The sequence below is a fragment of the Pseudophryne corroboree genome, chromosome 9 (assembly GCF_028390025.1).
Source record: "Pseudophryne corroboree isolate aPseCor3 chromosome 9, aPseCor3.hap2, whole genome shotgun sequence".
NCBI classification, from domain to species: domain Eukaryota; kingdom Metazoa; phylum Chordata; class Amphibia; order Anura; family Myobatrachidae; genus Pseudophryne; species Pseudophryne corroboree.
In genome coordinates this window covers 97,016,836-97,560,802 of record NC_086452.1, presented here as the reverse complement: position 1 = coordinate 97,560,802, position 543,967 = coordinate 97,016,836, and the positions used below count along the sequence as shown (strand labels likewise).

Genomic DNA, 543,967 nt, shown 5'->3' with positions numbered 1-543,967 from the left:
ATTGCAACCTTCACTTTTCCATACCCTCACTTCAAAATTTCCACTTCGACCACTGACTGCACATAAGTAAATATGTGTGTGTGTGTATATATATATATATATATATTATATATGCATGAGTGTGCTCCCTATCTGAAAGATTCTTTCAAATTTACCACCAAATTGTAATTTTCTTTGTAGTAATTGAAGACGTTATGATTTTAATTTTAGATTTTAGGGCCCCACTGTCTTAAGTACCCCGGGCCCCCCGAAGCCTTAATCCAGCTCTGGGCTGCATGTCTCCGGTTATGACATTCAGTTGTCATTTTCTTAATCAGTTGTGAAGTATTATTTGCATACAACTCGGAATGAAGACTTGGGGGTGCTGATCCCTAAGTAAGTGACCTGGTGGATCATTTGAACAGACCTCTGGTATTCTGACCCTTCCTCGTCATTGGTGAAAGTGCCAACACTTTGCCTACTAGTGTTTACTGTAAAGCTGATTAACTTGTGTTTAAACAGGATCAAGACACATGGTCGACAGTGACTGTCTCCATTCATAATGCTGACATCACAGTGTTGACAGTATAATGTCAACATGGTTCAAACATGTTGACAGGTACCATGTCAACGTTCTCAGAATGAGAACAAGCACACAATGTCGCCAAGTGAAATGCCAACATTCTCAGAATGCCAGTGGTCAGAGTTAGGCTGCGGGGGTGGGATAGGGGTAGGCTTCAGGGGAGGGGGGTTAGGGCACAGGTATATTCTTAGAGTACTCACCTGAACCATCACTCCATCAGAGTTCTGCAATGGAAGTGATGGTCACATGTGGTGGTTTGGGGAAGTATTGTAACCCTATTCCTAACGCCAGTCCCACCCCTTAACACTTCCCCTAGTGCCTCTCCCTAACCCCCCCACCTTCCCCAGTAGCATAACCCTAAGTCTCCTATGACACCTAAACTTAACAGTCGTCATTCGGAGAAAGTCAACATTTCACATGGCGACATTTCAGATGCTGACAATGTGGACATGTCGGCATTTTGAGGATGTTGACATGGTGCATGTCAACATTCCAGTGTCTACATTATGAATATGGAAATGGTAACTGTTGATAAGGTGCACAGATACCATGGACATTGGAACTCTTGAGGTGACATATAAATATAAATCACTTGGACATTACTTAACGGCCCTGTGCTACAGTTATTATTTGCACTAGAAAACTACTCAGCTACAAGTTTGCCTAACACGGACTAACACAACCCATCGGACAATGACAGTGTAAATAAGCACAGCTAGCTTGGTTATTCAGTAACAGAGGTTAGGTGGTAAACACACAGCATACAAAACTAAACTCTGCTCCGGGGGCTGTCATGAGAAGCTGCCGTGTCCTCCTGGTGCGGTATCAGTGGTGAAGTGAGGGGCCTGGGGAGAGTCTACAGAGGTGTACTGCCATCAGCATATAGCGATGGTCCACCAAGATCCCTTTTGATTTAAAAGAAGAAAAAAAAAAATAACATATCTTGAAAACACAAAATGACAGCAAACACCATACAATGTAGGTAATGGGACACTACTTTATATAGTTTGTTTTTGGTGTCATTTGGTTTAACAATCTGACCTTAGCCTCTAGCCCGTTACACGCAGAGGTGTAGCATGTACCCCTGGAGACCAGAGCAAGCACATGCTATGACGCTCTCACCATAGTAATGTCTTTGCAGATGATCCTAAACTGTGTAATGCAGGCATGTCCAAACTGCAGCCCTCCAGCTGTTGTGAAACTACTCATCCCAGCATGCCCTGACACAGCTTTAGCATTCTCTGACAGCAAAACTGTGTCAGGGCATGCTGGAATATGTAGTTTCACAACAGCTGGAGGGCCGCAGTTTGGACATGCCTGGTGTAAGGTAATTAATTCAGAATTGGATGTGGAGTCCTTGCAGAATGATCTATCTAAACCTGAACTCTGGGCGTCTAAATGGAAAATGAGGTTCAATACAGACAAATGCAAGGTCATGCATTTTGGGACTAAAAATAAACTTGTATCCTATATATTAAATGGGGAACGCCTAGGGGAAACAGAGTTGGAAAAAGATTTGGGGGTATTCATATTCATTGATAATAGGCTTAATAACCGTAGACAATGTCAAAACGGAGTAAAGAAGGCAAGTAAGGTGCTAGCGTGCATAAAAAGGGGAATTGAGACAAGGGACTCGGATGTAATCATGCCGCTGTATAAGGCATTGGTACGTCCGCACCTGGAATATTGAGTTCAGTTTTGGACACCACTGTATAAAAAAAAGACATCAGTGAACTCGAAAGTGTTCAAAGGCGAGTTACTAAATTGATTAAAGGCCTAGAAGGACTGGACTATAAGGAATGACTTACTAGGCTGAATATGTATACACTAGAAAAGAGGCGCCTAAGAGGATATATTATTAATATCTTCAAATATGTAAAGGGACATCACAAAGAGTTATCAGAGGATTATTTATTAAAAGAACACAGTTTAGGACACGTGGGCACTCGCTGAGACTGGAGGAGAGAAAGTTCCGAACGCAACGGAGGAAAGGGTTCTTCACTGTTAGGGCAATCATGATGTGGAATTCCCTGCCAGGGAAGCTGGTAATGGCGGACTCTGTAATTGGATTTAAAAAAGGAATGGATACATTTCTGAATGAAAAAGCTATCCAAGGTTATAATACTTAAAATATCAACGTGGTTAATACGGGGGTAACATGAGTTATAGTAGCTAACTAGTCATAAAACATTATTCAGCAAGTATGTAGAATCATCACAACTTAAAACAGGTTGAACATGATGGGCACTTTGCCTCTATTCAACCTCAAATACTATGTTACTATATATAATCCTAATATAAATATAAATATATATTATATATTTATAAAATATCTAAAATTCTGAACAATGGGATGTTTTCAGCAAGGCAGAGTTAATCACACCTTTGCTTTGTGTTGGTTCAGTTTACACAAACTTTAATTCACAAAATTAAAAATATTGTACAAAATGACCTTCAGGCTGTGTGTAGCTGTATATAAGGTGTATATGAAACAAATGCATTGTGTTTAGACTTGGGTTCCATCCCCAAGATACAGTATCTTATTACAGTATGCAAATATTCCAAAATACAAAAAAATCCAATATCTAAAATACTTCTGGTCCCAAACATTTTGGATATTGAAGACTCAAAAATATTCAGGGGTTATAGGTGATAATAATCCTTTAAAGTGAGGAAAAGTCCAGATGTAAAATAAATAAATAAATAAATAGTATTTACCTGCCATCATTAGGTGCTGTCGTATACAGCACTGACCATAATGGCTGCATTCATCCACGCTACTTCTGATCGGCAGTCACCAGCGAGTGCAGAGCCAAAACTGCAATGTGTGTTATATGTATGAGGATTGGTGGTTAGAGGAACACATGGGGAGTATTGCTCAAAGGAACACATTGAGAGGTGCTGCCAGAGGAACACATGGGGAGGGTGTTCAGGTGTACTTTTGGTGAGAAATGGGGGTAGAGCCACACTTGTAGAGGCAGAGGCACACTTGGTGGGGGATGGGGCAGGGGCACACTTGGGAAGGCATGGGAGCAGAGGCACACTCGGTAGGCGATGGGGCAGAGGCACACTTGGGGAGGCAGTGGTACACTTGGGAATGCATGGGAGAAGAGTCACACTTGGGAAGGCATGGGAGCAGAGGCACACTCATGGGGGATGGGGCAAAGGCACACTTGAGAAGGCATAGGCACACTCAGTGGGGGATGGGGCAACGGCACACTTGGGGAGGCAACGGTACACTTGGGAAGGCATGGGAGCAGAGGCACACTTGGGAAGGCATGGGAGCAGAAGCACACTCAGTGGGGGATCGGGCAACGGTACACTTGGTGGGGGATGGGGGCACACTTGGGTAGGCAGTGCCAGAACTAATAAGTGATGAGCCCAGATGCAAAAATGTGTCTTGCAACCCTCCATACACAGAAAGAAAAACAAGGGTGGAGGGGGTGAGAAGAGGAAAGAGGGAACAAGTGAGAAGTATAATGTGGGGGTTAAATCTACAGAATGCAGAAGGGCAGTAGAGGAAAGATGAGGGTCCGAGGCTTATTTTACTATGATTGGCATGCATCCCCCATTTTCATAACTTATTAATTGTCCCAATGTAATAATGTCCACACATTTCTCTTACAGCAGAGCCTTATGGTGTCTGAAAAGTTGAAAAGCAGTGAGCTGCAGGACGCAAGTAGCAACACACTTCTTGCTCAACTGTGTGGGATTGCAGGGGCAGGGTGGCTGCTCTCCATTGCGTAAGACTCTCTCATACCCCTACATATAACATATCCCACTCAGCAGCTTTAGGGACATCAGTGCCCCTCCAGTGCAGAGCCCAGCATGTCACTGGCTTGCAGAAGGCTCACTTAAGGTCAGAAGCAGATTGGCATGGAAAACAAGCACAGGAAATTTATGGAAGTGTGAAACTCTGAAATGGGCCTCCTGTGATTTGAATGTATGAGGATAGATGTATATAGACACTATCACTCCTTATTTGAGTCAACCCAAGCGGGAACCCTAAATGAACGCTTTTGAATCATTCCCGTTGGATGATGTCAGCGTCCGCCCTAATCTGGAGGACACAGAGACCCTGGGGATCCAAGCCGCAGCCCCTCAGAGTGGGAGAGCTGGGAGACAGTTGATTGGAAGCTGCTAGGCGGGAAGCGGAGTTGCCACCATGTGTGGCTGAGGAGAGCGCGCGGGTGTGTGAGGAGAGCTGCTGTGGAGAGCCCGCTGTGAAGTGACCGGAGACAGAGACCGGGCACCGCCGCCAGCGCATACCTAGCCGACAGGAGCGTGACTGAGGAGAAGCCGCCAGGACGGAGAGGATAGGAGCTGAGAGCCGTGAGCCGTAGCCATAGCCATGACTAGCCGGAATCTGACCGCCGCATCAGGAATGTGGCAAATCTCGGATAAGTGTAAGATGCCAGGAGTACAGTGCCTAAATTCCTTGCCGCTTCTGAACTGCTCAATTATATCTACACCTGCATGCCACCACCCTGTATTTCCTTGCTAACCTATGCTATTTGATCCCTGCTTGAAACTGCATGATGGGGGTAATTCCAAGTTGATCGCAGCAGGATTTTTGATAGCAATTGGGCAAAACCATGTGCACTGCAGGGGAGGGAGATATAACATTTGCAGAGAGAGTTAGGTTTGGGTGGGTTATTTTATTTCTGTGCAGGGTAAATACTGGCTGCTTTATTTGTACACTGCAAATTAGATTGCAGATTGAACACACCCCACCCAAATATAACTCTCTCTGCACATGTTATATCTGCCTCCCCTGCAGTGCACATGGTTTTGCCCAATTGCTATCAAAAATCCTGCTGCTATCAACTTGGAATTACCCCCGATATTTCTACACTGGAATAGCCCGAGCTGTTCAATTACCACCGTCTGACAACAGACTACACTCCTATATTCGCCTATGCATGCTTCTCTTTATGGAACTGTACTAGATGCTGCTTTCAACTGTGCTTAATCCTGCTAAGGAACTGTGCTATATTTATATATCTGTAACTTGCTATTGACTTTCAGTTACCAGCTTAACAGTGACCTTTGAGACTACAAGTAGTAAAGTGCGTACACCTTACAGAGACTAAATGGACTCTTTCGCTACTTAGAGAAGCTGTGAACTGAGTACTTGCCTTTAGTTTAAAGTAGATTAAGAGAGAGCAGAGGGTGATACCGCCCCGTCTGCCTAAGTTAGGGTATTACATGTGACCAGTTAAGTTATAGAGTATAAGGAGGTATTATACCAATACACTGTGATTTTACATATATGTTTTTGCCATTTTATTATACATTTTTGTTTACTCTGTCTTTTGCAAGTGTGGAATTGTATTTGCCTTTAACTCATTAATTCCATAGGCAGTGACCCGCTGTTCCCGAATAATAAACCTTTATGTCACCGCCCTAACGTGTGGTTAATACTGTATTGTCCTCTGGAGTTGGGGTTCCCCGTCCCTCTGCCTAGGGTTCTAGCAGTGAGATCCAGTTGAAGATGTGATCCCGGGTCGAAGAATCCAGGTAAGTCAACTGACTCCGGCACCTGCATAGACATACCACTTTTGCTTACCTGTTACAGAAGCAGCCCTCTGTACAGGGCTGGATTGTATGCAATTGCAGCCTTCCTTGTGTCTCTTGCTGCAGTTATGTCTGTACCCAGGGGCAGATTGGGAACTAAAAGTGGTCCTGTAAAAATGTGTAGAAGCACAAGAGGTACAGCATACCGTGTAGCCATGGCAGCATCACTGGATGGCAGAGTTGCTGTACTGCAGAGATGGAATGGGAACAATGCGAGTGCGGTGGCTCCACAGACAAATCAACCTACCAGGAATCTTCCTGGTGCTCCCGATGGCCAAGCCGCCTTTGCTTCAGGTACAGTGCCTTGCAAAAGTATTCAGCCCCCTTGCCTTTTTACCCATTTTGTTACATTACAACCTATAGTTTTTATTTATTTATTATTTCTATCTGAATTTTATGTGATGGATCTGCACAAAATAGTCTAAGTTGGTGAAGTGAAATGAGAAAAATGTATATAATTTTTTTTTTAATAAATAAAAAATAGAAAATTGCCATGTGCATATGTATTCACCCCCATTTGCTATGAAGCCCCTCAAAAATTCTGATGCAACCACTTACCTTCAGAAGTCACATAATTAGTGAAATGAAGTCCACCTGTGTACAACTTAAGTGTCACATAATCTGTCAGTATAAACACACCTTTTCAGAAAAGCCCCAGGGGCTGCAACACCACTAAGCAAGAGGCATCACATCATGAAGACCAAGGAGCTCTCCAAACAAGTCAGGGACAAAGTTGTTGAGAAGTTCAAGTCAGGGTTGGGTTATAAAAAAAAATATCCAAATCTTTGATGATCCCCCGGAGCACCATCAAATCCTTCATGTTCAAATGGAAAGAACATGGTACCACAACAAACTTGCCAAGAGAGGGCCGGCCACCAGAACTCACAGACTGGGTAAGGAGGGCATTAATCAGATAGGCAGCACAGAGACCAAAGGTAACCCTTAAGGAGCTGCAGAGTTCCACAGCAGAGACTGGTGTATCTGCGCATGTGACCACAATAAACCATACACTCCATAGAGCTGGACTTTATGGAAGAGTGGCTAGAAAAAATCCATTACTTTGTGTTAAAAATCAGAAGGCACGTTTTGAGTTTGCCAAAAGGCATGTGGATGACTCCCCAAATGTATAGAGGAAGGTGCTCTGGTCAGATGAGACTAATATTTAACTTTTCGGCCACCAAGGAAAACGCTATGTCTGGCGCTAACCCAACACATCCCATCACCCCAAGAACACCATCCCCACAGTGAAACATGGTGGTGGCAGCATCATGCTGTGGGGATGTTTTTCAGCAACAGGGACTTGTAAACTGTTTCGAGTCGAGAGAAGATAGATGGTACTAAATACAAGGATATTCTTGAGCAAAACCTGTTTCAGTCTGCCTGTGATTTGAGACTGGGACGGAGGGTCACCTTCCAGCAGGACAATGACCCGAAGCATACTGCCAAAGCAACACTCGAGTGGTTTAAGGGGAAACATTTAAATGTGTTGGAATGGCCTAGTCAAAGCCCAGATCTCAATCCAACTGATAATCTGTGGTCAGACTTGAAGATTGCTGTTCACAAGCGGAAACCACCCAACATGAAGGAGCTGGAGCAGTTTTGCCTTAAGGAATGGGCAAAAATCCCAGTGGCAAGATGTGGCAAGCTCATAAAGACTTTTTCAAAGCGACTTGCAGCTGTAATTGCCGCAAAAGGTGGCTCTACAAAGTACTGACTTTAGGGAGCTGAATAGTTATGCACGCTGAAGTTTTCTGTTATTTTGTCCTATTTGTTTTTTGCTTCACAATAAAAATAAAAAAAATCATCTTCAAAGTTGTAGGCATGTTCCCTGAATGAAATGATGAAAACCTTCAAAACAATCCATTTTAATTCCCATTTGTGAGGCAACAAAACATGAAAAATGCAAAGGGGGTGAATACTTTAGCAAGGCGCTGTACGGCCTAGTACTGCACACTCTCCGGCAAATAAACTGGCTATGCCCACTCCCATTGGCTGTCACTTCAAGGAAGTGTAGAGCGATCAGTCAGGTCAGTATTCCATTCCAGGGCAGCCTGGAGAAGAAGAAATCTGGATGGACCAGGGGGAGGTAGAACAAAGCAGGAGGAGGCGAGACAAAGCAAGGAGTTAGGAAAGAGCATAGACTGAGGGGTGAGACTGCCAGACGTTGTAAAACACTAAGTCACTCAGACTCATTATTAGTGCTGACTAATGTCACAAGTGTGAGCTGGCAGAGGGCCCTTTCATCTCTGTGGGCCACTGTGCAATAGACCTTGGGCAAGGGCACACACTCAGTGAAAGTAGCAAAGGCACAGTTGGGAAACTTCTGCCACTGTGTACCTCTATTACTGCGCGATATAGCAGGCAGAATGGAAGCAGGAGGAGGAGAATAAAGGAAGAGGAGAGTTGGGAGTGGGGAATAGGAGGAGCCCATGGTTAGACTAAATTAGGGATGGCCATCAGCCAACTAGGATTTAAAATCTTCGGTCTATGCCAGACGTTGAATACTTTTACTATCGATAGGGGAAAACCAGATGGTTTCCCACTATTGATGGTGCAGAACCACCAATGTTTTTTTTTCTACAAGGTAACGGCACACCCACAAAGCCAATCACATCTGCCTGTGATGGGTCTATTTACTAAGCCTTGAATGGAGGTAAAGTGGACAAAGTACCATCCAATCAGCTCCTAACTAATTTTTCAAACCCAGACTGTGACATGGCAGTTAGGGTCTGATTGGCTGGTACTTTATCTCCATCCAAGGATTAATAGACCCCTAAAGCGGAATACACACTACGTGATTTGCCATTCAATTATGGTGCCTGTGACCACCCTGCACAACCATCATGCAGTCTGTACATCGGATCTTCCCATCGTCCACTGCGCTCTCCCATCACTTTAGACGAGAGATCGGGGGCCATAACATTTGAATTTCCCCCATTGTGTCATCGTACGGTAGATCACTGTGAGTACGCTAACAAGATGTTCAGAAGATTGTCTGATCTTTGAAGTGTATACCCAGCTTAAAAAGCAGTTTGCAGGCAGGATCTCCGCGCTGTGGCCCCCCCTCCGAACTCAGGCCCAGTACATGAGTACTAGCTGTTCCTCTCTGATGGCGGCCCTACTCTTATATACTACAGATGTGGTGATGTCTAATACAAATACCTGCACTCATCTATGCAGCAGATGTGTAGTGACACTTGGTGGGCAACAAATATAGACCAAAAAGAACAACTGGAGCTACTATACCCCTAGTAACAAATATCCAACCTGAAATATCAGCACAGAACAAAGACCCAATATGATCGGTGCATCTCCCAACTCAGGGCCAAATTCATCTTTGTATGGAATTGCACAGCCGCAAGGAAGCTGCTGTACAATTCCGTGTAATTATAACTGGAATGCAGCAGGAGGCACCTGCAGGAGATAGACGCATCCTGCATGCATTTGTGGGTTCCAGGTGCTGCGTCTATGTATAAATCTGAATTAGGCCCTCATTCATGTGAGTATATAAGCAAAGGGGAAAGGAATAATATACTTAACCCCCAACATCCCTCTTTTTCCCCAGAGGATCAGTTCTGGATTTATTATAAAGTGAAGGACTTGTATCAAGATTTTTTAGCTTTTTTTATATTTACTCTATATACACCCTAGCAGACAGTGGCAGAACAGGGCTCTGAAGTGCCCTAAGCGCATAGCATCATAATGTCACATAAAGGAGCCAGGGGCAACGGGAAGTGTGGCACTGGCCGAAGCAGCCATAGGACACACCCAGAGCGGCTGTATAGCTAGCATGGAGTGCCTGGAGCATCAGCACACAGCGATAGTGGCTGCAGGGGGCCGTTTCCACTCAGTCACATCAGGATTTATTAATATCAGAAGCGCCACTGATCATTACTAGAAATTAATTTTCATCATGTGTAGACTGGCACCCATATACAGGCTATATACAGACTGCATCTGTGTGGCAACGCACTAAAGGCAATGCAAAGATGGCATAACACCACCAGTCTTGTGGTGCAGCGGCCTATGCAGCCTTTGTTAGTATTGGGCTTCTGCACTCAGTGAACTCCAGTGCCTAACAAGGGTCAGCACTCTTACCTCCCTCCTACAGAAGTCACTTACCTTAGTAGATAGAGTGTCATTAGGGAGGCTCAGCAGCACACCAAATGGACTTGATGGCGGCACCTGACCAAACTTGCCATAAGGTGACTTGTCATAGTGGCTGCAGTATCTACCCCCGTCACTACAGAACCCAGGAATCCCATAACCAGCATGTCCCCACTCACCAACTTTGAGGCAAGTAAGAGGACTTGCTTAGTCCATTTTCTATTCTGACTGAAATCAGGTGACTAAGTACAAGCAATAATGGTCCAATACATAATTGTATTACAGCAACAACAATAATCCATCAATCATTAATATACTCACAGTCAAGTTGAAAGGGGCACACCAAACAAAGGGTTAACAATCAGTCTATAACATCCATTAATATAGGACTGCTGCCCTCCTGTGGCTATTTAAGAAATGACAGCTAGCCCAAGTTGAACAGTTTACCTGCTGTCCTCTATAAGCTATTAACAGATCATTGGCCTGCAATGAATAACTGACCCATAGTCTCCTTGCTTATGTTTTCAAGATATCTTATGGGAGTTCTTAATTCTCCTAACACTTGACCTCTTCACTACATTGCCAGTTCCATATATTACTACACTGGAATGGGAAGTCTCATGCAGTAAGCAGAGGCCACAGCCGGGACATGCAATAGCTATTAATAGGATCTACAGAACTCTGGTCCTGCTGCCACACCAGGTAAATGGCTGCCAGTCAAGTGGGAGCAACTCAAAGCAAAAAAAGCACCAGCAGACATGGTCAAGAGATTTTACTGTTTGCTCAGACAAACTGGGGACAGTATGATCATAGCGATTTGGGGGTAAATATACTAAACCTTGGAAGGTGATAAAGTGGAGATACAAACTACCAATCAGCTCCTGGCTGCCATTCTTTAAACACAGCCTGTAACATGACAGTTAGGAGCTTATTGGCTGGTACTTAATCTTACACCAAGGCTTAGTCCAGTTCTCCCTTGGACAGTGGAATGACTGTTGGTGCCAGGTGGATAGTTTGAGTATCTCAGCAACAGCTGACCTAGGATTTTCACACACCAGACTCTAGAGCAGGGCTGGCCAAACCGGTCCTCAAGATCTACCAACGGTTCATGTTTTCTAGGCCTCCTGGAGATCTGTAGAATTGTCAGTTAGGAGTGAATGCAGCACATCTTAATTAGTAATGACTACACATGTGCACCAGCTAGGTAGTCTGGAAAATGTGAACTGTTGGTAGATCTCGAGGACTGGTTTGGCCAGCTCTGCTCTAGAGTTTACAGAAAACGGTGTCCAAAACAATAAAATCCTGTGAGCGGCGTTGTTTTGGGCAAAAATTCCTGGATAATTAGAGATCAGAGGAGAGTGGACAGACAGGTTCAAGCTGACAGGTGCTGAAATAACCATGCGTAGCAACAGTGGAATATATAGTACTGTAGCTTTAGTACCTGTGGCAATAGGAGCAGTGTGCTACAGAGGAACCAGGAGAGGAAGGGGTGGGGGGTGGGTGTTAGCTGTTAAGCCCAGGGAAGTCATGCATTTGGAGGGCAGAAATTGCATCTTACCTGTTTGATTGCCTTCAGTGCATTTCTCCCCTGCAGCCTGGTGCAACTGAAAGCATGTGGCTGATCAAACAGAGCAGCTATGAGGAGCTCCCTTTAGAAGGCAAGGTGGGAGTCTTGTTTTCCTGTCAGTCTGGGAGGGAAACAAGACGCTTCCTGTGGCACTTATCTGGATGACCAACACTGGAAAAGCTTGCCGCTGGTTAGAGAGGAGGTCTCTGCTAGACAGTGATAGGGCCCATTTGTGAAGTGTGTGTGAAGCCGACCACCTTTGTCAATGGCTCGTATGAATATGAACTGTATGATGGTTACTGGTCAGCAGTCATCCTAACAAAATAAGCCCTAGTGCACAAGTAGTCAGTATGTGCTTCCACTACACACAGATCTCAAGCCAAAAGAGCACTTTGGGCTAAGGTGGAATGGTAGATTGTCACCCTGAATGCAGATGACAAGAAGAGAGTATTGACTGCATAGGAGAGAAAAGAGTTAAACATCTGGGGAGGGGTGGACCTAGCTGTTAGGAAAGTACAGCCTTTAAGGGGAGGGCTTGATATATATAGGGAAGGCGAGGCCATTTTAAGTCTCTTGGTGATTTGGTTTTATGCAAGACAGTGCTGCGTCTCCCTAGGAAAAGGGGGACAAAGCCTGATAATGCAGAGGAGACAAAGATCCCCTTTTGAAGGGATCTGCATCACTGGGAGAGGCACAGGCGATCCTCTGCAAATCATCTGGCTGTGAGTACTGGTTGTATTAAGGGCCAGTTAGCACAGCTTCCTGCATATGACAGGTTTTAGAAACCATTTATTGTGGTCAGTTTCCCCCTCCCCTCTGTATCGCAGCGGACACACCGCTGTGAGGCGGCCGGGATCCCTCCCGCAAAGTTTCCCCTAACAGGGAGGCGCCCTGCGGGACCTGATCGAGCGGTCCCAGCGCGCCCAGCCAGCGGGAGATCCCAATGCCGTGCGGCGGTGCACATGCCCTCAGCCGCCGGAGGCGGGGAGCAGGGGAGAGACGCGGCAGTGAGCACGCAGCTGAGGAGATTTACTCAGCTGCGGGCAGGCACTGAATGGGTGCTAATCACCAGCGGCCAGGGGGAGAGCCGCGTCCGGGACATTACCAGCGTGCGGGGAGACACTGTATGGCGCCGCTACGGGACTTGGTGTGAAACGGTCTCGTAGCGCATGCGCACACCAGAGACGCCGCAGTGTTTCCGGGCGGCTGTAGGAGAAGTTCTCCTCAGCTTTGTGTGGGGGAGAGGCCGCTCAGTACAATAGCGCGCCTCCCCATATGGTTAGAATTATTAAAAAGGTCTTAATAGTCAGCTATCTTAAATATCCCAAACGAGCGCCATTTACGGGGAAGGGATAGCCCCCCCCCCCCCCTGTATAGATCAGAGGGATGTTTTATGTGTGCCAATAGCTCCCTCTAATGGCGAAAAAGTATATGCAGAAATGTGAGGATCTACTTTACAAAATAATCCTTTGGACTATTGTATGTCCAAAGGACTTCTATTATAAAGATCCTGAAAGGAATACAACGAAGCAAGCGGATACCAACTCTACCGCGTAGCTGAGTTACAGTTAAGGGTGTATATCGGCATGTCGGCTGGTGGTTTAAACGTTTTTCCCCCATTTATTTATATATATACATTTCTCATGTTCTGGATTCTATGTAAAGAAGAGAACAGTAATTCCAGCCGGATCCGATAGCCTTGCTCCGTCATCACTCACAGCCTTTCTCTTCCTAGTTAAAAGGGTGGCAGTGCTGTGAAATACCCTGGTACGGGGTTTTAACCAACATGTCTAAAGCAAGGACCCTACACCTGGAAACAGTGCTCCGCATAGGTCATGGCAAAGGACTTGGCAGATGGAATCTCCAGGTGAATCGCAAAATCACGCATGCAGCACTAGAAAAAGGCTGCGAGATTTATATATATATTCATTTATAAGCTAGGATCAGACCGGTAACGGCAGGGGAGCACGGTCGCTGCGTATTCCACGCGGGGTGCCCGGCGTGCGCCGCAGGTGGGGGCCGGCCCCCCCCCCCCTTTTTTGTTTTATCTTCCACAGAGGACCGAGGTGACAGGGATTTGGCAGACTTCGTGATTGACGATGATTGGAAGGATGACGACGAAGAATCCGGGTCGGAGAGGTCGACGGCATCCGGTGAGTTGGGACAGTCTTTATCAAATTCCGCCGCGAGCTCGAGTTCGCGTAACTCTTCATCCCCCTCCTCATCCTCCTCTTGGGCATCGCAGACGTCCGACGCTGATAGTACTGCTAGGACACGGAAGGAGACTGAGAAACTTGCCAAAAGGGCGGCAAAGCAGCAGAAGAGGCGTAAGCGGCAGGCGAATGTGGGAAGAGGAGCGTAGGGCGAAGAAGAGGCGAGATCTTCCGGGGGTAGTGCACTGCGGGTATACGGCAGTGACGCGGGGCCTGCGAGATAGCTGCCGCAAACAGATACGTAGGGGTGACTTTGTAGACTATTTGGTTTGACTAAGGCCATGAAGAAGGATTACAAAGCGGCGGCCGCTACAAAGGGCATGGGGGCGGAAGCTTCCAGGTCTTTTGATAAATGGCTGGCCGGATTGGGGTGTTTGCGGCTTGCTATTTGGAGGACAGGCCGGAAGAGCACGTGAATATCACCCGGTACCTTCATCTAGTGCACGACATGCAGCGCACATCCTGGGGTTCGGAATGGCGGCGATATGACCAAGAGTTTCGGGAGAAGCAGGACAGGTTACGGGTCATGGACTTCGCGTTCAAAGACCTGGAGGTCTGTCTCAAAGTGACCCGGGCATCCCAGCGGGAGGACGAGACCCAGGAACAGGGTACGGGGGGGCGCCGCGGGGGGTCGTCAGCGCAGGGAGCGGGCGCGGACGGGGCATTTGCCAAAACAGGCGGATTGGCCGTTCGCATGGGCGGGCGGTCTGCCCCTCGGGGGAAATGCTTCGCTTTTAACAGCGGAGCATGTTCATTGACAAACAGTGCCGTTTTCGCCACTCTTGCCAGCAGGGCGGTGGAACCCAACCAGCCTCCTTTCGTTCCAAAGGGGGACGACAGGGCAATCGGGGGAAACAACCCTACCCTAAGCAGGCCGCGAGCGGGACCGCTCAGCAGGGCACCAGCGCCAGTTAAGTTGGAAACTATGGGTAAATGGTTGGGTCTTTATCCTAATAAACGGGATGCAAATTTTTGGTTAGATGTTTTTAAGTTCGGGTTCCGCTTGCCTGTTGCAAGCGAGATGTCCGTGCGTGCGCACAGAACCTTCAATCCGCCCGAGCTTCGCCGATGGTGTTGCGGGAAAAGTGGATAGGGAGCTCAGGTTGAGCAGGATGGAGGGGCCGTTTAAGTCAATCCCGGTGGATGACTTGGTCATCTCCCCGGTTCGGGTGGTGCCAAAGAAGACTCCGGGCGCCTTTCGGCTGATTCAGCATTTTTCTTACCCGCCACGAGCGTCGGTCAGCGACGCCATACCACCGGCTCATTGCTCGGTGGTGTATCAGTCGTTCGACGAGACGCTAGGTATGGTCCGCAGCTACGGGAGCGGGGCCCTCATGGCTAGGATCGATGTTGAGTCAGCTTTTAGATTACTGCGGCATCCTGTCTATCAATTTTGGGGGAATGAAATTGACACCGTGGCGGGAGAGTGTAGCCCGCCCCAGGACGAAGTGTCAAAGCTCCGCGAAACTATTCGCCGTTTCAACGGCTCGCGTAAAGTCACGCTGCGGCAGGCTCAGTCCGTGCGGGGCATGCTGAACTTTGCTTGTCGGGTGATACCGATGGGCAGGGTTTTCTGCAGGAAGCTCGACAGAACTGCAGCGGGGTGTGCCAGGCCGCATCATTTCGTTCGTTTGTCCTCTGAGTTAAAAAGGGATTTGGCCGTTTGGGCTTCATTCCTGGAGGAATTCAACGGGGTGAGCATATGGCAAGCGCCAGCCATTGACAGCGAGAGTTTGCAGTTTTTTACCAATGCTGCGGGTTCCTCTGGATTCGGCTGTCTTCTGTAGGGATCGTGGTGTGCGGCATCTTGGCCGGCGAAGTGGCATAGCGAAGGTCTTAAAAAGGATCTGGTGCTGCTGGAGCTTTTTTCCCATTATGGTGGCGCTGGAAGTTTGGGGCGATCGGTTGGCTAACCGCAGCATAGTGTTCAGGGAGTTAATCTGGCCGTGGTACATGCGATTAATAACCAAAGGGCGAAATCGCTGGTGGTACTACGGGTTCTTGTACAACTGCTTTTCACTTGCTTGCGTAAGAACCTATAGTTCCGGACGCAGCACGTGCTCGGGTTGGAAAACGAAATCGCAGACGCGTTGTCGCGTGGACAGTGGGAGAGATTTCGGGGGTTTGGCTCCCAAGGCCGAAGAGCAAGGTTTTCACTGTCCCGTTTATGTTTGGCAGGTGACCGTACCGGACTGAAGGGTTTAGCGTTGCGGTCAATCGCGCCGGACACGCGCAAGGTGTACGGACAGGCTTGGAGTGAGTGGGAGGAGTTTGTCCGGGGGCGGCAACATCAAGGTAAGAGCAGGCATCGGCTGTTGCTTTCTGTTAGGTGGCAGCGCTACGTCTCCGACAGGTCACGAGCAGTGGTTTCTCGGTACTTGGCAGGCATTTCTTTTTCTGCAAGCTGCGAGGCGTCCCTGACGTAACGAAAAGCGAAGTTCTGCGGAAGGCAGTGAAAGGGTGGGCGCGAGTTGCGCCGTCGCCACCAGATAGGAGGCGGCCATCGATGCGGCTTTGTTGCCGGCCGTAATAATGGCCGGAGGGCGAGTTGAGTCGTCCAGGTTTGAGACGCTTTTGTTTAGTTTGGCGTTCTCGATGGCTTTCCACGGAGCCTTTCGATTTTCTGAGTTGTTAGCGCCTTCCAAGAGAGCAGATTCGCGTTTGCTGGTCGAGGACTTGGTAGTGGGTGAGAGGTCCTGGCTGTGCAGGTTACGACGCTCCAAGACGGATCAGGTGGGGAGAGGGCGCTGGGTTACACTGGTATCAGCGCTGGAAGAGAGCGTTGCCCGGTGAGGCTGGCACTGCAATACGTGGGGGTGCGACCCGTTAAGGAGGGGTCTGGGCTGTTGCATTATGATGGGCTGCCAGTCACGAAATACCAGTTTCAATGGATGCTGAGTCGCTGTTTGGCGGGCCTGGGCCTCCCACCCACTGCTTTTGGTACCCACTCCTTTCGCATAGGCGCAGTGACGTCGGCTGCTGCGGCGGGCTACTCCAGAACGGATATACAGGCGGTGGGGCGATGGAAAGCAGCGAGTTATAGACGATATATTCGCCCCGTCGCATGAGAGGTCGGTTTGCGCTTGGTGCTTTGCGTAAAGTCGCAATGTATTATGCTGTTACAGTTCTGTGAATTTGTGGTGTTGTGCGTCTGTTGGTGTTACCCCTTTTTGTTTTGTTTTTGTTTGTTATCCTACTCAGGGATTAGCTACTCGCCGTTGCTGGCATGAGTCGGCAGCGGGGGTCTGGAGTTATTTGCGATTTTTTGCCTGACTTGACGGACTGAATTCTAATCCATAATTCGGCTAATTTGGTCTAATCAGAGTCCCTCAGCAGGTCTTTACGTTTCACCTCCAGCTGAGTTATTACATGTGTTTCCCATTTTATACCCCCCCCCCCCCCTGTTTTTATTTCGTTTAATTTTATTTGATTTTCCCCCTTTGTGTCTTTAATTGCACTTCTAAATTGGCAACGAAAAGTGGTGCAGTCGGCTAGGCCGTGACTGCTGCAACAGCGAGTCATAAAGTTTTCTTTTTTGGCAGATCCTTCAGTATAAACAATGAATAAGCCTCTTAGTAGTCAATCCTACCCCTCTTTTTCCCTTCAGGATGGTTTTAAGTCAATTTGACCATTTGGGTGGTTGGCCACTCTTACATTTACGGGGCGGCCAGGTTTGTGGCCTCAGAAGGGTCTCAGGCATTGTTTGGAATACAGGGTGTCAGATGGCTTGGCTGGCGCGGAATGATGTGGGGTGAGCTGAGTAGTAGGTTAGTGAGTCAGGCCAGCAAGCATGGAGTCCCTAAGGTTTTCGTTGTCCATCTAGGGGGCAGCGACTTGGGGAAGAGGACATCCTTGGAGCTGCGGTGGGCCATGATACAGGATCTGGCAAGTGTGACCGCGCAATGGACCAATTTGTGTGTTGGTTTTTTCCATGATGGTGCCGAGATTTGTGTTGGAGGGGTGTGGCGGATGGTCGCCGGATTGATGAGGCCCGGAAAATGGTGTAAGGAGCTGTGGCACAGTGGGTGCTGTCCCACGGCGGGTAGGGTGGTCCGCCACCCGAGGATACGGTGCAGAGACAGCCACCTTTTCCGGTGCGATGGAGTACATCTATCCGAGGAGGAGATGATGTTTTTTCTGGAGGATCTAGGTTTCGCTTTGCAGGAGTTAGGGTAGGTTTCTGGTGGCGGTGCGAAAGACTTTGGGGATGAGTCTTTCGCTGTTGGCGGAAAAGAACGGCAGTTTCGTATGGTAGAGAAAACTGTAGTGTTTTACAGTTTGTTGTGGTTTAGGTGCACTCACCTCCATCGACTTATGGCCGCTTGACCACCCATCCGGGAAGGCAGCGGCAGGGCACCCAGGAGCGGTGGGTAGCCACTGTGGGGGTTGAGTTGTCACCTATTACCGGTTTATGGTAAGCTTTTAGTAAATTTATAGGATTGAGTTATTTAAGTTAATTTAGATTAAGGAGCCGTTCTTTTGGGCCGCCACCATATGCCAGATGGAGCGGCATATTAAATTAATCTCTTTTTATTACAGGTTTCCTAATGGTTAGGGACAAATAAATAGCTAGCAATTTTCTGCCAAATTCAAGTCTCAGTGTCGTTATTTCTGGTTATGATTATGAACGCTTTACTTTCAAAGAAAGGGGTCCACCAAATATCACTAAGATGTTTAGAAGAGAGTATTGACTGCATAGGAGAGAAAAGAGTTAAACATCTGGGGAGGGGTGGACCTAGCTGTTAGGAAAGTACAGCCTTTAAGGGGAGGGCTTGATATATATATAGGGAAGGCGAGGCCATTTTAAGTCTCTTGGTGATTTGGTTTCCCTCCCTCCCGCCCTGGTAGTTGGAGATTGTGGCACGTGGTGCTTTGGCTCTAAGTTGTTGGCTGTTTTCGTTGGCTATTTATTGGCGGAAAAGAACGGCAGTTTCGTATGGTAGAGAAAACTGTAGTGTTAGTTTGTTGTGGTTTAGGTGCACTCACCTCCATCGACTTATGGCCGCTTGACCACCCATCCGGGAAGGCAGCGGCAGGGCACCCAGGAGCGGTGGGTAGCCACTGTGGGGGTTGAGTTGTCACCTATTACCGGTTTATGGTAAGCTTTTAGTAAATTTATAGGATTGAGTTATTTAAGTTAATTTAGATTAAGGAGCCGTTCTTTTGGGCCGCCACCATATGCCAGATGGAGCGGCATATTAAATTAATCTCTTTTTATTACAGGTTTCCTAATGGTTAGGGACAAATAAATAGCTAGCAATTTTCTGCCAAATTCAAGTCTCAGTGTCGTTATTTCTGGTTATGATTATGAACGCTTTACTTTCAAAGAAAGGGGTCCACCAAATATCACTAAGATGTTTAACCTGTCCTGCATCAACTCTATGATGCGGTCATGTCACCACAGACCAGAATCCTGAATGTTTCCCAGCATTGTACCAAATCCACACCACAGAATTTCAGGCTGTTCTTTTAAGCCTAGAGTATTCCATTAAAAAGCTACCCTATTGGTGCATTGTCCTTTTTTTTCCCAGTTAAGGAATTATTCTATTTACGATCTAAAAGGTTTCCAAGAAATCACACCTAGGAAGACGCTTACCTGGAAATGCAGCTGGGAATGGGCTCAGGATTCATGTTGTAAAAGCATCCCAGCATTTAACACAGCTTCCCAGTCAATCAGCATAGAACGCAATGTCAGTAAGCACATGCCAATATGCAGAGTATACAAGAGACAGACCGAATCTGCAATTCTGTTTACCAACCTGAGTATCCCATATCCAAGTATTCAGAAATAGTGAATTTGAGTGAGATAGTGAAACCTTTGTTTTCTGATGACTCAATGTACACAAACTTTGTTTAGTACAGAAAGTTATTAAAAATATTGTATTAAATGACCTTTAGCCTGTGTGTATAAGGTGTATATGAAACATAATGAATTGTGCACACACTTTGTTTAATGCACAAAGTTATTAAAATATTGGCTAAAATGACCGTCAGGCTGTGTGTATAAGGTGTGTATGTAACATAAATGCATTCTGTGCTTAGACTTGGGTCCCATTGCCATGATCTCTCATTATGATATGCATTTATTCCAAAATACCTGTGGTCCCAAGCATTTTGGATAAGGGATACTCAACCTGTAGTACAGTAGTAACAAGCACCATCAGGGAGCCAGTTCTGCATTGCTAACACTCATGAAGGACTCTTTAGAAGTTACAGGTAAGCCACTAAGGTTTTTCTATTTAATTAAATTGGTTTTATTGTAGTTCATTGTGAGGCACTGGGAATACATTAGATTATACCTATGCTGGAGGAGTGTGTGCATTGTAAATCTAAAAACTTTTGTCTGTAGCTCCTACCCCATACCACGAGTCTTCAATCTGCGGCCCTCCAGCTGCCGTGGAACTACACATCCCAGCATGTCCTGCCAGTTTTGCTATTAAGGCATGCCTAAAGAGAGGCAGGGCATGCTGGGATGTGTAGTTCCACAGCAGCTGGAGTGCCACAGGTTGAAGAGCCATGCCTTACACCCTAAGCCTTACCAGGAACAGTTCGTTTAAGGACCATGCTCAGCAGCCATTACATTTAACTGGCATAAAAGTGACATAGCCAGTGGTGTTGGCCAGACCCACACTACATAAACTGCAGCCTCCAGCAGACTAGGCTACTGCCAGGCAAGACAGGGAGCAGACCTCTGCGCAGTAACTGCTGCACCTCGGAATGGATGGGTGACTGCTAAACAGCAATTTTATACATGCTGAGAAGTCTTGTTTTATCCGAGTGGCTCCAGAGTCGGCCAGATGGCATTATAGTATCTGAATATCCCACTAGGAATTAAGGTGGCAGAGTAAGACATTTGGTGACTGGATCATGAGGATTTGCCACCCTCCACATCTACTCTTTAGTGGCTGGAGGATCAGGTGCAGCGGGCACCGCATTTGAGATGGTGGAACGGGATCGGTATGAAATACCTCCAATCAAAATCCCAACGGTCAAAATCCCGACATGGATAAAATACAGACAATTAAAATACAGACAAGGTCAAAATACAGACTTGTAAAATGCCGACAGGTCAAAATACCGACATACGGTTTCATTTTTTTTTTATATGTATGTCGACATGAACACCATTCTTAGTGTACCACTGCGCTCGCCATGCTTCAAGCACGGTGCCTCGCTGCGCTCGGCACACTATTATATTACCCCTCCAGGTCCACTGGGATGGTAAAGTATGAACAAGTCAGTTTCAATGAAAAAAAATCGTATGAAAAACCCATGTCGGCATTTCGACCTGTCGGAATTTTACATGTCGGTATTTTGTCCATGTCGGGATTTTGACCGTCGGTCAATTGCTGTCGGGATTTCGACCATCGGGATTTTGATTGGAGGTAAATTGACTGCATCCCGGTGGAACCAGCCACATGGGCAATGTACACAGCGCCAGAGCGTATTTGATGCAAATTGGTGCAAATACCAACTCTCTAGGAAAATATGAAGAAACCTTAAAGGGTTTAAGTTTGGATATAGTTTTTAAAAGTATAGAGTATGTCTCTCTAAAGAATATAGTCTACACAGAGCAGAAAGTACTGTAGCTATCACATTTAAATAAGAAATCTAAAAGTAAATGATGTGTCAGGTAGAGCTTCCTGGTTGGACTCTACTGCCCCAATATTAGTTGCTCAAGAAAGTTCGAGTTCTGCGACAGCAGATCAGGAGATTGCAGCTTGTATTAGGATTTTTAACGAGGACACAGATTGGCGAGTGGACGGCATCCCGCAGTCCATTATTGTTTTTGGCCGAGTCCTCCTTTAGGCCTGTTATGGCTTCCTCATGGGTGATTAAGGTGGTAGACCAATGGCACTCCGAGAATTTAGTTTAATAGACCAAGTGCAACTTAACAACATCTAATCATTTGGTCAATGAACAGGTCCCTCCATCTCTCTTCCTCACACATTTTTTTCTCCCTCCCCGTCCTTCTCTCTTCCCATCTCCATTTTCCCTTTATAGGTTTTAATAAAGAATACACTTTTAGAGTTAACTGAATGCATATAGGTGTAGCAGCCTTAACCCTTTAGTTTCCAGACAAGAATATACTTAAGGTTTGAGACTTGGGATTAGCTTTTGTTTCTATTGTGAGAGGTAGTGGTGGACTCTAGGATTCACCAGCCTAAGAAAATACATGCCTCTATAGATCATTTATTGTACTGTCATTCATAATAAAGCAGTTAATTAATTTATATATTTTTTGAGAATATATTTTATTATGTACACTATCTGGTCCTAAATCATATTCTATTGATTAATCCACCTTTAGATATATTTCCATCTTTATATCCTTATATAAGTAATGTGTCTATTGTTCTCTGGAAACAGACCAATGACCCAAAACTACTAATTAATTATATCTTCTTATCTTTATCATCTTTGCTCTGCTTATGTTCTATTGGTACTTACCATTTATTATAGAGCCTTAATATTGGTAGTGATTGAAGGGTTTCTTGACTCAGTTCTAACGTATTTGGAATATTATTAGGTTTAATTGATTGCCTGTGGTAATGTCTGGCTATGAGACACTGATTTTTAACCTTACAATTAGCCCAATGTTTTTTAAAAGGCAGCTGTCTTCATATATATATATATATATATATATATATTTTTTTATAAATTGGTATTAACTTTGTGTAATAATTAAAATAATTTTCTAGATTGTTATTTATAGATAACAAAATGCTTTTTATCTGAAACATTAATGTATTACTAATTGAGGGCTATGATCAAATAAGCAGACATAGCTCTGATCCTTTTGCTCGTTTGTTGGTTAATTGACAGCTGCAATAGAAATCAGGGAATAAAGGTGTATAAAAGAGCCCAAAGGTATTGGAGGCAGTACTTCTGATGAAACAGCCTCGGTATTGAGGCTGAGAAACGCGTCAAGCACCCCACCTGGCAATTTGCCCGTCATCCTGCTGACCACTTTCATTAACACGGGTTACATCCAGCAGTACGTCTCAGACGGTTTTCAACGATCAATTCACCGCCCGGCACACTGCTGACCGCTACGGAGACACAGGATACAAGCCGTCTCCGACAACCTCCTAACAATTACGGAGAGGAAGCGGTCGGGTCTCACCCACACCACGGAGAAAAGTCTTCTCAGTCACCCACAGCTCCGGCCAGATCGTTCTTGGCTTCAGTGCTATCAAATGGGTAGCCGGCGCCCACAGTTACTACACGATCAATTGCACTGTCTGAGGCTGGGGTAAGCATAATTAACAGACTGCCAAATAGCGTTCTTATAATTCAATAATTTTTTATTGGTTTTTCATTTTGTAGTTAACCAATACAACAAAACTACCAAACAAACAGACAGTATTCCAGATAAGGGAATACGCAGATTCCCATCCAAAAATTTCAATCACAGCATGTGTAACTTGCATGCTCCTCTCTTGCATATACATTTATAAATCAGGAGAAGTGCCATATATGGAGACAAATTATTCAGATATATTAAGCATGCACATCTCAGAAACTACCCAACCATCTATACTGTACAGCATATAACCTCAAACACGGGCAAATGGGTGGCTGGCCGCGGTCCCATGGGCGATACACGAGAGGGAAAAACAACGCCATCAGTACAGACCCACCTACATAATTCAACACATTCCCCATGGTACATGGCCCATCCCTCCATCCCATCATCATATTGGTCACACTATAGCAAGTAATCAGTCACTATGGTTCGTTGAACTAGGAGAGCTGAGCCATCTGCCCCATAGGTCGTGATACTTTTTCCTTGCTTTTCTGGCCATGTATACATATTTTTCGTGAGCCGCCGTTTCATTGACAAGCGAAACCCATGACTGTACTGTGGGAACATCCTTGGCCAACCATAGTCTAGCGACACACACCTTGGCTAAAGCACACAAATTAATCAGATATCGTCTGCTAGGAGCATCCAGGGCCTCTTCCTCCAAAGCCGACAACACACATACCACCGGAGTACACAGATCCAATGGAATACCAGTCGACACCAGAATGTTAATAATACCAGACCAAAACACTGCCATCCTGGGGCAAAGCCAAATAATATGCCAAAAATCAGCATCCAGACTGCCACATTTAGGACATCTGGTAGTATGAGTACCGCCCATGCGGGCCAATCTCACTGGTGTCATGTACACTCTGTGTATTATGAACAACTGGATTTGCTGATATCTAGTGGTAGTGGTAGATAACCGTGGGGAGCAAAGAGCACTCTCCCATACCTCATCAGAAATTGTTCCCAGGTCTGATTCCCATTTATTTCTAAGAGAGGATAATGGGTCAGAGTAGTGAGACCGGAGCATACTTGTATAAATACTGGATACCAAATGCCCGTTACCCAGATTCTGTAAAAGTGACTTGACTGGGGAGGCCAGAATCTTCGGAGGGGTATTAGAAAACTGTACATTAATCGCATGTCTCAGTTGCAAATAACGGTAAAAATAAGAGGAGGGTAAATTATAGTCCTGTTGGAGCTGCTGGAAAGATTTCAATATATCGCCATTATACAATTGCCCCAGGGATGTTACCCCCCACCTACCCCACACCGCCCTGGTATGGAGCGAGGCTAATTCTGGGAGACCAAGGACATTATGTAATGGAGTGTCTGGGTCTATACCCTGGCCCAGCAGTATAGTATGTACCCGCTTCCACACAAGAGTGGCCTGCCTTATTATAGGGACCCTAGACAATTTAGTATTCCCACAGAGTAACAACTGCAACGGCGTGCCATCAGGATACTCCTGCAGAAACATTTGTGAGTGTAAGGTGAGATTGTCGGAGTCAGACATCCACTCCCAGATATGTGCCAACTGCGCTGCATAATAGTAAAATTTAAAAACAGGGAGGGCCAGTCCTCCCGTCAGTCTTGGTCTAGACAGGGTGTCAATCTTCAACCGTGCTCTCCTGCTAGCCCAAATCAAGGAAGACAGTAGGCTGTCAATTTGCCTGAATACTTTTAAGCCGATATATATAGGTGACTGCTGAAGGACATAAAGGAGCTTAGGGAGGTACACCATTTTCACTAAGTTGACCCTACCAGTAATAGTCAGAGGCAAAGCCCCCCAAACCTTAATTTTTGAGCGGAGATAAACAATCTGCGGCATAATATTAAGAGAAACATAAGTACAAGGGTCATTTGATACCCAAATACCCAGATACTTAAAGGAGTCTACCCACTTAAGCGGGATATGGATCAATGGGGCTACCGGGATTGGACCCTTAAGTGGAGTGATGTTGGATTTGTCCCAATTAATTTTGAGGCCGGAGAATTGTCCATGGGTATTGATCATATCCAGAATTATTGGCATAGAGGAGACATAATCCTGAACAAATAGCAAGAGATCATCAGCATATAATGCTATTCTATCTTCTCTTGTGCCCACCTTAATACCCATAATATCGGGACTAGCTCTAATCAAACATGCCAGTGGCTCAATAGCGACGGCGAACAATGTGGGGGAGAGCGGGCAACCCTGTCTCGTTCCCCTGGACAAAGGGAAGGAATGTGATACGTATCCATTCACTGAGACCCTGGCCATGGGCAGAGAATAGAGCAATCTAACATATTTAATAAAATTGGGACCCATGCCAAATCTACTCATGGTTTCCCATAAGAAGGCCCACTCCACCGAATCAAAGGCCTTTGCGGCATCTAACGAGGCTACAACAGAAGAGCAGGCCTCCCCACGAGAAACCTGAAAATGAGTGAACAAGCGCCTTAAATTAACGGCAGTGGATTTACCAGGCATAAAGCCTGTTTGGTCCGGGTGAATGATTTGGGTTATAACCCGATTGAGTCTGGAAGCCAGGACCTTAGCCAGGATTTTAATATCCGTGGGTAGCAGAGAGATAGGACGATATGACTCAACCCTCTTGGGGTCTTTATCTGGCTTGGGAATCACTATAATCAATGCCTCCGCCATAGAAGGGGGAAGCATATTTTGCTCAAATATAGTATTGAATAGTGTAAGCAACTGAGGGGCGAAAAATCGAGCGTGTTTCTTATACAACTCCGATGGGATACCATCAAGGCCGGAGGCCTTACCATCTGGAGATGCGGTGATCGCTGCCTCTACCTCCTCCAACGACAGAGGAGCATCAAGAAGAGCTCTAGACTCACTGGAGATACAGGGCAACTGGATTTGATCCAAGTAATTACACAAATCTAGCGGGGAACATGTTAGTGTGGAGCTATATAACGCTTGATAATATGATACAAATTCCGTGACAATTTGGGGGGTGCGGTCTAACACTGTCCCGGCCGAGTTCACAACCTCTAGCACCGTATGAGAGGAACGGTCCCCCCTTGTAAGATTAGCCAAATAAGAGCCCGGTCTATCCCCTGTAGCGTAGTGAACATGCGAGGAGAATAGAAGCCTGTGCTGGGTTTTCCCCCATAGATACTCCTTCCATTCTTTCTGAGCATGGAGCCAGTCTAATTTAGAGTTGTCCAAGCCATCCCGTATGTATACCATCTCAGAAGCAGTAACCCGAGCCTCAAGCTCAGTCTCGTGTTTCTTAAAAGAGGATTTAAGACTACCCACTCTTTTGATCAAAGTTCCTCTCATGAAAGCTTTAAAGGTATCCCACAATAAGGAGATGTCGGTAGTGTCCGTATGTGAATTAAAAAATTCTAGCCAGCTAGCTTCCAATTCGGATCCCTCACCCATATGCGTGAGCCAGAAGGGGTTAAATTTCCATACTGCTTGGCCCCTCTGACAGCTTAAGTCAATATGTACCGATACAGGGGAGTGATCCGAAATACCCCTAGTCTCATATTTAACACCATGTATCATAGGCAGGAGCTCCCGAGTGAGGAGAGCCAAGTCTATCCTAGAGAAGGAAGTGTGGGAGTGGGAGAAACACGAATATTGCCTTAGGTCAGGATATTTCAATCTCCAGGGATCGACCAAGCCCAGCTCAGAGACAACATCTGCAAATGGAGACCGCTTCGGCTGGGGGTTGGAGGATGCCATGGAGAACCTATCCAGTTCATGGTTTAAGACATTGTTAAAGTCACCCATACATATTGCAGCCACACCCGGGGACGCGGCCATGAAGGTAGATACTTTTTTAAGAACGTCAGGCGAGTAAGGAGGGGGCACATATACAGCTAGCAACAGTAAAGGGACGGAGTTGATTTTACATTTTAGAAACACATATCTCCCCCATTGATCTGTTTGTACACTATCAAGCAAGAAAGGAACAGACTTTCTAATCAGAATCGACACTCCCCGGGACGCCGCGGTATGCGTGGAATGGAAAGCCCACCCCACCCACGGCTTTTTAAGGGACATAAGTCTAGTGCCTACCAAGTGGGTCTCCATCAAACAGATTACATCCGATGCATATTGTTTGATCTGTCTAAGTACCAGGGAACGCTTGATTTTGTCATTGATCCCCCTCACATTCCAGGACAGTAACCTAACCAGAGCCATACCATAGCACTTTCAATGATAAAACAGATGACCCGCGACCAGCCACCTCCAGCACACATCCACCCACCCATACCCGTGAGCAGCTGCAACAGAATCACATCTGAAACAAGCACATTGCACGTCAGAGGATACAAACAAAACAATACTGTCTTAACATAACCCCCACCCCGTATACCACTGAAAACTTGCAGCATACCTGATTCCCTAACAAACAACTCTCCCAAAGAGCGAACACTAGCGACTAAGGCAAGAAATACCTTTACACATTTTGCAAAATCAAGAAACAAAGAAAAAACAAAACCAAAAGGGGGCCAAGAATTCAATGACCTTGCGGCAGGAGTAACCTCCAGCTAAATTCAAGTCCCCCCTAGGGCCGTCAGAACAGCCCCATCTAAAGAACTATTTTGGACCATACATCGGGACAGAGATATACCCAGGCGGACCTGAGAGTAACATATAGATCTGAACAGGATGCTAGTCCAGGGCAACAGGAGGCAGATATAAGGACATAAGTGAGCACCGTAGCATATTAGTGAAAGCAGAATAACAATTCTAAAGATATCCCCGCATTTACCCCGCCAGCAATGATCACACATCCCTCAGAAACCCAATGCTTGAGTTCAGTCAGCGGCCAACGCCCGCCGTGCCGGAAAGTGTCTGTCCAACCACACCGAAGCCTCACGGGGAGTCAAGAAGAATTTAGTGTCTCCATCTGAAACCACACGCAGTTTAGATGGAAAGAGCATGGCATAGGGGATGTTCAGTTCACGCAGCCTGCGTTTCACAGGGACAAACTGAGCTCTATCCTTTTGCACATCAATAGCGAAATCCGGAAAGACTGAGATCGGAGAACCGTTCCACTTGAGGGGGCCCCTAGTGCGGGCCAATTTCAGAATCACATCCCTATCCCGGTAATGAAGCAGCTTGGCAATGAAAGTACGGGGAGGTGCCCCTGGAGGTAAAGGACGCATCGGAACTCTGTGAGCGCGTTCCACCGCAAAATGTGAGGTGAACTCTTCCGCTCCAAACGCATCCAACAGCCACTTCTCAAGAAATTTTTCAGGGGAGGCACCCTCCTCTTTCTCAGGGAGGCCGACGAAGCGAACGTTGTTCCGCCTCAATCTCCCCTCCATATCGGTCATCTTTTTATTTACCTCCAACATCTGCGACTCCAGGGCAGAAGTACGTCTGCCAATTGGCGTAACCGTGTCCTCCAACGTGGATACCCGCGTCTCAACTTCACCGACTCTCTCTCGCACCCGCTGAAGGTCCTGATGAATAATAGATAAGTCCGCCTGGACCTGACCGATCCTGTCGGCCAAGCGGGCTTCGCTGGCCGTGACCGCATCCAGCACCTTTTGCAATGCCGCATCCGTAGCCTCCGCAGAAGAGGAGCCAGCCGACGGAGAAGGCGGCGATGAGGTCGACTGTACCTCCCCCCCCTGTTGGGACCGTGTCGGAGGGTTTCTAGCATATTTCTCTAACTTCGTCGCAGCCGCGGTAGATTGATGTGGCTTGACCATTGCAGCCAAGTCGGTGACAGAGAGCAAGGAATTGTAGTATATCAGAACTGTCCAGGTGCTACGTGTGTAACTGTGAAGTATATCAAAACTGCCCAGCTGCCGCCTATGGATATATAGTATATCAAAACTGTCCAGTGGGTGTTTATGGAGAGGGCAGTACAACAAATCCGTCCAGGAACAGCCTGTCTAGATGCTGCCCGGAAGTATCTGCTGGGGGCCAACAGGATAATGTACTGAATGCCTCACACAGTGTCCCAGTATATGTGATGTAGCAGGCAACAGGGCAGCCCAGCAAAGGAGCCACTAGTAGCTTATATAGAATGTAGGGAGATCTTAATATAAGGATGCTCACACACGTCTGCCCCAGGGCAAGCTCCGTCCCCCCAGCAATGTGAGTGCTTCTCCAAGAGGCAGACAGGGGAGTTATGTAGGAGCCGCAGCGGTAGGCAGGAGATCGGCGGCGAGACCCGCGGCAGCGCTATAGCAGGGGTCAGGCAGAGTGCTCACCAGTGCCTATGCGGCTCAGCACAGCAGCAGCAGCAGCAGGAGCGGAGACGGGCAGCATAGGAGGCGGCCGCCAGGCACAGTCTCCAGCGCGGAGAAAGGAGAGCGGCGGCTCACGTGGTGTAACAGGTCCCGGCGCCCCGCTCACACATCAGTCCGGCTGCAGCGGGGATCAAACGCACAGCTCCCACTCCAACACGGCTGCCCCACCGAGGGTTTACACAGGTATTGGGGCTATTTTCGGGCCCACGGGGGGACACAGGATCTGTTTGTCGGATATTGAAGCTGGAGAGCCACAGAGCCTGTGTGCTACTCCATGTCCGCCTTGGCCACGCCCCCCGCCAAATAGCGTTCTTGCTTAAAACTGTTATTGTGCCTCATACAACAAATATACAAAATAAATTACCCCCTGCCAAGCCTCTCAAGTTCTGTTTAAATATTACCGGAGCATTGGAGGAGTGGAATTCTTAACCGTGAACTTTGCTAATTTCCTCATTATTGATGGACTTTTATATATACTTTTAGAAGTATCTAATGGATACATTGATATTAGGAGCATTTTGCTAGTGAATTTTAGTAAATTGTTACAGTGTTTTGTGCATGCTACTAAGAAGGTTTACATGTTTTTAGTCACAGGATGTTTATTAATACATTTTTGAATTTTTAAAATAAATAATATCGATTATGATAGCGCTTCATTGTGTTTGTTATTCAGTTTCTGTTTTTTTTGAGGCTCAGCACCTCAATTTGTGAAGCAGCAGTCATTTCCGATTAGTTGTCTCATAGCCAGCTTACTAGCGCCCCCTTGTTTTTGTGTTTTTGGATTCTTTATTTCATTTTGCTGAAGAGTGGGCAGCTCAGTAATTACCATGTCAAGTCTCAAATGCATTACTGAATGTCTAGAGAGACGTAGTAAATATATTGTCAACTCTGGTGATAATTTTGATAGAACTGTCTCTGAGGACGATAGTGAAATGTATAAATTATTCAATAAGATGGAGTCATTATGTTTGGCAGAAACCCGTCATTGGTGGGATCAGGTCACTCTCCAAAAATATCTGGATAAGGACCTGATCCCAAGGGGTTTGAGAATATTTAAACACTCCTCATTTAAAGAAGATGAACTGTTTATGGAGATGTGGAATAATGCTCTAGATGATTGCTCTAAAAATCTTATGAAATTATTAATTAAATACAGAGGAGAAAGAGTTCTAGAAATTCAGAAAGAAATTGAACAAGTCTATGGGGACATAAAAAAATTCTCACAACACCCAAGCTTTGAAATGAGAGACAATAGGATCAATTGCAGAGTAGAATATTTTGAAAAGGAGCTGATCAATAGAAAAGATGAGAAACTACATAGAGATAAGGAAGATTATAATAAGGACCAGATCCGTACATATAATAGAAAAATCAAAGAACCCAAATATACGGCACCCTCTAGAGATTTTTTCTGGAAATAGAAACAGTAGGAGAGGTTATTATTCCCCAAATAGTAATCATTGGAAACAAAATTCCAGTGAATTTAAACCACAACAATATAGGCAGAGGGACTTCTCACAAAGAGGTCAGAGACAATATAATGTTAAAAGAAGAGATTATAGACCCAGGGAGGTTTCCACACATAACAGATTTGAGCCACTTAATGATCTGGAGGCTCAGGCATCTGGATTCTCCCCCTCCTACAGAGGGGAAAATAGAAAGCCGTCACCAAGTCGGCAACAATCACGTTTTTTAGGGAAGGGCAATTACACCAATCATCAAAGGTCCCCACAATTTCGAGGAAGAGAGCATCACGAAATAAAATGGAGTGGAAAAAGGGGAAGGGAGGAAGTAGAAGAAGAGAGAGAGGATGTAGAGGAGGGAGGAAGCTCAACAAAAATTCCAAACAAAAGTGTCAGGAGGAGGTAGGCCCCACTGGGGTATTTAATCTCTCAGATAAACCTATATCTAATGATGAAATGACATTACTTAAAAAGGGTCTCAAATTTGCCCCTTTAGCGAAACCTGATCTGTTTGGATTATTTGTTGACCTTAGTAGGTATGTCAGGACTTTAAGTCGTAAGAGGTATTTTGCCATTAAGGAACTGAATAGAAAGGGACTTATAGGGGACCCCATTGTACTGGATTCCAATGACCAGATTCCTCTTGAAATATTGGAGTCCCTTCTCTCTGAAAATGTAGTTGATCAAGAAATTTCCACACCAACAATAAAATTATATGATATTACGAGTAAAGAATCATCTATTAAGAAACCATCTGACTTTCATCCTCTACAATACCAAGGACCTTTCATAGAAAGTTTTTATTCCACCACTATGGAGGATTTTAGGAAACTTTGTCAAAAAGTGGAATCCAATAGAAATAAGAATAGGTTCAGTAAAGACAATCTTACTAAAAAAGAGAGAATGGCCCTTAAGAAACTTATGGCTGACACTGACCTTACATTTAGACAGGCCGATAAAGGTGGTGGTCTCGTAATACAAAATAGAAGGGACTATATTCTTGAAGCAGAAAGACAACTGAATAATGTTTCTTTCTATACGAAATTAAAAACCGACCCCACTGTTGCATATCAGATTGAATTAAAAACCCTTTTGGATACAGCTCTTGCGAATGGCACTATATCTAAGGACACATGGCACTTTTTGTTTTCTTTGCACCCTGTCACCCCTATATATTATCATTTACCAAAAATTTACAAACACATCACTACTCCACCCGGTCGGCCCATAATTTCTGGTGTTGGTTCACTAACCACTAATTTATCTTCATTTGTTGATGCACATCTTCAAGGTTACGTAACGTCACTGCAGTCTTATTTAAGAGACACATCAGGCTTTTTGAATAAAATAAATCAAATTGTCTGGAAAGATACTTAAGATTATAACATGTGATGTTCAAGCACTGTATACGAACATCCCACATAACAAAGGGATATTGGCTGTACAATATTATCTACAGAATGATCCCACTATTTCTGAGTCGTTACGCAGCTTTTTATTATCATCCATTCAATTTATATTATCACATAATTATTTTTTGTTTGAATCACAATTTTTTTTGCAGTCACTGGGTACAGCCATGGGGACCAAGTTCGCTCCGAGATTTGCCAACCTCTATATGGGGCGCTTCGAGGAGCGCCACATTTGGGGTGGCGGACACGGGGCGACCTTGGTCTTCTTTGGGCGTTATATAGATGATTTATTTATAATTTGGGATGGGGATTACACCAGTCACAGATTTAATTCAGTTTTAATAATAATGAATTTAATTTGAAATTCACACATAATGTAAGTGATACTTCTCTTATCTTTTTGGACATTACAGTAAAAGTAATAGATAAACAACTTCACACTGTCACGTTCACCAAGGATGTAGATTGCAATAAGTATCATTTCGATAGTTGCCATCACAAGAGCTGGAAAACTAACATTCCAAAAGGCCAATTTTTGCGAATCCGTAGGAAATGATACGGATTATACTACACAAACAGAAGCCTTATTTGCATCCTTCCTAAAACAAGGGTACCCTAAAAACTTAATAGAAAAAACACGTATAGAGGTGAATTCAATGGATAGAGGACTCCTTGTGCCTAAGAAAAATAGGATTAAACATCTAGAAACCAACTCTAAACATTCATTGACTTTTGTAACTAAAATATAATACATCAGACACCGAGATTAAACGTATTATCAATAAAAATTATAGTCTATTGAAGCTTGATAAGTTTTTATTAAATGACATTCGAGACTCACAGAATATAAAATGTGTTTTAACACATATAAATATTATAATCCACACAAAGACCAGGTACAATGAATACTACAATTCACAAATGACTTTAATTAAAAAGGCCTATGGGAATATAGGGTACAAGCAAGTTTCAAACTGTTAGCATATAATAAAACCACCAGGATTCCATAAATGTGGGAAAGAAAGCTGTCTATCATGTAATAAATATCTACCAAGAAAAAGCTTGACATACATGTCGACTAATACGGGGGAGACATTTCAAATCAAAGATTTTCTTAACTGTGCATCAACATATATCATATACGTTATCACATGTAAATGCGGGGCCCAATACATAGGGAGAACTACACGCACTATGCATATTAGATACATGGAATATAGAAGAAATATCTTAAAAGGAGCGAAACACCCATTAGCTAATCATGTTATATGCTGTCAGAATTCCAACTTTAGTAACTGTACCATGGTAGCAATAGAACAAATTAAAAATACCGCAAGGGGTGGTGATCGATTTAATAAACTATGTAAAAGAGAAGCATATCGGATATATAAAATGAATACACTCACGCCTATTGGCCTAAATGACACTGTGGAACTTAATGCAATCTAAGATCACTAGTGACATAGTAGCGAGGGTGTGTTGTAATTTTATGTTGTCACCTAAATCATCTGTCTGTATAGCCTGTCTCTTTATATATATATTTTTGGGTTATGAAGGGTACCAGGGGAGGGTGGATGGGGGGGGGGGGGGGGGGGGAAGAGGGATAATGTGTATATAAATATAAAAATAAAAGAATGAGGTTTGAGCTAGGAAAAAGAAAAAGAAATCAAATTATAGCTCTTTTTTGAGGGGTTTGTTTTGGATATATAGGGATCTAATGATTAAGTCATGTATATAATTATTACTGCCAGGTAATGATCACGAAACCAATAATATGCTAATTTGGCAGTTATATTCGTATTATCAAAACATTTTGAATTGTAACTACTCTAGAAATCCTCTAAGAAAATGGATAAAATATATATATATATATATATATATATATATAACAACAAAACTAATTTTCACACGGCAGGGCTAAGATCTCAGCATACCGTGAGTGATACAGTTCTCTCCTTTCTTCCTTAATTCTCTGTTTGTGATAAACAGGTCAGTTGTGCCATATATAGATTTGCCCACTAGAGGGCCTAATTCGGCAAAGGAGATACAATTTGCCTATGTAAATAAATAATGTATATAAGGCTGAAACTATTGTTTGTAAAGTAACTATGAATCTAAAGGTGCATACACTGTCTAACAAAAAGCTCTGATTGAAGAAACAAGCAATGTGTTGGTTAAAACAATAAGTCCCGAAAACGAGGCCTGGAACGCGAGCGTACTGCGCATGCGCGAACCGGCAAGCTGGTATATAAGGCTCGATCAATGGAGGAGTTTCATTTTACACACTGAGGAAGCCGCTGAAGCCGGAGGGTAGGCGGAGAAACGCGTTTGTTTACTCATTGGCCGTTGGAATACTACATTCTGCTACATACAGCCTTCGGCTGCTGCTGCTACACCGGAGAGAGGCTTTTTCCTAAAAGGGAACACTGTGCAGGTCCTCTATTGCCCACCAGTCTCCATTCATCAGGCTGCAATGCCCTACATCAACTAAGGAGAGGTATCAATCTTAGGTACATAGCATATGTACCTTAGGTGGACTTTGGACTGCAGTGTTTAAATTACTGCCTTTCTTATATATATGCTTCTACATCTGCAATTTATCAGCTATATTAACAACGTTATAAGCATTAATATGGATGGATTCTAATCAGTGACATCTGCTTGACTAACACATATATATGCTTTTATACTAGCAAATCTATCAGCTATATTAACAACGTTATAAGCACTAATATGGATGGACTTTAATCAGTGACAATTGCTTGATTAACATCGTGATACATCTACGTGTGGACTGACTTACTAATTACATGCTGGCTGCTGCATTAACTTCTTGCACTGCACTTTTTGGGTTCATTAGGCAACCAGGATCAGCTGGTTTAAGCTTATTATATGCTAACAGTTTGAAACTTGCTTGTACCCTATATTCCCATAGGCCTTTTTAATTAAAGTCATTTGGGAATCGTAGTATTCATTGTACCTGGTCTTTGTGTGGATTATAATATTTATGTGTGTTAAAACACATTTTTTATCTTGTATGTTTTAGTATTTCAGCACTGGCCGGTGCTTAACTGTGATAATTATATATATATGAAGTAAAAAATATTTTTGTACAAAGTGAGAAGCGCTGTCTTATTGTTTGATTAGTCCTTTATCATTTTGGGGAAATTAGGGATCAAGTCCCCCAAGATTAGCTGCCCTCACTCTGTAGGTAACAGCGCCAGGTGTACATCTTTGCACTATTGTTTTCTTTCTTTGGTCCCGTACACAGGCTGCTGTTACCTAGATATTAATTATTTATTTGTGTTTTATTCTTGTTTTGGTAAATATGGCACAACTGACCTGTATTACAAATAGATTGGAAAGACGTGATCATTACCTAAAGAGTAAGAAAATTATCACTGTAGATGAATATCAAGAGGATGTCACGGATATGCATAGACTATTTAACAAACTAGAACAACTATGTATAATGGAAACTAAACAATGGTGGGACCAAACCTCCTTGCAGAAATACATTGATAGAAACCTTATACCTAGAGGCCTGAGGATTCTTAAAGAATCCCCTTTTAAAGAAGATAAATCATTTACAGAGGATTGGGATAATTGTTTGGACAATTGCTCAAAAAATTTGATTAAATTATTGATCAAATATAGAGAACAGAGAGTTATGGAATTACAGCAGGAAATAGAAAAGACACAAACCCTATTGAAAATATTTGACAAATCAGAGGAATATAAGGAGAGAGACTTAAAAGTGAATAAAAAATTAGAGGAGTTTGAACAATCCCTAATTACAAAAAAAAGAGAACAAAATGGAGAGAGATGTGGTGGATTATCAGAGTGGTAATATGCGCACATATAATAAAAATAAATATAAATGACCGTACTCCCTATAATAATCATTATAAAATACAGGATTATAGAAAGAGACCATATATACATGAAAATACCCAGAGATATTCTAGACAGGAATGGAGGGAAAGAGAAATTGGCTATGAGAGAAGGAGACCTAGGGCTCAAGGGTTATATACTAAGCGTTATAACCCAAGGGAAGTCTCGACCATTGCCCCTAGGGTTGGATACCTAAATAAGACCCAACCATCAGAAACAGAAGATGATTATGACACCACCCCTGGTAAAAATGTTTTTTTTTTTAGAGACAGCAGATATCAGGATCAGGCCAGCTGGCAATTAGTGAAAGATCAAAGGAAAAGATACAGAAACAAAGACATCGAGGATGTAGAGGAGGTAGAGGAAAACAGGAAAAAAAAACCATGCAGAAGATAATTAGGACAAATAAAAAAGGGAAAGGTATTTATAATCTATCGAAAAAAGTTCTGACAGAACAAGAGATTGACCTATTAGAAAAGGGCATGAATTATGCACCTGTGTCTAAACCTAACTTATTTAGATTATTCGTGGATCTCAACAGATATGTGCGGACTCTTAGCCGCAAGCGTTACTTTGCATTAAAAGCGCTTAAGGCCCAAAAAAGTGATGACAAACCGATCCTGTTGGATCAGGACGATGATATAGCTGTTGAGATCCTGGAATCATTACAAGAAGAAATGGGACAAAATGCACATATAAATTATGAATCAGAGATTCAAATTTATAATGTAAATAACCCCTTTAGAAAAAAATCAGAATTTTACCCATTAAATTATAAAGGACCTTATGTTGGAAGCTTTTATAAATCCACCCTTGCGAGTTTTAGGAAGATTTGTGAGGATTCTGAGAAAAATACATACGGAGACAACTTGACCCCTGGGGAACGTAAAGCTATGAAAGATCTCTTGAAAAATAAAGAGATCGTAATAAAACCGGCGGATAAAGGCGGTGGGATTGTTGTGCTCAATATGGAAGATTATTCTAATGAATGTCTTAGACAGTTAAATGATGGTGTATTTTATACAAAATTGTGAGGCAATCCTACCGCCAAATTCCAGGATGAATATGTAGCATTATTGGATGAAGCCTTGGCTGGTGGAGCTAAATCAAGAGAAATATTTAAATTTTTACTTTGTCCTCACCCCATCACTGCCACTTTTTATTGTTTGCCCAAAATACACAAAACACTCACGAATCCACCTGGGCGTCCTATTATTTCGGGAGTGGGTTCTTTAACAAATAACTTATCTTTTTTTGTTGATCACTATTTGCAGGGACACGTGGAGGGTTTGAGATCCCATATTAAAGATACACAGCACTTTCTAAATATTATCAATAAAATTACTTGGAAACAAAATTATTATTTACTGACTTGTGATGTTGAATCACTTTATTCCAATATTCCTCACACTGGTGGTATTAAAGCAGTTGAACATTATTTATCACAGGATGGGATCTCTGTGTCTCTAAGTGTCTTTGTACTTAATTCCATCCACTTTATATTAACACAATTATTTTTTATTTGATTCACAATATTATTTACAGACACGGGGTGTGGCCATGGGAGCCAGATTCGCGCCGAGTCTGGCTAACCTATACATGGGGGTCTTCGAGGACCAACATGTTTGGGGCGGCGGACTCGGTGAGAGTCTGGTGTACTATGGCCGCTTCATAGATGATTTATTTATAATTTGGGGGGGCACATTAGAGCACCTTTTAAGTTTTACTGAAAGTTTAAATAATAACTATGGACTTAAATTTACTTATACATACAGTCAAACTGCACTCAGTTTTCTTGATGTAGCACTAACAGTTGAGGATGATAAACTCACCACTAAAACTTATATAAAACAGGTTGACCAGAATAACTATCTTCATTATAACAGCTCTCATAAAAGAGAGTGGAAAGAAAACATCCCCAGGGGCCAATTTGTCCGTATACGTAGAAATTGTTCATCTATAGCATCATATAAGGCACAGGCAACTGAGCTTATGACCTCATTTATGGAACAGGGCTACCCGTCCACATTACTTGAAGGAGCTTTATTGGAAGTAGAAAAACTAGATAGGGCCACACTCTTAAAACCCAAAGAAAAGAAACAAAATTATGTGATTGGGGGAAAAGAGGAAAAAAGAAACATGAGGTTTCTCACACAATATAATAGCTGTGCCCATAAGATCCAACAAACTATAAAAAGAAATATGTCCCTACTAATGTTACATGAGGTACTAAAACCACAATTAGATCAGAGAGGGGGAATGATCTTTCGAAAGAGCGAGAATTTACGATCTATTTTGGTGCCCAGTCACTTTGAAAGAACTAAAAAGAAACCAAATAGTGATGACACATGGATACCTATAAAACCACCAGGATTCCATAAATGTGGGAAAGAAAGCTGTCTATCATGTAAATATCTACCAAGAAAAAGCTTGACATACATGTCGACTAATACGGGGGAGACATTTCAAATCAAAGATTTTCTTAACTGTGCATCAACATATATCATATACGTTATCACATGTAAATGCGGGGCCCAATACATAGGGAGAACTACACGCACTATGCATATTAGATACATGGAACATAGAAGAAATATCTTAAAAGGAGCGAAACACCCATTAGCTAATCATGTTATATGCTGTCAGAATTCCAACTTTAGTAACTGTACCATGGTAGCAATAGAACAAATTAAAAATACCGCAAGGGGTGGTGATCGATTTAATAAACTATGTAAAAGAGAAGCATATTGGATATATAAAATGAATACACTCACGCCTATTGGCCTAAATGACACTGTGGAACTTAATGCAATCTAAGATCACTAGTGACATAGTAGCGAGGGTGTGTTGTAATTTTATGTTGTCACCTAAATCATCTGTCTGTATAGCCTGTCTCTTTATATATATATATTTTTTTGGGTTATGAAGGGTACCAGGGGTGGGTGGATGGGGGGGGGGGGGGGGGGAGGGAGGGATAATGTGTATATAAATATAAATATAAAAATAAAAGAATGAGGTTTGAGCTAGGAAAAATAAAAATAAATCAAATTATAGCTCTTTTTTGAGGGGTTTGTTTTGGATATATAGGGATCTAATGATTTAGTCATGTATATAATTATTACTGCCAGGTAATGATCACGAAACCAATAATATGCTAATTTGGCAGTTATATTCGTATTATCAAAACATTTTGAATTGTAACTACTCTAGAAATCCTCTAAGAAAATGGATAAAATAAATATATATATATATATATATATATAACAACAAAACTAATTTTCACACGGCAGGGCTAAGATCTCAGCATACCGTGAGTGATACAGTTCTCTCCTTTCTTCCTTAATTCTCTGTTTGTGATAAACAGGTCAGTTGTGTCATATATAGATTTGCCCACTAGAGGGCCTAATTCGGCAAAGGAGATACAATTTGCCTATGTAAATAAATAATGTATATAAGGCTGAAACTATTGTTTGTAAAGTAACTATGAATCTAAAAGGTGCATACACTGTCTAACAAAAAGCTCTGATTGAAGAAACAAGCAATGTGTTGGTTAAAACAATAAGTCCCGAAAACGAGGTCTGGAACGCGAGAGTACTGCGCATGCGCGAACCGGCAAGCTGGTATATAAGGCTCTATCAATGGAGGAGTTTCATTTTACACACTGAGGAAGCCGCTGAAGCCGGAGGGTAGGCGGAGAAACGCGTTTGTTTACTCATTGGCCGTTGGAATACTACATTCTACTACATACAGCCTTCGGCTGCTGCTGCTACACCGGAGAGAGGCTTTTTCCTAAAAGGGAACACTGTGCAGGTCCTCTATTGCCCACCAGTCTCCATTCATCAGGCTGCAATGCCCTACATCAACTAAGGAGAGGTATCAATCTTAGGTACATAGCATATGTACCTTAGGTGGACTTTGGACTGCAGTGTTTAAATTACTGCCTTTCTTATATATATGCTTCTACATCTGCAATTTATCAGCTATATTAACAACGTTATAAGCATTAATATGGATGGATTCTAATCAGTGACATCGCTTGACTAACACATATATATGCTTTTATACTAGCAAATCTATCAGCTATATTAACAACGTTATAAGCACTAATATGGATGGACTTTAATCAGTGACAATTGCTTGATTAACATCGTGATACATCTACGTGTGGACTGACTTACTAATTACATGCTGGCTGCTGCATTAACTTCTTGCACTGCACTTTTTGGGTTCATTAGGCAACCAGGATCAGCTGGTTTAAGCTTATTATATGCTAACAGTTTGAAACTTGCTTGTACCCTATATTCCCATAAGCCTTTTTAATTAAAGTCATTTGGGAATTGTAGTATTCATTGTACCTGGTCTTTGTGTGGATTATAATATTTATATGTGTTAAAACACATTTTTTATCTTGTATGTTTTAGTATTTCAGCACTGGCCGGTGCTTAACTGTGATAATTATATATATATGAAGTAAAAAATATTTTTGTACAAAGTGAGAAGCGCTGTCTTATTGTTTGATTAGTCCTTTATCATTTTGGGGAAATTAGGGATCAAGTCCCCCAAGATTAGCTGCCCTCACTCTGTAGGTAACAGCGCCAGGTGTACATCTTTGCACTATTGAGACTCACAGAAAGTTGTCTTTAGAAAGGCCGATAGTCTAAAATCTAAACTAGCACCCAGTATGCTTAGACCTGGTTCTATTAAGACAACTAATACGAAGAATTGGCTGGATTTAAATCCAAATCCAAAAGGCTTTTTTAAGTGTGGTAAGTCTAGATGTCACACATGTGATCATGCAGCACAACGCTGTAGTACCATTACATCATTCAGCAATAAAGAAATATTTGAACTAGGATCCTTTCTTAACTGTCAGTCCTGTTATGTCATATATGTGGTTACTTGTGGGTGCAGCATCCAATATGTGGGCCGCACCACGAGAACATTGAATGTTCGGTTTCTAGAACATTGGAGATTCCTTATCAAAGGTAATAGAACACAGTCTACCTCATCATTTTGAATCATGTCACAAGGGGATCCTCAAAGACGTGAAAGTTCAAGCCATTGAACAGATCCCCCCATCAATTAGAGGGGGAGATAGGTTCAAGAAGCTCTGTCGCAAGGAGGCATTTTGGATCTATAAACTTGGAACTATGGTCCCTGCAGGCCTTAATGATACTATTGAACTTAACAACATCTAATCATTTGGTCAATGAACAGGTCCCTCCATCTCTCTTCCTCACACATTTTTTTCTCCCTCCCCGTCCTTCTCTCTTCCCATCTCCATTTTCCCTTTATAGGTTTTCATAAATAATACACTTTTAGAGTTAACTGAATGCATATAGGTGTAGCAGCCTTAACCCTTTAGTTTCCAGACAAGAATATACTTAAGGTTTGAGACTTGGGATTAGCTTTTGTTTCTATTGTGAGAGGTAGTGGTGGACTCTAGGATTCACCAGCCAAAGAAAATACATGCCTCTATAGATCATTTATTGTACTGTCATTCATAATAAAGCAGTTAATTAATTTATATATTTTTTGAGAATATATTTTATTATGTACACTATCTGGTCCTAAATCATATTCTATCGATTAATCCACCTTTAGATATATTTCCATCTTTATATCCTTATATAAGTAATGTGTCTATTGTTCTCTGGAAACAGACCAATGACCCAAAACTACTAATTATTAATTATATCTTCTTATCTTTATCATTTTTGCTCTGCTTATGTTCTATTGGTACTTACCATTTATTATAGAGCCTTAATATTGGTAGTGATTGAAGGGTTTCTTGACTCAGTTCTAACGTATTTGGAATATTATTAGGTTTAATTGATTGCCTGTGGTAACGTCTGGCTATGAGACACTGATTTTTAACCTTACAATTAGCCCAATGTTTTTTAAAAGGCAGCTGTCTTCATATATATATATATATATATATTTTTTTTTTTATAAATCGGTATTAACTTTGTGTAATTAAAATAATTTTCTAGATTGTTATTTATAGATAACAAAATGCTTTATCTGAAACATTAATGCATTACTAATTGAGGGCTATGATCAAATAAGCAGACATAGCTCTGATCCTTTTGCTCGTTTGTTGGTTAATTGACAGCTGCAATAGAAATCAGGGAATAAAGGTGTATAAAAGAGACCAAAGGTAATGGAGGCGGTACTGAGAAACGCGTCAAACACCCCGCCTGGCAATTTGCCCGTCCTCCTGCTGACCACTTTCATTAACACGGCTCACATCCAGCAGTACGTCCCGGACGGTTTTCAACGATCAATTCACCGTCCAGGCACTCTGCACAGCACACTGCTGACCGCTACGGAGACACAGGATACAAGCCGTCTGACAACCTCCTATTACGGAGAGGGAGCGGTCGGGTCTCACCCACACCACGGAGAAAAGTCTTCTCAGTCACCCACAGCTCCGGCCAGATCGTTCTTGGCTTCAGTGCTATCAAGTGGGTAGCCGGCGCCCACAGTTACTACACGATCAATTGCACTGTCTGAGGCTGGGGTAAGCATAATTAACAGACTGCCAAATAGCGTTCTTGCTTAAAACTGTTATTGTGCCTCATACAACAAATATACAAAATAAATTACCCCCTGCCAAGCCTCTCAAGTTCTGTTTAAATATTACCGGAGCATTGGAGGAGTGGAATTCTTAACCGTGAACTTTGCTAATTTCCTCATTATTGATGGACTTTTATATATACTTTCTTTTTCATCCACTAGGGGTCACTGGAGTACTCTTGGGATATGGACAGGGCATAGCCGGGAATGGCACATATTTAAATTAGTAACTGGCCATCCCCTCCATACTCCCAGAAACCCTTCAGTATTTTTCTGTGCCTACAGTTGGGAAGGTACTAGTGGACGAGAGTTCCACAGAAAACTTCAATGTTTTTTTTTTTTATTGTTTTTTTCCCCCACACTCCCTTCCCAGTTTATCAAGAAACTTGGGTCCGGGTTTGTTGGTGCTGCAGAAGGCAGCAGATGGTCTGCCGGTGCCCAGGAAAAGGGCCCCGCCATTGATCAAAATCAGCCGAGCTGATGGCAGCCTCCGGCTGCACAAGGAAGCAGGACAGCGCTTAGCAGAGAAGCCCAGTCATGGCCTCCACGGTGGTGCAGGTACTGAGCGGTTAGGCAGCTCTCACTGCCGCCGCTCACTCATTTACTTTCTATGCCGGACGGTCAGCTCACGCTGCCGCCCATTATGTGAAACATGTATTTGTTTATTTATTTCTTAACAATATGTGTTTATACTCATTTATGCTGCCTGCCACATCCCCAGGGGGTGAGAACGCCCGCTCCCTAAGCCGCTCATTGCCGCCGGCCACGGTAACTCAGCGCCGCTGGGCGCTTGCAGGTGGAGCCAGCGAGCAGTCCCCGGCACTGCAGCAGGGACGCTTGCCTCTCCCCGCCTCTCAGAACAGCTTCTGTAAAGGAGAGAGCGGGTGAGCTGACCGCGGACAGCTCTCCCTGCTGCCGCGGCCAGCTCTTTCGTCCGCTCCCCAGTCTCCGATGATGGCGCCGCTCCCCGGCTCCCAGCACTCCCCGGCTCCCAGCACAGGGTGAGGGGGTAGAAGCCGCACACGCTGCTTTTGAGCGCCAAGCACAGGCGCGCACACGCCGCTCCCAGTATACATTTCCGCTGCTCCCTGACTCCTGTCCGTTGAAACAAAGGGGGGAGCAGTGGGGGAAGTCGGCGCTTCAATGACAGATGACCGCGGACAGCTCTAATGGCTGGCGCGGTCCGACGCTGCAGGTGAGAGAGGAAGGAGGATTACCCGCAGGGAGGCCCCTTAACTAAGCTGTGTTTAAGGCAGCAAACAAAGCAGGCTTTAAGCCTGGAAGGGGGTAAAAGTTATTATTAGTGCTGCTGGGCGCTACAAGAGCCTCTGTTACCTGTAGAGGGGTGTATATATATAATAAGATTTTACTTACCGATAAATCTATTTCTCGGAGTCCGTAGTGGATGCTGGGGTTCCTGAAAGGACCATGGGGAATAGCGGCTCCGCAGGAGACAGGGCACAAAAAGTAAAGCTTTTCCAGATCAGGTGGTGTGCACTGGCTCCTCCCCCTATGACCCTCCTCCAGACTCCAGTTAGGTACTGTGCCCGGACGAGCGTACACAATAAGGGAGGATTTTGAATCCCGGGTAAGACTCATACCAGCCACACCAATCACACCGTACAACTTGTGATCTAAACCCAGTTAACAGTATGATAACAGCGGAGCCTCTGAAAGATGGCTTCCTTCAACAATAACCCGAATTAGTTAACAATAACTATGTACAATTATTGCAGATAATCCGCACTTGGGATGGGCGCCCAGCATCCACTACGGACTCCGAGAAATAGATTTATCGGTAAGTAAAATCTTATTTTCTCTATCGTCCTAGTGGATGCTGGGGTTCCTGAAAGGACCATGGGGATTATACCAAAGCTCCCAAACGGGCGGGAGAGTGCGGATGACTCTGCAGCACCGAATGAGAGAACTCCAGGTCCTCCTTAGCCAGAGTATCAAATTTGTAAAATTGTACAAACGTGTTCTCCCCTGACCACGTAGCTGCTCGGCAAAGTTGTAATGCCGAGACCCCTCGGGCAGCCGCCCAAGATGAGCCCACCTTCCTTGTGGAGTGGGCCTTTACAGATTTAGGCTGTGGCAGGCCTGCCACAGAATGTGCAAGTTGGATTGTGCCACAGATCCAACGAGCAATCGTCTGCTTAGACGCAGGAGCACCCATCTTGTTGGGTGCATACAATATAAACAACGAGTCAGATTTTCTGACTCCAGCTGTCCTTGCAATATATATTTTTAATGCTCTGACAGCGTCCAGTAACTTGGAGTCCTCCAAGTCACTTGTAGCCGCAGGCACTACAATAGGCTGGTTCAGATGAAATGCTGACACCACCTTAGGGAGAAAATGCGGACGAGTCCGCAGTTCTGCCCTGTCCGAATGGAAAATCAGATATGGGCTTTTGTAAGATAAAGCTGCCAGTTCTGACACTCTCCTGGCCGAAGCCAGGGCTAGAAGCATGGTCACTTTCCATGTGAGATATTTCAAATCCACCTTCTTTAGTGGTTCAAACCAATGAGATTTTAGAAAGTCCAAAACCACATTGAGATCCCACGGTGCCACTGGAGGCACCACAGGAGGCTGTATATGTAGCACTCCCTTAACAAAGGTCTGGACTTCAGGGACTGAAGCCAATTCTTTTTGAAAGAAAATCGACAGGGCCGAAATTTGAACCTTAATAGATCCCAATTTGAGACCCATAGACAATCCTGATTGCAGGAAATGTAGGAATCGACCCAGTTGAAATTCCTCCGTCGGAGCACTCCGATCTTCGCACCACGCAACATATTTTCGCCAAATTCGGTGATAATGTTGCACGGTTACTTCCTTCCTTGCTTTAATCAAAGTAGGAATGACTTCTTCCGGCATGCCTTTTTCCTTTAGGATCCGGCGTTCAACCGCCATGCCGTCAAACGCAGCCGCGGTAAGTCTTGAAACAGACAGGGACCCTGCTGAAGCAAGTCCCTCCTTAGAGGTAGAGGCCACGGATCTTCCGTGATCATCTCTTGAAGTTCCGGGTACCAAGTCCTTCTTGGCCAATCCGGAACCACTAGTATCGTCCTTACGCCTCTTTGCCGTATAATTCTCAATACTTTTGGTATGAGAGGCAGAGGAGGAAACACATACACCGACTGGTACACCCAAGGCGTTACCAGCGCGTCCACAGCTATTGCCTGCGGATCTCTTGACCTGGCGCAATACCTGTCCAGTTTTTTGTTGAGGCGAGACGCCATCATGTCCACCATTGGTCTTTCTCAACGGGTTACCAGCAAGTGGAAGACTTCTGGATGAAGTCCCCACTCTCCCGGGTGAAGATCGTGTCTGCTGAGGAAGTCTGCTTCCCAGTTGTCCACTCCCGGGATGAACACTGCTGACAGTGCTATCACATGATTCTCTGCCCAGCGAAGAATCCTTGCAGCTTCTGCCATTGCACTCCTGCTTCTTGTGCCGCCCTGTCTGTTCACATGGGCGACTGCCGTGATGTTGTCCGACTGGATCAACACCGGTTTTCCCTGAAGCAGAGGTTCTGCCTGGCTTAGAGCATTGTATATTGCTCTTAGTTCCAGAATGTTTATGTGAAGAGACGTTTCCAGGCTCGTCCATACTCCCTGGAAGTTTCTTCCTTGTGTGACTGCTCCCCAGCCTCTCAGGCTGGCGTCCGTGGTCACCAGGATCCAATCCTGTATGCCGAATCTGCGGCCCTCCAATAGATGAGCACTCTGCAACCACCACAGAAGAGACACCCTTGTCCTTGGAGACAGGGTTATCCGCAGGTGCATCTGAAGATGCGACCCTGACCATTTGTCCAACAGATCCCTTTGGAAAATTCTTGCGTGGAATCTGCCGAATGGAATTGCTTCGTAAGAAGCCACCATTTTTCCCAGGACTCTTGTGCATTGATGTACAGACACCTTTCCTGGTTTTAGGAGGTTCCTGACAAGCTCGGATAACTCCTTGGCTTTTTCCTCCGGGAGAAAAACCTTTTTCTGAACCGTGTCCAGAATCATCCCTAGGAACAGCAGACGAGTTGTCGGCATTAACTGGGATTTTGGAATATTCAGAATCCACCCGTGCTGTTTTAGCACTTCTTGCGACAGTGCTAATCCCATCTCTAGCTGTTCTCTGGACCTTGCCCTTATTAGGAGATCGTCCAAGTATGGGATAATTAATATGCCTTTTCTTCGAAGAAGAATCATCATCTCGGCCATTACCTTTGTAAAGACCCGAGGTGCCGTGGACAATCCGAACGGCAGCGTCTGAAACTGATAGTGACAGTTTTGTACAACGAACCTGAGGTACCCCTGGTGTGAGGGGTAAATTGGAACGTGGAGATACACATCCTTGATGTCCAAGGATACCATAAAGTCCCCCTCTTCCAGGTTCGCTATCACTGCTCTGAGTGACTCCATCTTGAACTTGAACTTCTTTATGTACAGGTTCAAGGACTTCAGATTTAGAATAGGCCTTACCGAGCCATCCGGCTTCGGTACCACAAAAAGAGTGGAATAATACCCCTTCCCTTGTTGTAGAAGAGGTACCTTGACTATCACCTGCTGAGAGTACAGCTTGTGAATGGCTTCCAAAACCGTCTCCCTTTCGGAGGGGGACGTTGGTAAAGCAGACTTCAGGAAACGGCGAGGTGGATCTGTCTCTAATTCCAACCTGTACCCCTGAGATATTATCTGCAGGATCCAGGGATCTACCTGCGAGTGAGCCCACTGCGCGCTGTAATTTTTGAGACGACCACCCACCGTCCCCGAGTCCGCTTGAGAAGCCCCAGCGTCATGCTGAGGCTTTTGTAGAAGCCGGGGAAGGCTTCTGTTCCTGGGAAGGAGCTGCCTGTTGCTGTCTCTTCCCTCGACCTCTGCCTCGTGGCAGATATGAATAGCCCTTTGCTCTCTTATTTTTAAAGGAACGAAAGGGCTGCGGTTGAAAAGTCGGTGCCTTTTTCTGTTGGGGAGTGACTTGAGGTAGAAAGGTGGATTTCCCGGCTGTAGCCGTGGCCACCAAATCTGATAGACCGACTCCAAATAACTCCTCCCCTTTATACGGCAAAACTTCCATATGTCGTTTTGAATCCGCATCGCCTGTCCACTGTCGCGTCCATAAAGCTCTTCTGGCCGAAATGGACATAGCACTTACCCGTGATGCCAGTGTGCAGATATCCCTCTGTGCATCACGCATATAAAGAAATGCATCCTTTATTTGTTCTAACGACAGTAAAATATTGTCCCTGTCCAGGGTATCAATATTTTCAATCAGGGACTCTGACCAAACTACCCCAGCACTGCACATCCAGGCAGTCGCTATAGCTGGTCGTAGTATAACACCTGCATGTGTGTATATACTTTTTTGGATATTTTCCATCCTCCTATCTGATGGATCTTTAAGTGCGGCCGTCTCAGGAGAGGGTAACGCCACTTGTTTAGATAAGCGTGTTAGCGCCTTGTCCACCCTAGGAGGTGTTTCCCAGCGCTCCCTAACCTCTGGCGGGAAAGGGTATAATGCCAATAATTTCTTTGAAATTATCAGCTTTTTATCAGGGGCAACCCACGCTTCATTACACACGTCATTTAATTCTTCTGATTCAGGAAAAACTATAGGTAGTTTTTTCACACCCCACATAATACCCTGTTTAGTGGTACCTGTAGTATCAGCTAAATGTAACGCCTCCTTCATTGCCAAAATCATATAACGTGTGGCCCTACTGGAAAATACGGTTGATTCGTCACCGTCACCACTGGAGTCAGTGCCTGTGTCTGGGTCTGTGTCGACCGACTGAGGCAAAGGGCGTTTCACAGCCCCTGACGGTGTTTGAGTCGCCTGGACAGGCACTAATTGATTGTCCGGCCGTCTCATGTCGTCAAACGACTGCTTTAGCGTGTTGACACTATCCCGTAGTTCCATAAATAAAGGCATCCATTCTGGTGTCTACTCCCTAGGGGGTGACATCCTCATATTTGGCAATTGCTCCGCCTCCACACCAATATCGTCCTCATACATGTCGACACACACGTACCGACACACAGCAGACACACCGGGAATGCTCCTAACGAAGACAGGACCCACTAGCCCTTTGGGGAGACAGAGGGAGAGTTTGCCAGCACACACCAAAAGCGCTATATATAACAGGGATAGCCTTATAATAAGTGCTCCCTTATAGCTGCTTTATATATATCAAAATATCGCCATAAATTTGCCCCCCCTCTCTGTTTTACCCTGTTTCTGTAGTGCAGTGCAGGGGAGAGACCTGGGAGCCGTCCTGACCAGCGGAGCTGTGAGAGGAAATGGCGCCGTGTGCTGAGGAGATAGGCCCCGCCCCTTTTCCGGCGGGCTCGTCTCCCGCTATTTAGTGAATCCAGGCAGGGGTTAAATATCTCCATATAGCCTCTGGGGGCTATATGTGAGGTATTTTTAGCCTTTATATAGGTTACATTTGCCTCCCAGGGCGCCCCCCCCAGCGCCCTGCACCCTCAGTGACTGCGTGTGAAGTGTGCTGAGAGGAAAATGGCGCACAGCTGCAGTGCTGTGCGCTACCTTTAGAAGACTGCAGGAGTCTTCAGCCGCCGATTCTGGACCTCTTCTGACTTCAGCATCTGCAAGGGGGCCGGCGGCGCGGCTCCGGTGACCATCCAGGCTGTACCTGTGATCGTCCCTCTGGAGCTGATGTCCAGTAGCCAAGAAGCCAATCCATCCTGCACGCAGGTGAGTTCACTTCTTCTCCCCTCAGTCCCTCGTTGCAGTGATCCTGTTGCCAGCAGGACTCACTGTAAAATAAAAAACCTAAGCTAAACTTTTTCTAAGCAGCTCTTTAGGAGAGCCACCTAGATTGCACCCTTCTCGGCCGGGCACAAAAATCTAACTGGAGTCTGGAGGAGGGTCATAGGGGGAGGAGCCAGTGCACACCACCTGATCTGGAAAAGCTTTACTTTTTGTGCCCTGTCTCCTGCGGAGCCGCTATTCCCCATGGTCCTTTCAGGAACCCCAGCATCCACTAGGACGATAGAGAAATATATATATATATATATATATATATATATATATAGTGTGTGTACATGCATATGTATATGTTTACAGAGGTGTGCTTGGGTGCATATATATGTATATGGCTTGGGTAAGAGATAACATTGAAAATCTATTCTTGCAATAGCAAGCACATGGCCGGACACCATTTTTAACATTACTTCCTGGTTCTTCCAAGGTAGTGGCTGCCCTACAACACTCAGCCTCTGGAGGAGCCGGGGTGGTGTTGGGAATTTTATTTTCTTTGTTTTTGTAGTGCAGGTTTCACTATTGCAGTTAAACACGTGCACTGTAAATGCATACTAAGTCACGGTACTGGTCTGTCATTCTAGACTGGCTTGTCAGTGTACATAATCAGTAAGTCTAAAAGGCAAGCAGCTTCACTGCACAGTCGGTCGGACAGATGTCGAATAAATACGACTGCACCCTTGCCGATCCTCTTTGGGGGGGAAGACTGGCGCATGTACTGCCTGAGGAAAATTTGTATTATTTGTCTTATAATTTGAGTGTTTCAGCTACGTCGCTTGCTGCTGAATCGACGCCAGCCCTCATATCACATAGCAGGCAACAGGGCAGTACGTCAGGTTCTCCACGAACACTTAACCACATTCTTCCAGTGAGAGACAATTGTTATTATTGGTGTTATATCTTGCCAGTGTCAGGCTACGACATTTAAATACCCGTCAGAGCGTACCCTACAGTGTACAGCAGTATGGGTGTTGCTTCGCCCTGCTTTGGTGGGGGTTTCAGGTTACCAAGGCTGTAGTGGCATGGCCATACCGGTCACGTTTGCCCTACAATAGGAACACCTTAGACTTCTCGCTGATCACGTTGTCATTCTGCTCATCTCGCCTTTCAGCTTCACTAGTTAACGACGTGCATTTTCGCTACCTTCTTAACAGGCGGAGTCAGTTTATAAACGAGAATAGAAGCTTTACTTTACATGGTCCTGTCTTGGACACAGGCTTTTCGCAGACCACAAGGGAGGAAAATTCAGATTTCTTACCTTTTGTCTTTACAAATTCCTGACTAGAAATGCTCGGGATATAGGCTTTACACTTCAGTCCTTTCAAGGCCGTGCTACAGCAGCAGCCATACCCAGACCATGTGGTAGAATACGGGTTAGGTACTGCCATATACTTCGAGACACACAGCGTACAAAATATAGTTTGACGGGTTTCCACCATTGCCATTTGCAAGACCGGTCTACCTACGTCATACAACAAGACGGCGGTTTTGCCGACCGTGACATAGACTCTATTAGGCTCAGCAGTTGATGCCGTAGTTAACACCCGAGTCACGGTTATTCCAGTTTTGGATAGTTCCAAAACTGGATGAGTCAGTCCTCTACTGACCCTACAGACAGTACGTCACTTACTACAGATTCAACATGGAATATTTGCAGTCGGCATGTTGGAATCCACAGTAATTCTGGATTACGATGGATCTCGTACTTAGACGAATCAGGCCTACTTCTGGTTTGCTGCAGAAACAATGCTTACTTTCAAGCGCTACCATTTGGAGTCTAATCGGCGCCTCGGGTAGTCACAAGAGTCAGGATAGCTCATCTCAGATCCCTGTGAGTGATAACAGTTCCCTGCTTTGCAGATCTGCTCATCAAAGCTCCGTCTAAATGCTTATTACTGGAACGTGACTTACTAATGTACAATGCCGTCGTTCAGCACGATTGGATTGTCAACCTCAAGAAAACAAGCCTCATTCCGTCACAAAGGATTCATGCATGGGAATGGTTCCGTGGATACACGGATTTACCTGCCTCATCACAACACACAAAGTGTTTGTCATTACGTCCAGTTAGTACGCAAGCCACGGATAGTCTCGGTACGTTTTGACATTCGACTATTAGGAAGGAGGGTGGTGTCTTTCGACGCACTCCAATTCGCAAGAGTTTACTCACGTCATTTCACCTGGATGTTTTGCATGCATCTACGACTTCATCAGGAAGTGCGTTTGTCTCCAAGGACCAGGGTATCACTCCTCTGGTGGCTCCACGTATACAATCTCACCGCAGGGAGAATGTTCGGCTTCTGTAACTGGATAATTCTAAAGAGGGACGCGAGTCTCAGAGGTTGGGGAGCTGTAGTCCAAAATTGGCTACTTCACAGATCACGGAAGATTGCTGTCAATTAAATGTCCTGGAACTCAGGGCAATTTACAACGCGCTGCGGCAAGCGGTGCACAGGCTCCGGGCTCAGACTGTTCACGTGCAGTCAGACAATTCGACGGCGATCGCATACATCACCAAACAAGGAGGAATTCGAAGTCGCATGGCAATGTGACAAGTGCTCGACTCCTCAATTGGACCGAGCGTCACCAGGTGATATTGTTGGCAGTGTTCATTCTGGGAGTGGACAACTGGGAGGCAGATTATCCCAGCGGTCAGGATTTTCATCCAGGAAACTGGACATTATATTCAGGAGCGGTCCTGATGTTGGTCCAGCGGTGGAGTTACCCACAGGGGGATCTATGGCATTTTGAAAAAAATCATCAAACATCTCAGAATGTGTCCAGAACAAGAGCTCCAAAGGCAGGGGCAGTGGATGCTCTCAGGATCGCGTGGCCGTACAGCTTTGTGCATCTGTTTCCACCGTTTACGCTGCTTTCTCGGTTGCTAAAACAGACCAAACGGGAGTCCACGACGGTCGTACTAGAGGCGCCTCATTAGACTCGGAGAGCATGGTTCTCGGATCTCCGCAACCTACTCGCAGCCGATTCTTAACCGCTCCTGCCATGTCCGGATCTGTTACAACAGGCTCCGTGTCTTTACCCCGATTTCGCGAGGCAGCGCTTGACGGGGAGGCTGTTGAAACCGCCCTCTTAAGAAGGGAGGGCATTCCACAATCTGTTCTCCCAACCATGTTAAGTGCTAGGAAGCCAGTTACGCCAGCTCATTATCACAGAATTTGGCGTGCCTATTTAGGTTGGTGTGAAGCTCGGAAGTTCCGACATTATCTTTATCAGTATCCCGTCTTTTAATATTTTTACAGACTGAGTTAGGTGAAGGACTACGTTTCTGCACTCACGGTGCAGGTCTTGGCCGTGTCAATTTACCTGCAAAGGCGTTTGGCTCTTTTGCTGACTATACTTACTTTCCAGCAAGGTGTCCTCAGAGTACAGCCTCCATTTATACTACCTACAGCGCCATGGGACTTGAATCTGGATGTTGATTTTTTACAGTCTTCATATTTTGAACCCTTACAACAAGTGGAGGTTATGTTTCTCACTTAAAAAACATTTGTTTCTTAGCCTCAGCAAGGCGTGTTTTTACATTGGGTGCCTTGTCATGCAAGCCACCTTATCTTGTGTTTTATTATCATAGAGCGGAACTTCGCACGAATTCCGTTTTCCTACCAAAGATGGTGTAATGTTACACATCAATTACTAAATCGTAGTTCCTGTGTTATCAGTAGGTTCAGGAACTTCAGCTACTTTAGATGTGGTACGCGCACTACGCGTTTATGTAGCCAAACATCAATTGTACGTTAAACAGTTACATTGTTTGTTCTCTATAATATGGTTAAGATAGCTTAGCCAGCTTCCAAGCAGACCTTATACCATATGTCAGGCTTAGCTTCATACTAGGCAGTGTCAAGCCATTCCACAGGTTCTTCGGAATGTCATAGGCAGGCTACAACCGCCTTCATCAGTGTCAGACCATTCCACAAGTTCTTTGGGAACGTCATGGCCAGCAGGTTCTGAAGTTTCTACGAAACAACTTAGGCGAGCTGCTACAAGGTCATGAGTGTATGGTCATCAGTGCACATGTTTGTGCACTGCTGCAAGTTTAATACGTTTACGGCATCAGCATCTTGCTTTGGCCGTCTAGTGTTACAGGTGCCAAACAGCTCTCCCGCCCAAGGGGGAACTTTGGTACGTCCCAAGAGTACTCCAGTGACCCCTAGTGGATGAAAAAGAAAATAGGATTTTGGTACTTACCAGGTAAATCCTTTTCTTTGAATCCATAGGGGGCACTGGACGCCCACCCAGAGCAGTTTTACCTGTCTTGTGGTAAGCTCAGTGGATCTTATGGGAACACATTATCACCAATGGATACGATGTTACGGTGATATCTATTATGGTGTCAACTGCTTAGTTGTCAGTTACGTTATGTGTCAACTTTAGTGTTGACCGTTATAATTTACGCTATGTGTCAACTTTAGTGTTGACCGTTTATCTGTAATTCTCTATTGTTCATCCTCTCTATCGCTCCTGTTCGGCTCAGTAAAAATACTGAAGGGTTTCTGGGAGTATGGAGGGGATGGCCAGTTACTAATTGAAATATTTAAATATGTGCCATTCCCGGCTACGCCCTGTCCATATCCCAAGAGTACTCCAGTGCCCCCTATGTATTCAAAGAAAAGGATTTACCTGGTAAGTATCAAAATCCTATTTTTAGAAGTATCCCATGGACCCTTCTGTCCAGTGAATACATGTGTGGAGTTTCATACAAAATAATTTGGTCTATTGCAGTGTCACATTATGTAATTCTAAACATTAATGGATACATTGATATTAGGAGCATTTTGCTAGTGAGTTTTAGTAAATTGTTACAGTGTTTTGTGCATGCTACTAAGAAGGTTTACATGTTTTTAGTCACAGGATGTTTATTAATACATTTTTGAATTTTTAAAAATAAAAATATCGATTATAATAGCGCTTCATTGTGTTTGTTATTCAAGTGCAGAGATGCTCAGCTTGGTGAAGCATACTTGGGACACCTTAAGAGTACTTGGGTGATGCAGCATTGAATGTCAGTCATGTGGGGGTGAGAATATGGTCATCTGCAGTTTCTGCAGGGCAATCCCTGTGGGAAGCAGATGTTGGGTCTATGCAACTTTAGAAACACTTTATTTCTTATGTGGAGTTTTATTCAGACCAGGGATGTATAGATTCACCGAGCAGTACACAAGAGTTCCTTTTTGCTGGTTAGCGCCCTGCAAGATCCTTTTTGGCTGGGTTTGGTGACGTCCTTCCTGGCACTCAGAGCTCTGCTCATTTTTGCTTGAGGCTTTTGGGAACGATGGTAACCTTTTAAGACCCGGGGACCCCAAGGAACACCAACAGTGCAGATTTTAGGGATATCGAGGCTTCAGCACAAATGGTTAAATCAAAATAAGCGAGTCACTGATTAAGTCACCTGTGCTTAAGCATGGATATCCCTAAAACCTGGACTGTGCCTTAAGAACAGAGGTTGGGAATACCAGTTCTAAGCAGCCCATAATGCACAATTTAAATTGAGGAAGTTTCAGGGCAAATTCATTATGATGTACAATTCTTCCCATCATCTGTCCAGCTTGTCATCAGTCTTTCTCCACAAGAACTTCAAGCTCATTGAAACCTTAAACCAATTTATTTTTATTTTTATCAATGACCTGGCAGAAAGGCAGTAAAAAGCTAATGCCACAATGTCACAACACCGGCATACTTTAGTCATCAAAGGGGATCCAGGAGTCCTCTAGCCGGGAGTAAGACCTGTTAGATATTGCTATGTTTGGAACTATGTCATTATGGTGTTCATTGTAAGTAGCTTAGAAACAGATATTCTCAGCTAGAAGGCTCTTCATCTTGGGAGCATCCCTAAATCCAAAAACACTTCTGGTCAACGCGAGGAAAATAGTAAAGTAAATACATGCCACAGTAGAATCATAGACAGACACTGGGCGTGATTATTTTTCTATATCTACTCAGCTAAGGTGTTAATACATACTTTATAGCTGCCACAGAGCTGAGAATTGAAAAGGTTCCTATACAAGTGCTGAAAATAAAACACATGACAGTAGCTATAGTTGGCGATTGTTTCCAGGCTATTGCCTTTTGCAACAGTTTCATTTGTACAAGTATAACAAAACAACCTTAGATATATTTTTAAATAGCAAAGTATATGGATTGGTATTGGGAGATCGGAAGCCGGTATCCAGTTGTGGGCTATAGGCATAGGCTCTATTCCCACTCTATGGGTGTCGTGGAATAGTCCTTGTTAGTCGCCATGCCGAATGTCGGGCTGTCCCCCCATTCCGGCGTCGGTCTCCCAACTGCCGGTCACATAACCACTTCCCAATATGTAATAATATGTACTCCGTTAACCTATGAGACTTCCCAGCTTGGGGCACATATACCGGCAGTTGAATGCCGGCAGTCACGGTTAGAATACCCCCGCAGCATAGCCCTAACCGTCCCCCCGCAGCCAAAACCTAGAACCACCCCAAAGCAGCTTACCTCTCTGGTGGCCCGGCAGTCATTCATTCAGGATCCCGGCATCCGCACTTTGACTGCCAGGATTCAGACCATCGGAATCCTGCCCGGAACCCCCCTTTACAGGTTATTTTGGTGCCGTGAACAGGGTGCCTTGCTATAAGACTACTAGGCAGTGGTACTATGTAAACTCACACGATTAGAAAAATGCCACATTTAACATAAGTCATAGTTGTATTTTTCTTATTTTAGCATACTGCATAAAACAATGCCTTTTCAGTTTGTGTGTATTTCTTTGATTTGTTCACATACATATATTGTTGCTTGGTTGGAGGATCAACCTTGTGACCAATGTGGGTACATGTATGGAAAATCAGTTTGCATAGATATGACCGCTCAGCAGTCATGGTAATGTCCATGCACTGTGATCACTCCATAACAAACTCTTTGAACACAGGCTTCTTTCTAATCTTTGCAAGACATTGGTAACTGTTGCCACATCACAAAGTAGAAAAAAAGAAAAAGACCAATGTTATTTTTATATGTTTTATTAAACCTCTGCAGGGCACAGTCACAGAACAATCAATAAGATTGGTGAATATCACAAGCTCTTTTTCAAGCAAAAATGCATCAAAAAGTTAAAAAGTTAAAAAAATAAACAAAAAAAAACAAAAAAACAAAAACAAATTTTAACTCCACCCAAAAAGGTGATTAATAGCTGCAGAATGTCTCTGAGAGACTGGTATGAGCCAAAAGAACAAAGAAATTATTAATAATAATAATAATCATAAACTGAATCCAGCCTGAAAGAATAGAATGCAGATTAATTAATAGGTACAGAGTGCAACCTGTGAAATGTGGAGTGCTACTGGCTTTCAAGGATGCGTCACATCGAACAGATAACTTATGGAAAGCAGACAAACCCAGCCAGTTCATTCACTGTATAAAGTCCTACTGGCACAGAATGAACAGGTCAAAATTAAAGAGCTTGGGCAGAGGACATCAAAAAGCCCCTACAGTACCCAGTAGTTGTGCGTCAATTCACAGAACTGGAGATTTTGCGTTCTAGGTTTTTAATAAATCATACAGGCAACCTGTAATATCATCAATACCTGGAGTATGCGGTTTAACAGGCTGGAAAAGCTTTATTCTGTTAATACAGGTAAAACAATTATGTCACTACAGACTTGTTAAGCCGCTTTATTTTGGAACGTCCCTAAAATCGCCGCTCTACTCAAGTTTTAACTCTGTACCAAAGGGAACAAAAGTCGTGTCTGCATGTGCACCTATAGACACAATACTTCCTTCTTCCGACAGCCCCAAGCACTCCACATTTCACAGGCACAAGATGGGTTTTGTACAACACTTGCTGGTAAGACCAAAGATAGAAGTCAGTATTGTGATGGTTAAATAAACTTTGTTACAAAGTATCATACTGGTTTCCGCATACACTTAGCAGAATACAATTTAGCATAATGAGTGGCGTATAAGCGAACAGGGAGGGGGCGACACCTCAACGCTCGAGCGATCGCTACACTATCGTAAACACTTAAAAAGGCTTAAACTGTATTCAGCTGCAGAGTGTAAAGCAGACTGGGGGCTTTAAATATTCATTCTACCAACCAAGTGATGCCTCAGTCACACAGCACCTCTCGTGAGGTCTCCACTCGCACTATGCATATGCCTCCCCTGTGTGTAGGCAACAGGCCCAATTTAAAATAAGTCTTGGTGAAAGGTGTACAATACATTTTCTGCTAAGAACATACCCGATGTTGAAACACATCATAGCACAGTTATCTCACTGTAGTGAAACATTATAACTGTGGTCGTATGCCTGCTCTGAAATAAACCCTGCTTTGAGTGTACTGCAGGATATTTTCATTTAAAATCCTTTAAACCTTACAAGACGGATGTAACTCAGCTGCTAGCAACAGCGTACAGTATTTTCAACATATAACAAAAACAGAAAAGGGGTGCTTTTTTTACTTTAACATTACAGTGCTGTGACTTCACTGGTTTGTAAAGCTCTCTCAAGTGAAAATGCTTTAAGTTTTATTATGCTAAGTGACTATGAAGATCCATTGTCTATACAGCAACTTTTTTTTTTTAATAAATGCTGCACCGGATTAACTACCTCATGGTAATTCTGTACACCCGATGGCAACTAGAACGTGGTCACTTTTTATAAATACACAATAGTTCGGGAGTGTCCACTGGAAACCAGTGCATGTGGTAAGTGAAGAACAGTATATCCTCATTAGAAGGTGGAGTTCCCTTTTAAATAAATGCATTGCATCTCGCTGCAACCCATGACAAAACAGCACCGCACAATAATCAGCCCCAATAATATGGGGGGGGGGGGGGAATTCTCCGTAGCATAACATTGTCTGAATATAGCAAGCTAGGAAACCAGACACTTTCACTGTATACAGCAACGCTGGAATAATTGCTAAAGGTGACACGATGAAGCATGTCTAGTAGAGAGACCTTTAGAACACTGCCTCATTAACCCCTTCTGGCAGTAGTTTTGCTTTGAGGGGCCATCGCATTGGTCTACAGATCTCTCCAGCAGTGAGAGACAGCAAGTAAAAGGCTGATCACAAGACTCAAGACTTCTTCAGGTCTTAACACAGCAGTGTGCTAATCTTTATTACACAGAGATCCCAGCTACTGTGCACCATGTCTACCAGTTGAAAGCTTCCCCACGTTTCTACATTATTGAGTTATAACACCATTAGAAAACAGCAACTTCACAGAAGTTATTTGCTAAACAAATTCGTCTGAATGCTTTTTTCATTATCTCTTTTTTTTTCCCCTTCTCTTAGTAGTTTTGATGAGGCAGCTTGTAGGAGTAGAGAGTCTGAACATGCTGGGGAAGGAAATAAGAACGTAAAAACGGGGGGGGGGGGATATTGGTAAGGAGTGTAAGACTCAAACCAGATGGTTTATTATTATGTGGAGGTAACTGCAGCAGCGCAACCACTGACCGCAGCCGTAACTGCCAGAGGGACAGTTGCGGACAGTTGCAGTGAGTATGCAGACGATTGGTTGGTAAGACATTGGTGAGGTCCAAAGACCCCAATCAAAGGTCGCAAAGTAAAATTTAAATGAAATTGTGGCACAGAACATTAAATGGATTTTAAGTTATGCCAAGTCAAGACAGAACTTTAATGCTCTACAAGCAGAGCGTAAAACTAACAGTAAAAGATATAGATGTAACAGGAGAACTAGGAAACGTAGCCCAGTTTAAACATCTGAAAGATGGCAATAAATGTATTTTTATTGCTCAGTCACTGAAGAACATTTTATACCCTTACAGGGCAATTTGTGCCAGTCATTGGTAGGGATTCTCCAAGCAACGCTAGGGAAGATGTACCCCAAGCTGTTGTAATATTATATTAAGCTAATTCCCTACAGCAAAGGAACAGGAGGAGCTGCTCTATATATATTCCTTTGTAAATTAATACCTTAAAACCTATTGTAAGCACATTTAAATTATTTCAATATCCACAGTTACAAAGAGGTGATTACAGCTACCTTAAAGATAAATAGGACATAGCACGAAGTCAATCGTTACAAATTCAAATTGAACCTAGGTTTGTTTCGCTTAAAATCGATGAATCTGAATTTCCAATCTCATCTTCTACAACTGCGCAAAGACACGTTCTTAGCTGTAAAGTGCGCAGATCTCCAAGCACCTAGAAGTTGCACTCATCCAAAAAGAAAAAATAAATCCTTAAAACATATTATATGTGTTCGCATATAATTGCAGACATACACAAACACACATAACGCTATGGTATTTTATTTAAATTAATAAAAAAAAAAAAGTTAGCTTGAACTCCAAGCCAGTATATGTAAATATCAAATGTGTGACCAGCAGGTCCCAAATGTTCAATTTAATTCAATGTGAAACAGTATATTAAACGCGGTTGCCTCCTCCCGGCAATACGGAAAATCAAACAGGCGCTCTTTTTCCAAGCACCTTCAGTATGGAAACGTCAACTGGTAGGCATGCAAGGAACCCGAAAACCCATCCGTCATTTGGATCATAAAAGTACATATATTGTACAAATTCCTTTTACACTTCTTTCTAAATAGGATTCACGGAACGTAACGCTGAGGCGGACACTGACCCAGCAGGAGTTAAAGATTTAGGAGAAACTGGAGAGAGGAAGGGGGGAAAAAATAGGGGGAAAAACACTAAGAAAATACAAAGAACATAAAGTAATTAATTCTCGCTTTTACCCCACCAGAACGATGCGGGAAGTTATTACATAGCCGGATGTCTGCCCATTGGGAAGAGAATGGAAGAAACCCACTTCGCTGTTCAGAAGAAGGAATAACATATGTTCTACCATCTCTCCCTTGCCCACCACAAGAGATAAAATATGTATCCTGGCTACTTACTAAAGGCTACTAGTTGCATGAAGGAGCTATATGGATCCTTATATGAAACCATTTTAAAAGATGGCTTCTAAATGCAGATGTCAATGATTTGTCTTGAAACTTTAACAAATCCCTTCTTGAAACGCTGATGCAATACAGTGACTTATATTTTTGTGGCATTCTGTGTATTTCACCAAACACATAGAAGTATTTTTTTGTGACCATCGTATACAACACAGTATAAGCTCTACTGTAGGTACAATGGTACCAACAGGGAGCAGAGATGTGTTCTAGCTATGGGGCGGGGGGAGACATGAAATCCACGGCAGCTTTGCTTAGATGGTACAAAAAGCTTTGGTATAAAGCACAGAAGGGAGTATAAATAGCAGGCAGGGTAGACCTGTCTAAGGAAGAGTGGTTTCCTGCAAATGCAACAGTAACAAATAGATAACATTTCCAGGGGTAGTGTTAAACGGGCACTTTTCCAGCTTCATACCCAGTCTCTGTAGCATTTACTTATTATAGCTGGGAAAAAGCAGCGTGTTCAAATCTCACATTGTGCCACAGGGTCTGCTGAATAGTGGCGGACTCCAATTGTAAAGCGTTTTTACCGAGTACTTTGCACACTAGCCTAAGTCATTGCTGTCAACGTGTTTAAAAAATGGCTCCAACAATTAAAATATCATATGACATTTTCTCCACATTATGCACACAATAAATATATGGGCCGATTCCCCGTTCTATCAATGACGATCTGATGACAATCTGCGGACTTTGATAGTCAATTTGTCGGAGGATCTGCAAAATCCAGCATGTAAAAAAAATCCCTAACTCGCTGATTATGATCATTTTTGGGTCAGAAATGGCGAATCGAGGTATTCCAACACTGGATTTTGCGATGACCTCACCCAGTCAGCGGCACAAGGGGGAACTGATGTAATCAATCACAGATGTGTAGGCTCCATTACTCATACAAAACTAGTAGGTCCTACTTGGGACAATTACATGCTACACGTTAACTGTAATGTTTAACGTGGCTGTGTGACACCACCTTTATATGAATGCTTCAGGGAGACAAACAATGTTTGCATTGAAAACATTTTCAACATAGATCTTTCACATTTGCCAAGAGCCATGATCTTAAAGAAGCGGTTTTGAAAACCACATATATCCGTGGGCAGGTCACACAAAAGACGAGTACAAAAAAGAGCCAGTAGGAAAGCAGCCATGGAAATAACGAATCTCCCTGTCGTGGAGGCATGATAAACCCTGGGCTAAGAGGACCCACAGATGTCCTGGCTATGTAATACCATCCAAATAAAACAAGAAAAAATAAATGTAAATCTACAGCAATAAGATCGTACAATTAATCAAACAGAGTATATATATATATAATATTTTCCTTTTTTTGTCTTTAAAGCCTTGCATCCAAGGCATCCAAAGGTATTAAAATTAAGTTCATTCACAGAACAAAAACAACTAATCTTGAATTGCTTGCAGATACTGCTAATTTTCATCTGTGTCTTTTTTTTTTTTTCCAATATATATTTTGTATTCTGTATATTTTTTTTATTAAAAAATGTGTTAATGTGAAAATATGTGCAGTGGTCGTTCTTACTAGTGGTGTTTTCAATGCACATTTTACATGTAGTCTCATGCTTTGGGAGAGCAGGGTAACCGGTTTTTCCCATCTCTGACCCCCAAAAACGGGGCTATGTAAGCAACTCTTTAATATTAACTTTTTTTTCTGATAACCAACACCCAAATGCTCTGAACTCCCCCTCTAAGTAAAAATAAAATAAAAAGAACAAACAAAAAAACAAAAACAAAAAAGCAACAAACAAATAACCCTTGAAAATATGCAGTTTCTATTTTCTCTCTCTCCCCACACACACTTCTCACTAGGCTAAAATGCCTTCAGATAAAATTAAAGGATTTAGTGTGTGGGGTATAGACTGCCTTTGCTTGTTACGGAGCAGTAGTGGAGTTGACCCCAGATCTCATGGGCTCATTTTTATCCCCACCGGCCTGGGGATCCTCTGAAAGGGTTAATGAAGCAGCCTTGCCAGATAGCATGGTGATGTCCTGGGCCAAGCTAGATCCATTTGGCACCTCATTGCTGTAGGGAACAAAAAAAAAACAACCCTATGTAAATATAAAAAACAATTTTAATAAAAATTGGAAAAAATAAAATGTGTGTGTGAATGTGCAGTAGCACAATAAGGAGCAAGCATTCAGCTATTTTTGCACTAGAGTGCCAGTCACAAACACCACTGTACAGGTGAAATGAATGTTACCGTACCTGAATGTCAGTGGGAGGTCGTGTGATAGAACCTTGGTCTGCGGCTCCAGTTGCCCATTCTCCACTTTCATAACATCTGGTTTGCTCTTCACGCCCATGGAATGACCCTCCTATGGGAAGGGGGGATGGAGGCAAATGTTATTTGATCCTAATATGCACTATGGCTAGCTGTTGTGTAAGGATCAATATTAAGTACGGCTCTTAGGGGCAGATTTAGAGATGCACGCTATTTTGATCATCTCACTTTTCTCAGATGGTTTGGTATCAAGAGCCGCACTGTGCATGTGCAGATCTGGTCCTGCGTCATTGAACGTTGTGCAGCTGCAGACCTCGGGTGACTGACAGTTTACTGCCATTTAGAGGCATGGTGGGGGGGCATTTCATAAAATATGAGACATGCCAAAGCCAGTGGATGTGTCTCACTAGTTACGGCAGCGTAGTTTTTCCGGAAGTCCTGAGTAATCCGAGGGTTATTTAGATGTCTAATGGGCTGGCTGATGTTCGTGCAGCGGATCCGCATTCAGCAGATTTGAGAAGCCGGCAGTGGACGTCTTTTACAATGCGGCATTAGCATATGCACCAATACACACTGCATCCACCTCTGAATCAGCCCCTTAGAGTAACAGATGTCTGACTTAGCAATTCTTGACCTTTAAATCTAGAAGCAGGGAGAACTACAAACTAAATATCAAAAATGAAGTTTAGCTGTTTAAATACTTGCTCTGGGGTACTCACCATACTAAGTTCTCGTGTTCTCTTCCCAATCTCACGCTCCACTTGATGCAGCTCAAGGCTGAGTTGTTCATTGGACAACATGCTGGACCACTTAGCTGGTGGTGGAGGAGGTGGCTGCTGTTGACTTGCTAGAGATGACGACTCTCTCTGCACCAACATGCGGTTACTTGCAACCTATAAGATATTCCATTTTGTGTGTATTTCACTATATTAAAATAATATTGGATAAACTGCATCATGTTGTAGTAATTCACAGCAAATAGTTATTAGCACTTGCCCGTCAATGTTAAGCTAGACAAAATTTAGGCTTCAGTCTTGGTTGCATAAAATGAAACTGGTCACAGAAACAGACTTTGACGACAGATAAGAACCATTTGGCCCATCTAGTATGCCACTTTGGTCATACACTAGACCAGTTTCCCAACCTCAGTCCTCAAGGCACGCCAACAGTCCAGGTTTTAGTTAGGTCTATGCTTGAGCATAGATGGCTAAATCAAAATAACTGAGGTACTAATTAAGCCACCTGTGTTCAGGTATGACTACCATTAAAACCTGGACTGTTATGTGTGCGTGAACACCGTGGTGGGGAATAGACCAACTTTTATCCAAACGTAAAACTGGTCTGTCCAACTAAATCAGTGCTCCATACACCTAAATAACTCAGACCAGCCAACATTACAGTACATTTATGATATCTGTAAGCCTTTAAATATATACCCACAAAACGCTCACTGACAAACTGTTCTCTTCCATAACATGCTTAAATATGTTGCGATTAAAGTGCATTTAAGTTTTGTAATAACTTCAAACCACCTAACTCAAGTAAAATTGGATACTTTAGAAATTATTCACGTGCAGTATAGATAACATTTATAAAACATTCTGTAGATGCTAGAAAATGTCCTGTGGCTGTGATTTTCAGTAACCATGTTACCACTCCCAAGGGAATGCAGTGCCACAAATAAAATGTTCATAGGAAACTAACCAATTTAAACATGCCCCAACAGCATAATTCTGGCAGGGCATGCTGGGATGTGTAGTTCCACAGAAACTGTAGTGTCACACTTTGCTTACCCCTTTGTCTAGAGCAGAGGTTCCCAAACGCAGTCCTCAAGGCACCCCAAAGGTCCTGGTTTTAAATGTATCCATGCATGGCCACAGGTGACTTAATTAGCACCTTAGTCAATTTGATTTAACCATCTGTGCTGAGCCATGGATATACCTAAAACCTGGACTGTTGGGGTGCCTTGAGGACCACGTTTGGGAACCTCTGGTCTAGAGTGTAGAGACCATTTAACGGAAAAGCTATCAATTGTAATGCCAACTGCATAAACACAAGTCAGGAATCTTCCCTATTGACTATAAAAATGACTAGTTAAATCTATGACTACTGTCATACCTCCATGCCTCGCATCTGAGTCTGTTGGCTGATTTGTTGGTTCAGCTGCTGAAGTTCCATCCTGAGCTGTTCTCTCTCGGATGTGGGTAAAGGTTTGGATATTCGCTCTCTGCAGGAGATTAATTTATTGGCAAGATGTAATAAAAAGGAAACAAATGCCTTTCTTCTACCAAAGCACAATTCTCCTATGTGACTTGAAATGTCCATTATCATAAGTCACTAGGATAATAGGTTTCATTTCTCACTTAACATATTAGTTCTTCACTAAACAAGATTCTCAACGCCTTTTTTGGAATCAGCATCAGCTGTCCATTGTCGAAGCCATAGTGCCCTGCGAGCTGTTACTGCCATAGCCGTGGAGCGGCCATTAACGAGGCCTGTCTCCTTGATTGCCTCACTCATGGAGTTAGCAGCATCTTGGATATGTTGCAACAGAGTTAGGACCTCATCCTAAGGCATAGTGTCAAACCCTTCAAATATATTACGAGACCATTTGACCATGGCCCTTGTGTTCCAACCACAAGCAATGGTGGGTCTCTGTGCTACTCCCACCTCAATGTAAATGGATTTGAGCGTAGTTTCAATTGTACAATCAGAAGGGTCTTTCAGGGAGATAGCACCAGGTACAGGCAGTACAATTGGGGGACTTTCCCACACTTTTCTATCCTCAGGAGGAGAGAAGTTAGCCAGCACTTAGGGGTTCGAAACTTTTTGTCAGGATTAACCCACATCTTCTTAAAAAGAGTGTTTAATTCCTTTGAGACACCGCACCATCGTCTTCAGCTGTTAGGGGTTGCGGCATGCTGTTGGAGTGCACACACACCCTGGGGGTAATGAGAAACACCACCTCAGGAGCTTTGTCCTGTCAGCGGGCATACGGACCATTAACCCTGTAAGAGCTTGGTTCGGTTTCCCCCCAAAGTCCCCGGATGCAGGCAGACTGGTGCCAGCCAGTGCTGCCCGAAAATAAACTAAAATAAAAGTTTTGAAGAAAACTCTCTGGAGCTCCAGAGAATGCACCCGGCTCCTTGGGCACATTTTTCTAAACTGAGTCTGTAAAAGGGGCATAGAGGGGAGGAACTAGCACACACACTGAAGATTTTTAAAGTGCCAAGGCTTCAATGGACCAAAACTATACCCCATGGTAACACCATACCAGTATCCCCTAGTAAGTTAGAGAAAAGTTGAATTCATACTGTGCTTTACGAGCAGTGCATGCGGTACACATGGACAGCAGTACTACTGGTTTGTCTGGCCCAGGCCTGGCCAACCTGTGGCTCTCCAGCTGTTGTGAAAGTGCCAATCCCAGCATGCCCTGCCACAGTTTTGCTATTAGGGAATGCGCAAACTCTGGCAGGGCATGCTGGGATGTATAGTTTCACAACAGCTGTAGAGCCATAGGTTGGCCAGATCTGGTCAAGCCCATAGTAACCTAAGGATAAATATGTTCCACTAGTCACAGTCCCTTCCTATTGGCACTGCAACACACTGGAGAGTAACAAGTGTCTCCAGCACAGTGAACAGTGTACCTCTCACCAAGCACTTTACAAGCTTGTCATCCGATTCCTAGAAACCTACTCCTATAGAGATATTTAAAAACCAAGAATTTGCATGAACTGGTAAACAATTTCTGCAATGCTCTACAGAACAGAATTGGGCTGTCCCTTCCATAGCCACACCATAAGTCAGAAATTCACTAACTCTGACATTACACTCCAGGTTTTAAGATTATCTATGCTTGAGTCCAGATGTTTACATTACACTGAATGAGGTACTAATTAATCACCAGTGCTCAAGCATGGATATCCTTTAAACCTGGGAGTGTAATGGTAGAGTTTAGGAAACTCTGCCGTAACAGTTAAATTTTTATCTTTAGCAATACATTACAACTGGAGAAGAGGAGAATTGTATACAAAAATCAGACAGTGTACAAAAATCAGAACGTGCTCTACATACCTCTCACTCATAGGTCCCTGAGGAAGGTTTTGATGTGGAGAGTATGAAGGACCTCCAAGGTTGTTGTGACTGCTGTATAGACTGTAATCTGAAACAAAAACAAAACAAAAAAATGAAATTTTTATACCCCTGAGGAAGTCAAAAAGACGACACCTGAGGATGAAACGTGCGTAGGTACTGGATGTTCGACAGATATGTCCCATGTGTAAACTGGACTGATGTATGTTTTCAGATAAGCTGTTTCTAAACCATTATATTGTACGTGTGATACCCAACTTTGGGTGAAAATTTCTTTAGTGTATTACAATACTATACTATGATTGACAATTTTTTTTACTTCAAGCTACTTTATCGATTGAGAGGAGTCCTTATGTTTCAGATAAGCACATACTATATTAAAATGCAAGTCACAACTACTGTTTGTGCACAAAATTGCAACAAGATGATTAAGTAATCATACCTTGTATTTAGTACTTCCTTCTAATAGCAACACATAGCAACCTTGCTTATGGTAAGGTTCAAAGTTATATATTGCGAAAAATTTGCCTACTTGAGGCCTGATTGTTAGCCAAAGTACAACAATCAAGTTTGATATAGGTTATATTAAGTTGAGCCATGTTAGGGACAACATTTACTGCATGTGTACACATCTTAAACACTAACATAATATAAACAAACCAATAGTCAGTGTAATTTTTCTCCCATACACATCTATTAAATACTGAAAGTTCTAACCGAATTGTCAGAAATAATATAACAATAGAGAAAATCCCACAGGTGGCAAATACTTTTTTTAAAGGATCTATGTGTGTCGTCTTTCTGTCCTTCCTTTTATAAAAGAACCCCAAAAACGCACCAGTAATGCTGGATTTGGTAGCCGCACCTTGGGCTGCCAGAGCCTGCAACATAGGGCCTGGTTGCTGGTACAACGCCTTGGAGGTGCGGGAGATGGCACCAAAACGGGATACTGTGGGTCGGTCACCAAACGGAATGAGATCATCCTCCCCTGCATCAGTAGCTCTCCGCTGGATCTCAAGGCGCTGATCCCTTAGGGATTTGCTGTCAACATTCTGTTGAGACAAAGAATGGATGACATATTGAGGCAGATACAATAGACTTCTCATGCAAAACTGGAAACAAAGCACTGAATTTAAATAAACTGTTACACAAAATAAGGAGTGTTATGGTAGACTTACCATGGTTAACACTCTTTCTGCGAGGTACATTGGGTTCCACAGGGAAACATTGGGGTGTAAAGTGGATCTTGATCCTGAGGCACCAACAGGCTAAAGCTTCAGGCTGTCCCAGGATGCACTGGGGCCTCCTCTATAACCCTGCCTCCAGGCACTGAGATCTCAGTTTCGTTAACCAGTCCAATGCAGGAGCAAGCAAGAGAGAAGGCAGATGTTAGTCACATAGAACTACATTCTCACAACAGGAGAAGGTACCAGCGGCTAATGTCATACAAACCCAAAGAAGCTAGGTGTGTCAGGGTGGGTGCCCTGTGGAACCCAATGTACCTCGCAGAAAAAGAGTGTTAAACATGGTAAGTCTACCATAACACTCCTTTTCAGCAGCAGGGTACATTGGTTTCCACAGGGGAACATCGGGGATGTCCTACAGCAGCTCCTCAAGGAGGACGCGCCTTAGCGGATGAGAATCCACAGTCCAAAGCGTCCATAAAACCTAAGAAATGTGTTCACTGAAGACCATGTAGCCGCCTTGCACAATTGTTCTGGGGACGCGCCACGGCGGGATGCCCAAGAAGGTCCAACAGAGTAGAATGGGCTGTAATAGCAGCAGGGGCCGGGAGTCCAGCCTGTGCATAAGCTTGTGCAATCACCATTCTAATCCACCTGGACAAGGTTTGCTTATTCGCAGGCCAGCCCCGTTTGTGGAAACCAAACAGGACAAAAAGGGTATCTGACCTCCTGAAGGGGGCAGTCCTCTCCACATAGATACTGAGAGCCCTAACCACATCCAAAGTTCTTTGGGAGACAAGTCCGAAGAGATAAAGGCCGGAACCACAATCTCTTAGTTAAGGTGAAAAGATGACACCACCTTAGGTAAATAACCCGGTCGAGCTCATAGAACTGCCCGGTCACTGTGAAATATCAGAAAGGGTGGACGACAGGACAAAGCGCCTAAGTCTGACACCCGTCTTGCAGAGGTAATAGCCAGCAAGAACAGGACCTTGGCTGTGAGCCATTTAAGGTCCACCGACTCAAGAGGTTCAAATGTAAACTCTTACAGGGCATTTAGCACACCAGCTAGATCCCATGGAGCCACAGGAGGGACATAGGGAGGCTGAATGCGAAGGACACCCTGAGTGAAAGTATGAACGTCAGGTATAGACGCAATTTTCCTCTGAAACCATACCGACAAAGCAGATATGTGAACTTTGAGGGAGGCCAAACGAAGACCTAAGTCAAGGCTTCATTGCAGAAAAGCCAGAATTCTGGAAGTTCTGAACCTAGAGACATCAATTGTTATCAGCACACCAGGTGAAGTAAGAATGCCAGTTTGCGGGCTTTCAACATAGTCTGGATAACCACCTCAGAAAAACCTTTGGCCCTCAGGAGTGATGCTGCAAGAGCCACGCCGTCAAAGCCAGTCTGGGTAGACACAAGGGCCCTGTACGAGGAGTTCTGGCCACTGAGGAAGTAGGAGACTCCCCGTCAACAGACCCTGCAGGTCTCAGCACCAATTCCGTCTGGGCCACGCTGGGGCGATTAGATGAAGTAGTGATCCTCCTTCCGTAGGACCCTGGGCAGAAGTGACACTATAGAAGGAACACGTAGGGCAGCCGAAAGTTCCATGGAATTGCCAGTGCGTCCACGAACGCTGCTTGAGGATCCCTGGTCCAATATCCGAAGACCGGAACCTTGTGATGGTGTCGAGACGCAATCAGGTCTGCATCTGGTAGGCCCCACCTGTCCACTAGGAGTTGAAAGACTTCTGGATGAAGACTCCACTCACTAGCATGCACGTCCTGGCAACTGAAGAAGTACGCTACCCAGTTTAGGACGCCCGTAATGAACACTGCCAATATTGCTGGCAGATGGCGTTCCACACAACGAAGGATTTTTGACACTTCCATCATTGCCATGTGGCTTCGAGTGCCACCTTGATTGTTTATGTATGCCACCGTGGTTGCGTTGTCTGAAAGTACTTGGACAGGCCTGTTCTGTACCATGCCTGTTCTGAACCAGGCCTGTTCTGTAGCGCATTGAACACCACCCTCAGCTCCAGAATGTTTATTGGGAGGAGTGATTCCTTCTTGGTCCAGCGACCCTGAAAAGAGTGTTGCTACAACACTGCACCCTATCCCCTCAGACTGGCGTCCATTGTCAGCAGGACCCAGTCAGGGATCCAGAAGGGACAGCCCCTACTTAATTGCTGGTTCTGTAGCCACCAGGTCAGCGACAGACGAACCTCCGGAATCAAAGTGATGTTGTGAGATCTGATCCGCTGAGGTAGGTAGTCCCACTTGGAAAGGATTAACCTCTGTAGAGGGCGAGAATGAAATTGAGCGTACTCTACTATGTCAGCCAAGTACTTGCATCGCCGAGTATATTGACACTTGGGGCGACAAAGGAAGCATCTTATCCTGTCCTGAAGCTTCAGGACTTTGAATGGAAGAAAAGGAATTACAGAAGACTCTTGTGTGGGTGCACTCTTGTTTAGATTGTTAATATGAAAATATTAAAACATAACTTTTATTATCTCATAATTGTTAGAAAAAAATCCACACTTTTATAATCCACTAGAATTGATTAGACAAACTACCTATCCCAGCATCCCAGCATGAATCACTTCAACTTTAACCAAAGACTGAAGTAGTGGAATTTTGCATCTTGTTATTTAGTGACTGACCCAGGGACCTGGGCAGGGACCGGTACACTTTTCTATATATAATATATTTTTTGTTTTTTCTGGGATTGACTTTTTCCCACACACCCAGGCAGCAATCCGACATGCCCCACCTTGTCATCAGGGCAGCCCAGGGATTTGGGCAGTGATTGTTACGATACATTTTCCTCACCATTTCCCCCTCCCCCCCCCCCCCTTTTTTGTTTTTCTTTTTCTCTTAAACTGTATTGCTACGTGTTTCAGCAATATTATCCCAACTATTTATTACCACTATATTATTTCAGTAACCTTGCCTAGATAGCAATAAGTACAGAATTAATAATGACATTCTTCTAAGCACCTTATAAGTCAGCATCCTAGGGGCCTGTTTACCCCCACTCTCGATTATACTGTCAACAGGGATATTCCCTATACACAACCGAGAGTGTGGATCTTTTGTAACACCTGTATACTTTTGCTTGATGGTTCAGTCCTGTAGCTCCATATAAGACATTAATCAGACCCAATCAGGGTTATCTAGGAATCTAGGTAGGAATATCACACCGTCACTATATTGTTTCATCTATGTGATATGGTATACATAGTATTCACGTGTTTGCCCTCTATAGTATAGGTGTGAATAAGTATGATGACTAGTACCCCTTAGGGGCTGTGTATCAATTTCTGTTTTCCATTACTCGTAATCTCCATTTTCCGTCAACAGAGTGATTACCTAATATAACCTGATATTTTCAGCTATCTGGTTTTCTTTGTATCTTTACTCATCACTGCCAATCTTTGACAGTATTTTGTCTTGACATCAAGTTTTCTCTCTTCTCTATACCTTTATACCTTTATTCCTCTCCATATATCTGCGGACTCTCATCCATGATCCACAGGTTACCCTGTGCCTAACATGGACAGCAGATCCGCCCTTATCCTCTCTCTCTTTCCCGAATCTTCCTTAGGTGCACTCTCATTGGTGAGTCGGCTATAGAAGGCCCAGTGAATTACTACCATACCCCACCGACAGAGCCCGATCTCGTCCGATCTTGGAAGCAAAACGGTGGTGGGCTGGGTTAGTATCTGTGAGGGTGACCCCCAGAGAATACCCGGTGTTGTAACTCGTGACCCTCTCGACTTGAAACCAACAGCAGGATCACCACATTTTCTTCAATCATCTCTTTCTGCTCACCTTCTTGACCTGTGTCACTCAAACTTTGACTCTCTCCAAGTACCGTTTTCCTTGATATGTCACAGATCTGACATTTGCCAATGCGAATAAAGATCTATATTCCTGATAATACTTCAGATCAATGACCCTTGGAGGTCTTATTAATACAAGCTGAGCTTGTGCTGGTGGGATAGGATCAGGGTGTAGAGCCTGAGTGTCTACATCCCTCCTGAGTCTAATAACATAGACTAACCAGAACATTTCCAATTTTTTGTGAGATAAAAATTCCCAATAGATCCATCAAATAGAGGTAACACCGCGCATAGATGGTGATGGTCTACACGGGTAACAATATAGTTTGTCTAATCAATTCTAGTGGATTATAAAAGTGTGGATTTTTTTCTAACAATTATGAGATAATAAAAGTTATGTTTTAATATTTTCATATTAACAATCTAAACAAGAGTGCACCCACACAAGAGTCTTCTGTAATTCCTTTTCTTCCTAGCTCGCTTCTGACTCTGGGTGCACCACCAGACTCATTCATCAAATAACGAATTATATGTACACATTATACGTCATTCTGGTACTCTACTATTGCTATTATTTTTCGTGAAAACTCAGAACCAGTGCGGAATCATATCTATGTTGTGGGACTTTGAATGGAGACAGAAACAGCCGCTGACTAAATGTCCCCAGGAGTGCCCCCAGGTGCACCATGCTCTGAGCTGGGACCAGTGAGGACTTCTTCCAATTGATAAGCCATCCGTGGGCTTGCAGGAAGGTTACCGTAAGTTGCAGATGACTGAGGAGGATATGGTGGGAATTTGCCAGAGTCAGCAGGCCGTCCAGATACGGCAGGATTCTGACACCCTGATGACGGAGATGGGCCATCATCACGGCCATGACCTGGGTGAAGATCCGAGGAGCCGTAGCCAGTTCAAATGGCAGAACCTGGAATGGATAGTGGAGGTTGCCAACAGCAAACCGCAGAAACTGCTGATGCGAGATGGCAATAGGTATATGCAGGTATGCATCCTGTATATCCAGTGATACCATACAGTCTCCGGGTTCCATAGCCAGTACTATTGAGCGCAGTGTTTCCATACAAAACCTGGACACACCCACAAACTTGTTCAGAGATTTGAGGTCGAGTGTAGGCTGGAATGACCCATTGGGTTTCGGGACTAGAAACGGTCGAGTAATAACCTCTGCCTCTCTGGGACTGAGGTACAGGCACAACCACTCCTTTACTGGAGAGAACCGTGGTGCAAAACTGTCGAGGGGGACGTCTCTTGAAAGATAAAGCATACCAGTGAGAGACAACTTCCAGCACCCATGCGTCTGACGTTGTCTTTACCATACCTGGGCGAACTGTAGAAGTCGGCCTCCCACCCTGGGGTCCCCCAGGGAGAGGCCCGCCCCCATCATGCAGCAGGCTTGTCTTGTTTAGAAGCAGGCTGACTGGTTGCCCAGGATTGTTTCGCCTTGGGCTTGGTGGTTTTGGCAGCACAAGATTGTCTTGGGTATGCCTGACCTTTTGCTTTCCCTTGAGACCGAAAGTAACAAAAGGTGGTACCTTTTGCCTTCTGTGTAGAAGGATTAGTATTTGAGAGAAAGGCAGTCTTAGCAGCTGCTAATTCAGACACAATTGTGTTCAGGTCTTCTCCAAACAAAATGTCCCCAGTGAAGGGGAGTACCTCCAAGGTCTTTTTGGAGTCTAGGTCCACCTTCCATGACCTCAACCACAGAATACGGCGAGCCAGGACAGACGTAGTTGACGCCTTGGCTACCAACACACCCACCTCAGGGGATGCCTCCTGAATGTAATAGGCGGCGGTGGTAATACGAGACAGGTATGGTCTGGCATTGTCGGAGATATCCTCGGGCAGCTCTTCCTCTAATGCCTGAACCCACGCGTTAATACCATTTACAGCCCAAGAGGCGGTAATCGTGGGCCTATGCACAGCTCCTGTAAGGGAGTAAATAGATTTTAGGCATCCCTCCAAACGCTTATCTGTCGGTTCCTTCAGTGAAGTGACAGTGGTGACAGGCAGAGTGGACGACACCACGAGGCAAGTGAAATGAGAATCCACCGGCGGTGAATTTTCCAACTTGTTACATAACTCTGCAGGGAGAGGATAGCGAGCCAAGACCCGTTTGGGCAGAGGGAATTTCTTCCCTGGAGTAGACCAGGGTTCCCGCCTGATGTCCACTAAATGGTCAGAATGGTGTAACAGAGTTTTAACCACCTTCTGCCGTTTAAACTTGCCAGTTTTCTTTGCCACAGTCGTGGAATCCTCATCAGAAATTTGTAGGATTTGCTTAATAGTAACCACTAAGGCAGGGACATCAATCTGCAAGGGAGAACCCTTATCAGTCACACCTGGTTCAGTGTCTGACAGGACCGTATGCTACCCCTCCACTTCAGATGAAACATCAGAGAGGTATGTGGATTGTGAGGCGGAAGCAGCCCGCATAGATGACCCAGAGACACGGGAGTGACCTGGGGTGGATTTTTGTCTAACCAAGGACTGATTTAATTGCTGCAACTGGTTAGATAAATTTTCCGCCCAAGGAGGATTAACCATAGGGACAAATTGTGGTAGTAGTGGCACAGATGGCCCCATAGGGGGCATAAGGCGTTCTACCAGAGTAACCCAGTAAGTTGGTGAACGCAGCCCAGGGTGGCTCCTGAGTAGGTACAGGAGCTGCGGACTGGCTGGGAGGTGTATGGCACGTAGTACACAGACCATCATACAAAACTTCCCCCTCTGATAACTCCTTGGAGAATACTCTGCATGCTGAAGGAGCGTCCACAGATTTACTGCCCTTTCTGTTAGGCTTGGCATACACTATACAATTATCTGCCAGATCTGCTGGTAGGAAAGAAATTGTGAAATGGATAAGAACAAATGACAAATCGAACACTTGCTCCCAAGCACTGGCAAATGTACAAAACCTGTCGTTCAGACAAATTGGTTAACTCACAGATTTAACCAAATTTGTATGAACGAGTTGTTGTTTATTTTCCAGTGTTTGGAATCAAATGATCAATTGTCGTTTGCTCTAATCAATTACCAGAGTTTCTTTCCAACCAACCAGATCTGGCAGATTATCTGACAGATAATTGTATAGTTATGCCCAGCATTAGACATTATGATATGAATGCAACAACAGAGCAACTTAGTACGATAAAGCCAGACAAAATAGAACACCGGCGAATAAGTCCGGTATTACGTGACTAACACAGTAGAATATATTTATGCAATAAATACTGTGTATTACTATATTAGCGGACCCAGACGCACCTAGCCCTTAGGATACAGAGTATAGTGACAGTGCGGTCAGTGACCGGAGGTTATATCAGAACACTCAAACAATATATACTGGAAACAGTACACACTTTGTCAACTAACGCTGTCTGTAGAAAGACATGTTGGATATTTAAGTGTTAGTAAAGTCTCAGCGCTGTATACAGGCGGCTTTACAAGGGAGACCCTGCCCTGCAGTCCCGGAGACTAGCTGCAACTATGCTCAAAAGATGGCGCTCAGCTTCTCAGTCATGAAGTGAGCAAGCTCCAGGGCACGAAATCTGCGAGGAGACGGCGCCCTGGACTAGGGGAGGGGCTACAGGTCAAGCGCCAACTCCCCTATGCAGGACTTCCACCTTGGGTACTGCGAGCCTTATTAAATGGGGTGTTAGTACATCCGACCTGTACTCAGACACCCTGGTGGTCTAGTGGGGTCCCTACCCAGTTACCGTGTCCACACCAGCACCGCGACCCGTCTCCCGAAGTCGCAGATGGAACTTGATTTAATGGCGGGTCTCACCAGGGGGACCCTCTTACCTCCTCCCCGTAGCAGCCACGCGAACCAGGAGAGCAGTCTGCGACTCTGTGCCTAAGCAGAGACGTCTCCGCCGCAAGTACCCAGGAACTGAGCCGCGGGAGTATGCAAGGCCGCTTGGGAGGTGATGGAGCTGCAGCACTGAAGTGTCACACCGACATACAGCGCTGACCGCCCAGCCAGAAATAGGAAATTCTTCTAGAAGCTTTTTTTCAGGGCTGCCCAGTGCAGCCCCCCTGTTAAGTTACCTGCTGCTGCAGGCTCCAACTCAAAACAGAGATCTCAGTGCCTGGAGGCGGGGTTATAGAGGAGGCCCCAATGCATCCTGGGACAGCCTAAAGCTTTAGCCTGGTTGTGCCTCTGGATCAAGATCCACTCTACACCCCAGTGTTTCCCTGTGGAAACCTATGTACCCTGCTGCAGAAAACGAGATTTATGGTAAGAACTTACCTTTGTTAAATCTCTTTCTGCGAGGTACACTGGGCTCCACAAGGATAGACATTGGGGTGTATAGTAGGATCTTGATCTGAGGCACCAACAGGCTCAAAGCTTTGACTGTTCCCAGAATGCACAGCACCGCCTCCTCTGTATAGTAGGATCTTGATCTGAGGCACCAACAGGCTCAAAGCTTTGACTGTTCCCAGAATGCACAGCACCGCCTCCTCTATAACCCCGCCTCCCTGCACAGGAGCTCAGTTTTTAGTTAACCAGCCCAATGCAGTAGCAGGAAAAGAGACGACAACGGTTAGTAGCCACATACACCACACTCTCACGACAGGAGAAGTGTCAGCGGCTAATGCCATACCAACCCAAAGAAGCTAAGTGCGTCAGGGTGGGCGCCTTGTGGAGCCCAGTGTACCTCGCAGAAAGAGATTTAACAAAGGTAAGTTCTTACCATAAATCTTGTTTTCTGCTGCGGGGTACACTGGGCTCCACAAGGATAGACATTGGGGATGTCCTAAAGCAGTTCCTTATGGGAGGGGACGCACTGTAGCGGGCACAAGAACCCGGCGTCCAAAGGAAGCATCCTGGGAAGCGGCAGTATCGAAGGCATAGAACCTTATGGACGTGTTCACTGAAGACCACGTAGCCGCCTTGCACAATTGTTCAAGGGTCGCACCACGGCGGGCCGCCCAAGAAGGTCCAACAGACCGAGTAGAATGGGCCGTAATGTGAGCAGGAGCCGACAGACCAGCCCTCGCATAAGCATGTGCAATCACCATTCTAATCCATCTGGCCAAAGTCTGCTTGTGAGCAGGCTAGCCACGTTTGTGAAATCCAAACAGTACAAAGAGAGAATCAGATTTCCTAATGGAAGCAGTTCTCTGCACATAGATACAGAGAGCCCGTACCACATCCAAAGACTTCTCTTTGGGAGACAGATCAGGAGAAACAAGTGCCGGAACCACAATCTCCTGGTTAAGGTGGAACGAGGAAACCACCTTAGGTAAATATCCGGGACGAGTCCTAAGAACCGCCCGGTCACAGTGAAATATCAGATATGGGGAACTACAGGACAAGGCACCCAAATCCGACACTCTTCTAGCTGAAGCAATAGCCAGCAGAAACACCACCTTAAGGGAAAGCCACTTAAGATCAGCTGAACCAAGAGGTTCAAACGGAGACTCTTGTAACGCCTCCAAAACCACCGACAAGTCCCAAGGAGCCACAGGCGGGACATAGGGAGGTTGGTTACGCAACACACCCTGAGTAAAGGTATGCACATCGGTTAAGGTCGCAATTTTTCTCTGAAACCACACCGACAAGGCAGAAATATGAACCTTGAGGGAGGCCAAACGTAGGCCTAAGTCCAGGCCCTGCTGAAGAAAAGCCAACAACTTGGCTATACTAAACTTGGAAGTGTCATAATCATTAGATGCGCACCAAACAAAGTAAGAATGCGAGACTCTATAGTAAATCCGATGCGAAGCCGGTTTCCGGGCCCGCAACATAGTTTGAATGACCGCCTCAGAAAACCCTTTAGCCCTTAAGACAGAAGCTTCAAGAGCCACGCCGTCAAAGACAGCCGGGCTGGGTCCTGGTAGACAAAGGGGCCTTGAACGAGGAGGTCTGAGCGTTGTGGAAGTAGAATTGGACGCTCTGACGACAGGCCCTGCAGGTCTGAGAACCAGTGCCGTATGGGCCATGCTGGAGCTATGAGAAGCAGAATTCCTTTTTCTTGCTTGAGGATCCCTTGTCCTTGCTCCGAATTACCCTGGGCAGGAGTGACACCGGAGGGAACACGTACGGCAGCCGAAACCTCCACGGCACCGCCAGCGCATCCATGAATGCTGCTTGAGGATCCCTTGTCCTTGCTCCGAAGACCGGAACCTTGTGATTGTGTCGAGACGCCATCAGATCTACGTCTGGAAGACTTTTCCACTAGGAGTTGAAACACTTCTGGATGGAGGCCCCACTCGCCGGCATGTACGTCCTGACGACTGAGAAAGTCCGCTTCCCAATTCAGGACTCCCGGAATGAAGATTGCCGATATGGCCGGTAGATGGCGTTCCGCCCAATGTAGAATCCGTGAGACTTCCTTCATTGCCAGATGGCTTCGAGTGCCGCCTTGATGATTTATGTAAGCCACTGTGGTGGCGTTGTCCGACTGCACTTGAACAGGACGGTTGTGAATTAAATGCTGGGCTAGGTTCAATGCATTGAAGACCGCCCGCAATTCCAGAATGTTGATTGAGAGGAGGGACTCCTCCTTGGTCCACATACCCTGAAGGGAGTGTTGCTCCAGCACCGCGCCCCAACCTCTTAGATTGGCATCTGTCATCAACAGGACCCAGTTGGATATCCAGAAGGGACGGCCCCTGCACAATTGTTGGTCCTGGAGCCACCAGAGCAGCGACAGACGGACCTCTGGAGTCAATGAGATCATTTGAGACCTGATCCGGTGAGGCAGGCCGTCCCACATGGCTAGAATCAGCCTCTGGAGGGGGCGAGAATGGAATTGAGCATACTCCACCATGTCGAATGCTGATAACATGAGGCCCAGCACCTGCATCGCCGAATGTATCGACACTTGCGGACGAGAAAGGAAGCAACGAATCCTGTCCTGAAGCTTCAGGACTTTCTCCTGACACAAGAACAACCTCTGGTTGTGAGTGTCCAATAGCGCTCCCAGATGCACCATGCTCTGAGCAGAGATCATGGAGGATTTCTTCCAGTTGATGAGCCACCCGTGGGCTTGTAGAAACCGGACCGTCATATCTAGATGACGTAGGAGAAGTTCTGGGGAATTTGCCAGGATTAACAAGTCGTCCAGATACGGCAGTATCCTGACCCCTTGACGGCGGAGTACCACCGTCATCACCGCCATAACTTTGGTGAAGACTCGCGGAGCCGTTGTTAAACCAAAAGGTAACGCCCGAAACTGGTAATGGAGGTTGCCAATAGCAAACCTCAGGTATTGCTGATGTGACGCTGCTATAGGAATATGCAGGTAAGCATCCTGTATGTCCAGGGAGACCATGTAGTCCCCAGGTTCCAAAGCCAGAACTATAGAGCGAAGGGTTACCATACGGAACTTGGAAACCTTCACAAACCTGTTCAATGCCTTGAGGTTGAGAATGGGCCGGGAGGACCCATTCGGCTTCGGGACTAGAAACAGCGGAGAATAGTACCCCCGGGCCCCTCTGCGCAAGAGGCACCTGTACTACGACTCCTGTATCCAGGAGGGTCTGTACCACCAAATGCAGAGTGTTTGTCTGGAAAAATCGATGAGGGGGTCAGTTTTGAAGGCTATGGCGTAACCTCGAGTGACGACTTCCCGTACCCAGGCATCTGAAGTGGTCTTCAACCATTCCTGGGTATACCCTAGAAGCCGGCCCCCCACCCTGGGATCCCCCAGGGGGAGGCCCGCCCCGTCACGCGGCAGGCTTATCGGCCTTGGAAACTGGCTGACGGGCTACCCAGGCTCTTTTTGGCTTTGGCTTACCAGTTTTGTAAGTGCGGGCCTGCTTGTTGTACGCCTGACCTTTTGCTTTACCTGAAGGACGAAAGGGGCGAAAGGAAGTACCTTTAGCCTTCGACACAGAAGGAGCGGTACTTGGCAGGCAGGCAGTTTTGGCAGTAGTCAAGTCAGCCACTATCTTATTTAAGTCCTCCCCAAACAGAATATCTCCCTTGAAAGGGAGTACCTCCAGGGTTTTTCTAGAGTCCAGATACACAGACCAGGACCTCAGCCACAATATCCGGCGAGCCAGGACTGACGTAGTAGAGGCCTTGGCTGCTAGGATACCGGCATCAGAAGCCGCCTCTTTAATATAGCGAGAAGCTGTGACAATATATGACAAGCATTGTCTAGCATGGTCAGAAGAGATTTCAGCTTCTAACTCCAAGGCCCATGCTTCAATAACCTCTGCAGCCCATGTTGCTGCAATAGTGGGCCTTTGTGCAGTACCCGTGAGGGTGTAAATCGCTTTAAGACAACCCTCCACATGTTTATCCGTAGGCTCTTTTAGAGACGTGACGGTAGTGACAGGTAGAGCTGAGGAAACCACCATCCTAGCCACATGTGAGTCTACTGGAGGAGGCGTTTCCCAATTCTTAGACAGCTCTGGCGCGAGGGGATAGCGAGCCAGCAACTTCTTTTGAGGCACAAACTTCGTACCCGGGTTTTCCCAGGGTTCCTGACGTATATCCACTAGGTGATCAGAGTGAGGTAAAACTTGTTTAACCACCTTCTGACGCTTGAACCTATCTGGTTTCTTAGGAGGGACAGATGGCTCGGGATCATCCGTAATCTGTAGAATTAACTTAATAGCCTCCAAAAGATCAGGAACATCCACATGTGAACTACCCTCCCCATCAGCAGTATCCGAGTCAGAACCTGTGGGGTCAGTGTAAGTGCCGTCTTCATCAGACGAGGTGTCAGTGACAGCAGTGGATTGAGAGGAGACCAGCGCTCGCTTAGAGGACTCCTTGGACTTAGGCGAGCGATGGTCAGACTTTTTAGTAGTCAGGGACTGGTTCAACTTCTTCAATTGAGCAGATAAATCGTCTGCCCACGGTGGGTTAGCTGCAGGGACCAAATACGGATGTACCGGTATTGGGGGTCCCATAGGGGGTGTTAGTTTATTAACTAGCGTATGTAGAAGCGTGGAAAAAGCGGCCCACGGTGGGTCATTATGTACCTCCGTTGCCACAGTCCCATTGGGGGGAGCCCTCAGAACCAGAGCCCACAGCTGCTATATTCTCCTCATGGGAATCTGTGGCTTCAGCAACACCAGCAGTGTGTTCAGCCCCAGAACCGTTACCCTCAGAAGTAGACATGATATAACTTGCAGTATCAGGTAACACAGTACAATTGGCAGCAGCACAATACCTCTTACCCAAACCCCTGCGCAGTGTAGTCAGCACTAGCAGAGATAAAGGAGAGATATGGTGACTAAATCACAGAGAAAATAAGAATTTACTCACCGGTAATTCTATTTCTCGTAGTCCGTAGTGGATGCTGGGAACTCCGTAAGGACCATGGGGAATAGCGGGCTCCGAAGGAGGCTGGGCACTCTAGAAAGATTTATGACTGCCTGGTGTGCACTGGCTCCTCCCACTATGACCCTCCTCCAAGCCTCAGTTAGGACAATGTGCCCGGACGAGCTGACATAATAAGGAAGGATTTAGAATCCCGGGTAAGACTCTTACCAGCCACACCAATCACACCGTACAACTCGTGATACTATATCCAGTTTGACAGTATGAAAACAACTGAGCCTCTCAACAGATGGCTCAACAATAACCCTTAGTTAACAATAACTATTTACAAGTATTGCAGACAATCCGCACTTGGGATGGGCGCCCAGCATCCACTACGGACTACGAGAAATAGAATTACCGGTGAGTAAATTCTTATTTTCTCTGACGTCCTAGTGGATGCTGGGAACTCCGTAAGGACCATGGGGATTATACCAAAGCTCCCAAACGGGCGGGAGAGTGCGGATGACTCTGCAGCACCGAATGAGAGAACTCCAGGTCCTCCTCAGCCAGGGTATCAAATTTGTAGAATTTTGCAAACGTGTTTGCCCCTGACCAAGTAGCTGCTCGGCAAAGTTGTAAAGCCGAGACCCCTCGGGCAGCCGCCCAAGATGAGCCCACCTTCCTTGTGGAATGGGCATTCACAGATTTTGGCTGTGGCAGGCCTGCCACAGAATGTGCAAGCTGAATTGTACTACAAATCCAGCGAGCAATAGACTGCTTAGAAGCAGGCGCACCCAGCTTGTTGGGTGCATACAGGATAAACAACGAGTCAGATTTTCTGACTCCAGCCGTCCTGGAAACATATATTTTCAGGGCCCTGACAACGTCTAGCAACTTGGAGTCCTCCAAATCCTTAGTAGCCGCAGGCACCACAATAGCCTGGTAAAGGTGAAACGCTGACACCACCTTAGGGAGAAACTGGGGACGAGTCCTCAATTCTGCCCTATCCATATGGAAAATCAGATAAGGGCTTTTACATGATAAAGCCGCCAATTCTGACACTCGCCTGGCTGAAGCCAAGGCCAATAACATGACCACTTTCCACGTGAGATATTTCAGATCCACGGTTTTTAGTGGCTCAAACCAATGTGATTTTAAGAAACTCAACATCATGTTGAGATCCCAAGGTGCCACAGGAGGCACAAATGGGGGCTGAATATGCAGCACTCCTTTCACAAATGTCTGAACTTCAGGTACTGAAGCTAGTTCTTTTTGAAAGAAAATCGACAGAGCCGAGATCTGTACTTTAATGGAGCCTAGTTTTAGGCCCATATTCACTCCTGCTTGCAGGAAATGCAGAAATCGACCTAGTTGAAATTCCTCTGTTGGGGCCTTTTTGGCCTCGCACCATGCAACATATTTCCGCCATATGCGGTGATAATGCTTTGCCGTGACATCTTTCCTGGCCTTAATAAGCGTAGGAATGACTTCTTCCGGAATACCCTTTTCCTTTAGGATCCGGTGTTCAACCGCCATGCCGTCAAACGCAGCCGCGGTAAGTCTTGGAACAGACAGGGCCCCTGTTGTAGCAGGTCCTGTCTGAGCGGTAGAGGCCACGGGTCCTCTGAGAGCATCTCTTGAAGTTCCGGGTACCACGCTAGTCTTGGCCAATCCGGAACCACGAGAATGGTGTTTACTCCTCGCTTTCTTATTATTCTCAAAACCTTTGGTATGAGAGGCAGAGGAGGGAACACATAAACCGACTGGTACACCCACGGTGTCACTAGAGCGTCCACAGCTATCGCCTGAGGGTCCCTTGACCTGGCGCAATATCTTTTAAACTTTTTGTTGAGGCGGGACGCCATCATGTCCACCTGTGGTTTTTCCCAACGGTTTACCAGCATCTGGAAGACTTCTGGATGAAGTCCCCACTCTCCCGGGTGGAGGTCGTATCTGCTGAGGAAGTCTGCTTCCCAGTTGTCCACTCCCGGAATGAACACTGCTGACAGTGCTAGTACATGATTCTCCGCCCATCGGAGAATTCTTGTGGCTTCCGCCATCGCCATCCTGCTTCTTGTGCCGCCCTGTCGATTTACATGGGCGACTGCCGTGATGTTGTCTGACTGGATCAGCACCGGCTGGTGTAGGAGCAGGGATCTTGCTTGACTTAGGGCATTGTAGATGGCCCTTAGTTCCAGAATATTTATGTGAAGGGAAGTCTCCTGACTCGACCATAGTCCTTGGAAGTTTCTTCCCTGTGTGACTGCCCCCCAGCCTCGAAGGCTGGCATCCGTGGTCACCAGGACCCAGTCCTGTATGCCGAACCTGCGGCCCTCTAGAAGATGGGCACTCTGCAGCCACCACAGTAGCGACACCCTGGTTCTTGGAGATAGGGTTATCAAGCGATGCATCTGAAGATGCGATCCGGACCACTGGTCCAACAGGTCCCACTGAAAGATTCTGGCATGGAACCTGCCGAAGGGAATTGCTTCGTAAGAAGCCACCATCTTTCCCAGGACCCGCGTGCAGCGATGCACTGATACCTGTTTTGGTTTCAGGAGGTCTCTGACTAGAGATGACAACTCCCTGGCTTTCTCCTCCGGGAGAAACACTTTTTTCTGGACTGTATCCAGAATCATCCCCAGGAACAGTAGTCGTGTCGTCGGAACCAGCTGTGACTTTGGGATATTCAGAATCCAGCCGTGCTGGTGCAGCACCTCCTGAGATAGTGCTACTCCCACCAACAACTGTTCCTTGGACCTCGCTTTTATCAGGAGATCTTCCAAGTACGGGATAATTAAAACTCCCTTTTTTCGAAGGAGTATCATCATTTCCACCATCACCTTGGTAAATACCCTCGGTGCCGTGGACAGTCCAAACGGCAGCGTCTGGAATTGGTAATGGCAATCCTGTACCACAAATCTGAGGTACTCCTGGCGAGGATGGTAAATGGGGACATGCAAGTAAGCATCCTTGATGTCCAGGGATACCATGTAATCCCCCTCTTCCAGGCTCGCAATAACCGCCCTGAGCGATTCCATCTTGAACTTGAATTTTTTTTTATGTATGTGTTGAAGGATTTCAAATTTAAAATGGGTCTCACCGAACCGTCCGGTTTCGGTACCACAAATAGTGTGGAATAGTAACCCCGGCCTTGTTGAAGTAGGGGTACCTTGATTATCACCTGCTGGGAATACAGCTTGTGAATTGCCGCTAGCACCGCCTCCCTGTCTGAGGGAGCAATCGGCAAGGCAGATTTTTGGAACCGGTGGGGTGGAGACGCCTCGAATTCCAGTTTGTACCCCTGAGATACTATTTGAAGGATCCAGGGATCCACCTGTGAGCGAGCCCACTGATCGCTGAAATTCTTGAGGCGGCCCCCCACCGTACCAGGCTCCGCCTGTGGAGCCCCACCGTCATGCGGCGGACTTGGCAGAAGAAGCGGGGGAGGACTTTTGCTCCTGGGAACCTGCTGTTTGTTGCAGCCTTTTTCCCCTACCTCTGCCTCTGGACAGAAAAGATCCGCCTTTTCCACGCCTGTTTTTCTGGGTCCGAAAGGACTGAACCTGATAAAACGGCGCCTTCTTAGGCTGTGAGGGGACATGGGGTAAAAATGCTGACTTCCCAGACGTTGCTGTGGAAACTAGGTCCGAGAGACCATCCCCAAATAATTCCTCACCTTTATATGGCAACACTTCCATGTGCCTTTTTGAATCTGCATCTCCTGTCCACTGGCGAGTCCATAAGCCTCTCCTAGCAGAAATGGACAATGCACTAACTTTAGATGCCAGTCGGCAGATTTCCCTCTGTGCATCTCTCATATATAAGACTGAGTCTTTTATATGGTCTATGGTTAACAGGATCGTGTCTCTGTCTAATGTGTCAATATTTTCTGACAGTTTATCTGACCACGCAGCGGCAGCACTGCACATCCAAGCCGACGCAATAGCTGGCCTAAGTATAATGCCTGAGTGTGTATATACAGACTTCAGGATCGCCTCCTGCTTTCTATCAGCAGGTTCCTTGAGGGCGGCCGTATCCGGAGACGGTAGTGCCACCTTTTTTGATAAACGTGTGAGTGCTTTATCCACCCTAGGAGGTGTTTCCCAACGTGACCTATCCTCTGGCGGGAAAGGGAACGCCATTAGTACCTTCTTAGGAATTACCAATTTTTTATCAGGGAAAGCCCACGCTTCTTCACACACTTCATTTAATTCATCTGATGGGGGAAAAACTATGGGTAGTTTTTTCTCCCCAAACATAATACCCTTTTTAGTGGTACCTGTATTTATATCAGAAATGTGTAACACCTCTTTCATTGCCTCAATCATGCAGTGAATGGCCTTAGTGGGCATCAGATTAGACTCATCGTCGTCGACACTGGTGTCAGTATCAGTGTCGACATCTGGGTCTGCGGTCTGAGGTAGCGGGCGTTTTAGAGCCCCTGATGACCTGCGCGACGCCTGGACAGGCACGAGCTGAGAAGTCGGCTGTCCCACATTAGGCATGTCGTCAAATTTCTTATGTAAGGAGTCTATACGTGCACTCATTTCTTTCCATAAGTTCAACCACTCAGGTGTCTGCCCCGCAAGGGGTGACATCCCTTCTAAAGGCATCTGCTCCGTCTCCACATCATTATCCTCATCAAACATGTCGACACAGCCGTACCGACACACCGCACACACACAAGGAATGCTCTAACAGAGGACAGGACCCACAAAAGCCCTTTGGGGGGACAGAGTGAGAGTATGCCAGCACACACCAGAGCGCTATATAATGCAGGGACTAACTGAGTTATGTCCCCTATAGCTGCTTTTTCTATATAATTTATACAGCGCCTAAATTTAGTGCCCCCCCTCTCTTTTTTTACCCTTTTCTGTAGTGTAGACTGCAGGGGAGAGCCAGGGAGCTTCCTTCCAGTGGATCTGTGAAGGAGAAATGGCGCCAGTGTGCTGCAGGAGATAGCTCCGCCCCTTTTCCGCGGCCTATTCTCCTGCTTTTTTTCTGGATTCTGGCAGGGGTATTTTCCACATATATAGCCTCTAGGGCTATATATTGTGGTATTTTTGCCAGCCAAGGTGTTATAATTGCTTCTCAGGGCGCCCCCCCCCCAGCGCCCTGCACCCCCTCAGTGACCGGAGTGTGAAGTGTGTGTGAGGAGCAATGGCGCACAGCTGCAGTGCTGTGCGCTACCTTGGAGAAGACTGATGTCTTCTGCCGCCGATTTTCCGGACCTCTTCTTGCTTCTGGCTCTGTAAGGGGGACGGCGGCGCGGCTCCGGGACCGAACACCAAGGACTGGGCCTGCGGTCGATCCCTCTGGAGCTAATGGTGTCCAGTAGCCTAAGAAGCCCAATCCGGCTGCAAGCAGGCGAGTTCGCTTCTTCTCCCCTTAGTCCCTCGCTGCAGTGAGCCTGTTGCCAGCAGGTCTCACTGAAAATAAAAAACCTAAATCTATACTTTCTTTCTAAGGGCTCAGGAGAGCCCCTAGTGTGCATCCAACCTCGGCCGGGCACAAAATCTAACTGAGGCTTGGAGGAGGGTCATAGTGGGAGGAGCCAGTGCACACCAGGCAGTCATAAATCTTTCTAGAGTGCCCAGCCTCCTTCGGAGCCCGCTATTCCCCATGGTCCTTACGGAGTTCCCAGCATCCACTAGGACGTCAGAGAAAAATACGTATTAAAGTATATCTTTGTGAAAATCCTATATCAATATAAAACCTGACGCACCAAGCCCCCTCAGGTTATAGAACATAGGGATAGCAAGTTGAGTGAAAGACACGAAATGGACAACACTCAGCTATCAAATGCACACACAGATAGTCACAGTTTGTACAGTGCAGAGGTTATTACAGACAATAATACTGCACTGGACTAGCTTATATATATAGCTATATAGTCAATAGATATAACACTGCACAGTAAGAACTGGATGTATATCACAGGGTAATTGTACTAGAAAACCCTGACTAAACGCACTCTTTCTTAACTAGCACGGTCTAAAAAGGCAGGTAGAATACTTAAGTGTCATGTAAAGTCACAGCACTGACAACCAGGCGGATTTACACAGGAGGATTTGCCCAAGCAGTCCCAGGAACAGTGAAGCTGAGAGATAATGGCGCCCAGACACTGACAGGGAGTGAGGGAGAGACAGATATGCAGCTCCAGGGCGGGAACATTTGCTGGAAATGGCGCCCTGGGGCTGGGGGAGGGGCTTCAGGTCTAAGCCTTATCCCCCTGCTGGCAAAACCACCGGGTACTGTGGGCTACTGAAAATGGTTTAGAGAGAAAACCTGACCTGCACCCATGCCTTGGTGATCTAGTGGGATCGCCTGTACTGCCACAGTGTCTACCGCCAGTGCGCGCGGCCCGCCTCCCACTGACCGCGCCGCGATAAAGACCGGGTCCCGCAAGTGGGACCCACTCACCACCTCCCGAAGCGCGGCCACACGATCCCGGAGAGCCCCAGTCGTGTGTGCCTGATGTGAAGAAAACCGGAGCCTCCTGCTGTAGTTACCCAGCAACCAGGGCTCGGGAGTTTACAGCGCCGCTGGGGAGAGCAGGAGCAGTGAATGTCTTCTGACATTTACCACCGCTGCTGCCCTTGAAGTCTTGACTTTTTTCTTCAAAAAAAGCTCTTCTTAGGGCTGCCTGGAGCAGACCCTCTGTTATGTGACTGCGATCTGCGGCACCAACTACAAAACTGAGCTCCTGTGCAGGGAGGCGGGGTTATAGAGGAGGCGGCGCTATGCATTCTGGGAACAGTCAAAGCTTTGAGCCTGTTGGTGCCTCGGATCAAGATCCTACTCTACACCCCAATGTCTATCCTTGTGGAGCCCAGTGTACCCCGCCGCAGAAATTATCATTTAATCTGCAGGTAAGTATTAAAACCACCATATCATTGCAGATTCTAATCAATGTTAACTAAACAAAAACATCCAGCTGATTAAATATATTGGACATGCACAATCTGCTTTTAACCGAGGTAAGTGGTAGTTGCTGTAATCAGTTAAACCAACCGTGTCCCACTGACTGCATATGACATGGATCAGCAATGGAAAACAAATGTGCTGCTGCTATAGTACTGTATTACAGAATTTACACACACTGGAGGCTCCATTTATACCTTTGTTGTATCAGGAAAGAACACATTTCAATTAAAAAACCACGGTTGCTTTACACTGTGGTCTACACGCCCTACAGGTGCTACTGGATGGTGACTGCACTGCCAATCTCCCTCTATAGTGGTGTAGGTGGTCAAAAAAATTTGAGGCAGGTATGTGTCTTAAGTGGTGGAGAGGTTTAAAAATACCCCTCCCCTCGAGTGCTCTTCCTCACTTTGAGCTTGCCTCACTTAAGGGCACCCTCTCTGCATTGGATATGAGGTCTGCTCCCTAAGTAATGTGTATCAGGGAGGATGTGTTAAAATCTTGAGCAAATTAGCGATGAGTTTGACATTCTGCGTTGTGTTCTTTCGCTACCTCCAGTTAGAGCATGCTTTTTATGTCCAGATTTGCCTCTCGGGTCCCTGTAATTTCTAGTCACCCTCGGATCTCTCTTTGGCTGTACTTAGAGGGAAATGGGAAGCAGACTTGGGTCCGTTTACAGATGAGGACTGGCTGGGATCTAATGCTCAGCAGCCCTGTAACAGCCACCTCCTCTCCTCAATACCTGCATTTTTATCATCTTTTATAAGGGTCATCGCTCCACTTAACGGAGTAGTAGGTTTGGGACGGATGCTTAAATGCTCTGACCCCTTCGCCTCATATTGGCACCTTCTTTGACTCTGCCTGCAAATTACTTCTGGGCAAAGAATCCTGTTATTTTCCCCTGCCATGTGCCTATTCTGATTTGTACTCAGGAACAGTGTCAAAATTACAGCCCATTAGATGCTCAATGCTTTGGACAGGGTGCGTATAGCTCCCCTTTCCCCTTCCCAGAGAGCCTCTATTCTTTACAACTAGCTTAGGTTGAGGCATGAGGTGGTCAGCCATGAGAGGCTTCTATTTACTAAACATGACAGCTTATTGAAATAATTGTGTGATTTTGTTTCCATCTGCTCCTGATATTTCATTTACCCATGGAGATTATACCCCAATGATTCACCAGCTGAGGCAACTGTTAAATAATGGCCAAAAAGTCCTGAAGATACGAGATCGTGATTGCAGGGTATGATACAGATCGAAAATAGTAGGCACACACTGGCATTATGGAGCAGGGTGATGGATACTTAAACTAATGCTTCTTGTGTCCCTCTATATCTTGTTTGAGGAAAGTGGTTTTTGTTTTAAGAGGATACCTATGGCCCACCAATGAAAGGAGGGAGTAAATGATATAATTAAGGGTTTTGTTTTTATTTTCCCTTTAACCAGGTTCAGTTATAGTACCGGTTGTGTTGCATTCTAAGCCGTATCAATCACACAATATATGTATTCATGGCCATTAAGAGTATTTAAAGTATAACACCACAAATGTGTGATGGTCCAGGATAAAAGGAGTGTCAATATTTATGTAGTGCATAAATAAAGAGTATAAATGAGTTTTCCATTGTATATGACAATTGACACGATATGTAAGCCCAATGATACTAACACACAGAAACAGAAGCCTTGGTCTGGGTGCACTGGGAACCTCACGATAATAAATAAAAATATAACTTTTATTTAATCAATAATGTTAAAATTTCTTGGCTCAGCCAAACTGAAATATTAAAAGTATATAGAAAGTGTGAAAAGTAAGAAAATAGTGTACTAAAATCTAACTAAATCTATAAGACAGAGACTGCTAGGTACTCATTCGGACGTTATAGTCCACGCTGAAATGTCTACCTATTCCTATGACAATATATATTTCCTTTATATCCGTTTACTTACTGCAGGAATTATATACCCTTAGCATTAGTTCTAATCTGTATAATGAATCCTCATTTTCTTATTTTCATGCTGAAATAATCATAATATGGAATGTATCTATTCTAATAAATTGCATCAGTCACTATTCTGTGTCTCTTGTTATTCCTTTCCTGCAAGTTAGGTGTCCATTCCTATCTAAATAGTTCTTTTGTAATTACTGTTCTTTTCTCCTAGTCCTTTATTGTGTGAGTATAAAGATTCAATGGTCCTGAGATTATAATAGGATATAATAAGAATTTACTTACCGATAATTCTATTTCTCGTAGTCCGTAGTGGATGCTGGGACTCCGTCAGGACCATGGGGAATAGCGGCTCCGCAGGAGACAGGGCACAAAAGTAAAAAGCTTTAGGATCAGGTGGTGTGCACTGGCTCCTCCCCCTATGACCCTCCTCCAAGCCTCAGTTAGGATACTGTGCCCGGACGAGCGTACACAATAAGGAAGGATTTTGAATCCCGGGTAAGACTCATACCAGCCACACCAATCACACTGTACAACCTGTGATCTGAACCCAGTTAACAGCATGATAACAGCGGAGCCTCTGAAAAGATGGCTCACAACAATAATAACCCGATTTTTGTAACAATAACTATGTACAAGTATTGCAGACAATCCGCACTTGGGATGGGCGCCCAGCATCCACTACGGACTACGAGAAATAGAATTATCGGTAAGTAAATTCTTATTTTCTCTGACGTCCTAGTGGATGCTGGGACTCCGTCAGGACCATGGGGATTATACCAAAGCTCCCAAACGGGCGGGAGAGTGCGGATGACTCTGCAGCACCGAATGAGAGAACTCCAGGTCCTCCTCAGCCAGGGTATCAAATTTGTAGAATTTTGCAAACGTGTTTGCTCCTGACCAAGTAGCAGCTCGGCAAAGTTGTAAAGCAGAGACCCCTCGGGCAGCCGCCCAAGATGAGCCCACCTTCCTTGTGAAATGGGCATTTACATATTTTGGCTGTGGCAGGCCTGCCACAGAATGTGCAAGCTGAATTGTACTACACATCCAACTAGCAATCGTCTGCTTAGAAGCAAGAGCACCCAGTATGTTGGGTGCATACAGGATAACAGCAAGTCAGTTTTCCTGACTCCAGCCGTCCTGGAAACCTATATTTTCAGGGCCCTGACAACATCTAGCAACTTGGAGTCCTCCAAGTCCCTAATAGCCGCAGGTACCACAATAAACTGGTTCAGGTGAAACGCTGACACCACCTTAGGGAGAAACTGGGGACGAGTCCGCAGCTCTGCCCTGTCCGAATGGACAATCAGATATGGGCTTTTGTGAGACAAAGCCACCAATTCTGAACTCGCCTGGCCGAGGCCAGGGCCAACCGCATGGTCACTTTTCATGTGAGATATTTCAAATCCACAGATTTGAGCGGTTTAAAATGTGATTTGAGGAATCCCAGAACTACGTTGAGATCCCACAGTGCCACTGGAGGCACAAAAGGGGGTTGTATATGCAGTACTCCCTTGACAAACTTCTGGACTTCAGGAAGTGAAGCCAATTCTTTCTGGAAGAAAATTGACAGGGCCGAAATTTGAACCTTAATGGACCCCAATTTGAGGCCCATAGACACTCCTGTTTGCAGGAAATGCAGGAATCGACCGAGTTGAAATTTCTCCGTGGGGCCTTCCTGGCCTCACACCACGCAACATATTTTCGCCACATGTGGTGATAATGTTGTGCGGTCACCTCCTTCCTGGCTTTGACCAGGGTAGGAATGACCTCTTCCGGAATGCCTTTTTCCTTTAGGATCCGGCGTTCCACCGCCATGCCGTCAAACGCAGCCGCGGTAAGTCTTGGAACAGACATGGTACTTGCTGAAGCAAGTCCCTTCTTAGCGGCAGAGGCCATGAGTCCTCTGTGAGCATTTCTTGAAGTTCCGGGTACCAAGTCCTTCTTGGGCAATCCGGAGCCACGAGTATAGTTCTTACTCCTCTACGTCTTATAATTCTCAGTACCTTGGGTATGAGAAGCAGAGGAGGGAACACATACACCGACTGGTACACCCACTGTGTTACCAGAACGTCCACAGCTATTGCCTGAGGGTCTCTTGACCTGGCGCAATACCTGTCCAGTTTTTTGTTCAGGCGGGACGCCATCATGTCCACCTTTGGTCTTTCCCAACGGTTCACAATCATGTGGAAGACTTCCCGATGAAGTCCCCACTCTCCCGGGTGGAGGTCGTGCCTGCTGAGGAAGTCTGCTTCCCAGTTGTCCACTCCCGGAATGAACACTGCTGACAGTGTTATCCCATGATTTTCCGCCCAGCGAAGAATCTTTGCAGTTTCTGCCATTTCCCTCCTGCTTCTTGTGCCGCCCTGTCTGTTTACGTGGGCGACTGCCGTGATGTTGTCCCACTGGATCAATACCGGCTGACCTTGAAGCAGAGGTCTTGCTAAGCTTAGAGCATTGTTTTATGTGGAGAGAAGTCTCCAGACTTGATCACACTCCCTGGAATTTTTTTTTTATTTTTTTTCCCTGTGTGACTGCTCCCCAGCCTCTCCGGCTGGCATCCGTGGTCACCAGGACCCAGTCCTGAATGCCGAATCTGCGGCCCTTTAGTAGATGAGCACTCTGCAGCCACCGCAGAAGAAACACCCTTGTCCTTGGAGACAGGGTTATCCGCTGATGCATCTGAAGATGCGATCCGGACCATTTTTCCAGCAGATCCCACTGAAAAGTTCTTGCGTGAAATCTGCCGAATGGAATCGCTTCGTAAGAAGCCACCATTTTTCCCAGGACCCTTGTGCAATGATGCACTGACACTTTTCCTGGTTTTAGGAGGTTCCTGACTAGCTCGGATAACTCCCTTGCTTTCTTCTCCGGGAGAAACACCTTTTTCTGGACTGTGTCCAGAATCATCCCTAGGAACAGCAAATTGTCGTCGGAAACAGCTGCGGTTTTGGAATATTTAGAATCCACCCATGCTGTCGTAGAACTACTTGAGATAGTGCTACTCCGACCTCCAACTGTTCTCTGGACCTTGCCCTTATCAGGATATCGTCCATTTTCTTTGAAGAAGAATCATCATTTCGGCCATTACCTTGGTAAAGACCCGGGGTGCCGTGGACAATCCAACCGGCATCGTCTGAAACTGATAGTGACAGTTCTGTACCACGAACCTGAGGTACCCTTGGTGAGAAGGGCAAATTGGGACATGGAGGAAGCATCCCTGATGTCCCGGGACACCATATAGTCCCCTTCTTCCTGGTTCGCTATCACTGCTCTGAGTGACTCCATCTTGATTTGAACCTTTGTATGTAAGTGTTCAAATATTTCAGATTTAGAATAGGTCTCACCGAGCCGTCTGGCTTCAGTACCACAATATAGTGTGGAATAATACCCCTTTCCTTGTTGTAGGAGGAGTACTTTGATTATCACCTGCTGGGAATACAGCTTGTGAATTGTTTCCAATACTGCCTCCCTGTCGGAGGGAGACGTTGGTAAAGCAGACTTCAGGAACCTGCGAGGGGGAGACGTCTCGAATTTCCAATCAGTACCCTTGGGATACTACTTGTAGGATCCAGGGGTCCTGTACGGCCCCAGCGTCGTGCTGAGGACTTGGCAGAAGCGGTGGAGGGCTTCTGTTCTTGGGAATGGGCTGCCTGCTGCAGTCTTCTTCCCTTTCCTCTATCCCTGGGCAGATATGACTGGCCTTTTGCCCGCTTGCCCTTATGGGGACGAAAGGACTGAGGCTGAAAAGACGGTGTCTTTTTCTGCTTAGATGTGACTTAGGGTAAAAAAGGTGGATTTTCCAGCTGTTGCCGTGGCCACCAGGTCCGATGGACCGACCCCAAATAACTCCTCCCCTTTATACGGCAATACTTCCATGTGCCGTTTGGAATCTGCATCACCTGACCACTGTCGTGTCCATAAACATCTTCTGGCAGATATGGACATCGCACTTACTCTTGATGCCAGAGTGCAAATATGTGCTCTATAGTCAATAAAATACTGTCCCTGTCAAGGGTATCAATATTTTCAGTCAGGGAATCCGACCAAGCCACCCCAGCGCTGCACATCCAGGCTGAGGCGATAGCTGGTCGCAGTATAACACCAGTATGTGTGTATATACTTTTTAGGATATTTTCCAGCCTCCTATCAGCTGGCTCCTTGAGGGCGGCCGTATCTGGAGACGGTAACGCCACTTGTTTTGATAAGCGTGTGAGCGCCTTATCCACCCTAAGGGGTGTTTCCCAACGCGCCCTAACTTCTGGCGGGAAAGGGTATACCGCCAATAATTTTCTATCGGGGGAAACCCACGCATCATCACACACTTCATTTAATTTATCTGATTCAGGAAAAACTACATGTAGTTTTTTCACACCCACATAATACCCTTTTTTGTGGTACTTGTAGTATCAGAAATATGTAACACCTCCTTCATTGCCCTTAACATGTAACGTGTGGCCCTAAAGGAAAATACGTTTGTTTCTTCACCGTCGACACTGGAGTCAGTGTCCGTGTCTATGTCGACCGACTGAGGTAAATGGGCGTTTTAAAGCCCCTGACGGTGTTTGAGACGCCTGGACAGGTACTAATTTGTTTGCCGGCCGTCTCATGTCGTCAACCGACCTTGAAGCGTGTTGACATTATCACGTAATTCCTTAAATAAGCCATCCATTCCGGTGTCGACTCCCTAGAGAGTGACATCACCATTACAGGCAATTGCTCCGCCTCCTCACCAACATCGTCCTCATACATGTCGACACACACGTACCGACACACAGCACACACACAGGGAATGCTCTGATAGAGGACAGGACCCCACTAGCCCTTTGGGGAGACAGAGGGAGAGTTTGCCAGCACACACCAAAACGCTATAATTATACAGGGACAACCTTTATATAAGTGTTTTCCCTTATAGCATCTTAATATATAATCATATCGCCAAATAAGTGCCCCCCCCTCTCTGTTTTAACCCTGTTTCTGTAGTGCAGTGCAGGGGAGAGCCTGGGAGCCTTCCCACCAGCAGTTCTGTGAGGGAAAATGGCGCTGTGTGCTGAGGAGATAGGCCCCGCCCCCTATTCCGGCGGGCTCTTCTCCCGGTTTTTCTGAGACCTGGCAGGGGTGAAATACATCCATATAGCCTCAGGGACTATATGTGATGTATTCTTTTTAGCCAGAAAAGGTATTAACATTGCTGCCCAGGGCGCCCCCCCCCAGCGCCCTGCACCCTCAGTGACCGTTGGTGTGAAGTGTGCTGAGAGCAATGGCGCACAGCTGCAGTGCTGTGCGCTACCTCATGAACACTGAAAAGCCTTCAGCCGCCGGTTTCTGGACCTCTTCTTACGTCGGCATCTGCAAGGGGGTCGGCGGCGCGGCTCCGGTGACCCATCCAGGCTGTACCTGTGATCGTCCCTCTGGAGCTAGTGTCCAGTAGCCTAAGAAGCAAATCCATCCTGCACGCAGGCGAGTTCACTTCTTCTCCCCTAAGTCCCTCGTTGCAGTGAGCCTGTTGCCAGCAGGACTCACTGAAAATAAGAAAACTATCAAAACTTTTACTCTAAGCAGCTCTTTATGAGAGCCACCTAGATTGCACCCTTCTCGGTCGGGCACAAAAACCTAACTGAGGCTTGGAGGAGGGTCATAGGGGGAGGAGCCAGTGCACACCACCTGATCCTAAAGCTTTTTACTTTTGTGCCCTGTCTCCTGCGGAGCCGCTATTCCCCATGGTCCTGACGGAGTCCCAGCATCCACTAGGACGTCAGAGAAAAGAGGATTTTGGTACTTACCGATAAATCCATTTCTCTGAATCCTCTAGGGGACACTGGAGTTCCTTATACATTAGGGGTGTGAAGCTTGCAACCGGAGGTGTGGCACAATCTAAAATTAGCATTGTCTGCACAGCCGGCTCCTCCCCCTTCACATCCCTCCTCCCTCAGTTTTGAAAATTTGAATAGGACATGATACTATAGCACATGGCGAGGAACCGAACCGTACAACATATCAAACAGCATCCAAGAAACTCTTAACAGAAAAACTAGCTGTTTGCACAAACTGTTTGAACAAGAACTTTGAACACAGCAGGTTGACAGCACCGAGGTGGGCGTCCAGTGTCCCCTAGAGGATTCAGAGAAATGGATTTAATCGGTAAGTACCAAAATTCTCTTTTCTCTTTCATCCACCAGGGGACACTGGAGTTCCTTATACATTAGGGGACGTCCCAAAGTTATCCCCTAGGGAGGGAGTGCTGTCTGTTGCCTGCAAAACCAAACGTCCGAACTTAGAATCCTCGGACGCAAAGGTATCAAATTTGTAAAATATCGCGCACGTGTGGGCTGAGGCCCACGTCGCCGCTCTGCAAAGTTAAGTCGTGGGAACACCTCTGGCAGCCTCCCAGGAGGCACCCACCGACCGGGTAGTATGAGCACCAGCCTGTACCGGAACCTGTTTACCACAGGAAACATAAGCTTGCCGAATGGCAAATCTAATCCATCTAGACAGAGACTGCTTAGAAGCCGGCCAACCCTTCTTTGGCCCATCATACAGGACAAATAAATGGTCCGACTTCCTAAAGGACGACGTAATGTGTACCCCGCAACGCTCTGACAACATCCAAGGATACATCCCCATCTGCCAGACACTGGAAAGATAGGACCATAATCGGCTGGTTTACATGAAACCCCGAAACAACTTTAGGAAGGAAATCCGCTCTTGCACGGAGTTCCGCCCGATCTTCATGAAAATAAAAAAAAAAGATTTTTACACGATAAGGCTCCTAACCCAGAAACCCGCCTAGCCGAAGCCAAGGCCAGCAACAACGTTACCTTCCAAGAGAGATATTTCAGTTCTGTTCTCGGTAACGGTTCAAAGAGTGGCGATTAAAAAAAAATAAAAAAAAATTCTAACACCAAATGTAAATTCCATGGAGCAGTGGGAGGACTAAAAGGGGGCTGTATCCTCAGAACCCCCTGCAAAAAGGCTTGAACCTCTGGCAAGGATGCCAACCGCTGTTGAAAAAGGATGGAAGAGCCGACACTTGAACCTTCAGAGATCCCAGCCGCAGACCTAACTCTAGGCCGGCCTGAAGGAAAAGTAAAAGTCTGGATAAGTGGAAGGTCATCGAATTCCATCCACGTTCCTGACACCAGTCTATGTACGAATTCCAAATTCTGTAATAGTGCGTGGCTGTGACCGGCTTTCTAGCTGCAATCATCGTAGGAATGGCCGTTCTAAGTATCCCTCTGTTCTTTAAGATCCGGGTTTCAATAGCCACGCCGTTAAACGCAGCCTGTTCAGGTCCGCGCTAACAACCCTTGTAGATCCGAGTACCAACTCCTGCGTGTCCATGCGATTAGAATCGCTCACACTCATTCTCGTTTAAACCTCTTCAGAACCCTCAGTATGAGCGGAAAAGGTGGAAAGATGTAAACCTTTTTGTAACATCAAGAAAGTGTTAATGCGTCCACTCCTCCTGCTGCTGGATCCCTTGTGCTGGGCACATATCTGGGCAGCTGATGGCTCTGTCGCGACGCCATTAGGTCGACCTGAGGTAGACCCCATCTCCTGACCACCATGTTGAAAATCCGTGGATGCAGGCACCACTCTCCCGGATGCATGTCCTGGCGACTGAGATAATCTGCTTCCCAGTTCTCCACTCCTGGAATGAACACTGCCGATAGGATGACGTTTCGCCTTTCCGCCCACAAGATCCTTGTGGCTTCTTTTAACGCCATCCTGCTCTTTGTTCCCCCTTGACGGTTTATGTAAGCAGTCGTTGTGACAGTGTCCGACAGTATCCGTACGTAATGACCCATGACTAGGTCCTCGGCCAAGAGAAGCGCATTGTAAACTGCTCTTAGTTCGAGAATGTTTATGATTAATCTGCTCTCCTGTAACGTCCACCTTCCCTGAAACGGACAGTCTTCTAGGACAACACCCCAACCTCTGAAACTGGAGTCCGTTGTCAGGATCCTCCAATCGTAAATGCCGAATCTCCTCCCTGCTGCGAGATTCTTGTGCAACGATCACCATATCAAGAAGACTCGTACGTTCGGTTGAAGTCGGATTCTCCGATGACGAAGCCAGTGCGAACCTGCTCTCTGGGCAATGAGGTTCATCTGGAATGGTCGGGAGTGAAGTGTGCTGTACTGGAGAGCTTCGAACATACCTGAGCTACTAACTTCTGTATGTCCTGGATCTTGGACTCTGGCAAGAAAATCTTTAATCTCACCGTGTCCAAGATGAGACCTAGGAACTGAATCCGTTAAGTTGATATGAGGTTGGATTTCTGGAAGTTCACTATCCACCCATGTTGAATGAGAAATCGGTGAGATGTCTGAGCATCCTTTATCAGCTTCTCTTGAGAGGAGGCCTTGATCAGAAAATCGTCTAGATAAGGTATTATCGTGACCCCTAATAGCCTCAATCCTGCAACCATGACCGCCCTGATCTTCGTTAAGATTTTCGGGGCTGATGATGGGCCGAATGGTGGAACTCTGAAATGGTAATGATCCCTCACCAGTGCAACCTTAGGTAAGCTTGATGGGGAGATTTGCACCATGTGTCCTTGACAAAAACACCCATCGCGGTGTTGAAACGTTGGACTTGTCATGTAGTTTGCTTCATAAATTTTTTTTCACTACTAAATCCGTGGAGTGCCGCCTGCTTCTGTGGTGAGGGGGTCTATGGTCCGTGGCCTCAGTCACCACGAACATTCACACCATGTGTATGTATGTGTATATATATATATATATATATATATATATATATATATATATATATATATATATATATATATATATATATATATATATATATATATATAATATTTCACCAGCAGAGGGCGCTGTTGGTACCAGTAGAATTTCCTGACTCACTATAATTCTACAATAGGTTCACTCCATGTGATTTGGCGCCTGCATGAATTTTAACATGGCCGCCACTGTAAAATTCTGGACATATCAGCTAGGAGGGGGATCTTGCACCAGTGATCCCCACTGCCTACACTATCGTATTTATATTGTTTGTTTTATGCGGCTGCTTTCTGAAGGGAGCCTCTCCTGTGGTGGCCGCCAATGTATGCGCTATGTTTTTTAACCCATCCCGCGGCTGAGGCAATCTCAGCCGCGTGTTCACTGCAGCGTCTCCCGCTCCCCGCCTCCGGCGGCTGAGGGTATTTGCTCAGCCGCGCAGTACTGTGATCTCCCGCTGGCCGGCGCGCGCTGGGGCCGCTCTAATCAGGTCCCGTAGCGGCGCCTCTCTCATGCTGACAGGGGAGCCTTGTGCTGCGCTTGCTGAAGGAATCCCGGCCGCCTCACACTATTGTGCTGTCCAGCGCGCCGCTGCGGGGTCTGAGCTAATTAATTTCTGTAAGGGAGTTGTATGAATAAAGCCCTTTGTTTGCTAACTGGCCCTTATAACAACCAGTACTCACAGACCTGATGAACCGATGTGAAGAGGATCTCCTGTGAGAGATGCAGATCCCTTCAAAAGGGATCTTTGTCTCTCAGTATTTTCAGGCTTTCTCCCTTTTCCTAGGGAGACGCAGCACCATTATTATCTGTATTCTCTGTCGAGAGATGCAGGTCCCTTCAATAGGGATCTTTGTCTCTCACAAATCTGTGGCTCTTGTCTCCCTTTTCATTAGGGTGACGCAGCACAAATCAAGAAAAAACAAAAAACAAAAGAAAATTTAGTCAGGAGCTCAGTGCTCCACGTGCTGTCCCTCCAGCACAATTTTCAAAACTGAGGGAGGAGGGATGTGAAGGGGGAGGAGCCGGCTGTGCAGACAATGCTAATTTTAGATTGTGCCACACCTCCGGTTGCAAGCTTCACACCCCTAATGTATAAGGAACTCCAGTGTCCCCTAGTGGATGAAAGAGAAATGGGGTTTTCAAAAAGATGTTATACCATATTAGTGTCCAGCGGGTCCACCGTTTGACACTATATCCTATTGGTGGTATGACACGTCAATTAGTTCTATGTTCCTCCCATTAATATTCCCGCACAGTGATCCTCTGTTGTAGGCTATTATAATATAGCTGTGCAATATGTTCTGTGCATCCAATCACAAGCGGCTATGGTTAGCCTTGTATAACTATCTTACAGCTATTGATAGGCTGACTGTTTATCTGTCAGAAGATTAATGAACGCCTTTTTTCATGCACCCTTCTTATAGGTTCATAAGTTTTTCATGTGCTCATTGGAGGGTACAATTCATCACTATATAACTGTGAAAAAGTGTCTTAACAGTTCATGCTGCTCAATATACTGACAGTTGTGATTAAACCATTAAGAGAAACCATACAATATTAAATGTGGGTAAATAGCCACACTATTGTGAAAATATAAGTATCACAGTTACCCTAATGGTAACGATTCCTGTCTTAGTATGTCTATGATTTTTATAAACTTTCCCAATACATTGGTGCCGGTATTCTTCTAGTAAGTGCCCATCGCAAATGCTGCAACGGCTAATCTTACACTGCACTTCCGCACATATACTTATGATAGGCTGCTGTATGAGGCCCTCGATATATATTTTTCAGGCTTCTGAATATACTGTTGCAGTAATTCGGATTAGGATTCCTTCTTATCTCAGCCTGCATATACAGTTTTCATATGCCTAAATTACATAGCTCTTAGTATATTTGCAGTCAGCATTCTCTGCACGGCTTTTCATAGCCCGCTGACTCCCGTGTAACCGGGTCAGACCACGTGTGATCCTGCCGTAGCAGTACGCCAAGATGCGGCTCCCTCTCCTACCGGTGCTCTCACTACCGCTGCCCACATAGGCATGCTAATATTATGCTGCATACATCAGACTTTCAGTCCTACTTGAATAAAATAGACTATAAACCTTTGTTCAGTTATTACTGTTTTCATATAATTAAACTGGATAGCTCTTTATATAATTGCAGTCAGCGTTCCCTGTGCGGCTTTTCACTGATCGCTGACTCCCGAATAAACGGGTCAGGCCACGTGTGATCCCGCCGTAGCAGTATGCTACAATACTGCTTCCTCTCTATGATACTGTCTATACCCCCAACTGTGCTGCTTAGAAAAATGCCCCATAATACCAGAGAAGCTGTACAGCACTAATCTGAGAAGGCAAAGTAGAGAAACAAGAAAACCACCAGCAATTCACATACTAAGGTGGCTGATCTCTTGCATGATGGAAAGCATGCAGAGCAGACGTCAATGCCCAATTGTAACATTAATCTGACAATAGCATACGATTATATGGCTAGTATCTCATGACCATCTGGAACAAAATGACCACCATTTAAATTAAGAAACAGACATAAGTCGCCAAGGGTGGGTTAAAGTAAGGAGATGGTACTTACAGATACTTCACCACTGCCTCCAGCAGAAACGTCTTTGGGTTTGGCGTCTTTGGTTCCGATGTAGGAACCAATCGTGTCACAGGACCAGGGAGAGTACTGGCTGTAGTCGTTGCCTTTGTACTTCCCAGAAACCTTCAGTTCCTCATCAAGATACTGAAAACAGGAAATAAGGAAACATTTGTTGCAGGCATATACAAAAGCAATATAATAACATTAAATTCTTAAGTCTACCAAAGCTGAAGTCAAAGGTTTGCATTCCAGACAGCCAAGTAAGTGGGTTCTCACCTCATCTGGGTGGAAAGGGTGATTGAGTGTGGGCGATGGAGCAAATGGCGGTGGGGAGATCACTTTCCTTTCCTCCAGTTGAGCCATGATCTCCTTGCGACGTCGGTGAAGGTCATCAAGGCTGGGGTGGGGCTGTGATTGATGTTGGGGAGGCAAGCGGCTGTAGGCTTCCTGAAATAGATTGTGAACAAAGAAATGCTCATAGGTAAAAGCTTAAAATCTCATACCCTGGGGGAAAACAAAGTAAACACACCAAGAACAATTATCCTATACTGGAATACAGAGGAAACTAGTGTTGTATTGCTCTATTAACTGTACATAGCATATGACAACCAAAAACTCACATTTATGCTTGCAAATGTAAAGACGACTTTACCCTTTGCCTGGATGCAACCACGTGCCAGTCTTTCCTTGATGCATCTAATGCGACTATCAGAAAAGCCTTGTGGCGTTTCCGATAGGTGATCTCACCAGCAGCAGTGGAGGTCAATGGAAATGCCGCCCCCTCTGCTCCAGCCGAAAACGCCACACTTCCCTCCTCTCTCCCTGGGCATAGCGAAGGGCGATCCTACAGCAGCTGCAGGAATCTTCCTGCAGCCCGACTTCACCGGCACAGATATCCAGCCAGAATATGGTCTGTGATTACCGCTGGAAGCTCACCGCAGCTGCACCTCCCCCACTCACATCCCCTCTCCCAGGCAGAGAGCAGCACCCTTTGCCTTCAAAACAGCATCAATTCTTCTAGGTACACTTGCACACAGTTTTTGAAGGCACTCAGCAGGGAGGTGGTTCCAAACATCTTGGTGAACTAACCACAGATCTTGCGTGGATGTAGGCTTACTCAGTCCTTCTGTCTCTTCATGCTAAGAATTCTTACTTTGCAGCATTTTTTTCCCCACACCTGTCTAAAACTTTTGAACAGTACTGTCTATGTAATTTTTATTTTCACAGTAAAAATTGTTTCTTTTTTCACTGTACAAAACATTTCTCCCGAATATGTACCCAAAACAGTTGATCTTTTTAAATGATCAAATTATGTAAATAACTTCATAGCTTTGATTTCATTTATTACCAAATCTGCATACTTGTTAAAAGCAATTATACTGAATCAGGTTTAAACAGCTGTTTACATAATTTGATAAATAATGGCAATTTTGAGGGTATTTAAAATTTAATTTACCAGTTAAGCAGTTAAAAAATAACCCAAAACCTAAAAAATCTCAAATTCCCTTTTAAATGGGCTCTTTCAGCATCCACTGGTGCTGATATTTGTATCCAGCCTTATTAAACACTTACCTTTTACTAAAGTATAACTGCTGGGGTTTTATTTTAACATTTCTGTTAAATAAACAATATATAAAATAAGGTAGGCATACCCTATTATAGGGTGGTCTTATGTGTCCCGGGTGTGGAGTCACAGGATAATAGCCTTCTACTTGCTGGTACCGCTCTCTGGCTTCGGGTACATAAGGAGAACCACTGTTGGGTGGCATGTCCAGTGGCACAGGACTGGCACGGACCATTTCTTCTCTTGGGTAGGATTGCTGAGCAGAAGGGTATACACGGCGGCCGTCGTAGTGTGTTGTGTACATAGGCTGGCTCATGGGAGAGTACTGTTGAGCGGGGTTCCCATACTGTGTGCTAACAACCCTGTCGTGTAAGTAGGGTGCATAGTGGTCGAGGTAGGGAGGGGTGGATTCAGGGGCGGATGGCTGAGGTCTCACAAAGCGTGACACAGTCTGAGGTGGGTAATAAACATCTGAGAAAGGTGGAAGAAAAAAAAAAAAGATAAAGGATAAATAAGTCTACAATTAAATCTTCGTTATATGCAGGATTGAGAAGCTTTCAATTACGTTTCATACAAGAACTGTACAAATCAAATATAATATGGGTTTATAAAGAACCCTGAAGAGTAGAAGTGACTTACTTGGTGGGTAGGTTACAGGTTCAAAAGGTGGACCTCCTCCCCTAGGGTCTGCATAAAACATATCAGTCTGGGGAGGAGCATAAATTTGGGAACCCCGTGCTACCATATGAATCTGCTTAGATACAGGCAATGGGGGCAGATCACCAGAAACACGCTGAGAAGATTGGTGAGAGCTGACGGGTAAGGCAGGAATGGACGTCTTGGGGACGGAGTCCAGCCTAAAATGACAAAAGAAACAACAAACAACTATCATAATGATAAACTTAAAAATGAGGAAAACCTTGAACTTTCTCCCAAGGCATAGAATGAAATTATTCATAAACATAGGTGCAGGCGACAACACATTATTGTTAGCATTAGTTACCAAATGAAACTCAGCTTCTGCAAGGGAAATAAATGGCATACGTACAATTCTGGGGGCGAGCCTGGGCTGCTGTTGCTTATATGATCCATTTTAAGAGGCTTCAGGCCAGAATCGTAACCAGAGTCTGTACCCCGGGAGAGCAGTTGTGTCACAGAGCTCCCTGACACGATGCCATTGGGAAGGCCACCTTGTTTCCGGCTAGGTAAATCCATAGGTCCATCATCTGAATGTATTCCCCCAGTGGGCAACCCAACTTCATTCAACTGACCAAGGGATGCGCTCAGTGGCCGGCGAGGAACCAAGCGCTTGTTCATTTTTCTAAATCTGGTAAAGAAAAGTCCGTTTGCTTTCATATGAGCTTGGTAATGGTTAGTCACAAAGGGGGCGATTCAATAATTTTGTGCACCCCCTGGTGGGTGTCCATATGAATAGGTGCCAGACTTAGCAACTCAATCGATTCTCCGTTTGGGCAGCCATTAGAATGATGCAGCTAAACCAGTCTAAAGAAGTGGTTAGGGCGTCCAAACAACGGACTGTGCACACATTTCTTCTCACACCTCAGGAAGCTGTGAGAAGATATGTCTCCTCCGCAGCTGAGAGGCATCTAAACAGAGCAACAACCGTTGCTCCATTTTGTGCCACCTAGTGGTAGCCATGGGGGAAAACAACTGAATCACCCCCCAAGAGAGTAGTATCTAGTGCAAGACTAAACAAATGTGTTCCATACAGAAGAGGTGTGCAGAACTAAACAGTATTACTGGAGCCTTAAACCGATGACTAGTCCAGTGGTTCCTGTTTCAAGACTACCCAACAACAAAGGCTTTGCTTGCTGTGAGCTAATTATGAACTTAGTATGTGAACTAGGAACTAGAAGAAGTAATATTAACCAAAATAATGTAGGGACCCTATTTGGCAACGGATCATTTGCAACCAGAATAACAGAAGATAAAAAACAGACAGACTTCTTGGTACATTTCAGATCCTGATAGAAAAATCTGAATGAATCTCCAAGAAACCCTTACGCTTCACATTTAAAACTCAGGCTACCAACTACAGCTATCGATACATCAATGTGGTCAAAATGCAATCAAAACACTTCAAGCTCTTGGATAGCAAGCACTTACTTCTCCAGCTCTTCTTGCGAGTGGGCAAAGGTACAGCTAGCCCCACGGGGGCAGCCTCCCCTCTGTTTCATGTCCCTGCACATGTAGGTCTTGTATTTGCTGTGCTGCGGAGGCTGTAGCAAGAGATATGGAGAACCTTATTAGAACACGCGACAAAAAGGTACCCTGTAATTTCCCATCAACACAATAAGCACTGGAATCTGTGAGATTAGCTAGGAATCAATGCCCGGGAATCGGTCACAAAAATCACTGCACACAGAAATGTCTGAAAGATGTGGCAACCTTTTGGACATAAAATAAAGTAGATAATTATTTGCACACACGTTCTTTCATTCATACCATGGTTAAATTGCATGTTCCACTAAATCTAGAAATCAATCTAAATTAACATCAGCTGCATGGTACACATGGCATTTCCGGAAATACAGTATTACTTTATATTTATTTAAATTATAACAGAGAAATGTAAATGTTGCTTATGTAAAGTTTTGGGCACCTTTACAGTTCATTCATCAACTAGTTACCAGACCGTCAAAATGACGGAACATAACAGTAATGTCAGCACTAGCAACTGTGCACGCCTGAATGGAGCAACACTTGAATTGCTCTGTCGGGCTCGATGTGAAAGGATTAACCTGGGTCGGTCTTTGAAACACCCAGGTTAGAGGGCAGTGTGAAAGGGTAACCCGGGTCCCGTTCACAGCAGAAATCCAGACCTTGAAGATCTTCACATGCCGGCAGAGGGAAGTCCTGGCACTCTCCCAGGTCCAGCCGCTATGACATGGCTTGAAACCAGAGTTCAGTGACCTGGGACTTTGGTCTTACAGGGGTATTAGCTGGTGGCCAAAAACAGTCGTTACTACGTACTTATTGACTGTCAATGTGCCCCGAAGAAATGTTTATGATTAAAATATGTATTTTCCAGCGCTTGCACTTATTATCTATCACTCCGATATTCAGTGAAACATGCAAATCTATAAACCGGAGCATCTACTCTTTGGAATCCCAATATTTGGGGAGCAGCGATGATTCTCTTCTTAGATTTCAGATAGCAAGATACACACAGATCCATATACTCGTACATACAAATACACAGACACATATACAGTATACACATAGAACTGTAATGCTTTGATAAGCCAGTTACTGCATATGCTGAGGCATCATGTCTGGATTAAACCCAGTCTTTAAAAGTCTATGAAAAGTATTTCAAATAAGCCAAACACAAGACAAAACAAAAAATAGCAAACAAAGGCACAAAAGGTCAAGTATGTCAACATACCACAATTCTATAAACTTTATATGTTTTGTTTGTTTTTTTGCACTCTGAGATACAGAGGAGGCAGGAGTCGCCCAAATCCAGAACTTCCTGCTCAAATATTCAAGCGATTTCAGACTCTTTTGTAATAAATACTGTGCGTGATATTCAATTAATTTACATACACAAGGTCAGAACTGGAGACGTTTAACCACTTGCCTGGCATGGTCGCATCAGATGCGACCATGCCTGCAAGTGCTCTATCTGACCTGGTCGCACAGGATGCGACCAGTCAGATAGAGAGTGTTAGCAGTGGCGGGGAAGGGAAAATTCCCTCCGCTGCTGCTGTCGGAAGGTCCCTCTGCCTCCCTGCACTCTCCCCTACTGATTGCCGTGCTGCTGATCGGTCAGCACGGCAGGAACCCCCCCTCTAGAGGCTGCAGACAATGGCAGCCACTGGGGAGTGTAAATTAACCCTCCCAAGCCACCCCCAGGGGGTTTACGCCCTACTCAGAAGTTTAGCCACTATATGGGTTTAGTCTAAATCCACGTGAGAAGCGCGCTAATTAACGGGCGACCGGAACAACTAAATTGCTCCGTGAGGCACCCATTAGTTAGTGCTGTGTAGAAAACAATTGAATTGCCCCCTAGTATCAATTTAACACCAATAAACAAATTTCTAATCTGTTGGCGTTACTTCGCATTTATTATGTGCCGACAAAAATCTACTCATTGCCACTTCATAACACTACACTAATAACTTGTGGATTCTTAAATAAAATGTAAAACAGGCTGCAATTTTGATCCTGCAGCATAGGACACGTTCACTAGTCTTTCCAAGTAATCAACTTCTTTGAGAGAAATTTTTTAGCTCTTGCTGTGGTACCTGGATTATGTGGTAGCTCCGTGCCTCGCTCACCTGCTGCTGATCAGTCCCCTTCTTGCTGTGGTTCTGGATGTAGTCAACCAGCCCATGCACAACAGTCTTAACAGCCACTAGACCGTTCTCTAGTTGCTCCCATGTTGGAGGTGGAGCATCTGCAAAAAGGAAAAAAAATAAAAATAACACTTTACAGGTGGAAGAATGATCACTTACCTGACGGAACATTAAACCCGACTCTTTAATATTAGTTAACCAATATGCAACACATGACAACAGGCAACATGAAGTATGGTCCCTAAATAACAGAGGAAGGGTAAGAAACACTACTAAAAAAAAAAGGAACGCCACTTAATTCAGTGCTATCCGACCAAAAAACGGACTTTCAAAATTCGACTTTTTGAAATTCGAATTTTTGCAAATTCGACTTTTCTGCAATGATATAAGTGCTGCAATTCGACCAAAGCATATTCAATTCAAATTTGGAAATTCGACAGCAGTGCTTTTAGACAGCAAATTCGTCATTTTCAATCCGCCACACTTTGGAGGGTGAAAACAAATAAAAAAATTTTAAACATGTTTTTTTTTGTGTTTTTTTTTGGGGAATAGCAGATCTATTTATATTAGAAGGGATTAGGTACTTTTTTTTTTTTTTTTTGGAGGCACAAATATTATTTATATATTTTTTAAAATATTATTTTTTTAATTTTTTTTTTTTATTGCTGGAACGGTTGAAGGGGTCCCCACTCCCCCAGGGTACCCCGGCCAGGGGTGACTAGTTGGATATTTAATGCCACGGCCGCAGGGCACGGCATAAAAGTGACCCCCGGCTGTGGCATTATCTGTCCAGCTAGTGGAGCCCGATGCTGGTGTTAAAAATACGGGGGACCCCTACTTTTTTTGTCCCCCGTATTTTTGGCACCAGCACCAGGCGCAGAGCCCGGTGCTGGTTTTAAAAATACGGGGGATCCCTGCCCAATTTTTCCCCTGCATTTTTAGAACCAGGACCAGCTCGAAGAGCCCGAGGCTGGTTATGCTTTGGAGGGGGGACCCCACGCCATTTTTTTTTCCGGGTTTTTCACGTTTTTCCCCGTTTTTTAAAATCGCGGCAAAATCCGCCGATTTTCGCCCGCGATTCTGGCGAATCCGTTTTTCATTGAATATGGTGAATTCCGGAAGCCACCTTCCGGAATTCACCTGTCGAATTAAGTCGAATTAAAAAAACGGCGAAAAATTGCCGCGATTCGCCGTGAATTGCATATACCCCATGGAGTTATAATCGGGAATTTGTAGTACTACTTCTGACTAAAATAACCTGCTGAAATCCCAGAAACACATTACTTCTATTTGATCGAAAAGTTATTAAAAACCATGGCCACAATTTGGTCCCATGGCTGCAGAGGTTGCTATGGCAGCAAATGCTGGCTGTCATAGGACAGGAACAGCAAGTTTCTCAGTATGCAGAAGGCAATTATTGGTAGAAGTCTTATTTCAATTACAGGAGCATAAAAAAAAAAAAAGGGAAACGCGCCCAAGAATTATTTTAATTTGGCATTTTTTTGGAAAGAGGTTTCCTTTTTAACAAACACAAAAAAAAAAATCAAGTATATACAAGGTTGCAGTGAATCCATAGCTATGAAAACTACAGTAGAACTGGATACGGTAGAAGTGGATACATTTCCTAGTTTCCACAGCAACCAAGATTTGTCCTGCTTTGCTGAACTTACCAGGGCTTGGGTCTATATTGGCCAGCAGCTCCAAATGAGGTCGTAATCTGTTGAGATTGGCAGGGTCTCCAGTCCTTTGCAGAGCAATGGTCAGTTCCTGGACACTCTGAGCAAACGAGGCTGGGGTCTGCAACTTAACAAAACCTTCCTTGTAATAAATTAACTACGACATAGCTTTTTCTGTTAAATTAGAAGAAAACCAAAAAAATCATAGATTTTGTCAATGAACCCCATATTCAGAGCCAAAGATGAGGAATGCAGAATATGGGTGTTAAAAATAACAACATTAAAAAGGTGCGAAAATGAAGTAAGCAAAAAAGGCAAGAGCAGGAATGAGGCGGTTACCTTGTCAATTATGGACTGCATATGGGACTTGTGAGACTGATCCCCATAAAGGAGTGAGGACCACTGATCTGGGGCAATGCGCAGGCCGGCTTCCATTGCGATCTGCACAATTTGAGAATCATGCTCTCTGCGCAAAGCTTCATAAGTGCGAAACTCCTCCTTTAACTGCATCAGAGAGGAGTCCTCATCACGCTTTGTCACCTGAAATGGTCATACATGTTACAAGGGGAATATTTTATGTACACATAGACCCACACGTTCCTTAGAAAAACTGTAGGCATTTAGGTTTACCCTCAAAAATTATTACAATGGAAATCATGTGTCATTTAGAATGGAGTTGATATTTATTTGCGACCCTTACTTCCCATTACTTTACTGGTTTGAACCCCTTACCCTGCACACAACCCTTGTATGATTTCATACAGAGTGAGTTAAATCCTCCATCAGATTCACAGGCCTCATCAATACTCAGTACAATTGGAGAATAATGCATCTAGTCTAAACCGACTGGTTTCCCACAACCCTCTCCCCATGTCACACATGTCCTTGTGGAACTCCGGATAAGAATATTCTGGGAAGGAGGACCACAAACGGAATAATGTTGAAATCAAACTGTATATACTCCTTACCTTAAAGCAAGAGGCTCTGTACAACAGTTGGACAACATGCCCAATGCTAGTTTTCGAGGCTTGTGGAAAGCGCGGTTCCAGTCTTTGCACCACAAACAAAACCAGGACTTTCCGCGAGAGTGCAGATCCATCTTCCAGAGCCAGGAGGACAAGCTTTAAGGCTTCTTCCTGCATGGCTAAAATGCAGATGGTTTCACTTTTAGTTCAGGTACTTCATAAGCAATTTTCACTCACACAATGCAGTGATCTAGCTTTAGGTCTAGACATTAATGTACATATTTCCAGGTGAACATATTCTATAAGATTTATGTTGGGGTACCTGGTCCCAGGAACTGGCAACCGCGGGCACGAACGGCCGCCCACAAGTTAGAGGAGAGTTGTTGGGGGTTCTGGTGTTGAAGTATAAGCTCAGTAACTGTTCTCTCTCCTAGGGAACGGGCCGCTCTCATCGCTCGAATACGTCCTTCCTCTTCCACCAGCTGGCAATGAACAAGAGTCACCAGTTTCCTCTGCATGGGGCGGCTCAGCACACTCTGTGTGGTGCTGTTTAGACCAACACCTGGCAGAACATAATGGAACATTATGAAATTATAATAAAACTATTTCCAGTTATGTGGATTTTTTTAAATTTATTAGTACAATTCTTATTAGAATTGTGGAAAGGTGTTACAGATGTCAAAAGTAACATTTAATGGAGAGCAAATAAAGTAAAGGTGCAAAACATACACCTATAACATAATTCCCTAAACTATCCCATCTCAGTCATGTGACGTAGGAGCTACAGCACGTGCCCCCCGACAGCTTACACCACAGCTATGGGACAGTGACAAGCCAGAGAGGACGAGGACCACTGCACCCAGAACTTGTAGTAGTATAGCTGGGCAGGCTGAGGAGATCCAGCATATTTACTAGTGATTATAGAATGCACAAGAGAAGCCACTATTTGAAGGAATACCCATAAAAAAAATAATAGTTACAATGCACACCATACTGTACTGTTAATTGTGGATATTCACAGTTAGCCAAGATCCATGACCTGCACAAAAGCATTAAGCCTGGTGTTTATATGATCATGAAGCTCAACTGCGTATTTTTAACTAGAAGTTATTTAATGTAGGAGAATACATTATCCCATACACAAATAAAGGCTCCGAGATTGATATATAGCCAGATACATAGATATATTTATACATACAGTGCATCTGGAAAGAATTCTCAGCTCTTCACTTTTTCCACATTTTGTTATGTTACAGCCTTATTCCAAAATGGAATACATTTTTCCCCCCTCAAAATTCTACACACAATACCCCATAATGACAACGTGAAAAAAGTTTGTGAGATTTTTGCAGATTAAAAATAAAAAACTAAGCAATCACAAGTACATAAGTATTCGCAGCCTTTGCCATGAAGCTTAAAATTGAGCTCAGGCGCATCCTGTTTTCACTGATCATTCTTTGAGATGTTCATACAGCTTACTTGGAGTCCACCTGTGGTAAATTCAGTTGACTGGACATGATTTGGAAAGGCACACACCTGTCCATATAAGGTCCCACACTTGATAGTGCATATCTGAGCACAAACCAAGCATGAAATCAAAGGAATTGCCTGTAGACCTCAGAGACCAGATTATTTCGAGGCACAAATCTGGGGAAGGGTAAAGAAAAATATCTGCTGCTTTGAAGGTCTTAATGAGCACAGTGGCCTCCATCACCAGTAAACGGAAGAAGTTCAGAACCACCAGGACTCTTCCTAGAGCTGGCTGGCCGTCTAAATTGAGCGATCGGGGAAGAAGGGCCCTAGTCAGGGAGGTGTCCAAGAACCCGATGGTCACTCTGTCAGAGCTACAACATTCCTCTGTGGAGAGAGGAGAACCTTCCAGAAGGGCAACCATCTCTGCAGCAACCCACCAATCACGCCTGTATGGTAGAGTGGCTAGACGGAAGCCACTCCTTAGTAAAAAGCACATGGCAGCCAACCTGGAGTTTGCCAGAATGCACCTGAAGGACTATCAGACCATGAGAAACAAAATTCTCTGGTCTGAGAGAAAGATTGAACTCTTTGACGTGAATGCCAAGCATCATGTTTGGAGGAAACCATGCACCACTCTTCACCAGGCCAATACCATTCCTACAGTGAAGCATGGTGGTGGCAGCATCATGCTGTGGGGATGTTTTTCAGCACCAGGAACTGGGAGACTAGTCAGGATAGAGGAAAAGATGAATCCAGCAAGGTACAGAGACATCCTGGATGAATACCTGCTCCAGAGCGCTCGACCTCAGACTGGGGCGACGGTTCATCTTTCAGCAGGACAAAAACCCTAAGCACACAGCCAAGATATCAAAGAAGTGGCTTCAGGACAACTCTGTGAATGTCCTTGAGTGGCCCAGCCAGAGCCCAGAATTGAATCCGATTGAACATCTCTGGAGAGATCTGAAAATGGCTGTGCACCAATGCTTCCCATCCAACCTGATGGAGCTTGAGGGGTGCTGGAAAGAGGAATGGGCAAAACTGCCCAAAGACAGGTGTGCCAAGCTTGTGGCATCATATTCAAAAAGACTTGAGGCTGTAATTGCTGCCAAAGGTGCATCAACAACGTACTGAAAAAAGGCTGTGAATACTTACGTACATGTGATTTTAATTTTTTTTTTTTTTTAATAAATTTAGCAAAAATCTCAAAAAACTTTCACGTTGTCATTATGGGGTATTGTGTGGAATTTTGAGGGAAAATGAATTTATTCCATTTTGGAATAAGGCTGTAACATAAAATGTGGAAAAAGGGAAGCGTTGTGAATACTTTCCAGATGCACTGTACATACATACACACACTATGTAGACAAAAGTGATTGTACACAGGAAGCAAATAGATCAACGAGATATTATTGACATCAGTACTTTATAGGTACACCACGTGCCGTGACTACTGCAGACACCCTTCTTGGCAAACTGGCAGTATGTTTTGCAATTCTGCCTTAAGTACAGTGACCAACTGCGACACGGGAGAATGTCGAGTTGGTCTAGAACGCACCCGACGCTCCAAATTGTCTCAGAGGGTCTCAGTAGGGTTAATATCTGGACTGAGCTGGCCAGTCTATCCGGAGTACCGAATTTTCTGTATACCAGTCCAGCGTCGCCCTAGAAACATGACATTGTAGGCTGCGCAATGATCTCTTCTTAAACTTGGTTAGCTCCTCCTGGCAAGCCATTTCGAAAGTAAACGATCTAATCAATGCCTCTCTACCTGTTTTATACCTTCACAAACAAGTGTCTACTGCAGGAGCACACCATTTCGCTTGTGTCGCTTTTGTCTACATAGTGTTTTTACTTACCGGTAAATCTATTTCTCGTAGTCCATGGTGGATGCTGGGGACTCCGTAAGGACCATGGGGAATAGACGGGCTCCGCAGGAGACAGGGCACTTTAAGAAAGAATTTGGATACTGGTGTGCTCTGGCTCCTCCCTCTATGTCCCTCCTCCAGACATCAGTTAGAGAAACTGTACCCGGAAGAGCTGACAGTACAAGGAAAGGATTTTGGAATCCAGGGCAAGACTCATACCAGTCACACCGTATAACTTGTGATAAACTTACCCAGTTAACAGTATAAACTACAACAACGGAGCATCAGATCAACCCTGATGCAACCAAACATAACCCTTATTTAAGCAATAACTATATACAAGTATTGCAGAAGAAGTCCGCACTTGGGACGGGCGCCCAGCATCCACTACGGTCTACGAGAAATAGATTTACCGGTAAGTAAAATCTTATTTTCTCTAACGTCCTAGTGGATGCTGGGGACTCCGTAAGGACCATGGGGATTATACCAAAGCTCCCAAACGGGTGGGAGAGTGCGGATGACTCTGCAGCACCGAATGAGCAAACACAAGGTCCTCCTCAGCCAGGGTATCAAACTTGTAGAACTTTGCAAAGGTGTTTGAACCTGACCAAGTAGCTGCTCGGCAAAGCTGTAATGCCGAGACCCCTCGGGCAGCCGCCAAAGAAGAGCCCACCTTCCTTGTGGAGTGGGCTTTTACTGATTTTGGAAGCGGCAATCCAGTTGCAGAATGAGCCTGCTGAATCGTGTTACAGATCCAGCGAGCAATAGTTTGCTTTGAAGCAGGAGCACCCAGCTTGTTGGATGCATACAGGATAAACAGCGACTCAGTTTTCCTGACTCTAGCCGTTCTGGCTACATAAACCTTCAAAGCCCTGACCACATCTAGTAACTCGGAATCCTCCAAGTCACGAGTAGCCACAGGCACCACAATAGGTTGGTTCATATGAAAGGATGACACCACTTTTGGCAGAAATTGAGGACGGGTCCGCAATTCTGCCCTGTCCATATGGAAAACCAGATAGGGGCTTTTATGTGACAAAGCCGCTAATTCTGACACACAACTAGCTGAAGCCAAGGCTAATAGCACTCCCTTTACAAACGTCTGGACTTCAGGAAGAGAAGCCAGTTCTTTTTGAAAGAAAATGGATAGGGCCGAAATCTGGACCTTAATGGAACCCAATTTCAGACCCAAAGTCACTCCCGACTGTAGGAAGAGAAGGAAACGGCCCAGCTGGAATTCCTCCGTAGGGGCATTCCTGGCCTTACACCAAGCAACATATTTTCGCCATATACGGTGATAATGTTTAGCCGTCACGTCCTTCCTAACCTTTATCAGCGTAGGAATAACCTCATCCGGAATGCCTTTTTCTGCTAGGATCCGGCGTTCAACCGCCATGCCGTCAAACGCAGCCGCGGTAAGTCTTGGAACAGACAGGGTCCCTGTTACAACAGATCCTGTCTTAGAGGCAGAGGCCATGGGTCCTCTGTGAGCATTTCTTGCAGATCTGGATACCAAGTCCTTCTTGGCCAATCCGGAACAATGAGTATTGTTCTCACTCCTCTTTTTCTTATGATTCTCAGCACCTTTGGTATGAGAGGAAGAGGAGGAAATACATAAAGCGACTGGATCACCCACGGTGTCACTAGTGCGTCTACAGCTATCGCCTGAGGGTCTTTTGACCTGGCGCAATATCTCTGTAGCTTTTTGTTGAGGCGGGATGCCATCATGTCCACCTGTGGCAGTTCCCACCGCCTTGCAATCTGCGTGAAGACTTCTTGATGAAGTCCCCACTCTCCCGGGTGGAGGTCGTGCCTGCTGAGGAAGTCTGCTTCCCAGTTGTCCACTCCCGGAATGAACACTGCTGACAGTGCTCTTACGTGATTCTCCGCCCAGCGAAGAATTCTGGTGGCTTCCGCCATCGCCACCCTGCTCCTTGTGCCGCCTTGGCGGTTTACATGAGCCACTGCGGTGATGTTGTCTGACTGAATCAGCACCGATTGGTCGCGAAGCAGGGTCTCCGCTTGACTTAGGGCATTGTATATGGCCCTTAGTTCCAGGATATTGATGTGAAGGCAAGTCTCCTGACTTGACCACAGACCTTGGAAATTTCTTCCCTGTGTGACTGCCCCCCACCCTCGGAGGCTTGCATCCGTGGTCACCAGGACCCAGTCCTGAATGCCGAATCTGCGGCCCTCTAGAAGGTGAGCACTCTGCAGCCACCACATGAGACACCCTGGCCCTGGGGGATAGGGTGATCAGCCGATGCATCTGTAGATGTGATCCGGACCACTTGTCCAACAGATCCCGTTGAAAAGTCCTCGCATGGAACCTGCCGAAGGGAATGGCCTCATATGATGCCACCATCTTTACCAGGACTCGCGTGCAGTGATGCACCGACACCTGTTTTGGTTTTAATAGGTCTCTGACCAGTGTCATGAGCTCCTGAGCCTTCTCCATCGGGAGAGAGACCCTCTTCTAGTGTGTGTCCAGAATCATGCCCAGGAAGGGCAGACGAGTCGTAGGAATCAACTGCGACTTTGGAATATTTAGAATCCAGCCGTGCTGTTGTAACACTTCCCGAGAGCGTGCTACGCTGATCAGCAACTGCTCTCTGGACCTCGCCTTTATGAGGAGATCGTCCAAGTATGGGACAATTGTGACACCTTGCTTTCACAGGAGCACCATCATTTCCGCCATTACCTTGGTAAATATTCCCGGTGCCGTGGAGAGACCAAACGGCAACGTCTGGAATTGGTAATGACAATCCTGTACCACAAATCTGAGGTACGCCTGATGAGGTGGATAAATGGGGACATGAAGGTATGCATCCTTTATGTCCAGAGATACCATAAAATCCCCCCCTTCCAGGCTTGCGATGACCGCTCTGAGCGATTCCATCTTGAACTTGAACCTTTTCAGGTATATGTTCAGGGATTTTAAATTCAATATGGGTCTGACCGAACCGTCCGGTTTCGGTACCACAAACATGGTCGAATAATAACCCTTTCCTTGTTGAAGGAGGGGAACCTTGACCACCACCTGCTGAAGATACAATTTGTGAATTGCAGCTAACACTGTTTCCCTCTCTAAGGGGGAAGCTGGCAGGGCCGATTTAAGGTATCGGTGAGGGGGCATCTCTTCGAATTCCAGCTTGTATCCCTGAGACACAATCTCTATCGCCCAGGGATCCACCTGGGAGTGAACCCACTTGTCGCTGAAATTTCGGAGACGCGCCCCACCGGGCCTAGCTCCGCCTGTGGAGCCACAGCGTCATGCGGTGGATTTAGTGGAAGCCGGGGAGGACTTCTGTTCCTAGGAACTAGCTGTGTTGTGCAGCTTCTTTCCTCTGCCCCTGCCTCTGGCAAGAAAGGACGCACCTCGGACTTTCTTGCCTTTTTGTGATCGAAAGGACTGCATTTGGTAATACGGTGCTTTCTTAGGTTGTGAGGAAACATTTGGCAAAAAAATTTGACTTTCCAGCAGTAGCTGTGGAGACCAGGTCCGAGAGACCTTCCCCAAACAACTCCTCACCCTTGTAAGGTAAAACCTCCATGTGCCTTTTTGAGTCGGCATCGCCTGTCCATTGCAGAGTCCACAGGACCCTTCTGGCAGAAATCGACATTGCATTTATTCTAGAGCCCAGAAGGCCAATGTCTCTTTGAGCATCTCATATATATAGGACAGCGTCTTTTATATGCCCCAGGGTCATTAATATAGTATCCTTGTCCAAGGTATCAATTTCCTCAGATAAGGTATCCGTCCATGCTGCTACAGCACTACACACCCAGGCCGACGCAATTGCCGGCCTTAGTAAGGTACCTGAATGTATATAAATGGACTTCAGGGTACCCTCTTGCTTTCTATCCGCAGCATCTTTTAGGGTGGCCGTATCCTGTGACGGCAGGGCTAACCTTTTGGATAAGCGTGTGAGAGCTTTGTCCACCCTAGGGGAGGATTCCCAGCGTAACCTGTCCGTTGGCGGGAAAGGATACGCCATAAGCATCCGTTTGGAAATCTGCAGTTTTTTATCTGGAGATTCCCAAGCCTTTTCACATAACTCATTTAGCTCATGTGAAGGGGGAAAGGTCACCACCTGCCTTTTTTCCCCATACATATGAACCCTCTTGTCGGGGACTGGGGTTTCCTCTGTGATGTGCAACACATCCTTTATTGCTATAATCATATAACGGATGGCTTTAGCCAATTTGGGCTGTAACTTTGCATCATCGCCATCGACACTGGAGTCAGAATCCGTGTCGATATCTGTGTCAACAATTTGGGATAGTGGGCGCTTTTGAGACCCTGACGGCCTCTGCGACATAGGATCAGGCATGGGCTGAGACCCCGACTGTCCTAAGGTTTCAGCTTTATCCAACCTTTTATGCAAGGAATTAACATCATTTAAAACCTTCCACATATCCAATCAGTTGTCGGCGCCGTCGGCGGCGACCCCACATTCATTTGCTCCCGCTCTGCTTCCACATAGCCTTCCTCGTCAAACATGTCGACACAAGCGTACCGACACACCACACACACAGGGGATGCTCTTTTTGAAGACAGTTCCCCCACAAGGCCTTTTGGAGAGACAGAGAGAGTATGCCAGCACACACCCCAGCGCTATATGTCCCAGGAATCACACAGTAACAGTGTTAACCCAGTAGCTGCTGTATATAATGTTTTTGCGCCTAATTTATGTGCCCACCCTCTCTTTTTACCCTCTTCTACCGTGTTTCTGCAGGAGAGAGCCTGGGGAGCTTCCTATCAGCTGAGCTGTGGAGAGAAAATGGCGCTGGTGAGTGCTGAGGAAGAAGCCCCGCCCCCTCAGCGGCGGGCTTCTGTCCCGCGTTTCTGTGTAAAATGATGGCGGGGGCTCATGCATATATACAGTGCCCAACTGTATATATACCCAACTTTTGCCAAGAGGTCTCTAATTGCTGCCCAGGGCGCCCCCCCCCCTGCGCCCTACAGTGACCGGAGTATGTGGGTTTAATGTGGGAGCAATGGCGCACAGCTGCAGTGCTGTGCGCTACCTCAGTGAAGACTGGAGTCTTCTGCCGCCGATTTCGAAGTCTTCTTGCTTCTGTCACCGGCTTCTGTCTTCCGGCTCTGCGAGGGGGACGGCGGCGCGGCTCCGGGATCGGACGACAGAGGGTGAGATACGGTGTACGATCCCTCTGGAGCTAATGGTGTCCAGTAGCCTAAGAAGCAGGACCTATCTTCAGTGAGTAGGGCTGCTTCTCTCCCCTCAGTCCCACGTTGCAGAGAGTCTGTTGCCAGCAGATCTCTCTGAAAATAAAAAAACCTAACAAAATACTTTCTTATAGCAAGCTCAGGAGAGCTCACTAAGTAGCACCCAGCTCGTCCGGGCACAGATTCAAACTGAGGTCTGGAGGAGGGACAGAGGGAAGAGCCAGAGCACACCAGTATCCAAATTCTTTCTTAAAGTGCCCTGTCTCCTGCGGAGCACGTCTATTCCCCATGGTCCTTATGGAGTCCCCAGCATCCACTAGGACGTTAGAGAAAAATAAATACTGGAGAGAGAAAAAATAAGATTTTACTCACCGGTAAATCTATTTCTCGTAGTCCGTAGTGGATGCTGGGGACTCCGTAAGGACCATGGGGAATAGACGGGCTCCGCAGGAGACTGGGCACTCTAAGAAAGAATTAGTACTACTGGTGTGCACTGGCTCCTCCCTCTATGCCCCTCCTCCAGACCTCAGTTAAGGAAACTGTGCCCGGAAGAGCTGACATTACAAGGAAAGGATTTTGGAATCCAGGGTAAGACTCATACCAGCCACACCAATCACACCGTATAAATCGTGATAACATACCCAGTTAACAGTATGAACAACAACAGAGCATCAAACAACAGATGCCAACATAACATAACCCTTTTATTAAGCAATAACTATATACACGTATTGCAGAAAGTCCGCACTTGGGACGGGCGCCCAGCATCCACTACGGACTACGAGAAATAGATTTACCGGTGAGTAAAATCTTATTTTCTCTAACGTCCTAGTGGATGCTGGGGACTCCGTAAGGACCATGGGGATTATACCAAAGCTCCCAAACGGGCGGGAGAGTGCGGATGACTCTGCAGCACCGAATGGGCAAACACAAGGTCCTCCTCAGCCAGGGTATCAAACTTATAGAACTTTGCAAAGGTGTTTGAACCCGACCAAGTAGCTGCTCTGCAAAGTTGCAATGCCGAGACCCCTCGGGCAGCCGCCCAAGAAGAGCCCACTTTTCCTTGTGGAATGGGCTTTCACTGATTTTGGATGCGGCAAACCAGCCGCAGAATGAGCCTGCTGAATCGTGTTACAGATCCAGCGAGCAATAGTCTGCTTTGAAGCAGGAGCACCCAGCTTGTTGGATGCATACAGGATAAACAGCGAGTCAGTTTTCCTGACTCCAGCCGTCCTGGCTACATAATTCTTCAAAGCCCTGACTACATCAAGCAACTTGGAGTCCTCCAAGTCACGAGTAGCCGCAGGCACCACAATAGGTTGGTTCAAATGAAAAGATGACACCACCTTCGGCAGAAATTGCGGATGAGTCCGTAATTCTGCCCTGTCCATATGGAAAACCAGATAGGGGCTTTTACATGACAAAGCCGCCAATTCTGACACACGCCTAGCCAAAGCTAAGGCCAATAGCATGACCACTTTCCACGTGAGATACTTTAGCTCCACGGTCTTAAGTGGCTCAAACCAGTGAGATTTCAGGAAACTCAACACCACGTTAAGATCCCAAGGTGCCACTGGTGGCACAAAAGGGGGCTGAATATGCAGCACTCCCTTTACAAACGTCTGAACTTCAGGAAGCGAAGCCAGTTCCTTTTGAAAGAAAATGGATAAGGCCGAAATCTGGACCTTTATGGACCCTAATTTTAAGCCCATAGTCACTCCTGACTGTAGGAAGTGCAGGAACCGGCCCAGCTGGAATTCCTCTGTAGGGGCCTTCCTGGCCTCACACCAAGCAACATATTTTCGCCATATACGGTGATAATGTTTTGCTGTCACTTCCTTCCTAGCCTTTATCAGCGTAGGAATAACTTCATCCGGAATGCCTTTCTCCGCTAGGATCCGGCGTTCAACCGCCATGCCGTCAAACGCAGCCGCGGGAAGTCTTGGAACAGACAGGGCCCCTGTTGCAACAGATCCTGTCTGAGAGGCAGAGGCCATGGGTCCTCTGTGAGCATTTCTTGCAGTTCCGGGTAACAAGTCCTTCTTGGCCAATCCGGAACAATGAGTATTGTTCGCACTCCTCTTTTTCTTACGATTCTCAGCACCTTGGGTATGAGAGGAAAAGGAGGAAACACATAGACCGACTGGAACACCCACGGTGTTACTAGTGCGTCCACAGCTATCGCCTGACGGTCTCTTGACCTGGCGCAATACCTTTGTAGCTTTTTGTTGAGGCGGGATGCCATCATATCCACCTGTGGCAGTTCCCATCGATTTGTAATCTGAGTGAAGACTTCTTGATGAAGTCCCCACTCTCCCGGGTGGAGGTCGTGCCTGCTGAGGAATTCTGCTTCCCAGTTGTCCACTCCCGGAATGAACACTGCTGACAGTGCTTGCACGCGATTCTCCGCCCAACGAAGAATCCTGGTGGCTTCCGCCATCGCTACCCTGCTTCTTATGCCGCCCTGGCGGTTTACATGAGCCACTGCGGTGATGTTGTCTGACTGAATCAGCACTGGTTGGTTGCGAAGCAGAGGCTCCGCTTGATTCAGGGCGTTGTATATGGCCCTTAGTTCCAGGATATTGATGTGCAGACAAGCCTCCTGACTTGACCACAGCCCTTGGAAGTTTCTTCCCTGAGTGACTGCTCCCCATCCTCGGAGGCTTGCATCCGTGGTCACCAGGACCCAGTCCTGTATGCCGAACCTGCGACCCTCGAGGAGGTGAGCACTCTGCAGCCACCACAGAAGAGACACCCTGGCCCTGGGGGATAGGGTGATCAGCCGATGCATCTGAAGATGCGATCCGGACCACTTGTCCAACAGATCCCACTGAAAGGTCCTCGCATGGAACCTGCCGAAGGGAATGGCTTCGTATGACGCCACCATCTTTCCCAGGACTCGCGTGCAGTGATGCACCGACACCTGTTTTGGTTTTAAGAGTTCTCTGACCAGAGTCACGAGCTCCTGAGCCTTCTCCGCCGGGAGAAACACCTTTTTCTGGTCCGTGTCAAGAATCATGCCCAGGAAGGGCCGACAAGTCGTAGGGATCAGCTGCGACTTTGGAATATTCAAAATCCAGCCGTGCTGTTGCAACACTTCCTGAGAGTGCGCTACGCTTATCAGCAACTGCTCTCTGGACCTCGCCTTTATGAGGAGATCGTCCAAGTATGGGATAACTGTGACACCCTGCTTTCGAAGGAGCACCATCATTTCCGCCATTACCTTGGTAAATATTCTCGGTGCCGTGGAGAGACCAAACGGCAACGTCTGGAATTGGTAATGACAGTCCTGTACCACAAATCTGAGGTACTCCTGATGAGGTGGATAAATGGGGACATGCAGGTAAGCATCCTTGATGTCCAGAGACACCATAAAATCCCCCTCTTCCAGGCTTGCAATGACCGCTCTGAGCGATTCCATCTTGAACTTGAACCTTTTCAGGTAAATGTTCAGTGATTTTAAATTCAATATGGGTCTGACCGAACCGTCCGGTTTCGGTACCACAAACATTGTGGAATAGTAACCCCTTCCCTGTTGAGGGAGGGGAACCTGTACCACCACCTGCTGGAGATATAATTTGTGAATTGCCGCTAACACTACTTCCCTTTCTATGGGGGAAGCAGGCAGGGCTGATTTTAGGTAACGGTGAGGGGGCATCACTTCGAATTCCAGCTTGTATCCCTGAGACACAATCTGTATAGCCCAGGGATCCACCTGTGAGCGAACCCACTGGTGGTTGAATTTTCGGAGACGTGCCCCCACCGCTCCCGGCTCCACCTGTGGAGCCCCAGCGCCATGCGGTGGATTTAGTGGAAGCCGGAGAGGACTTCTGTTCCTGGGAACTAGCTGTATGGTGCAGCTTCTTTCCTCTACCCCTGCCCCTGGCAAGAAAGGACGCACCTCTGACTTTCTTGCCTTTTTGTGATCGAAAGGACTGCATTTGGTAATGCAGTGCTTTCTTAGGCTGTGAGGGAATATATGGCAAAAAATTTGACTTCCCAGCTGTAGTTGTGGAAACTAGGTCCGAGAGACCGTCCCCAAACAATTCCTCACCCTTGTAGGGTAAAACCTCCATGTGCTTTTTAGAGTCGGCATCGCCTGTCCATTGCCGAGTCCACAGGACCCTTCTGGCAGAAATCGACATTGCATTTATTCTAGAGCCCACTAGGCAAATGTCCCTCTGGGCATCCCTCATATATAGGACAGCGTCTTTTATATGCCCCAGGGTCAGTAAAATAGTATCCTTGTCCAAGGTATCCAGTTCCTCAGACAGTGCATCTGTCAATGCTGCTACAGCACTACACATCCAGGCCGACGCAATTGCCGGCCGCAGTATGGTACCTGAATGTGTATAAACAGACTTCAGGATACCTTCCTGCTTCCTACCCGCAGGATCCTTTAGGGAGGCCATATCCTGTGACGGCAGGGCCACCTTCTTAGATAAGCGTGTCAGAGTTTTGTCTACCCTAGGGGAGGATTCCCAGCGCATCCTGTCCGTTGGCGGGAAGGGGTACACCATAAGTAACCTTTTGGAAATCAGCACTTTCCTATCAGGAGAATCCCAAGCTTTTTCACATAACTCATTTAACTCATGTGAAGGGGGAAAAGTCACCTCTTGCTTTTTCTCCCCAAACATATAAACCCTCTTGTCAGGGACAGGGTTTACCTCTGATATGTGCAATACATCCTTCATAGCTACAATCATGTAGCGGATGGCTTTAGCCATTTTAGGCTGCAATTTTGCATCATCGCCATCGACACTGGAGTCAGAATCCGTGTCGATATCTGCGTCAACAATATGGGATAGTGGGCGCTTCTGTGACCCTGACGGCCTCTGCGCTGTAGGATCAGGCATGGGCTGAGACCCCGATTGTCCCAAGGCTTCAGCTTTATCCAACCTTTTATGCAAGGAGTTTACATTATCATTTAACACCTTCCACATATCCATCCAATCAGGTGTCAGCGCCGTCGGCGGGGACACCTCATTCATCTGCACCTGCTCTGCCTCCACATAGCCTTCCTCGTCAAACATGTCGACACAAGCATACCGACACCACACACACAGGGAATGCTCTATATGAGGACAGGACCCCCACAAGGCCTTTTGGAGAGACAGAGAGTATGCCAGCACACACCCCAGCGCTATATGACCCAGGAATCACACAGTAACTTAGTGTTTACCCAGTAGCTGCTGTATATATGATGATTGCGCTAAATTTATGTGCCCCCCCTCTCTTTTTACCCTCTTTCTACCGTGAGTCTGCAGGGTAGAGCCTGGGGAGCTTCCTCTCAGCGGAGATGTGGAGTGAAAATGGCGCTGGTGAGTACTGAGGAAGAAGCCCCGCCCCCTCAGCGGCGGGCTTCTGTCCCGCGATTTGGTGAAAAAAATGGCGGGGGTTCATGCATATATACAGTGCCCAGCTGTATATATGCTGCTTTTGCCAGGAGGTACTCAATTGCTGCCCAGGGCGCCCCCCCCTGCGCCCTGCACCCTACAGTGACCGGAGTGTGTGGGTTAGTGTGGGCGCAATGGCGCACAGCTGCAGTGCTGTGCGCTACCTCATGTAAAGACAGGAGTCTTCTGCCGCCGATTTTGACGTCTTCTTGCTTCATCCGTCGGCTTCTGTCTTCTGGCTCTGCGAGGGGGACGGCGGCGCGGCTCCGGGAACGGACGACCAAGGTTAAGTTCCTGTGTTCAAACCCTCTGGAGCTAATGGTGTCCAGTAGCCTAAGAAGCGCAACCTAGCCGCAGTTAGTAGGTTTGCTTCTCTCCCCTCAGTCCCACGTAGCAGAGAGTCTGTTGCCAGCAGAAGCTCTCTGAAAATAACAAAACCTAACTAAAATACTTTAATAGCAAGCTCAGGAGAGCTCACTAAAATGCACCCAGCTCCTTCCGGGCACAGATTCTAACCGAGGTCTGGAGGAGGGGCATAGAGTGAGGAGCCAGTGCACACCAGTAGTACTAATTCTTTCTTAAAGTGCCCAGTCTCCTGCGGACCCCGTCTATTCCCCATGGTCCTTACGGAGTCCGCAGCATCTACTAGGACGTTAGAGAAAAAAAAGTGCAAGATTGGGTAACATTTAATATTGTGGCAAATTTGGTCGTTTATGCGCATAATGGGGACATAGCTAGAAGACTCAACTTCAGCATACTTCTAATACGCATTACCGTTAAGTGGCACTCAAGTCACTAGGGGTCTGCAAACTTTATGAAACTGTAAAATATTCTACGTTATTATGAAACCACAAAACTTGAGGAAGAACACCCTTTCGTAAGGGTATGCGTTCTAAAGTTTAAAAATGTGCACGTTTTGTAAAATAAGAATTTACTTACTGATAATTCTATTTCTCGTAGTCCGTAGTGGATGCTGGGAACTCCGTAAGGACCATGGGGAATAGCGGCTCCGCAGGAGACTGGGCACAAAAGTAAAGCTTTAGGACTACCTGGTGTGCACTGGCTCCTCCCCCTATGACCCTCCTCCAAGCCTCAGTTAGGATACTGTGCCCGGACGAGCGTACACAATAAGGAAGGATTTTGAATCCCGGGTAAGACTCATACCAGCCACACCAATCACACCGTACAACCTGTGATCTGAACCCAGTTAACAGCATGATAACAGAGGAGCCTCTGAAAAGATGGCTCACAACAATAATAACCCAATTTTTGTAACAATAACTATGTACAAGTATTGCAGACAATCCGCACTTGGGATGGGCATCCACTACGGACTACGAGAAATAGAATTATCGGTAAGTAAATTCTTATTTTCTCTGACGTCCTAGTGGATGCTGGGAACTCCGTAAGGACCATGGGGATTATACCAAAGCTCCCAAACGGGCGGGAGAGTGCGGATGACTCTGCAGCACCGAATGAGAGAACTCCAGGTCCTCCTCAGCCAGGGTATCAAATTTGTAGAATTTAGCAAACGTGTTTGCCCCTGACCAAGTAGCTGCTCGGCAAAGTTGTAAAGCCGAGACCCCTCGGGCAGCCGCCCAAGATGAGCCCACCTTCCTTGTGGAATGGGCTTTTACAGATTTTGGCTGTGGCAGGCCTGCCACAGAATGTGCAAGCTGAATTGTACTACAAATCCAACGAGCAATAGTCTGCTTAGAAGCAGGAGCACCCAGCTTGTTGGGTGCATACAGGATAAACAGTGACTCAGATTTTCTGACTCCAGCCGTCCTGGAAACATATTTTCAGGGCCCTGACTACGTCCAGCAACTTGGAGTCCTCCAAGTCCCTAGTAGCCGCAGGTACCACAATAGGCTGGTTCAAGAGAAACGCTGAAACCACCTTAGGGAGAAATTGAGGACGAGTCCTCAATTCTGCCCTGTCCGTATGAAAAATTAGGTAAGGGCTTTTATAGGATAAAGCCGCCAATTCAGAGACACGCCTGGCTGAAGCCAGGGCCAACAGCATTACCACTTTCCATGTGAGATATTTTAAGTCCACAGTGGTGAGTGGTTCAAACCAATGTGATTTTAGGAACCCCAAAACTACATTGAGATCCCAAGGTGCCACTGGAGGCACAAAAGGAGGCTGTATATGCAGTACCCCCTTGACAAACGTCTGAACTTAAGGAACTGAAGCCAGTTCTTTCTGGAAGAAAATCGACAGGGCCGAAATTTGAACCTTAATGGACCCTAATTTTAGGCCCATAGACCGTCCTGTTTGCAGGAAATGCAGGAAACGACCCAGTTGAAATTCCTCTGTAGGGGCCTTCCTGGCCTCGCACCACGCAACATATTTACGCCAAATACGGTGATAATGCTGTACGGTTACATCCTTCCTGGCTTTGATCAGGGTAGGGATGACTTCATCCGGAATGCCTTTTTCCTTCAGGATCCGGCGTTCAACCGCCATGCCGTCAAACGCAGCCGCGGTAAGTCTTGGAACAGACAGGGTCCCTGCTGGAGCAGGTCCCTTCTTAGAGGTAGAGGCCACGGGTCCTCTGTGAGCATCTCTTGAAGTTCCGGGTACCAAGTCCTTCTTGGCCAATCCGGAGCCACGAGTATAGTCCTTACTCCTCTCCTTCTTATGATTCTCAGTACCTTGGGCATGAGAGGCAGAGGAGGGAACACATACACTGACTTATACACCCACGGTGTTACCAGAGCGTCCACAGCTATTGCCTGAGGGTCCCTTGACCTGGCGCAATACCGGTCTAGTTTTTTGTTGAGGCGGGACGCCATCATGTCCACCTTTGGTTTTTCCCAACGGTTCACAATCATGTGGAAGACTTCTGGGTGAAGTCCCCACTCTCCCGGGTGGAGGTCGTGTCTGCTGAGGAAGTCTGCTTCCCAGTTGTCCACTCCCGGAATGAACACTGCTGACAGTGCTATCACATGATTTTCCGCCCAGCGAAGAATCCTTGCAACTTCTGCCATTGCTCTCCTGCTTCTTGTGCCGCCCTGTCTGTTTACGTGGGCGACTGCCGTGATGTTGTCTGACTGGATCAGCACCGGCTGACCTTGAAGCAGAGGTCTTGCTAGGCATAGAGCATTGTAGATGGCCCTTAGCTCCAGGATATTTATGTGAAGTGATGTCTCCAGGCTTGACCACAAGCCCTGGAAATTTCTTCCCTGTGTGACTGCTCCCCAGCCTCTCAGGCTGGCATCCGTGGTCACCAGGACCCAGTCCTGAATGCCGAATCTGCGGCCCTCTAGAAGATGAGCACTCTGCAACCACCACAGGAGAGACACCCTTGTCCTTGGTGACAAGATTATCCGCTGATGCATCTGAAGATGCGACCCGGACCATTTGTCTAGCAGATCCCACTGGAAGGTTCTTGCGTGGAATCTGCCGAATGGGATTGCTTCGTAAGAAGCCACCATCTTTCCCAGGACCCTTGTGCATTGATGCACTGAGACTTGGCCTGGTTTTAGGAGATTTCTGACTAGTTCGGATAACTCCCTGGCTTTCTCCTCCGGGAGAAACACCTTTTTCTGGACTGTGTCCAGGATCATCCCTAGGAATAGAAGTCGTGTCGTCGGGATCAGCTGCGATTTTGGAATATTGAGAATCCAACCGTGCTGGCGCAGCACTATCTGAGATAGTGCTACCCCGACTTCCAACTGTTCCCTGGATCTTGCCCTTATCAGGAGATCGTCCAAGTAAGGGATAACTAAAACTCCCTTCCTTCGAAGGAGTATCATCATTTCGGCCATTACCTTGGTAAAGACCCGGGGTGCCGTGGACAATCCAAACGGCAGCGTCTGAAACTGATAGTGACAGTTCTGTACCACAAACCTGAGGTACCCTTGGTGAGAAGGGTAAATTGGGACATGTAGGTAAGCATCTTTGATGTCCAGAGACACCATATAGTCCCCTTCTTCAAGGTTTGCAATCACTGCTCTGAGTGACTCCATCTTGAATTTGAACCTTTGTATGTAAGTGTTCAAGGATTTTAGGTTTAAAATTGGTCTCACCGAGCCGTCCGGCTTCGGTACCACAAATAGTGTGGAATAGTACCCCTTTCCCTGTTGTAGGAGGGGTACCTTGATTATCACCTGCTGGGAATATAGCTTGTGAATGGCTACCAATACTGCCTCCCTGTCTGAGGGAGACGTCGGTAAAGCAGACTTTAGGAAACGGCGAGGGGGAGACGTCTCATTCCAATTTGTACCCCTGAGATACCACCTGAAGGATCCAGGGGTCCACTTGCGAGTGGGCCCACTGCGCACTGAACTTCTTGAGACGGGCCCCCACCGTGCCTGAGTCCGCTTGTAAAGCCCCAGCGTCATGCTGAGGACTTTGCGGAGGCGGGAGAGGGCTTTTGTTCCTGGGAACTGGCTGTTTGTTGCAGCCTTTTTCATCTCCCTCTGCCACGGGGCAGAAATGAGGCGCCTTTTGCCCGCTTGCCCTTATGGGGCCGAAAGGACTGCGCCTGATAATACGGCGTCTTCTTAGGTTGAGAAGCTACCTGGGGTAAAAATGTGGATTTTCCAGCAGTTGCCGTGGCTACCAGGTCTGATAGACCTACCCCAAATAACTCCTCCCCCTTATAAGGCAATACTTCCATGTGCCTTTTAGAATCCGCATCCCCTGACCACTGCCGCGTCCATAAACCTCTTCTGGCAGAAATGGACAGCGCGCTAACTCTTGATGCCAGTCGGCAAATATCCCTCTGTGCATCACGCATATATAGAAATGCATCCTTCAAATGCTCTATAGTCAGTAATATACTGTCCCTATCTAGGGTATCAATATTTTCAGTCAGGGAATCCGACCACGCCAGGCCCGCACTGCACATCCAGGCTGAGGCGATTGCTGGTCGCAGTATAACACCCGTGTGAGTGTATATACATTTTAGGATATTCTCCAGCTTTCTATCGGCAGGTTCCTTTAGGGCGGCCGTATCAGGAGAGGGTAGTGCTACCTGTTTAGACAAGCGTGTGAGCGCTTTATCCACCCTAGGGGGTGTTTCCCAACGTGCCCTATCCTCTGGCGGGAAAGGGTACGATGCCAATAACCTTTTAGGAATTATCAGTTTTTTATCGGGGGAAACCCACGCCTCATCACACACTTCATTTAATTCCTCGGATACAGGAAAAACTACAGGCAGTTTTTTCTCACCAAACATAATACCCTTTTTAGTGGTACTTGTATTATCAGAGATATGCAATACATTTTTCATTGCTTCAATCATGTAACGTGTGGCCCTAGTGGAAGTCACGTTTGTCTCCTCATCATCGACACTGGAGTCAGTATCCGTGTCTGTCATTTGAGGTAACGGGCGTTTTAAAGCCCCTGATGGCGTTTGAGACCCCTGGACAGGCACAAGCTGAGTAGCCGGCTGTCTCATGTCGTCAACTGTCTGTCGTAAAGAGCTGACACTGTCACGCAATTCCTTCCATAAGCTCATCCACTCAGGTGTCGACTCCCTAGGGGGTGACAACTCTATAATAGGCAATTGCTCCGCCTCCATCTCATTTTCCTCCTCAAAAATGTCGACACAATCGTACCGACACACCGCACACACACAGGGAATGCTCTGATAGAGGACAGGACCCCACTAGCCCTTTGGGGAGACAGAGGGAGAGTATGCCAGCACACACCAGAGCGCTATATATAGACAGGAATACCACTATAAAATGTGCTTTTCCCTTTATAGCTGCTGTTAGTATTAAAACTGCGCCAAATTAGTGCCCCCCTCTCTTTTTTTACCCTTTTCTGTAGTGCAGGACTGCAGGGGAGAGTCAGGGAGACGTCCTTCCAGCGGAGCTGTGATGGAAAATGGCGCCCGTGTGCTGAGGAGATAGGCTCCGCCTCCTTCTCGGCGGCCTTTTCTCCCGCTTTTTGGTGAGTTCTGGCAGGGGTTAAAATACATCCATATAGCCCTGGGGGTTATATGTGGTGTATTTATGCCAGCCAAGGTGTTTACATTGCTGCTCAGGGCGCCCCCCCCTAGCGCCCTGCACCCTCAGTGACCGAAGTGTGAAGTGTGCCTGAGTAACAATGGCGCACAGCTGCAGTGCTGTGCGCTACCTTGTTGAAGACCGATGTCTTCTGCCGCCGATTTTTCCGGACCTCTTCTTGCTTCTGGCTTTGTAAGGGGGCCGGCGGCGCAGCTCTGGGACCGAGCTCCGAGGCTGGGCCTGTGTTCGGTCCCTCTGGAGCTAATGGTGTCCAGTAGCCTAAGAAGCCCAAGCTGGCTGCAAGCAGGCAGGTTCGCTTCTTCTCCCCTTAGTCCCTCGATGCAGTGAGCCTGTTGCCAGCAGGTCTCACTGAAAATAAAAAACCTAAAACTAAACTTTCACTAAGAAGCTCAGGAGAGCCCCTAGTGTGCACCCTTCTCGGCCGGGCACAAAAATCTAACTGAGGCTTGGAGGAGGGTCATAGGGGGAGGAGCCAGTGCACACCAGGTAGTCCTAAAGCTTTACTTTTGTGCCCAGTCTCCTGCGGAGCCGCTATTCCCCATGGTCCTTACGGAGTTCCCAGCATCCACTAGGACGTCAGAGAAAGTATATTGAATATAATGTATTTCTACTGCAGTTCACAAATATTCTTATTATCTAACAGTACAAGATAATTTTATTTTACACAATACAACTGCATATTTAAAAAGCATTATATAAGACCTGGGGATATTTGTTTTATTATAAAATGTTTATAATTAATGTTATAAAGCTTTTGATCCAAAAGTAGGTAGTGACAGGTGGTGAAGTGGTAGCATTTTCTGTTCCTTTAAGTACATGAAGGTATATTTATACAAATTTCTCATACAGAGGATAGATAGGATAGATAGGATAGATAGGATAGATAGGATAGATAGGATAGATAGGATAGATAGGATAGATAGGATAGATAGGATAGATAGGATAGATAGGATAGATAGGATAGATAGATAAAATAGCACAATTCTATGTTTTAAATGGTCTTAAAACGAATAATGATAAAAAAAAAAAATAGCAGGACAAATCTTAATAAGAGAAAGGGCTGCAATGTTTAAACTGGATGACAAGTATCCACAGGGAGGATATGATGCAACGTTTTTAGGTCAGATGTATTTTATTTTGTGGAAAACTTTGAAGCGCCTTGATTTTTCAGATATGCTCCTTCACAGGAAGGGCATTAAATAAGTAAAAATAAGAATTTACTTACCGATAATTCTATTTCTCGTAGTCCGTAGTGGATGCTGGGACTCCGTAAGGACCATGGGGAATAGCGGCTCCGCAGGAGACAGGGCACAAAAGTAAAGCTTTAGGATCAGGTGGTGTGCACTGGCTCCTCCCCCTATGACCCTTCTCCAAGCCTCAGTTAGGATACTGTGCCCGGACGAGCGTACATAATAAGGAAGGATTTTGAATCCCGGGTAAGACTCATACCAGCCACACCAATCACACCATACAACTTGTGATCTGAACCCAGTTAACAGTATGATAAAAACGTAGGAGCCTCTGAAAGATGGCTCACAACAATAAACAACCCAATGTTATTGTAACAATAACTATATACAAGTATTGCAGACAATCCGCACTTGGGATGGGCGCCCAGCATCCACTACGGACTACGAGAAATAGAATTATCGGTAAGTAAATTCTTATTTTCTCTGACGTCCTAAGTGGATGCTGGGACTCCGTAAGGACCATGGGGATTATACCAAAGCTCCCAAACGGGCGGGAGAGTGCGGATGACTCTGCAGCACCGAATGAGAGAACTCCAGGTCCTCCTCAGCCAGGGTATCACATTTGTAGAATTTAGCAAACGTGTTTGAACCTGACAAAGTAGCTGCTCGGCAAAGTTGTAAAGCCGAGACCCCTCGGGCAGCCGCCCAAGATGAGCCCACTTTCCTTGTGGAATGGGCTTTAACAGATTTTGGCTGTGGCAGGCCTGCCACAGAGTGTGCAAGCTGAATTGTACTACAAATCCAACGAGCAATCGTCTGCTTACAAGCAGGAGCACCCAGCTTGTTGGGTGCATACAGGATGAACAGCGAGTCAGATTTTCTGACTCCAGCCGTCCTGGAAACATATATTTTCCGGCCTTGACAACGTCTAGCAACTTGGAGTCCTCCAAGTCCCTAGTAGCCGCAGGCACCACAATAGGTTGGTTCAGGTGGACGCTGAAACCACCTTAGGGAGAAACTGAGGACGAGTCCTCAATTCCGCCCTGTCCGAATGGAAAAATCAGATAAGGGCTTTTACAGGATAAAGCCGCCAATTCTGACACGCGCCTGGCCCAGGCCAGAGCCAACAGCATGACCACTTTTCCTGTGAGATATTTTAACTCCATAGATTTAAGTGGGTCAAACCAATGTGACTTTTGGGACCCAAAAACTACATTGAGATCCCAAGGTGCCACTGAAGGCACCAAAGGAGACTGTATATGCAGTACCCCTTTTACAAACGTCTGAACTTCAGGGACTGAAGCTAGTTCTTTTTGGAAGAAAATTGACAGAGCCGAAATTTGAACCTTAATGGACCCCAATTTCAGGCCCATAGACACTCCTGTTTGCAGGAAATGTAGGAATCGTCGAATTTCCTCCGTCGGGCCTTACTGGCCTCGCACCACGCAACATATTTTCGCCAAATGCGGTGATAATGTTTTGCGGTTACATCCTTCCTGGCTTTGATCAGGATAGGGATGACTTCATCCGGAATGCCTTTTTCCTTCAGGATCCGGCGTTCAACCGCCATGCCGTCAAACGCAGCCGCGGTAAGTCTTGGAACAGACAGGGTCCTTGCTGGAGCAGGTCCCTTCTTAGAGGTAGAGGCTACGGATCCTCCGTGAGCATCTCTTGAAGTTCCAGTTACCAAGTCCTTATTGGCCAATCCGGAGCCACGAATATAGTGCTTACTCCTCTCCATCTTACCAATCTCAGTACCTTGGGTATGAGAGGCAGAGGAGGGAACCCATACACTGATTGGTACACCCACGGTGTTACCAGAGCCTTTACAGCTATTGCCTGAGGGTCCCTTGACCTGGCGCAATACCTGTTGAGTTTTCCCCAACGGTTTATAATCATGTGGAGGACTTCTGGGTGAAGTTCCCACTCTCCCGGGTGGAGGTCGTGCTGAGGAAATCTGCTTCCCAGTTGTCCACTCCCGGAATGAATACTGCTGACAGTGCTATCACATGGTTTTCCGCCCAGCGAAGAATCCTTGCAGCTTCTGCCATTGCCCTCCTGCTTCTTGTGGCACCCTGTCTGTTTACGTGGGTGACTGCCGTAATGTTGTCCGACTGGATCAACACCGGCTGACCTTGAAGCAGAGGTCTTGCTAAGCTTAGAGCATTGTAAAAGGCCCTTAGCTTCAGATATTTATGTGAAGTGATGTCTCCAGGCTTGACCATAAGCCCTGGATATTCCTTCCCTGTGTGACTGCTCCCCAGCCTCGCAGGCTGGCATCCGTGGTCACCAGGACCCAGTCCTGAATGCCGAATCTGCGGCCCTCTAGAAGATGAGCACTCTGCAACCACCACAGGAGGGATACCCCTGTCCTTGGTGACAGGGTTATCCGCTGATGCATCTGAAGATGCGACCCGGACCATTTTTCCAGTAGGTCCCACTGGAAAGTCCTTGCGTGGAATCTGCCAAATGGGATTGCTTCGTAGGAAGCCACCATTTTTACACAGAACCCTTGTGCATTGATGCACTGAGACTTGGCTCGGTTTTAGGAGGTTCCTGACTAGCTCGGATAACTCCCTGGCTTTCTCCTCCGGGAGAAACACCTTCTTTCTGGACTGTGTCCAGGATCATCCCTAGGAACAGAAGACAAGTCGTCGGAACCAGCTGCGATTTTGGAATATTGAGAATCCAATCGTGCTGCCGCAACACTACCTGAGATAGTGCTACACTGACCTCCAACTGTTCCCTGGATCTTACCCTTGTCAGGGAATCGTCCAAGTAAAGAATAACTAAAATTCCCTTCCTTCGAAGGAATATCATCATTTCGGTCCTTACTTTAGTAAAGACCCGGGGTGCCGTGGACCATCCCTACGGCAGCGTCTGAACTGATAGTGACAGTTCTGTACCATAACCTGAGGTACCCTTGGTGAGAAGGGTAAATTTTTTGACATGAAGGTAAGCATCCTTGATGTCCCGAGACATCATGTAGTCCCCTTCTTCCAGGTTCGCAATCACTGCTCTGAGTGACTCAATCTTGAATTTGAACCTCTGTATTCAAAGATTTTAGATTTAGAATCGGTCTCACCGAGCCGTCTGGCTTCGGTACCACAATAGTGTGGAATAATACCCCGTTTCCTTTTGCAGGAGGGGTACCTTGATTATCACCTGCTGGGAATACAGCTTGTGAATGGCTTCCAAAACTGCCTCCCTGTCAGAGGGAGACGTCGGTAAAACCGACTTTTGGAAACGGCGAGGGGGAGACGTCTCGAATTCCAATTTGTACCCCTGAAATATTACTTGAAGGATCCAGGGTCTACTTGCGAGTGAGCCCACTGCGCACTGAAATTCATTGAGAACGGGCCCCCACCGTGCCTGAGCTTGTAAAGCCCTAGCATCATACTGAGGGCTTGGCAGAGGCGGGAAAGGGTTTCTGTTCCTGGGAACTGGCTCATCTCTGTAGCCTTTTTCCTCTCCCTCTGTCACGAGCAGAAAAGAGGAACCTTTTGTCCGCTTGCCAACAAAGGACTGCGCCTGATAATACTGCGTCTTATTTTGAGAGGCGACCTGGGGTACAAACGTGGATATCCCAGCTGTTGCCGTGGCCACCAGGTCTGAAAAACCGACCCCAAATGCCTTTTTTAAGGCAATACTTCCAAATGCCGTTTGGAATCCGCCTCACCTGACCACTTTACTGGTAGAATTGGACAACGCACTTATACTTGATGCCAGTCGGCAATATTCCGCTGTGCATCTCGCATATATTTTAAATGCTCTATAGGCAATAATATACTGTCCTTATCTAGGATATCAATATTTCCAGTCAGGGAATCCGACCACGCCAACCCAGCACTGCACATCCAGGCTGAGGCGATTGCTGGTCGCAGTATAACACCAGTATGTGTGTAAATACATTTTAGGATACCCTCCTGCTTTCTATCAGCAGGATCCTTAAGGGCGGCCATCTCAGGAGAGGGTAGAGCCCTTGTTCTTACAAGCGTGTGAGCGCCTTATCCCCCCTAGGGGGTGTTTCCCAACGCACCCTAACCTCTGGCGGGAAAAGGTATACTGCCAATAACTTTTTAGAAATTATCAATTGTTATCGGGGGGAAACCCACGCATCATCACACACCTCATTTTATTTCTCAGATTCAGGAAAACTACTAGTTTTTCCTCACCAAACATAATACCCCTTTTTGGTGGTACTCATATCAGAAATGTGTAAACATTTTCCCTTGCCTCAATCATGTAACGTGTGGCCCTATTGGAAATCACGGTTGTCTCTTCACCGTCGACACAGGAGTCAGTATCCGTGTCGGCGTCTGTATCTGCCATCTGAGGTAACGGGCGCTTTAGAGCCCCTGACGGCCTATGAGACGTTTGGACAGGCACAAGCTGAGTAGCCGGCTGTCTCATGTCAACCACTGTCTTTATACAGAGCTGACACTGTCACGTAATTTTCAACAGTACATCCACTCAGGTGTCGACCCCCTAGGGGGTGACAACACTATTACAGACAATCTGCTCCGTCTCCACATCATTTTTCTCCTCATACATGTCGACACAAACGTACCGACACACAGCACACACACAGGGAATGCTCTGATAGAGGACAGGACCCCACTAGCCCTTTGGGGAGACAGAGGGAGAGTTTGCCAGCACACACCAAAGCGCTATAAACTGTATAGGGACAACCTTATAATAAGTGTCTATCCCTTATAGCTGCTTATATATATTTTTAGCCAAATAAGTGCCCCCCCTCTCTGTTGTACCCTGTTTCTGTAGTGCAGTGCAGGGGAGAGTCTGGGAGCCTTCCTACCAGCGGAGCTGTGTGGGAAAATGGCGCCGTGTGCTGAGGAGATAGGCCCCGCCTCCTTCTCGGCGGGCTCTTCTCCCGCTTTTATCTGGAAAACTGGCAGGGGTTAAATACATCCATATAGCCCAGGGGCTATATGTGATGTATTTTTTGCCATAGGAGGTATTTACATTGCTGCCCAGGGTGCCCCCCCCCCCCCCCAGCGCCCTGCACCCTCAGTGACCGCCGTGTGAAGTGTGCTGGGAGCAATGGCGCACAGCTGCAGTGCTGTGCGCTACCTTAATGAAGACAGGAACGTCTTCTGCCGCCGATTTCTGGACCTCTTCACTCTTCAGCATCTGTAAGGGGGCCGGCGGCGCGGCTCCGGGACCCATCCAGGCTGTACCTGTGATCGTCCCTCTGGAGCTAATGTCCAGTAGCCAAGAAGCCCAATCCACTCTGCACGCAGGTGAGTTCGCTTCTTCTCCCCTTAGTCCCTCGATGCAGTGAGCCTGTTGCCAGCAGGTCTCACTGAAAATAAAAAACCTATTTAAACTTTACTTCTAAGCAGCTCAGGAGAGCCACCTAGCCTGCACCCTTCTCGTTCGGGCACAAAAATCTAACTGAGGCTTGGAGGAGGGTCATAGGGGGAGGAGCCAGTGCACACCACCTGATCCTAAAGCTTTACTTTTGTGCCCTGTCTCCTGCGGAGCCGCTATTCCCCATGGTCCTTACGGAGTCCCAGCATCCACTTAGGACGTCAGAGAAAAGAGAAAATATACAATGAATGAGAGCAGTTTTGCTCTTTGTGTACCAGGTACAAACAGCACAGTGAGGAATAAAACTTGTCTGTACATCACTCAAAGCTCACTATCATTGTTCCTGCACATAATCCTCATCGTAACTGAAAGCAGATCATGGTAAAGAAAATGTGGAAGAGCAGTCAGGAAAAAAAAAACACAGTAGGGAAAAAAGAATACAAAATAAAAAGTGGACATGTCTACAACGCAACATTGGAATTAAAGATGGTGAGACATTCTTTTGCAAGTCATATTCTTTAAATGGAAACTACATTTCGTAAAGCAACGTTTATTTGAACTTTGCAGATGTTGAGATTACAATGGTATACTATATGTGATCAAGATGAGTCTCTGGAAAACCTTATTTATTCTTAAATTACACAATTGACAATTACACACTGGGTAAATCCTGAAACCATGGCCAGCTGGCAGCACTCAAACAGACGGCAGAGAGACCACTTATACTTTCATTGTGTATACTGTGCCAGAAACAGGACAGTAATAATCGGATTGTCATATATGTCCCCTTATCTTAAACAGTTGAAATGTCCTCCATGTATATGAAGCAGGTGAGTAGGCAACACTTTATTTTATTAACCCTCACCATCCATATACAAAGACCTGAGACTGAAGTTTTCCCAAGCAGTAGAACCGGCAAAGAAAACTAGGGGCGGTATTCAATTGTTTGAAAAGTCAGTTGGGTGCCTGTTTATCCTATCTACTAGACAGGAAAAAACAGACACCCAACCGACTATTCAGACAATTAAATATTTCCCACGAGGTAAAGTACAATGATTGATAGTTCAAGTGTCCAATGATGCACTTGTCTTACCTCTGGCTGTACTGAGGGGCTTTAGGTATAATGCCAACTCTTCCACACACTTTCTGGCCTCCTCATAGTGCTTGGTATCCTCCACGCCGCTGCACAGGGTAATCGGCTGCTGTTCAGGTACCTGACAGACACACATAAGTATGAGAAGACAGTCTACCTGAAAGTACTAAACACACACTAGCCCACAAGTTGTCATTTGTATACAGCATAGTGTTCATAACGCAAATTGTGCAGTCTCAGATTTCCATGCACTAGCCCCCAAACTATTCAATATAACATAAGCCAATGCAACTATTGCAACTCAAGGATTTGGAGGCTCAGTCAATGACAGGGTGAGCAAGATATATATTTTTTCTGCAGTGCTTTTACGAGTGGTAGTGGGAGAAAAGTAGACCACAGCTTCTATACTACAATGTTACAAAGCAAAAAGAAAGCGTATACTCAGCGAATATACATATTCTGTATCAGAACATGGGCGTACACATGTTTCTATAGAACTAAAGTGAAAGTAACTTTTCAGAATAAACCATCTGCTGCATGATCACAATCTAAACATGTACTAATAAATGTGCATAGCAGGCAGGGGGCTGGGAGTGACTGGTGGAAACCAGTGGTTCTCAACCTTTTTATGTGCTAGGACCCCTTCAAGCTTTCAGCATTTCTCTCTCATAACCCTTGTCAATTATCATACAGGATCATTTTGTAGCAGAAAATGGAATCAGTAGGTCATCCATAGGGCATAAGCCTCAAGGGAATGGATGCAATTTATTATTATTATTTTTTTTTAACTGATCACTTCAATTGTTGCTATTAAGCTCCCATTACTTTTTAAATATACAGGGTTTAGCCCATCTAAAGTAACGCTCAGGTGCCCAAACCACAAGCTTTTCGCACATTTCTTCTTGCTGGTTGCAAGAAGAAATGGGTCTCCCGTTGCTAATTGGTGCCTGAATAGAATAACAATTGAATTGCTCAGTTGTGTGCCCCCTAGTGACAGCTGCTGGGGAAAACAACTGAATTGTCCCCATGAAAGGTTACACCTAACATACTAAATCCATTATTAGAAAATTGAAAAAGGATCCATCCCAACCTCAATGAACAATTTCTAAAAACATTAACAATCTACCTAAGGGTCATCCCATGAAAATGAGTAAAAATGACCCACACGTGACACTGTAAAAATGATCTGTAACTGTATCTTGAATTTTTTTTCAACATAACTAGACAAGTTAAATTATAGCTCTCACTCATATGTTTTCATTAAAAAAATTAATAAAAAAACAAAACAATAACACATGCTCTTAATTTGGAGCTGAGGGGAATTATCAAGCAAAAGTTTCCTTTATCAAAACAGCGGTGGACTGGATTGTCCCCTAGTGGTTGAGGAGAAATAAGCATTTTGACGCATTCCTCTTTTTTTTTTTTTTAAATGGACGAATCGGAGGTAGGCGCCTTGTACTGTCAATGTTTAATAATGTGTATTAACATGTTATATGTAGTGTTTTATGCACTGTTGTAGGATTACATGTTTACATGTATTTATATTTAAGATATGTTTGAATTTATTTTAAAGGGGAAAAATGCACTTACTCTGTATATAACTGGATAAGGAATCACTATCTTTTGTGACTGTACAAAATTGGTATGCCAATTGTCATTTCTTAGCATGAGGACTGGTAAATGACAAAGCTTTTGATATTGGCCAGTGTGTGGATGGTGTAATGGTTAGCATTACTGCCACACAGCACTGAGGTCATGGGTTTGATTTCCACTACGGCCTTAACTGTGTGGAGTTTGTTTATTCTCCCCGTTCTTGCGTGGGTTTCCTCCGGGTACTCCGGTTTCCTTCCCAAATCCAAAAATATACTGGTGGGTTAATTGGATCCCAACAAAATTAACCCTAGCATGAATGTGTCTGCGTGTACATGTGGTAGGGTATATAGAGTGTAAGCTCCACTGGCGCAGGGACTGATGTGAATGGGCAAATATTCTCTGTAAAGCGCTGCGGAATGTGTGCGCGCTATATAAATAATTGGTAATAAGATTTTACTTACCGGTAAATCTATTTCTCGTAGTCCGTAGAGGATGCTGGGACTCCGTAAGGACAATGGGGAATAGACGGGCTCCGCAGGAGATAGGGCACTTTAAGAAAGCTTTGGACTCTGGGTGTGCACTGGATCCTCCCTCTATGCCCCTCCTCCAGACCTCAGTTAGGGAAACTGTGCCCAGAGGAGATGGACAGTACGAGGAAGGATTTTTGTAAATCTAAGGGCAAGATCCATACCAGCCCACACCAATCACACCGTATAACTTGTGATACACTACCCAGTCAACAGTATGAACAACAACATAGCCTCGGTTAAACCGATAAACTATAACATAACCCTTATGTAAGCAACAGCTATATGCAGAAGAAGTCCGCACTTGGGACGGGCGCCCAGCATCCTCTACGGACTACGAGAAATAGATTTACCGGTAAGTAAAATCTTATTTTCTCTAACGTCCTTGAGGATGCTGGGACTCCGTAAGGACCATGGGGATTACACCAAAGCTCCCAAACGGGCGGGAGAGTGCAGATGACACTGCAGCACCGATTGAGCAAACATGAGGTCCTCCTCAGCCAGGGTATCAAACTTGTAGAACTTTGCAAAGGTGTTTGAACCCGACCAAGTAGCAGCTCGGCACAATTGCAATGCCGAGACCCCTCGGGCAGCCGCCCAAGAAGAGCCCACTTTCCTAGTGGAATGGGCCTTAACCGATTTAGGCAATGGCAAACCTGCCGTAGAATGTGCCTGCTGAATAGTATTACAGATCCAGCGAGCAATAGTCTGCTTTGAAGCAGGAGCGCCAACCTTGTTGGCCGCATACAGAACAAACAGAGCTTCAGTCTTCCTGATTCTAGCCGTTATGGTCACATAAATCTTCAAAGCCCTGACCACATCCAGGGACTCTGAATCCTCCAAGTCCCGTGTAGCCACAGGCACGACAATAGGTTGGTTCACATGAAAAGATGAGACCACTTTTGGCAGAAAGTGAGGACGAGTCCTCAACTCTGCCCTATCCACGTGAAAAAACAAGTATGGGCTTTTATGTGATAAAGCCGCAAATTCTGGAACACGTCTTGCCGAAGCCAATGCCAACACATTACCACTTTCCACGTGAGGTATTTCAACTCCACAGTTTTGAGTGGTTCAAACCAAGGTGACTTGAAGAAACGTAACACCACGTTAAGATCCCAAGGCGCCACCGGAGGCACAAAGGGAGGCTGAATATGCAGCACACCCTTCACAAAAGTCTGTACTTCAGGAAGAGAGGCTAATTCTCTTTGAAAGAAAATGGATAAGGCCGAAATTTGGACCTTTGGGCCTAAAATTATGGTCCATAAAGTCACTCCTGTTTGAAGGAAGTGAAGTAGACGGCCCAAATGGAACCTCCGTAGGAGCAGCTCTGGCCTCACACCAAGAAACATATTTTCGCCATATACGGTGATAATGTTTTAACGTCACGTCCTTCCTAGCCTTGATCAGGGTAGGAATGACCTCCTCCGGAATCCCTTTTTCCGCTAGGATCCGGCGTTCAACCGCCATGCCGTCAAACGCAGCCGCGGTAAGTCTTGGAACAGACAGGGCCCCTGCCGCAGCAAGTCCTGCCTTAGAGGAAGAGGCCACGGATCTTCTGTGAGCAACTCTTGCATCTCCGGATACCAAGTCCTCCGTGGCTAATTTGGAACAATGAGGATTGTTCTGACCCTGCTTATTCTTATTATTCTCAACACCTTGGGTATGAGAGGAAGAGGAGGAAACACATAGACCGATCTGAACACCCAAGGTGTCACCAGAGCGTCTACCGCTACCGCCTGAGGGTCCCTTGACCTGGCGCAATACCACTTTAGCGTTTTGTTGAGACGGGATGCCATCATGACTATTTGAGGAAGTCCCCACCGACCCGTGATCTGTGCGAAGACTTCTTGATAAAGTCTCCACTCTCCCTGATGCAGGTCGTGCCTGCTGAGGAAGTCCGCCTCCCAGTTGTCCACCCCCGGGATAAACACTGCTGATAGCGCGCTTACATGGCATTCCGCCCAGCGTAGAATCCTGGTCGCTTCTGCCATGGCCACTCTGCTCCTCGTTCCGCCTTGGCGGTTTATATGAGCCACTGCCGTGACATTGTCTTACTGAATCAGAACAGTTTTTTCCCGAAGCAATTCCTCCGCTTGACGCAGGGCGTTGTATATGGCCCTCAACTCCAGGACGTTGATGTGGAGACAAGTCTCTAGATTTGACCAGAGACCTTGGAAATTTCTTCCCAGTGTGACTGCTACCCAGCCTCGGAGGCTTGCGTCCGTGGTCACCAGGACCCAGTCCTGAATGCCGAACCTGCGACCCTCTAGTATAGCGGTGGGCAAAATATGGCCCGCAAACCGATTCTGCCCGGCCCACTGCCTCCCACCAGCGAGCAATGACAAGCGGCCCGACCGGCTGAGCTGCTTGTCATTGCTCTGCACTGCAGTACCTCCAAGCTGCCAGCGGCGCCTCTCTCCCCTGCTGCTGCACGGCGCCTGCGTTGTAGCAGCCTCCTCCTCCCGCCTCCAGAGTCCCCAGTGACACGGCTGTGTTCAGCCGAAAAGGGGGCGGAGCTACGTGCCAATGAGGGGGTGGGGTTACACGGAACCTCAGGGGGCGGAGCTACACGAGACAAGAGCCAAACTGCTACAGATCCATCCTTCCTGCCACTGCCAGCCAGATCAGTAAGTTAATGGGAAAAGTGAGTGAGAGAAAGAAAGGGTGTGTGTGTGTGATCGTGTGCGCATATTTGTGTGTGCGGGCAGTGGCGTCAGACTGTTTTTAGGTTTGGGGGAGAGATCTTTAGCTCTCGCTGTACCAACCCCTCCCGTGTTCTGTCACCATGTCACCCCCGAGTTCTGTCACGTGTCACCCCCCCCCCCCCCCCAGTGTTCTGTCACTGTGTCACCCCCCCCCCCCCGTGTTCTCTCACTGTGTCACCCCCCCCGTGTACTGTCACTATGTCACACCCCACCGTGTTCTGTCACTGTGTCACACCCCCCGTGTTCTGTAACTATGTCACCCCCCCCGTGTTCTGTCACCGTGTCACCCCCACCGTGTTCTGTCACCGTGTCACCCCCACCGTGTTCTGTCACAGTGTCACACCCCCCGTGATCTGTCACTGTGTCACACCCCCGTGATCTGTCACTGTGTCACACCCCCGTGATCTGTCACTGTGTCACACCCCCGTGCTCTGTCACTGTGTCACACACCCCGTGTTCTGTCACTGTCACCACCCCTCCCAGTGTTCTGTCACTGTGTCGTCCCCTCCCCCCCGTGTTCTGTCACTGTGTCACACACCCCATGTTCTGTCACTGTCACCACCCCTCCCAGTGTTCTGTCACTGTGTCACCCCCCCGTGTTCTGTCACTTTGTCACCCCCCCGTGTTTTGTCACTGTGTAACACACCTCGTGTTCTGTCACTGTCACCCCCCCCCCCCCCTCCCCGTGTTCTGTCACTGCGTCACACCCCCCGTGTTCTGTCACCGTGTCACACCTTTCCCCAGGGGCCATAAGACACTGGATAATTTGCTTGCTGCACAATAATAATCCGAAATAAAATGTTAGTGTGTAAAAGGGGGCTCTACCTGCCGTAATGTGTGTAAAAGGGGCTCTGCCTGGTGTAATGTGTGTAGGTGGCGCTGTGTGGCGCAATTTGAATAATGGAGACTATTGTGCAGCATAATATGAATCTGTATTATTTTTTGGCCCACACCCCTTCCACATGAAGCCATGTCCCTATATTTTTGGCAAGTGGGGGGAGCTGCTATTTTGTATGTGGCCCTCGGATACTGACAGGAAATGTCAAGTGGCCCCTCAGCTGAAATAATTGCCCACCACCCCTGCTCTAGTAGGTGAGCACTGTGCAGATACCACAGGAGAGATACCCTGGTCCTGGGAGACAGGGTGATCCTTCGATGCATTTGTAAATGGGACCCGGACCACTTGTCCAAGAGGTCCCATTGAAAAGTCCTCGCATGGAACCTGCCGAAAGGGATGGCCTCGTATGAAGCCACCATCTTCCCTAGGACCCGCGTGCAATGATGCACTGAAACCTGTTTTGGTTTTAATAGGTTCCTGACCAGGGCTATGAGCTCCTGAACCTTTTCGACCGGAAGAAAAACCTTTTTCTGGTCTGTGTCTAGAATCAGGCCCAAAAAAGTTAGACGCGTTGTAGGGACTAGCTGGGACTCCGGTATATTGAGAATCCATCCGTGTAACTACAACGTCTTCATGGACAGAGACACGCTGTCCAGCAACTTCTCCCGAGATCTCTTTATGAGGAGATCGTCCAAGTATGGGATAATTGTGACCCCCTGCCTGCGCAGGAGCACCATCATTTCCACCATTACCTTGGTGAAAATTCTCGGGGCCGTGGAAAGCCCAAACGGCAACGTCTGAAATTGGTAGTGACAGTCCTGCACTGCAAATCTCAGGAACGCCTGATGAGGGAGGAATACCGGAACATGAAGGTAAGCATCCTTTATGTCCAGGGACACCATCCAATCCCCCCCCCCCCCCCTCTCCAGGCTGGCGATGACCGCCCTGAGTGATTCCATTTTGAACTTGAACCTCTTCAAGTACAGGTTCAGGGATTTTAGGTTTAAAATGGGTCTGACCGAACCGTCCGGTTTCGGGACCACAAACAGGGTTGAGTAATATCCCTCTCCTTGCTGGAGATGAGGAACTGTGACAATCACCTGTTGAATATACAATTTTTGGATTGCTGCCAACACTAGCTCCCTCTCTGACGGGGAATCCGGCAGAGCCGATTTGAAAAACCGGCGAGGAGGCAAGTCTTCGAATTCCAGCCTGTATCCTTGAGAAACAATCTCTAATGCCCAGGGATCCACCTGCGAGTGAACCCAGACGTGGCTGAAAAACCGAAGACGAGCCCCCACTAGATCTGCCCCCCCCCCCCGGGAAGCCCCAGCGTCATGCGGTGGACTTTGCAGACGCAGGGGAGGACTTCTGCTCTTGGGAACTAGCTGTGTGCAGCTCCTTTCCCCTGCCTTTCCCTCTGGCAACAAAGGACGATCCCCGTACCTTTTTGTTTTTATTGGAACGAAAGGACTGCATTTGATAATGAGGTGCCTTTTTTGTATGCTGCGGGGGGACATAAGGTAAGAAATTCGACTTACCAGCCGTAGCAGTAGAGACAAGGTCCGAGAGGCCGTCTCCAAACAACTGCTCCCCTTTGTAAGGCAAGGACTCCATATGCCACTTTGAATCCACGTCTCCCGTCCACTGTCGGGTCCACAAGAGCCGCCTAGCAGAAATAGACATAGCATTTATTCTGGAGCTTAATAAACAAATGTCTCTCTGAGCATCTCTCATATACAAGGCAGCATCTCTGATATGCTCTATGGTCATTTGAATGGCATCCCTATCTAAGGTGTCAATCTCCGTAGATAAGGAATCTGCCCATGCCACAACCGCACTACAAACCCAGGCCGACGCCATAGCCGGTCTAACAATAGTACCTGAATGAGTGTAAAATGTGCTTCATGGTAATTTCCTGCCTGCGATCAGCAGGATCCTTGAGGGAAGCCGTATCCTGAGAAGGTAGTGCCACCTTTTTGGACAAGCGTGTCAGCGCCTTGTCTACTTTAGGTGAAGATTCCCATCGTATCCTATCCGTTTGTGGAAAAGGATACGCCATAAGAATCCTTTTGGGAACTTGTGGTCTCCTATCCGGAGATTCCCAAGCCTTTTCGCACAATTCACTCAGTTCAAATGAGGACGGAAAAGTGACTTCAGGCATTTCCCCTTTATACATGTGTACCCTTGTGTCAGGGACAGGGGGTTCCTCAGTAATATGCAAAACCTCTTTAATGGCAATAATCATGTACCGAATACCTTTTGCCACCCTCGGCTGTAATTTTGCATCTTCATAGTCGACACTAGAGTCAGTATCCGTGTCGGTATCTGTGTCATCGATCTGGGATATGGTGCGCTTCTGAGACCCCGAAGGGCCTGACGCCACAGGGACAGGCATGGACTGGCTACCTGACTGATCCCTAGCTTCAGCCTTGTCTAACCTTTTATGCAATAGATTGACATTTGCATTCAAGACATTCAGCATATCCACCCATTCCGGTGTTGGTGTTGCCGACGGCGACATGACATTCAAGCACTCCCCCTCCACATTAAGCGAGCCTTCCTCGTCAAACATGTCGACACACGCGTACCGACACTTCACACACACAGGGAACCTCTTTTCTGTAGACAGTATCCCCTTCAAGGCCCTTTGGAGAGACAGAGAGAGTATGCCAGCACACACCCCAGCGCAATGACCCTGGAGACCAACACAAAATGTTTTCCCCCCAGCCGAGCTGTATAATATGTTATCCGCCAATTATGTGCCCCCCCCCCTCTCTTTTAAACACCCCTTCACCGTGTGTAAGCAGGGGAGAGTCCGGGGAGCTTCCTCCCAGCGGTGCTGTGGAGAGAAAATGGCGCTGGTGAGTGCTGAGGGAGAAGCCCCGGGCTTCTGTCCCGCTCAAACTTACTAAAATATGGCGAGGGCTCTTTTATATACATGTACAGTGCCCACCTGTACATGTATATTGTCTTTTGCCATAATAGAGGTGTTATATTGCTGCCCAGGGCGCCCCCCCTGCGCCCTTACAGTGACCGGAGTGTGTGAGGTGTATGGGAGCAATGACGCACAGCTGCAGTGCTGTGCGTTACCTCAGTGAAGCTGAAGGCTTCTGCCGCCTGACGTCTTCTGACTTCGGTTCTTCTGGCTCTGTGAGGAGAACGGCGGCGCGGCTCCGGGGGTGGACGCCCAGTAAGAACCTGTGTTCACCCTCTCTGGAGCTAATGGTGTCCAGTAGCCGAGGAAGAAGAGCCTATCTTAGACAAGAAGGTCTGCCCCTCTCTCCTCAGTCCCTCGATGCAGGGAGCCTGTTGCCAGCAGTGCTCCCTGTAAAAAAGTTAAAAAAAATCCAAACAAAAATGCTTCTAGGCATTGAACTCAGGAGAGCTCCCTGCAGTGCACCCATCTTGCTCTGGGCACAGTGTAAAACTGAGGTCTGGAGGAGGGGCATAGAGGGAGGACCCAGTGCACACCCAGAGTCCAAAGCTTTCTTAAAGTGCCCTATCTCCTGCGGAGCCCGTCTATTCCCCATGGTCCTTACGGAGTCCCAGCATCCTCAAGGACGTAAGAGAAATAAATAGTGTACTCACCCCAGGCAATGTGCCTGGAGTATGCAGCTTCCTGAGGGAAAGTGTTAATGAAGGTAATGAAGTGTGTATATATGTAAAGTGTGTCAAAAGAGTTTGTTTTCATGAATTTCCTGTACATTCGTTACAAATACATGAACAGTGATTGCAAAAACGCGCTATAGCGCGTATTTTACCCAGGAATTGATGTTGGGGACACAAAAATAAAAATCCACCGGGTCCCTCAGGACGCGCTGTGAGCCGCAGCGCTGTCCTGTCCTGTGCTGTCAATCAGTCCGGTGGGAGGGATGGAACGGAGGGAAGAACTTGGAAGAGGCGGAGACCATGAAGAGTGTGATCTCCCGCCCTCCCCTCCTCCTCTGCTCCGCATGCTCTCCCCCCTCCTGATTAACGTCCGAGTCCGCTGCTGTACCTGAGGTGGGGGCAGTTCGGTCCCCTGTTCTCCCGGCTGGATGCCGCCGCCGCTCTCCCCGCTGATTCACCTCTTCTCCCTCCTCACCCATGCGGCCGCCCCCTCCGCGTTTTCCGCTCACCCTGGCCGCATGCTCTGACTCCAGGCTGGCGGCGGTGTGGCCTCATGCAGATTCACGGACTATACCCCCCGGCCTGACTCCGCTGCTGCTGGCAGTGTCCATGGTAAGCAGTGGGGGCCTGGTCCCTGGAGGGTGTTGTTATGGTGGTGGGGTTTCTGTCCCCACCCCCTGGTGACCTCCCTCTGTCCCCACCCCCTGGTGACCTCTCTCTGTCCCCACCCCCTGGTGACCTCCCTCTGTCCCCACCCCCTGGTGACCTCTCTCTGTCCCTATTCCCTGGTGCCTCTCTCTGTCCCTACTCCCAGCTACCTCTGTCGCTACTCCCTAGTACCGTATAAAACGTGTTTCTCTAACGTCCTAGAGGATGTTGGGGACTCCGTAAGGACCATGGGGATAGACTGGCTCCGCAGGAGACATAGGCACTTTGAGAAAGACTTTAGGTCTGGGTGTGCACTGGCTCCTCCCTCTATGCCCCTCCTCTAGACCTCAGTTTGATACTGTGCCCAGAGGAGATGGGTGCACTACAGGGAGCTCTCCTGAGCTTCCTGTCAGAAAGTATATTTGTTAGGTTTTTTATTTTCAGGGAGCCTGCTGGCAACAGACTCCCTGCATCAAGGGACTGAGGGGAGAGAAGCAGACCTACTTTTGTGAGTTTCAAGGCTCTGTTTCTTAGGCTACTGGACACCATTAGCTCCAGAGGGATTGGTACGCAGGTCTCACCCTCGCCGTCCGTCCCAGAGCCGCGCCGCCGTCCTCCTCGCAGAGCCGGAAGATAGAAGCCAGGTGAGTATGAGAAGAAAAGAAGACTTCATTATCTTCACGGAGGTAACGCACAGCAGTAAAGCTGTGCGCCATTGCTCCCATACACCTCACACACCGCAGTCACTGTAAGGGGGGGGCGCCCTGGGTAGCAATAAAACCTCTCCATTGGCAAAATAAGTATATACATGTACAGATGGGCACTGTACATGTATATAACAGAGCCCCCGCCAGTTTTCAGGAATTTTGAGCGGGACAGAAGCCCGCCGCCGAGGGGGCGGTGCTTCTCCCTCAGCACTCACGAGCACCATTTTTCTCCACAGCACAGCGCTGAGAGGAAGCTCCCCGGACTCTGCCCTGCTAATACACGGTGATAGAGGGGTTTTAAGAGGGGGGGGGGGGGGGCACAAATTTGGCAGATATAAAGTATAAACAGCGCTACTGGTTAAACATTTAGTGTTTTTTTCCAGGGTCATATGGCACTGGGGTGTGTGCTGGCATACTCTCTCTCTGTCTCTCCAAAGGGCCTGGTGGGGAAACTATCTTCAGATAAGAGGTTCCCTGTGTGTGTGGTGTGTCGGTACGCGCGTGTCGACATGTCTGAGGTGGAAGGCTCACCTAGGGAGGAGGGGGAGCGTATGAATGTGAGTTCTCCGTCGGCGGTGCCGACACCTGACTGGATGGATATGTTGAATGTTTTAAGTGCTAGTCTGAACTTATTGCACAAAAGATTAGACAAAGCTGAAGCTAAAGAAACAGTCAGGGAGTGAACCCATGTCTGTCCCTATGTTGCCGGGACCTTCAGGGTCTCAGAAGCGCCCACTATCCCAGATAGGAGACACAGATACCGACACAGATTCGGACTCCAGTGTCGACTACGATGATGCAAAGTTACAGCCAAAAGTGGCTAAATGTATTCGATATATGATTATTGCAATAAAAGAAGTGTTACATATCACAGAGGAACCCCTCTGTCCCTGACACGAGGGTACACATGTATAAGGGAAAGAAGCCTGAGGTAACTTTTCCCTTCTCACATGAGTTGAACGAATTATGTGAAAAAGCGTGGGAATCTCCAGACAAAAAACTGCAGATTCCCAAAAGGATTCTTATGGCGTATCCTTTCCCGCCTACGGACAGGAAACGGTGGGAAACCCCCCCTAAGGTGGACAAAGCGTTGACACGCTTGTCAAAAAAGATAGCGCTGCCATCCCAAGATACGGCTACCCTCAAGGATCCTGCTGACCGCAAGCAGGAGGTTACCTTGAAATCCATTTACACACATTCTGGTACAATACTCAGACCGGCAATTGCGTCGGCCTGGGTTTGTAGCGCTGTAGCAGCATGGACTGATTCCTTATCAGCGGAAATTGAGACCCTAGATAAGGATACCATTTTATTGACCCTAGGGCACATAAAAAATGCTGTCTTATATATGAGGGATGCGCAAAGAGACATTAGTCTACTGGGTTCCAGAATAAACGCTATGTCAATTTCTGCTAGACGAGTCCTCTGGACCCGGCAGTGGACAGGTGATGCAGACTCAAAAAGACATATGGAGGTCTTGCCTTACAAGGGTGAGGAATTGTTTGGGGAAGGGCTCTCGGACCTGGTCTCCACAGCTACGGCAGGTAAATCGAATTTTTTGCCTTATGTTCCCTCACAACCTAAGAAAGCGCCACATTATCAAATGCAGTCCTTTCGTTCAAATAAAAGCAAAAGAGTACGTGGATCGTCCTTTCTTGCCAGAGGTAAGGGCAGAGGTAAAAAGCTGCACAGCACAGCTAGTTCCCAGGAACAGAAGTACTCCCCGGCCTCTGCAAAATCCACCGCATGACGCTGGGGCTCCGCTGAGGGAGTCCGCCCCAGTGGAGGCACGTCTTCGACTTTTCAGCCACATCTGGGTTCACTCACAGGTGGATCCCTGGGCAATAGAAATTGTTTCTCAGGGATACAAGCTGGAATTCGAAGAGGTGCCTCCACGACGGTTTTTCAAATCGGCTCTACCGACTTCTCCCCTAGAAAGGGAGATAGTGTTAAATGCTATTCACAAATTGTGTCTTCAACAAGTGGTGGTCGAAGTTCCCCTGCTTCAGAGAGGGAAGGAATACTACTCAACCCTGTTTGTAGTTCCGAAACCGGACGGTTCGGTCAGACCCATATTGAATTTAAAATCCCTGAACCTATACTTAAAACGGTTCAAGTTCAAGATGGAATCGTTCAGAGCGGTCATCGCCAGCCTGGAAGGGGGGGATTTTATGGTATCTCTGGGATGTCCCCATTTATCCACCTCACCAGGCGTACCTGAGATTTCCGGTACAGGATTGTCATTACCAATTTCAGACGTTGCCGTTTGGGCTTTCCACGGCCCGAGGATTTTCACCAAGGTAATGGCGGAAATGATGGTGCTCCTGCGCAAGCAGGGTGTCACAATTATCCCATACTTGGACGATCTCCTCATAAAAGCGAGATCACGAGAGAAGTTACTGAACAGCGTGTCACTTTCATTGAAGGTGTTACAGCAACACGGCTGGATTCTCAATATCCCGAAGTCACAGCTGGTTCCTACGACTCGTCCGGCCTTCTTGGGCATGATTCTGGACACAGACCAGAAAAGGGTTTTTCTTCCGATAGAAAAAGCTCAGGAACTCATGACTCTAGTCAAGAACCTGTTGAAGCCAAAACAAGTGTCTGTGCATCATTGCACTCAAGTCCTGGGAAAGATGGTGGCAATATACGAAGCCATTCCCTTCGGCAGGTTCCATGCAAGGATTTTCCAATGGGACCTATTGGACAAGTGGTCCGGGTCACATTTACAAATTCATCAGCTGATCACCCTGTCCCCCAGGGCCAGGGTATCTCTCCTGTGGTGGCTGCAGAGTGCTCACCTTTTGGAAGGCCGCAGTTTCGGCATTCAGGATTGGATCCTGGTGACCACGGACGCGAGCCTCAGAGGGTGGGGAGCAGTCACACAGGGAAGAAACTTCCAAGGTCTTTGGACAAGTCAAGAGACTTGTCTTCACATCAACGTCCTGGAACTGAGGGCCATATACAACGCCCTACATCAAGCGGAGAATTTACTTTGCGACCAACCAGTCCTGATCCAGTCAGACAACATCCCCGCAGTGGCTCATGTAAACCGCCAAGGCGGCACAAGGAGCAGAGTGGCAATGACGGAAGCCACCAGGATTCTTCGCTGGGTGGAAAATAAGAATTTACTTACCGATAATTCTATTTCTCGGAGTCCGTAGTGGATGCTGGGGTTCCTGAAAGGACCATGGGGATAGCGGCTCCGCAGGAGACAGGGCACAAAAAGTAAAGCTTTAGGATCAGGTGGTGTGCACTGGCTCCTCCCCCTATGACCCTCCTCCAAGCCAGTTAGGTACTGTGCCCGGACGAGCGTACACAATAAGGGAGGAATTTTGAATCCCGGGTAAGACTCATACCAGCCACACCAATCACACCGTACAACTTGTGATCTAAACCCAGTTAACAGTATGATAACAGCGGAGCCTCTGAAAAGATGGCTCACAACAATAATAACCCGATTTTTGTAACTATGTACAAGTATTGCAGATAATCCGCACTTGGGATGGGCGCCCAGCATCCACTACGGACTCCGAGAAATAGAATTATCGGTAAGTAAATTCTTATTTTCTCTATCGTCCTAGTGGATGCTGGGGTTCCTGAAAGGACCATGGGGATTATACCAAAGCTCCCAAACGGGCGGGAGAGTGCGGATGACTCTGCAGCACCGAATGAGAGAACTCCAGGTCCTCTTTTGCCAGGATATCAAATTTGTAGAATTTTACAAACGTGTTCTCCCCTGACCACGTAGCTGCTCGGCAGAGTTGTAATGCCGAGACCTCTCGGGCAGCCGCCCAAGATGAGCCCACCTTCCTTGTGGAATGGGCCTTAACCGATTTAGACTGTGGCAGGCCTGCCTCAGAATGTGCAAGTTGAATTGTGTTACAAATCCAACGAGCAATCGACTGCTTAGAAGCAGGCGCACCCAACTTGTTGGGTGCATACAGTATAAACAGCGAGTCAGATTTTCTGACTCCAGCTGTCCTGGAATATATTTTCAGGGCCCTGACAACTTCTAGCAACTTGGAGTCCTCCAAGTCCCTAGTAGGTGCAAGGCACCACAATAAGCTGGTTCAGGTGAAACACTGACACCACCTTAGGGAGAGAACTGGGGACGAGTCCGCAGCTCTGCCCTGTCCGAATGGACAAACAGATATGGGCTTTTTTGAGAAAAAACCACCAATTTGACACTCGCCTGGTCCAGGCCAGGGCCAAGAGCATGGTCACTTTTTATGTGAGATGCTGCAAATCCACATATTTGACTGGTTTTAAACCAATGTGATTTGAGAAATCCCAGAACTACGTTGAGATCCCACAGTGCCACTGGAGGCACAAAAAAGGGGTTTGTATATGCAATACTCCCTTGACAAACTTCTGGACTTCAGGAACTGAAGCCAATTCTTTCTGGAAGAAAATTTACAGGGCCGAATTTGAACCTTAATGGACCCCAATTTGAGGCCCATAGACACTCCTGTTTGCAGGAAATGCAGGAAACGACCGAGTTGAAATTTCTTTGTGGGGCCTTCCTGGCCTCACACCACGCAACATATTTTCGCCACACGTGGTGATAATGTTGTGCGGTCACCTCCTTTCTGGCTTTGACCAGGGTAGGAATGACCTCTTCCGGAATGCCTTTTTTTTCCCTTAGGATCCGGCTTTCCATCGCCATGCCGACAAACACAGCTGCGGCAAGTCTTGGAACAGACATGGTACTTGCTGAAGCAAGTCCCTTCTTAGCGGCAGAGGCCATAAGACCTCTGTAAGCATCTCTTGAAGTTCCGGGTACCAAGTCCTTCTTGGCCAATCCGGAGCCATGAGTATAGTTCTTACTCCTCTACGTCTTATAATTCTCAGCACCTTAGGTATGAGAAGCAGAGGAGGGAACACATACACCGACTGGTACACCCACGGTGTTACCAGAACGTCCACATCTATTGCCTGAGGGTCCCTTGACCTGGCGCAATACCTGTCCCGTTTTTTGTTCAGACGGGACGCCATCATGTCCACCTTTGGTATTTCCCAACGGTTTACAATCATGTGGAAAAAACTTCTCAATGAAGTTTCCACTCTCCCGGGTGGAGGTCGTGCTGAGGAAGTCTGCTTCCCAGTTTCCATTCCCGGGATGAAAAACTGCTGACAGTGTTATCACATGATTTTCCGCCCAGCGAAAAGTCCTTGCAGTTTCTGCCATTGCCCTCCTGCTTCTTGTGTCGCCCTGTCTGTTTACGTGGGCGACTGCCGTGATGTTTTTCCCACTGGATCAATACCGGCTGACCTTGAAGCAGAGGTCTTGCTAAGCTTAGAGCATTAGAAATTTACCCTTAGCTCCAGTATATTTATGTGGAGAAAAGTCTCCATACTTGATCACATTCCCTGGAAATTTTTCCCTTGTGTGACTGTTCCCCAGCCTCTCAGGCTGGGCTCCGTGGCTACCAGCATCCAATCCTGAATGCCGAATCTGCGGCCCTCTAGAAGATGAGCACTCTATAACCACCACAGGAGAGACACCCTTGTCCTTGGATATTGGGTTATCCGCTGATGCATCTGAAGATGCGATCCGGACCATTTGTCCAGCAGATCCCACTGAAAAGTTCTTACGTGAAATCTGCCGAATGGAATTGCTTCGTAGGAAGCCACCATTTTTACCAGGACCCTTGTGCAATGATGCACTGTTTTTAGGAGGTTCCTGACTTGCTCGGATAACTCCCTGGCTTTCTCTTCCGGGAGAAACACCTTTTTCTGGACTGTGTCCAGAATCATCCCTAGGCACAGCAGACGTGTCGTCGGGATCAGCTGCGATTTTGGAATATTTAGAATCCACCCGTGCTGATTGTAGCAGTATCCGAGATAGTGCTACTCCGACCTCCAACTGTTCCCTGGACTATGCCCCTATCAGGAGATCGTCCAAGTAAGGGATAATTAAGACGCCTTTTCTTCGAAGAAGAATCATCAATTCGGCCATTACCTTGGTAAAGACCCCGGGGTGCCGTGGACAATCCAAACGGCAGCGTCTGAAACTGATAGTGACAGTTCTGCACCACGAACCTAAGGTACCCTTAGTGAGAAGGGCAAATTTGGGACATAGAGGTAAGCATCCCTGATGTCCCGGGACACTATATAGTCCCCTTCTTCCTGGTTCGTTATCACTGCTCTGAGTGACTTCATCTTAATTTGAACCTTTGTAAGTGTTCAAAAAAAAATTTTTTAGAATAAGTCTCACCTAGCCTTCTGGCTTCAGTACCACAATATAGTGTGGAATAATACCCCTTTTCTGTAGTAGGAGGGGTAATTTAATTGTCACCTGCTGGGAACACAGCTTGTGAATTTTTTCCCATACTACCTCCTTGTCGGAGGGAGACTTGGTAAAGCAGACTTCAGGAGCCTGCGAAGGGGAAACGTCTCGACATTCCCATCTGTACCCCCGGGATACTACTTGTAGGATCCAGGGGTCCTGTACGGTCTCAGCGCCATGCTGAGAACTTGTCAGACGCGGTGGAACGCTTCTGTTCCTGGGAATAGGCTGCCTGTTGCAGTCTTCTTCCCTTTCCTCTATCCCTGGGCAGATATGATCTTATAGGGACGAGAGGACTGAGGCTGAAAAGACGGTGTCTTTTTCTGCAGAGATGTGACTTAGGGTAAAAAACGGTGGATTTTCCAGCAGTTGCCGTGACCACCAGGTCCGATGGACCGACCCCAAACAAGTCCTCTTCCTTTATACGGCCATACTGTGCCGTTTGGAATCTGCATCACCTGACCACTGTCGTGTCCATAACATCTTCTGGCAGTTATGGACATCGCGTTTATTCATGATGCCAGAGTGCAAATATCCCTCTGTGCATCTCGCATATATAGAAATGCTCTATAGTCAATAAAATACTGTCCCTGTCAAGGGTATCAATATTTTTAGTCAGGGGATCCGACCAAGCCACCCTAGCTCTGCACATCCAGGCTGAGGCGATCGCTGGCCGCAGTATAACACCAGTATGTGTGTATATACTTTTTATTATATTTTCCAGCCTTGTCAGCTGGTCCTTGAGGACGGCCCTATCTATAGACGGTACCGCCACTTGTTTTGATAAGCGTGTGAGCGCCTTATCCACCTTAAGGGGTGTTTCCCAACGCGCCCTAACTTCTGGCGGGAAAGGGTATACCGCCCATAATTTTCTATCGGGGGGAACCCACGCATCATCACACACTTTATTTAATTTATCTGATTCAGGAAAAACTATGGTAGTTTTTTCACATCCCACATAATACCCTCTTTTGTGGTACTTGTAGTATCAGAAATACGTAACACCTCCTTCATTGCCTTTAACGTGTGGCCCTAATAAGGAATACGTTTGTTTATTCACCGTCGACACTGGATTCAGTGTCCCTGTCTGTGTCTGTGTCGACCGACTAAAGTAAACGGGCGTTTTAAAACCCTTGACGGTGTTTTTGAGACGTCTGGACCGTACTAATTGTTTGTCGGCCGTCTCATGTCGTCAACCGACCTTGCAGCGTGTTGACATTATCACGTAATTTCCTAAATAAGCCATCCATTCCGGTGTCGACTCCCTAGAGAGTGACATCACCATTACAGGCAATTGCTCCGCCTCCTCACCAACATCGTCCTCCTACCTGTCGACACACACGTACCGACACACAGCACACACACAGGGAATGCTCTGATAGAGGACAGGACCCACTAGCCCTTTGGAGAGACAGAGGGAGAGTTTGCCAGCACACACCAAAAACGCTATAATTATATAGGGACAACCTTATATAAGTGTTTTCCCTTATAGCATCTTAATATATATATAAGCATATCGCCAAATTAGTGCCCCCCCTCTCTGTTTTAACCCTGTTTCTGTAGTGCAGTGCAGGGGAGAGCCTGGGAGCCTTCCCTCCAGCCTTTCTGTGAGGGAAAATGGCGCTGTGTGCTGAGGAGATAGGCCCCGCCCCTTTTTCGGCGGCCTCGTCTCCCGCTCTTAACGGATTCTGGCAGGGGTTAAATATCTCCATATAGCCTCCGGAGGCTATATGTGAGGTATTTTTAGCCAAAATAGGTATTCATTTGCCTCCCAGGGCGCCCCCCTCCCAGCGCCCTGCACCCTCAGTGACTGCCGTGTGAAGTGTGCTGAGAGGAAAATGGCGCACAGCTGCAGTGCTGTGCGCTACCTTTTAGAAGACTGAGGAGTCTTCTGCCGCCGATTCTGGACCTCTTCTTACTTCAGCATCTGCAAGGGGGCCGGCGGCAAGGCTCCGGTGACCATCCAGGCTGTACCTGTGATCGTCCCTCTGGAGCTGATGTCCAGTAGCCAAGAAGCCAATCCATCCTGCACGCAGGTGAGTTCACTTCTTCTCCCCTAAGTCCCTCGTTGCAGTGATCCTGTTGCCAGCAGGACTCACTGTAAAATAAAAAACCTAAGCTAAACTTTCCTAAGCAGCTCTTTAGGAGAGCCACCTAGATTGCACCCTTCTCGGCCGGGCACAAAATCTAACTGGCTTGGAGGAGGGTCATAGGGGGAGGAGCCAGTGCACACCACCTGATCCTAAAGCTTTACTTTTTGTGCCCTGTCTCCTGCGGAGCCGCTATCCCCATGGTCCTTTCAGGAACCCCAGCATCCACTAGGACGATAGAGAAAATCATGTAAGCGCTCTGTCAGCAGTGTTCATTCCGGGAGTGGACAACTGGGAAGCAGACTTCCTCAGCAGACACGACCTGCATCCAGGGAAGTGGGGACTTCATCGGGAAGTCTTCGCACAGATTGCAAGTCAATGGGGACTGCCCCAGAGAGACATGATGGCGTCCCGCCTCAACAAAACGCTACAGAGGTATTGCGCCAAATCAAAAGACCCTCAGGCGGCAGCAGTAGACGCCCTAGTGACACCGTGGGTGTTCCAGTCGGTCTATGTGTTTCCTCTTCTTCCTCTCATAACCAAGGTGTTGAGAATAATAAGAAAAAGAGGAGTGAGAACAATTCTCATTGTTCCAGATTAGCCACGAAGGGCCTGGTATCCGGATCTGCTGGAAATGCTCACAGAAGATCCGTGGCCTCTTCCGTTACAACAGGGGCCATGTCTGTTCCAAGACTTACCGCGGCTGCGTTTAACGGCATGGCGGTTGAACGCCGGATCCTAGCGGAAAAGGGCATTCCGGATTAGGTCATTCCTACTCTGATAAAGGCTAGGAAAGACGTGACAGCAAAACATTATCACCGGATATGGTGAAAATATGTTTCTTGGTGTGAGGCCAGGAATGCTCCTACGGAAGAATTCCATCTGGGCCGTTTCCTTCACTTCCTACAGACTGGAGTGAATTTGGGCCTAAAATTAGGCTCCATTAAGGTTCAGATTTCGTCCTTATCCATTTTCTTTCAGAAGGAATTAGCTTCTCTCCCAGAAGTACAGACTTTTGTGAAGGGAGTGCTGCATATTCAGCCTCCTTTTATACCTCCAGTGGTGCCTTGGGACCTTAACGTGGTGTTGAGTTTCCTTAAGTCGCACTGGTTTGAACCACTTCAAACGGTGGAGTTAAAATATCTCACTTGGAAGGTGGTCATGTTATTAGCCTTGGCTTCGGCTAGGTGAGTGTCCGAATTGGCGGCTTTGCCTCATAAAAGCCCCTATCTGGTTTTCCATATGAATAGGGCGGAATTGCGGACCCGTCCTCAATTCTTGCCTAAGGTGGTGTCACCTTTTCATATGAACCAACCTATTGTGGTGCCTGTGGCTACACGAGATTTGGAGGATTCCGAGTCCCTTGATGTAGTCAGGGCTTTGAAAATTTATGTGGCCAGAACGGTTAGAGTCAGGAAAACAGAAGCACTGTTTGTCCTATATGCAGCCAACAAGGTTGGCGCCCCTGCTTCGAAGCAGACTATGCTCGCTGGATCTGTAACACGATTCAGCAGGCGCATTCTACGGCTGGATTGCCGTTACCAAAATCGGTCAAGGCCCATTCCACTAGGAAGATGGGCTCGTCTTGGGCGGCTGCCCGAGGGGTCTCGGCACTACAACTGTGCCGAGCTGCTACTTGGTCGGGTTCAAACACCTTTGCAAAGTTCTATAAGTTTGATACCCTGGCTGAGGAGGACCTAAGGTTTGCTCATTCGGTGCTGCAGAGTCATCCGCACTCTACCGCCCGTTTGGGAGCTTTGGTATAATCCCCATGGTCCTTACGGAGTCCCCAGCATCCTCTACGACGTTAGAGAAAATAAGATTTTAAACCTACCGGTAAATCTTTTTCTCGTAGTCCGTAGAGGATGCTGGGCGCCCGTCCCAAGTGCGGACTACTTCTGCGAGACTTGTATATAGTTTTGTTACATAAGGGTTATGTTATAGTTTCATCAGGTTGGACTGATGCTGCGTTTTTTTTCATACTGTTAACCGTTTAATAGATACACAAGTTATACGGTGTGATTGGTGTGGCTGGTATGAATCTTGCCCTTGGATTAACAAAAATCCTTTCCTCGTTCTGTCCGTCTCCTCTGGGCACAGTTTCTCTAACTGAGGTCTAGAGGAGGGGCATAGAAAGAGGAGCCAGTGCACACCCAGACCTAAAGTCTTTCTTAAAGTGCCCATGTCTCCTGCGAAGCCCATCTATCCCCATGGTCCTTACGGAGTCCCCAGCATCCTCTACGGACTACGAGAAAAAGATTTACCGGTAGGTTTAAAATCTTATTTTCTCTAACGTCCTAGTGGATGCTGGGAACTCCGTAAGGACCATGGGGAATAGCGGGCTCCGAAGGAGGCTGGGCACTCTAGAAAGATCTTAGACTACCTGGTGTGCACTGGCTCCTCCCACTATGGCCCTCCTCCAAGCCTCAGTTAGATTTCGTGCCCGGCCGAGGTTGGATGCACACTAGGGGCTCTCCTGAGCTCTTAGAAAGTTATAGTCTTAGAATTTGTTATTTTCAGTGAGACCTGCTGGCAACAGGCTCACTGCAGCGAGGGACTAAGGGGAGAAGAAGCGAACCTGCCTGCTTGCAGCCGGATTGGGCTTCTTAGGCTACTGGACACCATTAGCTCCAGAGGGATCGACCGCAGGCCCAGCCTTGATGTTCGGTCCCGGAGCCGCGCCGCCGTCCCCCTTACAGAGCCAGAAGCAAGAAGATGGTCCGGAAAATCGGCGGCATGAAGACTCTGTCTTCACCAAGGTAGCGCACAGCACTGCAGCTGTGCGCCATTGCTCCTCTCACACACTTCACACTCCGGTCACTGAGGGTGCAGGGCGCTGGGGGGGGGCGCCCTGAGGCAGCAATAAAAACACCTTGGCTGGCTAAAATACCTCAATATATGGCCCCAGGGGCTATATATGAGGTAAATACCCCTGCCAGAATTCCATAAAAAACGGGAGAATAGGCCGCGAAAAAGGGGCGGAGCCTATCTCCTCAGCACACTGGCGCCATTTTTCCCTCACAGCTCGGCTGGAGGGAAGCTCCCTGGCTCTTCCCTGCAATTCTACAGTACAGTAAGAGGGAAAAGAGAGGGGGGGCATTAAAATTGGCACTGTATACAGTATATTATATAAAAGCTATTAGGGACATAACTCAGTTAGTCCCTGTATATATATAGCGCTCTGGTGTGTGCTGGCATACTCTTACTCTGTCCCCCCAAAGGGCTTTTGTGGGTCCTGTCCTCGTTTAGAGCATTCCCTGTGTGTCTGCGGTGTGTCGGTACGGCTGTGTCGACATGTTGAATGAGGAGGCTTATATGGTGACAGAACAGAGGCCGATATATGTGATGTCGCCCCCTGTGGGGCCGACACCAGAGTGGATGGATAGGTGAAAGGTATTAACCGACAGTGTCAACTCCTTACATAAAAGGGTGGATGACGTAACAGCTGTGGGACAGCCGGCTTCGCAGCCCGCGCCTGCTCAGGCGTCTCAAAGGCCATCAGGGGCTCAAAAACGCCCGCTCTCTCAGATGGCAGACACAGATGTCGACACGGAGTCTGACTCCAGTGTCGACAAGGTGGAGACATATACACAATCCACTAGGAACATCCGTGACGTGATCCCGGCAATAAAAAATGTGTTATACATTTCTGACTTTAACCCAAGCACCTCTAAAAATGGGTTTTAGGTTTGGGGAGAAAAAAACAGGCAGTGTTTTGTTCCCCCATCAGATGAATAAATGAAGTGTGTGAAAGCGTGGGTTCCCCCGTTAAGAAACTGGTAATTTATAAAAAGTTACTGATGGCGTACCCTTTCCCGCCAGGTGGATAAGTTACGCTGGGAGATATCCCCTAGGGTGGATAAGGCGCTCACACGTTTGTCAAAAAAGGTGACACTGCCGTCTTAGGATACGGCCACTTTAATAGGTACCTGTTGATAAAAAACAGGAGGCTATCCTGAAGTCTGTATTTACACACTCAGGTACTAGACTGAGACCTGCAGATAGTGCTGCTGCAGCGTGGTCGGTGACCCTGTCAAACAGGGATACTAGTTGGCAAACATAAAAACATATTAAAGACGTCGTCTTATATATGGGGGATGCACAGAGGGATATTTTGCCGGCTGGCATCCAAAATAAATGTAATGTCCATTCTGTCAGGAGGGTATTAGAGACCTGTCACTGGACAGGTGATGCTGACTTAAAAAGCGCATAGAGAGCCTTATAAGGGTGAGGAATTATTTGGGATGGTCTCTGGGACCTCGTATCCACAGCAACTGCTGGGAAGAAATAATTTTACCTCAGGTTTCCTCACAGACAAAGGTACAGTCCTTTCGGCTTCAGAAAAGCAAGCGGGTCAAATGGCGCTTCCTTTCTGTACAGAGACAAGGGTAGAGGGAAAAAAGCTGCACCAGTCAGCCTGTTCCCAGAATCAAGATTCTTCCCCCGCCTCCTGTGAGGCCACACCATGACGCGGGTGCTCCACAGGTGTAGCCAGGTACGGTGGGGGGCCGTCTAAAAAATTTCAGCAATTAGTGGGCTCGCTCACAGGTGGATCCCTGTTTCTTTCAAGTAGTATTTCAGGGGTACAAGCTGGAATTCGAGATGTCTCCCCCCAGCCGTTTCCTAAAATATGCCTTGCTGACAACTCCCTCAGGCAGGGAGGCTGTGCTAGAGGCAATTAATAAGCGGTATTCCCAGCAGGTAATACTCAAGGTGCCCCTACTTCAACAAGGACGGGGTTACTATTCCACACGGGTTGGGGTACCGAAACCGCATGGTTCGGTGTGACCCATTTTATATTTAAAATCCTTGAACACAAAAATTCAAGTTCAAGATGGAATCGCTCAGGGCGGTTATTCCAAGCCTGGACGAGGGGGATTACATGGTATCCTGGGACATCAGGGATGCTTACCTGCATGTCCCCATTTACCATCCTCGCCAGGAGTACCTCAGATTTGTGGTACAGGATTACCATTACCAAGTCCAGACACTGCCGTTTGGACTGTACATGGCACCGAGGGTGTTTTATCAAGGTAATGGCCGAAATGTTGATACTCCTTCAAAAAAAGGGAGTTGTAATTATCCCGTACTTGGACAATCTCGTTATAAGGGCGAGGTCCAAGGAGCAGTTGGTAGTCGGGGTAGCACTATTTTGGAAAGTGCTACAACAGCATGGTTGGATTCTATACAGTCCAAAGTCACAGCTGGTTCCTATGACACGTCTACTGTTCCTGGGGGTGGTTCTGGACATAAACCAGAAATAGTGTTTCTCCCGGAGGAGAAAGCCAAGGAGTTGTCATCTCTAGTCAGAGACCTCCTGAAGCCAAAATAGGTAGCGGTGCATCATTGCACGCGAGTCCTGGGAAAAATGGTAGCTTCCTACGAAGCAATCCCATTAGGCAGGTTCCATACAAGAACTTTTCAGAGGGACCTGTTGGACAAGTGGTCCGGATCGCATCTTCCGATGCATAGGCTGATAACCCTGTCTCCAAGGACCAGGGTATCTCTACTGTGGTGGCTGCAGAGTGCCCATCTTCAAGAGGGCCGCAGGTTCGGCATACAGGACTAGGTCCTAGTGACCATGGATTCCAGCCTTTGAGGCTGGGAGGCAGTCACACAGGGAAGAAATTTCCAGGGACTTTGGTCAAGTCAGGTTATTTCCCTACACATAAATATTCTGGACCTGAGGGCCATTTACAATGCCCTGAGGCCGGCAAGGCCTCTGCTTCAAAACCAGCCGGTACTGATCCAATCAGACAACATCACGGCAGTCGCCCATGTAAACCAACAGGGCGGCACAAGAAGCAGGATGGCGATGGCAGAAGCCACAAGGAGTCTCCGATAGGCGGAAAATCATGTGTTAGCACTGTCAGCAGTGTTCATTCCCGGAGTGGACAACTGGGAAGCAGATCTTCTCAACAGACACGACCTCCACCCGGGAGAATGGGGACTTCCTCCAGAAGTCTTCCAATAGGATTGTACACCATTGGGAAAGGCCACAGGTGGACATGATGGCGTCCCGCCTCAACAAAAAGCTATAAAAGATATTGCACCGGGTCAAGGGACCCTCAGGCGATAGCTATGGACGCTCTGGTAACACCGTGGGTGTACCAGTCGGTTTATGTGTTCTCCCCTCTGCCTCTCATACCAAAGGTACTGAGAATAATAAGAAGGCGAGGAGTAAGAACGATACTCGTGGATGGCCAAGAAGAGCTTGGTACCCAGAACTTCAAGAATTTATATCAGAGGACCCATGGCCTCTGCCACTCAGACAGGACCTGCGGCAGCAGGGGCCCTGTCTGTTCCAAGACTTACCGCGGCTGCGTTTGTCGGCATGGCGGTTGAACGCCGGATCCTGAAGGAAAAGGGCATTCCGGAGGAAGTCATTCCTACGCTTACTAAAGCCAGGAAAGAGGTTACAGCAACTCATTATCACCGCATATGGCGAAAATATGTTGCATGGTGTGAGGCCGAAAGGGCCCCAACAGAGGAATTTCAACTAGGTCGATTTCTGCATTTCCTGCAAGCAGGAGTGACTATGGGCCTTAAATTGGGTTCCATTAAGGTACAGATCTCGGCTCTGTCGATTTTCTTTCAAAAAGAACTAGCTTCAGTACCTGAAGTTCAGACATTTATAAAAGGAGTGCTGCAGAGTCAGCCCCCGTTTGTGCCTCCTGTGGCACCTTGGGATCTCAACGTGGTGTTGAGTTTCTTAAAATCACATTGGTTTGAACCACTAAAAACCGTGGATCTGAAATATCTCACGTGGAAGGTGGTTATGTTATTGGCCTTGGCTTCTGCCAGGCGAGTATCAAAGTTGGCGGCTTTGTCTTGTAAAAGCCCTTATTTGATTTTCCATATGGATAGGGCAGAATTGAGGACTCGTCCCCAGTTTCTCCCAAAGGTGGTGTCAGCGTTTCACCTGAACCAGCCTATTGTGGTGCCTAGGCTACTAGGGACTTGGAGGACTCCAAGTTGCTAGACGTTGTCAGGGCACTGAAAATATATGTTTCTAGAACGGCTAGAGTCAGAAAATCTGACTCGCTGTTTATCCTATATGCACCTAACAAGCTGGGTGCTCCTGCTTCTAAGCAGACTATTGCTCGTTGGATTTGTAGTACAATTCAGCTTGCACATACTGTGGCAGGCCTGCCACAGCCAAAATCTGTCAATGCCCATTCCACAAGGAAGGTGGGCTCATCTTGGGCGGCTGCCCGAGAGGTCTCGGCTTTACAACTTTGCCGAGCAGCTACTTGGTCAGGGGCAAACACGTTTGCAAAATTCTACAAATTTGATACCCTGGCTGAGGAGGACCTGGAGTTCTCTCATTCAGTGCTGCAGAGTCATCCGCACTCTCCCGCCCGTTTGGGAGCTTTGGTATAATCCCCATGGTCCTTACGGAGTTCCCAGCATCCACTAGGACGTTAGAGAAAATAAGAATTTACTCACCGGTAATTCTATTTCTCGTAGTCCGTAGTGGATGCTGGGCGCCCATCCCAAGTGCGGTTTATCTGCAATACTTGTACATAGTTATTGTTAACTAAATCGGGTTATTGTTGAGCCATCTGTTGAGAGGCTCTATTGTTTCATACTGTTAACTGTGTTTCATATCACGAGTTGTACGGTGTGATTGGTGTGGCTGGTATGAGTCTTACCCGGGATTCAAAATCCTTCCTTATTGTGTACGCTCGTCCGGGCACAGTACCTAACTGAGGCTTGGAGGAGGGCCATAGTGGGAGGAGCCAGTGCACACCAGGTAGTCTAAGATCTTTCTAGAGTGCCCAGCCTCCTTCGGAGCCCGCTATTCCCCATGGTCCTTACGGAGTTCCCAGCATCCACTACGGACTACGAGAAATAGAATTACCGGTGAGTAAATTCTTATTATAACATGCTCTACCTGGCGCAATGTGTATAGAACACTAACGGGCACAATGTGTGTAATGTTCTCTACCTGGCGCAATCTGTATAACGTGTTCTACCTGGCGCAATCTGTGTAACGTGCTGTACCTGGCGCAGTGTGTGTAACGTGATCTACCTGGCGCAGTGTGTGTAACGTGATCTACCTGGCGCAGTGTGTGTAACGTGATCTACCTGGCGCAGTGTGTGTAACGTCCTCTACCAGGTGCAGTGTGTGTAACGTGCTCTACCTGGTGCAGTGTGTGTAACGTGCTCTACCTGGTGCAGTGTGTGTAACGTGCTCTACCTGGCGCAATCTGTATAACGTGCTGTACCTGGCGCTATCTATATAACGTGCTGTACCTGGCACAGTGTGTATAACGTGTTCTACCTGGCTCTGTCTGTATAACGTGTTCTACCTGGCAGTGTCTGTATAACGTGTTCTACCTGGCGCAATATGTATAGCGTGCTCTACATGATGCAGTGTGTATAACGTGTTCTACCTGGCTCTGTCTGTATAACGTGTTCTACCTGGCTCTGTCTGTATAACGTGTTCTACCTGGCTCGGTCTGTATAACGTGTTCTACCTGGCTCTGTCTGTATAACGTGTTCTACCTGGCTCTGTCTGTATAACGTGTTCTACCTACCGCAATATGTATAGCGTGCTCTACGTGATGCAGTGTGTATAACGTGTTCTACCTGGCACAATCTGTATAACGTGCTCTACCTGGCGCAGTGTGTATAACATGCTCTACCTGGCGCAGTGTGTATAACGTGCTCTACCTGGCGCAATGTGTATAACGTGCTCTACCTGGCGCAATGTGTATAACATGCTCTACCTGGCGCAATGTGTATAACGTGCTCTACCTGGCGCAACGTGCTCTACCTGGTGCAATGTGTATAACGTGCTCTACCTGGCGCAACGTGCTCTACCTAGTGCAATGTGTATAACGTGCTCTACCTGGTGCAATGTGTATAACGTGCTCTACCTGGTGCAATGTGTATAACGTGCTCTACCTGGTGCAATGTGTATAACGTGCTCTACCTGGTGCAATGTGTATAACGTGCTCTACCTGGTGCAATGTGTATAACGTGCTCTACCTGGTGCAATGTGTATAACGTGCTCTACCTGGTGCAATGTGTATAACGTGCTCTACCTGGTGCAATGTGTATAACGTGCTCTACCTGGTGCAACGTGCTCTACCTGGTGCAATGTGTGTAACGTGCTCTACCTGGTGCAATGTGTGTAACGTGCTCTACCTGGTGCAATGTGTGTAACGTGCTCTACCTGGTGCAATGTGTGTAACGTGCTCTACCTGGTGCAATGTGTGTAACGTGCTCTACCTGGTGCAATGTGTGTAACGTGCTCAACCTGGTGCAATGTGTGTAACGTGCTCTACCTGGTGCAATGTGTGTAACGTGCTCTACCTGGTGCAATGTGTGTAACGTGCTCTACCTGGTGCAATGTGTGTAACGTGCTCTACCTGGTGCAATGTGTGTAACGTGCTCTACCTGGTGCAATGTGTGTAACGTGCTCTACCTGGTGCAATGTGTGTAACGTGCTCTACCTGGTGCAATGTGTGTAACGTGCTCTACCTGGTGCAATGTGTATAGGGTGTTCTAACTGGCGCAATCTGTATAACGTCCTCTACCTGGTGCAATGTGTATATAACGTGCTCTACCTGTGTGGTGTAATGTGAATTGGTACTGTTACGTGGCCATGCTCTTTCCCCATGAAGCCACACCCCTACATTTTTGGTGCGCGCCTTTGGCGCGCACTGTCCTTGGTTCACAGTATGGCAGGGGGAGCACCAATTTACTTTCTGCCAAAGGGCACTGAAATGTCTAGTTACTGCTCTGGTGCAGTGTCCTGTATGCTACACAGCCCAGCAGCGTTGTCACCCCCTCCTCCCCCTCGCAATACTTTTGTAGTGTCAAAATCAAGTCTGTTTTTATATTTGAATAATAAAATAAGAATTTACTTACCGATAATTCTATTTCTCGTAGTCCGTAGTGGATGCTGGGAACTCCGTAAGGACCATGGGGAATAGCGGCTCCGCAGGAGACTGGGCACAAAAGTAAAGCTTTAGGACTACCTGGTGTGCACTGGCTCCTCCCCCTATGACCCTCCTCCAAGCCTCAGTTAGGATACTGTGCCCGGACGAGCGTACACAATAAGGAAGGATTTTGAATCCCGGGTAAGACTCATACCAGCCACACCAATCACACCGTACAACTTGTGATCTGAACCCAGTTAACAGCATGATAACAGAGGAGCCTCTGGATAGATGGCTCACAACAATAACCCGATTTAGTTAACAATAACTATGTACAAGTATTGCAGACAATCCGCACTTGGGATGGGCGCCCAGCATCCACTACGGACTACGAGAAATAGAATTATCGGTAAGTAAATTCTTATTTTCTCTGACGTCCTAGTGGATGCTGGGAACTCCGTAAGGACCATGGGGATTATACCAAAGCTCCCAAACGGACGGGAGAGTGCGGATGACTCTGCAGCACCGAATGAGAGAACTCCAGGTCCTCCTCAGCCAGGGTATGAAATTTGTAGAATTTAGCAAACGTGTTTTCCCCTGACCAAGTAGCTGCTCGGCAAAGTTGTAAAGCCGAGACCCCTCGGGCAGCCGCCCAAGATGAGCCCACCTTCCTTGTGGAATGGGCTCTTACAGATTTAGGCTGTGGCAGGCCTGCCACAGAATGTGCAAGCTGAATTGTATTACAAATCCAACGAGCAATAGTCTGCTTAGAAGCAGGAGCACCCAGCTTGTTGGGTGCATACAGGATAAACAGCGAGTCAGATTTTCTGACTCCAGCCGTCCTGGAAACATATATTTTCAAGGCCCTGACTACGTCCAACAACTTGGGAGTCCTCCAAGTCACTAGTAGCCGCAGGTACCACAATAGGTTGGTTCAGATGAAACACTGAAACCACCTTAGGGAGAAAATGAGGACGAGTCCTCAATTCCGCCCTGTCTGAATGGAAGATCAGATAAGGGCTTTTACAGGATAAAGCCCGCCAATTCTGCCGAGGCCAGGGCCAACAACATGACCACTTTCCATGCGAGATATTTTAACTCCACAGATTCAAGTGGTTCAAACCAATGTGACTTTAGGAACCCCAAAACTACATTGAGATCCCAAGGTGCCACTGGAGGCACAAAAGGAGGCTGTATATGCAGTACCCCTTTTACAAACGTCTGAACTTCAGGAACTGAAGCTAGTTCTTTCTGGAAGAAAATTGACAGGGCCGAAATTTGAACCTTAATGGACCCCAATTTTAGGCCCATAGACACTCCTGTTTACAGGAAATGCAGGAATCGACCTAGTTGAAATTCCTCCATCGGGGTCTTACTGGCCTCGCACCACGCAACATATTTTCGCCAAATGCGGTGATAATGCTTTGCGGTTACATCCTTCCTGGCTTGATCAGGGTAGGGATGACTTCATCCGGAATGCCTTTTTCCTTCAGGATCCGGCGTTCAACCGCCCTGCCGTCAAACGCAGCCGCGGTAAGTCTTGGAATAGACCGGGTCCTTGCTGGAGCAGGTCCCTTCTTAGAGGTAGAGGCCACGGGTCCTCCGTGAGCATCTCTTGAAGTTCCGGGTACCAAGTCCTTCTTGGCCAATCCGGAGCCACGAGTATAGTTCTTACTCCCCTCCGTCTTATAATTCTCAGTACTTTTGGTATGAGAGGAAGGGGAGGGAACACATACACTGACTGGTACACCCACGGTGTTACCAGAGCGTCCACAGCTATTGCCTGAGGGTCCCTTGACCTGGCGCAATACCTGTCCAATTTTTTGTTTAGGCGGGACGCCATCATGTCCACCTTTGGTTTTTCCCAACGGTTTACAATCATGTGGAAGACTTCTGGGTGAAGTCCCCACTCTCCCGGGTGGAGGTCGTGCCTGCTGAGGAAGTCTGCTTCCCAGTTGTCCACTCCCGGAATGAACACTGCTGACAATGCTATCACATGATTTTCCGCCCAGCGAAAAATCCTTGCAGCTTCTGCCATTGCCCTCCTGCTTCTTGTGCCGCCCTGTCTGTTTACGTGGGCGACTGCCGTGATGTTGTCCGACTGGATCAGCACCGGCTGACCTTGAAGCAGAGGTCTTGCTTGGCTTAGGGCATTGTAAATGGCCCTTAGCTCCAAAATATTTATGTGAAGTGATGTCTCCAGGCTTGACCACAAGTCCTGGAAATTTCTTCCCTGTGTGACTGCTCCCCAGCCTCTCAGGCTGGCATCCGTGGTCACCAGGACCCAGTCCTGAATGCCGAATCTGCGGCCCTCTAGAAGATGAGCACTCTGCAACCACCACAGGAGAGACACCCTTGTCTTTGGTGACAGGGTTATCCGCTGATGCATCTGAAGATGCGATCCGGACCATTTGTCCAGCAGGTCCCACTGGAAAGTTCTTGCGTGGAATCTGCCGAATGGAATTGCTTCGTAGGAAGCCACCATTTTTCCCAGGACCCTTGTGCACTGATGCACTGACACTTGGCCTGGTTTTAGGAGGTTTCTGACTAGTTCGGATAACTCCCTGGCTTTCTCCTCCGGGAGAAACACCTTTTTCTGGACTGTGTCCAGGATCATCCCTAGGAATAGAAGACGTGTCGTCGGGATCAGCTGCGATTTTGGAATATTGAGAATCCAACCGTGCTGCCGCAACACTACTTGAGATAGTGCTACCCCGACTACCAACTGTTCCCTGGATCTTGCCCTTATCAGGAGATCGTCCAAGTAAGGGATAACTAAAACTCCCTTCCTTCGAAGGAGTATCATCATTTCGGCCATTACTTTGGTAAAGACCCGGGGTGCCGTGGACAAACCAAACGGCAGCGTCTGAAACTGATAGTGACAGTTCTGTACCACAAACCTGAGGTACCCTTGGTGAGAAGGGTAAATTGGGACATGGAGATAAGCATCCTTGATGTCCAGAGACACCATATAATCCCCTTCTTCCAGGTTCGCAATCACCGCTCTGAGTGACTCCATCTTGAATTTGAACCTTTGTATGTAAGTGTTCAAGGATTTCAGATTTAAAATAAGTCTCACCGAGCCGTCCGGCTTCGGTACCACAAACAGCGTGGAATAATACCCCTTTCCCTGTTGTAGGAGGGGTACCTTGATTATCACCTGCTGGGAATACAGCTTGTGAATGGCTTCTGCTGCAGCCTTTTTCCTCTCCCTCTGCCACGGGGCAGAAATGAGGAGTCTTTTGCCCGCTTGCCCTTATGGGACCTAAAGGACTGCGCCTGATAATACGGCGTCTTCTTATGTTGAGAGGCTACCTGGGGTAAAAATGTGGATTTCCCAGCCGTTGCAGTGGCCACCAGGTCTGTTAGACCTACCCCAAATAACTCCTCCCTTTTATAAGGCGATACTTCCATATGCCTTTTGGAATCAGCATCACCTGACCACTGTCTTGTCCATAACCCTCTTCTGGCAGAAATGGACAGCGCGCTAACTCTTGATGCCAGTCGGCAAATATCCCTCTGTGCATCACGCATATATAGAAATGCATCCTTCAAATGCTCTATAGTCAGTAATATACTGTCCCTATCTAGGGTATCAATATTTTCAGTCAGGGAATCCGACCACGCCAGGCCCGCACTGCACATCCAGGCTGAGGCGATTGCTGGTCGCAGTATAACACCCGTGTGAGTGTATATACATTTTAGGATATTCTCCAGCTTTCTATCGGCAGGTTCCTTTAGGGCGGCCGTATCAGGAGAGGGTAGTGCTACCTGTTTAGACAAGCGTGTGAGCGCTTTATCCACCCTAGGGGGTGTTTCCCAACGTGCCCTATCCTCTGGTGGGAAAGGGTACGATGCCAATAACCTTTTAGGAATTACCAGTTTTTTTATCGGGGAAACCCACGCCTCATCACACACTTCATTTAATTCCTCGGATATAGGAAAAACTACAGGCAGTTTTTTCTCACCAAACATAATACCCTTTTTAGTGGTACTGGTATTATCAGAAATATGTAAAACATTTTCCATAGCCTCAATCATGTAACGTGTGGCCCTACTGGAAGTCACATTCGTCTCTTAATCGTCGACACTGGAGTCAGTATCCGTGTCGGCGTCTGTATCTGCCATCTGAGGTGACGGGCGTTTTAGAGCCCCTGATGGCTTTTGAGACACCTGGACAGGCACAGGCTGAGTAGCCGGCTGTCTCATGTCATCAATCTTTTGTAAAGAGCTGACACTGTCACGTAATTCCTTCCATAAGCTCAGCCACTCAGGTGTCGACTCCCTAGGGGGTGACATCTCCATTACAGGCAATTGCTCCGCCTCCACACCATTTTCCTCCTCATACATGTCGACACAATCGTACCGACACACAGCACACACACAGGGAATGCTCTGATAGAGGACAGGACCCCACTAGCCCTTTGGGGAGACAGAGGGAGAGTATGCCAGCACACACCAGAGCGCTATATATATATATATATATATATATATATATATATATATATACAGGGATAACCTTATAGAAGTGTTTTTCCCCTTATAGCTGCTGTTTTATTAATACTGCGCCTAATTAGTGCCCCCCTCTCTTTTTTAACCCCTTTCTGTAGTGTAGTAACTGCAGGGGAGAGCCAGGGAGCTTCCCTCCAACGGAGCTGTGAGAGAAAATGGCGCCAGTGTGCTGAGGAGATAGGCTCCGCCCCTTTTTCGCCCGCATTTTTATGGATTCTGGCAGGGGTTAAAATACATCCATATAGCCCTGGGGGTTATATGTGATGTATGTTTGCCAGCCAAGGTGTTTTTATTGCTGCTCAGGGCGCCCCCCCCCCAGCGCCCTGCACCCTCAGTGACTGCAGTGTGAGGTGTGTATGAGGAGCAATGGCGCACAGCTGCAGTGCTGTGCGCTACCTTGGTGAAGACTGATGTCTTCTGCCGCCGATTTTCCGGACCTCTACTTGCTTCTGGCTCTGTAAGGGGGCCGGCGGCGCGGCTCTGGGACCGGACTCCGAGGCTGGGCCTGTGTTCGGTCCCTCTGGAGCTAATGGTGTCCAGTAGCCAAGAAGCCCAAGCTGGCTGCAAGCAGGCAGGTTCGCTTCTTCTCCCCTTAGTCCCTCGATGCAGTGAGCCTGTTGCCAGCAGGTCTCACTGAAAATAAAAAACCTTTCACTAAGAAGCTCAGGAGAGCCCCTAGTGTGCACCCTTCTCGGCCAGGCACAAAAATCTAACTGAGGCTTGGAGGAGGGTCATAGGGGGAGGAGCCAGTGCACACCAGGTAGTCCTAAAGCTTTACTTTTGTGCCCAGTCTCCTGCGGAGCCGCTATTCCCCATGGTCCTTACGGAGTTCCCAGCATCCACTAGGACGTCAGAGAAATAAGATTAATATGAACCTTCATTCCGATGGGACCCAGAAAAGGACAGATAGGACCCCAATTTTTAAAAGTGAGGGGTCCGTGGGACCCACTTTTTTTGGTGCTCAGCGCGATCACTGATTAATGACAGGAGAAAAAACAATTTGTTCATTTTCAAATTGATATCCTGTACCATTTGTTCGTTTAGGACGTCAAATGCAAACATTATTGCTGTATAAACTATATAGATACTTTGAATCTGTGTGATAAATATATCAAGAGGAATATAAATAACCAGTTCCCGTGTAATGTGAGCTGTATTTTATCTACTGACAATATATAAGGGGCTGTGAGTCCTCAATGGGGAAAGGGACATCTCTTCTGGCGGAGAAGATAGTATGCTGCTGTACAAATCTTTTATGCTGTACCCTCTGAGCAATGTTTGTAAAGAGGAAGGGTCTTCTTTAAGACTTTTTGAGCAATAAACATCTTGCCTTCAAGACAAATGCCTTTCATTTTGTGACCAACAGGAGTGTGACACTCGCAGTCTCATTTTTCGCCTGTTCTTGGTAGAGCCCAGCATCTCCAAGCTACGCCTTCTGCAAGCTACTGTGCAGAACCCGGTCCAGGTCAGTGACCAGTGGGGGTCAACCGACACCAGTCAGGAGGTGCGTCAACAGCGTGTCGACACATACACAGCAGTTACAGGGCCGGTGGTAGGACCTGGTGGTGGCAACACACCGGCCCACTGTAGGTGGTCAGTAATAGGCAGTTACTGATGGTAAGAGGGAATACCCTATTGGCCCGGTACCGTAATCAATCTGTGATTGGCACGGGTAGTGAGAGCGCATCCGGTCAAGCTACCTAAAACCTAAGCCTTGTAAGGCACTTTGATATTATATACATTTCTTTTTTAAATAAATAAACTTCCTCGTGTTAAGTTTTAAAAAAATAGATATGTTAAAAATTGTACAAATGTCCAGTACCAGACAGTGAAATGACCCATATGCCAAAAGGTTATAATAATCCATCCCATACTTGACATCTTCTGAAAACTAATTTTCAAAGAGATTACAGTGGGGCAAAGACTATAGAGAGGGTGTGTCATGCTCGGCCCAAGGGACGTGACTTTCCAGTCATTAGGAGTATCCGTTTATCCTTTTACACAAAAGAGTCATTAGAAATTCAGTATTTGACACCACACAATGCATTCAGGGTTTTTTGGTGGCTGGCTCATCTATAACAGTTAGCCAGATATTAAGTGTTCTTCAGTTGCTGTCAGCGGAGTTGAGGCCTTCGGAAATGACCTTTTACATTAGATCAACTCCTGAAGCACTTGGGATATTTGGGTGACAGTGACCAGTAAAAAGTCGATAGGGTAATGTCAACAGTATAGAAATGTTATTAAAAGCATTTTTATCCTGTCTGCATTAGAACTGTAAACGTGATGGTAAAGCATCATGTTTACAGCTATACTGCAGATACTGTTAAAATGCTTGAAACAACATTACTACCTTGTCAGCATTCTTCCATCGACTTAACACTGTCAACTATTTAACTGTCCCCTTTTTCGAACTGTTAACACAAACATCTAACAACCTGCAAAGGGATTGTGGTTAGCAATTAGCTCCGTTTTTTTGCCTAGGTGAAAAAACTGTGCTTTTTTTGCTATTTTTAGGGCGAATGGAGATTCGCCCTATGCAATATTTTCGCCTAGGCGAAAAATGTGACGGGCGGAAAACACGTTGATCAGCGAATCCATTTGTTTTTCGTTGAAAAATGTGGGCCATTTTCGACGATTTTGAGGCATTTTTCGCCAATTCCTTTTCACTTAATAAAAGGCATTGGCGAAAATGCTTTCAAAACTGCTGAAAACGGCCCTAAATGAATACGAGTGGGGCCAATTCATTAGCTCTGAATTGTAATCGGAACTAATTGCATATGCCCCTAATTCTTTTAGCAGGTGCATGAGGCATTCTTACAACCACCTTAAAAAGCCCCAGAGTTTTCAGAAATTACTATTTGCTTGGTTTGTGGCCTCACCCAATCCAGCCATTAAAAACTGGACAGTGCACCTGATGCTGTTCACTTTCTCCAAGTAGCAGAATCAGCAGTCAAACCATCTTACAAAAAGCTCTGTGTTATGTCATTAACTAGTTTGGTGAATAATGTGGACTTAAAGGATTTCCTATTTTATTGCCTCCACCCTGAATATCATCAGTAACTGGTCACCCGTTTCATGACCCTTTCTAATGACTACATCCCGCTAGCTCACACATGCACTAGCAATTCTGCATAGACTACACTATCTTCACCCTGTCCTGGCACATAACCTGCCGCATTTAAACCATACCCTCCCTCCGGAGAAATTAAGCAGCGTGCCAGGGTACGGACACAAAGGACAAATTTTACTTTCATCAGGCAGTTTCAAGGATGATTAAGCCAGAAACAACTTTAAAAAGTGTCTGCCCTCATTCAGATCACTGCGCTGAAAAACTGTGTAAGCTCTTTCAAGGGAGCCACTTCTTTAGGTGGACAAATTTAGAAACGGGCATAAAAGACAAAAAGAAGAAGAAAAAAAAAAAACACAGCAGAGGACAGGAAACTCAATAGTCTGAGACGCATTGCTTTTCTGTATTTTTTTTTTCTTTATGTAATGCTGGGTACACACTGGCAGATATATTGGCCAATCAGTTGGTTGTCCAATATATCTTTTGCTGATCTGCAGGTGTGTACAAGCAATATGTCTGTGAAAGACATCTTTTACAGATATATTGCATCTGCTGTGCGACACAGCAGATGACCAATATATCTGCAGATATATTAGTGCATCTTTAGGTGGGTACACACTAACAGATATATCTGCAGAACAATTGATCTGCAGATATATCTATGGACGGATTGAGCAGTGTGTTCAGCATACACACTGCTCGATCCCTCGGGGACTGACGTCATGAACTGGGCGGGCGTGTACACACGCCCGCCCAGTTCACCTGTCAAATCACCGCCGGCCGCCGCAGCATGTGTACGGGCGGTCGGCCGACCGCCCCGTACACACACAGCGACGCGCCAATATATCGGTAGATATATTAGCAGTCGGCTGTGCTGCGCGGCCGACTCGATACGTCTGTGAACGACGGAGTTCACAGACGTATCGGCCGTACACACTGGCCGACGGTCCCGCGATATATCGGCCGTTCAGGAGAACGGGCGATATATCGACCAGTGTGTACGGGCCTTTTCAGTGTGTATGAACAATCTCCATCTGCATATAAAGCTGCAGATCGATTGAACAGCAGATATATCTTTAAGATATATTGGTGCATCTTTCTGTGTGTATGAACCACCATCTGCAGATATATCTGCAGATCGATTGAACAGCAGATATATCTGCCAGTGTGTACCCAGCTTAAGAAGCAGCACAAAAATCCAATGTTATCACCATAATGTAACAAAATGACAGAAGGCTGTCCGCTGCAGTTGGCCTTCTCACATTCATCGAATAATAGGGTGGTCTCACTTAAGACCGCCTCACTTCTATCGCAAGTGTCAGCATCTTTGCAGTGTTTCAGAGCAGAACCTCGCAACAAGGAATGCAGCTATTACCCAATAACTCGGACAGGCCAAGTAAAGGGACACCGTGACACTCCATAAGGAATGTATATCCATAACCAGCAGAAATTCTGTATCCCATGTGGGCAATAAAAAGATTACTGGGTAAGCATAGCTGTATTGTTAGAGAAGACAACAAGGGAACAAGGCAAACTAACACTCACCTGAGCTCCCACCAGCTGTAACAAGGCAGAGTTGACAGGCAGCAACTCAATGTCGGTGTTTATGGTGGTCTGGTCGAACGGGCAAGCCTTGCGGTGAAGCTTGTTCAGGCACATCTTGCAAACGGTGTGCCCACAGCCCAGGCTGATGGGCTTCCGGATGGTTTCGTCGAAGGTCTGCGTGCAAATGGGGCAGGACAAGAAGTCGGTCCATTGTGGAGCTTGTACAGGCATGTTGTCCCGCTTGAAAATAGGATCTTGCAAAGCAAAGGGTAGGGCGCTTAAGCACAGATTCCACTGGAATCAAAAAACCTTTCCAAAATAAAGTTTGTCTTTCTTATATATCTTCTGTAAATACAGACAGTCTGCACATAGTGGAAAATGCGACCTAAACAAAGAGGAGACATGAGAGAAAAAAAAGAAGTCAGTCACCAGTAATGGACAGCAGATATTAAATGTAGTTTATAAATATGCTTTTATGTTATATATACATATGGGATCATCATCAATTATGCTAGAAAACAATAATAAGAATTTACTTACCGATAATTCTATTTCTCGGAGTCCGTAGTGGATGCTGGGGTTCCTGAAAGGACCATGGGGAATAGCGGCTCCGCAGGAGACAGGGCACAAAAGTAAAGCTTTCCGATCAGGTGGTGTGCACTGGCTCCTCCCCCTATGACCCTCCTCCAAGCCAGTTAGGTACTGTGCCCGGACGAGCGTACACAATAAGGGAGGAATTTTGAATCCCGGGTAAGACTCATACCAGCCACACCAATCACACCGTACAACTTGTGATCTAAACCCAGTTAACAGTATGATAACAGCGGAGCCTCTGAAAAGATGGCTCACAACAATAATAACCCGATTTTTGTAACTATGTACAAGTATTGCAGATAATCCGCACTTGGGATGGGCGCCCAGCATCCACTACGGACTCCGAGAAATAGAATTATCGGTAAGTAAATTCTTATTTTCTCTATCGTCCTAGTGGATGCTGGGGTTCCTGAAAGGACCATGGGGATTATACCAAAGCTCCCAAACGGGCGGGAGAGTGCGGATGACTCTGCAGCACCGAATGAGAGAACTCCAGGTCCTACTCAGCCAGGGTATCAAATTTGTAGGATTTTACAAACGTGTTTGCCCCTGACTAAATAACCGCTCGGCAAAGTTGTAAAGCCGAGACCCCTCGGGTAGCCGCCCAAGATGAGCCCACCTTCCTTGTGGAATGGGCATTTACATATTTTGGCTGTGGCAGGCCTGCCACAGAATGTGCAAGCTGAATTGTATTACACATCCAACTAGCAATAGTCTGCTTAAAAGCAAGAGCACCCAGTTTGTTGGGTGCATACAGGATAACAGCAAGTCAGTTTTCCTGACTCCAGCCGTCCTGGAACCTATATTTTCAGGGCCCTGACAACATCTAGCAACTTGGAGTCCTCCAAGTCCCTAGTAGGTGCAAGGCACCACAATAAGCTGGTTCAGGTGAAACACTGACACCACCTTAGGGAGAGAACTGGGGACGAGTCCGCAGCTCTGCCCTGTCCGAATGGACAAACAAATATGGGCTTTTTTGAGAAAAAAACCACCAATTTGACACTCGCCTGGTCCAGGCCAGGGCCAAGAACATGGTCACTTTTCATGTGAGATGCTTCAAATCCACAGATTTGACTGGTTTTAAACCAATGTGATTTGAAGAATCCCAGAACTACGTTGAGATCCCACAGTGCCACTGGAGGCACAAAAGAGGGTTGTATATGCAATACTCCCTTGACAAAGTTCTGGACTTCAGGAACTGAAGCCAATTCTTTCTGGAAGAAAATTGACAGGGCCGAAATTTGAACCTTAATGGACCCCAATTTGAGGCCCATAGACACTCCTGTTTGCAGGAAATGCAGGAATCGACCGAGTTGAAATTTCTTTGTGGGGCCTTCCTGGCCTCACACCACGCAACATATTTTCGCCACATGTGGTGATAATGTTGTGCGGTCACCTCCTTTCTTGCTTTGACCAGGGTAGGAATGACCTCTTCCGGAATGCCTTTTTCCCTTAGGATCCGGCGTTCCACCGCCATGCCAACAAACGCAGCTGCGGTAAGTCTTGGAACAGACATGGTACTTGCTGAAGCAAGTCCCTTCTTAGCGGCAGAGGCCATAAGACCTCTGTAAACATCTCTTGAAGTTCCGGGTACCAAGTCCTTCTTGGCCAATCCGGAGCCATGAGTATAGTTCTTACTCCTCTACGTCTTATAATTCTCAGCACCTTAGGTATGAGAAGCAGAGGAGGGAACACATACACCGACTGGTACACCCACGGTGTTACCAGAACGTCCACAGCTATTGCCTGAGGGTCTCTTGACCTGGCGCAATACCTGTCCCGTTTTTTGTTCAGACGGGACGCCATCATGTCCACCTTTGGTATTTCCCAACGGTTTACAATCATGTGGAAAAAACTTCCCGATGAAGTTTCCACTCTCCCGGGTGGAGGTCGTGCCTGCTGAGGAAGTCTGCTTCCCAGTTTCCATTCCCGGGATGAAACACTGCTGACAGTGCTATCACATGATTTTCCGCCCAGCGAAAAGTCCTTGCAGTTTTTGCCATTGCCCTCCTGCTTCTTGTGTCGCCCTGTCTGTTTACGTGGGCGACTGCCGTGATGTTTTTCCCACTGGATCAATACCGGCTGACCTTGAAGCAGAGGTCTTGCTAAGCTTAGAGCATTATAAATTTACCCTTAGCTCCAGTATATTTATGTGGAGAAAAGTCTCCAGACTTGATCACACTCCCTGGAAATTTTTTCCTTGTGTGACTGCTCCCCAGCCTCTCGGGCTGGGCTCCGTGGTCACCAGCATCCAATCCTGAATGCCGAATCTGCGGCCCTCTAGAAGATGAGCACTCTATAACCACCACAGGAGAGACACCCTTGTCCTTGGATAATAAGAATTTACTTACCGATAATTCTATTTCTCGTAGTCCGTAGTGGATGCTGGGGACTCCGTCAGGACCATGGGGGATAGCGGGCTCCGCAGGAGACAGGGCACATCTAAAAAGCTTTTTAGGTCACATGGTGTGTACTGGCTCCTCCCCCTATGACCCTCCTCCAAGCCTCAGTTAGGTACTGTGCCCGGACGAGCGTACACAATAAGGAAGGATCTTGAATCCCGGGTAAGACTCATACCAGCCACACCAATCACACCGTACAACTTGTGATCTGAACCCAGTTAACAGTATGATAACAAAACGAAGTAGCCTCTGAAAAAATGGCTCACAACAATAGTAATAACCCGATTTTTGTAACAATAACTATGTACAAGCATTGCAGACAATCCGCACTTGGGATGGGCGCCCAGCATCCACTACGGACTACGAGAAATAGAATTATCGGTAAGTAAATTCTTATTTTCTCTAACGTCCTAGTGGATGCTGGGGACTCCGTCAGGACCATGGGGATTATACCAAAGCTCCCAAACGGGCGGGAGAGTGCGGATGACTCTGCAGCACCGAATGAGAGAACTCCAGGTCCTCTTTAGCCAGAGTATCAAATTTGTAAAATTTTACAAACGTGTTCTCCCCTGACCACGTAGCTGCTCGGCAAAGTTATAATGCCGAGACTCCTCGGGCAGCCGCCCAGGATGAGGCCACCTTCCTTGTGGAATGGGCATCTACATATTTCGGCTGTGGCAGGCCTGCCACAGAATGTGCAAGCTGAATTGTACTACAAATCTAGCGTGCAATAGACTGCTTAGAAGCAGGAGCACCCAGCTTGTTGGGTGCATACAATATAAACAGCAAGTCAGACTTTCTGACTCCAGCCGTCCTAACTATATATATATATATATATATATATATATATATATATATATATATATATATATATATATATATATATATATATATTATATTTTTAGGGCCCTGACAACGTCTAGTAACTTGGAGTCCTCCAAGTCCCCAGTAGCCGCAGGCACCACAATAGGTTGTTTCAGGTGACAACGCTGACACCCCTTTAGGAAGAAACTGGAGACGAGTCCCAGTTCTGCCCTGTTCAAATGGAAAATTCTAATATGGGCTTTTGTAAAACAAAACCGCCCATTCTTTTTGACAATCGCCTGGCCGAGGCCAGGACTAACAACATGGTCACTTTCCATGTGAGATATTGGTCAACAGCATGGTCACTTTCCATGTGAGATATTTCAAATCCACAGATTTGAGCGGTTCAAACCAATATGATTTTAAGGAATCCCAACACTATGTTGAGATCTCACGGTGCCCCTAGAGGCACAAAAGAACTGTATATGGAATACACCCTTTACAATCTGGACTTCAGGAACTGAAGTCAATTCTTTCTGGAAGAAAATCTACAGGGCCGAAATTTAAATCTTAATGAACCCCAATTTGAGACTCAAAACACTCCTGTTTTCAGGAAGTGCAGAATCGACCTAGTTGAATTTCCTTCGTGGAGCCTTCCTGGCCTTACCCACGCAACATATTTTCACCACATGTGGTGATGACGTTGTGCGGTCACCTCCTTCCTGGCTTTGACCAAGGTAGGTATGACCTCTTATGGAATGCCTTTTTCCCTTCAGAATCCGGTATTCAACCGCCATGCCGTCAAACGCAGCCGCGGTAATTCTTGGAAAAGACATGGTACTTGCTGAAGCAAGTCCCTTCTTAGCTCCCCAGGCCCTTAGTCCTCTTAATATATCATTATATCGCCAATTTATGCCCCCCTTCTCTTTTAACCCTGTTTCTGTAGTGCAGTGCAGGGGAGAGTGGGAGCCTTCCTCACCAGCGGAGCTGATCAGGAAAATGGCGCTGAGTGCTGAGGAGAATAAGCTCCGCCCCCTTTTCGGCGGGCTTTTCCTCCCGGTTTTTTAATAACTGGCCTGGGTTAAAATACATACATATAGCCTTAATGGCTATATGTGATGTATTTATTTGCCAAATAGGTATTTATATTGCTGCCCAGGGCGCCCCCAGCAGCGCCCTGCACCCTCCGTGACCGTGTCAGTGAGCCGTGTGACAACAATGGCGCACAGCTGCAGTGCTGTGCGCTACCTCTCTGAAGACTGTGAAGTCTTCTGCCGCCTGTTTCCGGACCTCCGTTCCGCCGTCTTTCTTCAGCGTCTGTAAGGGGGATCGGCGGCGCGGCTCCGGGACGAACCCCAGGCTGACCTGTGTTCCGACTCCCTCTGGAGCTCAGTGTCCAGTAGCCTAAGACTTCAATCCTCCTGCACGCAGGTGAGTTGCCAGTCTCTCCCCTAAGTCCCTCGTTGCAGTGATCCTGTCGCCAGCAGGAATCACTGATTAGAAACCTAAAAAAAAAAAAAATTAACTAAATAGCTCCTTAAGAGAGCCATCCAGTTTGCACCCTTCTCGGACGGGCACAAAAACCTAACTGAGGCTTGGAGGAGGGTCATAGGGGGAGGAGCCAGTACACACCATGTGACCTAAAAAGCTTTTTAGATGTGCCCTGTCTCCTGCGGAGCCCGCTATCCCCCATGGTCCTGACGGAGTCCCCAGCATCCACTAGGACGTTAGAGAAATAGGGTTATCCGCTGATGCATCTGAAGATGCGATCCGGACCATTTGTCCAGCAGATCCCACTGAAAAGTTCTTGCGTGAAAACTGCCGAATGGAATTGCTTCGTAGGAAGCCACCATTTTCTACCAGGACCCTTGTGCAATGATGCACTGTTTTTAGGAGGTTCCTGACTAGCTCGGATAACTCCCTGGCTTTCTCTTTCGGGAGAAACACCTTTTTCTGGACTGTGTCCAGAATCATCCCTAGGCACAGCAGACGTGTCGTCGGGATCAGCTGCGATTTTGGAATATTTAGAATCCACCCGTGCTGTTGTAGCAGTATCCGAGATAGTGCTACTCCTACCTCCAACTGTTCCCTGGACTATGCCCTTATCAGGAGATCGTCCAAGTAAGGGATAATTAAGACGCCTTTTCTTCGAAGAAGAATCATCATTTCGGCCATTACCTTAGTAAAGACCCGGGGTGCCGTGGACAATCCAAACGGCAGCGTCTGAAACTGATAGTGACAGTTCTGCACCACGAACCTGAGGTACCCTTAGTGAGAAGGGCAAATTTGGGACATAGAGGTAAGCATCCCTGATGTCCCGGGACACTATATAGTCCCCTTCTTCCTGTTCGTTATCACTGCTCTGAGTGACTCCATCTTGATTTGAACCTTTGTAAGTGTTCAAAAATTTTTTTTTTTTTTAGATTTAGAATAAGTCTCACCTAGCCTTCTGGCTTCAGTACCACAATATAGTGTGGAATAATACCCCTTTTCTTGTAGTAGGAGGGGTAATTTAATTATCACCTGCTGGGAATATAGCTTGTGAATTTTTTCCCATACTGCCTCCTTGTCGGAGGGAGACCTTGGTAAAGCAGACTTCAGGAGCCTGCGAAGGGGAAACGTCTCGACATTCCAATCTGTACCCCTGGGATACTACTTGTAGGATCCAGGGGTCCTGTACGGTCTCAGCGCCATGCTGAGAACTTGTCAGAAGCGGTGGAACGCTTCTGTTCCTGGGAATGGGCTGCCTGCTGCAGTCTTCTTCCCTTTCCTCTATCCCTGGGCAGATATGATCTTATAGGGACGAAAGGACTGAGGCTGAAAAGACGGTGTCTTTTTCTGCAGAGATGTGACTTAGGGTAAAAACGGTGGATTTTCCAGCAGTTGCCGTGGCCACCAGGTCCGATGGACCGACCCCAAATAACTCCTCTTCCTTTATACGGCAATACACCTTTGTGCCGTTTGGAATCTGCATCACCTGACCCCTGTCGTGTCCATAACATCTTCTGGCAGTTATGGACATCGCATTTACTCTTGATGCCAGAGTGCAAATATCCCTCTGTGCATCTCGCATATATAGAAATGCATCCTTTAAATGCTCTATAGTCAATAAAATACTGTCCCTGTCAAGGGTATCAATATTTTTAGTCAGGGAATCCGACCAAGCCACCCCAGCTCTGCACATCCAGGCTGAGGCGATCGCTGGTCGCAGTATAACACCAGTATGTGTGTATATACTTTTTATGATATTTTCCAGCCTCCTGTCAGCTGGTCCTTGAGGACGGCCCTATCTATAGACGGTACCGCCACTTGTTTTGATAAGCGTGAGCGCCTTATCCACCCTAAGGGGTGTTTCCCAACGCGCCCTAACTTCTGGCGGGAAAGGGTATACCGCCCATAATTTTCTATCGGGGGGAACCCACGCATCATCACACACTTTATTTAATTTATCTGATTCAGGAAAAACTATGGTAGTTTTTTCACATCCCACATAATACCCTCTTTTGTGGTACTTGTAGTATCAGAAATATGTAACATCTCCTTCATTGCCTTTAACGTGTGGCCCTAATAAGGAATACGTTTGTTTATTCACCGTCGACACTGGATTCAGTGTCCCTGTCTGTGTCTGTGTCGACCGACTAAAGTAAACGGGCGTTTTAAAACCCCTGACGGTGTTTTTGAGACGTCTGGACCGGTACTAATTGTTTGTCGGCCGTCTCATGTCGTCAACCGACCTTGCAGCGTGTTGACATTATCACGTAATTCCCTAAATAAGCCATCCATTCCGGTGTCGACTCCCTAGAGAGTGACATCACCATTACAGGCAATTGCTCCGCCTCCTCACCAACATCGTCCTCCTACATGTCGACACACTGTACCGACACACAGCACACACACAGGGAATGCTCTGATAGAGGACAGGACCCACTAGCCCTTTGGAGAGACAGAGGGAGAGTTTGCCAGCACACACCAAAAACGCTATAATTATATAGGGACAACCTTATATAAGTGTTTTCCCTTATAGCATCTTTTTTATATATTTCTAACGCCAAATTAGTGCCCCCCCTCTCTGTTTTAACCCTGTTTCTGTAGTGCAGTGCAGGGGAGAGCCTGGGAGCCTTCCCTCCAGCCTTTCTGTGAGGGAAAATGGCGCGGTGTGCTGAGGAGATAGGCCCCGCCCCTTTTTCGGCGGCCTCGTCTCCCGCTCTTAACGGATTCTGGCAGGGGTTAAATATCTCCATATAGCCTCCGGAGGCTATATGTGAGGTATTTTTAGCCAAAAATAAGAATTTACTTACCGATAATTCTATTTCTCGGAGTCCGTAGTGGATGCTGGGGTTCCTGAAAGGACCATGGGGGGAATAGCGGCTCCGCAGGAGACAGGGCACAAAAAAGTAAAGCTTTTACCAGATCAGGTGGTGTGCACTGGCTCCTCCCCCTATGACCCTCCCCCAGACTCCAGTTAGGTACTGTGCCCGGACGAGCGTACACAATAAGGGAGGCAATTTGAATCCCGGGTAAGACTCATACCAGCCACACCAATCACACCGTACAACTTGTGATCTAAACCCAGTTAACAGTATGATAACAGAAAGAGCCTCTTAAAGATGGCTCCTTAACAATATAACCCGAATTTGTTAACAATAACTATGTACAGTATTGCAGATAATCCGCACTTGGGATGGGCGCCCAGCATCCACTACGGACTCCGAGAAATAGAATTATCGGTAAGTAAATTCTTATTTTCTCTATCGTCCTAAGTGGATGCTGGGGTTCCTGAAAGGACCATGGGGATTATACCAAAGCTCCCAAACGGGCGGGAGAGTGCGGATGACTCTGCAGCACCGAATGAGAGAATTCCAAGTCCTCTTTTGCCAGGGTATCAAATTTGTAGAATTTTACAAACGTGTTTTCCCCCGACCACGTAGCTGCTCGGCAGAATTGTAATGCCGAGACCCCTCGGGCAGCCGCCCAAGATGAGCCCACCTTCCTTGTGGAATGGGCCTTAACAGATTTAGGCTGTGGCAGGCCTGCCACAGAATGAGCAAGTTGAATTGTGTTACAAATCCAACGAGCAATCGTCTGCTTAGAAGCAGGGGCACCCAACTTGTTGTGTGCATATAGTATCAACAGCGAGTCAGATTTTCTGACTTCAGCCGTCCTTGAAATGTATATTTTTAAGGCTCTGACAACGTCCAACAACTTGGAGTCCTCCAAGTCGCCAGTGGCCGCAGGCACCACAATAGGTTGGTTCAGGTGAAACGCTGATACCACCTTAGGGAGAAAATGCGGACGAGTCCTCAGTTCTGCCCTATCCGAATGGAAGATTAGATAAGGGCTTTTATAAGATAAAGCCGCCAATTCAGATACTTTCCTGGCGGAAGCCAGGGCCAGTAACATAGTCACTTTCCATGTGAGATATTTAAAATCCACCTTTTTCAATGGTTCAAACCAATGGGATTTGAGGAAATCTAAAACTACATTTAGATCCCACGGTGCCACCGGAGGCACCACAGGAGGCTGTATATGCAGTACTCCTTTAACAAAAGTCTGTACCTCAGGAACTGAGGCCAATTCTTTTTGGAAGAATATTGACAGGGCCGAAATTTGAACCTTAATAGATCTCAATTTGAGACCCATAGACAATCCTGATTGTAGGAAATGTAGGAAACGACCCAGTTGAAATTCCTCCGTCGGAACACTCCGATCCTCGCACCACGCGACATATTTTCGCCAAATGCGGTGATAATGTTTCGCGGTGACTTCCTTCCTTGCCTTAATCAAGGTAGGAATGACTTCTTCTGGAATGCCTTTCCCTTTTAGGATCTGGCGTTCAACCGCCATGCCGTCAAACGCAGCCGCGGTAAGTCTTGAAAGAGACAGGGACCCTGTTGTAGCAGGTCCCTTCTCAGAAGTAGAGGGCACGGGTCGTCCGTGACCAACTCTTGAAGTTCCGGGTACCAAGTCCTTCTTGGCCAATCCGGAGCCACTAGTATTGTTCTTACTCCTCTTCACCGTATAATCTTCAATACCTTTGGTATGAGAGGCAGAGGAGGAAACACATATACTGATTTGTACACCCAAGGTGTTACCAGTGCGTCCACAGCTATTGCCTGTGGATCTCTTGACCTGGCGCAATACTTGTCCAGTTTCTTGTTGAGGCGAGACGCCATCATGTCTACCATTGGTCTTTCCCAACAGTTTATTAGCATGTGGAAGACTTCTGGATGAAGACCCCCCTCTCCCGGGTGAATATCGTGTCTGCTGAGGAAGTCTGCTTCCCAGTTTCCACGCCCGGGAAGAACACTGCTGACAGTGCTATTACGTGATTCTCCGCCCAGCGAAGAATCTTGGCAGCTTCTGCCATTGCACTCCTGCTTCTTGTGCCGCCCTGTCTGTTTACATGGGCGACCGCCGTGATGTTGTCCGACTGAATCAACACCGGTTTTCCTTGCAGGAGTGGTTCCGCCTGGCTTAGAGCATTTTAGATTGCTCTTAGTACCAGAATGTTTATGTGAAGAGACTTTTCCAGGTTCGTCCATACCCCCTGGAAGTTTCTTCCTTGTGTGACTGCTCCCCAACCTCTCAGGCTGGCGTCCGTGGTCACCAGGATCAAATCCTGTATGCCGAATCTGCGGCCCTCCAATAGATGAGCCTTTTGCAACCACCACAGAAGATATACCCTTGTCCTTGGCGACAGGGTTATTCGCAGGTGCATCTGAGGATGCGACCCTGACCATTTGTCCAACAGATCCCTTTGGAAAATTGTTGCATGGAATCTGCCGAATGGAATTGCTTCGTAAAAAGCCACCATTTTTCCCAGGACTCTTGTGCATTGATGTACAGACACCTTTCCTGGTTTTAGGAGGTTCCTGACAGGTCGGATAACTCCTTGGCTTTTTTCTCGGGAAGAAAAACCTTTTTCTGAACCGTGTCCAGAATCATCCCTAGGAACAGCAGACGTATCGTCGGAAAACAGCTGCGATTCTTGGAATATTTAGAATCCAGTCGTGCCGTCGAAGAACTACTTTAGATAGTGCTCTTCCGACCTCCAACTGTTCTCTGGAACTTGCCCTTTTTAGGTCGTGCAAGTAAGGGATAATTTAGATGCCTTTTTTCTTTGAAGAAACATCTTTTCGGCCATTACCTTGGTAAAAAGGCCCGGGGTGCCGTGGATAATTCAAACGGCATCGTCTGAAACTGATATTGACAGTTCTGTACCACGAACCAGAGGTACCCTTGATGAGAAGGACAAAATTTGGACATGGAGGTAATCCTTGATGTCCAGGGACACCATATAGTCCCCTTTTTTCCGGTTCGCTATCACTGCTCTGAGTGACTTTATCTCGATTTGAACCTTTTATGTAAGTGTTCAAAACATATTAGATTTAGACTATGTGTCACCAAGCCGTCTGGCTTCAGTACCACAATATAGTGTGGAAAAATAATACCCTTTTCCTTGTCGTAGGAGGGGTACTTTGATTATCACCTGCTGGATATACAGCTTGTGAATTGTTTCCAATGCTGCCTCCCTGTCGGAGGGAGCCGTTGGTAAAGCAGACTTCAGGAACCTGCGAGGAGAAGATGTCTCGACTCTCCAATCTTTACCCCTGGGATAATACTCGTACGATCTAGGGGTCAACTTGCGAGTGATCCCACTGCGCCCTGAGACTCTTGAGACTACCCCCCCACCTTGAGTCCGCTTGCACGGCCCCAGCGTCATGCTGAGGACTTGGCAGACGCGGTGGAGGGCTTCTTTTCCTGGGAAAGGGCTGCCTGCTGCAGTCTACTTCCCTTACCTCTATGTCTGGGCAGATATGACTGGCCTTTTGCCTGCATGCCCTCATGGGAAAGGAAAGATTGAGGCTGAAAAGACGGTGTCTTTTTTAGCTGAGATGTAACTTGGGGTAAAAAAGGTTGGATTTCCCAGCTGTTGCTGTGGTCCCCAGGTCCGATGGACCGACCCCCAAATAACTCCTTCCCTTTATACAGCAATACTTCCATCTGCCGTATGGGATCTGTATCACCTGACCACTGTCGTGTCCCTGACATCTTCTGGGAGATATGGACAACGCACTTATCTTGATGCCAGAGAGCAAATATCCCTCTGTGCATCTCACATACATATATATAGAATGCATCCTATTAAATGCTCTACATGAATAAAATATTTTCAGTCAGGGAAACCGACCAAGCCAACCCAGCACTGCATCTCCAGGCTGATGGCGATCGCTGGTCGCAGTATAACCACCGTATGTGTGTATATACTTTTTAGGATATTTTTCCAGCTTCCTATCAGCTGGCTCCTTGAGGGCGGCCGTATCTGGAGACGGTAACGCCACTTGATAAGCGTGTGAGCGCCTTATCACCCTAAGGGGTGTTTCCCAATGTACCCTAATTTCTGGCGGGAAAGGGTATAACGCCAATATTTGCTATCGGGGTAACCCTACGCATCATCACACACTTCATTTTATTTTATCTGATTCAGGAAAAACTACAGGTAGTTTTTTCACTCCCACATAATACCCTTTCTTGTGGTACTTGTAGTATCAGAAACACGTAACACCTCCTTCATTGCCCTTAACGTGTGGCCCTAATGAGAAATACGTTTGTTTATTCACCGTCGACACTGTATTCAGTGTCCGTGTCTGTGTCTGTGTCGACCGACTGAGGTAAATGGGCGTTTTTAAAACCCCTGACGGTGTTTCTGAGACGCCTGGACCGGTCCTAATAGATTGTCGGCCGTCTCATGTCGTCAACCGACCTTGCAGCGTGTTGACATTCTCACGTAATTCTCTAAATAAGCCATCCATTCCGGTGTCGACTCCCTAGAGAGTGACATCACCATTACAGGCAATTTCTCCGCCTCCTCACCAACATCGTCCTCATACATGTCGACACACACGTACCGACACACAGCACACACACCGGGAATGCTCTGACAGAGGACAGGACCCACTAGCCCTTTGGGGAGACAGAGGGAGAGTCTGCCAGCACACACCAAAAACGCTATAATTATATAGGGACAACCTTATATAAGTGTTTCTCCCTTATAGCATCTTTTATATATATACAATATCGCCAAAATCAGTGCCCCCCCTCTCTGTTTTAACCCTGTATCTGTAGTGCAGTGCAGGGGAGAGCCTGGGAGCCTTCTCTCCATCTTTTCTGTGAGAGAAAATGGCGCTGTGTGCTGAGGAGATAGGCCCCGCCCCTTTTACGGCGGGCTCGTCTCCCGCTATTTTTGAAGTTAGGCAGGGGTTAAATATCTCCATATAGCCTCTGTGGGCTATATGTGAGGTATTTTTTGCCTCTAATAAGGTTTTTATTTGCCTCTCAGAGCGCCCCCCCCAGCGCTCTGCACCCTCAGTGACTGTTGTGTGAAGTGTGCTGAGAGGAAAATGGCGCACAGCTGCAGTGCTGTGCGCTACCTTTATGAAGACTCAGGAGTCTTCAGCCGCCGATTTTGGACCTCTTCTCTCTTCAGCGTCTGCAAGGGGGCCGGCGGCGCGGCTCCGGTGACCATCCAGGCTGTACCTGTGATCGTCCCTCTGGAGCTAGTGTCCAGTAGCCAAGCAGCAAATCCACTCTGCACGCAGGTGAGTTCACTACTTCTCCCCTAAGTCCCTCGTTGCAGTGATCCTGTTGCCAGCAGGACTCACTGTAAAGTAAAAAACCTAAGCTAAACTTTCTCTAAGCAGCTCTTTAGGAGAGCCACCTAGATTGCACCCTTCTCGTTCGGGCACAAAATCTAACTGGAGTCTGGGGGAGGGTCATAGGGGGAGGAGCCAGTGCACACCACCTGATCTGGTAAAAGCTTTACTTTTTTGTGCCCTGTCTCCTGCGGAGCCGCTATTCCCCCCATGGTCCTTTCAGGAACCCCAGCATCCACTTAGGACGATAGAGAAATAGGTTTTCATTTGCCTCCCAGGGCGCCCCCCTCCCAGCGCCCTGCACCCTCAGTGACTGCCGTGTGAAGTGTGCTGAGAGGAAAATGGCGCACAGCTGCAGTGCTGTGCGCTACCTTTAGAAGACTGAGGAGTCTTCTGCCGCCGATTCTGGACCTCTTCTTATTTCAGCATCTGCAAGGGGGCCGGCGGCAAGGCTCCGGTGACCATCCAGGCTGTACCTGTGATCGTCCCTCTGGAGCTGATGTCCAGTAGCCAAGAAGCCAATCCATCCTGCACGCAGGTGAGTTCACTTCTTCTCCCCTAAGTCCCTCGTTGCAGTGATCCTGTTGCCAGCAGGACTCACTGTAAAATAAAAAACCTAAGCTAAACTTTTCTAAGCAGCTCTTTAGGAGAGCCACCTAGATTGCACCCTTCTCGGCCGGGCACAAAAATCCAACTGGCTTGGAGGAGGGTCATAGGGGGAGGAGCCAGTGCACACCACCTGATCGGAAAGCTTTACTTTTGTGCCCTGTCTCCTGCGGAGCCGCTATTCCCCATGGTCCTTTCAGGAACCCCAGCATCCACTAGGACGATAGAGAAAATAAAATTATTGACTTTCAACTTTTTCCCCACCAGGTAACTAGTTTTGGTGAGCCATATATTTTGTGTGTCAGATACACATCTTTAAATTCACTAAACCATAGGCTCTCAAACTCGATCCTCAGGACCCCACACAGCTCACGTTTTCCAGGTCACTCAGCAGGTGCACAGGTGCACTCACTACTCATTAACACATTTCGAAAGATCCACAGGTGGCGCTAATTATTTTAGTTGCGATTCTGCGAGGAGACCAGGAAAACACGGACTGTTTGGGGTCCCAAGGACACGCGTTTCGAGATCCTGTGCACTGAACGATGAGGAATTTAGTATGCAAACCATCCCCCCCATGCAGTAAATCAGCCATTTAGTCGTCCATAAATCTAAAAAGCACCCAAACATGAAATAGCTTTATGTAAGAATGTAATTACACGTAACAAGGGCAATTTAATACTGTACTAACGATATGCCTCAAATGCACCCACTTTGCTAGTCTTGCCTCACAACCTGAAGAGAAGCGCAGGAAAACTTCCAATGTCGGGGGTAACTGGCTGATGTGTGAGGTTTCATCGCCAGCAAATTAATCGCCCCCAATTATCATTTCTCTGCAAGTGTGTGGCATCTAAAAAAATCTAGCCTGAAAGACCAGAATTATCCTAAAGTTTCCACATGAACCTTTGAGCCATCTAGTATTAATAGTGACCTTTTTGAACAGCTACTTTTCTACATTCCAATAATAACCCTTTACCATTTGCAACACAAAGGTCTCAAGCCAATCAGGTGCGAGTGGATTCTGCGAGCTTTTCTCACTGCAAACATATCCAATTCAATTACAGGCTCTCATTGATTTACCTATTTTTTTTATTTATTTTTTAGGGGGGGGGGGGGGGGTGTTAATGCTGTTTCCCTAAAGTTTACACCAGGGGTATACAGCTCCTGGTAGGATCTGTCATCCAGTTGGAGCTTACATCTGTGACAGGGTAAGTGCTGGCTGTCTACTTTCTGACTATAATGTCCATAACAGAGTTTAAAGTATTTTTTAAGCACGGAGCGGAGATCTATCTGTATTTTAATCAATATGTTTGCAATGGACTATACCATAGGGGGAATTTAATTGAATGCCATGTGCTTTCAAGCATCAGTGCAATCCTCGGCTGCACACATACTGACCATATATAGGGTAGCGCAAACTTTGCTAGTTTTCCAGGGGTGCAAGGGAAAACGTGGAATGCTAGCAGGCACAATGTGCTTATCCAGAATGGCATATCGTAACCATTGCACAGAATTCAATTCCCCTATATGATAGAGACTGGGCATTATTCTCTTGGGTGACTTGCTGTTGATGGGTATTCCAGTAAAATGAGAAAATAGGAGGAATCCTCATCCCAAGTCACAGGCATTTTGAAGGCATACTAGAAGTTGGTATTCAAGTACGAATATTAGAGGATTCTACAAAATTGAAGACACTGATGACATTACACAGCACCTCAAGGATATGGTCAGCGCACTCTAGTAGGGAGGGTGTGTTAGAAAGGATGAGAGACCAAGGAGGAAGGGAAGTGGGGGGGAGAAAGTGTGGTGGTAGATGTTAGCAACTACTGTTGAATCACTGATGTATCAATAATTAACGTGAATAGTAGTATGTCCTCTTTTATTAAAATGAAATATATGGTAAAGGTGAACCCCTAAAAGGTACACCCGACATTCACCCCAGCAGGGGACCTTCTGAACACGGGTATACCATCCAGGAGGGTATACTAGTAAAGGGTGGTCTGCAAGATACACCTGAAAGTGATACAACAGATGCATTTAATTTTAATAAAAGAGGACATACTTCAACACTCACTATTCACGTTAATTATTGATGCATCAGTGATTCAACAGTAGTTGCTAACATCTACCACCACACTTTCTCCACCCCCCCCCCCCCCCCCCCCCTCCTTGATCTCTCATCCTTTCTAACACACCCTCCCTACTAGAGTGCGCTGACCATATCCTTGGAGTAATGTAACGTAGGAGGCAGGACACCTCCAGCCCTAGCAGCACCACATCCCCATTTTTTCTACCTTCAGTGAGCGCAGTCCTCCCCCACCATTCTATGAATAATTACACAGGACCTACCTGCAGTGTTTTGATAGATACTATCTAAAGATTTATATAAAGACACGCACCTTCACTGGCTGAAGTATGTGACACTAAGAGGCTGCAGTAGGACAGTATAATCCAGGCACACAAGTAATTCTAAATAAAAAGGAGATTCTGAGGATATTTGCTAACTATAAGAGTATGTCCATTCACACCAATTCTACAGACATAGATAGTCTGGCTACTATTTAGATAATGAACTGCCAAGTGATGAATCATTGCTATATAAATAGTGTACAAGTCAATTGCACTGGTTTCTCTGTTACCTAGTGAGGAGACACTCCTCTCCCTACCTCATTAACCTCATCTTTCGGGACATGTAATTCACACCGCTTTATACACAGAGTGCAGTGACTCAGCAATGTAGGAATATACAGCAGGGAGAAGAAAGAAAATAAAACATCACGTTTTCTCTGACACATACGAGGAAGTGCCACCAGTAAACGGATCTGCGGGCACAAATCTTACTCCTACCCAACTATCTTGTGACCCCGTGGGCAGTAAAGGTCTCCTCACAAACTGTTAAGAATAGCGTGGCTGGTGACACCGCGTAACACGTGGGGGCTCCAAATATAGAAAGCACCAGCCAAGCAGCATGTCTTAAGCTTGGAACAGGCCTTCTTACTCTGTCCACAGCAGAAAGTTTTCTGCTCCTTACTTGCAGATACTTGCTTACCAATAATGGACAGATAAGCAGCATTGTGACAAAGCAATTTTCTACACTGAATTGGCAAAGGTAGTATTTATACAAAAAAAGACACTTCCTATTACTGTGCAAAGGAAAGTTGCTCAGATGTGCGTACAGGGGAATACCTGAGAAGACTAATGAGCCTTCACAGAGTTTTCCACAATGCCGGAGGCACCAGACATAGGGGGGGTCATGCCGACCCATCTGCACGCAACGGTACTTCGCTGCGGTGCGACCGGGTCGGATTTGCGCATGCGCGGCAGCCGCAATACGCACGCGCGTCGTTACCCAGCGACAGCTGTTGCCGAGAAATGACCAGAAGAGAGAAGAAAGCGCGATCGCAAGAAGATTGACAGCAATGAGACGATCAGGGGCGGATACTCACCGTTTTACGGGCGTGGAGATCCGAACGCAGGCGTGTCAAGGCGTTTGGAGGGCGGATGTCGGACGTCAATCCCGGGACCTTCGTCGCTGGATCTGTCACACAGGGTAAGTGAGTCTGACCCTGGTCTTGTTTTGCAGGAAACTTTTAGCATAGCAGGGCTGCACAAGCGATCGCAGCCCTGCTATGCTAAAATACACTCCCCCATAGGCGGCGTCAAGTTGATCGCACGAGCAGCAAAAAGTTGCTACGTGCGATCAACTCGGAATGAGGGCCATAGTGACCACAAATACGGTCACCATTCCTTTATTTTAAACAAAGTTGTCTCAGATCTGGTCTTTCAGTGGGAAACACAGGGGGGGAATTCAAATCTTATCGCACCCCCAATCTCCCATCTAAAGTGATAGAAGAGCGATATTCAAATGCGCCCCCCCCCCCCCCCCCCCCGTTATGAGCGCATCATCCATTACAGTCGGGTTTAGGCGCACAAAGCACCTAAACCAGACTAAAGTAATAGGCGCGAGCGTGAAAAGACCTGTTTGGCTGCCCAAACGCGTCTCTCTACGCGCATTTCAGCTTGCTATCCTCGGGGGTAGCGAGCTGAAATGAACTTGGCGCGCCCGTAGGTAGCAACATTAGACAACTGCCGACGGACGGGAGGGGAGGACATTTCAATCCGACACCAAGCAGCAGCCAGAAGACCACACAAAGGGGGTAATTCAGATCAGATCGGTGCTATGCGTTTTCGCACAGAGGGCGATCAGATCCAAACTACGCATGTACCGCAATGCGCAGGCGCGACGGACGGCTGCAAAGCGGTTTGCCGGTCACGACTGGTTTGTGCAAAGGATTCATTCACATGGGCGTTCGCAAGGAGATGTTCTCAGAGAGGGTTTGGAAAAACACAGGCGTGTCCAAGCGTTTGAAGGGAGGGTGTCTGAAATCAAATCTGGTCCCGAACAGGCTAACGTGATCGCAGCGGCTGAGTAAGTCCTGGGCTGCTCACAGACTGCACAAAATCAGTTTGTGTAGCTCTGCTACACATGTGTTCGCACACTTGAACAGCGAAAATACATTCCCCCTGTAGGCGGCGACTATCTGATCGCAGGGCAGCAAAAATCGCTGCCAAGTGATCAGATCTGAATTACCCCCAAAGTTCTCTGTAAACGACCAGGCAGTTCACCTGGCCCGATATATAATGCACCCAGTTACATTAGACATGGCAGAAGTTTAGGATTCACATACAAGCACTGTGTGTGAACGTTGCCTGCAGCTGTTAAATAGATCAACAAAGTATTTAGCTATTTCCTTTGCGACAAAAACACTAAGCCTAAGTACTCATTACTCTATTAACAAAAAAAAAAAAAAAAACTTCAGGACAAAGTACACAGGCATGGGAATCGATAACTGTGGCAAAGCGGCCAAGTCATGCCAGGCACCTCACACCTTATTGATGGAAAAAATAAGATTTTACTCACCGGTAAATCTATTTCTCGTAATCCGTAGTGGATGCTGGGACTCTGTAAGGACCATGGGGAATAGCGGCTCCGCAGGAGACTGGGCACAACTAAAGAAAGCTTTAGGACTACCTGGTGTGCACTGGCTCCTCCCCCTATGACCCTCCTCCAGACCTCAGTTAGGATACTGTGCCCGGAAGAGCTGACACAATAAGGAAGGATTTTGAATCCCGGGTAAGACTCATACCAGCCACACCGTATAACTTGTGATACTATACCCAGTTAACAGTATGAATAATAACTGAGCCTCTCAACAGATGGCTCAACAATAACCCTTTAGTTAAACAATAACTATATACAAGTATTGCAGACAATCCGCACTTGGGATGGGCGCCCAGCATCCACTACGGACTACGAGAAATAGATTTACCGGTGAGTAAAATCTTATTTTCTCTGACGTCCTAAGTGGATGCTGGGACTCCGTAAGGACCATGGGGATTATACCAAAGCTCCCAAACGGGCGGGAGAGTGCGGATGACTCTGCTGCACCGAATGGGCAAACTCTAGGTCCTCCTCAGCCAGGGTGTCAAACTTGTAGAATTTAGCAAATGTGTTTGACCCCGACCAAGTAGCTGCTCGGCAAAGTTGTAGAGCCGAGACCCCTCGGGCAGCCACCCAAGAAGAGCCCACCTTCCTCGTGGAATGGGCTTTCACTGATTTAAGATGCGACAGTCCAGCCGCAGAATGTGCAAGCGGAATCGTACTACAGATCCAGCGAGCAATAGTCTGCTGTGAAGCAGGAGCACCCAACTTGTTGGGTGCATACAGGATAAACAACGAGTCAGTTTTCCTGACACTAGCTGTCCTGGAAACATAAATTCTCAGGGCCCTGAATACGTCCAACAACTTGGAAGCCTCCAAGTCTTTAGTAGCCGCAGGCACCACGATAGGTTGGTTTAAATGAAAAGCTGATACCACCTTAGGGAGAAACTGGGGACGAGTCCTCAATTCTGCCCTATCCATATGGAGAATCAGATAAGGGCTTTTACATGACAAAGCCGCCAATTCTGACACACGCCTGGCCGAAGCCAAGGCCAACAGCATGACCACTTTCCACGCGAGATATTTTAATTCCACGGTTTAAAGTGGCTCAAATCAATGTGACTTTAGGAAATCCAACACCACGTTGAGATCCCAAGGTGCCACTGGAGGCACAAAAGGAGGCTGAATATGCAGCACTCCCTTAACAAAAGTCTGAACTTCAGGTAGTGAAGCCAGTTCTCTCTGGAAGAAAATCGATAGAGCCGAAATCTGGACCTTAATGGAACCCAATTTTAGGCCCATAGTCACCCCTGACTGTAGGAAGTGCAGAAAACGGCCCAGCTGAAATTCCTCCGTTGGGGCCTTCCTGGCCTCACACCACGCAACATATTTTCGCCAAATGCGGTGATAATGGTTTGCGGCCCCTTCTTTCCTAGCTTTAATCAGTGTAGGTATGATTTCCTCCGGAATGCCCTTTTCCTTCAGGATCCGGTGTTCAACCGCCATGCCGTCAACGCAGCCGCGATAAGTCTTGGAACAGACAGGGCCCCTGCTGCAGCAGGTCCTGTCTGAGCGGCAGAGGCCATGGGTCCTCTGAGATCATTTCTTGAAGTTCCGGGTACCAAGCTCTTCTTGGCCAATCCGGAACAATGAGTATAGTTCTTACTCCTCTTTTTCTTATTATCCTCCGTACCTTGGGTATGAGAGGAAGAGGAGGGAACACATAAACCGACTGGTACACCCACGGTGTCATCAGAGCGTCCACAGCTATCGCCTGAGGGTCCCTTGACCTGGCGCAATATCTTTTTAGCTTTTTGTTGAGGCGGGACGCCATCATGTCCACCTGTGGCCTTTCCCAATGGTGTACAATCATTTGGAAGACTTCTGGATGAAATCCCCACTCTCCCGGGTGGAAGTCGTGCCAGCTGAGAAAGTCTGCTTCCCAGTTGTCCACTCCCGGAAATGAACACTGCTCCGCCCATCGGAAAAACCTTGTGGCTTCTGCCATCGCCATCCTGCTTCTTGTGCCGCCCTGTTGGTATACATGGGCGACCGCCGTGATGTTGTCTGACTGGATCAGCACCGGCTGGCGTTGAAGCAGGGGTCTAGCCTAACCTAGGGCATTGTAAATGGCCCTTAGTTCCAGAATATTTATGTGTAGGGAAGTCTCCTGACTCGACCATAGTCCTTGGAAGTTTCTTCCCTGTGTGACTGCCCCCCAGCCTCGAAGGCTGGCATCCGTGGTCACCAGGACCCAGTCCTGTATGCCGAATCTGCGGCCCTCTAGAAGATGAGCACTCTGCAGCCACCACAACAGCGACACCCTGGTCCTTGGAGACAGGGTGATCAGCCGATGCATCTGAAAATGCGACCCGGACCACTTGTCCAACAGATCCCACTGGAAGATCCTTGCATGGAACCTGCCGAATGGAATTTCTTCGTAAGAAGCTACCATCTTACCCAGGACTCGCGTGCATTGATGCACCGACACCTGTATTTGTTTTAGGAGGTCTCTGACTAGAGATGACAACTCCTTGGCCTTCTCCTCCGGGAGAAACACTTTTTCCTGTTCTGTGTCCAGAACCATACCCAGGAACAGTAGACGCGTCGTAGGAACCAGCTGCGACTTTGGAATATTTAGAATCCAGCCGTGCTGTTGTAGCACTTCCCGAGATAGTGCTACTCCGATCAAGAACTGCTCCCTGGACCTCGCCTTTATAAGGAGATCGTCCAAGTAGGGATAATTATAACTCCCTTTTTTTTTTTTTTTTTTTTTTTTTTTTGAAGGAGTATCATCATTTCGGCCATTACCTTGGTAAATACCCTCGGTGCCGGGGACAGACCAACGGCAACGTCTGGAATTGGTAATGACAGTCCTGTACCACAATCCTGAGGTACTCCTGGTGAGGAGGGTAAATGGGGACATGCAGGTAAGCATCCTTGATGTCCAGTGATACCATGTAATCCCCTTCTTCCAGGCTTGCAATAACCGCCCTGAGCGATTCCATTTTGAACTTGAACCTTCGTATATAAGTGTTCAAGGATTTCAATTTTAGAATGGGTCTCACCGAACCGACTGGTTTCGGTACCACAAACATTGTGGAATAGTAACCCCGGCCTTGTTGAAGGAGGGGTACCTTGATTATCCCCAGCTGGAAGTACAGCTTGTGAATTGCCGCCAGTACTACCTCCCCTTTCTCCGAGGGCAGCAGGCAAGGCTGATTTGAGGTAACGGCGAGGGGGAGTCGCCTCGAACTCCAGCTTGGATCCCTGTGATACTACTTGCAGAACCCAGGGATCCACCTGTGAGCGAGCCCACTGGTCGCTGAAGTTCCCGAAACGCGCCCCCACCGCACCTGGCTCCACCTGTGGAGCCCCAACATCATGCGGCGGACTCAGAGGAAGCGGGGGAAGATTTTTGATCCTGGGAACTGGCTGTCTGGTGCAGCTTTTTTCCCTCTTCCCTTGACTCTGTGCAGAAAGGAAGCGCCTTTGACCCGCTTACTTTTCTGAAGCCGAAAGGGCTGTACCTGATAATACAGTGCTTTCTTAGGCTGTGAGGAAACCGAAGGTAAAAAAAATTTTTCTTCCCAGCTGTTGCTGTGGATACGAGGTCCCAGAGACCATCCCCAACAATTCCTCACCCTTATAAGGCAGATGTGCCTTTTAAAGTCAGCATCACCTGTCCACTGCCGGGTCCCTAATACCCTCCTGGCAGAATGGACATTGCATTAATTCTGGATGCCAGCCGGCAAATATCCCTCTGTGCATCCCTCATATATAAGACTACGTCTTTAATATGCTCTATGGTTAGTCAAATAGTATCCCTGTCCTGACAGGGTAACAGACCCCGCTGCAGCAGCACTATCCATGCTGAGGCAATTGCAGGTCTCAGTATAGTACCTGAGTGTGTATATACAGACTTCAGGATAGCCTCCTGTTTTTTTATCAGCAGGCTCCTTCAAAGTGGCCGTATCCTAAGACGGCAGTGCCACCTTTTTTGACAAACGTGTGAGCGCCTTATCCACCCTAGGGGATATCTCCCAACGTGACCTATCCACTGGCGGGAAAGGGCACGCCATCAGTAACTTTTAGAAATTACCAGTTTCTTATCGGGGGAACCCACGCCTCTTCACACACTTCATTCACTCATCTGATGGGGGAACAAAACACTGGTTGCTTTTTCTCCCCAAACATAAAACCCCTGTTTTGTGGTACTCGGGTTAATGTCAGAAATGTGTAATACATTTTTCATTGCAGAGATCATGCAACGGATGTTCCTAGTGGATTGTGTATATGTCTCAACCTCGTCGACACTGGAGTCAGACTCCGTGTCGACATCTGTGTCTGCCATCTGAGGTAGCGGGCGTTTTTTGAGCCCCTGATGGCCTTTGAGACGCCTGGGCAGGCGCGGGCTGAGAAGCCGGCTGTCCCACAGCTGTTACGTCATCCAGCCTTTTATGTAAGGAGTTGACACTGTCGGTTAATACCTTCCACCTATCCATCCACTCTGGTGTCGGCCCCACAGGGGGCGACATCACATTTATCGGCATCTGCTCCGCCTTCCACGTAACCTTCATCATCAAACATGTCGACACAGCTGTACCGACACACCGCACACACACAGGGAATGCTCTGACTGAGGACAGGACCCCACAAAGTCCTTTGGGGAGACAGAGAGAGAGTATGCCAGCACACACCAGAGCGCTATATAATGCAGGGATTCACACTTCCCACAGTGATTTTTCCCTTATAGCTGCTATAATACACAATTTTGCGCCTAAATTTAGTGCCCCCCCTCTCTTTTTAACCCTTTGAGCCTGAAAACTACAGGGGAGAGCCTGGGGAGCAGTCTTCCAACTGCACTCTGAAGAGAAAATGGCGCCAGTGTGCTGAGGGAGATAGCCCCGCCCCTTTTTCGGCGGACTTTCTCCCGCTTTTTATGGATTCTGGCAGGGGTATTTTTCACATATATAGCCTCTAGGACTATATATTGTGATTAATTTGCCAGCCAAGGTGTTAATATTGCAATATTGCTGCTCAGGGCGCCCCCCCCCCCCCCCCCAGCGCCCTGCACCCATCAGTGACCGGAGTGTGAGGTGTGCATGAGGAGCAATGGCGCACAGCTGCAGTGCTGTGCGCTACCTTGTTGAAGACCGAAGTCTTCTGCCGCCGATTTTCAGGACCATCTTCATGCTTCTGGCTCTGTAAGGGGGACGGCGGCGCGGCTCCGGGACCGAACGATCGAGGTCGGGTCCTGTGTTCGATCCCTCTGGAGCTAATGGTATCCAGTAGCCTAAGAAGCCCAAACTAGCTCCAATCAGGTAGGTTCGCTTCTTCTCCCCTTAGTCCCTCGTAGCAGTGAGTCTGTTGCCAGCAGATCTCACTGAAAATAAAAAACCTAAAATATACTTTCTTTTCTAGGAGCTCAGGAGAGCCCCTAGTTTGCATCCAGCTCAGCCGGGCACAAGATTCTAACTGAGGTCTGGAGGAGGGTCATAGGGGGAGGAGCCAGTGCACACCAGGTAGTCCTAAAGCTTTCTTTAGTTGTGCCCAGTCTCCTGCGGAGCCGCTATTCCCCATGGTCCTTACGGAGTCCCAGCATCCACTTAGGACGTCAGAGAAAATACAAATCTGTACAAGAGTATCAGTTTCCTTTAAGAGGGTAAAAACAAACAAAAGGAAAACAAAGCAAAAAACAACAACACACACTTACAACATACATGTTGGTCGGTCAACCATTTTGCATAAAGCTCAAGGGAAGGATTGCAATAGAACATTCAGGTGAAAGGGCCAGCATGACCAGGCCAGCGGCTAAATGTAATAGCCTGCAAGTTGCTGGAGGTGCAGGACTTTGGAGTTTTAAAAATATGGGCAGACTTCCACAATCATACAAGGCAAAACCAGGTTGGCTTTGCCATGTAAATGATTGCAGTTTTAAAAAAATATGGGCAGACTCGCACAAAGTCCAACAGCTCGCAGGCTAATACATTTAGCCCAGGTGTGAAGTACAGCTACTGACAACTGCAATGGTACACCTGTGTGGCTACTGGTCCCACGAGTACAATGCCCCCTTTTCCGTATAAATGTGTAAAGATCCAGTCTATTACACAACAGTTGATAAACTGTGTAACACTTAGGCTCTGCATCAGGAACTTACAACAGTACTGCCATACTAGAGAGCAACGTTGTTATTAAAAACCTGAAAATCATTCAGAGATAGGAGACGCACTCCTTGGAACAGAGACACACACCTATTAGCCTGTATGCTCCCCAAAGGCTGGGTACACAGCGAAGCGACGGGTCAGCAGACTCTCCGTCGCACAGTCAGAGCAGCCGGTACCGGTAAATACGCACACTTACCGAGCAGCCACTTGATGTGTCGGTTCCTGTCATCCAGCTGGGCAGGCATTTGAATTTGCCCACCCAGTTGTGATAAAAACCCATGCAGCAAATGTACAGGCGGTTGGAGGACTGCTGTACACACTGCCACATGTACAGATATATCTTTAGATACATTAGCCACCGACTGCGCTGTTCACACCCACCAACCAGCTAGCGATATATATCAGCCATTTCCTCGAGTGGCAGATATATCGCTCAGTGTGTACTCGGCTAAAGTCACCGGCAGGGTACAAATCGTTACTTTCCTAAGGGCATATTTAACTGCGGTAATCACTCATGCTAGGTAGTGCGTCAAAAGAGCGCCACTGTACGGCAGCTCAGACTCGCAAACGTTTGTCTGCAGCCTGTAGGGCAGAGTACAAAATTGTGAAAATATAGGGGGAACGGACGAGGGGTGTAAGATGCAGTGCAGCTACCGGCGTTTCAACACAGCTGCAATAGCAACTCGCATCCTTCGCTCGCAATAGGATTTCTCCTATTCAGTGAAAGTTTTCCTTCCAGTGCTCTCCAATATGTGTTTAAAAAAGTGTGACGTCAAGCTGGTCATGTTTCATGGTGCTTAATCACAGGAGGGATGAAGCCACTGTGTATTATCTCCTGGTGCTGCTTAAACTGAAAGGAAAGATAAAGGGGTCAAATTTATTCAGCGACAGTTGAATAGCGCCTGGAGTTAGCTCCCGGCGCTATTCAATTCAGCTCATGTTAAGTCGGCGAATGCCGAATAGAATTGACCCCAAAGAGTACACCGCTCCCTCAGCTCTCAAATTAATCTGACATACATACAGCTTCCACCGCATGATGTTAATGAGCGAGGATGACCACTTAGATCATGCCAAATAAAAATTAGCCTGAGGTGGGCAAGAAATTGGATGTCACATGCACCCAGCATGACACAAACTTATTAGTAACGTGTGGAATTTTCAGTCTGTGCTCGTGAACTGCTCCCATTTTAAAACATTACAATCTTAATAATGCCCTACAGAACATATAATAAGATTTTACTTACCGATAAATCTATTTCTCATAGTCCGTAGTGGATGCTGGGCGGAGTCAGGACCATGGGGAATAGCGGCTCCGCAGGAGACAGGGCACAAAAGCAAGCTTTTAGGATCACATGGTGTGTACTGGCTCCTCCCCCTATGACCCTCCTCCAAGCCTCAGTTAGGTACTGTGCCCGGACGAGCGTACACAATAAGGAAGGATCTTGAATCCCGGGTAAGACTCATACCAGCCACACCAATCACACCGTACAACTTGTGATTTGAACCCAGTTAACAGTATGATAACAATGAAGTAGCCTCTAAAAAAGATGGCTCACAACAATAATAACCCGATTTTTTTGTAACAATAACTATGTACAAGTAATGCAGACAATCCGCACTTGGGATGGGCGCCCAGCATCCACTACGGACTATGAGAAATAGATTTATCGGTAAGTAAAATCTTATTTTCTCTAACGTCCTAGTGGATGCTGGGGACTCCGTCAGGACCATGGGGATTATACCAAAGCTCCCAAACGGGCGGGAGAGTGCGGATGACTCTGCAGCACCGAATGAGAGAACTCCAGGTCCTCCTCAGCCAGGGTATCAAATTTGTAGAATTTTGCAAACGTGTTTGCCCCTGACCAAGTAGCTGCTCGGCAAAGTTGTAAAGCCGAGACCCCTCGGGCAGCCGCCCAAGATGAGCCCACCTTCCTTGTGGAATGGGCATTTACAGATTTTGGCTGTGGCAGGCCTGCCACAGAATGTGCAAGCTGAATTGTACTACAAATCCAACGAGCAATAGTCTGCTTAGAAGCAGGAGCACCCAGCTTTTTGGGTGCCTACAATATAAACAGCAAGTCAGACTTTCTGACTCCAGCCGTCCTGGAATTATATATATATATATATATATATATATATATATATATATATATATATATATATATATATATATATATATATATATATATATATATATTTTTTTTTATTTTTTTTTTCAGGGCCCTGACAACGTCTAGCAACTTGGAGTCCTCCAAGTCCCTAGTAGTCGCAGGCACCACAATAGGTTGTTTCAGGTGAAACGCTGACACCACCTTAGGAAGAAACTGGGGACGAGTCCGCAGTTCTGCCCTGTCCGAATGGAAAATCAAATATGGGCTTTTGTAAGACAAAGCCGCCAATTTTGACAATCGCCTGGCCGAGGCCAGGGCCAACAGCATGGTCACTTTCCATGTGAGATATTTCAAATCCACAGATTTGAGTGGTTCAAACCAATATGATTTGAGGAATCCCAACACTACGTTGAGATCCCACGGTGCCACTGGAGGCACACAAGGGCTGTATATGCAATACTCCCTTGACAAACGTCTGGACTTCAGGAACTGAAGCCAATTCTTTCTGGAAGAAAATCTATAGGGCCGAAACTTGAACCTTAATGGACCCCAATTTGAGGCTCATAGACACTCCTGTTTGCAGGAAGTGCAGAAATCGACCTAGTTGAAATTTTTTCGTGGGGCCTTCCTGGCCTCACCCACGCAACATATTTTTACCACATGTGGTGATAACGTTGTGCGGTCACCTCCTTCCTGGCTTTGACCAGGGTAGGTATGACCTCTTCCGGAATGCCTTTTCCCTTAGGATCCGGCGTTCAAACCGCCATGCCGTCAAACGCAGTCGCGGTAAGTCTTGGAACAGACAAGGTCCCTGCTGGAGCAGGTCCTTTCTTAAAGGCCGATGCCACGGTTCCTCTTGGAACAGACATGGTACTTGCTGAAAGCAAATCCCTTCTTAGCTCCCGAGGCCATTAGTCCTCTGTGAGCATCTCTTGAAGTTCCGGTTACCAAGTCCCTCTTGGCCAATCCGGAGCCACGAGTATAGTTCTTACTCCTCTATGTCTTATAATTCTCAATACCTTGGTTATGAGAAGCAGAGGAGGGAACACATACACCGACTGTTACACCCACGGTGTTACCAGGACGTCCACAGCTATCGCCTGAAGGTCTCGTGACCTGGCGCAATACCTGTCCCATTTTTTGTTCGGGCGGGACGCCATCATGTCCACCTTTGGTCTTTCCCAACGGTTCACAATCATGCGGAAAACTTCCCGATGAAGTTCCCACTCTCCCGGGTGGAGGTCGTGCCTGCTGAGGAAGTCTGCTTCCCAGTCGTCTACTCCCGGAATGAACACTGCTGACAGTGCTATCACATGATTTTCCGCCTAGCGAAAAATCCTTGCAGTTTTGCCACTGCCCTCCTGCTTCTTGTGCCGCCCTTTCTGTTTACGTGGGCGACTGCCGTGATGTTATCCCACTGGATCAATACCGGCTGACCTTGAAGCAGAGGTCTTGCTAAGCTTAGAGCATTATAAATTTGCTCTTAGCTCCAGTATATTTATGTGGAGAGAATTCTCCAGACTTGATCACACTCCTTGTGTGACTGCTCCCCAGCCTCTCAGGCTGGCCTCCGTGGTCACCAGCATCCAATCCTGAATGCCGAATCTGCGGCCCTCTAGAAGATGAGCACTCTGTAATCACCACAGGAGAGACACCCTTGTCCTTGGATATAGGGTTATCCGCTGATGCATCTGAAGATGCGATCCGGACCATTTGTCCAGCAGATCCCACTGAAGAGTTCTTGCGTGAAATCTGCCGAATGGAAGCGCTTCGTAATAAGCCACCATTTTTACCAGGACTCTTGTGCAATGATGCACTGACACTTTTCCTGGTTTTAGGAGGATCCCGATTAGCTCGGATAACTCCCTGGCTTTCTCCTCTGGGAGAAACACCTTTTCCTGGACTGTGTCCAGAATCATCCCTAGGACCAGCAGACGTGTCGTCGGAACAACTGCGGTTTTGGAATATTTAGAATCCACCCGTGCTGTCGTAGAACTACTTGAGATAGTGCTACTCCGACCTCCAACTGTTCTCTGGACCTTGTTCTTATCAGGAGGTCGTCCATTTTCTTTGAAGACGAATCCTCCTTTCGGTCATTACCTTGGTAAGGACCCGGGGTGCCTTGGACAATCCAACGGCATCGTCTTGAAACGGATAGTGACAGTTCTGTACCACGAACCTGAGGTACCCTTGGTGAGAAAAGGCAAATTTTGGTACATGGAGGTAAGCATCCCTGATGTCCCGGGACACCATATAGTCCCCTTGTTCTTTGCTATCACTGCTCTGAGTGACTCCATCTGGATTTGAACCCTTGCAAGTGTTCAAATTTTTCAGATTTAGAATAGGTCTCACCTAGCCTTCAGTACCACCATATAGTGTGGAGTAATACCCCTTTCCTTGTTGTCGGAGGGGTAATTTTATTATCACCTGCTGGGAATACAGCTTGTGAATTGTTTTCAATACTGCCTCCCTGTCGGAGGGAGACATTGGTACAGCAGACTACAGGAACCTGCGAGGGGGGAAACCTCTCGACATTCCAATCTGTACCCCTTGGATACTACTTGTAGGATCCAGGGGTCCTGTACGGTCCCAGCGTCATGCTGAGAACTTGGTAGAAGCGGTGGAGGGCTTCTGTTCCTGGGAATGGGCTGCCTGCTGCAGTCTTCTTCCCTTTCCTCTATCCCTGGGCAGATATGACTCTTATAGGGACGAAAGGACTGAGGCTGAAAAGACGGTGTCTTTTTCTGCAGAGATGTGACTTAGGGTAAAAAAGGTGGATTTTCCAGCAGTTGCCCTGGCCACCAGGTCCCATGGACCGACCCCAAATAACTCCTCCCCTTTATACGGCAATACCTCTTTGTGCCGTTTGGAATCTGCATCACCTGACCACTGTCGTGTCCATAAACATCTTCTTGCAGATATGGACATCGCATTACCTCTTGATGCCAGAGTGCAAATATCCCTCTGCGCATCTCGCATATATAGAAATGCATCCTTTAAATGCTCTATAGTCAATAAAATACTGTCCCTGTCAAAGGTATCAATATTTTTAGTCAGGGAATCCGACCAAGCCACCTCAGCTCTGCACATCCAGGCTGAGGCGATCGCTGGTCGCAGTATAACACCAGCATGTGTGTGTATACTTTTTAGGATATTTTTCAGCCTCCTATCAGCTGGCTCCTTAAGTACGGCCCTATCCGTAGATGGTACCGCCACTTGTTCTGATAAGCGTGTGAGCGCCTTATCCACCCTGAGGGGTGTTTCCCACCGCGCCTTAACTTCTGGCGGGAAAGGGTATACCGCCAATAATTTTCTATCGGGGGAAACCCACGCATCATCACACACTTCATTTAATTTATCTGATTCAGGAAAAACTACAGGTAGTTTTTTCACCTCACACATAATACCCTTTTTTGTGGTACTTGGAGTATCAGAAATATGTAACACCTCCTTCATTGCCCTTAACGTGTGGCCCTAAAAGAAAATACGTTTGTTTCTTCACCGTCGACACTGAAATCAGTGTCCGTGTCTGGGTCTGTGTCGACCGACTGAGGTAAATGGGCATTTTACAGCCCCTGACGGTGTTTGAGACGCCTGGACAGATACTAATTTGTTCGCCGGCCCTCTCATGTCGTCAACCGGCTTGCAGCGTGTTGACATTGTCACGTAATTTCCATAAATAAGCCATCCATTCCGGTGTCGACTCCCTAGAGAGTGACATCACCATTACAGGCAATTTGCTCCGCCTCCTCACCAATATTTTCCTCATACATGTCGACACACACGTACCGACATACAGCACACACATAGGGAATGCTCTGATACAGGACAGGACCCACTAGCCCTTTGGGGAGACAGAGGGAGAGTTTGCCAGCACACACCAAAACGCTATAATTATCCAGGGACAACCTTTATATAAGTGTTCCTTTTATAGCATTTTAATATATATACATATCGCCAAATCAGTGCCCCCCCTCTCTGTTTTAACCCTGTTTCTGTAGTGCAGTGCAGGGGAGATCATGGGAGCCTTCCCACCAGCCTTTCTGTGAGGGAAAATGGCGCTGTGTGCTGAGGAGAATAGGCCCCGCCCCCTTTTCGGCTGGCTTCTTCTCCGGAGTTTTAGATATCTGGCAGGGGTTAAATACATCCATATAGCCTCAAGGGCTATATGTGATGTATTTTTCGCCATACAGGTATTATACATTGCTGCCCAGGGCGCCCCCCCCCAGCGCCCTGCACCCTCCGTGACCGCTGTGTGAAGTGTGCTGACAACAATGGCGCACAGCTGCAGTGCTGTGCGCTACCTGATGAAGACTGAGAGTCTTCTGCCGCCTGGTTCCGGACCTCTTCATCTTCAGCATCTGCAAGGGGGGTCGGCGGCGCGGCTCCGGGACGAACCCCAGGGCGAGCCCTGTGTTCCGACTCCCTCTGGAGCTATGTCCAGTAGCCTAAGAATCCAATCCATCCTGCACGCAGGTGAGTTGAAAATCTCTCCCCTAAGTCCCTCGATGCAGTGAGCCTGTTGCCAGCAGGACTCACTGAAAATAAAGAACCTAAAAACTTTTTCTAAGCAACTCTTTAAGAGAGCCACCTAGATTGCACCCTTCTCGGCCGGGCACAAAAACCTAACTGAGGCTTGGAGGAGGGTCATAGGGGGAGGAGCCAGTACACACCATGTGATCCTAAAAGCTTGCTTTTGTGCCCTGTCTCCTGCGGAGCCGCTATTCCCCATGGTCCTGACGGAGTCCCCAGCATCCACTAGGACGTTAGAGAAAATACACTAGGTGATTCATCGCGCCCTACTGGCGCTCTTCACACCGTCGTAAGGGGCTATGCCCCCTTAACCCTTGCATGCCCTTGTGGCGTGCAATATTTGTATTATATGGAGTATTACCTCCAATCATAATTGTGCGAGTGGTTAAATATTGCAAGTACAAAGGGCGTGCGATGGTTAAGGGGTCGTATCACTTGCTACAGCCTGAACAGTGCACGCAGGGCCTGATGAATTACCTAGCAGGCGCGGATGGGGGAGGGGCTCCAGAGGTTCCGCAAGTGGGGGAGGGGAGGTTGTGGGGGGGGGGTGCTACGGGTGGGGCTGGTGAGGTGGTGTCGTGCGTGAGGGAGGGGCGGGTGCGCGGGTGGTGTAGGTGGGGTCCAGAGCCACCGCGGGTGGGGGAGGAGTGGTTACGTGGGTGCCGCGGGTGGGGGAGGGGTGGTTACAGAGGTGGGTGGGGGAGGGTCGGGTGCGGAGGTGTTGCAGGTGGGAGAGGGGGTGGGGGAGGGGCGGGTTCGATGGTGCCGCGGGTGGGGGAGGGAGTGTATGTGCTGTGGCTTTGGGGTTGAGGAATGTCGGAGGGTACTGGAGGGTTGTGTATGGGGGAATGGTGTGTGCAAGGGCTAGGGGGATGGTAGAGGGTGGTGAAAGGTGGAGGCTATTGGGGGGGTGAGGGGGGGGGGGGGGGGGAGTGGAGTATGCGGATGGGGAAGGGTGTGTTGAGGCGCAGGGGGTGGTGGAGGGGTTGTGTATATGTTGAAGGAGGGTGCAAGGTATGGGGCTAGCTTGGAAGGCTTGTGAGGATGTAACGGGTGTAGCACTGGTGGGTGTGTTGTTGTTGGGGGGTGTAAAAATAAAATTGTGTGTGTTTTGGATTTGAAAGGGGGTGGGTGCAGTGAGGTGTGTCTGTATGCCGCTGTCTTTTTGTAATGTAGGTAGTGCCTGCTAGCGGGTACGGATAGTGTAGAACGTGGTTAATGTGGTGGATGGGTGGTTGCAAAAGGGGGCTGTAGATGGGGGTGTGGTTTCTGAGTTGCTGTTGCAAATGGGGTATGTACATGCTGTGAGTGGTGGATGGCTGGCTGTGGGGGGGGGGGGATGGAAATGGTGGAGGGGGTAGGGATGTGCTCTGTGTGATGAAGGAACGGGTGGTGGAGAGGTGGGTTCTGAGAGGGTAAAGCGTATGTCAGAGGGGGTTCCAAGGTGGCAGTGGCAAGTCAGGTGGTGTAGGTTTAGGGGTGGTGGTTGTATGTGATAGGTTGTGGGGGGGTTAGTGTAGGAATGTGGAGGCTGGTGAAGGTATTGTGCTAAGTGGAGAGGTAGTTGTGAGGGGTAAGTGTTTTGGGGTGTATGATCAGGCGTGGGCAAGATTGTGGTTGGGGGGGCGGTGACTGTATATGGTGCAGCCTAGGGGTGATGGATAGGGGAGGGGACTGGAGGTGTTGTGCTTGGGGGAGTTGTGGGTGTGGTGGGCCGGGGGATGGTGGCGGGTGATGGAAAGTGCCATGGGTGATGGAGGGCCACATGAAGTGGCTGTGGGGAGGGTATTGGGGGATGTGGCATGTACAGGGGAGGCTGGGGGAGTGGGGTAGGTGGATTGGGAAGGTTGTGTTCAGGTGTAGAGGGTGGTGGAGGGGTGGGGTATTTGTGTAAGGTGGGTGGCAGGCATGGGGCTAGTTTATTTGGGGAATGTCCTTGGGAGTAGCGGTGTGTGTTGCATAGGTGGGTGCATTGTGGGTGGGGGTTAGCAAATTGACCTGTGTGTGGTTTGGATTAGAAAGGGAGAGGATGGAGTGAGGTGCAGTTTCAGAGGGGATGCAGGGGATGCTAAAGGGGGTTCTGGGGTGGAGTGGCAGTTTGTTTACGGTCGGATGCGGAGGTTTGTATGTGATTGGTTATGGGGGGTTTAGTGCTGGATTGTGGTGGGTGGTGAAAGTACTGTGGTTGTTGGAGTAGAGTTTGCGAGGGGTACGTAGATTAGGGTGGGGTCCCCGAGATGCTGTGGCTGCTGGATGACGGGACTTGGCAAAGAGGTGTGGGTGCCAGGGGGATGAGGAAGGTTGCGTGAGGGTGGCATGGGTGGGGGAGGTCCACATGTGCTGGGTGGGTGGATGTGGGAGGGCATTGGGGGGTGTAGTGTGTACTGGGAAGGGGGGGTAGGCAGATGGGGAAGGGTGTGTTAAGGTGCAGGAGGGGTTGTGTATTTATGGAAGGTGGGTGTTAGATATGCTTGGGGGATGTCCTTGTGGGGTGCGGTGGGTGGTGTACAGGCAAAGTTGTGGTGAGTGGGCTTTGATGTTTGCTTGGAGTTGTGGTTGTGCGAGGGTGGTGTTTGTTGCTGTGGTGTGTGGGTTAGGTGTGCATGAGGTGTAGTGGTTGTGTGGGGGTATTTTACGGATGGAGAAAGGGTTTTCAGTTTGCTGGGGGTGGTGGAGGGTGCCTGCATGTTGTAGTTGGCAGGGGTATTCTTGTGTGTGAAGGAGAAGAGGTTACTATGGTGGGGAGAGTGGTGGTGGCTCAGGTGTGATGGTGTTCCTCACGTGGAAGGTGCACTGTACACCTTTGCCGCTGTACACCTTTGCCGCTGTACCTTATGTAGCTATGGGTGTGCACTCCCTGACTGCTGCCGTGAGACAATGATTCGGCTGCAGAGGGAGGGAGCGCCGGGTACTACAGGAATGCTTCGGGTGTATTGGTCCGTCCTGTGGCAGGTCTGCAGCACTTGGTCTGTCCCTTGTGAGCGGCGGCATGCCTCCACACTGTGTTCCTGGGGCCAGGGGGATGTGATGGGGCTGCTACGTGCGTGTGTCCCCAGGGCAGCGGACTGGCGGTGAGCCGCACGGAATATGCGGCTACGGGTGTGCGCTCCCTGACTGCTGCAGAGGGAGGGAGCGCCGGGTGTATTGTTCCGTCCCATCTGCAGCGCTTGGTCTGTCCTCCACACTGTGTTCCTGGGGCGGTGGGCTGGCGATGAGGCGCAGGGAATATGCGGCTACGGGTGTGCACTCCCTGACTGCTGCAGAGGGAGGGAGGGCCGGGTGTATTGTTCCATCCCATCTGCAGCGCTTGGTCTGTCCTCCACACTGTGTTCCTGGGGCGGGAGGCTGGCGGTGAGCCGCAGGCAATGGGCATTAGTCAGTGTGTGATCCGTGTGGTGGGCCGCTGAACATAATCCCCGCTGCCTCCCTGGCACCTTTCCCCCCCAGTGGCTGTATGCGGCAAACAGTAGCATGGGGGAGGATAAGGGAGGTGGTCCGGCGTGGGGTGTAAGGGGGTACGCATGGTGTGTACCCGGCAGAGGTGTGGGTTCCATCCACCTGCTGCTTCCATGCATCCTTAGTATACCCTGTCTGTATACCTGTCTCTGCTGTTGCCATAGCCCATGGAGGTGCATTAGCCTCCGCCCAGCTCTGTGACTCCGCCCAGCGTTACGGTCAGGCACAGAGTCACAGATCTGGGCTATTATATAGGAGATAAGAATACCCTATGACAGAGTTTCCCAAAATCAGAACTCAAAGCACCCTCACAATCCAGGTTTTAAAGGTATCCATGCTTGAGCACAGGTGACTTAATTAGCATCTCCGTTATTTTTATTTAATCATCTGTACTTAAGAATGGATAATCTTAAGACATGGGCTGTTAGGGTGAATTGAGGACTTAGTTTGGGTAAATAAAAAACAAAAAAAACTGTCTTATGGGACAAATAAAAAAAGGCTATTCAATTGTTTTGGGCACCTAACTAACAGGCTGCACTTATCGCTGACTTCTGCTCACACCATCCTAACTTATAAAAGTGGGGGTTTTGGGGATGGGTTAGAGTGCTGGGAGCGCCTCACGCCCGGCACTTAGCACACGAGAAGCCGCTTTACGAGGATAAATCAGTGCATTTCTTGGGCGAGAATGCAGCCGTCGCGACCAGCGCTGGACTGGTCAAGCAAACAATTGCAGAGCTCCAGTCACTTTAGACGGGAGCAACAGGCATCCAAAATAACTGAATCACCCCCATGATGTATAGGAATACCCTACATAACATATTGGTAAATAAGACATCACCCTGAGTAGTCACAGCTGTGCTTTATTTAATGTAAAAAAAACTAAGCACCAATCAGTTGAATCAAAGACAAAATATTATTATTGAAAATGGTAAGACACACAAGTTAATTTTTTACTCTAGTAAAATAAAATGAGAAAAAAAAAAATGTATGAAGTTAATGGCCATCAGTCACCGGGATCAGGCCCTATTAACATCTTTCAGATGATGTCACCATTAACCACTTAGGAGAATAGAGCACAGACATCACACGTTTCATTCTGACCATTTAACACTGACATGAGGTCATACTTCCTAATGTAATGAGAATATATCTAACAATGGGAGAGATGGGGGTGTGGGGGGATGGGGGGCCTGCATCAAAAGCGCAACTTTAATTCTTAGCGCATCTGAACATTGCAGACACTAACGTCCGGGAATTGCAGTGGCATATTATATGTGCTGCAGTACAGGGCACAATCTTCCGTCAAATGTAAAATTGCTTAAAACGTAACCTTACTATGGTACAGCAATATGGGCATTGGTTTCCGTGCTTGGTGTTATACAAGTTGAGGGACGAGGTCAAACATACCTACAAGATAGGTATAATGGGTCGCTCAATTTGCAGGTGCAAGTGTGCCTCATATTACAGGATCCAATAAGACTTTAATTTATAGTGAACTAACCAGTAAAAATATAATTTTCAAAAAATTAAAAAAAAAGTAAAAGAAAACCCAACTCAAACACATGTAAGCAATGTCTAATATCTTTTTATGAACATATGGGAGTATTAGAGGAGAAAAAAAACAACAACTTGCTCTACACATGTTCTGTGCAGAAGTAGGATAAAGGACAGTACGGTCCCTATGGGTTTTCTGCAACTAAGAAATCGTCTCATGGGGTGTCACAACGCGGTGAATTGAATAGCACTGGGAGCTAATTCCCAGCACTATTCAATCCGTGCTGAACTAAACTGATCCCAATAAACACCCACCCAAAGCGTCAGACAGAGCTCGCCGACATTCTATATCAGCACACTGTCACACAGTGCTTTCAGTGATCACTACAAGCTGTACGTGTAGTACGGTAGCTTTTGAAGCTTGAAAAGATTTTGGGTGCCATGTGCCACTACCTTATATTATCTTTTATTTATATGGTGCCACAAGCGTTCTACAGCGCCTTACAAAAGAAAAACAGAATGAACAAAATAAAATAAAAAAGTGACTTACAGTACAGGACATTGCAGGACAAGCATATGATTTATAAACATTGCTGCATCAGCGGTCATAATACCCAAATAAGCAGCAGGGCAGCAGAAACCAAGTGTAAGGTGCTGTTGTAGGGAGAGTATGATGGTATAAGTAAGGGAAGGAAAAGCACGAGGGAAGAGGGTCCTGCTCTTAAGAGCTTATATTTTAAATATACTTATACACTGCTAAGTGGATAACGTTACAATACATGATTTGTGGCATACATCTCAAAACAATACTGTACCTGTGTTTCCTATTACCAACAAGCTACCAGTACCTGCCATATAAAATAGCACTACATGGTTACCCAGCACTTAAGGCCCACATATACTAGATGATAATTTCCATAAGATATGAGCGATAACGATGGTTAAGAACGATCAAATCGTTCATATAGTTCTAGGGCATGGGTCTGCAACCTGCGGCTCTCCAGCTGCTGTGGAACTACACATCCCAGCATACCCTGCTCAGTTTTAGCATGCCTTAAAAGCAAAACTGACATGCTGGGATATGTAGTTCCACAACAGCTGGAGAGCCGCAGGTTGCAGACGCAGGTTCTAGTGTGTACACAAACGATGAAAGATGCGCACAGCCATGGTTGTTGAAGCAGGTTGTCAGTCATGCATGCATGCAGCTCAATCCCAGCAGAGCAGATCGTTCATCGTTAAGATCATTTGTAAAAAAGCTCAGTGTGTACATCATTCTTGTTTGTCAGGGAGTTCAAGGGAAGTTGCTCGCCTTACACATTGTTCATTGCTCAAGTCTTCTAGTGTGTATGTGCTGTTACAGTGCAACAAGCACCAGCACTGTGACTATAAGAACTTACACAAGCACACAACACATGAACTGCAATGTAGCAATTCCCAATAAAATCTGTGGGATCAGAAAGATATCATATGGCACCTATACAACCCAGAGGCTGTAATGTGGGTCACTGCTAAACATTCCAGATGTAATGCTATGTACACATTATGCGATCCCATACCATATGATATCGTATGATATTGTATACGATATCATATTGGATCGAATCGTGTGTACACACTACAAACGATATCTACAAACAAAGTCATCAGTGGAGTACAAAAGCACTCAATATCACCTCATCAAGACTGCATGCAGTCCAATGTACGGTGTCGCCGTTGGTCCGCGGGAGCGCGCATTGTACGTCGGATCATGAATACACATTATGCAATATCATTTAGGACTGAACAATATCGTTCAGATTGTGAACGATATTGCATAGTGTGTATGGGCCATAATACACAAGACAACCTGCTACTGAGATCCTCTATGCAGCCCAAGCAGGCACACAGACGTATAACCGTGACATAAGCAATGGCATCACTCTCCAAGAAAAACACTAAGTACAACCCCTTACAGCAGCACAGAGTACCCAACGGGAAATACAATGCGAACTGCATCAGAGGGAGACAAAAAAGGACAAACCCCAGCTCTTCCCGTCAGAGGTTACACAATATCCCACACGCAGCAATGCAGCAGGGACAGCCAGCAGCCCATATGAATGTGCACAAATACTCCTGAAACACAGTTCAAGTAACCAAGCAGAAGCCACTTACCAAACTTATGACCCTCCATCAAGTTGAGGGGGGGGGGGGGGGGGGGGGGGGAGTTCCCCTCGCCTGGCCAGAAGACAGCCTTGTGTGTGATGAACTTATCCCTTTTCTCAGCCCAGCTTCCTCATTCTTGTTGCTTACCTCTCCAAAAAGACACTCACAACGCCCTCTTTAAAGGAACAGCTCACAAGAGAAGAGGAAGTGAGCGGCAAAAATCACATTCAAAGCCTGAGGAATGACAAACGATTGTTTACAAGGGGGATGGGAAATTCTTCTCCAAGGTACCCAACCGTGATTACATATGGTAACAAGTCTGGTAGAACACGAGCTCCTATTAGGACAAATGGGCTGGATTTGTTTCAAGTAGTTTATATGGACAGAAATCCATTCTATACACCACCCCATCTTGCTTTTTGCCTCATCAAGAATCACTTTCATATTTATTAATAGTCAGTGACCAGGTCTAAACTGATGAAATGTTGACATGGATACAAAGCAGACAGTCCAGTTTTCAGGTATGCCTCACATTGACATGTTCAGACTGTCGTCATTGGACATTCAACATTTTAACTACAAAATATCAACATTCCGGTGTCCACCTTATGAATGCATAACATTGACACAGGCCTTTTCATTGTGAAAATCACAGCGCTAGGTACATGGCAGGGGCAGGCACTCTGTTGCACTACACATCCCAGCATGCCCTAGCATAGGCCTTTTCGTATCATTGTGAGTATCACAGCCTTGAGTATATGGCAGGGGCAGACAACCTGCAGCACTCCAGCAGCTGTGGAACTTCACATCCCTGCATGTCTTGCCAAAGTTTTAGTATGCGCTAGCTGCAAACCTGTTAGGGCATGGTGGGATGAGTAGTTCCACAAGTTGCCTACCCCTAGTTTATGGGACTCTCCTCTCACACTACAGCTGTTTACAAGCGTATATTATGTACGGGATCCGGTCGTTAGGTCGACAGTAAGTAGGTCGACATGGTTTGTAGGTCGACAGGGACTCTAGGTCGACAGGGACTCTAGGTCGACACGACAAAACGTCGACATGAGTTTTACACGTTTTTTCCCATTTCTCAGAACTTTTTCCATACTTTACGATCCACGTGAACCACAATTGGGAACGGTAACCTGCCCAAAGCATGGCGAGCGAAGGGAGCCATGCGAGGGGTCACGGTACACTAATTGGGGTTCCCGGTTACTGTATGGAGAAAAAGGCACCAAAAAAAAATAAGATTTTACTCACCGGTAAATCTATTTCTCGTAGTCCGTAGTGGATGCTGGTGACTCCGTAAGGACCATGGGGAATAGACGGCTCCGCAGGAGACTGGGCACATCTAAAGAAAGATTTAGGTCTATCTGGTGTGCACTGGCTCCTCCCCCTATGACCCTCCTCCAAGCCTCAGTTAGGAACTGTGCCCGGAAAAGCTGACACAATAAGGAAAGATTTTTGAATCCCGGGTAAGACTCATACCAGCCACACCATATAACACGTCATAGGAACCCCGGTTAACAGTATGATAACAATTGGAGCCTCTGAAGAGATGGCTCACAACAAAACCCAATTTTTGTAACAATAACTATGTACAAGTATTGCAGACAATCCGCACTTGGGATGGGCGCCCAGCATCCACTACGGACTACGAGAAATAGATTTACCGGTGAGTAAAATCTTATTTTCTCTGACGTCCTAGTGGATGCTGGGGACTCCGTAAGGACCATGGGGATTATACCAAAGCTCCCAAACGGGCGGGAGAGTGCGGATGACTCTGCAGCACCGAATGAGAGAACTCCAGGTCCTCCTCAGCCAGGGAATCAAATTTGTAGAATTTAGCAAACGTGTTTGCCCCTGACCAAGTAGCTGCTCGGCAAAGTTGTAAAGCCGAGACCCCTCGGGCAGCCGCCCAAGATGAGCCCACCTTCCTTGTGGAATGGGCTTTTACTGATTTAGGCTGCGGTAATTCCACTGCAGAATGTGCCAGCTGAATAGTGCTACAAATCCAGCGCGCAATAGACTGCTTAGAAGCAGGAGCACCCAGCTTGTTGGGTGCATACAGGATAAACAGCGAGTCAGTTTTTTTGACTCCAGCCGTCCTGGAACATAAATTTTCAGGGCCCTGACTACGTCCAGCAACTTGGAATCCTCCAAGTCCCTAGTAGCCGCAGGCACCACAATAGGTTGGTTCAAGTGAAAAGCTGAGACCACCTTCGGGAGAAACTGAGGACGAGTCCTCAATTCTGCCCTATCCATCTGGAAAATCAGATAAGGGCTTTTTCAAGACAAAGCCGCCAATTCTGAAACCCGCCTGGCCGAAGCCAGGGCCAACAGTACGACCACTTTCCACGTGAGATATTTCAATTCCACAGTCTTAAATGGTTCGAACCAATGTGATTTCAGGAATGCCAAAACCACAGTGAGATCCCAAGGTGCCACTGGGGGCACAAAAGGAGGCTGAATATGCAGAACTCCTTTGACAAAAGTCTGAACTTCAGGCAGTGAAGCCAGTTATTTCTGGAAGAAAATCGACAGAGCCGAAATCTGGACCTTGATGGACCCCAATTTGAGGTCCAACGTCACCCCTGCTTGCAGGAAGTGTAGAAATCGACCCAGTTGAAATTCCTCCTTCGGGGCCTTCATGGCCTCACACCAAGCAACATATTCCCGCCAAATGCGGTAATAAAGTCTTGCGGTGACATCCTTCCTGGCTTTGATCAGGGTAGGGATGACTTCCTCCGGAATACCCTTTTCCTTTAGGATCCGGTGTTCAACCGCCATGCCGTCAAACGCAGCCGCGGTAAGTCTTGGAACAGACAGGGTCCCTGCTGCAGCAGGTCTTGTCTGAGCGGCAGAAGCCAAGGGTCCTCTGCCAGCATCTCTTGAAGTTCCGGGTACCAAGCTCTTCTTGGCCAATCCGGAACCACGAGTATGGTTTTCACTCCTCGCATTCTTATTATTCTCAGTACCTTGGGTATGAGAGGTAGAGGAGGAAACACATAAACCGACTGTTACACCCACGGTGTCACTAGAGCGTCCACAGCGATCGCCTGAGGGTCCCTTGACCTGGCGCAATATCTTTTCAACTTTTTGTTGAGGCGGGACGCCATCATGTCCACCCGTGGTCATTCCCAACGGTTTACCCGCATTTGGAAAACTTCTGGAAGAAGTCCCCATTCTCCCGGGTGTAGGTCGCCCATCGGAGAATCCTTGTGGCTTCTGCCATCGCCATCCTGCTTCTTGTGCCGCCCTGTCTGTTTACATGGGCGACCGCCGTGATATTGTCTGATTGGATCAGTACCGGCTGGTTCTGAAGCAGGGGCCTTGCTTGGCATAGGGCATTGTAAATGGCCCTTAGCTCCAGAATATTTATGTGAAGCGAAATCTCCTTGGACATTTCTTCCCTGTGTGACTGCACCCCAGCCCCGAAGGCTGGCCTCCGTGGTCACCAGGACCCAGTCCTGTATTCCGAATCTGCGGCCCTCTAGTAGATGAGCCCTCTGCAGCCACCACAGCAGCGACAACCTGTTTCTTGCCGACAGGGTTATCCGCTGTTGTATCTGTAGATGGGACCCGGACCATTTGTCCCACAGGTCCCACTGGAACGTCCTTACGTGGAACCTTCCGAATGGAATTATGCTTCGTACGAAGCTACCATTTTTTCCAGGACTCGTGTGCTTCCACTGGAAGAAACACTCTTTTCTGGTCTGTGTCCAGAATAATTCCCAGGAACAGAAGACGTGTCGTCGGGACCAGCTGTGACTTTGGAATATTGATAATCCAGTCGTGCTGTTGGTAGCACTTCCCGAGAGAGTGCTACCCCCACTACCAACTGTTCTTTGGACCTCGCCTTTATCAGGAGATCGTCCAAGTACGGGATAATAAAAACTTCCTTCTTGCGAAGGAGTATCATCATTTCGGCCATTACCTTGGTAAAGACCTTCGGTGCCGTGGACAACTCCAACGGCAACGTCTGGAACTGATAGTGACAGTCCTGTACCACACATCTGAGGTACTCCTGGTGAGGAGGGTAAATGGGGACATGCAGGTACGCATCCTTGATGTCCAGGCAGACCCTGTAATCCCCCTCGTCCAGGCTCGTAATAACCGCCCTGAGCGATTCCATCTTGAACTTGAATCTTCTGATATAAAAGTTCAAGTATTTTAATTTTAAGATGGGTCTCACCGAACCGTTCTGTTTCGGTACCACAACCATTGTGGAATAGTAACCCCTTCCTTGCTGAAGGAGGGGCACCTTGACAATCACTTGTTGTGATTATAGTGTTGAATAGCCACCAACACCGCCTCCCTGGCAGAGGGAGGTGCCGGTAAGGCAGATTTTAGGAAACGGCGGGGGGAAGAACGTCTCGAACTCCAGCCTGTACCCCTGAGATACTACTTGAAGGACCCAGGGATCCATGTGAGAGAGCACACTGGGCGCTGAAATTTCTGAGACGGGCCCCCACCGTACCCGGGTCCGCCTGAGCAGCCCCAGCGTCATGCTGTGGACTTACCGGACGCAGGGAGGACTTCTGCTCTTGGGAACTAGCTGTGTGCTGCAGCTTTTTCCTCTACCTTTGCCTCTCGGCAGAAAGGATGAGCCTCTAGCCCTCTTGCTTTTCTGGGGCCGAAAGGACTGTACTTGATGATACGGTGCTTTCTTTTGTTGTGGGGTAGCCTGTGGCAAAAAAGTCGATTTCCCAGCAGTAGCTGTGGAAACGAGGTCTGAAAGACCATCCCCAAACAGTTTTACCCCCTTATAGGGCAAAACTTCCATGTGCCGATTCGAGTCGGCATCGCCTGTCCATTGCCGAGTCCATAACCCCCGTCTGGCGGCAATGGACCTAGCGATTAATTTTGATGCCAGCCGGCAAATATCCCATCACGCATGTATAAGACCACGTCTTTTATATGCTCTATTGTCAGCAAAATATTGTCCCTATCCATAGTAAGTTTCCGACAGGGAATCTGACCACGCAGCGGGAGCACTGCACATCCATGCCGAAGCAATGGCTGGTCGCAATATAATGCCCGAGTGTGTGACTATATCTTTTAGGGTAACCCCCTGCTTTTTATTAGCAGGTTCCTTCAGGGCGGCCGTATCCGGAGACGGTAGTGCCACCTTTTCTGATAAGCGTGTAAGCGCTGTATCTACCCTATGGGGTGTTTCCCAACGTGACCTATCCTCTGGCGGGAAAGGGTACGCTGCCAATTACCGTTTAGAAATTATCAATTTCTTACCGGGTGAAGACCACGCTTCTTCACACACCTCATTTTATTTTCTCAGATGCAGGAAAAAACTACTAGTAGTTTTCTCTCACCAAACATAATACCCTTTTATGTGGTACCTGGGGTATTATCATAAATGTGTAATACATTTTTCATTGCCTCAATCATGTAACGGGTGGACCTATTTGGAGGGTACACCAGTCTCATCGTCGCCGACACTGGAGTCGGTATCCGTGTCGACATCTGTTTCTGCCATCTGAGGTAGCGGGCGTTTTTAGAGCCCCCCATGACATTTGAGACGCTGGAACAGGCACAAGCTGAGTAGCCGGCTGTTCTGTCGTCGTCGACCTTTTGTGTAAGGAGTTGACACTTTTACGTAATCCTTCCATAAGTCCAACCACACCGGTGTCGATCCCGCAGGGGGTGACATCACATTTACAGGCATTCGCTCCGCCTCCACATCATTATCCTCCTCATACATGTCGACACAGCCGTACCGACACACAGCACACACACAGGGAATGCTCTGACAGAGGACAGGACCCCACAAAGCCCTTTGGGGAGACAGAGGGAGAGTATGCCAGCACACACCAGGGCGCTATATAACACAGGGATATCACATATAAGAGTGTTTTCCCTTATAGCTGCCTATATATATTGTATACTGCGCCTAAATTGTGCCCCCCCTCTCTTTTTAACCCTTTCTGTAGTATTGACTGCAGAGGAGAGCCAGGGAGCTTCCCTCCAACGGAGCTGTGAGGGAAAAATGGCGCCAGTGTGCTGAAGGAGATAGCTCCGCCCCTTTTTCACGGACTTTCTCCCGCATTTTTATGGATTCTGGCAGGGGTTAAAAAGCACCTATATAGCCTCTGGGGCTATATATGGTGCCAGTTTGCCAGCCAAGGTGTCAGTATTGCTGCTCAGGGCGCGGCCCCCCAGCGCCCTGCACCCATCAGTGACCGAAGTGTGTGGTGTGCATGAGGAGCAATGGCGCACAGCTGCAGTGCTGTGCGCTACCTTGGAGAAGACAGAAGTCTTCAGCCGCCGATTTTCCGGTCCACCTTCTTGCTTCTGGCTCTGTAAGGGGGACGGCGGCGCGGCTCCGGGAACGGACGACGAGGTCGGGTCCTGTGTTCGATCCCTCTGGAGCTAATGGTGTCCAGTAGCCTAAGAAGCCCAAACTACCACCACTTAGGTAGGTTCGCTTCTTCTCCCCTTAGTCCCTCGATGCAGTGAGCCTGTTGCCAGCAGGTCTCACTGAAAATAAAAAACCTAACAAACACTTTCTTCCTAGGAGCTCAGGAGAGCCCCTAGTGTGCATCCAGCTCAGCCGGGCACAGAAATCTAACTGGGGCTTGGAGTAGGGTCATAGGGGGAGGAGCCAGTGCACACCAGATAGACTAAATCTTTCTTTAGATGTGCCCAGTCTCCTGCAGAGCCGTCTATTCCCCATGGTCCTTACGGAGTCCCCAGCATCCACTAGGACGTCAGAGAAAAAGCTATAAAAACTCATGTCGACCTAGAGTCCCTGTCGACCTAGAAACCATGTCGACCTACTTACCGACTACCAATAGTGGGCGACCTAGACACTCTCGACCTAAGTCTAATCTACCTAACACACCACACTCATTATGTACTGTGCATTTGTAAGCTACACAGAACTCTTACAAATCACATTTAAAAAAAGTATCCAGAACACACATTTTAAGAAGTGCTAGAAATAGTGCAGACATGAGAACTACAATGGTGGGATAGGTTCTCTCTATATCTTTATAGTGTGCACGGGCAATATAGCTACTCTCACAACAAGCACAGCAGTCTCTGCTATAGACTGTAATTGGAATATTAATATGGAACATTATGGAATACATGCAGGAAGTAATTACTACAGAACAGGCATTCAGGGATCTACTAAACATCCTTTATTAAGGTTAGTGATGTTTTGAGTAGGAGGTCTCCGTATCCAGCAAGTGAGCAAGCAATTGTTTCAGGGGGCTGGGTATGGGTTACCGGCGGCATGATCCCGGCTGGGGGGGGGGGGGGCAAACGTAACGAGTCCCATTTGCGGGCTTGCTGCGCTTACCACGCTGCAGGCTTGGTAGCGAGCTGAGCTTGCCACAGGTTCTGTTCCCACTCTATGGGTGTCCACGAGTGGGAATAGTCCCTGCTAGTCGGCATGCCCACTGTCGTGATTGGGAGGTGGTGGGATGTAGGCGCCGGTAATGTGACCGGCGGTCACATAACTACATCCCGTTTCGGGGGCTCTAAGATCAAACTCACCTAGGGCTGGACAACTTAAGTGGCACCAACCGCAAGCATGCTCTGCCAGCCTTAGAAACCCATGCACATACATGTAATTCCCAACATACGCTTCTAGCACAGGAATCAGATGAAGTTTAGCAGAACTACATGCCCAACCGTGCCACGCCAGACTGTGGAAATACATATACCAGTAAGTGATATTTACCTTTACCCGATTATTTTATACACTAACTATCCTAGATGTATTTTTGAATAAACTACTACTATATACTGGAAGTGCTTCAGTAAATTAGAATGGAATATAGGGCCTAAATCATATGTATACAAGACCAATGGTTTACGTATAAATGCGATGATGGGGGGTCCGCGCAGGCAAGCCCCATTCTCCGCACGTACAGAACAGGTCTTACGGTATTGCTCGTGGCCCCCTCAGGCGCAGCATGACTGACAAGCTGCAGCATTTGGGGGGTTTTCTTCACCCCCGTTTTGAAGGTATGACAGGTTTATGGTCTGTGTCATCGGACGCAGACTTCCTGGTCCGGGGTGTCCGAATCAGATGGCCAGCCTGAGCAAGCTTTACCTTACAGATGCCTGAAACGATGTTGCGTCCTTAGACACAGCATCAGATCTTGCTAATGCAAGCTCCAAAATGTCACCACCGATCAACCGCACAGCACCTAGGCACAGAGAACTTTCCACATTTACTCAACCATTATAATTATGTCCCTCTCAGTTATCAGGTTCAACTTTTTACATACACTTCTCTCATTTTAAAGTGAATGGATACAGTGAGGTCTACTCATGAAGTAGTGAAAACAGTGGAGAAGGCAGCCAACCAATCAGTTGCTCTGTTCAATTTTACAAATGTTACCTCAACACGGATTGGTTTCCATGGGCAACTTCTCCACTCTCTTCACTGCTTCGTGAATAGACCCCAGTATCACTAAAGACTACAAATTACAGACTGCACTGACATATGGAAATAGCTACAAGCATTCAGCATTTCTATCCACCCCTAGAAAGCCTTGTTTTATCTCTTCAAAGAAAGGTGAAACAAAGCAGATTACATAACAGTAATTATAATATACATACACAGTTCACATGTAAAAACATTTACAGAATGATTCAATTATTTATCCCCTGTAAATGAGGCATGTAGATTGGGATGGGTTGATTTTTGTTCACAGCCCCATCGGAAGAAAAATCAGCTAGAACGGGGTAAGGTAGAGGTTTTTATGACTTTTACGCAATAACTAGCCCACACTGTGGCTAATTGAATCTACCCATTGCCTATTATTTTGTGCACACTACCTACACTTGTACAAATAACCAGATGTAACTATAGTATGTTAAGTGCAGAACTGGTACATGTTTTACTTCAGTTGATATTTGCCCTTTAAAAATGGATTTTAGTGTAGTCCTACAAAACCTCTCCATGCACTTTAGAAATGTGATGCTTACAGGAGATTACATACAATGTGCCGTTACAGAAATTATATAAAATCTGCTGCTTACAGGAAATAAGGTTATATTAAGCTTCCTCAACTTAAGTTGGCACAAAAAGCCACAAATGGACTACTATAGACATGAGGGGAAAAAAACAACATATATATATATATATATATATATATATATATATATATATATATATATATAAAAATAGGATTTTAATACCCACCGGTAAATCCTTTTTTCCTAGTCCGTAGAGGATGCTGGGGTCCACTTCAGTACCATGGGGTATAGACGGTTCTGCAGGAGCCATGGGCACTTTAAGTTTTTTCAAGGGCGTGAACTCACTCCTCCCTCTATGCCCCTCCTCCAGACCTCAGTATAGGAACTGTGCCCAGGGAGATGGACATTTCGAGGAAAAGATTTACTTTTAAACTAATGGTGAGATTCATACCAGCTCACACCTCAAACATGCCGCACAACATGGCATTCAACTTAACACATACCAACGGGTATGAACAATTGCAGCAACATGCTGAAAAAAATCGTAACACACACTCATGTAATCTACAAAACTAACTGCTGCAGGTAAAGTACGCACTGGGTTGGGTGCCCAGCATCCTCTACGGACTAGGAGAAAAGGATTTACCGGTAGGTATTAAAATCCTATTTTCTCATACGTCCTGGAGGATGCTGGGGTCCACTTCAGTACCATGGGGTTATACCAAAGCTCCAGTACGGGCGGGAGAGCGCGGATGACCCTGCAGCACCGATTGACCAAACTTGAGGTCCTCATCAGTCAAGGTGTCAAACTTGTAATACTTTGCAAACGTGTTTGCCCCTGACCAAGTAGCTGCTCGGCAAAGTTGTAGCACCGAGACCCCCCGGGCAGTCGCCCAGGATGAGCCCACCTTCCTAGTAGAATGGGCATTTACCGACTTCGGTATCGGCAATCCTGCCGTGGAATAAGCGTGCTGAATCGTCCCTCTGATCCAGCCCGCAATGGTCTGCTTAGAAGCAGGACACCCAATCTTGTTGGGAGCATACAGGATAAACAGAGCCTCTGTTTTCCGAATCCTAGCTGTTCTTTTGACATAAATTTTTAAAGCCCTAACCACATCAAGAGACTTTGATGCAGCGAAGGTGTCAGTAGCCACTGGCACCACAATAGGCTGGTTTATATGGAAAGATAAAACCACCTTCGGAAGAAATTGTTGGCGAGTTCTCAACTCTGCCCTATCTTCACGGAAGATTAGGTAAGGGCTCTTGTGAGACAAGGCCCCCAACTCAGATACCCTCCTTGCGGAAGCCAAGGCCAATAACATGACCACTTTCCAAGTGAGAAACTTCTATTCAATCTCTTGTAGAGGTTCAAAACAATCCGATTGAAGGAATTGCAACACCACATTAAGGTCCCATGGTGCCACCGGAGGCACAAATGGAGGTTGGATGTGCAGCACCCCTTTCACGAACGTCTGAACTTCTGGAAGAGAGGCCCATTGTTTTTGAAAGAAAAAAGATAAGGCCTTGATTGAACCCAATCTCAGGCCCGCATCCACACCTGCCTGCAGAAAATGGAGAAAACGTCCCAAGTGAAACTCTTCCGTAGGAGCCTTCTTGGATTCACACCAAGACACACATTTTCTCCAAATACGGTGATAATGTCTAGATGTTACTCCTTTCCTGGCCTGAATAAGAGTGGGGATGACTTCTTTGGGAATACCCTTACGGGCTAGGATCCGGCGCTCAACAGCCATGCCGTCAAACGTAGTCGCGGTAAGTCTTGATACACACACGGCTCCTGCAGCAGCAGGTCCTCGCGTAGAGGAAGAGGCCGAGGATCTTCTACGAGCAACTCCTGAAGATCTGGATACCACGCCCTCCTTGGCCAGTCTGGGACAATGAGGATCGCTCAAACCCTTGTTCTTCTTATGAGTTTGAGAACTTTCGGTATCAGTGGAAGTGGAGGGAAGACATACACCGACCGAAACACCCACTGTGACACCAGTGCATCCACTGCTATTGCTTGAGGGTCTCTCGACCTGGAACAATATCTCTGAAGCTTCTTGTTGAGACCAGATGCCATCATGTCTATTTGAGGAACTCCCCAAAAATGTGTCACCTCTGCGAAGACTTCTTGGTGGAGGCCCCACTCTCCTGTATGGAGATTGTGTCTGCTGAGGAAGTCTGCTTCCCAGTTGTCCACTCCCAGAATGAAAATTGCCGACAGAGATCCTGCATGCCTTTCTACCCAGAGGAGGATCTTTGTCACCTCTGCCATTGCCGCTCTGCTTTTCGTTTCGCCCTGTCGGTTTATGTACGCGACTGCTGTTACATTGTCCGACTGGATCTGCACGGGTTGATCTTGAAGATGCACCGCTTGTAGAAGGCCGTTGTAAATGGCTCTCAATTCCAGAACGTTTATGTGAAGACAGGCTTCCTGACTTGACCATTTTCCTTGTAAGCTTTTTCTCCGTGTGACTGCTCCCCAGCCTCTGAGACTTGCATCCGTGGTTACTAGGACCCAGTCCTGAATCCCGAACCTGCGTCCCTCTAATAGACTAGAACTGTGTAGCCACCACAGGAGCGTAATCCTGGCTTTGGAGGACAGGATTATCTTCTGGTGCATGTATAGGTGGGATCCGGACCACTTTTCCAACAGGTCCCACTGGAATACTCTGGCATGGAATCGGCCAAATTGTATGGCCTCGTAGGCCGCTACCATCTTTCCCAACAACCGAATGCATTGATGGATCGACACTCTTGTTGGTTTCAAAATTTGCTTGACCATTCTCTGGATTTCCAGAGCCTTTTCTACAGGAAGAAATACCCTCTGTGCTTCGGTGTCCAGTATCATCCCCAGAAAAGACAATCTTGTCGTCGGTTCCAATATATATATAATATATATATATATATATATATATATATATATATATATATATATATATATATATATATATATAATTTATTGTGTACAAAAAGTGCAGACAGCGCTACAACCTGAATATTCTATAACCAGATATCCCCGAGATGGGAGATCATAAGTTACACATGAAATAGTGCAAAGCAAATTATTAAATTATTTAGAGAACACTCCCAGATTAAATGGTGTCGCAACCAGATTTCAAAATGTCCAATTCCCAAGGGAACTTAGTTTTCAAATTTGTTCTAGTGATAAATCAGTTGCGCCTTCAGTGTTTGTGAATAAAACGTTGCAAATCCTTAAGTGATAGTTAAAAAATGCGTACCAGACATATGCAGAACATTCGCCTTGTTTATGGTGTCTTTGCATCTGGATGTTCCTTACTCGTACTAACTCTCCGTTCCCATCCGTCCAGGCATTGGTGTGGAGTTTGTACGTATATGCAAGACAATGTGTCAATATACTGCTCTTAGAAAAGTGACTTGGTGCTATTTTTGTGCAAAGTTAGCAGTAAAGTGAATATGTGCAGAGAAAGTGCTGTAAGTGCTTATTAAAAATATATGAATAAAAATGAATATATTACTGGCAGTGTGCTAGTTCCCTTTTTTTCTTAGGTAATGTGCTTAAATACCATTTCTTAAGGGTGCAAAACCATATAGCTCAGTATTCAGAGGAGATCTATAGAGGAGGTATATTTATATGAGACACTTACATCTAGAGTTGCAATGAATTAAAAAGATGCTGCCGTCATTCCGTCATCAGACTTATATACCTTTAAAAAAGTCCCATATGGGAAGGAAAAGCCTCTGATAGTGTAGTATTATTTAAAAAAGACATTTAATAATACATAAAACGACAAAAAACATATAGATGGACTCGTACAATTTAAAAGTGCATATAAGCTTATCTGTTATTTCCTCAGATAGGAGCGGAGTGCCGGTAGGTGACCAACGCGTTTCGTCCCTTAGTTCATCTCTGGGACTTCCTCAGGGGTCAATAGTCTATTTTCCCAACGGTTCACAATCATGTGGAAGACTTCTGGGTGAAGTCCCCACTCCCCCGGGTGAAGATCGTGTCTGCTGAGGAAGTCTGCTTCCCAGTTGTCCACTCCCGGAATGAACACTGCTGACCGTGCTATCACATGATTCTCCGCCCAGCGAAGAATCCTTGCCACTTCCATCATTGCCCTCCTGCTTCTTGTGCCGCCCTGTCTGTTTACGTGGGCGACTGCCGTGATGTTGTCCGACTGGATCAACACCGGCTGACCCTGAAGCAGAGGTCTTGCCTGACTTAGGGCATTGTAAATGGCCCTTAGTTCCAGGATATTTATGTGAAGTGACGTTTCCATGCTTGACCACAAGCCCTGGAAATTTCTTCCCTGTGTGACTGCTCCCCAGCCTCTCAGGCTGGCATCCGTGGTCACCAGGACCCAATCCTGAATGCCGAATCTGCGGCCCTCTAGGAGATGAGCACTCTGTAACCACCACAGGAGAGACACCCTTGTCCTTGGAGACAGGGTTATCCGCTGATGCATTTGAAGATGCGATCCGGACCATTTGTCCAGCAGATCCCACTGAAAAGTTCTTGCGTGGAATCTGCCGAATGGAATCGCTTCGTAAGAAGCCACCATCTTTCCCAGGACCCTTGTGCATTGATGTACTGACACTTGACCTGGTCTTAGGAGGTTCCTGACTAGGTCGGATAACTCCTTGGCTTTCTCCTCCGGGAGAAACACCTTTTTCTGTACTGTGTCCAGAATCATCCCTAGGAACAGCAGACGTGTCGTCGGAATCAGCTGCGATTTTGGAATATTTAGAATCCATCCGTGCTGTCGTAGTACTACTTGAGATGGTGCTACTCCGACCTCTAACTTTCTCTGGACCTTGCCCTTATCAGGAGATCGTCCAAGTAAGGGATAATTAAGACGCCTTTTCTTCGAAGAAGAATCATCATTTCGGCCATTACCTTGGTAAAGACCCGGGGTGCCGTGGACAATCCAAACGGCAGCGTCTGAAACTGATAGTGACAGTTCTGTACCACAAACCTGAGGTACCCTTGGTGAGAAGGGCAAATTGGGACATGGAGGTAAGCATCCTTGATGTCCAGAGACACCATAAAGTCCCCTTCTTCCAGGTTCGCTATCACTGCTCTGAGTGACTCCATCTTGAACTTGAACCTTTTTATGTAAGTGTTCAAGGATTTCAGATTTAAAATGGGTCTTACCGAGCCGTCCGGCTTCGGTACCACAAACAGCGTGGAATAATACCCCTTTCCCTGTTGTAGGAGGGGTACCTTGATTATCACCTGCTGGGAATACAGCTTGTGAATGGCTTCCAATACCGCCTCCCTGTCGGGGGGAGACGTTGGTAAAGCAGACTTCAGGAACCGGCGAGGGGGAGACGTCTCGAATTCCAATTTGTACCCCTGAGATACTACCTGCAGGATCCAGGGGTCCACTTGCGAGTGAGCCCACTGCGCGTTGAAATTTTTGAGACGGGCCCCCACCGTGCCTGAGTCCGCTTGTAAAGCCCCAGCGTCATGCTGAAGACTTGGCAGAAGCGGGGGAGGGCTTCTGCTCCTGGGAAGAGGCTGCCTGGTGCAGTCTTTTTCCCCTTCCTCTGCCCCGGGGCAGAAATGAGTGGCCTTTTGCCCGCTTGCCCTTATGGGGACGAAAGGACTGAGTTTGAAAAGACGGTGTCTTTTTTTGCTGAGAGGTGACCTGGGGTAAAAAGGTGGATTTTCCAGCTGTTGCCGTGGCCACCAGGTCCGATAGACCGACCCCAAATAACTCCTCCCCTTTATACGGCAATACTTCCATATGTCGTTTGGAATCCGCATCACCTGACCACTGTCGCGTCCATAACCCTCTTCTGGCAGAAATGGACATCGCACTTACTCTTGATGCCAGGGTGCAAATATCCCTCTGTGCATCTCGCATATATAGTAATGCATCCTTTAAATGCTCTATAGTCAATAATATACTGTCCCTATCCAGGGTATCAATATTTTCAGTCAGGGAATCCGACCAAGCCACTCCAGCGCTGCACATCCAGGCTGAGGCGATTGCTGGTCGCAGTATAACACCAGTATGTGTGTATATACCTTTTAGGATATTTTCCAGCCTTCTATCAGCTGGTTCCTTGAGGGCGGCCGTATCAGGGGACGGTAACGCCACTTGTTTTGATAAGCGTGTGAGCGCCTTATCTACCCTAGGGGGTGTTACCCAACGCGCCCTAACCTCTGGCGGGAAAGGGTATAGTGCCAATAATTTATTAGAAATCCGCAGTTTTTTATCGGGGGAAACCCACGCTTTATCACACACCTCATTCAATTCATCTGATTCAGGAAAAACTACGGGTAGTTTTTTCACACCCCACAGAATACCCTTTTTTGTGGTACTTGTAGTGTCAGAAATGTTCAACGCCTCCTTCATTGCCGTGATCATGTAACGTGTGGCCCTACTGGACATTACGTTTGTCTCCTCACCGTCGACACTGGAGTCAGTATCCGTGTCTGGGTCTGTGTCGACCATCTGAGGTAACGGGCGCTTTAGAGCCCCTGACGGTGTTTGAGACGCCTGGACAGGCACTAACTGATTTGCCGGCTGTCTCATGTCGTCAACAGTTTTTTTCAAAGTGCTGACATTGTCACGTAATTCCTTAAATACGACCATCCAGTCAGGTGTCGACTCCCTAGGGGGTGACATCACTAAAACAGGCAATTGCTCCGCTTCCACATCATTTTCCTCCTAATACATGTCGACACAATCGTACCGACACCCAGCACACACACAGGGAATGCTCTGATAGAGGACAGGACCCCACGAGCCCTTTGGGGAGACAGAGGGAGAGTTTGCCAGCACACACCAGAGCGCTATATCTGTATAGGGATAACCTTATATAAGTGTTTCTCCCTTTTATAGCTGCTGTATGTATATTAACTGCCAAATAGTGCCCCCCCTCTCTTGTTTTACCCTGTTTCTGTAGCAGGACTGCAGGGGAGAGTCAGGGAACCGTCCTTTCAGCGGAGCTGTGAGGGAAAATGGCGCTTGTGTGCTGAGGAGATAGGCTCCGCCCCCTTCACGGCGGCCTTTTCTCACGCTTTTTTTTTTTTAGGAAAACTGGCAGGGGTTAAATGCATCCATATAGCCCAGGAGCTATATGTGATGTATTTCTTTAGCCATATAAGGTTTAAAACGTGTTTTATTGCGTCTCAGGGCGCTCCCCCCCAGCGCCCTGCACCCTCAGTGACCGGAGTGTGAAGTGTGCTGAGAGCAATGGCGCACAGCTGCAGTGCTGTGTGCTACCTTATTTGAAGACAGGAACGTCTTCTGCCGCCGATTTTTCCGGACCTCTTCGCTCTTCTGGCTCTGTAAGGGGGCCGGCGGCGCGGCTCCGGGACCCATCCAGGCTGAACCTGTGATCGTCCCTCTGGAGCTAATGTCCAGTAGCCTAAGAAGCCCAATCCACTCTGCACGCAGGTGAGTTCGCTTCTTCTCCCCTTAGTCCCTCGATGCAGTGAGCCTGTTGCCAGCAGGTCTCACTGAAAATAAAAAAAAAACCTATTTAAACTTTTACTCTAAGCAGCTCAGGAGAGCCACCTAGATTGCACCCTTCTCGTTCGGGCACAAAATCTTAACTGGGGCTTGGAGGAGGGTCATAGGGGGAGGAGCCAGTGCACACCAGCTAGTCCTAAAGCTTTTACTTTGTGCCCAGTCTCCTGCGGAGCCGCTAATCCCCATGGTCCTTTCGGAGTCCCCAGCATCCACTAGGACGTTAGAGAAAATAGGATTTTAATTACCTACCGGTAAATCCTTTTCTCGTAGTCTGTAAAGGATACTGGGGTCCATTTAGTACCATGGGGGTATAGACGGGTCCACTAGGAGCCATGGGCACTTTAAGAATTTGATAGTGTGGGCTGGCACTTCCCTCTATGCCCCTTCTACCAGACTTAGTCTAGGAACTTGTGCCCGAGGAGACGGACACATACTTCGAGAGAAGGATAGATAAGAATAGTGGTGAGATTCCGAACTAGCACGCACACGCGTGCACACACACACACACACACACGAGGAAAACCAAGCAAACCAAACTTGAAAACAGGAACAGCAACGGCTGAACCAACATTACTTAACCAAGTAACATTGCAGGTAGAACAAAGCACTAGGCGGGTGCCCAGTATCCTCTATGGACTACGAGAAAAGGATTTACCGGTAGGTAATGAAAATCCTATTTTCTCTTATGTCCTTGAGGATACTGGGCTCCATTTAATACCATGGGGATGTACCAAAGCTCCCAGTACGGGTGGGAGAGTGCTGAGATTCCTGCAGAACTGATTGACCAAACTGAAGGTTCTCAGAGGCCAAAGTATCGAACCTGTAGAACTTCGTAAACGTGTTCGAACCTGCCCAAGTAACTGCTCGGCAGAGCTATAAAGCCGAGACACCCTGGGCAGTCGCCCAGGGAGAACCCACTGACCTAGTAGAGTGGGCCTGTACGGATCTTGGACATGACAAACCTGCCGTGGAATAAGCATGCTGGATAGTAAGCCTGATCCAGCGTGCAATAGACTGCTTTGAAGCAGGATACCCAATCTAATTGTGATCATAAGGAACAAAACAGCAAGTCCGATTTTCTGTGACGAGCTGTTCTCTTCACATACACCTTCAAAGCCCTCTAAACATCCAAAGACTTTAAAAGTAGCAGAAGTGTCGGCGACAGCCGGAACCACAATAGGTTGGTTGATGTGAAACGCAGACACCACTTTAGGAAGAAATTGATGACGAGTTCAGAATTCAGCTCTGTCCTTATGGAAAATTAAAGGAGGGACTTTTATGAGACAAAGTCCCCTATTCCGACACACTTCTTGCTGAAGCCAAGACCAATAGTGTGACGGTCTTCCACGTAAGATATGTTACGTCCACCTCCTGTAACGGTTCAAAACTAGTCCGATTGGAGGAACTGCAACATCAAGTTGAAATCCCAAGGTGCCGTGGGAGGCACAAAGGGAGGGTGGATGTGCAGAACACCCTCAAGAACGTCTGGACCTCTGGGAGAGAAGCCAATTGTTTCTGAAAGAAAATGGACAAGGCCGAATCTGGACTTTTAAAAAGGAGCACAGACGCAGGCCCACATCCACACCTGCCTGCAGAAAAAGCAGGAAACGTACCAGATGAAATTCCACCGCAGAATAAATCCTGCTCTCAAACCAAGAGATGTATTTCTTCCAAAGACGATGGTAATGCTTAGGCGTTGCCCCCTTCCCGGCTCGGATCATAGTCGGGATTGATCTTCCTGTTGAACCGAGAGGCCATCATGTCTACTCCCGCCACAGTGTTTCTTTCTGCCCAGAGGAAAATTCTTGACACCACTGACCTTGCTGCTTTGCACTTTAGTCCGCCCCGTCGGTTTATGTACGTCACTGCAGTTACATTGTCCGACTGGACCTGAATGGCCCGATCTTGAAGAAGATACGAGGCCTGCAGAAGGGCGTTGTATATGGCCCCGAGTTCCAGAATTTTGATTGGAAGGAATCCTGACTTTACCATCTTCCTTGAAACTGCACCCCCTGAGTGACTGCTCCCCAACCTCTGATGTTTGAGTCTGTGGTTAACAGAATCCAGTTCTGAATTCCGAACCTCCGATGAGATGAGAAGACTGTAGCCACCACAGAAAGGAGATCCTGGCTTTTGGTGACAGACGGAAACTCTGGTGCATGTGAAGATGCGATCCGGACCATTTGTCCAACAGATCTATCTGGAAGGGTCTTGCGTGAAACCTTCCTTATTGAAGAGCCTTGTAAGAGGCCATCATGTTTCAGATGCACAGACACCGGGGTGGCTTCAGGACGTCCCTAACCATCGACTGGATCACCAATGCCTTTTCCAATGAAAGGAACAATTTCCGTTACTCCGTGTCCAGTGTCATTCCCAGGAATGGGAGCCTCCTTGTTGGCTCTAGGTGAGATTTCAGAAAGTTAGAATCCACCCATGATCCTGGAAAAGTTTGGTTGAGAGACCAATCCTGTCCAGCAACCTTTTCCTGGATGGTGCTTTTGTCAGGAGATCGTCCAGGTACGGAATTATGTTCACTCCCTGTCTGCGGAGTAGAAACATTATCTTTGCCATCACCTTGGAAAACACCCTCGGCACCGTGGAGGGACCAAAGGGAAGGGTCTGGAACTGGTAGTAACAGTCCTGCAGTGCAAACTGTAGATAGGCCTGATGAGGTAGCCAGATCGGAATGTGAAGGTACGCATCCCTGATATCCTGAGACCTGAAACACTAGGAATTCCCCCTCCACCAGATCCGAGATTCCCGCTCTCAGAGACTCCAACTTGTTGAGCTGATGAGGTGGAACTGCAACAATAACCAAAGTCTGTACCAGTTTTTGGATGGCACAGTGTAAAGTTATACTTGCCTTTTGTGAAACTGGCAAGACTGATTTGGAGACTCTGTGAGGTGGGAGCTTTTGGAACTCTAGTCTGTAGCCATGGGAAATAAGAACTATGACCCAGGGATCCTGTCATGAACTTGACCAGATCTGACTGAAGAATTGTAGTCAGGCTACCACCTGACAGCCTTCCAGGCATTGCGGTCCACCATCATGCTGAAGCCTTTGAGGAATCAGAGCCTGGGCTCTGTTCCTGAGCACCTGCAGTTGCTGGCTTGCGTGGTTTACCTCTTGCGTCGCTGGAGGACGTAGAAGCACCTCTGGATTTGCCCTTGAACTTGGCTGTCCGAAAGGACTAACTTAGAAGCTGAATAATTCTTCTTGGTTGGGGGACCTGCAAAAGGAAGATACATAGACTTACCTGCAATAGCTGTGGAGATCCATTTGTCTAGTTCATCTCCAAACAAGGCCTCTCCTGTGAATGGTAGGCCATCCATGCCTTTCCTGGAGTCCGCATCAGCAGTCAACTGGCGTAGCCACAAGCTCCTGTGTGCCAACACAGACATAGCAGTGGTGCGTATGTTGTTAAGCACGCCTATTTCCTTTATGGCTTCCACCATAAAGTTCACAGAGTCCTGTATATGCTGCAGGAGTAAGACAACATCACCCCTAGATAAGGAATCTAACCCCTCAATTAGGTCACCGACCATTTAGCAATGGCTTTTGTGATCCACGCACATGCAATAGTGGGTCTTTGGGCCACCCCAGCAGCTGTGTACAATGATTTGAGTGTAGTCTCAATTTTACGATCAGCCGTGTCTTTTAGGGAGGCTGCACCAGGGACAGGCAATCCACTTTTACGTGACAGCCTAGAGACTGATGGGTCCACTATCATGGGTTTTCCCATATTTTCCTATCCTCCAGAGGAAAAGATGAGAGCAACCTTTTAGGGATCTGAAACTTTTTATCAGGATTTACCCATGATTCTTCAAACAGGGTATTCAATTCCTTTGACGCAGGAAAAGTAACTGAAGACTTCTTTTTTACAATAAAATAAGATTCCTCACACTCCTCTGACACCTTATCAGGAATATGCAGAACATCTCCGATAGAGGCTCTTATAGAGGCTATTCCCTGTGACAGAGCTGTATCCCCCCCCCCCCCTCTACTCTGAGTCCACTTCCCCCTCCTCCATGTCTGACTTGTCAGAGTCAGACTGCAGGATATGGGCCAGAGATCGCTTTTGTGGACAAATCGGAGGGGTCTGAGACGCTGTTTTGGGGACTGAGTCACTGTTCATAAACTCATCCACTGTTTGTTTTAAGTATTGCGTCTCTTTCTCATTGCGGGACAATTTTGTAGAAAGAGTTTAGATCATTACCTTAAGAGGATTTACCCATTCTGATGTAGCCCCGCTAGCTTGTGAACCCCAAGTACCCAGTAGTGAGCCTCCTGGTGAAGAGGAACACTCCGTTGTACAAGAAACACTCTTTACCTGACATAATGTAATGTGAACAGCACACACACACACACACACAAACAAGAAAAGGTTAAGCACAATTAACCCACAAAGAGCCCTTCAGGGAGAGACAGTTGTTTGGAGCCAGCCACCACCGCGCACTTATCGCTAATGCCAAGCTTAGCCGGGTCACAGATTAAGTACCCTGATAGGGGACCTAGTACACTAATAGTCGCTCCCCCCCTGCTATGACCCCCTGGTACCTCAGAGGTAAACTGGAGGAGCTGCGCGTCCCTGTCCTGTCAGCGTCTGTGTCCACTGCAGAGGGAAAATGGTGCTGGTGAGCTGCTGGATCCCCTCAGTGAAGCCCCGCCCCTTCAATGGCATGCGGTCTTCCCGCTTTTTTTTTTTTTTTTAAACTGGCTGAGGAATCTGGTGCTTAAAATAAGATTTTAAACCTACCGGTAAATATTTTTCTCGTAGTCCGTTGAGGATGCTGGGGACTCCGTAAGGACCATGGGGATAGACTGGCTCCGCAGGAGACATGGGCACTTTAAGAAAGAACTTTAGGTATGGGTGTGCACTAGCTCCTCCCCCTATGCCCCTCCTCCAGACCTCAGTTAGAGAAACTGGGCCCAGAGGAGACTGACAGTACGAGGAAAGGATTTTTGTTAATCCAAGGGCAAGATTCATACCAGCCCACACCATTCACACCGTAAAACTTGTGATATACTAACCAGTTAACAGTATGAAAACAACACAGCATCAGTCTGATACCGATGAAAACTAGAACATAACCCTTATGTAAGCAAAACTATATACAAGTCTTGCAGAAGTAGTCCGCACTTGGGACGGGCGCCCAGCATCCTCTACGGACTACGAGAAAAAGATTTACCGGTAGGTTTAAAATCTTATTTTCTCTTACGTCCTAGAGGATGCTGGGAACTCCGTAAGGACCATGGGGATTATACCAAATCTCCCAAACGGGCGGGAGAGTGCGGATGACTCTGCAGCACCGATTGAGCAAACAGGAGGTCCTCCCCAGCCAGGGTATCAAACTTATAGAACTTTGCAAAGGTGTTAGACCCCGACCAAGTAGCTGCTCGGCACAACTGTAATGCCGAGACCCCTCGGGCAGCCGCCCAAGAAGAGCCCAGTTTCCTAGTAGAATGGGCCTTAACCGATTTTTGTAACGGCAATCCAGCCGTAGAATAAGCCTGCTGAATCGTGTTACAGATCCAGCGAGCAATAGTCTGTTTTGAAGCAGGAGTACCAACCTTGTTGGCTGCATACAGGACAAACAGTGCTTCTGTTTTTCTGACCCTAGCCGTTCTGGCCACGTAAATTTTCAAAGCCCTGGCCACATCAAGGGACTCGGAATCCTCCAAGTCTTGCGTAGCCACAGGCACCACAATAGGTTGGTTCATATGAAAAGATGACATCACCTTAGGCAAAATTTGAGGACGGGTCCGCAATTCCGCTCTATACATATGGAAAACCAGATAGGGGCTTTTATGAGACAAAGCCGCCAATTCCGACACTCGCCTAGCCGAAGCCAAGGCTAACAACATGACCACCTTCCAAGTGAGATATTTTAACTCCACTGTTTTAAGTGGTTCAAACCAGTGCGACTTAAGGAAACTCAACACCACGTTAATAGTGTTCACTCTAGGAATTTTTTAGGGCAGGGTGCTGATCACGGGTAGGGCACATTTTTCATTCGGGAGGGCACATTTTTCGTTCGGGAGGGCACATTTTTCAATTAGAAGGGCAAAATTAGGTACATACTATAATGCTTGGTCCTCCCATTCCCACATGATAAAGAATGGGCAGTGCGCGCCAAAGGCGAAAATTTAGGGGCGTTGTTTTTCGTGGGGTTAGGGGCATGGCCACATAATAGTGGCAATTCACATTACACCACACAATAGTGCAGCTAATACACACTGCACCAGGTAGAACCTCCTATACACACTGCGACAGGTAGAGCACGTTATACATATTGCGCCAGGCAGAGCACATTCTACACTTTGCGCCAGGCAGAGCACGTTATACACATTGCGCCAGGTAGAGAGCACTGAGACACACTGCACCAGGTAGAGAGCACTGAGACACACTGCACCAGGTAGAGAGCACTGAGACACACTGCACCAGGTAGAGAGCACTGAGACACACTGCACCAGGTAGAGAGCACTGAGACACACTGCACCAGGTAGAGAGCACTGAGACACACTGCACCAGGTAGAGAGCACCGAGAAACATTGCACCAGGTAGAGAGCACCGAGAAACATTGCACCAGGTAGAGAGCACCGAGAAACATTGCACCAGGTAGAGAGCACCGAGAAACATTGCACCAGGTAGAGAGCACCGAGAAACATTGCACCAGGTAGAGAGCACTGAGAAACATTGCACCAGGTAGAGAGCACCGAGAAACATTGCACCAGGTAGAGAGCACCGAGAAACATTGCACCAGGTAGAGAGCACCGAGAAACATTGCACCAGGTAGAGAGCACCGAGAAACATTGCACCAGGTAGAGAGCACCGAGAAACATTGCACCAGGTAGAGAGCACCGAGAAACATTGCACCAGGTAGAGAGCACCGAGAAACATTGCACCAGGTAGAGAGCACCGAGAAACATTGCACCAGGTAGAGAGCACCGAGAAACATTGCACCAGGTAGAGAGCACCGAGAAACATTGCACCAGGTAGAGAGCACCGAGAAACATTGCACCAGGTAGAAAGCACTGAGACACATTGGAGGAGGAGGGGGGGGGGGGGGGGGGGTAGATGGTTCCGCACACACATAAGACAATGGGTAGTGGGGCCACACACAGGGGGTTGGGGGGGGCAGGAGGGCACAAGGTGTCACACACACGGGGGGGGGGGGGGGGGCGCACAAACCAGGGTGAGGGGGGTAAAGTGTGCCACACACAAAGGCTGGGGGTAAATGGGGTCACATGCAGGGGGTGGGGGCAGGATATGGCAATGCATTAAAATACATGTTCATTACTTTGTGTGTATCTACTTACTCACACTCTGGCAGCTGAGGGTCACACTCCGGTAGATGGGTACGCTGGCCAGTGGCACTGGCTGGTGGGAGATGGGGGCTGCCCGCGGGTGTCTGGCCATGCACACAGAGAGGAGGGAGGGCTGGGTTTGCCTCGGCGGGAGAGGCAAACCCAGCCCTCCTGTCTCTCGCAGAGGAGGGGAGATGCGGCGGCTGACAACTAAGGACGGACGAGGTGGGCGGGCGGGACGGACGAGGTGGGCGGGACAGATGCGGCGGTACAGACGGGGCGGGCCGCGGAGGTCTCTGTCTCTCATGCAGGGAGACAGTGTGACTGTGATTAAGCACACTGGATTACTGCAGTAATGTGTCCGGTGGCTTGGCGGGGTCCGGCGGGCAGCAAAGTGCGGGGCGGGAGGGCGCACACAAATGGGCAGGGCGGCATTCAGGTGTCTAAAAAAGGGGCAGGGCGCAGCGCCCTGTGAAAGACACCTAGAGTGAACACTACGTTAAGGTCCCAAGGCGCCACCGGAGGTACAAAAGGAGACTGAATATGCAGCACTCCCTTCACAAAAGTCTGTACTTCTGGGAGAGAAGCTAATTCCTTCTGAAAGAAAATGGTTAAGGCCGAAATCTGAACCTTAATGGAGTCTAATTTTAGGCCCAAATTCACTCCAGTTTGTAGGAAGTGAAGGAAACAGCCCAGATGGAATTCTTCCGTAGGAGCATTCCTGGCCTCACACCAAGAAACATACTTCCGCCATATACGGTGATAATGTTTTGCTGTCACGTCCTTCCTAGCCTTTATCAGAGTAGGAATGACCTCCTCCGGAATGCCCTTTTCCGCTAGAATCCGGCGTTCAACCGCCATGCCGTCAAACGCAGCCTCGTAAGTCTTGGAACAGACAGGGTCCCTGTTGCAAAAGGTCCTGTCTTAGAGGAAGAGGCCACAGATCTTCTGTGAGCATCTCCTGCAGATCCGGATACCAGGCCCTTCACGGCCAATCCGGAACAATGAGAATTGTCTGCACTCCTCTTTTTCTTATTATTCTCAACACCTTTGGGATGAGAGGAAGAGGAGGAAACACATAGACCAACTGGAAAACCCACGGTGTCACTAGGGCGTCCACATCCACTGCCTGAGGGTCTCTTGACCTGGCGCAATACCTCTGTAGCTTTTTGTTGAGGCGGGACGCCATCATGTCTATCTGGGGCAGTCCCCACTGACTTGCAATCTGTGCGAAGACTTCCTGATGAAGTCCCCACTCTCCTGGATGCAGGTCGTGTCTGCTGAGGAAGTCTGCTTCCCAGTTGTCCACTCCCGGAATGAACACTGCCGACAGTGCGCTTACATGATTTTCCGCCCAGCGAAGAATCTTGGTGGCTTCCGCCATTGCCACTCTGCTCCTTGTGCCGCCTTGGCGGTTTACATGAGCCACTGTGGTGATGTTGTCTGACTGGATCAGAACCGGTAGGTCGCGAAGCAAGGTCTCCGCTTGATGAAGGGCATTGTATATGGCCCTCAGCCCCAGGACGTTGATGTGAAGACAAGTCTCTTGACTTGACCAAAGACCTTGGAAGTTTCTTCCCTGTGTGACTGCTCCCCAACCTCGGAGGCTCACGTCCGTGGTTACCAGAATCCAGTCCTGAATGCCGAACCTGCGACCCTCTAGAAGGTGAGCACTCTGTAGCCACTACAGGAGAGATACCCTGGCCCTGGGGGACAGGCTGATCAACTGATGAATCTGTAGATGTGACCCGGACCACTTGTCCAGTATGTCCCACTGGAAAGTCCTCACATGGAACCTGCCGAAGGAAATGGCCTAGTAAGATGCCACCATCTTCCCCAGGACCAGAGTGCAGTGATGCACTGACACTTGTTTTGGCTTCAATAGGTTCCTGACCAGAAGCATGAGTTCCTGGGCCTTTTCTATCGGAAGATAAACCCTTTTCTGGTCCGTATCCAGAATCATGCCCAAGAAGGTCAGACGAGTCGTAGGAACCAACTGCGACTTCGGGATATTGAGAATCCAGCCGTGTTGCTGTAACACCTTCAGTGAAAGTGACATGCTGTTCAGCAACTGCTCTCGTGATCTCGCTTTTATGAGGAGATCGTCCAAGTACGGGATAATTGTTACACCCTGCTTGCGCAGGAGCACCATCATTTCCGCCATTACCTTGGTGAAAACCCTCGGGGCCGTGGAAAGCCCAAACGGCAACGTCTGAAATTGGTAGAGACAGTCCTGTACCGCAAATCTCAGGTACGCCTGATGAGGTGGATATATGGGAACATGAAGGTATGCATCCTTTATGTCCAGGGATACCATAAAATCCCCCCCTTCCAGGCTGGCGATGACCGCTCTGAGCGATTCCATCTTGAACTTGAACCTTTTCAAGTATAGTTTCAGGGATTTTAAATTTAAAATGGGTCTGACCGAACCGTCCGGTTTCGGGACTACAAACAGGGTTGAGTAATATCCCCTCCCTTGTTGAAGTAGGGGAACTTTTACCACCACCTGTTGAAGATACAATTTGTGAATTGCTTTTAACACTATCTCCCTTTCTGGGGGAGAAGCCGGTAAGGCAGATTTGAAAAACCGGCAAGGAGGCACCTCTTCGAATTCCAGCTTGTAACCCTGAGAAACAATTTCTACTGCCCAGGGATCCACCTGTGAGTGAACCCAGATGAGGCTGAAAAGTCGAAGACGTGCCCCCACTGGGGCGGACTCCCTTAGCGGAGCCCCATCGTCATGCGGTGGATTTAGTAGAGGCCGGGGAGGACTTCTGTTCCTGGGAACTAGCTGTGTTTTGCAGCTTTTTTCCTCTGCCCTTACCTCTGGCAAGAAAGGACGCACCTCGTACTCGTTTCTCTGTGACCGAAAGGACTGCATTTGATAATGTGGCGCTTTCTTAGGCTGTGAGGGAATATAAGGCAAAAAATTTGATTTACCTGCCGTAGCTGTGGAGACCAGGTCCGAGAGACCGTCCCCAAACAGTTCCTCACACATGTAAGGTAAAACCTCCATATGCCTCTTTGAGTCAGCATCACCTGTCCAATGCCGGGTCCATAGGACTCATCTAGCAGAAATCGACATAGCGTTGACTCTAGAACCCAGTAGACCAATGTCTCTTTGAGCATCTCTCATGTATAAGACAGCATCTTTAATATGTCCTAGGGTCAATAAAATGGTATCCTTATCCAGGGTTTCAATTTCCGTCAATAAGGTATCTGTCCACGCTGCTACAGCGCTACAAACCCAAGCCGACACTATCGCCGGTCTGAGTAAGGTACCAGAATGTGTGTAAATGGACTTCAAGGTACCCTCCTGCTTGCGATCAGCAGGATCCCTAAGGGTAGCCGTATCTTGGGATGGCAGCGCTACCTTTTTGGATAAGCGTGTCAACGCTTTATCCACCCTAGGGGAGGATTCCCACCGTATCCTGTCCTTTCCCGGGAAAGGATACGCCATAAGAATCCTTTTGGGAATCTGCAGTTTCTTGTCTGGAGATTCCCACGCTTTTTCACACAACTCGTTCAGCTCATGAGAGGGGGGAAAGGTTACCTCAGCTTTCGTTCCCTTAAACATGTGTACCCTTGTGTCAGGGACAGAGGGGTCATCAGTGATATGCAGTACATCATTTATTGCAATAATCATATATCGAATACTTTTAGCCAATTTTGGCTGTAATTTTGCATCATCGTAGTCGACACTGGAGTCAGAATCCGTGTCGGTATCAGTGTCTACTATTTGGGATAGTGGGCGCTTTTGAGACCCCGAAGGTCCCTGCGACATAGGGACTGTTCCCTAACTTCAGACTTGTCCAATCTTTTGTGCAATAAATTCACATTAGCACTTAAGACATTCCACATATCCATCCAGTCAGGTGTCGGCGTTGTCGACGGAGACACCACACTCATTTGCTCCACCTCCTCCCTAGGATAGCCTTCTACCTCAGACATGCCGACACACGCGTACCGACACCACACACACAGGGAATCCTCTTATCTGAAGACAGTTCCCCCACAAGGCCCTTTGGAGAGACAGAGAGAGAGTATGCCAGCACACACCCAGCGCCAATGCCCCAGGAAAAACACAATAGGTTTACCAAGAAAGCGCTGTAATCTGTATTTTGCGCCAAATTATGTGCCCCCCCCCCCCCCCCCTTTTTAAAGCCCTCTTTCACCATGGATAAGCAGGGGAGAGTCCGGGGAGCTTCCTCTCAGCGCTGTGCTGTGGAGAAAATGGCACTGGCGAGTGCTGAGGAACAAGCTCCGCCCCCTCAGCGGCGGGCTTCGGTCCCGCTCAAATATTGAAAATACTGGCAGGGGCTCTTTTATATACAGTACCTAGCTGTATATATGTACTTTTGCCAGAAAATGGAGGTTTATATTGCTGCCCAGGGCGCCCCCCCTGTGCCCTGCACCCTTACAGTGACTGCCGTGTGTGAGCTGTGTGGGAGTACTCTATGAAGATCTGAAGCAGTGATCGCGCTGAGCCCAAAAAAAAGTGGGTCCCAGGGACCCCTCACTTTTAAAAATTGGGGTCTTACCGGTTCTGTTCTGGGTCCCATCGGAATTAAGGTTTTTATTAATATTAATCACTACAGAAGTGTTGCAAGGTGGGGGAATGGGGTGACAGTGCTGCTGGGCTGTGTAACAAGCAGTACACTCTGCCCCAGAGCTTTAACTAGATTTTTTGGTGCCCTTTGGCAGAAAGTGAATTGGATCTCCACCTGCCAGAATCGAAACTACAGGCGGTGCGCGCCGCAGGCGCGCGCAAAAATTTACGGGCATGGCTTCATGGGGAAGGGGCGTGACCACATAATAGTGCCAATTCACATTACACCACACTGTAGCGCCGCTTATACACACTGCGCCAGGTAGAGCACGTTACACACACTGCGCCAGGTAGAGCACGTTACACACACTGCGCCAGGTAGAGCACGTTACACACACTGCGCCAGGTAGAGCACGTTACACACACTGCGCCAGGTAGAGCACGTTACACACACTGCGCCAGGTAGAGCACGTTACACACACTGCGCCAGGTAGAGCACGTTACACACACTGCGCCAGGTAGAGCACGTTACACACACTGCGCCAGGTAGAGCACGTTACACACACTGCGCCAGGTAGAGCACGTTACACACACTGCGCCAGGTAGAGCACGTTACACACACTGCGCCAGGTAGAGCACGTTACACACACTGCGCCAGGTAGAGCACGTTACACACACTGCGCCAGGTAGAGCACGTTACACACACTGCGCCAGGTAGAGCACGTTACACACACTGCGCCAGGTAGAGCACGTTACACACACTGCGCCAGGTAGAGCACGTTACGCACACACTGCGCCAGGTAGAGCACGTTACGCACACACTGCGCCAGGTAGAGCACGTTACGCACACACTGCGCCAGGTAGAGCACGTTACGCACACACTGCGCCAGGTAGAGCACGTTACACACACTGCGCCAGGTAGAGCACGTTACGCACACACTGCGCCAGGTAGAGCACGTTACGCACACACTGCGCCAGGTAGAGCACGTTACACACACTGCGCCAGGTAGAGCACGTTACACACACTGCGCCAGGTAGAGCACGTTACACACACTGCGCCAGGTAGAGCACGTTACACACACTGCGCCAGGTAGAGCACGTTACACACACTGCGCCAGGTAGAGCACGTTACACACACTGCGCCAGGTAGAGCACGTTACACACACTGCGCCAGGTAGAGCACGTTACACACACTGCGCCAGGTAGAGCACGTTATACACACACTGCGCCAGGTAGAGCACGTTACACACACACTGCGCCAGGTAGAGCACGTTATACACACACTGCGCCAGGTAGAGCACGTTACACACACACTGCGCCAGGTAGAGCACGTTACACACACTGCGCCAGGTAGAGCACGTTACACACACTGCGCCAGGTAGAGCACGTTACACACACTGCGCCAGGTAGAGCACGTTACACACACTGCGCCAGGTAGAGCACGTTACACACACTGCGCCAGGTAGAGCACGTTACACACACTGCGCCAGGTAGAGCACGTTACACACACACTGCGCCAGGTAGAGCACGTTACACACACACTGCGCCAGGTAGAGCACGTTACACACACACTGCGCCAGGTAGAGCACGTTACACACACACTGCGCCAGGTAGAGCACGTTACACACACACTGCGCCAGGTAGAGCACGTTACACACACACTGCGCCAGGTAGAGCACGTTACACACACACTGCGCCAGGTAGAGCACGTTACACACACACTGCGCCAGGTAGAGCACGTTACACACACACTGCGCCAGGTAGAGCACGTTACACACACTGCGCCAGGTAGAGCACGTTACACACACTGCGCCAGGTAGAGCACGTTACACACACTGCGCCAGGTAGAGCACGTTACACACACTGCGCCAGGTAGAGCACGTTACACACACTGCGCCAGGTAGAGCACGTTACACACACTGCGCCAGGTAGAGCACGTTACACACACTGCGCCAGGTAGAGCACGTTACACACACTGCGCCAGGTAGAGCACGTTACACACACTGCGCCAGGTAGAGCACGTTACACACACTGCGCCAGGTAGAGCACGTTATACACACTGCGCCAGGTAGAGCACGTTATACACACTGCGCCAGGTAGAGCATGCAGTTATACACACTGCACCAGGTAGAGCACGCCGTTATACACACTGCGCCAGGTAGAGCACGCCGTTATACACACTGCGCCAGGTAGAGCACGCCGTTATACACATTGCGCCAGGTAGAGCATGCCGTTATACACATTGCGCCAGGTAGAGCATGCCGTTATACACATTGCGTCAGGTAGAGCATGCCGTTATACACACATTGCGCCAGGTAGAGCACGTACCTTCCGCACCACCAGGGCCCTGTGCTGTCACCGCTGTTTCAGTCAGGTAAAAGAAGTGAGAAGAAGTTTGAGGGAGGGGGGGGGGCACCTCGGGAACAGGCTCCCCTGTCACAGGCCCGCTAGCTGGGCGTCCGTAGGGATGCTGGGGACACCTGATGGTAATAGTGCAGCCCGCTCTTCTCACGGCAGCAGTATGGTGGCAGAGCACGGCAGGGGCTGGAGGTGAGGTTCCTGGCCGGTCACCGCTGCTCTCCTTCACACAGATCGCGGGAGAGCACACTGGAGGCAGCCGAGAGGGAGGCAGATATCGGGTTGGGAGGGAGCTGCAGTTCACGGTCTTGGCGAGTCACCGCCCGTCCGCAGCACAGCGTACAGCAGCCGCAGAGCCGTCTTCTCTCTGTGTCCGGCCCCCGTGTAAAGCCACTGCACGTGACCAGGAGGGGGCACCGCCATACTGCCAGTGGTAAGGCTCCACCTCCGCTCTGTACGGGCAAGAAGCGCCGTCGCCGTCAATTTACAAGGAGTTGGCTGCAGCGGAGCGCGTCCCCGGGGACCCTCACATTTTTGAAAAGTGAGTCCCCGCCTTCAGATCCGGGTAAAATACGCGCTATAGCGCGTATTTGCGAACACTGTGAAGTCTTCTGCCGCCTCTGAAGTCTTCTTTCTTCTCATACTCACCCGGCTTCTATCTTCCGGCTCTGCGAGGACGACGGCGGCGCGGCTCTGGGACGGACGGCGAGGGTGAGACCTGCGTACCGATCCCTCTGGAGCTAATGGTGTCCAGTAGCCTAGGAAACAGAGCCTAACATTAAAGTAGGTCTGTTTCTCTCTCCTCAGTCCCTCGATGCAGGGAGTCTGTTGCCAGCAGGCTCCCTGAAAATAAAAAACCTAACAAATATACTTTCTTTTCAGGAAACTCAGGAGACCTCCCTGAAATCCACCCAGTCTCCTCTGGGCACAGTAATAAAACTGAGGTCTGGAGGAGGGGCATAGAGGGAGGAGCCAGTGCACACCCATACCTAAAGTTCTTTCTTAAAGTGCCCATGTCTCCTGCGGAGCCCGTCTATCCCCATGGTCCTTACGGAGTCCCCAGCATCCTCTAGGACGTAAGAGAAAATGGAGAGAACCGTTTTAAGACTGTTGTGCCAGTATGGGTACTGTGTACGGGGGACGCAGTTGTGTTTTGTGTTCCGAGACGCATTCCGCCCCGTTTAGAAGCCGTGCGTCTCCGTACCCTCATGCTGCCATAATGGCTGCTGCCCCGCTAGCCGGGACACCGGCTCCGTACTCACCACTCTTCATTCTTCTGGCTCTGTTAGGGGTGGCGGCGTGCTGCGGGACTGTACGCTCGCCGTTGGTGGGGCTTGCGAATAGTTCCCTCAGGAGCACAGTCTCCTGTCACCGGGAAACGGGACCATTAACCCTTCAAGAGGTTGCCCCCCCCCCCCAATCCCTAAGTCCCACAAAGCAGGTAGGTTGGTGCCAACCAGCCCTGACTGAAAATAACAGAGAAAATAAATGCAGAAAACTCTTCAGGAGCTTCCTTCAGCGTGACTGGCTCCTCCGGGCACATTCTCTAAACTGAGTCTGGTAGGAGGGGCATAGAGGGAGGAGCCAGCCCACACTATCAAATTCTTAAAGTGCCCATGGCTCCTAGTTGACCCGTCTATACCCCTATGGTACTAAATTGACCCCAGGATCCTCTAGGACGCAAGAGAAACAAAACACACAGAAATAACTATGTTCCTATTGCTAGTTACAATCAACCTGTGTGTAGCTTATAGCTGGGTACACAAAGGGGGTCATTCAGAGTTGATCGCTAGCTACCGTTGTTCGCAGCGCAGCGATCAGGCTAAAAATCAGCATTTCTGAGCATGCGTAGGCACCGCAATGCGCAGGTGCGTCATACGGGTACAATGAGCATCGTGAGTTTGCACAGAGTGAAACGAACATTCCAGTCGCACGGGCGAATGCAGGAAGATTGACATGAAGTGGGCGTTTGAGTGTCAACTGACAGTTTTCAGGGAGTGCTTAGAAAAACGCCGGCGTGGTAGAAAAAATGCGGGTGTGTGACGTCAAAAAACGTCCCTCCGTCGTTAGAATCAACGCACACGAAGAGTAACTACAGGTCTGGTCTTGTTTTGCACAAAACGATTTTGCAGGCGCTCTGCTGCACAAGCGTCCACACTTCTGCAAAGTGAATATGCACTACCCAGCGGCGACAATGCGTTTGCACAGCTGCTAAAAACTGCTAGCGAGCAACTTTGAATGACCCCCAAAAGACGATAAATCGGACGATTTGACGTTTTGAGCCGATTCAGAACAAATCGCCCAGTGTGTAAGCACTATTGCTCACTCGTGTGTTATTCATTGCATCTTCAGATCTGAAGATATTGTTAACGATTTTGTGCAAATAGTCTAATGTTTATGCCCTACCGTACATACATACTGTATACATACACAGTTAACGACTATACAACGCAAGATAAATCAGTCGTTTCAAGGATTGCACAGTGTGTTTGTCCTGGAGTTCAAGAGAAATCAGGGCGACATAGTTTGCACCTCATCCAGTGTGAACCCAGCTTTTGATTGCAGAGAACCCAGCAAACAAAAAAGCTAAACCGAATAAGGAAACTTAGCGAGGAAAGCATTGGTTTTTTTTTGCCTAGTATAGAGTACATGACAATTCCTTCACTCAGATTGAGCTTGTTGCCATTTCCCAGTGAAGTATAAATTATAGCAGCCTGTAAGACAGAAAAACTCCTAGGTTACCACAAACAGGAAATCTAGCACCTGACTAACACCTCACAGAGGCGGAGGTTTCAGCCAAGCCTGACACACAACGCTGAATGCAGATAAGGACACTCCGCTATGTGCCATTATCAAATTATTATAACCTCATCGCTTTTAACAGTGCCTTTATAACTGTAATTGTGCCATTATATGTACAAGGCTTTACGTCAGACATGTATTTCCAGTAATGTATAGTAAAATGATTGATTGCAAGACAAGCAATGCAAAAATAAAGGTTGCTTTATATACAAGACTGGGCTAATTCACACATATCAGTACAAAGGTATTAAGGCCATCAGTGATGGGGATTGTTCTCCAATCACTTTTCCTTGTTTTCCCTATACATAAGCTGATCAGACCAGCACATTAAACACACTTTTCTAATCATTAGTGTCTATTAATGAAGATGTCCAAAGACTGCGCACAATGGGGAATTTCATAACCAGATATCCTGCCTATCGGCCGTCCGATATCTGCTTGTGGGCGCACAACCAGCCGCAGTTTGGTGTAAGCGGTGTCGACACACTGCATTATTGCAGCTATAATTAAGTGACGTAATGGGAGTGATTGAATTAATTCATGGGAACCGAACTTCTTGGGTTAAGTACCTGGGAGATATTCAATTACCACTGTAAACTAATCCAGAGGTTACACTTAGCACAGATGCCTTATCACGGAAACACAGTAAAAAAAAAAAAAAAAAAAATATATATATATATATATATATATATATATATATATATATATATATATATATATATATATATATATATATATATATATATATAATAATAATAATAATAATAATTATATATATATATAATTATAATAAGAATTTACTTACCGATAATTATATTTCTCATAGTCCGTAGTGGATGCTGGGACTCCGTCAGGACCATGGGGAATAGCGGGCTCCGCAGGAGACAGGGCACATCTAAATAAAGCTTTTAGGATCACATGGTGCGTACTGGCTCCTCCCCCTATGACCCTCCTCCAAGCCTCAGTTAGGTACTGTGCCCGGACGAGCATACACAATAAGGAAAGATCTTGAATCCCGGGTAAGACTCATACCAGCCACACCAATCACACCGTACAACTTGTGATCTGAACCCAGTTAACAGTATGATAACAACAAATGAAGTAGCCTCTGAAAAGATGGCTCACAACAATAGTAATAACCCGATTTTTGTAACAATAACTATGTACAAACATTGCAGACAATCCGCACTTGGGATGGGCGCCCAGCATCCACTACGGACTATGAGAAATAGAATTATCGGTAAGTAAATTCTTATTTTCTCTAACGTCCTAGTGGATGCTGGGACTCAGTCAGGACCATGGGGATTATACCAAAGCTCCCAAACGGGCGGGAGAGTGCGGATGACTCTGCAGCACCGAATGAGAGAACTCCAGGTCCTCCTTAGCCAGAGTATCAAATTTGTAAAATTTTACAAACGTGTTCTCCCCTGACCACGTAGCTGCTCGGCAAAGTTGTAATGCCGAGACCCCTCGGGCAGCCGCCCAAGATGAGCCCACTTTCCTTGTGGAGTGGGCCTTTACAGATTTAGGCTGTGGCAGGCCTGCCACAGAATGTGCAAATTGGATTGTGCTACAGATCCAACGTGCAATCGTCTGTTTAGACGCAGGAGCACCCATCTTGTTGGGTGCATACAATATAAACAACGAGTCAGATTTTCTGACTTCAGCTGTCCTTGAAATATATATTTTTAATGCTCTGACAACGTCCAGTAACTTGGAGTCCTCCAAGTCGCTAGTAGCCGCAGGCACCACAATAGGTTGGTTCAAGTGAAAAGCCGAAACCACCTTAGGGAGAAAATGAGGACGTGTCCGCAGTTCTGCCCTGTCCGAATGGAAAATCAGATATGGGCTTTTGTACGATAAAGCCGCCAACTCTGAAACTCTCCTGGCTGAAGCCAGGGCCAATAACATGGTTACCTTCCATGTAAGGTATTTTAAATCTACCGATTTTAGAGGCTCAAACCAATGAGATTTGAGTAAATTCAAAACTACGTTCAAATCCCACGGTGCCACTGGAGGCACCCTTGGGGGTTGTATATGTAGTACACCTTTGACAAAAGTTTGTACTTCAGGAACGGACGCCAATTCCTTCTGGAAGAAGATTGATAAGGCCGAAATTTGAACTTTAATGGACCCTAATTTTAGGCCCATAGACCATCCTGCTTGCAGGAAATGTAAGAATCGACCCAATTGAAATTCTTCCGTTGGGGCCTTTTTGGCCTCACACCACGCAACATATTTTCGCCAAATGCGGTGATAATGTTGTACAGTCACTTCCTTCCTAGCCTTCATCAAGGTAGGAATAACTTCCTCTGGAATGCCCTTTTCTTTTAGAATCCGGCGTTCAACCGCCATGCCGTCAAACGCAGACGCGGTAAGTCTTGGAACATACAAGGTCCCTGCTGAAGCAGATCCCTTCTTAGAGGTAGAGGCCACGGATCCTCCGTGAGCATCTCTTGAAGTTCCGGATACCAAGTTCTTCTTGGCCAGTCCGGAGCCACTAGTATTGTTCTTACTCCCCTTTTCCGTATAATTCTCAGTACCTTTGGTATGAGAGGCAGAGGAGGGAACACATACACTGACTGGTACACCCACGGTGTTACCAGAGCGTCCACAGCTATTGCCTGAGGGTCTCTTGACCTGGCGCAATATCTGTCCAATTTTTTGTTGAGGCGAGACGCCATCATGTCCACCTTTGGTTTTTCCCAACGGTTTACAATCATGTGGAAGACTTCTGGATGGAGTCCCCACTCTCCCGGGTGAAGGTCGTGTCTGCTGAGGAAATCTGCTTCCCAGTTGTCCACTCCCGGGATGAACACTGCTGACAGTGCTATGACATGATTTTCCGCCCAGCGCAGAATCCTTGCCGCTTCTGTCATTGCTCTTCTGCTTCTCGTGCCGCCTTGTCGGTTTACGTGGGCGACTGCCGTGATGTTGTCCGACTGGATCAACACCGGCTGACCCTGAAGCAGCGGTTTTGCCAGGCTTAGAGCATTGTAGATCGCTCTTAGCTCCAGTATATTTATGTGAAGGGACGTCTCCAGGTTTGACCACACGCCCTGGAAGTTCCTTCCCTGTGTGACTGCTCCCCAGCCTCGTAGGCTGGCATCCGTAGTCACCAGGACCCAGTCCTGTATGCCGAATCTGCGGCCCTCTAACAGATGGGCACTCTGCAACCACCACAGGAGAGACAACCTTGTTCTTGGTGACAGTGTTATCCGCTGATGCATGTGCAGATGCGATCCGGACCATTTGTCCAGCAGATCCCACTGAAATGTTCGTGCATGGAATCTGCCAAATGGAATTGCTTCGTAAGAAGCCACCATCTTTCCCAGGACTCTTGTGCATTGATGTACTGACACAGTTCCTGGTTTTAGGAGGTTCCTGACAAGTTCGGATAACTCCCTTGCTTTCTCCTCCGGGAGAAACACCTTTTTCTGAACAGTGTCCAGAATCATTCCCAGGAACAGCAGACGTGTTGTCGGGGTCAATTGAGATTTTGGAAGATTCAGAATCCACCCGTGTTGCTGAAGCACTACCTGGGTTAGTGCTACACCGACTTCCAGCTGTTCTCTGGACTTTGCCCTTATCAGGAGATCGTCCAAGTAAGGGATAATTAATACGCCTTTTCTTCGTAGAAGAACCATCATTTCGGTCATTACCTTGGTAAAGACCCGAGGACAAACCAAACGGCAGCGTTTGAAACTGATAATGACAGTCTTGTATCACGAACCTGAGATACCCTTGGTGTGAGGGGTAAATTGGGACATGCAGATAAGCATCTTTTATGTCCAGGGACACCATGAAGTCCCCTTCCTCCAGATTCGCTATCACTGCTCTGAGTGACTCCATCTTGAACTTGAATTTTTGTATGTACAGGTTCAAGGATTTCAGGTTTAGAATAGGTCTTACCGAACCGTCTGGCTTCGGTACCACAAATAGTGTGGAATAATACCCCTTTCCCTGTTGTAGGAGGGGTACCTTGACTATCACCTGCTGAGAATACAGCTTGTGAATGGCTTCCAATACCGACGTCCTTTCTGAGGGAGACGTTGGTAAAGCAGACTTTAGGAACCGGCGAGGGGGAGACCTTTCGAACTCCAACAAGTAACCCTGAGATATTATCTGCAGGATCCACGGGTCCACTTGTGAGCGAGCCCACTGATTGCTGAAAATCTTGAGTCGACCCCCCACCGCTCCTGAGTCCGCTTGTAAAGCCCCAGCGTCATGCTGATGGCTTTGTAGAACCCGGGGCGGGCTTCTGGTCCTGGGCAGGGGCTGCTTGCTGCCCTCTCTTACCCTTTCCTCTGCTTCGCGGCAGATAAGACTGTCCTTTTGGTCGCTTGTTTTTATAGGAGCGAAAGGACTGCGGCTGAAAAGACGGTGTCTTTTTCTGTTGGGAGGGGGTCTGAGGTAAAAAAGTGGATTTGCCGGCAGTTGCCGTGGCCACCAGGTCCGAAAGACCGACCCCAAATAATTCCTCTCCTTTATATGGCAATACTTCCATATGCCTTTTGGAATCCGCATCACCTGACCACTGTCGCGTCCATAAACTTCTTCTGGCAGATATGGACATCGCGCTTACCCTTGATGCTAGAGTACAAATATCCCTCTGAGCATCTCGCATATAAAGAAACGCATCCTTTAATTGCTCTAGAGTCAATAAAATACTGTCCCTATCCAGGGTATCAATATTTTCAGTCAGGGAATCCAACCACACTACCCCAGCACTGCACATCCAGGCTGAGGCTATTGCCGGTCGCAGTATAACACCAGTATGTGTGTATATACTCTTCAGTGTAGTTTCCAGCCTCCTATCTGCTGGATCCTTGAGGGCGGCCGTATCAGGAGACGGCAACGCCACTTGCTTTGATAAACGTGTGAGCGCCTTATCCACCCTAGGGGGTGTTTCCCAGCGCGCCCTAACCTCTGGTGGGAAAGGGTATAATGCCAATAACTTCTTGGAAATTAGCAGTTTTCTATCTGGGTTAACCCACGCTTCATCACACACGTCATTCAATTCCTCTGATTCTGGAAAAGCTACAGGTAGTTTTTTCACCCCCCACATAATACCCCTTTTTGAGGTACCAGCAGTATCAGAGATCTGCAAAGCCTCCTTCATTGCCGTGATCATATAACGTGTGGCCCTATTGGAAAATACGTTTGTTTCTTCACCGTCGACACTAGATTCATCTGTGTCGGTACCCGTGTCGACTGACTGAGGTAAGGGACGTTTTACAGCCCCTGACGGTGTCTGAGACGCCTGAGCCGGTACTAACTGGTTTTCCGGCCGTCTCATTTCGTCAACTGACTTTTGTAATGTGCTAACATTATCACGTAATTCCATAACTAAAGCCATCCATTCCGGTGTCGACTCCCTAGGGGGTGACATCACCATTACCGGCAATTGCTCTGCCTCCACACCAACATCGTCCTCATACATGTCGACACACACGTACCGACACACAGCAGCCACACAGGGAATGCTCTAATCGAAGACAGGACCCTCTTAGCCCTTTGGGGAGACAGAGGGAGAGTTTGCCAGCACACACCAAAAGCGCTATAAATGTATATAAACAACCCTAGAAGGTGTTGTTTTTGATATAGGCGCTTTTAATATATCAATATCGCCAAATTATGCCCCCCTTCTCTTTGTTACCCTGTTTCTGTAGTGCAGTGCAGGGGAGAATCCTGGGAGCCTTCCTCACCAGCGGAGCTGAGCAGGAAAATGGCGCTGAGTGCTGAGGAGAATAAGCTCCGCCCCTTTTTCGGCGGGCTTTTCTCCCGGGTTTTAAGAAAACTGGCCTGGGTTAAATACATACATATAGCCTTAATGGCTATATGTGATGTATTTTTCGCCACTAAAGGTATTTAATATTGCTGCCCAGGGCGCCCCCAGCAGCGCCCTGCACCCTCCGTGACTGAATCAGTGAGACGTGTAGCAACAATGGCGCACAGCTGCAGTGCTGTGCGCTACCTTCATGAAGACTGAGGAGTCTTCTGCCGCCTGCTTTCCGGACCTCCGATCTTCAGCGTCTGTAAGGGGGGTCGGCGGCGCGGCTCCGGGACGAACCCCAGGATGACCTGTGTTCCGACTCCCTCTGGAGCTAAGTGTCCAGTAGCCTAAGACTCCAATCCATCCTGCACGCAGGTGAGTTGGAAATCTCTCCCCTAAGTCCCTCGATGCAGTGATCCTGTTGCCAGCAGGATTCACTGAGATTTAAACCTAAAAAAACTTTGTCTAAGCAGCTCTTTAGGAGAGCCACCTAGATTGCACCCTTCTCGGACGGGCACAAAAACCTAACTGAGGCTTGGAGGAGGGTCATAGGGGGAGGAGCCAGTACGCACCATGTGATCCTAAAAGCTTTATTTAGATGTGCCCTGTCTCCTGCGGAGCCCGCTATTCCCCATGGTCCTGACGGAGTCCCAGCATCCACTAGGACGTTAGAGAAATATATATATATATATATATATATATATATATAATAATAATAAAAAAATAAAAAACACTTTAAATTATTTTTTTTCATTAATGTTTTAAATGAAAACTGCTCAGAGGGTGCGAGCAGAAATCCAACAAAAGTGCTGGCACGCGGCCGGCATGATGCTGGTTCTGTCGGGAATCAGCATCGCGCCGGGCAGTTAAGTCGGGGAATGCCCGTTCTCCCGACAAATCAACCTGTTAAGTCCGGGAGAACGGGCATTCGCTGACTTAACATTGAGCAGAATTGAATAGCTACGGGAGCTAATTCCCAACGCTATTCAACTGTCGGCAAATTGAATTGACCCCAATGACAGGTGAAGTATACAACATTGATTATCTCATTACAATGGCATCTGTCAAGGGGTGGGATAAATTAGACAGCAAATGAACACTGAGCTCTTGAATTATACATGTTGTAAGGAGGAAAAATTGGGCAAGTGTAAGGATCCGAGTGACTTTAACAAGGGCCAAATTGTGATGGTTAGATGACTGGGTCAGAGGATCTCCATTAGACCAGGTCTTTTGTGGTGTGCCCTTTATACATCGGTTAGTACCTACCAAAGGTGGTCCAAAGAAGCACAACCGGTGAACTGGTGACAGAGTCATGGACGGCCAAGGCTCATTGGTGCATCTGGGAAGAGAAGCCTAGCCTGTCTGGTCCAACCCCATATAAGAGCTACTGCAGCAAAAACTGCTGATAAAGTAAATGCTAGCTAGGATAGAAAGGTGTCAGGACACACAGTCCAACCACAGATCGGGCAGAGTGCCCATGTTGACCCGTTGACTGCCGAAATCGCATACAATAGGCACGTAAGCGTCAGAACTGGACTAAGGATCAATGGAAAAAGGTGGTCTCGTCTGTTAAAAACACGGTTTCTTTTACATCATATGGAGGACCCGGTGAGTCTGCATTGTTTACTTGGAGTTGAGATAGCACTAGGATGCACTATGGGAAGAAGGCAAGCCAGTGTAGGCACGGTGATGATCTCAGGCAATGTTCTGCTGTGAAACCTTGGGTCCTACCATTAATGCGGATGTTATTTTGACAAGTATCATCTACCTAAACATTGTTGCCGATCAAAGACACGCCTTCATAGCAAAAGTATTCCCTGATGACAGAGGCCTCATTCAGCAGGCTAAGGCACTCTGCCACACTGCAAAAATTGCTCAGGAATGGTGTGAGGAACATGACAAAGAGTTCAAGGTGTTGTCTTAGCCACCAAATTCCCCAGTTCTCAATCCTTATCAAGCATCTGTGGATGTGTTGGAAAGGGTCGTCTTCAGTATGCCGAATGTCGGGATCCCGACACCCGGCATACAGACAGCTATTCTCCCTCGTGTGGGTCCACGACCCCCCTGGAGGGAGAATAAAATAGTGTGGCGCGCGCAGCGAGCCCGCAAGGGGCTCCTTAGCGCTCGCCACAATGTCGGTATGCTGGTCGCCGGGAGCCTGAGCGCCGGCATACCGGACTACACCCGTTGGAAAAACAAATCCGAGCCATGGGAGGCCCCACATCTCAACTTCCTCCAGATGCGACTGTATTGGTGCCAATTACCACGGGCCCCCCTTTCAGAGGTCTTTGGAGTCCATGCTGGACAGGTAAGCGCTGTTTTTGTGGAACAAGGGAGACCTACACAATATGAGGGAGGTGGTTTTAATGGTACGGCTGATGGATGTACACACACTTGCCAAGTTGCCCTATAAAATGAAAACAATCGTAAGTGCACGCGACATAGCATACCCTAGTTCATAGCAGACTGTGAACACTACCATGCTCTTAATGGCATGTGTAACCTGCAGCGCAGTTGCCTAATCCAGTTGGCAAATGAGTACAGTAGTCAGGCGATGTGATCATTCCTGTGACACACCCCTTCGCTAACTACGGCCCGACAGTACAATAAAATCACAACCTTGCATGACGCACATTTGTCTATGTGACTATAAGAAGATTAGTGCATATTCACCTATTTTAAAAGGGGAATTACACCTGCCAAATTACCTATTAATGCACTTTATGTGCACTATTTCACATAAATGTTCTGCTTAACAACATTGCCAGATGATTGACACCCCTAGTAACTATAGATGACCCATGCATCATTCATTCACCAATTCACAGGTCATTCCTGGATGAAAACACAGAACTAAATAAAAATGAGTGATGCTTTATTATGCAAGTTTGTTTTATTGTATCCATTGGACATCATTTTACTTAGAACATCCACCAGCAGAAACTGCTAAGAACTGCCACCAATTTAGGAGATGATCGGGAACTGTGGGCGATTTAATTCAGCAAGATATGCCACCGGGCACAGCGCATATTGGCCGATTATGGTATCGGGGGTGTGAGAGAAAACTTGCGACGCCAATAGGACGCAATTTGCCGTTCAGACGTCAGGAATTTAAGTACCGCGTGTGATTCTACAGCATTAGTCACATGGTTCCATTCTAGCCTCACACAGTGATTCTGCACTGCTTACTGAATTCAGTGTAAAAATGCAGAAAGCATTTGCTTACAATAAAATAAGAAATGTTTTGTATCAGTACATCCAGCCATAAGAATTCTACTGTTTTCGGGAGTGCCAATGCAAAGCGTAAGTGAATCCCTGCGCGCTTATACATGCTATGAAACTTATAACAAATCTGGCCTACAGATTATACAGCTGATATTTAAGTCACGTTTGATCATTCTTACCACTAAGCTCTTTATTGCGACCATCATTTTACTACATATAACTGCCACTATTTTGAACATGGGGGGTAATTCAGAGTTAATCGCAGCAGTAAATTTGTTAGCAGTTGGGCAAAACCATGTGCACTGCAGGGGGGGACGGATATAACTTGCGCAGAGTGAGTTAGATGTAGGTGGGTTATTTTCTTTTTCTGTGCAGTGTAAATACTGGCTGCTGTATTTTTACACTGCAATTTAGATTTCAGTTTGAACACACCCCACCCAAATCTAACTCTCTGTGCACATGTTATATCTGACCCCCTGCAGTGCACATGGTTTTGCCCAACTGCTAACAAATTTGTTGCTGTGATCAACTCTGAATTAGGCCCATAGTCCTGACATTGGGGTCAATTCTATTCAGCGACAGTTAAATAGCGCCGGGAATTAGCTCCCGACGCTATTCAATTCAGCTCCAGTTAAGTCGGCGATGGCCCATTCTCGCCGACTAAACAGGTTGAATTGTCGGGAGAACGGGCATTCTCCGACTTAACTCCCCGGCGCGAGGCTGATTACCGACAAAATCAGCCTTGCGCCGGCCGCGCGGCAGCACTTTTGTTGGGTTTCTTCTCTCATCCCCCGGGGATGCGAGAAGAATTCCCGACAATTGAGGGTCACTCGTCGCTGTATTGAATAGCGCCGGGAGCAAACTCCTGGCGCTATTCAACTGTCAGTGAATTGAATCGACCCCAATGAGGTACACTTACACAAATAGGAACAAAGAATATTATACATCAGAACGAGAAAAAAAAAAAATAGGATCTGGAAAACTAGTGGCAAAAGCAGCAACCAAGTGAGATTATTAATCGCTGGACCATGCTATATTTCTATACGAGTGGGGTTACCGGTAAAGCGCGCTAAATGATGCAGCTCGCTGGGTGACACCCCAAGCACATATGAAATAAATGAGTGCTGCATTTTGCTCCGTTCAATATAAGTAAAAGCAGACAGGCACTGCATGGTGATCACCCATGTGTAGATACAAAGAGACCCTTCTAATTGGAGGTGGGTGGGAGGTTGGGGGGTCAGCCGCCTGGCTTATAAAGCAGAAATAGTAATATTATCCACGGAATAGTGGCAATGAGTTACTGAAAAGATTGTAAAATACAGCATGTAAATGTAAGCACTTTATTTACACACAAAATACTATTATGAAATAAAATCTCAAAGAGAAAAACGAAGGTCAAAAATACTGAGCAGGGAATTCAACTGTATGCAATGTACAGTATGTGCCATTCCTGAACGCACATTGCACCCACCAGCATCGTCTTACCTTGCACCATATAGAGCAGGGATTCCCAACCTCGGCCCTCAAGGCACACTAACAGGGCAGGTCTTTGTGATATCCAGGCTACCACACACATGGTTACATTAAAGTCACCTCTGCTCAAGCATGGATATCACTATAACATTGACTGTTAGGGTACCTTGAGGACCGAGGTTGAGAAAGCATGCCTGCTTTACAGTAATTGCATCATCCTCCAGATTAATACACACGCAAAGTTTTCAGACTTTGGGTTCAACATTACAGCCCAGTAATCTCCAGATTTCATTCAGCAACCCCATCATCAATCCTCCTATGTGTACGCTGTAAGGAAGGTGTATCTTTCTTTGTAAGCTTCATTTCCTGTTTCCATAGAGATCATGTACTAGAAGGCCCCAATGTGGTCTCAGTCATACACAGGACTGACTGAGGATGTTGCATGCAATCCATGGAAGTGTGCAATAGTACATACACGTTAGGCGATATGCACGTTTTGTCATGCAGATATCGGCCTACTGTGTACACACCCGTAAGCTCAGAGATTCCGTTCCATAGTGAAGGAGAAGCACCTGCTATAAACGCTCTCTATTTTAGGCTACAATACATGGAGACGATAATTTTGTCCCGGACATTTAATGCATTCTGTGTGGAACCCACTAAACTTAAGGGTAGATTTGCTGGCAACACCACCACTTATCTGTTTTAGACGCTTTAGTAAAAATACTCCATCGGAGTTAAATTTATACCTCCTTACATTTCAAAGCAGGGACTTCTTGGGAGTGTTGCAGTAACGCACCCTCATGGGGAAATTATATGACCCTGCAGCACACCCCTATATTCATCACCTCGGGGCACGTCTAGCACTCCCTGAGATGCTGGGCTACCCCCAGATTCTTCTCCCCTGCACTGCATAGATTCACGAAGCACTGACAGTGATCTCTGCCAACTCACCCCCACCTCGGTAAACTGCGACCACAGGTAGGACTGTCCCAAAATGCAGTTGGGTAGTATGTAAATTTATTAAGCAGCAGGTTTGATGGAGCTTAAAATAAGATTTTACTCACCGGTAAATCTATTTCTCGTAGTCCGTAGTGGATTCTGGGGACTCCGTAAGGACCATGGGGAATAGACGGCTCCGCAGGAGACTGGGCACATCTAAAGAAAACTTTAGGACTATCTGGTGTGCACTGGCTCCTCCCCCTATGACCCTCCTCCAAGCCTCAGTTAGGACACTGTGCCCGGAAGAGCTGACACAATAAGGAAGGATTTTGAATCCCGGGTAAGACTCATACCAGCCACACCAATCACACCATATAACTCGTGATAGGAACCCCGGTTAACAGTATGATAACAATGGAGCCTCTGAATAGATGGCTCGCACAACAACCCGATTTTTGTAACAATAACTATTTACAAGTATTGCAGACAATCCGCACTTGGGATGGGCGCCCAGCATCCACTACGGACTACGAGAAATAGAATTACCGGTGAGTAAGTTCTTATTTTCTCTGACGTCCTAGTGGATGCTGGGAACTCCGTAAGGACCATAGGGATTATACCAAAGCTCCCAAACGGGCGGGAAAGTGTGGATGACTCTGCAGCACCGAATGAGAGAACTCCAGGTCCTCCTCAGTCAGGGTATCAAATTTCTAAAATTTAGCAAACGTGTTTGCCCCTGACCAAGTAGCTGCTCGGCAAAGTTGTAAAGCCGAGACCCCTCGGGCAGCCGCCCAAGATGAGCCCACCTTCCTTGTGGAATGGGCTTTTATAGATTTTGGCTGTGGCAGGCCTGCCACAGAATGTGCAAGCTGAATTGTACTACAAATCCAACGAGCAATAGTCTGCTTAGAAGCAGGAGCACCCAGCTTGTTGGGTGCATACAGGATAAACAGCGAGTCAGATTTTCTGACTCCAGCCGTCCTGGAAACATATTTTCAGGGCCCTGACTACGTCCAGCAACTTGGAGTCCTCCAAGTCCCTAGTAGCCGCAGGTACCACAATAGGCTGGTTTAAGTGAAACGCTGAAACCACCTTAGGGAGAAATTGAGGACGAGTCCTCAATTCTGCCCTGTCCGTATGAAAAATTAGGTAAGGGCTTTTATAGGATAAAGCCGCCAATTCTGAGACACGCCTGGCTGAAGCCAGGGCTAACAACATTACCACTTTCCATGTGAGATATTTTAAGTCCACAGTGGTGAGTGGTTCAAACCAATGTGATTTTAGGAACCCCAAAACTACATTGAGATCCCAAGGCGCCACTGGAGGCACAAAAGGAGGCTGTATATGCAGTACCCCCTTGACAAACGTCTGAACTTCAGGAACTGAAGCTAGTTCTTTCTGGAAGAAAATCGACAGGGCCGAAATTTGAACCTTAATGGACCCTAATTTTAGGCCCATAGACAGTCCTGTTTGCAGGAAATGCAGGAAACGACCCAGTTGAAATTCCTCTGTAGGGGCCTTCCTGGCCTCACACCACGCAACATATTTACGCCAAATACGGTGATAATGTTGCACAGTTACATCCTTCCTGGCTTTGATCAGGGTAGGGATGACTTCATCCGGAATGCCTTTTTCCTTCAGGATCCGGCGTTCAACCGCCATGCCGTCAAACGCAGCCGCGGTAAGTCTTGGAACAGATAGGGTCCTTTCTTAGAGGTAGAGGCCACGGGTCCTCCGTGAGCATCTCTTGAAGTTCCGAGTACCAAGTCCTTCTTGGCCAATCCGGAGCCACGAGTATAGTCCTTACTCCTCTCCTTCTTATGATTCTCAGTACTTTGGGTATGAGAGGCAGAGGAGGGAACACATACACTGACTGGTACACCCACGGTGTTACCAGAGCGTCCACAGCTATTGCCTGAGGGTCCCTTGACCTGGCGCAATATCTGTCTAGTTTTTTGTTGAGGCGGGACGCCATCATGTCCACCTTTGGTTTTTCCCAACGGTTCACAATCATGTGGAAGACTTCTGGGTGAAGTCCCCACTCCCCCGGGTGGAGGTCGTGTCTGCTGAGGAAGTCTGCTTCCCAGTTGTCCACTCCCGGAATGAACACTGCTGACAGTGCTATCACATGATTTTCCGCCCAGCGAAGAATCCTTGCAACTTCTGCCATTGCCCTCCTGCTTCTTGTGCCGCCCTGTCTGTTTACGTGGGCGACTGCCGTGATGTTGTCCGACTGGATCAACACCGGCTGACCCTGAAGCAGAGGCCTTGCTTGACTTAGGGCATTGTAAATGGCCCTTAGTTCCAGGATATTTATGTGAAATGACGTTTCCATGCTTGACCACAAGCCCTGGAAATTTCTTCCCTGTGTGACTGCTCCCCAGCCTCTCAGGCTGGCATCCGTGGTCACCAGGACCCAGTCCTGAATGCCGAATCTGCGGCCCTCTAGAAGGTGAGCACTCTGCAACCACCACAGGAGAGACACCCTTGTCCTTGGAGACAGGGTTATCCGCTGATGCATCTGAAGATGCGATCCGGACCATTTGTCCAGCAGATCCCACTGAAAAGTTCTTGCGTGGAATCTGCCGAATGGAATCGCTTCGTAAGAAGCCACCATTTTTCCCAGGACCCTTGTGCATTGATGTACTGACACTTGGCCTGGTTTTAGGAGGTTCCTGACTAGCTCGGATAACTCCCTGGCTTTCTCCTCCGGAATAAACATCTTTTTCTGGACTGTGTCCAGAATCATCCCTAGGAACAGCAGACGTGTCGTCGGAATCAGCTGCGATTTTGGAATATTTAGAATCCACCCGTGCTGTCGTAGTACTACTTGAGATAGTGCTACTCCGACCTCTAACTGTTCCCTGGACCTTGCCCTTATCAGGAGATCGTCCAAGTAAGGGATAATTAAGACGCCTTTTCTTCGAAGAAGAATCATCATTTCGGCCATTACCTTGGTAAAGACCCAGGGTGCCGTGGACAATCCAAACGGCAGCGTCTGAAACTGATAGTGACAGTTCTGTACCACAAACCTGAGGTACCCTTGGTGAGAAGGGCAAATTGGGACATGGAGGTAAGCATCCTTGATGTCCAGAGACACCATATAGTCCCCTTCTTCCAGGTTCGCTATCACTGCTCTGATTGACTCCATCTTGAATTTGAACCTTTGTATGTAAGTGTTCAAGGATTTCAGATTTAAAATAGGTCTCACCGAGCCGTCCGGCTTCGGTACCACAAACAGCGTGGAATAATACCCCTTTCCCTGTTGTAGGAGGGGTACCTTGATTATCACCTGCTGGGAATACAGCTTGTGAATGGCTTCCAATACCGCCTCCCTGTCGGAGGGAGACGTTGGTAAAGCAGACTTCAGGAACCGGCGAGGGGGAGACGTCTCGAATTCCAATTTGTACCCTTGAGATACTACCTGCAGGATCCAGGGGTCCACTTGCGAGTGAGCCCACTGCGCGCTGAAATTCTTGAGACGACCCCCCACCGTACCTGAGTCCGCTTGTAAGGCCCCAGCGTCATGCTGAGGACTTGGCAGAAGCGGGGGAGGGCTTCTGTTCCTGGGAAGAGGCTGCCTGCTGCAGTCTTTTTCCCCTTCCTCTGCCCCGGGGCAGATATGAGTGGCCTTTTGCCCGCTTGCCCTTATGGGGACGAAAGGACTGAGCCTGAAAAGACGGTGTCTTTTTCTGCTGAGAGGTGACCTGGGGTAAAAAGGTGGATTTCCCAGCCGTTGCCGTGGCCACCAGGTCCGATAGACCGACCCCAAATAACTCCTCCCCTTTATACGGCAATACTTCCATATGCCGTTTGGAATCCGCATCACCTGACCACTGTCGCGTCCATAACCCTCTTCTGGCAGAAATGGACAGCGCACTTACTCTTGATGCCAGAGTGCAAATATCCCTCTGTGCATCTCGCATATATAGAAATGCATCCTTTAAATGCTCTATAGTCAATAATATACTGTCCCTGTCCAGGGTATCAATATTTTCAGTCAGGGAATCCGACCAAGCCAGCCCCGCACTGCACATCCAGGCTGAGGCGATTGCTGGTCGCAGTATAACACCAGTATGTGTGTATATACTTTTTAGGATATTTTCCAGCTTCCTATCAGCTGGCTCTTTGAGGGCGGCCGTATCAGGAGACGGTAACGCCACTTGTTTTGATAAGCGTGTGAGCGCCTTATCTACCCTAGGGGGTGTTTCCCAACGCGCCCTAACCTCTGGCGGGAAAGGGTATAATGCCAATAATTTTTTAGAAATTAGCAGTTTTTTATCGGGGGAAACCCACGCTTCATCACACACCTCATTTAATTCATCTGATTCAGGAAAAACTACGGGTAGTTTTTTCACACCCCACATAATACCCTTTTTTGTGGTACTTGTAGTATCAGAAATGTTCAAAACCTCCTTCATTGCCGTGATCATGTAACGTGTGGCCCTACTGGAAAATAAGTTTGTTTCCTCACCGTCGACACTGGAGTCAGTGTCCGTGTCTGGGTCTGTGTCGACCATCTGAGGTAACGGGCGCTTTAGAGCCCCTGACGGTGTTTGAGACGCCTGGACAGGTATTAACTGTTTTTCCGGCTGTCTCATGTCGTCAACAGTCTTTTGTAAAGTGCTGACGCTATCACGTAATTCCTTCCATAAGACCATCCAGTCAGGTGTCGACTCCCTAGGGGGTGACATCACTATTACAGGCATACCATTTTCCTCCTCATACATGTCGACACAACGTACCGACACACAGCACACACAGGGAATGCTCTGATAGAGGACAGGACCCCACTAGCCCTTTGGGGAGACAGAGGGAGAGTTTGCCAGCACACACCAGAGCGCTATATATATACAGGGATAACCTTATATAAGTGTTTTTCCCTTATATAGCTGCTGTATTTATTAATCTGCCAAATTAGTGCCCCCCCTCTCTTGTTTTACCCTGTTTCTGTAGTGCAGGACTGCAGGGGAGAGCCAGGGAGCTTCCCTCCAACGGAGCTGTGAGGGAAAATGGCGCTTGTGTGCTGAGGAGATAGGCTCCGCCCCCTTCTCGGCGGCCTTTCTCCCGCTTTTTTAAGGAAAAACTGGCAGGGGTTAAATGCATCCATATAGCCCAGGAGCTATATGTGATGTATTTTTAGCCATCTAAGGTGTTTTTATTGCGTCTCAGGGCGCCCCCCCCCCCAGCGCCCTGCACCCTCAGTGACCGGAGTGTGAAGTGTGCTGAGAGCAATGGCGCACAGCTGCGGTGCTGTGCGCTACCTTATTGAAGACAGGACGTCTTCTGCCGCCGATTTCCCGGACCTCTTCTGTCTTCTGGTTCTGTAAGGGGGCCGGCGGCGCAGCTCTGGGACCCATCCATGGCTGGGCCTGTGATCGTCCCTCTGGAGCTAATGTCCAGTAGCCTAAGAAGCCCAATCCACTCTGCACGCAGGTGAGTTCGCTTCTTCTCCCCTTAGTCCCTCGGTGCAGTGAGCCTGTTGCCAGCAGGACTCACTGAAAATAAAAAACCTAATTTAAACTTTTACTCTAAGCAGCTCAGGAGAGCCACCTAGTATGCACCCTTCTCGTTCGGGCACAAAAATCTAACTGAGGCTTGGAGGAGGGTCATAGGGGGAGGAGCCAGTGCACACCAGGTAGTCCTAAAGCTTTTACTTTTGTGCCCAGTCTCCTGCGGAGCCGCTATTCCCCATGGTCCTTTCGGAGTTCCCAGCATCCACTAGGACGTCAGAGAAATATGGTGTCAGTTCGCCAGCCAAGGTGTTAATATTGCTGCTCAGGGCGCCCCCCCCCCCCAGCGCCCTGCACCCATCAGCGACCGCAGTGTGTGGTGTGCATGAGGAGCAATGGCGCACAGCTGCAGTGCTGTGCGCTACCTTGGAGAAGACAGAAGTCTTCAGCCGCCGATTTTCCGGACCACCTTCTTGCTTCTGGCTCTGTAAGGGGGACGGCGGCGCGGCTCCGGGAACGGACGACGAGGTCGGGTCCTGTGTTCGATCCCTCTGGAGCTAATGGTGTCCAGTAGCCTAAGAAGCCCAAGCTACCACCACTTAGGTAGGTTCGCTTCTTCTCCCCTTAGTCCCTCAGTGCAGTGAGCCTGTTGCCAGCAGGTCTCACTGAAAATAAAAAACCTAACATATACTTTCTTCCTAGGAGCTCAGGAGAGCCCCTAGTGTGCATCCAGCTCAGCCGGGCACAGAAATCTAACTGAGGCTTGGAGGAGGGTCATAGGGGGAGGAGCCAGTGCACACCAGATAGTCCTAAAGCTTTCTTTAGATGTGCCCAGTCTCCTGCGGAGCCGTCTATTCCCCATGGTCCTTACGGAGTCCCCAGCATCCACTAGAACATCAGAGAAAAAATGATGAGACTAAGCACAGATCAGCTGCTGGTTCTTGATCATATTCATTGGGGTCGATTCAGCGACAGTTGAATAGCGCCGGGAGTTATCTCCCGGCGCTATTCAATACAGCGACAAGTGATACCAATTGTCGGGAATTCTTCTCACCCCCAGGGGATGAGAGAGGAAATCCGACAAAAGTGCTGACGCGCGGCCGGCGCGAGGTTGATTCTGTCAGGAATCAGCATCGCGGCGGCGAGTTAAGTCGGAGAATGCCCGTTCTCCCGACAATTCAAACTGTTAAGTCAGCGAGAACGGGCCTTCGCCGACTTAACTTGAGCTGAATTGAATAGCGACGGGAGCTAACTCCCGACGCTATTCAACTGTCGCTGAATTGGATCGACCCCACTGAATTTACTATAGGTCGTTTTGACCTGTCGAACTTTGGCGGTTTGTAAACTCCAACGTGGTTTATATCATGTAGAAAAGATTTTATTTTATTTTTTTAAAGGAAATGTTAAAAAAAAAAAAATACTACTTGAGTAAAAAAGTGAAGAAAAAAAAAACCTCATGTCGACCTAGACTCCCTGTCGACCAATAGTTGGCAACCTAGACACTGCCGACCTAAATCTGGTCGACCCTACATACCACACCCATCCCTAAATCACCCCTAAGGCATCTTTACGTGACTCCGCAATCAATGACCTCTCAGCCTTTTACAAAAATATAAATTCCCCCCATACAGGTACATACATAAATTCCCCCCATACAGCTGTCAGAAACGTGACTGTAAAACCTGGCGCAAATACCAGATTTTTCCACAAGCAACCACAACAGAATTACTGTAAATTTAAATACACAAAAAAAAAACCAACACACCAGTTTTGGTGTTTTACTAAACTTCCTACTCTTCTTTCTCTTCTTTCTCTTTCTTAAGTCACAGCAGATGTAGCTGGTTTCCAACCACTATGTGGGTGTACTGCAGTCATCTGGGTATTCTTTAAAAGAGGATCTGTGTATTCTTTAAAACAGAATTATACATATACCCTCTCCGACAGTATTGCACATGTAATAATTTAACCTTGAATACCTACGTAATCTGTAATTTACATTATACCCTGGCAGTGATCGCAAAAACGCACTATGGCGCGTTTTTTACCCGTTTTTTAAGACATGGGACTCCAGTTTACAAAGTGGGAGGGTCCCTGGGTACGCGCTCCTCATTAGCCTATCCCTAAGAGGGATTTGTTTAATTGACACCCTGGCCCCGGGCTGAATGATATAAAGAGGTGGAGCCAGTTTCCCCTCCTCTTTGGCGCCTGGCTGCTTGCGGAGGGTGACTCGGTGTCGGTGAGTGAAGGGTAATGCGGGTGGGTGGGGGGGGGGGGTTGCTGGTTGCCACAGCGACTCTGGGGGGTGCTGGCAATGTGCAGGGATCTGCGTCCTCCGTGATCTAGTGGGTAAAGCGGGCTTAATGACTGGGGCTTCCCGCGGTGCCGTCTCAGGCAGTGGCCGCGCTGCTGCTCTTGCTTTGAGAGTACACCTCAAAGCAAGAGCGGCAGCGCGATCACTGCCTCAGACGGCACCGCGGGAAGCCCCAGTCACTAAGCCCAGCTTTACCCACTAGATCACGGAGGACGCCGATCCCTGCACGTGTTAGTGACTGCCTGGGCTTGCTGAGGGGGCCGGGGTTCCCGCGGCGACGGTGCAGCTGTATGGTGCCTGGAGTAAGAAGTGGTTGGTGACTATTACTTTTTTTGTTGTAAGGGTTCCCTGGCTGGCGTCTTCGTAAGGAGGGGGGCTGGAGCTGTGGTCGGCTGTGTTTTTTCCCGTCACCGCGGGTGATGGATTGGCTGATAGTTCCGGGGGGAGGGGGGACGACGACACGTGCTGCTCTTACCAGGCGCATTGTGTATAACGTGCTGCTCTTACCGGGCGCATTGTGTATAACGTGCTGCTCTTACCAGGCGCATTGTGTATAACGTGCTGCTCTTACCGGGCGCATTGTGTATAACGTGCTGCTCTTACCAGGCGCATTGTGTATAACGTGCTGCTCTTACCGGGCGCATTGTGTATAACGTGCTGCTCTTACCGGGCGCATTGTGTATAACGTGCTGCTCTTACCGGGCGCATTGTGTATAACGTGCTGCTCTTACCGGGCACATTGTGTATAACGTGCTGCTCTTACCGGGCGCATTGTGTATAACGTGCTGCTCTTACCGGGCGCATTGTGTATAACGTGCTGCTCTTACCGGGCGCATTGTGTATAACGTGCTGCTCTTACCGGGCGCATTGTGTATAACGTGCTGCTCTTACCGGGCGCAATGTGTATAACACGCTCTAACTGGCGCAATGTGTATAACGTGTTCTACCTGGCGCAATTTGTATAACGTGCTGTACTTGGTGCAAAGTGTATAACGTGCTGTACCTGGTGCAAAGTGTATAACGTGCTGTACCTGGCACAGTGTGCATAGGAAGTTCTAGCTAGTGCAATGCGTATAAGCAGCACTACTGTGTGGTGTAATGTGAATTGGCACTATTATGTAGCCACGCCTCTTCCCCATGAAGCCACACCCCTAACATTTTGTGGCACGCCTTGCCTATACTTTGCGGTCTGGGAGGTGGGACACCAATTCACTTTCTGCCTAAGGGCACCAAAATGTCTAGTTACAGCTCTGGTGCAGGGTGTCCTGCACGCTACACAGCTCAGCAGCATAGTCACCCCATCCCCCCCACCTTGCAACACTTTTGTAGTGTACAAACAAGATTAAGTTTAAAAAGAACCTTCATTCCGATGGGACCCAGAAAAAGACGGGTAAAGACCCCAATTTTTAAAAGTGAGGGGTCCCTGGGACCCACTTTTTTTTTGGCTCAGCGCGATCACTGACCCTCCCATTTTATATCAAGTCTAAAAACAGGCTACCCTGTGTTTGCTTTACAAAAAAAAAAACAACTTTAGACATGGCTTTATGCAAAGTTTTTAACTGCGCTAAATCCAATTAAAGTACTGGGCACCCATCTCAGCACGCTGTGAGATGAACTATGTCTCCCGCAACTAATGGGCACTTACATGCAACAACTGAATTGCTATGTTGGGCACCCATTAGTCAGTGCCACCAGGGGAAAACTGAATCCCCCCCCACCCCCAAAAAAAAAAGCTGAAACACAGGAGATAACCAATGTAAAATGGGTATGACCTGCTGTTAATTAACACCTTTACTTGCATCTAGGCTGCTTTTCAGGTGAGTCCACCGACTTCAATTGGAGGAATTCAATTATTTAATAGCGCCCGTTCTTCCATCTAAAGTGACAGGAGATTGCAAAGCGATACTCATTTACCCCTTATCTGTCGTGTTTAGCCGCGTAAAAGCGACAAATCCCGACTAAACGGATGGGCACGATGCAAAAAGTACATTTTCGCACATTTTAGCAAGCTGAATGCACACGTATCGGTAGAAACAATTTTATAGCTACCGGCGGGCGTGGAAACAATTGAATTTGGCCCAATGAGCCTAAAGCTGGGTACACACTGGTCAAATGAAAGGTCACACGTCATGCTGTGTGTACAGTTGGTCTGCAGACTGCCTATACCCTTGCTGCAATGGCAGCCAGTGACGGACATTACAACTGAGCCGGAACATGTAAATGCTCCGCCCAGTTGTGACATCAGCAAGTAAATATGCAAGCAGCGATTCTGCGCTTTGTAACACTGCCACTCCTTTTCAAATGTGGTACACCAGCTACAGATGTGCTCTCATACACCTAGTGTTTTTATGCCATACTAGGCACAAGACGCCTGGCGTGACTGAGGAGCACCAACATAATGTACTTTGTCACTACATATCGTGTCGTAGTCATAATGTACTTACATACAACACCGCTCGCATTGTACCAGATGTGCTCAGTAGCAAAGGAATTCGTATAACCTACATAGAAATTCGCAGGTTCAGCATAATGAACGTGGTGAGAGGAATTGCTGCGGCCAATCGTAACAGGACCTTTTGTTACACAGTTAGTTGCTCACAGTAGTCAGTGTATATTAGCAATGAATTGCACTCTCTAGGTGCAGGGTGATGTAACGCTACAGCTACAGTAGGCATAGCAATACGTCACATCTAAAATGTTGTCCTGCTCACTGATCTGCACCCTGCACCTAGAGCGAACACTAATACCCCTTTCACACCGCCAATGCCGGATCCCACCCAGGATTTGGAAACGGGTCCTTCCCGGGTGCGATCCGGCATTGGACCTAACTGCTGGCTTCCCGACCCGGCAAGGCAATATGCCGGGCCGGTTGCCATAGCGGCGGGGGGGCGATGGGAGATGAGCTCATCTCCGCGCCGCCTCTTCCCTATGTAGTGAACGGGTCCCGTGTCACATCAACCCGGGAGCCCGTTCACACTGCCACTGACCCGGTATTCAATCCATGAATAACACTGCTTCATTCCCAGGTTGAATTACTGGGTCAAGTGACCCGGGAATTCGACCATAGCCCTTTCACACCACACACCGACACGTCAATATGCCGGGTCGATACAGGGTTATTTGTGCAGTGTGAAAATAAGAATTTACTTACCGATAATTCTATTTCTCGTAGTCCGTAGTGGATGCTGGGGACTCCGTCAGGACCATGGGGTTTAGCGGCTCCGCAGGAGACAGGGCACAATAATAAAAGCTTTAGGATCAGGTGGTGTGCACTGGCTCCTCCCCCTATGACCCTCCTCCAAGCCTCAGTTAGGATACTGTGCCCGGACGAGCGTGCATAATAAGGAAGGATATTGAATCCCGGGTAAGACTCATACCAGCCACACCAATCACACCGTACAACCTGTGATCTGAACCCAGTTAACAGTATGATAACAACGAAGGAGCCTCTGAAAAGATGGCTCACAACAAGAATAACCCGATTTTTGTAACAATAACTATGTACAAGTATTGCAGACAATCCGCACTTGGGATGGGCGCCCAGCATCCACTACGGACTACGAGAAATAGAATTATCGGTAAGTAAATTCTTATTTTCTCTAACGTCCTAAGTGGATGCTGGGGACTCCGTCAGGACCATGGGGATTATACCAAAGCTCCCAAACGGGCGGGAGAGTGCGGATGACTCTGCAGCACCGAATGAGAGAACTCCAGGTCCTCCTCAGTCAGGGTGTGCCCCTGACCAAGTAGCAGCTCGGCAAAGTTGTAAAGCCGAGACCCCTCGGGCAGCCGCCCAAGATGAGCCCACTTCCTTGTGGAATGGGCTTTTACTGATTTTGGCTGTGGCAAGGCTGCCACAGAATGTGCAAGCTGAATTGTACTACAAATCCAGCGAGCAATCGTCTGCTTAGAAGCAGGAACACCCATCTTGTTGGGTGCATACAGGCTAAACAGCGAGTCAGATTTTCTGACTCCAGTCGTCCTGGAAACATATATTTTCAGGGCCCTGACAACGTTAAGTAACTTGGAGTCCTCCAAGTCCCTAGTAGCCGCAGGTACCACAATAGGTTGGTTCATGTGAAAAACAGAAAACACCTTAAGGAGAAATTGAGGACGAGTCCTCAATTCTGCCCTGTCAGAATAAAAAATTAAGTAAGGGCTTTTATATGATAAAGCCGCCCATTCTGACACACGCCTGGCTGAAGCCAGGGCTAATAGAATCTTCACCTTCCATGTGAAATATTTTAATTCCACAGTGGTGAGTGGATCAAACCAATGTGACTTTAGGAAACTCAAAACAACATTGAGATCCCAAGGTGCCACTGGGGGCACAAAAGGAGGCTGTATATGCAGTACCCCTTTTACAAACGTCTGAACTTCAGGCACTGAAGCCAGTTCTTTCTGGAAGAAATTCGACAGGGTCGAAATTTGAACCTTAATGGACCCTAATTTTAGGCCCATAGACAGTCCTGTTTTCAGGAAATGTAGGAAACGACCCAGTTGGAATTCCTCTGTAGGGACCTTCTTGGCCTCACACCACGCAACATATTTTCGCCCAATGCGGTGAAAATGTTTTGCGATTACATCCTTCCTGGCTTCGACCAGGGTAGGGATGACTTCATCTGGAATGCCCTTTCAGGATCCGGCGTTCAACTGCCATGCCGTCAAACGCAGCCGCGGTAAGTCTTGGAACAGACAAGGCCCTTGCTGGAGCAGGTCCTCTCTTAAAGGTAGAGGCCACGGTTCTTCCGTGAGCATCTCTTGAAGTTCCGGGTACCAAGTCCTTCTTGACCCATCCGGAACCACGAGTATCGTTCTTACTCATCTCCTTCTTATGATTCTCAGTACTTTTGGTATGAGATGCATAGGAGGGAACACATACCCTGACTGGTACACCCACAGTGTTACCAGAGCGTCCACCGCTATTGCCTGAGGGTCCCTTGACCTGGCGCAATATCTGTCTAGTTTTTTGTTCAGGCGGGACGCCATCATGTCCACCTTTGGTTTTTCCCAACGGTTTACAATCATGTGGAAGACTTCCCGCTGAAGTCCCCACTCTCCCGGGTGGAGGTTATGCCTGCTGAGGAAGTCTGCTTCCCAGTTTTCCACTCCCGGAATTAACACTGCTGAGAGTGTTATCACATGATTTTTCGCCCAGCGAAGAATCCTTGCAGTTTCTGCCATTTCCCTCCTGCTTCATGTGCCGCCCTGTCTGTTTACGTGGGCGACTGCCGTGATGTTGTCCCACTGGATCAATACCGGCTGACCTTGAAGCAGAGGTCTTGCTAAGCTTAGAGCCTTGTAAATTGCCCTTAGCTCCAGTATATTTATGTGGAGAGAAGTCTCCAGACTTGATCACACTCCCTGGAAATTTTTTCCTTGTGTGACTGCTCCCCAGCCACTCAGGCTGGCATCCGTGGTCACCAGGACCCAGTCCTGAATGTCGAATCTGCGGCCCTTTCATAGATGAGCACTCTGCAGCCACCGCAGAAGAAAACACCCTTGTCCTTGGAGACAGGGTTATCCGCTGATGCATCTGAAGATGCGATCCGGACCATTTTCCCAGCAGATTCCACTGCGTGAAATCTACCGAATGGGATCGCTTTGTAAGAAACCACCATTTTTCACAGGACCCTTGTGCAATGATGCACTGATACTTTTCCTGGTTTTAGGAGGTTCCTGACTAGCTCGGATAACTCCCTGGTCTTCTTCTCCGGGAGAAAACATCCTTTTCTGGACTGTGTCCAGAATCATTCCTAGGAACATTAGACGTGTCGTCGGAAAAAGCTGCGATTTTGGAATATTTAGAATCCACTCGTGCTGTCGTAGAACTACTTGAGATAGTGCTACTCCGACCGCCAACTGTTCTCTGGACCTTGCCCTTATCAGGAAAGCGTCCATATTTCTTTTAGGAAGAATCATCATTTCGGCCATTACCATGGTAAAGACCCGGGGTGCCGTGGACAATCCAAACGGCAGCGTCTGAACTGATAGTGACAGTTCTGTACCACGAACCTGAGATACCCTTGGTGAGAAGGGCAAAATTTGGACATGTAGGTAAGCGTCCCTGATATCCAGTGACACCATATCGTCCTGGTTCGCTATCACTGCTCTGAGTGACTCCATCTTGATTTGAACCCTTGTATGTAATTGTTCAAATCTTTTAGATCTCACCGAGCCGTTTGGCTTCAGTACCACAATATAGTGTGGAATAATACCCCTTCCCTTGTTGTAGGAGGGGTACTTTGATTATCACCTGCTGGGAATACAGCCTGTGGATTTTTTCCCAATACTGCCTCCCTGTCGGAGGGAGACGTTGGTAAAGCAGACTTCAGGAACTTGTGAGGGGAAGACGTCTCGAATTTCCAATGTACACCTGGGATACTACGTGTAGGATCCAGGAGTCCACTTGCGAGTGAGCCCACTGCGTGCTGAAACTCTTGAGATGACCCCCCACCGCACCTGAGTCCGCTTGTATGGCCCCAGCGTCATGCTGCGGACTTGGCAGAAGCTGTGGAGGACTTCTGTTCCTGGGAATGGGCTGCCTGCTGCAGTCTTCTTCCCTTTCCTCTAACCCTGGGCAGATATGACTGGCCTTTTGCCCGCCTGCCTTTATGGGTACGAAAGGACTGAGACTGAAAAGACTGTCCTTTTCTGCTGAGATGTGACTTGGGGTAACAAAAGTGGATTTTCCAGCTGTTGCCATGGCCACCAGGTCCGATGGACCGCCCCTTTATACGGCAATACTTCCATGTGCCGTCTGGAATCTGCATCACCTGACCACTGTCGTGTCTATAAACATCGTCTGGCAGATATGGACATCACATCTACTCTTGATGCCAGAATGCAAATATCCCTCTGCGCATCTCGCATATATAGAAATGCATCCTTAAAATGCTCTATAGTCAATAAAATATTGTTCCTGTCAAGGGTATCAATATTTTCAGTCAGGAAATCCGACCAAGCCCCCCCCAGCGCTACACATCCAGGCTGAGGCGATTGCTGGTCGTAGTATAACACCAGTATGTGTGTATATACTTTTTAGGATATTTTTCAGCTTCCTATCAGCTGGCTCCTTGAGGGCGGCCGTATCTGGAGACGGTAACGCCACTTGTTTTTATAAGCGTGTGAGCGCCTTATCCACCCTAAGGTGTGTTTCCCAACTCGCCCTCACTTCTGGCGGGAAAGGGTATACCTCCAATAATTTTCTATCGGAGGAAACCCACGTATCATCACACACTTTAATTTATCTGATTCAGGAAAAACTACAAGTAGATTATTCCCACCCTACATAATACCCTTATTTGTGGTACTTGTAGTATCAGAAATATGTAACACCTCCTTCATTGCCCTTAACATGTAACGTGTGGCCCTAAAGGAAAATACGTTTGTTTCTTCACCGTCGACACTGAAGTCAGTGTCCGTGTCTGTGTCGACCAACTGAGGTAAATGGGCGTTTTTACAAGCCCCTGACGGTGTCTGAGACGCCTGGACAGGTACTAATTTGTTTGCCGGCCGTCTCATGTCGTCAACCGACCTTGCATCGTGTTGACATTATCACGTAATTCCTAAATAAGCCATCCATTCCGGTGTCGACTCCCTAGAGAGTGACATCACCAATACAGGCAATTTGCTCCGCCTCCTCACCAACATCGTCCTCCTACATGTCGACACACACGTACCGACACAGCACACACACAGGGAATGCTCTGATAGAGGACAGGACCCCACTAGCCCTTTGGGGAGACAGAGGGAGAGTTTGCCAGCACACACCAAAAACGCTATAATTATACAGGGACAACCCCTTATACAAGTGTTTTCCCTTATAGCATTTTCACATATGTAATCATATCGCCAAATAAGTGCCCCCCCTCTCTGTTTTAACCCTGTTTCTGTAGTGCAGTGCAGGGGAGAGCCTGGGAGCCTTCCTCACAGCAGAGCTGAGCAGGAAAATGGCGCCGTGTGCTGAGGAGAATAGGCCCCGCCCCCTAAAACGGCGGGCTCTTCTCCCGGAGTTTGTGAGATCTGGCAGGGGTTAAATACATCCATATAGCCTCAAGGGCTATATGTGATGTATTTTAGCCATAAAAAAGGTATAATACATTGCTGCCCAGGGCGCCCCCCCCAGCGCCCTGCACCCTCAGTGACCGCCGGTATGAAGTGTGCTGACAACAATGGCACACAGCTGCAGTGCTGTGCGCTACCTTATGAAGACTGAAAGTCTTCTGCCGCCTGTTTCTGGACCTCTGGACCTCTTCAACTTCGGCATCTGCAAGGGGGGTCGGCGGCACGGCTCCGGGACGAACCCCAGGGTGAGACCTGTGTTCCGACTCCCTCTGGAGCTAATGGTGTCCAGTAGCCTAAGAAGCAAATCCATCCTGCACGCAGGTGAGTTTACTTCTCTCCCCTAAGTCCCTCGTAGCAGTGAGCCTGTTGCCAGCAGGACTCGCTGAAAATAAAAAACCTAACTTAAACTTTTATTCTAAGCAGCTCAGGAGAGCCACCTAGATTGCACCCTTCTCGGCCGGGCACAAGAATCTAACTGAGGCTTGGAGGAGGGTCATAGGGGGAGGAGCCAGTGCACACCACCTGATCCTAAAGCTTTTATTATTGTGCCCTGTCTCCTGCGGAGCCGCTAAACCCCATGGTCCTGACGGAGTCCCCAGCATCCACTTAGGACGTTAGAGAAAGGGGTATTAATGAAGTTTTTTCACTTGCAGTTTTTAGTGGTGTGAATAATGCTAGCCATACATCAGTCCAACTTTTCTCCAACCCTCCAAACTTCCAACCGTCCAACTTATCAGGCCAACTAAAATAGTGCCCCACACATCTAACTAACTTTTCATCAGAACAGCCAACCTGCAAACTTTTTTTTTTTAATAGATCAGCTAATGTCTGTCCAACTTCTGGACCATGCAGCTGGAGCGGGATGACGACGGGGGACTGGACCTGGATGACGAAAGTGAGGTGACCCCTGTACCCTGCGGCTGGCGGGGATGGCGGCGGAGAGGTGGCCCCTGGACCATGCTGCTGGAGCGGAATCGTGGCTGGACCCTCCCGGTAGGACCTGCACTGCAGCGGTGATACCGGGGGACAATCGCAGGTGCCAACGGGGGAAGGGGGCAGCACGGTTAACGGGTGCAGCACTATCTCTGCAGGTCCTCCACTCGCTCTGCTGCCGCAGATACCGAGTTGACAGGGGCAGCCGTGATAGACTGCTGCAGCTGCCTCTGAACTTTATAAAATAGGAAGCTTGCCGCGGGTAAATCGCAATGACCCTGGTGTGCCAAGAGGGGCTAAAGATGTACGAGTAGCCATGACTGTCTGCCAAATCCTACTGAGCAAAAGAAAGCCCATGACAGGTAAAGGTAACAAAAAACAACCTCACTTACATTATGTGCATGGATATAAATGCAGATATGCATCTGTATGTCACCGCGCTGTTCCTTCACATACGCTTGTTCGTGATTAGTGCACACTGGCACCAGACCTATACTTGGTGCAAGAGAAATCAGAGATCTCTGCATATACTACACAAACCCCAGGCGGTGGAGCAGGGAGCATTCAATCAGATCACATCAGAATGAGGCAACTGTGATGGAGTAGCCAACCACGCATAAAATATTACACAGTGCCAAGGTCTGATTAGAAACCAAAAGTAACAGTTCATCCGTCGTGTTTGTAAAAATAGTAACAATCTATAAAATAACATATATGAACAACATCTTACAGAACGTATAAAAGTATACTGAAACACTCCACCATATCATAAGACAGTGCAGCATATATTTCTATCCAGATGAAAATCCAATTTCTATTTTTCTTTATGGAATCGTGTTCCTCCAACTCCTGTATAGAAGGAAACCGATTTATATCACAAAAGCCACTGATCCAGAAGTTGTAATCTCTCTCAGTGCAAAAAGCCTGCGCTTCCTTCCATTAATCTACGGGGGTGGTACAAGTTACCACAGATTCCCTCACTTAAATCTGTCTGAGCTATTCAATTGTTGCTCCGATAGACGCCTTTTAGCTGTGACAGTCACATTTTTTTCTCATACCCACCAGTGGTGCGAGACAAAAGTGTGTTAAAATGTCCGTACTTTTGGGTCCCAAACCCGGACTTTGAAGGCCCATTCAGGCTCTTTAAACAGGTTTAGCTGTATCTGTATGGCTAAACCCAGAGCCGACAGGCACCTTAAACTAGCAATGGGCGTCAAATCGGAGTAACAATTGAATAGCTCCTAAAAGGTGCCCATTACTAAGAGACCCCCAGGAGGTGCGAGAAACAACTGAATTCCCCCATTTATCTTGATTCACTATTTGAATAAACATTTTGCTGTCCCAGCATAAGGGTCGATTCAATTGATTGGGAAGTAAATAGCACTGGGAAGGAGGTCCCGGTGCTATTCAATTCTGTATGCTGCTTTGTCCCGAGAATGCCGTATTTGCGCCTTAAAACATGGTGTTTACTGATCAATTCTACTTTTCTTTATAAGTTTTTGTACATGACTTGCTTTACTATGTTAAGTTCTGAGCATTTTCAACAATGCTTCAATAAAAATATTTTGGGGGGGGGGGAAACAAAAAAAAACAAAGAGCCTGCACTTGCATACAGTGCACGTGCAGGGATAAAATACGCAAGATCTGTCCGCAAATGTGGACTTCAACGCAATAATCAGCGATAGCGGATGTGTCAGGGGAAAAATGCACCAGTGTCAACTGCATCAATTTGGGTGCAATTTAAAACGATTCAGGGGAATCTCACAATGGGTTACTCTATCGTGCTCAGCAGCCAGGTACCTCTACATTAGGCATTCCCAACCACAGTCCTCAAGGCACACCAACAGTGCAGGTTTTAGTGATATCCAGGCTGCAGCACAGATGGTTAAATCAAAATAACTGAGCTACTAATTAAGTCACCTGTGCTGAAGCCTGGATATCACTAAAACCAGCACTGTTAGTGTGCCTTGAGGACCATGGTTGGGAATGCCTGCTCTACATCATCTAGTTACAAGATTTGAAGAGCAAATGTTAGACAAGCACCGCAGATTGCTAAACTGGTCTCCTTGTATAAACAAATTTACAGAGTTGGATTACAATAAACCCTGGGTCGCACTTCTTCAACAGCTAATTAAAATACTATATTCAATTAGTTCAGCCATTCCAAATCCAGAAAGTCACGTACACATAAATAGGAGCTCCGTGCGGGAAAGTTGCTCTTAGTTATACCTTTGGATTATTTTAACAAATACTATGGAGGTGATGCAAATGTCTTTTTTGGGAAGCCAAAGGAATGGGTGCCCAACAAAACAATTCAATTGTTTCTCTGATCAGGCGCGCATTGCTTTTAGCAGCGTAAAACACACTGCATCCAATACTTACACAGTACGTGAGTGGATAGGAATTCTGGGACAATGCCAATAAAAATAACCAATTACAACAAAAGAAACACATGTAGATCATATTACGATATAGGAAAGCTTGCCAGTGATGAACCATTTGATTACAGGAAAATGGTGGGAGAACAATAAAGTCTTCATGTGTTATTTACCTGGCAAAGAAACTTCCCTGACAACCGGTCTGATTGCTAGTAGTAAACACCGGTTGTAAGGAGGCCGTCACCATCAGTGAGAATTGTACATTGTAATGACATCTTTATATTTCAATTGTTGATAATATCTTGGCAATCCTGTTCTATTCATTATACAGAAATGGATAATATATGCTACGTCTAAATAAATATTTCCAAATAAACAGAATGAATACTGAGATGTTTACAATCGGATCCAACCTGCAATATTTATTACCTTCTGCACAGAGAGGGAGGAACAAGCTGTCCAGTACAGACATTCCCCTGTACTGGGGGGTTACAGTCATTAGGTCGACCACAATTGGTCGACATGCATAAGGTCAGCGTGGAAAAAGATCGGCACGAGTTTGTCACTTTTTTTTCTACATTTTTTTTTAACTTATTTATACTTTTATCGATCCACGTGGACTACAATTGGGAACGGTAACCTGTGCTGAGCACAGCAGTAATGGAGTGAGACACCGTGCAGAAATTGGGGACCTCCCGTCACTTAACGAAGAAAACGACAACAAAAACAGTTTAAAAAAAAAAACTCATGTCGACCCACTGACCATGTCGACCAATAGACGTCCACCTAATGACCCATACGCGTATTGGCCACGACCATGCAAATAAATGGTATTGTATGTTTTTAATGCACCGTTATATTTGTGGCCCATTCTGCACCTTTCGATAACCCAGTAAAGTCACATATGCCACTGCCATGTTCTCAGTGTATCGTGTTCGGAGAGTATGATTGCTGCATATACTGTCCAGTAGTTGGCATCCTGGTTCTGTTATGGTTTTTGTTTTCTTTTTTTAAAGAGAAACTAATCCACATGCACATTATTTTTAGGAAATGGACTATGAATACAGATGAAACATAGAACTTGCTTTCTCCAGTCCAAAATCATAAACATAAAAAATCCTGTGCACATGAAAACCACCCATGTGAAATTCTGTCTCCTGTACCCAAATTAATTGAACAGGAGTTGCCTAGTGCCCACTATAGTACAGACTCACTGTAGATGGGGCGATATGCCATTTTTTGGGTGCCCATTATTTTATCGCACTCAAACGTGCCGGGTTTAGCTACACACAATGGTTAAACCAGACTAAAGTGCTGCCCATGACACAGAAATGACCCAAACGGGGCACTTATCTCACATTTCTGCGCACAGCCTGGGAGACTGTGAGCAGAAGTGTTGGCGCCGGCAGCATTTCTGCTCAGATGGCAGCACAACTGAATTTTTGTGGGCGCTCATTAAATAACTTAATCGCCCCGAAAATGCCTAGATTTGAAAGTAGATTATGGAATGTGGAAAAAGTAGGGTAGGTACTTGACAAACCTTCAGTGGATTTGGGTCATTCCTTAAAATGCTTGTTTGCAAACCAATTACAGAGGTTGTCACTAAGGAAATTGTATCCTTTCTTAGATGGGTGTGGTATGCAAGGTCGACCACATTTAGGTCAACAGTGTCTAGGTCAACCACTATTATTCGACAGTAAGTAGGTCGACATGGTTTCTAGGTCGACATGAGTTTTTGCACGTTTTCTCCGTACAGTGACCGGGATCCCCAATTAGTGCACCATGTACGCTCGCCATGCTTTCGGCAAGGTGCCTCGATGCGCTCGTCACAGGTTACCGTTCCCAATTGTAGTCCACGTGGATTGTAAAGTATGAAAAAGTCCAAAAAAATAAGATTTTACTTACCGGTAAATCTATTTCTCGTAGTCCGTAGTGGATGCTGGGGACTCCGTAAGGACCATGGGAATAGACGGGCTCCGCAGGAGACAGGGCACTTTAAGAAAGAATTTGGATACTGGTGTGCTCTGGCTCCTCCCTCTATGGCCCTCCTCCATACCTCAGAGAAACTGTGCCCGGAAGAGCTGACAGTACAAGGAAAGGATTTTGGAATCCAGGGCAAGACTCATACCAGTCATAGTATGAACAACAACGGAGCATCAGATCAACCCTGATGCAACCATAACATAACCCTTATTTAAGCAATAACTATATACAAGTATTGCAGAAGAAGTCCGCACTAGGGACGGGCGCCCAGCATCCACTACGGACTACGAGAAAATAAGAATTTACTTACCGATAATTCTATTTCTCGGAGTCCGTAGTGGATGCTGGGGTTCCTGAAAGGACCATGGGGAATAGCGGCTCCGCAGGACTCCGAGAAATAGAATTATCGGTAAGTAAATTCTTATTTTCTCTATCGTCCTAGTGGATGCTGGGGTTCCTGAAAGGACCATGGGGATTATACCAAAGCTCCCAAACGGGCGGGAGAGTGCGGATGACTCTGCAGCACCGCATGAGAGAACTCCAGGTCCTCCTTAGCCAGGGTATCAAATTTGTAGGATTTTACAAACGTGTTTGCCCCTGACTAAATAGCCGCTCGGCAAAGTTGTAAAGCCGAGACCCCTCGGGCAGCCGCCCAAGATGAGCCCACCTTCCTTGTGGAATGGGCATTTACATATTTTGGCTGTGGCAGGCCTGCCACAGAATGTGCAAGCTGAATTGTATTACACATCCAACTAGCAAAAGTCTGCTTAAAAGCAAGAGCACCCAGTTTGTTGGGTGCATACAGGATAACAGCAAGTCAGTTTTCCTGACTCCAGCCGTCCTGGAACCTATATTTTTAGGGCCCTGACCACATCTAGCAACTTGGAGTCCTCCAAGTCCCTAGTAGGCGCAAGACACCACAATAATAAGAATTTACTTACCGATAATTCTATTTCTCGTAGTCCGTAGTGGATGCTGGGGACTCCGTCAGGACCATGGGGATTAGCGGGCTCCGCAGGAGACAGGGCACATCTAAAAAGCTTTTTAGGTCACATGGTGTGTACTGGCTCCTCCCCCTATGACCCTCCTCCAAGCCTCAGTTAGGTACTGTGCCCGGACGAGCGTACACAATAAGGAAGGATCTTGAATCCCGGGTAAGACTCATACCAGCCACACCAATCACACCGTACAACTTGTGATCTGAACCCAGTTAACAGTATGATAACAAAACGAAGTAGCCTCTGAAAAAATGGCTCACAACAATAGTAATAACCCGATTTTTGTAACAATAACTATGTACAAGCATTGCAGACAATCCGCACTTGGGATGGGCGCCCAGCATCCACTACGGACTACGAGAAATAGAATTATCGGTAAGTAAATTCTTATTTTCTCTAACGTCCTAGTGGATGCTGGGGACTCCGTCAGGACCATGGGGATTATACCAAAGCTCCCAAACGGGCGGGAGAGTGCGGATGACTCTGCAGCACCGAATGAGAGAACTCCAGGTCCTCTTTAGCCAGAGTATCAAATTTGTCAAATTTTACAAACGTGTTCTCCCCTGACCACGTAGCTGCTCGGCAAAGTTATAATGCCGAGACTCCTCGGGCAGCCGCCCAGGATGAGGCCACCTTCCTTGTGGAATGGGCATCTACATATTTCGGCTGTGGCAGGCCTGCCACAGAATGTGCAAGCTGAATTGTACTACAAATCTAGCGTGCAATAGACTGCTTAGAAGCAGGAGCACCCAGCTTGTTGGGTGCATACAATATAAACAGCAAGTCAGACTTTCTGACTCCAGCCGTCCTAACTATATATATATATATATATATATATATATATATATATATATATATATATATATATATTTTTAGGGCCCTGACAACGTCTAGTAACTTGGAGTCCTCCAAGTCCCCAGTAGCCGCAGGCACCACAATAGGTTGTTTCAGGTGACAACGCTGACACCCCTTTAGGAAGAAACTGGAGACGAGTCCCAGTTCTGCCCTGTTCAAATGGAAAATTCTAATAAGGGCTTTTGTAAAACAAAACCGCCCATTCTTTTTGACAATCGCCTGGCCGAGGCCAGGACTAACAACATGGTCACTTTCCATGTGAGATATTGGTCAACAGCATGGTCACTTTCCATGTGAGATATTTCAAATCCACAGATTTGAGCGGTTCAAACCAATATGATTTTAAGGAATCCCAACACTATGTTGAGATCTCACGGTGCCCCTAGAGGCACAAAAGAACTGTATATGGAATACACCCTTTACAATCTGGACTTCAGGAACTGAAGTCAATTTTTTCTGGAAGAAAATCTACAGGGCCGAAATTTAAATCTTAATGAACCCCAATTTGAGGCTCAAAACACTCCTGTTTTCAGGAAGTGCAGAATCGACCTAGTTAAATTTCCTTCGTGGAGCCTTCCTGGCCTTACCCACGCAACATATTTTCACCACATGTGGTGATGACGTTGTGCGGTCACCTCCTTCCTGGCTTTGACCAAGGTAGGTATGACCTCTTATGGAATGCCTTTTTCCCTTCAGAATCCGGTATTCAACCGCCATGCCGTCAAACGCAGCCGCGGTAATTCTTGGAAAAGACATGGTACTTGCTGTAGCAAGTCCCTTCTTAGCTCCCCAGGCCCTTAGTCCTCTGTGAGCATCTCTTGAAGCTCCGGGTACCAAGTCCCTCTTGGCCCATCCGGAGCCACTAGTATAGTTCATACTCCTCTATGTCTTATAATTCTCAATACCTTGGTTATGAGAAACAGAGGAGGGAACCCATACACTGACTGGTACACCCACGGTGTTACCAGAACATCCACAGCTATCGCCTGAAGGTCTCATGACCTGGCGGAATACCTGTCCCGTTTTTCGGGCGGGACGCTATCATGTCCACCTTTGGTCTTTGCCAACGGTCCACAATCATGCTGAAAAACTTCCCTATGAAGTTTCCACTCTCCCGGGTGGAGGTCATGCCTGCTGAGGAAGTCTGCTTCCCAGTCGTCCACTCCCGGAAAGAACACTGCTGACAGTGCTATCACATGATTTTCCGCCTAGCGAAAAATCCTTGCAGTTTTGTCACTGCCCTCCTGCTTCTTGTGCCGCCCTTTCTGTTTACGTGGGCGACTGCCGTGATGTTATCCCACTGGATCAATACCGGCTGACCTTGAAGCAGAGGTCTTGCTAAGTTTAGAGCCTTATAAATTTGCTCTAAGCTTATTTATGCAGAGAGAATTCTCCAGACTTAATCACACTTCCCTGGAAATTTTTTCCCTGTGTGACTGTTCTCCAGCCTCTCAGGCTGGCCTCCGTGGTCACCGGCATCCAATCCTGAATGCCAAATCTGCGGCCCTCTAGAAGATGAGCACTCTGTAATCACCACAGGAGAGACACCCTTGTCCTTGGATATAGGGTTATCCGCTGATGCATCTGAGGATGCGATCCGGACCATTTGTCCAGCAGATCCCACCGAAGAGTTCTTGCGGGAAATCTGCCGAATGGAATTGCTTCGTAATAAGCCACCATTTTTACCAGGACTCTTGTGCAATGATGCACTGACACTTTTCCTGGTTTTAGGAGGATCCCGATTAGCTCGGATAACTCCCTGGCTTTCTCCACTGGGAGAAACACGTTTTTCTGGACTGTGTCCAGAATCATCCCTATGAACAGTAGACGTGTCATCGGAAAAAGCTGCGATTTTGGAATATTTAGAATCCACTCGTGCTGACGTAGAACTACTTAAGATAGTGCTACTCCGACCTCCAACTGTTCTCTGGACCTTGCCCTTATCAGGAAAGCGTCCATGTTTCCTTTTAAGAAAAATCATCATTCCGGCCATTACCTTGGTAAAGACCCGGGGCGCCGTGGACAACCCAAACGGCAGCGTCTGAACTGATAGTGACAGTTCTGTACCAGGAACCTGAAGTACCCTTGGTGAGAAGGGCAAATTTGGACCTGTAGGTAAGCGTCCCTGATATCCAGTGACACCATATCGTCCCCTTCTTCCTGGTTCGCTATCACTGCTCTGAGTGACTCCATCTTGATTTGAACGCTTGTATGTAAGTGTTCAAATATTTCAGATCTCACCGAGCCGGTTGGCTTCAGTACCACAATATAGTGTGGAATACTACCCCCTTCCATGTTGTAAGAGGGGTACTTTGATTATCACCTGCTGGGAATACAGCCTGTGAATTGTGTGAGGGGGAGATGTCTCGAATTTCCAATGTACACCTGGGATACTACATGTAGGATCCCGGAGTTCCCTTGCGAGTGAGCCCCCTGCGTACTGAAACTCTTGAGATGACCCCCTACCGCACCTGAGTCCGCTTGTACGGCCCCAGCGTTATGCTGCGGACTTGGCAGAAGCTGTGAGGGGCTTCTGTTCCTGGGAATGGGCTGCTTGCTGCAGTCTTCTTCCCTTTCCTCTACCCCTGGGCAGATATGACTGGCCTTTGCCCGCCTGCCCCTATGGGGACGAAAGGACTGAGACTGAAAAGACTGTGTCCTTTTTTGCCGATATGTGATTCGGGGTAACAAAAGTGGATTTTTCAGCTGTTGCCATGGCCACCAGGTCCGATGGACCGCCCCTTTATACGGCAATACTTCCACATGCCGTCTGGAATCTGCCTCACCTGACCACTGTCGTGTCTTCGTCTGGCAGATATGTAAATCACATTTACTCTTGATGCCAGAATGCAAATATCCCTCTGCGCATCACGCATATATAGAAATGCATCCTTAAAATGCTCTATAGTCAATAAAATCTTGTCCCTGTCAAGGGTATCAAAATTTTCAGTCAGGAAATCCGACCAAGCCCCCTCAGCGCTGCACATCCAGGCTGAGGCGATTGCTGGTCGTAGTATAACACCAGTATGTGTGTATATACTGTCATGATATTTTTCAGCTTCCTATCAGCTGGCTTCTTGAGGGCGGCCGTATCTAGAGACGGTAACGCCATGTTTTTATAAGCGTGTGAGCGCCTTATCCACCCTAAGGTGTGTTTCCCAACTCGCCCTTACTTCTGGCGGGAAAGGGTATACCGCCCATAACTTTCTATCGGAGGAACCCCACGTATCATCACACACTTCATTTAATTTATCTGATTCAGGCAAAACTACAAGTAGTTTATTCACACCCTACAAAATACCCTTATTTGTGGTACTTGTAGTATCAGAAATATGTAACAGCTCCTTCATTGCCCTTAACATGTAACTCGTGGCCCTAAAGGAAAATTACGTATGTTTCTTCACCGTCGACACTGGGGTCAGTGTCCATGTCTGTGTCTGTCGACCGACTGAGGTAAATGGGCGTTTTTACAAGCCCCTGACGGTGTCTGAGACGCCTGGACCGGTACTAATTTGTCCGCCGGCCATCTCATGTCGTCAACCGTCTTGCAGCGTGTTGACATTATCACGTAATTCCATAAGTAGACCATCCATTCCGGTGTCGACTCCCTAGAGAGTGACATCAACATTACAGGCAATTTGCTCCGCCTCCTCACCAACATTTTCCTCATACATGTCGACACACACGTACCGACATACAGCACACACACAGGGAATGCTCTGATAGAGGACAGGACCCACTAGCCCTTTGGGGAGACAGAGGGAGAGTTTGCCAGCACACACCAAAAGCGCTATAATGTATATAAAAACCCTAGAAGGTGTTGTTTCTATATATGCGCTCTTAATATATCATTATATCGCCAATTTATGCCCCCCTTCTCTTTTAACCCTGTTTCTGTAGTGCAGTGCAGGGGAGAGTGGGAGCCTTCCTCACCAGCGGAGCTGATCAGGAAAATGGCGCTGAGTGCTGAGGAGAATAAGCTCCGCCCCCTTTTCGGCGGGCTTTTCCTCCCGGTTTTTTTAATAACTGGCCTGGGTTAAAATACATACATATAGCCTTAATGGCTATATGTGATGTATTTATTTGCCAAATAGGTATTTATATTGCTGCCCAGGGCGCCCCCAGCAGCGCCCTGCACCCTCCGTGACCGTGTCAGTGAGCCGTGTGACAACAATGGCGCACAGCTGCAGTGCTGTGCGCTACCTCTCTGAAGACTGTGAAGTCTTCTGCCGCCTGTTTCCGGACCTCCGTTCCGCCGTCTTTCTTCAGCGTCTGTAAGGGGGATCGGCGGCGCGGCTCCGGGACGAACCCCAGGCTGACCTGTGTTCCGACTCCCTCTGGAGCTCAGTGTCCAGTAGCCTAAGACTTCAATCCTCCTGCACGCAGGTGAGTTGCCAGTCTCTCCCCTAAGTCCCTCGTTGCAGTGATCCTGTCGCCAGCAGGAATCACTGATTAGAAACCTAAAAAAAAACTTTACTAAATAGCTCCTTAAGAGAGCCATCCAGTTTGCACCCTTCTCGGACGGGCACAAAAACCTAACTGAGGCTTGGAGGAGGGTCATAGGGGGAGGAGCCAGTGCACACCATGTGACCTAAAAAGCTTTTTAGATGTGCCCTGTCTCCTGCGGAGCCCGCTAATCCCCATGGTCCTGACGGAGTCCCCATCATCCACTAGGACGTTAGAGAAAAGCTGGTTCAGGTGAAACACTGACACCACCTTAGGGAGAGAACTGGGGACGAGTCCGCAGCTCTGCCCTGTCCGAATGGACAAACAGATATAGGCTTTTTTGAGAAAAAAAACACCAATTTGACACTCGCCTGGTCCAGGCCAGGTCCAAGAGCATGTTCACTTTTCATGTGAGATGCTTCAAATCCACAGATTTGACTGGTTTTAAACCAATGTGTTTTGAGGAATCCCAGAACTACGTTGAGATCCCACAGTGCCACTGGAGGCACAAAAGGGGGTTGTATATGCAATACTCCCTTGACAAACTTCTGGACTTCAGGAACTGAAGCCAATTCTTTCTGGAAGAAAAATCGACAGGGCCGAAATTTGAACCTTAATGGACCCCAATTTGAGGCCCATAGACACTCCTGTTTGCAGGAAATGCAGGAATCGACCGAGTTGAAATTTCTTCGTGGGGCCTTCCTGGCCTCACACCACGCAACATATTTTCGCCACATGTGGTGATAATGTTGTGCGGTCACCTCCTTTCTGGCTTTGACCAGGGTAGGAATGACCTCTTCCTGAATGCCTTTTCCCTTAGGATCCGGCGTTCCACCGCCATGCCGTCAAACGCAGCTGCGGTAAGTCTTGGAACAGACATGGTACTTGCTGAAACAAGTCCCTTCTTAGCGGCAGAGGCCATAAGTCCTCTGTGAGCATCTCTTGAAGTTCCGGGTACCAAGTCCTTCTTGGCCAATCCGGAGCCATGAGTATAGTTCTTACTCCTCTACGTCTTATAATTCTCAGTACCTTAGGTATGAAAAGCAGAGGATGGAACACATACACCGACTGGTACACCCACGGTGTTACCAGAACGTCCACAGCTATTGCCTGAGGGTCTCTTAACCTGGCGCAATACCTGTCCCGTTTTTTGTTCAGACGGGACGCCATCATGTCCACCTTTGGTAATTCCCAACGGTTTACAATTATGTGGAAAACTTCCCCATGAAGTTCCCACTCTGCCGGGTGGAGGTCGTGCCTACTGAGGAAGTCTGCTTCCCAGTTTCCATTCCCGGAATGAAACACTGCTGACAGTGCTATCACATGATTTTCCGCCCAGCGAAAAGTCCTTGCAGTTTTTGCCACTGCCCTCCTGCTTCTTGTGCCGCCCTGTCTATTTACGTGGGCGACTGCCGTGATGTTTTATCCCACTGGATCAATACCGGCTGACCTTGAAGCAGAGGTCTTGCTAAGCTTAGAGCATTATAAATTTACCCTTAGCTATATTTATGTGGAGAAAAGTCTCCAGACTTGATCACACTCCCTGGAAATTTTTTCCTTGTGTGACTGCTCCCCAGCCTCTCGGGCTGGCCTCCGTGGTCACCAACATCCAAAACTGAATGCCGAATCTGCGGCCCTCTAGAAGATGAGCACTCTGTAACCACCACAGGAGAGACACCCTTGTCCTTGGATATAGGGTTATCCGCTGATGCATCTGAAGATGCGATCCGGACCATTTGTCCAGCAGATCCCACTGAAAAGTTCTTGCATGAAATCTGCCGACTGGAATTGCTTCGAAGGAAGTCACCATTTTTTTACCATGGCCCTTGTGCAATGATGCACTGATTTTAGGAGGTTCCTGACTAGCTCGGATAACTCCCTGGCTTTCTCTTCCGGGAGAAACACCTTTTTCTGGACTGTGTCCAGAATCATCCCTAAGCACAGGAGACTTGTTGTCGGGATCAGCTGCGATTTTGGAATATTTAGAATCCACCCCTGCTGTTGTAACAGTATCCGAGATAGTGCTACTCCGACCTCCAACTGTTCCCTGGACTTTGCCCTTATCAGGAGATCGTCCAAGTAAGGGATAATTAAGACGCCTTTTCTTCGAAGAAGAACCATCATTTCGGCCATTACCTTGGTAAAGACCCGGGGTGCCGTGGACAATCCAAACGGCAGCGTCTGAAACTGATAGTGACAGTTCTGTACCACGAACCTGAGGTACCCTTAGTGATAAGGGCAAATTTGGGACATGGAGGTAAGCATCCCTGATGTCTCGGGACACCAGATAGTCCCCTTCTTCCCGGTTCGTTATCACTGCTCTGAGTGACTCCATCTTGATTTGAACCTTTGTAAGTGTTCAAATTTTTTTAGATTAGGTCTCACCTAGCCTTCTGGCTTCAGTACCACAATATAGTGTGGAATAATACCCCTTTTCTTGTTGTAGGAGGGGTAATTTAATTATCACCTGCTGGGAATACAGCTCGTGAATTGTTTCCCATACTGCCTCCTTGTCGGAGGGAGACCTTGGTAAAGCAGACTACAGGAGCCTGCGCAGGGGAAACGTCTCGACATTCCAATCTGTACCCCTGGGATACTACTTGTAGGATCCAGGGGTCCTGTACGGTCTCAGCGTCATGCTGAGAGCTTGTCAGAAGCGGTGGAACGCTTCTGTTCCTGGGAATGGGCTGCCTGCTGCAGTCTTCTTCCCTTTCCTCTATCCCTGGGCAGATATGACTCTTATAGGGACGAAAGGACTGAAGCTGAAAAGACGGTGTCTTTTTCTGCAGAGATGTGACTTAGGGTAAAAACTGTGGATTTTCCAGCAGTTGCCGTGGCCACCAGGTCCGATGGACCGACCCCAAATAACTCCTCTTCCTTTATACGGCAATACACCTTTGTGCCGTTTGGAATCTGCATCACCTGACCACTGTCGTGTCCATAAACATCTTCTGGCAGATATGGACATCGCACTTACTCTTGATGCCAGAGTGCAAATATCCCTCTGTGCATCTCGCATATATAGAAATGCATCCTTTAAATGCTCTATAGTCAATAAAATACTGTCCCTGTCAAGGGTATCAATATTTTTAGTCAGGGAATCCGACCAAGCCACCCCAGCTCTGCACATCCAGGCTGAGGCGATCGCTGGTCGCAGTATAACACCAGTATGTGTGTATATACTTTTTATGATATTTTCCAGCCTCCTGTCAGCTGGCTCCTTGAGGACGGCCCTATCTATAGACGGTACCGCCACTTGTTCTGATAAGCGTGTGAGCGCCTTATCCACCCTAAGGGGTGTTTCCCAACGCGCCCTAACTTCTGGCGGGAAAGGGTATACCGCCCATATTTTCTATCGGGGGGAACCCACGCATCATCACACACTTCATTTAATTTATCTGATTCAGGAAAAACTACGGTAGTTTTTTCACATCCCACATAATACCCTCTTTTGTGGTACTTGTAGTATCAGAAATATGTAACACCTCCTTCATTGCCCTTAACGTGTGGCCCTAATAAGGAATACGTTTGTTTATTCACCGTCGACACTGGATTCAGTGTCCCTGTCTGTGTCGACCGACTAAAGTAAACGGGCGTTTTAAAACCCCTGACGGTGTTTTTGAGACGTCTGGACCGGTACTAATTTCACGTAATTCCCTAAATAAGCCATCCATTCCGGTGTCGACTCCCTAGAGAGTGACATCACCATTACAGGCAATTGCTCCGCCTCCTCACCAACATCGTCCTCCTACATGTCGACACACACGTACCGACACACAGCACACACACAGGGAATGCTCTGATAGAGGACAGGACCTACTAGCCCTTTGGAGAGACAGAGGGAGAGTTTGCCAGCACACACCAAAAACGCTATAATTATATAGGGACAACCTTATATAAGTGTTTTCCCTTATAGCATCTTTTTTATATATTTCTAACGCCAAATTAGTGCCCCCCCTCTCTGTTTTAACCCTGTTTCTGTAGTGCAGTGCAGGGGAGAGCCTGGGAGCCTTCCCTCCAGCCTTTCTGTGAGGGAAAATGGCGCTGTGTGCTGAGGAGATAGGCCCCGCCCCTTTTTCGGCGGCCTCGTCTCCCGCTCTTAACGGATTCTGGCAGGGGTTAAATATCTCCATATAGCCCCCGGAGGCTATATGTGAGGTATTTTTAGCCAAAAATAGGTTTTCATTGCCTCCCAGGGCGCCCCCCTCCCAGCGCCCTGCACCCTCAGTGACTGCCGTGTGAAGTGTGCTGAGAGGAAATGGCGCACAGCTGCAGTGCTGTGCGCTACCTTAAGAAGACTGAGGAGTCTTCATGCCGCCGATTCTGGACCTTCTTCTTGTTTCAGCATCTGCAAGGGGGCCGGCGGCGAGGCTCCGGTGACCATCCAGGCTGTACCTGTGATCGTCCCTCTGGAGCTAATGTCCAGTAGCCAAAGAAGCCAATCCATCCTGCACGCAGGTGAGTTCACTTCTTCTCCCCTAAGTCCCTCGTTGCAGTGATCCTGTTGCCAGCAGGACTCACTGTAAAATAAAAAACCTAAGCTAAACTTTTCTAAGCAGCTCTTTAGGAGAGCCACCTAGATTGCACCCTTCTCGGCCGGGCACAAAAATCTAACTGAGGCTTGGAGGAGGGTCATAGGGGGAGGAGCCAGTGCACACCACCTGATCCTAAAGCTTTACTTTTTGTGCCCCGTCTCCTGCGGAGCCGCTATTCCCCATGGCCCTTTCAGGAACCCCAGCATCCACTAGGACGATAGAGAAATAGATTTACCGGTAAGTAAAATCTTATTTTCTCTAACGTCCTAGTGGATGCTGGGGACTCCGTAAGGACCATGGGGATTATACCAAAGCTCCCAAACGGGCGGGAGAGTGCGGATGACTCTGCAGCACCGAATGAGCAAACACAAGGTCCTCCTCAGCCAGGGTATCAAACTTGTAGAACTTTGAAAAAGTGTTTGAACCCGACCAAGTAGCCGCTCGGCAAATCTGTAATGCCGAGACCCATCGGGCAGCCGCCCAAGAAGAGCCCACCTTCCTAGTGGAATGGGCCTTAACTGATTTTGGATGCGGCAATCCAGCCGCAGAATGAGCCTGCTGAATCGTGTTACAGATCCAGCGAGCAATAGTTTGCTTTGAAGCAGGAGCACCAAGCTTGTTGGAAGCATACAGGATAAACAAAGATTCTGTTTTCCTGACCCTAGCCGTTCTGGCTACATAAACTTTCAAAGCCCTGACCACATCAAGTAACTCAGAATCCTCCAAGTCACGAGTAGCCACAGGCACCACAATAGGTTGGTTCATATGAAAAGATGACACCACCTTTGGCAGAAATTGCGGACGGGTCCGCAATTCTGCCCTGTCCATATGGAAAACCAGATAGGGGCTTTTATGTGACAAAGCCGCTAATTCTGACACACGCCTAGCTGAAGCCAAGGCTAATAGCATGACCACCTTCCACGTGAGAAATTCTAACTCCACGGTCTTAAGTGGCTCAAACCAGTGTGATTTTAGGAAACTCAACACCACGTTAAGATCCCAAGGTGCCACTGGAGGCACAAAAGGGGGCTAAATATGCAGCACTCCCTTTACAAACGTCTGAACTTCAGGTAGAGAAGCCAGTTCTTTTTGAAAGAAAATAGATAGGGCCGAAATCTGGACCTTAATGGAACCCAATTTTAGGCCCAAAGACACTCCAGACTGTAGGAAGTGAAGGAAACGGCCCAGCTGGAATTCCTCCGTAGGGGCATTCCTGGCCTCACACCAAGCAACATATTTTCGCCATATACGGTGATAATGTTTAGCCGTCACGTCCTTCCTAGCCTTTATCAGCGTAGGAATAACCTCATCCGAAATGCCTTTTCCTGCTAGGATCCGGCGTTCAACCGCCATGCCGTCAAACGCAACCGCGGTAAGTCTTGGAACAGACAGGGCCCCTGTTGCAACAAGTCCGGTCTTAGATGCAGAGGCCAAGGGTCCTCTGTGAGCATTTCTTGCAGCTCTGGATACCAAGTCCTTCTTGGCCAATCCGGAACAATGAGTATTGTTCTCACTCCTCTTCTTCTTCTTATGATTCTAAGCACCTTGGGTATGAGAGGAAGAGGAGGAAATACATAGAGCGACTTGAATACCCACGGTGTCACTAGTGCGTCTACAGCTATCGCCTGAGGGTCTCTTGACCTGGCGCAATACCTCTGTAGCTTTTTGTTGAGGCGGGATGCCATCATGTCTACTTGTGGCAGTTCCCACCGACCAGCAATCTGCGCGAAGACTTCTTGATGAAGTCCCCACTCTCCCGGGTGGAGGTCGTGCCTGCTGAGGAAGTCTGCTTCCCAGTTGTCCACTCCCGGAATGAACACTGCTGACAGTGCTCTTACGTGATTCTCCGCCCAGCGAAGAATTCTGGTGGCTTCCGCCATCGCCACCCTGGCGGTTTACATGAGCCACTGCGGTGATGTTGTCTGACTGAATCAGCACCGATTGGTCGCGAAGCAGGGTCTCCGCTTGACGTAGGGCGTTTTATATGGCCCTTAGTTCCAGGATATTGATGTGAAGGCAAGTCTCCTGACTTGACCACAGCCCTTGGAAATTTCTTCCCTGTGTGACTGCTCCCCACCCTCGGAGGCTTGCGTCCGTGGTCACCAGGACACAGTCCTGAATGCCGAATCTGCGGCCCTCGAGAAGGTGAGCACCCTGCAGCCACCACAGGAGAGATACCCTGGCCCTGGGGGATAGGGTGATCAGCCGATGCATTTTTAGATGTGATCCGGACCACTCGTCAAACAGATCCCATTGAAAGGTCCTCGCATGGTACCTGCCGAAAGGAATGGCCTCGTATGATGCCACCATCTTTCCCAGGACTCGCGTGCATTGATGCACCGACACCTGTTTTGGTTTTAATAGGTCTCTGACCAGTGTCATGAGCTCCTGAGCCTTCTCCATCGGGAAATAAACCCTCTTCTGGCATGTGTCCAGAATCATGCCCAGGAAGGGCAGACGAGTCGTAGGAATCAACTGCGACTTTGGAATATTTAGAATCCAGCCGTGCTGTTGTAACACTTCCCGAGAGCGTGCTACGCTGATCAGCAACTGCTCTCTGGACCTCGCCTTTATGAGGAGATCGTCCAAGTACGGGATAATTGTGACTCCTTGCCGTCGCAGGAGCACCATCATTTCCGCCATTACCTTGGTAAATATTCTCGGTAACGTAGAGAGACCAAACGGCAACGTCTGGAATTGGTAATGACAATCCTGTACCACAAATCTGAGGTACTCCTGATGGGGTGGATAAATGGGAACATGAAGGTAAGCATCCTTTATGTCCAGAGACACCATAAAATCCCCCCCTTCCAGGCTTGCGATGACCGCTCTGAGCGATTCCATCTTGAACTTGACCCTTTTCAGGTATATGTTCAGGGATTTTAAATTCAATATGGGTCTGACCGAACCGTCCGGTTTCGGTACCACAAACATGGTCGAATAGTAACCCTTTCCTTGTTGAAGGAGGGGAACCTTGACCACCACCTGCTGAAGATACAATTTGTGAATTGCGGCTAACACTATTTCCCTCTCTAAGGGAGAAGCTGGCAGGGCCAATTTGAGGTAACGGTGGAGGGGCATCTCTTCGAATTCCAGCTTGTATCCCTACGACACAATCTCTATAGCCCAGGGATCCACCTGGGAGTGAACCCACTCGTGGCTGAAATTTCGGAGACGCGCCCCCACCGGGCCTAGCTCCGCCTGTGGAGCCCCAGCGTCATGCGGTGGATTTAGTGGAAGCCGGGGAGGACTTCTGTTCCTGGGAACTAGCTGTATTGTGCAGCTTCTTTCCTCTACCCCTGCCTCTGGCAAGAAAGGACGCACCTCGGACTTTCTTGCCTTTTTGTTATCGAAAGGACTGCATTTGGTAATACGGTGCTTTCTTAGGTTGTGAGGGAACATATGGCAAAAAATTTTACTTTCCAGCCGTAGCTGTGGAGACCAGGTCCGAGAGACCCTCCCCAAACAACTCCTCACCCTTGTAAGGTAAAACCTCCATGTGCCTTTTTGAGTCGGCATCTCCTGTCCATTGCCGAGTCCACAGGACCCTTCTGGCAGAAAATAAGAATTTACTTACCGATAATTCTATTTCTCATAGTCCGTAGTGGATGCTGGGGACTCCGTCAGGACCATGGGGAATAGCGGCTCCGCAGGAGACAGGGCACATCTAAAGAAAGCTTTTAGGATCACATGGTGTGTACTGGCTCCTCCCCCTATGACCCTCCTCCAAGCCTCAGTTAGGTACTGTGCCCGGACGAGCGTACACAATAAGGAAGGATCTTGAATCCCGGGTAAGACTCATACCAGCCACAACAATCACACCGTACAACTTGTGATCTGAACCCAGTTAACAGTATGATAACAAACGAAGTAGCCTCTGAAAAGATGGCTCACAACAATAATAACCCGATTTTTGTAACAATAACTATGTACAAGTATTGCAGACAATCCGCACTTGGGATGGGCGCCCAGCATCCACTACGGACTATGAGAAATAGAATTATCGGTAAGTAAATTCTTATTTTCTCTAACATCCTAGTGGATGCTGGGGACTCCGTCAGGACCATGGGGATTATACCAAAGCTCCCAAACGGGCGGGAGAGTGCGGATGACTCTGCAGCACCGAATGAGAGAACTCCAGGTCCTCCTTAGCCAGAGTATCAAATTTGTAAAATTTTACAAACGTGTTCTCCCCTGACCACGTAGCTGCTCGGCAAAGTTGTAATGCCGAGACCCCTCGGGCAGCCGCCCAAGATGAGCCCACCTTCCTTGTGGAGTGGGCCTTTACAGATTTAGGCTGTGGCAGGCCTGCCACAGAATGTGCAAGTTGGATTGTGCTACAGATCCAATGCGCAATCGTCTGCTTAGACGCAGGAGCACCCATCTTGTTGGGTGCATACAATATAAACAACGAGTCAGATTTTCTGACTCCAGCTGTCCTTGAAATATATATTTTTAATGCTCTGACAACGTCCAGTAACTTGGAGTCCTCCAAGTCGCTAGTAGCCGCAGGCACCACAATGGGCTGGTTCAAGTGAAAAGCCGAAACCACCTTAGGGAGAAAATGAGGACGTGTCCGCAGTTCTGCCCTGTCCGAATGGAAAATCAGATATGGGCTTTTGTACGATAAAGCCGCCAATTCTGAAACTCTCCTGGCTGAAGCCAGGGCCAGTAGCATGGTTACTTTCCATGTAAGATACTTCAAATCTACAGATTTGAGAGGCTCAAACCAATGAGATTTGAGAAAATCCAAAACTACGTTTAGATCCCACGGTGCCACTGGGGGCACAATCGGGGGCTGTATATGTAGTACACCCTTGACAAAAGTTTGTACTTCAGGCACTGAAACCAATTCCTTCTGGAAGAAGATTGATAAGGCCGAAATTTGAACTTTAATAGACCCCAATTTGAGGCCCATAGACAATCCTGCCTGCAGGAAATGTAAGAATCGACCCAATTGAAATTCTTCCGTTGGGGCCTTCTTGGCTTCACACCACGCAACATATTTTCTCCAAATGCGGTGATAATGTTGTGCGGTCACTTCCTTCCTAGCCTTAATCAAGGTAGGAATAACTTCCTCTGGAATGCCCTTTTCTTTTAGAATCCGGCGTTCAACCGCCATGCCGTCAAACGCAGTCGCGGTAAGTCTTGGAACATACAAGGTCCCTGCTGAAGCAGATCCCTTCTTAGAGGTAGAGGCCACGGATCCTCCGTGAGCAGCTCTTGAAGTTCCGGATACCAAGTTCTTCTTGGCCAATCCGGAGCCACTAGTATTGTTCTTACTCCCCTTTTCCGAATAATTCTCAGTACCTTTGGTATGAGAGGCAGAGGAGGAAACACATACACTGACTGGTACACCCATGGTGTTACCAGAGCGTCCACAGCTATTGCCTGAGGGTCTCTTGACCTGGCGCAATATCTGTCCAGTTTTTTGTTGAGGCGAGACGCCATCATATCCACCTTTGGTTTTTCCCAACGGTTCACAATCATGTGGAAAACTTCCGGATGAAGTCCCCACTCTCCCGGGTGAAGGTCGTGTCTGCTGAGGAAGTCTGCTTCCCAGTTGTCCACTCCCGGGATGAACACTGCTGACAGTGCTATGACATGATTTTCCGCCCAGCGAAGAATCCTTGCAGCTTCTGTCATTGCTCTTCTGCTTCTCGTGCCGCCTTGTCTGTTTACGTGGGCGACTGCCGTGATGTTGTCCGACTGGATCAACACCGGCTGACCCTGAAGCAGCGGTTTTGCCAAGCTTAGAGCATTGTATATCGCTCTTAGCTCCAGTATATTTATGTGAAGAGACGTCTCCAGGTCTGACCATACACCCTGGAAGTTTCTTCCCTGTGTGACTGCTCCCCAGCCCCGTAGGCTGGCATCCGTAGTCACCAGGATCCAGTCCTGTATGCCGAACCTGCGGCCCTCTAACAGATGGGCACTCTGCAACCACCACAGGAGAGACAACCTTGTTCTTGGTGACAGTGTTATCCGCTGATGCATGTGCAGATGCGATCCGGACCATTTGTCCAGCAGATCCCACTGAAATGTTCGTGCATGGAATCTGCCGAATGGAATTGCTTCGTAAGAAGCCACCATCTTTCCCAGGACTCTTGTGCATTGATGTACTGACACAGTTCCTGGTTTTAGGAGGTTCCTGACCAGTTCGGATAACTCCCTTGCTTTCTCCTCCGGGAGAAACACCTTTTTCTGAACCGTGTCCAGAATCATTCCCAGGAACAGCAGACGTGTTGTCGGGGTCAATTGAGATTTTGGAAGATTCAGAATCCACCCGTGTTGCTGAAGCACTACTTGGGTTAGTGCTACACCGACTTCCAGCTGTTCTCTGGACTTTGCCCTTATCAGGAGATCGTCCAAGTAAGGGATAATTAATACGCCTTTTCTTCGTAGAAGAACCATCATTTCGGTCATTACCTTGGTAAAGACCCGAGGGGCCGTGGACAAACCAAACGGCAGCGTTTGAAACTGATAATGACAGTCTTGTATCACGAACCTGAGATACCCTTGGTGTGAGGGGTAAATTGGGACATGCAGATAAGCATCTTTTATGTCCAGGGACACCATGAAGTCCCCTTCTTCCAGATTCGCTATCACTGCTCTGAGTGACTCCATCTTGAACTTGAATTTCTGTATGTACAGGTTCAAGGATTTCAGATTTAGAATAGGTCTTACCGAACCGTCCGGCTTCGGTACCACAAATAGTGTGGAATAATACCCCTTTCCCTGTTGTAGGAGGGGTACCTTGACTATCACCTGCTGAGAATACAGCTTGTGAATGGCTTCCAATACCGTCGTCCTTTCTGAGGGAGACGTTGGTAAAGCAGACTTTAGGAACCGGCGAGGGGGAGACCTTTCGAACTCCAACATGTAACCCTGAGATACTATCTGCAGGATCCACGGATCCACCTGTGAGCGAGCCCACTGATTGCTGAAAATCTTTAGTCGACCCCCCACCGCTCCTGAGTCCGCTTGTAAAGCCCCAGCGTCATGCTGATGGCTTTGTAGAACCCGGGGCGGGCTTCTGGTCCTGGGCAGGGGCTGCTTGCTGCCCTCTCTTACCCTTTCCTCTGCCTCGCGGCAGATAAGACTGTCCTTTTGCTCGCTTGTTTTTATAGGAGCGAAAGGACTGCGGCTGAAAAGACTGTCTTTTTCTGTTGGGAGGGGGTCTGAGGTAAAAAAGTGGATTTGCCGGCAGTTGCCGTGGCCACCAGATCCGATAGACCGACCCCAAATAATTCCTCTCCTTTATATGGCAATACTTCCATATGCCTTTTGGAATCCGCATCACCTGACCACTGTCGCGTCCATAAACTTCTTCTGGCAGATATGGACATCGCACTTACTCTTGATGCTAGAGTACAAATATCCCTCTGAGCATCTCGCATATAAAGAAACGCATCCTTTAATTGCTCTAGAGTCAATAAAATACTGTCCCTATCCAGGGTATCAATATTTTCAGTCAGGGAATCCAACCACACTACCCCAGCACTGCACATCCAGGCTGAGGCTATTGCCGGTCGCAGTATAACACCAGTATGAGTGTATATACTTTTCAGGGTAGTTTCCAGCCTCCTATCCGCTGGATCCTTGAGGGCGGCCGTATCAGGAGACGGCAACGCCACTTGCTTTGATAAACGTGTGAGCGCCTTATCCACCCTAGGGGGTGTTTCCCAGCGCGTCCTAACCTCTGGTGGGAAAGGGTATAATGCCAATAACTTCTTAGAAATTAGCAGTTTTCTATCTGGGTTAACCCACGCTTCATCACACACGTCATTCAATTCCTCTGATTCTGGAAAAGCTACAGGTAGTTTTTTCACCCCCCACATAATACCCCTTCTTGAGGTACCAGCAGTATCAGAGATCTGCAAAGCCTCCTTCATTGCCGTGATCATATAACGTGTGGCCCTGTTGGAAAATACGTTTGTTTCTTCACCGTCGACACTAGATTCATCTGTGTCGGTACCCGTGTCGACTGACTGAGGTAAGGGACGTTTTACAGCCCCTGACGGTGTCTGAGACGCCTGAGCCGGTACTGACTGGTTTTCCGGCCGTCTCATTTCGTCTACTGACTTTTGTAATGTACTAACATTATCACGTAATTCCATAACTAAAGCCATCCATTCCGGTGTCGACTCTCTAGGGGGTGACATCACCATTACCGGCAATTGCTCTGCCTCCACACCAACATCGTCCTCATACATGTCGACACACACGTACCGACACACAGCAGCCACACAGGGAATGCTCTAATCGAAGACAGGACCCCCTTAGCCCTTTGGGGAGACAGAGGGAGAGTTTGCCAGCACACACCAAAAGCGCTATAAATGTATATAAACAACCCTAAAAGGTGTTGTTTTTGTTATAAGCGCTTTTAATATATAAATATCGCCAATTTATGCCCCCCTTCTCTTTGTTACCCTGTTTCTGTAGTGCAGTGCAGGGGAGAGTCCTGGGAGCCTTCCTCACAGCGGAGCTGAGCAGGAAAATGGCGCTGAGTGCTGAGGAGAATAAGCTCCGCCCCCTTTTCGGCGGGCTTTTCTCCCGGGTTTTGAGAAATCTGGCCTGGGTTAAATACATACATATAGCCTTAATGGCTATATGTGATGTATTCTTTGCCACTAAAAGGTATTTAATATTGCTGCCCAGGGCGCCCCCAGCAGCGCCCTGCACCCTCCGTGACTGGTCAGTGAGAAGTGTGTAGCAACAATGGCGCACAGTTGCCGTGCTGTGCGCTACCTTCATGAAGACTGAGGAGTCTTCTGCCGCCTGTTTCCGGACCTCCGATCTTCAGCATCTGTAAGGGGGGTCGGCGGCGCGGCTCCGGGACGAACCCCAGGATGACCTGTGTTCCGACTCCCTCTGAAGCTATGTCCAGTAGCCTAAGACTCCAATCCATCCTGCACGCAGGTGAGTTGAAAATCTCTCCCCTAAGTCCCTCGATGCAGTGAGCCTGTTGCCAGCAGAACTCACTGAGATTTAAAACCTAAAAAAACTTTTTCTAAGCAGCTCTTTAGGAGAGCCACCTAGATTGCACCCTGCTCGGACGGGCACAAAAACCTAACTGAGGCTTGGAGGAGGGTCATAGGGGGAGGAGCCAGTACACACCATGATATCCTAAAAGCTTTCTTTAGATGTGCCCTGTCTCCTGCGGAGCCGCTATTCCCCATGGTCCTGACGGAGTCCCCAGCATCCACTAGGACGTTAGAGAAATCGACATTGCATTTATTCTAGAGCCCAGTAGGCTAATGTCTCTTTGAGCATCTCTCATATATAGGACAGCGTCTTTTATATGCCCCAGGGTCAGTAATATAGTATCCTTGTCCAAGGTATCAAGTTCCTCAGATAAGGTATCCGTCCATGCTGCTACAGCACTACACATCCAGGCCGACGCAATCGCCGGCCTTAGTAGTGTACCTGAATGTGTATAAATGGACTTCAGGGTACCCTCCTGCTTTCTATCCGCAGCATCTTTTAGGGTGGCCGTATCCTGTGACGGCAGGGCTACCCTCTTGGATAAGTGTGTTAAAGCTTTGTCTACCCTCGGGGAGGATTCCCAGCGTAACCTGTCCGTTGGCGGGAAAGGATACGCCATAAGCATCCGTTTGGAAATCTGCAGTTTTCTATCTGGAGATTCCAAAGCCTTTTCACATAACTCATTTAACTCATGTGAAGGGGGAAAGGTCACCTCTTGCCTTTTTTCCCCATACATATAAACCTTCTTGTCAGGGACTGGGGTTTCCTCTGATGTGCAACACATCCTTCATTGCTATAATCATGTAACGGATGGCTTTAGCCATTTTAGGCTGTAACTTTGCATCATCGCCATCGACACTGGAGTCAGAATCCGTGTCGATATCTGTGTCAACAATTTGGGATAGTGAGCGCTTCCGAGACCCTGACGGCCTCTGCGACATAGAATCAGGCATGGGCTGAGACCCCGGCTGTCCTAAGGCTTCAGCTTTATCCAACCTTTTATGCAAGGAAGTAACATTATCATTTAAAACCTTCCACATATCCATCCAATCGGGTGTCGGCGGCGACCCCACATTCATTTGTTCCCGCTCTGCTTCCACATAGCCTTCCTCGTCAAACATGCCGACACAAGCGTACCGACACAACACACACACAGGGGATGCTCTTTTTGAAGACAGTTCCCCCACAAGGCCTTTTGGAGAGACAGAGAGAGAGTATGCCAGCACACACCCCAGCGCTATATGACCCAGGAATCACACAGTAACTTAGTGTTAACCCAATAGCTGCTGTATAATAAGATTTTACTCACCGGTAAATCTATTTCTCGTAGTCCGTAGTGGATGCTGGGGACTCCGTAAGGACCATGGGGAATAGACGGGCTCCGCAGGAGACAGGGCACTCTAAGAAAGAATTAGGACTACTGGTGTGCACTGGCTCCTCCCTCTATGTCCCTCCTCCAGACCTCAGTTAAGGAAACTGTGCCCGGAAGAGCTGACAATACAAGGAAAGGATTTTGGAATCCAGGGTAAGACTCATACCAGCCACACCAATCACACCGTATAACTCGTGATAAACTTACCCAGTTAACAGTATGAACGACAACAGAGCATCAGACCACCTGATGCAAACATAACATAACCCTTATTTAAGCAATAACTATATACAAGTATTGCAGAAGAAGTCCGCACTTGGGACGGGCGCCCAGCATCCTCTACGGCAGAGCTGGCCAAACCAGTCCTCGAGATCTACCAACAGTTCACATTTTCCAGACTACCTAGCTGGTGCACAGGTGTAGTCAATACTAATTAAGATGTGCTGCATTCATTCCTAACTGACAATTCTACAGATCTCCAGGAGGCCTAGAAAACATGAACCGTTGGTAGATCTCGAGGACCGGTTTGGCCAGCCCTGCTCTATGGACTACGAGAAATAGATTTACCGGTGAGTAAAATCTTATTTTCTCTAACGTCCTAGTGTATGCTGGGGACTCCGTAAGGACCATGGGGATTATACCAAAGCTCCCAAACGGGCGGGAGTGCGCGGATGACTCTGCAGAACCGAATGAGCAAACACAAGGTCCTCCTCAGCCAGGGTATCAAACTTGTAGAATTTTGCAAAAGTGTTTGAACCCGACCAAGTAGCTGCTCGGCAAAGCTGTAATGCAGAGACCCCTCGGGCAGCCGCCCAAGAAGAGCCCACCTTCCTTGTGGAATGGGCTTTTACTGATTTTGGATGCGGCAATCCAGCCGCAGAATGAGCCTGCTGAATAGTGTTACAGATCCAGCGAGCAATAGTTTGCTTTGAAGCAGGAGCACCCAGCTTGTTGGATGCATATAGGATAAACAGAGAGTCAGTTTTCCCGACTCCAGCCGTTCTGGCTACACAAATCTTCAAAGCCCTGACTACATCTAGTAACTTAGAATCCTGCAAGTCACGAGTAGCCGCAGGCACCACAATAGGTTGGTTCAAATGAAAAGATGACACCACCTTCGGCAGAAATTGCGGACGAGTCCGCAATTCTGCCCTGTCCATATGGAAAACCAGATAGGGGCTTTTACATGACAAAGCCGCCAATTCTAACACACGCCTAGCAGAAGCTAAGGCCAATAGCATGACCATTTTCCACGTGAGATATTTTAACTCCACGGTCTTAAGTGGCTCAAACCAGTGAGATTCAGGAAACTCAACACCACGTTAAGATCCCAAGGTGCCACAAAAGGGGGCTGAATATGCAGCACTCCCTTTACAAATGTCTGAACCTCAGGAAGAGAAGCCAGTTCCTTTTGAAAGAAAATGGATAGGGCCGAAATCTGGACCTTGATGGACCCTAATTTTAAGCCCATAGTCACTTCTGACTGTAGGAAGTGAAGGAAACGGCCCAGCTGGAATTCCTCTGTAGGGGCCTTCCTGGCCTCACACCAAGCAACATATTTTCGCCATATACGGTGATAATGTTTTGCTGTCACGTCCTTCCTAGCCTTTATCAGCATAGGAATAACTCCATCCGGAATGCCTTTCTCCGCTAGGATCCGGCGTTCAACCGCCATGCCGTCAAACGCAGCCGCGGTAAGTCTTGGCACAGACAGGGCCCCTGTTGCAACAGATCGTGTCTGAGAGGCAGAGGCCATGGGTCCTCTGTGAGCATTTCTTGCAGTTCCGGATACCAAGTCCTTCTTGGCCAATCCGGAACAATGAGTATTGTTCTCACTCCTCTTTTTCTTACGATTCTCAGCACCTTGGGTATGAGAGGAAGAGGAGAAAACACATAAACCCACTAGTGCGTCCACAGCTATCGCCTGAGGGTCTCTTGACCTGGCACAATACCTTTGTAGCTTTTTGTTGAGGCGGGATGCCATCATGTCCTCCTGTGGCAGTTCCCATCGATTTGTAATCTGCGTGAAGACTTCTTGATGAAGTCCCCACTCTCCCGGGTGGAGGTCGTGCCTGCTGAGGAAGTCTGCTTCCCAGTTGTCCACTCCCGGAATGAACACTGCTGACAGTGCTTGCACGTGATTCTCCGCCCAGCGAAGAATTCTGGTGGCTTCTGCCATCGCCACCCTGCTTCTTGTGCCGCCCTGGCGGTTTACATGAGCCACTGCGGTGATGTTGTCTGACTGAATCAGCACCGGTTGGTTGCGAAGCAGAGGCTCCGCTTGACTCAGGGCGTTGTATATGGCCCTCAGTTCCAGGATATTGATGTGCAGACAAGTCTCCTGACTTGACCACAGCCCCTGGAAGTTTCTTCCCTGAGTGACTGCCCCCCACCCTCGGAGGCTTGCATCAGTGGTCACCAGGACCCAGTCCTGTATGCCGAACCTGCGGCCCTCGAGAAGGTGAGCACTCTGCAGCCACCACAGAAGAGACACCCTGGCCCTGGGGGATAGGGTGATCAGCCGATGCATCTGAAGATGCGATCCGGACCACTTGTCAAACAGATCCCACTGAAAAGTCCTCGTATGGAACCTGCCGAAGGGAATGGCTTCGTGTGACGCCACCGTCTTTCCCAGGACTCGCGTGCATTGATACACCGACACCTGTTTTGGTCTTAAGAGGTTTCTGACCAGAGTCACGAGCTCCTGGGCCTTCTCCTCCGGGAGAAACACCTTCTTCTGGTCTGTGTCCAGAATCATGCCCAGGAAGGGCAGTCTCGTCGTAGGAATCAGCTGCGACTTTGGAATATTCAGAATCCAGCCGTGCTGTTGTAACACCTCCCGAGAGTGTGCTACGCTGATCAGCAACTGCTCTCTGGACCTCGCCTTTATGAGGAGATCGTCCAAGTATGGGATAATTGTAACTCCTTGCTTTCGCAGAAGCACCATCATTTCTGCCATTACCTTGGTAAATATTCTCGGTGCCGTGGACAGACCAAACGGCAACGTCTGGAATTGGTAATGACAGTCCTGTACCACAAATCTGAGGTACTCCTGATGAGGTGGATAAATGGGGACATGCAGGTAAGCATCCTTTATGTCCAGAGACACCATAAAATCCCCCTCTTACAGGCTCGCAATGACCGCCCTGAGCGATTCCATCTTGAACTTCAACCTTTTCAGGTAAATGTTCAGGGATTTTAAATTCAATATGGGTCTGACCGAACCGTCCGGTTTCGGAACCACAAACATTGTGGAATAGTAACCCCCTCCCTGTTGAGGGAGGGGAACCTGTACCACCACCTGCTGGAGATATAATTTGTGAATTGCCGCTAACACTACTTCCCTTTCTATGGGGGAAGCTGGCAGGGCCGATTTGAGGTAACGGTGAGGGGGGATCACTTCGAATTCCAGCTTGTATCCCTGAGACACAATCTGTATAGCCCAGGGATCCACCTGTGAGCGAACCCACTGGTGGCTGAAATTTTGGAGACGCGCCCCCACCGCTCCTGGCTCCACTTGTGGAGCCCCAGCGTCATGCGGTGGATTTAGTGGAAGCCGGGGAGGACTTCTGTTCCTGGGAACTAGCTGTATTGTGCAGCTTCTTTCCTCTACCCCTGCCTCTGGCAAGAAAAGACGCACCTCGGACTTTCTTGCCTCTTTGCGATCGAAAGGACTGCATTTGGTAATACGGTGCTTTCTTAGGTTGTGAGGGAATATATGGCAAAAAATTTGACTTCCCAGCCGTAGCTGTTGAAACTAGGTCCGAGAGACCGTCCCCAAACAATTCCTCACCCTTATAAGGTAAAACCTCCATGTGCTTTTTTGAGTCGGCATCACCTGTCCATTGCCGAGTCCACAGGACCCTTCTGGTAGAAATTGACATTGCATTCATTCTAGAGCCCAGTAGGCAAATGTCTCTCTGGGCATCCCTCATATATAGGACAGCGTCTTTTATATGCCCCAGGGTCAGTAATATAGTATCCTTGTCCAAGGTATCAAGTTCCTCAGACAGAGTATCTGTCCATGCTGCTACAGCACTACACATCCAGGCCGACGCAATTGCCGGCCTCAGTAGTGTACCTGAATGTGTATAAACGAATTTCAGGATACCTTCCTGCTTCCTATCCGCAGGATCTTTTAGGGTGGCCGTATCCTGTGACGGCAGGGCCACCTTCTTAGATAAGCGTGTCAAAGCTTTGTCTACACTAGGGGAGGATTCCCAGCGTAACCTGTCCGTTGGCGGGAAAGGATACGCCATAAGTAACCGTTTGGAAATCTGCACTTTCCTATCAGGAGAATCCCAAGCTTTTTCACATAACTCATTTAACTCATGTGAAGGGGGAAAAGTCACTTCTTGCCTTTTTTTCCCCAAACATATAAACCCTCTTGTCAGGGACAGGGTATTCCTCTGAAATGTGCAATACATCCTTCATTGCTATAATCATGTAGCGGATGGCTTTAGCCATTTTAGGCTGTAACTTTGCATCATCGCCATCGACACTGGAGTCAGAATCCGTGTCGATATCTGTGTCAACAATCTGGGATAGTGGGCGCTTCTGAGACCCTGACGGCCTCTGCGCTGTAGGATCAGGCATGGGTTGAGACCCTGACTGTCCCAAGGCTTCAGCTTTATCCAACCTTTTATGCAAGGAGTTTACATTATCATTTAACACCTTCCACATATCCATCCAATCAGGTGTCGGCGGAGACACCACATTCATCTGCACCTGCTCTGCTTCCACATAGCCTTCCTCGTCAAACATGTCGACACAAGCGTACCGACACACCACACACACAGGGGATGCTCTGAGGACAGAACCCCCACAAGGCCTTTTGGAGAGACAGAGAGAGAGTATGCCAGCACACACCCCAGCGCTATATAACCCAGGAATTACACAGTAACTTAAGTGTTTACCCAGTAGCTGCTGTATTAGTGATTTTGCGCTAAATTTATGTGCCCCCCCTCTCTTTTTACCCTCTTTCTACAGTGATTCTGCAGGGGAGAGCCTGGGGAGATTCCTCTCAGCGGAGCTGTGGAGAGAAAATGGCGCTGGTGAGTGCTGAGGAAGAAGCCCCGCCCCCTCAGCGGCGGGCTTCTGTCCCGCGATTTTGTGTAAAATAATGGCGGGGGCTCATGCATATATACAGTGCCCAACTGTATATATGCTCTTTAATGCCAAGAGGTGCTCAATTGCTGCCCAGGGCGCCCCCCCCTGCGCCCTACAGTGACCGGAGTGTGCGGGTTTAATGTGGGAGCAATGGCGCACAGCTGCAGTGCTGTGCGCTACCTCATATGAAGACAGGAGTCTTCTGCCGCCGATTTTGAAGTCTTCTTGCTTCTCTCGATGTTTCTGTCTTCTGGCTCTGCGAGGGGGACGGCGGCGCGGCTCCGGGATCGGACGAGAGATCGTTCCTGTGTTTGATCCCTCTGGAGCCAATGGTGTCCAGTATCCTAAGAAGCATGACCTATCCGCAGTTAGTAGGTCTGCTTCTCTCCCCTCAGTCCCACGTAGCAGAGAGTCTGTTGCCAGTAGATCTCTCTGAAAATAAAAAATCCTAACAAAATACTTTCTTTTTAGCAAGCTCAGGAGAGCTCACTAAGTAGAACCCAGCTCGCCCGGGCACAGATTCAAACTGAGGTCTGGAGGAGGGACATAGAGGGAGGAGCCAGAGCACACCAGTATCCAAATTCTTTCTTAAAGTGCCCTATCTCCTGCGGAGCCCGTCTATTCCCATGGTCCTTACGGAGTCCCCAGCATCCACTAGGACGTAAGAGAAATGAAAGAAAAATTTGAAAAACTCCTGTCGACCTAGAAACTGGATACCTCTTAGATTATAAGGATGTAGACCACCAAGAACGAACCAGAAAAATCCAAATCGGGATACCCACTATAAGCAGTTGTTGTGGGTCATCCCCCAAATGCACTAGAAGTACCCATCATCTACAGTGAGTGGCAACAATGTACATAAGTATTTCGCCTGGTGCATTATTTTGTAATAAATAATGGCTATCATGATAATAAATTGATTAAATAGACACAATTCCATGTCTCTTTTTGCTGTCCACTTGCAAATTTGGCTGGACAATTTGGGGGCAATTCAAATGTTTCCCCTGCAGCTGGCACTAGGGGCGACCATTAGCCGCGGGAGAACATTTCGGCGAGAAGAAACATGTGAAAAGTCCTTGGTTCGCGTGCCTAAACGGGAGTTTGAGCGTATGGATTTTACAAATATACGCCGCTAAATTCTGTCTATTTGGGTGCGTGGAAAGGAGATGGTCACCTGATTGGAGCAACAATTGAATCACTCCGTTGAGTTTGTTTTTTCAAGGAGACATTTTATGGTGTTCAGACATAATGGCAACATAGCATTGATGTTACTCATAGCTGTCCAGCCAATATCACCATACTGTGAGATGTACCGTTACCTTTCACATTTCTCTTGGAAATTACAGGGGGAGGGGGTTGGATTCAGTTGTTTTTAGCGCGTTTGATAGCAATGAGTGCCCAACACCAGCTAAAATTGGCTCTTCGGCATGCTTAGCAAGATTTTGCACAGGAAACGCGATGCATTTGGGTGCCTAAAGAGCTAACATACACACACATTAATTGTATACTAACACATACATATACATATATATATATATATATATATATATATATATATATATATATATATATAAGTCTAAAAATATCATGCTACACGCTGCCATATATTCACCCCATGCGCTTGCCCGCTGCACATTCTCTCCCGTGCGTGCACATATTCGCAACTGCGTAATGAAGCTTCTACGGCCGTGCGCATTGGCGCGTGATATGTGCATTTACGGTAGGGTTTGTGTGCGTCTAGCAGGCGACTCAAATGTTGCATAGTAAATCCAAATAGTATGTTTTATAGGTAATGTTCCCCTTAATAATAACTGTAAGTTTGTTTATTGTAACTGGTCGCTAGACAGGGGAATTCCTCTTTGCATGATACGAAGGGTCAGACAGGGTTTGAGCAGTGGTGTTTGGTACCTAACTAAAGAACATTTTATTAGAAACAATCCGGTGCTGGTTAGGTAAAGATTAATCGCTCCTGCGTATAGTTATGTCTATTAGTAGTTTCTGGACATTTACTATATTTGCGGTTCATTATCCATGCGGCGGGAATCCTGAGATTTCCTCCCACCTGAGCAGTTCGATATAGTCACAACTCACCTGTTCAAACTAACCTATGACCTTTTGTTATAATGCGGGGAGACATTCCTGTGTCCAATGAACAATGAGATTATAGGTCCCTTTGTAGTGTACTGTACGCAGTGTATATAAGAACAGCCAGCCTGGCCAGCTCAGTCTTCTCTCCACAACGGTTTTCATCATTGACTAACTAGGGAGCTGGTACCAGGACTGCGCAGCGATCGTTCCCAGTGTGTAAGTTATTCTCTGTAACCAACTTATTCTCTGTTTGTATTTGCCATACTATCTCCCTCTCTGTTATTGTTAAACTGTTGTATATTGTATATGTGTAGTTATTATGTTTAGATATTGATGTTAGCCTGTAGTGTATGAACTGTTAACTGTTTTCCCCTTTTTTACATAGCTAGATATTGTTAGTAAAGGTTTTGGAACCTTAGCAAGGTATTGTGTGCTTATTACATTGCTGAGAGTATTCAGAGCGTCTCAATCGCTCAAGAGGCTTTCATACAATAGAGGTTAATTAGCATTGCATTGTGCTCACATTACAAAACCAAGGTTTACAGTATAGGCTCAGCCTTTCATTGTGTTGCATACAAGGTTTACTGAGTGTCATCCCGTGAGCGTCTGCGCCGCTCGTGTTCCCCTCGTGGTCACGAGCGTCCGCTACGCTGGTAGCGTGGCATTACGGTAGTCGGCCGCCTATAGCGTGCTCGACACCAAGCGTTAAGCTGTGAGCGAGCGTGCCGCATGTGCGTCTCAACCACGGCTAAGCGTCTGCTACACTAAGTGCGTACCCTTACGGTACCCCATACGCCAATTGCGTACCGAGTCTCTTACCCACATATAGTGAATGTTATAAGATAAATATTTAGATAAATATATATATATATATATATATATATATATATATATATATATATATATATTATAAATCAAGAGTTGTTTGCACTCTCCGTATCAAATACACTTGCCGGGGAGTCACTCAAAGTTCATTGGTGTCGATTCTATTCAGCAACTTAAGAATAGCGCCGGGAATTAGCTCCCGACGCTATTCAATTCAGCTCCAGTTAAGTCGGCGATGTCCCGCTCTCGCCGACTTAACAGGTAGTTTTGCCGGGAGAACGGGCATTCTCAGACTTAACTACCCGCGGCGATGCTGATTCCCGACAGAATCAGCCTCGCGCCGGCCGCGAGGCAGCACTTTTGTCGGGTTTCTTCTCTCATCCCGGGGATGAGAGAAGAATTCCCGACAATTGCGGGTCACTAGCAGCTGAATTGAATAGCGTCGGGAGCTAATTCCCGGCGCTATTCTTAAGTTGCCGAATAGAATCGACCCCATTGAGTCAAGGGCAAAAGTCTTTCCTCCATGAATGTATAAAAATCTTGAAAAGAGTGCACTCACCAGTTGAATCATATGATCAATCAGGGTTTAATGTGGCATAGACATAATCATCACACCGACGTTTCGGTCCTTACTGAACCTTGACAAATATATATATATACACACACACACATACACACACACACACACTAGCTGAATACCAGTACTTTGCTACAGAATTTAAAGAATAATGTAAATCTTTGTCAGGCTGTACCTCTGGCCTTCCCTGGATTGATGCTGTCAGAAGGTTGGTGCTGAGGAGAATAATCCGCCTCCTTCTCTGCCCGGTCCCCCCTCTGATGCTGCCCTGCTCAGCACTGGGATGACAGGCCAAGCTCTGCCTGCTGTATGTTAAATATGTTAGGTTTGCAGGCTGACTCTAAAGTATGCCTCTGCCCCCACCGGAGAGTGCCTCTGTGTAAATTGCTCCAGGCATTCCAGAGTTATGCCGAACACTATGGATTTTTACATGTCACCCCCTTCCCACCCACACCCCTAGGGCTGGTAGGGGTGTCTTACCCCCACAGCATTCCTTCCCAGACTAAGTCATGTGTGTACCAAGTGTGGTGTAAATTGCTCCAGGCATTCCAGAGTTGCATAAAAACCACACACAATAATAAATAAATATATATATATATATATATATATATATATATATATATATATATATATATATATATATATTTTTTTTTTTTTTTTCTCGGAGTCCGTAGAGGATGCTGGGACTCCGTAAGGACCATGGAGAATAGACGGGCTCAGCAGGAGATAGGGCACTTTAAGAAAGCTTTGGATTCTGGGTGTGCACTGGCTCCTCCCTCTATGCCCCTCCTCCATACCTCAGTTAGGGAAACTGTGCCCAGAGGAGATGGACAGTACGAGGAAGGATTTTTGTAAATCTAAGGGCGAGATTCATACCAGCCACACCGTATAACTTAAGATAAACTTACCCAGTTGAACAACACCACAGCCACGGTATCACCGAAAACTATAACATAACCCTTATTTAAGCAATAACTATATACAAGTCATGCAGAAGTAGTCTGCACTTGGGACGGGCGCCCAGCATCCTCTACGGACTACGAGAAATAGATTTACCGGTAAGTAAAATCTTATTTTCTCTAACGTCCTTGAGGATGCTGGGACTCCGCAAGGACCATGGGGATTATACCAAAGCTCCCAAACGGGCGGGAGAGTGCGGATGACTCTGCAGCACCGATTGAGCAAACAGGAGGTCCTCCTCAGCCAGGGTATCAAACTTATAGAACTTTTCAAAGGTGTTTGTCCCCGACCAAGTAGCTGCTCGGCACAACTGTAATGCCGAGACCCCTCGGGCAGCCGCCCAAGAAGAGCCCACTTTCCTAGTGGAGTGGACCTTAACAGATTTCGGTAACGGCAATCCTGCCGTAGAATGCGCCTGCTGAATCGTGTTACAGATCCAGCGAGCAATAGTCTGCTTTGAAGCAGGGGCGCCAACCTTGTTGGCCGCATACAGAACAAACAAAGCTTCAGTCTTCCTGATCCGAGCCGTTCTGGTCACATAAATCTTCAAAGCCCTGACTACATCCAGGGACTCGGAATCCTCCAAGTCCCTCGTAGCCACAGGCACGACAATAGGTTGGTTCACATGAAAAGATGAGACCACTTTTGTCAGAAAGTGAGGACGTGCCCTATAAAGTGCCCTATCTCCTGCGGAGCCTGTCTATTCTCCATGGTCCTTACGGAATCCCAGTATATATATATATATATATATATATATATATATATATATACATATACACACACACACACATACATACACACACACACACACACACACACACACACACACACTCATTATGTAATATAATTACATATCAAAAGTAATAATAGGGACAACTGAATTAAGCACAATGGCAGCATTACTGTCTAACACAGAGGTTCTCAGGGCACCCTGACGGTCCAGGCTTTAAGTTTATCCATGCTTGGCCACAGGCGACTTAATTAGCACCTCAGTCAATTTGATTTAACCATCTGTGCTGAGCCAAGGATAAACCTAGAACCTGGACTGTTGGGGTGCCTTGAAGACCTCTGGGGTGCATTTGATAACCTCCGATCTAAACAGCACTGTGAGGCAGTAACGCTACCTGACAAAAAAATAACCCTTGTATGTGTAGCGTTCATTCTAGCACCCTGCACCTAATCAGTGAGGAAGGCATATTTTAAATTAGAAGGGGGGAAAAACACAGATATAATGAGGCTGACTCAGTTATGTTGTACACCCCTTGCTGGGCGTCTACCGGAGCAATTTAACTGTTGCTTCGATCAGACGCCCATTAGCCTTGACAGTCACATTTCTTCTCGCAACCTCTAAAAGGTGCGAGTAAAAAAAAAAATGTTAGTCCATAGTTTGGACCCATTTCTATAGATGCCCAGCAAGGAACGCAAGAAACAACTGAATTGGCCCCAATGGAACACTACAGCTACTGTAGCGATACATCACGTGTAAAATTTTGCTCTTAAAAATTACAACATACCATCCTCATTGACTGGGTGTAGGTTGTTAGGCTGAACATATGGGGGATATTCAATTAATTGCTGGCTAAAATCACCGCTGCACAGGGATAGGCAATTCAATTAAAATAAGATTTTACTTACCGATAAATCTATTTCTCATAGTCCATAGTGGATGCTGGGGACTCCGTCAGGACCATGGGGAATAGCGGCTCCGCAGGAGACAGGGCACAAAAGCAAGCTTTTAGGATCACATGGTGTGTACTGGCTCCTCCCCCTATGACCCTCCTCCAAGCCTCAGTTAGGTACTGTGCCCGGACAAGCGTACACAATAAGGAAGGATCTTGAATCCCGGGTAAGACTCATACCAGCCACACCAATCACACCGTACAACTTGTGATTTGAACCCAGTTAACAGTATGATAACAATGAAGTAGCCTCTAAAAAAAAAATGGCTCACAACAATAATAACCCGATTTTTTTGTAACAATAACTATGTACAAGTAATGCAGACAATCCGCACTTGGGATGGGCGCCCAGCATCCACTACGGACTATGAGAAATAGATTTATCGGTAAGTAAAATCTTATTTTCTCTAACGTCCTAGTGGATGCTGGGGACTCCGTCAGGACCATGGGGATTATACCAAAGCTCCCAAACAGGCGGGAGAGTGCGGATGACTCTGCAGCACCGAATGAGAGAACTCCAGGTCCTCCTCAGCCAGGGTATCAAATTTGTAGAATTTTGCAAACGTGTTTGCCCCTGACCAAGTAGCAGCTCGGCAAAGTTGTAAAGCCGAGACCCCTCGGGCAGCCGCCCAAGATGAGCCCACCTTCCTTGTGGAATGGGCATTTACAGATTTTGGCTGTGGCAGGCCTGCCACAGAATGTGCAAGCTGAATTGTACTACAAATCCAACGACAGCTTTTTGGGTGCCTACAATATAAACAGCAAGTCAGACTTTCTGACTCCAGCCGTCCTGGAATTATATATTATATATATATATATATATATATATATATATATATATATATATATATATATATATATATATATATATATATATATATATATATATATATTTTCAGGGCCCTGACAACGTCTAGCAACCTGGAGTCCTCCAAGTCCCTAGTAGCCGCAGGCACCACAATAGGTTGTTTCAGGTGAAACGCTGACACCACCTTAGGAAGAAACTGGGGACGAGTCCGCAGTTCTGCCCTGTCCGAATGGAAAATCAAATATGGGCTTTTGTAAGACAAAGCCGCCAATTTTGACAATCGCCTGGCCGAGGCCAGGGCCAACAGCATGGTCACTTTCCATGTGAGATATTTCAAATCCACAGATTTGAGTGGTTCAAACCAATATGATTTGAGGAATCCCAACACTACGTTGAGATCCCACGGTGCCACTGGAGGCACACAAGGGCTGTATATGCAATACTCCCTTGACAAACGTCTGGACTTCAGGAACTGAAGCCAATTCTTTCTGGAAGAAAATCTATAGGGCCGAAACTTGAACCTTAATGGACCCCAATTTGAGGCTCATAGACACTCCTGTTTGCAGGAAGTGCAGAAATCGACCTAGTTGAAATTTTTTCGTGGGGCCTTCCTGGCCTCACCCACGCAACATATTTTTACCACATGTGGTGATAACGTTGTGCGGTCACCTCCTTCCTGGCTTTGACCAGGGTAGGTATGACCTCTTCCGGAATGCCTTTTCCCTTAGGATCCGGCGTTCAAACCGCCATGCCGTCAAACGCAGTCGCGGTAAGTCTTGGAACAGACAAGGTCCCTGCTGGAGCAGGTCCTTTCTTAAAGGCCGATGCCACGGTTCCTCTTGGAACAGACATGGTACTTGCTGAAAGCAAATCCCTTCTTAGCTCCCGAGGCCATTAGTCCTCTGTGAGCATCTCTTGAAGTTCCGGTTACCAAGTCCCTCTTGGCCAATCCGGAGCCACGAGTATAGTTCTTACTCCTCTATGTCTTATAATTCTCAATACCTTGGTTATGAGAAGCAGAGGAGGGAACACATACACCGACTGTTACACCCACGGTGTTACCAGGACGTCCACAGCTATCGCCTGAAGGTCTCGTGACCTGGCACAATACCTGTCCCATTTTTTGTTCGGGCGGGACGCCATCATGTCCACCTTTGGTCTTTCCCAACGGTTCACAATCATGCGGAAAACTTCCCGATGAAGTTCCCACTCTCCCGGGTGGAGGTCGTGCCTGCTGAGGAAGTCTGCTTCCCAGTCGTCCACTCCCGGAATGAACACTGCTGACAGTGCTATCACATGATTTTCCGCCTAGCGAAAAATCCTTGCAGTTTTGCCACTGCCCTCCTGCTTCTTGTGCCGCCCTTTCTGTTTACGTGGGCGACTGCCGTGATGTTATCCCACTGGATCAATACCGGCTGACCTTGAAGCAGAGGTCTTGCTAAGCTTAGAGCATTATAAATTTGCTCTTAGCTCCAGTATATTTATGTGGAGAGAATTCTCCAGACTTGATCACACTCCTTGTGCGACTGCTCCCCAGCCTCTCAGGCTGGCCTCCGTGGTCACGAGCATCCAATCCTGAATGCCGAATCTGCGGCCCTCTAGAAGATGAGCACTCTGTAATCACCACAGGAGAGACACCCTTGTCCTTGGATATAGGGTTATCCGCTGATGCATCTGAAGATGCGATCCGGACCATTTGTCCAGCAGATCCCACTGAAGAGTTCTTGCGTGAAATCTGCCGAATGGAAGCGCTTCGTAATAAGCCACCATTTTTACCAGGACTCTTGTGCAATGATGCACTGACACTTTTCCTGGTTTTAGGAGGATCCCGATTAGCTCGGATAACTCCCTGGCTTTCTCCTCTGGGAGAAACACCTTTTCCTGGACTGTGTCCAGAATCATCCCTAGGACCAGCAGACGTGTCGTCGGAACAACTGCGGTTTTGGAATATTTAGAATCCACCCGTGCTGTCGTAGAACTACTTGAGATAGTGCTACTCCGACCTCCAACTGTTCTCTGGACCTTGTTCTTATCAGGAGGTCGTCCATTTTCTTTGAAGACGAATCCTCCTTTCGGTCATTACCTTGGTAAGGACCCGGGGTGCCTTGGACAATCCAACGGCATCGTCTTGAAACTGATAGTGACAGTTCTGTACCACGAACCTGAGGTACCCTTGGTGAGAAAAGGCAAATTTTGGGACATGGAGGTAAGCATCCCTGATGTCCCGGGACACCATATAGTCCCCTTGTTCTTTGCTATCACTGCTCTGAGTGACTCCATCTGGATTTGAACCCTTGCAAGTGTTCAAATTTTTCAGATTTAGAATAGGTCTCACCTAGCCTTCAGTACCACCATATAGTGTGGAGTAATACCCCTTTCCTTGTTGTCGGAGGGGTAATTTTATTATCACCTGCTGGGAATACAGCTTGTGAATTGTTTTCAATACTGCCTCCCTGTCGGAGGGAGACATTGGTACAGCAGACTACAGGAACCTGCGAGGGGGGAAACCTCTCGACATTCCAATCTGTACCCCTTGGATACTACTTGTAGGATCCAGGGGTCCTGTACGGTCCCAGCGTCATGCTGAGAACTTGGTAGAAGCGGTGGAGGGCTTCTGTTCCTGGGAATGGGCTGCCTGCTGCAGTCTTCTTCCCTTTCCTCTATCCCTGGGCAGATATGACTCTTATAGGGACGAAAGGACGGAGGCTGAAAAGACGGTGTCTTTTTCTGCAGAGATGTGACTTAGGGTAAAAAACGGTGGATTTTCCAGCAGTTGCCCTGGCCACCAGGTCCCATGGACCGACCCCAAATAACTCCTCCCCTTTATACGGCAATACATCTTTGTGCCGTTTGGAATCTGCATCACCTGACCACTGTCGTGTCCATAAACATCTTCTTGCAGATATGGACATCGCATTTACTCTTGATGCCAGAGTGCAAATATCCCTCTGCGCATCTCACATATATAGAAATGCATCCTTTAAATGCTCTATAGTCAATAAAATACTGTCCCTGTCAAGGGTATCAATATTTTTAGTCAGGGAATCCGACCAAGCCACCTCAGCTCTGCACATCCAGGCTGAGGCGATCGCTGGTCGCAGTATAACACCAGCATGTGTGTGTATACTTTTTAGGATATTTTTCAGCCTCCTATCAGCTGGCTCCTTAAGTACGGCCCTATCCGTAGATGGTACCGCCACTTGTTCTGATAAGCGTGTGAGCGCCTTATCCACCCTGAGGGGTGTTTCCCACCGCGCCTTAACTTCTGGCGGGAAAAGGTATACCGCTAATAATTTTCTATCGGGGGAAACCCACGCATCATCACACACTTCATTTAATTTATCTGATTCAGGAAAAACTACAGGTAGTTTTTTCACCTCACATATAATACCCTTTTTTGTGGTACTTGGAGTATCAGAAATATGTAACACCTCCTTCATTGCCCTTAACGTGTGGCCCTAAAAGAAAATACGTTTGTTTCTTCACCGTCGACACTGAAATCAGTGTCCGTGTCTGTGTCGACCGACTGAGGTAAATGGGCATTTTACAGCCCCTGACGGTGTTTGAGACGCCTGGACAGATACTAATTTGTTCGCCGGCCCTCTCATGTCGTCAACCGGCTTGCAGCGTGTTGACATTGTCACGTAATTTCCATAAATAAGCCATCCATTCCGGTGTCGACTCCCTAGAGAGTGACATCACCATTACAGGCAATTTGCTCCGCCTCCTCACCAATATTTTCCTCATACATGTCGACACACACGTACCGACATACAGCACACACATAGGGAATGCTCTGATAGAGGACAGGACCCACTAGCCCTTTGGGGAGACAGAGGGAGAGTTTGCCAGCACACACCAAAACGCTATAATTATCCAGGGACAACCTTTATATAAGTGTTCCTCCCTTATAGCATTTTAATATATATACATATCGCCAAATCAGTGCCCCCCCTCTCTGTTTTAACCCTGTTTCTGTAGTGCAGTGCAGGGGAGAGCATGGGAGCCTTCCCACCAGCCTTTCTGTGAGGGAAAATGGCGCTGTGTGCTGAGGAGAATAGGCCCCGCCCCCTTTTCGGCGGGCTTCTTCTCCGGAGTTTTAGATATCTGGCAGGGGTTAAATACATCCATATAGCCTCAAGGGCTATACGTGATGTATTTTTCGCCATACAGGTATTATACATTGCTGCCCAGGGCGCCCCCCCCCCAGCGCCCTGCACCCTCCGTGACCGCTGTGTGAAGTGTGCTGACAACAATGGCGCACAGCTGCAGTGCTGTGCGCTACCTGATGAAGACTGAGAGTCTTCTGCCGCCTGGTTCCGGACCTCTTCATCTTCAGCGTCTGCAAGGGGGGTCGGCGGCGCGGCTCCGGGACGAACCCCAGGGCGAGACCTGTGTTCCGACTCCCTCTGGAGCTATGCCCAGTAGCCTAAGAATCCAATCCATCCTGCACGCAGGTGAGTTGAAAATCTCTCCCCTAAGTCCCTCGATGCAGTGAGCCTGTTGCCAGCAGGACTCACTGAAAATAAAGAACCTAAAAACTTTTTCTAAGTAACTCTTTAAGAGAGCCACCTAGATTGCACCCTTCTCGGCCGGGCACAAAAACCTAACTGAGGCTTGGAGGAGGGTCATAGGGGGAGGAGCCAGTACACACCATGTGATCCTAAAAGCTTGCTTTTGTGCCCTGTCTCCTGCGGAGCCGCTATTCCCCATGGTCCTGACGGAGTCCCCAGCATCCACTAGGACGTTAGAGAAATAGCCTTTTTCCAGCACCTAAAAATCAGGGTTCACATGCGAAAACCCACTGATACTGCGTAATCAATGGGTTTTCACCATGTGCAAAACCCCGATTTTGCTTTTTTCTCACAAATTTTACCCAACAGCTCCATGCCCAACATCAGGCATTCACGCACGGTAATACTTGCTACTTGTATTGCTCCGGTGCGGCTAATTGAATATCCCCCTATACGTGTGTAAGTGTGGTAGGGAATATAGAGGCAGATGTATTAACCAGGAGAAGGCATAAGGAAGAGATAAACCAGTGATATGTGCAAGGTGATAAAGGCACCAGCCAATCAGATCCTAACTGTTAATTTACATATTGGAGCTGATTGGCTGGTGCCTTTATCACCTTGCACATATCACTGGTTTATCACTTCCTTATGCCTTCTCTAGGTTAATACATCTGCCCCATAGATTTTAAGCTCCACAGGGAGAAGGCCTTATGTGACCGGCCAAACATTCTCTGTAAAGCACTGTGAAATGTGTGCACTATATAAATAACTGGTAATAAATAATGGACTCATTGGGGGCGATTCAATTCATACTTTACATGGCCATTTAAATCCCTGTCTAAGTGTCCGGGAGCTTATTCATTCCTGCGACAGAGACTTTCGCACAAGAATGCACTGAATTAGCTGCGTTAATCATCTTATCTCCTGCTAAGTGCATGCCGCGACGCAGTTATGAAACTCGCGACCAGTCCCGAAGCCCTACTTAACACAGATTTCGGTTTGCACTTCAGGAGGGTGAGAGCAAAAATCTGCGATAAGTACAGCCTCGGGGCTAGTCACGGCACTTTGCCCAGGAGCTGAATTCCCACAAAGGAAATGAATTGCCCTCATAAGTCCAGCTTACATTGCTACTTTTTCCTTGCACCACATACAGGTGTGACTGTGAGAGTAACATATATGGCACTAAGGCAGATATATGCACATCAGAACATTACGGTGATGTTCAGTGAAAACCACTGAAAATAATATGCCGAATAATGCTGCTATGAATTTGATAGCTTTGTAGTAGAGTGCTGGTCATTGTTTATCTATACAGATTTTGTATGTTCTCCTTATGTTGGCGTCTGTTTCCTCCCACACCCCGAAAACATACTGGTAGGTTAATTGGATTCTAACAAATCAACCCTAATTTGTATGTGTGTACATGGCATTCTATGAGCTCAATTCGAATATCGACGTGCCCCCCCCACCCCCCCGCCCCACACACGAGGGCTGAAATGCGCGTAGAGACCAAAATGGGTCTTTTCATGCTCGCACCCATTACTTTAGTCGGGTTTCAGTGCTTTATGCACCTAAACCCGATTGTAATGGGCACAATCAGCGCAATTGAATATCACTTTAGACGGGAGATCAGAGGTGCGATAACAATTGAATCCTCCCCTATATTTGATCATTTAGACTAAGATCCAATGGGACAGGGAGTGATATGAATGGCGTACTTTATATACAGCGCTGTGTAAGATGATGATGATGATGATGATGATGATGATGATGATAACCAATGAGTACTTTGCGTGCACCTGCACATCCCACCTTCCTTTACCAAATTAACACTAATAAATTGTATATTTTGTCAATTTTTTATAATTGATAAAACTAGTGATAGATAGTACACAAACAAAAATGTGTTTTATGCCACAAAAAATTAAGACAAACCATCTTTTTAAAAACAACCAATATAATCTCTAGGTCACAGCTCCTCATTCTCAGGACGTTGAGATCATTAAAATTCAAGACAACATAATCACAGTAACACCTGCACCTCCAAATGATTAATAGAAGTCTTAATGACAGTTCATGCAACACTTGCCACTATCCCAATAACTATTTGGTTGGTGTCATCGATACCAACAACATTACTCATCCATCATTCAAAAAATAAAACAAAAAGCCAAGTTAGTCAATACGGTTATGGTTCAAAGGGACAGCAGTGAGACTGTTGACATGGAAATAGTCGACACATGGAAAAATCAAAATTATTTATGGATGTTATTTTGGTATCAGTTTGCCTTTAGCACATGTACCCCCAAATAGTGCACCAGGTCCCCTCATAGTTTGCCATGCTCCGGGTAAGGTGCCTTGCTCCGTTGGTAAAGTATGAAAAAGTCCTAAGAAAAAAAAAAATCCAAAAAAACTCATGTGGACCACTTGAACTTGTCGACCTTTTGACTATGTCGACAATATGCACGACAGCCATTCAGTGCGGACCTATTGCTTGTCAACCTTTGACCTGACGACCTATCATCCGGATACCAGTAAATACACATAACATGCTATGCTCGCATTTATTGCAAAACAAATCCAAAAGGTAAATTAAAGCAAGAATGATCAGCCTACTTTTATAATAATTATATTATTTTTAGTATCACAAATATAATAGACACATCCATTTGATAAATACATGTGGGGTAACAATAGTAATAGATATGTAACCTGCCTGTTTGGAGAAACTAAACTGTGCTGCCACAAATGAACAGGGGATCACTATATATTGTGATCCCCTGGACAATCTGTTTATAGGTAAATGTCCATAGGGCGCACAACAGCGGCAGGGTGACGCCCATATGTAGGTAACACAGCGCGAATGGAACTCCCAGACACCTCACAGGTAAGGTGAGCCCGAGATGCAGACACCCAGGTCCCGATACCCGACAGGTAAGGTGAGCCCGAGATGCAGACACCCAGGTCCCGATACCCGACAGGTAAGGTGAGCCCGAGATGCAGACACCCAGGTCCCGATACCCGACAGGTAAGGTGAGCCCGAGATGCAGACACCCAGGTCCCGATACCCGACAGGTAAGGTGAGCCCGAGATGCAGACACCCAGATCCCGATACCCGACAGGTAAGGTGAGCCCGAGATGCAGACACCCAGGTCCCGATACCCGACAGGTAGAGTGACCCCTAGATGCACGCAACCAACTCCTGACATGTCACAGGTAAGGGGACTCCCAGATGCAAACAGGTAGGATCCCTCCCCCCCAGATACAGACACCTAGACCTTGACACCTCAGAGGTAGGATGACCCCATATGCTGATAATCAGCTACTGGCACCTTAGAAGTAGGGTGACCCTATAATTGTACACACACTCAGCTGCTGACACCTCAGAGATAGAGTGATCCTATATATGTAAACACTCAGCTGCAGACGCCTCAGAAGTAGAGTGAGCCTATATCTGTACACACAGTAGGGTTAGCCTATATCTGTACACACAGTAGGGTGAGCCTATATCTGTACACACAGTAGGGTGAGCCTATATCTGTACACACAGTAGGGTGAGCCTATACACACTCAGCTGCCGACTCCTCGGAGATAGGGCGGCCCCATAGGCAGACAGCCATTAGGTGTAAGGAGACGTTACACAGCTAACCCTGGTGAGGAAGAGCCGGCTTGGCATGAATAAGGCAGCGCTGATTGGGTGGGGCAGGTGCCGAGTCACAGCTCCGGGCCTCCCCTACCTGTCAGCAGCGGTCTCCGGGCTGCCTCATAACACGGAGGAGGCCTACGGCCCTAAGCCTGTCAGCCATAAGCGGCGATCCCCTCTAGCCCCCACCCCTCGCCGGACACACAACACACACAGCCGCCTCACACAGCTGCCATGGACAGCAGGCCGCCAAGCCGCGGCGCCCACGGACACGCTGCACCTGCCCTGAGGGGGACTCGGGACTCACCGGCGATGGGTCTCAGCTGTCCGTGTCCCGGGCATTTCGAGCTGCCGGCGGGGGGCTCGCCTGGCGGAGAGCGGGGAGCATCGTGTCCTTCCGGCTGCTCAGCTCTTCTTCCTGCTCCCAGAATCCTCCGCTGTCCCCTCCCCCCAGGCAGCCCTCGTCCCCCTTCCCCCAATCACACCCCCTCCCTCCCAAACGGCTGACACCCCCAGGCTGCTGCCCTGTACCATCCTTCCCTCATCTTGTTTTCTTCTCCAAATGGATGCTTATCCATCTATTTATCTATCTGCCTGATAGATAGATATATATATATATATATATATATATATATATATATATATATATATATATAACATATAGATAGAGATCTATATATCAATTGACATTCATCAATACAACTTTGGTATGTGACAGTATGGCAACAATTACTTTGTCGCAGTGACCTAACTCCTAACACCCTAACGTCGACACATACGCTGTTGATATATCGCCATTTTGTCTATGTCAACAGTTTCCAACTGTCAACATTTATGTTTTCTCCCTGATAGCAATTTCAAAGTCTGATGCAACTGTTGACGCAGTGATTAGCGACTATGGGCCTTATTCACACTGGATGGCGACAGCGATCGCAGTCTGAAGCCCTTTGTGGAGTGCTAAAAGCATCTCAGGGCTGCGATCGCCGTTGGTGGGGCGCGGTCCGGACAACGTAGGCATGTTCGCACAGCTGCGTGGGGCAGGCTGCGGCAGCTGCATAACGTCACACGCAGCTGCTGTGATCCGGGACGCGGCGGGTAGCCGCCTGCCAGCGCAGCTAGGCCGCGCAGGCATGGAGCTACTCGGCGGGTGCAAAAGATTTCGCACCCGTGCAGGGGGAGCAGAGCCTGACATGCAGGGTGGTCTAGCCCTGTGCTGGCCGTCCCCCTGCATGTCTGAGTAACTGATCGTAGATGTGCTACGAGCAGATCTGAATTACCCTCTATGTGACTACATACCCCATGGACCCTGACAAACTGCACTTACAGAGAGGATGAGAACAATCCTATACCCCTTCTTCACCTAAGTCCCGTGTCTAACCCGGCATTTGAAACACAGGGGTAGATGTATGAAGGGTCGATATGGGGGGAAGACGTATCAGTGGGTGTTATGTGCACAGATACCGTCCCCCCCCCCCCCCCATATATTACTGTGACGGTGTGTGCTTTGCACCCCTGTTCATATTGGCACTGCTATCTCTAAGACAGCAGGCCGATATGCAGGGCAATGTATGAACGGTCAATGGCACTGACCATTCCAACAACTGCAGCTATTGATTTTGACAGCTGCAGGTGTCATTGCCCATACACCACAGCAGGGACGGGTGGTATTCATGTGACCGACGGTCGGGTGACCGACAGTCACATGACCTCCACCATCCCGACCGCTCACTATCCCGATGGTCGGCATGCCGACCAACAGGGACTATTTCCACTCGTGGGTGTCCACGACACCCATAGAGTGGGAATAAAACCCGTGGCGACCGCAGGTCGCCACCGAGCCCGCAGCGTGACGAGCGCAGCGAGCCCGCAAGGGGCTTGCTGCACTCACCCCTCCCCGCCGGGATCCCGGCGTCGGTTTGCTACCGGGATCCCGGGGTCGGTAAGCTGACCGGCGGTCTCCTGACCGCCGGTCAGCCGTACTACACCCGCAGGGACAGTTGTGCGCCTGGCTGTGGCGGCTGCCAGATCTGGGCTGCACATGAGATCTCGCGATAATAGCGAGATCTTGCACATGTCAAGAGGAGCCGGGCGGAGGAGAAACACAGCACATCAGCACTAAACTGATGCGTTGTGCGCTCTAGCGGGGATCGCCGGAGGGTGTGAGTATAATGCATCTCCCCCACAGTTAAAAGCCAAGACATACCCCTTACCACTGGTTATTCCTGGACCTACACTTATAATGCAGCTCACCCGGGTCCTTCCCGGGTAAAACCCTGCTAGTTACCCTTGAAGGATTCCCGGATGACTGGACCCAGGTGTAGCCCTTTCCACTGGCAAAAATCCTGTGTTGATGAGCCTTGCTAGGGGAATGTGGTCATGCGAAGAAGTCATTGTGCCTTGCTCACTGCTAGACAATGCCGCAATTACTGGCATTGTGAAATGGGGGTGGGGACACAATGGCGCAATTCAACGCATAGTGCATCATCAGCCACCTGTACCACACATTTCACTCAGGAAGTGGGGGCGGCTGTGAACGGGAGGCGGGCGTCTCAAGGACACTTTCCCACTCTTGTGGGCAGCCAGGAGCACCACACGAATTTCAGAGGCCTCCCTGCTGTTCCGTAGAAGTAAGGCATAAGAGACGCCAATACTTGGCATTTAATACTTGAATTTCAATTATTTTCCCATTTGCTGGCAGCTTTGGATTATTAAAGAGATGTAATTTACCTGGGAAGAGCAAGCAATAAAGCAGGTTCCAGCTGATAAACACAAAATAAAATAAAATAAGGATCTCTATGCATTAACATTTACACAAAGTTTATAGAAAATGTATTTATTAATCATATACTCAGATTATAACAATACCTGTAGTATGTAGACAAGTATATAAAATAGTTGTTGTATGCCACCTTTACCTAATGAGCATTTTTGAATATGTATTCCTGTTTTGTTACAGACACTTTCCATTTATTAAAATATTTAGGGGTGCCGAGAGGGTGGGGGAGCGAATACCAGTTACCTGGGCCCAGGCCTGTTGGGGAGGGCCGGCAGGGGCCTGTGCCAGCTACTGAGGGGGGCAAATGTAGTATTTTCTCAGAGGAGGCATAGTCACATACCTCCCAACATGAGCCTCTCCAGGAGGGACACAATGTTCTGCTCCTGGACTTCCCTCTTAATTTATGATTGCCATCACCTGTGCTGAAACACCTTTCCTTTCCATTAACCTGTTCAACACAGGTGCAGACAATCATACATTAAGAGAAAAGTCCAGAAGCAGAGCATTCTGTCCCTCCTGGAGAGGGTCATGTTGGGAGGTATGTAGTCATGCCTCCCATATTTAGCCACACACTCCCAGTACCTGGGCCCCTTCAATGTCTCAACAGCCTGGAGCCGAGTTCCTGTTTTTCCAGTGCTGTCCCTATTTTCCTTCCAAAATCTATTTATTTTACAGCTGAACCTAGATTAACAGGATAAGAATATATTTCTATAACTATTTTACCTTATTTGGTTACCTGCTGTTTCTCAGGGGGATCATATTATGTTAACAAAATGTTGTGTAAAGGGTTGAAAAAGATAATTTCTTTTACACGTAAATAAATAGCAGCACAAGAGAGTTTAGTGGGCATTTGTCAGGTGTCCTGTTCCTGTCAGTTCTCAGGGCTCATGGTGCCCTCTTGTGATCAGCGGCAGTATTGCAATTTGTTAGACAACACAGCAACTTAATCAGGTGTGTGGATTATTAGGTTGACCATAATTCGGTCGACAGTGAAAAGGTCGACATGTAAAAGGTCAACATGTTCACAATGTCGACAGTGTCATTGTGTCGATATGTAAAAGGTAGACAATTAAAAAGGTTGACATGTACAAAAGCTTGCCACATGAAAAGTTTGACGTGGAAAATAGACAACACAAAAAAAGGCTGACAGCACATTTTTTTATTTTATTTAGTTTTTGCCGTCACACTGCAGGGAACTCCAATGAATGTACTGCATCCCCTTGTATGGCTTGCTTTGCTTGCCATACTGCGAGCAAGGTTGGCACGGGTTACTATTCCTAACTTCCCAACTACCCCCCCAACGGGACGTTGCGGCCCGCCGGTGGGACAGCGAGACAATCCCAAAAAGGACAGTTGGGAGGTATGTTACTTACCCTTCTGTCATCCTCGTTGGTGTCCTCCGCTGTGTTGCTGGCAGCCTACCACTACCAGCAATGGGCTAATGACCAATGCTGTCTGCACATGCACACTGCACTTCCACCCTGTAGAGACTCGGTAAACCCTAAAATGCATTGCTGTAGCCGTAAAAAGCTTTTGCTGTGTCCCCACAGCCAGCAGTGGTGACCGTATCACTATCACCATCCATATATGTTCAGGTCAGTAGAGTGCCTGGCTGGGCCCAGGTACTTTTCAGAGTGCATGACCTAATCACAGGAGGCGTGGCCATGCATCCTTAGAAAAAAAATACAGAAAAAAATTGTATTTTAAACACTTCCTTGGCCACATGCAGCCCAGCACACAGCAGCATGTGCTGGGCTGAGAAGAAAACCTGCAGCTGCTGCTTCCAGGTAAGGGGAGGAGTACCTGGGCCCCTCCATCAGATCAGACCTGGACCCAGGTAATTTGTACCCTCTCAACCTCCTCTCAGCGCCACTGTATAAGAAGTACAGTGACAAACAGCAGCTGTCTACTAAATACAAAACATAGGACATAACACCTTTAGCGAGTTCCTGGATAGTAGGCAAGTATGATTTACCATCATGAGGGATAATAACCAAAGGATACCGACTGATTCATTATGGTTTTGAGGAAGAATAGGAGACTTGAGGTACGAGGTATCAAATCTTTGAGAGATAAAGTGAAGTTGCCGTATCAGCTTCTACCTATCACTTATCTTGCACGGTGTATAAAGTGAGAGAAAATTATGGATGTTATGACCAACTTCACTTATCTCTCTAGGTTTGGTACATTGTGAGTGATAACCCAGTATGTATCCAGCTGAATAATACTGAACTGTGGGGGTAATTCTGAGTTGATCGCAGCAGAAAGTTTGTTAGCAATTGGGCAAAGCCATGTGCACTGCAGGGGGGGCAGATATAACATTTGCAGAGAGAGTTAGATTTGGGTGGGTTATTTTTAGTGATGAGTGGGTTCGGTTTCTCGGAAACCAAACCCCCCCGAACTTCACCCTTTTTACACGGGTCCGAGCCATACTCTGATTCTCCCGTATGGCTCGGGTAACCCGAGCGCGCCCGAACGTCATCATCCCGCTGTCGGATTCTCGCGAGATTCGGATTCTATATAAGCAGCCGCGCGTCGCCGCCATTTTCACTCGTGCATTGGAAATGTTAGGGAGAGGACGTGGCTGGCGTCCTCTCCGTTATTGTTGAACTTGATTGTGCTGTGCACTATTGCTTAATTGTGGGGAGGGCTGGGGAGCAGCTGTATAATATAGGAGGAGTACAGTGCAGAGTTTTGCTGATCAGTGACCACCAGTTATCCGTTCTCTGCCTGAAAAAAACGCTCCATATCTGTGCTCAGTGTGCTGCATATATCTGTGCTCACACTGCTTAATTGTGGGGACTGGGGAGCAGCTGTATTATATAGCAGGAGTACAGTGCAGAGTTTTGCTGACAGTGACCACCAGTATCGTTGTCTGCCTGAAAAACACTCCATATCTGTGCTCAGTGTGCTGCTTTATTGTGGGGACTGGGGACCACCAGTATAATATTATATAGGAGGAGTACAGTGCAGAGTTTTGCTGACCAGTGACCACCAGTATATAATATATAGCATTACGGTACAGTAGGCCACTGCTGTACCTACCTCTGTGTCGTCATTAGTGATGAGCGGGTTCGGTTTCCGAGAAACCGAACCCCCCCGAACTTCACCCTTTTTAGACGGGTCCGAGCCATACTCGGATTCTCCCGTATGGCTCGGTTAACCCGAGCGCGCCCGAACGTCATCATCCCGCTGTCGGATTCTCGCGAGATTCGGATTCTATATAAGCAGCCGCGCGTCGCCGCCATTTTCACACGTGCATTGAGATTGATAGGGAGAGGACGTGGCTGGCGTCCTCTCCGTTTATATAGTTATATACTACACAGTTGATCTGATTGCTTAGCTTATTGTGGGGAGGATTGGGGAGCAGCTGTTAGGAGGAGTACAGTGCAGAGTTTTGCTAATAGTGACCACCAGTTTTTTATCCGTTCTCTGCCTGAAAAAAACGCTCCATACCATATCTGTGCTCAGTGTGCTGCATGATATATCTGTGCTTAATTGTGGGGACTGGGGAGCAGCTATAGCAGGAGTACAGTGCAGAGTTTTGCTGACAGTGACCATCAGTATACGTTTGTCTGCCTGAAAAACACTCCTGTGGTGTCTTTTTTTTTTATACTATAAACGCAGTCTGCTGACAGTGTCCACCAGGTCCATTATACTGTATATAGCAGTACGGTAGGCCACTGCTGTACCTACCTCTGTGTCGTCACTCGTCGTCCATAAGTATACTATCCATCCATCTACATTGTATACCTGTGGTGTCTTTTTTTTTATACTATAAATGCAGTCTGCTGCCAGTGTCCACCAGGTCCATTATACTGTATATAGCAGTACGGTAGGCCACTGCTGTACCTACCTCTGTGTCGTCACTCGTCGTCCATAAGTATACTATCCATCCATCTACATTGTATACCTGTGGTGTCTTTTTTTCTTTATACTATAAACGCAGTCTGCTGACAGTGTCCACCAGGTCCATTATACTGTATATAGCAGTACGGTAGGCCACTGCTGTACCTACCTCTGTGTCGTCACTCGTCGTCCATAAGTATACTATCCATCCATCTACATTGTATACCTGTGGTGTCTTTTTTTTTATACTATAAACGCAGTCTGCTGACAGTGTCCACCAGGTCCATTATACTGTATATAGCAGTATAGTAGGCCACTGCTGTACCTACCTCTGTGTCGTCACTCGTCGTCCATAAGTATACTATCCATCCATCTACATTGTATACCTGTGGTGTCTTTTTTTTTTTATACTATAAACGCAGTCTGCTGACAGTGTCCACCAGGTCCATTATACTGTATATAGCAGTACGGTAGGCCACTGCTGTACCTACCTCTGTGTCATCACTCGTCGTCCATAAGTATACTATCCATCCATCTACATTGTATATCTGTGGTGCCTTTTAGTTGTGCGCATTAAAATATGGAGAACAAAAATGTGGAGGTTAAAAAAATAGGGAAAGATCAAGATCCACTTCCACCTCGTGCTGAAGCTGCTGCCACTAGTCATGGCCGAGACGATGAAATGCCATCAACGTCGTCTGCCAAGGCCGATGCCCAATGTCATAGTACAGAGCATGTAAAATCCAAAACACAAAAGATCAGTAAAATGACCCAAAAATCAAAATTAAAAGCGTCTGAGGAGAAGCGTAAACTTGCCAATATGCCATTTACGACACGGAGTGGCAAGGAACGGCTGAGGCCCTGGCCTATGTTCATGGCTAGTGGTTCAGCTTCACATGAGGATGGAAGCACTCATCCTCTCGCTAGAAAAAAAGAAAAGACTTAAGCTGGCAAAAGCACAGCAAAGAACTGTGCGTTCTTCGAAATCACAAATCCCCAAGGAGAGTCCAATTGTGTCGGTTGCGATGCCTGACCTTCCCAACACTGGACGGGAAGAGCTTGCGCCTTCCACCATTTGCACGCCCCCTGCAAGTGCTGGAAGGAGCACCTGCAGTCCAGTTCCTGATAGTCAAATTGAAGATGTCAGTGTTGAAGTACACCAGGATGAGGATATGGGTGTTGCTGGCGCTGGGGAGGAAATTGACAAGGAGGATTCTGATGGTGAGGTGGTTTGTTTAAGTCAGGCACCCGGGGAGACACCTGTTGTCCGTGGGACAAATATGGCCATTAACATGCCTGGTCAAAATACAAAAAAAATCAGCTCTTCGGTGTGGAATTATTTCAACACAAATGCGGACAACAGGTGTCAAGCCGTGTGTTGCCTTTGTCAAGCTGTAATAAGTAGGGGTAAGGACGTTAACCACCTCGGAACATCCTCACTTATACGTCACCTGCAGCGCATTCATCATAAGTCAGTGACAAGTTCAAAAACTTTGGGCGACAGCGGAAGCAGTCCACTGACCACTAAATCCCTTCCTCTTGTAACCAAGCTCCCGCAAACCACACCACCAACTCCCTCAGTGTCAATTTCCTCCTTACCCAGGAAAGCCAATAGTCCTGCAGGCCATGTCACTGGCAAGTCTGACGAGTCCTCTCCTGCCTGGGATTCCTCCGATGCATCCTTGAGTGTAACGCCTACTGCTGCTGGCACTGCTGTTGTTGCTGCTGGGAGTCGATCGGCATCCCAGAGGGGAAGTCGGAAGACCATTTGTACTACTTCCAGTAAGCAATTGACTGTCCAACAGTCCTTTGCGAGGAAGATGAAATATCACAGCAGTCATCCTGCTGCAAAGCAGATAACTCAGGCCTTGGCAGCCTGGGCGGTGAGAAACGTGGTTCCGGTATCCATCATTACTTCAGAGCCAACTATAGACTTGATTGAGGTACTGTGTCCCCGGTACCAAATACCATCTAGGTTCCATTTCTCTAGGCAGGCGATACCGAAAATGTACACAGACCTCAGAAAAAGAGTCACCAGTGTCCTAAAAAATGCAGTTGTACCCAATGTCCACTTAACCACGGACATGTGGACAAGTGGAGCAGGGCAGACTCAGGACTATATGACTGTGACAGCCCACTGGGTAGATGTATTGCCTCCCGCTGCAAGAACAGCAGCGGCGGCACCAGTAGCAGCATTTCGCAAACGCCAACTCGTTCCTAGGCAGGCTACGTTTTGTATCACCGCTTTCCAGAATACGCACACAGCTGAAAACCTCTTACGGCAACTGAGGAAGATCATCGCAGAATGGCTTACCCCAATTGGACTCTCCTGGGGATTTGTGACATCGGACAACGCCAGCAATATTGTGCGTGCATTACATCTGGGCAAATTCCAGAATCATTCCCCGTAGTGCCCAATCCAGATGTCAAATTTTGTAAAATCTTCTTTGCCTCTACCAACTTATCTGTTACTAAACTCTATGTGATTTGTCTTCAAAGTTTCCTCTTCATCTCTTACGTTCACCGACAGGGTTACAGTTCAGACGCCACAGGCCTACTCGGTCTTTCAGAGTTCTGCCCAAATCCAGTATATTTCACCAGCATAGGGACACCAGTATCAGTGTGCCTGGTCATGCACAAAGGGTGGAGAATGGGAATACTGGTGAAGGGAGACTGTATATAGACACCGATATGCATGATGGTGTGACAGCCTGATGGTGAACGCAAATCTGAAAAATGTTCTTTTTATTATTTCCTTTCTCTTTTCACTTTCCACAGATGGTTTACTTCACACAACTGATAATACACAACAGTTAAACACAATGAAATGCAAGATTTATGTTCCCTACAGAAAGGTCGCTGACCCGGAGAGAACTCGTGACAAAGAGCAGAGCGTAGAGAACCTCGTATCACTGGAGTGTCTGTTCCGGGAAGGTTGAGAGGCAGGACTGTTGAAGGGCATCCGAGCACAGATCTAGAACGGTTGTAGTATCATTCTTTTTTTTTCACCTCCCCCTGCATTTTCCTGTCTTTTCCCCTTCTTATTTTCCTCCTTTCCCTAAACGAAATGGATCGATCACAAGAGACTGCGTTTAGGGTTCTATTAGTAATTCTGGTTTTGATCAAGACAGTTTGTTTTGGTGAGGGTCCCAGAGAGGTCGAGCAGGGATCTGGAATGGGTTCTGATGACGAGTATGAATTTGTAGAATCTCAGGAGCGGCACATCGCTCAAGTAAAGGCTGGCATCAGTAAGCGCTCTGGTAGTCAGGGAGCTCGGAGGCACTGTGAGGGGTTATTGTCTGATGAATATTGTATTTGTAGGAATTGTGAGAATATAGTTGAGGATGGGTGCATCCAGAGATGTCAGTCCAACCTTAATATCAACATGGACCGTCAACCGTTGAGTGATTACCACTCACTAGTGGGTAAGGTCTTAAACCAGACAGAATGCTGGGTGTGCTCACAGGTACCTCAAGGTCAGAGCAAGTCAGGATTAGTACCGTACCCTTTAGCAATAGATGAGGTACTCGAATTATGGGGTGGGAGACCGGTGGACAAGAAATTCAATATTTCTAGGCCCCCTAGTTTGAAGCTCCACCAGTATCATGTAGACAGGTCCTTATTGTGTTTTAATATTTCCAATTACCGAAAACCGGGAAATTGGGAAGTAACGTGGAATAACCAGACAATGACCTTTTCACACAGAGCTGATAGGATACCCATAGACTCTGAACTTGTACGCCAAATAGCCAACAGTGGGAGGTATTTTTGGTATAGGTATACTCGTGGAAGCAAGACCATGTGGGTTGGAAAAGTATCGCCAGGGTACTGTGCTCATATCATCCAGTCCGATACTTGTACTGAGCAGATGGGAGAACTAGGGATTGGTTTCTTTACTTGGAAAGTTTGTAATATGGTGATGTCATATTTTGTCCCCTATGTTCTCCCAGATGATGCCTATTTCATATGTGGGAGGAAGGTGTACAAGTGGCTTGCCCCGAGCTCAGAGGGATTGTGTTATATTGGGAGAGTACTGCAGGAGGTCATGACCATAACCCATGATAAGATGAAAGACGTTCACCGCAGTGCTCAGGCTCCTTATACTCATACTCACTATGAACACATCATCAAGAGACACCTCATAGATAGGACAGAGCACGCAGCCTCTGATTTGATTCACGAATCCACCGGGATTCAGTTCCTTCTCGCATTAGACATCACCCGTACTGCCAGAGGAATTATAAATTATAGGTATATCCATGCGCTAGCGAACTTGATAGATAATATCACTGAGATGTATGACGACACCTTCAGGTATACGGGGAGGGAGTTACAAGCTTACAAGAAGGAACTGATTCAGCACAGGATGGTCCTTAATTATATCACAGCCGTGACAGGTGGGTACTGTGTTACTCTGGCAACTCAATATGATGTGAAGTGCTGTACGTATATTACGAACAGCACTGATGACCCAACAGAGATTATCGATCGAAAGATGGACGATATCTTGCAGTTGAAGTAGGAGTTCCGGAGGAGACACAACCTTACCTTGGCGACTGTGAGTAATGGACTGACCGGCTGGGTCTCATGGTTGAACCCACGCAATTGGTTCTCAGGTTTAGGAGAGTGGGCTCAAAATGTCATCATGAATGTAGGGAAGTTTCTCCTTTGTATCCTGGGAGTCGTCATAATTATTGGTTTGATATTTAGGTGTGTTCGAATTCTGACACGGCGCAAGCACAGCACAAAATTGATGAGTCTAAGGAGCAAGGGTACTGTTACAGCAGCAGATTTAATTTACGACCCATCCATAGAGACAGTGTTATTATAAGGATTGCAAATGAATTTCATGGCCTGTTTCGTTTACCCGTTTTTCTTTTGTTTCCTCCTCTGCCCAGATACATCCATTTGGAAAAGACATCAGCCCTACCCAAAATGTTTATGTGAATGTATTTTAGATATGTGTCTTATCTTCATCTCTACAACCTCCAGTTAATGGCACACATAGTCGACAGGTGATATCCACATATACTAGCAATCACATATGTTTCCCCCTCCATGTATCATCAACTAAATGTGCACACCATTTGTTAGAACAAGAAGCCGAAAAGAGCTTGGTAATGTTTGTTGGCCAATTTACAGACCCTTAATACGGGATAAGAAGGATTTAATGTATACTTCGCAATACCTCGAAGCTTATTTAGAACATATACGGCACAATGATACATGCCCCTCAGACATGGATTCATACATACATGCTTTTACTATCCCACTAGGTTATATATTTCCCACCGACAACTCTCCCCGATCATCTGTAGATATTGTATAGATATTTTTCTGTTTAGATTAGCTGAAGGCTGCATAAGCCTGAGGCCATATAAGAGCCCAACTTTTGGTGATTGGTTGTTTGATGACTAAGCAGTTGCTAGGCAGATCATATTTCCGGTGTTTTTTTCCTATAGGATTAGAGGGTTGTCTATCAAGCTTTAAGGGGTTGGTCTTATGTTAGTATATAGGGCAGGATCATGTGCCTCAGACTTCCTCTTGCCATTTATTGTATGGCCCAGGAAGGCTGAGTATACTGCTACAGTTTATTTGTACTGTTTCCAATTGTTCAGTTATATTTGCTGTACTGTCTCCCTCCCTTGTTTTACCTTCAATTATTCTTTTTTGGTTGCTTCCGCTGCCCATCATGCCGCGTCCACGCCGCTCTGCACCCCCCCTCCCGCCGCCTTGTGGAGGCCGTGGGCACCCCTCGCTCCTGCTCCCGTAGTGCGCCCCCCCGGAGGTTGCTTCCGGCAGCGGCAGGCCCGCTCCCCTGCCAGCGAGGTTCGTGCGGCTAGCGGGCGCTCTGCACGTGCCGCCGGGACGCGCGGCTCGGCCGGGCCACGGTCGTGGGCGTCCCCGGCGGCCTTGGTGCATCGAGCGGCTCCCTCGCCCAGCGCGCTGGTCAGCGCCGCGTCTCCCCTTCCCTCCCCGCCTATGGCTCTGAGCGGCGGCGCAGGCGCCCACGTGGTGCCGGGCGGCCGCGGCGGGGCTGCGGGGGGAGAGGGGGGGCTTGTTATACAAGGAGGGTCAGTGAATGTGGGGCAGCAGGATCCTGTGCCCTCTGTACAACGGGCTGCGGTGGATGCGGAGGGGCCCCTCCCTACGGGGGGGCCTTTTTCGCCCGCATATAGGGTTGGGGATGGGGTGACTGGGGCGGGCCCTGGGGTTTTCAGGGCGGGGAGTATGGCTGGGAATGCCGCGGCGCCCGCCCCTCCTACAGTTTCGGGGTGGGGGTTCCCGGATGGGGATCCCGCGGCGGGAGCCTTTTTGCTGGGCTCCCGGTCACCCGTTGCACATCTTCCCGCGTCGGCGTCCCTGGGCGTCGGGCTCCAGGCGCCCCCCCCAGCCTGCTGAGGGCGTTGCAGCTGGTGGCGACTCAGTCGTCCATCGCGGCGGCGCTCCACCTGCTCGGCCCTCCTCTTTCATTTGCCGCACCTCACGGGTTCGCTGGGGGTCAGTTTTTCCCCAAAAGAAAAATGTGGGGCGATTGAGGCGCCACTTGACACTTCTAGAGACAACAAAATTATGCTTACACCAATAATATTCACGACAGACGGATCAAAAAATGACCTTCCAGAGTTGGATACTAAAAAGATAACAAAAAAGCACAAAACATAGTGTATTCCAAATTTGATTAATTAGGCCTTTATTACTTCTTGATCTCACTCACATGATGTCGGATTTTAATTTGCATGTAGAAATTTGGTATGTCAGAATCATTCAGCCTCGTAGGTATAGCACCCAGCGTCAGCTTCCAAATTAGCAGCAGTAAATATTTGGGAAATCAGTGCATCAAGAAGAAAGTGCATCCAGTAAAACCTCCAATATGTACTTTAAAAACAAGAGTGATATAATAGTGCAATACCGTCTGTGTAAGGGAAAAGGATTTTTTAATAATAACACTTACAAACACAGACTTGTTAACAGCATTAAACACATAAAAGGTTGCTTGGGTATCAGGATGAGGAGAAAACCACCAGCAGCATGGGATTATAGTCACCGCAAGTCCCGGTTTACTCAGGGCGTCCCCACGCTGTCAGAACCAGTTTTCAAGTCTCCAAATGACCCAGCACAGAAAAAGCAGTCCCCAGCTTAAGCGCTTTCGGATATCGTATCCTTCTTCAGAAGCGTAGGGGTCCAGCACGCTGTCCTGCTTTAAATAGTGTCTTAATCTAGGAGATTCATTGCAGCTGTGAAGAAAGACACTCCCATACGGCATGTCCGTGATATAGGGAGTGACGTTTGCGTTCCATCGGGCGGAACTCGCATTGCCGGAAGTGACGTATGCGGAACCCGGCATGCGTTCCATTGCGTGTCAGTTCACAGCTCAATCCCGATATACATCTCCACACAGGGTCATCAAGCACCCAAAACATAAAAATAAATACATCAGGGGTAACTTATAACAACATTATATATAAAAACTATAAAAATCATTATTGTTTAAAAAGGAGAAATTTAAAAATCATAAAAACCATTTTAGTTCAAAGTCGCTATTCAACCCAGAGGGGACTAAAGTTTTTAATTTGTATATCCACTTCATTTCTGTTTTCGCCAATAAAGTGTCAGTTTCTTTATTACGAGGAGTGGGGTTAATGGTTTGAATACCCCAAAAGGACTTGAAATGACAGGGTTTACAGGCGTGTTTCAATTTAAAATGTTTTGAGACCGTATGTGTATCCAGTCCCTTCTTTACATTGCGGATGTGTTCGGATAGTCTTGTTTTTAAATTTCTACTTGTCTTTCCGACATATATTAATCCGCAATCACATTCCATCGCATAAATCACATTGCTTGAATTGCATGTAATGAAATTCTTAATGGGATAGGTATTTTCACCAACTGTAAATTCTTTAATCTTACTCGCCCCTTTTGTGCATTTGCACATGGCGCAAAGACCACATCTATAAAATCCAGTACTTCTGATACTAGTTCTCTTAGGGACTTCAATAGAACTACGTACTAAGTTATCCCTAATGGATCTAGACCTTCTGTAAATAAACTTGGGCTTAGAGGGTAATATTGGACCTAAAACGGGATCCTTAGTGAGCACCATCCAGTGTTTTTTCATGATGGACTCAATTTCCCTGTACTGTGAATTGAAGTCAGTGATGAAAGACCACTTAAAATCATTCTCTCTAGGGGTCTTCTGATTATTTCCCTGTATTAAATCTTTCCTATCTAGAGTGTTAACTCTCTCCTGAGCTTTTGTTAGACTTTCTTCACTATAACCTTTCTCAATAAATCGTTCACATAAATCACCAATTTGACTCTTACAAGTACTAGTATCAGTACAATTCCGTTTCACCCTTAGTAGTTGACTATAAGGGATGCCGTCTAACCAGTGATCATGATGTTGGCTAGTTCTTTCAATAAACCCATTAGAGTCAGTAGGTTTGCGATATAGTTTCGTATTTATTGACCCATTTGTTACATAGATGCAGAGGTCCAGATACATTATTTCCTTCTGACTTGTAGTAGTCGTTAACTTAATATTAAATGGATTATGGTTAAGTCCTTCAATAAAACCATCCAGAGCTTTCAGATCACCATTCCAGACGAATAGTATATCGTCTATGTAGCGACGCCATAGCACCAGGCCCGCCCCGAGCTGCTCTCCATGCCATATCGCCCTCTCCTCCCAATAGGCCATGAAGAGGTTGGCATAACTCGGGGCGAACCTGGTGCCCATTGCTGTCCCCACTCGTTGAAGGTAATAATTACCGTTAAACACGAAATAATTATTTCTTAAAATAAACCTAATACCCTCCAAAATAAGTCTTTAGATCAGAAGAGTAATCAGATAATTCCAAAAAATAGGACACAGCCTCGATGCCCTTTTCTTCCTCTATAATTGTATAGAGGGTGGATACATCGGAACTAGCTAAAACATAGTTCTCCTCCCATCGCAAATCGTCCAATATGGTTAGAAGTTGTCCTGTGTCCTTAAGGTAAGATTTTGTGCACTTAACCAACGGTTGTAAATAGTGGTCTAACAACATTGAAAGATTGGAAGTGACACTATTCACCCCGGACACTATAGGTCTACCTGGAGGACAGACTGGGTTTTCTTTTTCATCCACTAGGGGTCACTGGAGTACTCTTGGGATATGGACGGCTTCCACCGGAAGAAGGCACTGAATAAATTAATTTTTGAGACTACTCCTCCCCTCCATATCCTCGAGCACTCCAGTGTTTTTTCTGTGCTCGACACAGTTAGAAGGCATAGTGGAGCTCGTCCACAAAGTATTGGAATTTTTTCTAAGTTTTTTTTTTTTTTTTTCCTTTCAAGGATTTCCACGTCCTTTCCCCCCTTCTAACAGGCGTGGGTCAGGGACAGTGGAAGCGGCTGAGAACAGCCGTGAGTGTCGGACCTCTCTGTAAAGAGCTCCCTCACTCCACCTGCAGGCTGCCTGCAAAACCTGGACGGAGCTTGGATGAGAAGCCCCGTCATAGACTTTTGTTACGGTCCAGGTATGTTGGGTAGGGACGGTCAGCTTATGCTGCCGCCCCACTGTTGGGGATTGTATTGGGCATGTTTCACTCACTAACGACCGCTGCCCGGAGCGCGTGTGCATAGGCCGCTTCACGGCTCTATGCAGCGCGCTCTCACTCTCCGCCGCTCCCAGCATCTTAAGTTACCTAGCAGACCGCTGCTCCCTGCGCCGCAGCAGCCGATATGTTCCCCGCTGCCTGGCTACACAGGAGGCCACTCCACTCTATGCTGTGTGTGGCGGGCCGGGAGCGCGTGTGCATAGGCCGCTCCACGGCTCTATGCAGTACGCTCTCTGCTCCCGCTGACCGCCCGCAGCAGCCGAGGAGTTCCCCGCTGCCTTGGCATACAGGTACAGGCCGCTCACACGGCCCTATGCAAAGTTCCGCAGGCCCCGACCCGGTGCTGTACACGGAGGTCGTGGGGGTGGGGGGAGACATTAGCAGTATTGGCAGTGTTAAGCTTTGTAGAAAAACTTGGTACTTAACATGTTTAATGTTCTCCTGTCTGTTCCAGGATTCCTATATTACATCTCGGCTTAAGAGTGGTACTAGGGGAATTTGGGGGTCAGTTTTCTTATTGCTGGCAGGCACTGCACTTGCCTGATATATACAAGGAACTTTGGTGTTATTACTGAGTCGTGCAGACTGTCTGTGTGTAGTTTGTATTGTCTGTCTTTATAATGAGTAAGACACCAGCAAAATCTAAGAAACATTTTTCATGTCATGTCTGTAAGAGTGTGTTGCCTGATGGATCCACCACATGTACAGCATGTGTTGTTAATACAGCCACAAATACGATTTCCACAGAAGTAAAGCCAGCATCTCTGGACCCTCCATGGGCTTTACTTGCAGATGTATTAGTTGGTTTACAATCAGAGCTGGCCGCCTCTCGTGAAGAAAGAGAGGCGGCAAGATCTGAGTTTAAAATGAGACCATTTGAGTTACCAGGGGAGTCTCAATCTGGTCAGAGGTCCACCTTGAGTGGAAAAAATAAGATTTTACTTACCGATAAATCTATTTCTCGTAGTCCGTAGTGGATGCTGGGGACTCCGTCAGGACCATGGGGAATAGCGGCTCCGCAGGAGACAGGGCACAAAAGCAAGCTTTTAGGATCACATGGTGTGTACTGGCTCCTCCCCCTATGACCCTCCTCCAAGCCTCAGTTAGGTACTGTGCCCGGACGAGCGTACACAATAAGGAAGGATCTTGAATCCCGGGTAAGACCCAAACCAGCCACACCAATCACACCGTACAACTTGTGATCTGAACCCAGTTAACAGTATGATAACAATGAAGTAGCCTCTAAAAAAGATGGCTCACAACAATAATAACCCGATTTTTGTAACAATAACTATGTACAAGTAATGCAGACAATCCGCACTTGGGATGGGCGCCCAGCATCCACTACGGACTACGAGAAATAGATTTATCGGTAAGTAAAATCTTATTTTCTCTAACGTCCTAGTGGATGCTGGGGACTCCGTCAGGACCATGGGGATTATACCAAAGCTCCCAAACGGGCGGGAGAGTGCGGGTGACTCTGCAGCACCGAATGAGAGAACTCCAGGTCCTTCTCAGCCAGGGTATCAAATTTGTAGAATTTTACAAACGTGTTCCCCCCCTGACCACGTAGCTGCTCGGCAAAATTTTAAAGCCGAGACCCCCTCGGGCATCCGCCCAAGATGAGCCCACCTTCCTTGTGGAATGGGCATTGACAGATTTTGGCTGTGGCAGGCCTGCCACAGACTGTGCAAGCTGAATTGTACTACAAATCCAACGAGCAATAGTCTGCTTAGAAGCAGGAGCACCCATCTTTTGGGGTGCATACAATATAAACAGCAAGTCAGACTTTCTGACTCCAGCCGTCCTGGAAATATATATATATATATATATATATATATATATATTTTTAGGGCCCCGACAACGTCTAGCAACTTGGAGTCCTCCAAGTCCCTAGTAGCCGCAGGCACCACAATATGTTGTTTCAGGCGAAACGCTGACACCACCTTAGGAAGAAACTGGGGACGAGTCCGCAGTTCTGCCCTGTCCGAATGGAAAAACAAATATGAGCTTTTTTTAAGACAAAGCCCCCAATTCTGACAATCGCCTGGCCGAGGCCAGGGCCACAACATGGTCCCTTTCCATGTGAGATATTTCAAATCCACAGATTTGATCGGTTCAAACCAATATGATTTGAGGAATCCCAACACTACGTTGAGATCCCACGGTGCCACTGGAGGCACACAAGGGGCTGTATATGCAATACTCCCTCGACAAACGTCTGGACTTCAGGAATTGAAGCCAATTTTTTCTGGAAGAAAATCTACAGGGCCGAAACTTGAACCTTAATGGACCCCAATTTGAGGCTCATAGACACTCCTGTTTTCAGGAAGTGCAGAAATCGACCTAGTTGAAATTTTTTCGTGGGGCCTTCCTGGCCTCACCCACGCAACATATTTTCACCACATGTGGTGATAACGTTGTGCGGTCACCTCCTTCCTGGCTTTGACCAGGGTAGGTATGACCTCTTCCGGAATGCCTTTTCCCTTAGGATCCGGCGTTCAACCGCCATGCCGTCAAACGCAGTCGCGGTAAGTCTTGGAACAGACAAGGTCCCTGCTGGAGCAGGTCCTTTCTTAGAGGCAGATGCCACGGTTCCTCTTGGAACAGACATGGTTCTTGCTGAAAGCAAATCCCATCTTAGCTCCCGAGGCCATTAGTCCTCTGTGAGCATCTCTTGAAGTTCCGGGTACCAAGTCCCTCTTGGCCAATCCGGAGCCACGAGTATAGTTCTTACTCCTCTACGTCTTATAATTCTCAATACCTTGGTTATGAGAAGCAGAAGAGGGAACACATACACCGACTGTTACACCCACGGTGTTACCAGGACGTCCACAGCTATCGCCTGAAGGTCTCGTGACCTGGCGCAATACCTGTCCCATTTTTTGTTCGGGCGGGACGCCATCATTTCCACCTTTGGTCTTTCCCAACGGTTCACAATCATGCGGAAAACTTCCCGATGAAGTTCCCACTCTCCCGGGTGGAGGTCGTGCCTGCTGAGGAAGTCTGCTTCCCAGTCGTCCACTCCCGGAATGAACACTGCTGACAGTGCTATCACATGATTTTCCGTCTAGCGAAAAATCCTTGCAGTTTTGACCACTGCCCTCCTGCTTCTTGTGCCGCCCTATCTGTTTAAGTGGGCGACTGCCGTGATGTTATCCCACTGGATCAATACCGGCTGACCTTGAAGCAGAGGCCTTGCTAAGCTTATAGCATTACAAATTTGCTCTTAGCTCCAGTATATTTATGTGGAGAGAATTCTCCAGACTTGATCACACTCCCTGGAAATTTTTTCCCTGTGTGACTGCTCCCCAGCCTCTCAGGCTGGCCTCCGTGGATACCAGCATCCAATCCTGAATGCCGAATCTGCGGCCCTCTAGAAGATGAGCACTCTGTAATCACCACAGGAGAGACACCCTTGTCCTTGGATATAGGGTTATCCGCTGATGCATCTGAAGATGCGATCCGGACCATTTGTCCAGCAGATCCCACTGAAGAGTTCTTGCGTGAAATCTGCCGAATGGAAGCGCTTCGTAATAAGCCACCATTTTTTACCAGGACTCTTGTGCAATGATGCACTGACACTTTTCCTGGTTTTAGGAGGATCCCGATTAGCTCGGATAACTCCCTGGCTTTCTCCTCTGGGAGAAACACCCTTTTCCTGGACTGTGTCCAGAATCATCCCTAGGACCAGCAGACGTGTCGTCGGAACAACTGCGGTTTTGGAATATTTAGAATCCACCCGTGCTGTCGTAGAACTACTTGAGATAGTGCTACTCCGACCTCCAACTGTTCTCTGGACCTTGTTCTTATCAGGAGGTCGTCCATTTTCTTTGAAGACGAATCCTCATTTCGGTCATTACCTTGGTAAAGACCCGGGGTGCCTTGGACACTCCAACGGCATCGTCTGAAACTGATAGTGACAGTTCTGTACCACGAACCTGAGGTACCCTTGGTGAGAAAAGCAAATTTTGGGACATGGAGGTAAGCATCCCTGATGTCCCGGGACACCATATAGTCCCCTTGTTCCCAGTTCGCTATCACTGCTCTGAGTGACTCCATCTGGATTTGAACCCTTGTAAGTGTTCAAATTTTTCAGATTTAGAATCGGTCTCACCTAGCCTTCTGGCTTCAGTACCACCCTATAGTGTGGAACAATACCCCTTTCCTTGTTGTAGGAGGGGTAATTTTATTATCACCTGCTGGGAATACAGCTTGTGAATTGTTTTCAATACTGCCTCCCTGTCGGAGGGGGACATTGGTACAGCAGACTACAGGAACCTGCGAGGGGGGAAACGCCTCGACATTCCAATCTGTGCCCCTTTGATACTACTTGTAGGATCCAGGGGTCCTGTACGGTCCCAGCGTCATGCTGAGAACTTAGTAGAAGCGGTGGAGGGCTTCTGTTACTGGGAATGGGCTGCCTGCTGCAGTCTTCTTCCCTTTCCTCTATCCCTGGGCAGATATCTTATAGGGACGAAAAGACTGAGGCTGAAAAGACGGTGTCTTTTTCTGCAGAGATGTGACTTAGGGTAAAAAACGGTGGATCTTCCAGCAGTTGCCGTGGCCACCAGGTCCCATGGACCGACCCCAAATAACTCCTCCCCTTTTATACGGCAATACATCTTTGTGCCGTTTGGAATCTGCATCCCCTGACCACTGTCGTGTCCATAAACATCTTCTTGCAGATATGGACATCGCATTTACTCTTGATGCCAGAGTGCAAATATCCCTCTGCGCATCTCGTATATATAGAAATGCATCCTTTAAATGCTCTATAGTCAATAAAATACTGTCCCTGTCAAGGGTATCAATATTTTTAGTCAGGGAATCCGACCAAGCCACCTCAGCTCTGCACATCCAGGCTGAGGCGATCGCTGGTCACAGTATAACACCAGCATGTGTGTGTATACTTTTTAGGATATTTTTCTGATAAGCATGTGAGCGCCTTATCCACCCTGAGGGGTGTTTCCCAATGCGCCTTAACTTCTGGCGGGAAAGGGTATACCGCCAATAATTTTCTATCGGGGGAAACCCACGCATCATCACACACTTCATTTAATTTATCTGATTCAGGAAAAACTACAGGTAGTTTTTTCACCTCACACATAATACCCTTCTTTGTGGTACTTGGAGTATCAGAAATATGTAACACCTCCTTCATTGCCCTTAACGTGTGGCCCTAAAGGAAAATACGTTTGTTTCTTCACCGTCGACACTGAAATCAGTGTCCGTGTCTGGGTCTATGTCGACCGACTGAGGTAAATGGGCGTTTTTACAAGCCCCTGACGGTGTCTGAGACGCCTGGACCGGTACTAATTTGTTCGCCGGCCGTCTCATGTCGTCAACCCACTTGCAGCGTGTTGACATTACCACTGTCGAAGTCAGAAAAATGTCTCTATGCACGATGCCATATTTGCACCGCACACTGGTCCGTGCTGCGCGTGCATACGCTCTCCCGTGGAAGCGCATACCCGCAATAGCGTGCACTCGCACGCGCAGTATGCGCATTTACGGTAGAGTTTATGTGATCGTAGCGTGCGACTCATTAGTTACAAATGTTCACAATTAATGTAGTTTATAGATCATGATCCCTTTGATAGTTTCTGTAAGTTTGGTTAAAGTATAATGTCCCAGAGCTGAGGAATCCCTCTTTGCATCGTACGAAGGGTTTAACAGGAATCATACTGCAGTGTTTGGTACCCATCGGAAGAGTATTTAATTAGCAATATTCCGGTGTTGGTTTGGAGCGTATTAATCGCTCGTGCGAATAGTTATGGACATAAGAAGTTTATGTCCATTTCTATGATTTGCACATACTCAGGTATGCGGCGGGAAACCCAGTTTCCCACCCACCTGAGCTGTTGGAAATCGTCACAGCCCACCTGTATGAATCACCCTATGACCTTTTGTTATGATGCAGGGCCGAATTCCTTCGGCCAATGGACAATGGGATTGTAGGACCAGGAGATTGCATTGTGTGTGGAGCATAAATAGGCAGGCCGACCACATCCAGCTCTCACTCTCTCATCAACGGTTATCTGCTGATAATCGGGAGCTGGATATCGAGGCGCTGGCGATCATACCCTTGTGCGTAAGTTCTCTCCGTAATCATTGTCTTTCTGTGAGCCAATTTCTCTCTCTCCCTCTGTGTCTATTTCTCTCTCTCTATTTTCTCTTTTCTCTCATATCTCCCCTAGACTAAACTTTATTGTATTGTATTGTATTGTATTAGATCAGGATAGTATTGTAGTTTATCCCTTAGTTAGGTGTTTGGTTAGGAAGTCTTTGTTATATTGTAGTGTATCATTTGTACTGTGTTACTCTTTTACAAGTATACTAGATATAATACAGATAATAGGCTTTGGAACCCTAAACAAGTATCTGTGTATTTTCTATAGTGTTAAGTGTTCACTTGAGCGTCGGTGACGTTCAATCAGCTTTGTAGTTAGTCAGGTTACACAAGGTTGCACTTACACCCTGTATTCACATTAAGATATATAGCGCATTACATTGTTAAAAGGTTTAAATATAAAGGTATTGTGCTGTGAGCGCCTGCACCGCTGGTGACCTCCTCGTGGTCTCGAGCGTACGCTACGCTACAGCGAATCATTCCCCTAGACATAACCAATAACGTGTCCTGTGATCACTGGGCCGTGAGCGAACGTGACGCTTGAGCGTCTCGCCTACGGCTGAGCGATCGCTACGCAGATAGCGTACCATTACGGTACTTCTTAAGTAAACAGCGTACAGTGTTCTTAGCTTCATAAGGGTTGTTTATACGACAAAGGAATTTAGCATTGTCAATTGCGGGCTCGTCCGGTCCTTTTCACATCTGCACTAGGTAGATCAGCAGACATTATCCCTCCAGCAAAGGGTGGGAGGTTGTCTCGCAGTTGCTGACGGGATAAGCGTCTGCTTCGCTTAGGTAAAGAGTGCTGAAGGAATCCGGTAACCGGAAGTAAGAACAAAACGCTTGTGTCTTTTAAAACTGTTTATTTTTCTTTTGTCTTGCGTACGCACGCATATATCTGCATTTCTATTTCATTTTTTCGTATATCACTATTCCTGTTTGCCAAATTTTATAGTTGATAGAAAGGGCTAAAAGGAGATTTGCTGTTATTTAATAGTAGAGGTAATAGTTAAAGTATAGAACAACACACGGGTTGTCTGGAAAACAAGGCAGTCAGTGTGGATTGCGGTAGATGATCAGGGATCATCTACATTGATAAATAAATATATTGTGTTACGGTGGATCCTTTGCATTGCGTACACGTGTCGCTAACAAAGACTAGCGTACGCAATCCAAAAGGCAGACGCACGCAGCGTTCATTACGCAACGTAGCGTCTGGTTACGCCCACGTAGCCCAAGTCACGACAAGCGATAATTAGCGCAAAGCGATAATTAGCGCAAAAGCGATAAGTAACGCACAGCGGTAGATAACGCGACGCGGTAAATAACGCAAATCTATTTTTTGGAAAATCTGAAATTTAGTTTAACAGATCCTGCTCCTAATTGGTAACACTTTTGGCCTGAAGACAATTTCTGCGCAGAAATAGATATAGAAACAAAGTGTACATGTGTTGAGTGAGTGTGTTTGTATACAAAAGTTTATATAACTTTAAGGTGGAACCAAAAGGAAAGTCGAGTACTCGTCGAGGAACATACGTGTAAGTGACATATACGGTGGCTAGGGAGGCATCCCTGGTTAAAATAATATTTGAGCATTAGAGTATAGCGGACCATAAGGTAACAAGACCAGGAGGTCATAAGGAACAAGACCAGGAGGTCGTAAGGTAAAAGGTCCGCTATAAAAGTCCAGTGGCACAACGCCTGGGGTGTTGGTGCAGAACCCATATAGGCCATAAGCTCTTGCTGAAGGAATCGCGGCCGGAAACATCGATTCCATTGGTCTTTCAGTACATGACAAGTAGTGCTCGTGTACTGAACGATTGGACCACACGTAATTGTGTGCAGTAGTTAGTAATCTGACCTAAATACCATTAGAGTAAAGTGGTCACAAACGCTATTTGTACATTCTGACGTGATTTGTGTAATTTTTTATTTTTGGAAGGGAAGTTCGCTGGTCACTCAGGAACTATCCAACAACCGATACTTGCTGGGGACTGGTAGGTCCAGCACGCCCCAGTAAGTAAAGGTTTACAGGGGCCCTGGGTTGGGTACCACAGCTCTGGTTACAGTGATTGCGGCACAGGCCAACGTGGGCGAGAAGTAAGTGGGGTACTTGATAAACCACCACCGCCGGCCTGCCCAAGGACATCTTGGTTTGTTTGTAAGGGTTCGCTGAAAACCTTGAGATAAAAGATCCAAGGAGGAATAAGCAACGCCTACAGATTATGGGGGCCATTTGTTCCGGTAGGGGGCGATCAACCCAGGTTCAGGTTGATTCGGAGGACCGACCAATTGGGTCGGCAAGATACATTATGTGTGAAAAATACGGTAGTCACACAGAGGTTTTATGTGATGAATGGCAAAGAATGACTGTACAAGACAGGGACAAGTTCCCAAGAATAGGTAGCTTCAGTCCAGAGGTGTTACAAAATTTAAGGAGGAGGATATGTCTCGTAAAATCATCAAAGAGACGAATTCAGCATCATGATTACTTACAGTTATGGCACCAGGAAGGTGAGATACAGAGAGGTTTGGCTCTGGCAGCAGGATCTGGGGCAGTCAGGAAGTTGATTGCCACAGCTCCTCCTCCACCATACATTGCAGGAGAGAAGTTGATTGCGGAGAGAAACGCACTGGGTTGTAAAACACAAACTCTTAGTAACCCTGTAAATGTAAATGATGTTAACCGAATAACTCATGCAAGTATTAACCCGTGCAAGATGTACCCTGTTTTGAACCTTCCTCAGGAGTGTGATCAAGAAGACGATTCAGCAACAATTTCAGCTCTCTCTCTTGCAGCCACCATAGCAGAGACCACAGTAGGCACAGCGACACCCACGAGATTAGTGAAAGCCCCTAGCGGAGGGATAGGTGAGGTCGTGTCAACGGGTAAGTACGGCACCATGCACTACACTGAAACAATTGTACCACAACAAGCTGTAGAATCTACACAGGAAGAGGCTGTTAGAATTGCTCCTGTAAGGGTAATAGCAGTTCCCAATGGAAAAACAGATGTGTCTGGAGCCACTCCCATAAGGAATATTGCCATGTACGCCCCATTTTCCAGAATGGAAATAAGAACAATAGTGTCCGAATTTCCTGACCCCAGGAAGGACTTAGTTGCTAGCCAAAAATACATCAGGGATTTAGGAAACACTTTAGAGCCCAACAACAAGGATTGGCAGATACTGCTAAGAGCTTGTTTACCTTCAAATGTTGATGCAACTCAGTTTTTAGCCGATTGTGCATTGGATAAAGATGTACCGCTTACAGACGTGTACAATAAGGATAATGTAAAAAGGATAAATTTGCAGCTAAAGGAGTATTTCCCAGCCATTGTTAAATGGAATAAAATATTTTCCATTAAGCAAAAGGAGTCCGAAACGGCAATAGAATATTTTCACCGGGCACTATCAGAAATGGCAAAGTACACTGGTATAGAAGACATAAAGACCAACCCAAACCATCGAGAAGTAGCAGTATCTGTACTAATGGATGGTTTGAAAGAAACATTAAAAACTAGGGTACAGACCACACAACCATGTTGGCGAGGTCTGTCAGTGTCCGGCTTGAGAGAGGCTGCTATTGATCATGACAGAAACATCACTAGGCACAGGGAGTCGCAAAGTGATAAGTTGATGTCAGTAAGTATACAGGCGCTGACCACAAGGCAGCCTGCGTATGTACCACCGAATCCTGTGGGTAAGGCAAGTGTAATAACATGTTTTTCTTGTAACAGACAGGGACACTATGCACGAGACTGTAGAGTAAGAAATGTACAAAGATCTTTTCAACCCCCTAGACAACAACACAACACACGACATTGGGAGCAGGGTCCACAGAGGCGGAGTTTTGAGCCACATACAGGGGAAACAAAAAGATATCCCCCAAACAGAGACTGGCATGCCTCTGGTAGTTCCCAACTAAACCCCGCACAAATAGTTGCTGCCAATGGGATTCAGGGAGGTCAGCATACCCAATAGGGGTGTGGCCATACCTGTAATCTGCAACCAGTTAAATTGATTGCCAGTCTTGGAAGCGAACCAGAGATTGCAATCAATGTGGCTGGTAAAACTTTAAACTTTCTTGTAGACACAGGGGCGGCCAAGTCAGTGATAAATTCGACAGTGGGCATGAGAACCACTGGTAGGACAATTCCAGCCATGGGAGTAACAGGAGTAGTCCAGCACTACCCTGTTAGCAAACCAGCCGAGATTACAATAGGGCCTTTGCATACCAAGCATTCCTTTTTGCTGGCTGCATCTGCACCAACTAATCTCCTGGGAAGAGACTTACTATGTAAAATGGGTTGCGTCATTTATTGTACTCCTGAAGGTGTATTCTTGGACATCCCTGAGAATCACGCTCAGGAAGTACGAGACATGTTAGACTCCCCATCAAAATTAATGTCACATTCCATTATGACAAATAGGAATCCATCCCAAGTAGAAGAGATGACATCTCAGATACCAGAGTCGCTTTGGACAAAAGATGGACAGGACACTGGATTAATGGCAAACGTAGCTCCAGTAGTAGTACAAGTAAAAGATGGTAGGATAGCTCCAAAAATCCCACAGTATCCTCTGAAGCCAGAGGTGGAGTTAGGAGTTTTCCCGGTAATAGAGCGCTTGCTACAACAGGGCATTCTAGTAAGAACGTCCAGCACAGCAAATAGTCCCATCTTCCCTGTTAAAAAGAGTGGGGGGAGGGGTTACAGGCTAGTGCAGGATCTAAGGGGGATTAACAAAATAGTTGAGAGTCAGTTCCCCGTAGTGCCTAATCCAGCTGTCATCCTAATGCAAATTCCTCCCACTGCCAAATTTTTCACTGTTATTGACCTCTGCTCCGCTTTCTTTTCGGTACCTCTGCACCCTGACAGCCAATATTTGTTTGCATTCACATACAGAGGAGTCCAATATACGTGGACTCGATTACCCCAAGGTTTCATAGACAGTCCAAGTATATTTTCTCAGGCTTTGCATGATTGTTTACAGTCTTTTCAACCAGAGAGTGGGTCAGTATTAATACAGTATGTGGATGATTTACTGCTGTGTTCAGATTCACTGGAAGCTTCCCTGAAGGATACGAAACAGCTCCTGTTTCATCTTTCAGACACAGGTCACAAGGTTTCCAAAGACAAGTTGCAATTATGCCAGACTAAGGTAAAATATTTGGGACACTGTCTAACACAAGGACTGAGACACCTGACCGCTGATAGAATCCAAGCCATTAGAGACATGACACTGCCACAAACCCAGCAACAGATCAGGACGTTTTTAGGAATGTGTGGGTATTGCCGTAATTGGATCCCAGGGTTTTCCATATTGGCGCTACCTTTGCAGGAAATGGTCTCTTCAAACAAACCTGATCGGATTTCGCATACAGACGAATCCGAAACAGCATTTGAGAGACTCAAACAGTGCCTAACGCAGGCACCAGCATTAGGTATGCCAGACTATGGGAAACCCTTTGAACTATACGGAACAGAAAGTGCTGGGTGCGCAGCAGGTGTACTAACACAAAAACACGGTGATGCCAGCAGGCCAGTTGCATACTACAGCGCTCAGCTAGACACGGTAGCGCGGTCCCTCCCCACATGCTTGCGTAGCGTTGCGGCGATAGCATTGCTAGTGACGAAAAGCGAAGATGTCGTGCTAGGCCACAACCTCACAATCCATACACCGCATGCGGTATCTGCCTTATTGAATTCTGCCCAAACCAGACACGTCTCATCAGCCAGGTTTACGAGATGGGAATTAGCACTAATGGCCCCCGTAAACATCACCATAAGGAGATGCAGTGCATTAAACCCTGCAACATTTCTCCCAGGTGTGCCTGGACAGGCACAAAGGGTGGGAGGTGAGAGTGATGGGGAAGGAGGATTTAATGCAAAGGAAGATACACATGATTGTATGGAATATTTGACCCAAAATTTTACCGCAAGGCCTGACATCAGTGACAATCCACTAGAAGATGCAGAACTCACGTTCTACACGGACGGTAGTTGTCACAGACAGTCAGACTCGGGAGACTTGTGTACTGGATACGCAGTCGTAGATGACCAAGACACCATAGAAGCGGAACCGCTAGGCCCACCTCACTCAGCCCAGGTTGCTGAACTGGTCGCCCTAACCAGAGCATGTGAATTGGCTAAGGGTAAGTCTGCCAATATCTACACCGATTCTAGATACGCGTTCGGGGTAGTCCATGATTTCGGAGCGCTATGGCGTCTCAGAAATTTCATGACGGCAGCTGGTACACCGATAGCGCATGCAGCTCACATAAAAAGGCTTCTAACAGCGATACAGGAACCCGACAGAGTGGCTGTTATCAAATGTAAAGCACATACATATAGTCAAGACCCAGTATCCCTTGGTAACAGCCGAGCAGACGAAGCCGCAAAGCTTGCAGCTGCTACCCCCATACAGACAGACGCCACACAGTTGATGGTATTTAATACCATCAACACACAGAAGTTGTGTGAGATGCAGAATTTGTGTTCCACTCAGGAGAGAGCAGTCTGGAAAGCAAAGGGATATGGCCAGGAGTCCTCAGGGCTCTGGACGGATGGACATGGTAAACCAGTGGCCCCCAGGGCATACCTTCCATGTCTGGCTGAAGCAGCTCACGGGCTGACTCATCTAGGCAAGGAGGGGATGTGCAAATTGGTAAGAGCATACTGGTGCGCCCCAGGATTCTCCTCTCATGCGAGTAAAAGAGCAATGTCATGCCTTACCTGTCTGAGAAAGAATATTGGAAAGGCAATACCTACAGAACCCTCCCATATCCCACCTGCCGGCGGCCCTTTCCAAGTAATACAAATTGACTTCATCCAATTACCCTCATGTAGAAATTTGAAGTATGTACTTGTTTGTATAGATGTTTTCTCAAATTGGGTCGAAGCTTTTCCAGCAGCTACAAATACCGCTATGTTTACAGCTAAGAAAATTGTGCAGGAATTTGTATGTAGATATGGTATCCCTAGAATCATTGAAAGTGATAGGGGTACCCATTTTACAGGTGATGTCTTTCAAGGAATGTGTAAGTTGATGGGAATTGATAGTAAGCTGCACACTCCGTACCGTCCACAGGCGAGCGCGAAGGTCGAAAGAGTGAACAGCACTATTAAAAATAAATTGAGTAAAGTAATGGCAGAGACAGGATTGACGTGGCCAGAAGCTTTACCCATTGTTTTGTATAGCATCAGAACCACTCCCAGGTCCCCTCTTAATCTGTCCCCTTTTGAAATCTTGTTTGGTCGACAACCGCATGTCATGATTAACCCTCAGGATGATTTGAAATGTAACAATGAAGTAACTGTAAAGTACTTGATTAACATGAGTAAACAGTTGAGGAATCAAAATGATAATCTGAAGTTGGTGATTCCTGATTTACCAGATAGTAATTGTCATGACATTGAACCTGGGGATTATGTAATGATACGAAATTTTCTACGCTCAGGTTGTCTTATTGATAGATGGGAAGGACCATACCAGGTCTTATTGACTAGCACCACAGCATTGAAGGTTGCTGAGAGAGAGACTTGGGTCCATTCATCCCACTGCAAGAAGGTTGCTGATCCAGAGAAGTCCCGTGATAAGGAACAGACGGTAGAGGTTGTATCACTAGAGTGTCTGTTCCAGGAGGACTGAGGCGGCACCTGAGCCTTGAAGACCGAAAGCAGCTGTCGACTCCCCTCTCCCTTTTATTGTTTTCTCCACTTCCCATCCCCTCTCCTTTAAAATTTCTTTTTCCCCCTTCTCATTCTTCTCTATTTCCTCCTCAAAGATGGACTTGCCCCAAGAGACTGTGGTCCGGATTTTTATGTTAACCATGATGTTGACCAGAGCAGTCTGTTCCGGCGAGAGTACCATAGAGGTCGAGAGAGGTTCTGGAATGGGTTCCGATTATGATGATGGAGGCGTAGTTTTCCAAGATCAACCAAACCAACAAGCAAAGGCGAGTATCAGAAAACGATCCGATAGAAGAAATTGTGATGGATTGTTAGCTGAGGAAAATTGTATCTGTAGGCTATGTGATAATCTGGTTGAAGATGGATGCATAAAGAAATGCCAATCTAGTTTTAATATCCATATGGACCGGCATCCATTGAGTGACTATCACTCTCTAGTGGGTAGCGTGTTAAACCAAACAGATTGTTGGGTATGCTCTCAAGTACCTCAGGGTCACAGTAAATCAGGGCTAGTACCATTTCCTTTAACGTTAGGGGAGGTACTTGAGCTAAGTGGTGGGAGACCGGTGGACCGGAGGTTTAACATCTCCAGCCCTCCTAGTTTGAAGCTCCACCAATACCATGTGGATAGGTCCCTCATATGTTTTAACATCTCCAATCCCAGAAAACCGGGAAATTGGGAAGTGTCATGGAGCAACCTTACCATGACCTTTTCACACAGAGCAGATAGAATGCCTACAGATACAGAGCTCGTACGCCACATAGCCAGTAGAGGAAAATCTTTCCGGTATCGATATACCTTAGGAAATAGGATTACTAAAGTTGGAGAGGTATCACCAGGATACTGTGCACATATCGTACAAACTGATACGTGCATTAGACAGATGGAAGAATTAGGGTCAGGAGATTTCACCTGGAAGGTTTGTAACATGGTCATGTCCTTCTCCGTCCCTTATGTTCTCCCCGATGATGCATATTTCATATGCGGGAGAAAGGCGTACAAGTGGCTTGCCCCAAACTCTGAAGGATTGTGTTATATTGGAAAAGTATTGCCTGAAGTAATGACTGTTACACATGACAAAATGAAGGACATACACCGTGGTGCCCAAGCTCCTTATACTCACACTCATTACGAACACCGAGTTAAAAGACAACTGTCAGAAAGGTTAGAGCATCCGGCCTCTGATCTTATCCATGAATCCACCGGGATTCAGGTTCTGGTAGCGTTAGATTTCACTCGTACCGCTCGAGGAGTGATGAATTATAAATACATTTCCGCACTCGCCAATTTGTTAGATAATATCACTGAAATGTATGATGACACGTTTAGATACACTGGAAGAGAACTTCAAGCTTACAAAACAGAACTAGTTCAGCATAGGATGGTTCTTAATTATCTTACAGCAGTAACAGGCGGATATTGTGTTACATTGGCAACACAGTACGGCATAAAGTGTTGCACGTATATCACAAATAGCACCGAGGATCCGGTAGAGGTCATAGACCAAAAGATGGATGATATTCTGCAATTAAAGTGGGAATTTCGTCGGAAACACAATCTCACCCTTGCTGCTGTAGGTAATGAGCTGACTGGTTGGGTGTCATGGTTGAACCCGCGAAATTGGTTCTCCGGTTTGGGAGAGTGGGCTCAAGGAGTCATAATGGATGTTGGAAAGTTTCTCCTGTGTATCTTAGGTGTTGTTATATCTATTGGATTGATATTTAGATGCGGGCAGGCTTTGATGAGGTGCAAACAAAGTACAAAAGTGATGAGCTTGAGGAGTGAGGAAACTGTAATTAACCTGGATTTGATTTATGACCCAATGCTAGAAACCATGACGTAATGATGTAATGAGTATACGGTCCGTCTTTCACCCATTTCTATGTTTTCCTCCGAGGTACAAAGACCCACGTAGACGAAGGATTTGATGAGCCAAGGGGCCGACAACGGAAAGATGGAAAGAAGAAGAGCAGACGACCTGATATACAAGATTTTGATGGACAATGCCATGGGTACCCCAGTTTCCCTAGGAACTTTAAAATCACGCTAGCCCAACATTTTTTGTAAATCCATGGACGTTGTTTGCTTTACTCACGATTTATGAGCAAAAGCACAAAGAAGAAGACTCCAATCAACCGACACCAATCAAGACCCCAATCGACGAACGTACATTAACCTGACATAGAATATCATTGCATTTTTCGTAAGTGTTCTTTATCTTCATCTCTGCAACCCTCAGGTAATAACACACATAGTCGATAGGGAATACAGGCACAGATAGCAGCAACCACATACCCCCCCCATTCATGTATCATCAACTAAAATGTGCATCCCCATTTTGTTACAACTACAGCCGAAATGAGCTCGGTAAAGTTTGACAGCCCATCCACAGACCTGTACCACAGGATAAGAAGGAATTCAAATGTATACTTCGCAATACCTCGAAGCTTGATTTACCACACGTACGGCACGATGATACATGACCCTCCAAACATGGACTCATACACACATGCTTCTACTTTCTCACTAGGTCATACCCTTTTCACACCTACTCCTCTCTTCTTCCTTACCCCACCATGGAAATCAATTAACCCCTGACTTACATTTTTCTCCTTAAATGTTTTGTGGCAGTTATTATTGACTGCCAAAGGGTGGACTGTCGAAGTCAGAAAAATGTCTCTATGCACGATGCCATATTTGCACCGCACACTGGTCCGTGCTGCGCGTGCATACGCTCTCCCGTGGAAGCGCATACCCGCAATAGCGTGCACTCGCACGCGCAGTATGCGCATTTACGGTAGAGTTTATGTGATCGTAGCGTGCGACTCATTAGTTACAAATGTTCACAATTAATGTAGTTTATAGATCATGATCCCTTTGATAGTTTCTGTAAGTTTGGTTAAAGTATAATGTCCCAGAGCTGAGGAATCCCTCTTTGCATCGTACGAAGGGTTTAACAGGAATCATACTGCAGTGTTTGGTACCCATCGGAAGAGTATTTAATTAGCAATATTCCGGTGTTGGTTTGGAGCGTATTAATCGCTCGTGCGAATAGTTATGGACATAAGAAGTTTATGTCCATTTCTATGATTTGCACATACTCAGGTATGCGGCGGGAAACCCAGTTTCCCACCCACCTGAGCTGTTGGAAATCGTCACAGCCCACCTGTATGAATCACCCTATGACCTTTTGTTATGATGCAGGGCCGAATTCCTTCGGCCAATGGACAATGGGATTGTAGGACCAGGAGATTGCATTGTGTGTGGAGCATAAATAGGCAGGCCGACCACATCCAGCTCTCACTCTCTCATCAACGGTTATCTGCTGATAATCGGGAGCTGGATATCGAGGCGCTGGCGATCATACCCTTGTGCGTAAGTTCTCTCCGTAATCATTGTCTTTCTGTGAGCCAATTTCTCTCTCTCCCTCTGTGTCTATTTCTCTCTCTCTATTTTCTCTTTTCTCTCATATCTCCCCTAGACTAAACTTTATTGTATTGTATTGTATTGTATTAGATCAGGATAGTATTGTAGTTTATCCCTTAGTTAGGTGTTTGGTTAGGAAGTCTTTGTTATATTGTAGTGTATCATTTGTACTGTGTTACTCTTTTACAAGTATACTAGATATAATACAGATAATAGGCTTTGGAACCCTAAACAAGTATCTGTGTATTTTCTATAGTGTTAAGTGTTCACTTGAGCATCGGTGACGTTCAATCAGCTTTGTAGTTAGTCAGGTTACACAAGGTTGCACTTACACCCTGTATTCACATTAAGATATATAGCGCATTACATTGTTAAAAGGTTTAAATATAAAGGTATTGTGCTGTGAGCGCCTGCACCGCTGGTGACCTCCTCGTGGTCTCGAGCGTACGCTACGCTACAGCGAATCATTCCCCTAGACATAACCAATAACGTGTCCTGTGATCACTGGGCCGTGAGCGAACGTGACGCTTGAGCGTCTCGCCTACGGCTGAGCGATCGCTACGCAGATAGCGTACCATTACGGTACTTCTTAAGTAAACAGCGTACAGTGTTCTTAGCTTCATAAGGGTTGTTTATACGACAAAGGAATTTAGCATTGTCACCACGTAATTCCATAAGTAAGCCATCCATTCCGGTGTCGACTCCCTAGAGAGTGACATCACCATTACAGGCAATTTGCTCCGCCTCCTCACCAACATTTTCCTCATACATGTCGACACACACGTACCGACATACAGCACACACATAGGGAATGCTCTGATAGAGGACAGGAGCCACTAGCCCTTTGGGGAGACAGAGGGAGAGTTTGCCAGCACACACCAAAATGCTATAATTATACAGGGACAACCCTTATATAAGTGTTCCTCCCATATAGCATTTAATATATATGTATATCGCCAAATCAGTGCCCCCCCTCTCTGTTTTAACCCTGTTTCTGTAGTGCAGTGCAGGGGAGAGCCTGGGAGCCTTCCCCTCAGCCTTTCTGTGAGGGAAAATGGCGCTGTGTGCTGAGGAGAATAGGCCCCGCCCCCTTTTCGGCGGGCTTCTTCTCCGGAGATTGTGAAGTCTGGCAGGGGTTAAATACATCCATATAGCCTCAAGGGCTATATGTGATGTATTTTTCGCCATACAGGTATTCTACATTGCTGCCAGGGCGCCCCCCCCCGCGCCCTGCACCCTCCGTGATCGCTGTGGGAAGTGTGCTGACAGACAATGGCGCACAGCTGCAGTGCTGTGCGCTACCTGAGGAAGACTGAAAAGTCTTCTGCCGCCTGGTTCCGGACCTCTTCAATCTTCAGCATCTGCAAGGGGGTCGGCGGCGCGGCTCCGGGACGAACCCCAGGGCGAGACCTGTGTTCCGACTCCCTCTGAAGCTAATGGTGTCCAGTAGCCTAAGAATCCAATCCATCCTGCACGCAGGTGAGTTGAAATTCTCTCCCCTAAGTCCCTCGATGCAGTGAGCCTGTTGCCAGCAGGACTCACTGAAAATAAAGAACCTAAAAACTTTTTCTAAGCAACTCTTTAAGAGAGCCACCTAGATTGCACCCTTCTCGGACGGGCACAAAAACCTAACTGAGGCTTGGAGGAGGGTCATAGGGGGAGGAGCCAGTACACACCATGTGATCCTAAAAGCTTGCTTTTGTGCCCTGTCTCCTGCGGAGCCGCTATTCCCCATGGTCCTGACGGAGTCCCCAGCATCCACTAGGACGTTAGAGAAGATAAGTTTCCTTTTCCTAATAATTTTCCAGTCTCTGGGATACTAGACCTCACTGAACATGAGTATGAGGAGGGCGAAATAGACCAACAGTCAGATAGTGACGATTTTGACAGCCCAGGTATTGATAATCTCATCAGAGCAGTACGTCAGTCGCTGGAGTTTACGGAAACTGAGGAGCCTCTGACGAATGATGAGGTAGTCTTTACTAAACGACAGAGATCTCCGATGTGTTTCCCTATTTCGGAATCTCTTAATAGAATGTTACTGGAAACACGGAAGAATCCGGATAAACGGTTTTCTATACCTCGTAGATTTAAATCGAGTTACCCGTTTCCAGAGTCCATGACAGCTACATGGGAGAACCCACCATCGGTGGATTCATCCGTATCTAAACTTACAAGGAAGTTAACCATACCAGTACCAACTGCTACTACGCTTAAAGACCCTGCAGATCGTAAAATAGAGGCTATGCTAAGGTCCATGTATACAGCAGCTGGAGTGCTGCTGAGACCTGGGTTGGTTGGCATTTGGGTTACTAAAGCATTAATGGTATGGATAAAAGAGCTCAAGTCGGCTCTGCAAGATGACCATCTTATACTTCTCGCGGATCAAATCTGGGAAGCTGCTGAATATCTATGTACAGCTTCTACTGACGTCTGTCAGCTTACTTCTCGCCTGTCCTCATCGCTAGTCATAGTTCGACGAGCACTTTGGCTGCGTTCTTGGCAGGCGGAGACGGAGGTTAAAAAAGGTATAGAGGCATTGCCTTATGATGGCGAGAAGCTTTTCGGTCCTGAATTGGACAAATGGATTTCTGAGGCTACGGGAGGAAAGTCTGTGTTTCTTCCATCGCCTACAACTATACCTAAACGGAAATATTCTGGTCCGGCGTTCAAATCCTTTAGAACTCAGCCCTTTCGTGGGCAGGGCACAGGAGCAGTCACGCCTGGTAGAAGAGGTCGGGGACGTAGTGCCCGACAATCCAATGCACGTCGTCAAGACACTAAGACCACTAACAAACCAGTGGCATGACGGGCTCCCAGCCCATCTCGGATCTCCAATTGTGGGAGCACGCCTTCAGAGCTTTCAGGGGGCGTGGCTGCAGACGTCCACAGATGGGTGGATCCGCAATTTAGTATTAGAGGGTTACAAAATAGAGTTCGATTATCTTCCGACAGGAAGATTTTTCACGACAGGACTGCCTGTGTCGGACGACAAGAAAGCAGTTCTGCAGGTTGCCATTCAGTCTCTGCTGAATGCTGCAGTTGTAATTCCGGTCCCCGTGCAGGAACAGGGGCAGGGTTATTATTCCAGTCTGTTTCTGGTACCAAAACCAGATGGCTCAGTCAGGCCAATATTGAACCTAAAAGGTCTCAATCATTACGTCACTTACCACAGATTCAAGATGGAATCTCTCAGGTCAGTAATTGCAGGGTTAGAGCCACAGGAATTCATGATTGCACTGGATCTCAAAGATGCGTACTTACACATTCCGATTTGGCCACCTCACCAGAGTTTCTTAAGGTTTGCAATAAGGCGAGACCATTACCAGTTTCAGGCTCTGCCGTTTGGCCTCTCATCAGCGCCTCGGGTATTCACCAAGGTAATGTCCGTGATGATAGCTCATCTCAGGTCCCTAGGAGTAATAATTGTTCCGTATTTGGACGATCTACTCATAAAGGCTCCGTCTCAACAATTGCTTCTCCAGCATGCTTTGCTGACGTACAATGTACTAGTTCAGCACGGTTGGATAGTCAGTTTAAAGAAATCACATCTAATTCCGTGTCAACGACTTCAATTCCTAGGGATGATTCTCGATACAGTAAATCAAAAGGTTTACCTGCCACAACAGAAAGTACAGGTCATTCGTCATCTGGTGCAATTAGTGCTCAAGCCACGCACAGTCTCAGTACATTTGTGCATTCGCCTTTTAGGCACAATGGTGGCGGCTTTCGAAGCACTTCAGTTCGGAAGATTTCACTCACGTCCGTTTCAACTGGAGGTGTTAGCGCAATGGTCGGGATCACATCTGCAGATGCACCACAGGGTGAGATTGTCGCCACAAGTCAGGGTGTCTCTTCTCTGGTGGTTAAAAATACACAATCTATCTGCAGGGAGACGATTCGGCGTCGTGAATTGGATAATTCTGTCAACAGACGCAAGTCTCAGAGGTTGGGGAGCTGTAGTTCAGAGTTATCGGCTCCAGGGCCTCTGGGCAGATCACGAAAGATCGCTATCCATAAATGTTCTGGAACTCAGGGCGATTTACAATGCTCTAAGACAAGCAGTGTACATGTTTCGTTTTCAGACTGTTCAGGTGCAGTCAGACAATGCGACGGCAGTCGCATACATAAACAAACAAGGAGGAACGAGAAGCCGCATGGCAATGCGGGAAGTAGCTCGGATCCTCAGATGGGCCGAATATCACCAGGTGATATTGTCGGCAGTGTTCATTCCGGGAGTGGACAACTGGGAGGCAGATTTTCTCAGTCGTCGGGATTTTCATCCAGGAGAGTGGGCATTAAATCCAGAAGTGTTTCAGATGTTGATCCAGAGGTGGGGTTACCCTCAGGTGGATCTGATGGCATCCCGCCACAATCATCAGGTGTCACGATATGTGTCCAGAACAAGAGATCCAAGGGCAGTGGCGGTGGATGCTCTCACAGCCGCGTGGCCGTACAGCCTCGTGTATCTGTTTCCACCGTTTCCGCTGCTCCCGCTGTTGCTAAAACGGATCAAGAGAGGGTCCGTCACAGTCATACTAATAGCGCCTCATTGGCCTCGGAGAACTTGGTTCTCGGATCTCCTCGGTTTACTCGCAGACGATCCGTGGCCACTCCCACTACGTCCGGACCTGTTACAACAAGGTCCGTTCCTTTACCCCGATTTAGCGCGGCTGCGTTTGACGGGGTGGCTGTTGAAAAGGCCATCTTGAGAAGAGAGGGCATTCCGGAGTCTGTTATACCAACCATGGTACGAGCTAGGAAGCCGGTTACGGCAGCTCATTATTACAGAATCTGGCGTACTTATATAGGTTGGTGTGAAGCTCGGAAGTTTCCGACATCATCTTTTAATTTATCCCGTCTTTTGTTATTTTTACAGATGGGGTTAGATGGAGGACTACGTCTTTCCACACTAAAGGTGCAGGTATCTGCGTTGTCAATTTACTTTCAAAGGAAATTGGCCTCGTTGCCGTCAATACATACGTTTCTACAGGGTGTAATGAGGATACAGCCTCCTTTCATTCCACCTACAGCACCATGGGACTTGAATCTGGTTTTAGATTTCTTACAGTCCGATTACTTTGAACCCTTACAACAAGTGGATATTAAATTTCTCACTTGGAAAACGATTTTTCTTTTAGCCTTAGCTTCGGCTAGGCATGTTTCAGATCTGGGTGCCTTGTCGTGCAAGTCACCGTATTTAGTTTTTCATGATGACAGAGCGGAACTTCGGACGAATCCCGCTTTTCTACCAAAGGTAGTGTCGTCTTTTCACATCAATCAACCAATAGTAGTTCCGGTATTAACAGAGAATGCTGAAACGTTGGATGTGGTTCGCGCATTACACGTCTATGTATCCCGAACGTCTACGGTTCGTAAGACGGATACGTTGTTTGTTCTCTATGATGCGGCTAAGAGGGGTTGGCCAGCCTCTAAGCAGACCTTATCCAGATGGATCAAACTGACCATACGTCAGGCTTACCTTCATGCTAGGTTACAGCCACCTACATCAGTAACAGCTCATTCCACACGTTCTGTGGGAACGTCATGGGCAGCGAGTCGTGGGGCTTCTACGACACAGCTTTGCCGTGCGGCTACTTGGTCTTCAGTTCACACGTTTGTGCGCTTTTACAAGTTTGATACGTTCGCGGCATCAGCATCTAGCTTTGGCCGTTTAGTGTTACAGGTGCCAAACAGCTCTCCCGCCACGGAGGAAACTTTGGTACATCCCAAGAGTACTCCAGTGACCCCTAGTGGATGAAAAAGAAAATAGGATTTTGGTACTTACCAGGTAAATCCTTTTCTTTGAATCCATAGGGGGCACTGGACGCCCACCCAGAGCAGTTTATCTGTTTTAGGAAGTTCAGTGGTTCTTATGGTAACACACTTTCACGACTGGTTTAAATTTAACAAAGGTTAATCAGTTAGGGTGTCAACTGTTTAGTTGTCTGTTACGTTTTGTGTCAACTTTATTGTTGTCCGTGAGATTATAGGTAATTCTCCTTTTGTCAATCTCTCTATCGATCTTGTTCGGCTCAGTAAAAAACACTGAAGTGCTCGAGGATATGGAGGGGAGGAGTAGTCTCAAAAATTAATTTATTCAGTGCCTTCTTCCGGTGGAAGCCGTCCATATCCCAAGAGTACTCCAGTGCCCCCTATGGATTCAAAGAAAAGGATTTACCTGGTAAGTACCAAAATCCTATTTTTATGAACCTTAGGCAGACAATAAATAGTAGGAATTGTAGGATGCTCGATGTTAATAAAATCGAACTCATCCTTTGTTATAACACCCTTCGTTAAACTTTCTGTTGTCCATTTACACAATGATTCACTGATCTTAAGGGTGGGGTCTGCCCTGATTTTCGAATAAGTGATCCCATCACCGAGCTGGCGATCCAACTCAGCTATGTAATCCACCTTATCCATCAAGACTAGACCTCCACCCTTATCTGCGGGTTTAATGATGATACTGTCATCATTCCTTAAAGATTTTAGAGCGGACCATTCCTTTTTGGTTAAATTGCACTTTCTACGTTTTTTCCTCAGAGTCTGTTCAACATCGTCCAATACCAGTTTGCTAAAGCAGTCTATAAAACTCCCCCTAGCAAACGTGGGGTAAAAAGATGATTTGGGTTTGAATTGGGAACCATATTGAGCTTCCGAATCACCCACCTCATCATTATTTTTACCCGTAAAGAACCTCCTCAATGTGAGTTTGCGTATGAACTTTTGAAGGTCTATGTAGAAACCAAAGGGCTCTAACTGACTAGTAGGGGCAAATTTCAGCCCTCTAGTGAGTACTTTCGTTTCATCCACTGTAAGTACTTTTTTGCTTAAATTAAATATTTTTACTGTATTAACCTTAGGAGTTTCAACTTTCTTTTTAATAGGTTCTTTGTTGTTGTTCTTTACACCCCCTCTTTTCCCCCTCTTTCTACTCTTATTAGGGTTCTTCTTTATCCCTTCCCTATAGTTCTTTGGGGGGTCCCGGGGGTTAATTTTAGCTAATTCATCCTCCTTCGTGATCGATCCCAATCTAAAAAATGGGTTTTCTGGGGTCTAGCACCCCTTTGGTTCCACCTATCTTGTGAGATATCATCATCCATATGATACCGATCATATCTATCCCTTTGATAGGAACCTTCTTCCCTCCTCTCCATCCTTCTAAAGTTTGTCCTCCTATAGTTTTCTCTAGGATGATTCTGTATATCTCGCCTCCCTGTTTTATTAAAATTAATCCTTTTACCCCCTCTATATTTTACTTCCTGCCATTCATTTTGTCCCTCAGATATAGGTTCTCTAAAACTATTCCTCCTGTAATTGATTACTTTGGGATTGGCTTTAATTGGTGTAGTGATAATATCTTTAGGATTTTTCGTCTGATTCTTATCCCCAAAGTATTTCTTTTTCTTTCTTTCCTTAATTTCCCTTGTTTCTTTATTTAGTTTACGCACTATTTCTGTCTCCGCTTCCTTTACGTCTTCTAACTCTAACAGGGGATCTAAAGTAATGCGGAGACCTGCAATCTCATTATTTAAAACCTGTAGGTCTTTCTTTCTCTCTCTTAGAATAAGATCGATTAATTTGTGGGAACAGTTATCTAAAATAGAATCCCATTCTTGTCTAAATTCCTCATTGGAAATATTAAAGGTTGGATTTTTTATTATTTTTAAACCTTTGGGGATTAATTTATCCATTTGATATCGTTCCAGTGTATTAATTTCCCACCACAACCTATTTTCTTTAATTAAAGCTGTATCTAGGTTGTGTAAAATTGAGGATAAATCTTCATCACAAAGATTAGTGTCTGAACATTCCTCAACAAACAATTCATCAAAGATGTCTCTTCTATTGTCTCTAAACGTGAACATGACAGCAGCAATACTAAATCAAGGTGAACAATAGAACTCAACAAGAAACAATAGACCTTTCTTGCGCTAAAATTCAAATGTCAGCCCCTCGTCCCTCAAAAGAAACCTTCACCGTGGTCCCACTTAATACGAATGCACCAAAAGAAAAATGTGGGGCGATTGAGGCGCCACTTGACACTTCTAGAGACAACAAAATTATGCTTACACCAATAATATTCACGACAGACGGATCAAAAAATGACCTTCCAGAGTTGGATACTAAAAAGATAACAAAAAAGCACAAAACATAGTGTATTCCAAATTTGATTAATTAGGCCTTTATTACTTCTTGATCTCACTCACATGATGTCGGATTTTAATTTGCATGTAGAAATTTGGTATGTCAGAATCATTCAGCCTCGTAGGTATAGCACCCAGCGTCAGCGTCCAAATTAGCAGCAGTAAATATTTGGGAAATCAGTGCATCAAGAAGAAAGTGCATCCAGTAAAACCTTCAATATGTACTTTAAAAACAAGAGTGATATAATAGTGCAATACCGTCTGTGTAAGGGAAAAGGATTTTTTAATAATAACACTTACAAACACAGACTTGTTAACAGCATTAAACACATAAAAGGTTGCTTGGGTATCAGGATGAGGAGAAAACCACCAGCAGCATGGGATTATAGTCACCGCAAGTCCCGGTTTACTCAGGGCGTCCCCACGCTGTCAGAACCAGTCTTCAAGTCTCCAAATGACCCAGCACAGAAAAAGCAGTCCCCAGCTTAAGCGCTTTCGGATATCGTATCCTTCTTCAGAAGCGTAGGGGTCCAGCACGCTGTCCTGCTTTAAATAGTGTCTTAATCTAGGAGATTCATTGCAGCTGTGAAGAAAGACACTCCCATACGGCATGTCCGTGATATAGGGAGTGACGTTTGCGTTCCATCGGGCGGAACTCGCATTGCCGGAAGTGACGTATGCGGAACCCGGCATGCATTCCATTGCGTGTCAGTTCACAGCTCAATCCCGATATACATCTCCACACAGGATCATCAAGCACCCAAAACATAAAAATAAATACATCAGGGGTAACTTATAACAACATTATATATAAAAACTATAAAAATCATTATTGTTTAAAAAGGAGAAATTTAAAAATCATAAAAACCATTTTAGTTCAAAGTCGCTATTCAACCCAGAGGGGACTAAAGTTTTTAATTTGTATATCCACTTCATTTCTGTTTTCGCCAATAAAGTGTCAGTTTCTTTATTACGAGGAGTGGGGTTAATGGTTTGAATACCCCAAAAGGACTTGAAATGACAGGGTTTACAGGCGTGTTTCAATTTAAAATGTTTTGAGACCGTATGTGTATCCAGTCCCTTCTTTACATTGCGGATGTGTTCGGATAGTCTTGTTTTTAAATTTCTACTTGTCTTTCCGACATATATTAATCCGCAATCACATTCCATCGCATAAATCACATTGCTTGAATTGCATGTAATGAAATTCTTGATGGGATAGGTATTTTCACCAACTGTAAATTCTTTAATCTTACTCGCCCCTTTTGTGCATTTGCACATGGCGCAAAGACCACATCTATAAAATCCAGTACTTCTGATACTAGTTCTCTTAGGGACTTCAATAGAACTACGTACTAAGTTATCCCTAATGGATCTAGACCTTCTGTAAATAAACTTGGGCTTAGAGGGTAATATTGGACCTAAAACGGGATCCTTAGTGAGCACCATCCAGTGTTTTTTCATGATGGACTGTTAGGGTCTCCTGCCCTGTGCTGCCACGTCGTCATGGCAACCGGGAGACAAGTGCTAGCGGAGTAACCTGAGCGCAGCTGATACTCCGGTTCGGGTGTTTTGTTGTGCAGTGGTTATAGGCTCTGTGCATGGCAGGGGATCCGGTGCTGGTTTTTGTGCTCACAGTCTGTGAGGTCTGAGTGGGGCGTGGACAGCACCTGCTTTATAAGGCCTCTTTTCAGGGTAAGCAGATGCTGCTGAATCTTTGTTGGTTAGTCAGTTTCTGAAAGTTAGCCAGTACTGTGTAGCTTTGTATTTGTTTGTTGCTTACTGCAAATAGGCCTGGGGATTTGGTATTACACTCTGCCAATCCAGACCTAGCAGTAAGACTGGAGTCAGTCGTTTAGCTTGCTGGGGTTCTGTTACTACTCTGTGAACTTAGCAAGTTTGCGGCTGTATTCTAAGACTTGCCTGTCTAATCCTGTCTCACTGTGCTAGGTGTCAGGGGTCAGTTTAGTGGCAGTAAACCGAACCTGTGCACTGCAAGTGAGAATTAGGATTGTGGAGAATCTCCTTGTGTCTATCATTCCATCTCTGACCAAGGAGTTTACTGCCACACCCGTTGGTAACCCTTTAGGGTTTTGCTGTTGCCCTTAGCAACAGCATTTCGGGTTCTCTACGTATTAAAACACAACATCTTGCTTTTCACATCTGAGCAGTTCTAATACAAGGGAGATACCCAGTTCCTTAGCCTCTGGGCTTCTCTGTTCACTGTGTGTGTATTTTGTTACCCTATCACCTTCTGTGTACGTTATGTCATATTCCCCAGTTTGTCTGTGAGTCCATTTGTTTTGCATAACAGTTCAAACACCAGTACATTCCTGCAGACACTGGAGTGCATAACATATTCAGCAGCCTAATACTCCTGTTGAAATTTTGTGGGAATATGGAGCATACCCCTCAAAATACGTTGCAACAGGTGGTCGATCAGGTGCAGGTCCTGACTCGACAATTTAATGATTTGTCCATTAAAATGCACACCTCCCAGGCTGCTGGCGGAGCTCCCGCAGCAGCAGCACCTGCAGGGGTTAAGGAGCCGAAAGTAAATCTCCCGGATCGTTTTTCTGGAGATCGCTCGCAGTTCTTTTGTTTCAAGGAGAGCTGCAAGCTATACTTCCGGCTTAGGCCTCAGTCTTCTGGGTCGGAGATTCAGCGGGTGGGCATAGTGATTTCCTTGCTACAAGGAGACCCACAGGTCTGGGCATATGGGTTGCAGCCTGACTGTCCGTCGCTTAAAAGTGTTGATGCTTTTTTTACGGCACTGGGCATGTTGTATGATGACCCTGACAAGACGGCCTCAGCCGAGGCTCAGATTTCGATCCTTAAGCAAGGGCGAAGGCCAGTTGAGGTTTACTGTACGGAGTTTCGGAGGTTGGCCCATGATACCCAGTGGAATGACCCAGCCCTGAGACACCAGTACCGAAGAGGTCTTTCTAACCAGATAAAGGACCAACTGGTACAATATCCCTTGCCTGATAGCTTGGATCAGCTCATGCAGTTATCCATCCGGGTGGATAGACGGCTGAGAGAGCGTAGGCTTGAAAGGGAGACTGAGATTTCCTTCCTTCCCAAGGGAACCTCAGACTCTGAGGAATTTTCTGAGGAGCCTATGCAGATTGGGGCTACCCGCCTCTCCTCGCGTGAGAAGACGCGGAGGAGACAGCAGGGGTTGTGTTTGTACTGTGGGAATAAAGGTCATGTGGTAGTATCATGCCCAGAAAAGCCGGAAAACTTCAGGGCCTGAGGGTGATGGGAAATATCCTGTCAGGCCAGAAGTCAGAATTTCCCAAGAAGACTTTTATCATTCCGGTGACCTTGAAGATCCTCGGTCAAACTGTCAAGACTGAGGCCTTTGTGGACAGTGGGGCCGACGGGGTTTTTATGGACCGCCAATTCGCCCTAAAACACTCTGTTCCCTTAGTACCCTTGGCATCGGAAATTGAGATTTGTGGGTTAAACGGGGAACCATTATCCCAAGGTAAAATTACCTCTTGCACTAGCCAGATTTCTTTGTTTATTGGAGCCACACACTCTGAAAAATTGTCCTTTTATGTGACTGTCTGTACTTTTGCCCCATTGGTGTTGGGGTTACCCTGGTTAAGGGCCCACAATCCTCAATTTGACTGGGTCTCTGGGGAGATTCTTAGTTGGGGTACTGATTGTTTCAGGAGTTGCTTGAGCCTTCCAGTCAGGCTCTCGCAGCTAAGTTTGCCAGGATTGCCAGGGTGTTATGCAGATTTTGCGGACGTGTTCTCCAAAAAAGTTGCAGAGGTACTACCTCCCCATCGCCCCTATGACTGTGCCATTGATTTGTTGCCAAATGCTAAGCTTCCCAAGAGCAGGTTGTACTCCCTGTCACATCCTGAGACTCAGGCTATGGCAGAGTACATTCAGGAGAACTTGGCTAAGGGATTTATCAGACCTTCACAGTCTCCAGTTGGGTCGGGGTTCTTCTTCGTGGGTAAAAAGGACGGTTCGTTGCGACCCTGCATCGACTTCAGGGAATTGAACCGTATCACGATTAAAAACTCATACCCACTGCCTCTCATTTCGGTCTTGTTTGACCAGCTTCGTACTGACACCATTTTTTCTAAGATTGACCTACGCGGTGCGTACAATCTAATCCGAATAAGAGAGGGGGATGAATGGAAGACTGCCTTTAATACCCACTCAGGGCATTATGAATATTTGGTGATGCCTTTTGGGCTCTGTAATGCCCCGGCAGTCTTCCAGGATTTCATGAATGATGTGCTCAGGGAATATTTGGATAGATTCTTAGTTGTATACTTAGATGACATCCTAATCTTCTCCCATTCCCTGGAGGAACATCGGAAGCATGTACGCTTAGTCCTCCAGAAACTCAGAGACCACCGGCTTGGGGCGAAGCTGGAGAAGTGCGAATTTGAAGTTCAGCAAATCGCATTTCTAGGATATATTATCTCCCCAGAAGGTTTCCAAATGGAGGGTTCCAAGGTACAGGCAGTCCTGGATTGGGTGCAGCCCACTAGTTTGAAGGCGCTTCAGCGTTTCCTGGGCTTTGCGAATTTTTATAGACGATTTATCGCTGGATTTTCGTCTATAGTGGCGCCCTTGGTGGCACTCACTAAGAAAGGGGCGGATGTTGCTCACTGGTCTTGTGAGGCTAAAGCGGCTTTTGCCCGTCTCAAAAGGGCATTTGTTTCGGCCAAGGTGCTGCGACACCCAGATCCAGAGCGTCCTTTTGTGGTGGAGGTGGATGCCTCTGAGATGGGTATTGGGGCAGTGCTTTCTCAGATGGGAGTGTCTGATAATCGCCTTCATCCCTGTGCTTACTTTTCCCGTAAATTTTCGCCTGCCGAGATGAATTATGACGTGGGTAACCGGGAATTGTTGGCTATTAAGGATGCACTCGAGGAGTGGAGACACTGGCTTGAGGGGGCTAAGTTTGTGGTCTCAATTCTCACTGACCATAAGAATCTGGCATATTTAGAGTCAGCGAAGCGTCTCAATGCCAGGCAGGCACGATGGGCTTTGTTTTTTGCTCGCTTTAATTTTTTGATAACATATCGCCCTGGGTCAAAAAACATCAAGGCTGATGCGCTCTCGCGGAGTTTTGCTCCAATCCAGGAGACCACCGAGGAGCCGTTGCCCATTGTTTCCCCATCATGTATTAAAGTGGGCATTACCCAGGACCTTTTATCATTAGTCCTTAGAGCACAGGAGCAGGCTCCTCCAGACCTTCCGGTAGGTCTTTTGTTTGTGCCTCCTAGGTTAAGACAGCGAGTGTTCCTGGAATTCCATGCCAAGAAGTCGGCAGGTCACCCGGGTATTGCCAGAACTCGGGAGTTGCTATCTAGGGCGGTGTGGTGGCCCTCGGTGGCTAAGGATGTGGATCAGTGGGTTCGGGCATGTGACATCTGTGCCCGAAATAAGACTCCTAGAGGGGTTCCTGTTGGCCCATTACATCCACTCTCTATCCCATCTAAGCCATGGACCCACATTTCAATGGATTTTGTGGTGGACTTGCCCAAATCCTCGGGGATGACAGCCATCTGGGTTGTCGTTGACAGGTTTTCGAAGATGGCGCACTTCGTTCCACTGGTTGGGCTGCCATCAGCCAGACGCCTGTCTGAATTATTTATGCTGCATGTTGTGCGTCTCCACGGGTTGCCACTTGATGTGGTCTCTGACCGCGGATCCCAGTTTGTGGCCAAATTCTGGAGGGCATTTTGTTCCGATCTCCAGATTTCTGTCAGCTTGTCGTCAGGCTACCATCCGCAGTCTAATGGGCAGACTGAAAGGGTGAACCAGTCCTTGGAGCAGTTCCTCAGGTGTTATGTCTCCAAGTGTCAGACTGACTGGGTTGCTCATCTGTCCATGGCGGAGTTTGCCTATAACAACGCGGCTCACTCTGCTACAGGGATCTCTCCCTTCCTTTGTGTGTATGGGCATCATCCTAAGGCCAATTCTTTTGACCCCCTGGACTCCACGCCTGGTGGTTCCTCTGTGGTTTCGGTCCTTAGAGGTATTTGGCGGAAAGTGAAGAAAGCCCTTGTGTCTGTGTCATTAGTGACCAAAAGGGTTTTTGATAAGCGGAAAAGACCCTGCAGCTTCAAATTAGGAGACTTCGTCTGGTTGTCTACCAAGAATTTGAAGTTGAGACAGCCATCTCATAAGTTAGGGCCCCGGTTCATCTGCCCTTATAAGATCACCAGGGTTATCAATCCGGTGGCATTTCAGTTAGATCTGCCCCGTTCTTTGGGTATCAATAAAACATTTCATTGTTCCCTTTTAAAACGGGCGATTAGTAATCCTTCTTCCAGTGGAAGACCTTCCCCTCTTCTGATACGTGGCCAGAGGGAGTTTGTTGTTGAAAGGATTCTTGACTCCAAGGTGGTTCGGGGTCGGCTGTCATTTTTGGTGCACTGGAAGGGGTATGGCCCGGAGGAGCGGTCGTGGGTGCGCAGTTGTGATCTTCATGCCCCCAGACTGATACGCTCTTTCTTCTCGCAGTTCCCCGATAAACCCGGTGGTAGGGGTTCTTTGACCCCTCGTCAGAGGGGGGGTACTGTTAGGGTCTCCTGCCCTGTGCTGCCACGTCGTCATGGCAACCGGGAGACAAGTGCTAGTGGAGTAACCTGAGCGCAGCTGATACTCCGGTTCGGGTCTTTTGCTGTGCAGTGGTTATAGGCTCTGTGCACGGCAGGGGATCCGGTGCTGGTTTTTGTGCTCACAGTCTGTGAGGTCTGAGTGGGGCGTGGACAGCACCTGCTTTATAAGGCCTCTTTTCAGGGTAAGCAGATGCTGCTGAATCTCTGTTGGTTAGTCAGTTCATGAAAGTTAGCCAGTACTGTGTAGCTTTGTATTTGTTTGTTGCTTACTGCAAATAGGCCTGGGGATTTGGTATTACACTCTGCCAATCCAGACCTAGCAGTAAGACTGGAGTCAGTCGTTTAGCTTGCTGGGGTTCTGTTATTACTCTGTGAACTTAGCAAGTTTGCGGCTGTATTCTAACACTTGCCTGTCTAATCCTGTCTCACTGTGCTAGGTGTCAGGGGTCAGTTTAGTGGCAGTAAGCTTAAACCTGTGCACTGCAAGTGAGAATCAGGATTGTGGAGGCTCTCCTTGTGTCTATCATTCCATCTCTGACCAAGGAGTTTACTGCCACACCCGTTGGTAACCCTTTAGGGTTTTGCTGTTGCCCTTAGCAACAGCATTTCGGGTTCTCTACGTATTAAAACACAACATCTTGCTTTTTACATCTGAGCAGTTCTAATACAAGGGAGATACCCAGTTCCTTAGCCTCTGGGCTTCTCTGTTCACTGTGTGTGTATTTTGTTACCCTATCACCTTCTGTGTACGTTATGTCATATTCCCCAGTTTGTCTGTGAGTCCATTTGTTTTGCATAACAGTTCAAACACCAGTACATTCCTGCAGACACTGGAGTGCATAACAAGGAGTTTCAACTTTCTTTTTAATAGGTTGTTTGTTGTTGTTCTTTACACCCCCTCTTTTCCCCCTCTTTCTACTCTTATTAGGGTTCTTCTTTATCCCCTCCCTATAGTTCTTTGGGGGGTCCCGGGGGTTAATTTTAGCTAATTCATCCTCCTTCGTGATCAATCCCAATCTAAAAAATGGGTTTTCTGGGGTCTAGCACCCCTTTGGTTCCACCTATCTTGTGAGATATCATCATCCATATGATACCGATCATATCTATCCCTTTGATAGGAACCTTCTTCCCTCCTCTCCATCCTTCTAAAGTTTGTCCTCCTATAGTTTTCTCTAGGATGATTCTGTATATCTCGCCTCCCTGTTTTATTAAAATTAATCCTTTTACCCCCTCTATATTTTACTTCCTGCCATTCATTTTGTCCCTCAGATATAGGTTCTCTAAAACTATTCCTCCTGTAATTGATTACTTTGGGATTGGCTTTAATTGGTGTAGTGATAATATCTTTAGGATTTTTCGTCTGATTCTTATCCCTAAAGTATTTATTTTTCTTTCTTTCCTTAATTTCCCTTGTTTCTTTATTTAGTTTACGCACTATTTCTGTCTCCGCTTCCTTTACGTCTTCTAACTCTAACAGGGGATCTAAAGTAATGCGGAGACCTGCAATCTCATTATTTAAAACCTGTAGGTCTTTCTTTCTCTCTCTTAGAATAAGATCGATTAATTTGTGGGAACAGTTATCTAAAATGGAATCCCATTCTTGTCTAAATTCCTCATTGGAAATATTAAAGGTTGGATTTTTTATTATTTTTAAACCTTTGGGGATTAATTTATCCATTTGATATCGTTCCAGTGTATTAATTTCCCACCACAACCTATTTTCTTTAATTAAAGCTGTATCTAGGTTGTGTAAAATTGAGGATAAATCTTCATCACAAATATTAGTGTCTGAACATTCCTTTCTTGCGCTAAAATTCAAATGTCAGCCCCTCGTCCCTCAAACGGACGGTAATTATTACCTTCAACGAGTGGGGACAGCAATGGGCACCAGGTTCGCCCCGAGTTATGCCAACCTCTTCATGGCCTATTGGGAGGAGAGGGCGATATGGCATGGAGAGCAGCTCGGGGCGGGCCTGGTGCTATGGCGTCACTACATAGACGATATACTATTCGTCTGGAATGGTGATCTGAAAGCTCTGGATGGTTTTATTGAAGGACTTAACCATAATCCATTTAATATTAAGTTAACGACTACTACAAGTCAGAAGGAAATAATGTATCTGGACCTCTGCATCTATGTAACAAATGGGTCAATAAATACGAAACTATATCGCAAACCTACTGACTCTAATGGGTTTATTGAAAGAACTAGCCAACATCATGATCACTGGTTAGACGGCATCCCTTATAGTCAACTACTAAGAGTGAAACGGAATTGTACTGATACTAGTACTTGTAAGAGTCAAATGGGTGATTTATGTGAACGATTTATTGAGAAAGGTTATAGTGAAGAAAGTCTAACAAAAGCTCAGGAGAGAGTTAACACTCTAGATAGGAAAGATTTAATACAGGGAAATAATCAGAAGACTCCTAGAGAGAATGATTTTAAGTGGTCTTTCATCACTGACTTCAATTCACAGTACAGGGAAATTGAGTCCATCATGAAAAAACACTGGATGGTGCTCACTAAGGATCCCGTTTTAGGTCCAATATTACCCTCTAAGCCCAAGTTTATTTACAGAAGGTCTAGATCCATTAGGGATAACTTAGTACGTAGTTCTATTGAAGTCCCTAAGAGAACTAGTATCAGAAGTACTGGATTTTATAGATGTGGTCTTTGCGCCATGTGCAGATGCACAAAAGGGGCGAGTAAGATTAAAGAATTTACAGTTGGTGAAAATACCTATCCCATCAAGAATTTCATTACATGCAATTCAAGCAATGTGATTTATGCGATGGAATGTGATTGCGGATTAATATATGTCGGAAAGACAAGTAGAAATTTAAAAACAAGACTATCCGAACACATCCGCAATGTAAAGAAGGGACTGGATACACATACGGTCTCAAAACATTTTAAATTGAAACACGCCTGTAAACCCTGTCATTTCAAGTCCTTTTGGGGTATTCAAACCATTAACCCCACTCCTCGTAATAAAGAAACTGACACTTTATTGGCGAAAACAGAAATGAAGTGGATATACAAATTAAAAACTTTAGTCCCCTCTGGGTTGAATAGCGACTTTGAACTAAAATGGTTTTTATGATTTTTAAATTTCTCCTTTTTAAACAATAATGATTTTTATAGTTTTTATATATAATGTTGTTATAAGTTACCCCTGATGTATTTATTTTTATGTTTTGGGTGCTTGGTGATCCTGTGTGGAGATGTATATCGGGATTGAGCTGTGAACTGACACGCAATGGAACGCATGCAGGGTTCCGCATACGTCACTTCCGGCAATGCGAGTTCCGCCCGATGGAACGCAAACGTCACTCCCTATATCACGGACATGCCGTATGGGAGTGTCTTTCTTCACAGCTGCAATGAATCTCCTAGATTAAGACACTATTTAAAGCAGGACAGCGTGCTGGACCCCTACGCTTCTGAAGAAGGATACGATATCCGAAAGCGCTTAAGCTGGGGACTGCTTTTTCTGTGCTGGGTCATTTGGAGACTTGAAGACTGGTTCTGACAGCGTGGGGACGCCCTGAGTAAACCGGGACTTGCGGTGACTATAATCCCATGCTGCTGGTGGTTTTCTCCTCATCCTGATACCCAAGCAACCTTTTATGTGTTTAATGCTGTTAACAAGTCTGTGTTTGTAAGTGTTATTATTAAAAAATCCTTTTCCCTTACACAGACGGTATTGCACTATTATATCACTCTTGTTTTTAAAGTACATATTGGAGGTTTTACTGGATGCACTTTCTTCTTGATGCACTGAGTTCCCAAATATTTACTGCTGCTAATTTGGACGCTGACGCTGGGTGCTATACCTACGAGGCTGAATGATTCTGACATACCAAATTTCTACATGCAAATTAAAATCCGACATCATGTGAGTGAGATCAAGAAGTAATAAAGGCCTAATTAATCAAATTTGGAATACACTATGTTTTGTGCTTTTTTGTTATCTTTTTAGTATCGAACTCTGGAAGGTCATTTTTTGATCCGTCTGTCGTGAATATTATTGGTGTAAGCATAATTTTGTTGTCTCTAGAAGTGTCAAGTGGCGCCTCAATCGCCCCACATTTTTCTTTTGGTGCATTCGTATTAAGTGGGACCACGGTGAAGGTTTCTTTTGAGGGACGAGGGGCTGACATTTGAATTTTAGCGCAAGAAAGGTCTATTGTTTCTTGGTCAGTTTTTCCCCGGTGGCCTTCCCTGGCCTCTGGCGCAGGCGTTTCCCGCGTCTTCCGGAGCGCCTTTCATAGGCCTCCCGGTACCGTCCTCCCCGCAATTTTCACCGTACTTTGCCAGCTCGGCCGTCGGCGTCCAGCCCACGTGGTCGGTCGGCGGCCCTCGGGTTGCGGTTTTCCCCCTGCCTTTGCGGGCTCGCATGCCGGGTCGTCCCCGGCTGGGGCACTTTTTGCTGCCACCCCCTGCGCCTACTCAGTTCCATCCGGTTTCGTCGGGATTTTCTGGGTCGGTCGGTTACATTCCACCTCCAGCGTGGCGGCCTGCTTACACCATTGGTGGCGCTACAGGGGTCGGGTCTGCCTTCCCCCACGCCCTTTCGTACCCCTCCGTTGGGGGTCCTCCCCCGCCGCTTCCCGCTGGCCCCCCTCCGCAGAGCGACTGGGCCTTGCCCCCTCCCCCGCCTGTTACCCCCATTGCTGTTGATGCGCTGGTTTCTCCTGCGCCTGTTGTCCCTTCTGTTTCCTCCTCGCAGGTGCTGGCTGGTTCCGGGTCTTCGTCACGGAGGGGCCGGAGGTCGGAGAGGGCCGCGGCACCGACGGGGGAAGTTCCGCCGCCACCGGAGTCGGGTGCAACGGACGATGCTGTTCCGGGTCCTTCAGGCACTGGTGAGCACGCTATTACTTCACACTGTTCGTCTAGCTCTTCTTCCTCCTCGTCTAGCAGTGTTTCTTCAGGTTCTCCGCGGCGCCCGCGTAAACTAGCTAGACTTATCGCGCGGCGCATGGCGAAGGAATCGCGAAAGGTGACAGCGCCGGCGTCGGCAGTTCCCCCTGACCCCCCCGTTATACGGAGATGGTGCATTGCGCCAACACGGCAGTTACCCGGGGGGTTCGTAAGCGGATGCGAGAAAAAAATAGGAAGGGGAAGTACGTTGACATCTTCACCCTTACGGATGAGATGCGGCAGGGTTTTGACGCAGCTAAGAAACCGGGGGGCATTGGGGAGAGTGCTTTCCGCAATTTTCACCAGTGGTTGCGGGGGTTCTTGGTTTTTACGGCTTGCTACACAGAATCGCGGCCCGCTGAGTATTCCAATTTGGTCAAATATCTGTTTTTGGTGCATGACATGTACTTAAAATCCAAAGGTTCCGCTTGGCGGGATTACGACGAGAAATTCCGTCGTAATCAGGATGGTAACCCCATTCTGCCCGCGAGTTTTAAGGATGTCAAGGTGTGGTTGGAGGTCACACAGCAGGTCAAGCCCGCTCCGGACGCCGCGGTCAAGAAGCCCGTGGCAGCCGGGGTTTTGGGCTCCCGCTCGGTGGGGAAAGGAAAGTGTTGTGCCTACAACGAGGGAAAATGCGTTCAGGGGAGTAAATTGTCGTTTTCGCCACTCGTGTAAGTTGTGCGGGGCCAGTCACCCGGCCAAAGACTGCACCTCGGCGGCGAGCGGTAAGCCCTCCGCTCCAGCCGAGGCCGGGGGAGTTGGCAAGTAAGGCCTCTCCCCGATTCGAGTTCCCGAATTGCGGCGCTGGCTGAGTTTATACCCCGACAAGTCGGCAGCGTCGTTCCTTTTGGAGGGTTTTTGGCATGGTTTTCGTCTGCCCATTTCGGATTCGGTGCATGTGGTGGCGCGCCAGAATTTGAGGTCGGCTCGCGAATTCCCACAGGAGGTCTGGCGGAAAGTGGACGCAGAGATCGACTTGGGGCGCATGTGTGGGCCCTACGCCTTTCCCCCTATGCCTTCCTTGTGCATCTCCCCCGTTGGGGTGGTGCCCAAGAAGGCCCCGGTCAAGTTCCGCCTGATACAGCACTTGTCGCATCCTCCGGGCGTTTCGGTTAATGACTCCATTCCTCAGGCCGTGTGCAGGGTGCGTTATCAGTCTTTTGATGACGCTCTGCGCTTGGTGCGGGACTGTGGTCCGGGGGGCCTGTTGGCGAAATTGGACGTGGAGTCGGCTTTTCGGTTACTTCCCCTGCATCCGGATTCCCTGCGGTTTCTGGGTTTCAAACTGGGGGACGAGTTTTACGTGGATCGGTGTCTCCCCATGGGCTGTTCGGTCTCCTGCGCCTATTTTGAGAGATTTAGCACGTTTTTGCACTGGTGCGTCCAGGCTGCCTCCGGCCAACTCGGGGTGGCTCACAACCTGGACGATTTTCTCTTTATGGGCCCAGGGGGCAGTTCGATCTGTGGAGATATTCTGTCGGTGGCTAGGTCCTTGTTCGAAAGTTTGGGGGTTCCCGTCGCGCAGGACAAGTGTGAGGGCCCCTGCACTTGTCTTAGCTATTTAGGAATTGAAATAGACATGGTGGCGGGTTGCTGTCGCCTCCCCGAGGATAAAGTGCGTAAGCTGTTGGGTTTAATTCACGATTGTTTAGGCAAGCGCAGGGTTCGGCTTAAGCAGGTACAGTCTTTACTGGGTTCGTTCAACTTTGCGTGCCGGATTATCCCCATGGGTAGGGTTTTCTGTCGCAAACTTGAGCGGGCCACAGCGGGGACGGTCCGGCAGCATCACACCGTGTACCTTTCCCGCGAGATCAGGGTTGATTTGCGGATTTGGGTTTCTTTCCTGGTGTCCTTCAACAGGGAGGTTTTGTGGCCTCCCCCTTGTTGTTCCAGCAGTTGGCTCCAGTTGTTCACGGATGCCTCGGGTAGTCAGGGCTTTGGGGCATTTTTTGCCGGGGCATAGTGCGCTGCTGCCTGGCCGTCCTCTTGGGTAGCGCGGGGTTTCACCAAGAACCTCCTTTTGCTGGAGTTGTTCCCGATCATAGTTGCTCTTGAGTTGTGGGCCGGCCAGTTCGCGAATCGGGACATCTCGTTCCGTTGCGACAACTTGGGGGTGGTACACGCTATCAATAATCAGCGTTCTTCCTCTCCTCAGGCTTTGCGGCTTCTACGGCATCTAGTGTTAGTTTGCTTGCGGCGCAATATTAATTTCAGGGCCCGTCACGTTCCCGGAATCGACAACAGAATTGCGGATGCATTGTCTCGGTTCCAATTTGATAAGTTCCGGGCGTTGGTTCCGGGAGCGGTGGCAGAGGGTTTACCGTACCCGCCTTCTGTCTGGCAGATTGTCGAATCGGGTTAGCTGCTCTGGCCAGGTGTGCGTTGGCTCCTTCCACGCTCAGGGCGTATGATGCGGCCTGGCGTGATTGGTCGGCCTTTCAAAGTAGGTACGGTGTGGCAGGTGAGTCCCCGGCTGACGTGTTGATGGCCTTTGTTTGGGAACATTATCAAAAGGGTAGGTCAAAAGCGGCCATGTCTTCTGCCCTTGCGGGCATTTCCTTTCACTCTCGGCTCCACGGGATGACGGACCCCACCGTGTCTTTTGTCCTTTCCAGAGCGCTTAAAGGATGGGCTAGGATGCGACCGGCGCCCGTGGACTCCCGTAGACCCGTGACGTTGCAGCTTCTAACGGAGTTGCTGGGTGTGCTGCCTCGAATTGCGACCTCGGAGTTCGAGGTGGCCCTGTTTAGTTGTGCGTATGCCCTAGCTTTCTTTGGGGCTTTCCGAGTGAGCGAGTTTGTGGCGTGCAGCAAGTCATCTCGTGAGTCGGGTATGCTTTACGAGAATGTGCGCCTGCAGGATGGCCTGTTGCTCTGTAGGATTGTGCGGTCCAAGACAGATCAAACAGGTCGGGGTCGCTGGGTGTCCTTGGAGGCCCAGGAGGAAGCGAGTGTTTGCCCGCTGCGGTTGGCGCAGGAGTATCTCCGTTTGAGGCCTTCGGGGGGCGACCAGTTGCTGGTGCACGCGCACGCTGGCCCTCTGACGAAGTTTCAATTTGCTGCTGTGTTTAAGAAATGTTTGGAGGCGTTGGGCTTGTGCGGGGCGGACTTCGGTACCCATTCCTTTCGGATTGGGGCGGCTACCCATGCAGCGGCTACGGGTTCATCCCCGGCGGCTATTCGGGAGCTGGGCCGTTGGAAGTCTTATGTACGTTTTGATAAGATGTAGGTGCGCCTGTTGCGCTAACCCAAAAACTTGTTTTTGAACGCTTACCGTTCAGGAATCGAGGGTGTGAAGTGAATTTTTAAATTTTCCTCCGAGGGGGCCTAATTTCAGTTGGCTGTTATCTTAAGGTCCATGGGAGGTTTTTTGAGTTTTCTCCTTCAGTTGGGTTATTTCTGTTTATTGCATTATATATGTTTTTTTTTTTGTGTTCACATTTCTGATGTTAGGGTGTTTTTCTTTTTCAGCTGTCGTTGATTTTGGGGAGCATGTATGGCTGGTTGGCCATTCTTATATTTTTGGGCGGCGAGGCATCCCATGGCACTCATGGCAGCTGATGTTTTTGGGTCCAGGGAGTTGCGTTGGTTAGGTGTCAGGGGCATGCTGTGGGGTGATTTGTTGCGGCTCCTTTTTCACCGTGAGCGCCGCTGGGGTCGCCCCAGTTGTATTATCCTGCATTTAGGTGGGAATGATTTGGGCCGAGTTAAGGGCATAGATTTAATTTTGTCCATTAAGGCGGATTTGGTGGCAATTCGTTGTCACTGGCCGGGAGTCCGTATTGTGTGGTCGGAGATAGTTCCGCGTTTTCATTGGCGTGGTGCGCACAGCTACTCCACCTATGGCCCTAACAAACAGAGACACTGCCGAGTTCACCTTCTTGAGAGCCTTCTCCAGTGCGTTTCTCGGCTCTGGAGAAGGCTCGCAAGAAGGTGAACTCGGCAGTGTCTCTGTTTGTTAGGGCCATAGCTGTCAGGCATCCTTTACTTGTGCTGCGTAATCGGCAGTTCTACAAGGAGGATGGGGTGCATCTTTCTCCGGACGGAGTGCAGGTTTTCCTGGAGGATGTTTTTGGTCTTTTTTGTTAGGGCTCTTTAGTTTGTTCTTAGTTTGTTATTATTTGCTTGTTCGGATGGCGGTGGCGGTTTTGTAAACCTTTGGTGGCGGGAAGTCGCTACCAACCAGCGGTCAAACAGGCATAAGTGGTCATTGTGGGGCACCCTCTTTAGAAGGACGGCAGGTGTGTCCTTCTCTTGCGGTTGGACATTTAGACGTTCCCCTGCGGGAACCGAACGTTTGCCAGAGAAAAGAGTGGTGAGGCCAGCACAATGCGGGTTATGCAGGAAGGAGGCGGGGTTTGGGTACTCCCCTCCTTGGTTTGTTGGTTTTCATTTAGGTGACTGGAGCTGGTGTCTGGTAGCGACTTTCCTTTGCCATCCTCCAATCTAAATTTAACTCTACAATCTAAATTAATTCCAATTCAATTACAATTATAGTTTAAAGAGTTGGTCAGCGATCAATAAATATCGTCTGACCTTTAACTCCAGCTACCGTGTCCGTGTCTTTATTTCAGTGTGCGTGTCGTTTTATTTTAGTGATAAGCTAGCTTAAGAAAGGTTTATGTAATCACAATAAAGTTATGGGCGCCTTAGTGATTAGATAGTGGCAGTTATTGTTGACTGCCAAACGGTGGACTGTCAAAGTCGAAAAATATTGCAGTACACACATTACGTACAAACTACACTCAGATGGCCTCCGTGCGTGTACTTGTTCTGCTGTGCGTGCACATATCCGCAATTTGCGTATGGTCGCTCCCGCGGTCCTGCGCATTAGCACGTGATATGGGTATTTACGGTAGAGTTTGTGAACGCATGGAAAGCTATCAAAACACATTACATATTTAATCCAAATAGTGCACAATGTACACATAGTCTCCCTGCACCACATCAGAAAGTAACAGCAGTTTAAATGGTAACAGAACAAAGGGATTAACCTTTACAGGATAGGAGGGGACAGAACAAGGTTATAAGGTGGTGTTTGGTATCCAGCTGCAGGGTATTTTAAGGGTAACATTCCGGTGTTGGTTTGAGGAAGATTGCATGTTCCTGCGGATAGTTATGTGCAGGAGCAGAATATAGATATAAACTGTATTTACTGTACATTATGTATGCGGCGGGAATCCAGAGGAGACCACCCACAAGAGCAGTTGGAACAGACATCGCCCACCTATTCAAACCGACCTATGACCTCACCTGTACTGTAAATGACCATCCCTGTGTCCAATGGACAAAGAGATTACAGTATCCATTGTGTTAAGTTTTGGATGAATTGTATAAAGAGAGCCTGCTGCAGGCCTGGTCAGACACAAGACTCACAACGTTATCTATCAGATGACGGAGGACCAGACTGGGTAGCGCGGCGAATCCACTCACGTATGTACCATTGATTGTAGCCATTATTCTGTTGTATTGTATTGTTTATATTGTAACCCCCTTTCAGCAATAATACGCTGTGGTGTCGGAACCCAGTGGTTTAACTACAAACTGGTGTCGTGTCTTCCTTTCCCTGCTAAGGTTTAAAGTGTATTACTATCGCATTGCATTGCTGTAAAAGGTTTAAAATGTATCTCTGGGTGTGTACGCGCTGCGTGTACTTTGTACCGTCAGCGCGGCGTGTGTAGGCAAAGTCCGTACACTGTACAAGACTCTGTACGCAAACAGTGTACAATGTACATAGGGTGTGTATTAAGTTTAGCGGCCGCAGCGGCTTCATGGTAAAGTGTATTTGAAGTGTGTATAAGGTATAGCTTTTCATTCCTGCATATAAAACGGAATTATCAAAGGGTAGGGGTGCCATCTTCCGGGCGAGTTTATAATCTAATAGGGAATATGTCACATCTGACTACAGAAGAGCAAACTGACTTGCCACTCCCAGAAAATGGGGCTATGCAGCCCCCCCTCCCTGTCTTTCCCAACACCGGCTGTCCCTGCCCCTATCCCACAGCGCAAACGCCTCTGCCTATCAATCCGGCAGAGGCGTTCCCATATCTGCGCTGTGATCGCAGGACCCGTTCTGCACATTCGCAATAGTAATAACAACAGTATAATCGTGAGTTGGGTAGGTGTGAGTGTAAATGTATATTCTATCTTTTTACACATAGCGGATATTCATTTAGTGCATTTTTTTTTTGACCAGTCGAAAAAACGTCACTTTTTGCCTATTTTTAGGTTGAATTTACATCCGACCTATTGAATGCCCGTGTCATCTTTTCAACTGGTTGAAAAATCAGCACTGGTGAAAACCACATGGATCGGAAAATTCGCAGCTGATCCACTTTTTTGCTGAACTTACGGGCGTTTTTTTACAGTTTTTGGGTCCATTTTCGCCAATGCCGATTCAACAAAAAAAAAGTATTTGTGTAAACTATTCCTACAACCCACAACACCAGTGGTTCCCGAACTCTGTCCTCAAAGCACCCAAACAGTCTAGGTTGGAGGTTCTTAAATGCGGTCCTCAAGGCACCCGACGCTCCGTATCCAAGGCAGAGACAGAACGTTGCGGTGGGCAGCGGCAGGGAAATGGGGGTGACGGCTTATAAATGGGGCCGTGGCGTGGGTGTGATTGGGGCGACTGATTGGCATCACATGCAGACGCTCCAATAAAAAAAATGGCGACAGGCCTCCTGCCATCGCAGCCAGGCTGTTAATCTGGCAGAGGCGTTCCCATATCTGCGCTGTGATCGCAGGACCCATTCTGCACATTCGCAGTAGTAATAACAACAGTATAATCGTGAGTTGGGTAGGTGTGAGTGTAAATCTTCTGCATATAGAGTTAAGTTCATATATATTTGGACACTGACACAATTTTTATTTTAGCTGTTCACCAAAAATATTCAACTTAACAGTTATATAATGAATATTGTTTTAAAGTACAATCGGCTTTAGGGCCTTATACAGTATGGATCGCATCAGCGATGTGACCACATACTGAACTATTACTGCCCAGTGCGCACGCACAGCAGCCATACTGCGCATGCGCACACAGTGAGATGCGATCGCATATCACTTATGTAAACAGGAGCAGCGACTCAGCATTGGGCGGTCATGTCATCAGAAATGGGAGTGGGTTTCTATGGGGAACACTGTTCTACAGTTTCCTGTACAGCAACTTTCATACATGTTACCATCTGGAAAATTTGTGAAACCTGTCTCACAGGTATCTGTGTACAGTGTAGCACGTGTTTTTTGGTCACTACAATCAGGCATTTGTGTTCTTTATTTAAAATATTCTAGAATATTGACAGTCTAGTTCATAATTATAATGGCACAGATTCTAAGCAGTTTTCTTTGGAACAACTTTCAAAAATGTCCCATTATATGTAAGATATTCTGCAGCATTTTTTCACTTCAGACAATATTTATCTTTATAGTAGTGATGTGCACCGGACATTTTTCGGGTTTTGTGTTTTGGTTTTGGATTCAGTTCCGCGGCTGTGTTTTGGATTCGGACGTGTTTTGGCAAAACCTCCCTGAAAAATTTTTGTCGGATTCGGGTGTTTTTTTGACAAAAAACCCTGAAAAACAGCTTAAATCATAGAATTTGGGGGTCATTTTGATCCCATAATATTATTAACCTCAATAACCATAATTTCCACTCATTTCCAGTCTATTCTGAACACCTCACACCTCACAATATTATTTTTAGTCTTAAAATTTGCACCGAGGTCGCTGAATGACTAAGTTAAGCGACCCAAGTGGCCGACACAAACACCTGGCCCATCTAGAAGTGGCACTGCAGTGTCAGACAGGATGGCACTTCAAAAAATAGTCCCCAAACAGCACATGATGCAAAGAAAAAAAGAGGTGCACCAAGGTCGCTGTGTGACTAAGCTAAGCGACCCAAGTGGCCGACACAAACACCTGGCCCATCTAGGAGTGGCACTGCAGTGTCAGACAGGATGGCAGATTTAAAAAATAGTCCCCAAACAGCACATGATGCAAAGAAAAAAAGAGGTGCAATGAGGTAGCTGTGTGGCTAAGCTAAGCGACCCAAGTGGCCGACACAAACACCTGGCCCATCTAGGAGTGGCACTGCAGTGTCAGACAGGATGGCACTTCAAAATATAGTCCCCAAACAGCACATGATGCAAAGAAAAAAAGAGGTGCAATGAGGTAGCTGTGTGACAAAGCTAAGCGACCCAAGTGGCCGACACAAACACCTGGCCCATCTAGGAGTGGCACTGCAGTGTCAGACAGGATGGCACTTCAAAAAATAGTCCCCAAACAGCACATGATGCAAAGAAAAAAAAGAGGTGCACCAAGGTCGCTGTGTGACTAAGCTAAGCGACCCAAGTGGCCGACACAAACACCTGGCCCATCTAGGAGTGGCACTGCAGTGTCAGACAGGATGGCACTTCAAAAAATAGTCCCCAAACAGCACATGATGCAAAGAAAAAAAGAGGTGCACCAAGGTCGCTGTGTGACTAAGCTAAGCGACCCAAGTGGCCGACACAAACACCTGGCCAATCTAGGAGTGGCACTGCAGTGTCAGACAGGATGGCAGATTTAAAAAATAGTCCCCAAACAGCACATGATGCAAAGAAAAAAAGAGGTGCAATGAGGTAGCTGTGTGACTAAGCTAAGCGACACAAGTGGCCGACACAAACACCTGGCCCATCTAGGAGTGGCACTGCAGTTTTCTAACGAGAGGATGAGTGCTTCCATCCTCATGTGAATCTGAACCACTAGCCATGAACATAGGCCAGGGCCTCAGCCGTTACTTGCCACTCCATGTCGTAAATGGCATATTGGCAAGTTTACGCTTCTCATCAGACGCTTTTAATTTTGATTTTTGGGTCATTTTACTTTTGTTTTTTGGATTTTACATGCTCTCTACTATGACATTGGGCATCGGCCTTGGCAGACGACGTTGATGGCATTTCAACGTCTTGGCCATGACTAGTGGTAGCAGCTTCAGCACGAGGTGGAAGTGGATCTTGATCTTTCCCTATTTTACCCTCCACATTTTTGTTCTCCATTTTTTAATGTGTGGAATTATATGCCAGTAATATATCAATAGCAATGGCCTACTGTACCGTACTGCTATATATTATATACTGGTGGTCAGCAAAATTATGCACTGTCCTCCTACTATATATACTGCGCACAACAACTAAAATGCACCACAGGTATGGATGGATAGTATACTTGACGACACAGAGGTAGGTAGAGCAGTGGACTACTGTACCGTACTGCTATATATTATATACTGGTGGTCAGCAAAATTCTGCACTGTCCTACTACTATATATACTGCGCAAAACTTAAATGCACCACAGGTATGGATGGATAGTATACTTGATGACACAGAGGTAGGTAGAGCAGTGGACTACTGTACCGTACTGCTATATATTATATACTAGTGGTCAGCAAAATTATGCACTGTCCGCCTACTATATATACTGCGCACAACAACTAAAATGCACCACAGGTATGGATGGATAGTATACTTGACGACACAGAGGTAGGTAGAGCAGTGGACTACTGTACCGTACTGCTATATATTATATACTAGTGGTCAGCAAAATTATGCATTGTCCTCCTACTACTGCGCAAAACTTAAAGGCACCACAGGTATGGATGGATAGTATACTTAACGACACAGAGGTAGGTAGAGCAGTGGACTACTGTACCGTACTGATATAATACTGGTGGTCACTGGTCAGCAAAATTCTGCACTGTCCTCCTACTATATACTACAATGCAGCACAGATATGGAGCGTTTTTAGGCAGAGAACGTAGATATTTTCAGCACACTGAGCACAGATATTTGCAAGCACACTGAGCACAGATATTTGCAGCACACTGAGCACAGATATTTGCAGCACACTGAACACAACTGAGAGAACGCTGCACACGTCCTCTCCCTATCATCTCCAATGCACGAGTGAAAATGGCGGCGACGCGCGGCTCCTTATATGGAATACGAATCTCGCGAGAATCCGACAGCGGGATGATGACATTCGGGCGCGCTCGGGTTAACCGAGCAAGGCGGGAAGATTCGAGTCCGCCTCGGAACCGTGTAAAATGGGTGAAGTTCGGGGGGGTTCGGATTCCGAGGAACCGAACCCGCTCATCACTACTTTATAGTAGTCACTGATATATACTATTTTATTTTTTATTTGTATAGGCTCCAGCCATTGCAGTAGAGGCCACCCACACCCCAGAGGTGAAAGGTGGTGCTCCCGCCCCAGCTTCTGCCAAAGCTGTTCAGGCTGCTCCTGCTGAAGTGGTGAAGTCTGCTATTCTCTTCCCAGCCAACTATGTTGCCCCAGCAGACAAAGCCAACGTTGATGCCACAGCAGATGAGGCCGACCATGCCACGCCAGCGGATGAGGCCATTGATTCCGCCCTAGCGGACGAGGCCTTTGATTCCACCAAATGGGTGAGGACGGCTGTTCTTGCCCCAGCTGACTATGCTGTCCCAGCGGACAACACCAACTATGAAGCCACACCAGATGAGGCCAACCATGCCACTCCAGCGGATGAGGCCTTTGATTCCACCCTAGCGGATGAGGCCTTTGATTCCGCCATAGTGGATGAGGACAAAGATGCCGCCCAATTGGACGAGGCTCAGGATGTTGCCCCAGTGGATGAGGACAGTGATACCGAACCAGCAGATGTGGCCAACAATGTCTCCCATGTGGATGAGGCTGACGATTCCTCCTTAGAAGACAAGGATGATGATGCTAGTGCTGTAGAGACCAGTAATACTGGAGGGGCCAGAGTTTTTACAACTTTAGAGAATACCAGAATCTCCAGCACACTGATTATTTGCATCATAGTCATCTGTGTGTTTACTCTAGCAGTAGCCAGTTTCGTTTGTCTATGGGTGGTATGGCGTCATGGCAAGAAGCTAGACCTCAGCCCTGGCATTGAGGAGCCATAAAGTGTGACATATGTGCTCCCTACTACCACCGGGAGAGGCTTATGCTTTCCACTACCACCGGAGAGAGTCATGCGCCCCCCAACACCACCGGAGAGAGGTATGCGCCCCCCAGCACCACCGGAGAGAGAACACCACCGGAGAGAGGCATGCGCCCCCCAGCACCACCGGAGAGAGGCAGGCGCCCCCCAGCACCATCGGAGAGAGGCAGGCGCCCCCCAGCACCACCGGAGAGAGGCAGGCGCCCCCCAGCACCATCGGAGAGAGGCATGCGCCCCCCAGCACCACTGGAGAGAGGCATGAACTCCTGCTAACAACTGGAGACACTTAAATAAACATATTTGTGTTTCATCTATTTGTGTCATTCTTTGAAAGATTTATTTATTTATTTATCTTTAAATGTATTTATTGAGTTTTCACAATAAAATATAATGAGAAACAAACATTTGTGCAGTAGCAAGAAGAGAACATGTTATACAGCCAAACGGTTTGTCAGATAAAGGTATACATATAATGACGTCCAATAGCAAGTGGAGGAAAATCTAAAAGACCACAAAATTCCAATACCTACTGAATCCTGACGCATTCAAGAGACAGATCAATTCAATAGGAGAAAGGTATAAACAAGCTAGGAGGTAATGATTAGTAGAGGTGGTTAGTGTTCGGCTGATAATCAGACAGTCAACAATCTATATAAATTAGAGATGAGTGGGTTCGGATTCACTCGGTTCTTTATGCCAGAATTATCGCCATTTCTTATTTTCTGGATTTTTCTTATTGGCTATCCAAAACACGTGACGTCCGATAGCCAATAAGGAGTTTCGGGTAAATTCGAGTAAATCCATGTAAAACCGAACCCACTCATCTCTAATATAAATACATGCACAAATGATACACAGACAAATAACATCAAGAGAAGGAGAGAGAGAAAGAATGAAAGGAAAGAAAAAGAAAGGGGCAAAACCAGAGAGGGGAGGAAAAGAAGGACATAGGGTCAAGGAGTCCGAGTCATAAAATACATCACAAAATTATTGAAATAGGAATAGGATAAATTGTGTTACGTGACCGATGAAATATGGGTGGAGAAAAAAGCTAACTGTGTAACCCTCCACCTTCAAGGCCCATTGACAATTCATCGGAGCAAGGACCATTTTGTTGAATCAAATAGAGATAGCACATGTTGCCTTTGGGAGGAATCTAACAACTCTATAAAGGGGCCCCATTTTCTATAGAAGTGTATAGCATTGCATTCTACATTTGGTATGGTGGACTGACGATCTAAGTATAGGGCGTGAATAAGGGGTATGGTATTGAAAGTCGACAGTAACTAGGTCGACAATGTCTAGGTCGACCACTATTAGTCGACAGTAACTAGGTCGACAGGGTCTTTAGGTCGACATGTTCTAGGTCGACAGGTCAAAAGGTCGAGATGAGTTTTTAATGTTATTTTGGTGTCGTTTTCTTCGTAGAGTGACCGGGAACCCCAATTAGTGCACCGCGTCCCCTCGCATGGCTCGCTTCGCTCGCCATGCTTCGGGCATGGTGCCTTCGCTCCGCTGCCGCTTCGCTCGGCACAGATTACCGTTCCAATCGTAGTCCACGTGGATCGTTAAGTATGAAAAGGTTCAAAAAAAGAAAAAAATTGTGAAAAACTCATGTCGACCTTTTGACCTGTCGACCTAGAACATGTCGACCTAGACACCCTGTCGACCTAGTTACTGTCGACCAATAGTGGTCGACCTAGACATTGTCAACCTAGTTACTGTCGACTTTCAATCCGGATCCCGTGAATAAGGCGAGATCATAGAGTATCAAGTCTAGGAAGATAGTAATCCAATCAGGGACGTGCAGTCAGGGGAGGCAGGGGAGGCAGTGCCTCCCCTGTCTTAACGATTAAAATACTATAAAGAAGATGCTTATGACACATATTCTGTGTCATAAGTATCTGCATTACACTTTATATTATTTTAAACATCTCTACACGGTATAAAAACTGTTTTAAAAGCATTTCGGAGGCACCGCTCTGGGGTGCCTCCCGCTGTCTGTGTGAAAGGGCCGGAAGAGGGGGGCGGGGCCAAATGTCGGGCAGGAAAAAGCCATTGAAAAAGTCGCCATAAGCGGCACTGTTAGAAGTGCCTCTTTGGCAGGGGCGTGCTTTCAGCCCATATGAAAGCACGCCCCTGTCTCTGTGATTGTGCAGTAGCGGTACGGTGTGGGGAGAGGAAGGGGTAAGCGGCCACCAAGGGTGTAAAACCCTATCTGTTATCTAGGATATTTTTTTATTAGAAATATTTAAATGTATTTACAGGGTCCCTGCCTGCCCGTCCTCTAGCCCATCTAGCAGCCCGCACCCCCCCCCCCCCCCTTATACCAGGTAGAAGTGGGAGCCGCTGGTCAGGAGAGTCTGCAGGACGTGGGGGTTACCGCTGCCTGGGAGACCTGCCGCCGCAGCCTCTGCCGTGTCTCCCCCGGGCCTGGCCGGTGACAGCAGCGAATCAGCGCCAGCTGCCCGGGCTTCGTGTGCAGCAATCAGTGCAGGAAGAGCCGAAGCCGGATGCGAGGTGAGCAGCAGCTGGCTCAGGGCTGTGGGTGAGGACTGCTCCCGGGCCATCAGTAGCGCACGCAGGGGGGGTGGGGGGTTCGTGCCCTGATGGACCAAATTCTATTTTTTAATGATGGAGACAGACGGGTGTCCGTCTTAAACAAAGCCGCGACCGCGATCGCGTTCGCAGCTCCCGCTGCACAGAGCTCTTGCGGTCAAAGCTCTGTGCTGGCCTAAATAGTGTCCGGCTCCTGGAAATGTCTTCTCTGCAGCTCAGGTGCAGTGTGTATATGTATCTATGTGGTTATGTATGTGTGTATAGTCTGTGTCTGTATTCTTTTATACACACACACAGACACAATATATATATTTTATTTTTATTATCTGTTACAAATACTGCTCCAGTGCAAAAATCAGTGTTTAAACAATGTTTGCAGAGTATCCTGATGACGGGGAGACAGTGCCTGAAACATTGATAATTAAACACTGATTTATTTATTTTTTACAGTGCCGCCTAACATTTTATATATATATATAATATATATATATAAATATATAATATATATATAAATATATATATATGCAGCTGCTCCGGCACTCCAAAGATCCCCTTTGGGACGTTGTCCTCCCCAGGGAAGAACCCCTATGTAAATTTGCAGCAATGAGAGGCGGCAGTCGAAGACTTAGAAAATCAATAAACGTGTATTAAAGTGCTACACTTTAATACACGCTTGTTGATTTCCGAAGTCTCCGAGTGCCGCCTCTCATTCCTGCAAATATATATATATATACGCAAACCAGTGGACGGGACTTGGAGGCTCATGTGGTACAAAATACACTGAAACTGCAAGTTTAAATGACGTTTCATAACTGTGGCCCTTTTATTACGATGATGGGCCACAGCTCTGAAACTTTGTCATTTAGACTTGCTGTGTCAGCGTATTTTGTACCACATGAGCCTCCAAGTGCCATCCACTGGTTTGCGGTTACTACTATTTACAGAAGGGGCGCAGATGGTTGCTGCTACATTACTGGGAAGACACCCCCCTCCCCCCCAGTAAATCCTGTGTTTGCCCCTGGCAGGACTGTAAGTGGGAAGAGTAATGAGTATAGAGGGGCGGAATCTGTATTCATTCTTAAACTGCCCCCCCCCCCCCTTAAAAGTAAAGTCTAGATCCGCTACTGCTCTGACTTACTATGGTCACTCTGAGTGCAGTCTGTGCAGAGGAGCCGCGCTGCAGTTCTAGGACCAAGACCAGGTAAATAAAAAGCAATATCATTGTCATTCACTGTCTGTTCCCATCACCCTTTCCTTCTCTCTGTCACACTCTCACCAACTGCTACTGCTGTCACCCTATCCCTGGCGTCACGGTCTTCCTGTCACCCTCAACCTTGTGTCACCCTCTCCCTGTCACCCTCTCTCTGGCGTCACTCTCTCCCTGGCATCACCCTCTTCCTGTCACCCTCTCCCTTCCTGTCACCCTCTCCTTGTGTCACCCTCTCTCTGGCGTCACATTCTTCCTGTCACCCTCTCCCTTGTATCACCCTCTTCCTGTCACCAGCTCCCTGACATCACGCTCTTCCTGTCACCCTCTTCCTTGTATCACCCTCTTCCTGTCACCAGCTCCCTGACATCACGCTCTTCCTGTCACCCTCTTCCTTGTGTCACCCTCTTCCTGGCGTCACATTCTTCCTGTCACCCTCTCCCTTGTATCACCCTCTTCCTGTCACCAGCTCCCTGGCATCACACTCTTCCTGCCACCCTCTGTTGGCTATTTTGTTGTCCAGGACTTTCATTAACTTAATATTTCATTAATATTTATTTTTTATTTGATAAAAATTGACAATGTATTAGTCGTCAGCTCATCACAAGTTTAATGAGCAGGAAGGCTGCGTGTATTGGCAGTATTGGACTGAGATGTAAATTAGTGGTGGGGGGTCGGGGTAGTTGATGGCGATTTTGTAAGCCATTGGTGGATGCAGTGAACTTTAGTGGCAGGAGCAGCGGGCATAAGGGGCGGCGGTAGCTGGCATTGGCTCAGGTGCAGTAGTGGACGGTGGTAGGGGTCATCGACGGAACTCGGTGTACATTATGGCTGCAGTGCCTCACCAGTCACTGTGCTCACCGCACGCCACTGAATCCAATTATTAAGAATCATTTTTTTCCCCCAGTGTCAGAATAACATACAGTAAGGGGATAAAGTGTCTTTTGTGGGACGGTATGCCATAATCTATATAGTATAGACTAAGCATTGCTTTGAAGTCTAGTTTCAGTCTGAGATGGAACGTTGAATTAATGAACCATAAAACCTTAAATCAAAATTTCTTTATTTTGGGGCAGCTCCAGAAACAGTGTAAGAATAAAGCATTTGAAGTCCAACATTTTAGGCATTTACCAGATTCAGAAGAGACCATATGTTTTCTCTGACCAGGCGCAATATACGCTCTGTGTGTGAATTTCACGTGTGTCTCCTGAAGCTGTGCCGAATGTAGCACTTTAGGAATATCAGTAAAACTGTTTGTCAATTCCTTATACGATAGTGGAGTGAGGTAATCAGTTTCCCAACTGCGGACAGTCTGGGACCATAGTTTTGTTTCGAACCCAGTTAATATATCCCAATAAAGATAGAAAGTTCTGTATGGTGAAAGTGTTACCAGAGCAACAATATGTGTTAGAGGATCGATGTCCAGGTTTGAGTCATGTGGGGGAGGAAGTGATTGTACATAATGTCGCAGTTGTAAATACATAAAAAAAATCTGCACGTGGGATCTGGAATTTGCCAGACAGTTCGGAGAAGGACAATAAGACGCCGCCAGGGTCAAATACATCCTTAACTGATGCAATGGCCTTTTGCTGCCAATGAAAGAACTTCACGTTATCTAGAGCCGCTGGAAAACATGGATTGCCACAAAAAGTGATACATTTGGAGTGAGCCAGGTTTCTCTTGAGCGATTTGTTCACAGACAACCATGCCAAATATGTATACCAGAAGAGAGAGTTTGTACGAGCTGAGAAGGGGAGGACAGATTTGGGAGTATGTAATAGAGCACGTAGATCATATGGAGAGCAGATTGGTTGTTCTCACACTCTACCTACTCTAATTACCCTCTAGAACAAACAATCAAACACATACCTGAATGCCACCGCTTTAGTAAAAGCGTGTATATCCGGCATAGCCAGACCACCCGTACATTTACGTAATCTGAGTTTAGCTAAAGCTATGCGAGGTCTCTTACCAGACCATAAAAATGTAGTAAATAATTTGTCACAGTAGTTTAGATCTGTTTTTATCAAAGCATACGGTAGCCTTTAGATAAGGTAGGAAAGTTTAGGGAAGATAATACTTTTCAACACAGCAACCCTCCCCAGTAATGATAAGTGTAGAGATGACCAGGATTCTAATTGTGTAGCAATGTTACATATTATGGGAGTGAAATTAAGAGACATCTGACAGTGAAGGTGGAATATAGATTCCCAAATATTTCAGTTTAGATGTATTGTGCTTAAACATAGACAGAACAGAGGAGGAGGAAGAGGAAGACAGTAGAGTGGTTGCTGAAGAGGTCAGCGGGAGGAGCTCAGACTTGTCATGTTTGATCTTATACCCCGAAAATAGGCTAAATGAATTGATTGATTGAAGAATGGCTGGGATGGAGGTGAGGGGGTCTGAAACAAAGAGCAACATATCATCCGCAAACAACGCAACCTTGAGGGAATGTTGGGCAATATGTATATCTTGGAATTTTGGTAAAGGCCCTCATTCCGAGTTGTTCGCTCGCAAGGCGATTTTAGCAGAGTTGCTCACGCTAAGCCGCCGCCTACTGGGAGTGAATCTTAGCATCTTAAAATTGCGAACGATGTATTCGCAATATTGCGATTACACACCTCGTAGCAGTTTCTGAGTAGCTTCAGACTTACTCGGCATCTGCGATCAGTTCAGTGCTTGTCGTTCCTGGTTTGACGTCACAAACACACCCAGCGTTCGCCCAGACACTCCTCCGTTTCTCCGGCCACTCCTGCGTTTTTTCCGGAAACAGTAGCGTTTTTTCCAACACGCCCATAAAACGGCCTGTTTCCGCCCAGAAACACCCATTTCCTGTCAATCACACTACGATCGCCTCAGCGAAGAAAAAGCCGTGAGTAAAAATCCTAACTTCATAGCAAATTTACTTGGCGCAGTCGCAGTGCGGACATTGCGCATGCGCACTAAGCGGAAAATCTCTGCGATGCGAAGATTTTTACCGAGCGAACAACTCGGAATGAGGGCCAATGTTCAAAGAGCTATCACTAGGGGTTCAATTGCCAATGCGAATAGGAGTGGGGACAGAGGGCAACATTGTCTGGTGACCCTGGACAAAGGTATAGGAGCCGACAGGTAGCCATTACAAATAATTATAGAATGTGAATTAGCATATAATATATATAAAAGAGTGATTAGTTGGTTAGGGAAACCAAATAAGGTATTAAATAAATGGTCCCATGAAACTAGATCAAACGCTTTTTCAGTGTCAAGCGATAATAAATAGGAAGCTGTGGAATCTGAAGTGGACTGTAACTAATGGAAAGCTGTTTTAACCTTATGGATATTAGCCGAGGAATGCCTGCCTATTATGAAGCCCGTCTGGTCCGAATGAACAACCCCAGGGAGTAGGTATTTCATCCTATCTGCCAAAAGCATCGTAAACAATTTATAGTCCATGTTAAGGAGAGATATTCAGGCCTATACGATCTAGATAAGTGTGGATTTCTGCCAGGTTTAGGAAGCATTCGAATGATAGCATCAGTGAAATATTTGGGCATAGAATGGGTGGTAAGTAGGGCATTAAAAACAAAAACTAGGGGATCTAAGATTCTTAGCAACAGCATTTTATAATACTCCCCCAAGAATCCATCTGGACCAGGAAACTTCATTAGTTTGAGATGTTTTATAGCAGCTTCAATTTCTTGGGATGTGAACGGGGCGCATAGGGACAACCGTGCCTCAACCGGTATTGAAGGGGTATCAATAGACTCCCAAAAGGAAGTTTCACCTGAGGTATCTCTGGGTGGTTAAGTATATATTTCTCTATAAAAATCTTGTAATAAAGAAGCTAAATCTTTACCAGTAGAGGTATATGTGCCATTGGGGTGTTGGATAGAGTGTACGAGGGATGGGGGTTAGAGGATTTTGGCAAATTGTAACGTAAGTGACCGGTTTTGTTACCGAATTTATAGAACCTATAATCTTTGTATGTGTGTCTATCACCTAAAGAAGATAGAAGACCATCAAATTTTTGTTTAGCCAAAACAAAAACAGATTTAGTATCGGGAGTTGGGGTTGTCTTATAGGCTTGATATTCATAAGTCAGTTGGAATTGTAGCATCTTATACGAGGAAGCACGTTCTTTCCTTGACTGAGAGACATATTGAATTATACGACCCCTTATCACAGCCTTAGAAGTTTGCCAAAAAAGGATAGGGTCTGATTTCCAATATTGACATATTATCAAGTCTGAACTCCTCCCAGAAGGAATCAAGTTTGCTGTGAAAACCTAAAGAGGAAGCAAAGTAAGAGGGAAACTACCAAAGTTTAGAAGAACCTATGCCTAAAGAAGAGGAAAAGGATACCCAAATAATAGAGTGGTCTGAGAGAAACATTGGTTCAATGTGAGCACATATATATATATATATATATATATATATATATATATATGTAACAGTGATATTCGGCACTCTATAAGATTGAATCATCAGCTCACCGGGTGCCTTCCACAGCATTTGCAGCAATGTAGAACATGTAGAAAGGCGGCACTCTCGGATTTCAGAGCAAACAAGAAAAGAGATCACTCCTCCTTGTATTAACTTAAGTTAATACAAGGAGGAGTGATCTCTTTTCTTGTTTGCTCTGAAATCCGAGAGTGCCGCCTATCTACATGTTCTATATCTATATATATATATATATATAATTGTTGAGTAATATAAGGGACACCAACCCTGGGAGGTGTTCTTCTGTGCGTAGTAGAATTAGAATCCATAAATGGGGAGGAAACAAATGAAAGTCACCCCCCAAGATTAAATGGTTGGACACAAATGGGGTTAGTTTAGTTAAAATCATTCGGAAAAACGGAGTGGAGTGGTTATTAAGGGCATAGATATTACAGACAGTATATCGAGAAGTAAAAAGGTTATGGTCTACTAGAAGATATCTGCCGTCAGGGTCAATGTCGGTATGTAGTATTTCTATTGGAAGTTGCTTTCTTACCAAGAGGACAAACCCTCTAGCCTTAGAAGTATATGGGGCAGCCGCAAGAACCATCCATCCGAGGGTGGACAACTTCTCTATTTCTGGATGCAACAAATGGGTTTCTTGCAATAGCACTATGTCACGATCCGGGTATCTGGACGCCATTTCTTACCCATCAGATGCCTCCTAAGGCTGGCTCAGCGCTCCAGGACCGGATCCCATCTGTTATCCTAATGTTCACATTCCTGCATCCTCTCCTGTCTCTCTGAGACGCTGTCACAGTAACGCCTTATTACATCTGGCATGGCGTCTCCCGCGGCCTCCGCCGCCGTCCCTGAGCTTCTGCATGCAGAGTGTCAGAGTGGCGATTACGTCAGCCGCGGCCTCCGCTGTGTCCGCGTGGTTGGATGTGCACTTGTCAGCCTGGCGTCTCCTGTCTCCAGTGGCCGGCGCCGCCATTACTGTTTTCATTACCACATGGATTACAAACCAAACTTCCCTCCAAGTGTCTGCATGGGCGCAGCCATCTTGGATTCTGTCAGCTGATCATTTCCTCCAATCTGTTGTCAGTATTGTTAATCTGCATAATTGCCTAGCCAATCCCTTCCTTGCTGCAGGTATAAATACACTGTGCCTGAGCAAGGAAGGCGTCAGTGTTTTGGTTGTCAAACCTAGTTCCTGTTTGTCTCTCTCCTGTGATTGTCTTCCAGGTTCCAGCTCCTGTCTCAAGACTTCCACCATAGAGACCCGCACCAGCATTCCACCTGCGGTGTAGCCTGACTCTCCAATCCATTGTGGATTCATCTGTTTCCAGCTACAACATAACCTGCTTCCAGCTCAGCTTCCAGCAGAGTACAGCTTCCCTTAAAGGGCCGGTGTCCTTTCTACACTTTACCACTCTCCACCGGTATTGTTATTTCTCCGCTCTCAAGTTCTACATTTCAGTTCATATTTCATCGCTCCCAAGTTCATTTATTATTTAACTGGTTCCAGCCAGTATCCACTCCGTGCTAACAACAGTCTGGTTCCAGCCAGTATCCACAGCAGCTGTTTTATCTTCAGCAACCCAGCTTTTCCTGGAACACCAGCTGGCACAATCCTGGGTTATCTCCATTGCTACAGTCGGGCCTGGTAAGGACTTTCCATCTAGAAGATCATAAGAACTATCTCACACTACCAGTGCCCTGTGGCTCCTGCCATCCTGTAGTACCCAGGAACTGTATTTATTCTTTGCTGACTTTTACGTTTTCTTTTACTGCTGCTGTGTTGCGGAGTTGTCATAATAAACATCATTGACTTTTATCCAAGTTGTCGTGGTCACGCCTTCGGGCAGTTATTATTCATGTTACTTACATGTCCAGGGGTCTGATACAACCTCCCAGGTTCCGGTACATCTCAGCCCCTACAACTGAGGCTGCCTCCCGTCAGCTCAGGCCCTCAGTTGTGACAGTAAGCACTGACCTAATGAATCCAGCCGGAGACCAGGATCAAGCGGCCAGGCCGATGCAAGAACTGGCAGCCCGACTAGAACATCAGGAGGCTGCACAGGGCCACATCATCCGCTGTCTCCAGGATCTCTCTACTCGGCTGGATGGGATTCAGACAACTCTCCGTGGATCAGGCGCGTCTGGTGCGTCAACCACAGTGACTCCAGCTATAACCCCACCCACCTTACCCATTTCTGCTCCACGTCTTCATCTTCCAACGCCAGCAAAATTTGACGGATCTCCAAGATTCTGCAGGGGATTTCTCAACCAGTGTGAGATTCAGTTTGAGCTACAACCTGGCAATTTTCCCAGTGACCGTACAAAAATTGCCTACATTATTTCTCTTCTCAGTGGCTCAGCCCTTGATTGGGCATCACCGTTATGGGAGAGGTCCGACACCCTGCTATCTTCCTACACTGCCTTCGTGTCAACATTCAGGCGCATCTTCGACGAGCCAGGCCGGGTAACCTCAGCTTCATCCGAGATTCTCCGTTTACGCTAGGGGTCACGTACTGTAGGACAATATCTGATACAGTTCCAGATCCTGGCATCCGAACTGGCATGGAACGACGAGGCCCTGTATGCTGCATTCTGGCATGGCTTATCTGAGCGTATTAAAGATGAGTTAGCTACCAGAGACTTACCTTCTAAGTTAGATGAGCTAATCTCACTCTGCACGAAAGTTGATTTACGTTTCAGAGAGAGAGCAACTGAGCGTGGAAGATCATCTGCTCCAAAATCTTCTGCTCCTCCTCCTCGTCAACTGTCACCATCTAAAGATGAGCCCATGCAACTTGGCCGTTCCCGTTTAACTCCTGCTGAGCGCCGAAGACGTCTCTCCGAGTTTCTCTGTCTCTATTGTGCAGCTCCGTCTCACACCATTAATGCCTGTCCCAAACGTCCGGGAAACTCCAAATCCTAGCTCGCCAAGGAGAGGGCCGGCTAGGAGTAATGATCTCCTCTCCATCTCCTCAAGATTGTAATCTCCCAGTCTCGCTTCAAGTTGCTCAACGTTATCGGAACGTCATTGCCCTCCTTGATTCCGGAGCAGCTGGGAACTTTATTACCGAAGCCTATGTTAAACGGTGGTCCCTACCCACCGAGAGACTTCCTTCGTCCATTTCTTTAACTGCCGTGGATGGCAGCAAAATTTTTGATGCAGTCATTTCTTTAAGGACTCTACCAGTTCGTCTGAGAGTGGGAGTTCTTCATTCCGAACTTATTTCTTTTTTAGTGATTCCAAGAGCCACACATCCTGTGGTCCTGGGCCTTCCATGGCTCCGTCTTCACAATCCTACAATTGATTGGACGACTACGCAAATCCTGGCATGGGGTTCCTCCTGTGCTGAGACATGTTTGTTTAAAGTATTGCCTGTCTGTTCTTCCTCCCCCAGGTCGTCTGATGTTCCACCTCCTCCATATCAAGATTTCACGGATGTGTTCAGTAAAGCTTCTGCTGATATCCTTCCTCCTCATAGAGAATGGGACTGTCCGATTGATCTCGTTCCAGGGAAGGTTCCACCTCGACGCCGAACTTATCCGTTGTCTCTGCCTGAGACGCATTCTATGGAGGAATATATTAAAGAGAACCTAGCAAAGGGGTTCATTCGACCTTCTTCTTCTCCAGCCGGCGCAGGCTTCTTTTTGGTAAAAAAGAAAGATGGTGGTCTGCGGCCGTGCATCGACTACAGAGGTTTGAACGACATTACCATCAAGAACCGTTATCCTTTACCCCTGATTACTGAGCTCTTTGACAGAGTTAGCGGAGCTACCATCTTTACAAAGCTGGACTTGCGAGGTGCATACAATCTCATCCGGATCCGTGAGGGTGACGAGTGGAAGACCGCCTTTAACACCCGTGACGGACATTATGAGTACCTCGTCATGCCCTTCGGATTGAGCAATGCTCCAGCTGTCTTCCAGCATTTTGTCAATGAGATCTTCAGAGACATTCTATACCGTCATGTCGTGGTCTATCTAGACGATATCCTCATTTTTGCCAACGATTTAGAGGAACATCGTTTTTGGGTTAAAGAGGTTCTGTCCCGTCTCCGTGTCAATCATCTCTATTGCAAATTAGAAAAATGCGTCTTTGAAGTCAAGTCCATTCCGTTTCTAGGGTACATTGTGTCCGGTTCCGGACTAGAGATGGATCCTGAGAAACTACAAGCAATCCAAAATTGGCCGGTACCCTTAACCCTCAAAGGGGTCCAGAGGTTCTTAGGGTTCGCCAACTATTACCGAAAGTTTATACGAGACTTTTCCACCATTGTGGCGCCTATTACTGCTTTCACTAAGAAGGGTGTTAACCCGTCCAAGTGGTCTGAAGAAGCCATGCAAGCATTTCATCTTTTAAAACAAAGGTTCATCTCTGCGCCTGTTCTGAAACAGCCTGACATCGACTCTCCTTTCATCTTAGAGGTGGATGCCTCCTCCGTTGGAGTAGGAGCGGTGTTATCTCAGAGGGCTAAAGATGGCCATTTACACCCTTGCAGTTTCTTCTCCCGGAAGTTCTCCCCAGCTGAGCGCAACTATGCCATTGGCGACCAGGAGTTGCTAGCCATCAAGCTCGCTCTAGAAGAGTGGAGGTATCTGTTGAAGGGAGCTTCTCATTCAATCACCACACTTACAGACCACAAGAACCTTTTATACCTGAAGGGCGCACAATGTCTCAACCCTCGTCAGGCCAGATGGGCACTTTTCTTTTCCAGGTTCGACTTTAAACTCCAGTTCTGTCCGGGCTCTCAGAATCGCAAGGCCGATGCCCTTTCCCGCTCATGGGAGCAAGAAAATGAGTCAGAGTCTTCAGACAAGCATCCTATTATAAATCCGTTGGCATTCTCCACGGTAGGGATGGACTCTACGCCCCCATCAGGGAAAAGTTTTGTGAAGCCGATGCTAAGGAAGAAGCTCATGCATTGGGCCCATGCTTCCCGTTTTGCCGGACATACAGGTATCCAAAAAACCCTGGAGTTTATCTCTAGGTCCTATTGGTGGCCAACTCTGAAAAAGGACGTCTTGGAGTTTATTGCATCTTGCCCAAAGTGTGCCCAACATAAAGTATCCCGCCAGTCGCCTGCGGGGCAACTGGTTCCACTATCCGTTCCCCGTCGACCATGGACCCACTTGTCGATGGATTTCATTACAGACTTACCCATGTGCAACAAGTTCAATACCATCTGGGTGGTAGTTGACCGGTTCACCAAGATGGCACACTTCATTCCTCTCACCGGTCTTCCGTCAGCTTCCAAGTTGGCTCAAGTATTCATACAAGAGATCTTCCGACTCCACGGTCTTCCTGAAGAAATTATCTCAGATCGAGGAGTTCAATTCACAGCCAAATTCTGGCGAAGTTTATGTCAAGTCCTCCAAGTCAAGCTAAAGTTTTCCACGGCTTACCATCCTCAGACCAATGGTCAAACCGAGAGGGTGAATCAGGACTTGGAGGCCTTCCTCCGCATCTATGTGTCCTCCTCTCAAGATGACTGGGTTCAATTACTTCCCTGGGCCGAGTTCTGTCATAACAACCAGTATCATTCTTCATCTGCTTCAACACCATTCTTCACTAACTTTGGATTCCACCCTAAAGTCCCTGAGTTCCAACCGCTTCCAGCAACTTCTGTTCCCGCAGTGGATATCACCTTGCATCAGTTTGCCAATATCTGGAAGAGCGTACGATCAGCTCTGCTCAAGGCATCGTTCAGGTACAAGAAGTTTGCGGATAAGAAGCGTCGAGCAGTTCCTGCTCTCAAGGTGGGTGATCGGGTATGGTTATCCATGAAGAATTTGAGGTTAAGAGTTCCCAGTATGAAGTTTGCACCTCGCTATATCGGTCCTTTCAAGATTGAACAAGTCATCAATCCTGTTGCTTACAGACTCCAGTTGCCTCCCTTCTTAAAAATACCCAGGACATTCCATGTTTCCCTGTTGAAACCGCTGATCTTGAATCGGTTTCATTCCTCACTTCCTCCAACTCCGAAAGTCCAAACTCAACGAGGCGTTGAGTATGAAGTGGCCAAGATCCTGGACTCACGTCACCGTTACGGTCAACTACAGTATCTTATTGACTGGAAGGGTTACGGCCCTGAGGAACGTTCATGGACCAATGCTTCTGATGTCCATGCTCCTGCCTTGGTCCGGAGATTCCATTCCAAGTTTCCTCAAAAGCCAAAGAAGTGTCCTGGGGCCACTCCTAAAGGGGGGGGTGCTGTCACGATCCGGGTATCTGGACACCATTTCTTACCCATCAGATGCCTCCTAAGGCTGGCTCAGCGCTCCAGGACCGGATCCCATCTGTTATCCTAATGTTCACATTCCTGCATCCTCTCCTGTCTCTCTGAGACGCTGTCACAGTAACGCCTTATTACATCTGGCATGGCGTCTCCCGCGGCCTCCGCAGCCGTCCCTGAGCTTCTGCATGCAGAGTGTCAGAGTGGCGATTACGTCAGCCGCGGCCTCCGCTGTGTCCGCGTGGTTGGATGTGCACTTGTCAGCCTGGCGTCTCCTGTCTCCAGTGGCCGGCGCCGCCATTACTGTTTTCATTACCACATGGATTACAAACCAAACTTCCCTCCAAGTGTCTGCATGGGCGCAGCCATCTTGGATTCTGTCAGCTGATCATTTCCTCCAATCTGTTGTCAGTACTGTTAATCTGCATAATTGCCTAGCCAATCCCTTCCTTGCTGCAGGTATAAATACACTGTGCCTGAGCAAGGAAGGCGTCAGTGCTTTGGTTGTCAAACCTAGTTCCTGTTTGTCTCTCTCCTGTGATTGTCTTCCAGGTTCCAGCTCCTGTCTCAAGACTTCCACCATAGAGACCCGCACCAGCATTCCACCTGCGGTGTAGCCTGACTCTCCAATCCATTGTGGATTCATCTGTTTCCAGCTACAACATAACCTGCTTCCAGCTCAGCTTCCAGCAGAGTACAGCTTCCCTTAAAGGGCCGGTGTCCTTTCTACACTTTACCACTCTCCACCGGTATTATTATTTCTCCGCTCTCAAGTTCTACATTTCAGTTCATATTTCATCGCTCCCAAGTTCATTTATTATTTAACTGGTTCCAGCCAGTATCCACTCCGTGCTAACAACAGTCTGGTTCCAGCCAGTATCCACAGCAGCTGTTTTATCTTCAGCAACCCAGCTTTTCCTGGAACACCAGCTGGCACAATCCTGGGTTATCTCCATTGCTACAGTCGGGCCTGGTAAGGACTTTCCATCTAGAAGATCATAAGAACTATCTCACACTACCAGTGCCCTGTGGCTCCTGCCATCCTGTAGTACCCAGGAACTGTATTTATTCTTTGCTGACTTTTACGTTTTCTTTTACTGCTGCTGTGTTGCGGAGTTGTCATAATAAACATCATTGACTTTTATCCAAGTTGTCGTGGTCACGCCTTCGGGCAGTTATTATTCATGTTACTTACATGTCCAGGGGTCTGATACAACCTCCCAGGTTCCGGTACATCTCAGCCCCTACAACTGAGGCTGCCTCCCGTCAGCTCAGGCCCTCAGTTGTGACACACTAAATCTAGATGCAACTTGTTTAAATAGAGGAGTAGCTTTTTCCACTTAATCGGGGAGTAAACACCTCCCACATTCCAAGAGCCCACTTTAACTGAAGCCATATATCACAAAACACATGTCATAGACATCTGACTCAGACCTCCAGGCAAACAAAACAATAAGAGACAGAATGGAAAAGAAGGGGAAGGAAGGAAAAAGAAAGTAGCAGAGAAGGAGCATTAAATATGCTCCAATAACAATTCTAATAAGAACAACTTCCCAATTCACATATCTAAGAAAAAACAGTCTATAAATTCTTGGAAGTCGGGGCTCCCAGCCTAAACCGCCTTAACTTGCAGTTGACAGGAGGATAGTTGAACAATGTACACTGTCCCATGTGCCGAGACAAAGAGGACAGGGGCCATATTCAGGTGTCATCTTCCGCCATAGGATGGCTTTGCTCCTGCAAAAATGGTGCTGCATGAGTAGCTGAAGTAAAATCCTTGAAAAATGAACCTTTGAAGATTCTCAGACGAGCCGGGTAAAGGAGGGTGAGTTTTCCCCCCCAATTCCCACTGAGCCTGCTGTGAGCATACCGGGGTAAATGCCTTACGAGCGCTTGTTAATTCAGGAGAGTAGTCCTGAAAGATAAGAAGTTTGGTATCATTCCACATGAGGTCTTTTTGCCGTCTAGAGGTGGACCAGATGGTTTCCTTATGTACAGTATATAGGGGGTGATTCTGAGTTGTTCGCTCGCTAGCTGCTTTTAGCAGCATTGCACACGCTAAGCCGCCGCCCTCTGGGAGTGTATCTTAGCTTAGCAGAATTGCGAACGAAAGATTAGCAGAATTGCGAATAGAAAATTCTTAGCAGTTTCTGAGCAGCTCGAGACTTACTCACAAATTGCGATCAGTTCAGTCAGTTTCGTTCCTGGTTTGACGTCACACACACGCCCAGCGTTCGGCCAGCCACTCCCCCGTTTCTCCAGACACTACCACGTTTTTCCCTGGCACGCCTGCGTTTTTCCGCACACTCCCAGAAAACGTCCAGTTTCCGCCCAGAAACACCCACTTCCTGTCAATCACCCTACGATCACTTCAATGATGAAAAATCTTTGTTCGGGCGTGAGTAAATCCACTAAGTTTTGTGTTAAAATACTAACCGCATGCGCACTGCAAACCATGCGCAATGCGCATGTTTGCCCTAATCGCTCCGTTGCGAAAATCGTCAACGAGCGAACAACTCGGAATGACCCCCAAAGTTTAGGCACTTGAACAGAACGACTCGAAGTCTAGAAGAAGGAGAATTACGTATTTGTCCCGTTCTGTGGGCTCGCTCAATCACAAGATCCGAACAGACATCTTGAATTTCAAGTAGTTCAGGTTGGGTTTGTTTTAGGAAATAATATAAAGCTGGCCCTTTAACCACTTAACTGGCGATTTATTTCGCCGTAAACCGCTCCGAAATTGTCGGGGTTTTTTATGAGTGAATTAGGTGAAGAACATGAATTTAACCCTATCCAAAATGATTTTAGTTAAATATTTTTTTATTATCCCCCCCAAAACATCGATTGTGAACATTGTGAACATCGGAATATTGGGAACATCGTGACCATCGCAGCTTTCATTTTGAAAGCCGGGACAGCCTGCAGGTATACAGGGGGGGTCTGTGTGACCAGGTCAGATAGAGCACTTGCAGGCATGGTCGCATCTGATGCAACCATGACAGGCAAGTGGTTAAGGCAGGCATGTCCACTCTGCGACCCTCCAGCTGTTGTGAAACTACATATCCCAGCATGCCCTGACACCGTTTTGCTGTCAGAGAATGCTAAAGCTGTGTCAGGGCATGCTGGGATGAGTAGTTTCTAAACAGCTGGAGGGCCACAGTTTGGACATGCCTGGGTTAAGGGATTCTGGTAAACCCAAAACCCTCAAGTTGTCTCTGCGGGAAATATTCTCCAAATCGTCCAGTTTTGAACAGAACTGCATGTCAGATTTTTTTCAGCTGAGCAGTTAAATCTTGCATGGATGAAATGGCTTGAGAGTTTTCCCCAGCAGTATGTTCAACTGCCAATACCCGCTTGGCAAGTTGTTTGGACTGGCTCTTAATGTCAGTAACTGCCTGTTGCAGAGTAGCTGCATTAGCTGTGGCTTGCTCCTTCAGCATGGGCTGCGCTGTCTCCCTCATAGCCTGCACAACATCAGCATAGGTGAGGGGAGAAGGGGAGAGAGAAGCGGAGTCATGGTGGGCCTTAGCAGGGGCTGCAGAAGATGGCCGGGCCTTAGCGGAAGCAGTAGCAGGTAGGATTACCTGGGGGATGCTGATAGTGGATGCCTCCATCCCTGTGTCGGTCCCGGTGGCCATTTTGTGAGCCGTGGTCTCCCTCCATCCATTGTCGCGGGTATTTGCCGGGCATCTGGCTGGACAAAAATGTTTCCATATGGTGCCCGTGATGCTGCTGCTGCCTGGCAGGGGAACACTGGACTGATTGGGTGGACCGGGAAGGTCCTAGCTGGGTAAAGTGGGCAGAGGGCAACAGAGCTGATAAGGAAGCTGCCTTACATCAGCCGTGACGGAACCGGAAGTCCGCTTTGAAAGATTTTTAAGAACATTTACCTCTGGTACCTAATGTAAAGGATTTGTATCTTTGGAGTGCCCACTACTAAAAAACTGTACTGCCATGTAATTGTGATTTATTGACAAGGTAGTGATCATACAAACCTTTGCAGAGTGACATAAATACTTGCCAGTATCTTCCAAAATGCTTTTCTTAAGACCTTGACAAGAACATCGGTATTAGGTATCTGATTGTTTATGGAGGAAGATATCATAGACTATCACATAAATGCCCAGTGTTCAGTGGCATGCAGTTAGGATTGCTAGATAATTCTCTTAATTAAGGATGTGATAGTATAAAAGAGGGAATATGACGTGTATGAAAGGGGGTGGTCTCATATAATGTCCCTGTTTCTGTCACTGGGGACATATCAGCAACTGGGATGCCAATACGCTCTTTTATAAAGTCAATGGGTACCTCGGCCGCTTCCTCTAATATAAAAACTTCACAGTGCCAATTTATAATAATAACAAGAACAGTAATGTACCTTTAGTGAATGAATACAAAACTAGTGTTTAGAATAAACAAATGTTGAATTTATTGAAAATATTTCCATAGCAGTAAAAATATACATATGGTTATAGATAGATGATGCTAGTACCGGTATACATACATAAAACATATACAGACACAGAGCGGGTGATTCAAACCTGATTGCTGGACTGCAAACTTTGCTGTCTTGCGTTTGGATAGTCGCAGCCTCCAGGGGGAGTTGTATATTTGCTGTGCAAGTGTCCCATGTGTACGCAGGGCTGCAAAAATCCACTTTGTGCAGACCAGGACTTACTCCTATAGTGCGATGAGAACAGGCTGATCGGGGCCGGAGCTGACGTCACACACCCGCCCTGAAAACGCTTGGACACGCCTGCATTTTTCCAGACACTCATAATAAACGCTCAGTTACCACCCACAAACGGCTTCCTCCTGACAATCACCTTGTGAACGCCCGCGCGATCTGATTTTTCGCACCATCCCGTCGCTGACCGGCGATGCCCTTTGTTGTTGTCGGACGCGCGTGTGCATTGCGATGCATACATATGCGCAGTTAGTACCTGATCACCCGCTGTGTGAAAACGCACAGCAGCAATCAGGTCTGAATCACCCCTAGAGAGAGTGACATATATGTAAAAGAAGGACACACAACAGATGTGCATACCCTAAGAGGATTGTGATATAGTAGGAGTGATGCGCTCTAGAGTGATCTTACTGAAACCCGCTGCTGATGATAGAGAAATAATAATGAGCAGTGCAGGTGGTGGCTGTTATTTGGCAGGTACAAGGCAGGTGACGATTCACTTAGAAAATAACTGGGTCCCTATTTTCCCTAGGGAATATGTTGCATCATACTTGTCTACTTTTTAAAAATAATTTCAGAGAGATTGTGACAGTAACATCTATCAGCGTTGAGGTATACTGCTACATCTGAGAGGCGGGTCATAAAATGACTTACATCCAAATGTAAATGAGCCCCAAAGTGTATTGTGTATTGTGGGCCTAATTCAGCATGAGTTGTAGACTATTTGCACAACTACAACTCATTGCACTAACATGCAGGGGGCTGCCCAGCACAGGGCAAGGTCGCCCCCCGTATGCCAGGTCCTACCCCCACCCGCTAACATGCGAGCACTTCACCGCCATGTTTCGGGCCGCAGCGGCTGCGTGTAACGATACGCAGCAGCTGCGGGCTGACCTGAAAATGGTCTGGACACGCCTGTATTGTCCGGACCATGCCTACCCGAAGCCGCAACGTCGCCCCCTAAATGCTTCATCGACACCCCCGTCTACCCCGCAAACACCACTGCCTGTCAATCAAGCAGCGGCATTCGCATAAGTGAGATGCTCTCGCATCTCACAGTGTGCGCACGCACAGTGCTGCTCCTGCGCACACTGCACAAGGGCTTCAGCATGCGACCGTGTTGCAGATGCATCTCATGCTGAATTAGGCCATGTGTTTTATAGAATGTTCCATATACTGTAAGTGACCACGAAATGCACGTAGCCATAGGGATCATTGTGACTTATCATAGCAGCAGAGACACAGGGGGAATAACAGTGAGAGGTGGGGGAATGGCATTGGTGAGGAGCTAGATGGATAGCACTGAAGAGACGCAGGGGGTATAATGGTGAGAGGTGGGGGAATGGCGCTGGTAAGAAGTAGGAGGGGTGGCACTGAAGAGACGCAGGGGGTATAATGGTGAGAGGTGGGGGAATGGCGCTGATGAGAAGCAGGAGGGATGGCACTGGAGAGACGCAGGGGGTATAACGGTGAGTGGCGGGGGAATGGAGCTGGTAAGAAGCAGGAGGGATGGCACTGGAGAGACACATAGGGAATAACACTAGTGAGAGGTGGGGGAATGTTGCTGGTGAGAAGTAGGAGGGATGACACGGAAGAGATGCAGGGGGTATAATGGTGAGATGTGGGGGAATGGAGCTGGAGAGAAGCTGGAGGGATGGCACTGGAGAGACGCAGGGGGGGGGGGGGGTATTACATGTACTTACCATTATAAAAACTAGGGCATGGCTCATGGATACGACATTCCCTTCGAGGCCACACACACTTTTTAGGAGCGCATGCCTTTCCCTGTCATGGAGCTCCCCTGTCATTTTGTTCTGGATTCGCCCCTGATTGTGTCCATGTCGATATGAGAACTGTCAACCTAACATACCACACCTGGCAAAAAGCCTGACTTTCCTCAGTTTGCTGACTGTTCCCATTCTCCCAATGCATCACTGGTGATAATATGTTGGTAGATGGATGTAGTCTGGCAGTGGCCTCTGTACTCCTTTGCTCACCAGTGGGATAGATGGGACCTATAGCGGCTGCAGTCCCTTCACCTGTGGTAGCTACTATGCCTTTGCCTACAGGCATGAAATCCTTTAAGAGTAGACCTGCAGAAAACAATGTTAAAAATAACAGACAATCACATGTGACCTGAACATAGGGGGTCATTCCGAGTTGTTCGTTCGCTAGCTGCTTTTAGCAGCATTGCACACGCTAGGCCGCCGCCCTCTGGGAGTGTATCTTAGCTTAGCAGAATAGCGAACGAAAGATTAGCAGAATTGCGAATAGAAATTTCTTAGCAGTTTCTGAGTAGCTCCAGACCTACTCACAGATTGTGATCAGCTCAGGCCGTTTCGTTCCTGGTTTGACGTCACAAACACGCCCAGCGTTCGGCCAGCCACTGCCCCGTTTCTCCAGACACTCCCGCGTTTTTCCCTGACACGTCTGCGTTTTTCCGCACACTCCCAGAAAACGGCCAGTTTCCGCCCAGAAACACCCACTTCCTGTCAATCACACTCCGATCACTTCAACGATTAAATTTCTTCGTTCGGACGTGAGTAAATTTACTAAGTTTTGTGCTAAAATACTTACCGCATGCGCACTGCGAACCATGCGCATGCGCATTTTTGCCTTAATCGCTCCGTTGCGAAAATCGGCAACGAGCGAACAACTCGGAATGACCCTCCATGTGCGATCAACTAGATGCCACCTATTGGGGAGTGTTTTTTTTGTATAGCAAGGCTGCGTTCGCTTGTGCAGCCCTGCTATGCAAAAAAACTTTTGTGCAGAACAAGACCAGGGTAAGAGTTACTTACCCTGTGCGATTAATCCAGCGTTGAAGGTCCTGGAATTGATGTCAGACATCCGCCCTCCAAATGCCTGGACACGCCTGCGTTCGCCGCACTTCTCCCAGAAAGCGGTCGGTTGACGCCTTCCTCCTGTCAATCTTCTTGCGATCGCCGCTGCGGCCTCTTTTTTTGTCAGCGGCTCCGCTGTCTGGCGACGGCCGTCGCCGGGCAATGACATGCCTGTGCAATGCAGCTGCCGCGCATGCACAAAACCGACCCATTCGTACCGCTACGAAAAACAGCAGTGTGCGAACGGGCCGGAATGACCCCCATAGAGCGCTCAGATGCTCTGGTTTTCCCACCTGAAGTCCTTAGTATTTGAGCCTTGAGGGTACATTTCAGCAGTGGTTTGACAAAGTCATCGATCATTGGCAGTTTTGACCAATAGTTTAAAACTGCAACCGAAATAATTGCAAACCAGGATTGTTCAACGTTTGTTTCTGTTGCCATCATAAATCCATCAATCAAAACAGCCAATAATCAACAGATTTGACAAACCAAAGCTTAGTAGTTCTACATAAAAAGACTAAAATACTAAGGACTTCATATGGTGAAAATAGAGCATGATCATCAGCTTTGATAAACCACACAAACGTGGGAAGGTAAGGCCCTATTAGAATTGAACCTGTGGCCTCAGTGCTGTTTGGTGCTGTCATTTAGATGTATAAAACTGCGGGTATCCGGTCTCTAGGTCGACCACACGTAGGTCGACAATGTCTAGGTCGACCACTATTGGTCAACAGTAAGTACGTCGACATGGTTTCTAGGTCAACATGGTCTTTAGGTCAACATTTTCTAGGTTGACATGAGTTTTACACTTTTTTCCCCTTTTTAAAAATGTTTTCATGCTTTACGATCCACGTGGACTACAAAGTATGGCGAGCGAAGTGAGCCATGTGAGGGGATACAGTGCACTAATTGGGGTTCCCGGTCACTCTACTGAGAAAACGACACAATTTTTTTTTTAAACTCATGTCAAACTTCTGTCATGTCGACCTTGTACATGTCAACTTACAGACCCTGTCGACCTACAAACCATGTCGACCTACTTTTTGTTGACCAATAGTGGTCCACCTAGACACTGTCGACCTAAGTGTGGTTGACCCTATGATCGACACCCAAACTGCGGTGTGGGGGAGACGTGGTATCACTGCTCGTTATGTGCGCTGATATCGCTTTTCACTCATGTATTAACGCGGCGGTGTGTGCTGAATGACGGGGCGCTATGCTCCTGTCATTATCGGCGCTGCTATCTTTAAGATAGCATGCCGATGGGGGCGTGGCCTGGCTGGCTAGCTGGAAGGCTGCTTTTGTGAGGTGCTCCAGGTCCCTGCTTGCTAAAACAGCCATAAATTCCCTATTTCCAGCACTTTGACTCCCATTCCCTTCTGCCTCTTGCCCTGATCCCCCCTCCAATTGGTGTGTCGGGTCCCGGAGCTGGGGGGGGGGGGCCTCCTGCCTCCCTGCGGGTTGGGGCCTGTCCGCCCGACTGAAGCCGGGGGCCAAATTCCAGCTGGGACCCGGATCTGGTGGACCCCGCCGCGGACATCGTCCAGTGACCTGCATAGCCTCACCCGTACTGCAGCTTCTCCCTGTGCCCGGCTCCCCTCTGCCCATCGCGCCCTGACTGCGGCTTCCGGGTGTGCCGGAGGGACCTCTGAAGCGGTCCGACGAGCTCCAGGAGCTGGGTGAGTGCGGCGGCTCGTTCCCACCCAGCGTAGCAGGAGCTGTGATTGCCGCGGCTGCCGCCGCCGCTGATCTCCGTGAGCCTGTGATCGGACCAGCCGCGGTGGCAGCTGGCCGGGACGTGCTCTCCCCTGCCTTTCTCACCTGGCGCTGCCTCTCTCCCATCCCCTGGCGCTTAGAGCGCCCTGCACCTGGGCCTTGGGTGGGAGCGAGCTTGGGCTCCAGTGGCCCCATCAGGACACCAGCGGCCATATTTGATATATGCTGGGGCTGGGAGGGCCTCTGCCTCCCTCAGCAGTAGGCAGTGGTGGTGGGGTGCCCTGGCTGCTGGCTGGTCTGTGGCCGGGACCCACCACCTGCTGGGCCCTATCCCATGCCTCCCTGAAGGAAATTACAGTGGCCTTATGAGGTGGGGGTTCGGTTGTGTGCTTACATCCGTGCATATCTGCGCTCTGAAATTGCCTGTTCTTGCCCCCTGATTCTCTCACACCGAGAGGCCGACTCATACCAGGCCACAGTGACAGAGGCTAGGGGGGACCCCCTGGGATCGTTAACCTAACTCTAGAAGAGCCCCTATTATATCTCTGCCTTGCCTCAGCTGTCTTGTTTCACCTATGATAACTGACGCTGGAGCTCCATCTACTGGCGGATTCTATTGTTTGATTTCAGCTGCCTAAGCGAACCTACTTTTCCTACAATGTGAGCCAGTGGAGCGTGCCCTGAGTCTTGGGACCTTCTCTCCCCGATATTTATGTCATAACTACAGTATATATTTCCTACTACCGGGACTTTTCTAGCTCTGTAATGCAGTGATCTTTTCAAGTTAATCTACCCACACTTTCCACCATGCCCAGAAGTAACAAAAAGCAACATGGAGCGGACCTGGGCCAGAGCCTAAAAAAATTTGCCTACTCGAATGCTAAGTCTCCAGGCCCAGGAGCTCCCTCGCTGCCTGATATCTCGGATTCGGAGGACTCAGATCACTCCCCGTTGACTCGGAAAGACCTACAACTGCTTTTCCGCGAGATCCAGGAGACGAGGAAATCTATGCAGGCGATGCAGGCGGAGATGCACATGGCGATAGCTTCTCTTAAGGCTGACATTACCGACCTTGGAGACAGAACGGACCACTTGGAGTCCAAAATGGATGAAGTGGTCACTTTCCAACAGGGTATGGGTGACGACATTCATGGCCTAAAACAGGAGATGCGGATAATCCTGGAACACCAGGAAGATCAAGACAATAGGGCGCAACGAAATAATCTCTGCATCAGAGGGATCCCTGAGGACGTCGATATGACGTCCCTGCATGATTATCTTAAGAAACTGTTAGCGCCCCTTTCGCCTTCACTTCCAGAAGAACAACTTTTATTAGATAGGGCTCATAGGGCTCTCCGCCCTCGCACCCAAGATTCGGCTCAGCCCAGAGATGTCATTCTACGTTGCCATTACTATACGGTAAAGAAGACATTCTTAGAGAGGCTAGGAAGCTCTCCAAACTGCAATTCCTGGGGCACTCTCTCCAAATATTTCAGGGCATTGCACCGGCCACCCTGCTTAAAAGGAAGGAGTTCAGACCCATCACTTCAGTTCTTTGGGACAGTGGCATCCGTTATAGATGGAGCTTCCCCTTCCGCATTCTGGTGTGGCATCACAACCGCCTCCACTCGGCTAGGGATCTGACCGAAGCTAAAGGACTCTTGCATGCTTTGGGCCTCTCTCCTCCACCGGCCCTATCTGAGTCTCCGCAGCGGACGGCCGAGATCTCTCCCACAGAGTCGATTGCCACTCCCAGACGCTCACTGAATAGGGATTGGACAAGAGTGCCTTCTACACGGAAATCTGCCTCTGCTGGTCCTCCCACCTGATGCCTTATGGGTTTACTTGTTGTTTAATCTTATATTCTGTTGTTTCTGCATATGTATAAGTGGTGGAATTGTAACCTTTCTCTTTTCCCACTATGCCTACCAGCCCTGTTTCCACCGTATGTCGCTCCTGTCTGTAGGTTTTCGGCTTTTCCCACTATTTCCGTACGTACTGGGGAGGAGGAGGGCTGGGACTCCCCTTACGGGCAATGTACCTCTTTATAATGGAACTGACACCTTTTGTTTTGTTGTTTGTTAGTACCAAAGCCTGTTTAAGGTGATATCTGTTTTTGCCCAGGGAGGTTACTTGTGTTTTCCCGGTTACCATGTATGATATTGGGATTTAGGAAAATTTGTCCCATTCTTTCCCCCTTTAACACTGGTCCCTGGACTCAGGACGCATGATAGTTGGTGTCCATTGTCCTAGATGCATCTGGCCCAGCCGGGCCGCGTCCCTATGGTAGGGTCTTATACCCGAGTCCGGTTATTGTCACTTAGTGACCCTTCTCTATTGTTTCCTGACTGGCACGTTAGGCCAGATGTGATTTCTTCTGGTCTCCAACCTTCCCTTCTTTCCTACTTTTCTCGAATCTTGTTGCTCTTGTCCCTTTGTCTTTTTCTTCTTGTCCAGATGTTTAAGGATTTATGCCGTTTGCCATGTCTGTTTATGATATTCTTGTTTCAGTTTGTTACAGGGGTGCAGAGTCCGGAGGGAGAAGGCGAAGGAATCCGAAAACCCACCAGTCATGTCTCTTAGGATATACTCACATAACGTTAAAGGTTTGAACAGCCCCACCAAATGCACTAAGCTCTTCCTCTCCCTCAAGCAGGCTAAAGGGGATATAGTATTTTTACAGGAAACCCACTTTAAGAAATCTCTTCATCCTGATTTAAAATCTAAGTCCTACCCCCTTACATTTCATGCATGTGACGCTACACATAAAAAGAGAGGAGTCTCCATCTTGTAAGCCGCCCACCTTACGTTCGAGTTTTTGGACAGTCATGTAGATAAATCGGGTAGATGGCTTATTCTTATTGGGAAGCTAAACAATATCCTTTGTACTCTTGTTAATGTCTATGCTCCGAACCAGAACCAGGCCACCTTCTTTAGAAGCTTGAATTCACATCTGACCAGACTTGGTAAGGGTGAGCTTATAGTAGCAGGAGACTTTAATGAGGTTCTCGATGCTTTGTTAGATAGATCCTCCCCCTCTTCTCCTTCCCCTTCTAACCGTAAACGCTCGTCATCTCTTGTACTGTCAGAACTTTTGAAACTTCACCTACTTTATGACTCATATAGGTTGACTGATCCCCTGACTAGGGACTATACTTTTTATTCCCCTGTCCACAAATCCTACTCCAGGATAGACATGATCCTACTTAGCCGGGACCTATCCTCTAAATTGAAATCTGCCCGTATTCATCATATGATATGGTCTGACCATTGCCCGATCTCGGTCGATCTCCATTCCATTATCCCCCGTCCCCCCCCTGCCTCTTGGCTGCTGAATGATTCCCTATTGCATAGTCCGGAAGTTACTGACCAGATTAAGAGTTGCCTTATGGACTATTTTCTACTTAATGACCTCCTGGAGATTTTGCCTATTACCTTATGGGAAGCACATAAGGCTGTTCTACGTGGCCATTTGATCAGCCAGGCCTCTAGGTTCAAAAAGACTCGGGAAGCTAGCTTCCTTTCACTCTCTACCAAACTCCAGAGCCTTGAGAGACGACACAAACTATCCCCTACCCCAGCCAATTTAGAGGCTTTGCTGGAAGCAAGATCTGCGATCTCGCTCTCCCTGTCGGAGCGCACGGCGAAGACTCTCCAGAGGCTTAACCAGACCTTTTATGAGAAAGGAGACAAAGCCGATAGACTCTAGGCATCCCGCCTCAGGACACAGCGGTCGCGGAATAATATTCTGGCAGTGCATACTGATTCTGGCGAAGTTACGTATGCCCCAGATGCCATAAATAGGGTGTTTCGGTACTATTATGCTAAACTCTATAACTTAGTGTCAGCCCCCTCGGGCCCGGGCCCCCCGGATGTTTTAATTTCAGAATTTCTACGTAGGGCTGATCTCCCCCGGCTGTCTGAATTCGACTCCTCGGAGCTGAATAAGGATATAACCGACGAGGAGATTGCTGCCGTCTTGAAAAATTTAAAATCCTCTAAAGCCCCGGGCCCTGATGGCTTCTCAGCTTTATATTACAAAAAATTTGTCTCCATTTTGATCCCTCACCTTAGAGTCTTGTTTAACGCGGTTCTGCATGGCGCCCCGTTCCCAAGCACTATGCTGGAGGCCAGGGTAATAGTTATCCACAAGGAGGGCAGGGATCCTCGGGACTGTGCTAATTATCGGCCGATATCCCTATTGAATTTGGATATTAAACTTTATGCCAAAATTTTAGCTTCCCGCCTCAACGGTGTATCCCGAGTTTGATACATTACGACCAGGTGGGATTTAGCCCTGGACATCAGGCCAGGGACAACACTAGGAGAGCGATAGACCTTATCCATTTGTTAAACTGCAGACACTCCCCTTCAATTATCCTCTCACTCGACGCCGAAAAGTGAGAGGATAATTGTTTCAGACTCTGCAGGCATTTGGGATATCGGCTGAATTTTTAATGGGAGTCTCTGCCCTCTACACCTCCCCCATAGCTAAGGTTCTCACTAACGGAATATTATCCCCTCCCTTCCCATTATCTAACGGAACGAGACAGGGGTGTCCTCTCTCCCCCCTAGTGTTTGCCATGGTCATAGAACCTCTGGCTGCTATGATAAGGAACTCTGACGGAATTCGGGGAGTGAAGACGGGCTCCCAGGAGTTTAAGATTTCGCTATTTGCTGACGACGTACTTTTGTCTTTAACCCAGCCACAATCTTCTCTCCCCGCCTTGTATCAGATCATTGAGGAATATGGCTCCCTGTCGGGCTACAAAATCAATTTTATTAAATCTGAAGCTATGTTATTACATGTTTCTGGAGATCTTAAACGCTCCCTGCAGTCCTCATATGACCTTCGTTGGCAGACCACTAAGATTAAATATCTGGGTGTCTATATTACTTCCCACTTTAACTCTTTATACTCGGAAAACTTCCCGCGGCTACTTACTAAGATTAAAACAGACCTGGCTAAATGGAGGTCCCATATTATATCCTGGCTAGGTAGGATTATTGCTCTTAAAATGACAGTAATGCCACAACTTCTCTACCTTTTTCAAACTTTACCTGTGAGGGTTCTGGAGAGGGTTCTTAGGGACGCCCAGTCCTCATTTGTAAGGTTTGTCTGGAACGATAAAACCCCACGGACAGCTTTTCATGTACTTCGGCTCCCGCGCTCTGAGGGAGGTCGGGGATTCCCCGATGTTAAACTTTATTATATCGCTAGCCATCTGAGTCAATTGGTGGCTTCTTTTGTGCCCCGAGGCTCTATTGCCTGGGTTGATCTAGCAGCTCTTTCACTGGGGCTCCGCTCACTGGCTTCGCTGTGGGGTCTGGGCGGTCCGTATCGGCCCACTCTCACAAACCCTTTTCCCTCTTTAAAATTCCATCTTTCTAACTGGCATAAATCTCTTAGGAAATACAATTTGTCTTCCCCCTACTCCCCCCTCACCCCCCTCTGGGACAACCCTGCCTTCCCCGATGGGGTTTCATCTTCTCGTTTCACATCCTGGTTTAGTGCTGGGGTTCACGTGGTATATGATCTCTCGCTCCAAGGCCACTGGATGTCGTTAGACGATATCAAAAGTAAGTTTTCCTCTCTCTCCCCTCCTTTTTTTGAATACTTTCAGATCCGACATTTCCTTCTTTCCCTGCCTCAAGCTGACGTTTTACGGGAACTTACCTCATTCGAATCCTTATGTACTAAAAAACCCATAGGTGGTGGGCTAATCTCAATGATCTATACTATGTTGGTTGGAGTTTCCTCGGGGCCGCGGACGCGCCATGAGCGGGAGTGGGAGAGGGACCTGGGTCCCCCACCAGACGATGCCTGTTGGGAGGAGGTACGGGAGGGCATAGCTAAAAGCTCTATCTCTACCCGACTCAAGGAGACATCCTATAAACTATATTATCGGTGGTATTAGACCCCGGACAAATTGTCTAGGATGTTCCCTTCTGCTACTCCTGTTTGTTGGCGGGGTTGTGGTCAGCGGGGAACTTTATTCCATATTTGGTGGACTTGTCCACATATAGCTCGGTTCTGGAATAAAGTACTCGATCTGTTGAAATCTCTCTCTGGATTGGGGCTTGCACTGGACCCATGGGTATTTTTATTGGCCCGACCGTTTCCAGATCTTAACCCTCTCCTAAATAAACTGTTTTCCCAAATTTTTGTGGCTGCTAAATCTTTAATCGCTAAAAATTGGAAGGACCCCGCTGCGCCTACTATCCCTGCCCTGTTATATTTGGTTCGTGGCCAATATGGAGAAGATTACTTATTATCTGCATGACTGTCCCCATAAATTTGAACTCGTCTGGGGCCCCTGGTTGCTTATGATGTCTCCCCCACACCGATAGTAGAGATGAGCGCCGGAAATTTTTCGGGTTTTGTGTTTTGGTTTCGGTTCCGTGGCCGTGTTTTGGGTTCGACCGCGTTTTGGCAAAACCTCACCGAATTTTTTTTGTCGGATTCGGGTGTGTTTTGGATTCGGGTGTTTTTTTCAAAAAACACTAAAAAACAGCTTAAATCATAGAATTTGGGGGTCATTTTGATCCCAAAGTATTATTAACCTCAAAAACCATAATTTACACTCATTTTCAGTCTATTCTGAATACCTCGCACCTCACAATATTATTTTTAGTCCTAAAATTTGCACCTAGGTCGCTGGATGACTAAGCTAAGCGACCCTAGTGGCCGACACAAACACCGGGCCCATCTAGGAGTGTCACTGCAGTGTCACGCAGGATGTCCCTTCCAAAAAACCCTCCCCAAACAGCACATGACGCAAAGAAAAAAAGAGGCGCAATGAGGTAGCTGTGTGAGTAAGATAAGCGACCCTAGTGGCCGACACAAACACCGGGCCCATCTAGGAGTGTCACTGCAGTGTCACGCAGGATGTCCCTTCCAAAAAACCCTCCCCAAACAGCACATGACGCAAAGAAAAAAAGAGGCGCAATGAGGTAGCTGTGTGAGTAAGATAAGCAACCCTAGTGGCCGACACAAACACCGGGCCCATCTAGGAGTGGCACTGCAGTGTCACGCAGGATGTCCCTTCCAAAAAACCCTCCCCAAACAGCACATGACGCAAAGAAAAAAAGAGGCGCAATGAGGTAGCTGTGTGAGTAAGATAAGCGACCCTAGTGGCCGACACAAACACCGGGCCCATCTAGGAGTGTCACTGCAGTGTCACGCAGGATGTCCCTTCCAAAAAACCCTCCCCAAACAGCACATGACGCAAAGAAAAAAAGAGGCGCAATGAGGTAGCTGTGTGAGTAAGATAAGCGACCCTAGTGGCCGACACAAACACCGGGCCCATCTAGGAGTGGCACTGCAGTGTCACGCAGGATGTCCCTTCCAAAAAACCCTCCCCAAACAGCACATGACGCAAAGAAAAATTAAAGAAAAAAGAGGTGCAAGATGGAATTGTCCTTGGGCCCTCCCACCCACCCTTATGTTGTATAAACAGGACATGCACACTTTAACCAACCCATCATTTCAGTGACAGGGTCTGCCACACGACTGTGACTGAAATGACGGGTTGGTTTGGACCCCCACCAAAAAAGAAGCAATTAATCTCTCCTTGCACAAACTGGCTCTACAGAGGCAAGATGTCCACCTCATCATCATCCTCCGATATATCACCGTGTACATCCCCCTCCTCACAGATTATCAATTCGTCCCTACTGGAATCCACCATCTCAGCTCCCTGTGTACTTTGTGGAGGCAATTGCTGCTGGTCAATGTCTCCACGGAGGAATTGATTATAATTCATTTTAATGAACATCATCTTCTCCACATTTTCTGGATGTAACCTCGTACGCCGATTGCTGACAAGGTGAGCGGCGGCACTAAACACTCTTTCGGAGTACACACTTGTGGGAGGGCAACTTAGGTAGAATAAAGCCAGTTTGTGCAAGTGCCTCCAAATTGCCTCTTTTTCCTGCCAGTATAAGTACGGACTGTGTGACGTGCCTACTTGGATGCGGTCACTCATATAATCCTCCACCATTCTTTCAATGTTGAGAGAATCATATGCAGTGACAGTAGACGACATGTCCGTAATCGTTGTCAGGTCCTTCAGTCCGGACCAGATGTCAGCATCAGCAGTCGCTCCAGACTGCCCTGCATCACCGCCAGCGGGTGGGCTTGGAATTCTGAGCCTTTTCCTCGCACCCCCAGTTGCGGGAGAATGTGAAGGAGGAGATGTTGACAGGTCGCGTTCCGCTTGACTTGACAATTTTCTCACCAGCAGGTCTTTCAACCCCAGCAGACTTGTGTCTGCCGGAAAGAGAGATCCAAGGTAGGCTTTAAATCTAGGATCGAGCACGGTGGCCAAAATGTAGTGCTCTGATTTCAACAGATTGACCACCCGTGAATCCTTGTTAAGCGAATTAAGGGCTCCATCCACAAGTCCCACATGCCTAGCGGAATCGCTCCGTGTTAGCTCCTCCTTCAATGTCTCCAGCTTCTTCTGCAAAAGCCTGATGAGGGGAATGACCTGACTCAGGCTGGCAGTGTCTGAACTGACTTCACGTGTGGCAAGTTCAAAGGGCATCAGAACCTTGCACAACGTTGAAATCATTCTCCACTGCGCTTGAGACAGGTGCATTCCACCTCCTATATCGTGCTCAATTGTATAGGCTTGAATGGCCTTTTGCTGCTCCTCCAACCTCTGAAGCATATAGAGGGTTGAATTCCACCTCGTTACCACTTCTTGCTTCAGATGATGGCAGGGCAGGTTCAGTAGTTTTTGGTGGTGCTCCAGTCTTCTGTACGTGGTGCCTGTACGCCGAAAGTGTCCCGCAATTCTTCTGGCCACCGACAGCATCTCTTGCACGCCCCTGTCGTTTTTTAAATAATTCTGCACCACCAAATTCAAGGTATGTGCAAAACATGGGACGTGCTGGAATTTGCCCATATTTAATGCACACACAATATTGCTGGCGTTGTCCGATGCCACAAATCCACAGGAGAGTCCAATTGGGGTAAGCCATTCCGCGATGATCTTCCTCAGTTGCCGTAAGAGGTTTTCAGCTGTGTGCGTATTCTGGAAACCGGTGATACAAAGCGTAGCCTGCCTAGGAAAGAGTTGGCGTTTGCGAGATGCTGCTACTAGTGCCGCCGCTGCTGTTCTTGCGGCGGGAGTCCATACATCTACCCAGTGGGCTGTCACAGTCATATAGTCCTGACCCTGCCCTGCTCCACTTGTCCACATGTCCGTGGTTAAGTGGACATTGGGTACAGCTGCATTTTTTAGGACACTGGTGACTCTTTTTCTGAGGTCTGTGTACATTTTCGGTATCGCCTGCCTAGAGAAATGGAACCTAGATGGTATTTGGTACCGGGGACACAGTACCTCCAACAAGTCTCTAGTTGGCTCTGCAGTAATGATGGATACCGGAACCACGTTTCTCACCACCCAGGATGCCAAGGCCTCAGTTATCCGCTTTGCAGTAGGATGACTGCTGTGATATTTCATCTTCCTCGCAAAGGACTGTTGGACAGTCAATTGCTTGGTGGAAGTAGTAAAAGTGGTCTTACGACTTCCCCTCTGGGATGACCATCGACTCCCAGCAGCAACAACAGCAGCGCCAGCAGCAGTAGGCGTTACACGCAAGGATGCATCGGAGGAATCCCAGGCAGGAGAGGAATCGTCAGAATTGCCAGTGACATGGCCTGCAGGACTATTGGCATTCCTGGGGAAGGAGGAAATTGACACTGAGGGAGTTGGTGGGGTGGTTTGCGTGAGCTTGGTTACAAGAGGAAGGGATTTACTGGTCAGTGCTGTCACCCAAAGTTTTTGAACTTGTCACTGACTTATTATGAATGCGCTGCAGGTGACGTATAAGGGAGGATGTTCCGAGGTGGTTAACGTCCTTACCCCTACTTATTACAGCTTGACAAAGGCAACACACGGCTTGACACCTGTTGTCCGCATTTCTGTTGAAATACTTCCACACCGAAGAGCTGATTTTTTTGGTATTTTCACCAGGCATGTCAGTGGCCATATTCCTCCCACGGACAACAGGTGTCTCCCCGGGTGCCTGACTTAAACAAACCACCTCACCATCAGAATCCTCCTGGTCAATTTCCTCCCCAGCGCCAGCAACACCCATATCCTCCTCATCCTGGTGTACTTCAACACTGACATCTTCAATCTGACTATCAGGAACTGGACTGCGGGTGCTCCTTCCAGCACTTGCAGGGGGCGTGCAAATGGTGGAAGGCGCATGCTCTTCACGTCCAGTGTTGGGAAGGTCAGGCATCGCAACCGACACAATTGGACTCTCCTTGTGGATTTGGGATTTCGAAGAACGCACAGTTCTTTGCGGTGCTTTTGCCAGCTTGAGTCTTTTCATTTTTCTAGCGAGAGGCTGAGTGCTTCCATCCTCATGTGAAGCTGAACCACTAGCCATGAACATAGGCCAGGGCCTCAGCCGTTCCTTGCCACTCCGTGTGGTAAATGGCATATTGGCAAGTTTACGCTTCTCCTCCGACAATTTTATTTTAGGTTTTGGAGTCCTTTTTTTACTGATATTTGGTGTTTTGGATTTGACATGCTCTGTACTATGACATTGGGCATCGGCCTTGGCAGACGACGTTGCTGGCATTTCATCATCTCGGCCATGACTAGTGGCAGCAGCTTCAGCACGAGGTGGAAGTGGATCTTGATCTTTCCCTAATTTTGGAACCTCAACATTTTTGTTCTCCATATTTTAATAGGCACAACTAAAAGGCACCTCAGGTAAACAATGGAGATGGATGGATACTAGTATACTTATGGATGGACTGCCGAGTGCCGACACAGAGGTAGCTACAGCCGTGGACTAACGTACTGTGTCTGCTGCTAATATAGACTGGATGATTGATAATGAGATGAAATCAATATATATATGTATGTATATATAATATCACTAGTACTGCAGCCGGACAGGTAGATAATATATTTATTAGGTAATGATGACTGATGACGGACCTGCTGGACACTGTCAGCTCAGCAGCACCGCAGACTGCTACAGTAAGCTACTATACTATAGTAGTATGTACAAAGAAGAAAGAAAAAAAAAACCACGGGTAGGTGGTATACAATTATGGATGGACTGCTGAGTGCCGACACAGAGGTAGCTACAGCCGTGGACTAACGTACTGTGTCTGCTGCTAATATAGACTGGATGATTGATAATGAGATGAAATCAATATATATATGTATGTATATATAATATCACTAGTACTGCAGCCGGACAGGTAGATAATATATTTATTAGGTAATGATGACTGATGACGGACCTGCTGGACACTGTCAGCTCAGCAGCACCGCAGACTGCTACAGTAAGCTACTATACTCTATAGTAGTATGTACAAAGAAGAAAGAAAAGAAAAAAACCACGGGTAGGTGGTATACAATTATGGATGGACTGCCGAGTGCCGACACAGAGGTAGCTACAGCCGTGGACTAACGTACTGTGTCTGCTGCTAATATAGACTGGATGATTGATAATGAGATGAAATCAATATATATATGTATGTATATATAATATCACTAGTACTGCAGCCGGACAGGTAGATAATATATTTATTAGGTAATGATGACTGATGACGGACCTGCTGGACACTGTCAGCTCAGCAGCACCGCAGACTGCTACAGTAAGCTACTATACTATAGTAGTATGTACAAAGAAGAACGGAGAAAAAAAAAACCACGGGTAGGTGGTATACAATTATGGATGGACTGCTGAGTGCCGACACAGAGGTAGCTACAGCCGTGGACTAACGTACTGTGTCTGCTGCTAATATAGACTGGATGATTGATAATGAGATGAAATCAATATATATATGTATGTATATATAATATCACTAGTACTGCAGCCGGACAGGTAGATAATATATTTATTAGGTAATGATGACTGATGACGGACCTGCTGGACACTGTCAGCTCAGCAGCACCGCAGACTGCTACAGTAAGCTACTATACTCTATAGTAGTATGTACAAAGAAGAAAGAAAAAAAAAAACCACGGGTAGGTGGCATACAATTATGGATGGACTGCCGAGTGCCGACACAGAGGTAGCTACAGCCGTGGACTAACGTACTGTGTCTGCTGCTAATATAGAGTCTAGACTGGATGATAAATTATTGATAATGAGATGAAATCAATATAATATCACTAGTACTGCAGCCGGACAGGTACTATATATATTTATTATGTAATGACTGATGACGGACCTGCTGGACACTGTCAGGTCAGCACAGCACCGCAGACTGCTACAGTAAGCTACTATAGTAGTATGTATAAAGAAGAATGAAAAAAAAAAAAACACGGGTAGGTGGTATACAATATTATATATATATATATATTATATACAATTATATATATATATATATATATATATATATTAAACTGGTGGTGATTGATTATTAAACTGGTGGTCACTTCAGGACAGGTCACGTTGCAACTAGTACTCCGAGGCCTAAGCAGACAATCACAAAATATATTATTATACTGGTGGTCAGTGTGGTCACAACAATGGCAGTGTGGCACTGACTCTGGCAGCAAAAGTGTGCACTGTACGTTATATGTACTCCTGAGTCCTGCTCTCAGACTCTAACTGCTCCCCACTGTCAGTGTCTCCCCCACAAGTCAGATAATACACTTACAGTCACACTATCTAATCTATAAATATCACTTCAGCAAGTAGTATAGTAGTATACAGTAGTACTCCTCCTAATAATGCTCCCCGAAAATACTGTGTCTCTCTCTTCTCTAAACGGAGAGGACGCCAGCCACGTCCTCTCCCTATGACTCTCAATGCACGTGTGAAAATGGCGGCGACGCGCGGCTCCTTATATAGAATCCGAGTCTCGCGATAGAATCCGAGCCTCGCGAGAATCCGACAGCGTGATGATGACGTTCGGGCGCGCTCGGGTTAGCCGAGCAAGGCGGGAAGATCCGAGCCTGCTCGGACCCGTGTAAAAAACCTGAAGTTCGGGCGGGTTCGGATTCAGAGGAACCGAACCCGCTCATCTCTAACCGATAGGCGACATATTCCTATGTTCATCCTACTTACGTATACCTAGCCATACTGTTCCTGGATCCTCCCTCCGGACGCCATCTGGCTCTGCTCAATGTTAGATAGTTATTGCCCAATGCCTGACTCATATACATATCTATATTGGTATATTTATACATTATATACTGTTATCCTTGGTATACTTCCCTCCTCATGGCCTAAATCGGGCCTGCACTTTGCATCTGTACTTCTTCTTTTCTACTCCCCCCCCCCCCCCCTTCTTTTCTCTTCCTTCTGCTCCTCCTTGTTTCTCTCTCTCTCGTAATAGGTCACCAGTTTTTTAAAAACTCCACGGAGACTGGTTTTCACTTTGATGTTGTTATTACTGAATCTGTTTTGTATATTTCTTTTGTCTCTCCTGGTATAAATAAAGAGTTTAAAAAAAAAAAAAAAGATAGCTTGCCGATGTGCGTGGCAATGTATGAATGGTCAGTTGCACTGATCATTCCAAAACCTATTTATTCCAACAGCTGTAGTAGTCGTCGCCCGGTGTCGGCTCTGACATCCGGGAACTGTGCATACAAGAAACCCACTAAAGTTATTTTTTGTCCAATATGACTGCGGTTGCTGCTTGCACACAATCCATGCAGCACCAATCAGAGCAGCCGAAGAGGGAGAGTGTACGCCAGAAAACAGGTACTGTAACACTCTTCCTCTATGGCAATGTAGGCATTCATACATTCTGCCGTTGTAGGGACCTGCTTCGTCATGCTAAATGGGCAAAGCAGGTCCTGCCAAATAACGGCAGAAAAAGCAATAAAGATACGTACATCTACCCCCATGTCATCTGAGTATTTAACTGGTGTAGTATAAGTGCAGAATGACCAGGTGTGTATCGGGATGGCGGCGGCCGGGATCCCGGCCACAGATTGCAGATGGGGGCGAGCATAACAAGCCCCTTGCGGGCTCGCTGCGTACGCCACACTGCGGTCTGGGTGGTCGACCTGTCGTCGCCACGGGTTCTATTCCCACACATTTGGGTGTTGTGGGAATAGTCCCTGCTGGTCGGCATGCCGACCGTCGGGATCGTGAGGGGGCGGGATGTATGGGGAGGTAATGTGACCGGCGGTCCCCCTCGCTCAGCACACATCGCGCTGTGCTGAGCGGGGGGGAGAGATGTGTGCTGAGTGGTCTGTGACAGATCGCTCATCACACATCTCTTCCCGTGTGTACTGCCCTATAGATCCTGCCTCAGCCCGGAGGTTACAAGATTTGAGATAGAGGAACACTTATCAGCCAAGTCAGCAGGAACCCGTCACATAGTGGAAGGTGAGTAGTAATGGTGAGCCTAATTCGGAATGTAAGCTCTCATGAGTAGAGCCCTCTTCCCTCACGTGCTAATCCTTTTCTTACTTTGATAATCTTCTTATTTCTGTCTTACTTTAATTTTCTTACTTTAATAACTGTGCCACCTCCCCAGCTGTCTCTCAGTATTACCCCCCCCCCCAGTGTTCTGTCACTGTTCCACCTCCCCAGCTGTCTGTCAGTGTTACCCCCCCCCACCAGTGTTCTGTCACTGTTCCACCTCCCCAGCTGTCTGTCAGTGTAACCCCCCCCCACACACACACACACACACAGTTTTCTGTCAATGTTTCCCCTCCCCAGCTGTCTGTCACTAACAATCTAGGGAAGCCGATCCGACCCTCACGGGAACGCGCATCGGATCGGAGCCGAAACACATCCAAAATGCCCGATTTCACCCGATATATCGTACCGAATGCCCGAAATTGGATGAAATCAGGCATTATCGTTCTAGTGTATGGGGCCCTTAAGTCACTGTTTTCCTGTTTTGATTATTGTTTATGTACTCTGAAATTGGGCGCTGCGGATCCCTTGTGACGCCATATCATTAAAGGAAAATAATAATAATAATAACAACAATAATGTGAACTGGGGGCACTGTACTGCAAATGAACTGGAGGAACTACACTGGCATAATCTGAACTGGGGGCACTACAGTGTGGCATTAAGCTTAATGTGAACTGGGGGTGCTCAGTGGCATAATGAAAACTGTGGGCAACGTGTTGCATAATGTGAAATAGGTATACTACAGCATAGGTTGTCGTACTCGGTCCTCAGGACCCCACACAGTGCATGTTTTGCAGGTAACCCAGCAGGTGCACAGGTGTATTAATTACTCACTGACACATTTTAAAAGGTCCACAGGTGGAGCTAATTATTTCACTTGTGGTTCTGCGAGGAGACCTGCAAAACATGCACTGTGTGTGGTCCTGAGGACCAAGTTTGAGAAACTGTGTACTACAGCATGGCATAGTGTGAAGTGGGGGCAATGAAGCATAATGTGAAATGGGCGTACTGTGACATAATGTGAACTAGGGGCACTGTGTGGCATAATATGAACTGGGGTCACTACACTGTGGCATAACCTGAACTGGGGCATTACAGTATGTTTAATTTGCAGTGCTGTGAGAATTTACACATTTTATTGACAATTTTATTCATAGGGGTCACCCCAAACATTAAATTGGCCCTGACTATGCAGGTCCTTATTGTCCCTAATTTCTCATGACATTTTACAATATTATAAAAATACAATGGAGCTGTCTTAGCAAATGCTTGACGGATGTGTTTGACCCATGTTTAATAGCACTGATCAATGTAGGAAGATTTTAGATGAGTTGTGAATGTTAACATTTTTTAAACACGCTTAGAAGAAGGAAGATGGAAGGTTCTGCACGTCGCATTTAATGCCATTGTTTTAAAATGCGCGTATGGGTGTGCCGTTAAAGGCCTTACACAGCTTAGGTTTGGGGATGCATTTAGGCAAAAGCAAAAATTAGAAAATTTTCTGTAATTGATAGACATTGTATCATACTCATAGACATACCTCCAAACCCTGGGCACAAAGCGTGCCACGTGCGGGCGCATTGAATTTGTTTGCCCCAAAACAAGTCAGGTAAAGAGGTTTTGAAAGGCTGTGTGCATCAGTGCCTAAATGGCTACAGTTGGGAGGTATCCTCCCTATGTTTAATTGTGGCCAAATAGGACGTACACTGTACATTCTATCAATCAAACTTCATTTATCATGGGTGTCCTGCTTTTTTATTATGGAAGAAAAATTGTGTCAGTGATTGGACACTGAGCATAGGCCTGCGGACACTCAGTCACAGACAGGACTCAATGGAGTGCAGTCACTCTCTCAGTACCATGGGCTAAACTGAACATGGGCCGGCCATGCGCGCCCCCGTCACCACCAACCCCGCTGCGCACCCGCGCGCTTCCTCCGCTGACGTCTCTGTGTGTGGTGGGGCGCGCGTCGTGCTTGCGCACACGGGAAGAGAAAAAGTACAGAAAGAGGAAAGGGGGGGACACAGACATAGTACTGTGTTAACGTGCACCGGGCCCGTACGGAAAGGGAGAGAGAGAAGGCGGGACTGGGAGGAGGACCCAAGATCCTCTGTAGAGGAGGGCAGCAGCCCAGCTGCAGACGGGAAGAGGAAGCCGCCTGCTGTGCTTAAGGGAATGGCAGAAGGGGGGGGGAGGTGCAAGGTGGCCATGGGTGCAGCGCCAATCCCATGACCCTGGGGTGTTTGTGTTACATGTGTGAGTTACATGTTTGCCCTGTTATCTCTCTGGTCCGCTGGTGGCACCAGGCGACCTGGGGTAAGTGCCCCCCCCCCCCCCCCCATCCCTACTGGCATTGTCCCATCTGTGCCAGCCTGGTGAGGAAACAGTGCCACTCTGGCAGCAAGAGCTGGTCTGGAGCAGAGGGACTCTCTGTGCATCGTATATTACTACTGCTGTCAAAAGGAAGTAGTGATAGATCTGGGGTAAACAACGTACAGAATTCCAGCTGCTGAGGCACTACACATCCCAGCATCCCCTAACAGCAAAACTGTGGCAGTGATGGGTCAACCTAACTTCAGCTTTCATAAATATAATATATTTTCATTTTCTTCAATAATACCAGCATATTGCTGCCAGTGGCGTAACTACTGCCCCCGCAGTCCTCGCGGTGGCTTGGGGGCGAGGGGCTGCGGGGGCGCCACTGATTTACAGCAGACTGACATGCGGACAAGCGTCCGCATGTCAGTCTGCTTTCTCCCTCCCTCCGCCGGTTGTTGCAGGGACACGGAGGGCACAGCCGCGCCTCCCTGTGTCCCTCCTGCTGCATCATCTCCGGCGGCCGCGGGTCTGATAGGGAGAAGTGCCGTCCGTGAGCTCTAATTGGCTCACGGACGGCACTTCCCCCTATTAGACCCGCGGCCGCCGGAGATGATGCAGCAGGAGGGACACAGGAGAGGCTGTACCCTCCGTGTCCCTCCAAAAAGCGGCGGCGGCGGCGGCGGGGGGGGGGGGTGATATCTGGCACTGGGGGGAATAACTGGCAGGGGGGGGATATCTGGCACTGGGGCATTGTCTGGCACTGGGGGCATATATGGCACTGGGGGGGGGGGGGTATCTTGCACTGGGGCATTATCTGGCACTGGGGGGGAATATCTGGCGGGGGGGGGTGGATGTCTGGCACTGGGGGGAATAACTGGCAGGGGGGGGGATATCTGGCACTGGGGCATTATCTGGCACTGGGGGCATATATGGCACTGAGGGGGAATATCTGGCAGGGGGGGATATCTGGCACTGGGGCATTATCTGGCACTGGGGGCATATATGACACTGGGGGGGAATAACTGGCAGGGGGGGGGATACCTGGCACTGGGGCATTATCTGGCACTGGGGGCATATATGACACTGGGGGGGAATAACTGGCAGGGGGGGGATATCTGGCACTGGGGCATTATCTGGCACTGGGGGCATATATTGCACTGGGGGGGAATATCTGGCACTAGGGGCATATATGGCACTGGGGGGGGGGTATCTGGCACTGGGGGCATATATGGCACTGGGGGGGGCATATCTGGCACTGGGGGCATATTTGGCACTGGGGGGGAATATATGGCACTGGGGGCATATTTGGCACTGGGGGGGAATATATGGCACTGGGGGCATAGCTGGCACTGGGGGCATATGTGGCACTGGGGGGGAATATCTGGCACTGGGGGCATATGTGGCACTGGGGGGGTATATGTGTACCTGGCACATGGGGGGGGGGGCTATATTTGGCACTGGGGCATGTGAGTACCTGGCACCGTGGGGGAATATCTGGCACTGGGGACATATGTGGCACTGGGAGCACAGCCCTAGCAACGAGCATGATACACAGTGCATGAAACACCTGGCAACGAGCATGACACACAGTGCATGAAACACCTGGCAACGAGCATGACACCCAGTGCATGAAACCCCTGGCAACGAGCATGACACCCTGAGCATGAAAACCCCTGGCACCGTGCATGGAACCAAGAGCACGGAACCCCTGGCAACGAGCATGACACCCAGTGCATGAAACCCCTGACAACGAGCAGGTAATTGAAAAGTAATTAGAAGCCTTACTGTAGGACTTAATGTGTAATGGGCATTACGGTGTGTGGCATAATGTATCACGGACATTGCGGTGTGTGTCATAATGTGTCACAGGCATTACGGTGTATGGTATACTATATCGCGGGCATTGTGATATGTGGTATAATGTCTCAGGGTCATTGCAGTGTGTGGCATAATGTATCACGGACATTGCGGTGTGTGTCATAATGTGTCAGGCATTACGGTGTGTGGTATACTATATCACGGGCATTGTGGTATGTGGTATAATGTCTCAGGGTCATTGCAGTGTGGCATAATACATAACGGGCATTGCGGTGTGTGGCATAGGGTGTAACGGGCAGGGCATTGCGGTATGTGTCACAGGCATTACGGTGTATGGTATACTATATCACGGGCATTGTGGTATAATGTATCACGGACATTGCGGTGTGTGTCATAATGTGTCACAGACATTGTATGTGCTATAATGTATCAGGGGCATTGCAGTGTGTAGCATAATGTATAACGGGCATTGCGATTCCTGTCATAATGTGTCACAGGCATTACGGTATGTGGCATAATGTGTCACGGGCATTACGGTGTGTGGCATAATGTGTCGGGGGCATTACAGTGTGTGCATATTGTGTCGTGCATTATTGTGTGTGGAATAATGTCTAAGGGCCATTGCAGTATGTGGAATAATGTATACTGGGCATTACTATAAGGAGGAAAAATGACAAATAATGTAAGGGGCATGAATCAGGATTATTTTTCTTTCCTGTGGTGGCCAACGTATGGGCGTGCAGGTTGCAGAACTGGGGTATAAGGTAGTCTTTTCCTGCAATGCCACGCCCCTTTATGCGAAACCACGCCCATTCCAATGAAACCACACCCCTTATTTTGTCGCGCGCGCCTTCGGCGCGCGCATATTTATCCCTTTCTTGCTCCCAATTATGTAGCATGAAGGAAGGGGGGGGGGGGGGGGGCGCCGAAGAATTTTTTGGCTTGGGGGAGAAAAATTTCTAGTTACGCCACTGATTGCTGCGCAGGAGTTCCTGGCTGTAAGCGCAGCATCCATGCAGGGGAAAGCTGCAGAGTGTGGCCGCCTGAGGCAAAGTGTGTGTATTGATGTTTGTTTTTAAATGCTGCACACAGTATTAAAAAAAAAAAAACTGTTTTGGATGGAGAACACCTTTACGATTGGGCGCTTTGCCTGCACCTGTGATCTTAGGTGTTTTTGTTGGCACCACTGTGTAGCTGGAACACACGTTAATATGGGGATATAGGTCACATAAGCCTTCAGTGTAAATACAGGGAGAACTTCCTCTTTTGTTTCAGGATATAATAAAACATTACACTTTTATCAGGAACACTGTCTGGCATCATTTTTATTTCTTACAGTCACATTGCATAGAAATGTCTCAGGCGTTTATGTTTTTAGTTGCGGCAACCTTGTGAATGCCCCAAATCCTATATTTAAAAAGCAAACAAAAAAATCCCATTGATGAGAATATCATTTTGCAATGAGCACCTACTGTACACAGCTGTTTATGTGCTCAACTAAAGCTTGTGGTGGTCTCGCAAAGGACAACTGGATCTTTTTTGTGTCTATTATGAGATATTGGAGAGAGAAAATTCTTCTATGGGAAAGATGATGTACTCAACTGCAATAAAGTGCCTACATCAGAAGTTGTTGAGCCCTCCAGTTGATCTAAGAATTTTCTCTTACGTCCTAGAGGATGCTGGAGTCCACATTAGTACCATGGGGTATAGACAGGTTCACTAGGAGCCACTGGCACTTTAAGAGTTTGAGAGTGTGGGCTGGCTCCTCCCTCTATGCCCCTCCTACCAGACTCAGTTTAGAAAATGTGCTTGGAGGATCCGGTCACAGCTAGGGGAGCTCTCCAGAGCTTCTCTAGTAAAAGTTTTTTTTTAGAGTTTATTATTTCTCTAACGTCCTAGTGGATGCTGGGGACTCCGTAAAGACCATGGGGAATAGACGGGCTCCGCAGGAGACTGGGCACTCTAAGAAAGATTTAGTACTACTGGTGTGCACTGGCTCCTCCCTCTATGCCCCTCCTCCAGACCTCAGCTAGAATCTGTGCCCGGAAGGAGCTGGGTGCATTTTAGTGAGCTCTCCTGAGCTTGCTATTAAGAAAGTATTTTAGTTAGGTTTTTTTTATTTTCAGAGAGCTTCTGCTGGCAACAGACTCTGCTACGTGGGACTGAGGGGAGAGAAGCAAACCTACTAACTGCGGCTAGGTTGCGCTTCTTAGGCTACTGGACACCATTAGCTCCAGAGGGATCGAACACCCTTGGTCGTCCGTTCCCGGAGCCGCGCCGCCGTCCCCCTCGCAAAGACAGAAGCCGGCGGGTTGAAGCAAGAAGACGTCAAAATCGGCGGCAGAAGACTCCTGTCTTCATATGAGGTAGCGCACAGCACTGCAGCTGTGCGCCATTGCTCCCACACTAACCCACACACTCCGGTCACTGTAGGGTGCAGGGCGCAGGGGGGGGGCGCCCTGGGCAGCAATTGAGTACCTCTTGGCAAAAAGTAGCATATATACAGCTGGGCACTGTAATATGCATGAGCCCCCGCCATTATTTTTACACAAAATCGCGGGACAGAAGCCCGCCGCTGAGGGGGCGGGGCTTCTTCCTCAGCACTCACCAGCGCCATTTTCTCTCCACAGCTGAGAGGAAGCTCCCCAGGCTCTCCCCTGCAGAAGCACGATAGAAGAGGGTGAAACAGAGAGGGGGGGTGGGGGCACATAAATTTGGCGTAAAAACAATATATACAGCAGCTACTGGGTTATCACTAAGTTACTGTGTGATTCCTGGGTCATATAGCGCTGGGGTGTGTGCTGGCATACTCTCTCTCTGTCTCTCCAAAGGGCCTTGTGGGGGAACTGTCTTCAAATAGAGCATCCCCTGTGTGTGTGGTGTGTCAGTACGTGTGTGTCGACATGTCTGAGGTAAAAGGCTCCCCTAAGGAGGAGATAGAGCAAATATGTGTGTGAGAGGGTGTCTCCGTCGACAACGCCGACACCTGTTTGGATATGTGTAAGTCCTAAGGTGAATTTATTGCACAAAAGATTAGAGACAGACAGGAAATCTACCCATGTCTGTCCCTATGGCGCAGAGACCTTCAGAGTCTCACAATGCTCACTATCCAAAATAATAAACACTGATATCGACACGGAGTTTGACTCCAGTGTCGACTACGATAATGCAAAGTTACAGCCAAAATGGCAGAAAAGTATTCAATATATGATTATTGTAATAAAAGATGATTTGCATATCACTGATGACTCATTTATCCCTGACACAAGGGTACACATGTTTAAGGGGAAGAAAGCTGAGGTAAATTTCCCTCCTCTCATGAGGAAAAAGAGCGGGAATCTCCAGACAAGAGACTGCAGCTTCCCACAAAGAATTCTCAGGGAATCTTCCCCTAGGGTGTACACGTTTGCCCAGAAGGTAGCCCTAGCTATTCTCAGGGATCCTGCAGATAGCGTGCACATTCTGGTACACTACTCAGACCGGCAATTGTGTCGGCATGGGTTTATAGCGCTGGGGCGACGTGGACAGGTACCTTATCAGCAGAAATTGAGACCCTAGTATGTATATATATATACATACTAGGGTGACGAAGTCTTTCAGACGAAACCGGTCAGGGTGTGATCTGACAGGGCGCTCTCTATCTGCACCTCCGGCAATCCTTTACTGTGTCTAAGCGATCCAGTGCAGCAGCTCACACACACGGCGGGTCCGTGTGAAGCTAAAACATCTTTTCCGGCTGGCAGCTTCATGTGTTCTGCTCTGGAGAGTCGTTAAACTGCGGGACGAGTATTGCCTGGATGGTAACATTACATGTCGTGTGGTAACCAGCCCACAGTGTTTTATTCTCTGGTACGAGTCACATCTCTCTGGAGTTCACAGTCTTTTCTCTGACGTCCAAGTGGATGCTGGGAACTCCGTAAGGACCATGGGGGATAGACGGGCTCCGCAGGAGACTGGGCACTCTAAAAGAAAGATTAGGTACTATCTGGTGTGCACTGGCTCCTCCCACTATGACCCTCCTCCAGACCTCAGTTAGATTTCTGTGCCCGGCCGAGCTGGATGCACACTAGGGGCTCTCCTGAGCTCCTAGAAAGAAAGTATATTTTAGGTTTTTTATTTTACAGTGAGACCTGCTGGCAACAGGCTCACTGCATCGAGGGACTAAGGGGAGAAGAAGCGAACCTACCTGCTTGCAGCTAGCTTGGGCTTCTTAGGCTACTGGACACCATTAGCTCCAGAGGGATCGACCGCATGGAACTGGCCTTGGTGTTCGTTCCCGGAGCCGCGCCGCCGTCCCCCTTACAGAGCCAGAAGCAAGAAGAGGTCCGGAAAATCGGCGGCAGAAGACATCAGTCTTCAACAAGGTAGCGCACAGCACTGCAGCTGTGTGCCATTGCTCCTCATACACACCTCACACTCCGGTCACTGAGGGTGCAGGGCGCTGGGGGGGGGGGGGGCGCCCTGAGCAGCAATAAAAACACCTTGGCTGGCAAATATATCACAATATATAGCCCCAGAGGCTATATATGTGATAAATACCCCTGCCAGAATCCATAAAAAAGCGGGAGAAAAGTCCGCGAAAAAGGGGCGGAGCTATCTCCCTCAGCACACTGGCGCCATTTTCTCTTCACAGTGCAGCTGGAAGACAGCTCCCCAGGCTCTCCCCTGTAGTTTGCAGGCTCAAAGGGTTAAAAAGAGAGGGGGGGCACTAAATTTAGGCGCAATATTGTATATACAAGCAGCTATTGGGAAAAATTCACTCAATATAGTGTTAATCCCTAAATTATATAGCGCTCTGGTGTGTGCTGGCATACTCTCTCTCTGTCTCCCCAAAGGGCTGTGTGGGGTCCTGTACTCAGTCAGAGCATTCCCTGTGTGTGTGCGGTGTGTCGGTACGGCTGTGTCGACACGTTTGATGAGGAGGCTTATGTGGTGGCAGAGCAGATGCCGATAAATGTGATGTCGCCCCCTGTGGGGCCGACACCAGATTGGATGGATAGGTGGAAGGTATTAACCGACAGTGTCAACTCCTTACATAAAAGGCTGGATGACGTAACAGCTGTGGGACAGCCGGCTTCTCAGCCGCGCCTGCCCAGGCGTCTCAAAGGCCATCAGGGGTTCAAAAACGCCCGCTCCCTCAGATGGCAGACACAGATGTCGACACGGAGTCTGAGTCCAGTGTCGACGAGGTTGAGACATATACACAATCCACTAGGAACATCCGTTACATGATCCCGGCAATAAAAAATGTGTTACACATTTCTGATATTAACCCAAGTACCACTAAAAAAGGGTTTTATGTGTGGGGAGAAAAAGCAGGCAGTGTTTTGTTCCCCCATAAAATGAGTGAATGAAGTGTGAAAAAGCGTGGGTTCCCCCGATAAGAAACTGGTAATTTCTAAAAAGTTACTGATGGCGTACCCTTTCCCGCCAGAGGATAAGTTACGCTGGGAGATATCCCCTAGGGTGGATAAGGCGCTCACACGTTTGTCAAAAAAGGTGGCACTGCCGCCTTAGGATACGGCCACTTTGAAGGTACCTGCTGATAAAAAGCAGGAGGCTATCCTGAAGTCTGTATTTACACACTCAGGTACTAGACTGAGACCTGCAGATAGTGCTGCTGCAGCGTGATCTGTGACCCTGTCAAACAGGGATACTATTTTGCGAACATAAGAGCATATTAAAGACGTCGTCTTATATATGAGGGATGCACAGAGGGATATTTTGCCGGCTGGCATCCAGAATTAATGCAATGTCCATTCTGTCAGGAGGGTATTAGAGACCCGACACTGGACAGGTGATGCTGACTTTAAAAGGCACATAGAGCCTTATAAGGGTGAGGAATTGTTTGGGGATGGTCTCTGGGACCTCGTATCCACAGCAACAGCTGGGAAGAAAAAAAATTTACCTCAGGTTTCCTCACAGCCTAAGAAAGCACTGTATTATCAGGTACAGTCCTTTCGGCTTCAGAAAAGCAAGCGGGTCAAAGGCGCTTCCTTTCTGCACAGAGACGAGGGAAGAGGGAAAAAGCTGCACCAGTCAGCCAGTTCCCAGAATCAAAATTCTTCCCCCGCTTCCTCTGAGTCCACCGCATGACGCGGGGGCTCCACAGGCGTAGCCAGTTACGGTGGGGGGCCGCCTCAAAAATTTCAGCGATCAGTGGGCTCACTCACAGGTGGATCCCTGGATTCTTCAAGTAGTATCTCAGGGGTACAAGCTGGAATTCGAGGCGTCTCCCCCCCGCCGTTTCCTCAAATCTGCCTTGCCGACAACTCCCTCAGGCAGGGAGGCTGTGCTAGAGGCAATTCACAAGCTGTATTCCCAGCAGGTGATAGTCAAGGTGCCCTACTTCAACAAGGACGGGGTTACTATTCCACACTGTTTGTGGTACCGAAACCGGACGGTTCGGTGAGACCCATGTTAAATTTGAAATCCTTGAACACATACATAAAAAATTCAAGTTCAAGATGGAATCGCTCAGGGCGGTTATTGCAAGCCTGGAGGAGGGGGATTACATGGTATCCCTGGACATCAAGGATGCTTACCTACATGTCCCCATTCACCATCCTCACCAGGAGTACCTCAGATTGTGGTACAGGATTGCCATTACCAATTCCAAACACTGCCGTTTGGACTGTCCACGGCACCGAGGGTCTTTACCAAGGTAATGGCAGAAATGATGATACTCCTTCGAAAAAAGGGAGTTTTAATTATCCCGTACTTGGACGATCTCCTTATAAAGGCGAGGTCCAAGGAGCAGTTGTTGGTCGGAGTAGCACTATCTCGGGAAGTGCTACAACAGCACGGATGGATTCTATACATTCCAAAGTCACAACTGGTTCCTACCACACGCCTACTGTTCCTGGGGATGGTTCTGGACACAGAACAGAAAAAAGTATTTCTCCCGCAGGAGAAAGCCAAGGAGCTGTCATCTCTAGTCAGAGACCTCCTGAAACCAAAACAGGTATCGGTGCATCACTGCACACGAGTCCTGGGAAAAATGATAGCTACTTACGAAGCAGAATTCCATTCGGCAGGTTCCATGCAAGAACCTTTCAGTGGGACCTCTTGGACAAGTGATCGGGATCGCATCTTCAGATGCATCGGCTGATAACCCTGTCTCCAAGGACCAGGGTATCTCTACTGTGGTGGCTGCAGAGTGCTCATCTTCAAGAGGGCCGCAGATTCGGCATACAGGACTGGGTCCTGGTAACCACGGATGTCAGCCTTCGAGGCTGGGGGGCAGTCACACAGGGAAGAATTTTCCAAGGACTTTGGTCAAGTCAGGAGTCGTCCCTACACATAAATGTTCTGGAACTGAGGGCCATTTACAATGCCCTAAGTCTGGCAAGGCCTCTGCTTCAAAACCAGCCGGTACTGATCCAATCAGACAACATCACGGCAGTCGCCCATGTAAACCGACAGGGTGGCACAAGAAGCAGGATGGCGATGGCAGAAGCCACAAGGATTCTCCGATGGGCGGAAAATCACGTCTTCGCACTGTCAGCAGTGTTCATTCCGGGAGTGGACAACTGGGAAGCAGACTTCCTCAGCAGACACGACCTACACCCGGGAGAGTGGGGACTTCATCCAGAAGTCTTCCAACTGTTGGTAAACCGTTGGGAAAGGCCACAGGTGGACATGATGGCGTCCCGCCTAAGCAAAAATACTAGATATTGCGCCAGGTCAAGGGACCCTCAGGCAATAGCTGTGGACGCTCCAGTGACACCGTGGGTGTACCAGTCGGTTTATGTATTCCCTCCTCTGCCTCTCATACCAAAGGTACTGAGAATAATAAGAAAACGAGGAGTAAGAACGATACTCGTAGTTCCGGATGGGCCAAGAAGAGCTTGGTACCCAGAACTTCAAGAAATTATATCAGAGGACCCATGGCCTCTACCGCTCAGACAGGATCTGCTACAGCAGGGGCCCTGTCTGTTCCAAGACTTACCGCGGCTGCGTTTGACGGCATGGCGGTTGAATTCCGGATCCTAAAGGAAAAGGGCATTCCGGAGGAAGTCATTCCTATGCTGATAAAAGCCAGGAAAGAAGTAACCGCAAACCATTATCACCGTATTTGGCGAAAATATGTTGCGTGGTGTGAGGCCAGGAAGGCCCCAACAGAGGAATTTCAGCTGGGTCGTTTTCTGCACTTCCTACAGTCAGGAGTGACTATGGGCCTAAACTTGGGTTCCATTAAGGTCCAGATTTCGGCTCTATCGATTTTCTTCCAGAAAGAACTGGCTTCACTGCCTGGAGTTCAGACATTTGTAAAGGGAGTGCTACATATTCAGCCCCTTTTTGTGCCTCCTGTGGCACCTTGGGATCTCAACGTGGTGTTGAGTTTCCTAAAATCACATTGGTTTGAGCCACTTAAAACTGTGGATTTGAAATATCTCACGTGGAAAGTGGTCATGTTATTGGCCTTGGCTTCGGCCAGGCGTGTGTCAGAATTGGCGGCTTTGTCATGTAAAAGCCCTTCTCTGATTTTCCATATGGGTAGGGCAGAATTGAGGACTCGTCCCCAGTTTCTCCCTAAGGTGGTATCAGCTTTTCACTTGAACCAACCTATTGTAGTGCCTGCGGCTACTAGGGACTTGGAAGATTCCAAGTTACTGGACGTAGTCAGGGCCTTAAAAATTTATATTTCCAGGACGGCTGGAGTCAGGAAAACTGACTCGCTTTTTATCCTGTAGGCACCCAACAAAATAGGTGCTCCTGCTTCTAAGCAGACTATTGCTCGCTGAATTTGTAGCACAATTCAGCTGGAGCATTCTGCGGCTGGGTTGCCGCATCCTAAATCAGTAATAGCCCATTCCACGAGGAAAGTGGGCTCTTCTTGGGCGGCTGCCCGAGGGGTCTCAGCTTTACAACTTTGCCGAGCTGCAACTTGGTCAGGGGCAAACACGTTTGCTAAATTCTACAAATTTGATACCCTGGCTGAGGAGGACCTTGAGTTCTCTCATTCAGTGCTGCAGAGTCATCCGCACTCTCCCGCCCGTTTGGGAGCTTTGGTATAATCCCCATGGTCTTTACGGAGTTCCCAGCATCCACTAGGACGTCAGAGAAAATAAGATTTTACTCACCGGTAAATCTATTTCTCGTAGTCCGTAGTGGATGCTGGGCGCCCATCCCAAGTGCGGATTGTCTGCAATACTTGTATGTAGTTATTGCCTAACTAAGGGTTATTGTTGAGCCATCTGTTGAGAGGCTCAGTTATATTTCATACTGTTAACTGGGTATAGTATCACGAGTTATACGGTGTGATTGGTGTGGCTGGTATGAGTCTTACCCGGGATTCAAAATCCTTCCTTATTGTGTCAGCTCTTCCGGGAACAGTATCCTAACTGAGGTCTGGAGGAGGGTCATAGTGGGAGGAGCCAGTGCACACCAGATAGTACCTAATCTTTCTTTTAGAGTGCCCAGTCTCCTGCGGAGCCCGACTATCCCCCATGGTCCTTACGGAGTTCCCAGCATCCACTACGGACTACGAGAAATAGATTTACCGGTGAGTAAAATCTTATTTTATCTGTCTGTTTGAATTAAAACTTTTATGCACTATGGAGCGCCCCCTCTTCTTTTGTCTTTTTTGTTATATATATATATATATATATATGTATATAGAGAGATATGTATATATATTAAAGATGCTGTCTTAAGAGATATATATAATCAAACATGCCCAAAGAGACATGAGTATACTGGGTCCTAGAGTCAAAGCTATGTCGATTTCTGCTTAACGTGTCCTGTAGAATATGCAATGGACAGATGATGCCAACTTAAGTGGCATATGGAAGGCTGAGGATTGTGTGGAGAAGGGTTCTCGGACCTGGTCTCCACGGCTATAGCTGGTAATTCGGATATTTTGCCTTATATTCCTGCACAGCCTAGGAAAGCACGTCATTATCAAATGCAGCTTTTCGAACAAAGAAACAAGAAAGTCCGAGATGCCTCCTTTCTTGCCAGAGGCAGGGCCAGAGGAAAGAAGCTGCACAACACAGCTAGTTCCCAGGAACAGAAGTCCTCCCCGGCCTCTATGAAAATCCACCGCATGTCGCTGGGGCTCCACAGACGGAGCTAGGCCCGGTGGGGGCACGCTTTCGTAAGTTCTGCAACAAGTGGGTTCACTCCCTGTTAGATCCCTGGGCAATAGATATTGTGTCTCAGGGATACAAGCTGGACTTTGAGAAGATGCCTCCTCACTGATGGCCCTGCCGGCTTCCCCCTACGAGAGGGGAACAGGGTTAACTGCAATTCACAAATTGTAGCTTCAACAGGTGGTGGTCAAGGTTCCCCTCCTTCGACAAGGAGGGGGTTATTATTCGACCATGTGGTAGTCCCGAAACCAGACGGTTCGGTCAGACCCATATTGAATTTAAAATCCCTGAACATATACCTGAAAAGGATCAAGTTCAAGATGGAATCGCTAAGAGCGGTCGTTACAAGCCTGAAAGGGGGAGATTTTATCGTGACTCGGGACATAAAGGAGGCATACCTTCATGTCCCAATTTATCCACCTCATCAGGCATACCTCAGAATTGCGGTACGGGATTGTCATTACCAATTTCAGACGTTGCCGTTTGGTCTCTCCACGACCCCGAGAATATTCACCAAGGTAATGGCGGAAATGATGGTGCTCCTGCGGAAGCAAGGGCCCTCATTCCGAGTTGTTCGCTCGGTATTTTTCATCGCATCGCAGTGAAAATCCGCTTAGTACGCATGCGCAATGTTCGCACTGCGACTGCGCCAAGTAACTTTACTATGAAGAAAGTATTTTTACTCACGGCTTTTTCTTCGCTCCGGCGAACGTAATGTGATTGACAGGAAATGGGTGTTACTGGGCGGAAACACGGCGTTTCAGGGGCGTGTGGCTGAAAACGCTACCGTTTCCGGAAAAAACGCAGGAGTGGCCGGAGAAACGGTGGGAGTGCCTGGGCGAACGCTGGGTGTGTTTGTGACGTCAACCAGGAACGACAAGCACTGAAATGATCGCACAGGCAGAGTAAGTCTGGAGCTACTCTGAAACTGCTAAGTAGTTAGTAATCGCATTATTGCGAATACATCGGTCGCAATTTTAAGAAGCTAAGATTCACTCCCAGTAGGCGGCGGCTTAGCGTGTGTAACTCTGCTAAATTCGCCTTGCGACCGATCAACTCGGAATGAGAGCCAAGGTGTCACTATTATCACGTACTTGGACGATCTCCTCATAAAAGCGAGATCAAGAGAGCAGTGGCTGAACAGCGTATCACTTTCTCTGGAAGTGTAACGGCAACACGGCTGGATTCTATATATTCCAAAGTCGCAGTTGGTTCCTACAGCTCATCTGCCTCTCCTAGGCATGATCCTTGACACAGACCAGAAAAGGGTTTATCTCCCGATAGAGAGAGCTCAGGAGCTCGTGACACTGGTCAGGAATCTATTAAAACCAAAACAGGTGTCAGTGCATCACTGCACTCGAGTCCTGGGAAGGATGGTGGCATCATACGAGGCCATTCCTTTCGGCAGGTTCCATGAGAGGACCTTCTAATGGGACTTACTGGACAAAGTGGTCCGGATCACATCTTTAGATGCATCGGTTAATCACCCTATCCCCCGGGGCCAGGGTGTCTCTCCGGTGGTGGCTGCAGAGTACTCACCTTCTCGAGGGCCGCAGGTTCGGCATTCAGGACTGGGTCCTGGTGACCACGGATGCAAGCCTCCGAGGGTGGGGGGCAGTCACTCAGGGAAGAAGTTTCCAAGGGCTGTGGTCAAGTCAGGAGACTTGCCTTCACATCAATATCCTGGAACTAAGGGCCATATACAACGCCCTAAGTCAAGCGGAGACCCTGCTTCGCAACCAATCGGTGCTGATCCAATCAGACAACATCACCGCAGTGGCTCATGTAAACCGCCAAGGCGGCACAAGAAGCAGGGTGGCGATGGCGGAAGCCACCAGAATTCTTCGATGGGCGGAGAATCACGTACGAGCACTGTCAGCAGTGTTCATTCCGGGAGTGGACAACTGGGAAGCAGACTTCCTCAGCAGGCACGACCTCCACCCGGGAGAGGGGGGACTTCATCAAGAAGTCTTTGCGCAGATTGTAGGTCGGTGGGAACTGCCACAGGTGGACATGATGGCATCCCGCCTCAACAAAAAGCTACAGAGGTATTGCGCCAGGTCAAGAGACTCTCAGGCGATAGCTGTAGACGCACTGGTGACACCGTGGATGTTCCAGTTGGTTTATGTGTTTCCTCCTCTTCCTCTCTTACCCAAGGTGCTGAGAATCGTACGGAAAAGAGGAGTGAGAACAATACTCATTGTTCCGGATTGGCCAAGAAGGACTTGGTATCCAGAGCTGCAAGAAATGCTCACAGAGGACCCATGGCCTCTGCCTCTAGGGCAGGATCTGTTGCAGCAGGGACCTTGTATGTTCCAAGACTTACCGCAGCTGCGTTTGACGGCATGGCGGTTGAACGCCGGATCCTAGTAGAAAAAAGGGATTCCGGATGAGGTTATTCCTACGCTGATAAAGGCTAGGAAGGACGTGACGGCTAAACATTATCACCGTATACAGCGAAAATATGTTGCTGGGTGTGAGGCCAGGAATGCCTCTACAGAGGAATTCCAGCTGGGCCGTTTCCTTCACTTCCTACAGTCGGGAGTGACTTTGGGCCTAGAATTGGGGTCCATTAAGGTCCAGATTTCGGCCCTATCCATTTTCTTTCATAAAAAACTAGCTTCTCTACCTGAAGTTCAGAGGTTTGTAAAGGGAGTGCTGCATATTCAGCCCCCTTTTGTGCCACCAGTGGCACCTTGGGATCTTAACGTAGTGTTGAGTTTCCTAAAATCTCACTGGTTTGAGCTGCTTAAGACCGTGGAGTTAAAATATTTCACGTGGAAAGTGGTCATGCTATTGGCCTTAGCTTCGGCTAGGCGTGTGTCAGAATTGGCGGCTTTGTCATGTAAAAGCCCCTATCTGGTTTTCCATATGGACAGGGCAGAATTACGGACTCGTCCGCAATTTCTGCCAAAGGTGGTGTCATCTTTTCATTTGAACCAACCTATTGTGGTGCCTGCGGCTACTCGTGACTTGGAGGATTCCAAGTTACTAGATGTAGTCAGGGCTTTGAAGATTTATGTAGCCAGAACGGCTGGAGTCAGGAAAACTGACTCGCTGTTTATCCTGTATGCATCTGAAGGGTTAACTCTTCAATGCTTTGTAAATATTACTTTTTATATGATCAATTTCCTTATAATAGTTACAGTGTAAAAGTGAATATTTCTACCTCCCTAATGAAAGGTTAAAACATGCTATATGAACTGTTATGTGTTTGCATAGATACGTATTACCCTGTGCCAGGATACCTTTATCTCCTCATACAATACCAGGCTTGTATGTGTCTGTTTCTCAAGGACAGTTCTATACCAGATGAAACCTGTTACAGACTTTGTTAAATGTTTTGAGAAACTTGTAGAAAACCCATATATGAACATCCGCCTTTTTCTATTCTGCCTGGTGGCTGCTGGCGAGCCAATGGGAGTGTAACGACATGTCAGTTACACCCATATGCATTGTCTTATATACTTTTGTTAACCTCATAATAAACAGTGTGAATTTTTACTGCTTGTGTTGTGCATGTAACTGATAGCATAAAGGTTTACACTCCCAGACGTCTGAGAGGCCATCACATCGAGGGTTAAAGAATATAAGGGCAAATCCTTTCAGCTGGGGGCTACGTCCGCGATTCAGTGATCGTCCCTGAATGGTAAGATAGAGAATTTATTGTCTGTCTTTGCCATACAGGATTGCGGTCATACACTGAAGCTGAATCCGTGTCAGTGTTCCGGGAACACGTGACAAGGTAATATTTAAGTCCGGGACTTAATATTACGAAGTTTTATGTAAAAGCATAAAACAGGTATCAGGGATACCATAGAATCTTTAATGTCTGGGACTTAAAGATACGTCTGAGAAAGGACCAGGGGTCCAAGCGCAATTCTCCAAAGACGTCAGTATCTGGGATACTTAAAAATAGACCTGGGGTCTATACGTAACGTAGAGAATACCTCGATTTGATCGTCTATATATTTTTGTATGTTTGTAGTGAGATAAGTTCTTATATTTGGTCCAGACGGCTGGTAAGTTTTCGTCTGCCAGATATCTTTACTCAAACACTTTTCTTGCTTCCTGTCTAAAACGCTGTATTTTTCTGACATCTTGTACGAATGGTAAGTATCGTACACGTCAAAAGATTTCATGTTCTCACTGTACAGATAATATTGTGATATTGTCAATGACTAATTAACTGGTTAAGCTGATGCATGTATAGTAAGTAGAGTGTTGTATATTTTAGATATTTTCCTTTAAAGTTGTACTGTTGATTTATATTACTGTCTGACAATGGGCTCTAGTCAGGGTAAAAAAAACTACATATCCCCCGCCCCTCCCTGGTGAGACATGCAAGATGTATGTCGCCCGCAACTCTACCTCAGAGTATTACTTAGTTAACCCATGGGTGGATAATTTAGCGGGATGGACAGAGAAAGCAGGACAGGACCCATTCCTACGGGAAGGCAGTAATTACCTTTTCTATATGGAGGATTAAAAAATGTCAGTTCCCAACAGCACAGAAGCGAAGAAGTGAAAAAACTGTAAATCTTTGAAAACCCTCTCCCTCCCCCTTGCATTCCAATGTATCCTGCGCTTGAGGACACAGATCTCTTGGCAGCAGTAACCCTTTCACACCAAATGGGATTGCCTCCAGCTCCACTGCTGGAGGGTGCGTCCACTAGCTCTATCCCTAGCACCAATAACCCAGAGTTTAGATAATAGTAAAACACTGTCCCAAGCCCACTATTACCCTCGATGGCTGTATATCCTATTTGCGCAAAGCTTGCAAAGGACTGCTGGACAGATGACGCTGGCTTACCTTTGCTTAACTCAGAAAGCTTACTCATTTCCCCACTCACTCATAACTATCAGAACTCCAGACGCTTTGACAGACAGAACCAACCCCGCAGTCAGGGAAGATTCCAAAGACCCCGCGCACTGACGGGGCCCGGAGGAGGGTATCCCAGCCTTTATTCAACTCTCCCGTCATAGTAAAGATTCACCTCTGCTGCCACTTATTATAAATGGAAGTAAAATTCCCTTTTTAGTGGACAGCGGTGCAACAACCAGTGTTTTGTGTTCTGACCTATGCAGTATCCCCTCTCACCAGAAAAGATAGAAGGTCTCCGCCCCATGATACAGCAATTCTTACAACAGGGTATTCTCAGACATATTGTATCACCATACTGTACTCCTGTGAACCCTGTTGCCAAAGCTGATGGCAGTATAAGATTTGTACAGAATCTCAGAGCGATCAATCAGTTAATTGTCCCAATTGCACCAATTGTTCCAGATGTAAACTCACTCATTTCTGCAATCCCTGCAGATGCTGCGTTCTTCTCTGTAATTGATTTGAAGAATGCCTTTTTTCAGCATACCTGTAGATTCACAGACACAATTACTTTTTGCCTTTTCTTTTGAGGGTAAACAACTTACCTGGTGCAGATTATTGACGCACCTGTTGTCTCCAGGCCACATTGGGGCCCTGGCAACCTCACCATGGTTCAGTCCTGCTACAGTATGCAGATGATCTGCTGCTCTGTAGTAAAACTGAGGAGGCCTGCCGAGAGGATGGTGTTTCATTACTAAACTGGCTTTGTGAATGTGGACACAAGGTGTCCAAAATAAAAATGCAATGGTGTAAAAAGCATGTTGATTACTTAGGTTTTGTGCTCACTCAGGGAGAGAGGAAAGTCAGTCCACAACGCATACAGTCTGTATTGGGCCTGGTCACCCCAACTACCCAGAGGGAACTACTGTCCTTCCTGGGTATGGTAAATTACTGCAGACAGTGGATTTCTGATTGCTCTTATTATGATAACATTTTGAGACAAGCCACACTGAAGGACAAACCTAAAACTGTACAATGGTCACAAGAAATGTTAACTGCATATGAAAGTTTAAAATGTATGTTGATAAAAAGTCCGGCACTTGGCCTCCCCAGTTATGTGCTACCTTTCCATCTATATGCAAGGGACAATTGTAAAACCATGGCGGGGGTGCTCACACAGTTTCATGGAGGGAAGTTGCGCCCCGTGGCATTTTTTTTCCAAAGTCATGCCAGTGTCTGTGCAAGGTATGCCTGCCTGCCTCAGGGCTTTGGCAGCCTGTGCAATGGTTGCAGAAATGACCACTACCTTCACTTTAGGCCACATCACAGTACTCCACACCACACATGATGTCCTGGCAATACTTAAAAGCTTGCACACACAGCACATGTCAGCACAACGCCTTAGTGGATATGAAGTACTCCTTTTGAGTAACCCTACCCTTACCATTAAGTACACTGCTAGTTCTTCTGGCCCTGCACCCATTCTCAATGCCCTTTTAGGCTTGAAAGGTCCTGAGGATGAACCACCCGACCTACATGACTGTGCTGCTTCCATTGAAGCTGAAACTTCTCCCAGACTTGACATGTCTCCCGTTCCCATACCAGGCGCAGACATAGTTTTTGTTGACGGCTCCTGTAGTAGGCCCAATGACAATACATACCAGGCTGGCTATGCCATTGTCACCCTCCCTGACACTGTGTTGGAAACCCTGCCAATACCTTATCAGTCCGCGCAAGCTGCAGAACTCATTGCACTCACTAGAGCATGTCCCTCCCTTGACAACGTCCATCTGCTCACTCAACTTCAAGCTGCTGCGACTAATACTGATCTCTCCGACTGGACTTACCCAATTCTGCAGAAAAAATCCTAAATCAGGATTAATCTGCAAAGAGGGGAAACCCTGTATACCCCAGTCCAGTGCCCCTTTGCTCGTTGCCCAGTGCCGTGGTGTTGGTCACCGTGGTGAAGCCACAACACTCCTCCTACTAACCAATGATTTTTATGTTACTAATGCCAAATCACTTGTGGACCAGTATGTTAGCAGATGCATCACTTGCCTCAGGAACAACCCTAATAAAGCTAAACACCAGCATCTTGAATACCCCACAGAAAACTCTAGGATACTCACCCTTTGAAATACTAATGGGTAGACCCTTTTCCTACACCCTGGGCTAAGAAACCACTAGTAATACAGGAAGGAGATCTAGAACTCATCAGAGAAGAGTATGTCAGGTCCCTGATAACAAAACTGAATGAAATTGAACATGAGGTTGTTTGTAAAAACCCTTTTGAATCCACAGGAACCTACACACCCCTTTAAAGTCGGAGACAGAGTCGTGGTGAAGGTGCTCCCCAGGAACAAGAGCCCAGGAGACTTCACCTATGGTCCAGAGACAGAGGTCGTAGCAGTTACCCGAACAGCAGTCCTGACAGAGGAAAGTCCTACCTGGATCCATGCATCCCGAGTGGAAAAGGTTCCTAGACCAGACCTAGAGAGGGAAGCAAGTGATTCCAGTGAGGTACGAACCGGGGCAGACAGCCCTGACCTCCCACCTAGCGAAGACAGAAGAACAGAAAACGATGAAGAACCTGCCCCCTATCTCTATCCTGGGGACTATCTCGATAGCCCTACTGGCCCTCATTCACCTCACAATATGTGAAGTCGACATCACACAAACAGATGGGGTCCCCACCTTGTGGTACAATTCCTCCAATACACACGTAGCCACATACATCCTTGATTATTTTATGTTCCCCAAAATTGCTGATGACAAATATTATATACAACAAAGGAGGAAATCAGGAATGTCTGAGACAGTATATATTTGTGTTACTGACGAATGGTACTATGACATTAGATATTATGGATCTAATTGTAATTCCTGGGAAGCTGTGGGGTGGAATACAGGAGCAGATTGGAAATATGGCCCATCATTTGCAAAAAATAGATATAGCAAATATCCCCAAAACAAACCTTTAAAGCCCCATATTGCCACTTCTAAAGATATGGTGGCTATTACTAACCCTACCTTTGAAGACACCCTAGCTATTGAAACTGGTTTCTCTGACATTAATTTTGGTTGGAATGGATGAAGTATAGTGCTAACAAACACAATAAAAGCAACTGTTATGTCTGTGGCAAATCTAGGCCCCACCTAGGTACAGTGCCCCTTAATATACCCCTAGAACAGGAAAATTGTTTTTTCAGCCTTTTTAATGATCACCGATGACCCCACTCCTCCCTCTAATACTCCTGCTAATCGAAAGAAAAGAGCACTCCCAGGAGGTAGCTTTGACCCCCACGTATACATTGATGCTATAGGGGTCCCAAGAGGTGTTCCAAATGAGTTCAAAGCTAGAGATGAGGTGGCTGCGGGTTTTGAGTCATTGTTTCCTATAGTAACTGTAAATAAAAACGTAGCCTGGATTAATTGTATATATTATAATCAACAAAGATTTGTTAATGATACCAAAGATGCTCTTAAAGGTATAGCTGAACAGCTAGAAGCCACTTCCCAAATGACATTCCAAAATAGAATGGCCCTTGACATGATCCTAGCAGAAAAAGGCGGTACATGTGTTTACATTAGTAAGGTGGAAGGCTGTTGTACATACATTCCTGACAACACTGGTCCCAATGGTAAGGTTACTTTAGCCATAAACAAGTTAGAAACCTTATCCATAGAACTTAAGAAAAATTCAGGTATTGATAACCCATGGAGCCAATATTTTGGGTGGTTTGAAAATTGGAAACAGGCTCTTGTGCAAATAAGCATATTCATACTTGTACCTTTAATTCTTGTAGGCATTATAGTTTATTGTGTAATTCCCTGTGGAAAGAAACTTACCTCCAAAGGCATTGATAAGGCCCTGATGTACTATGATATAACCACCAGTCCTGTCACCTCCTCTGATAGTAAGGGACCCGACGACTATGTCCAATATCTCAAGAACTGGAGGAACAAGAAAGGAGCCTCACTCAAGAATCATGTCATATAATAATCATGATTCTAAGAGGGGATTGAAGGGTTAACTCTTCAATGCTTTGTAAATATTACTTTTTATATGATCAATTTCCTTATAATAGTTACAGTGTAAAAGTGAATATTTCTACCTCCCTAATGAAAGGTTAAAACATGCTATATGAACTGTTATGTGTTTGCATAGATACGTATTACCCTGTGCCAGGATACCTTTATCTCCTCATACAATACCAGGCTTGTATGTGTCTGTTTCTCAAGGACAGTTCTATACCAGATGAAACCTGTTACAGACTTTGTTAAATGTTTTGAGAAACTTGTAGAAAACCCATATATGAACATCCGCCTTTTTCTATTCTGCCTGGTGGCTGCTGGCGAGCCAATGGGAGTGTAACGACATGTCAGTTACACCCATATGCATTGTCTTATATACTTTTGTTAACCTCATAATAAACAGTGTGAATTTTTACTGCTTGTGTTGTGCATGTAACTGATAGCATAAAGGTTTACACTCCCAGACGTCTGAGAGGCCATCACATCGAGGGTTAAAGAATATAAGGGCAAATCCTTTCAGCATCCAACAAGCTGGGTGCTCCTGCTTCAAAGCAAACTATTGCTCGCTGGATCTATAACACGATTCAGCAGGCTCATTCTGCGACTGGCTTGCCGCCTCCAAAATCAGTAAAAGCCCATTCCACAAGGAAGGTGGGCTCTTCTTGGGCGGCTGCCCGAGGGGGTCTCGGCATTACAGCTTTGCCGAGCAGCTACTTGGTTGGGTTCAAACACTTTTGCAAAGTTCTACAAGTTTGATACCCTGGCTGAGGAGGACCTTGTGTTTGCTCATTCGGTGCTGCAGAGTCATCCGCACTCTCCCGCCCGTTTGGGAGCTTTGGTATAATCCCCATGGTCCTTACGGAGTCCCCAGCATCCACTAGGACGTTAGAGAAAATAAGATTTTACTCACCGGTAAATCTATTTCTCGTAGTCCGTAGTGGATGCTGGGCGCCCGTCCCAAGTGCGGACATCTTCTGCAATACTTGTATATAGTTATTGCTTAAATAAGGGTTATGTTATGGTTGCATCAGGTTTGTCTGATGCTCTGTTGTTGTTCATACTGTTGACTGGGTATGTTTTCACAAGTTATACGGTGTGATTGGTGTGGCTGGTATGAGTCTTACCCTGGATTCCAAAATCCTTTCCTTGTAATGTCAGCTCTTCCGGGCACAGTTTCCTTAACTGAGGTCTGGAGGAGGGGCATAGAGGGAGGAGCCAGTGCACACCAGTAGTACTAAATCTTTCTTAGAGTGCCCAGTCTCCTGCGGAGCCCGTCTATTCCCCATGGTCCTTACGGAGTCCCCAGCATCCACTACGGACTACGAGAAATAGATTTACCGGTGAGTAAAATCTTATTTTTACGGGGAGGCTGCTGGCAACAGCCTCCCTGCTTCGTGGGACTAAGGGGGGGAGTAGTGTCCGCCCTGCGGGGTCTGAACCACTTACTCCGCTGACAGGAAACTGAGCTCCTGAGGGGATTGATCGATCGCCGCCACCCTGGCAGCATGGCGCCACCCCCTTACAGAGACAGAAGACTTGTGGCGAGTTAGTCACCGGCCCCCTTAGCAAGCGGGGAGCTGGTGTGAAGATGGTGGCAACAGGGTACTGAGCTCTGGGGCTCAGCGGTACATAGTGCGGCGTGCCCCGAGCCAGCGCCTACACCCTACACTGGTCGGCAAGCCTGTCAGGGACCCCGGATCACTGCCTGCACATACCTCAGGCCAGTATAATTCAAACAGAGAGCGGGAAGCAGCACCATGAAAGGGGCGGAGCTTCTCAGAGCGGACCCAGCAGCGTTCAGCGCCATTTTCCCTGCCTGCAGAGACGCTGAAAGGGAGAGCTGTCCTTCCTCATCAACTCCAGCTATCTTACAACGGTACCAGGGGGTTGTAGAAAGGGGGGGGGGGGGGAGGCTGTGTACAGACTGTGTAACCTACTAAGGTACACAGTCAGCGCTGGGTAGTGGCTGTTCTCTATCCAAGAAGCACTGTGTGTGGGTTGACTCCAATCTCTGTTTCTCTCTTGGCATTCTTGGCTGGAAACTCTGTCTGCCTTTCACTGTGTGTGTGTGTGTGTGTGTGTGTGTGTGTGTGTGTGTGTGTGTGTGTGTGTGTGTGTGTGTGTGTGTGTGGAGTGTTTATGGTCTCCATTAAGCTATGTCCAGGGACTCTGTGTCATATGCTGCAGAGGATATGTCCTCTTAGGATGATTCCATTCCATGTGATCAGGATTGCACTGTGTTAGCACAGGTCCCATCAAGGGAGCCTGAGTGGTTAGCCTCTCTTAAGAGCATGATTTCTCAGATTTCTACTAGAGCTGCACAAAATGAATCTGCAACTCAGGTTTTACAGAACTCTATGGCTGTTTGGTCCGGTTCTGTTGCCTCCGGACCCCCTGACGTATGCTCCCAAAAACGTGTTCTTAACCTAATTATGCAGGATGACAAGGATACTGACTCTGACACAGCAGCCGGTGATGGGGATGTACTGCGGGGGGCGGCATCTCTTGCAAAAGGGGTGCAGTTGATGATAGAGGCCATTAGAGATGTATTGAATATTGCTGATACAACACCTGAGGAGGCTTACTTTACAGACAATAAGAAAGCCTCGCTAACCTTCCCTGCATCTAAAGAATTAAATGCTATTTTTGAGAGAGCCTGGGAAAACCCGGAGAAAAATTTTCAGATCCATAGAAGGGTCCTGGTTGCTTTTCCTTTCCCTGGGGAAAATAGGAAAAAATGGGAAAATCCACCCATAGTTGACGCGTCTGTTTCCAGACTCTCAAAAAAGGCGGTTTTACCTGTCCCAGGATCTACCGCGTTAAAAGAACCGGCTGATCGCTGTATTGACGCTACGCTCAAATCCATATACACGGCTTCACGGGCGATACTACGTCCTACTATTGCATGTGCATGGATTTCCAAGGCTATAGTAAAGTGGTCAGGCACGTTACTAGAAGATTTGGATACAATGGATAAATGTGATGTTGAATTTTTTGACATAACATTCAGGATTCTGCAGAATTTATGGTGGAATCCATGAAGGACCTGGGTTCGAGGGCTGCAGGGATATCTTCCATGTCTGTCTCAGCTGGCTGCACCAGTGGTCTGCCAACACGGAATTCAGGAGAGGTGTGGAGACCCTACCCTTCACAAGTCAGGCTCTCTTTGGGGAAGCGCTGGATGTGTGGATTTCCACAGCTACCGCGGGTAAGTCACCTTTTCTTCCCTCAGCTGCATCAGCTACGAAGAAACCTTTCACTTCTTCTTCTGCATCACAGTCCTTTCTCATACGTCCTAGAGGATGCTGGGGATGCATCAAGAACCATGGGGTATACACGGGATCCGCAGAAAACATGGGCACTTTAAGACTTTAAAAGGGGTGTGAACTGGCTTCTCCCTCTATGCCCCTCCTCCAGACTCCAGTTAGATTCTGTGCCCAGAGAGACTGGATGCACACTGAGAGGCTCTCCAGAGTTTCTCAGAAAAAGACTTAGTTAGGTTTATTATTTTCAGGGAGACCTGCTGGCAACAGGCTCCCTGCATCATGGGACTGAGGGGAGAGAAGCAGACCTACTTCTGTGAGTTTCAAGGCTCTGCTTCTTAGGCTACTGGACACCATTAGCTCCAGAGGGTCTGATCGCTAGGTACGCCTAGATGCTCGTTCCCAGAGTCGCACCGTCACCCACACACAAAACGGCACTGCAGGGCACAGGGGGGGGGGGGGGATGCGCCCTGGGCAGCATAAAACCTCATTTGCTACTGGCACAAGTGTATACAGTGCCTGGGCACTAAATACAGACCCCCGCCAGTGTAAATATATAAAATTAAGCGGGACTGAAGCGCGCCATTAAGGGGGCGTGGCTTAGTCCTCACAGCTCTGCCCAGCGCCATTTTCTCTTCACAGCTGCAGAGACGCTGAGCCTGGCCTCTCATACTACTGTACAAGTAACAGTGCAAAATGGGGGGGGGGGGGGGGGGGGCACGAGATTTGGTGCTATTTTATTAACTATAAAAGTGCTAACAGGTCTGGGCTGTATTTTACATGCTTCAGTACTGGGATAGGCGCTGGGTTGTGAGCTGGCAGAACTCCCTCTGTGTTTCTCTAACAGGCTTTGCTGTGGGTCTGTCCCCTATAGTCCAGTGTGGTTGTGGGTGTCGGTACGCGTGTGTCGACATGTCTGAGGCTGAGTGCTCTTCCTAGGAGGAGCCTGGAGTGGGGACAGAAAAGACTGTGGGAGTGACTGTGTCGGCACTGCCGACGGCTGATTGGGTAAATATGTTGAGTGTTTTGAATGCAAATGTGGCTCGGTTGACTAAGAGATTAGATATATATGAGTCTAGGAACCAGACATGGAGAAAATCCATGGAGGATGCATTGTCACAAACTCAGACCCCTTCGGGGTCACAGAAACGTGCATTTACCCAGATAGTAGATACAGATACCGACACGGACTCTGATTCCAGTGTCGACTATAGTGGTGCCAGATTGAATCCTAAACTGGCTAAGAGCATTCGGTACGTGATTGTGGCGATAAAATACGTATTACATATCACGGAGGACCCTGCTGTTCCTGATACAAGGGTCTGTATGTTTAAAGGAAAGAAACCTGAGGTAACATTTCCTCCCTCTCATGAACTGAACGCTCTTAATCCTGACAAGAAGGTACAGGTTCCCAAAAGAATTCCGGTGGCATATCCGTTCCCATCTGGGGACAGGGAAAAGTGGGAGTTAATCCCCATGGTGGACAAAGCCCTATCACGGCTGTCCAAAAACGTAGCGCTTCCATCTCCTGACACTGCAGCCCTAAAGGATCCTGCGGATTGTAAGCAGGAAAATGCACTAAAATCCATTGATGTCACTACAGGTTCGCTACTCAGGCCTGCCGTTGCTTCGGCATGGGTGAGTAGCGCTATTAAAAAGTGGGCAGATAACTTGTCATCTGAAATAGATACCCTGGACAGGGATAGCGTACTTTTGACTCTGGGTCATATCAGGGACGCTGCAGCATATTTAAAAGAAGCTGCAAGAGATATTGGCCTTTTGGGATCAAGGGCCAATGCCATGGCAGTCTTGGCTAGAAGGGCATTGTGGATTCATCAATGGAATGCTGATGCTGACTCTAAGAAGACTACGGAGACTCTACCGTTTAACGGTAGTGTCTTGTTTGGTGACGGCCTCACTGACCTGGTATCTACGGCTACCGCGGGTAAGTCATCATTTTTACCTTATGTTCCTGAACAACAAAAGAAAACGCCCCACTATCAGATGCAGTCCTTTCGGCCCAATATATACAAAAAAGGACGAGGGTCCTCCTTCCTTGCTATGAGAGGAAGGGGAAAAAGGTCACAGGCTGTGGCAAGTTCCCAAGAACAGAAGTCCTCTCCGGCTTCTACCAAATCCACCCCAGGACGCTGGGGCTCCTCTGAGGGAGTCCGCATCGGTGGGGGCACGTCTCAAACTCTTCAGTCAGGTCTGGGCTCACTCAGCCCTGGATCCTTGGATATTAGAAATAGTAAACCAAGGGTACAAGTTAGAGTTTCAAGACGTGCCCCCTCACCGATTTTTAAAATCGGCCTTGCCAGCTTCTCTTCCAGAAAGGGAGGTAGTATGCGCTGCAATACTAAAGCTGTGTCAAAATCAAGTCATTGTCACGGTACCCCCGTCACAACAGGGGGAAGGCTTTTATTCGAGCCTGTTCGTGGTCCCGAAGCCGGATGGCTCAGTCAGACCGATTCTGAACCTAAAATCCCTCAATTTCTATCTAAAAATTTAAAATTCAAGATGGAATCTCTCCGAGCAGTGATCTCCAGTCTGGAGGAGGGGGATTTTATGGTGTCGGTCGACATAAAGGATGCCTACTTACACGTCCCCATATATCATCCACATCAGGCTTACCTGAGGTTTGCGGTTCAGGATTGTCATTACCAATTTCAGATGTTGCCGTTTGGTCTATCCACAGCTCCGAGAATTTTCACCAAGGTTATGGCAGAAATTATGGTTCTCCTGCGCAAGCAGGGTGTCACAATTATCCCGTACTTGGACGATCTCCTCATAAAGGCGAGATCCAAGGAGCAATTGCTGAAAACCGTTGCGCTCTCACTGACTATTCTGCAACAACATGGTTGGCTCCTAAACTTGCCAAAATCACAGCTGGTTCCGACAACACGTCTGTCGTTCCTGGGTATGATTCTGGATACAGAATTGCAAAGAGTTTTTCTTCCAGAGGAAAAAGCTCTGGAAATACAGAACATGGTAAAACAGATTCTGAAACCGGCAAGAGTGTCGATTTTTCAGTGCACTCGGTTGCTAGAGAAGATGGTGGCGGCCTACGAGGCCATACAGTTTGGCAGGTTCCATGCCAGAGTGTTTCAGTGGGACCTGTTGGACAAGTGGTCCGGGTCTCACCTGGACATGCACCGGAAAATAATCCTATCTTCCAGGACCAGAATCTCCCTTCTGTGGTGGCTGCACGGTTCTCACCTCCTGGAGGGACGCAGGTTCGGGATTCAGGATTGGATCCTAGTGACCACAGATGCAAGTCTCCGAGGCTGGGGAGCAGTCACACAGGGGAGAAATTTTCAGGGAAAATGGTCAAGCCAGGAAGCTTATCTGCACATAAATATTCTGGAATTAAGGGCCATTTACAACGGCATTCTGCAAGCGGAACATCTTCTTCGCGGTCTGCCCGTCTTGATTCAGTCAGACAACATGATAGCAGTGGCGTACATAAAGCGCCAGGGCGGAACAAAGAGCAGAACGGCGATGGCGGAGGCCACGAAAGTTCTTCGCTGGCCGGAGAGACATGCAAGCGCTCTGTCAGCAGTCTTCATTCCAGGAGTGGACAACTGGGAAGCAGACTTCCTCAGCAGACACGATCTCCATCCAGGAGAGTGGGGTCTTCATCAAGAGGTCTTTGCAAAAGTGACAAGTCGTTGGGGAATTCCTCAAATAGACATGATGGCGTCTCGCCTCAACAAGAAGCTTCCGAGATATTGTTCCAGGTTGAGGGACCCTCAAGCAATAGCGGTGGATGCCCTAGTGACACCGTGGGTGTTTCCGTCGGGCTATGTGTTCCCTCCACTTCCACTCATTCCAAAGGTGATAAAGATTATAAGAAGAACAAAGGTTCAGGCAATACTAATTGTTCCAGACTGGCCAAAGAGGGCCTGGTATCCAGATCTTCAGGAGTTGCTCCCTGGCTTCTTCCTCCACGAGAGGACCTTTTACAACAAGGACCATGCCGGGGCTGCGTTTGACGGCATGGCGGTTGAATGCCAAATCCTAGCCCGAAAGGGTATTCCCAGGGAAGTCATTTCCACACTTCTTCAGGCTAGAAAAGAAGTAACAGCAAAGCATTACCACCGTATTTGGAGGAAATATGTATCTTGGTGTGAATCCAAGAAGGCTCCTATGGAGGATTTTCAGCTGGGGCGTTTGCTCCATTTTTTGCAAGCAGGTGTGGATGCGGGCCTAAAGTTGGGCTCCATTAAAGTACAAATTTAGGCCTTATCAATCTTCTTTCAGAAAGAATTGGCCTCCCTTCCAGAAGTTCAAACCTTCGTGAAAGGCGTGCTGCACATCCAACCTCCCATTTGTGGCACCGTGGGATCTTAATGTGGTATTGCAGTTCCTGCAATCTCATTGGTTTGAACCTTTACGTAAGGTTGAGTTAAAATTCCTTACTTGGAAAGTAGTCATGTTGTTGGCCTTGGCATCCACAAGGCGGGTATCTGAATTGGCGGCTTTGTCTCACAAAAGCCCCTATTTGATCTTCCATGCTGATAGAGCGGAGTTGAGAACTCGTCAGCAATTTCTGCCAAAAGTGGTTTAATCATTTCACATGAACCAGCCTATTGTGGTGCCAGTGGCTACTGACACCTTGAAGGAATCGAAGTCTCTCGATGTGGTCAGAGCTTTGAAAATATATGTCGCCAGAACGGCTCAGATTAGGAAAACAGACGCTCTGTTTGTCCTGTGGGCTCCCAACAAGATTAGGGCTCCTGCTTCTAAGCAGACTATTGCGTGCTGGATCTGTAATACAATTCAGCAGGCTCATTCTACGGCAGGATTGCAGTTGCCGAAATCGGTGAAGGCCCATTCTACCAGAAAGGTGGGCTCATCCTGGGCGGCTGCTTGAGGGGTCTCTGCATTACCGCTCCCGAACCGCTACTTGGTCGGGATCAAACACCTTTGCGAAGTTTTACAAGTTTGATACCTTGGCTGAGGAGGACCTCTTGTTTGGTCAATCGGTGCTGCAGAGTCATCCGCACTCTCCCGCCCGTTCTAGAGCTTTGGTATAAACCCCATGGTTCTTGAAGCATCCCCAGCATCCTCTAGGACGTATGAGAAAATAGGATTTTAATACCTACCGGTAAATCCTTTTCTCTTAGTCCGTAGGGGATGCTGGGCACCCGTCCCAGTGCGGGCTGTATCTGCAGTTTGGTTATGGTTACACTCGTGAGTTAAGTTCAGTCAGTCTGTGACTGATGTTGGTCATGCCGTTGCATGCGTTGTTGTTGAATGCCATGTTGTACGGCGTGTTTGAGGTGTGAGCTGATATGTATCTCACCTTAGTTTTAAAATAATTAAATAAAATAAATAATAAATACTTTTCCTTGAAATGTCCGTCTCCCTGGGCACAGTTCCTATAACTGGAGTTTGGAGGAGGGGCATAGAGGGAGGAGCCAGTTGACACCCCTTTTAAAGTCTTAAAGTGCCCATGTCTCCTGCGGATCTCGTCTATGCCCCATGGTTCTTGAAGCATCCCCAGCATCCTCTACGGACTAAGAGAAAAGGATTTACCGGTAGTTATTACGATCCTATTTTCGGGCTACTAAAGCAAGAAAGGCCAAGCCGTCCAACACCTTCTTTAGGGGAGGACGGCCAAAATCCAAGAAACCTGCTACCGCAGGTTCCCAGGAACAGAAGCCTAAGTCCTGAGCATGACGGTGAGCCGCGCGGCCTGGAGGTGGGGCCGGTGGGGGCGAGACTCAGGTATTTCAGCCATGTCTGGATGTCGTCCGGCCTGGATCCCTGGGTTTAAGATATTGTGTCCCAGGGGTACAGGCTGGAGTTTCAAGATCTCCCTCCTCACCGATTCTTCAATTCAGGCTTGCCAGCTTTGCTGGCGGACAGGGCTATCCTACAGGAAGCCATCCAGAAGTTGGTGGAGTCACAGGTCATTGTACCAGTTCCACCCCATTTGCAAAACAAGGGTTACTATTCGAACCTTTTCATGGTATCGAAACCGGTTGGTTCGGTCAGGCCCATTTTGAACTTAAACTTAAAATGGCTAAACCCCTTTCTGAGGGAGTTCAAGTTCAAAATGGATTCTCTGAGGGCGGTGATATCAGGTCTGGAGGAAGGGGAATTCCTGGTATCCCTGGATATCAAAGATGCGTACCTCCACATTCCGATTTGGCCGCCGCATCAAGCTTTTCTCTGATTCGCACTGTTAGACAGTCATTTTCAGTTCCAGGCCCTGCCATTCGGCCTCTCCACAGCACCGAGGGTATTCAGCAAGGTGATGGCGGAGATGATGGTTCTCCTCTGCAGATAGGGGGTGAACATAATTCCGTATCTGGACGATCTGCTGATAAAGGCATTGTCCAAGCTGAAGCTGTTGCAGTCCATTGTTCTCATGACCCATCTACTCAGGGAACACCGTTGGATCCTGAATTTTCCAAAATCACACTTGGAACCGACCAGGAGGTTGTCCTTTCTGGAAATGATCCTCAACACGGTAGTGCAGAGGTGTTTCTTCCGGAGGAGAAAGCGTTGGTGATACAAACAATGGTCCGGGATTTCCTGAAGCCAGCCCGGGTGTCTGTTCATCAGTGCATTCATCTTCTGGGGAAGATGGTGGACTCTTACAAGGCTCTGCAGTACGGGAATTTTCATGCTCGGCCCTTCCAACTGGATCTCCTGGACAAGTGGTCGGGATCTCATCTACACATGCACAAGAGAATATGTCTGTCGCCAAAGGCCAGGATTTCACTCTGGTGGCTACAATTACCTCACCTGCTGGAGGGCCGCAGGTTCGGGATTCAGGACTGGATCCTTCTAACCACGCATGCAAGTCTCCAGGGCTGGGGCGCAGTCACTCAAGGGGAGACCTTCCAAGGAAGGTGGTCAAGTCTGGAATCCGGCCTAACAATAATCATTCTGGAACTAAGCCGTCTACAACAGTCTTCTCCAAGCGGCCCTTCTTCTGCAAAATCGGGCAATTCAAGTGCAGTCAGACAATGTAACGACAGTAGCTTACATAAACCAACAGGGCGGAACGAAGGGCAGAGCTGCAATGTCAGAGGTAACAAGAATCATCCTCTGGGCAGAAAAACTGGCGTTGTCAGTGATCTTCATTCAGGGAGTAGACACCTGGTATGCGGACTTCCTCAGCAGACACGATCTCCATCCAGGGGAGTGGGGACTCCATCCGGAGGTGTTCACGGAGGTAAAAGACCTTTGGGGAGTACCTCAAATAGACATGATGGCGTCTCTTCTCAACAAGAAGCTTCGGTGGTATTGTTCCAGGTCGAGGGACCCGCAAGCCGTGGTGGTGGACGCCCTAGTCGGTGTACGTGTTTCCTCCACTTCCACTCATTCCAAGAGTTCTAAAACTCATAAGGAGAACAAAAGTTCAGGCAATCCTCATTGCTCCGGACTGGCCAAGTAGGGCTTGGTACGCGGATCTTCTGGATCTACTGCTAGAAGAGGCCTCTCCCTCTTCAGGAGGACCTGCTGCAGCAGGGGCCGTTCGCTTATCAAGACTTACTGCGGCTACATTTGACGGCATGGAGGTTGAACGCCAGATATTAGCTTGGAAGGGCATTCTGAACAAGGTTATTCCTACCCTGATACAGGCTAGGAAAGGAGTAACGTCTAAACATTTACCATTGTATTTGGAAAAAATATGTATCTTGGTGTGAATCCGAGAGGTTTCCTACGGTGGAGTTTCAACTGGGACGGTTTCTCCTCTTCCTACAAGCAGGTGTGGAGATGGGCCTGAGGTTGGGATCCGTAAAGGTCCAGATTTCGGCCCTATCCATTTTCTTCCAGAAACAGTTTGCTTCCCTCCCTGAGGTTCAGACTTTTCTGAAAGGGGTTCTGCACATCCAGCCTCCCTTTGTGCCGCCTACGGCGCCCTGGGATCTTAACGTGGTATTACAGTTCCTCCAATCGGATTGGTTCAAGCCTCTACCAGAGGTTGAGGTCAAGTTTCTCATGTGGAAGGCTGTCACTTTGTTGGCCTTATCTTCTGCTAGACGTGTAAGAGCCCCTACTTGATCTTCCGAAGGTTGTGTCGGCATTTCATATCAACCAACCTATTGTGGTGCCAGTTGCAACTGACTCCTCAATTTCATCAAAGTCCTTGGATGTTGTAAGGGCTCTGAAAATCTATGTGAAGAGGACTGCTCGTCACAGAAAATCGGACTCTGTCCTGCATGATCCCAAGAAACTTGGGTGTCCTGCTTCTAAGCTGACGATCTCTCACTGAATCAGGTTCACTACCCAGCATGTGTATTCTATGTCAGGATTGCCGCATCCTACGTCTGTTAAGGCACACTCTACTTGTAAGGTGGGTTCTTCCTTGGCGGCTGCCCGGGGTGTCTCGGCTTTACAGCTTTGCCGAGCGGTTACTTGGTCAGGGTCGAACACGTTCGCTAAGTTCTACAAGTTCGATACTTTGGCCTCTGAGGACCTTAAGTTTGGTCAGTCAGTTCTGCAGGAGCCTCCGCGCTCTCCCTCCCATTCTGGGAGCTTTGGTACATCCCCATGGTACTAATGTGTACCCCAGCATCCTCTAGGACGTAAGAGAAAATAGGATTTTAATTATCTGCTGGTAAATCCTTTTCTCGTAGTCCGTAGAGGATGCTGGGCGCCCGCCCAGCGCTTCGTGGTCCTGCAGTGGTTACTTAGTTCAGTACTGCTTAGTTCTTGGTTAAGTACAGTTTTGTTACTTGGTAAGTAATATTGCTCAGCCGTTGCTGATGTTTCAAGCTAGTTAGCTTGGTTTGCCTTGTGTGTTAGCTGGTGTGAATCTCGCCACTATCTGTGTAAAATCCTTCTCTCAAAGTTGTCCGTCTCCTCGGGCACAGTTTCTATACTGAGTCTGGTAGGAGGGGCATAGAGAGAGGAGCCAGCCCACACTCTCAAACTCTTAAAGTGCCAGTGGCTCCTAGTGGACCCGTCTATACCCCATGGTACTAATGTGGACCTTGGTATCCTCTACGGACTACGAGAAAAGGATTTACCGGTAGGTAATTAAAATACTATTTTTTTTCTTACATTAATGAAAGGCAATCCCTGATGGTGTTCATTGTAGCACTCTGCACCTGTCACAAACCGTGCAGTTCCTCTTTCCTGTCTGGGGTGTCGCTCTCTGCTCTGGTGCTTCTAGCACACTCTGGTCTGTAACTCAGCGCTGAGATACAGACCAGAGTCTTCTAGAAGCACCATAGCAGAGAGTTACACACCAGGCAGAAAAGAGGAACAGCGCGGGATGTGACAGGTGCAGGGTGCTAGAATGAACATTACACCTGATACAGTATGTAATTAGCCTCCCATCCTTATTGTTATTTGTTGAAGACAATCCCCACCTGGATCATTGGTTCAGTATATTAGGTGTGCATTAATAGGGGCCGATTCATTTGTTGCTGGCGCAATTCAATGGTTTCTGTGATAGACGCCCATAAGCCGCGGCAATCACATTTCTTATACGTCCTAGAGGATGCTGGAGTCCACTTCAGTACCATGGGGGTATAGACGGTTCCGCAGGAGCCATGGCCACTCTTTTTTTTTTCCAAATAGTATTTATTGATTTTTCAGAAATAAGTAACACTCAAGTGCAATAACAGTATACAGACCTACATGGTCAAATATGTTAGCAGCAATGGCAACATAGGCAGCAGAGCTAACAGTAAATACTTCAAGTAGGAAATTAGCAAACGTGCCATATGGTATCCAAATACATATACGGGGTGCTGCAAGTCTATAAACCGCGATTATAGATAACAACTTTTAACAGTGTATAACAGAGTTGAAAGGAGAGAAGAAATGGGGGACAGAGGGGGGTAAGGGAAGATGGGGGAAGGGTGATCTATGCCTAACTGCAAGCACCTGACGTATATTGAACCGAAAGTTTTCAGAACCAACATTCGATGGTGAATATTACCAAATATGGAGATCACATATTGATATGCCCACAGGAGAAGATGGCGGGAATTTTTGTATGATGGAAAGCTGTAAAACGGTATATAATTCCTAGAAAGTTATTGGTGGTTTATTATGTAAGCAGCATTTTCCTATGTAAGTACCAATCTGTGGTATCAAATCGAGCAAAAATCTGGGCTTGAGATACATGTGGGAGGGTGCTAATATAAGGGTTCCATTTTTTGTAAAATTTTGCTACACCACATTCCGAGTCAGCTATGGTAGAGAAGCGATCTATAAACTAGAGATGAGCGGGTTCGGTTCCTCTGAATCCGAACCCGCCCGAACTTCATGTTTTTTTTCACGGGTCCGAGCGACTCGGATCTTCCCGCCTTGCTCGGTTAACCCGAGCGCGCCCGAACGTCATCATCCCGCTGTCGGATTCTCGCGAGGCTCGGATTCTATCGCGAGACTCGGATTCTATATAAGGAGCCGCGCGTCGCCGCCATTTTCACACGTGCATTGAGAGTCATAGGGAGAGGACGTGGCTGGCGTCCTCTCCGTTTAGAGAAGAGAGAGACACAGTAGAGACGAGAGAGACACAGTAGTAGTAATTTTGGGGAGCATTATTAGGAGGAGTACTACTATACTACTATACTACTTGCTGAAGTGATATAGATTAGATAGTGTGACTGTAAGTGTATTGTATTATCTGACTTGTGGGGGAGACACTGACAGTGGGGAGCAGTTAGAGTCTGAGAGCAGGACTCAGGAGTACATATAACGTACAGTGCACACTTTTGCTGCCAGAGTCAGTGCCACACTGCCATTGTTGTGACCACACTGACCACCAGTATAATAATATATTTTGTGATTGTCTGCTTAGGACTCGGAGTACTAGTTGCAAGTTGCAACGTGAGTGACCTGACCACCAGTTTAATAATCAATCACCACCAGTTTAATATATATATATATATATATAATTGTATATAATATATATATATAATATTGTATACCACCTACCCGTGGTTTTTTTTTTTTTCATTCTTCTTTATACATACTACTATAGTAGCTTACTGTAGCAGTCTGCGGTGCTGCTGACCTGACAGTGTCCAGCAGGTCCGTCATCAGTCATTACATAATAAATATATATAGTACCTGTCCGGCTGCAGTACTAGTGATATTATATTGATTTCATCTCATTATCAATAATTTATCATCCAGTCTAGACTCTATATTAGCAGCAGACACAGTACGTTAGTCCACGGCTGTAGCTACCTCTGTGTCGGCACTCGGCAGTCCATCCATAATTGTATACCACCTACCCGTGGTTTTTTTTTTTTCTTTCTTCTTTGTACATACTACTATAGTATAGTAGCTTACTGTAGCAGTCTGCGGTGCTGCTGAGCTGACAGTGTCCAGCAGGTCCGTCATCAGTCATCATTACCCAATAAATATATTATCTACCTGTCCGGCTGCAGTACTAGTGATATTATATATACATACATATATATATTGATTTCATATCATTATCATCCAGTCTATATTAGCAGCAGACACAGTACGTTAGTCTACGGCTGTAGCTACCTCTGTGTCGGCACTCGGCAGTCCATCCATAATTGTATACCACCTACCCGTGGTTTTTTTTTTTTCTTTCTTCTTTGTACATACTACTATAGTATAGTAGCTTACTGTAGCAGTCTGCGGTGCTGCTGAGCTGACAGTGTCCAGCAGGTCCGTCATCAGTCATCATTACCTAATAAATATATTATCTACCTGTCCGGCTGCAGTACTAGTGATATTATATATACATACATATATATATTGATTTCATATCATTATCATCCAGTCTATATTAGCAGCAGACACAGTACGTTAGTCCACGGCTGTAGCTACCTCTGTGTCGGCACTCGGCAGTCCATCCATAATTGTATACCACCTACCCGTGTTTTTTTTTTTTCTTTCTTCTTTGTACATACTACTATAGTATAGTAGCTTACTGTAGCAGTCTGCGGTGCTGCTGAGCTGACAGTGTCCAGCAGGTCCGTCATCAGTCATCATTACCTAATAAATATATTATCTACCTGTCCGGCTGCAGTACTAGTGATATTATATATACATACATATATATATTGATTTCATATCATTATCATCCAGTCTATATTAGCAGCAGACACAGTACGTTAGTCCACGGCTGTAGCTACCTCTGTGTCGGCACTCGGCAGTCCATCCATAAGTATACTAGTATCCATCCATCTCCATTGTTTACCTGAGGTGCCTTTTAGTTGTGCCTATTAAAATATGGAGAACAAAAATGTTGAGGTTCCAAAATTAGGGAAAGATCAAGATCCACTTCCACCTCGTGCTGAAGCTGCTGCCACTAGTCATGGCCGAGACGATTAAATGCCAGCAACGTCGTCTGCCAAGGCCGATGCCCAATGTCATAGTACAGAGCATGTCAAATCCAAAACACCAAATATCAGTAAAAAAAGGACTCCAAAACCTAAAATAAAATTGTCGGAGGAGAAGCGTAAACTTGCCAATATGCCATTTACCACACGGAGTGGCAAGGAACGGCTGAGGCCCTGGCCTATGTTCATGGCTAGTGGTTCAGCTTCACATGAGGATGGAAGCACTCAGCCTCTCGCTAGAAAAATGAAAAGACTCAAGCTGGCAAAAGCAGTAGCACCGCAAAGAACTGTGCGTTCTTCGAAATCCCAAATCCACAAGGAGAGTCCGACTCCAATTGTGTCCGTTGCGATGCCTGACCTTCCCAACACTGGACGTGAAGAGCATGCGCCTTCCACCATTTGCACGCCCCCTGCAAGTGCTGGAAGGAGCACCCGCAGTCCAGTTCCTGATAATCAGATTGAAGATGTCAGTGTTGAAGTACACCAGGATGAGGAGGATATGGGTGTTGCTGGCGCTGGGGAGGAAATTGACCAGGAGGATTCTGATGGTGAGGTGGTTTGTTTAAGTCAGGCACCCGGGGAGACACCTGTTGTCCGTGGGAGGAATATGGCCACTGACATGCCTGGTGAAAATACCAAAAAAATCAGCTCTTCGGTGTGGAAGTATTTCAACAGAAATGCGGACAACAGGTGTCAAGCCGTGTGTTGCCTTTGTCAAGCTGTAATAAGTAGGGGTAAGGACGTTAACCACCTCGGAACATCCTCCCTTATACGTCACCTGCAGCGCATTCATAATAAGTCAGTGACAAGTTCAAAAACTTTGGGTGACAGCGGAAGCAGTCCACTGACCAGTAAATCCCTTCCTCTTGTAACCAAGCTCACGCAAACCACCCCACCAACTCCCTCAGTGTCAATTTCCTCCTTCCCCAGGAATGCCAATAGTCCTGCAGGCCATGTCACTGGCAATTCTGACGATTCCTCTCCTGCCTGGGATTCCTCCGATGCATCCTTGCGTGTAACGCCTACTGCTGCTGGCGCTGCTGTTGTTGCTGCTGGGAGTCGATGGTCATCCCAGAGGGGAAGTCGTAAGACCACTTTTACTACTTCCACCAAGCAATTGACTGTCCAACAGTCCTTTGCGAGGAAGATGAAATATCACAGCAGTCATCCTACTGCAAAGCGGATAACTGAGGCCTTGGCATCCTGGGTGGTGAGAAACGTGGTTCCGGTATCCATCATTACTGCAGAGCCAACTAGAGACTTGTTGGAGGTACTGTGTCCCCGGTACCAAATACCATCTAGGTTCCATTTCTCTAGGCAGGCGATACCGAAAATGTACACAGACCTCAGAAAAAGAGTCACCAGTGTCCTAAAAAATGCAGTTGTACCCAATGTCCACTTAACCACGGACATGTGGACAAGTGGAGCAGGGCAGGGTCAGGACTATATGACTGTGACAGCCCACTGGGTAGATGTATGGACTCCCGCCGCAAGAACAGCAGCGGCGGCACCAGTAGCAGCATCTCGCAAACGCCAACTCTTTCCTAGGCAGGCTACGCTTTGTATCACCGGTTTCCAGAATACGCACACAGCTGAAAACCTCTTACGGCAACTGAGGAAGATCATCGCGGAATGGCTTACCCCAATTGGACTCTCCTGTGGATTTGTGGCATCGGACAACGCCAGCAATATTGTGTGTGCATTAAATATGGGCAAATTCCAGCACGTCCCATGTTTTGCACATACCTTGAATTTGGTGGTGCAGAATTATTTAAAAAACGTCAGGGGCGTGCAAGAGATGCTGTCGGTGGCCAGAAGAATTGCGGGACACTTTCGGCGTACAGGCACCACGTACAGAAGACTGGAGCACCACCAAAAACTACTGAACCTGCCCTGCCATCATCTGAAGCAAGAAGTGGTAACGAGGTGGAATTCAACCCTCTATATGCTTCAGAGGTTGGAGGAGCAGCAAAAGGCCATTCAAGCCTATACAATTGAGCACGATATAGGAGGTGGAATGCACCTGTCTCAAGCGCAGTGGAGAATGATTTCAACGTTGTGCAAGGTTCTGATGCCCTTTGAACTTGCCACACGTGAAGTCAGTTCAGACACTGCCAGCCTGAGTCAGGTCATTCCCCTCATCAGGCTTTTGCAGAAGAAGCTGGAGACATTGAAGGAGGAGCTAACACGGAGCGATTCCGCTAGGCATGTGGGACTTGTGGATGGAGCCCTTAATTCGCTTAACAAGGATTCACGGGTGGTCAATCTGTTGAAATCAGAGCACTACATTTTGGCCACCGTGCTCGATCCTAGATTTAAAGCCTACCTTGGATCTCTCTTTCCGGCAGACACAAGTCTGCTGGGGTTGAAAGACCTGCTGGTGAGAAAATTGTCAAGTCAAGCGGAACGCGACCTGTCAACATCTCCTCCTTCACATTCTCCCGCAACTGGGGGTGCGAGGAAAAGGCTCAGAATTCCAAGCCCACCCGCTGGCGGTGATGCAGGGCAGTCTGGAGCGACTGCTGATGCTGACATCTGGTCCGGACTGAAGGACCTGACAACGATTACGGACATGTCGTCTACTGTCACTGCATATGATTCTCTCAACATTGAAAGAATGGTGGAGGATTATATGAGTGACCGCATCCAAGTAGGCACGTCACACAGTCCGTACTTATACTGGCAGGAAAAAGAGGCAATTTGGAGGCCCTTGCACAAACTGGCTTTATTCTACCTAAGTTGTCTTCCCACAAGTGTGTACTCCGAAAGAGTGTTTAGTACCGCCGCTCACCTTGTCAGCAATCGGCGTACGAGGTTACATCCAGAAAATGTGTAGAAGATGATGTTCATTAAAATGAATTATAATCAATTCCTCCGTGGAGACATTGACCAGCAGCAATTGCCTCCACAAAGTACACAGGGAGCTGAGATGGTGGATTCCAGTGGGGACGAATTGATAATCTGTGAGGAGGGGGATGTACACGGTGATATATCGGAGGATGATGATGAGGTGGACATCTTGCCTCTGTAGAGCCAGTTTGTGCAAGGAGAGATTAATTGCTTCTTTTTTGGTGGGGGTCCAAACCAACCCGTCATTTCAGTCACAGTCGTGTGGCAGACCCTGTCACTGAAATGATGGGTTGGTTAAAGTGTGCATGTCCTGTTTATACAACATAAGGGTGGGTGGGAGGGCCCAAGGACAATTCCATCTTGCACCTCTTTTTTCTTTAATTTTTCTTTGCGTCATGTGCTGTTTGTGGAATGTTTTTTGGAAGGGCCATCCTGCGTGACACTGCAGTGCCACTCCTAGATGGGCCCGGTGTTTGTGTCGGCCACTAGGGTCGCTTATCTTACTCACACAGCTACCTCATTGCGCCTCTTTTTTTCTTTGCGTCATGTGCTGTTTGGGGAGGGTTTTTTGGAAGGGACATCCTGCGTGACACTGCAGTGCCACTCCTAGATGGGCCCGGTGTTTGTGTCGGCCACTAGGGTCGCTTATCTTACTCACACAGCTACCTCATTGCGCCTCTTTTTTTCTTTGCGTCATGTGCTGTTTGGGGAGGGTTTTTTGGAAGGGACATCCTGCGTGACACTGCAGTGCCACTCCTAGATGGGCCCGGTGTTTGTGTCGGCCACTAGGGTCGCTTAGCTTAGTCATCCAGCGACCTAGGTGCAAATTTTAGGACTAAAAATAATATTGTGAGGTGTGAGGTATTCAGAATAGACTGAAAATGAGTGTAAATTATGGTTTTTGAGGTTAATAATACTTTGGGATCAAAATGACCCCCAAATTCTATGATTTAAGCTGTTTTTTAGTGTTTTTTTAAAAAAAAAACCCGAATCCAAAACACACCCGAATCCGACAAAAAAAATTCGGTGAGGTTTTGCCAAAACGCGGTCGAACCCAAAACACGGCCGCGGAACCGAACCCAAAACCAAAACACAAAACCCGAAAAATTTCCGGCACTCATCTCTACTATAAACATGGTTTTAAGAAGTGAAGCATGAACTGCTGATAGAGTTGGGGCCTGTTTAGATATCCATTTCTGGAGAATAGTTTTTTTAGCTATAGTAACTATCAACGTCAGGAGTGGGTAGAGGTGTGAGTGTGTGTTGCCCAAGTTCCAAACCGAAAAATCTGCTAATAGTAATGCCTGTGGGTGTAATGATACTTTAATCCCAAGACTATTAGTAATGAATTGTACTAATTTTTTCCAGAATCGTTTGATGGTACCACATTCCAGTGGCGTTTCTAGCGGCGGGCGAGCCGTGCAACCGCACGGGGCGCCCGCCGCGGTACTTTGTTACTCCTTATCGCCTCTGCCCGAGCACTCCTGCTCGAGGGGCGGAGTTTTGCGGAATGACGCGTTTGCGTCGTGATGTCACGACGCAAACGCGTCATTCCGTGAAACTCCGCCCCCCGAGCAGGAGCGCTCGGGCAGAGGAGATAAGCATGGAAGGAGGAGGCGGCCGGCGCAAGGGACATGAGTCGGCGGGACCGAAGAGCGGGAAGACGTAAGTATTCTCTCCCTCTCCCCCCCTCTCTCCTCCCCACTTGAAACCTGCCTGCCGCTGCCACACTGTGTAAAATGGGGACACCTGCCTATGGGGATACCTGCCTGCCGCACTGTGTAAAATGGGGACACCTGCCTATGGGGATACCTACCTGCCGCACTGTGTAAAATGGGGACACCTGCCTATGGGGATACCTGCCTGCCGTACTGTGTAAAATGGGGATACCTGCCTGCCGCACTGTGTAAAATGGGGACACCTGCCTATGGGGATACCTGCCTGCCGTACTGTGTAAAATGGGGATACCTGCCTGCCGCACTGTGTAAAATGGGGACACCTGCCTATGGGGATACCTGCCTGCCGCACTGTGTAAAATGGGGGCACCTGCCTGCATACTGTGTAAAATGGGGATACCTGCCTGCCGCACTGTGTAAAATGGGGGCACCTGCCTGCGTAGTGTGTAAAATGGGGATACCTGCCTGCCGCACTGTGTAAAATGGGGGCACCTGCCTGCGTACTGTGTAAAATGGGGATATCTGCCTGCCGTACTGTGTAAAATGGGGATACCTGCCTGCCGCACTGTGTAAAATGGGGGCGCCTGCGTACTGTGTAAAATGGGGATATAAGAAAAGAGGGTCAGTTAAATTGGAATCTGCCATCACCGGCGGCAATGAGTCTATGTAATGTCTAATTTGGAAATAGGCATAGAGGTGGGAAGCGTGTACACCAAATTTTTCTTTTAATGTTATGAATGGTAGCAGGACACCCCCGGGGTCAAAGACATCTGCAATTTTCTTAATGCCTTTTAACTGCAGACGCCGAAAAATTGCATCATCAATGCCTGGAGTGAAAAGTTGGTTACCCCATAGAGGTAGGTACTGGGAGTATAATGGATTCCTAGACAATTTCTTGTTGATCGCCCACCAGGACTGATAAATATCACTAAATAATGGGTGGGAGCGTATAGAGTCAGGGATCATGGAGCTAGGTGTATGCAGGAGAGCACTAGGAGAGAAAGGTGTAAACCGAGCACAGTCCAGTTCATACCAGGTAAACCTGCTGCGTTCATAGAACCAATCCAGAACATATCTGAATAGGACTGACTGGGAGAAATGTAATATATCAGGGAATCCGATACCCCCCTTATCTCTAGGCAATTTTAAAGATCTACTAGAGATCCGTGGTTTACCACCTTTCCAGAGGAATCTACTGAACATATTCTCAATCTTTTGTATGTCTGACTTCGACAGTCGTAAAGGGAGCATTTGTATCATGTAGGATAGTTGAGGAAAAAGCACTGACTTGATTAATGCATTCCTACCCAATACAGACAAAGGCAAAGTCATACAGGTGTCGGGTTTTTTTAGTGATAGATTTAATAATCGTGGTAAAATTTAGATTATAAACGTCTCTAAGATTCACCGGTATCTGAGCCCCTAAATATTTTATAGCTGAAGTGGCAATTTTAATATGTCGATACGGACCTTGTGTGTCCAAATAAACGGGTGGACCGTTCACTGGTAACAGTTCAGATTTGTGTACATTTATAGAATATCCAGAGAATGAGCCAAAAGTATTAATTAGGTCAAAGGCAGCTGGCAATGTTAAATCAGGACGTGACATAAGTAGCAACATATCATCGGCAAATAGTGAGAGACGGAGGTCAAGTTCACCTACTCGAATGCCATGATACAAGGGGGATTCTCTAATTGATATGGCTAGTGGCTCTAGAGCCACTGCAAACAGAAGTGGGGAGAGGGGACATCCCTGACGGGTGCCCCGTTGGATAAGGATAGTGACAAAAAACCATTGCAGAGGAGTCTCGAACTAGGGTTGCTATACAATATTCGTATGTAATCCACAAAACGGGGGGGGGGGGGGGGGGGGCAAATCTAGACATTGTGTCAAATAAATGATCCCAGAACACCATATCAAATGCTTTCTCCGCATCCAAGGATAGTATAGCAGCAGGAATGGCAGACCTGGCGCCCTGGGATGTAAGGATTGCTGACAAGACCTTCCGAACATTCACCGTTGAGGATCGGCCCATAATGAAGCCCGTCTGATCACAATGGATAATAGAAGGCAAGACCAATTTGAGCCTCTCTGCAAGGATCTTCGTAAAAGATCTTGTAATCTAAATTGAGCAAGGATATAGGACGGTAAGATCCAGGGTCAGATAGATCTCTACCGGGTTTGGGTAAGATGGTAATTGTGGCAGTGTTGAAATATAGGGGTAATTCTCCAGTGGAGAGAATGTCATTAAAGACTCTAGTCAATACAGGCGTCAATTTGGGAGCTAATAATTTATAAAATTCTGAGGAAAGGCCGTCCGGTCCCGGGGCCTTTCCATTTTTTAGGTGAGCTATGGTTCTAGAGACCTCCGTCTCAGTAATAGCCGCCGTCAACGTGGCACCAAGGGTAGTTGCCATTTGAGGGACAGGCAAATCCTTCCAAAAATCGTGGGTTTGGGAAGGGGACAAAGAGGTGGTTGTCTTAGAGTACAGGGAGGTATAATAAGTGTGCATGACCTGAGCAATCTGGGCGTTGGTAGATGTAAGTGAACCTTCCAGGGTCCGGAGAGGATGTATTAGCATCGGGGGGCGTTGACCTTGCAGTAAGTGTGAAAGCAATTTACCAGATTTATTACCAAATCGGTGAAATCTGGCATCTTTCTTAAAGGAGTATCTAGATTCCATTTTAAGACGTATAGGCTGTTTGGCTGTGCTGTATAAAATTTTATGAGCCGGGGTCGGAGCAGATTTATAGGTCTGGAAAGATTCCGCTAGCGTGGATTGCGCCTGTAAATATTCAGAGTTTAAAGCTTTATACGTTTGGGATGTATGAGAGATAATCTCCCCTCTAAGAACCGCTTTCGAGGCCTGCCAAAACATTTGAGGCGAGCTCGAAAGGGTCTCCGAGTTGGTACTACAATAGGAATCCCAGGTGGATTTTATTTTTTTCCTAAAGGCGAGGGAATGGGACAGAGGTGAAGGGAATCTCCAAGACCGAAATGTGCTCCTCTCAGTGCGTAATTTCAATTCTATCCATACCACCGCATGGTCAGAGAGCACAATAGGTTCAATCATGACTCTAAGCACATGGGGCAATAATGTATCAGAAATAAACACATAATCTATTCTGGATAGGGTTCCGTGTGCTGCAGAAAGACATGTATAATCTTTTTCTATGGGGTTCAAAGATCTCCAGACGTCTAACAGTTGTAAAGATTGTGTAAACCAAAATATACCATGTTTAGGTAAAGACGCGCCACTAGTGCATGGCAGTTGTTTATCCAGGTGAAGGGAGGTGACCATATTGAAATCACCACCTAACAGAAGCGGGACATCATGAAACGGTGCAAGGATGCGCATTAATTTGCGCAAAAAGAGTGGTATTTTAGTATTGGGGGCATACACATTACATAATACATACGGACAACGGTCCAGCATCAGCTTGCAAATTATAAATCTACCTTCAGGGTCGTCAATCACAGACGTGAGTGTGATCGGGACAGTAGTTTTGACCAATATCACCACCCCTCTGGCTTTGGAGGTAAAAGGGGAGGATGCAAGAACCTTCCACTTCAAGGCATTAAGCTTTAGCATTTCAGCGGCCACTAAGTGTGTTTCCTGCAAATAAACAATATTATGTTTCATTCTATTCAAATATAACAGTATTTTCTTCCTTTTCTGTGGTGAGTTATTCCCACCAATGTTCCAGGAACCTAATTTAACAGCTGACATTGGGTATAAGAGGCATGGTAAGCAGAGGCGTCACCGGGTGTGGTGACACCCGCTGCGCGCCCCTGATCACCTGCCGCGATCGTGGCAAAAAAGGGCGTGACCTTGTACTTAGGGGGCGTGGCTTCACGGGGATCCCGGAATCGTCACTCTGGGGGCGTGCCTAGCATCTCCGGGGATGCTGGGCTTCCCCCAGAGCCAGTCTCCGTCCGCTGTCGGCTCCTCTTCTGTGACAGGAGCCGGGTGCTGTAGGAGACTTTCTCCTGTCAGTGCGGAGGAGCTGACATTTGGTGTCACCCTCCTCCAGGCGTCACACCCGGGTGCAGGCCGCACCCCCCGCACCCGCCTTGTGACGCAACTGATGGTAAGTATGTAGTCGGTACATCCTAAACATATGATAATTCAGTGGCATTGATCTATTAGGAGAGGGGTAAACTGGGAAAGGTAAAGAAGGAAAGAAGAAAAGAGAAAGAGATGAAAGGGGGAACAGTGTGGTACAGTTAGAATTATCTGTACCATACAGACAGCATTGTAGGTAGGATAAAAGTAACCCTCTGACTAGCAGCAGGGTACTTAAGAGAAATAGGACAAACAACATGAAATGAAAACAAAACAAAGAGACATCAACAAGACATCCGGGGTACATTAGTTCGCAATCAGAGTCCATATTGAGGACAGAGCGGGTCCTCGCCGATCCCGCCAACAGCTAGAGACGGGAAAGTAGACGCCCCCGCAATAGAAGGGCAATAGAAGGGCAGCTCCAGCATATAAACAGCAAGGCATCTGAGGTGTGCAGCTGAATATAGCACAATAAAAGGAGTCGGAGAGCAAACAGTGTCAATCTTCGTCATTGTCATCAGACGCAGCAGCAAAATCTTCTTCTTTCAAAAAGGCCTCGCCATCCGCAACAGAGAGAAAGTCAGTAAAGGACGTGCCAGAATAAATGCGCAACCGTGCCGGATACAGTAGGGAAAACTTTCTATTACGCTGTATGAGATGAGAACAGAGGGGAGTAAAGGCTTTCCTCGCTTTAGAAAGTTTTGCAGAATAATCCTGAAATATCAGAATCTTATGAGAATTCCAGGCAATATTGCGTACTTTGCGAGAGGCCCTCCAGATCACCTCCTTGTGTAGAAAATTGAGACATTTAAAAAGCACCACCCGGGGTCTGGCACCATCATGTGTTTTCTGAGCCCCTATCCTATGTGCACGCTCAATTACCATATCATGACATGCAGCAGAGATGCCGAGGAGTTCCGGCAAGGTGACACGTAGAAAGGTGTACAACTCGGTGCCTTTGAGGGCTTCTGGGAGACCGATTACACGGAGATTCGATCTGCGCGATCGATTTTCAAGGTCATCGAGTTTATTGCAAATCTGATGATGTGATTTAGTAACAAGCTGCACTTCCTGCTTGAGCACAGATACATCATGAAATAACTCTCCTGCACGTTGTTCAGTTTGAAGAACTCTATGTGATAAGTGTGCTATCTGCTTGCTTATATCAGCTGTCTGAGCCTGCAGAAGGGGGCCTATAGCAATGCGGATCGCTCCCACCATGTCATTATATGTGACCGGTGCTGCTGGAGTGAAAAGGACCTGGTCCCCTGGGGGTACAGCTGGGGAGACACTGACCTGCGGGGTAGGAGGTATAGGAGCCTCTGGCAAGCCCTGTAGATCCGCAACAGGTGAGGAAGGGGGAGCAGGCAGTGGAGCTCCGGCGTCCGGCGCCATCTTGGGTTCAGCGCGGCGCTTCTCCTTCTCCTCTTTCTTTTTGCTGGGCATGGCGGGCATTAAATACCGCTCCATACAGCGGTCCCGGCACTCGGCTCTGATGGGGAGGCTGTTGCAGGGGCAGTTGGAGGCTATAAGCCTTGTTAAAGATGCTGTTTTCGGCGGGCAGCATGGAGCTCTCCCCTCACGCTGTCGTTCTCATAGCAGCCGGAACCGGAAGTTGCCGTGGGCACTCTTAAGACTTTTCAATCGGTGTGAACTGGCTCCTCCCTCTATGCCCCTCCTCCAGACCTCAGTTTTAGAAATGTGCCCAGGCAGACTGGATGCACTCTAGGGGAGCTCTACTGAGCTTCTCTGAAAAGTCTTATGTTAGGTTTTTTGTTTTCAGGGAGAACTGCTGGCAACAGTCTCCCTGCTTCGTGGGACTGAGGGGGCAGAAGTAGGAACCAACTTCCTGAAGAGTTTCATGGCTCTGCTTCTGGCTGACAGGACACCATTAGCTCCTGAAGGGTACTGAACGCTAGCCGTGTCTAGATGCTCATTCCCACAGCACGGCGTCAACCCCCTCACAGAGCCAGAAGTCGGAAGACAGGTGAGTAGAAGAAGACAGATCTTCTATCAAGAAAAGTGACGGCTGAGGTACAGCGTGGCTGGCGGGAGCGCAGCGCACCATTGCTGCCCACACACACAGGCACTGCAGGGTGTGGGCGCCCTGGGCAGCAAAAACACCTCTAGAAACTGGCTAAAAGGGGGCATAAGATGCCCAGGCACAGCCCTACCCCCACCAGTATAAATATTATGAAAAGTTTCTAAGGTAAAAAGGGTGGAGCTTCTTCCTCAGGCAGCCAGCACACTGCTCAGTGCCATTTTCTCTCTCCTCAGGCTGCAGAGACATCGCTGGTCCTCCACTTCTGACTACAAGTATCAGGGTGCAAAACAGGGGGGGCACAAGTGAATTTGTTGCTTTACAAGTGTGTTTTACTATGTAAAAAGCACTGCATGTCAGTGGGCATTCTGTGTTCACAGGCATTAGATACTGGCGCTGGGGTTGTGAGCTGGCTGCTCCTAAACTGTCCCTCTGACAGATTTTACTGTGGGTCTGTCCCCTATAAGTCCCAGTGTGTCTGTGTGTGTGTGTGTTGTACACATGTGTAAGACATGTCAGAGGCAGGGAGTTCCTCCCTGGAGGAAACCATTTTAGGGACACAGAAGTGTAATGTGGTGGCGCTGCCGGCACACCAAGAGCCTGCATGGGTGAAATAAATACATGATAGTATGCATCATATCAATAGGAGATTAGAAAAGTCTGAATCTCATGCTGAGTGCTGGAGAAAATCTGTGGAGGATGTGATTTTTCAGGGCTCTGTTCTACCATCCGCAGGCGACCCCTCTGGGTCACATAAGAGACCATTTGCGAATATTGTGAATACTGATACCAACACGGACACTGATTCTTGTGTCGACGATAGTGACTCCAGAGAAATAGATCATAAATTGGCAAAAAAAGAAGTTCTGGAAGTCACGGAAGCCACTCCTGTACCTCAGGAGAAGGCTTATTTCTATAAAGAAAAGAAATCTAAGGTCACTTTCCCTCCTTCCCACGAGCTAAATACACTCTTTGAAGGGATGTGGGTGAATCCCGAAAATAAATTTCGTATTCCCAAGAGAATTCAGATAGCTTATCCTTTCCCGGTGGAGGACAGGAAGAAATGGGAGTCACCCCCTTTGTTAGACAGTGCACTGTCCAGGTTGACAAAGAAGGTAATTCTCCCTGCACCTGGCATGGCTTCACTAAAAGAGCCGGCAGACCGAAAGATGGAAACTACATTGAAATCCATTTATGTTGCCAATGGTACGCTGCTCAGGCCCACAATTGCTTGCGTGTGGGTGAGTCGCGCTATTGAAAAATGGTCAGAAAGCGTGTCATCAGAAATTGACACGATTGATAAAAATGAGATACTCCTTAAGTTAGGAAATATCAAAGACGCTGCCGCATACATGCTAGAAGCGATGAAAGATATTGGACTCTTGAGTTCACAAGCCGCTACCATGGCAGTATCGGCTCGGCGGTCGTTGTGGATTCGCCAGTGGAACGCGGATGCAGATTCCAAAAGAAATATGGAGGCTCTCCCATATAAAGGTGAGGCCTTATTTGGCGATGGACTGGATGCGTTAGTCTCGGTGGCGAGGGTATTCACCAAGGTGATGGCAGAGATGATGGTTCTCCTGCGTCAAAAAGGAGTCAATATAATTCCTTATCTAGACGATCTCCTGATAAAGGCGAGATCCAGGGAGCAGTTGTTACAAAACATCACACTTTCCCTGTCAATACTCCAACAACACGGTTGGATCATAAATTATCCAAAGTCACAGTTGGAACCGAAGACAAGGTTGTCTTTTCTCGGGATGATTCTGGACAAGTCGTTCTGAAGCGACTCAGCATCCCCCTCCGCATTTATAACTTTACACAATTTGGTATCATCTGCAAAAATTGACACCATTCTCTCTAGACCTTCTGTTAGGTCGTTGATGAAAATATTGAACAATAGCGGTCCTAATACTGAGCCTTGCGGCACACCACTTAGCACTTCAATCCAAGTTGAAAAAGATCCATTAACCACAACGCGCTGCTCCCTATTATCTAACCAGTTTTTGACCCAAGTGCATATTGTGCTTCCTAGCCCTGATTCTTGTAGCTTGTAGATAAGTCTCATGTGTGGTACAGTGTCGAATGCTTTGGCAAAATCTAAAAAGATTACATCCACCTCTTTACCCTGATCTAGGTTTGCGCTTACTGTTTCATAAAAGCCAAGTAAATTGGTTTGACAGGATCTGTCCTTCATAAACCCATGTTGATTCCTTTTAAGGACCTTATTGACTTCAAGGAACTTCTGAATACTATCTCTTAGAATACCTTCCAATACTTTCCCCACTATAGATGTAAGACTAACTGGTCTATAATTACCTGGTTCAGCTTTACTTCCCTTTTTGAATATAGGCACTACTTCCGCTATACGCCAGTCTTTGGGAACCATACCTGATATTACTGAATCCTTAAAGATCAAAAATAGCGGTTTTGCAAGTTCAGAGTGAAGCTACATTAGAACCCTTGGGTGAATACCATCGGGACCTGGTGACTTATTAATCTTTAAATGTTTTAATCGGTCACAGACTACTTACTCGCATAAATAAGTACCTATCAGTGGGATATTCTCATTATTGATTATTATTGTTTTAAAGTATAATTGATTATTATTGTTTTAGGGCCTTATACAGTATGGATCGCATCAGTGATGTGACCACATACTGAACTATTACTGCCCAGTGCGCACGCACAGCAGCCATACTGCGCATGCACACACAGTGAGATGCGATTGCATATCACTTATGTAAACAGGAGCAGCGACTCAGCATTGGGCGGTCATGTCATCAGAAACGGGAGTGGGTTTCTATGGGGAACACTGTTCTACAGTTTCCTGTACAGCAACTTTCATACATGTTCCCATCTGGAAAATTTGTGAAACCTGTCTCACAGGTATCTGTGTACAGTGTAGCACGTGTTTTTTGGTCACTACAATCAGGCATTTGTGTTCTTTATTTAAAATATTCTAGAATATTGACAGTCTAGTTCATAATTATAATGGCACATATTCTAAGCAGTTTTCTTTGGAACAACTTTCAAAAATGTCCCATTATATGTAAGATATTCTGCAGCTTTTTTCACTTCAGACAATATTTATCTTTATAGTAGTCACTGATATATACTATTTTATTTTTTATTTGTATAGGCTCCAGCCATTGCGGTAGAGGCCACCCACACCCCAGAGGTGAAAGGTGATGCTCCCGCCCCTAGCTTCTGCCAAAGCTGTTCAGGATGCTCCTGCCGAAGTGGTGAAGTCTGCTATTCTCTTCCCAGCCAACTATGTTGCCCCAGCAGACAAAGCCGACGATGACGTCACAGCAGACGAGGCCGACCATGCCACGCCAGCGGATGAGGCCATTGATTCCGCCCTAGCGGACGAGGCCTTTGATTCCGCCAAAGAGGTGAAGACGGCTATTCTCGCCCCAGCTGACTATGCTGTCCCAACGGACAACACCGACTATGAAGCCACACCAGATGAGGCCGACCATGCCACTCCAGCGGATGAGGCCTTTGATTCCACCCTAGTGGATGAGGCCTTTGATTCCGTCATAGTGGATGAGGACAAAGATGCCGCCAAATTGGATGAGGCTCAGGATGTTGCCCCAGTGGATGAGGACAGTGATACCGAACCAGCAGACGTGGCCAACAATGTCTGCCATGTGGATGAGGCTGACGATTCCTCCTTAGAAGACAAGGATGATGATGCTAGTGCTGTAGAGACCAGTAATACTGGAGGGGCCAGAGTTTTTACAACTTTAGAGAATACCAGAATCTCCAGCACACTGATTATTTGCATCATAGTCATCTGTGTGTTTATTCTAGCAGTAGCCAGTTTCGTTTGTCTATGGGTGGTATGGCGTCGTGGCAAGAAGCTAGACCTCAGCCCTGGCATTGAGGAGCCATAAAGTGTGACATATGTGCTCCCTACTACCACCGGGGAGAGGCTTATGCTTTCCACTACCACCGGAGAGAGTCATGCGCCCCCAACACCACTGGAGAGAGGCATGCGCCCCCCAGCACCACCGGAGAGAGGCATGCGCCCCCCAGCACCACCAGAGAGAGGCATGAACCCCTGCTAACACCTGGAGACACTTAAATAAACATATTTGTGTTTCATCTATTTGTGCCATTCTTTGAAATATTTATTTATTTATTTATTTTTAAATGTATTTATTGAGTTTTCACAATAAAATATAATGAGAAACAAACATTTGTGCAGTAGCAAGAAGAGAACATGTTATACAGCCAAACGGTTTGTCAGATAAAGGTATACATATAATGACGTCCAATATCAAGTGGAGGAAATTCTAAAAGACCACAAAATTCTCCACATTCTTTAGCCATGCGGAGTGCAGGGATTTAATAAGGAAAATCAAATATTCTATCTTTTTACACATAGGGGATATTCATTTAGTGCATTTTTTTTGACCAGTCGAAAAAACTTCACTTTTGGCCTATTTTTAGGTCAAATTTACATCCGACCTATTGAATGCCGTGTCATTTTTTCAACTGGTTGAAAACTCAGCACTGGTGAAAACCACATGGATCGGAAAACTCGCAGCTGATCCACTTTTTTGCTGAACTTACGGGAGTTTTTTTACAGTTTTTGGGCTCATTTTCACCAATGCCGATTCAACAAAAAAAAAGTATTTGTGTAAACTATTCCTACAACCCACAACACCAGTGGTTCCCGAACTCTGTCCTCAAAGCACCCAAACAGTCTAGGTTGGAGGTTCTTAAATGCGGTCCTCAAGGCACCCGACGCTCCGTATCCAAGGCAGAGACAGAACGTTGCGGTGGGCAGCGGCAAGGAAATGGGGGTGACGGCTTATAAATGGGGCCGTGGTGTGGGTGTGATTGGGGTGACTGATTGGCATCACATGCAGGTGCTCCAATAAAAAAAATGGCGACAGGCCTCCTGCCATCGCAGCCAGGCTGTCAATCTGGCAGAGGCATTCCCATATCTGCGCTGTGATCGCAGGACCCATTCTGCACATTCGCAATAGTAATAACAACAGTATAATCGTGAGTTGGGTAGGTGTGAGTGTAAATGTTCTGCATATAGAGTTAAGTTCATATATATTTGGACACTGACACAATTTTTATTTTAGCTGTTCACCAAAAATATTCAACTTAACAGTTATATAATGAATATTGTTTTAAAGTACAATCGGCTTTAGGGCCTTATACAGTATGGATCGCATCAGCGATGTGACCACATACTGAACTATTACTGCCCAGTGCGCACGCACAGCAGCCATACTGCGCATGCGCACACAGTGAGATGCGATCGCATATCACTTATGTAAACAGGAGCAGCGACTCAGCATTGGGCGGTTATGTCATCAGAAACGGGAGTGGGTTTCTATGGGGAACACTGTTCTACAGTTTCCTGTACAGCAACTTTCATACATGTTCCCATCTGGAAAATTTGTGAAACCTGTCTCACAGGTATCTGTGTACAGTGTAGCACGTGTTTTTTGGTCACTACAATCAGGCTTTTGTGTTCTTTATTTAAAATATTCTAGAATATTGACAGTCTAGTTCATAATTATAATGGCACAGATTCTAAGCAGTTTTCTTTGGAACAACTTTCAAAAATGTCCCATTATATGTAAGATATTCTGCAGCTTTTTTCACTTCAGACAATATTTATCTTTATAGTAGTCACTGATATATACTATTTTATTTTTTATTTGTATAGGCTCCAGCCATTGCAGTAGAGGCCACCCACACCTCAGAGGTGAAAGGTGATGCTCCTTCCCTAGCTTCTGCCAAAGCTGTTCAGGATGCTCCTGCCGAAGTGGTGAAGTCGGCTATTCTCTTCCCAGCCAACTATGTTGCCCCAGCAGACAAAGCCGACGATGACGCCACAGCAGATGAGGCCGACCATGCCACGCCAGCGGATGAGGCCATTGATTCCGCCCTAGCGGACGAGGCCTTTGATTCCACCAAAGAAGTGAAGACGGCTATTCTCGCCCCAGCTGACTATGCTGTCCCAGCGGACAACACCGACTATGAAGCCACACCAGATGAGGCCGACCATGCCATTCCAGCGGATGAGGCCTTTGATTCCACCCTAGTGGATGAGGCCTTTGATTCCGTCATAGTGGATGAGGACAAAGATGCCGCCCAATTGGATGAGGCTCAGGATGTTGCCTCAGTGGATGAGGACAGTGATACCGAACCAGCAGACGTGGCCAACAATGTCTCCCATGTGGATGAGGCTGACGATTCCTCATTAGAAGACAAGGATGATGATGCTAGTGCTGTAGAGCCCAGTAATACTGGAGGGGCCAGAGTTTTTACAACTTTAGAGAATACCAGAATATCCAGCACACTGATTATTTGCATCATAATCATCTGTGTGTTTATTCTAGCAGTAGCCAGTATCGTTTGTCTTTGGGTGGTATGGCGTTGTGGCAAGAAGCTAGACCTCAGCCCTGGCAATGAGGAACCATAAAGTGTGACATATGTGCTCCCTACTACCACCGGGGAGAGGCTTATGCTTTCCACTACCACCGGAGAGAGTCATGCGCCCCCCAACACCACCGGAGAGAGGCATGCACCCCCCAGCACCACCGGAGAGAGGCATGAACCCCTGCTAACACCTGGAGACACTTAAATAAACATATTTGTGTTTCATCTATTTGTGCCATTCTTTGAAAGATTTATTTATTTATTTTTAAATGTATTTATTGAGTTTTCACAATATAATATAATGAGAAACAAACATTTGTGCAGTAGCAAGAAGAGAACATGTTATACAGCCAAACGGTTTGTCAGATAAAGGTATACATATAATGATGTCCAATGGCAAGTGGAGGAAATTCTAAAAGACCACAAAATACTCCACATTCTTTAGCCATGCGGAGTGCAGGGATTTAATAAGGAAAATCATATATTCTATCTTTTTACACATAGGGGATATTCATTTAGTGCATTTTTTTTTTTTTTTGACCAGTCGAAAAAACTTCACTTTTGGCCTATTTTTAGGTCAAATTTACATCCGACCTATTGAATGCCCGTGTCATTTTTTCAACTGGTTGAAAAATCAGCACTGGTGAAAACCACATGGATCGGAAAACTCGCAGCTGATCCACTTTTTTGCTGAACTTACGGGAGTTTTTTTTACAGTTTTTGGGTCCATTTTCACCAATGCCGATTCAACAAAAAAAAGTATTTGTGTAAACTATTCCTACAACCCACAATACCAGTGGTTCCCGAACTCTGTCCTCAAAGCACCCAAACAGTCTAGGTTGGAGGTTCTTGAATGCGGTCTTCAAGGCACCCGACGCTCCGTATCCAAGGCGGAGACAGAACGTTGCGGTGGGCAGCGGCAGGGAAATGGGGATGACGGCTTATAAATGGGGCCGTGGCGTGGGTGTGATTGGGGTGACTGATTGACATCACATGCAGATGCTCCAATAAAAAAATGGCGACAGGCCTCCTGCCATCGCAGCCAGGCTGTCAATCTGGCAGAGGCGTTCCCATATCTGCGCTGTGATCGCAGGACCCATTCTGCACATTCGCAATAGTAATAACAACAGTATAATCGTGAGTTGGGTAGGTGTGAGTGTAAATGTTCTGCATATAGAGTTAAGTTCATATATATTTGGACACTGACACAATTTTATTTTAGCTGTTCACCAAAAATATTCAACTTAACAGTTATATAATGAATATTGTTTTAAAGTACAATCGGCTTTAGGGCCTTATACAGTATGGATCGCATCAGCGATGTGACCACATACTGAACTATTACTGCCCAGTGCGCACGCACAGCAGCCATACTGCGCATACGCACACAGTGAGATGCGATCGCATATCACTTATGTAAACAGGAGCAGCGACTCAGCATTGGGCGGTCATGTCATCAGAAACGGGAATGGGTTTCTATGGGGAACACTGTTCTACAGTTTCCTGTACAGCAACTTTCATACATGTTCCCATCTGGAAAATTTGTGAAACCTGTCTCACAGGTATCTGTGTACAGTGTAGCACGTGTTTTTTGGTCACTACAATCAGTCATTTGTGTTCTTTATAGAGATGTGCACCGGAAATTTTTCGGGTTTTGTGTTTTGGTTTTGGGTTCGGTTCCGTGGCCGTGTTTTGGGTTCGAACGCGTTTTGGCAAAACCTCACCGAATTTTTTTTGTCGGATTCGGGTGTTTAACAGATTTAATGGACACACAATATTGCTGGCGTTGTCCGATGCCACAAATCCACAGGAGAGTCCAATTGGGGTAAGCCATTCTGCGATGATCTTCCTCAGTTGCCGTAAGAGGTTTTCAGCTGTGTGCGTATTCTGGAAAGCGGTGATACAAAGCGTAGCCTGCCTAGGAAAGAGTTGGCGTTTGCGAGATGCTGCTACTGGTGCCGCCGCTGCTGTTCTTGCGGCGGGAGTCAATACATCTACCCAGTGGGCTGTCACAGTCATATAGTCCTGAGTCTGCCCTGCTCCACTTGTCCACATGTCCGTGGTTAAGTGGACATTGGGTACAACTGCATTTTTTAGGACACTGGTGAGTCTTTTTCTGAGGTCTGTGTACATTTTCGGTATCGCCTGCCTAGAGAAATGGAACCTAGATGGTATTTGGTACCGGGGACACAGTACCTCAAACAAGTCTATAGTTGGCTCTGCAGTAATGATGGATACCGGAACCACGTTTCTCACCGCCCAGGATGCCAAGGCCTCAGTTATCCGCTTTGCAGCAGGATGACTGCTGTGATATTTCATCTTCCTCGCAAAGGACTGTTGGACAGTCAATTGCTTGGTGGAAGTAGTAAAAGTCGTCTTACGACTTCCCCTCTGGGATGACCATCGACTCCCAGCAGCAACAACAGCAGCGCCAGCAGCAGTAGGCGTTACACGCAAGGATGCATCGGAGGAATCCCAGGCAGGAGAGGACTCGTCAGAATTGCCAGTGACATGGCCTGCAGGACTATTGGCATTCCTGGGGAAGGAGGGAATTGACACTGAGGGAGTTGGTGGGGTGGTTTGCGTGAGCTTGGTTACAAGAGGAAGGGATTTACTGGTCAGTGGACTGCTTCCGCTGTCGCCCAAAGTTTTTGAACTTGTCACTGACTTATGATGAATGCGCTGCAGGTGACGTATAAGGGAGGATGTTCCGAGGTGGTTAACGTCCTTACCCCTACTTATTACAGCTTGACAAAGGCAACACACGGCTTGACACCTGTTGTCCGCATTTCTGTTGAAATACTTCCACACCGAAGAGCTGATTTTTTTGGTATTTTCACCAGGCATGTCAATGGCCATATTCCTCCCACGGACAACAGGTGTCTCCCCGGGTGCCTGACTTAAACAAACCACCTCACCATCAGAATCCTCCTTGTCAATTTCCTCCCCAGCGCCAGCAACACCCATATCCTCCTCATCCTGGTGTACTTCAACACTGACATCTTCAATCTGACTATCAGGAACTGGACTGCGGGTGCTCCTTCCAGTACTTGCAGGGGGCGTGCAAATGGTGGAAGGCGCATGCTCTTCACGTCCAGTGTTGGGAAGGTCAGGCATCGCAACCGACACAATTGGACTCTCCTTGTGGATTTGGGATTTCGAAGAACGCACAGTTCTTTGCTGTGCTTTTGCCAGCTTAAGTCTTTTCATTTTTCTAGCGAGAGGCTGAGTGCTTCCATCCTCATGTGAAGCTGAACCACTAGCCATGAACATAGGCCAGGGCCTTAGCCGTTCCTTGCCACTCCGTGTGGTAAATCGCTTCTCCACCGACGATTTTATTTTAGATTTTTGAGTCCTTTTTTTTACTGATATTTTGTGTTTTGGATTTTACATGCTCTGTACTATGACATTGGGCATCGGCCTTGGCAGACGACGTTGATGGAATTTCATCGTCTCGGCCATGACTAGTGGCAGCAGCTTCAGCACGAGGTGGAAGTGGATCTTGATCTTTCCCTATTTTTGGAACCTCAACATTTTTGTTCTCCATATTTTAATAGGCACAACTAAAAGGCACCTCAGGTAAACAATGGAGATGGATGGATACTAGTATACTTATGGATGATGAGTGACTGACGACACAGAGGTAGCTACAGCCGTGGACTACCGTACTGCGTCTGCTAGTATAGAGATGATAATGATATAAAAAATATATATATATCACTACTGCAGGTATATATAATATAATGACGGACCTGCTGGACACTGTCAGCAGACTCCTAAACTACTAGTATGAAGAAGATAGAAAAATAAACCCCACCACAGGTAGGTATACAATTATGGACGAGCACTGACGACACAGAGGTAGCTACAGCCGTGGACTACCGTACTGCGTCTGCTAGTATAGAGATGATAATGATATAAAAAATATATATATCACTACTGCAGGTATATATAATATAATGACGGACCTGCTGGACACTGTCAGCAGACTCCTAAACTACTAGTATGAAGAAGATAGAAAAAAAAACCCACTACAGGTAGGTATACAATTATGGACGAGCACTGACGACACAGAGGTAGCTACAGCCGTGGACTACCGTACTGCGTCTGCTAGTATAGAGATGATAATGATATAAAATATATATATATATCACTACTGCAGGTATATATAATATAATGACGGACCTGCTGGACACTGTCAGCAGACTCCTAAACTACTAGTATGAAGAAGATAGAAAAAAAAACCCCACCACAGGTAGGTATACAATTATGGATGAGCACTGACGACACAGAGGTAGCTACAGCCGTGGACTACCGTACTGCGTCTGCTAGTATAGAGATGATAATGATATAAAAAATATATATATATCACTACTGCAGGTATATATAATATAATGACGGACCTGCTGGACACTGTCAGCAGATTTCTAAACTACTAGTATGAAGAAGATAGAAAAAAAAAACCCCACCACAGGTAGGTATACAATTATGGACGAGCACTGACGACACAGAGGTAGCTACAGCCGTGGACTACCGTACTGCGTCTGCTAGTATAGAGATGATAATGATATAAAAAATATATATATATCACTACTGCAGGTATATATAATATAATGACGGACCTGCTGGACACTGTCAGCAGACTCCTAAACTACTAGTATGAAGAAGTTAGAAAAAAAAAAAACCACCACAGGTAGGTATACAATTATGGACGAGCACTGACGACACAGAGGTAGCTACAGCCGTTGACTATCGTACTGCGTCTGCTAGTATAGAGATGATAATTATATAAAAAATATATATATATCACTACTGCAGGTATATATAATATAATGACGGACCTGCTGGACACTGTCAGCAGACTCCTAAACTACTAGTATGAAGAAGATAGAAAAAAAAAACCCACCACAGGTAGGTATACAATTATGGACGAGCACTGACGACACAGAGGTAGCTACAGCCGTGGACTACCGTACTGCGTCTGCTAGTATAGAGACGATAATGATATAAAAAATATATATATATCACTACTGCAGGTATATATAATATAATGACGGACCTGCTGGACACTGTCAGCAGACTCCTAAACTACTAGTATGAAGAAGATAGAAAAATAAACTCCACCACAGGTAGGTATACAATTATGGACGAGCACTGACGACACAGAGGTAGCCACAGCCGTGGACTACCGTACTGCGTCTGCTAATATAGAGATGATAAAGATGATAGAGATGAACAAAAAAAATATAACACTACTGCAGGTAAATATTTATATAATATAATGAATGACGGACCTGCTGGACACTGTCAGCAGAATGCGTTTATAGAATAAAAAAAAACACACCACAGGAGTGTTTAACTTTTTTAGGCAGACAATATACTGGTGGTCACTGGTCAGTCATACTGGCAGCAAAAGTGTGCACTGTACTCCTGCTATAACTGCACCCCAGTCTCCCCCACAATTCAGCTGTGTGAGCAGTGAGCACTCAGCACAGTCAGATATACAAGATGATATTATCATGCAGCACACTGAGGCTGAGCACAGATATGGTATGTGACTGTGTATCGTTTTTTTTCAGGCAGAGAACGGATTATATTAAATAATAAATAAAACTGGTGGTGGTCACTAGTAACTATCATCAAAACTCTGCTCTCTGAGTACTCCTAATACTCCCCAAAATTACTAAGTTAGTAGTAAATCAACTCAAGTGTCTCTATCTATTCTAACGGAGAGGACGCCAGCCACGTCCTCTCCCTATCAATCTCAATGCACGTGTGAAAATGGCGGCGACGCGCGGCTCCTTATATAGAATCCGAGTCTCGCGATAGAATACGAGCCTCGCGAGAATCCGACAGCGGGATGATGACGTTCGGGCGCGCTCGGGTTAACCGAGCAAGGCGGGAAGATCCGAGTCTGCCTCGGACCCGTGTAAAAAGGCTGAAGTTCGGGGGGGTTCGGATTCCGAGGAACCGAACCCGCTCATCTCTAGTTCTTTATTTAAAATATTCTAGAATATTGACAGTCTAGTTCATAATTATAATGGCACAGATTCTAAGCAGTTTTCTTTGGAACAACTTTCAAAAATGTCCCATTATATGTAAGATATTCTGCAGCTTTTTTAACTTCAGACAATATTTATCTTTATAGTAGTCACTGATATATACTATTTTATGTTTTATTTGTATAGGCTCCAGCCATTGCGGGAGAGGCCACCCACACCTTTAGAGGTGAAAGGTGATGCTCCTGCCCTAGCTTCTGCCAAAGCTGTTCAGGATGCTCCTGCCGAAGTGGTGAAGTCTGCTATTCTCTTCCCAGCCAACTATGTTGCCCCAGCAGACAAAGCCGACGATGACGCCACAGCAGATGAGGCCGACCATGCCACGCCAGCGGATGAGGCCATTGATTCCGTCCTAGCGGACGAGGCCTTTGATTCCGCCAAAGAGGTGAAGACGGCTATTTTCGCCCCAGCTGACTATGCTGTCCCAGCGGACAACACCGACTATGAAGCCACACCAGATGAGGCCGACCATGCCATTCCAGCGGATGAGGCCTTTGATTCCACCCTAGTGGATGAGGCCTTTGATTCCGTCATAGTGGATGAGGACAAAGATGCCGCCCAATTGGATGAGGCTCAGGATGTTGCCCCAGTGGATGAGGACAGTGATACCGAACCAGCAGACGTGGACAACAATGTCTCCCATGTGGATGAGGCTGACGATTCCTCCTTAGAAGACAAGGATGATGATGCTAGTGCTGTAGAGACCAGTAATACTGGAGGGGCCAGAGTTTTTACAACTTTAGAGAATACCAGAATCTCCAGCACACTGATTATTTGCATCATAGTCATCTGTGTGTTTATTCTAGCAGTAGCCAGTTTCGTTTGTCTATGGGTAGTATGGCGTCGTGGCAAGAAGCTAGACCTCAGCCCTGGCATTGAGGAGCCATAAAGTGTGACATATGTGCTCCCTAGTACCACCGGGGAGAGGCTTATGCTTTCCACTACCACCGGAGAGAGTCATGCACCCCCCAACACCACCGGAGAGAGGCATGCGCCCCCCAGCACCACCGGAGAGAGGCATGAACCCCTGCTAACACCTGGAGACACTTAAATAAACATATTTGTGTTTCATCTATTTGTGCCATTCTTTGAAAGATTTATTTATTTATTTTTAAATGTATTTATTGGGTTTTCACAATAAAATATAATGAGAAACAAACATTTGTGCAGTAGCAAGAAGAGAACATGTTATACAGCCAAACGGTTTGTCAGATAAAGGTATACATATAATGACGTCCAATAGCAAGTGGAGGAAATTCTAAAAGACCACAAAATTCTCCACATTCTTTAGCCATGTGGAGTGCAGGGATTTAATAAGGAAAATCATATATTCTATCTTTTTACACATAGGGGATATTCATTTAGTGCATTTTTTTTGACCAGTCGAAAAAACGTCACTTTTGGCCTATTTTTAGGTCAAATTTACATCCGACCTATTGAATGCCCGTGTCATTTTTTCAACTGGTTGAAAAATCAGCACTGGTGAAAACCACATGGATCGGAAAACTCGCAGCTGATCCACTTTTTTGCTGAACTTACGGGAGTTTTTTTACAGTTTTTGGGTCCATTTTCACCAATGCTGATTCAACAAAAAAAAAGTATTTGTGTAAACTATTCCTACAACCCACAACACCAGTGGTTCCCGAACTCTGTCCTCAAAGCACCCAAACAGTCTAGGTTGGAGGTTCTTAAATGCGGTCCTCAAGGCACCCGACGCTCCGTATCCAAGGCAGAGACAGAACGTTGCGGTGGGCAGCGGCAGGGAAATGGGGGTGACGGCTTATAAATGGGGCCGTGGTGTGGGTGTGATTGGGGTGACTGATTGGCATAACATGCCGACGCTCCAATAAAAAAATGGCGACAGGCCTCCTGCCATCGCAGCCAGGCTCTCAATCTGGCAGAGGCGTTCCCATATCTGCGCTGTGATCGCAGGACCCATTCTGCACATTCGCAATAGTAATAACAACAGTATAATCGTGAGTTGGGTAGGTGTGAGTGTAAATGTTCTGCATATAGAGTTAAGTTTATATATATTTGGACACTGACATAATTTTTATTTTAGCTGTTCACCAAAAATATTCAACTTAACAGTTATATAATGAATATTGTTTTAAAGTACAATCGGCTTTAGGGCCTTATACAGTATGGATCGCATCAGCGATGTGACCACATACTAAACTATTACTGCCCAGTGCGCACGCACAGCAGCCATACTGCGCATGCGCACACAGTGAGATGCGATCGCATATCACTTATGTAAACAGGAGCAGCGACTCAGCATTGGGCGGTCATGTCATCAGAAACGGGAGTGGGTTTCTATGGGGAACACTGTTCTACAGTTTCCTGTACAGCAACTTTCATACATGTTCCCATCTGGAAAATTTGTGAAACCTGTCTCACAGGTATCTGTGTACAGTGTAGCACGTGTTTTTTGGTCACTACAATCAGGCATTTGTGTTCTTTATTTAAAATATTTTAGAATATTGACAGTCTAGTTCATAATTATAATGGCACAGATTCTAAGCAGTTTTCTTTGGAACAACTTTCAAAAATGTCCCATTATATGTAAGATATTCTGCAGCTTTTTTCACTTCAGACAATATTTATCTTTATAGTAGTCACTGATATATACTATTTTATTTTTTATTTGTGTAGGCTCCAGCCATTGCGGTAAAGGCCACCCGCACCCCAGAGGTGAAAGGTGATGCTCCCGCCCCAGCTTCTGCCAAAGCTGTTCAGGATGCTCCTGCCGAAGTGGTGAAGTCTGCTATTCTCTTCCCAGCCAACTATGTTGCCCCAGTAGACAAAGCCGACGATGACGCCACAGCAGATGAGGCCGACCATGCCACGCCAGCGGATGAGGCCATTGATTCCGCCCTAGCGGACGAGGCCTTTGATTCCGCCAAAGAGGTGAAGACGGCTATTCTCGCCCCAGCTGACTATGCTGTCCCAGCGGACAACACCGACTATGAAGCCACACCAGATGAGGCCGACCATGCCACTCCAGCGGATGAGGCCTTTGATTCCACCCTAGTGGATGAGGCCTTTGATTCCACCCTAGTGGATGAGCACTTTGATTCCGTCATAGTGGATGAGGACAAAGATGCCGCCCAATTGGATGAGGCTCAGGATGTTGCCCCAGTGGATGAGGACAGTGATACCGAACCAGCAGACGTGGACAACAATGTCTCCCATGTGGATGAGGCTGACGATTCCTCCTTAGAAGACAAGGATGATGATGCTAGTGCTGTAGAGACCAGTAATACTGGAGGGGCCAGAGTTTTTACAACTTTAGAGAATACCAGAATCTCCAGCACACTGATTATTTGCATCATAGTCATCTGTGTGTTTATTCTAGCAGTAGCCAGTTTCGTTTGTCTATGGGTGGTATGGCGTCGTGGCAAGAAGCTAGACCTCAGCCCTGGCATTGAGGAGCCATAAAGTGTGACATATGTGCTCCCTAGTACCACCGGGGAGAGGCTTATGCTTTCCACTACCACCGGAGAGAGTCATGCACCCCCCAACACCACCGGAGAGAGGCATGCGCCCCCCAGCACCACCGGAGAGAGGCATGAACCCCTGCTAACACCTGGAGACACTTAAATAAACATATTTGTGTTTCATCTATTTGTGCCATTCTTTGAAAGATTTATTTATTTATTTTTAAATTTATTTATTGAGTTTTCACAATAAAATATAATGAGAAACAAACATTTGTGCAGTAGCAAGAAGAGAACATGTTATACAGCCAAACGGTTTGTCAGATAAAGGTATACATATAATGACGTCCAATAGCAAGTGGAGGAAATTCTAAAAGACCACAAAATTCTCCACATTCTTTAGCCATGCGGAGTGCAGGGATTTAATAAGGAAAATCATATATTCTATCTTTTTACTCATAGGGGATATTCATTTAGTGCATTTTTTTGACCAGTCGAAAAAACTTCACTTTTTGCCTATTTTTAGGTCAAATTTACATCCGACCTATTGAATGCCCGTGTCATTTTTTCAACTGGTTGAAAAATCAGCACTGGTGAAAACCACATGGATCGGAAAACTCGCAGCTGATCCACTTTTTTGCTGAACTTACGGGAGTTTTTTTACAGTTTTTGGGTCCATTTTCACCAATGCTGATTCAACAAAAAAAAAGTATTTGTGTAAACTATTCCTACAACCCACAACACCAGTGGTTCCCGAACTCTGTCCTCAAAGCACCCAAACAGTCTAGGTTGGAGGTTCTTAAATGCGGTCCTCAAGGCACCCGACGCTCCGTATCCAAGGCAGAGACAGAACGTTGCGGTGGGCAGCGGCAGGGAAATGGGGGTGACGGCTTATAAATGGGGCCGTGGTGTGGGTGTGATTGGGGTGACTGATTGGCATAACATGCCGACGCTCCAATAAAAAAATGGCGACAGGCCTCCTGCCATCGCAGCCAGGCTGTCAATCTGGCAGAGGCGTTCCCATATCTGCGCTGTGATCGCAGGACCCATTCTGCACATTCGCAATAGTAATAACAACAGTATAATCGTGAGTTGGGTAGGTGTGAGTGTAAATGTTCTGCATATAGAGTTAAGTTCATATATATTTGGACACTGACATAATTTTTATTTTAGCTGTTCACCAAAAATATTCAACTTAACAGTTATATAATGAATATTGTTTTAAAGTACAATCGGCTTTAGGGCCTTTTACAGTATGGATCGCATCAGCGATGTGACCACATACTGAACTATTACTGCCCAGTGCGCACGCACAGCAGCCATACTGCACATGCACACAGTGAGATGCGATCGCATATCACTTATGTAAACAGGAGCAGCGACTCAGCATTGGGCGGTCATGTCATCAGAAACGGGAGTGGGTTTCTATGGGGAACACTGTTCTACAGTTTCCTGTACAGCAACTTTCATACATGTTCCCATCCGGAAAATTTGTGAAACCTGTCTCACAGGTATCTGTGTACAGTGTAGCACGTGTTTTTTGGTCACTACAATCAGGCATTTGTGTTCTTTATTTAAAATATTTTAGAATATTGACAGTCTAGTTCATAATTATAATGGCACAGATTCTAAGCAGTTTTCTTTGGAACAACTTTCAAAAATGTCCCATTATATGTAAGATATTCTGCAGCTTTTTTCACTTCAGACAATATTTATCTTTATAGTAGTCACTGATATATACTATTTTATTTTTTATTTGTATAGGCTCCAGCCATTGCGGTAAAGGCCACCCGCACCCCAGAGGTGAAAGGTGATGCTCCCGCCCCAGCTTCTGCCAAAGCTGTTCAGGATGCTCCTGCCGAAGTGGTGAAGTCTGCTATTCTCTTCCCAGCCAACTATGTTGCCCCAGCAGACAAAGCCGATGATGACGCCACAGCAGATGAGGCCGACCATGCCACGCCAGCGGATGAGGCCATTGATTCCGCCCTAGCGGACGAGGCCTTTGATTCCGCCAAAGAGGTGAAGACGGTTATTCTCGCCCCAGCTGACTATGCTGTCCCAGCGGACAACACCGACTATGAAGCCACACCAGATGAGGCCGACCATGCCACTCCAGCGGATGAGGCCTTTGATTCCACCCTAGTGGATGAGGCCTTTGATTCCACCCTAGTGGATGAGCACTTTGATTCCGTCATAGTGGATGAGGACAAAGATGCCGCCCAATTGGATGAGGCTCAGGATGTTGCCCCAGTGGATGAGGACAGTGATACCGAACTAGCAGACGTGGACAACAATGTCTCCCATGTGGATGAGGCTGACGATTCCTCCTTACAAGACAAGGATGATGATGCTAGTGCTGTAGAGACCAGTAATACTGGAGGGGCCAGAGTTTTTACAACTTTAGAGAATACCAGAATCTCCAGCACACTGATTATTTGCATCATAGTCATCTGTGTGTTTATTCTAGCAGTAGCCAGTTTCGTTTGTCTATGGGTGGTATGGCGTCGTGGCAAGAAGCTAGACCTCAGCCCTGGCATTGAGGAGCCATAAAGTGTGACATATGTGCTCCCTAGTACCACCGGGGAGAGGCTTATGCTTTCCACTACCACCGGAGAGAGTCATGCACCCCCCAACACCACCGGAGAGAGGCATGAACCCCTGCTAACACCTGGAGACACTTAAATAAACATATTTGTGTTTCATCTATTTGTGCCATTCTTTGAAAGATTTATTTATTTATTTTTAAATGTATTTATTGAGTTTTCACAATAAAATATAATGAGAAACAAACATTTGTGCAGTAGCAAGAAGAGAACATGTTATACAGCCAAACGGTTTGTCAGATAAAGGTATACATATAATGACGTCCAATAGCAAGTGGAGGAAATTCTAAAAGACCACAAAATTCTCCACATTCTTTAGCCATGCGGAGTGCAGGGATTTAATAAGGAAAATCATATATTCTATCTTTTTACTCATAGGGGATATTCATTTAGTGCATTTTTTTGACAAGTCGAAAAAACTTCACTTTTTGCCTATTTTTAGGTCAAATTTACATCCGACCTATTGAATGCCCGTGTCATTTTTTCAACTGGTTGAAAAATCAGCACTGGTGAAAACCACATGGATCGGAAAACTCGCAGCTGATCCACTTTTTTGCTGAACTTACGGGAGTTTTTTTACAGTTTTTGGGTCCATTTTCACCAATGCTGATTCAACAAAAAAAAAGTATTTGTGTAAACTATTCCTACAACCCACAACACCAGTGGTTCCCGAACTCTGTCCTCAAAGCACCCAAACAGTCTAGGTTGGAGGTTCTTAAATGCGGTCCTCAAGGCACCCGACGCTCCGTATCCAAGGCAGAGACAGAACGTTGCGGTGGGCAGCGGCAGGGAAATGGGGGTGACGGCTTATAAATGGGGCCGTGGTGTGGGTGTGATTGGGGTGACTGATTGGCATAACATGCCGACGCTCCAATAAAAAAATGGCGACAGGCCTCCTGCCATCGCAGCCAGGCTGTCAATCTGGCAGAGGCGTTCCCATATCTGCGCTGTGATCGCAGGACCCATTCTGCACATTCGCAATAGTAATAACAACAGTATAATCGTGAGTTGGGTAGGTGTGAGTGTAAATGTTCTGCATATAGAGTTAAGTTCATATATATTTGGACACTGACATAATTTTTATTTTAGCTGTTCACCAAAAATATTCAACTTAACAGTTATATAATGAATATTGTTTTAAAGTACAATCGGCTTTAGGGCCTTTTACAGTATGGATCGCATCAGCGATGTGACCACATACTGAACTATTACTGCCCAGTGCGCACGCACAGCAGCCATACTGCGCATGCGCACACAGTGAGATGCGATCGCATATCACTTATGTAAACAGGAGCAGCGACTCAGCATTGGGCGGTCATGTCATCAGAAACGGGAGTGGGTTTCTATGGGGAACACTGTTCTACAGTTTCCTGTACAGCAACTTTCATACATGTTCCCATCCGGAAAATTTGTGAAACCTGTCTCACAGGTATCTGTGTACAGTGTAGCACGTGTTTTTTGGTCACTACAATCAGGCATTTGTGTTCTTTATTTAAAATATTTTAGAATATTGACAGTCTAGTTCATAATTATAATGGCACAGAATCTAAGCAGTTTTCTTTGGAACAACTTTCAAAAATGTCCCATTATATGTAAGATATTCTGCAGCTTTTTTCACTTCAGACAATATTTATCTTTATAGTAGTCACTGATATATACTATTTTATTTTTTATTTGTGTAGGCTCCAGCCATTGCGGTAAAGGCCACCCGCACCCCAGAGGTGAAAGGTGATGCTCCCGCCCCAGCTTCTGCCAAAGCTGTTCAGGATGCTCCTGCCGAAGTGGTGAAGTCTGCTATTCTCTTCCCAGCCAACTATGTTGCCCCAGCAGACAAAGCCGACGATGACGCCACAGCAGATGAGGCCGACCATGCCACGCCAGCGGATGAGGCCATTGATTCCGCCCTAGCGGACGAGGCCTTTGATTCCGCCAAAGAGGTGAAGACGGCTATTCTCGCCCCAGCTGACTATGCTGTCCCAGCGGACAACACCGACTATGAAGCCACACCAGATGAGGCCGACCATGCCACTCCAGCGGATGAGGCCTTTGATTCCACCCTAGTGGATGAGGCCTTTGATTCCACCCTAGTGGATGAGCACTTTGATTCCGTCATAGTGGATGAGGACAAAGATGCCGCCCAATTGGATGAGGCTCAGGATGTTGCCCCAGTGGATGAGGACAGTGATACCGAACCAGCAGACGTGGAAAACAATGTCTCCCATGTGGATGAGGCTGACGATTCCTCCTTACAAGACAAGGATGATGATGCTAGTGCTGTAGAGACCAGTAATACTGGAGGGGCCAGAGTTTTTACAACTTTAGAGAATACCAGAATCTCCAGCACACTGATTATTTGCATCATAGTCATCTGTGTGTTTATTCTAGCAGTAGCCAGTTTCGTTTGTCTATGGGTGGTATGGCGTCGTGGCAAGAAGCTAGACCTCAGCCCTGGCATTGAGGAGCCATAAAGTGTGACATATGTGCTCCCTAGTACCACCGGGGAGAGGCTTATGCTTTCCACTACCACCGGAGAGAGTCATGCACCCCCCAACACCACCGGAGAGAGGCATGCGCCCCCCAGCACCACCGGAGAGAGGCATGAACCCCTGCTAACACCTGGAGACACTTAAATAAACATATTTGTGTTTCATCTATTTGTGCCATTCTTTGAAAGATTTATTTATTTATTTTTAAATGTATTTATTGAGTTTTCACAATAAAATATAATGAGAAACAAACATTTGTGCAGTAGCAAGAAGAGAACATGTTATACAGCCAAACGGTTTGTCAGATAAAGGTATACATATAATGACGTCCAATAGCAAGTGGAGGAAATTCTAAAAGACCACAAAATTCTCCACATTCTTTAGCCATGCGGAGTGCAGGGATTTAATAAGGAAAATCATATATTCTATCTTTTTACTCATAGGGGATATTCATTTAGTGCATTTTTTTGACCAGTCGAAAAAACTTCACTTTTTGCCTATTTTTAGGTCAAATTTACATCCGACCTATTGAATGCCCGTGTCATTTTTTCAACTGGTTGAAAAATCAGCACTGGTGAAAACCACATGGATCGGAAAACTCGCAGCTGATCCACTTTTTTGCTGAACTTACGGGAGTTTTTTTACAGTTTTTGGGTCCATTTTCACCAATGCTGATTCAACAAAAAAAAAGTATTTGTGTAAACTATTCCTACAACCCACAACACCAGTGGTTCCCGAACTCTGTCCTCAAAGCACCCAAACAGTCTAGGTTGGAGGTTCTTAAATGCGGTCCTCAAGGCACCCGACGCTCCGTATCCAAGGCAGAGACAGAACGTTGCGGTGGGCAGCGGCAGGGAAATGGGGGTGACGGCTTATAAATGGGGCCGTGGTGTGGGTGTGATTGGGGTGACTGATTGGCATAACATGCCGACGCTCCAATAAAAAAATGGCGACAGGCCTCCTGCCATCGCAGCCAGGCTGTCAATCTGGCAGAGGCGTTCCCATATCTGCGCTGTAATCGCAGGACCCATTCTGCACATTCGCAATAGTAATAACAACAGTATAATCGTGAGTTGGGTAGGTGTGAGTGTAAATGTTCTGCATATAGAGTTAAGTTCATATATATTTGGACACTGACATAATTTTTATTTTAGCTGTTCACCAAAAATATTCAACTTAACAGTTATATAATGAATATTGTTTTAAAGTACAATCGGCTTTAGGGCCTTTTACAGTATGGATCGCATCAGCGATGTGACCACATACTGAACTATTACTGCCCAGTGCGCACGCACAGCAGCCATACTGCGCATGCGCACACAGTGAGATGCGATCGCATATCACTTATGTAAACAGGAGCAGCGACTCAGCATTGGGCGGTCATGTCATCAGAAATGGGAGTGGGTTTCTATGGGGAACACTGTTCTACAGTTTCCTGTACAGCAACTTTCATACATGTTCCCATCCGGAAAATTTGTGAAACCTGTCTCACAGGTATCTGTGTACAGTGTAGCACGTGTTTTTTGGTCACTACAATCAGGCATTTGTGTTCTTTATTTAAAATATTTTAGAATATTGACAGTCTAGTTCATAATTATAATGGCACAGATTCTAAGCAGTTTTCTTTGGAACAACTTTCAAAAATGTCCCATTATATGTAAGATATTCTGCAGCTTTTTTCACTTCAGACAATATTTATCTTTATAGTAGTCACTGATATATACTATTTTATTTTTTATTTGTGTAGGCTCCAGCCATTGCGGTAAAGGCCACCCGCACCCCAGAGGTGAAAGGTGATGCTCCCGCCCCAGCTTCTGCCAAAGCTGTTCAGGATGCTCCTGCCGAAGTGGTGAAGTCTGCTATTCTCTTCCCAGCCAACTATGTTGCCCCAGCAGACAAAGCCGACGATGACGCCACAGCAGATGAGGCCGACCATGCCACGCCAGCGGATGAGGCCATTGATTCCGCCCTAGCGGACGAGGCCTTTGATTCCGCCAAAGAGGTGAAGACGGCTATTCTCGCCCCAGCTGACTATGCTGTCCCAGCGGACAACACCGACTATGAAGCCACACCAGAAGAGGCCGACCATGCCACTCCAGCGGATGAGGCCTTTGATTCCACCCTAGTGGATGAGGCCTTTGATTCCACCCTAGTGGATGAGCACTTTAATTCCGTCATAGTGGATGAGGACAAAGATGCCGCCCAATTGGATGAGGCTCAGGATGTTGCCCCAGTGGATGAGGACAGTGATACCGAACCAGCAGACGTGGCCAACAATGTCTCCCATGTGGATGAGGCTGACGTTTCCTCCTTAGAAGACAAGGATGAAGATGCTAGTGCTGTAGAGACCAGTAATACTGGAGGGGCCAGAGTTTTTTCAACTTTAGAGAATACCAGAATCTCCAGCACACTGATTATTTGCATCATAGTCATCTGTGTTTTTATTCTAGCAGTAGCTAGTTTCGTTTGTCTATGGGTGGTATGGCATCGTGGCAAGAAGCTAGACCTCAGCCCTGGCATTGAGGAGCCATAAAGTGTGACATATGTGCTCCCTACTACCACCGGGGAGAGGCTTATACTTTCCACTACCACCAGGGAGAGTCATGCGCCCCCTAACGCCACCGGAGAGAGGCATGCGCCCACCAGCACCACCGGAGTGAGGCATGAACCCCTGCTAACACCTGGAGACACTTAAATAAACATATTTGTGTTTCATCTATTTGTGCCATTCTTTGAAAGATTTATTTATTTATTTTTAAATGTATTTATTGAGTTTTCACAATACAATATAATGAGAAACAAACATTTGTGCAGTAGCAAGAAGAGAACATGTTATACAGCCAAACGGTTTGTCAGATAAAGGTATACATATAATGACGTCCAATATCAAGTGGAGGAAATTCTAAAAGACCACAAAATTCTCCACATTCTTTAGCCATGCGGAGTGCAGGGATTTAATAAGGAAAATCAAATATTCTATCTTTTTACACATAGGGGATATTCATTTAGTGCATTTTTTTTTGACCAGTCGAAAAAACTTCACTTTTGGCCTATTTTTAGGTCAAATTTACATCCGACCTATTGAATGCCGTGTCATTTTTTCAACTGGTTGAAAACTCAGCACTGGTGAAAACCACATGGATCGGAAAACTCGCAGCTGATCCACTTTTTTGCTGAACTTACGGGAGTTTTTTTACAGTTTTTGGGTCCATTTTCACCAATGCCGATTCAACAAAAAAAAAGTATTTGTGTAAACTATTCCTACAACCCACAACACCAGTGGTTCCCGAACTCTGTCCTCAAAGCACCCAAACAGTCTAGGTTGGAGGTTCTTAAATGCGGTCCTCAAGGCACCCGACGCTCCGTATCCAAGGCAGAGACAGATTGTTGCGGTGGGCAGCGGCAAGGAAATGGGGGTGACGGCTTATAAATGGGGCCGTGGTGTGGGTGTGATTGGGGTGACTGATTGGCATCACATGCAGGTGCTCCAATAAAAAAAATGGCGACAGGCCTCCTGCCATTGCAGCCAGGCTGTCAATCTGGCAGAGGCATTCCCATATCTGCGCTGTGATCGCAGGACCCATTCTGCACATTCGCAATAGTAATAACAACAGTATAATCGTGAGTTGGGTAGGTGTGAGTGTAAATGTTCTGCATATAGAGTTAAGTTCATATATATTTGGACTCTGACACAAGTTTTATTTTAGCTGTTCACCAAAAATATTCAACTTAACAGTTATATAATGAATATTGTTTTAAAGTACAATTGGCTTTAGGGCCTTATACAGTATGGATCGCATCAGCGATGTGACCACATACTGAACTATTACTGCCCAGTGCGCACGCACAGCAGCCATACTGCGCATACGCACACACAGTGAGATGCGATCGCATATCACTTATGTAAACAGGAGCAGCGACTCAGCATTGGGCGGTCATGTCATCAGAAACGGGAGTGGGTTTCTATGGGGAACACTGTTCTACAGTTTCCTGTACAGCAACTTTCATACATGTTCCCATCTGGAAAATTTGTGAAACCTGTCTCACAGGTATCTGTGTACAGTGTAGCACGTGTTTTTTGGTCACTACAATCAGGCATTTGTGTTCTTTATTTAAAATATTCTAGAATATTGACAGTCTAGTTCATAATTATAATGGCACAGATTCTAAGCAGTTTTCTTTGGAACAACTTTCAAAAATGTCCCATTATATGTAAGATATTCTGCAGCTTTTTTCACTTCAGACAATATTTATCTTTATAGTAGTCACTGATATATACTATTTTATTTTTTATTTGTATAGGCTCCAGCAATTGCGGTAGAGGCCACCCACACCCCAGAGGTGAAAGGTGATGCTCCTGCCCTAGCTTCTGCCAAAGCTGTTCAGGATGCTCCTGCCGAAGTGTTGAAGTCTGCTATTCTCTTCCCAGCCAACTATGTTGCCCCAGCAGACAAAGCCGATGATGACGCCACAGCAGATGAGGCTGACCATGCCACGCCAGCGGATGAGGCCATTGATTCCGCCCTAGCGGACGAGGCCTTTGATTCCGCCAAAGAGGTGAAGACGGCTATTCTCGCCCCAGCTGACTATGCTGTCCCAGCGGACAACACCGACTATGAAGCCACACCAGATGAGGCCGACCATGCCACTCCAGCGGATGAGACCTTTGATTCCACCCTAGTGGATGAGGCCTTTGATTCCGTCATAGTGGATGAGGACAAAGATGCCGCCCAATTGGATGAGGCTCAGGATGTTGCCCCAGTGGATGAGGACAGTGATACCGAACCAGCAGACGTGGACAACAATGTCTCCCATGTGGATGAGGCTGACGTTTCCTCCTTAGAAGACAAGGATGAAGATGCTAGTGCTGTAGAGACCAGTAATAATGGAGGGGCCAGAGTTTTTACAACTTTAGAGAATACCAGAATCTCCAGCACACTGATTATTTGCATCATAGTCATCTGTGTGTTTATTCTAGCAGTAGCCAGTATCGTTTGTCTATGGGTGGTATGGCATCGTGGCAAGAAGCTAGACCTCAGCCCTGGCATTGAGGAGCCATAAAGTGTGACATATGTGCTCCCTACTACCACCGGGGAGAGGCTTATGCTTTCCACTACCACCGGAGAGAGTCATGCGCCCCCTAACGCCACCGGAGAGAGGCATGCGCCCCCCAGCACCACCGGAGTGAGGCATGAACCCCTGCTAACACCTGGAGACACTTAAATAAACATATTTGTGTTTCATCTATTTGTGCCATTCTTTGAAAGATTTATTTATTTATTTTTAAATGTATTTATTGAGTTTTCACAATACAATATAATGAGAAACAAACATTTGTGCAGTAGCAAGAAGAGAACATGTTATACAGCCAAACGGTTTGTCAGATAAAGGTATACATATAATGACGTCCAATATCAAGTGGAGGAAATTCTAAAAGACCACAAAATTCTCCACATTCTTTAGCCATGCGGAGTGCAGGGATTTAATAAGGAAAATCAAATATTCTATCTTTTTACACATAGGGGATATTCATTTAGTGCATTTTTTTTGACCAGTCGAAAAAACTTCACTTTTGGCCTATTTTTAGGTCAAATTTACATCTGACCTGATAAAGCTAAATATTTATCGTATATAAAACACTTTAAGAGGTCTAAGAACACTGTATGCTATCTACGTAAGAAGTACCGTAAGGGTACGCAAGTTGCGTAACGATCGCTCAACCGTAGTCGAGACGCTCAAGCGTCACGTTCGCTTACGGCCCAGAGATCACAGGCAGGCACGCTATTGGCTGCCAACTAACGTAATGATTTGCTATAGCGTAGCGGACGCTCGGGACCACGAGGAGATCACCAGCGGTGCAGACGTTTATAACGTTAAACCTTTATATCTATACCTTTAACAACGAAATATACAGTAAACCTTAGTGTGGTGACAGAGTGTAAGTGCAACCTGGTGTAACCTGATTAACTACAAAGCTGCTTGGGCGTCACCGACGCTCAGGGAATACTTAACACTATAAGAAATACACAGATACCTGGGCTTAGGGTCCAAAACCTATTATATGTATTATGACTATTATACTTGCAAAAGAATCACAGTACAAAGCATACACTACAATATAACATAGACTAACTAACCAGATAACTACACAGGAAATACAATACAATACAATTAAGGGAAAAATACGGGAGAAATAGAAGAGAGAGAGAGAGAGAGAGAGGGAAATGGCTCACAATAACATCAAGACAATATGATTGCGGAGAAACACTTACGCACAAGGGGAAACGATCGCATGCGCCTCGATATCCAGCTCCCGATTATCAGCAATGAGAACCGTTGAAGAGAGAGTGCTGGATACGGTCGGCCTGCCTATTTATGCCCCACACACAATACAATTCAATGGTCCCTACAATCTCATTGTTCATTGGACACAGGAATTCGGCTTCGCATTATAACAAAAGGTCATAGGTTGATTCATACAGGTGGGCTGTGACTGTTTCCAACTGTCCAGGTGGGTGGGATACTGGGTTTCCCGCCGCATGACTAAGTAAGAACAAATAATAGTAAATGGACATAAACTTCTTATGTCCATAACTATTCGCACGAGCGATTAATCCGCTCCAAACCAACACCGGAATATTGCTATTTAAATACTCTTCCGATGGGTACCAAACACTACTGTATGACCCCTGTTAGACCCTTCGTACAATACAAAGAGGGATCTCTCTGTTCAGGAATGTGCTATGTTAACTAAACTTTCAGTATCTATCAAAGGGACCATGATCTACAAAATACATTAATAGTGAAAATATGTAACGAATGAGTCGCACGCTACGATTACATAAACTCTACCGTAAATACGCATACCGTGCGCCTGCGGGTGCCCGCGACTGTGAGTATGTGCACGTACGGGAGAGCGTACGCATGCGCAGCGCGGACCAGTATGAGGTGCAAATATGGCAGTGTGTGTAGAGATATTTTTCTGACTTTGACAGTCCACCCTTTGGCAGTCAATAATAACTGCCACCTTCTAAAACATTTCAAAAGGAGAAAAATATATGTCAGGGGTTAATTCATTTCCATGGTTGGGTAAGGGAGGAGAGAGGAGTAGGTGGGAAGAGGGTATGACCTAGTGAGATAGCAGAAGCATGTGTGTATGAGTCCATGTTTGGGGGGTCATGTATCATCGTGCCGTACGTGTTGTAAATCAAGCTTCGAGGTATTGCGAAGTATACATGTGAATTCCTTCTTATCCCGTGGTACGGGTCTGTGGATGGGCTGTCAAACTTTACCGAGCTCTTTTTGGCTTTGGTTGTAACAAAATGGGGGAGCACATTTTAGTTGATGATACATGAATAGGGGAGGTATGTGGTTGCTGATATCTGTGCCTGTATTCCCTATTGACTATGTGTGTTATTACCTGAGGGTTGTAGAGATGAAGATAAAGAACACTTATGGAAAATGCAGTGGTATTCTATGTCAGGTTAATGTACATCTGTCGGTTGAAGTTTTGTTCGGTATCAGTTGAAAGTCGTCTTCTTTGCGCTGTTTTGCCCATTAGGTGCGAGCAAAAAGCTTTGTCAATGCCATTAGATTTACAAAAAAAAATGTTGGGCTAGCGTAAGTTTAAGAATTCTAGGGAAACTGGGGATCCATGGCAAAGTTCATCAAATGTCCGTATCTACAGTGGTCAAAACTTCTTCTTTGGTCAATCCGTTGTCTGTATAGCGTCTCGTCAACTTCCTTGTCCAAGTGGGTCTTTTTATCTTGGAGAAAAAAACCAGAAAAACAGGTGAAAGAAACGGACCGTATAATCGCATTTTCATTACATCATTGTTTCTATTGTTGGGTCATAAATCAAATCCAGGTTAATTACAGTTTCCTCACTCCTCAAACTCATTACTCTTGTACTTTGTTTGCACTTCATTAAAGCCTGACCGCATCTAAATATCAAGCCAATTGATATGACAACACCTAAGATACATAGGAGAAACTTCCCAACATCCATTATGACTCCTTGAGCCCAGTCTCCTAAACCAGAAAACCAATTTCGCGGGTTCAACCATGACACCCAACCAGTCAGCTCATTACCTACAGCAGCAAGAGTGAGATTGTGTTTTCGGCGAAATTCCCACTTCAATTGGAGAATATCGTCCATCTTTTGGTCTATGACCTCGACCGGATCCTCGGTGCTATTCGTGATATACGTGCAACACTTCACGCCATACTGTGTTGCCAATGTAACACAATATCCGCCTGTCACTGCTGTGAGGTAATTAAGAACCATTCTATGCTGCACCAGTTCTGTTTTATAAGCTTGAAGTTCCCTTCCAGTATATCTAAACGTGTCATCATACATTTCAGTGATATTATCTAACAAATTTGCGAGCGCCGATATGTATTTATAATTCAGCACTCCTCTAGCGGTGCGGGTGAAATCTAACGCGATTAAGAATTGAATCCCGGTGGATTCACTTATCAGATCAGAGGCCGGATGCTCTGTCTTCTCTATCAGGTGCCTTTTAACAACGTGCTCGTAATGGGTGTGAGTATAAGGAGCTTGGGCACCACGGTGTATGTCTTTCATTTTGTCATGTGATACAGTCATTACTTCAGGCAGTACTTTTCCAATATAACACAATCCTTCAGAGTTTGGGGCAAGCCACTTGTACGCCTTTCTCCCGCATATGAAATATGCATCATCGGGGAGAACATATGGGACGGAGTAGGACATAACCATATTACACACCTTCCATGTGAAATCTCCTGACCCTAATTCTTCCATCTGCTTAGTACACGTATCAGGTTGTACGATATGTGCACAGTATCCTGGTGATACTTCTCCAACTCTCGTAATTCTATTTCCTAAGGTGTACCTATACCGGAAAGATTTTCCTCTACTGGCTATGTGGCGTACAAGCTCTGTATCTGTAGGCATTCTATCTGCTCTATGCGAAAAGGTCATGGTGTGGTTACTCCATGACACTTCCCAATTTCCCGGCTTTCGGGGATTGGAGATGTTAAAGCATAATAGGGACCTATCCACATGGTATTGGTGGAGCTTCAAACTAGGAGGGCTGGAGATATTAAACCTCCTGTCCACCGGTCTCCCACCACTTAACTCAAGTACCTCCCCTAACGTTAAAGGAAATGGTACTAGCCCTGATTTGCTATGACCTTGAGGTACTTGAGAGCATACCCAACAATCTGTTTTGTTTAACACACTACCCACTAAGGAGTGATAGTCACTCAATGGATGCCGGTCCATATGGATATTAAAACTGGATTGGCATTTCTTAATGCACCCATCCTCAATGACATTGTTACAGAGCCTACAGATACAGTTTTCTTCAGCTAACAATCCGTCGCAATTTCTTCTATGGTCAATGTTATCGGATCGTTTTTTGATACTCGCCTTTGCTTGTTGGTTAGGTTGATCTTGGAAAACTACGCCTCCATCTTTATCATCAGAACCCATTCCAGAACCTCTCTCGACCTCCATGGTACTCTCGCCGGAACAGACTGCTCTGGTCAACATCATGGTTAACAGGAAAATCCGGATCACAGTCTCTTGGGGCAAGTCCATCTTATAGGAGGAAACGGAGAAGAATGAGAAGGGGGAAAAATAAATTTTAGGGAGAGGGGATGGGAAGTGGAGAAAAACAATAAAAGGGAGTGGGGAGTCGACAACAGCTCTTGGTCTTGAGATTTTCACGGCTCAGGTGCCGCCTCAGTCCTCCTGGAACAGACACTCCAGTGATACAACCTCTACCGTCTGTTCCTTATCACGGGACTTCTCTGGATCAGCAACCTTCTTGCAGTGGGATGAATGAACCCAAGTCTCTCTCTCAGCAACCTTCAATGCTGTGGTGCTAGTCAATAAGACCTGGTATGGTCCTTCCCATCTGTCAATAAGGCAACCTGAGCGTAGAAAATTCCGTATCATTACATAATCCCCAGGTTCAATGTCATGACAATTACTATCTGGTAAATCAGGAATCACCAACTTCAGATTATCATTTTGATTCCTTAACTGTTTACTCATGTTAATCAAGTACTTTACAGTCACTTCATTGTTACATTTCAAATCATCCTGAGGGTTAATCATAACATGCGGTTGTCGACCAAACAAGATTTCAAAGGGAGACAGATTAAGAGGGGACCTGGGAGTGGTTCTGATGCTGTACAGTACAATGGGTAAAGCTTCTGGCCATGTCAATCCTGTCTCTGCCATCACTTTACTCAGTTTATTTTTAATAGTGCTGTTCACTCTTTCGACCTTCGCACTCGCCTGTGGATGGTACGGAGTGTGCAGCTTGCTAACAATTCCCATCAACTTACACATTCCTTGAAAGACATCACCTGTAAAATGGGTACCCCTATCACTTTCGATTATTCTAGGGATACCATATCTACATACAAATTCCTGCACAATTTTCTTAGCAGTAAACATAGCGGTATTTGTAGCCGCAGGAAATGCTTCGACCCAATTTGAGAAAACATCTATACAGACAAGTACATATTTCAAATTCCGACAAGGGGGTAATTGTATAAAGTCAATTTGTATTACCTGGAAAGGGCCGCCGGCAGGTGGGATATGGGATGGTTCTGTAGGTATTGCCTTTCCAATATTCTTTCTCAAACAGGTAAGGCATGACATTGCTCTTTTACTCGCATGAGAGGAGAATCCTGGGGCGCACCAATATGCTCTTACCAATTTGCACATCCCCTCCTTGCCTAGATGAGTCAGCCCGTGAGCTGCTTCAGCCAGACATGGAAGATATGCTCTGGGGGCCACTGGTTTACCATGTCCATCCGTCCAGAGTCCTGAGGACTCCTGGCCATATCCCTTTGCCTTCCAGACTGCCTTTTCCTGTGTGGAACACAAATTCTGCATTTCACACAACTTTTGTGTGTTGATGGTATTAAATACCATCAGTTGTGTTGTGTCTGTCTGTCTGGGGGTAGCAGCTGCTAACTTAGCAGCTTCGTCTGCTCGGCTGTTACCAAGTGATACTGGGTCCTGGCTATATGTATGTGCTTTACATTTGATAACAGCCACTCTGTTGGGTTCCTGTATCGCTGTTAGAAGCCTTTTTATGTGAGCTGCATGCGCTACCGGTGTACCAGCTGCCGTCATGAAATTTCTGAGGCGCCATAGGGCTCCGAAATCATGAACTACCCCGAAGGCGTATCTAGAATCGGTGTAGATATTGGCTGACTTACCCTTAGCCAATTCACATGCTCTGGTTAGGGCGACCAGTTCAGCAACCTGGGCTGAGTGAGGTGGGCCTAGCGGTTCCGCTTCTATGGTGTCTTGGTCATCTACGACTGCGTATCCAGTACACAAGTCTCCCGAGTCTGACTGTCTATGACAACTACCGTCCGTGTAGAACGTGAGTTCTGCATCTTCCAGTGGGTTGTCACTGATGTCAGGCCTTGCGGTAAAATTTTGGGTCAAATATTCCATACAATCATGTGTATCTTCCTTTGTATTAAATCCTCCTTCCCCATCACTCTCACCTTCCACCCTTTGTGCCTGACCAGGCACACCTGGGAGATATGTTGCAGGATTTAATGCACTGCATCTCCTTATGGTGATGTTTACGGGGGCCATTAGGGCCAATTCCCATCTTGTAAACCTCGCTGATGATACGTGTCTGGTTTGGGCAGAATTCAATAAGGCTGACACTGCATGTGGCGTATGGATTGTGAGGTTGTGGCCTAGCACGACATCTTCGCTTTTTGTCACTAGCAATGCTATCGCAGCAACGCTTCGCAAGCATGTGGGGAGGGATCGCGCTACTGTGTCTAGCTGAGCGCTGTAGTATGCAACTGGCCTGCTGGCATCACCGTGCTTTTGGGTTAGTACGCCTGCCGCGCAACCAGCACTTTCTGTTCCGTATAGTTCAAAGGGTTTCCCATAGTCTGGCATACCTAGTGCTGGTGCCTGCGTTAGGCACTGTTTAAGTCTCTCAAATGCTGCCTCAGACTCGTCTGTATGCGAAATCCGATCAGGTTTGTTTGAGGAGACCATTTCCTGCAAAGGTAACGCTAAAATGGAAAACCCTGGGATCCAATTACGGCAATACCCACACATTCCTAAAAATGTTCTGATCTGTTGCTGGGTTTGTGGCAGAGTCATGTCTCTAATTGCTTGGATTCTATCAGCGGTCAGGTGTCTCAGTCCTTGTGTTAGACAGTGTCCCAAATATTTTACCTTAGTTTGGCATAATTGCAACTTGTCTTTGGAAACCTTGTGTCCTGTGTCTGAAAGATGAAACAGGAGCTGTTTCGTATCCTTCAGAGATGCTTCCAATGAATCAGAACACAGTAGTAGATCATCCACGTACTGTATTAATACTGATCCACTCACTGGTTGGAAAGACTGTAAACAATCATGCAAAGCCTGAGAAAATATACTTGGACTATCTATGAAACCTTATGGTAATCGAGTCCATGTGTATTGGACTCCTCTGTATGTGAATGCAAACAAATATTGACTGTCAGGGTGCAGAGGTACCGAAAAGAAAGCGGAGCAGAGGTCAATGACAGTGAAAAATTTGGCAGTGGGAGGGATTTGCATTAGGATGACAGCTGGATTTGGCACTACGGGGAACTGACTCTCAACTATTTTGTTAATCCCCCTTAGATCCTGCACTAGTCTGTAACCCCTCCCCCCACTCTTTTTAACAGGGAAGATGGGACTATTGGCAGTGCTGGACGTTCTTACCAGAATGCCCTGTTGTAGCAAGCGCTCTATTACTGGGTAAACTCCTAACTCCACCTCTGGCTTCAGAGGGTACTGTGGGATTTTTGGAGCTATCCTACCATCTTTTACTTGTACAACTACTGGAGCTACGTTTGCCATTAATCCAGTGTCCTGTCCGTCTTTTGTCCAAAGTGACTCTGGTATCTGAGATGTCATCTCTTCTACTTGGGATGGATTCCTATTTGTCATAATGGTATGCGACATTAATTTTGATGGGGAGTCTAACATGTCTCGCACTTCCTGAGCGTGATTCTCAGGTATGTCCAAGAATACACCTTCAGGAGTACAATAAATGACGCACCCCATTTTACACAGTAAGTCTCTTCCCAGGAGATTAGTTGGTGCCGATGCAGCCAGCAAAAAGGAATGCTTGGTATGCAAAGGCCCTATTGTAATCTCGGCTGGTTTGCTAACAGGGTAGTGCTGGACTACTCCTGTTACTCCCATGGCTGGAATTGTCCTACCAGTGGTTCTCATGCCCACTGTCGAATTTATCACTGACTTGGCCGCCCCTGTGTCTACAAGAAAGTTTAATGATTTACCAGCTACATTAATTGCAATTTCGGGTTCACTTCCAAGGCTTGCAATCAATTTTACTGGCTGCAGATTACAGGTATGGCCACACCCCTATTGGGTATGGTGACCTCCCTGAATCCCGCTGGCAGCAACTACTTGTGAGGGAGATAGCTGGGAACTACCAGAGGCATGCCAGTCTCTGTTCGGGGGATATCTTTTTGTTTCCCCTGTATGTGGCTCATAACTCCGTCTCTGTGGACCCTGATCCCAGTGTCGTGTGTCGTGTCGTTGTCTAGGGGGTTGGTAAGACTTTTGTCGATTTCTTGATCTACAGTCTCGTGCAAAGTGTCCCTGTTTGTGACAAAAATAACATGTTACCACAGTTGACTTACCCACAGGGTTTGGTGATATTACCACAGGCTGCTTTGTGGTCAGGGCCTGTATACTTACTGACATTAACTTATCACCTTGTGACTCCCTGTGTCTGGTGATGTTCCGGTCGTGATCAATAGCAGCCTCTCTCAAAGTGGCCACTGACAGACCTCGCCAACATGGTTGCGTGGTCTGTACCCTTGCCTTTAATGCTTCCTTTAAACCATCCATTAGTACAGATACTGCTACTTCTTGATGGTTTGCATTGGTCTTAATGTCCTCTATACCAGTGTACTTTGCCATTTCTAATAGTGCCCGGTGAAAATATTCTGCTGCCATTTCTGACTCCTTTTGTTTAATGGAGAATATTTTGTTCCATTTAACAACGGCTGGGAAATACTCCTTTAACTGTAAATTTATCCTTTTTACGTTATCTTTGTTGTACACATCTGTAAGAGGTACATCCTGATCTAATCCACAGTCAACTAAGAATTGAGCTGCGTCGACATTGGAGGGTAAACAAGCTCTTAGCAATATCTGCCAATCTTTATTATTGGGCTCTAAAGTGTTTCCTAGGTCCCTGATGTATTTTTGGCTAGCAACTAAATCTTTTCTAGGGTCAGGGAATTCAGACACTATGGTCCTCAATTCCATTCGGGTAAACGGGCAATACATGGCAATGTTCCTAACGGGTGTGGCTCCTGACGTGTCTGTTTTCCCATTGGGAACTACTATTACCTTAACAGGATTTACTCTAACAACCTCATTCTGTGTAGATTCTACAGCCTGTGGTGAAATTGTTTCAGCATAATGTATGGTGCCGTACTTACCCGTTGACACGACCTCACCTATCCCTCCGCTAGGGGCCTTTGTTACTAATCTCGGGGGTGGAGCAGTTCCTACTGTGGTTTCTGATATGGTGGCCGCTAGAGAGAGCGCTGAAATTGTTGCCGAATCGTCTTCTTGATCACACTCCTGAGGAAAGTTCAAAACAGGGTACAACTTGCACGGGTTAATACTTGCATGGGTTAATGGTTCAACATTATCTTTAACATTTACATGGTTACTAAGTGATTGTGTGTTACACCTCAGTGCGTCTTTCTCCGCAATCAACTTCTCTCCCGCTATATATGGTGGCGGTGGGGCCGTGGCTATCAGTTTCCTGACCAACCCAGATCCCGCCGCCTGAGCCAAACCTCTCTGTATCTCACCTTCCTGTTGCCACAACTGCAAATAATCATAATGCTTGATTCGTCTCTTTGCTGATTTTATGAGACATATCCTCCTCCTTAAATTTTGTAACACTTCTGGGCTGAAGCTACCTATTCTTGGGAATTTCTCCCCGTCATGTACCGTCATTCTCTCCCATTCATCACATAAAACCTCTGTGTGACTTCCATATTTCTCACACATTACGTATCTGGCCGATCCTACTGGTCGGTTTACAGAGTCAACCCGAACCGAGGTTGATCGCCCCCTTCCTGAACAACTGGCCCCCATAATCTGCAGGTGTTGCTTGCTCTACCTCTGATCTCTATATCAGGGTCTTCAGCGAACCCTTACAGAAAACCAAAATATTCACGATAGGCAGACGGTGAAGTTTACCGAGCACCCCACTCGCTCGCCCACGCCGACCAATGCGACCTGATCACACCGATATGGTGCTGGCGCACTCGACCCAGGGCACCTATTAACCTTTGTTTACTTGAAAAATGCGAGTGTGATCCGAAGAGCACTACCCTTTCCAGTAAAGGTGGGGTTGTCAGATAGTTCCTGAGTGACCAGCGAACTTCCCTTTTTGAAAAAATAAAAAATTACACAAATCACGTTAGAATGTACAAATAGCGTTTGTGACCCCTTTACTCTAATGGTACTAGGTCAGATTACTAACTACTGTACACAATTACGTGCGGTCCAATCGTTCAGCACACAAGCAACTAAGCTTATGTACGGAAAGACCAATGGAATCGAAAATTGCGGCTGCGAATTCCTTCAGCGAGAGCTTGTATGGCCTATATGGGTGTTGCACCAACCCTTTTCGGTGTTGTGCCTGTGGACTGTATAGCGGACTTCCTTGTTTACTGTACCTGGACCTGCTGGTCTACTATGACCTCCTGGTCTTGTTCTATACGACCTCCTGGTCTGACCTCCTGGTCTTGTTTTATACGACCTCCTGGTCCGCTATACTCTAATGCTCAAATTGTATGTTTAACTAAGGATGCCTCCCTAGCCACCGTGCATGTCACTTACACGTATGTTCCTCACGAGTACTCGGTGATTTCTTTTGGTTCAACCTCCAAGTTATATAAACTTATGTAATACAAAAACACTCACTCATCACATGTACACTTTTGTTTCTATTTCTATTTCTGCGCAGAAATTTTTCTTTAGACCGGATGTGTTACCAATTAGGAGCAGGATCTGTTAATTTAAATTTCGGACACCCAAAAATAGACTTGCGTTATTTCTCGCCTCGCGTTATTTACCGCTTTGCGTTGTTTATCGCTTTGCGTTATTTATCGCTTTGCGTTAAAAATCAACTTATCGTGACTTGAGCTACGTGGGCGTAACCGGACGCTCCGTTGCGTAATATACGCTGCGTGCGTCGGCCTTTGGATTGCGTACGCAAGTCTTTGTTAGGGACACGTGCACGCAAAGCAAAGATCCACCGTAACACAATTTATACTTTTATCAATGTAGATGATCCTTGATGATCCTTGATCATCTACCACACACCACACTGACTTCGCCTTATCTCCCAGGCAAAACTGTGTGTTTGTCTATATTTTAACTTTATTACCTCTATTCTTAAATTATGAAATAACAGCAAATCTCTTTTAGCACTTTTATCAACTATAAAACTGGCAGACAGGAGAGTGATATACGAAAATACACAAATGAAAAAGGAATGCAGATATATATGTGTGCGTGTGTACGCAAGATAGAAAAATAAACAGTTTTAAAAGACACTAGCGTTTTGCTCTTACCTCCGGTTCCCGGATTCCTTCAGCACCCTTTACCTAAGCGAAGCAGACGCTTATCCCGTCAGCACTACGAGGGATACAACCTCCCGCCCTTTGCTGAGGGATAATGTCTGCTGATCTACCTAGTGCAGATATGTGAAGGACTGGACGAGCCCGCAATTGATAAAGCTAAATATTTATCGTATATAAAACACTTTAAGAGGTCTAAGAACACTGTACGCTATCTACGTAAGAAGTACCGTAAGGGTACGCAAGTTGCGTAACGATCGCTCAACCGTAGTCGAGACGCTCAAGCGTCACGTTCGCTTACGGCCCAGAGATCACAGGCAGGCACGCTATTGGCTGCCGACTAACGTAATGATTCGCTATAGCGTAGCGGACGCTCGGGACCACGAGGAGATCACCAGCGGTGCAGACGTTTATAACGTTAAACCTTTATATCTATACCTTTAACAACGAAATATACAGTAAACCTTAGTGTGGTGACAGAGTGTAAGTGCAACCTGGTGTAACCTGATTAACTACAAAGCTGCTTGGGCGTCACCGACGCTCAGGGAATACTTAACACTATAAGAAATACACAGATACCTGGGCTTAGGGTCCAAAACCTATTATATGTATTATGACTATTATACTTGCAAAAGAATCACAGTACAAAGCATACACTACAATATAACATAGACTAACTAACCAGATAACTACACAGGAAATACAATACAATACAATTAAGGGAAAAATACGGGAGAAATAGAAGAGAGAGAGAGAGAGAGAGAGAGAGAGAGGGAAATGGCTCACAATAACATCAAGACAATATGATTGCGGAGAAACACTTACGCACAAGGGGAAACGATCGCATGCGCCTCGATATCCAGCTCCCGATTATCAGCAATGAGAACCGTTGAAGAGAGAGTGCTGGATACGGTCGGCCTGCCTATTTATGCCCCACACACAATACAATTCAATGGTCCCTACAATCTCATTGTTCATTGGACACAGGAATTCGGCTTCGCATTATAACAAAAGGTCATAGGTTGATTCATACAGGTGGGCTGTGACTGTTTCCAACTGTCCAGGTGGGTGGGATACTGGGTTTCCCGCCGCATGACTAAGTAAGAACAAATAATAGTAAATGGACATAAACTTCTTATGTCCATAACTATTCGCACGAGCGATTAATCCGCTCCAAACCAACACCGGAATATTGCTATTTAAATACTCTTCCGATGGGTACCAAACACTACTGTATGACCCCTGTTAGACCCTTCGTACAATACAAAGAGGGATCTCTCTGTTCAGGAACGTGCTATGTTAACTAAACTTTCAGTATCTATCAAAGGGACCATGATCTACAAAATACATTAATAGTGAAAATATGTAACGATTGAGTCGCACGCTACGATTACATAAACTCTACCGTAAATACGCATACCGTGCGCCTGCGGGTGCCCGCGACTGTGAGTATGTGCACGTACGGGAGAGCGTACGCATGCGCAGCGCGGACCAGTATGAGGTGCAAATATGGCAGTGTGTGTAGAGATATTTTTCTGACTTTGACAGACCTATTGAATGCCGTGTCATTTTTTCAACTGGTTGAAAACTCAGCACTGGTGAAAACCACATGGATCGGAAAACTCGCAGCTGATCCACTTTTTTGCTGAACTTACAGGAGTTTTTTTACAGTTTTTGGGTCCATTTTCACCAATGCCGATTCAACAAAAAAAAAGTATTTGTGTAAACTATTCCTACAACCCACAACACCAGTGGTTCCCGAACTCTGTCCTCAAAGCACCCAAACAGTCTAGGTTGGAGGTTCTTAAATGCGGTCCTCAAGGCACCCGACGCTCCGTATCCAAGGCAGAGACAGAACGTTGCGGTGGGCAGCGGCAAGGAAATGGGGGTGACGGCTTATAAATGGGGCCGTGGTGTGGGTGTGATTGGGGTGACTGATTGGCATCACATGCAGGTGCTCCAATAAAAAAAATGGCGACAGGCCTCCTGCCATCGCAGCCAGGCTGTCAATCTGGCAGAGGCATTCCCATATCTGCGCTGTGATCGTAGGACCCATTCTGCACATTCGCAATAGTAATAACAACAGTATAATCGTGAGTTGGGTAGGTGTGAGTGTAAATGTTCTGCATATAGAGTTAAGTTCATATATATTTGGACACTGACACAATTTTTATTTTAGCTGTTCACCAAAAATATTCAACTTAACAGTTATATAATGAATATTGTTTTAAAGTACAATCGGCTTTAGGGCCTTATACAGTATGGATCGCATCAGCGATGTGACCACATACTGAACTATTACTGCCCAGTGCGCACGCACAGCAGCCATACTGCGCATGCGCACACAGTGAGATGCGATCGCATATCACTTATGTAAACAGGAGCAGCGACTCAGCATTGGGCGGTCATGTCATCAGAAACGGGAGTGGGTTTCTATGGGGAACACTGTTCTACAGTTTCCTGTACAGCAACTTTCATACATGTTCCCATCTGGAAAATTTGTGAAACTTGTCTCACAGGTATCTGTGTACAGTGTAGCACGTGTTTTTTGGTCACTACAATCAGGCATTTGTGTTCTTTATTTAAAATATTTTAGAATATTGACAGTCTAGTTCATAATTATAATGGCACAGAATATAAGCAGTTTTCTTTGGAACAACTTTCAAAAATGTTCCATTATATGTAAGATATTCTGCAGCTTTTTTCACTTCAGACAATATTTATCTTTATAGTAGTCACTGATATATACTATTTTATTTTTTATTTGTATAGGCTCCAGCCATTGCAGTAGAGGCCACCCACACCTCAGAGGTGAAAGGGGATGCTCCCACCCTAGCTTCTGCCAAAGCTGTTCAGGATGCTCCTGCCGAAGTGGTGAAGTCTGCTATTCTCTTCCCAGCCAACTATGTTGCCCCAGCAGACAAAGCCGACGATGACGCCACAGCAGATGAGGCCGACCATGCCACGCCAGCGGATGAGGCCATTGATTCCGCCCTAGCGGACGAGGCCTTTGATTCCTCCAAAGAAGTGAAGACGGCTATTCTCGCCCCAGCTGACTATGCTGTCCCAGCGGACAACACCGACTATGAAGCCACACCAGATGAGGCCGACCATGCCACTCCAGCGGATGAGGCCTTTGATTCCACCCTAGTGGATGAGGCCTTTGATTCCGTCATAGTGGATGAGGACAAAGATGCCGCCCAATTGGATGAGGCTCAGGATGTTGCCTCAGTGGATGAGGACAGTGATACCGAACCAGCAGACGTGGCCAACAATGTCTCCCATGTGGATGAGGCTGACAATTCCTCATTAGAAGACAAGGATGATGATGCTAGTGCTGTAGAGCCCAGTAATACTGGAGGGGCCAGAGTTTTTACAACTTTAGAGAATACCAGAATAAGACAAAACAAAATTTATCCTGCACCAGACTAAGTATAATTAATTAAAATAATAACAAAACCAACTAAACAAGAACCAATTAAACCCCCATGGGCATTTATTTTAACGTTGGAGGTGCTCCTAGGAATTTATGTACCAGATACACATTAATTTAGTGGATGTGGAAGAACCCACATCTCACCAAAAGAAAAGAAATTCCTTTGTTTGGAGCACTCTTTTGAATTATCTATGTGAATGAAATGAGAAAATGAGAGTTTGAATATATTAAAACTTAGCTTTTATTCTTCCTTACTTGACTAAAATTTGAAAGGGGTATAGTATACGTATCAATAATTAAATCCCTTTGTGGATAGTGGTAAAATATAAATGAGAGCAATTACAATGGTTTATCATATAATAATGTAATTGCTCAAATAGTGAAATTTACAAAGATAGTAATCTACCAGACCATTCAGGTAGACAGCAGTCGTGATATTTTGTACTCTTGTATGGTCAGAAAATTCATGACCATTAAGATATCACGAGTTAGTTCAGACTAATTATATGCGTCTGATCATCAAGCGATGTGAATAGTTCTGAATGAATTCATTGGATCAACTTCTCCCCACATCTAAATCTAGCTTATGCACAAAAGGACTGTTCCTTTGTCATGGAGCGGAAATGCTATCCATAGCTGTGTTTAAAAAGTAAAAGATGACATTTAAATTCCCTAGCATAAATTGTATCACAATTGTACGGAACAGATAGATGCATAAATGGCCACCTTGTAGTGGGGCCAAGTTTCAGTCGCTGTGTGCATAATCATGTAAATCAATAAACATTCAATAACATTTGAAATGAAAAATCTGGAAATACACTGTTTCATAGACAATAATTGTATTTTGGTGTAGAAAAATAAGGAGGGGAGGGGGGAAGAGGAAAAAGAAAAAGATGGACACTCTAGTCAAATGATCCCATCTGCTGTCCGACCTCATCCGAGAGCGGAGGAAAGATGAGAGTGGGACCGTCGACTGTGCCGTGGAAATAAAAAACAGGCACACTAGCTAAAGACCCCGTCGTGGTGTTAGATAGGCCCTGATGCTGACAAGCCTTGCAGGGTCTAAATGCGCCACTTGAGCCCGAGCCAGGGGCCGAAATGAAAGAAAAAACGAAAAAGACAAAGAAAAGAAAAGAAAAATAAGGCATAAAGAAATAAAAATTAAACAATTGTACTATCGGCAGAGATTGGAAGATCAATAAATCCAATTAGGTTAATCAAACCGGGCTTTAGATTTTAAACTGCAATTCTCATTAACCAAAATGCTCCTAAATTAATAAGGCTGATAGCAGTAATTATCATTACGAGCACGGGCTGATTGGTAACTCTGATGTTGGTTGCACCTTGCTGACTGCCATATTATTGAAAAATGTGTGTGCCTATTGAAGGAAAAAACCATACATGGAAAATACCTGACAATTTGGACTGAAAAAAAGAAGGATAGTAGGCACTCCAGTTCACTAATCCCATCTGCTGTCTGGCCTCATCAATTTGAGCGGAGGACAGATGAGAGTGGGATCGTGGGCTGTGCCATGAAAAAAAGAAAAGCAGAGGGTACCTTGAGAACCCGTATGTGGTGTTAGGCGGGCCCTGATGCTGTCAGCATTGCAGGGTCCGGATGCGCCACCGGGTACCAAAAGTCCGTCCGTGAAACAAAACAGAGGGAAAAGACTGGGGATGTGGGGAGTACCGGATCGGTGTCTCTGGGGCGTGATTCGCTGTACCTCACCGCTGCCGGCAGCGGTCCGTGGATCCCAGCCGCTCGATCGTTAGGAGCTGCTGCTGCTGGTCACGGTTTCCCCGCTGCCATTCTCGGTCAGTTGTTCCAAAACGCTTGATTGCTGTACACTGCTGCCGCTGATCACGGCTCCTCCTGCAGCGAGGAGACCGTGCATGGGGCCGTAATTCGGGACGTACGTTTCACCACCTGGGCTTGCTCACCTCGCAGCCTGTAGTGGTGTTCAAATGGTTCCCTTAAAAAGGGATCTTTAGCCAATTAAATTTCTAGAATATTTGGAGCTCAGTTATGGCATAAATAAGTCCAGCTGTTCTATTCCTTGTGTGATACATTTTCCACAAAGCTCTAAGAACATGTCAATTAACGATGTAAGATATCTGTACACAAATAAGTAGAATAATTCATACGGGACAGCATACATAGATCAAAAAGGTAACATAAAAATCTATGGTAATATTGCCTAAATTATGTATACTATTTGATCATCACAAAGTTGCAAAATTTATAAGGTGTGTGAGCATACTTTATTCAGGCAGTTAGTATAAGCCTAATTAACCGACAAACCGGAGCAAGAGCCCAGACTGAATCACTAATCAGAACCATTTTATTATTATATCAGAGAAACAAAGATAACTGGAAGTGAACATACAAATGAAAATGAGATTATTGTAATAACAATGATGATAATATTAAATTATAATAAACCATTGTTCAGATTAGTTTGAAGTAATACCAGAATATCCAGCACACTGATTATTTGCATCATAATCATCTGTGTGTTTATTCTAGCAGTAGCCAGTTTCGTTTGTCTTTGGGTGGTATGGCGTTGTGGCAAGAAGCTAGACCTCAGCCCTGGCATTGAGGAGCCATAAAGTGTGACATATGTACTCCCTAGTACCACCGGGGAGAGGCTTATGCTTTCCACTACCACCGGAGAGAGGAATGCGCCCCCCAACACCACCGGAGAGAGGCATGCACCCCCCAGCACCACCGGAGAGAGGCATGAACCCCTGCTAACACCTGGAGACACTTAAATAAACATATTTGTGTTTCATCTATTTGTGCCATTCTTTGAAAGATTTATTTATTTATTTTTAAATGTATTTATTGAGTTTTCACAATATAATATAATGAGAAACAAACATTTGTGCAGTAGCAAGAAGAGAACATGTTATACAGCCAAACGGTTTGTCAGATAAAGGTATACATATAATGATGTCCAATGGCAAGTGGAGGAAATTCTAAAAGACCACAAAATACTCCACATTCTTTAGCCATGCGGAGTGCAGGGATTTAATAAGGAAAATCATATATTCTATCTTTTTACACATAGGGGATATTCATTTAGTGCATTTTTTTTTTTTTTTGACCAGTCGAAAAAACTTCACTTTTGGCCTATTTTTAGGTCAAATTTACATCCGACCTATTGAATGCCCGTGTCATTTTTTCAACTGGTTGAAAAATCAGCACTGGTGAAAACCACATGGATCAGAAAACTCGCAGCTGATCCACTTTTTTGCTGAACTTACGGGAGTTTTTTTTACAGTTTTTGGGTCCATTTTCACCAATGCCGATTCCACACAAAAAAAGTATTTGTGTAAACTATTCCTACAACCCACAACACCAGTGGTTCCCGAACTCTGTCCTCAAAGCACCCAAACAGTCTAGGTTGGAGGTTCTTGAATGGGGTCTTCAAGGCACCCGACGCTCCGTATCCAAGGCGGAGACAGAACGTTGCGGTGGGCAGCGGCAGGGAAATGGGGATGACGGCTTATAAATGGGGCCGTGGCGTGGGTGTGATTGGGGTGACTGATTGACATCACATGCAGATGCTCCAATAAAAAAATGGCGACAGGCCTCCTGCCATCACAGCCAGGCTGTCAATCTGGCAGAGGCGTTCCCATATCTGCGCTGTGATCGCAGGACCCATTCTGCACATTTGCAATAGTAATAACAATATAATCGTGAGTTGGGTTGGTGTGAGTGTAAATGTTCTGCATATAGAGTTAAGTTCATATATATTTGGACACTGACACAATTTTATTTTAGCTGTTCACCAAAAATATTCAACTTTACAGTTATATAATGAATATTGTTGTTGTTTTTTTAAATTGTGTTTATTAAACAGAAGAAATGTAACACACATGTAATAATACAATATGAAACATTAAAGGCGGACAGTTGACACACCTGTCCGTTCATCACAGTGATATGTTTAATTGTAGAATACTGCAAAGCAAAGTAATTAATTCCCCAGTGGTCATGAAGTATAGTATAATAATACATAACAGCTACGCCAAAGCGTGACAATGAGTGAGGGTGGAATGTTAAATATCCAATAGTGAGAGTCCCCTTTAGAGAAACTAAAACGGTGGCGACCCAACAGTAAGAGTTGTTACATTATACCAAGTTGTTAATCTAACCACTTTACGGATATTTTCTTTGGTATCAATAGGCAATGTGAGTAAGAAAGGAAGCCAAATCTCAAAAAACCCAGCAGCACGGGATTCAACATCTAAAGCACATTCAGTCCAATCCATTTGGAATAGGAGTAATAACCGGGGCAACATAAGAGAAATAGGGATATGGTCTTTTTGTATCCATTGGGACAGTATTGTTTTCTTTGCTGCAGCTGTGATGCGAGCCAGAAGCAGTCGTATACCTTTGGTTAGTACAGGGGCCCATGCCATTGTTAATGTAAATGGGATACCCAAGTTGGTCTTAATGTATATCTGTACTAGATCCCAGAATGATTGTATAACTGGGCAAGACCATAAACAATGTATAATATCAGCATCAGGGGATCGACATTTGAAACATAAGGAGTCATCTGCAACCCCAGTAAGGAACCGCAGTCGAGGAGTATAATAAGCTCTGTGCAGAATTTTCAAATGCATCTCCGCATACGAGGAAGATACCAACTGTTTAGTGAGCAAATTAGACCATTTAATAATCGTGTGTATAGCTACTCCCGCGAAGACGTCTTTCCATTTAGCTATGCCCGTGGTGGTTTTAGTATAGTCAATCTTTCGTCTGATATAAGTGTATATTAAAGATGTAGAGTGAGGGGAGTCTAGACGTCGTCGTACTATTCCATCCAGTGAAAAAGCGAGATCAGTGGACTGTGAGTGGGCTAAAACGGATGTTGCAAAGCTACGCATTTGAAAATACACAAAAAAAAGGGAAGTGTAAAGTCGGGTATCTATCCCGTAATTGGGACAATGATAATACCGCTGAGCAGTCATCATTTAAGAATTGAAATAATGAGCGGAGTCCCTGAAGGTGCCAACTGTGTATAATCTCACCTGCCTCCCCTCCCTGAAAAGCCGGATTCCCTAATAAAGGCTGGAACAGGGAATGTGTCAGAGTGAGTTTAGAACGTTTTCTAATGTGATGCCATGCCTTATAGAGAAATATAATAATGGAATTGATTTTAAATCCTGCGATATGGAGGAATTCGGGAAATGTAATATCTTTAGCAAATCATGACTAGGGAGCAAAGCCTGTTCTAGCCTATAGGATTGTACATATTTAGGATCCTTTCCCGGTTTCGGAAAGACCACTATTCTAGCTTCATCGAAACCGGTCGGAGCCGGATTTCCTCGCAACAATTAATTAAAAAGAGCTAGCAAGTGTGGTGTCAAATGTGTAGTAAGCATTCGGTAGTACTCTGCCCCAAACCCGTCCGGACCAGAGGATTTCCCTTTTTTTAACAATTTGATTAGAGATAATAATTCCGATTCCTGGACCGGTGCCGTTAGAGACTCCCTCTCCTCCTCCATTAGTACTGGTAATCCCGCCTTTTCCAAAAATCTCAGTCCCTCCTTTTGATGATCAGGAGGAGACTGATATAAAGTTTGGTAATAGCGTAAGAATTCCTCAGAGATAGCAGGAGTATCCATAACAGTAGAAGCAGGGTCAATATACAATTGAGTGATACGTGAAGGAGCAGAGCACGACCAAACTAAGTTTGCCAATAACCGGCCCGATTTATTGCCAGTTCTAAAAAACTTGTTCCTACGGATATCATGAGAGAAACTCGCCTGTTCGGTACATAGGGCATCATATTGCTGTTTAGCTGCAAGGTAGGCCTGGCGATTTTCAGGTGAGTAGTGTGAAACAAGTAAATTATAAGCTTTAGTTAAAGTTTGACTAAGATCATTTAAGTGAATGTTAAGTGCCTTGCGTCTCCTGGAGACATACTCCATAATCTGGCCCCGTATTACCGGCTTCGAGGCGGACCAAAACAGATTTATGTCCTCCGCATGTTCAATGTTATCAGTTTTGTAATTTAAAAATTCCTGTTCAAGATGCAGGCGAAAGTCTGAGGAGTTTTCCATATAGGCTGGAAACCTCCAGTTGTAGGATTGTGGTATAGGGGTGTCCAACTTTATAGTGAACCACACCGGAGCATGATCAGAAAGGAGAATGGGATCTATCTGGGAGTGTACTACCTGCTGCAAAAGGGCATTTGAAATCAACCAATAATCTAATCTGGATGAGGAGTGATGGGGATGTGAATAAAATGTATACTCACGAGAATCAGGATGTTGGCACCTCCAGGGATCGCATAATCCCATCGAGTTGGTCAATAGGGAAAGCGATGGGGGGGCGATCGAACCATGGGCGGTTGTAGAGGTGGTTCTGTCTAATCCTGTCAATTGAACACAGTTAAAGTCCCCGCCCAAAATGACTGCGCCCTCTGCCCAGTCTTGTAACTTTGCATAGATATCTGTGAAAAAGTGGGCGTTAGTACCCGTGGGAGCATAGATATTAGCTAAGGTGTAAGGCAAACCATGTGCAGTCATTTTCAAAAACAGATACCTTCCCTCTGGGTCTATTAAGCAGTCACTAATATTGTAAACCAGAAATTTACTAAAAATAATCATGACCCCCCGTTGTTTAGATGTGTAAGATGCCGTTTTAAAGTCTCCTATCCATGAATCCCGTACCACATTAGGGTCAGAAATTTTCCAGTGTGATTCCTGTAAGAAAACAATATCTGGCCGTAAAGGTTTAGGTGGGTCAGAATTTTCTTTCTCTTTATAGGAGAATTTAAGCCTTCCACATTCCAAGTAACTAGTTTAAGAGCTGTTTTTAACTTTTTAGGGGGATTAATAATCGCAGCCATTTAACCGATGCCAACCCTAGGCCAAATCATAAAATTAACCTCTCTCTTTAGGGAGCCCTTTCCCGTCCCAGCGAGCGGGGAAGGGGATAGTGAAAAAGTGACCAGTAGGGGGGAGTATAAACATATTACAGTTAATAGGGATATATCACATGTGTCAAGCTCAATTAAAATTCCAACAATTACAATAAACCTTTTTAGCATTATATGAACCCAGGAGGATTTCCGACTGGGTCGCATCCCAACAGAACATTGCAGGACACAATCATACCACGAGAACAATAGGGATTTCGAACCAGAGGGCCATCTAATACTAGAGCATTTTAAAAGCTGAGTAAAGATGATAAGAGAAAGAAGAAATTAGATCAGTGAGTCATAGACAAAGAATAAGAATAAGGAAAAGAGGGCAAGTGAGCCAAAGAGGAAAAAAGGAAGACTGAACTGAAGATTTTCTATAGGATGGTTGGTCCCGAAAAGAATCCAACAAATGCTACAAAACATCACATCATATCTAGGCACTAAACTACCTGAAATAGATCTAATACGTTTCAAATCAAATATGATCAACTGTAACCTGAATGTTCAAGAAATAGAAGATGACTTCACAAAGCAATTTTGTAGTGTCAATCCGCATCGTCCATCCTGGACGAGTGGGAAGAAGCTAAGGAATCCACAAAGTTACTTGCAGCTTGCGGAGTGTCAAAGAAGTAAGTTTTTCCTGAATGTGTGACCCTCAGTTTCGCAGGATACAGTAGTGCAAATCGAAGCTCCATCTCAAACATGCGTTTGCATACTGGGGAAAACTCTCGTCGCTTTGCAGCCACCATATATGAGAAGTCTTGAAAAAGAAGAATCTTGGAATCCTGGTATTTCAGAAAGGAACGTTTTCTATAGGCATCAAGCAGACGAACCTTATCAGCGTAATTTAAAAACTTCATGATGACCGGTCTGGGCCTATCTTTGGTAGATTGTCGGTCTGGACCAATACGATGAACACGTTCAATCATCACTGATTCCGAGTCTGATACACATCCCAATTCCCTCGGCAGCCATTGAGATACCAGATTCATCAGTTCGTAAGGTCTGACCGATTCCGGGAGCCCTATATGGCGCACATTACTTCTTCTGTTTCTGTTCTCTAAATCTTCGAGTTTCTCTTGCATGGACGTCACTATTTTATCCTGTTCCGAGAGGGCCGTTTTGGCTGTTGTTAAATCATCCTCAAGGTCTGAGATTCTTTGCTCCGCCTCCGACAAACGTTGGTCATGATGATTCAACTGAGTAAGGGCAGAATCCAATGAGTCCTTCAATGGAGCCAATTTTTGATCCAAGAGGGAGGCCAAGATGTCAGTGATCTCATGCGTTGTAAAGGATTTGGCAGAATCCGTCGTTGTAGTAAGTGATGAGCATCGCAATGGACTATTATTAGGACCAGATGCCGGTGACTGAGGGCTATCTGCAGGGATGTTGTCTCTGCCCCGGCCCTTATTCGCTTGTGAACCGCGGAGGTTTCTGGGAGTTTTAGCCATGTACTTATCCATTATGAGAAACTTATGGTGTAAAAGGGTCCATAGGGTATGATAAGGTATAAAAGGTGTAGGCAAACTTGTAGCTGCAATATAATTGCGCACCAGCTGGGGGAGCTCCCACTCTATGTATTAAGGATGGTCTGCTGTTTTTTAATAATATTTTTTTTTTGTTATTATTTTTTTTCCCCTTTCTTTTCCTTTCCTTCTATAGCTGCACAAATAGGCCAGCCTGTGGTGTAGTTGAAAGGAGCCTCAGGACAAACGCTGCGGACCGGTCCAATGAGCAAAATAGACCCAGTAGCAATAGCCGCTTATATGTAGAAATCAAAGCCCCAGAGCGGGAGAGGCATAATGAGAAAAATAAAAATAAAACAGAAATACAAATATAGCTGAAGGGCATACAGTATGGGAAGACAGAACACTCGTCTGTCCTTACCTGCTTACTTCAGCCACAAAGCTTGAAAGGCAGGAGAATGGTGGAATTGCAGGCTGTTCCAGTAGTGTTTCCCACACTTAAGATGGCCGCCGGGTGATGCACTGCCCGGGGAAGCAACCCCAGGGATCCGGTGTGTGGGCTCCGTGCTTGCAGGAAGAATGCTGGCTGTGTGCAGGGGGAGGCCAGGACCTGGATCGCCAGGTAACACACGCCGGGGAGCAGGAGAGGCAGCGCTTCAGTAGCGGGCACGAACGGGGCGGGAAGCTCCGCTCCGTCGCCTTGGCAACCCGCGGCCGGCGCCCAGCGCACTAGAGGTCCCGGCTGTGTGGAGGTAAGAGGGCCGCAACCAGCAAGGACGCTCTGAGCGTCCCCCGGCTCCACAACCCGCCTCCTCCAGTCCCCCGTCCGCAGCAGAGGGGCAACAGGTGGCGTGGGAGAACCTGGTGGGCCAAACGGCAGGGTGTATCTTCTTTTTAAGGACGTCGTGCAGGAGCAGATCCAAGGCACGTCCTTCTCCCTAGCCCGCCAAGCCACGCCCCCAATGAATATTGTTTTAAAGTGCAATCGGCTTTAGGGCCTTATACAGTATGGATCGCATCAGCGATGTGACCACATACTGAACTATTACTGCCCAGTGCGCACGCACAGCAGCCATACTGCACATGCACACACAGTGAGATGCGATCGCATATCACTTACGTAAACAGGAGCAGCGACTCAGCATTGGGCGGTCATGTCATCAGAAACGGGAGTGGGTTTCTATGGGGAACACTGTTCTACAGTTTCCTGTACAGCAACTTTCATACATGTTCCCATCTGGAAAATTTGTGAAACCTGTCTCACAGGTATCTGTGTACAGTGTAGCACGTGTTTTTTGGTCACTACAATCAGGCATTTGTGTTCTTTATTTAAAATATTCTAGAATATTGACAGTCTAGTTCATAATTATAATGGCACAGATTCTAAGCAGTTTTCTTTGGAACAACATTCAAAAATGTCCCATTATATGTAAGATATTCTGCAGCTTTTTTCACTTCAGACAATATTTATCTTTATAGTAGTCACTGATATATACTATTTTATTTTTTATTTGTATAGGCTCCAGCCATTGCGGTAGAGGCCACCCACACCCCAGAGGTGAAAGGTGATGCTCCTGCCCTAGCTTCTGCCAAAGCTGTTCAGGATGCTCCTGCCGAAGTGGTGAAGTCTGCTATTCTCTTCCCAGCCAACTATGTTGCCCCAGCAGACAAAGCCGGCGATGACGCCACAGCAGATGAGGCCGACCATGCCACGCCAGCGGATGAGGCCATTGATTCCGCCCTAGCGAACGAGGCCTTTGATTCCGCCAAAGAGGTGAAGACGGCTATTCTCGCCCCAGCTGACTATGCTGTCCCAGCGGACAACACCGACTATGAAGCCACACCAGATGAGGCCGACCATGCCACTCCAGCGGATGAGCCCTTTGATTCCACCCTAGTGGATGAGGCCTTTGATTCCGTCATAGTGGATGAGGACAAAGATGCCGCCCAATTGGATGAGGCTCAGGATGTTGCCCCAGTGGATGAGAACAGTGATACCGAACCAGCAGACGTGGCCAACAATGTCTCCCATGTGGATGAGGCCGACGATTCCTCCTTAGAAGACAAGGATGAAGATGCTAGTGCTGTAGAGACCAGTAATAATGGAGGGGCCAGAGTTTTTACAACTTTAGAGAATACCAGAATCTCCAGCACACTGATTATTTGCATCATAGTCATCTGTGTGTTTATTCTAGCAGTAGCTAGTTTCGTTTGTCTATGGGTGGTATGGCATCGTGGCAAGAAGCTAGACCTCAGCCCTGGCATTGAGGAGCCATAAAGTGTGACATATGTGCTCCCTACTACCACCGGGGAGAGGCTTATGCTTTCCACTACCACCGGAGAGAGTCATGCGCCCCCTAACACCACCGGAGAGAGGCATGCGCCCCCCAGCACCACCGGAGTGAGGCTTGAACCCCTGCTAACACCTGGAGACACTTAAATAAACATATTTGTGTTTCATCTATTTGTGCCATTCTTTGAAAGATTTATTTATTTATTTTGAAATGTATTTATTGAGTTTTCACAATACAATATAATGAGAAACAAACATTTGTGCAGTAGCAAGAAGAGAACATGTTATACAGCCAAACGGTTTGTCAGATAAAGGTATACATATAATGACGTCCAATAGCAAGTGGAGGAAATTCTAAAAGACCACAAAATTCTCCACATTCTTTAGCCATGCGGAGTGCAGGGATTTAATAAGGAAAATCAAATATTCTATCTTTTTACACATAGGGGATATTCATTTAGTGCATTTTTTTTTGACCAGTCGAAAAAACTTCACTTTTGGCCTATTTTTAGGTCAAATTTACATCCGACCTATTGAATGCCGTGTCATTTCTCTATCGTCCTAGTGGATGCTGGGGTTCCTGAAAGGACCATGGGGAATAGCGACTCCGCAGGAGACAGGGCACAAAAAGTAAAGCTTTTCCAGATCAGGTGGTGTGCACTGGCTCCTCCCCCTATGACCCTCCTCCAGACTCCAGTTAGATTTTTGTGCCCGGCCGAGATTCTTCGCTGGGCAGAGAATCATGTGATAGCACTGTCAGCAGTGTTCATCCCGGGAGTGGACAACTGGGAAGCAGACTTCCTCAGCAGACACGATCTTCACCCGGGAGAGTGGGGACTTCATCCAGAAGTCTTCCACATGCTGGTAACCCGTTGGGAAAGACCGATGGTGGACATGATGGCGTCTCGCCTCAACAAAAAACTGGACAGGTATTGCGCCAGGTCAAGAGATCCGCAGGCAATAGCTGTGGACGCGCTGGTAACGCCTTGGGTGTACCAGTCGGTGTATGTGTTTCCTCCTCTGCCTCTCATACCAAAAGTATTGAGAATTATACGGCAAAGAGGCGTGAGAACGATACTAGTGGTTCCGGATTGGCCAAGAAGGACTTGGTACCCGGAACTTCAAGAGATGATCACGGAAGATCCGTGGCCTCTACCTCTAAGGAGGGACTTGCTTCAGCAGGGTCCCTGTCTGTTTCAAGACTTACCGCGGCTGCGTTTGACGGCATGGCGGTTGAACGCCGGATCCTAAAGGAAAAAGGCATGCCGGAAGAAGTCATTCCTACTTTGATTAAAGCGAGGAAGGAAGTAACCGTGCAACATTATCACCGAATTTGGCGAAAATATGTTGCGTGGTGCGAAGATCGGAGTGCTCCGACGGAGGAATTTCAACTGGGTCGATTCCTACATTTCCTGCAATCAGGATTGTCTATGGGTCTCAAATTGGGATCTATTAAGGTTCAAATTTCGGCCCTGTCGATTTTCTTTCAAAAAGAATTGGCTTCAGTCCCTGAAGTCCAGACCTTTGTTAAGGGAGTGCTGCATATACAGCCGCCTGTGGTGCCTCCAGTGGCACCGTGGGATCTCAATGTGGTTTTGGAATTTCTAAAATCTCATTGGTTTGAACCACTAAAAAAGGTGGATTTGAAATATCTCACATGGAAAGTGACCATGCTTCTAGCCCTGGCTTCGGCCAGGAGAGTGTCAGAACTGGCAGCTTTATCTTACAAAAGCCCATATCTGATTTTCCATTCGGACAGGGCAGAACTGCGGACTCGTCCGCATTTTCTCCCTAAGGTGGTGTCAGCATTTCATCTGAACCAGCCTATTGTAGTGCCTGCGGCTACAAGTGACTTGGAGGACTCCAAGTTACTGGACGTTGTCAGAGCATTAAAAATATATATTGCAAGGACAGCTGGAGTCAGAAAATCTGACTCGTTGTTTATATTGTATGCACCCAACAAGATGGGTGCTCCTGCGTCTAAGCAGACGATTGCTCGTTGGATCTGTAGCACAATCCAACTTGCACATTCTGTGGCAGGCCTGCCACAGCCTAAATCTGTAAAGGCCCACTCCACAAGGAAGGTGGGCTCATCTTGGGCGGCTGCCCGAGGGGTCTCGGCATTACAACTCTGCCGAGCAGCTACGTGGTCAGGGGAGAACACGTTTGTAAAATTTTACAAATTTGATACTCTGGCTAGGGAGGACCTGGAGTTCTCTCATTCGGTGCTGCAGAGTCATCCGCACTCTCCCGCCCGTTTGGGAGCTTTGGTATAATCCCCATGGTCCTTTCAGGAACCCCAGCATCCACTAGGACGATAGAGAAAATAAGATTTTACTTACCGATAAATCTATTTCTCGGAGTCCGTAGTGGATGCTGGGCGCCCATCCCAAGTGCGGATTATCTGCAATAATTGTACATAGTTATTGTTAACTACTTCGGGTTATTGTTGAAGGAAGCCATCTTTCAGAGGCTCCGCTGTTATCATACTGTTAACTGGGTTTAGATCACAAGTTGTACGGTGTGATTGGTGTGGCTGGTATGAGTCTTACCCGGGATTCAAAATCCTCCCTTATTGTGTACGCTCGTCCGGGCACAGTACCTAACTGGAGTCTGGAGGAGGGTCATAGGGGGAGGAGCCAGTGCACACCACCTGATCTGGAAAAGCTTTACTTTTTGTGCCCTGTCTCCTGCGGAGCCGCTATTCCCCATGGTCCTTTCAGGAACCCCAGCATCCACTACGGACTCCGAGAAATAGATTTATCGGTAAGTAAAATCTTATTTTTTTCAACTAGTTGAAAACTCAGCACTGGTGAAAACCACATGGATCGGAAAACTCGCAGCTGATCCACTTTTTTGCTGAACTTACGGGAGTTTTTTTACAGTTTTTGGGTCCATTTTCACCAATGCCGATTCAACAAAAAAAAAAGTATTTGTGTAAACTATTCCTACAACCCACAACACCAGTGGTTCCCGAACTCTGTCCTCAAAGCACCCAAACAGTCTAGGTTGGAGGTTCTTAAATGCGGTCCTCAAGGCACCCGACGCTCCGTATCCAAGGCAGAGACAGAACGTTGCGGTGGGCAGCGGCAGGGAAATGGGGGGTGATGGCTTATAAATGGGGCCGTGGCGTGGGTGTGATTGGGGTGACTGATTGGCATAACATGCCGACGCTCCAATAAAAAAATGGCGACAGGCCTCCTGCCATCGCAGCCAGGCTGTCAATCTGGCAGAGGCATTCCCATATCTGCGCTGTGATCGCAGGACCCATTCTGCACATTCGCAATAGTAATAACAACAGTATAATCGTGAGTTGGGTAGGTGTGAGTGTAAATGTTCTGCATATAGAGTTAAGTTCATATATATTTGGACACTGACACAATTTTTATTTTAGCTGTTCACCAAAAATATTCAACTTAACAGTTATATAATGAATATTGTTTTAAAGTACAATCGGCTTTAGGGCCTTATACAGTATGGATCGCATCAGCGATGTGACCACATACTGAACTATTACTGCCCAGTGCGCACTAGAGATGAGCGGGTTCGGTTCCTCTGAATCCGAACCCGCCCGAACTTCAGGTTTTTTACACGGGTCCGAGCGGGCTCGGATCTTCCCGCCTTGCTCGGCTAACCCGAGCGCGCCCGAACGTCATCATCACGCTGTCGGATTCTCGCGAGGCTCGGATTCTATCGCGAGACTCGGATTCTATATAAGGAGCCGCGCGTCGCCGCCATTTTCACACGTGCATTGAGAGTCATAGGGAGAGGACGTGGCTGGCGTCCTCTCCGTTTAGAGAAGAGAGAGACACAGTATTTTCGGGGAGCATTATTAGGAGGAGTACTACTGTATACTACTATACTACTTGCTGAAGTGATATTTATAGATTAGATAGTGTGACTGTAAGTGTATTATCTGACTTGTGGGGGAGACACTGACAGTGGGGAGCAGTTAGAGTCTGAGAGCAGGACTCAGGAGTACATATAACGTACAGTGCACACTTTTGCTGCCAGAGTCAGTGCCACACTGCCATTGTTGTGACCACACTGACCACCAGTATAATAATATATTTTGTGATTGTCTGCTTAGGCCTCGGAGTACTAGTTGCAAGTTGCAACGTGACCTGTCCTGAAGTGACCACCAGTTTAATAATCAATCACCACCAGTTTAATATATATATATATATATATATATATATAATTGTATATAATATATATATATATAATATTGTATACCACCTACCCGTGGTTTTTTTTTTTTTTTCATTCTTCTTTATACATACTACTATAGTAGCTTACTGTAGCAGTCTGCGGTGCTGTGCTGACCTGACAGTGTCCAGCAGGTCCGTCATCAGTCATTACATAATAAATATATATAGTACCTGTCCGGCTGCAGTACTAGTGATATTATATTGATTTCATCTCATTATCAATAATTTATCATCCAGTCTAGACTCTATATTAGCAGCAGACACAGTACGTTAGTCCACGGCTGTAGCTACCTCTGTGTCGGCACTCGGCAGTCCATCCATAATTGTATACCACCTACCCGTGGTTTTTTTTTTTTCTTCTTTGTACATACTACTATAGAGTATAGTAGCTTACTGTAGCAGTCTGCGGTGCTGCTGAGCTGACAGTGTCCAGCAGGTCCGTCATCAGTCATCATTACCTAATAAATATATTATCTACCTGTCCGGCTGCAGTACTAGTGATATTATATATACATACATATATATATTGATTTCATCTCATTATCAATCATCCAGTCTATATTAGCAGCAGACACAGTACGTTAGTCCACGGCTGTAGCTACCTCTGTGTCGGCACTCAGCAGTCCATCCATAATTGTATACCACCTACCCGTGGTTTTTTTTTTTTTTCTTTCTTCTTTGTACATACTACTATAGTATAGTAGCTTACTGTAGCAGTCTGCGGTGCTGCTGAGCTGACAGTGTCCAGCAGGTCCGTCATCAGTCATCATTACCTAATAAATATATTATCTACCTGTCCGGCTGCAGTACTAGTGATATTATATATACATACATATATATATTGATTTCATCTCATTATCAATCATCCAGTCTATATTAGCAGCAGACACAGTACGTTAGTCCACGGCTGTAGCTACCTCTGTGTCGGCACTCGGCAGTCCATCCATAATTGTATACCACCTACCCGTGGTTTTTTTCTTTCTTTCTTCTTTGTACATACTACTATAGAGTATAGAAGCTTACTGTAGCAGTCTGCGGTGCTGCTAAGCTGACAGTGTCCAGCAGGTCCGTCATCAGTCATCATTACCTAATAAATATATTATCTACCTGTCCGGCTGCAGTACTAGTGATATTATATATACATACATATATATATTGATTTCATCTCATTATCAATCATTCAGTCTATATTAGCAGCAGACACAGTACGTTAGTCCACGGCTGTAGCTACCTCTGTGTCGGCACTCAGCAGTCCATCCATAATTGTATACCACCTACCCGTGGTTTTTTTTTTTCTTTCTTCTTTGTACATACTACTATAGTATAGTAGCTTACTGTAGCAGTCTGCGGTGCTGCTGAGCTGACAGTGTCCAGCAGGTCCGTCATCAGTCATCATTACCTAATAAATATATTATCTACCTGTCCGGCTGCAGTACTAGTGATATTATATATACATACATATATATATTGATTTCATCTCATTATCAATCATCCAGTCTATATTAGCAGCAGACACAGTACGTTAGTCCACGGCTGTAGCTACCTCTGTGTCGGCACTCGGCAGTCCATCCATAATTGTATACCACCTACCCGTGGTTTTTTTTTTTTCTTTCTTTTTTGTACATACTACTATAGTATAGTAGCTTACTGTAGGAGTCTGCGGTGCTGCTGAGCTGACAGTGTCCAGCAGGTCCGTCATCAGTCATCATTACCTAATAAATATATTATCTACCTGTCCGGCTGCAGTACTAGTGATATTATATATACATACATATATATATTGATTTCATCTCATTATCAATCATCCAGTCTATATTAGCAGCAGACACAGTACGTTAGTCCACGGCTGTAGCTACCTCTGTGTCGGCACTCGGCAGTCCATCCATAATTGTATACCACCTACCCGTGTTTTTTTTTCTTCTTTCTTCTTTGTACATACTACTACAGTATAGTAGCTTACTGTAGCAGTCTGCGGTGCTGCTGAGCTGACAGTGTCCAGCAGGTCCGTCATCAGTCATCATTACCTAATAAATATATTATCTACCTGTCCGGCTGCAGTACTAGTGATATTATATATACATACATATATATATTGATTTCATCTCATTATCAATCATCCAGTCTATATTAGCAGCAGACACAGTACGTTAGTCCACGGCTGTAGCTACCTCTGTGTCGGCACTCGGCAGTCCATCCATAAGTATACTAGTATCCATCCATCTCCATTGTTTACCTGAGGTGCCTTTTAGTTGTGCCTATTAAAATATGGAGAACAAAAATGTTGAGGTTCCAAAATTAGGGAAAGATCAAGATCCACTTCCACCTCGTGCTGAAGCTGCTGCCACTAGTCATGGCCGAGACGATGAAATGCCAGCAACGTCGTCTGCCAAGGCCGATGCCCAATGTCATAGTACAGAGCATGTCAAATCCAAAACACCAAATATCAGTAAAAAAAGGACTCCAAAACCTAAAATAAAATTGTCGGAGGAGAAGCGTAAACTTGCCAATATGCCATTTACCACACGGAGTGGCAAGGAACGGCTAAGGCCCTGGCCTATGTTCATGGCTAGTGGTTCAGCTTCACATGAGGATGGAAGCACTCAGCCTCTCGCTAGAAAACTGAAAAGACTCAAGCTGGCAAAAGCACCGCAAAGAACTGTGCGTTCTTCGAAATCCCAAATCCACAAGGAGAGTCCAATTGTGTCGGTTGCGATGCCTGACCTTCCCAACACTGGACGTGAAGAGCATGCGCCTTCCACCATTTGCACGCCCCCTGCAAGTGCTGGAAGGAGCACCCGCAGTCCAGTTCCTGATAGTCAGATTGAAGATGTCAGTGTTGAAGTACACCAGGATGAGGAGGATATGGGTGTTGCTGGCGCTGGGGAGGAAATTGACCAGGAGGATTCTGATGGTGAGGTGGTTTGTTTAAGTCAGGCACCCGGGGAGACACCTGTTGTCCGTGGGAGGAATATGGCCGTTGACATGCCTGGTGAAAATACCAAAAAAATCAGCTCTTCAGTGTGGAGGTATTTCAACAGAAAAGCGGACAACAGGTGTCAAGCCGTGTGTTGCCTTTGTCAAGCTGTAATAAGTAGGGGTAAGGACGTTAACCACCTCGGAACATCCTCCCTTATACGTCACCTGCAGCGCATTCATAATAAGTCAGTGACAAGTTCAAAAACTTTGGGCGACAGCGGAAGCAGTCCACTGACCAGTAAATCCCTTCCTCTTGTAACCAAGCTCACGCAAACCACCCCACCAACTCCCTCAGTGTCAATTTCCTCCTTCCCCAGGAATGCCAATAGTCCTGCAGGCCATGTCACTGGCAATTCTGACGAGTCCTCTCCTGCCTGGGATTCCTCCGATGCATCCTTGCGTGTAACGCCTACTGCTGCTGGCGCTGCTGTTGTTGCTGCTGGGAGTCGATGGTCATCCCAGAGGGGAAGTCGTAAGCCCACTTGTACTACTTCCAGTAAGCAATTGACTGTCCAACAGTCCTTTGCGAGGAAGATGAAATATCACAGCAGTCATCCTGCTGCAAAGCGGATAACTGAGGCCTTGACAACTATGTTGGTGTTAAACGTGCGTCCGGTATCCACCGTTAGTTCACAGGGAACTAGACAATTTCTTGAGGCAGTGTGCCCCCGTTACCAAATACCATCTAGGTTCCACTTCTCTAGGCAGGCGATACCGAGAATGTACACGGACGTCAGAAAAAGACTCACCAGTGTCCTAAGAAATGCAGTTGTACCCAATGTCCACTTAACCACGGACATGTGGACAAGTGGAGCAGGGCAGGGTCAGGACTATATGACTGTGACAGCCCACTGGGTAGATGTATGGACTCCCGCCGCAAGAACAGCAGCGGCGGCACCAGTAGCAGCATCTCGCAAACGCCAACTCTTTCCTAGGCAGGCTACGCTTTGTATCACCGCTTTCCAGAATACGCACACAGCTGAAAACCTCTTACGGCAACTGAGGAAGATCATCGCGGAATGGCTTACCCCAATTGGACTCTCCTGTGGATTTGTGGCACCGGACAACGCCAGCAATATTGTGTGTGCATTAAATATGGGCAAATTCCAGCACGTCCCATGTTTTGCACATACCTTGAATTTGGTGGTGCAGAATTTTTTAAAAAACGACAGGGGCGTGCAAGAGATGCTGTCGGTGGCCAGAAGAATTGCGGGACACTTTCGGCGTACAGGCACCACGTACAGAAGACTGGAGCACCACCAAAAACTACTGAACCTGCCCTGCCATCATCTGAAGCAAGAAGTGGTAACGAGGTGGAATTCAACCCTCTATATGCTTCAGAGGTTGGAGGAGCAGCAAAAGGCCATTCAAGCCTATACAATTGAGCACGATATAGGAGGTGGAATGCACCTGTCTCAAGCGCAGTGGAGAATGATTTCAACGTTGTGCAAGGTTCTGATGCCCTTTGAACTTGCCACACGTGAAGTCAGTTCAGACACTGCCAGCCTGATTCAGGTCATTCCCCTCATCAGGCTTTTGCAGAAGAAGCTGGAGACATTGAAGGAGGAGCTAACATGGAGCGATTCCGCTAGGCATGTGGGACTTGTGGATGTAGCCCTTAATTCGCTTAACAAGGATTCACGGGTGGTCAATCTGTTGAAATCAGAGCACTACATTTTGGCCACCGTGCTCGATCCTAGATTTAAAGCCTACCTTGGATCTCTCTTTCCGGCAGACACAAGTCTGCTGGGGTTCAAAGACCTGCTGGTGAGAAAATTGTCAAGTCAAGCGGAACGCGACCTGTCAACATCTCCTCCTTCACATTCTCCCGCAACTGGGGGTGCGAGGAAAAGGCTCAGAATTCCGAGCCCACCCGCTGGCGGTGATGCAGGGCAGTCTGGAGCGACTGCTGATGCTGACATCTGGTCCGGACTGAAGGACCTGACAACGATTACGGACATGTCGTCTACTGTCACTGCATATGATTCTCTCACCATTGAAAGAATGGTGGAGGATTATATGAGTGACCGCATCCAAGTAGGCACGTCACACAGTCCGTACTTATACTGGCAGGAAAAAGAGGCAATTTGGAGGCCCTTGCACAAACTGGCTTTATTCTACCTAAGTTGCCCTCCCACAAGTGTGTACTCCGAAAGAGTGTTTAGTGCCGCCGCTCACCTTGTCAGCAATCGGCGTACGAGGTTACATCCAGAAAATGTGGAGAAGATGATGTTCATTAAAATGAATTATAATCAATTCCTCCGTGGAGACATTGACCAGCAGCAATTGCCTCCACAAAGTACACAGGGAGCTGAGATGGTGGATTCCAGTGGGGACGAATTGATAATCTGTGAGGAGGGGGATGTACACGGTGATATATCGGAGGATGATGATGAGGTGGACATCTTGCCTCTGTAGAGCCAGTTTGTGCAAGGAGAGATTAATTGCTTCTTTTTTGGTGGGGGTCCAAACCAACCCGTCATTTCAGTCACAGTCGTGTGGCAGACCCTGTCACTGAAATGATGGGTTGGTTAAAGTGTGCATGTCCTGTTTATACAACATAAGGGTGGGTGGGAGGGCCCAAGGACAATTCCATCTTGCACCTCTTTTTTCTTTAATTTTTCTTTGCGTCATGTGCTGTTTGGGGAGGGTTTTTTGGAAGGGACATCCTGCGTGACACTGCAGTGCCACTCCTAGATGGGCCCGGTGTTTGTGTCGGCCACTAGGGTCGCTTATCTTACTCACACAGCTACCTCATTGCGCCTCTTTTTTTCTTTGCGTCATGTGCTGTTTGGGGAGGGTTTTTTGGAAGGGACATCCTGCGTGACACTGCAGTGACACTCCTAGATGGGCCCGGTGTTTGTGTCGGCCACTAGGGTCGCTTATCTTACTCACACAGCTACCTCATTGCGCCTCTTTTTTTCTTTGCGTCATGTGCTGTTTGGGGAGGGTTTTTTGGAAGGGACATCCTGCGTGACACTGCAGTGACACTCCTAGATGGGCCCGGTGTTTGTGTCGGCCACTAGGGTCGCTTATCTTACTCACACAGCTACCTCATTGCGCCTCTTTTTTTCTTTGCGTCATGTGCTGTTTGGGGAGGGTTTTTTGGAAGGGACATCCTGCGTGACACTGCAGTGACACTCCTAGATGGGCCCGGTGTTTGTGGCGGCCACTAGGGTCGCTTATCTTACTCACACAGCTACCTCATTGCGCCTCTTTTTTTCTTTGCGTCATGTGCTGTTTGGGGAGGGTTTTTTGGAAGGGACATCCTGCGTGACACTGCAGTGCCACTCCTAGATGGGCCCGGTGTTTGTGTCGGCCACTAGGGTCGCTTATCTTACTCACACAGCTACCTCATTGCGCCTCTTTTTTTCTTTGCGTCATGTGCTGTTTGGGGAGGGTTTTTTGGAAGGGACATCCTGCGTGACACTGCAGTGACACTCCTAGATGGGCCCGGTGTTTGTGTCGGCCACTAGGGTCGCTTATCTTACTCACACAGCTACCTCATTGCGCCTCTTTTTTTCTTTGCGTCATGTGCTGTTTGGGGAGGGTTTTTTGGAAGGGACATCCTGCGTGACACTGCAGTGACACTCCTAGATGGGCCCGGTGTTTGTGTCGGCCACTAGGGTCGCTTATCTTACTCACACAGCTACCTCATTGCGCCTCTTTTTTTCTTTGCGTCATGTGCTGTTTGGGGAGGGTTTTTTGGAAGGGACATCCTGCGTGACACTGCAGTGACACTCCTAGATGGGCCCGGTGTTTGTGTCGGCCACTAGGGTCGCTTAGCTTAGTCATCCAGCGACCTAGGTGCAAATTTTAGGACTAAAAATAATATTGTGAGGTGTGAGGTATTCAGAATAGACTGAAAATGAGTGTAAATTATGGTTTTTGAGGTTAACAATACTTTGGGATCAAAATGACCCCCAAATTCTATGATTTAAGCTGTTTTTTAGTGTTTTTTGAAAAAAACACCCGAATCCAAAACACACCCGAATCCGACAAAAAAAATTCGGTGAGGTTTTGCCAAAACGCGGTCGAACCCAAAACACGGCCGCGGAACCGAACGCAAAACCAAAACACAAAACCCGAAAAATTTCCGGCGCTCATCTCTAGTGCGCACGCACAGCAGCCATACTGTACATGCACACACAGTGAGATGCGATCGCATATCACTTATGTAAACAGGAGCAGCGACTCAGCATTGGGCGGTCATGTCATCAGAAATGGGAGTGGGTTTCTATGGGGAACACTGTTCTACAGTTTCCTGTACAGCAACTTTCATACATGTTCCCATCTGGAAAATTTGTGAAACCTGTCTCACAGGTATCTGTGTACAGTGTAGCACGTGTTTTTTGGTCACTACAATCAGGCATTTGTGTTCTTTATTTAAAATATTCTAGAATATTGACAGTCTAGTTCATAATTATAATGGCACAGATTCTAAGCAGTTTTCTTTGGAACAACTTTCAAAAATGTCCCATTATATGTAAGATATTCTGCAGCTTTTTTCACTTCAGACAATATTTATCTTTATAGTAGTCACTGATATATACTATTTTATTTTTTATTTGTATAGGCTCCAGCCATTGCGGTAGAGGCCACCCACACCCCAGAGGTGAAAGGTGATGCTCCCACCCCAGCTTCTGCCAAAGCTGTTCAGAATGCTCCTGCCAAAGTGGTGAAGTCTGCTATTCTCTTCCCAGCCAACTATGTTGCCCCAGCAGACAAAGCCGGCGATGACGCCACAGCAGATGAGGCCGACCATGCCACGCCAGCGGGTGAGGCCATTGATTCCGCCCTAGCGGACGAGGCCTTTGATTCCGCCAAAGAGGTGAAGACGGCTATTCTCGCCCCAGCTGACTATGCTGTCCCAGCGGACAACACCGACTATGAAGCCACACCAGATGAGGCCGACCATGCCACTCCAGCGGATGAGGCCTTTGATTCCACACTAGTGGATGAGGCCTTTGATTCCGTCATAGTGGATGAGGACAAAGATGCCGCCCAATTGGATGAGGCTCAGGATGTTGCCTCAGTGGATGAGGACAGTGATACCGAACCAGCAGACGTGGCCAACAATGTCTCCCATGTGGATGAGGCTGACGATTCCTCCTTAGAAGACAAGGATGATGATGCTAGTGCCGTAGAGCCCAGTAATACTGGAGGGGCCAGAGTTTTTACAACTTTAGAGAATACCAGAATATCCAGCACACTGATTATTTGCATCATAGTCATCTGTGTGTTTATTCTAGCAGTAGCCAGTTTCATTTGTCTATGGGTGGTATGGCGTTGTGGCAAGAAGCTAGACCTCAGCCCTGGCAATGAGGAACCATAAAGTGTGACATATGTGCTCCCTACTACCACCAGGGAGAGGCTTATGCTTTCCACTACCACCGGAGAGAGTCATGCGCCCCCCAACACCACCGGAGAGAGGCATGCACCCCCCAGCACCATCGGAGAGAGGCATGAACCCCTGCTAACACCTGGAGACACTTAAATAAACATATTTGTTTTTCTTCTATTTGTGCCATTCTTTGAAAGATTTATTTATTTATTTTTAAATGTATTTATTGAGTTTTCACAATATAATATAACGAGAAACAAACATTTGTGTAGTAGCAAGAAGAGAACATGTTATACAGCCAAACGGTTTGTCAGATAAAGGTATACATATAATGATGTCCAATGGCAAGTGGAGGAAATTCTAAAAGACCAAAAAATACTCCACATTATTTAGCCATGCGGAGTGCAGGGATTTAATAAGGAAAATCATATATTCTATCTATTTACACATAGGGGATATTCATTTAGTGCATTTTTTTTGACCAGTCGAAAAAACTTCACTTTTTGCCTATTTTTAGGTCAAATTTACATCCGACCTATTGAATGCCCGTGTCATTTTTTCAACTGGTTGAAAAATCAGCACTGGTGAAAACCACATGGATCGGAAAACTCGCAGCTGATCCACTTTTTTGCTGACCTTACGGACGTTTTTTTACAGTTTTTGGGTCCATTTTCACCAATGCTGATTCAACAAAAAAAAAGTATTTGTGTAAACTATTCCTACAACCCACAACACCAGTGGTTCCCGAACTCTGTCCTCAAAGCACCCAAACAGTCTAGGTTGGAGGTTCTTAAATGCGGTCCTCAAGGCACCCGACGCTCCGTATCCAAGGCAGAGACAGAACGTTGCGGTGGGCAGCGGCAGGGAAATGGGGGTGACGGCTTATAAATGGGGCCGTGGTGTGGGTGTGATTGGGGTGACTGATTGGCATAACATGCCGACGCTCCAATAAAAAAATGGCGACAGGCCTCCTGCCATCGCAGCCAGGCTGTCAATCTGGCAGAGGCATTCCCATATCTGCGCTGTGATCGCAGGACCCATTCTGCACATTCGCAATAGTAATAACAACAGTATAATCGTGAGTTGGGTAGGTGTGAGTGTAAATCTTCTGCATATAGAGTTAAGTTCATATATATTTGGACACTGACATAATTTTTATTTTAGCTGTTCACCAAAAATATTCAACTTAACAGTTATATAATGAATATTGTTTTAAAGTACAATCGGGTTTAGGGCCTTATACAGTATGGATCGCATCAGCGATGTGACCACATACTGAACTATTACTGCCCAGTGCGCACGCACAGCAGCCATACTGCACATGCGCACACAGTGAGATGCGATCGCATATCACTTATGTAAACAGGAGCAGCGACTCAGCATTGGGCGGTCATGTCATCAGAAACGGGAGTGGGTTTCTATGGGGAACACTGTTCTACAGTTTCCTGTACAGCAACTTTCATACATGTTCCCATCTGGAAAATTTGTGAAACTTGTCTCACAGGTATCTGTGTACAGTGTAGCACGTGTTTTTTGGTCACTACAATCAGGCATTTGTGTTCTTTATTTAAAATATTTTAGAATATTGACAGTCTAGTTCATAATTATAATGGCACAGAATCTAAGCAGTTTTCTTTGGAACAACTTTCAAAAATGTTCCATTATATGTAAGATATTCTGCAGCTTTTTTCACTTCAGACAATATTTATCTTTATAGTAGTCACTGATATATACTATTTTATTTTTTATTTGTATAGGCTCCAGCAATTGCGGTAGAGGCCACCCACACCCCAGAGGTGAAAGGTGATGCTCCTGCCCTAGCTTCTGCCAAAGCTGTTCAGGATGCTCCTGCCGAAGTGGTGAAGTCTGCTATTCTCTTCCCAGCCAACTATGTTGCCCCAGCAGACAAAGCCGATGATGACGCCACAGCAGATGAGGCTGACCATGCCACGCCAGCGGATGAGGCCATTGATTCCGCCCTAGCGGACGAGGCCTTTGATTCCACCAAAGAAGTGAAGACGGCTATTCTCGCCCCAGCTGACTATGCTGTCCCAGCGGACAACACCGACTATGAAGCCACACCAGATGAGGCCGACCATGCCACTCCAGCGGATAAGGCCTTTGATTCCACCCTAGTGGATGAGGCCTTTGATTCCGTCATAGTGGATGAGGACAAAGATGCCGCCCAATTGGATGAGGCTCAGGATGTTGCCTCAGTGGATGAGGACAGTGATACCGAACCAGCAGACGTGGCCAACAATGTCTCCCATGTGGATGAGGCTGACGATTCCTCATTAGAAGACAAGGATGATGATGCTAGTGCTGTAGAGCCCAGTAATTCTGGAGGGGCCAGAGTTTTTACAACTTTAGAGAATACCAGAATATCCAGCACACTGATTATTTGCATCATAATCATCTGTGTGTTTATTCTAGCAGTAGCCAGTTTCGTTTGTCTTTGGGTGGTATGGCGTTGTGGCAAGAAGCTAGACCTCAGCCCTGGCAATGAGGAACCATAAAGTGTGACATATGTGCTCCCTACTACCACCGGGGAGAGGCTTATGCTTTCCACTACCACCGGAGAGAGTCATGCGCCCCCCAACACCACCGGAGAGAGGCATGCACCCCCCAGCACCACCGGAGAGAGGCATGAACCCCTGCTAACACCTGGAGACACTTAAATAAACATATTTGTGTTTCATCTATTTGTGCCATTCTTTGAAAGATTTATTTATTTATTTTTAAATGTATTTATTGAGTTTTCACAATATAATATAATGAGAAACAAACATTTGTGCAGTAGCAAGAAGAGAACATGTTATACAGCCAAACGGTTTGTCAGATAAAGGTATACATATAATGATGTCCAATGGCAAGTGGAGGAAATTCTAAAAGACCACAAAATACTCCACATTCTTTAGCCATGCGGAGTGCAGGGATTTAATAAGGAAAATCATATATTCTATCTTTTTACACATAGGGGATATTCATTTAGTGCATTTTTTTTTTTTTTTTGACCAGTCGAAAAAACTTCACTTTTGGCCTATTTTTAGGTCAAATTTACATCCGACCTATTGAATGCCCGTGTCATTTTTTCAACTGGTTGAAAAATCAGCACTGGTGAAAACCACATGGATCGGAAAACTCGCAGCTGATCCACTTTTTTGCTGAACTTACGGGAGTTTTTTTTTACAGTTTTTGGGTCCATTTTCACCAATGCCGATTCAACAAAAAAAAAGTATTTGTGTAAACTATTCCTACAACCCACAACACCAGTGGTTCCCGAACTCTGTCCTCAAAGCACCCAAACAGTCTAGGTTGGAGGTTCTTGAATGCGGTCTTCAAGGCACCCGACGCTCCGTATCCAAGGCGGAGACAGAACGTTGCGGTGGGCAGCGGCAGGGAAATGGGGATGACGGCTTATAAATGGGGCCGTGGCGTGGGTGTGATAGGGGTGACTGATTGACATCACATGCAGATGCTCCAATAAAAAAATGGCGACAGGCCTCCTGCCATCGCAGCCAGGCTGTCAATCTGGCAGAGGCGTTCCCATATCTGCGCTGTGATCGCAGGACCCATTCTGCACATTTGCAATAGTAATAACAATATAATCGTGAGTTGGGTAGGTGTGAGTGTAAATGTTCTGCATATAGAGTTAAGTTCATATATATTTGGACACTGACACAATTTTATTTTAGCTGTTCACCAAAAAGATTCAACTTTACAGTTATATAATGAATATTGTTGTTGTTTTTTTAAATTGTGTTTATTAAACAGAAGAAATGTAACACACATGTAATAATACAATATGAAACATTAAAGGCGGACAGTTGACACACCTGTCCGTTCATCACAGCGATATGTTTAATTGTAGAATACTGCAAAGCAAAGTAATTTATTCCCCAGTGGTCATGAAGTATAGTATAATAATACATAACAGCTACGCCAAAGCGTGACAATGAGTGAGGGTGGAATGTTAAATATCCAATAGTGAGAGTCCCCTTTAGAGAAACTAAAACGGTGGCGACCCAACAGTAAGAGTTGTTACATTATACCAAGTTGTTAATCTAACCACTTTACGGATATTCTCTTTGGTATCAATAGGCAATGTGAGTAAGAAAGGAAGCCAAATCTCAAAAAACCCAGCAACACGGGATTCAACATCTAAAGCACATTCAGTCCAATCCATTTGGAATAGGAGTAATAACCGGGGCAACATAAGAGAAATAGGGATATGGTCTTTTTGTATCCATTGGGACAGTATTGTTTTCTTCGCTGCAGCTGTGATGCGAGCCAGAAGCAGTCGTATACCTTTGGTTAGTACAGGGGCCCATGCCATTGTTAATGTAAATGGGATACCCAAGTTGGTCTTAATGTATATCTGTACTAGATCCCAGAATGATTGTATAACTGGGCAAGACCATAAACAATGTATAATATCAGCATCAGGGGATCGACATTTGAAACATAAGGAGTCATCTGCAACCCCAGTAAGGAACCGCAGTCGAGGAGTATAATAAGCTCTGTGCAGAATTTTCAAATGCATCTCCGCATACGAGGAAGATACCAACTGTTTAGTGAGCAAATTAGACCATTTAATAATCGTGTGTATATCTACTACCGCGAAGACGTCTTTCCATTTAGCTATGCCCGTGGTGGTTTTAGTATAGTCAATCTTTCGTCTGATATAAGTGTATATTAAAGATGTAGAGTGAGGGGAGTCTAGACGTCGTCGTACTATTCCATCCAGTGAAAAAGCGAGATCAGTGGACTGTGAGTGGGCTAAAACGGATGTTGCAAAGCTACGCATTTGAAAATACACAAAAAAAAGGGAAGTGTAAAGTCGGGTATCTATCCCGTAATTGGGACAATGATAATACCGCTGAGCAGTCATCATTTAAGAATTGAAATAATGAGCGGAGTCCCTGAAGGTGCCAACTGTGTATAATCTCACCTGCCTCCCCTCCCTGAAAAGCCGGATTCCCTAATAAAGGCTGGAACAGGGAATGTGTCAGAGTGAGTTTAGAACGTTTTCTAATGTGATGCCATGCCTTATAGAGAAATATAATAATGGAATTGATTTTAAATCCTGCGATATGGAGGAATTCGGGAAATGTAATATCTTTAGCAAATCATGACTAGGGAGCAAAGCCTGTTCTAGTTCCTTGTTAACAAAATTGTCCCCATCACCTATCCAGTCCAAGGCACATCTATAATTAGCCGCTAAAGAATAATCTTCCAGGCAGGGGAGATTGACTCCCCCAAGTGAGGGTGGTTGTTTTAATTTAAACAATGCAATTCGAGGACGTTTATTCGCCCATATAAATTTAGTAATGGCTTTATTTAATGTATGGATATCCTTTTTGGATAACAAGAATGGGAGCATCTGTATCGGATAAAGCAAACGCGGAAAAGACACCATTTTGTATAAATGGCACCTACCCAAATATGAGATCGGCAGGTGTTGCCACCTCGTAAAGTCCTCAATTATCCTATTAATGTAGTAAGAAAAATTTAAAGAATACAATTCCGAGGGACTAGATGATACACGTATACCAAGATATGTTATATAGTTATGCGCCCATTTAAATGGGAAAGCACCATCCCATCCCCCCCTCGCATCTCCACCTAACGCCAGTGCCTCCGTCTTATCGAAATTAATCAAAAATCCTGATATTAAGTTGAAATTCTGCAAAGTAGTCAATAGTGAGGAAAAAGATGTTATAGGATCGCTGAAATATAGTAAAAGATCATCCGCAAAGGCAGATACTTTTATGGTATGAGAGCCCACTGCAATACCCTTCCAGGACTCTTCATTAATAAATGTGCGTATGAGCGGATCTAAAGCCAAATTAAACAACAATGGAGAGAGGGGGCAACCCTGTCTCCTCCCCCTATGTAGCTGAAATGAATTTGTATTTAACCCATTAATCGTAATAAATGCTTGAGGTGTGGCATATAAAGTTTTAAAAACATTGATAAACTCTGTACCAAAGTGTTGGGCCTGTAGGACTCGCAGTATATGAGACCAGGAGACGCGGTCAAATGCCTTATCGGCATCACAACTGACTATAAGGGCTTTTCGACACTCTGATTGATTTGAGCTATGTATCGCTGCCAACAAAGTACGTATATTATGTACTGAAGTTCTGTTTCGGACAAACCCATTTTGAGCAGGATGTAAAATTCGCTGCAAGATGGGCTGAAGTCGAAACGCTAATAATTTGGTAAATAGTTTCAAGTCCTGGTTTAGTAGGGAAATCGGCCTATAGGATTGTACATATTTAGGATCCTTTCCCGGTTTCGGAAA

The 543,967-nt window shown here is 46.9% G+C and overlaps 1 protein-coding gene and 1 pseudogene across 5 annotated transcripts; one reads left to right on the top strand and one right to left on the bottom strand.

Moving 5' to 3' along the window:
* Positions 1-56,702: 56,702 nt before the first annotated feature.
* RC3H1 (ring finger and CCCH-type domains 1) lies at positions 56,703-322,289 on the bottom strand. 5 transcript variants are annotated; one of them, XM_063939680.1, is made up of 20 exons: positions 322,142-322,289; positions 175,551-175,935; positions 137,522-137,642; positions 110,321-110,560; positions 110,002-110,177; positions 109,373-109,573; positions 109,028-109,160; positions 107,307-107,458; positions 105,163-105,275; positions 104,084-104,362; positions 103,675-103,892; positions 103,124-103,506; positions 101,748-101,918; positions 101,463-101,615; positions 67,808-68,021; positions 66,952-67,039; positions 64,996-65,104; positions 63,597-63,770; positions 62,862-62,971; positions 56,703-62,678 (listed from the first exon to the last, which is right to left on the bottom strand). In XM_063939680.1, the coding sequence occupies exons 2-20, from the start codon at positions 175,779-175,781 to the stop codon at positions 62,528-62,530; spliced, it is 3,417 nt and encodes a 1,138-aa protein (XP_063795750.1). In that variant the 5' UTR covers positions 175,782-175,935; positions 322,142-322,289; the 3' UTR covers positions 56,703-62,527. The 5 variants fall into 5 exon arrangements, with proteins under 5 accessions (XP_063795750.1, XP_063795752.1, XP_063795753.1 ...); XM_063939682.1 differs by having other exon boundaries at positions 67,835-68,021; XM_063939683.1 differs by having other exon boundaries at positions 107,340-107,458.
* Positions 71,812-71,930, top strand: LOC134964815 (5S ribosomal RNA; annotated as a pseudogene).
* Positions 322,290-543,967: the final 221,678 nt, after the last annotated feature.

What these genes read in the sequence shown, in the direction of transcription:
- RC3H1 (XM_063939680.1), bottom strand. Translation starts at nt 175,781, where the DNA reads ATGCCTGTACAAGCTCCACAATGGACCGACTTCTTGTCCTGCCCCATT. An exon ending in CAATATAGACCCAAGCCCTG is followed by an intron (nt 107,459 to 109,027) that starts GTAAGTTCAGCA and finishes TCCTTTTTGCAG; the next exon opens with ATGCTCCACCTCCAACATGG. An exon ending in TACCAAATCCAGCATTACTG is followed by an intron (nt 67,040 to 67,807) that starts GTGCGTTTTTGG and finishes TTTTTGTTTCAG; the next exon opens with ATTACAGTCTATACAGCAGT.